The sequence below is a fragment of the Xenopus tropicalis genome, chromosome 8 (genome assembly GCF_000004195.4).
Source record: "Xenopus tropicalis strain Nigerian chromosome 8, UCB_Xtro_10.0, whole genome shotgun sequence".
Taxonomy (NCBI): Eukaryota; Metazoa; Chordata; class Amphibia; order Anura; family Pipidae; genus Xenopus; species Xenopus tropicalis.
Genome location: NC_030684.2, coordinates 37,635,140 through 38,211,855, shown reverse-complemented (window position 1 = coordinate 38,211,855; position 576,716 = coordinate 37,635,140). Strand labels below are relative to the sequence as shown.

The window sequence follows — 576,716 nt, the reverse complement described above, 5'->3', positions numbered from 1 at the left end:
AATTATTAAACTGCTATTGGCTAAATAAGTGATAAAAAATTGATTAAAACTCCCAATATGTTTCTGGACACCCATTATAAACGCATTTAAAAATCCCAGCTGTCAATCATATATTGCATGCCCCGCCCCTATGCCTGCTTGCTGTGATTGTGTAATTCCAAGACTGAAGGAAACAAAGTTATATTATTTATATAGTGTAAGTGAAGTTTATTTTGCTTGACAAACACAATAGAAAATAAATATTAGTTTTTCTAATGACAGGTCCCAATATGCCAGCCTAGTCCCACATTTATACATACAAATATACAGAGAACTGTACACACACAACATAAGCTATCCCATCCAATAATTTCATCTTAATTCACCATAATTTGAATCTTCCTCTCATATGCAGGGCTGCCATCAGTAATCATGGTGCCCCATACTACTAAGTTATCAGGGCCCTATCACCATATTAGCCCACTGGCCAAGTAGGTGGCAGGCCCAGCCAAAAAAATACATTGTTCCTCCTTTGCATAACCACATCCCACAAGCCCAGCCAGTCTTGTGACCCATGTAAACAAACATATACACATGTAAGAACTCTCCGAGCTCTGAGTACCATTTACAAAAGCCTCACTCCAGTTTGGTGGATATGGGCTCGAACTGATGAGCGGTTCGATCTGTGCCCCCTTACGATGTTGTTCTCCTGTGTTCCACAGCACTGAGTACCAGCCATTAGCCCCTATACCAGGGGTGGGCAAACTTTTTTCAAGAAAAACTCTTGCCCCAGTATGCCCCCTTGATCTTCCCAAGTATGTCCCCTTGATCTTGCCCCAGTATCGCCCCTTGATCTTGCCCTCGTATGTCCCCTTGATCTTGCCAAGAGTATGTTCCCATGATCTTGCCCCAGTGTGCCCCCTTGATCTTGCCCCAGTGTACCCCCTTGATCTTGCCCCAGTGTGCCCCCCTTGATCTTGCCCCAGTATGCCCCCCTTGATCTTGCCAGGGTACATCCCCTTGATCTTGCCAGAGTACGTCCTCTTGATCTTGCCCCAGTATGCTCCCTTGATCTTGCCCCAGTATGTCTCCTTGATCTTGCCCCAGTAAAGCCCCTTGATCTTGCCCTAGTATGCCCCCCTTGATCTTGCCCCAGTATGTCCCCTTGATCTTGGCACCAGTTTGTCCCCTTGATCTTGCCCCAGTATGCCCCCTTGATCTTGCCCCAGTATGTCCCCTTGATTTTGCCCCAGTATCGCCCCTTGATCTTGCCCTCGTATGTCCCCTTGATCTTGCCAGAGTATGTTCCCATGATCTTGCCCCAGTATGCCCCCTTGATCTTGCCCCAGTATGTCGCCCTTGATTTTGCCCTGTATGCCCCCTTGATCTGCCCAGTATGTCCCTTTCATCTTGCCCAGTATGCCCCCCTTGATTTTGGCACCAGTTGTCCCCTTGATCTTGCCCCAGTATGTCCCCTTGATCTTCCCAAGTATGTCCCCTTGATCTTGCCCCAGTATCGGCCCCTTGATCTTGCCCTCGTATGTCCCCTTGATCTTGCCAGAGTATGCTTCCCATGATCTTGCCCCAGTATGCCCCCTTGATCTTGCCCCAGTATGTCCCCTTGATTTTGCCCTGTATGCCCCCCTTGATCTTGCCCCAGTATGTCCCTTTCATCTTGCCCCAGTATGCCCCCCTTGAATTTTTGCACCAGTTTGTCCCCTTGATCTTGCCCCAGTATGTCCCCTTGATCTTGCCCCAGTATGTCCCCTTGATCTTGCCCCAGAATGCACCCCTTGATCTTGCCCCAGTATGTCCCCTTGATCTTGCCCCAGTATGCCCCCTTGATCTTGCCCAGTATGCACCCTTGATCTTGCCCCAGTACGTCCCCTTGATCTTGCCCCAGAATGCCGCCTTGATCTTGCCCCAGTATGCCCCCTTGATTTTGCCCCAGTATGCCCCCTTGATCTTGCCCCAGTATCGCCCCTTGATCTTGCCCCCATATGCCCCCTTGATCTTGCCAGAGTATGTCCCCTTGATCTTGCCCCAGTGTGGCCCCTTGATCTTGCCCCAGTGTGCCCCCTTGATCTTGCCCCAGTATCGCCCTTGATCTCGCCAGAGAACGTCCTCTTGATCTTGCCCCAGTATCCTCCCTTGATCTTGCCCCAGTATGCCCCCTTGATCTTGCCCCAGTAAAGCCGCTTGATCTTGCCCCAGTATGCCCCCTTAATCTTGCCACGGTATGTCCCCTTGATCTTGCCCCAGTATGCCCCCCTTGATCTTGCCCCAGTATGCCACCCTTGATCTTGCCCCAGTATGTCCCCTTGATCTTGCACCATTTTGTCCCCTTGATCTTGCCCCAGTATGCCCCCTTGATCTTGCCCCAGTACGTCCCCTTGATCTTGCCCCAGTATGTCCCCTTGATCTTGCCAGAGTATGTCCCCTTGATCTTGCCCCAGTATGCCCCCATTGATCTTGCCCCAGTATGCCCCCTTGATCTTGCCCCAGTAAAGCCCCTTGATCTTGCCCCAGTAAAGCCCCTTGATCTTGCCCCAGTATGTCCCCTTGATCTTGCCCCAGTATTCCCCCCTTGATCTTGCCATGGTATGTCCCCTTGATCTTGCCCCAGTATGCCCCCCTTGATCTTGCCCAAGTATGCCACCCTTGATCTTGCCCCAGTATGTCCCCTTGATCTTGCACCATTTTGTCCCCTTGATCTTGCCCCAGTATGCCCCCTTGATCTTGCCCCAGTACGTCCCCTTGATCTTGCCTCAGAATGCCGCCTTGATCTTGCCCCAGTATGTCCCCTTGATCTTGCCAGAGTAGGTCCCCTTGATCTTGCCCCAGTATGCCCCCTTGATTTTGCCCCAGTATGCCCCCTTGATCTTGCCCCAGTATCGCCCCTTGATCTTGCCCCTGTATGTCCCCTTGATCTTGCCCCCATATGCCCCCTTGATCTTGCCAGAGTATGTCCCCTTGATCTTGCCCCAGTGTGGCCCCTTGATTTTGCTCCAGTGTGCCCCCTTGATCTTGCCCCAGTATGCCCCCTTAATTTTGCCAGAGTACGTCCCCTTGATCTTGCCAGAGTACGTCCTCTTGATCTTGCCCCAGTATGCCCCCTTGATCTTGCCCCAGTAAAGCCCCTTTGATCTTGCCCCAGTATGCCCCCTTGATCTTGCCCCAGTATGCCCCCTTGATCTTGCCCCAGTACGTCCCTTGATCTTGCCCCAGAATGCCGCCTTGATCTTGCCCCAGTATGCCACCCTTGATCTTGCCCCCATAATCTTGCCAGAGTATGTCCCCTTGATCTTGCCAGAGTACGTCCTCTTGATCTTGCCCCAGTATGCCCCCCTTGATCTTGCCCCAGTATGCCCCCTTGATCTTGCCCCAGTATGCCCCCTTTGATCTTGCCCCAGTTTGTCTCCTTGATCTTGCCCCAGTAAAGCCCCTTGATCTTGCCCTAGTATGCCCCCCTTGATCTTGCCCCAGTATGTCCCCATGATCTTGCACCAGTTTGTCCCCTTGATCTGGCCCCAGTATGCCCCCTTGATCTTGCCCCAGTATGTCCCCTTGATTTTGCCCTGTATGCCCCCCTTGATCTTGCCAGGGTACATCCCCTTGATCTTGCCAGAGTACGTCCTCTTGATCTTGCCCCAGTATGCTCCCTTGATCTTGCCCCAGTATGTCTCCTTGATCTTGCCCCAGTAAAGCCCCTTGATCTTGCCCTAGTATGCCCCCCTTGATCTTGCCCCAGTATGTCCCCTTGATCTTGCACCAGTTTGTCCCCTTGATCTTGCCCCAGTATGCCCCCTTGATCTTGCCCCAGTATGTCCCCTTGATTTTGCCCTGTATGCCCCCCTTGATCTTGCCCCAGTATGTCCCTTTGATCTTGCCCCAGTATGCCCCCCTTGATTTTGCACCAGTTTGTCCCCTTGATCTTGCCCCAGTATGTCCCCTTGATCTTGCCCCAGTATGTCCCCTTGATCTTGCCCCAGAATGCACCCCTTGATCTTGCCCCAGTATGTCCCCTTGATCTTGCCCCAGTATGCCCCCTTGATCTTGCCCCAGTATGTCCCCTTGATTTTGCACTGTATGCCCCCCTTGATCTTGCCAGGGTACATCCCCTTGATCTTGCCAGAGTACGTCCTCTTGATCTTGCCCCAGTATGCTCCCTTGATCTTGCCCCAGTATGTCTCCTTGATCTTGCCCCAGTAAAGCCCCTTGATCTTGCCCTAGTATGCCCCCCTTGATCTTGCCCCAGTATGTCCCCTTGATCTTGCACCAGTTTGTCCCCTTGATCTTGCCCCAGTATGCCCCCTTGATCTTGCCCCAGTATGTCCCCTTGATTTTGCCCTGTATGCCCCCCTTGATCTTGCCCCAGTATGTCCCTTTCATCTTGCCCCAGTATGCCCCCCTTGATTTTGCACCAGTTTGTCCCCTTGATCTTGCCCCAGTATGTCCCCTTGATCTTGCCCCAGTATGTCCCCTTGATCTTGCCCCAGAATGCACCCCTTGATCTTGCCCCAGTATGTCCCCTTGATCTTGCCCCAGTATGCCCCCTTGATCTTGCCCCAGTATGCACCCTTGATCTTGCCCCAGTACGTCCCCTTGATCTTGCCCCAGAATGCCGCCTTGATCTTGCCCCAGTATGCCCCCTTGATTTTGCCCCAGTATGCCCCCTTGATCTTGCCCCAGTATCGCCCCTTGATCTTGCCCCCATATGCCCCCTTGATCTTGCCAGAGTATGTCCCCTTGATCTTGCCCCAGTGTGCCCCCTTGATCTTGCCCCAGTATCGCCCCTTGATCTCGCCAGAGAACGTCCTCTTGATCTTGCCCCAGTATCCTCCCTTGATCTTGCCCCAGTATGCCCCCTTGATCTTGCCCCAGTAAAGCCGCTTGATCTTGCCCCAGTATGCCCCTTAATCTTGCCACGTATGTCCCTTGATCTTGCCCCAGTATGCCCCCTTGATCTTGCCCCAGTATGCCACCCTTGATCTTGCCCCAGTATGTCCCCTTGATCTTGCACCATTTTGTCCCCTTGATCTTGCCCCAGTATGCCCCCTTGATCTTGCCCCAGTACGTCCCCTTGATCTTGCCCCAGTATGTCCCCTTGATCTTGCCAGAGTATGTCCCCTTGATCTTGCCCCAGTATGCCCCCATTGATCTTGCCCCAGTATGCCCCCTTGATCTTGCCCCAGTAAAGCCCCTTGATCTTGCCCAAGTAAAGCCCCTTGATCTTGCCCCAGTATGTCCCCTTGATCTTGCCCCAGTATTCCCCCCTTGATCTTGCCATGGTATGTCCCCTTGATCTTGCCCCAGTATGCCCCCCTTGATCTTGCCCAAGTATGCCACCCTTGATCTTGCCCCAGTATGTCCCCTTGATCTTGCACCATTTTGTCCCCTTGATCTTGCCCCAGTATGCCCCCTTGATCTTGCCCCAGTACGTCCCCTTGATCTTGCCTCAGAATGCCGCCTTGATCTTGCCCCAGTATGTCCCCTTGATCTTGCCAGAGTAGGTCCCCTTGATCTTGCCCCAGTATGCCCCCTTGATTTTGCCCCAGTATGCTCCCATTGATCTTGCCCCAGTATGCCCCCTTGATCTTGCCCCAGTATCGCCCCTTGATCTTGCCCCTGTATGTCCCCTTGATCTTGCCCCCATATGCCCCCTTGATCTTGCCAGAGTATGTCCCCTTGATCTTGCCCCAGTGTGGCCCCTTGATTTTGCTCCAGTGTGCCCCCTTGATCTTGCCCCAGTATGCCCCCTTAATTTTTTCCAGAGTACGTCCCCTTGATTTTGCCAGAGTACGTCCTCTTGATCTTGCCCCAGTATGCCCCCTTGATCTTTCCCCAGTAAAGCCCCTTTGATCTTGCCCCAGTATGCCCCATTGATCTTGCCCCAGTATGCCCCCTTGATCTTGCCCCAGTACGTCCCTTGATCTTGCCCCAGAATGCCGCCTTGATCTTGCCCCAGTATGCCACCCTTGATCTTGCCCCCATATGCCCCCTTGATCTTGCCAGAGTATGTCCCCTTGATCTTGCCAGAGTACGTCCTCTTGTTCTTGCCCCAGTATGCCCCCCTTGATCTTGCCCCAGTATGCCCCCTTTGATCTTGCCCCAGTTTGTCCCCTTGATCTTGCCCCAGTATGCCCCTTTGATCTTGCCCCAGTATGTCCCCTTGATCTTGCCCCAGTTTGTCCCCTTGATCTTGCCCCAGTATGCCCCCTTTGATCTTGCCCCAGTATGCCCCCCTTGATCTTGCCCCAGTATGCCCCTCTTGATCTTGCCCCAGTATGTCCCCTTGATCTTGCACCAGTTAGTCCCCTTGATCTTGCACCAGTTAGTCCCCTTTATCTCGCCCCAGTACGCCCCCTTGATCTCGCCCCAGTACGTCCCCTTGATCTCGCCCCAGTACGTCCCCTTGATCTTGCCCCAGTACGTCCCCTTGATCTTGCCCCAGTACGTCCCCTTGATCTTGCCCCAGTACGTCCCCTTGATCTTGCCCCAGAATGCCGCCTTCATCTTGCCCCAGTATTTCCCCTTGATCTTGCCCCAGTATGCCCCCTTGATCTTGCCCCAGTATGCCCCCTTGATCTTGCCCCAGTATTTCCCCTTGATCTTGCGCAGAGTATGCCCCCTTGATCTTGCCCCAGTATGCCCCCTTGATCTTGCCCCAGTATGCCCCCCTTGATCTTGCCACAGTATGCCCCCCCTTGATCTTGCCCCAGTTTATCCCCTTGATCTTGCCCCAGTATGCCACCCTTGATCTTGCCCCAGTATGCCGCCCTTGATCTTGCCCCAGTATGCCGCCCTTGATCTTGCCCCAGTATGCCGCCCTTGATCTTGCCCCAGTATGCCGCCCTTGATCTTGCCCCAGTATGCCACCCTTGATCTTGCCCCAGTATGCCACCCTTGATCTTGCCCCAGTATGCCACCCTTGATCTTGCCCCAGTATGCCGCCCTTGATCACGGAAGAGGATCGCTCACCTACAGGTATCCTGGGCCAGTGCGTTTTTCTGCTAACAAGAGCACCGGCTTGGGGTATCAGGTAAATAAACACAATTACTGGGGGGGGGGGGGGGCTAAAATGTTGGCACCCCCCCAGTGATTATACCTTTCCTTCTCCTTTAAAGGCATAGTTCACCTTTAAATTAAAGTATAATATAGAGAGTTCTTCTCTGAGACAATTTGCAATTGGTCCTCATTTTTTATTTGTGGCTTTTGAATTATTTAGTTGCTTGTTTAGAAGCTCTCCAGTTTGGAATTTTGGCAGCTATCTGGTTGTTAGGGTCCAATTTAGCCGAGCAACCAGACAGTGGTTTGAAAGAGAGACAGGAAAGTGAATAGAGGAGAGCCTTAATGAAGAGATAAATAATAAAGGCAATGAAATTGTAAACCCAGAGCAATATTTTCTTGGCTGCTGGGGTCTAACCCACATTCTGGAGTTGACCAGCTGCTATAAACAATAAAAAGCCATTATTTGTATACAAACAGAAGGATTTGTATACAGCGCTCAGTTTGCCTTTAACTTAGCTAATTAATAGTAACAGTAAAAGGTAAAAAAAATCTTTACTTTAAAATAACAAAAACCTGGAAAAGGCATTGAGGGAACTTCCATAATATCACCTGGCACAGTGTTTCACAAGCCTGAGTGCACACAGAGTTAAAAACTATTTGATGATAAAACATTTCTAAATAATATTTGCAATTTGTTGTCATTAACAGAAAATAATGTTTTATTAAATATTTAGATAGAACTGACTTTTAGATTCCCTCTCCCTGCAAGGCAGCCAGGGACGTCCCCCACCAACCTGACCACATGATCACCACTGCACATGCTTCTTCCTTGCTTGTCTTCCTCCTTTATTTGCATATCATTGGCTGAATCGTGACAGCCAATCAAGTCAGATCAAGGGTATGCAAAAGGGAAGAATGCACAGTAGACTGATGCGTGTGCTGCTGGGTTGAACTTGCAACATCACAAATCTACAGGCAGGATCTTTTACAGCCAGGGCGTTGCCAATCCCTCTGGTTTGGGCAGAAAGTTTATTGATAATGTTCTTGTCCATGCCACCTTTCCAGCAAATATATTGTTAACTAAATGCAAAAATTACATACATTGGAAAATATATAGTTTTTGTAAGTATTTTGAAGGTAAAGATCTATCTAGCAAATTAATATTAATGGTGGATTGAGAAAAGAGAATCTATAAGTTATATCCCAGTGATAGGTCCTGAAACAATATACAGGTATTGGACCCCTTATCCGGAAACCCATTATCCAGAAAACTCCAAATTACGGAAAGCCTGTCTCCCATAGACTCCATTTTAATCAAGTAATTCAGATTTTTTAAATTGATTTCTTTTTTCTCTGTAAAAATAGAACTGTACCTTGTATTTGATCCCAACTAAGATATAATTAATCCTTATTGGATGCAAAACAATCCTATTGGGTTTAATTAATGTTTTATTGGTTTTTCAGTAGACTTAATAAGGTATGAAGATCCAAATTACGGAAAGACCCCTTATCCGGAATACCCTTGGTCCCGAGCATTCTGGATAACGGGTCCTATACCTGTACAATCAAATAACAAAGTACTTCAGTGAAATAAACAGACCATTTATTGGCTCAACATCAAACAAACAATTAAAAATAAGCAGTAAACATACTATACCAAACAATGGATAGGTGCATCCCAGTGCCTCATGGTACCCACTCTCCTAAATTATTTCACTGAAATACTTTGCTAAAAGATCTATCTAGATATGATATAAGCTACCTGTTGGCAAAAAGCTCAAAATTTGACTCTTATAGTGAAGAAAACACAGTTGCACTTTCTGAAAAGGTAAGCCCAGTGTGGGGTAAGAGCAGGCCAAGACTGGCAATCTCTAGATCAATGGCTGCTGTAAGATTCCATAGACACTATTTAGTGGGTTGGTTGAGCCCCTGTGTACTTGAAATGCTAGGCCTCAGTCCAGATAGGGGGATTGGCATTGGGAAAGCAGCTTTGAGGCAGCATGGTGAACAGAATATCCTCTAGTGCAGATAACACAATTGTGCTTTCTGCACTAGTGATGTGGTCCACCTTCAATTTACTCAGAAACTGAAACGGTAAGCCTGGAGTGGGGTGAGAGAAACTGGAATTAGAAAAACAGCCTCATAGAGGCCCAGAGAGCAGAACCTAGTCAGGTTTCAGATGTTTCACATTCGAGTACACCGTGAGTCGGAACAAGAATGGAATGGCAATGGATGCTATATGAATTTAGGTCGATCGTGGAAGTAACTTTAATGACAGAGGTGCATGTTTTTTTTACTATACTTACTCTATATGTAAGCACAACCAAACGCCATCCGCCAAAATAAGTAAAATACCATGGTTTGGTTATGAATCCACTTCTAAATGTTATATCTATTAACTAATCAGGGTTTAAAAAACTGCAACAAGGTATTGCAGACATACTTTTTTGGCTTACTGAACTAAATGTTGTGCTTTTTAGAATTCAGAATGGCCAATAAATTTATAAAAAGTACAAACAGTTTTCAAACTACTAAACAAAAAGGAAAAAAGAATGAACTACCATTCTATACAAATCTTCATTGCTGCTGTCACACTTCTGCTGCACTTGTTCCTCCAAGAAATATATACGTAGTTTTAAGCTGAAGTTCTCTTTTTTCAGGTCAGCTATTTGCTGTAAAAGGAAACATTATATTCATAATAAAAATATAAACCAAGAACACGGCAAAACAAAGATAGCAAAAGTTTTTTTTTTAATATTATACTATGAAATAGTAACTTATCCTTACCCTTAAGCCAGAGGTCAACAGTTTTAAATATTTAGGGGTTTCAAGGAGTAAATAAGGGTACGCTCCTCAGCTGTGCCTTTTTAATATATAGGCACTTGTGGGTACATCCACTGGCAAAGCTAAGGCGGGGAGAGGGGTACCTGTTCCTTTCCTGATCAGTGCATGTACAGTACACAAACTACACTGCACATATTAAGGTCACCAATAGGGGGAGGGAGTTCAGAGGTCTGGTTGTGTAGGGAGGCACTAGACAGAAATACAGACCTACGCTTTAGTAACTTACTCCAGACCAAGTCAAACCTTGTATGGTGCACTCATGAGGTCATGCCCAATTATTTTTGCCTGTCTAGTGCAGGTCTCCAAGCATTAAACTTGGAAAAGCCAAGACTGCGGCAGTCACCACCACCCCAGTTTCTACTAAACTGGTTAAGCTTCATAGCAGTAGATGATAAAATACTTGGCATGTGGCTTAGCCTGCTTCCTCTGACCTAGCTTAGCAACAACCTACATGCAATCAAGCATGTTGCATGGTTTTGAATACTTGCGTGGAAAGTTGTATGAGACATCACAAAAAGGGAGAATATGGAAAACAAAAAAGTATTTCATTGTATAACCCAGGACAAAGAGGCATACACCAACACAGAATTAATGCTTTATTCACAATCACAAAGTGGCAAGCCTAAACTGATTATTTAACAACTGAGTATATATCTATATAAATACCAGGAAATAAAAATCTGCTTTTTGTTTGGAGTACTACATTTTATATATCATTCACGGCATTCCTTGCCCTAGAGGAGAATACAGACTAAGGTCTCCATCACATTTCCACACAGTAGGGTTAATTTTATAAGGAACCAACTAATATGCCAGTATGTTTTTGCACTGTGGAACTGCAAAGCAGCAGTGCTACCCACAAAGTTAGGCTGGGGAAGATTATAGCATCAACAATACCAGTTATAACCCTTGAAGAGATTAAATGGTAATGGATGAATTTACTTCTTTAGTTATCTCAAGTTAGGAATGTTAAAAGCTCAGTATACCCTTGGAGAAGGCTGCACTGTCTATGAAAAATAACAAGCAAGATTTGCTGCAATTGTTTCCTCCCCTGGAATCTTTCTCCCCAATGACATTTACAGTGTTGTTGTACAAAAACAACCTGAGGGAGTTGAGTGGGATAATTCTGCAAACTTTTTTTTTTATGGGGGGGCACAATGTACGTCTCATTATATTTTGACCCACACAACTACATGCAACTTTATATTGTATTTTAATATGCATCAAAAGCCTAAAAATGGTCATTTGTTTTACAACTCGGAACAACAGTTACTTAGAAAATGAAAGTAATATAGTGTTTAATACAATAAATAATACATGTTTCTTTATTAAAATATCAAAAACATGTGTTTAGCTTAAGCTCTGTTCACTGAGCTAAACCATTAGTGTGCAATAAGATGGTAGATTAGGAAGCATACTTAAGTTGTTTTTATGGAAAATTTTCAAAATTCTGGAAAGGAAAACATGTATATGTTAAATAATTCTTAGCTGCATGCCTACAAAATGAACTTACCTTTTCAAAAGGTCAAGAGGTCTCTGAGGAAGTGCGCTGTCACGAAACGCGTAAGACCTCAAGCTGTGTTTTTTAGATGTGCAAATAAAGGTTGATCGATTTTAATTATAAAATAGTAATTTCATTAAAGGACTAAACTATTTTAAACTTATTTTACTATAAATCCCTTTCCTGACTCCTAAAGGCAGCATTTAGAGAGACGTCTCTACCTGTAGGTAGCAAAAATACCAATCCCAAAATTGAAATTACCTCCCCATCAGCTGATCTAGGATACAATTTAAATTAGTGATTAGCACCTAGAGAAGTAGCAAAATTTAGAACGCTACTTCCTCGAGGGCTCCAAACTCTTGCAAAGGTTTAATAATTTGACCACAAGGCTGTATAAATTTGGTCCACTGCTTCATCTGCCCAAAAGACTAAAGGTGGCCATACACGTAGCAATTCAGATCTTTCGTGTGACCATTGGCCGCATGAATGATCGCTCCCACCCTCCACTGGTGTTCAAGGGCTAAATCATCAGATATGGAGGTAGAAACAATAGAAATGCTACCTCCACCTGCCAATTCAGCCCTGAATGTAGATTTTGCTCAGGGGCCTTCAATGGCCACCTTTAATCTCATTTGCCTTGTAAATTTAAAACTCACATCTGTCCCATAGTGTTTCCCTTACTTGGAAATGGAACCGACGCTATTCCTGTCATTTATAGTAATGTGTCAGTATCTCGTTGAACCCTGCCTAGTCAAGGAGCAAATAATTACACAGAGGAAAAAGCCACTGTCTCTCATTAATTTACATTAGACCCATTTACACAATATGACAATGAACAAGTCAATACTCTAGAAGTAAATCTTCAGCTGCTTCCAGGGTTGGACTTGTCTGCCGGGACACCAGGAAAAAACGAGGTGGGCCCCTAGGCCCTCTAGTTAATTTGGCGCAGCACATCCTGTCAGCATACTAAAAACATCTGTACCAGCTGGTCTGTTTGGGTGAAATATATGCTGCCGGCAGGTGCCCAGCTTCACAAATCAGAAAGTGATGCGAGCAGGAGCACAAGCAAGTGATTTGGGATGTGGATTCAACATAGCCAGCGTCACTCACTTCTAGCTGTGGAGAGAAACTGTTCGGGTCGGATTGACTAAATTAACTGTGCACCTCGGTCCAAGATGGTCCAAGCTGTGGGCCCTGCTCACGTGATCAGTGGACTTAGCCCTCTGTGAGTGAAGCTGGCGGCTGGCCTGCACCTAATCGTAAGTGCTACGTTTCTGACAGCAGGCAGCAGTCTTAGCCCATCACCCAGCATGTAGTGCGGCTCTGCAGTAGCAAAACCGATCAGTAGCTCCCCCCCTAACATTTTGGCCCCCTCCCAAGTGACTTAGCCAGGGCCGCCATCAGGGGGGCACAGGGGGTACAACTGTCCCGGGCCCGGGCGTTTTTAGCTTTAAAGGGGGCCCGGCCGCGCTAGAGTTTCCCGGGCCCCCTTTCATCAAGCCCGGCACGGGCCCAATCCTTGCTTCCATCTTCCTCTATGTGCCGCGGCTCTCTGCCGCATCCTCGCTTTTATAAGGTTGCGCCCGTGCGTACTGACGTCACACGCACGGAGCGCAACCTTATGAAAGCAGAGAAGCTGCTGAGAGCCGCGGCACATAGAGGAGAACAGCTGGAGCTGGAGGCCGCTGGGAGGAAATGGAAGGTGCTTGGGGGCCCTGGGGGAAGCTGAAGGATGCCCTGGGGGAAACTGAAGGATACTTGGGGGGCCCTGGGGGAAACTGAAGAATGCCCTGGGGGAACTGAAGGATGCCCTGGGGGAAGCTGAAGGATGCTTGGGGGGGGCCCTGGGGGAAGCTGAAGGATGCTGGCGGTGCCCTGGGGGAAGCAGGAGGATGCTGTGGGGGAGCTGGAGGATGCTTGGAGGCCCTGGGGGAAGCTGAAGGATACTTGGGGGGGCCCTGGGGGAAGCTGAAGGATGCTTGGGGGGGGCCATGGGGGAAGCTGAAGGATGCTGGCAGTGCCCTGGGGAAGCAGGAGGATGCTGTGGGGGAGCTGGAGGATGCTTGGAGGCCCTGGGGGAAGCTGAAGGATACTTGGGGGGGCCCTGGGGGAAGCTGAAGGATGCTTGGGGGGGCCCTGGGGGAAGCTGAAGGATGCTTGGGGGGGCCCTGGGGGAAGCAGGAGGATGCTTGGGGGGGCCCTGGGGGAAGCAGGAGGATGCTTGGGGGGGCCTGGGGGGAGCCGAAGGATGCTGGGGGTGCCCTGGGGTATGAGTATGAATAATTTGGGGGAGGACCACTGATGTTTTAGGGGGCCCTGAGCTGGCTAGCAATGATTTAGGGGGTACCTGCCCTGGCACCAATGCAAAATGTAACCCCTGGCTACCAATGTCTGTATGTCTTTTGTATTGATGGGGGGGTCACTGGGGGAGGGGCCATTGGGGGTGTGGGAGGAGGGGGGGGCCCAGAAATTTTTTTTGTTAGGGGCCCCGTAATTTCTGATGGCGGCCCTGGACTTAGCCTTTCCTTCTCCTTTAAAAAAAAACAAAAACTAAGATCATACTAGACACAACGAATATGCTTAGTACAGGGAAAATGAGAGATATGTGGCATACTAAGGATAAAAGGAGATAGAAGAAAGGGATTTAGGGAAAATAATTATATATAAAAGATATATTTGTTTTTGCAGTGTGTAAACTTGCTGTTAAAATCTTCTTGGTGGGGGCACCAGCTGCGGGGCTTGCCTGGGGTGCTAGAAAACCTGCTCCCAACACTGGGGGTGGGGGGCCCTGAGGGGAGAGCCCCGGTGGCCCCCAGTCCGACACTGGCTCAGTCGTTTAGGTTTGGGGTATTCAATACGGGCTGCCCTCACCTGGATTTCCGCCCACTGCTGTCACAAAGCTGCAGATTCCGGAAGAGAATTACTAGAGCGCTTGTCTCTTCTCTCCCCTTCACAGCTTTCTCTACTCAACGTTTTCGTCCCAGCAGAGCCGTACGGGGATTAGAATTGAGTCCATACTGAGCAACAGTCCCATTCTTCCTACAACAGCCTACAGCTCCCGCAAAGCTAGTGGAACGCAGGCTTCCTTCTGCCTGACTCAAACTCCCGCCGCAAGTCTCATCTCGCGAGATTTCCCCCAAGGCGCCATGACGCGTTACAGAGCTGCCTGTGGGAGTGACAGACGGGGGAGCTTACACTAGCTGAAGGGGCTAGTACGGTACCGTGTTTCTCTTTACACCTCCAACTTTTGTTAAGCGGGAAAAAATAGATAAATAAAACACTTTTATTTTGTATTAGTAGACAGCAGTGGCCATCTCCGCTTCCAATGTATAGCGAACTGAAAAAAACCCATTTGCTGGTTCCATATAGAACCTGCTGACTAACCTGCTGGATCAGAGGTTATTGTGCTGCTGAAAACAGTAGTAGCGCAGGCTGCTGGCATAAGGTTCAGATAAATAATGTGAAAAACATTCCCACCTGTTGTACTATATTTCCTCCATATACAGTCAGCATAGTGATTTAATTACCAGCCACCTTGTAGGCACAAGCTGCTGGCCGCACACAGCCTATTTTCAGCCGACAGACTTTCATGACACTCATTAAGACATAACTTTAATGTTGGAAATCCACCCATAGGATGACCAGACTGGTATGTGGAAGTCGGTACCCCCGACCATTCTTGACTGTTTCTTAATACCCATAAGCAGCAAAGTCATTGGTTGTCCTGGTTTTTTATTTTAGCTGATTGACTTTAGAGCAACTCTTGTTCTCCCAAACAATTTTTGGGGGTAAATAAACACAGATTATCATGAACATTTATAAAAAGGCATTAAAATCTGTGTGTGTGTGGCCAGTTTCCTTGAGTCTATTGCTATTTTCTGCTACTTTGCACTGAAAATAAGTAAAGGAAGCATTTGGAACCTTTCCCATGTGATCCTCTGCTCATACCAGAAACTAACCATAGACTGTAGGCACACACAAGTATATATATATATATCTTATTCCATATGAAATATGAGAAAGGGTTTGTACTTGCAGTGCCATTTTCTCCACTTTTTCCCATGTGTTGCAATTAAACAGTTTATAAAGATAATGTTTGAATTGGATCACTTTTTGTTAACACAAACCCATCTGTTTTCAATCAACTTTAGAAGCACAGAAACCCTAGGAACAAAATTTGCCAAGATAAATGCAAATTACAGCAATAAGAAATATTTCACAAACTACTTATAGTATTTTTTGCAGCTGTAGAAAGAATGACTTAGACTCTCAATCCTTTAGCACACCCATTTTACGATGATAATTTTTTATAATTGTGGGTGTGGGGATGCAGGGTGAATAGTCGTAGAGCGATGTATATGTTTTCCCACTGGTGATTTACATTACTGCCAGTGAGAAAGCATTTTCAAGAGATTTGTCGCTTGCTGTAGCCCAGATATAAAGGAATATTGTCACAGAAAAATAGTTGTAGCTCAGAGAATTTAGTTCCTATGGTTTCAGGCAAGCCACACTAACCATTTGTCTTCTTCAGTAATTGAAATAAACTGCTGATTTGTAGTGTGCCAGAATGTAATAGGAAGTGAAATGATCTGTGTATATAATACTGTAATCATAACTGGCTGGGGTAGATATGTGCAGTACAAGCATGAATTACACAACTGCTTTTTGTTTCACTGCTGATAAGAATCTTTGGCCCATGGGCCCCTGTGCAAGGTTTAGTTCTGTGACCCAAAGGAAAAGAAAAAGGTTTTTATATGCAGATTAGTTTTGATTGGTTTTGGTATTCAGCAAAATCTTTTGTAGAATATTCTGCATTTTTATGAACCCCAAAATATTGGATTTGTTGCACCCCAAGCTCCATGACAGTGCCCTGTTTGAGGGGTGTGTTCCATTTGTGAAGAGAGGGTGATACCCAGATTCTCCTTTGGACCCCACTTTGTGGAGTTGGGGTGGGTGCTGCTGGACTGCTCGAAGAGAGAGGCCTCAGGGAGAGACGGGGGGCAGGAGTCCTGATTAATGAGAAGCCTTAAGCTAGACCAAACACCTTAGTGGGAATTGGGTAGGGGACTGCGAGAATCACCATGCTTTAGATATTGTAAGCCTAGCTCAGGGGTGGGCAAACTTTTTGGCTCAGGGGCCACATTGACTTACAGACAGGTCGGCGTTATGCCAAGGGCTGCTATCAGAAATCACGTGGCCTCTCAGCTCCTCTCCAGCTTCCCACCCAGCATGCTCCAGCTCCACTCCACAGCATCCTTTAGCTCCCCCCAGCATCCTTCAGCTCCCCCCCTCCAGCATTCTACAGCTCCACACCCCATCATCCTCCAACCTCTCCTCAAAATCCTCCCTCCAGCCCCTCCCATCTTCTCCCCCCCAGCGACCTACGGCTCCCTGCTGCTCCATCCTCCAGTGGCCTGCTTCCTCCGTCCTTGACTGCTTCTGTCCCCCGGCTCCCTGCTACATCCTTTTATACGGTTGCGCCCTGTGCGTGCTGACGTCGCACACACGGGGCGCAACCAATCAGGGCCCGTCATTCTTTTAAGGGGGCCGGAGTCGGCGGGCCAGATTAAAAAGGCCAATGGGCTGGATGTGGCCCGTGGGCCGTAGTTTGCCTACCCCTGGCCTAGCTCCTGTCTTAGCACACTAAAGATATGGGAGACCATCATGGTATTTAGTTATTTAGTATGAGCAAGCCTGTGCTCCATTTTCACTCAGAGAAAAGGGATCCAAGTTAGTTTATATTCCATGGGAGGCAATCGCTGAATTTTCTAGAACAGTATGGCTAAATGCCCATTGTAAGATTACCCTGTGAAGGAGCTGACACTCCATTGTATATTTGATGAGATTGAATGATCTATCAGTGATAGATGCTGCATAATGTGATATCAGTGTTCAGTCTAATAAGTGACATACCTTCTTTTTCTTTTCTTTTTCAATAATTGTTTTGTTTAAGAACCCCTGGCACCCAAGATTTCCTCTGAAATTGTAAGTGATTGAATTTAACCTAAAGACCCTCTACCTTCACTATGCCTATAAGGGCCCAGCTGCAAGAGAGAAAGAGAATGAGGCATTGAGAGCAAGAGGAGTTCTACATCTACATCATACTGGAAGTTACCATAACGTTGAATATGACATGTAAGTTGTTATCTATGTCTTTCTACAGGGTAACATCTTAGTGAGGATCAATTGCCTTGCGTAGATGTCTATATATGGAACATCTTGTTTTAGCAGGTAGAATATAAAAGCAAACTGCTCCGTATTTGTTAAATCCCTAAAGTTATTTACAGCATTTCTGCTATTCAGAAAATGTTTTGGGGAATTTAATGCTTATGAAGACATTGTATTCCCACATATTACCTTCAGAACATTCAGCAGTCAAGTTGTACAATAAGTGTAATTTATTGTAGAAAAGGCTGCTACATTGCAGTCTATAGACAACTTCCGTAGTGCTGGTTGGAGCAACCACATTGGCATAGGTACTGTGACTCAACATCCGGTACTGTGAAGAACCGCTCCTTCACTTTTGGACTGGTCGAGGTAGCAGGTTAGGAAAATATATAAATTAGTATTAGTTGTAGCTAAAGGTCCATGGGTCCCATTAAAGGGGCGGTTCATCATAAAGTTAACTTTAAATATGTTATAGAATTGCCTATTCCAAGTTTCTTTTCAATTGGCCTTCATTTTTTATTTCTTACAGTTATTGATCTATTTGCCTTTTTCTTCTAACTCTTTCCAGCTTTCAAATGGGGGTGTTGACCAGCTGCTAGAAACACACTATTGTGCCAGTGCTCGGTCTAACCCACAATCTGGAGTTGACCAGCTGCTATAAACGATAAAAAGCCATTAATTATACACAAACAGAAAGAAAGTTTGCCAGCGCTTAGTTTGCCTTTAAAAATAATTTTTACAAAAAATGAGCTAAAGGGAGGTGCAATAGGTCTTAATACTCAGTCACATTGTTTTCTGGGGGACTTTATTTTAATTGCATCACAAACTCAAAATCATTAGACAGTGTAGGACTCACGTACAATGAGGGGCCTTGACGTGGCACGTGAGCTTACATATTTTGGCCAAAGTGTGGTACTAACACCTCATTTTTTGTAAAAATTATTTTTAAAGGCAAACTAAGCGCTGGCAAACTTTCTTTCTCTTTGTGTATAATTAATGGCTTTTTATCGTTTATAGCAGCTGGTCAACTCCAGATTGTGGGTTAGACCGAGCGCTGGCACAATAGTGTGTTTCTAGCAGCTGGTCAACACTACAGTGTGGGTTAGACCGAGCGCTGGCGATTTCTTTCTGTGTTTTGTGTACAAATTGTAGCCAAATTTAGCTTCTATCTGCTATGTAGCCTTTAAACCAATGAATCACTTTCATGTGTGTGCTAATGAGCTGGGGCTTAAAAGTTCCCTGCTTTCCCACTAGAGCCTTTTTGAGCTAAAGGTAGGTGCAATAGGTCTTAATACTCAGTCACATTGTTTTCTGGGGGACTTTATTTTAATTGCATCACAAACTCAAAGTCATTAGACAGTGTAGGACTCACGTACAATGAGGGGCCTTGACGTGGCATGTGAGCTTACATATTTTGGCCAAAGTGTGGTACTAACACCTCATTTTTTGTAAAAATTATTTTTAAAGGCAAACTAAGCACTGGCAAACTTTCTTTCTCTTTCAAATGGGGGTCCCTGACCCCGGCAGTCAAAAAACGATTGCTCTGTGAGGCTAAAGTTTTATTTTTATTGTTATTTTTTATAACTTGTTTTTCTATTCAGGTCCTCTCCTATTCATTTACCATCCTCTCATTCCAACTGCTCCCTAGTTGCTAAGGTAATTTGGACCCTAGCAACCAGATAGCTGCTGAAACTCCAATCTGCAGAGCTGCTAAACAGAATAATACTTTGTACATCATACTAAGAGTTAGAGGTTAATGGTGAAAAACCCCTTTTAAAGGACCTCCAGTTTACTAGTTTTATTTATACCTGTTTTATTCAGCCACAACCTTCAACCTCTGCATGTAATATAATTAGAAGGCAAATGTATTACAACAGATTTTGGTACTATAGGTACAATATTTATATATATATATATATATCTTGCTAATTAAATGCTTTATAAGTGTATTTATACTGACCATGTGGCACTGGCAGCCAATGGGAATTCACTATTGGCCACCAAAGGTTGCTTGTGGCCAAGGTATTTAATAGTGACAGAATGTGTTTTTGGTATAACAGAGACCTGCTGAGATATATGGGTGTATTTAGCCATAGATTTTCAATAGGGGGCCATGCATGCTTTTAAGACCCCAGGTCCACTGTTATTTGACTGTAAATGGAATTATTTTGTTGATTGCTTGATTGACAGGGATCGAAATCTGTATTATTTATGTATGCAGTGCTGCTGGTATTTTCTGGTTCAGTGACTTAGACCCATAGAGCTAAGCGTAGAGATATCAGATGAGTATAGATGGAGCCTTTCTTTCCAACATATAGTGCCAGGCCATGGTCTACTGATGCCGGAGGCCCAGTGCGCAGCATTCCCATGCCCCCCTTACCGTGCAGAATTGGGATTGCAAAACCTGTCCTACACCCTGCTTCTATACCCTCCGATAGTTATGTCACTATAATTAGGTTTCTGATTATATTGATGTGACATCCCACTCTGTGAGAGAACAGTCCTGGACTGACCTAGGCAGGCTTGGACTGGAAAACTGCCAGGATAGGGGAGAAGTTACAGGCAATACAATGGGTACCTGCTGAAGACATGAGCATTCTCTACCAAACATGGAAGCATTTGACAAATCCTAAGAAGATTTCCTATTCTATTTCATTGCTTGGTTAATGCAAAATCCGCATCTTCTCATCTACCCAATGAATATCATCTGCATTACATTTCCTTTGAGGGGGCACCTGATAACCCAGGCATACAGCCTTCATGCCATGAATGGGAATGGTGGAGGATGCCAAGAGTGACCATTATAAACACTGTCTTCAGCCTGTTAGGCCAGTGTGAGAATGCTTGGTAGAGCAACCAATACGCACAGGAGGAGGGCACCTGTGACTCGCAGGCACTGAACCTTTCAGTGTTTCTTCATTGCTAATTTGATCCATTCTCTCACTCTCTAACCTACTATATATTACCCCTGCAAAATGACACAATACCCAGAATAAAGACACATACACACAGTGGCTTGATGGTAAATCTGCGAATGTGCAGTTTTATTAATAATAATTAGAAACTTATAGATTGTATAGAAAATATGATTAATAATTATTAAAATTAATAGATTGGGCTGTCTATGAAGATTCTCATTCATCCAGGTCATGATATACAGTATCGAGTAGAATTAAGTCTAAAACAACTGGACTTTTCTGAGTTTTTCTTGAAAACGTTTCACCACTCATCCGAGTGGCTTCTTCAGTTCAAATGACTGGTAGGGAATTCCCCGGTATTTAAACTCTTGATGGTAGTAGAGTCACAGACATCCAATCACAATGGTTCCATTGAACTTGTTCAGTTAGGTGTTAGCTGAAACTGACAGGTGTAAGAAGGTATGATCCAATCACAATGGTACCAAGATTCTCATTGATGAAGGTGTTAATCCTTCAAAGTACATGACTGGAAGTGTGAACTGTTGTGAAACTGCCGGGGTAAGGATGTCAACGCGCCATTGTATGTTGGTGACAAGCGGTGTCTCAGGCCCCCTCCTCTGTTCAGGGATGGTTTTTCCAGGTTGGCATAAATGGCCTCTTTCACACCTCTTTCAAACCATCTGTCCTCTCGGTCCAAAATATGCACGTTACTGTCCTCAAAAGAGTGACCTTTTTCCTTGAGGTGTAGATAGACCGCTGAGTCTTGTCCTGAGGAGTTTGCCCGCCTATGTTGGGCCATTCTCTTACAGAGAGGTTGTTTTGTCTCCCCAATGTATAAGTCTGAGCACTCTTCACTACACTGGACAGCATAGACCACATTACTTTTCATGTGCTTGGGTGTTGGGTCTTTCGGGTGCACCAGCTTCTGTCTCAGGGTGTTGCTGGGTTTGAAAAACACAGGAATGCGATGTTTGTTGAAAATTCTCCTAAGTTTTTCTGATGTTCCAGCAACATATGGAATGACTATGTTGTTTCGCCTGCTGTGTTCCTCCCTTCTGTTTGTAGGTCTGGTCTTTCTGTTGGTCTTTGATTTGGTTTTGATGAAGGCCCAGTCTGGGTACCCACAAGTTTTCAGAGCTCCTTTTAGATGTTTATATTCTTTCTCCTTGGCCTCTGCCAAGGGAACAACACCAAGTCATTGGTTCAGATATGTGGATGACACCTGGGTCAAAATTAAAGAACGCGAGGTTCCAGCCTTCACCAAACACATAAACTCGGTGGACAAAAACATCACGTTCACAAGGGAAGATGTGAAAGACAGCAAACTGGCTTTTTTGGACTGTGCTATAGTTATCAAAGAGGGGAGGGACCTGGATATTGAAGTATACAGGAAACCCACCCACACAGACCAGTACTTGCTGTTTGATTCCCACCACCCTTTGGAACATAAACTGGGTGTAATTAGGACTCTACATCATCGGGCTGAAACTGTGGCATCCAATGCAGAGGCCAAGGAGAAAGAATATAAACATCTAAAAGGAGCTCTGAAAACTTGTGGGTACCCAGACTGGGCCTTCATCAAAACCAAATCAAAGACCAACAGAAAGACCAGACCTACAAACAGAAGGGAGGAACACAGCAGGCGAAACAACATAGTCATTCCATATGTTGCTGGAACATCAGAAAAACTTAGGAGAATTTTCAACAAACATCGCATTCCTGTGTTTTTCAAACCCAGCAACACCCTGAGACAGAAGCTGGTGCACCCGAAAGACCCAACACCCAAGCACATGAAAAGTAATGTGGTCTATGCTGTCCAGTGTAGTGAAGAGTGCTCAGACTTATACATTGGGGAGACAAAACAACCTCTCTGTAAGAGAATGGCCCAACATAGGCGGGCAAACTCCTCAGGACAAGACTCAGCGGTCTATCTACACCTCAAGGAAAAAGGTCACTCTTTTGAGGACAGTAACGTGCATATTTTGGACCGAGAGGACAGATGGTTTGAAAGAGGTGTGAAAGAGGCCATTTATGCCAACCTGGAAAAACCATCCCTGAACAGAGGAGGGGGCCTGAGACACCGCTTGTCACCAACATACAATGGCGCGTTGACATCCTTACCCCGGCAGTTTCACAACAGTTCACACTTCCAGTCATGTACTTTGAAGGATTAACACCTTCATCAATGAGAATCTTGGTACCATTGTGATTGGATCATACCTTCTTACACCTGTCAGTTTCAGCTAACACCTAACTGAACAAGTTCAATGGAACCATTGTGATTGGATGTCTGTGACTCTACTACCATCAAGAGTTTAAATACCGGGGAATTCCCTACCAGTCATTTGAACTGAAGAAGCCACTCGGATGAGTGGTGAAACGTTTTCAAGAAAAACTCAGAAAAGTCCAGTTGTTTTAGACTTAATTCTACTCGATACTGTATATCATGACCTGGATGAATGAGAATAGATTGGGCTATTTTGATTCTGAGGAAGGCAAAAACCTCTGGAAGCTTGGGCCAATCTGCTTCATTAGAGGGAAAAATTCCTTCCTGACTCCTTAACGGCAATCGGATTTCTCCCAGGATCAAATGCGCCCTATTAAACCAAGGGTAGGGGAAACAGTAAGCAATATGGAAGCATACACACGAGCACCATTTAGCTGCAAGGTGAATCCTGCATTTCCTTCCAAGCAGCCTGCAGACCCCGGCTTCTGCAGTTTGATGGATGGAATGAAAAGAAATTCAGGACTGACCGAGTTTGCTTAAGGGTGCTTTTGTTTATGGTGCCATATTGGGTTGAAAGAGAAGGTAACGTGGGTGTAACAGGGGTGAGTGTAAGGGGGGGCGCTACTGGTGCTATTGTAGTGAAAGGAAAGGGAGGCAGTGGTGGTGAGGGAAAGGGATATGGCAGCATACACATGATTGCCATTAAGCTGCTGGGTTAAGGCTACATTCCCTCGCTGCAGACCCCGGCTTCTGCAGTTTGATGGATGGAGTGAATAGGAGAGTCTACCGTGTAGCTTAAGGGTGATCCTGTTTATGGTGCCATATTGGGATGAAAGAGGTGATAACTCATATATAATTAATCTATTATTAACTAATAACGGTGGAACTGGGGTAAATGTAACATATGTAATAACATAAAAATTGCAAAGCTGGTGAAACTATAAAGGGAGAGACTGCTGGTTGTATTACAGTGAAAAGAGAGGGAGGCAAAAAGAGTGATGTGACCGCATAACAAAAATGCTTTTAAGCTGCTAGGTGAATGCTGCATTCCCTTCCATTCCATTGAACCCAGGCAGCCTGCAGACCCCGGCTTCTGCAGTCTGATGGATGGAGTGAGAAGGAATGCAGGGTCTACCCTGCATGTGGCTTAAGAAGTGTTCCTGTTTATGGTGGCAGATTTTGGTTGAAACAGGAGGTACTGGTGGTGGAACTGCGGAAGGTGGCAGGTGAGACATCACTGGTGGAACTGCAGTGAGTGTAAGAGGAGACACTGCTGCAGAGGAAGGAAAAAGAGGCAGTTTTTAAAGAAACCAAGATATGGCAGCATGCACATGAGTGCCATTAAGCTGCTGCATTCCCTTCCATTCCATTGGACCCCAGGAAGCCTGCAGACCCCGGCTTCTGCAGTCTGATGGATGGAGTGAAAAGGAATGCAGGGTCTAACGAATGCTTGAGGGCGCTTCTGTGTATGATTCCATATCTGTTTGAAAGAAGAGGTCCTGCTGGTGGTGGCAGGGGGGGCATCGTTGGTAGGAATGCGGTGGTTGTCAGAGGAGGCACCGCTGGTGAAAGTGCATGGGAGCACTACTGGTGGTATTGCTGTGTAATTAGGGGAGCACGGATGGTGGAATTACAGCAGATGTAAGTTGAGGCACTGCTGGTTGAACAGAGTTGGATGAAAGGACTGGTGGAAATATGGTGGATAGAAGGAGATGCACTGATGGTTTTACCTGAACACCTGAAGCTTGAGGAAGGGTCATTGCTGATAGAACTGCATTTACTTAAACAGGTGATACCTGAATGGTGGTACTGCAGTATTTGGTACTTTGGAAACTGCTGATGGAGCTGTTGGTAGGTGCCATTTCTAAACGCTTCTGAGACCAGCCTACAAAAGCCAAACAATAAACTTAGAATTAAATCCACACATTTTTAAGTGATATTCCTGTAGATATTCTATAGCACTTAGGGGATGCACTCCTTATTGGTTACCTTGTTATGTTAACAAGTTTTTTTATTGTGCAGGATTTTTTTGTGATTATTTTTCATGCATCAGAGCAATCATCTCAGAGGTCACCTTAGTATTCCCATAGAATCCCCAATGTGCCTGATTCCCATAACCAGCTCTGATCAGTTCCCTTGCACCTTTAACGTGCTAGGCATTTTTTCTTCTGATTTGTGCTACTTGTCTTTTAACTCAGGCCCTTTCTTACCTATTATCCCATTAGGACCTAAAATGCTGAATAGTCGAAGTCCTGAAAGGCTTCTTCGATGTTATCTGCCATTTCAGCACAAGGTCCTTTGGGCAGCGTTAGATTGGCTGGCAGCTTGGTGTACTTCTCATCAAAGTAGCTGACATCCTCCGGTCCGTTGAGGCTGGGTACGAACGGGGCTGTTGCCTTCCCATCAATGATGTCATCCCAGGCTGTGTTCTGCAAACAGGCACCATAAAAATGCTTGTTATTTAAAGTTCTTCAGAAAATGGCACCTTACGGCCATTTTTAGAAGCTGAGGATATGAAAGACTGTACCTCTCAGATAGTACCCAGGGGTATTTCCCAGAAGATATTAAGAATTATTATGACAATAGAGACAGAGAACTTACATTAAAGAATGGATGATGAGCTACATCCTCTGCATCATCCTGGGTAGAACCCAGTCGCTCCTCTGGATTCTTCATCAAGAGCTACAAGAACAGAAAATGGCAGTTACATGTACAGAAGCATCGGGGAGACTCAAGAGTTAAATTATAAAGTGGTCGCTGAGCTAAAGAGCTGGTTGTAATAAACAGATAGCTCAGTGCTACTTACCTGTGATATAAAGCTCAGTGCTTGTGGTTCCAGGGAGTCGGGATAGTGTGGCTCATCCTCCTCAATCCACTCATACATGTAGTCGATGTCCTTTCCGGTGAAGGGTCTCTGCATTGTATAATAAGAATGTATTAGGGGACCAGGATTATTATAAAGAGAGAGTGCTTTATGAGGTTAGATAAATAACAGTAGATCTATTTATTTCTGTATTACCTCCCTCTATAACTGACCAGTAGCAATTTCTACTTACTGTTCCAAGGAGCATTTCATACACGATGACTCCAAGAGCCCACCAGTCGACAGCTCTTGTGTATTGCTCCTCCTTCACGAGCTCTGGTGCCATGTAAGCTGGAGTGCCAAGTATGGTGCCTGTTCTGTCTCCATATCCAATGCCTTAAAAAAAAGCCAAATTGTAAGTGATATTTATTGAGGCATTAATGCCAGTGTAAACCGTAAATTAGTCCACTTTGTGCTGGATAATTATACAAGGCCCTCTTACCTGTTTTGCCCATGCCAAAATCTGCGATTTTTAAATAGCCGGCTTGATCTATGAGTATATTTCCTGGCTTTAAATCTCTGCATTCAAACAAAATGGAGATATTATAACGACACATTAAACCTGCTGCCAAAACACAAAGAATTCTGCCTCTTGTTCTATTTCCTTCCCATAACCTTCTAAATAGTGACTTTGAATCTGTAGCTGTCCTGCTGCTAAACTGCAACAGCTACAAAACTCCAGGTTGTACTTGCCACTAAGGGTGAAGATACACGGAGCTAATAGTAGCAGCTACTTTTTCATGGCTATTAAATGCTAAAAAAAAATTCTCTGCCATGGACAATAATGAGAATTGGTAAATGATCAGCATTGTCTATTTTAGTAGCTGCTACAAGTAGCTCCATGTGTCTTCACCCTAAAGGTACCTAGCTCTTTATAAACTCTTACCTGTGTATAACATCTTTGGTATGGATCGCAGACAGGCCTAGGGTAATACAGGCAGCGTAGAACCTGCAAGCATAAGGAAAGTACATTTGATCATTATATGCTGCCTTCATATAGGAAACTCACTATTTATTGTAGCATAACTGCCAGTTCTCTCATCCTCCCCTACTCTTCAGTCTCCTGTAACTCTGGGACTGTATGTATAAAAGCCCAAATATTCACCTAATTTATACTTACGTAGCTTTCTCCAGATCAAAGTGCCCACAGCTCTCCAGGTGCGTTCTTAAAGTCCCTCCTGCAACAAACTCCATAATAAAAAACAGATGATATTTGCTGGTAAATGTGGCATATAAATCCACTAAAAACCTGTCCGGATTCACCAACTGCCCAATCTGCTTTTCGGCTAAGATGCTGAAAGATGAAAGAGAGAATAAGTCCAATATAAGTAAAATATAATGGTAACAAAAGCAACTGAATGGAAGGAAGGCAAGTGAAGAGATAAGTGTATAAAATGAAAAAGACTGACAGACAGAATGTGACTGCCAATTAAAAGCTTAGGCAATCATTCCCCATGTGCTTACCGTTGAATTTCCTCTTCGTTGTTGATGTTGTCCTTTTTGAGCACCTTCAGGGCACAGATTATGTTTGCCGGAAGGTACTCAACAAGTAGGACCTGGCACAAGAGAGTGAGTTTAGTGACACTGAATGTTCCCTTGTATATATTGCCAAATTCTAATTAGAGACTTAATGACTTACTTTGCCAAAGCTTCCTCTGCCTAGAACTTGAATGCGACGAAAATCTGTTGCATTAAAACTGCAGAACTGCAGCTCTCTGGAAAGGAAGAAATAGAAATTGTTTCTTATGCAACATAGTATATATATATATATATATATATAGTATATATATTTCCAGTATTGAGGTTTTGTCTTACTGAGTGCTTTGGGTCTCCTCTAATGGCTCCTCTGCCTGGCAATCCCTCTGAGTTGGACTATAATCACCAGGGTGAGGGCCCTGTGATGTTCCCGAGGAGTCTCCTTCATGCACTTGCACGTCGCTATTGGGATAAAGTAATTGTGGTAAAAGATCATTATAATGCAAATGTACAGTTAATAATAGAAAGCAAGCTAACCTGCGCCCTTGCCTATAAAGAGTGATCTTACCTGTCTTCCTCTTTCTCAGGCTGTTGTTGTTCCACATTGGCCTCTTCCTCATCCTCATCTTCTGCAGGTAAGTCACTATAAGTATAATACAGGTTAATGTCCATTCTTAATCCCTTGCTTAGTTATTGATTACCTGTAAGCTATCCTATTTCCTTCAGCTGATTCATTCTCCATAATCCCCAATACTGTAGCACCCCCGCCATATCTCATAGAGGGCACAGTATTATAGGGGCCCTCTATAATATTGTGTATAATGGAATCTCCCAGCTAAATGCATGTTCATATTACCATTTTTCCTCTTCTGCATCTTCATTTTCCTCTGCAGGTACTTCACTTTAATTGAAGGAATAACACAGTTATTGTTAAGATTGTATTGCTCTTATTTGAAAGAATGGGGCAGGGATTTAATCTGGCCTCTGAGAAACTCCAATAAATCCTTACCTGTCAGGTGGAACTTGGGGCTGCTCTATCTCTGGCCCCGGTTCTTCAGCAGAATCATCAGGATGGTGCTGCAAACAAAAAAGGCTCACAAGGATAAGATAAGGGGAAATGTTTGTGCTCTGCCCAAGACATAAATGTAATGTCAATGTAATGTACTCACTTGGGAAGAGTCACTGGCGGTGTCTGAAATGACCGGAACCTCAGGCCCAGTGACCTTCTCTGCTGAGAAAACTACATCGATGTCATTTGTAGTCTCAGTCGTCTCCAGTACAGCATCTGAAACTATGAAAAACAAGTTTGATAGACATAAGGAATTTCAAATACATGATATTCTTAAATCTGAGGATGCGAAGGAGGACAATTTGAAATGCCCATGGTTCTCTTCACATTGTAGAATTGTACCTGGTTAAGGCTTAAGAGCTGTTTCTTGATTTTTTTTCTTTTGATTTCAAATATACATGCAAATGCTTCTAAGTCAATGCAAAGTAATCTATAGTCATGCAGAGCTAAGTGTGATGCCCATGAAGTGGTAGTGGGTGTGCTGTTATGGTGCCACGCAGTTTCCACATATAATGAAAATAGGAAAGAGGCCAGAGATAGTTATAGCTCACCTCGAGTGATCTCTGCTTCCTTCCTCGCTATCTCCTGAGTGAGCTTGAGGAGAGAGGAGTAAAGGGCTTTCACCTTTTCCTCACTGCTCTTCCTCAGCTCCTTCACCTGGGCTTTGGTCTTTCTGTTCTTGGTGGCCCGGTACAGGTTTTCCGCCCCTGCTGCTACACGCATCTCCTTCTGAATGGTGCTTACCAGCTGATGTTTCATGGCTAAAAGCTCAGAATAATCAAAACACTGATTGGTGTCCTCAGCCTATAGAGAATGGAAAAAATGAAGTGCTTGAAATCATCTCAAACTTAAGTTAATGTTAAACTAATAAACATGAGAAGAACAGCAAAAAAAATACAACAGCTATTTGACTAAATATTTATTATAAGCGGAGGAATTTCTCTTTGCAGTGACAGTTCCCCTTTATATCTGGCGGCAAGGCCTCACCCTCAGGCAGGAAACAATGGCTTTATATTTCCATCAGCCTTACCTCAGTGTTTTGCTGCTGGTGCAAGATGTTACACAGCTTGGCACCCATCTTGAATCTCCTGTATCAGGAAAGAAAGGTCGGTATTAGTCACTGCTTTATTGGAGATAAAAAAAAAACTACAAACTCAAGTGGTAACTAGAAAGGGAAGTTTGAGAACAAACTTCATGTTGGGTTGAAAAACGTGAAATCACTGAATGAAATCTGATCTGTTGTTTGCTCGGCCCACTTTTTCTAACCTTGGACCACAGTTATGTAGTAAAAATCACTGTGCAAGGTTTGGGTACCCTGGTTTTAATAGTGTCTGAATGGCAGACATTTAAATTTCCCCAATGAAAGTCAACGAAAGACATCTGATTGGTGGTTGGTGGCTCCGTCCACTTTTTCTAACCTGGAACTGCAATTACCCAGTGATTAACTCTGCAAAGTTTAGGGACCCTAGGATTAATAATTAAAGAATGGCAGCACTTTAAATTTAAACCAATAAAAGTCAATAGGTTAATTGTGGTTGGTGGGTGTGCCCACTTTTTCTAACCTTGAGTCAAAGTCACCCAATGACAAACAGTGGGCACCCTGGCATAAATAGTGTGAGAATGGCAGCATTTTAAATTTAAACCAAAAAAAATTCAATATGTGAAATCTGAGTGGCTGTTATTGTCTCCGCCCTCTTTAAAAAAAATTGGGGGGAACTAAGAAAAAGCAGAAGAATTAGCTGAAGTCGAAGACCAGTCTGTGGGGTTTTTCAACCCACCACAATGACATTATCAGACTTTAAACCAGGACTATTCATATCAGCCAATCATTTCTTACAACTTTCAATGCCAATGGTGGAAATGCATGTTTAAACATTATAGAGTTACAGCAATTGCCCTTCAGTAAATTACCTTGGGGCAGTGCCGCTATTTCTAATGCTCAGTGATACTGCAGGGAACAGAAGCACTGCCAGCCATTGGGGTCATTTAGTTATGTCCAACTCAGTGCTCAATTAGGCACAGTTTCATTCTTTAGCTGCAGTAAAACTACAACTTGCACCATCGTCTGCCCCCATTCGTTCGTGCTAAGGATGCCAAAGTGGCAACAAGATGTTTCCCCAAAAATTGCTGGTTAAGAATATATTAACAAAAGTTAAAAAGCTGCTAATCATAGGACATTCTAGGTGAACTACACCTTTATGAATCACTGACAGAATATCTCTTTTTCCAGCATGTTTATTCTATAAATGTTTGTTTAATTTTAAAGTTGAAGTTCGTGCTTAAATTACATTTTATTCTCTGTGGTGGTTGTTGGAACACTTCTGTCTGTATGATATGAAAAGTAAAGTTTAAGCTTGATGAGAATTGTTTTGTTCTTTCTGCTTCCAGATTAGATCTGGTTAAACTGTCTATGGAAGATAAAGGCAAAGGATCACAGGGGCATGATGGGAAAGAGACAGCTTCCCACATTTGAATCCTCAGTGAGAAGGAGCCATGTGAGCGAGGGTTTGATGCTCGGGCCGTGCAGCACTGGATCTGCAGCAGAGGAGGAGTTCAGTGCAACACAGAGGAACACCCCTTGCGCCTTGGTACCTCACTCATCAGAACCAGTGAAGTGATTTACTTTAATATTTTGCTCACATAGTGTTACCTTCCTTAATGTCCCTTTCCATGGGATGTTGGGAATTGTAACTCAACAGATGAGCCCATTTTAAAAAAATGTCTAATTTCAATTTACGTTTCCATATTGTAATTCTTCCCCCCTACATGGCCAGTTAGTGTTAGTTGGTAAACCCCTGGAACTATAGCAGTGTTGCACTGTGGGAACCAGGCCCAAACCTTACTCTGGGGTCTCTAAGCCCCTAACTTACAAATCTACAGGTAGGAATTATGAATAATAGCTGGCGCTAAAGAAATAATGAACAGCTTGGCACATTCAAGAGGGAAAGATAACCGTACTCAGATTATAGAGGGGAAAATGCAGGACCAGTACCTTTGTCCAGAGGACCCCAAATGGGAAGATGAAAATATCCTCTGGGCAGGGAATCACTCGAGTCTTCTCTTTCCTTTGCTGTTTTTCTCCCTTTGGTATCGCTGATATTGTTTTTATTCACCAAAGTCGCTTGCAATACTTACCGCTATGGGAAGAAAAGAAAATAAAGGATTGTGAGCATGAGAATATTAGGGGCAGTGGACCCTGCCGCCTCTGGAACCCCAGGAGAGTAGGGAGCCCATTGGAACCAGACTGATAAGCAATATCAATACAGCATTGCAAAACTGCTCCTGTTTTAAATTTGGGGGCCTTAAAATGAAGAATAGTACAGATCCCATAATGCACTGTGAGGTTTTCAATCTTTTTCAGACTATAATTAGAAGAAAATGAGCCTGACAGCTCGTGTGTGTGTGCTATTTAGCTAACAAACATGATGGTCATCCAGGATGCAGACTTTCCTCACTGGCTCTTGTAAAGGGCCTTTATCTCCCATGATGCACTCCGATGTCAGGCATAAGAGGTAGTTAGCATTGGTTTGCCTCTAATGTCAGAGCTGGCTTATGACAAGACTGCAGATCCCATTGTGCACTGAGAGCAGGGATCATCTCAATATCCTCAAAGAACCTGCTTCTCCCTGCACATAACCAACATGTCTGTTCCCCATAACCTGCTCTACTCTGATTAGTGCCCCTGCACCCATAACACAAGGGATCCTAACACTTTCGCATTTATTCTACTAACTGTACTAACTCTTCCTTATCCATCATCCACTCTAGTGCTAAGGCTACTGACCGTTGCTACGGTAACTGGGACCCTAGCGTCCAAATGGCAGTTACAGCTAAAGAGAGGTAGATTAAATGGCCTCAGAGTTAAAAAGCAGCAGTAAGCAAACACAAAATACACAATGTTTTAGAACTTCAACTGAGCCACAGGGGATGCTGGGAAAAGTAGTACAGCTATAGCTAGAGAAGCAGAGGTTTAGGGTCAATGAGACAGTGATTATGATTTTCTACTGCATTTTTGTTCTGCAGCTCTGCACATTAAATTGAAATGGGCTTTTTTTTGAGGTGTCACTCCTGCTACCAATGGCATACCCCATAATTAATATATAAACACACTGACAATTTCCACAAGAGCAAGCAATGGGTTCAATTTTGGGGGCTTTGGTGCCAGGGAGCAGTTTTGGGATCTTTGACTCCACTGCCCAAGCTACTATAAAAGCTACTATAAAAAAGTTGCCTAAAATGTAGCCCCCTTCCATTTTGTCAGGCAAATATTATTGGTTAAGATGACAGAAATTTCCGACAGACAACATTAAGACAAGCATCTCCCCAGGCAATACCAATAGGAGGCAATGGGGTGGCAATTTGGGGGAGTGTGACCCCAATAATAAAGCTACTATAAATCATGGGTGCCAAAACCCCCAAATTGCCCCTTGTATCATTGTCTTAAATATGGCCCCCCTCCCCAGTTTCTTAATCTGCTCCACTTACCTCTGAATCCAGAAATGGTATAACTGCCGTTTGTGAGAGCCGTTGGTGATGTCACTGAAGCACAATAACTGCCAAACTGACACATACTCAGATACATACAGGACTGTGTTTGGCTGTATAGTGAGACTTGGGAACAATTGAGCTTGCCATATAAACCAATAGGGGTGATAATAAGGGGCAGATTTACTAATGCACGAACGTAATGATCGGTATTTTTGAGCCTTTTTCGTTGCTGACGTGACTTTTTAGTTTGTCCCGCAATTTTTTTTCGCCGTTATGACTTTATCGTATATTTTCTCGGATTGGTTTTTCCGCCGTCTACAATTGCTCAATACGAAAAAAATTGCGACAGCGGCGAAAAAGTCGCACAAAATACAATAAAGTCGTGATGGTGGCGAAAAAATCTCGCAAAATACGAAAAAACGCGACAGCGCCGAAAAAGCCGCAAAATTTTCCTTTCCAATCCGATTTTTTCCCATTCGGGATTCGGATTCGTGGATTAGTAAATGTGCCCCTAAGGGTTTTACCATTACTCTGTACAGCCTTCCTTGTGCCTTTGGCTGTCCTCATTAGTTTATGTATTAATAATAGTGTCATTATTTGTATTAAACTTTTTGTGTTCAGCCCATCAACTATTCATATCCCATTCTTATTTCCAAACTGCTGAGTGGTTGTTAGGGTATTTAAGCTCTAGCAACCAGGCGGCTGCAGTTCCAGAGAAGAGAAAATCCAAATTGTGTTAGAATGTTGCCATCTGTATGATAATATGGGTAAAGTTTAAGCTGAACTGTCTGTTTAACTTCCAGGTGGGATCTCTCTATGGAAGATAAAGGCACAGAATCGCAGGTGCATGATGGGAAAGAGACAGATTCCCACATTTGAATCCTGAGCGAGAAGGAGCCATGTGAGCAAGTCGTATTGTTTGATGCTTTTGAACAACCCTAGCAGACTGTACCAACATGCCCCCTGCAGGTAAGTACAAGTACAAACACCCTGGCACCTCACTCTTCTGGGTGCTTTCAAAAGCTCATTAAAATATTTGATTAAATATTTCGCTTACATAGTAGGATCTTCCTTTGTGTACTTTTGGATTTTTACCATATGTGAGTGACATAAATGTTGCTGTGGCAATTCCACATTGGTGGGTGTGTGTGGGGGGGTCGCTGGGAATTGTAATTTATCAAGAGATGAGACAAATAAACACTTCCCAATCCACATTTCCGTAATATAATTCTACCCCCGCATAATGGCCAGTTAGTTTACCAAATAATTATAAGAATTAATGCTTAGAATCTCAAGCACATATCTAATACATGCGGGCAGGCAAGGGCTGTAATTGCCAAGAATGTATATAATATGTTCTTTGCATTAGGGTGCATGGGGTGGTTCACTTTTAAGTTAACTTTTAGTATGTTATAGAATGGTCAATTCTAAGCAACTTTTCAATTGGTCTTCATAATTTGTTATAGTATTTTTTTATTTGTTATAGTTTTTAATTACATAGTTACATAGGGTTGAAAAAAGACCAGTGTCCATCAACTTCAACCCATCCAAGTAAACCCAGCACACCTAACCCACACCTACCAATCTATACACTCACATACATAAACTATAAATACAACCACTAGTACTAACTGTAGATATTAGTATCACAATAGCCTTGGATATTCCGATTGTTCAAGAACTCATCCAGGCCCCTCTTAAAGGCATTAACAGAATCTGCCATTACCACATCTCTAGGAAGGGCATTCCCCAACCTCACTGCCCTCACCGTGAAAAACCCCCTACGCTGCTTCAAATGGAAGCTCCATTCCTTTAATCTAAAGGGGTGGCCTCTGGTGCGTTGATTGTTTTTATGGGAAAAAAAAAACATCCCCATCTGCCTATAATCCCCTCTAATGTACTTGTACAGAGTAATCATGTCCCCTCGCAAGCGCCTCTTTTCCAGAGAAAACAACTCCAACCTCGACAGTCTCACCTCATAGTTTAAATCTTCCATCCCCTTTACCAGTTTAGTTGCACGTCTCTGCACTCTCTCCAGCTCATTAATATCCCTCTTAAGGACTGGAGCCAAAACTGCACTGCATACTCAAGGTGAGGCCTTACCAGGGACCTATAAAGGGGCAAAATTATGTTCTCATCCCTTGAGTCAATGCCCTTTTTTATACAAGACAGCACTTTATTTGCTTTAGTAGCCACAGAATGACACTGCCTGGAATTAGACAACTTGTTATCAACAAAAACCCCTAGATCCTTCTCCATTAAGAAAACCCCCAACAAACTACCATTCAGTAGATAGTTCGCGTTTATATTATTTCTACCAAAGTGCATAACTTTGCACTTATCAACACTGAACCTCATTTTCCAGTTTGCTGCCCAGTTTTCTAATTTTGTCAAATCGCTCTGCAAAGCGGCAGCATCCTGCATGGAACTTATAGTTTTGCACAATTTTGTGTCATCAGCAAAAATAGAAACAGTACTGTCTATGCCCCCTCCAGGTATTTAATTGCTTTCTTCACTGACCCGGCAGCCAAAAAACTATTGCTCTGTGAGGCTAGCAACCAAATACCTGCTAAAACTCCAAACTGGAGAGCTGCTAAACTGGAAATGAAATAACTAAAAACTTACAAATAATAAAAAGGGAAGACCAATTGCAAATTCTCTCAGAATATCACTCTCTGCCATACTAAAAGTTAACAGCCCCTTTAATAGCTTTAACCTCTGCACCGGAGCAATGGCAGTTAATATCTAGGCTGTTGTAGCTTGTTTCCTAATGATATGTGGGACATAAGGTGCTGCAAATTGGAAGCTTTGGGGTAATTTTCAAAAATTTGTACTAAACGTGCCAAAATTATTCATATGTCTTTAAAGCAAAGCTTAGCAGTGCAGTGTGATTGAATAACCTTCAGCTTCATCTGCAAACTCTTAAATCACCCAGTTTCTGGCTGAAATTGGCTGTGTGTGCCTGCACCCAAGACAAAGCAGTGCTTCCGGGTACAGGCGCTCAAGTGTAGGGGCGGATTCTCAGCCGCCATTTATCTGCAGGCCAAGGATCCGCCCCTTGTGACACTTGCCTTAAACTTTTTGCATGTACCTGTCGGGGAATCACAGCATAACAAGTACCTTGTGTGAGTGTGGTGTTGGGGGGCCAGGTGGAAAATTAAGAGGAGGACTGTTTATGCCGGGGAAGCATACACAGTGTGGGTGGGGGCAGGCGGAAGTAAAAATGGTAGAAACGAAAAGGTGGGGGAAAATGAGTAGTGGAAAGAAAAACAGAATGCAGTTGCACAGAATTGAGAAGACACTGTATCATTGGACAGAGGACTAAAAGAACTGGGTCAACTGTACCATAGGGTAAAAATAAGGGGAGATGCCATGTACAAATAAATACATTGATATGGCAGATAGGGAGGAGAGCAGGATGAGTTAATGTGACACTAGGAGAAAGGGAAAGATGAAGAGAATGGAAAGAAGGTAGAGCAAGAAGAGAAGTTTTAGGGAAGGGGCACCTGAAGCAGTGTTTGCCTGTGTATTTTACCCAGGCAGAGGAAAGTGGATCTGCTTCTTCCCATAGCTCCATTCACAGGCAAAAATGCATGCTTTTCAGGTTTCCACGCTTATATCCACTTCATGTGACCCCAAATGTGACCCCAAATAGGCCAATGCCATCATCGGCCTGTTTGGGGTCACATGAAGTGGATATTAGCGTGGAAACACAAAAAGAATGCATTTTTGCAGTGATATCCACCGAAGCTGTGCCTTTGAATTGAGCTATGGGAAGGAGCACACAGCTTTCCACCGCCTGGGTGAAAACCATAGGTAGAGGAAAGCTGACAATCTGCTTCATGTGTCCCGGCCTTAAGGGTAAGGGCAGACAAAGTGAAGAGAAGTGGATCTGCTCCTGTACGCTTCCAAGTTTGGCTGCAAAGACAGGCACAGCTGTGTACAGCTGCACTGAGTGCAGCAGAGCAGAGATTGGCCCGAAAAACACACAGCATGTGACTGATCTCTGCTCCGCTCTGCCTGGTGTAGCTGCACTTGGGCCGAAGTTGTGCCTGTCAGTGCAGTTAAACCCGGAAGCGTATAGGAGCAGGACCACTTCTCTCCACCTGGCTACAAAACTCATGTGAGAAAAGTGGGGCCTACGCTTGGTGTGCCTTTGCCCTAAAGGGGTTTTGAGGAGATGAACATCAGAGAGATACTAAATAAGGCAAGGGATGAGGTAAAGGTAAACACAAGTCAAGAAAAATGGGCAGGAATAAAAAGCAAAGTGGGAAAATAGAACCGAGAGGGATCTGAGAAGATAACATGTAATTGGTAATACCCTGAGCCCCCACTTCTGGCAACTGGCATTGCTGCTTTATACCTGAGACCCTAGCAGTTGTTAAACCACATCTGACTGCACTGTTTCTGAGCAACTGAAGGATTACTTGTAAAAAAAAGGCATGATTGGTAGCCACACAGTGTGCTTGAAATCCCCTAAAGTGGTCCTCTGGCCAATAGCTGTGCTGAAAAGTATAGCTTCAGCGTAAGTGCAGGTACACAGAGCAGAGAGTGGCCAAAAAATACACGAAAGTAGGAAGCTGTACTTAGAGGTGCAGATACACGGGGATGCGGAAAGCAGCAGACCCCCTTCTCTCAGTCTGCAAAATGATGCCCATGTACCCATGGCCTAACAAGCAAAGGTAGTGCCTGTTGGGCAATCATGGATGCACATGGGGAGATTATTTATATAATTAAACTGACAAACAAACTAAATCCATGATTGACCAATGGGCATTAACTTTTCTAGTAATTTGTACAGTATTTGTTTAGTAGTATAATGATATTTACTGTAACCCTGAACTATTTCCGCTGTTTCAGTGTTACTATTGCTACAGGGCATTTATATCTGTATTTATTGGGGCAAATTCTAACTTAAGGTCAGGACTTTGACAATGATATAACACGCGCAGTCTGCTGTAATTCTGCCCTCCTTTTTGATGTGCCTTCATAACACCAGTCTGTGTTTTAGGAAGACATATTTGCTGACCCCTATTTGTTTTCATGGGTGCCGTTTGCTCCAGGGCATTCACGTGGTGCCAGGTGCTCTAGCTCACAGTGGCGTAACGTAGAGCACTGTTGGAAGAATGATTGTTAATATCTGATTGATTGATGTGGTTTACTTGTCTGGCACCAACTTGGAGTAGCAAATGCACGTGGGGCAGTCTTCAAAGCAAAGTAGATGTTTGGGGGGCTTATTAAATCATTGGATGTTTGTACTGGCATAGATACTGCCATCATTAAGGGCAGTGACACACGGGAAGATTAGTTGCTGCAATGCCATCCCAACGGCTAGAATGTAAATCGCTGGTGGGATGGCATACGTGGCGTCGCGATTTGCCGAAGTCGCCTTGAGAGGATAGCGAATCGCCTGCAACAACGAAGATTTGTCGCACAGTGACTAATCTTCCCATGTGTCACTGCCCTAAGAACCCATAATTCTGCACAAGGTGGGACACAATAGCCTTCCCCCTTCTGTAACTCCAAGTGACAGCTGGCTGAGGGAGTGGTGACCGGTTGGATTTTTCCTGTTTCACCTTGTATGTGTCTGTGGGGGAGTGATCGGCAGTGGGCTCTTCCTCTCTCTTGTGCTGCCCCTGACTACTTTAGGAATGCCATACTGACTATAATTAATAATAATTGGTGGGGCTATTACACAATGTAGTGGAATGAAAGGGATAGCTAGAGAATTTCACAACATTCCCTACATGATCTGAATGTATTGCTGCACTGTATATGACTGCGGTGTAAGTTTCCTCTATAGACACGATGGAGGAAATTAGTGCACCCGCTGCCTGCTCAAGCAGGTGTGCACGTGCAAGTGGGCACGGAGGGCATGCACATAGTTTGCAGTGCGCAATGGGCCCTTCAAAAGACTTTTTTGCGGGAGGGCCCGGTGCCACTTTATTACGCTGCTGACACTGAGCCATGCTATAGACAAAGGGGATATTTGACAAGATGATTTCTTTCAGTATAACAGATTGTCTGTATCAGAACTATTATATGTAAAAACGTGTAATGCAGTTTCTTTATCTGTCCCCCTATATCCACCTATATCCCTCACCCAGAACATGTGGGATGATGTTGGCCCCTTCACACTGTAGTTCTTAGAAAGATTTTATTCATTGTGGCCATAGGGCACCCTGGGTCTCCCTGCCCCTTTGATCAGCCTTTGGATGCTTCCAGCCAGCTAGTACCCAACCTCTAGAGTTAATCCCAGTGCTAAGCATCTCTAGCTTATGTATTTGATGGCACAGAGGCACACATTTGGCTCAGTATAATCGGCCCTGGACTGTTTACCAGGAATTGGTCCTGTAGCTATTAGGAGTTATGCAAAATGAACAGACTATAATCCTCTACAGCCATATTTCCATACCATACCAATCAGTGGTTCAGGCTCAAGATTGGGGCACTTAGCCAGTCAGGGCCTGTTCTGATCCATCTTCCAGTTTTTCAAAGCTAATTACTGACTGATTGCTGTTGGTAACTGGACTTGTATCATTCAGGAGCTATGATATTAAATGAGCCCTATAACTGACAGACTTTGCACTGAAATTGTGCAATATGTTTAGCGTTTTTTTTATCTATTTGTAAATGTGCTACATTAATAAAAAGCCTTTTGTAACTAAATAGCCCATCTCCCTACAGAAATATATTCTGTTAGGATGGAGAGGTTTAAAAATGTATAGGGGGACGGTCTCCTTTTCTATTCAGTTATTGTTTTAGGGCAGTGTAAAAGATGTGCCATTGACCTAAGGCGCCATTACTTTTCTGTCTAAATGACCCTATAGTTAGGGGTTGGATAGGGTGCAGAGTGCAGGAGGTCTCAATTTAAATGAAGTTATCTCTCTGACAGACATACATGAAGTGCCCCATCACTTCTGGCCCAGTGCATGAGTTGCCAGGTTGACATGGTCGCAGTTCAGGGCATACTTTGTTCCTGAGTTAAGTTGGTCCAATTTGCAGTGGATGTAAGTTTCTGGATAGTTTGGAAGACATTGCCGTATATTGTATTTCCAGTAGAAGAAACCAATAGTGGATTCAACATAAGATCAAAATCTCCTCCCAATATTACCAGGCCTTCAGAAATTGTTGGAAGGTCCTTATTTAGCCTTGGTTTGGTGAGTAAACAGGAGCAATTGTTATCATCATTTCTGCAAAACCTTTAATAAGCAGGTATCTCCCTTCGATATCATTCTTCATATCACTGAACCTTCATATCATTCAAACCGTTTAAGTAAAAACACAACATCTCAGAGAGACATTTCTAATATGTGTTACAGCAGGGGTGGCCAATACGTCGATCACGGTCCACCACTCGATCCCCCTGTGGATTTCTGGTGGACCATGATGAAGCCGGGGGTGCGGAAGTGCTGTGTGAATGCGTACATATGCTGTGTCACGTACGTGCACATTCATGCCATTCCGGGGTCTTCAGTCGAGCGCGAATGTAAAAAGTTTGCCCCCTCCCCGTGTTATACGTAGCCATTAAAGGGGTGGTTCACCTTTAAGTTGAGTTTTAGGATGTTATATTGCTAGCATCTTTGCAATTGGTTTTCATTATTTATTTTTTTATAGTTTTTGAATGATTTGCCTTTCTTTTCTGCCTCTCTCCCACTGTTAAATGGGGGTCACTGACAAAAACTAATGCTCTGTGAGGCTACAGTTTATTATTTTTCCTTTATATTACTTATCTTTCCATTCAGGTCTTCTCTTCATATTTCAGTCTTTCATTCAAACCACACCCTGGTTGCTAAGGTAAATTTGAATCCTAGCAACCAAACAACTGCCAAACAAAAACTGAACTGAAAAAATGAAGAAGACCAATTGCAAATTGTCTCAGAATATTACTCTCTACATCAGTGATCCACAACCAGTGGTTCGTGAGCAGCACGTTGCTCACCAACCCCTTGGATGTTGCTCCCAGGGGCCTCAAAGCCGGTGTTTATTTTTGAATTCCTGGCTTGGAGGCAAGTTTTGGTTGCATAAAACCCAGTGTAATTGATAAAGAAAGCCTTCTATAGGCTGCCAGTCCACATAGGGCCTACCAAATAGCCTATTATAGCTCTTATTTGCACCCCCAGAACCTTTTTTCATGCTAGTGTTGCTCTCCAAATCCTTTTCCATTTGAATGTGGCTCACGGGTATAAAAGGTTGGGGACCCCTGCTCTACATCATACTAAAAGTTAACTCAACCAGCAACCAGGCAGTGGTTTGAAAGAGAGACTGGAAAATGAATAGGAGAGAGACTCATACACTAATGAGGACCAATTGCAAAGTTGCTAGGAATAACTAAAAGTTAACTTAAAGGTGAACCATTCCTTTAATAACATTCCTTTTGTCAGTTGGACTTGTCAGCTTACAGATTTTCGGGTAGAGGTAAGGGTGGGATAAAGGGGTAAGCTAATATGTTATACAGGGGTTCAGTAACGTGCTGCTGCAGACTTTATGGGGTTCATCCCCTTGGCTGGCAGGTAATGGCTGCAGTTACAGTTGGGGGGTAAATGATTGCTTCTCAGGATGACGTGGCACTTAAGTGTATGGGCGTCAGGAGCCAATGCCAGGCTGCAATCAGCTTTCCCTACAGGAATATTATTTAAGTCAGTGAGAGAAGGAGGAATAAACAACACATGGCAGGTATACCCAATAACCAAACCAATAACAAAGTTGTGTAAAACCTTACAGACAAAAGATTTTGGTATCTTATGTATTCCTTCTTCCTTATGGCTGTAACCTGCTGAGATCCTTTGCAGTCAGTCCTCATGAAAAAGTGGTTCTGACACTAAAAACTATGCTTCAGAATATTAATGTACAATAAAAGTTCCCTATAGGTCATGTTGATCTTTTTCACTGAAAGGGCTCCTTTTGTAAGTAATTCTAACTTGAAGTTCCTAAACCTGACTGTTTTGCCAACCTGACTGTCTCAGCCTGACAGTTATAGCTTCTAATGCTAATGGTCTCCTGCTGCACAAATATGGCAGCCCCCTCATAGAGGAACATGGGGAATCAGATCGATAATATAAAAGTAGGGATTTATTGAATCAAGGATTCTGTTTGGGAATCGGCCAAGATTCAGCCATTTTCAGCAGGTTTCGGATTTGGCTGAATCCATGCCTCTGGCCAAACCAAATCATTAAAATCATGTGACTTTTTGTCACATAAACACACGGAAGTTAAAAATGTTTTACCATGCACAAAGCACATGGTTGTCTTTAAAGCAAATTAGGATTCGGTTCAGTATTCGGTCAGATCTTTTGTAAAGGATTCGGGGTTCAGCAGGGTCATAAAATAGTGAATTGGGTGCATCCCTATATAAAAGCATTGGGCAAATACTTTTATGACAAAAGTATAAATAATATGCATAGACAATGTTATGATAGGTATAAAAAAGGGTTTAATTTGTGGTGTTAGTATCTCTTTAAGTGCCCATTTCTAAGTTGCATTGAATTAGAGGGACTTTAGGCGCTCACTGGATCCCTCAGTTTTGGTTTGGATTAGTCACTTGGAGCCATTCTTCTTGGAGAGTAAAGTCCATTGCTTGTGTGCTGCAAGGTTTAGCAGACCATTCCGCTAGGCTGACTTGGGGTAGTTGTCATTCGGTGACAGAACAGATATACAAGTGTACATCTCAAACTTACCTTCTAAAGCCAACATCAGAAATATGTTGCAGGAGGTGACGGCCACTATAAAGGGGGAAATACAAGACATATAAAGGGGGAAATACAAGACATAACAAAAACATATGCTTACTCTGACAGCGCGCACCGACGACCTAGAACATAACATAAGTAAGTGCACAACTAATCAGAAAACCATATATATGCATTTATAACAAAACAGTATTATTCTTGACCTCCAAAGACAGTTGGAAGATCAGGAGAACAGAAGTAGGAGAAACAAGAGGTCAGTAACCTCACATATAAGGCCTGTGTCATTAAACTCTCCCAGGATCTCTCTAGAACCATGTTATCCAAGCCACTCACTGACCTGAGGGAGAAGAATATTCCTTACAGATGGGACTGTAGCAGTGATTCACACGCCCACTGACACTGCATCTACCAACCAATTATGTTTCCCCAAATTAAAGGTGCATTGCCCTTGTTAAACTATTTCAGCCAAGCGGAACTCCCCCAGTAAATCTACTGCGGCACATTGTTTACACTTTACTTTTGCTATTCAGCTACTTAGTTAGCTGGACTGTTCCCCCTTCCTAACCTCTCCTTTCCCGTATTTCAAGCTACCAGCAAGTGTCAGCATAGTAATCTAGTAGGGCATGTAGAGTCAACCCACCAGAATGGCTGATCTAACAAATACAGACTGTACTGTCCTTTTCTTTAATGAACCTGTCAAGCAAGGAAAGATTCTATGAGCGTAAAAAAGCAAAGCCATGATAGTGATCATCCAAGAGTCTCATTTTAGAAAACCATTCTTCAACTATGACCCATAAGTCGTGTCCCCATATATCCATGAGCAACAATCCCACAAAGAAAGCCGCTGGGGTTCTTACTTTTATTCATAAGGACCTACCATTTAAACATATAGACACACTTTTTGACACTGAGGGACAGTTCTTAATGATTAAAGGTAAATTAGCTGACCAGATATGTACAATTGCAAATGTCTATGTTCCCAATTCAGGGCAGATTTCCTATATTAGACATTTTTGAAAACTTTTTAGAAAACTTAAGTGAAGGTTTAATAATACTAGGTGGAGACTTTAATGCTACAGTGAACCCATTAGTAGACTTTTCCTCTAAAAGGAGTAATATCTCATATAAAGGACTCAAAGAGGCCAAAAACCTTTTAGCAGAAATGCAGCTGGTTGATGTAAGGCGGGCATTAAACCCAAAAAAAGGGAGACTTTACTCATTTTTCTAAAACATTCACAGTTTATTCAAGAGTTGATTATATATTGGCTTCACAACAATATTTTCATATTCCCACCTATCCGACCATTCCCCAGTTAGACAAAATGTACAATTCCACGGACACCCAAATTTTAACGACTATTATATAGAGCAGATACAATCATGGATGGCCCAAATAATTCATAACAATTCTTCAGCAGAGATCTCGTCGGCAACGTTCTGGGAAACACCAAAGTGTGTGTTGAGAGGCCTCCTGATTGCGCTTGGCTGTAAAAGAGTAGATGATAAAGAAGTATGTAAGTTACTAGGCGGCATAACTGTTTTAGAGCAAACACACAAAGTGATTCTAGCACAAAACACCTTAACTACACTGGAGAGCAAAAGGCTACAACTGAAAACATTACTTAAAGGACATGTAAATCCCACACACAAAAATTTAATCAGCCTCTTTTAAATCCTTCAGTACCTGCCACTCTGGTTGTCCAGTGGTTAAAAGTAAAAGCCGCCATACATGCAACTCGTTTTGTACGATATTCGGTGCCTTTATGGCAGCTCGACGAGACGACCAATATCGCTAAGGCTATGGATATCGGTCGTCTCGTCAATTGGACAGGTTAAAAGATTTTGATCGGCGTCCGAGAATGTGGTTCCCATAGAAACTCAGCTCTAGACCGATTTCCTATTGTTCCTTTTTGATGATGACACTGTGTGCATGATAATAATTAAGCTAGAATGAACCAATATGGATACCTACGGTTTTATTTTATGTTCCAATGTTTTAGAAGCTTTAAGACAGAACATAGAAAAGATAGAAAGCATAAAACCCTGGTGGGCATTTTATTAGGCACCTCTTCTTTATAAAAACACCAGCAAAGGGTACTTTCCATGTGCCATTGTATCCCCCACTGCTGATTCAAGGTGGGCACAAGCACAGTACAGTAAGATCTGATAAATCTGCGGTAATGCCCCCCCAGGGCAGCCCAAAGGATACCAGGGAGAAACTGGCCCACAGGTTTAAGCTTTTATCCATTTTTAAGGTACATTAGAAAAATACCCCTTCTCTGGAAAACTCATGCTCCCACGTGTTATATAGAAGCCATACCTGTACTAACACAAGAGTCTTGTATTCTGTTCCACTATCTAATACTAATTCCCAAGGAAAGAAAACTAATGTATTAGTTACAGTTATTCCAGGAGGGTGAAACAATGAATAATAATTGTGCTTCTGAAAAACAAGATAACGAGCTACTCAATTAAAGTCGGGTTCCCTTTCAGATTGTCTTTCTTGTCACTCTGGCATCCATGTTTCATTCTGTTCCAGAAGCAGTGTATGCTCCCCCCTTTATCAGACAGGGGGTATTTGCATACCAAGTTTAGAACCCCCTGTAAATTCGACAGGGGGTATTTGCATACCGAGTTTAGAACCTGCACTGTGGCATAAGAACCCAGATCATTCAGGATCTGAACCTGCACTGAGACACGACAATGACATGCAAATGCTATCTGCTTTGTGCCACCGGACGTGGTAACGTAATACCAGCTGAAAAGCCGTAGAACTGCACTGAATTTTATCCAAATACCCTCAAAGAGTTACAAATTGGTTTTTATTCTTGCCAGAGCTATTTGGCTCCCATAATCTCTCCAGAGGACTCCCAAGTACAAAAGCCTGCCATTTTTGCTATGGAGAGCTCTTATAAAATACCGTTAACACTTTGACACTAAATACAGTTTGATCAGGTCCTGTTACATAATGAGAAGGCGGCCAGTGCTCAGTTTGCCTTTAAAAATTATTTTTACAAAAAGAGTTGTTAATACCACACTTTGGCCCTTCATTGTATGTGAGTCCTACACTGCCTTTTAGGGCTCTGGCACACGGGGAGATTAGTCGCCCACGACAAATCTTCTTGTTGGCGAGCGACTAATCTCCCTGAAATGCCATCCCACCGGCGAAAATGTAAATCGCCAGTGGGATGGCATACGCGGCGGCGCGATTTCCCTGAAGTTGCCTTGAGAGGAAACTTCTGCGATTTCAGGGAAATCGCGCCACCGCGTATGCCATCCCACTGGCGATTTACATTTTCGCCGGTGGGATGGCATTTCGGGGAGATTAGTCGCCCGCCAACAGGGAGATTTGTTGCGAGCGACTAATCTCCCCGTGTGCCAGAGCCCTTAGCATTCTAAGTCTATAGTGCAATTAAAATCAATTGTGACTGAGTAGTAAGACCATTTTTCCCTTGAAGGATCTGAATTGCACTACAGACTTAGAATGTTAAAAAGCAGTGTAGGACTCACGTACAATGAGGGGCCTCGACGTGGCACGTGAGCTTACATATTTTAGCCAAAGTGTGGTACCAACGCCTCATTTTTTGCAAAAATTATTTTTAAAGGCAAACTAAGTGCTGGCAAACTTTCTCCTTCTGTTTGTATACAAGTAATGGCTTTTTATTGTTTATAGCAGCTGGTCAACTCCAGAACATGTGTTAGACCCTCAGCAGAGAGTCAGAACAAATACAATTGAATTTCCCTGCAGCCACAAACAATATTGCTCCATATAATGTTCCACACAGTGGTGCATTCAATATTGATGTCTGTATGACTAAATAGCTGATCATACACGCGCCGATATAATCGTATGAAATGCAGTTTTGTATGATTTTCAGACTGTGTGTAGGCTCTGAATTATCGCCCCAATAATTTTAATACCTTGGCAGTCGGTTGTTCAGACAATTTTGGCCAGATAACAATAAAATCTGTGCTCGTATTGTGTATCTGGCGATATCATTGGGGGACCTACAGTGCATTTCCAGGAAGTCACTTTCGTACGATTGGTGTCAGGGAACCTTCTAATAAATGCATATTGTTGGGGTTGCATACATTTCACACTAATTTGAAGAGGCCATATGCCCTGCTTATAACAGCGTAGTGCACTTCTGAGCAGTTTTGCAACTTACATTCATTATTTTTTAGCAGGTTTTACACTTCTATCATGAATGTGTTACCTGGGCACCTCTCCGCCGGTCAGCCTGGGCAGAACAGCAAAAGCTTTATTTTACTGAAGCAGAAAATGTTATATGTCGTTTCCCTGTGCAGTTCTGTCACTCTCATCACAAACTGCTAATGAATGTAAATTGCATAAGTGCTCAAAAACAGATGTTTCATGGCAGGGCATACAGTGTGTCCCATTTACCTGCAGTGCAGCCCTTATCACTGTATTCTCTACTAGTTCCACTGAATTTTTTATATTCATTTATTATATTAATTGTTCCTACTGAAACCCAGGATTCCTACATGTATTGAGAGACAGGACATCTAACAGATTATTTGGAAAGTCAGTGACCCTTCTAATAAATGCAAGCGGCTGGCACAGATAGCAATTCAATTAGAATAGTGATGAGCAAATTTTTTCGGCAGGCATGGATTTGCAGCGAATTTCCGCATTTCCGCATTGGCAAATTGTTTTGCGTAACTTCCGTTAAAATTCGGCGCACGGAATTTTTTTGTCGCGGTGTGAAATTGGGCACAGTCACATCAAATCGGGTGCTGTCGCGTCAAAAAGGGGCATGGTCGCTTCAAAAAAGGGCGCGGTCGTGTAAAAAACCCGCGGCCGACAAAAAATAGACTTGGGCGACAAAAAAAAAAAAATTGCGCGACAAATGCGTTTCACAAATTTTTCGCCGTTTCGCAAATTTTATGGCGAAGTGAAACAGGACAGATTTGCTCATCACTAAATTAGAACAGAATTGTGTACATGGCAGTCAGATTGTAAGGTGAGCTCATTAATTACACAAGTGTTCCCTGTGCCCTTGGGTGTGGGCTTACATACCCCTATGGGCTTTGATCTGGATGAGCAATTTTTAAGATGCTCTACACAAGCAATATTAAGTGACTGTACCCTTTAGTATTTACTATGATGTAGACACATATTGCCATTTGAAAAAGAGGCAGAATGGAATGGCGATTAATTGAAAAAACTATAAAAAAGAGATTTGAAAACTTGCTGAGAATAAGAAATGATATAACCCACTAAAAGTTAACTTAAAGGACAAATACCCCTTTACGAATTCAGAAGAGCAATCTCAAGTCACCTATGTTGAGCTTTGTGTATCACACAGCAATATGGCTGGGTTAAGCTCAGCAACTAGAGATCCTCTGCACTCGCCCATTATCAATATATATAGGATATTATGATATTCTGTGCATTGAGCTACCAAGAAATGCCCTCCCCTTTAAGCAAAACGGGGATTGTTTGTCCATATATTGCAATATACTTCAAGCTGGCCAACTGCGTCAAAGTCATCCCTGGTCTGGCCAGTCCTACACTCACTTTTATGTGGCTCATTTAGAATTCTACCGATACTTTAACTGATTCATTAAGAATTCTACTGATACTTTTATCTGATTCATTAAGAATTCTACTGATATTTTAATTTTATTCATTAAGAATTCTACTGATACTTTAACTGATTCATTAAAGGTGGCCATACACGCACCGATAATATCGTACGAAACCTAGTTTCGTACGATATTCGGTGCGTGTATGGTATGTCGGCGAGTCGACCGATATCGCAGGAAGCTGCTGATATCGGCCGACTCGCCGATCGGACCAGTTGGAAAATTTTGATCGGGCGCCATAGAAGGCGCCTGATCAAAATCTCCCTTCAGCGCTTAATCGGCAGAAGGAGGTAGAAATCCTATTGTTTCTACCTCCTTACCTGCCGATTCAGCCCTGAAGGGTGTGTGGCGGATCTGACGATGTTTCGTGCGACCGATGGTCGCACGAAACATCGTCACATCGCCACGTGTATGGCCAGCTTAAGAATTCTTCTCATCGTTTAATCTGATTTATTAAGCATTCTACTGATACAATACACATATTTTTGCATGGCTTCCTTAAATGGAAATACAAACCCACAATATATAAATGGTACATATGCCAAAGTCATTTGCACTGGACTATAGTTATACTGTGCATAAAGTCCCAGCAGCTGCCACATACAGAGAAGGAGGCACGCCAGATAATATAGCGACAGATCTCATGACATTGCATTGAGAGAAATTGACCTATAAGTGTATAACCCTTATTAATATGCCCAGGCTCGGAGCCAATGTGATGCCCCAGGCAGCACTAACCTGTGTCAAGCATTTACCCTTCTGTGATGTGGCTAGAAAAAGAGCCCCCCGTGCCCTGTCATCTGTCTATATCCTGCCTAGTTACACCCAGTTATCATGGATTACCTGTCACTTTCCCAGCAGCTGCCCATCTTCTATGGAGAGCGGGTGCAAGGCACAGTCAGTTGCAGAGAAGCAGCGATGGGTGCAATAAAAGAGGTGCTGGCTTGGCTGCCCAGGGGGTATCAGAGCTGCTATACAGGGTATTGACCAAGTCCAGAGCTACTGAGTCGGAGCCAGCACGGAGCTGTCACTCCCATGCCCAGTGCTAGCGCGGTACGATCAGTTGTTTATCAGCTTGGCTACTTCGTGTCCGAAGATGTTGACCACAACACCAAGCGTGCTTAGCTGGTTTGCTTATATGTAGCTGGAACTAGATGTGGCTTATGTGGCTAAGGGGCAGCAGCATTAGGGGCGCTTGTGTGTTGGTGACATAGAAAGAAACTATATATCAGTGTGGAACTGCTGTTCTGGTTGCACCATGTGAGAATTCCTACCCAAAAAAGTCCCCACTGAAATGACTCTGTACAGTTGGGACAGCTTTAACCAGACTGTGCCTATAAACTGGGCCTGTCCAGCTGAGCTCTGCCTGCCCTTACCATTTAGCAGGGGCCGGGTTGGCAAGGGGGCAGCATTACGAATGGGTGCAGGGGCTAATGGCTGGTACTCAGTGCTGCGGAACACAGGAGAGCAACACTGTAAGGAGATTAGTAAAATTAATATGTGTCCAATAGTCATGAGCAAATCCTTGACATTTTGTTCTGGCGAACAATTTGTGAAACTGCTGAAGAAATTCGCCAAATGTGGTTACCTATTTTTTTTTAGGTGACTGCAAAATTTTCTTCTCTTGGCGAACTTTTTTCATGGCAAAATCAGCAAATCTGTAAACAACAATTTTGCTACTTCAAAAATGTACAGACAGAACATCTTGCTTACCATGATAACAAAATGGAATCTTTGCATTATTCACTTATTCCTTAACAATATTACAAATGCTTTTGTTTGTATGACTTAGACTGATCATTTCTTATAGCTGAAAGGGCCATAGATTATTGCAGCTTTACCATGTGGGCTGTGATGTTCCGTATGAATGGAAACTTATGCTTTTTCATAAACTGATTGATGTTACTGATTGATGTTCTGGGTAGCGCCAGGTATGGATTTGCAGCATAATTCTGCATTTCACCATCACTGGATTTTTTTTTGCAAAACGGGCGCAAAATTTTGCTGTGGAAATTTGTCGGTTTCATCAAAATAGGCGCAGTCTCGTTACATTGGGCACGGTCGTGTTAAGAAAAGTTGAGGTTTGCTAATTTTTCGTTGAAGCAAAACAGGATAGAGTCGCTCATCACTAGTTCTGGGTTTTAAAGCCTGTCTATAGAAATCTTATTAAAGGAAAACTATGCCCTACAGACAATGTAGGCCTCTATAAAAATATATTGCATAAACAAGCTCAAATCTGTTGGTTAAGTATTCATTCTTGGGGTATAGTTTTCCTTTAAATTATGCTTAATCTATGGCACTTGTCTAATGCATTCTAAGGATCAAATTGTACCAAGTAATACATTGTAATTATACTGGAACGTATACAGGTCAAAAGTACTTTATCATCTGAGAAATCCTGCCCTGCTGTACCTACTCTACAAATGTGTTTTAGCCTTTGTGCATCAAGATTTATGTCTTTTTTTTAGACTGTACATCATTGCAATCATTCAAGCATAGATGAGAGTATTATGCACATGTTGTAAAGCATTTTGGCTCCCTGAAGTGCATTGTCTACTATGAAAGGTTTGTATTTAGCCCTATTTTACACCTGATTCTACAGGGGCACCTTCTTTTTTCCCAGCACAGTCTCTCTCATAGGATGGAGGGTTTTTTAAGGGTGAAGTGACTTCTACTTTTAAAATGTCTCTTGGTTCTCAGTCTCTTCCAGCACCTGTCAGAAAGTTGGCTGGCTTCTAAAAAAAGCAAAGACATGACAAGCACATAGGAACAGGTTGGCCGGCTAAGGGATTGTACACAGGCCGCAGAGAAGGGATGAAAGAAGCCACTGCTTCCCCTAAAACCTATATAATTATCTATTGATTTAACTATTTACTGATGATTGACAAGAGGTTCTAAATTATACCTTTGGCTTGGAGTTTTCAAACCCAACTGTGTGCAATGTAGGGGTCAAATATTTCCAGCTACAGTTACTGTTTATTCAGCCAGGCAGCCATTACAGACATTCCTGTAAACCCTATAAATCCTTATCATATCCATAATCCCACTCATACGTGTAATCCCGGCTCCCGTCACACATATAATCCTACTCATACATGTAATCCCGGCTCAGTCACACATATAATCCCACTCATACGTGTAATCCCAGCTCCCGTCACACATATAATCCCACTCATACGTGTAATCCCGGCTCCCGTCACACATATAATCCCACTCATACGTGTAATCCCGGCTCAGTCACACATATAATCCCACTCATACGTGTAATCCCAGCTCCCGTCACACATATAATCCCACTCATACATGTAATCCCGGCTCAGTCACACATATAATCCCACTCATACGTGTAATCCCAGCTCCCGTCACACATATAATCCCACTCATACGTGTAATCCCGGCTCCCGTCACACATATAATCCCACTCATACGTGTAATCCCAGCTCCTGTCACACATATAATCCCACTCATACGTGTAATCCCGGCTCCCGTCACACATATAATCCCACTCATACGTGTAATCCCGGCTCCCGTCACACATATAATCCCACTCATACGTGTAATCCCGGCTCCTGTCACACATATAATCCCACTCATACATGTAATCCCGGTCTCAGTCACATATATTATCCTATTCATACGTTTAATCCCGGCCCCAGTCACAAATATATAATCCCCCTAATACCGTATATACTCGAGTATCAACCGAGTTTTTCAGCACGAAAAATGTGCTTAAAAACTCATGCTCATCTTATACCCGAGTTTATATTGCATTCGGCTGTGCTATTTCCACTAGAATGCTGTATGCAGAAATATAAAACAGCAACAATCAGTGCAGATGGGTTACAATCTGTTGGGAGAAGTGTTTAGCACTAGTTGCCACTGAAACACATAACACATTAACACTAACTAGAACAGCCAGCCATTATGAGAATCCTAGTAAGGTTTTGGATGTACTATTGTCAAGACAAATATGTTGAGATATGTTGAGATATAAGGCTGACCTAATGCCTTTCATTCTATAAATGGGGAAAAGACCTGCTACTTGAATAAGTTATGTTCATTTCAGCTGCTTTGTCTTTTATATTTATATGTATTACATCTAGCATAGGTCATGGTTTATTGTTCAGGGTCCCATACCTGGTAAAAACAGTTATTGGAAACATCTTATGGCGGCTATACACAGCCAGATCTGCTTCTTTGGCTGAAATATTATAATATTATTTAAAACTGAAATCTGAAATGATCTATCATCTATCTAGCTCAAAGAGATCCAGCACAAATGTATTTTATAAAATCTGCAGCTGCCAACATGATATATTTATGAAGAGTTCACAGGGGGTCACGCTGAGTGTTCTTTTATTATTTATTTGATTATTGAAACTTATCAGTAGCTGCTGCATTTCCCACCCTAGGCTTATACTCGAGTCAATAAATTTTTTCCAGTTTTCTTAGATAAAAATAGGTACCTCGGCTTATATTCGGATCGACTTATACTCGAGTATATACGGTACATGTAATCCCAGTCACATGCACAGCCAGTCACACGTATAATACCACTCATACGTGTAATCCCAGCCTCAGTCACACATATATCATCCCCCTAATAAATGTAATCCCGGACCCAGTCACACACATAATCCCACTCATACATGTAATCTCAGTCACCTGCACACATATAATCCCCCTAATACATGTAATACTGGCCCCAGTCACACATATATAATCCCACTCATACGTGTAATCTCAGTCACCTGCACACATATAATCCCCCTAATACATGTAATACTGGCTCCAGTCACACATATATAATCCCACTCATACGTTTAATCTCAGTCACCTGCACACGTATAATCCCCCTAATACATGTAATACTGGCCCCAGTCACACATATATAATCCCACTCATACGTGTAATCTCAGTCACCTGCACACACATATAATCCGCTAATACATATAATCCCGGACCCAGTCACACATATAATATAATATAATGCCATTTGAGTGGTTTGACATTCCAAAAAATGAAGCATGATGGAATGTGGAAGCCATAAAAATGTTTGCATTTATGGCCAGTATACCCAGAGCCCAGTTAAAAAGCTTTGTGCTTACTGCACTAGAGGACTAATCCAGTGCTCCATTTATTGGCCCCTTTAGTGCCACACTGTTGCATATGCATTGTGCTTTGTTTGTTGACAAGTTTGCATAGGATTAAGCATTAATATCTCTGCTGTGTAGATAGCACTGCTGCTGCTGCACTTGAATTGGTGACCCAACCCCCCCCCCCCCTTCCCATTTAAAATGAAGGACCAATTGAAATGGTACAGGTTTAAACTGTACTGCTAAATATATTTGTCTGAAAATTTTGTTGTAAGGGGCCCCGTGATTTCTGATGGCGGCCCTGGAGCCATCAACACCTACCCTTGAGAATTATAATTAGATGCTTATGGCCAATTCTAGACTTCCCTGTACTGGTGGTTGAGTTGTAGATGGCAGTTTCCTATATTCTGTATAAAGTTATTTTATGTTAGATGTAGGTGTTCATGTGACTGCATTTACTGCCTGGAAGGGAGGGGTAAGTAGACGTCTATGAAGGGTTAATAAAATGCATTGCAGTAAATGTTATGCTTCCCAGTAGCTGAAAGAACATATGATCTCACCAGACAAGGTTTATGATATGAACCTCAATTAATAACTTTCCTTCTCCCAGAACCCATTGCTGTTCTCACCCTACTGCCCTGCTATTTCTAACACCCCCCACCTCTTTTTAATAAGATCTTTAATGGCAGATCAAATCCTTAACCGAGTGCTTGTGTTTGTGGCCATAGTAAAACATGACCCTCTATGACCTGCCTGTGTTGTCTACAAGCTTTACTTGTATTAATATTATAGACAATAGTTTTTGTTAACTATCCTTGGCTTTGATTATGTCAAAGTTTAATTGAGGAAAGTAGAGTGGGCCCAGCATTAGGGCGTTTGAGTGCAAGGTTTTGGGTTCAGGGGCAAATGAGAGCATCAGTAACAGCTGCACAGCTATTCTAAACATTGGGCTGGGTTTCCAGCATCTGCTCCCTTTGCATAATAAATAAATAAATAAAGTTCATTTTCAATGGCAAAACAACATCAACCCACACTTTTTTATTATCATTTCAAGTGTAGCTGGTGATTACTGACATTCTTCTTATACAATGTATTATACAATATTTCCGTTCTGTTTTTCCCTTGTTAGCCCAAGACCGGACCAATGGGGGTGGCCCAGGGAGCCGCCTGAGGGAAAATTTCTGCCCTGGCTGTTGATGATGTGACATTTCTGGAGCTTTAAAATTTGGCAGTGAGATTGGGAACTATTTTTGTGCGGCAGAAGGGGTACAGTCCAGCTCCAAAAAGTAAGAAGACGTTATTCTTGATTATAGACTAATACTCATGAAAGCCAAGTGGTAGTGTGGGTATCCCCATGTAATACTTCATAGTCACTTTGCATAAGAAGACAAAGCAGGTTGTATGAGTTATGGTATAAACTTATCAGCTAAATCACAGACTAAAAGGTGTTTATGCAGATTATTTTTGAATTCCAGCATTAATAGACTGGATTGTACATCTAAAATATTAAGATTGAAGCACATACCAGCTAAGCAGAGTTCTTATAGGTGTAAAATAGTCATCAATAGTGTCTTTGGGATGGGTTAAACAGCCCCCTTTCAGTTCTTGGTATGTAAAGCTTGCCATACATTGAAAGACCTTGCCAAATGAGCAGATCTTTATCCAATATACCCAACCTGAGTTGGCCAATATTGAGCCAATCCAGCTGTTTGGCCCTAGGGCCAAACAATCAGATCATCATTAGTGGTGTTACACGCAGCTCATTGTGGGGAAAAATGCAAGTTGCCCACTGTGCTTGTGGACTTAAATGATTCCTCGTATCTTTAGTATTATCTCTCTGACACTGCTATACAGTGTATTTTAGCAGGGAAGATATGAGTACTGCGTATCTAGTGTAACTGATATGGCTCCTGGGCAGTAAAATACACAGTAAAAATGACACTAGGTGTGAGATATATACTGAGTCTTGTGCAAAGCAGATGGCTGCCGATGAACTGTAAAAGTGAGATACAGGCACGGAGATATAAACTGTATCTACTGTTAAACAGATGGCTGGACAAGTACAGCAACCGCGAGACACGGGCAGCCACTATATCCTAGCAGGGGGGACATAATTTTTGCAATACTAACGCTTGCTTTTGCAGGTAACTTGGTTTTGTAGCCTTTATTATTGAGTATTAGCTTAATCTGGCTAACCCAAATATATTTTTTATCTAGTATAGAACCTGTAACATGCATTTTAATGCAACAGTGTGACATAGGCAGTGCCATATTTACCATGGCTAGTGTGGGACACATATCATGGCCTTTAATATAACAGCAAGATGCAGGCAGTGCCATATATACTGCATCTAGTATAACCTTGGAGTTAACTTTTATTATAATGTAGAGAGTAATTGGTCTTCATTTTTTATTATTTGTATTTTTTTAATCATTTTACTTTTTGTTCAGCATCTCTTCAGTTTGGAGTTTCAGCAGCTTTCTGGTTGCTAGGGTCCAAATTACCTTAGCAACCAAGGAGTGGTTTGAATTAGAGGTTGGTATGTGAATAGGAGAGGACCTGAATAGAAAAAGTTCTGAAAAGTAACGATAAGAATAAAACTGTAGCCTCACTAAGCAATAGTTTTTTTGGCTGCTGGGGTCAGTGACCCCATTTGAACGCTGCATAGAGTTAGAAAAAGAAGGCAAACCGTTCAAGATCTATAAAAAAATAAATCATGAAGACCATTTGAAGAGTTTTTTAGAACTGACCTTTCTATAACATAATTAAATTTTACTTAAAGGTGAACCACCCCTTTAAATGGTGCCATATATACTTTATCTAGTATGGAACAGATAGCATGGCCTTTAATACTGCCATATATACTGTATCTAGTATGGAACAGACAGCATGGCCTTTAATAGTGCCATATATACTGTATCTAGTATGGAACAGATAGCATGGCCTTTAATAGTGCCATATATACTGTATCTAGTATGGAACATACAGCATTGCCTTTAATAGTGCCATATATACTGTATCTAGTACGGAACAGACAGCATTGTCTTTAATAGTGCCATACAGGCCCGGAACTAGGGGTAGGCAGAAAAGGCAGCTGCCTAGGGCGCAACGATTGGGGGGCGCCAGGCAGGAGCCTCTCCTGCCTACCCCTAGTGTTACTTTGTCATTGCCTCCGCCGCTTGTCATTAGCGGTGGAGGCAATGACCGATCGAATCGCGCCGCCCCCCCTGCACTTCCTCCTGTGCTTTGGCACGCATGCACTGTTCGGGGGGGCAGGGAGGTGGGCAGGGTTTGCCGACCGGGTTGCCTAGGGCGCCTGGTCGGTTTTGCCCGCCCCTGGTGCCATATATACTGTATCTAGTATGGATCATACAGCATTACCCCTAATGTAAGAGTGTGATTTGGGCAGTGTTCTATATTTACACTGTATCTAGTATAAAACAAATAGCAAGCTTTGTATTGTAACAGTGTGGCACAGTAAGTGTTACACACTTGCCATATACTGTGCATGCCAGATGGAACCCATATGCTGTATTTATGCTCCCTCTATAGGTTGCCATGGAAAGCATACCTTTTGTAAATCCAACCCATGTAAAAACGGAGGCACCTGCTCTGTGACATGAGGCTCCTTCAACTGCGACTGGGATTTGGGGGCAAAAGACTGCTGGATAGGTTAGTAGACACCTACCCCCCAAATTGATGCTTCTTGGTAAAGCTATATTTTGTATCACTTGTATTCCTGTTCATTTAACTGTTATCTTTTAAGTACAGTTACTTAAGTACAGGTACTTCATTCCATAGCATACAGATGGGCCTGGAACGGAGATGTGTGTATACATGAGTGCAATCAGCCTGTGTTATCAACCCAATATCAATTCACATCATGTATTAATCCTTAATTCTCAGGCAAGCAGATGGCATGCAGTTATTTGGTTCCTAGCCAGGCTCTTTGCAGGAAGAAGAAGAATTTTATATAAATATAAGTCATGTCTTACAGCACTTTTTGTAGTACGGGTATTTCCGTAATGAAATTTCATTTTGCCTTACCCAGCATTTCTTTTCTTCACTCCCAGCACTGCAATATACAAACCATTTCAATGGGAGCAGCCTCCTGTCCTGTGATTTTAAGAACGATTTGAAAATCTCCGTTCCTTTTTTTTCTGGGTTTTGTGGGCGTTTAGATCACGCAGGGCAGACGGGGTGTTGCTGCAGGCGCACGCAGGGCAATACACCACTATACTGTGCCAGGTAACTATAATTGTTGGATATCTCCCTTGGCCCAATTACTTTGCTTTTCTGGCTTTTGTCCCTCCTGATTTGCTGCGTGTGTCCTGTCAACTTGACTCAGTCAAGCAGCCCATAGCGGAGAAATCATGGTTTTTACTGTTACATTCTAATATTATAGCAATTTTATATTAGAATAAGGAGGACTGAACCATTTGTGGATAATTAAGGGCACAGATTCAAAAGTGCTTGGCTTTGTCATGGTGTGCATTGTAGTGCTTTCCCAGGGACACATAAAGAATTGCTACCATTTAGCAATATGGCTCTGTTCTCACTGGGATGAAGACCAACACTGCATGTATGTATGTATGTATGTATTACTTTATTTATAAAGCACTGCAAGGATACACAGTGCTATACAATATTACATAGTATACACACAGTGTATTATACTCAATACAATTAATGTGTATAAATACACAGGGATTAAGTGCCATGTAGTAAGAGAGACAGTAGGAAGGAGGTCCCTGCCCCGTAGAGCCTACAGTCTAAATTACCATTATTCCTGCATGCAGGAATAGTTGCATTAAGAACTTTATTTTTCTGTGTATAGATACAGAGTGACGGCTAAATAAGATGCAACCAATTTCTGGGTGGTTGACCCTCTGGAATACACCACAAGCAATTATAGCTTCCATAGGTACTTACCCAGAGATTTTAACAAATTACTATATACATATATAGTATACTAGCTCTACAGTTTGGTATTTCAGCAGCTATATAGGAGCTATGGTCTTGTTTACCTTTGCAACCAGGCAGTGGTTTGAACAAGAGACGGGAATATGAAAAGAGAATGGCCTAAATAGATAGATAGTAATAAAAAGTAACATTGCCAATCAAATTGTAGCCATGTCGACCAATATTTTTTTGGCTAGTGGGGTCAGTGACCCCCATTTCAAAGCTGAAAGAGTCAGAAGAGGAAGGCAAATAATTCAAAAACTATAGAAAATAAAAAAATGAAGACTGACTGAAACATTGCTAAGAACAGGCCATTCTATAACATACTAAAAGTTAACCTGAAGGTGAACCACTCCTTCATTAGCCACATACGTAATGCCTGTGATGGATCAACCTTGGCAGAAAAAGGCAGAAAATGTCATTATTTATTTCAGGGCCCAAAATAAATAATGAAATCCAATTGAAAAGCTACTAGGAATAAGGCATGAAGGAATAAGGAATAAACCACTTCTTTAAAGCTTATGAAGCTGGGTTGTGCTCTTTATTCATCACCATTTTGACTTTCCTAATGGGTGCTTTGTCCTAAATCTCCCTGCTTGTCTCTGGCCTGATTTTGTTCTCTAGCCACAAAAAAGCACTGGCACTCAAAGCTGCAAAAATGGGACAAGCCCTATAAAAATCTTTAATGCGGAGGTGCAACGTTTCGGGGCACAACAACCCCTTGTGCCCCGAAACGTTGCACCTCCGCATTAAAGATTTTTATAGGGCTTGTCCCATTTTTGCAGCTTTGAGTGCCAGTGCTTTTTTGTGGCTATTGGAATTTGGGAGGGTGCCGATCCCTCCAAGCAGTGTGCACCGAGCGGTAATTTTTTGGAGAGCTAAGGGTGTGCGGGTAGGATCTCCTGTTCTTCTGATTTTGTTCTCTGTCAGCCGGGGCTCCAGCCATACCTCCACCCTTCTCTTGGATCAAATGTGAGCGAATGATGGGAAGTAGCACGACCTTCAAATGGAGCTACGCGATGTGCACAGTGGGTGTGAAAAGCGTTATGTTAAAAGCATCAACCAGGACTATGGGATCTATCAGGTACCCTCTTTGCAACTACTTTATATAGTCATATAGTAACATGAAGTGTAGTTTTTCACCAAGAAAAATATTCCCTTATGATAATGTTTTTGTTTTGCATGGGTACGCATAGGTATTTCCCAACTCTTGGCTACAGATAGAATCTGTTCCTTATAATAAACCAATCAACTCCTATCCATCTGTTCAGCCCTTGGGCAGATCATTCAAATACTGTAGAACTGGGATCCACAAAATGTTTTACTTGTGAGCCACACACAGATGTAAAAAGTGTTGGTGAGCCACACAAGCATGATATTTGGGGATGTCAAATAAGGGCTGTGATTGGCTATTTGGTAACCCCATGAGGACTGCTGGCCTGCAGGAGGCTGTGCTTTGAGTAAAACTGTGTCTCTTTTCTTGTAAAAATGTGCTCCCACTATGAGGCCACTGGGAGCAACATCAAACGGGTGGTGAACCACATGTTGTTCCCGAGCCAATGTTTGGGGATCACTGCTGGAGAAGGTCACCATTGTACAAAGCCGGCAATTTCTAATATCCTTCTATATGAAAGTAGAGGTTATATTATCCTTCCCAGGGTCTTGAGATAGGCTTACTGGCTGATACATTAGATAGCTTCAAGAAGAGGTTGGATGGCTTTTTAGCAAGTGAGGGAATACAGGGTTATGGCAGGTAGCTCTTAGTACAAAGTGATCCAAGGACTGGTCCAATTGCCATATTGTAGTCAAGAAGGAATTCCTCCCCTCCCTTAGGCAAATTCAAGAGATATTAGAGGCTTTGGATCAACTAACAGTTAGGCAGGTTTCATATAGAAATAAAACTTTAAACTTGATGGACAGTTTTCATTTTTCAACCTTACTTATTATGTTACATGTTAAAACTCTTTCTAGCAGTGTGGAAAATATGTCCTTTTCTTCTTTCTCCAGCATTTAGGCCTAGTGGGGCCCCTACAGATGCTGGGTCCTGTTGCCATTGCACCTTGTATTTTTCCACCTCTGCTTTGTATAGTGCTGTGTAATATATAATAACTTGAAATTAGATCTGCATAAAATGTATAACCTACGAAAATTAAAATGGCTATCATACATCCGACTTTCATCCTACAATCTCTTTCATTTTAAGATTTCCCTTTGATTGGTTTTCCTGTAGAATTCCGCGGCATGGTCGCAATTATACAAATAAAACTGTATGCGTATGCGGTTACCATGCTGCTTTTAGGATAGTTAGCGATGATTGATCTGTTTCATGACTTGTACTTAGTAGTTTGATGTTCTTCATGAAATGACGAGATGAGTGCAGTAACTCGATCAACTTAAACAGCGCTTTTGTACTGAGTGATAAAGCGTCTCTGCCTGCCTGCAGGATACTATGGAGAGAACTGCGTCAATGTTTGCCAGCTAAACCCTTGTGAGAACAGAGGCGTTTGTCGGCACCAGGCCAGTGCCCCTATGGGCTACACTTGTGAGTGCAGCAAGAATCACATTGGCCGGTACTGCGAGCACAGGTGGGATAAACTGAGGTACTGGTATGGGAAATTGAGTTTTGTGGGCACAGTAATGCTGGGATTCTGGGAAACACTGCATTGTGGAAAAAACATGGCAGATTGCCTCATCTTTTTGCACTTAGTACATATATAGCAAGGTGCCTTGGGTGCAAAGTACTTCATGTACATATGCACTAGTACCCAAAGGCACGTGCACATATACTTCTGCCCAGGAGAGAAATGGCAGGGCTCGAATCTTTGACTGAATAGGCAAATGCTTGTTGGCTATGAAAAGTGACATAGCAACCCTGTATGATGAATGTAACTTATAGAAGCATTGTTATTGCAGGTTATTAGTTCTGCACACTTTTTTTTAGATCTTTAATAAATGCCCCCATTGCCCAGAGCCCATATGTGCAGTGAAATCTCTCCAGGTTTGTAGTGTAAATTGGATCCAAGTGTTCTGCTATGTACAGTGACTATGTGTAGGTGACTTAATAAACTATGCTTGAAGATATGTAGCTTTGTTATACAAGTTGATATATATATCTTTCATAGGCTGGACCAGCAATGTCCCTCCTAGTGTCTCTTATTGAAGCTACTGCTTTTGCCCAAGGCATAACATCTCTAATTCTGGCCTTTTGTGTTGACTCCTTTTATTTGACACCTGCAGGAGTTTCATTACCGCCCCAAAGGCAGTGAGACGTGTTTGCCTTGTGATTGTTATCCTATTGGCTCCTCATCAAGGGCATGTGATCAGGAAACTGGCCAATGCTATTGCAGACCTGGCCTGATTGGACGTGAGTGTAACAACTGTGATAGCCCCTTTGCTCTCACAGCAAGGCATGAGCATGGGTTCCGTATTGTGCTGTACAAAAACTGGGTTGTGGAATAAGCCCCACATAGGAAGAGTAAAAGTCATGATCAAAGAAAAGCAGAGAATAAAAATAATAATAATAATAATAAGGGGAGAGCAGGAAGCATAAGAACTGTGGGTAGCAAACAGCAAAGGAAAGTATGAAATAGCATATTAGGAGAATAGGGGCAGGGGTTGTAGATGACCATAACAGAAAGTGATATAAGTAGGGAATCTGGCACCTGCCAATGTCCCTGCATGTAGGAACTGGGAATGGGAATGCATCACCGTCAGACAGAGCTTGTAAAAAAGATGGGGAGAGCAAAAGGCAAAGATAGGGAAGCGCTATAAACAAGAAGGGCTATGGGGGCAGCAGAATAGCAGATATTTGAAATGAACTTTATGCATATTTTCTTAATTCTGTATTTATAGTTTTTTTTTTTTAAAAAAAGGAACACTCTGCAGGTATAGTGGTAGCAGTGCTGCATACAGGATCAGAATGGTGTAGCTGTACTGTGTACTGATCCATATGGTCCGTGATGTAATGGTGCCTTCTCTGTATTCTTCCCTCTCACAGTGATTTATGATGGTTGCCCCAAAACATCAACAGCAGGAGTCTGGTGGCCCAGGACCAAGTTTGGCGTTCCTGCTGCAGTGCCGTGCCCACTCCCTTGCTGGCTCAAAGAGAAGGTTAAGCATGTGTGGGTGCTCATGTGTATGAGCTAAGGCAGGTTGGTATCATGTTTAAGTTCTAGAGTAGCAAGAATTAAAGAAGACCTGCTTGCTGCACCATGCACTGGCAAACATTGGGCATCTCCTGATAGCATTTTCAGACCTCCCGAAAACATGGCAGAAAGATGACAGTTGGGTTTTACTGCCTAACGTGTGTAGCCAACTTGAGTTGTTTCCTTTGTTCAAAACACCTATTCAAAGGCAACTGCTCTGGCCTGGACCTGTGTAACTTCATGTCCATAATCCCCCAGAAAAGGAGACCATGGAGCTGCCACATTATATACATATAATATATAATATATATATTTTGCAAAATAGAAGGAGCCACCTCTTGATTATGTTAGTGAAAATATTTTCCCATGGCTGAATGGCTGCCTCTTGTTATAAGCCCACCTGTTTATCATAAGGGGGGACACAGTGCAGTGGCTCCTATAAGGTGTAATACTAGAATAAGCCATACATATTAAGTACCCCACTAGATCTGACAGGGGAATGCAAATGAGAAATGAAATACATTTTCCACATCCACATAAACTCTCCTGCCTGGACTATTGTTATTGTTACTTTTTATTCCTTTTCTTTCAACTGAGGCCCTATTCTATTCATATTCCTGCCTCTCTTTCAAACCACTTCTTAGTTGCTAGGTTAAATTGGATTCTAGCAAATTGAAATTCCAAACTGGAGAGCTACTGAACAAAAACCCAAATCAATCAGAAATGGCAAATAATAAAAAATTGAGACCCATTGCAAATTGTCTCAACCTAGCACTCACTACACTATACTAAAAGTAATTTAAAGGTGAACAGCCCCTTGAAATATGGCTGCCCTCCGGCTGGGCACACTCTACAACCAGTACTAGACCCAGGTCTGTATTTGTAGAATGGCCACCCTATAAATGCACAGCCCCACTCATATACAAGGTTCTGATCAGTAAATCTGCTGCTTGCTTAGAGCGCTTTCTATGCTTTGTTCTTTATTGTACTATGTCCTAATTCTTTTGCTCTTTTTCCTCCCACCAAACACTGACCAGGTCTGAGGGGTAAAGGTGAGGATTCTGTGCCCAACTTCCTTGCCCCAAACCTCTCTGCACTTTATGGCTTGAATTCTTTCCTGGATTGAACCATTGCCCTTGTAAACCTTTGCTATCAGTACCTGTCCAACCCCTCCTGCAAGCAGGCTTATTATAATACCTTACTGGCAAGTGCACTATAACAAGGATATCCTGCTTGGCACCCTTAAACTATAACTCCCAGCTTTATCAGACAGTCTCCAGGGACTGTAGAGTCACAGTCTTGATGTGCCTGTGTTCTGAGAGGCTGCTTGGGCTGTGCCAGAAGTGATACAACTGTGTGCTTAACTTTTGCTTCCTGTAACTGTGCCCCCTGTTTGGCAGCCATGATGATTACATAGGGATATGGTTTCCGCTAATCATGTTCTGCGATTTTAGGGACTGCCATCTGACACTGCTATGATTTCAAGGGTTGGCTGGAGCCAGATCTGTTCAACTGCACTTATTCGGCCTTTGTGGAGCTCTCTTCTATGGTAAGGCATGATAGACGTAGCATATTATTTTCATTATCTTGGATGGGGAGAAAGTAGAATTCACAAAACTGGGGTAGTTAATGGTCTGGAGTAGTGACGCTTTGTAACCAGCAATCAGCTCTCATAGGACAATTGCATTAATGGAGGAAAAAGAAAAGTTGTAGCTTGTTAGAATACTTGACTAATAGGGGCTGCACCCAGTTTTTAACATGTGACAATAACTTGGTTGTTTTCCCAGCTGGACGGCCTGGAGAGAAATGAGACTGAACACAATAGAAGCCAAGAAGCTCGCCTTGCGTCTGCGTTCAGTGACAGACCAGATGTATCAGTACATCCACGAAGGGTTCAGGTTAACCGCCACACAGGATGCACAATTTACTGAGGTACAAATGGCCACAATGTTATTATCCAGCTCATAGCTTATGGCTCCTTTGTACAGAACCCCATACAGAAACTTTGTATAAAAAGAAACTACATTTTCTTTTGTGAAAACAGTATATGTATGTATGTATGTATATCTTTATTTATAAAGCGCTACTTATGTATGCAGCGCTGTACAGTAGAATACATTAATACAAATAGGGTGCTAATAAGATAATAATAGATAAATACAAAGTATAACAATAAATACAGATAAATACAAGGTACAGCTGCAATAAGTTAAGAGTCAAAGACACAAGAGGAAGTAGGTCCCTGCCCCGTAGAGCTTACAATCTATATGGGAGGGTAACTAACAGACACAAATAGGCAAATATAAGTGCTGTAGGTCACAGTGGGTGACGCTACAATATAAGTGCCAGTTCCCAGATCAGGTGCTGGGCGAGTGCTCCAAAAGGTAGTCTTTAACCTTAGTTCTAAACAGACTGGGGGAGGATTCTCTCCGGAGGAAATCAGGGAGGGCATTCCAAATGTAAGGGGCAGCAAGGCAGAAAGGTTTAAGGCGGGAAACCGCAGTAGTAGTGGGGGGCGCAACCAAGCGATTGCTCTGCGAGGAACGAAGGAGTCGACCAGGAACGTACAGAGACACAAGGAAAGAGATGTAGTGAGGAGCAGAGGAATGGAGGGCTTTGAAGGTTAGGAGAAGAAGTTTGTAAGATATTCTTTGTTTAATAGGAAGCCACGATAAGGCATTTAGCAGGGGAAGGGCCTGAACTCTCCTGGATGAGAGGAGGAGAATTCTGGCAGCAGTATTTAATAAAGACTGTAGGGGGGAAAGATGGGAGTTAGGGAGGCCGGTTAGTAGCAGGTTACAGTAGTCCAGTCGTGACAGGATGAGAGCATGCATGAGCAGCTCAGCTGTTGCAGTACAAAGAAAGGGACAACTTTTGGCAATATTGCGTAACAAAAAGTGACAGGTTTTGACAGTGGTGTTAATGTGGTTAGAAAAGGAGAGACTGGAGTCAAAGATCACCCCCAAACAACGCGCCGAATCGACGGGGTTGATGAGGGTGCCATCGATAGAGATAGAAAAGGGGGGGGGGGTAGGACCAGGCTTAGGCGGAAAGATCATAAGTTCAGTTTTTGTTAGGTTGAGTTTGAGTATATATGAGAAAGCAGAGTCAGTGACTTTGATCCAAGGTTTTTAAAGGGGTGATTTACCTTTAATTTAACTTTTAGTATGTTATAGAATAAACAGTTCTAAGCAACTTTTCAGCTGGTCTTCATTATTTATATCTGATCTGTTTTTCAATTATTTGCCTTCTTCTTCAAACTCTTTGCAGCTTTCAAATGGGGGTCTCTGACCCCGGCAGCCAAAAAAACTATTACTCTGTGAGGCTACAGTTTTATTGTTATTGTTACTTTGTTAGTTTAAAGGTGAAAAAGTCCTTTAAGCTAGAACTGTGATAGATAAACCAAAAGAAACTACTTTTTAAATGTAATGTTCTTGGTAATGAGCCAAGACAATCCACCGTAGTCAGACGTATTGCAGTGTATTGCCCAAAATAGTCTTAATTCTCTATATTCCTCTATTAATAAATAGTAACTGTACCATGTCCATTGAGAAAGACTTGTGCCCTCAGTAAGTTCAGTATGTGAGTCCCTAGAGGCCTGTATGTGTGCTGCTAATACAAACAAGGTCCCTTCCTCAGAAGCCGCTGAAGACTGGAAGTTTCATTTTGACTCTGGGCAGCCGGGAGCACCGGGAGGCTCTGCTGCACAATGAACATGGCAGTGCTGGGCTTATGAACCTGCTGTGGGAATACAGCAGCACTCTGGCCAAGAACATGAAGCTCACCTACCTTAATCCGGTGGGCCTGGTGACCCCAAACATCAGTAAATAGTTGCCACATACATTTCTCTTTATCTAGAAATATACTTATTCATTAAATACATTAAAAGCTTCCTATTGCCATCATATCATGAGCTGTTATTATACTTATTAAAAAGCTAAAATTATTCTTTTCTTCTGACAGTGCTTAATATTGAGAGAGTGGAAAATCAAAACTCTGCCAGGAGACAGTTCCCCAGATACCACAGTCACCTTGTTCGGGGCCAAACTTTCTGGGATCACCTTACTCATGTGGTGCTGTCAGAGTCAGTCCTTGTGCCACCCAAGCCAAAAGGTAACATTTGTAAAGCTGTAATAAATTCGTTTTATCTTAATTTTATCTAATTCTGTTGTTGCTTGCATGGTTAGGCTCAGTTCCTGGTCATCATGTGACTCCCTGTTAGAAATGAACCTTGGTAATTATAGGGGAAAGCTGCATTGCCCAGTGATAGGGCTTATTTACAAATTGGAATGCAAAATTGTGCCCTTCGGGGTGATAAATTGAGCTTGTACCTTTTTTATTTTATATAGGAAACTCTGTCATACCATTTTATCAAATAATTTTATTTGCCTTAAAAGCACAACCTACCACAGTGCCAACACCAACCGCCGCTGACATGAAGGTACTTATTTAATAGTGACAGTATGTGTTTTTGGTATAACAGACCTGCTGAGATATATGGGTTTATTTAGCCATAGATTTTCAATAGGGGGCCACACATGCTTTTAAGACCCCAGGTTCATTGTTATTTGACTGTTAATGGAATTATTTTGTTGATTGCTTAATTGACAGATCAAAATCTGTATTATTTATGTATGCAGTGCTGCTGGGATTTTCTGACTCAGTGACTTACACCCGTAGAGCTAAGCATAGAGATACCAGATGACTATAGATGGAGCCTTTCTTTCCAACATATAGTGCCAGGCCATGGTCTACTGATGCCGGAGGCCCAGTGCGCAGCATTCCCATGCCCCCCTTACCGTGCAGAATTGGGATTGCAAAACCTGTCCTACACCCTGCTTCTATACCCTCCGATAGTTATGTCACTATAATTAGGTTTCTGATTATATTGATGTGACATCCCACTCTGTGAGAGGACAGTCCTGGACTGACCTAGGCAGGCTTGGACTGGAAAACTGCCAGGATAGGATAGGGGAGAAGTTACAGGCAATACAATGGGTACCTGCTGAAGACATGAGCATTCTCTACCAAACATGGAAGCATTTGACAAATCCTAAGAAGATTTCCTATTCTATTTCATTGCTTGGTTAATGCAAAATCCGCATCTTCTCATCTACCCAATGAATATCATCTGCATTACATTTCCTTTGAGGGGGCACCTGATAACCCAGGCATACAGCCTTCATGCCATGAATGGGAATGGTGGAGGATGCCAAGAGTGACCATTATAAACACTGTCTTCAGCCTGTTAGGCCAGTGTGAGAATGCTTGGTAGAGCAACCAATACGCACAGGAGGAGGGCACCTGTGACTCGCAGGCACTGAACCTTTCAGTGTTTCTTCATTGCTAATTTGATCCATTCTCTCACTCTCTAACCTACTATATATTACCCCTGCAAAATGACACAATACCCAGAATAAAGACACATACACACAGTGGCTTGATGGTAAATCTGCGAAAGTGCAGTTTTATTAATAATAATTAGAAACTTATAGATTGTATAGAAAATATGATTAATAATTATTAAAATTAATAGATTGGGCTGTCTATGAAGATTCTCATTCATCCAGGTCATGATATACAGTATCGAGTAGAATTAAGTCTAAAACAACTGGACTTTTCTGAGTTTTTCTTGAAAACGTTTCACCACTCATCCGAGTGGCTTCTTCAGTTCAAATGACAGGTAGGGAATTCCCCGGTATTTAAACTCTTGATGGTAGTAGAGTCACAGACATCCAATCACAATGGTTCCATTGAACTTGTTCAGTTAGGTGTTAGCTGAAACTGACAGGTGTAAGAAGGTATGATCCAATCACAATGGTACCAAGATTCTCATTGATGAAGGTGTTAATCCTTCAAAGTACATGACTGGAAGTGTGAACTGTTGTGAAACTGCCGGGGTAAGGATGTCAACGCGCCATTGTATGTTGGTGACAAGCGGTGTCTCAGGCCCCCTCCTCTGTTCAGGGATGGTTTTTCCAGGTTGGCATAAATGGCCTCTTTCACACCTCTTTCAAACCATCTGTCCTCTCGGTCCAAAATATGCACGTTACTGTCCTCAAAAGAGTGACCTTTTTCCTTGAGGTGTAGATAGACCGCTGAGTCTTGTCCTGAGGAGTTTGCCCGCCTATGTTGGGCCATTCTCTTACAGAGAGGTTGTTTTGTCTCCCCAATGTATAAGTCTGAGCACTCTTCACTACACTGGACAGCATAGACCACATTACTTTTCATGTGCTTGGGTGTTGGGTCTTTCGGGTGCACCAGCTTCTGTCTCAGGGTGTTGCTGGGTTTGAAAAACACAGGAATGCGATGTTTGTTGAAAATTCTCCTAAGTTTTTCTGATGTTCCAGCAACATATGGAATGACTATGTTGTTTCGCCTGCTGTGTTCCTCCCTTCTGTTTGTAGGTCTGGTCTTTCTGTTGGTCTTTGATTTGGTTTTGATGAAGGCCCAGTCTGGGTACCCACAAGTTTTCAGAGCTCCTTTTAGATGTTTATATTCTTTCTCCTTGGCCTCTGCATTGGATGCCACAGTTTCAGCCCGATGATGTAGAGTCCTAATTACACCCAGTTTATGTTCCAAAGGGTGGTGGGAATCAAACAGCAAGTACTGGTCTGTGTGGGTGGGTTTCCTGTATACTTCAATATCCAGGTCCCTCCCCTCTTTGATAACTATAGCACAGTCCAAAAAAGCCAGTTTGCTGTCTTTCACATCTTCCCTTGTGAACGTGATGTTTTTGTCCACCGAGTTTATGTGTTTGGTGAAGGCTGGAACCTCGCGTTCTTTAATTTTGACCCAGGTGTCATCCACATATCTGAACCAATGACTTGGTGTTGTTCCCTTGGCAGAGGCCAAGGAGAAAGAATATAAACATCTAAAAGGAGCTCTGAAAACTTGTGGGTACCCAGACTGGGCCTTCATCAAAACCAAATCAAAGACCAACAGAAAGACCAGACCTACAAACAGAAGGGAGGAACACAGCAGGCGAAACAACATAGTCATTCCATATGTTGCTGGAACATCAGAAAAACGTAGGAGAATTTTCAACAAACATCGCATTCCTGTGTTTTTCAAACCCAGCAACACCCTGAGACAGAAGCTGGTGCACCCGAAAGACCCAACACCCAAGCACATGAAAAGTAATGTGGTCTATGCTGTCCAGTGTAGTGAAGAGTGCTCAGACTTATACATTGGGGAGACAAAACAACTTCTCTGTAAGAGAATGGCCCAACATAGGCGGGCAAACTCCTCAGGACAAGACTCAGCGGTCTATCTACACCTCAAGGAAAAAGGTCACTCTTTTGAGGACAGTAACGTGCATATTTTGGACCGAGAGGACAGATGGTTTGAAAGAGGTGTGAAAGAGGCCATTTATGCCAACCTGGAAAAACCATCCCTGAACAGAGGAGGGGGCCTGAGACACCGCTTGTCACCAACATACAATGGCGCGTTGACATCCTTACCCCGGCAGTTTCACAACAGTTCACACTTCCAGTCATGTACTTTGAAGGATTAACACCTTCATCAATGAGAATCTTGGTACCATTGTGATTGGATCATACCTTCTTACACCTGTCAGTTTCAGCTAACACCTAACTGAACAAGTTCAATGGAACCATTGTGATTGGATGTCTGTGACTCTACTACCATCAAGAGTTTAAATACCGGGGAATTCCCTACCAGTCATTTGAACTGAAGAAGCCACTCGGATGAGTGGTGAAACGTTTTCAAGAAAAACTCAGAAAAGTCCAGTTGTTTTAGACTTAATTCTACTCGATACTGTATATCATGACCTGGATGAATGAGAATAGATTGGGCTATTTTGATTCTGAGGAAGGCAAAAACCTCTGGAAGCTTGGGCCAATCTGCTTCATTAGAGGGAAAAATTCCTTCCTGACTCCTTAACGGCAATCGGATTTCTCCCAGGATCAAATGCGCCCTATTAAACCAAGGGTAGGGGAAACAGTAAGCAATATGGAAGCATACACACGAGCACCATTTAGCTGCAAGGTGAATCCTGCATTTCCTTCCAAGCAGCCTGCAGACCCCGGCTTCTGCAGTTTGATGGATGGAATGAAAAGAAATTCAGGACTGACCGAGTTTGCTTAAGGGTGCTTTTGTTTATGGTGCCATATTGGGTTGAAAGAGAAGGTAACGTGGGTGTAACAGGGGTGAGTGTAAGGGGGGGCGCTACTGGTGCTATTGTAGTGAAAGGAAAGGGAGGCAGTGGTGGTGAGGGAAAGGGATATGGCAGCATACACATGATTGCCATTAAGCTGCTGGGTTAAGGCTACATTCCCTCGCTGCAGACCCCGGCTTCTGCAGTTTGATGGATGGAGTGAATAGGAGAGTCTACCGTGTAGCTTAAGGGTGATCCTGTTTATGGTGCCATATTGGGATGAAAGAGGTGATAACTCATATATAATTAATCTATTATTAACTAATAACGGTGGAACTGGGGTAAATGTAACATATGTAATAACATAAAAATTGCAAAGCTGGTGAAACTATAAAGGGAGAGACTGCTGGTTGTATTACAGTGAAAAGAGAGGGAGGCAAAAAGAGTGATGTGACCGCATAACAAAAATGCTTTTAAGCTGCTAGGTGAATGCTGCATTCCCTTCCATTCCATTGAACCCAGGCAGCCTGCAGACCCCGGCTTCTGCAGTCTGATGGATGGAGTGAGAAGGAATGCAGGGTCTACCCTGCATGTGGCTTAAGAAGTGTTCCTGTTTATGGTGGCAGATTTTGGTTGAAACAGGAGGTACTGGTGGTGGAACTGCGGAAGGTGGCAGGTGAGACATCACTGGTGGAACTGCAGTGAGTGTAAGAGGAGACACTGCTGCAGAGGAAGGAAAAAGAGGCAGTTTTTAAAGAAACCAAGATATGGCAGCATGCACATGAGTGCCATTAAGCTGCTGCATTCCCTTCCATTCCATTGGACCCCAGGAAGCCTGCAGACCCCGGCTTCTGCAGTCTGATGGATGGAGTGAAAAGGAATGCAGGGTCTAACGAATGCTTGAGGGCGCTTCTGTGTATGATTCCATATCTGTTTGAAAGAAGAGGTCCTGCTGGTGGTGGCAGGGGGGGCATCGTTGGTAGGAATGCGGTGGTTGTCAGAGGAGGCACCGCTGGTGAAAGTGCATGGGAGCACTACTGGTGGTATTGCTGTGTAATTAGGGGAGCACGGATGGTGGAATTACAGCAGATGTAAGTTGAGGCACTGCTGGTTGAACAGAGTTGGATGAAAGGACTGGTGGAAATATGGTGGATAGAAGGAGATGCACTGATGGTTTTACCTGAACACCTGAAGCTTGAGGAAGGGTCATTGCTGATAGAACTGCATTTACTTAAACAGGTGATACCTGAATGGTGGTACTGCAGTATTTGGTACTTTGGAAACTGCTGATGGAGCTGTTGGTAGGTGCCATTTCTAAACGCTTCTGAGACCAGCCTACAAAAGCCAAACAATAAACTTAGAATTAAATCCACACATTTTTAAGTGATATTCCTGTAGATATTCTATAGCACTTAGGGGATGCACTCCTTATTGGTTACCTTGTTATGTTAACAAGTTTTTTTATTGTGCAGGATTTTTTTGTGATTATTTTTCATGCATCAGAGCAATCATCTCAGAGGTCACCTTAGTATTCCCATAGAATCCCCAATGTGCCTGATTCCCATAACCAGCTCTGATCAGTTCCCTTGCACCTTTAACGTGCTAGGCATTTTTTCTTCTGATTTGTGCTACTTGTCTTTTAACTCAGGCCCTTTCTTACCTATTATCCCATTAGGACCTAAAATGCTGAATAGTCGAAGTCCTGAAAGGCTTCTTCGATGTTATCTGCCATTTCAGCACAAGGTCCTTTGGGCAGCGTTAGATTGGCTGGCAGCTTGGTGTACTTCTCATCAAAGTAGCTGACATCCTCCGGTCCGTTGAGGCTGGGTACGAACGGGGCTGTTGCCTTCCCATCAATGATGTCATCCCAGGCTGTGTTCTGCAAACAGGTACCATAAAAATGCTTGTTATTTAAAGTTCTTCAGAAAATGGCACCTTACGGCCATTTTTAGAAGCTGAGGATATGAAAGACTGTACCTCTCAGATAGTACCCAGGGGTATTTCCCAGAAGATATTAAGAATTATTATGACAATAGAGACAGAGAACTTACATTAAAGAATGGATGATGAGCTACATCCTCTGCATCATCCTGGGTAGAACCCAGTCGCTCCTCTGGATTCTTCATCAAGAGCTACAAGAACAGAAAATGGCAGTTACATGTACAGAAGCATCGGGGAGACTCAAGAGTTAAATTATAAAGTGGTCGCTGAGCTAAAGAGCTGGTTGTAATAAACAGATAGCTCAGTGCTACTTACCTGTGATATAAAGCTCAGTGCTTGTGGTTCCAGGGACTCGGGATAGTGTGGCTCATCCTCCTCAATCCACTCATACATGTAGTCGATGTCCTTTCCGGTGAAGGGTCTCTGCATTGTATAATAAGAATGTATTAGGGGACCAGGATTATTAAAAAGAGAGAGTGCTTTATGAGGTTAGATAAATAACAGTAGATCTATTTATTTCTGTATTACCTCCCTCTATAACTGACCAGTAGCAATTTCTACTTACTGTTCCAAGGAGCATTTCATACACGATGACTCCAAGAGCCCACCAGTCGACAGCTCTTGTGTATTGCTCCTCCTTCACGAGCTCTGGTGCCATGTAAGCTGGAGTGCCAAGTATGGTGCCTGTTCTGTCTCCATATCCAATGCCTTAAAAAAAAGCCAAATTGTAAGTGATATTTATTGAGGCATTATTGCCAGTGTAAACCGTAAATTAGTCCACTTTGTGCTGGATAATTATACAAGGCCCTCTTACCTGTTTTGCCCATGCCAAAATCTGCGATTTTTAAATAGCCGGCTTGATCTATGAGTATATTTCCTGGCTTTAAATCTCTGCATTTAAACAAAATGGAAATATTATAATTACACATTAAAACTGCTGCCAGACAATTCTGCCTCTTGTTCTATTTCCTTCCCTTAACCTTCTAAATAGTGACTTTGAATCTGTAGCTGTCCTGCTGCTAAACTGCAACAGCTACAAAACTCCAGGTTGTACTTGCCACTAAGGGTAAAGACACACGGAGCTACTAGTAGCAGCTACTTTTTCATGGCTATTAAACGCTAAAAAAAAATTCTCTGCCATGGACAATAATAAGAATCGGTAAATGATCAGTATTGTCTATTTTAGTAGCTGCTTCAAGTAGCTGCTCCATGTGTCTTCACCCTAAAGGTACCTAGCTCTTTATAAACTCTTACCTGTGTATGACATCTTTGGTATGGATCGCAGACAGGCCTAGGGTAATACAGGCAGAGTAGAACCTGCAAGCATAAGGAAAGTACATTTGATCATTATATGCTGCCTTCATATAGGAAACTCACTATTTAGTGTAGCGTAACTGCCAGTTCTCTCATCCTCCCCTACTCTTCAGTCTCCTGTAACTCTGGGACTGTATGTATAAAAGCCCAAATAGTCACCTAATTTATACTTACGTAGCTTTCTCCAGATTGAAGTGCCCACAGCTCTCCAGGTGCGTTCTTAAAGTCCCTCCTGCAACAAACTCCATAATAAAAAACAGATGATATTTGCTTTTAAATGTGGCATATAAATCCACTAAAAACCTGTCCGGATTCACCAACTGCCCAATCTGCTTTTCGGCTAAGATGCTGAAAGATGAAAGAGAAAATATGTCCAATATAAGTAAAATATAATGGTAACAAAAGCAACTGAATGGAAGGAAGGCAAGTGAAGAGATAAGTGTATAAAATGAAAAAGACTGACAGACAGAAAGTGACTGCCAATTAACAGCTTAGGCCTATCAGATTATGCAATTATTCCCCATGCATTTACCGTTGTATGTCCTCTTCGTTGTCGATGTTGTCCTTCTTGAGCACCTTCAGGGCACAGATTATATTTGCCGGAAGGTACTCAACAAGTAGGACCTGGCACAAGAGAGTGAGTTTAGTGACACTGAATGTTCCCTTGTATATATTGCCAAATTCTAATTAGAGACTTAATGACTTACTTTGCCAAAGCTTCCTCTGCCTAGAACTTGAATGCGACGAAAATCTGTTGCATTAAAACTGCAGAACTGCAGCTCTCTGGAAAGGAAGAAACAGAAATTGTTTCTTATGCAACATAGTATATATATGTACACACTATTCATTTCCAGTATTGAGGTTTTGTCTTACTGAGTGCTTTGGGTCTCCTCTAATGGCTCCTCTGCCTGGCAATCCCTCTGAGTTGGACTATAATCACCAGGGTGAGGGCCCTGTGATGTTCCCGAGGAGTCTCCTTCATGCACTTGCACGTCGCTATTGGGATAAAGTAATTGTGGTAAAAGATCATTATAATGCAAATGTACAGTTAATAATAGAAAGCAAGCTAACCTGCGCCCTTGCCTATAAAGAGTGATCTTACCTGTCTTCCTCTTTCTCAGGCTGCTGTTGTTCCACATTGGCCTCTTCGTCATCCTCCTCATCTTCTGCAGGTAAGTCACTATAAGTATAATACAGGTTAATATCCATTCTTAATCCCTTGCTTAGTTATTGATTACCTGTAAACTATCCTATTTCCCTCAGCTGATTCATTCTCCATAATCCCCAATACTGTAGCACCCCCGCCATATCTCATAGAGGGCACAGTATTATAGGGGCCCTCTATAATATTGTGTATAATGGAATCTCCCAGCTAAATGCATGTTCATATTACCATTTTTCCTCTTCTGCATCTTCATTTTCCTCTGCAGGTACTTCACTTTAATTGGAAGAATAACACAGTTATTGTTAAGATTGTATTGCTCTTATTTGAAAGAATAGGGCAGGGATTTAATCTGGCCTCTGAGAAACTCCAATAAATCCTTACCTGTCAGGTGGAACTTGGGGCTGCTCTATCTCTGGCCCCGGTTCTTCAGCAGAATCATCAGGATGGTGCTGCAAACAAAAAAGGATCACAAGGATAAGATAAGGGGAAATGTTTGTGCTCTGCCCAAGACATAAATGTAATGTCAATGTCATGTACTCACTTGGGAAGAGTCACTGGCGGTGTCTGAAATGACTGGAACCTCAGGCCCAGTGACCTTCTCTGCTGGGAAAACTACATCGATGTCATTTGTAGTCTCAGTCGTCTCCAGTACAGCATCTGAAACTATGGAAAACAAGTATGATAGACATAAGGAGTTTCAAATACATGATATTCTTAAATCTGAGGATGTGAAGGAGGACAATTTGAAATGCCCATGGTTCTCTTCACATTGTACAATTGTACCTGGTTAAGGCTTAAGGGCTGTTTCTTGATTTTTATGACTTTTGATTTCAAATATACATGCAAATGCTTCTAAGTCAATGCAAAGTAATCTATAGTCATGCAGAGCTAAGTGTGATGCCCATGAAGTTGTAGTGGGTGTGCTGTTATGGTTCCACGCAGTTTCCACATATAATGAAAATAGGAAAGGAAAGAGGCCAGAGATAGTTGTAGCTCACCTCGAGTGTTCTCTGCTTCCTTCCGAGCTATCTCCTGAGTGAGCTTGAGGAGAGAGGAGTAAAGGGCTTTCACCTTTTCCTCACTGCTCTTCCTCAGCTCCTTCACCTGGGCTTTGGTCTTTCTGTTCTTGGTGGCCCGGTACAGCTTTTCCGCCCCTGCTGCTACGCGTGTCTCCTTTTGAATGGTGCTTACCAGCTGATGTTTCATAGCTAAAAGCTCAGAATAATCAAAACACTGATTGGTGTCCTCAGCCTATAGAGAATGGAAAAAATTAAGCGCTTGAAATCAGCTCAAACTTAAGTGAATGTTAAACTAATAAACATGTGAAGAACAGCAAAAAAATACAACAGCTATTTGACTAAATATTTATTATAAGCGGAGGAATTTCTCTTTGCAGTGACAGTTCCCCTTTATATCTGGCGGCAAGGCCTCACCCTCAGGCAGGAAACAATGGCTTTATATTTCCATCAGCCTTACCTCAGTGTTTTGCTGCTGGTGCAAGATGTTACACAGCTTGGCACCCATCTTGAATCTCCTGTATCAGGAAAGAAAGGTTGGTATTAGTCACTGCTTTATTGGAGATAAAAAAAAACTACAAGCTCAAGTGGTAACTAGAAAGGGAAGTTTGAGAACAAACTTCATGTTGGGTTGAAAAACATGAAATCACTGAATGAAATCTGATCTGTTGTTTGCTCGGCCCACTTTTTCTAACCTTGGACCACAGTTAAATAGTAAAAATCACTGTGCAAGATTTGGGTACCCTGTAGTGTATGAATGGCAGCAATTTAAATTTCCCCACTGAAAGTCAACGAAAGACATCTGATTGGCGGTTGGTGGCTCCGCCCATTTTTTTTCTAACCTGGAACTGCAGTTACCCAGTGATTAACTCTGCAAAGTTTAGGGACCCTAGGATTAATAATTAAAGAACGGCAGCACTTTAAATTTAAACCAATAAAAGTCAATAGGTAAATTGTGGTTGGTGGGTGTGCCCACTTTTTCTAACCTTGAGTCGAAGTCACCCAGTGACAAACAGTGGGCACCCTGGCATAAATAGTGTGAGAATGGCACCATTTTAAATTTAAACAAAAAAAAATTCAATATGTGAAGTCTGAGTGGCTGTTATTGTCTCCGCCCACTTTAAAAAAAAATTGGGGGGCACTAAGAAGATGAAAAAAAAGCAGAAGAATTAGCTGAAGTCGAAGACCAGTCTGTGGGGTTTTTCAACCCACCACAATGACATTATCAGACTTTAAACCAGGACTATTCATATCAGCCAATCATTTCTTACAACTTTCAATGCCAATGGTGGAAATGCATGTTTAAACATTATACAGTTACAGCAATTGCCAATACATGTTAGTGTATGAGCCCTTCAGTAAATTACCTTGGGGCAGTGCCGCTATTTCTAATGCTCAGTGATACTGCAGGGAACAGAAGCACTGCCAGCCATTGGGGTCATTTAGTTATGTCCAACTCAGTGCTCAATTAGGCACAGTTTCATTCTTTAGCTGCAGTGAAACTACAACTTGCACCATCGTCTGCCCCCAAATGCTCACACTTTTGGCACTATGGCTTGTATCGTTGCTAAGGATGCCAAAGTGGCAACAAGATGTTTTCTCAAAAATTGCTGGTTAAGAATATATTAACAAAAGTTAAAAAGCTGCTAATCATAGAACATTCTAGGTGAACTACACCTTTATGAATCACTGCCCTAATATAACTTTTTTCCAGCATATTTATTCTATAAATGTTTCTTTAATTTTAAAGGTGAAGTTCGTGCTTAAATTACATTTTATTCTCTGTGGTGGTTGTTGGAACACTTCTGTCTGTATGATATGAAAAGTAAAGTTTAAGCTTGATGAGAATTGTTTTGTTCTTTCTGCTTCCAGATTAGATCTGGTTAAACTGTCTATGGAAGATAAAGGCAAAGGATCACAGGTGCATGATGGGAAAGAGACAGCTTCCCACATTTGAATCCTGAGTGAGAAGGAGCCATGTGAGCGAGGGTTTGATGCTCGGGCCGTGCAGCACTGGATCTGCAGCAGAGGAGGAGTTCAGTGCAACACAGAGGAACACCCCTTGCACCTTGGTACCTCACTCATCAGAATGATGTCCCTTTCCATGGGATGTTGGGAATTGTAACTCAACAGATGAGCCCATTTTAATTTTTTTCTAATTTCAATTTACCTTTCCATATTGTAATTCTTCCCCCCTACATGGCCAATTGGTGTTAGTTGGTAAACCCCTGGAACTATAGCAGTGTTGCACTGTGCGCCCAAATCTTACTCCGGGGTCTCTAAGCCCCTAGCTTACAAATCTACAGGTAGGAATTATGAATAATAGCTGGCGCTAAAGAAATAATGAACAGCTTGGTACATCCAAGAGGGAAAGATAACCGTACTCAGATTATAGAGGGGAAAATGCAGGACCAGTACCTTTGTCCAGAGGACCCCAAATGGGAAGATGAAAATATCCTTGCTTGCAATACTTACCGCTATGGGAAGAAAATAAAGGATTGTGAGCATGAGAATATTAGGGGCAGTGGACCCTGCCGCCTCTGGAACCCCAGGAGAGTAGGGAGCCCATTGGAACCAGACTGATAAGCAATATCAATACAAAGTTGCAAAACTGCTCCTGTTTTAAATTCGGGGGCCTTAAAATGAAGAATAGTACAGATCCCATAATGCACTGTGAGGTTTTCAATCTTTTTCAGACTATAATTAGAAGAAAATGAGCCTGACAGCTCGTGTGTGTATGTGCTATTTAGCTAACAAACATGATGGTCATCCAGGATGCAGACTTTCCTCACTGGCTCTTGTAAAGGGCCTTTATCTCCCATGATGCACTCCGATGTCAGGCATAAGAGGTAGTTAGCATTGGTTTGCCTCTAATGTCAGAGCTGGCTTATGACAAGACTGCAGATCCCATTGTGCACTGAGAGCAGGGATCATCTCAATATCCTCAAAGAACCTGCTTCTCCCTGCACATACCCAACATGTCTGCTCCCCATAACCTGCTCTACTCTGATTAGTGCCCCTGCACCCATAACACAAGGGATCCTAACACTTTAGCATTTATTCTACTAACTGTACTAACTCTTCCTTATCCATCATCCACTCTAGTGCTAAGGCTACTGACCGTTGCTAGGATGAGTGGGACCCTAGCGTCCAAATGACAGTTGGCAGTTACAGCTAAAGAGAGGTAGATTAAATGGCCTCAGAGTTTAAAAGCAGCAGTAAGCAAACACAAAATACGCAATGTTTTAGAACTTCAACTGAGCCACAGGGGATGCTGGGAAAAGTAGTACAGCTATAGCTAGAGAAGCAGAGGTTTAGGGTCAATGAGACAGTGATTATGATTTTCTACTGCATTTTTGTTCTGCAGCTCTGCACATTAAATTGAAATGGGCTTTTTTTTGAGGTGTCACTCCTGCTAACAGTGGTATACCCCATAATTAATATATAAACACACTGACAATTTCCAACAGTTTCATGATTAACATCTCCCCAAACAAGAGCAAGCAATGGGTTCGATTTTGGGGGCTTTGGTGCCAGGGAGCAGTTTTGGGATCTTTGACTCCACTGCCCAAGCTACTATAAAAGCTACTATAAAAAAGTTGCCTAAAATGTACCCCCTTCCTTTTTGTCAGGCAAATATTATTGGTTAAGATGACAGACATTTCCAACGGACAACATTAAGACAAGCATCTCCCCAGGCAATACCAATAGGAGGCAAAGGGGTGGCAATTTGGGGGAGTGTGACCCCACTAATAAAGCTACTATAAATCATGGGTGCCAAAACCCCCAAATTGCCCCTTCTATCATTGTCTTAAATATGTCCCCCCTCCCCAGTTTCTTAATCTGCTCCACTTACCTCTGAATCCAGAAATGGTATAACTGCCGTTTGTGAGAGCCGTTGGTGATGTCACTGAAGCACAATAACTGCCAAACTGACACATACTCAGATACATACAGGACTGTGTTTGGCTGTATAGTGAGACTTGGGAACAATTGAGCTTGCACTGACTGGGCTCCCCTATCCCTACTGATGATGGCCCTGGCACCCTGGCACCTCACTCATCTGGGTGATTTTAAAAGCTCATTAAAATATTTGATTAAATATTTCGCTTACATAGTAGGATCTTCCTTTGTGTACTTTTGGTTTGTTACCGTATGTGAGTGACATAAATGTTGCTGTGGCAATTCCACATTGGTGGGTGTGTGTGGGGGGGTCGCTGGGAATTGTAATTTATCAAGAGATGAGACAATTAAACACTTCCCAATCCCCATTTCCGTAATATAATTCTACCCCCGCATAATGGCCAGTTAGTTTACCAAATAAATATAAGAATTAATGCTTAGAATCTCAAGCACATATCTAATACATGCGGGCAGGCAAGGGCTGTAATTGCCAAGAATGTATATAATATGTTCTTTGCATTAGGGTGCATGTTATAGAATGGTCAATTCTAAGCATCCTTTTCAATTGATCTTCATAATTTATGTGTTATAGTTTTTAATTATTTGCCTTCTTCTTCCTCCAACTATTTGCAGTTTTTAAATGGGGGTCACTGACCCCGGCAGTCAAAAAACTATTGATCTGTGAGGCGCTTTTCTATTCAGTCCCTCTCGTATTCATATTTCAGTCTCTCAAGGTAACTCCAAGGTAACTTGGACCCTAGCAACCAAATACCCACTGAAGCTCCAAACTGGTGAGCTGCTGAACTGAAAATGAAATAACTAAAAAACTACAAATAATAAAAATTGAAGACCAATTGCAAATTCTCTCAGAATATCACTCTCTACCATACTAAAAGTTAACTCAAAGGTGCACAACCCCTTTAATAGCTTTAACCTCTGCACCGGAGCAATGGCAGTTAATATCTAGGCTGTTGTAGCTTGGTTCCTAATGATATGTGGGACATAAGGTGCTGCAAACTGGAAGCTTTGGGGTAATTCCCAGAAATTTGATCAAAACTGCTAAATTCTTCTTCAGCCTCTTACTGGGCCAAGGGGGCACCGCATTGTTAATGAAGAAAACGCAATGGCATTCGCTGTACTTAAAGTGCCAGTGTAGGCACAGTGTAGCCCACAGAAAGCGTTTTAAAGTATGTAATGCCCATAGAGTTATACGGTGTGTAATGCCCATAGAGTTATACGGTGTGTAATGCCCATAGAGTTATACAGTATGTAATGCCCATAGAGTTATACGGTATGTAATGCCCATAGAGTTATACAGTATGTAATGCCCATAGAGTTATACGGTATGTAATGCCCATAGAGTTATACAGTATGTAATGCCCATAGAGTTATACAGTATGTAATGCCCATAGAGTTATACGGTATGTAATGCCCATAGAGTTATACGGTATGTAATGCCCATAGAGTTATACGGTATGTAATGCCCATAGTGTTATACGGTATGTAATGCCCATAGAGTTATACGGTATGTAATGCCCATAGAGTTATACAGTATGTAATGCCCATAGAGTTATACGGTATGTAATGCCCATAGAGTTATACGGTATGTAATGCCCATAGAGTTATACAGTATGTAATGCCCATAGAGTTATACAGTATGTAATGCCCATAGAGTTATACAGTATGTAATGCCCATAGAGTTATACAGTATGTAATGCCCATAGAGTTATACGGTGTGTAATGCCCATAGAGTTATACGGTATGTAATGCCCATAGAGTTATACAGTATGTAATGCCCATAGAGTTATACGGTATGTAATGCCCGTAGAGTTATACGGTATGTAATGCCCATAGAGTTATACTGTATGTATGCCATAGTTAACAGTGTGTAATGCCATAGTTAACGGTATGTAATGCCATAGAGTTATACAGTATGTAATGCCCATAGAGTTATACAGTATGTATGCCATAGAGTTATACGGTGTGTAATGCCATAGAGTTATACGGTATGTAATGCCATAGAGTTATACAGTATGTATGCCATAGAGTTATACGGTATGTAATGCCCATAGAGTTATACAGTATGTAATGCCATAGTGTTATACGGTATGTAATGCCCATAGTGTTATACGGTATGTAATGCCCATGAGTTATACAGTATGTAATGCCATAGAGTTATACGGTATGTAATGCCATAGAGTTATACGGTATGTAATGCCATAGAGTTATACAGTTGTAATGCCATAGTGTTATACGGTATGTAATGCCCATAGAGTTTATACAGTATGTAATGCCATAGAGTTATACAGTATGTAATGCCATAGAGTTATACAGTATGTAATGCCCATATTATACGTAGTATGCCATAGAGTTATACAGTATGTAATGCCCATAGAGTTATACGGTATGTAATGCCCATAGAGTTATACGGTATGTAATGCCCATAGAGTTATACAGTATGTAATGCCCATAGAGTTATACGGTATGTAATGCCCATAGAGTTATACAGTATGTAATGCCCATAGAGTTATACGGTATGTAATGCCCATAGAGTTATACGGTATGTAATGCCCGTAGCATTATTACAGACCATTTGCCTATTTTCTGACATTTGGGTGGGGAAAATTAATTTCTTTCTAACCCTATGCAGCTCTCTTGCACCTTTATGGAATGTTTCAAAATGTATGTGCTTGTATCATAGAGATGATTATAATGGATTCTGCTTCCTTTTTAGGCGCCATAAAAATCCTACGTGAAGGCTGCGTGCCAACCACTAAGATCATGCAAGTGACCCCCCCATCCTTTATAATGATCAGTATTTTCCCTCTGCTGTTAAGACTGATGGAAAGGGAGGCTAGATTACCTACAGCAGTGTGTGCCATGTAGCAACAAAACGTTAGTGCTCATTGAGTGGGAAATCCGAGGGATTGTATGGAAGACTTCTACCAAAGATGTAAGTGGTCATTTACTTTGACCCTGGTGCAAGTGCCAGAGAGCTAAGTGCTCCCCTTAGTGGATTCTCTGCTAGCAAAAAAGTTACGGATTTATCAAAATGTGAGTTTGGAGCTTTATACATAAAAACTCACCCATGTTCTATTCATTCCTATGGGATTTTTAAAGGTGTATTTATCATTGGGTATAAGTTAGAACTCACCATTTGATAAATACACTTCTAAAAATCCCATAGGAATGAATAGAACGTGGGTGAGTTTTTATGTATTAAACTCCAAACTCACATTTTGATAAATCTGCCCCTAAGTGTGGCATTAGCCTAAGGTCTTAGAGTAAGTGACATCAGTAGGTTCTAGGTGATGGCGCTACAGGAGGCCGATGCCTTCACTTCTCAGCTGCTGCTGCCGCCATTGCCAGGAACAACGCCTAGGGGGAGATTTATCAATCCACGAATGCGTTTTTTTCATAATGATCGTTATTTTTGCGTTGTTGCGACTTTTTTTCGTATCTTGTGCAAATTTTTTGTCGCCACAAATTCGTATTGTCACGCTGAGTTTCGGATTCATTCAAGCTTCGGTATCGTGACTTTCCTTGGGCCAGGTTGGAGCTGCAGAGTGCCATTGAGCCCTATGGGAGACTTTCCTTGGGCCAGGTTGGAGCTGCAGAGTGCCATTGAGCCCTATGGGAGACTTTCCTTGGGCCGGGTTGGAGCTGCAGAGTGCCATTGAGCCCTATGGGAGACTTTCCTTGGGCCGGGTTGGAGCTGCAGGGTGCCATTGAGCCCTATGGGAGACTTTCCTTGGGCCGGGTTGGAGCTGCAGAGTGCCATTGAGCCCTATGGGAGACTTTCCTTGGGCCGGGTTGGAGCTGCAGAGTGCCATTGAGCCCTATGGGAGACTTTCCTTGGGCCGGGTTGGAGCTGCAGAGTGCCATTGAGCCCTATGGGAGACTTTCCTTGGGCCGGGTTGGAGCTGCAGAGTGCCATTGAGCCCTATGGGAGACTTTCCTTGGCCGGGTTGGAGCTGCAGAGTGCCATTGAGCCCTATGGGAGACTTTCCTTGGGCCGGGTTGGAGCTGCAGAGTGCCATTGAGCCCTATGGGAGACTTTCCTTGGGCCGGGTTGGAGCTGCAGAGTGCCATTGAGCCCTATGGGAGAGGTTCCTTGGGCCGGGTTGGAGCTGCAGGTGCCATTGAGCCCTATTCTTGGGCGGGTTGGAGCAGTCGTATTCACAATGTAATAAAAATGTGACAAATAAAGGTTTTGCTTAAAATAAAACTGTTCCAGATCCTGTTATCAGGGAAGTTTATTTTTTATGTGGAATCCCTTTCCTTCAGTGTCGGATGGGGGCCAGGGGCCCCCAGAAACCTTACACCTTAGGCCCCACTCTCCCCTTCTCTGTTCACTTCACTTTCTAAGTTCTCTTAATTACTTCCTTTTAATACCTTATCTATCCTTTCCTCTTCATATAGAATTGAGTAATGGGCACGTATAGGCATTACAAGGCACAATGGCTAAGGGGCGGCTGACACTCAGGGCAGTTATTCTTACTGACAGATAAAAAATTTATTAGTACAGTTGCTTGAAATGAGAATCTGCAGTTAATTCAAACATATAGTTATCCTGTAAAGTCCCCCCCTTGCCCCCTCCACGTGAGAATCCTGTTACAACCTTATGGGAGACTAGGAAAGCCTCAGCACTTTGTGCTCATTGAATCAGCAGGTAGCGCCCGCAAACTGAGCCAGAATTACAAGTGCATCCAAAGGATCCGACCTGTCACACCCCCCTACAGGCATATCAGGAGTTGGAACTTAAATCACATATTCTGAGCTGCTAATGATCCCAAAAACAGTGTTATCTTCAGAAGGGATAAGTAAGTACTTGCGCCAGAGAGGAATGGGCATTTAGGAGTGACATTTTAAGTATGCAAGTATTTATACTCTGTATAATATTTTTTCATCTCATTTTTTTTGAGCATATAAAGCCAAGAGGATGGTTCATTCTGCAAGATTAAAAATGTTGGGAGGTCCCATATTCTTACATTCCTGCCTGGGAAAGTTTGGTTGCTACGTCTCTGCTCAAGTCATTATTGCCTCTGTAGTGGCTGTTCCAAACTCTGGGCGGTAATATTCACCCTGCTCATTGTTGCACTGTACTGGGGGATTTCCCTTGGTTAATATACATACAAGGGCTCATTTACAAACAAATAGTGAAAAAAGCATAAACACCATTCATAAAAAGATACTCCCCCATACATGTTCCTTGCACTAGCGTGTACTTGCTACTCGCGGGGAGCGCTAATGTGCAAACGAGTGAGTACTTGTGGGGAGCGCTAATGTGCAAACGAGTGAGTACTTGTGGGGAGCGCTAATGTGCAAACGAGTGAGTACTTGTTGGGAGCGCTAATGTGCAAACGAGTGAGTACTTGTGGGGAGCGCTAATGTGCAAACGAGTGAGTACTTGCGGGGAGCGCTAATGTGCAAACGAGTGAGTACTTGTTTGGGAGCGCTAATGTGCAAACGAGTGAGTACTTGTTGGGAGCGCTAATGTGCAAACGAGTGAGTACTTGCGGGAGCGCTAATGTGCAAACGAGTGAGTACTTGTTGGGAGCGCTAATGTGCAAACGAGTGAGTACTTGTGGGGAGCGCTAATGTGCAAACGAGTGAGTACTTGTGGGGAGCGCTAATGTGCAAACGAGTGAGTACTTGTTGGGAGCGCTAATGTGCAAACGAGTGAGTACTTGTGGGGAGCGCTAATGTGCAAACGAGTGAGTACTTGTGGGGAGCGCTAATGTGCAAACGAGTGAGTACTTGTGGGGAGCGCTAATGTGCCCAACCAGCCTGCTCTAATGAATTATATGCACAAGTGTAGGAATTGATGCAAGAGAACCCGGGAATCATTTCAGGGTTCCACTAGCAGGTTGGCCAATCAGCACTACTGACTTGTTCATAATCCCACGCTATTGCCGTTAATAATATCATTCGCAACTTGGCACACAGGCGCAATGATGCTGTAATTGTGGATAAAAAACCTCTGCATTGGGGGGAAAATAGCAATTTGCATCCTAAACAAGCACTTGGCGCTATGTGCGCCATTTACTCATGAGCCTTCTAGCCTATTATTAGGGGTGCACAAATTGTACACCCTACATACAAGTGACCCTTCATGCCCCACCCCATGCCTACTAACACTTCTTGTTGTCACTATTGGCTGCTCATTTCCTGGCTCAGGGGATCCTCTTCTCTGACTACAACCAATTATTTATAGGTTATCTCTAAAGGTAACCATACACGGGCCGATTGTACCTGCCAATATCTACCTTGGCAAGCGAGCAGATCTTAAAGTGTATGGCCACCTTAAGCTGTGCACTAAGCAACCACTCAAAAACAATTGTGAACAAAAGATACATTATTGCTCACAGAGCATGTGAGACAGAAAATGTAGCTGAAATACTGAGATTTTAATTAAAATCGGATGATAAGCATTCCAAATAAAGGTCAGGAATTTGAAAGAAACAAGGCTGGATTTTATTGGAAGATACAGATTGGAAGTTGTCCGTCAAGGCAGGCAGAAGACAAGGCAGAGTCTAGTATACAAACCATTGCTCACAGTAAGCAGAAGGCAAGGCATAGTGCAGTATAATTAACAAAAATCAGGATAGGCAGCAGTCAAGGTCCAGAATCAGGCCAGGGCCAAAGCCAAATAAGTTTAACAACTCAAAAATACATCATCCAGGAACTCGGGAGTCACAGACTAGATGCAGACAGCTATGTAGCCCTAAAAACATGGTGACAAGCTGGTTTATATAGGTCCTGGCTCTAATCATTGGATTAGCTTTCTATAATGAAATGAAAGGAGGAGTGGAGACAGAGGCCAAAGTCTATTAAACAAGCCAAAGACAAAAGGCTTCCCATGGCTCAGCAGTAAAATGCACTAGAAAACCCCTACACAGCAGGGAAGGGTCCCAGAATGGGCTGGTCACAAGTCCTATTGGGCTCTGAAGTCTCTCAGTTAATGGTATAGTGATGGAACTCCTCCTGCGCTGCACGGCCCGAGCATCAAACCCTCACTCACATGGCTCCTTCTCACTCAGGATTCAAATGTGGGAAGCTGTCTCTTTCCCATCATGCACCTGTGATCCTTTGCCTTTATCTTCCATAGACAGTTTAGCCAGATCCAACCTGGAAGGAGAAAGAACAAAACCATTCTAATCAGACAGACAGTTCAGCTTAAACTTAACTTTTTATGTCACAGAGACAGCAGCATTCCAACACAATATGCAGTTTGTCCATTATTTAAAAAATGTATTTGATCAGAAACTCTCAGACTTGGAATTGTAGCTGCTGCCTGGTTGCTAGGGCTTAACTACCCCTTAACCACACAGTAGTTTGGAAATAAAATGAAAGGTTGAGGGCAAGCACCCACAGATCAACTCACTCGCCCGCAATAGATCAACCGCTAGAGGTGGAGTAACTGCTCCATAAAGGGTTTCCACCAGTAACAATAGATGTCGCCGGGGGAAAGACCTTCGCATCACTGCAGTTTCTGAAGTCGTGTAAAATTTCCTCCTACAGACAACTTCACGCAACTTTGGAAATCGAAGCGATGCAAAGGGCGCTTGCCGTAATAGTAGATGGGCTGAAAAGAAAACTAATACAAGTATTAACATAATGAATGGCATACAAGACCGCAGTTTTGTGGGATCAGGTGATTGTCACAGACAATAGTAGGAGTGATTTTGAGCAATTTGTTGTCCTCGTACTGAGCGCCAATTGCTTAGGCAACAAAACAAAAGCTGGGAGCTACCTCCAGTGTGGGGGCAGCCCTATTGGGGAACACACGGTGCATATCTAGCAAGTGCTCGAGTTTGCTCATTATGTGCACTCATGTCACATTGGATTGGGGGGTGAACATGGCGATTTAGCTCACATAAGTGCGCATCAGGAGCACGCTGGGTCACTTGCTCATTATCTGCATGTGTGTGCCACAACATGGCCATCTGCACTGGGGGCCCCTTCCTAGTGCAGAGGATAGCGTGCTCAATAAGGTGCTTTTCCTTATATTCTATCCCCCCATTCACAACACTGACTCTGTTTTTAGGTGCTCTTTAAGATTGCTACTTGTCTAATAATCCATAGCAACCAATCAGCAAGCGGCATGCACTGACCAGTTGTTTAAAACCAAACATCTGATTGGTTGATATGGGTTACTCGACTGTGTACTTTGACTTTTTAGGGCCGTGGCACACGGGGAGGTTAGTCGCGCCGCAACGAATCTCCGTTGTTGCAGGCAACTAATCTCCCCGCAATGCCATCCCACCGGCTAGAATGTAAATCGCCAGTGGGATGGCATACGCAGCTCCGCGATTTGCCGAAGTTTCCTCTCAAGGCAACTTTGTTGACTTCGGCAAATCGCAGTGTTGCGTATGCCATCCCACTGGCGATTTACATTCTAGCCGGTGGGATGGCATTGCGGGGAGATTAGTTGCCTGCGACAACGGAGTTGTGTCGCGGCACGACTAATCTCCCCGTGTGTTATGTCCCTTAGGTTTAAGCCCCCTTGAAGGCAGGGCACCCCCTTAGCTCATAACAAGATTACAGATCTAGGAAACCCGTGATGTATGAACCATTCAGCCCTTAGATTAGCTAGAACAGCAAGTAAGCACTTATAGTATTTCCAAATCTCAACCTATTCACATTGTAGCGGGATCTCGGGGCTATCTAGCAAATAGCCATTGTACTCAAATCTCACCTTAACTCTCCGCCTTCTGGCTAAGTCTTACTGGAGCTGGTCGTTCAAGAAGGGCAGTTTGGTAGTCCCTACCCCATGCAGTGAGACTGGGCATCAGGCAAATGGTTTTCAGAGGCCTTCCGCCTAACATATTTCATTTACAGTAAGGATGTCTAGAATACCCTTTCCAAGTCTATTTTAAAGAGAAGGAAAGGCTAGTAAAGAGTTAATCCCAAGCTGCAGGCATACCTTCAGTTCTCTCAATAGTGCCCTTAAGTCTCCCCATATTTCACCTGTTGATGATCAGAAGCCAAACAGGAAGAAAAACCGCTGATCTGGGTAAAGAAAGCTCCCATAATGCCTCGTTCCTGCACAGACACCGAGATCAAGTGAACATGCTCAGTTAGTAAGACTGTGAGTCAACTTCCTGCTGATTGGCTCAGATCCACATTCCTAAGGGGGGGGGAGTGAGTTCTTAGCATTCTTGAGGGAAAGGGGAGCAGGAGAGGGGATAGGGGAGAGCGGCATGTCTCTAGCAGAGGAAAACAGACACAAGAAATCTTTTGACAGCATGATGAAGATCAAGATCATTACTGACCCAACCCAAACCATTTTTTTACTTCTTTGGCCCCATCACACTCAAATGAATTGCTCATCACTCAAACTAAGCCATTAAATACAATACTAAATACTAAACATCCCTGTTTAAACAGTGGTGCCTCGCTGAGGCGGCTGCTCCCGTGACATTACAGAACCCCATCTAACCTACCCTGAACCTGGCGTTTATCAAAGTGGGTGTCTGGTAGTAGAAAAGCCATAGTCATTACAAGGGACATTGTCTATTGGAGAAAAATCAAATGAAAGCGACTGTATGGATTTTAAGACGTGCGCTTCCAATGAACTGACAAATGACATAAATGGCAATATAACAGAGAGCCATGAATTGTGCTGCACTGATACGCAGAGAGAGAACCAACAGAGCCGGCACCAGCTCCCCTCCATTCTATCCATTTGCCCGCACATAGCTAGTTCCTGCGGCACACGTGTTTGCTGTGTGAATAGGGGGCACAGCCTTCATGCAGCTGAAAATGGAAGCGAGTTCACTATGTTCTACATAGACAAAGTGAAATTAATTCGCCATATAATAATTGAAGTAATAGAAAGAGATATAATATTTGCTGCATTGTGAAAGGCAGTGAAAAGTAAGAGACAGAAGGCTCATTTTACAAGCCCCTGGGTTTCCTGCTCTTTGCACAAAAGCCCAAGGGTGAGCTTCTCTTTGCAAGGAGCGCCGGTACCAGTACCTTGTGGGTAGGAGGCGGGACACATATGTGCCTCCACTGCCCGCCCCTTTTTAATCTAACATGGCCTAACATTGAATTCATAAAGCGATCAGTAGGTCTCTGCACTCCGAAATGGAGAGAAGAGTTTGTGTCTATTTGCTCAACGTGCAGACAATGCAGCCTTTGTTGCCCTTGGCACACTGCGTGGGGCACTGTAAATGTGCCCTAAAGAACAGCGATAAGGTTGCAGGTTTTATTCCAGAATAAAAACGTAGGGATGTACCATATAACGTCTGGATTTGGCTGGAAAAAAAAAAACAATCTCCAAAAAAGAAAATATATTATTTGTGAAAAAATGTTTCTGTTGTGTTGACAAGAATTGGCACGTGACATTTAGGGTTCAGAGCCAGTTTGGTAGAACATTTAGGGTTTGGCCAACTCCTAAACCTTAAAGGGATGGCATCCCCCCTTTTTAACTTGAGTAGGGCTTGTGATGTGCAGAAAAGCAAGTTTTTTGTTACTTACCTGGACAGGTAAGGTATGCAGGGAGATTATCTATTCACTACTAAACTAACATATTGCATACAGCTAAGTGCCATTAGTAGTGTGCCGGACTGGCAATCTGTAGATGGGCTGCTGGAAGCTGCTACAGTCACCTGACTATATGTAACCAATGCACCGAGCCAGCACCCACCAGGCTCAAGAAACATATTAATGTCCATGGGGACCCACTCAGCTCAGCCGCAAACCCTCGACTCCCTAAACTGCTGAAACACTGGGCAAAATCATCAGGGTTATGTTGGCAAATCTTTATTGTACACTGATAAATCCCTGCTGCCAAGAGCCTCAAGTTTCTATACATTTCATTAATTACAGTACTGAACAATTTCATATGTTTCATCAATGCCCATGTTGGAAGCGACTATTGGAAAAACAATCTAAATAAGAGCAAAACATCCCAATAACTGTCTGCACTGCCAGAGAAACACCAGTCTGGTTTAGAGCTCATCTTGTCCTGTTTCTCAAATTAAAAATGCTATTAATAAGTAACTATATACAGTATTTATAGAAATGCCTGCAAACACCTGTTTCACTTTGCTTTAAACCTCTGATTTTTTAAGCAGCTTTTTTATTGCTTATTTGTAAGAAATTTCTTATTTGATATAATTCCAATGATCAGCCATGAATCCCATGAATCTGACTTCTTTACTGCTCACGGATTACTATTCCCAAGCTCAGCAGTTCCCCAGTGAGCCCATGGTTTGGGGCTGGGATTGGGAGTAGAACTCAGGGTCTCCTGTGTGGGTTAGGGGTTAAAGCAACCTCACTTTTGGGTCAGGAAGATTGATTTTTTTATGTGAATTAAAAGAAGATCTCTGTGTCCAGTTGGTCAGAATAACTAACAGGCGGCGCCGTTGTTTCACATGAATTATATTAGCAGGGCAAAAACTGCTTAAGATCTTGAAAACTAGAAAACAAGAAGAGCACTCTGAGCCATTTGACATTAGTTTGTTTGGAGAATTTATACTTCCTTTAATATAAAGGTGAACATTGCCTTTAACTAAAAGCTATTCTTTGCTTGCTGGGGCTGGAGTGCTTCTGGGAACCAGCTGTATAATTGCTGGGGAGGGGAGACTAAACCATTTTGTGTTTCCTTATTTTACTCTTTTTCCTTTATTTTATTTGGAATACCTTCACAGAAAATGCCTTAATAGCAGGGAATATCCTACACCCATATATATAGGTATTTTTTTGCATAACAACTAAACATATGAGCACTTTTTGATCCTGCTGCAAATACTCTATAGCCTATGGATCAGAAGAAGCCGGATGAAAAAAGCAGCTCTATACGGAAGAGCAATAGGGCCACCAAAAAAAAATTCTCTTGAATTATGACTTTTAAAAGTCGTAATTCAACAGATTCTTTTTTGTTTTTGCTGCCCCAGTGCTCTTCCGTAGCTCTCGGCAGGTGCTATGGAAAGTGCATATCTAGCACATAACCATATAAGCACAGGTTTGTATGTTTCAGTTCAGGATCAGCCAGAGACAAGTGCAAGCAGGGCCTCTTTTCCTCTGGTCTGTTCCACCTTCCCTTACACAAATGAGTGCAGATTGTAACTTAGGACCTGGCACCTGTGCGTGCATAGCCGTAATACAGCATACATACACGTACATGTGCGTGCATAGCCATAATACAGCATACATACATGTACATGTGCGTACATAGCCGTAATACAGCATACATACATGTACATGTGCGTACATAGCCGTAATACAGCATACATACATGTACATGTGCGTACATAGCCGTAATACAGCATACATACATGTACATGTGCGTACATAGCCGTAATACAGCATACATACATGTACATGTGCGTACATAGCCGTAATACAGCATACATACATGTACATGTGCGTACATAGCCGTAATACAGCATACATACATGTACATGTGCGGGCAGATCTGCGCGGTTGATTGGTCAGTCGTGTGCACCCTTGGAAATAGTAGATGTGTAATGGCAAGGGCTGTCTCAGCAGAACATATGGCGTGGCGCTGTATTGACGTGTTTGACGTGTGGCCCATCTATGGGTCAGTACTCAAGGGAACAACCCTGATCAAGTCCATTTCTTTTCTCTGTTCATGGTTGGTAAAGCAAAGGTGCAGCCCCACAGCGCAGAATGAAACCAACTGAGACTTGTGCTGCCATATGGTGTAACGCCTGTGGGTAAAAAAGTGCCGGGTGGTTAAGGAGTAAAATACTTTCAGCCCATCTTCATTTACATTGCCGTTTGCATTAAGCCTCCTTCTGCTTTTGTTGCCTTTTTAACTGAGGCTCTGTAATAAGTATGGCCCAGTAGCCCAGTGGCTAGCATTGCTGCCTTGCAGCGCTTGGGTTCAATGCACTGGGTCAGTATGTTTTAATTGCCTCTTAGTAGGTTACTCTGGGTAGCCCAGCCTCCTCCCATACTTCAAAAACTTGCAAGTAGTTTAATTGGCATCTGATGAAATCGACCCTACAGTGAAGGGGATATGACACAAAGCGTGCTCATGGTCTAGTAACCCATAGCAACCAAGCAAAAGATCTCATCTAGCCACACTTTCCACCTTTTACTATAATAAAATAATAAATAGTAAAACACTGTATAAATAAAGGATCATTATCGTTTCTGCTGTGCTTAAAACTATCCATCTTCTGGCACGTAAGTTATTAAAAGCCGCTATGCCCGAGGGATAAAGAATAGTTCCAAAATAAGATGCTTTAAGTAAACGGTTTAACGAAACGCCATTATGGCGAGCTTTCACGTCTGCGCCTGTTTGTCATTGGCCAGTGATTTCACCATGCCTACCTCAGGGCCATGCACACCAGCCAAATGGAGCCACATTCACACTAAAAAGGCCAACTAATGACAGTGCCTTCTTGTTATGCCACCGCCTATGGTAAGTACTCCGGTTAATATCTCCACCCGCACCTCTAACAAGTGAAATATGAAGGAAGAGTTTTTGTTGGTCTGTCTCTTACTTGTCCTTTACAGGAGAACTAAAACTCAACAAAGAACAAGACCTTTTCCCCTTATGAGCACAGGCCTGCCTTCCCCTCTGCCCATTTCCCACCCCGTGGCATCGCCAGCCCAGTATTATAGGGAAAACAAGGTGGAAAACCTACCCACATCCCTTTAACAGTTTAGATGGGTTTTTCTGGGAACAACCTAAGCTTTCAAATACATACCTCCCCACCGTCCCGCTTTCAGTGGGACAGTCCCGATATTTATGGCACTGCCCGCTGTCCCGGATTCACTGTTAGATGTCCCGCTTCTCAGCATTGCCATTAATTGATTGCTGTGCCTGCTCTGCTCTGGGGAATAAAGCCCGCCCCCTTAACTCTTGAATCTCCCGATACCCCATGCTCCCAGGTTTACCTTGATGTTTAATTGTCCTGGGAGGAGCATTTGTGACTGGCAAGGGTCAACTATCGGCATTGGCGGCATCCCTTTCCCTGCTCCTGCTCACTGGGTCAGGGGCTAGGAGTGCGCTCTGGCTTTTATCAGGCAGAAGAGGCTGCTGTCTTTATTTGTGTGCTGGACAGTTTCACCTTTCCACCCCTAACATATATCTCTCACTCCTGGGAATCTCTGGCAGAGCACAGCATGCACAATAGAAAACAGAGGTATCGCTGATCCGTTCATAAAATATAGCAGACATTTAAAAAGGGCCCTTATAAGTTTGGGAACCTTAGGCTGGCCTTGATAATATGGGTAGAAATTCTAGTGGTACATTAATATTGTTTTGCTGTTAACTGATTAAGAATAGAAGGAAATAACATAGATTTATGTACCACTGGAATTGGCCCGGTTTGGAAAATGCACAGAAGTGTTGGCATGTCTGAAGTTGATATGCCCTTTATCAGATTCATTTAGTAATTTTACTGGCATGTCTGGGGTTAATATGCCCTTTATCAGTTTAATGTAGTCATACTGGCACATTTGAAGTTAATATGTCCTTTATTCTTTTTAATTAGTGATTATACTGGCACATCTGGGGCATGTAAAGTGGGTGTGGCATGTGGGGGCGTGGTCAAAAAATTTTGCCACAACACCCGCGTCACATATTTTTGTCCCTCTTTCTCTTAATGAAATGTTGGGAGGTATGAAAATATGGTAGAATTTTTACTTAATTCCACTTCTGTAACAAGATATAGGTTTCTAAATGCCTCCTGAAGGTGCCAATACCAAATATATATAGTTTTATGGAGATTTCTCACTTGTATAGGTCAAAAACTCCCAGCAATACACTACCAAATTTCCAAAGCACTGCTCCAGAAAGCTGCATACTTTAGATTTCAAGGCCAAATATTCCACTTAGATTAGGTTTACCCTAGAAAACTATACTTTATTTCTGATGAATCCAGAATAGGCACAACTGCCTTTCTACTCCAAATTACCAAGTTGCAATGCTTTCCTAAATGTACCAGTCTATAAAATTTGTGACATTTTTGAAAAATCATTTTTAAAGCTTCTACTCTACAGATTCTTATCTCCCACAGAGCAATAGGTACCAAGATAAAACACCCTAAGTATGAACGCCAGGGGTCCACTGAACAGTTTGATGCCCAATATGTATAGGTTTAGCTAAGTATGTGGCATGTAGGGGCCCCAATGGGAACATACCCCCATATGTACTGTCATTTCTGTCATTTCAGCTCCTGCAAAATCAACACATTTACTGCGTTTTATTTGGTATAAAGCTATAAAAAGTACTAAAATGGGTACCCACGTCTTTCTACTCCAAAGTACAAAGCTTTTGTAAAATTGGTGATTTTGACGAAACAAAAATCCTCAAAAACTTCCACTTTGCAATATCGTTTCTCTCACAGGGCTTTATGTAACCATATAAAACACCTTAATTATGAACCCCCGAGGTCTACTGAACAGTTTGAAGGCCAACATACATAGGTTTATCAATGTAGATGGCACTTACAGGGCCCAAAATATACACTGTGCGCACTAATTTCATGGCTTACCTTTACTGAATTCATAAACGCACGGGCAGTTTTGTGTGGGGTAAAAGAGGAAAAAATATAGGGTGACCCCTGAAAACCATATTATTTTTGGAAAGTACACGTTCATACAAATCCAACATGGGTAAAGAGTCCTTTCTACACCAAAGTACCAAACTGCAAAGCTTTCTGAATATCACCTAAAAACATTGCAATTTGCCGCATTTATCTCACACAATTATTTCATACAATGGGCCTGATTCACTAAAGGGCGATAAAAATTATCGCACGCTTTTTCGCGTTAAAAAACGCAAAATAACTTGCGCGCGATTCACCATAGTATTATCGCGTGCGAAAAATCGCCATTTTCGCATGGGGTATTTCTCGCACTAGTTTTACCGTTTTGCGTTAATTTCCGCGCTGAAAAGAATACGATCGCATGATTCACTATAACTTTTGCGGGCTAAATATCGCATTCGGCTATACGAAAATTAACACCTACTACAGGCAGGCGAAAAATTATACAAAAGTACAGTAAATGATTTTTTGCAATAAAATATGGACTTACAGTGTTATTTATTCAAGTCTGTGTTTCCCCCAGAGTGACGCAGCCGCCAGTTTGCAGCGAAATGTTCATTTTTAATACAGTAATTTTCTGCAAGTATTGGCGTGTATGGCTAACATGGCGTGCGTTCATTTGCGCAACTATTTCTATTTGGCTACAAGTAATGAAATGTTTCGCCAGGCATGGATTCGCAGCAAATTTTTGGACGTGCGTTGAATTTTTTTCGCGGCGGATTTTTTCATGCATTTCTCAAAACAATCTGCCAATGGCAAAACGCATGAAAAAATTCGCCACGCAAAAATTCACCGCACATCCAAAAATTGATACAAGTGTCAAAAAATAATAGTAACGGGCAACAATTTTTTTACCCGCACAACATTTTTGCCGTTTCGGGGATCTTTCGAAAGATTTGCTAATTTTTCACTAAAGAAACCAGAACACATTTGCTCATCACTAGTGGCTACCATTTATATGCTACCATTTATATGTGGCTAATATTTATATGCACCATTTATATGCTTCGACAATTTTTATACACTAATTCTATGCTACCATTCATATTCGGCGATTATTCGTGTGATTTAGCGCATGTACCGGCAAATACCGCATTGAAATAGTCTTTCGCGAGTTAAATAACGCTTGCAATATCGCGCGTAAAAAAGCGCGAGTATGCTTATAGTGAATCGTGCGAAAAATCGCCAAAATTAAGCGGCGGTAAAAATTTTAGCGCACAATAAGAATAGCGCACGTTTTATCGCCCTTTAGTGAATCAGGCCCAATGACTCTATGGAGGAGATTCACTAAGACACGAACGCTCCGAGCTATCTTGCCGATTTTTTTGCGCCCGCGCGAAAAATTCGGAAAGGCTCTGCCGCTGTTTACAATGGTCAGTACAAAAATTTTGTGACTTTCGGATCGCCAATACGATATTATCGTGAGTAATACAATTTTTTCGGAAGCATTTTCGGGATATTTGTGATCTTCAGAAATTTTCGTTTCCAATCCGAATTTTTCCCATTCGTGATTTGTATTTGTGGATTAGTAAATCTGCCCCTATGTCTGAACGCGAGAGGTCTACTGGAGAGTTTGATGGGCAATATACATAGATATACCAAAGTCTGTGGTGTGTACAGACCCCAAGTAAAAGTAGCGCCTATGAATTTTTTCACCGGCCAACTCAGCTTCTGCAAACAGAGCCCCTGACTGCATATTATGTGCTGTAACACCCCCTTACTATATAGAGACCCCCCCCAAAAAACCATATTTTTGGAAAGTACACATTGTGAAAAATCCAAAACAGGTGAAGACGTCTTTCTACAGCAAACGGCAAAGCTGTGCTTGATGCGGGACTGTGATGTAAGGGTGGGTTATTATATCGCTCAGATGCACCAGGTTTGCGTTCTGTCATTTAGGAGTTTTATTTAATAAAAAGAATGGTTGCATCAAATTATTATAGGATTTTAACCCTTAGAATCCATGACACCAGCATATTGTCAGCTCTGTAGATCCAAAGCTTTGATTGACTTCCCTGATTTAAGTCATGCATTTGTTTCCACACCATTGCCTGGCACAGATCAAAGGCAGGTGCCCACTGTACTGCCTGTAACTTCTCCCCTATCCTACCCTGGCAGTTGCCAGAATTTACAGATTGCCAGTCCAAGCCTGCCTAGGTCACTGCAAGACCGTTGTGTCACATCAATATAATTAGAAACCTAATTATAACGGCATAACTATCGGAGGGGATAGAAAGCACTTGGGGCCCACCAGCAGGCATGGGCCAGAGCCGCTTTAAGGTACCAGTGGGCCAAGGCCAAAATGTAATGGGTGGGCCCCCACTACCCCAACAAATTAGTGATAGAATAACTGTCAAACACAACCAACCTTTGGTGGCCCATAGGGAACATCCAATATCTGTGCTGCACAGTCAGTACAAAGACACTGTACATTAGTTTAAGCATTTAATGAGCAATATATACAGGTATCAGACCTTGTATCCAAAATACTTGGGACCTGGGGTTTTCCGAAAAAGGGATCTTTCTGTAATTTGGATCTCCATACCTTACGTCTTCTAAAAATCATTTGAACGTTAAACACAATAGGAATGGTTTGCCTCCAAATAGGATTCATTATATCTTAGTTAGTTTCAAGTATACAGCATGATTACAGCATGTATGCCATTTGTCCCTCTTCAGCTACAGCAATACATCCAGATCATGCACCAAATGTTGCCCAAACACGTGGGTAAAATGCCCAAACTGCCCTGTCATTCCCTTTGTCTCTAAATAACAGATGGCACCCAGGCTCTAGTCCATTCTCCCATTAATAGAAGGCAAGGTTAGCAGATAACACCCAGCTTCTGGCATTATGGGAACTCTTGTGAGAACACCAGCAATTGTTAAGTCATTTACTCCCTAAAGAGTTTGATAACTATGGGAAGGGAGCCACGAACGAGTAGCACAATATATTAATATTGCCCAGCGGGATGCAAATGCACACCACCTATTACCGTCTATTACCATCTTTCCTTTCTTTCCTATTCTCTTTCACTTTCTACTTTATTACTTTGTAAAAAAAAAAATCAATAAAGAAAATCTTTAAAAAAAAAAAACTAGGGGAAGGGTGACAATTGATTTCTACACTGAAAACAGGGAGCGCAGAAGAGCGGGAGGGGGGGACAGACACGTCACTGTGGGTGCGCAAGGGGCTGGCAGGGGCAAGGGAGCATGGACCAGGGGGGGCAGGAGAGGTAGCTGCATGGAGCCCCCCAGCCTTACGCCCCAGGCAGGTACCCCTTCTAGCCCTAGTTCCAGCCCTGATGTAACAACAATAAGGAACATTACCATAAAAAAGGAATGTGTTGCTACGGTTTTATAAGAACAAGGTTAGACATTTTCCAATTACTAAGTCTTTGACCACTAAGCAGCATAAAGGCGCCCATTCCTGTAAGTCCTCTGTCCCAACAGCCAGTTTATATGTATAGGCCGGGTCAGCAGCGTTTAGCAGCTCCCGTAGGGCCACCTTAACGCACTGTTTTCCAACTAAAGAAAAACTCTGTGTAGTTTAATGCTTTCCTATAAAACAATACGGTATTGCACATTCCCATGATAATGTATGCCATACATACGCCTGATTGTGGCCTCTTTGCACTTTGCATGCTGCGCTCAGGCTCACAAATGAACCCCATGGAATCCCTCCGATTAGTTTATTCCAACCTTCATAAACAGCATTCTGTTCTTTTGTGTACCAACAATATGCTTACAGTTACATGCCAACCCATTCCTTAATTCTCTGTTCCACCTCTTACATTCTAAATTCTACAGCCTTCACATGGGAATGGAATTACAAAAAGTGCTTGATAAGTCCCATCTTCATTTATCCACATGATGTTATGTCTACACATTCATTATAATTTTGCCCCCCCCACCCCCACTCTCCCCCTCCAAGTAAAGGAGGCAACACTCTGCCATTCAGGTTTGCCTTCTGGCTGATCAAGCCACAGTCTGAACAGATAGAGCACGTATGAAACACTATATTAACACCACACATACCAGTAAGATGGCTGTGAAAAGGCCAATAAGTACTCCATTAACATCAACTATGCCGGTACTTTCCATGGAAAATGGGCAATAACTCTACGTGTGCCGGTAAGATTACAGAAAAATGGGCAATAGGCACTGTAGAAACTGCACACATGCCGGTAAAATCGCTGGAAAATAACCCGAGTACTCCCAAGGCCACCATCGGGGGGGGGGGGCAAAAGGGGGACAGTCGTCTCGAACCATTCTCGCTATTAAGGGTGGCTTGGCCTTGATACTGTTTTTTTAGCTCAGGCCCCCTTTAAACAATTACGGGCCCTGTCATTGGTGGTCAGCGGGTAATCCGATTGGTCGCATCCCATACATAGTGTGACGTCAGTACGCACAGGGTGCAAACTTATAGTAGTGGGGATGTAGCGGGGAGCCAGAGGATGCAGCGAGATCGATATTGTCCCCATTGGTAAAGAAGAAGTGCTAGTGAGAGAAGTCGATTCCCAGGGATATGAGTGTGCAAGTTGCGTCTGCAGCTGCCCCCTGCTGGACAGATATTATTAGATCCTCATTCCATCACCTAAAATTTAGTGGTCTGGCTCCTTATGAAAAACCGGCTATTTTTATTCACAGGGGAGAATTAAAGCTTTATCCTTTAAGCGGTGAACTTCCTTACTACACACTATACATTACAGTCTATGGAACACTTGATTGCAGATTCTGGGTAGAGCGTGCACACTTTATGTAACACATCATAATCAGGGTGCTTACTACGTTCTATTTAAACAATGTCTGGCTGAGGATTCTGGGTAAAGTTCTCCAGCCTATAGAGCACAGCATTCCCGGGTGAACATTCTGGGTGGGTAGAGTGTTGTTCCCTGCAGAGCCCACCATGTCTAGCTGAGGGTTCTGGGTAAGGAGTGTGTTGATGCCCAATACATCCCTCACAGCACAATCTTACAGTCTGGGAATAGGGAATTAGGGGTTCTCCAGGCAGTCTCTTCAACACACACTGTCCTAGTGGGGGGCATTTCATCCCCCCTAGACTTTACTAAAGCCACATTGCTTAGCTGTGTACACAGTGGGGAGCCGGAGGAAGCAGGGGGAGCCGGAGGAAGCAGAAGGACGCTGGGGGGGGGGAGAAACGGAGGAAGCTGGGAAATCTTGTTGTGAGGGGCCCCGTGATTTCTGATGGCGGCCCTGAGTATTCCAATATGGGGATATGCTGATAAGATCACAGAAAATGGAAAATGAGAAACAGTGAGAACATGCTGCGCCCACCCGTGTTTAGCACTTACACATGCCTGTGTGTGTACACCACAATAGGGTAGAATGGAATGTGTTTTTATCTGAGCTCTCCTGCAGTGGAATGCAGGACAATGCTGGCGCAGTTGAGTACAGATAACAACTCTCATCAGTATGAGCCCATAGGACAAAGTTTCTCTTGCGGGGCTTCCTGTTGGTTGAATACAGGCATTACAGATAACTTTTATTCAGATAAAAGGCTCTTGTCTTCTCTGTACTTACCATAATCCTGTTTGCATCCTCCCAAAGCTGTGCTGTCTGTCTGGTCATTTCCTCATGGAAAGCGGAAGGGGCCAAGCAAACAAAGGGGGGGGTCCCACCTACAGAAAATGATATCCCATAGCTAAACATAACTAAGAGTGATTAAAAACCAACTAAGACAACTGCCACTTAGTGTTGCACATAATCTGAAACCAGAAATACACCAGGAATTCTGTGCGGCATAGATATACCCCTGTAACCAGCACTATTCCTCTAGAACAGTGCTGTCCAACTGGCGACCCCCCTCTGTGTGGCCCCCCACCTGTCTGGCTGCTTTGATGGCTTACCTTGAGTAAGCATTAAATGGTATCAGTACTGAGATTAACTGGCCCCCTGCATGGTTCTCACCTCAGATTCAGGCTGTAATCCCCCTGTATTGTTTAAATATGTAATCCCCTGTGTTTTTCACACCTTCTAATACCTGCATTGTTCACCCCCTGCAGTGTTCACACCTCAGGCTCAGACTGTAATCACTCCCATTGTTCACTTCTTCACACCTCAGACATAGGTACTGTAGGAAGAGTATGGCACATACAGCCAGCATAGGTCAGGGAGGGTATGGCACACACAGGAAGGGTAGGGCAGCAGAGTATGGCACACACAGGAAGGGTAGGGCAGGCAGAGTATGGCACACAGAGGCAGCATAGGGAAGGCAGAGTATGGCACACACAGGCAGGGTAGGACAGGCAGAGTATGGCACACACAGGCAGGGTAGGACAGGCAGAGTATGGCACACACAGACAGCGTAGGACAGGCAGAGTGCTGCCTGTGTGTGCCATACTCTGCTTGCCCTATGCTGCTTGTGGGAGGTGAACCTGGCAGGGGGTTTGTCGTGGGAGTTTGTTAGCAGTTGGAAATAGCCATTAAATGGTCCCTAAGGTGTGTAATTATGTACTGGGGGTTGTTGTGCTATCCACAGGGGAGGAGGAGGCATATGGAATTTAAGGGTATATCTTAATATGACATAATTCTTTCACATATGAATGATGGTTGATATCCCCACAGTAAGGACCAAGCATTTGGGATTTTGCTGTGCTACCACCATTGTGATAAAATAGGTGTGGTTTGAAGTGGGTGTGGTTTCAAAAAGGGGAGTGGTCAAAACTGGCTTCCATTAGCGGCCCTCCACCATGTATGCTAGAGAAATTCCGGCCCTCGGCACCGTAGAAGTTGGACAGCACTGCTCTAGAACAAGACAGTGACTAAACATTAACTAAATATAAAATGGCCGCCATGGGCAGATTTTAGTGTCAGGCACAAGCATCTCAAGAAACGCCATTAATCAGAGTGCAAAAAACAATTAAAAGCTACAAATCATGTTCCAATTCTCTACTTTATATGCTGCTTTTTTTGTTTCACCAAATAAGAACTCCCTCTAGTGGCCACCAGGGCAAACAACAGCCTATACGTTGCAGGACAATTTCATGTACCTACCTCATTATACTTTAATAAACAGTCTCCAGTTAAGTGCGCATTTAATTCCTTCTTCCCACCAAGAGCTTAAAAATCAAAAATGTTGTATCTGTAAAAAAAAAATACAGAATTAGAATTTTTAAACTGTTCCTCTGTGTGAAAATGTATTGGGGGGATCTCGCTGAGTAACTGAACCAGAGTTTACTGTAAGAAAGTAGACAAAACCCAGCGCAACTTTATAAAAGAGAAAAAAAAAGCATTTGCTACGGCCTTATTATTATCATTCTGTTTGTGCTATCCTAATTCCATAGTAGGAATCTATTTTAGCCAAGATCTTCATTATGAGAAATGCATAGAACCCTGGTGCTTAGGGGCATAATTAATGCAAACAGAATTCCGCACATTTTGGCACCCCCAGTGATTGTACCTTTCCTTCTCCTTAAAAGGCATAGTTCACCTTTAAATTAACTAGAAGTATAATGTAGAGAGTTCTATTCTGAGACAATTTGTAATTGGTCTTCATTTTTTTATTTGTGGCTTTTGAATTGTTTAGTTATTTGTTTAGAAGCTCTCCAGTTTGGAATTTTGGCAGCTACCTGGTTGTTAGGGTCCAATTTAGCCTAGCAACCAGACAGTTGTTTGAAAGAGAGACAGGAATGTGAATAGAGGAGAGCCTAGATAAGTAATAAAAAGTAACAATGACATTTTAAAGCATGCAATATATTTATGCGTTATTTCATAACACCGTTACTTTCTGAAAACTACTGTTCTGAAAATGACCATTTCCTGCAAATTGCATCACTCTAGGGCCAACACAAACTTGTCCATGTTGTCACCACAGACAATCACCAGCTGCCATGTTGTTTAGTAACGCCCACTCCTGGGAGGCGTTAAGTTTCACAGTAATTATCGCCACATTTTATGCTTTAACGTTTCATATGTGTTTGTGAATTATGCGTTAGTATTATTTCTATTCGATAATTACCTCAAAGCGATGGAAATAACGCTTTGCGATAATCAGGATTTTTGCGCATGCGATATGAGTAGTAACACATGTGAAATGACTTTTTAACGCATAAAACTATGCGATAATCGCTAACGACCTTTAGTGAATCAGCCCCTAAGTCTGTAGTGCAATTCAGATCCCCCAAGGGCAATGTGGTCTTACTACTCAGTCACAATTGATTTTAATTGCACTACAGACTTAGAATGCTAAAAGGCAGGGTAGGACCCAAAGTGTGGTATTAACAACTGTTTTTGAAAAAATAATTGTAAAATAACTGAGCGCTGGCCGTCTTTCTCCTTCTTTTTACGTAACAGGACCTGATAAAACTGTATTTAGTAGTCATAGTGTTAACAGTATTTTATAAGAGCTCTCCATAGCCAAAATTATTATCATGCACACAGTGTTGTCATCATAAAGGAACAATAGCAAATCGGTCTAGAGCTGAGTTTCTATGGGAACCAGATTTAGCCCTAAACGTAGATTTTTCTCCGGCGATCAAAATCTTTTAACCCGGCCAATCGAGGAGACGACCGATATTCACAGCCTTAGCGATATCGGTCGTCGCATCGAGCTGCCAAACACGCACCGAATATCGTACAGAAGGAGTTGCGTGTATGGCGGCTTTTACTTTTAAAGTGGGATTTACATATCCTTTAAGTAATGTTTTCAGTTGTAGCCTTTTGCTCTCCAGTGTAGTTAAGGTGTTTTGTGCTAGAATCACTTTGTGTGTTTGCTCTAAAAGATTTATGCCGCCTAGTAACTTACGTACTTCTTTATCTTCTACTCTTTTACAGCCAAGCGCAATCAGGAGGCCACTCAGCACACACTTTAGTGTTTCCCAGAACGTTGCCGAGGAGATCTCTGCTGAAGAATTGTTATGAATTATTTGGGCCATCCATGATTGTATCTGCTTTTTAATGGTCTCTATATAATAGTCCTTTGGGTGTCCATGGAATTGTACATTTTGTCTAACTGGGGAATGGTCGGATAGGTGGGAATATGAAAATATTGTTGTGAAGCCAATATATAATCAACTCTTGAATAAACTGTGAATGTTTTAGAAAAATGAGTATAGTCTCCCTTTTTTGGGTTAATGCCCGCCTTACATCAACCAGCTGCATTGCTGCTAAAAGGTTTTTGGCCTCTTCGACTCCTTTATTTGAGATATTACTCCTTTGAGAGGAGGAGTCTACTAATGGGTTAAGTGTAGCATTAAAGTCTCCACCCAGTATTATTAACCCTACACTTAAGTTTTCTAAAACTTTCAAAAATGTCTAATATAGGAAATCTGACCTGAATTGGGAACACAGACATTTGCAATTGTACATATCTGGTCAGCCAATTTACCTTTAATCATTAGGAACTGCCCCTCGGTGTCGAAAAGTGTGTCTATATGTTTAAATGGTAGGTCCTTATAAATCAAAGTAAGAACTCCAGTGGCTTTCTTTGTGGGATTGTTGCTCATGGATATATGGGGGTACAATTTATGGGTCGTAGTTAGAGAATGTTGTTGTTTTTTTTTTAAATGAGACTCTTGGATGATCACTATCTTGGCTTCGCTTTTTTACACTCATAGAATCTTTCCTTGCTTGACAGGTTCATTAAAGAAAAGGACAGTACAGTCCGTATTTGTTAGATCAGCCATTCTGGTGGGTTGAATCTACATGCCCTACTAGATTACTTTGCTGACACTTGCTGGTAGCTTGCAATACGGGGAAAGGAGAGGTTAGGAAGGGGGAACAGTCCAGCTAACTAAGTAGCTGAATAGCAAAAGTAAAGTGTAAGCGATGTGCCGCAGTAGTTTTACAAGGGGAGTTCCGCTTGACTGAAATAGTGTAAAGAGGGCAAAGGTGTAATGTACCTTTAATTTGGGGAAACGTAATTGGTTGAGGTGGATAGGATCATATATTTGAACCTGTATCGATCTGAAGCATCCATCCCTAATCCAGTCTTAGGGAAAGAGAACCATTACCAGCAGAATGTTGGAGATAGTAGGGAAAATGTAAGGAAATAATGGTTACCTTAATATATTATAATATACCCATTGCTTTGTAAGGCAAAACATAGGGGGAAAGTTACTCTTTTAAAGGATCTTAGTTTACTCGAGTCCACTCTTATAAAAGCTGAGAAGTGGTAAAGAGTGACTTGGACTTATGTACTTAAGGATGTCCCATAAAACTCGGAGAGTAAAAGGAAAATAAGGGAAACAGTTGTTCATCAGGTAAGAAGTCAAAACAAGCAGTCAGGTCAATGTCTGCGTTCCTCACATGGGGGTACAATGTCAAAATCATTTTTTATTCTGAAAACCAGCTTTATTGTTATGCTGAGGTTTAACATTTGATGTGGCTCTATTCTAGTCACTGTAGAAGTGGCAGGTACCAGTCAGGTCCAGGATCAGAGCATAAAGCTACTTCCTAAGTCCAAACATCTCAAGGGAAAGTTCAATGTCCATAGCAAGTTTTCCAGCATCCTGTTTTAGTTGAAAGAAAGTCGCATCTTGTCTTTAGTGGTTCTGGGAGTACAAGTTATTCTCAGTTCAGTATCCCTGAAGTTCAAACGTTAGCTCTGATATTTTCACGGGATCAGGTAACCATCCCAGGTAAGTCTAATGATGGTAGATGTAGTGTCAGTGGGCGTGTGTATCACTGCTACAGTTCCATCCTTGTTTGTTGTAAGAGCAAAGGGATAGTCACATCTGTAAGGGAAACTCTTCTCCCTCAGAAGGTCAGTGAGTGGCTTCAACATTTTCCATTTGGATAATGTGGTTCTAAAGAGATCCTTGGAGAGTTTAATGACACAGTCCTTATATGTGAAGTTACTGACCTCCTTAGAGTTTAGTAGAATTTCCTCCTTCAACGAAAAACTGATAACAGCACAGTATGTCACACAGAGCATTTAAGGGAGAGGCTTTCAGTTTTTGGACTCTTTGAAATATTTCTATTTCTGTGGATGGATCTCTGTTCAATATACTGTTACATATCTGTAACAATACTGTGCCTATTCCTCGTTTTGTGTAGCTTCTGGCAATCCCCACACCCTAAAATTGTTTCTCCTACTTCTGTTCTCCTGATCTTCCAACTGTCTTTGGAGGTGAAGAATAATATTGTCCTCTTGTTGTAAATGCATATGTATTGTTTTCTGATTAGTTGTGCACTTACTTATGTTATGATCTAGGTCATCGGTGCGCGCTGCCAGAGTAAGCATATGTTTTTGTTATGTCTTGTATTCCCTCCTTTATAGTGGCCGTCACCTCCTGCAACATTTCTCTGATGTTGGCTTTGAAGGTAAGTTTGAGATGTACACTAGTATATCTGTTCTGTCATCAGTATCGCTATCAGGTTCGGATAGCTCTCCATTGGATTTGGCCTTCTCCTCCCTTTCCTCCCGTGCATGCGGTCCAATTTTTTCTTCAAGAATAGAAGCGATGCATCAGGTTGAACCACTTGTTGTTTTCTGCAGAGAGTTCTCTCCCTCTCCGGTTTGTTTTTGCGAGTTTTCCCCATTTCTTCTTTCTCCTATTAGGGCTGTAAGGGGCTCTCAGGAAAGCCACGGCCCAAGATTAATTGTTAACGATATCTCTCAGTTTAAATTACCAAAACGTAAATTGCTTAAAACCCAAATGGATTTGTTGAGAGAAAAAATATACAATACAGGTTGGGTTACCTTTTCTTCCTAACAGCAAGTAAAGATGGTATTCAAGCTGTAATTCACACACCGAATGACAACTACCCCAAGTCAGCCTAGCGGAATGGTCTGCTGAACCTAGCAGCACACAAGCAATGGACTTTACTCTCCAAGAAGAATGGGTCCAAGTGACTAATCCAAACCAAAACTGAGGGATCCAGTGAGCGCCTAAAGTCCCTCTAATTCAATGCAACTTAGAAATGGGCACTTAAAGAGATACTAACACCTCAAATAAAACCCTTTTTACACCTATCATAATATTGTCTTTGCATACTATTTATACTTTTGTCATTTATACTATTTGCCCAATGCTTTTATATAGCAATACACCCAATTCACTATTTTATGACCCTGCTGAACCCTGAATCCTTTACAAAAGATTTGACCGAATACTGAACCGAATCCTAATTTGTTATAAAGAAAACCATGTGCTTTGTGCATGGTAAAAATGTTTTAACTTCCGTGTGTTTATGTGACAAAAAGTCACATGATTTTCAGGATTTGGTTTGGCCAGAGGCATGGATTCAGCCAAATCCGAAACCTGCTGAAAATGGCTGAATCTTGGCCGAATCCCAAACCGAATCCTGGATTCCGTACATCCCTACTTTTATATTATCGATCTGATTCCCCATGTTCCTCTATGAGGGGGCTGCCATATTTGTGCAGCAGGAGACCATTACAATTAGAAGCTATAACTGTCAGATCGAAAAGGGACAGTCAGGTTGGAAAAACTGTCAGGTTTAGGAACTTCAAGGAACAATTACTTACAAAAGGAGCCCTATCAGTGAAAAAGATCAACATGACCTATAGGGAACTTTTATTGTACATTAATATTTTAAAGCATAGTTTTTAGTGTCAGTACCACCTTTTCCATGAGGACTGACTGCAAAGGATCTCAACAGGTTACGGCCATAAGGAAGAAGGAATACATAAGATAACAAAATCTTTTGTCTGTAAAGGTTTTACGCAACTTTGTTATTGTTTTGGTTATTGGGTATACCTGCCATATGTTGTTTATTCCTCCTTCTCTCACTGACTTAAATAATATTCCTGTAGGGAAAGCTGATTGCAGCCTGGCATTGGCTCCTGACGCCCATACACTTAAGTGCCACCTCATCCTGAGAAGCAATCATTTACCCCCCAACTGTAACTGCAGCCATTACCTGCCAGCCAAGGGGATGAACCCCATAAAGTCTACAGCAGCACGTTACTGAACCCCTGTATAACATATTAGCTTACCCCTTTATCCCACCCTTACCTCTACCCGAAAATCTAAAAGGTGAGAACAAGTCCTACTGACAAAGGGAATGTTATACCTTTAAGTTAACTTTTAGTTTGTAATTGGTCTTCATTATTTTAGGAGTCTCTCTCCTATTCATTTTCCAGTCTCTGTTTCAAACCACTGCCTGGTTGCTGGCTGAGTAAACTTTTAGTATGATGTAGAGCAGGGGTCCCCAACCTGCTGGTGTAAAAATTTCCTCCATCGAAAAGTGTCTATACAGGAAACTTACCCCCTTTATCCTGCCCCCCCCCACACACGTCCAAATATTTCATTGGTCCCTCTTCAGCTACAGCAATACATTCAGATCATGTAGGGAATGTTGTGAAATTCTCTAGCTATCCCTTTCATTCCACTACATTGTGTATTAGCCCCACCAATTATTATTAATTCTAGTCAGTATGGCATTCCTAAAGTAGTCAGGGGCAGCACAAGAGAAAGGAAGAGCCCACTGCCGATCACTCCCCCACAGACACATACAAGGTGAAACAGGAAAAATCCAAGCGGTCACCCCTCCCTCAGCCAGCTGTCACTTGGAGTTACAGAAGGGGGGAGGCAGACAGAAGAGGTACAACCTTAGCGCCCCTCCACATTTGCATCCTAGACACGTGCCTCTTTTGTCTACCCCTAGTTCCAGCCCTGCTCATAGGTCCCACGAGCAACATACATTATTCTGTCTCTCCTAACAATTAGGGTCCCTTCTTATGTACTTACATCTGGCCACTGCTAATAACAGATGTTAGTACTTTAGCCTCATCCTCTACTGACTAGGGTTCTAGTGTCTTCCACCTTGTGCAGAAAGATGGGCCCTTAATGATGCCGGTATCTACGCCAGTACAAACATCCAATGAATTAATAAGCCCCCCAAACATCCACTTTGCTTTGAAGACTGCCCCACGTGCATTTATTACTCCAAGTTAACCATATCAACAAATCAGATATTAACAGTCATTCTTCCTTTCTATGTACTGTGAGCTAAAGCACCTGGTTTGTATAGGTGAATGCCCTGGAGTAAACGGCACCCGTTAAAACAAATAGGGGTCAGCTAATAAGTCTTCCTAAGACACAGTCTGGAAAGGGTCCCTTTTTGCTCACACAAGTGGGTGCTATGAAGGCACATCAAAAAGGAGGGCAGAATTACAGCAGACTGTGCGTGTTATATCATTGTCAAAGTCATGACCTTAAGTTAGACTTTGCCCCACTAAATACAGATACAAATGCCCTGTACCAATAGTAACATTGACACAGCTGAAATAGTTCAGGGCTACAGTAAAAACCATTATACTATTATACAAGTACTGTACAAAAAGGAAATTACTAGAAAAGGTAATGCCCGTTGGTCAGTCATGGATTTAGTTTGTCAGTTTAATTATATAAATAATCTCCCCATGTGCATCCATGATTGCCCAACAGGCACTACCTTTGCTTGTTAGGCCATGGGTACATGGGAATCATTTTGCAGACTGAGAGAAGGGGATCCTGCTTCCTGCTTTCGTGGTTTTTTTTTTTGGCCACTCTCTGCTCCGTGTACCTGTGCTTAAGCTGAAGCTATACTTTTCAGCGCAGGGATACAGATTTTAGGGCCACTTTAGGAGATTTTAAGCACACTGTGTGGCCAGTGCAGTGGCCATAAACAGTGCAGTCAGATGTGGTATAACAACTGCTAGGGTCTCGGGCATAAAGCAGCAATGCCAGTTGCCCGAAGTGGGGGCTCAGGGTATTTTACAATTACATGTTATCTTCTCAGATCCCTCTCGTTTCTATTTTCCCACTTTGCATTTTATTCTTGTCCATTTTTCTTGATTTGTGTTTATCTTTACCCCATCCCTTGCCTTGTTTAGTATCTCTCTGATATTCATCTCCTCCAAATCAGTTTAGGGCAAAGGCACACAAAGTGTAGGCCCCACTTTTCTCACATGAGTTTTGTAGCCAGGTGGAGAGAAGTGGATCTGCTCCTATACGCTTCCAGGTTTAGCTGCTCTGACAGGCACAACTTCGGCCCAAGTGCAGCTACACCAGGCAGAGCGGAGCAGAGATCAGTCAAAAAACACATGCTGTGTGTTTTTCGGGCCAATCTCTGCTCTGCTGCACTCAGTGTAGCTGTACACAGCTGTGCCTGTCTTTGCAGCTAAACGTGGAAGCGTACAGGAGCAGATCCACTTCTTTTCACTTTGTCTGCCCTTACCCTTAAGGCAGGGACACATGAAGCAGATTGTCTGCTTTCTTCTTTTTCACCTAGGCAGAGGAAAGCTGTGCTGTGCGCTCCTTCCCATAGCTCAATTCATCAGCGCAAAAATGCACACTTTTGCATTTCCATGTTAATATCCACTTCATGGGTCCCCAAACAGGTCGATGCCATGCCTGTGAATGGAGCTATGGGAAGAAGCAGATCCACTTTTCTCTGCCTGGGTAAAATACACAGGCAAACACTGCTTCAGGTGCCCCTTCCCTAAAACTTCTCTTCTTGCTCTACCTTCTTTCCATTCTCTTCATCTTTCCCTTTCTCCTAGTGTCACATTAACTCATCCTGCTCTCCTCCCTATCTGCCATATCAATGTATTTATTTGTACATGGCAATCTCCCCTTATTTTTACCCTATGGTACAGTTGATCCAATTCTTTTAGTCCTCTGTCCAATGATACAGTGTCTTCTCAATTCTGTGCAATTGCATTCTGTTTTTCTTTCCACTACTCATTTTCCCCCACCTTTTAGTTTCTACCATTTTTACTTCCGCCTGCCCCCACCCACACTGTGTATGCTTCCCCGGCATAAACAGTCCTCCTCTTAATTTTCCACCTGGCCCCCCAACACCCCACTCACACAAGGTCCTTGTTATGTTGTGATTCCCTGACAGGTACATGCAAAAAGTTTAAGGCAAGTGTCACAAGGGGCGGATCCTTGGCCTGCAGATAAATAGCGGCTGAGAATCCGCCCCTACACTTGAGCGCCTGTGCCCGGAAGCACTGCTTTGTCTTGGGTGCAGGCACACACAGCCAATTTCAGCCAGAAACTGGGTGATTTAAGAGTTTGCAGATGAAGCTGAATGTTATTCAATCACACTGCAATGCTAAGCTTTGCTTTACAGACATATGAATCATTTTGGCACGTTTAGTACAAATTTCTGAAAATTACCCCAAAGCTTCCAATTTACAGCACCTTATGTCCCACATATCATTAGGAACAAAGCTACAACAGCCTAGATATTAACTGCCATTGCTCCGGTGCAGAGGTTAAAGCTATTAAAGGGGTTGTTCACCTTTGAGTTAACTTTTAGTATGGTAGAGAGGGATATTCTGAGAGAATTTGCAATTGGTCTTCATTTTTAATGAATTGTTTTTTAGTTATTTCATGTTCAGTTCAGCAGCTCTCCAGTTTGGAGCTTCAGCAGCTATTTGGTTGATAGGGTCCAAATTACCTTAGCAACAAGGCAGGGGTTTGGATAAGAGACTAAAATATGAATGGGAGAGAGAAAGGAGCCTCACAGAGCAATAGTTTTTTGGCTGCCTGGGTCAGTGACCCCTATTTAAACTGCAAAGAGTTGGAAGAAGAAGGCAAATAATTAAAAATTATAACAAATAAAAAATTACTATAACAAATTATGAAGACCAATTGAAAAGTTGCTTAGAATTGACCATTCCATAACATACTAAAAGTTAACTTAAAGGTGAACCACCTCTATAAAGCAAAGAACATATTATATACATTCTTGGCAATTACAGCCCTTGCCTGCCCGCATGTATTAGATATGTGCTTGAGATTCTAAGCATTAATTCTTATATTTATGTGGTAAACTAACTGGCCATTAGGCGGGGGTAGAATTATATTACGGAAATGGGGATTGGGAAGTGTTTATTTGTCTCATCTCTTGATAAATTACAATTCCCAGCGACCCCCCCACACACACACCCACCAATGTGGAATTGCCACGGAAACATTTATGTCACTCACATATGGTAAAAATCCAAAAGTACACAAAGGAAGATCCTACTATGTAAGCAAAATATTTAATCAAATATTTTAATGAGCTTTTGAAAGCACCCAGATGAGTGAGGTGCCAGGGTGTTTGTACTTGTACTTACCTGCAGGGGGCATGTTGGTACAGTCTGCTAGGGTTGTTCCTCTGTGTCGCACCGAACTCCTCCTGAGCTGCACGGCCCAAGCATCAATACGACTTGCTCACATGGTTCCTTCTCGCTTAGGTTTCAAATGTGAGAATCTGTCTCTTTCCCATCATGCACCTTTGATTCTGTGCCTTTTTCTTTCATAGACAGATCCCACCTGGAAGTTAAACAGACAGTTCAGCTTAAACTTTACCCATATTATCATACAGATGGCAACATTCTAACACAATTTGGATTTACTCTTCTCTGGAACTGCAGCCGCCTGGTTGCTAGAGCTTAATTACCCTAACAACCACACAGCAGTCTGGAAATAAGAATGGGATATGAATAGTTGATGGGCTGAAAACAAAAAGATGGATACAAATAATAACACTATTATTAATATACAGACTAATCAAGCCAGCCGAAGGCACAAGGGAGGCTGTACAGAGTAATGGTAAAACCCTTAGTATCACCCCTATTGGTTTATATGGCAACTGCCCAGACCTGAGGGCCAAGTGACAGTGGCACGAAAACCAGGGGCACAGCAATTCTGTGGATCCCGGTGATTGCTATAGAGATGAATGGGGTTGATATAGAGCATAAAATCACTTGGAAAAAAAATATCCTAAATCCCCCTCTGTGCAATTACTCTAAAGCTGTACGTTACTGGCAGGGGGTAATGGGGCAATAGAGGGTCCCGCGGGAGCGCATCTCTAACAAAATGGGCTTCAGTATAGTCTGAATAAAATCCATCCTTCCTATACACATTGCCTTTCTTCCCTATTAATAACACTGGCATCAAATACCAACTTTACTGGCCAGGTGGCACCCCCAGATACAGACATGGGGGCACATTGAGGGAAATCATAATAGAGATGGAAGAATGACAGAGAGACTTTATCTCCAGCCTTGTTTCTTTGGTACAAAAATGTTTTTCCTACCTCAACCTTTACAATACTGTGTAGCTTCTGGGGGTCAGTGACCCCAACAACAAGAAGGGAAATGCATTGACTGCACATATATTCTCAGCCTCCTGCCATATGATCACAGCCGCATATGAACTGGCATTTGGCTGCAAGCTGCCAGGGATACTATGCCTTGCAATGCCTATGTAAGCCAACTCCCTGGTAGCACGGGAGTAGAGCCTTCAAAAAAATATATTCCTAATATAATACTTCTATCTGCCTCAACAAACTATGTCTCCAGCCATTGCTAAACTACAATTTGCAGCATTCCCTATGATAACCAGTAGCTGAGTTGTAGTTCACTTAATAGCTAGTGGGCCCCCAGTCAGAGAAGATCTAAGCAGGGTCATCATCAGTAGGGATAGGGGAGCCCAGTCAGTGCAAGCTCAATTGTTCCCAAGTCTCACTATACAGCCAATCACAGTCCTGTATGTATCTGAGTATGTGTCAGTTTGGCAGTTATTGTGCTTCAGTGACATCACCAACGGCTCTCACAAACGGCAGTTATACCATTTCTGGATTCAGAGGTAAGTGGAGCAGATTAAGAAACTGGGGATTAAGCAATTTGGGGTTTTTGGCACCCATGATTTATAGAAGCTTTATTAGTGGGGTCACACTCCCCCAAATTGCCCCCTGGAACCAAAGCTCCAAAAATTACCACCCCATTATCTCCTATTGGTATTGCCTGGGGAGATGCTTGTCATAATTTTGTCCGTTGGAAATGTCTGTCATCTTAACCAATAACATTTGCTGACAAAAAGGGGGGGGGGATACATTTTAGGCAACTTTTTTATAGTAGCTTTTATAGTAGTTTGGGCAGTGGAGTCAAAGACCCAAAATTGTACCCATTGCTTGCTCTTGTTTTGGGAGATGTTAATCATGAAACTGCTGGAAATTGTCAGTGTGTTTGCCAAAAATGCAGAAAGTGTGTGTGGGGGGGGGTAAATTTTAGGTGCAGCCATCAGGAGATACAAATGCAGAGGAGCCAATTAATTATGGGGTATGCCATTGTTAGCAGGAGTAAAACCTCAAAAAAAGTCGATTTTAATGTGCAGAGCTGCAGAACAAAAATGCAGTAGAAAATCATAATCACTGTATCATTAGCCCTAAACCTCTGCTTCTCTAGCTATAGCTGTACTACTTTTCCCAGCATCCCCTGTGGCTCAGTTGAAGTTCTAAAACATTGTGTATTTTGTGTTTGCTTACTGCTGCTTTTAAACTATTAGACCATTTAATCTACCTCTCTTTAGCTGTAACTGCCAACTGTCATTTGGACGTTAGGGTCCCACTCACCCTAGCAACGGTCAGTAGCCTTAGCACTAGAGTGGATGATGGATAAGGAAGAGTTAGTACAGTTAGTAGAATAAATGCTAAAGTGTTAGGATCCCTTGTGTTATGGGTGCAGGGGCACTAATCAGAGTAGAGCAGGTTATGGGGAGCAGACATGTTGGGTATGTGCAGGGAGAAGCAGGTTCTTTGAGGATATTGAGATGATCCCTGCTCTCAGTGCACAATGGGATCTGCAGTCTTGTCATAAGCCAGCTCTGACATTAGAGGCAAACCAATGCTAACTACCTCTTATGCCTGACATCAGAGTGCATTATGGGAGATAAAGGCTCTTTACAAGAGCCAGTGAGGAAAGTCTACATCCTGGATGACCATCATGTTTGTTAGCTAAATAGCACATACACACAAGCTATCAGGCTCATTTTCTTCTATAGTCTGAAAATGATTGAAAATTATGGGATCTGTACTTCATGCATTCCCATTTCTTTTGGAGTCAGAGTAGCTCATATTCTTTTATATAATAGAGGGGGTTATGTGCTGTATCCCTGGTTAATATTAGTTCATTTTAAGGCCCCCAAATTTAAAACAGGAGCAGTTTTGCAACTTTGTATTGATATTGCTTATCAGTCTGGATCCAATGGGCTCCCTACTCTCCTGGGGTTCCAGAGGCGGCAGGGTTCACTGCCCCTTATATTCTCATCAATCCTTTATTTTATTTTCTTCCCATAGCGGTAAGTATTGCAAGCGACTTTGGTGATTAACAACGATATCAGCGATACCAAAGGGAGAAGAACAGCAAAGGAAAGAGGAGACTCGAGTGATTCCCTGCCCAGAGGATATTTTCATCTTCCCATTTGGGGTCCTCTGGACAAAGGTACTGGTCCTGCATTTCCCCCTCTATAATTTGAGTAAGGTTATCTTTCCCTCTTGGATGTACCAAGCTGTTCATTATTTCTTTAGCGCCAGCTATTATTCATAATTCCTACCTGTAGATTTGTAAGATAGGGGCTTAAAATATGGAAGATAAATTGAAATTAGAAATTTTTTTAAAATGGGCTCATCTGTGGAGTTACAATTCCCAACATTCCACGGAAAGGGACATTAAGAAAGGTCACACTAGGAGAGCGAAATATTAAAGTAAATCACTTCACTGGTTCTGATGAGTGAGGAACCAAGGCGCAAGGGGTGTTCTTCTGTGTTGCACTGAACTCCTCCGCTGCTGCAGATACAGTGCTGCATGGCCCGAGCATCAAACCCTCACTCACATGGCTCCTTCTCACTCAGGATTCAACTGTGGGAAGCTGTCTCTTTCCCATCATGCACCTGTGATCCTTTGCCTTTTTCTTCCATAGACAGTTTAACCAGATCTAATCTGGAAGCAGAAAGACCAAAACAATTCTCATCAAATTGACAAAATTCAGCTTAAACTTTACTTTTCATATCATACAGACAGCAGTGTTCCAACAACCCCCATAGAGAATAAAATGTAATTTAAGCATGAACTTCACCTTTAAAATTAAAGAAACATTTATAGAATAAATAAGCTGGAGAAAGAGTTATATTTGTTCAGTGATTCATAAAGGTGTAGTTCACCTAGAATGTCCTATGATTAGCAGCTTTTTAACTTTTGTGAAAGTTGTAGTTTTACTGCAGCTAAAGAATAAAACTGTGCCTAATTGACCACTGACTTGGACATAACTAAATGACCCCATTGGCTGGCAGTGCTTCTGTTCCCTGCAGTATCACTGAGCATTAGAAATAGCGGCACTGCCCCCAAGGTAATTTACTGAAGGGCTCATACACTAACATGTATTGACAAATGCTGTAACTGTATAATGTTTAAACATGCATTTCCACCATTTGCATTGAAAGTTGTAAGAAATAATTGGCTGATATAAGTAGTCCTGGTTTAACGTCTGATAATGTCATTAGGTTGGGTTGCAAAACCCAACAGACTGTTCCTCATCCTCAGCTTATTATTCAGCTTCTTCTTCTTCTTCTTCTTCTTATTAGCGGAGCCACCAATCGCAAATCAGATGTCACTTGTTGGCTTTCATTGGGGAAATTAAAATGTCTGCCATTCAGACACTATTAAAACCAGGGTACCCAAACCTTGCACAGTGGTTTTTACTACATAACTGTGGTCCAAGGTTAGAAAAAGTGGGCCGAGCAAACAACAGATCAGATTCCATTCAGTGACTTCATGTTTTTTAACCCAACATGAAGTTTGTTCTCAAACTTCCCTTTCTTTTTTTTTTTAAAGTATTTATTTATTTTGTTTCAAAACAAACAAGACATTTAACATTCCTAACAATCGTTTCTTGTACAGCGTATTGAATCGTCAGTATATAGAGGATATCTATACAGAGTATAAATTGTACCAGGTTACCTAGAGATTGCACATTAAACAGGTTTCATCAAACTTCCCTTTCTAGTTACCACTTGAGCTTGTAGTTTTTTTTTTTATCTCCAATAAAGCAGTGACTAATACCAACCTTTCTTTCCTGATACAGGAGATTCAAGATGGGTGCCAAGCTGTGTAACATCTTGCACCAGCAGCAAAACACTGAGGTAAGGCTGATGGAAATATAAAGCCATTGTTTCCTGCCTGAGGGTGAGGCCTTGCCACCAGATATAAAGGGGAACTGTCACTGCAAAGAAAATTCCTCCGCTTATAATAAATATTTAGTCAAATAGCTGTTTTTTGCAGTTCTTCACATGTTTATTAGTTTAACATTCACTAAAGTTTGAGCTGATTTCATTTTTTTCCATTCTCTATAGGCTGAGGACACCAATCAGTGTTTTGATTATTCTGAGCTTTTAGCTATGAAACATCAGCTGGTAAGCACCATTCAAAAGGAGATGCGTGTAGCAGCAGGGGCGGAAAACCTGTACCGGGCCACCAAGAACAGAAAGACCAAAGCCCAGGTGAAGGAGCTGAGGAAGAGCAGTGAGGAAAAGGTGAAAGCCCTTTACTCCTCTCTCCTCAAGCTCACTCAGGAGATAGCTCGGAAGGAAGCAGAGAACACTCGAGGTGAGCTACAACTATCTCTGGCCTCTTTCCTTTCCTATTTTCATTATATGTGGAAACTGTGTGGCACCATAACAGCACACCCACTACCACTTCATGGACATCACACTTAGTTCTGCATGAATATAAATTACTTTGCATTGACTTGGAAGCATTTGCATGTATATTTGAAAACAAAAGTCATAAAAATCAAGAAACAGCCCTTAAGCCTTAACCAGGTACAATTCTACAATGTGAAAAGAAACATGGGCATTTCAAATTGTCCTCCTTCGCATCCTCGGATTTAAGAATATCATGTATTTGAAACTCCTTATGTCTATCAAACTTGTTTTCCATAGTTTCAGATGCTGTACTGGAGACGACTGAGACTACAAATGACATCGATGTAGTTTTCCCAGCAGAGAAGGTCACTGGGCCTGAGGTTCCGGTCATTTCAGACACCGCCAGTGACTCTTCCCAAGTGAGTACATTACATTGACATTACATTTATGTCTTGGGCAGAGCACAAACATTTCCCCTTATCTTATCCTTGTGATCCTTTTTTGTTTGCAGCACCATCCTGATGATTCTGCTGAAGAACCGGGGCCAGAGATAGAGCAGCCCCAAGTTCCACCTGACAGGTAAGGATTTATTGGAGTTTCTCAGAGGCCAGATTAAATCCCTGCCCTATTCTTTCAAATAAGAGCAATACAATCTTAACAATAACTGTGTTATTCTTCCAATTAAAGTGAAGTACCTGCAGAGGAAAATGAAGATGCAGAAGAGGACAAATGGTAATATGAACATGCATTTAGCTGGGAGATTCCATTATACACAATATTATAGAGGGCCCCTATAATACTGTGCCCTCTATGAGATATGGCGGGGGTGCTACAGTATTGGGGATTATGGAGAATGAATCAGCTGAGGGAAGCAATAGGATAGCTTACAGGTAATCAATAACTAAGCAAGGGATTAAGAATGGACATTAACCTGTATTATACTTATAGTGACTTACCTGCAGAAGATGAGGAGGATGACGAAGAGGCCAATGTGGAACAACAGCAGCCTGAGAAAGAGGAAGACAGGTAAGATCACTCTTTATAGGCAAGGCTGCAGGTTAGCTTGCTTTCTATTATTAACTGTACATTTGCATTATAGTGATCTTTTACCACAATTACTTTATCCCAATAGCGACGTGCAAGTGCATGAAGGAGACTCCTCGGGAACATCACAGGGCCCTCACCCTGGTGATTATAGTCCAACTCAGAGGGATTGCCAGGCAGAGGAGCCATTAGAGGAGACCCAAAGCACTCAGTAAGACAAAACCTCAATACTGGAAATGAATAGTGTGTGTATATATATATATATATATATATATATATATATATATACTACGTTGCATAAGACACAATTTCTGTTTCTTCCCTTCCAGAGAGCTGCAGTTCTGCAGTTTTAATGCAACAGACTTTCGTCGCATTCAAGTTCTAGGCAGAGGAAGCTTTGGCAAGGTAAGTCATTAAGTCTCTAATTAGAATTTGGCAATATATACAAGGGAACATTCAGTGTCACTAAACTCACTCTCTTATGCCAGGTCCTACTTGTTGAGTACCTTCCGGCAAATATAATCTGTGCCCTGAAGGTGCTCAAGAAGGACAACATCAACAACGAAGAGGAAATTCAACGGTAAGCACATGGGGAATGATTGCATAATCTGATAGGCCTAAGCTTTTAATTGGCAGTCACTTTCTGTCTGTCAGTCTTTTTCATTTTATACACTTATCTCTTCACTTGCCTTCCTTCCATCCAGTTGCTTTTGTTACCATTATATTTTACTTATATTGGACTTATTTTCTCTTTCATCTTTCAGCATCTTAGCCGAAAAGCAGATTGGGCAGTTGGTGAATCCGGACAGGTTTTTAGTGGATTTATATGCCACATTTACCAGCAAATATCATCTATTTTTTATCATGGAGTTTGTTGCAGGAGGGACTTTAAGAACGCACCTGGAGAGCTGTGGGCACTTCGATCTGGAGAAAGCTACGTAAGTATAAATTAAGTTACACTAAATATTACATTTCCTATATGAAAGCAGCATATAATGATCAAATGTATTTTCCTTATGCTTGCAGGTTCTACGCTGCCTGTATTACCCTAGGTCTGTCGGCGATCCATACCAAAGATGTCATACACAGGTAAGAGTTTATAAAGAGCTCGGTACCTTTAGGGTGAAGACACATGGAGCTACTAGTAGCAGCTACTTGTAGTGGCTACTAAAATAGACAATCCTGATCATTTACTGATAACAGTCTCAATATGTGTTTTAGCAGACGCAATTCTCATTATTGTCTATGGCAGGGTATTTTCTGTAGCGTTTCGTAGCCATGAAAAAGTAGCTGCTACTAGTAGCTCTGTGTGTCTTCACCCTTAGTGGCGAGTACAACCTGGAGTTTTGAAGCTGTTGCAGTTTTGCAGCAGAACAGCTACAGGTTGAAAGTCACTATTTAGAAGGTTATGGGAAGGAAATAGAACAAGAGGCAGAATTCTCTGGCAGCAGTTTTAATGTGTCATTATAATATCTCCATTTTGTTTGAATGCAGAGATTTAAAGCCAGGAAATCTACTCATAGATAAAGCCGGCTACTTAAAAATCGCCGATTTTGGCATGGGCAAAACAGGTAAGAGGGCCTTGTATAATTATCCAGCACAAAGTGGACTAATTTACGGTTTACACTGGCATTAATGCCTCAATAAATATCACTTACAATTTGGCTTTTTTTTTTTAAGGCATTGGATATGGAGACAGAACAAGCACCATACTTGGCACTCCAGCTTACATGGCACCAGAGCTCGTGAAGGAGGAGCAATACACAAGAGCTGTCGACTGGTGGGCTCTTGGAGTCATCGTGTATGAAATGCTCCTTGGAACAGTAAGTAGAAATTGCCACTGGTCAGTTATAGAGGGAGGTAATACAGAAATAAGTAGATCTACTGTTATTTATCTAACCTCATAAAGCACTCTCTCTTTATAATAATCCTGGTCCCCTAATACATTCTTATTATACAATGCAGAGACCCTTCACCGGAATGGACATCGATTTCATGTATGAGTGGATTGAGGAGGATGAGCCACACTATCCCGACTCCCTGGAACCACAAGCACTGAGCTTTATATCACAGGTAAGTAGCACTGAGCTATATGTTTATTACAACCAGCTCTTTAGCTCAGCGACCACTTTAGAATTTAACTCTTGAGTCTCCCCGATGCTTCTGTACATGTAACTGCCATTTTCTGTTCTTGTAGCTCTTGATGAAGAATCCAGAGGAGCGACTGGGTTCTACCCAGGATGATGCAGAGGATGTAGCTCATCATCCATTCTTTAATGTAAGTTCTCTGTCTCTAGTGTCATAATAATTCTTATATCTTCTGGGAAATACCCCTGGATACTATCTCAGGGGTACAGTCCTTTCATATCTTTAGCTTCTAAAAATGGCCGTAAGGTACCATTTTCTGAAGATCTTTAAATAACTTTAAATAATTGTAAGCCCTACCGGGCATGGACCACCTTCCTACTTTGTCTCATACCACATGAAACGTATTCCCTGTGCATTTATATATATTTATTGTATTTATTTATTATAACACTTGTCCTCCCTGTGTGTAATTTTGTATTTTGTAAGATTGTACAGTGCTGCGTACCCTTGTGGCTCTTTATAAATAAAGTTATACATACATACATACATACAAATAACAAGCATTTTTATGGTACCTGTTTGCAGAACACAGCCTGGGATGACATCATTGATGGGAAGGCAACAGCCCCGTTCGTACCCAGCCTCAACGGACCGGAGGATGTCAGCTATTTTGCTGAGAAGTACACCAAGCTGCCAGCCAATCTAACGCTGCCCAAAGGACCTTGTGCTGAAATGGCAGATGACATTGAAGAAGCCTTTCAGGACTTCAACTTTTCGGCATTTTAGGTCCTAATGGGATAATAGGTAAGAAAGGGCCTGAGTAAAAAGACAAATAGCACAAATCAGAAGAATAAATGCCCAGCATTAGGATTCTTTACGTTAAAAGTGCAGGGGAACTGATCAGAGCAGGGCTAGTTATGGGAATCAGGCACATTAGGGATTCTATGGGAATACTAAGATGACCTCTGAGATGATTGCTCTTCTGCAATTATACATGAAAAATAATCACAAAAACCAAAATCACCAAAAAACTTGTTGATATAACAAGGTAACCAAAAGGGAGTGCATCCCCTAAGTGTTATAGAATATCTACAGGAATATCAATTGTAAAACTGTGTGGATTTAATTCTAAGTTTATTGTTTGGCTTTTATAGGCGTTTAGAAATGGCACCTACCAACAGCTCCATCAGCAGTTCCCAAAGTACCAAATACTGCAGTACCACCATTCAGGTATCACCTCTTTAAGTAAATGCAGTTCTATCAGCAGTGACCCTTCCACAAGCTACCTCAGGCCAGCCACCACCAATAGTGTGTTCAGGTAAAACCATCAGTGCATCTCCATCTATCCTCCATATTTCCACCAGTGCTTTCATCCAACTCTGTTCAACCAGCAGTGCCTCAACTTACATCTGCTGTAATTCCACCAGCCGTGCTCCCCTACTTACACAGCAATAACACCAGTAGTGCTCCCATGCACTTTCACCAGCGGTGCCTCCTCTGACAACCACCGCATTTCTACCAACGATGCCACCCCTGCCACCACCAGCAGGACCTCTTCTTTCAAACAGATATGGAATCATACACAGAAGCGCCCTAAAGCATTCGTTACACCCTGCATTCCTTTTCACTCCATCCATCAGACTGCAGAAGCCGGGGTCTGCAGACTGCCTGGGGTCCAATGGAATGGAAGGGAATGCAGCAGCTTAATGGCACTCATGTGTATGCTGCCATATCTTGGTTTCTTTAACAACAGTGCCTCTTTTTCCTTCCTCTGCAGCAGTGTCTCCTCTTACACTCACTGCAGTTCCACCAGTGATGCCTCACCTGCCACCTTCCGCAGTTCCACCACCAGTACCTCCTGTTTCAACCAAAATCTGCCACCATAAACAGGAACACTACTTAAGCTAAATGCAGGGTAGACCCTGCATTCCTTCTTACTCCATCCATCAGACTGCAGAAGCCGGGGTCTGCAGGCTGCCTGGGTTCAATGGAATGGAAGGGAATGCAGCTTTAACCCAGCATTTTTGTTATGCGGTCACATCACTCTTTTTGCCTCCCTCTCTTTACACTGTAATACAACAAGCAGTCTCTCCCTTTATGGTTTCACCAGCTATGCAATTTTTATGTTATTACATTTACCCCAGTTCAACCATTATTAGTTAATAAAATATATAATAGATAATAATTATGTAAAAAATGCTGATGCACACCAGGAAAATTTTATCAAAAAAAAGATACTTAGTTTATTTAGATCGACGTTTCGGTCCTCACCCGGGACCTTTATCAAGATATAAAATGTGCAAACAAACAGTGTTTATAAAGACTCACCCACCAGTTAACCACCACCAAACCACACCCCTCTCTGGAGTGGCTGTGTTAACCCTTAAAAAAGATCTCAGTTCCAGCAGATATCAAACCAATCACATTTCCAGGTAATCTGTAAAATAAAGTGCATAATGCATAATATTCTATAAGGTGCAACATAAGAAAAAGTGCAATACATCATGGTGTATAAAAATGTATAAAACTTAAATTCCAAATGAATGGTGCAATGTCAGTTAAAATGCAGTCCATTGAGGTGCATGCAAATAAAAGGACCCAAATGCCAAATACAAATACACACTATTACCACATAATAATAAAAGCATTGCAGAAATATTACTTAAAAATACCTAGAATAAAATGGGACTTGCAATGGTAGAAACAGAGTTTGAAGTGTACTGGGTGAAACCCAAACATTACCTGGTATTTAAATAAGAGGCAAAGGAACAATACTCATTAAGACCCCGGGGGGAGACAGTATCCAGAGTTCTAATCCAAAACATCTCCTTCTGAAGCAGCATGCGATCCCAATCACCCCCCCCTGCTGGGCTCTGGGATCAAATCTATTCCCATGAACTTAAAAGCTGGTAACCTGTGCCCCATTATTAAAAAATGCTTAGGTAGGGGTAAATCGGATTTGCCGGTTTCAAAGGCTTTCTTAATGGTAGACCTGTGATTTCCCATTCGCTCACGTAAAGTATTTTGTGTTTTGCCCACATACGTTAAACCACAGGGACAAGTAATTATATAGATCACGTGGGTTGATGTACAGGAAATACGGTGTCTTATGTTAATTTCTTTGCCAGAGTGGGGATGTCTAAAGGATTTACCTGGTGCCATGTATCTACACGTTGTGCACCCTGCACACTTATAGCATCCCTTTTTCAATTTATTTAACAGACTAAAACTAGAGTCATAACACTTAATGGGGTCTGTTTTCATTAAAAGATCTTTTAGATTAGGCCCCCGCTTGTATCCCCACATGGGCTTTTGAGCTGCAACTTTAGACAGCTTCTTTAGACAGTGACAAGAAGCTGTCTAAAGTTGCAGCTCAAAAGCCCATGTGGGGATACAAGCGGGGGCCTAATCTAAAAGATCTTTTAATGAAAACAGACCCCATTAAGTGTTATGACTCTAGTTTTAGTCTGTTAAATAAATTGAAAAAGGGATGCTATAAGTGTGCAGGGTGCACAACGTGTAGATACATGGCACCAGGTAAATCCTTTAGACATCCCCACTCTGGCAAAGAAATTAACATAAGACACCGTATTTCCTGTACATCAACCCACGTGATCTATATAATTACTTGTCCCTGTGGTTTAACGTATGTGGGCAAAACACAAAATACTTTACGTGAGCGAATGGGAAATCACAGGTCTACCATTAAGAAAGCCTTTGAAACCGGCAAATCCGATTTACCCCTACCTAAGCATTTTTTAATGATGGGGCACAGGTTACCAGCTTTTAAGTTCATGGGAATAGATTTGATCCCAGAGCCCAGCAGGGGGGGGTGATTGGGATCGCATGCTGCTTCAGAAGGAGATGTTTTGGATTAGAACTCTGGATACTGTCTCCCCCCGGGGTCTTAATGAGTATTGTTCCTTTGCCTCTTATTTAAATACCAGGTAATGTTTGGGTTTCACCCAGTACACTTCAAACTCTGTTTCTACCATTGCAAGTCCCATTTTATTCTAGGTATTTTTAAGTAATATTTCTGCAATGCTTTTATTATTATGTGGTAATAGTGTGTATTTGTATTTGGCATTTGGGTCCTTTTATTTGCATGCACCTCAATGGACTGCATTTTAACTGACATTGCACCATTCATTTGGAATTTAAGTTTTATACATTTTTATACACCATGATGTATTGCACTTTTTCTTATGTTGCACCTTATAGAATATTATGCATTATGCACTTTATTTTACAGATTACCTGGAAATGTGATTGGTTTGATATCTGCTGGAACTGAGATCTTTTTTAAGGGTTAACACAGCCACTCCAGAGAGGGGTGTGGTTTGGTGGTGGTTAACTGGTGGGTGAGTCTTTATAAACACTGTTTGTTTGCACATTTTATATCTTGATAAAGGTCCCGGGTGAGGACCGAAACGTCGATCTAAATAAACTAAGTATCTTTTTTTTGATAAAATTTTCCTGGTGTGCATCAGCATTTTTTACATATTTACATTGTTTATCTGATTTGCACCTAGGTTGTTATCCCTATAAGTGTGTGCCTCAGCCTTTTTCTATATAGATAATAATTAGATAAGCGTTATCACCTCTTTTAAACCCAATATGGCACCATAAACAGGATCACTCTTAAGCTCCATGGTAGACTCTCCTTTTTGCTCCATCCATCAGACTGCAGAAGCCGGGGTCTGCAGCAAGGGAATGTAGCCTTAACCCTGCAGCTTAATGGCACTCATGTATATGCTGCCATATCCCTTTTCCCTCACCACCACTGCCTCCCTTTCCTTTCACTGCAATAGCACCAGTAGCGCCTCCCCTTACACTCACCCCTGTTACACCCACGTTACCTCCTCTTTCAACCGAATATGGCACCATAAACAAAAGAACCCTTAGGCAAACTCGGTCAATCCTGAATTTCTTTTCATTCCATCCAGCACACTGCAGAAGCCGGGGTCTGCAGGCTGCTTAGAAGGAAATGCAGGATTCACCTTGCAGCTAAATGGTGCTCGTGTGTATGCTTCCATATTGTTTACTGTTTCCCCCTACCCTTGGTTTAATTGGGCGCATTTGATCCTGGGAGAAATCCGATTGCCGTTAAGGAGTCAGGAAGGAATTTTTCCCTCTAGTGAAGCAGATTGGCCCAAGCTTCAAGAGGTTTTTGCCTTCCTTAGGACCAAAATAGCCCAATCTATTAATTTTAATAATTATTAATCATATTTTCTATAAAATCTATAAGTTTCAAATTATTATTAATAAAACTGTGCTGTCACAGGTTTACCATCAAGCCACTGTGTGTATGTGTCTTTATTCTGGGTATTGGTGTCATTTTGAAGGAATAACATATAGTAGGTTAGAGAGAATGGATCAAATGAAGAAACACTGAATGGTTCAGTACCTGTGAGTGACAGGTGCCCTCCTCCTGTGGGTATTGGCTGCTCTACCAAGAATTCTCACACTGGCCTAACAGGCTGAAGATTCTGTTTATAATGGTCATTCTTGGAATCCTCCACCATTCCCCATCATGGGATGAAGGCTGTATGCTTAGTGCAGCAACTTGGACATGTATCCACATTCAAAAAGCTGGGGGGAAAGAAAAAATAATTAATCAAAAAACTCAAACCAGGATTTAATGTGATACGGACACACTTGAATTTATCACAGTTATGGCATATCCTTATAAAAGGGAAAAAAAATAACACAATGTTTTGACTGCATTTTAGTTTAATTAGGAATGGATTCTTTTCTCCGTTTCATAGTCTGGGTTATCAGGTGCCCCCTCATAGGGAATGTAATGTAGTTGCAGATGATATTCATTGGGTAGATGAGAAGATGCGGGAATTGCATTAACCAGGCAAGGAAATAGAATAGGAAATCTTCTTAGGATTTGTCAAATGCTTCCATGTTTGGTAGGGAATGCTCATGTCTTCAGCAGGTGCCCATTGTATTGCCTGTAATTTCTCCCCTATCCTATCCTGGCAGTTTTCCAGTCCAAGCCTGCCTAGGTCAGTCCAGGACTGTCCTCTCACAGAGTGGGATGTCACATCAATATAATCAGAAACCTAATTATAGTGGCATAACTATCGGAGGGTATAGAAGCAGGGTGTAGCACAGGTTTTGTAAATATCGTACCTATAGTACCCAAATCTGATGTAATACATTTGCCTCCTCATTATGTCACATGAAGAGGTCGAAGGTTGTGGCTGAATAAAACAGGTAGAAATAAAACTAGTAAATTGGAGGTCCTTTAAAAGGGGTTGTTCACCATTAACCTGTAACTCTTAGATGTACAAAATATTATTCTGTGACAATTTGCAATCAGTCTTCATTATTTATTATTTGTAGTTTTTTTTACTTATTTTACTTTTTGTTTAGAAGCTCTATAGATTGGAGTTTCAGAAGCTATCTGGTTGCTAGGGTCCAAATTACCTTTGCAACTATATATATATATATACAGTGGAGGAAATAATTATTTGACCCCTCACTGATTTTGTAAGTTTGTCCAATGACAAAGAAATGAAAAGTCTCAGAACAGTATCATTTCAATGGTAGGTTTATTTTAACAGTGGCAGATAGCACATCAAAAGGAAAATCGAAAAAATAACTTTAAATAAAAGATAGCAACTGATTTGCATTTCATTGAGTGAAATAAGTTTTTGAACCCCTACCAACCATTAAGAGTTCAGGCTCCCACAGAGTGGTTAAACACTTCTACTCAATTAGTCAACCTCATTAAGGACACCTGTCTTAACTAGTCACCTGTATAAAAGACACCTGTCCACAGAATCAATCAATCAAGCAGACTCCAAACTCTCCAACATGGGAAAGACCAAAGAGCTGTCCAAGGATGTCAGAGACAAAATTGTAGACCTGCACAAGGCTGGAATGGGCTACAAAACCATTAGCAAGAAGCTGGGAGAGAAGGTGACAACTGTTGGTGCGATTGTTCAAAAATGGAAGGAGCACAAAATGACCATCAATCGACCTCGCTCTGGGGCTCCACGCAAGATCTCACCTCGTGGGGTGTCAATGATTCTGAGAAAGGTGAAAAAGCATCCTAGAACTACACAGGAGGAGTTAGTTAATGACCTCAAATTAGCAGGGACCACAGTCACCAAGAAAACCATTGGAAACACATTACACCGCAATGGATTAAAATCCTGCAGGGCTCGCAAGGTCCCCCTGCTCAAGAAGGCACATGTGCAGGCCCGTCTGTAGTTTGCCAGTGAACACCTGAATGATTCTGTGAGTGACTGGGAGAAGGTGCTGTTGTCTGATGAGACCAAAATAGAGCTCTTTGGCATTAACTCAACTCGCTGTGTTTGGAGGAAGAAAAATGCTGCCTATGACCCCCAAAACACCGTCCCCACCGTCAAGCATGGGGGTGGAAACATTTTGCTTTGGGAGTGTTTTTCTGCTAAGGGCACAGGACAACTTATTCGCATTAACGGGAAAATGGACGGAGCCATGTATCGTGAAATCCTGAACGACAACCTCCTTCCCTCTGCCAGGAAACTGAAAATGGGTCGTGAATGGGTGTTCCAGCACGACAATGACCCAAAACATACAGCAAAGGCAACAAAGGAGTGGCTCAAGAAGAAGCACATTAAGGTCATGGAGTGGCCTAGTCAGTCTCCGGACCTTAATCCAATAGAAAACCTATGGAGGGAGCTCAAGCTCAGAGTTGCACAGAGACAGCCTCGAAACCTTAGGGATTTAGAGATGATCTGCAAAGAGGAGTGGGACCAACATTCCTCCTAAAATGTGCGCAAACTTGGTCATCAATTACAAGAAACGTTTGACCTCTGTGCTTGCAAACAAGGGTTTTTCCACTAAGTATTAAGTCTTTTTTTGTTAGAGGGTTCAAAAACTTATTTCACTCAATGAAATGCAAATCAGTTGCTATCTTTTATTTAAAGTTATTTTTTCGATTTTCCTTTTGATGTGCTATCTGCCACTGTTAAAATAAACCTACCATTGAAATGATACTGTTCTGAGACTTTTCATTTCTTTGTCATTGGACAAACTTACAAAATCAGTGAGGGGTCAAATAATTATTTCCTCCACTGTATATATATATATATATATATATATATATATATATTCCTAACCTGCTTCTGATTGACAGCAGATATACTGACATAGGTATGCTGTTACTGTACCTTTAACAGGTGGTACCTGGGGTACACAGGGTAGAGATTGCTACCTAGACAAGTCCAAAAGTGAAGGAGTGGTTCTACCGGATGTTGAGTCACGGTACCTATGCCAATGTGGTTGCTCCAACCAGCACTACGGAAGTTGTCTATAGACTGCAATGTAGCAGCCTTTTCTCAAATATAGTACACATCTAGAAATTAAAGGTGCAAAAGTGAAAACGTCTCCCCCTTGCATAACATGCCTCTAGCATTTAAAGTCTCTTGATGAGATAACAGATTTGTGGAGGGAGCCGGGCTAGTTAGTGACCATAAAAATACTAAGTGGCCTCTAATTCCCCTTACATGTTTGGGTCTTGGAATCATGTTCTTACAATTTGCTCTCTTTGCTGCTGCCTAAATCACCAGCACAGAAAGATGTATACTTTATGTATAATTAACAAACAGCATACTTCAATATAGAAAATAAACCACATTGTGATTAAAAATCATTTTTTCTCTTTAAGATGCAGGGGCTTCCCAGTCAGTAGCCTGGCTGCCTGCAAATTGAACTATACACAGACCTGGGGCATAACTTTGAGGGGCAAGCATCCAAACCCCTGCCATAGCAACAAAATCATGGGCAACCCACCATCTGCCAATTTAAGGTGATTCCTAAAGTGTCTGTTAACTATGGAAAGGGTGACAATACATTTCTATATTAAGAAGAAGGAATATCTCCAGGAATGTCTCCAGTGTTTCCAGTACCAGTAATTACTGTGTTCGGTAATTTTGTGAAGGCATAGCAGACGATGGGGGCAGAAAAAAACCTGCTGTTGTAACCCATAGCAACCATTGAGAAATTAGCAAAGATAAGTCATCCTCTTATCTACAAGAGCTTTTTGGATGATTTCTAGCTATGCCCATACACATCCTGGCCATGGTCTATTATGAGGTATCAGCTGAGGGGGTTATCCACAGAGGATTCAACAATTCCCCATAGGGAGATTAGTCACCAGTCGTTAAATCTCCACTACTGCCAGAGACCAAAATGCCTTCCCATGTTCAATAAAGTGAATGCCAGTGGGAAGGCATATGCAGCATTTTGTTTTCCAGCGACGGCCAAAGTTTCCTCCTGCAGGATAAAAAAGCAAAAGGGATGCCGTAATGCACATGAGACTATGGTAAATATATGAGAACAAAATTCACAAGAACATAAGAAGACATTTTACAGAAAATTAAGAAATATTTTTGTGGCTACACATTAATTCCCACATACTTAATTAAAGGAGAAGGGAAGCTACTGAGGCAGTATATTGCCAATAGATTGACCACAATAGTGCAAGATAGAATGCTATATTTATTCCGTAGAATGCTTTACCATACCTGAGTAAACAGCCCTAGAAGCTCTTTCTGTTTCTTTAGGATAGCAGTACCACATTAGGTTGGTGTAGGGTTACCACCAGGCCGGTTTTCACTGGCCCAGTCGGTTAAACACTAGCTACAGCCGGGCCAGAGTTACAAATTTCTTTAAAAACCTGACTCTGATTATTGCCCCCTTACTGTCTACAACATGCCCATAATGGTCCCTTACCCCTTTGGGTGATAGCAGACAGGAGCCCTACTGTGGGTGGCTCACCTCCCGAAAATGCTTTTCCAGTGTCAATAATGTAGATCGACCAGTGGAAAACCATGCAAGTTGCTTTGGCTTTCCCAATTTGCTGAAATTTGCCTGTGGTGACTACGGAAAACGAATCGATGTGTATGTTTTCCCACCCACAATTTACATTATTGCCAAAGAATTTGAGAGATATGTCACCTGCGGTAGCGCAGATTCAACCAAAGGCTACAAATCTCTCCATCGGCCATCACCCTTAGGAGTAATCTTCCTGCAACTTTGCAACTGTGGTCAGCAGAGCTAGGATTCTGTGTGTCACAGTCTTTCACTTGATTGCTGAAGGCCAAGGGTCTAACTCTGGATACCCAGGCCCCCTGCCACCCACACCTGAAGGCCCCGCAATAGTGGGACAGAAAATAGGGTGGCAGAAACCTCCAATCACCACTGGTGTGCTCTGTGGTAGGGGGTCTCGGTTTCTCCTTAGCCCCCTCACTCTGTGCTGCTTCCACTGTATTCACTTCTTACACAGCTCTTAAGCAGAGATTTTCTCTGCAAAGGTGTTTTTTTTTTTTTTTAAAAAAAAAAAGTTAAAAAACAATTCTAAAGTAACAGCATGACAATATTTACATTGCAGCACTGGCAATAATCTGCAACCTGATCTGTTTCCCACGGTATGCTTTTAATTTTATTTACAGTCACATCTTCACTTATGTAATGTCTTCTCATAACCACTAGGTGGCAGTTTTAACTATCCAGATACTAAGTGACTGGGCAACCAAGGTAAAATTACTTTTGGTGTAAAATTCTTGCAAAATTTCCAGCAGGACATTGTATTCCCACATATTACCTTCAGAACATTAAGCAACTTGACTGCTTAATGTTCTGAAGGTAATATGTGGGAATATAATGTCTTCATAAACATTAAATTCCCCCCAAAACATTTTCTGGACAGCAGAATGCTGTAAATAACTTTAGCGATTTAACAAATACGGAGCAGTTTGCTTTTATATTCTACCTGCTAAAACAAGATGTTCCATATATAGGCATCTATGTAAAGGCAATTGATCCTCACTAAGATGTTACCCTGTAGAAAGACATAGATAACAGCTTACATGTCATTTTCAACATTTTGGTAACTTCCAGTATGATGTAGATGTAGAACTCCTCTTGCTCTCAATGCCTCATTCTCTTTCTCTCTTGCAGCTGGGCCCTTATAGGCATAGTGAAGGTAGAGGGTCTTAATGTTAAATTCAATCCCTAACAATTTCATAGGAAATCTTGGGTGCCAGGGGTTCTTAAACAAAAAACAACACAGCTATTGAAAAAGAAAAGAAAAAGAAGGGATGTCACTTATTAGACTGAACATTGATATCACATTATGCAGCATCTATCACTGATAGATCATTCCATCTCATCAAATATACAATGGAGTGTCAGCTCCTTCACAGGGTAATCTTACAATGGGCATTTAGACACACTGTCAGCGATTGCCTCCCATGGAATATAAACTAACTTGGATCCCTTTTCTCTGAGGTCTCTACTCGGTGTCACAAAAGGAACAAATCCCACACTGTTTAGCCCTTCTCAGTGGAGCACAGGCTTGCTCATACTTAATAACTAAATACCCTGCCGGTCGCCCATACCTTTAGTGTGCTAAGACAGGAGCTAGACTAACAATAACTAAAGCATGGTGATTCTCACAGTCCCCTACCCAATTCCCACTAAGGTGTTTGGTCTAGCTTAAGGCTTCTCATTAATCAGGGCTCCTGCCCCCCGTCTCTCCCTGAGGCCTCTCTCTTCGAGCAGTCCAGCAGCACCCACCCCAGCTACACAAAGTGGGGTCCAAAGGGGAATCTGGGTATCACCCTCTCTTCACAGATGAAACACACCCCTCAAACAGGGCACTGTCATGGAGCTTGGGGTGCAACAAATCCAATATTTTAGGGTTCAGAAAAATGCAGAATATTCTACAAAAGTTTTTGTTGAATGCTAAAACCAATCAAAACTAATCTGCATATTAAAATTTGAGAGAAATCGAAATGTATTTCATCTGTGAACATTGTTATTATTATAATGTAGCTCTTTGTTTATTCCATCTTTAATTTGTCTTTCATTATGTCATTAAAATCATTGCCTGGTTGCTCAATAGTTCATAACGCAATGCTGGAGAATAGAGGTCCGAAAGAGCAAAACGTGAAATAAAAACAGATAAATGCAAATTGTCTGTGTCACTGGATACTAAACTGTGATTTAACTAAAATAAACTATTCCTTCACCCTTTAAATGGCTGGGTATTTTCTATTTACAAAGCACCTGGAAACATATAATCATTGGTTATGGCAACTCTTTTATGCTGGCAAGGTAGATTCTGCATCAATGGCAGTTAAGGGATGAATTTTTTGTTACGGGCACAAGCAGCTGTCAGTCATTCTAAACATACGGGATTAAAAAAGTTTGTTACTTGATATACAGTAGGTGAGTACATGGTGGCTCAGTAGGTAGCACTGCTGACCTTGCTACACGTGTGGATCTGGCCATTTATGGCCCCCTTTACAGATTTAATGCAATGACTATAACATTTCAGTATCCAATTTTCCTGTTTATTAAACCTTATCTAATGAGCCTGCCTTTTCTAAAATATAATCATTAGAGGTCTGGCAATGCAGCTATAAAAACAAATGGTACCCTTAGGATTGGCTTGTGGCCCATAATATACACTAGCATGGGCAGCTTTTAATTGTTCTGTATATTTGCACTCTCTGCAGCCAACAACCCCCCCCAAATTCCTTCATATACACTTACAATTACACTACAGTAACCAGTGGCAGAAACCACAGAAGAGAGCTTTTTTTGCGTGAGTCAACCTGCTGTACAGGTATGGGGACCCATTATCAAGAATGCTCGGGACCTGGGGGTTTTCGGATAAGGGGTCTTTCCGTATTTTGGATCTCCTACCTAAAGTCTGCAAAAAACATTATTTAAACAGTAATTAAACCCAACAGGATTGTTTTGCCTCCAATAAGGATTCATTCTATCTTAGTTGGCATCAAGTACAAGATACTGTATTATTATTACAGAGAAAAAGGAAATAAGTTTTAAAAAATGTAAATTAGAGATTTGAGATAAATCAATAAATCATTGCTACCACCGAAAAGTAATCTCCTGCAAATGCTTTCCCACTAGCAATAATGTAAATCCCCAGTGGGAAACATATGCGGTGGGAAAGTGACCACAGAGTAAAGGGGAAAAGCCAGGTTTTTGAAAAATGTAGTTTTGGCTGTACTGTGCATGCACACCTGGCACCAAGAAGGAAGAAGCAGGAAGAAGACCACTCTGAGGTGCTCCCTGAGAAGTACCCCAGGCAGGGGCAGTTTTCTGCCAACAGGAGTACCGGCCCAGGTTATCTGGTTTATTCCCTCACCCCTTTATCTTTAATCTCTCTGACAACTGTGTGCTTCTTCAAAACATTACTAGGTGATTTAATAAATGTGCAGAGGGTTTCCCTGTTTGCTTGCTCCATTGTGCCATTAATTCTCCTTTAATCTTTAGAATGAGTCAGCTCACTAGTTTGGACAGTTATATTGCATTATCTTTGCAAGGACTCAGTTTAATGAATTTGTACCCCTAGGCTGCATGGGTGCTTGCCCTACCTTCCCCCCCCCCAACCTCCTTTGCACGCTTTCCCATCTCCCCCGTGGCATGGTAGTCCCAGAATTTTGCTGTCCTAGGCCCAGGCCTGACGCAAATCTGGGCCTAATCTTTGGAACATATTTTTATCATTAAGTCCAAGATTTATGGTATGGGTTAAACTTAGCAAACTGAAACAGCCTACAGAGATATTTCGGCTATGGGTTGAACTTAGCAAAATGAAAGCAGCCTACAGAGATATTTCGGCTATGGGTTGAACTTAGCAAAATGAAAGCAGCCTACAGAGATATTTTTGCTATGGGTTGAACTTAGCAAAATGAAAGCAGCCTACAGAGATATTTCGGCTATGGGTTGAACTTAGCAAAATGAAAGCAGCCTACAGAGATATTTCGGCTATGGGTTGAACTTAGCAAAATGAAAGCAGCCTACAGAGATATTTTTGCTATGGGTTGAACTTAGCAAAATGAAAGCAGCCTACAGAGATACAGAAGAAGGAGGTTATTTTATACAGCAGGTAACCTTTCTTATTCGTGAGCCACAGTCAAATGTAAAAAGGCTTGGGGAGCAACACAAGCACCATAAAAGTTCATGGAGGTGCCAAATAAGGGCTAAGATTGGCTATTAGGGAGCCTGTATGCACACTATCAGCTTACAGGGGGCTTTATTTTGTAGTAAATCTTGTTTTTATTCAGCCAAAACTTGCCACCAAGTATGGAATTCAAAAATAACTACCTGGTTTGGGGGCACTGACAGCAACATCCAAAGGGGTTGGTGAGCAACATGTTGCCCCCGAGCCACTGGTTGGGGACCACTGCAACATGTTGCTCATGAGCCACTGGTTGGGGACCACTGTTATACAGGTATGGGAACTAATATCCTGATTGTTTGGGACCTGATCTCTCAAAATGAGAGATTTTATCCATCATTTGGATCACCATAATTTGCACTAAGCTGTCACTGCTTACCATGTATCAGGACATAACAAACCGTATAGTTTATAACTTTATTGGTAAAGTACCTTAAAGATAGCAGGTCCCATCGCTATGAGCTCCTTGTTGAAAAGGCTGATTGCAAAGGAAGCCAGAAAACCGTAAAGGCAGAGGATACTGAAGACTGAAAGCACAGCAACTAAAGGACACAATAAGAGAGTCAAAATATTATTGTTTACTTACAGTCACAAGCAGTAACACCAAACAGAAACACAAAACGAAAAGTGTTTTATAGCAATTAGAATGTAATGAATACCAAACCAAATCCAAATCTGCATATGCAAACAAAGGCACAGAAGCCATTAAAGCAACCGCACGAGCAGCGCATGGTGAAAAATGTTCAACTTCTACATTTCTGTGGCAAAACTTCACATGATTATAAGGATTTGGATTCCATTTGGCCATGACCGTGGATTCAGAAATTATATGATTAAATAGAACATTAAGGGGAATCCAATAGTGAATGCCCCCCCAACAGATCATGTTCCGACAAACTGCACAACCCCCCAGAATATATAAGAATAGCGTGCCATGTCTATAAAGGTTTTACAAACATAATTACATTAATACTTTCTCTATATAAGCCACTCACAAAAATTATTAGAACAGAAATGGATCAGCTTGGAATTATCTCTGCAGTTACAAAATACCGGCTATAGTTTAGAACATGGAATAAAAAAATACTGTGTTTCACTGCTGTGCATGTCTGTATGCCATCAGCAAGCAGAATGGAAATGTTTGTAGGTTTATGATAACTTGTGGAATGCCCTTCCTGGAGATGTGGTAATGGCAGATTCTGTTAATGCCTATAAGAGGGGCCTGGATGAGTTCTTGAACAACCAGAATATCCAAGGCTATTGTGATACTAATATCTACAGTTAGTACTAGTGGTTGTATTTATAGTTTATGTATGTGAGTGTATAGATTGGTAGGTGTGGGTTAGGTGTGCTGGGTTTACTTGGATGGGTTGAACTTGATGGACACTGGTCTTTTTTCAACCCTATGTAACGATGCATAATAATAAAGGTTTGGGATAAAAAAGTATTTAAGAACTAAGTAGCTTTACTACAGGTACAGGACCTGTTATCCAGAATTCTTGGGACCTGTGGTTTTCCGTTTAAGGAATCTTTCCATAATTTGGAAATCCATATGTTAAGTCTACTAAGAAATCAATTAAATATTAAATAAACCCAAAAGGATTGTTTTGCCTCCAATAAGCATTATTTGTATCTTAGTTAGGATCACATACAAGGTACTGTTTTATTATTACAGAGAAAAAGGGAATATTTTCTTAAAAAACTGAATCATCTGAGTATAATGGAGTGAATGGGAAATGGCCTTCCCAAAATTTGGAGCTTTCTGGATAACAGGTTTCCGTATCTGGATAACGGATGCCATACCTGTACATGCATGGGGTTATTAAGAAATTCCCAATACTGGTTAAAATGCTACTAATGCAGAATGATAGGTATGTTTGATCTGTTATATGTAATGAACGTTAGTGTATCATTCTATCAGTCTTTTTGTAATAAAATATTAAACTACTTTAACCACTAAAAATGCCAAGTTATAAACGTAATAAAAGTACCGGGATTCATTCCCTCGCCCTGCTATTTCTGACTTACCAGCAATGATGGGTGTATGGGTGCTGCTAGTTCCCACGTATCCCCAGAGCAGTTTAGGTGCGCTACACTGTATTTTGTAAAGGGGGGGTTAACCTTCAGGGTAACTTTTAATTTATCTATTAATGGACAATTCTTTGCAACTTTTTAACTGGTCTTACATTTTTATTTTTCAGTTTTTTAATTATTTGCCTCCCTATTTGTATTTATTATATTATTACAAGTACAGCTTGTAGATATTGGTGTTTTAGGTTTATGCTATAAACACGTTAATATTAAGTATTATCAAAGAACAAAGATTTAAAACAGGACACAGGCACAGAACAACTGATATCACAGGATGATTTTAGACATCAAGACCAGAGGTCTTGACCCTATTTGCTTGGGTCTTAGAATGTTTATACGGAACATGGAATGTATCAGATGTCTCCGGGCACAGGTATTCCTAGTGACTTCATGGGTATAGGCCATTCTATTTGCTTGGGTCTTAGAATGTTTATACAGAATAAGGAATGTATCAGATGTCTCCAGGCACAGGTATTCCTAGTGACTTCAAGGGTATAGGCCATTCTATTTGCTTGGGTCTTAGAATGTTTATACGGAACATGGAATGTATCAGATGTCTCCAGGCACAGGTATTCCCAGTGACTTCATGAGTATAGGCCATTCTATTTGCTTGGGTCTTAGAATGTTTATACAGAATAAGGAATGTATCAGATTTCTCCCGGCACAGGTATTTCTAGTGCAAGGTTAAGAAAGTGACAAATAGTCTTAGAATAACCAACTACACAAATACCATACAGGTCAATGTGCTAAGACAGTGAGACACTTAAGCCTTTCCTAAAGATGGACAGAGAGAGACAGTTTTGCTAAAACAACCATGATGACTGGATGCCATTGGATCAGCCCCACGTAGAAAGAAATGGTTAAATAGCAACATTTTTGTACTTCAATTTGTTCCCCTCCTCACCAAATGTCCTCACCAACTTTCAGCTCATATGAGTTATTATTATACTATGTATTGTAATACTCTGTATTAATGTATACCTCAATAAAAGCTGTCTGGTTAATATCCTGAGTGAATGGGAATGGTTCTAGTCAGGCCCAGGGGGAACTTTGGGGCCAGGCTCGATTCGAGAAAGTATTTATTTAAATCCAAAGGTGAGTTACACACTGTGGCCAAGAATCATATATCCCTAGTGGAGAATCAAATGGGAAGACGAGTACATATGAACCCAGTATTCCGAGCAATGAATACCGACATTTCGGAAGAGAAAAACACATTGTCAAATGCGACACAGGTAGGGGATTCATTATCTGCAATCCTGTTATTCAGAAATCTCCGAATTACGGGAAGGCCATCTCCCATGGACTCCATTTTAATTAATTCAAAACATTTTAAACATATTTCCTTTTTCTCTGTACTAATAAAACAGTACTTTGTACTTGATCAAAGCTAAGACATAATTAACCTTTATTGGAGGCAAAACAATCCTATGTTAAAAGATTTTTTTGTAGACAAAGTATGGCGATCCATATAACAGAAAGACCCCTTAACCTGGAAAACCCCAGGTATCGACCATTCTGGAGAGGTTTCAAACCTGTACAAATACTGTATATGAGCAGATGCAAGGACACACACACTTTCAATAGAGATCTGAACTCTGTGTATGTGGCATAGCTGCTAAATTGTCAGTCGCGATGGCAACACTACCCAAATTTCCACAGGGCAGTGATGGGGGCTTTATGTACAACTCCTAGAGAATGAAGGATTTTCCTGGTGTTTTATTAACGGTTGTGCCTCTATATATGAGCTGCTGCACTGAGGCAAAATGGCCCATTGTTAATAACTGAGCCGCCAAGGTGTAATGTTTTTTTTTTTTTATCAGGGCCATAACAATAGGGGTCCCGGAGTGTAAGGGCTTGTAAACACAGAGCATTTTTTAATGCGTTTACAAACGTAGCAAGGCATGTTTCTGTCAGTTCCAAACGCAACCTTCTATTCTACTGATTTATAAATTGGGTCAAGTGCAAGAGAATGCAGTATGTTGTGTCTAAATAAAAACGATGAAATGTAAATAAAGTTAAACACAACTGAACGCTCATACAGCCAGGCAGAATATAATGGGATCAATTAGCGAATGTGTTTAGGTGCATCAAACATGCGCGTCAAACACATAACAAAAACCGCCCATGTGTACGAGCCTAAAGGGGCCCAGTTAAACACTAAATTAATTTCTGTTTCGGATAAGGGAATCTTCCTGGGGTTACGAGGCCTCTGGAAAGATTTTGCTGTAGGGCCCTTGTACTTTTAGTTACACCGCTGGTTTTCTGTAAGATCTAGACATCTGTGTATGTACTGCCATCTGCTGGAAACAGAGAATGCAGCATTTAGTTATTAGTTACAAGAAACATTCACTCATTTTTGGGGGGGAATGTAACATAGCTTGTTAACGGAAAAAATGGTCGCAGTGGGCCTAAAAATTCCCTTGCCTTTGTGCGAATTTAAAATACCTTTTGCGAAGCCTTTGCCCCTCATATGAAAGTAGGATAGAGATTGTGAATTTTTTAACTTGAATTTTTTCAGTTCAGAATTTTATTATATTCCACTGTATATATTTTATACGTATGATTAATGAATAATATTTTAATGGTATATGAATACGTTCTGTTGCTCTTAATGCTGGTATCATTATTGCCATTTATTTCTTTAACTGGAACCCAGTCTATAGCTGGCCATACACGTTCAGATTTTAGTTGTTGTACAACGGATATTGATTGTACGGTTTAATGCAACTAACTAAAATAACGCAAAGATTTAACATTTAATGTTCTGGCCATTAATTTACAGACAACAATCGTAGGACTTACAATAGAAAAGGTATGGGATCCCATACCCGGAAACCCGTTATGCAGAAAGCTCTGAATTACGGAAAGCCCGTCTCCCATAGACTCCATTTTGTTCAAATAATTCAGAATTCTACAGTAAAACTGATTTCCTTTTCCTCTGTAGTAATAAAAAAAGTACCTTGTAATTGATCCCCACTAAGATATAATTAATAATTAATTAAAACAACCCTATTGGCTTTCATTAATGTCTTATTGATTTTTTAGTAGACTTTAGGTATGGGGATCCAAATTACGGAAAGACCGCTTATCCGTAATACCCTTGGTCCCGAGCATTCTGGATAACGGCTCCTATATCTGTTTTGGCAACAGCATATCTGGAAAAGAAGAAGCTGACCCTTGAGAGGGGAGGGGGATCATCCTTTAAAGGAAAAGGAAAGGCTAATAAAGAGTTAATCTCAAGCTGCAGGCATACTTTCAGTTCTCTCAACAGTGCCCTTAAGTCTCCCCATATTTCACCTGTTCAGAAGATCAGAAGCCAAACAGGAAGAAAAAATGCTGAGCTGTGTAAAGAAAGTTCCCATAATGCCTCACTTCTGCACAGACACAGAGACCAAACTGAACATGCTCAGTTAGTAAGACTATGAGTCAGCTTCCTCCTGATTGGCTCAGATCCGCATTCCTAAGGGGGGGAGTGAGTTCTTAGCATTCTTGAGGGAGGGGGTTGCAGGAGAGAGGAGAGAACAGAAAGCTGCATGTCTGTGGCACAGGAATTCCAGACATAGAGAAATCTTTTGACAGAGAAGTCAGTCCGTTACAACATATATAGTAAGAAGCGATGCTCGGAATGTGGTAACATACTGAATGCACTCACGAGCAGCAGAAAAACAATGCAAGGGCACATTAAGGCAATTGCCTTTAAATAGTGGTGCCGCTTTACGGCTCATCTACAACCACAAGTTCAGCCGCACTAAAATGAAAATAAATATTACTTTTACTGACTCAGTCTGTTTAAGATACTGCTAAAGACACTCCTTGCACTTCCTTATACAGGTATAAGATCCGCTATCTGGAAACCTGTTATACAGAAAGCTCTTAATTACAAGAATGCTATTTCATATAGACTCCATTTTAAGTAATTCCCATTTTTAAAAAATGATTTGCTTTAACTCTGTAATAATGAAACAGTACCTTGTACTTCATCCCAACAATCCTATTGGGTTTATTTAATGTTTTAATGGTTTTATACTAAATCTAAAGTTTGGTGATCCGAGCATTCTGAATAACAGGTCCAATACCTGTAGTTGTATTCAGCACCAATGAGCCCTCCCAGCCAGCTCTGGCCAATCATACACCTATTGGGGAAGCCTTGAGCGACCACCATCATGAACGTGGCGGTAATTACTATATATATGTATATAGCTTGGTATATAGCTGCCACAGACTTGGCAAAAGAATCTAAAAATAATTCTATTTACTGGCAATCCCTAACGTGATATTGTGAGCTATTATCCCCAATATCAGTATCATTAGCATGGCATGGGGATTAGCATGTCACTGCAAGAGCCCCAGTTTTGCTCCAGCCCCCACTAGATATAAAAAGCCTCATTAGCATTCTTTAAGCAAATAAACATGAATGAATAAATGAATTATTAAACTGCTATTGGCTAAATAAGTGATAAAAAAATTGATTAAAACTCCCAATATGTTTCTGGACACCCATTATAAACGCATTTAAAAATCCCAGCTGTCAATCATATATTGCATGCCCCGCCCCTATGCCTGCTTGCTGTGATTGTGTAATTCCAAGACTGAAGGAAACAAAGTTTATATTATTTATATAGTGTAAGTGAAGTTTATTTTGCTTGACAAACACAATAGAAAATAAATATTAGTTTTTCTAATGACAGGTCCCAATATGCCAGCCTAGTCCCACATTTATACATACAAATATACAGAGAACTGTACACACACAACATAAGCTATCCCATCCAATAATTTCATCTTAATTCACCATAATTTGAATCTTCCTCTCATATGCAGGGCTGCCATCAGTAATCATGGTGCCCCATACTACTAAGTTATCAGGGCCCTATCACCATATTAGCCCACTGGCCAAGTAGGTGGCAGGCCCAGCCAAAAAAATACATTGTTCCTCCTTTGCATAACCACATCCCACAAGCCCAGCCAGTCTTGTGACCCATGTAAACAAACATATACACATGTAAGAACTCTCCGAGCTCTGAGTACCATTTACAAAAGCCTCACTCCAGTTTGGTGGATATGGGCTCGAACTGATGAGCGGTTCGATCTGTGCCCCCTTACGATGTTGTTCTCCTGTGTTCCACAGCACTGAGTACCAGCCATTAGCCCCTATACCAGGGGTGGGCAAACTTTTTTCAAGAAAAACTCTTGCCCCAGTATGCCCCCTTGATCTTCCCCAAGTATGTCCCCTTGATCTTGCCCCAGTATCGCCCCTTGATCTTGCCCTCGTATGTCCCCTTGATCTTGCCAGAGTATGTTCCCATGATCTTGCCCCAGTGTGCCCCCTTGATCTTGCCCCAGTGTACCCCCTTGATCTTGCCCCAGTGTGCCCCCTTGATCTTGCCCCAGTATGCCCCCCTTGATCTTGCCAGGGTACATCCCCTTGATCTTGCCAGAGTACGTCCTCTTGATCTTGCCCCAGTATGCTCCCTTGATCTTGCCCCAGTATGTCTCCTTGATCTTGCCCCAGTAAAGCCCCTTGATCTTGCCCTAGTATGCCCCCCTTGATCTTGCCCCAGTATGTCCCCTTGATCTTGCACCAGTTTGTCCCCTTGATCTTGCCCCAGTATGCCCCCTTGATCTTGCCCCAGTATGTCCCCTTGATTTTGCCCCAGTATCGCCCCTTGATCTTGCCCTCGTATGTCCCCTTGATCTTGCCAGAGTATGTTCCCATGATCTTGCCCCAGTATGCCCCCTTGATCTTGCCCCAGTATGTCCCCTTGATTTTGCCCTGTATGCCCCCCTTGATCTTGCCCCAGTATGTCCCTTTCATCTTGCCCCAGTATGCCCCCCTTGATTTTGCACCAGTTTGTCCCCTTGATCTTGCCCCAGTATGTCCCCTTGATCTTCCCCAAGTATGTCCCCTTGATCTTGCCCCAGTATCGCCCCTTGATCTTGCCCTCGTATGTCCCCTTGATCTTGCCAGAGTATGTTCCCATGATCTTGCCCCAGTATGCCCCCTTGATCTTGCCCCAGTATGTCCCCTTGATTTTGCCCTGTATGCCCCCCTTGATCTTGCCCCAGTATGTCCCTTTCATCTTGCCCCAGTATGCCCCCCTTGATTTTGCACCAGTTTGTCCCCTTGATCTTGCCCCAGTATGTCCCCTTGATCTTGCCCCAGTATGTCCCCTTGATCTTGCCCCAGAATGCACCCCTTGATCTTGCCCCAGTATGTCCCCTTGATCTTGCCCCAGTATGCCCCCTTGATCTTGCCCCAGTATGCACCCTTGATCTTGCCCCAGTACGTCCCCTTGATCTTGCCCCAGAATGCCGCCTTGATCTTGCCCCAGTATGCCCCCTTGATTTTGCCCCAGTATGCCCCCTTGATCTTGCCCCAGTATCGCCCCTTGATCTTGCCCCCATATGCCCCCTTGATCTTGCCAGAGTATGTCCCCTTGATCTTGCCCCAGTGTGGCCCCTTGATCTTGCCCCAGTGTGCCCCCTTGATCTTGCCCCAGTATCGCCCCTTGATCTCGCCAGAGAACGTCCTCTTGATCTTGCCCCAGTATCCTCCCTTGATCTTGCCCCAGTATGCCCCCTTGATCTTGCCCCAGTAAAGCCGCTTGATCTTGCCCCAGTATGCCCCCTTAATCTTGCCACGGTATGTCCCCTTGATCTTGCCCCAGTATGCCCCCCTTGATCTTGCCCCAGTATGCCACCCTTGATCTTGCCCCAGTATGTCCCCTTGATCTTGCACCATTTTGTCCCCTTGATCTTGCCCCAGTATGCCCCCTTGATCTTGCCCCAGTACGTCCCCTTGATCTTGCCCCAGTATGTCCCCTTGATCTTGCCAGAGTATGTCCCCTTGATCTTGCCCCAGTATGCCCCCATTGATCTTGCCCCAGTATGCCCCCTTGATCTTGCCCCAGTAAAGCCCCTTGATCTTGCCCCAGTAAAGCCCCTTGATCTTGCCCCAGTATGTCCCCTTGATCTTGCCCCAGTATTCCCCCCTTGATCTTGCCATGGTATGTCCCCTTGATCTTGCCCCAGTATGCCCCCCTTGATCTTGCCCAAGTATGCCACCCTTGATCTTGCCCCAGTATGTCCCCTTGATCTTGCACCATTTTGTCCCCTTGATCTTGCCCCAGTATGCCCCCTTGATCTTGCCCCAGTACGTCCCCTTGATCTTGCCTCAGAATGCCGCCTTGATCTTGCCCCAGTATGTCCCCTTGATCTTGCCAGAGTAGGTCCCCTTGATCTTGCCCCAGTATGCCCCCTTGATTTTGCCCCAGTATGCCCCCTTGATCTTGCCCCAGTATCGCCCCTTGATCTTGCCCCTGTATGTCCCCTTGATCTTGCCCCCATATGCCCCCTTGATCTTGCCAGAGTATGTCCCCTTGATCTTGCCCCAGTGTGGCCCCTTGATTTTGCTCCAGTGTGCCCCCTTGATCTTGCCCCAGTATGCCCCCTTAATTTTGCCAGAGTACGTCCCCTTGATCTTGCCAGAGTACGTCCTCTTGATCTTGCCCCAGTATGCCCCCTTGATCTTGCCCCAGTAAAGCCCCTTTGATCTTGCCCCAGTATGCCCCCTTGATCTTGCCCCAGTATGCCCCCTTGATCTTGCCCCAGTACGTCCCTTGATCTTGCCCCAGAATGCCGCCTTGATCTTGCCCCAGTATGCCACCCTTGATCTTGCCCCCATAATCTTGCCAGAGTATGTCCCCTTGATCTTGCCAGAGTACGTCCTCTTGATCTTGCCCCAGTATGCCCCCCTTGATCTTGCCCCAGTATGCCCCCTTGATCTTGCCCCAGTATGCCCCCTTTGATCTTGCCCCAGTTTGTCTCCTTGATCTTGCCCCAGTAAAGCCCCTTGATCTTGCCCTAGTATGCCCCCCTTGATCTTGCCCCAGTATGTCCCCATGATCTTGCACCAGTTTGTCCCCTTGATCTGGCCCCAGTATGCCCCCTTGATCTTGCCCCAGTATGTCCCCTTGATTTTGCCCTGTATGCCCCCCTTGATCTTGCCAGGGTACATCCCCTTGATCTTGCCAGAGTACGTCCTCTTGATCTTGCCCCAGTATGCTCCCTTGATCTTGCCCCAGTATGTCTCCTTGATCTTGCCCCAGTAAAGCCCCTTGATCTTGCCCTAGTATGCCCCCCTTGATCTTGCCCCAGTATGTCCCCTTGATCTTGCACCAGTTTGTCCCCTTGATCTTGCCCCAGTATGCCCCCTTGATCTTGCCCCAGTATGTCCCCTTGATTTTGCCCTGTATGCCCCCCTTGATCTTGCCCCAGTATGTCCCTTTGATCTTGCCCCAGTATGCCCCCCTTGATTTTGCACCAGTTTGTCCCCTTGATCTTGCCCCAGTATGTCCCCTTGATCTTGCCCCAGTATGTCCCCTTGATCTTGCCCCAGAATGCACCCCTTGATCTTGCCCCAGTATGTCCCCTTGATCTTGCCCCAGTATGCCCCCTTGATCTTGCCCCAGTATGTCCCCTTGATTTTGCACTGTATGCCCCCCTTGATCTTGCCAGGGTACATCCCCTTGATCTTGCCAGAGTACGTCCTCTTGATCTTGCCCCAGTATGCTCCCTTGATCTTGCCCCAGTATGTCTCCTTGATCTTGCCCCAGTAAAGCCCCTTGATCTTGCCCTAGTATGCCCCCCTTGATCTTGCCCCAGTATGTCCCCTTGATCTTGCACCAGTTTGTCCCCTTGATCTTGCCCCAGTATGCCCCCTTGATCTTGCCCCAGTATGTCCCCTTGATTTTGCCCTGTATGCCCCCCTTGATCTTGCCCCAGTATGTCCCTTTCATCTTGCCCCAGTATGCCCCCCTTGATTTTGCACCAGTTTGTCCCCTTGATCTTGCCCCAGTATGTCCCCTTGATCTTGCCCCAGTATGTCCCCTTGATCTTGCCCCAGAATGCACCCCTTGATCTTGCCCCAGTATGTCCCCTTGATCTTGCCCCAGTATGCCCCCTTGATCTTGCCCCAGTATGCACCCTTGATCTTGCCCCAGTACGTCCCCTTGATCTTGCCCCAGAATGCCGCCTTGATCTTGCCCCAGTATGCCCCCTTGATTTTGCCCCAGTATGCCCCCTTGATCTTGCCCCAGTATCGCCCCTTGATCTTGCCCCCATATGCCCCCTTGATCTTGCCAGAGTATGTCCCCTTGATCTTGCCCCAGTGTGCCCCCTTGATCTTGCCCCAGTATCGCCCCTTGATCTCGCCAGAGAACGTCCTCTTGATCTTGCCCCAGTATCCTCCCTTGATCTTGCCCCAGTATGCCCCCTTGATCTTGCCCCAGTAAAGCCGCTTGATCTTGCCCCAGTATGCCCCCCTTGATCTTGCCCCAGTATGCCACCCTTGATCTTGCCCCAGTATGTCCCCTTGATCTTGCACCATTTTGTCCCCTTGATCTTGCCCCAGTATGCCCCCTTGATCTTGCCCCAGTACGTCCCCTTGATCTTGCCCCAGTATGTCCCCTTGATCTTGCCAGAGTATGTCCCCTTGATCTTGCCCCAGTATGCCCCCATTGATCTTGCCCCAGTATGCCCCCTTGATCTTGCCCCAGTAAAGCCCCTTGATCTTGCCCAAGTAAAGCCCCTTGATCTTGCCCCAGTATGTCCCCTTGATCTTGCCCCAGTATTCCCCCCTTGATCTTGCCATGGTATGTCCCCTTGATCTTGCCCCAGTATGCCCCCCTTGATCTTGCCCAAGTATGCCACCCTTGATCTTGCCCCAGTATGTCCCCTTGATCTTGCACCATTTTGTCCCCTTGATCTTGCCCCAGTATGCCCCCTTGATCTTGCCCCAGTACGTCCCCTTGATCTTGCCTCAGAATGCCGCCTTGATCTTGCCCCAGTATGTCCCCTTGATCTTGCCAGAGTAGGTCCCCTTGATCTTGCCCCAGTATGCCCCCTTGATTTTGCCCCAGTATGCTCCCATTGATCTTGCCCCAGTATGCCCCCTTGATCTTGCCCCAGTATCGCCCCTTGATCTTGCCCCTGTATGTCCCCTTGATCTTGCCCCCATATGCCCCCTTGATCTTGCCAGAGTATGTCCCCTTGATCTTGCCCCAGTGTGGCCCCTTGATTTTGCTCCAGTGTGCCCCCTTGATCTTGCCCCAGTATGCCCCCTTAATTTTGCCAGAGTACGTCCCCTTGATTTTGCCAGAGTACGTCCTCTTGATCTTGCCCCAGTATGCCCCCTTGATCTTTCCCCAGTAAAGCCCCTTTGATCTTGCCCCAGTATGCCCCATTGATCTTGCCCCAGTATGCCCCCTTGATCTTGCCCCAGTACGTCCCTTGATCTTGCCCCAGAATGCCGCCTTGATCTTGCCCCAGTATGCCACCCTTGATCTTGCCCCCATATGCCCCCTTGATCTTGCCAGAGTATGTCCCCTTGATCTTGCCAGAGTACGTCCTCTTGATCTTGCCCCAGTATGCCCCCCTTGATCTTGCCCCAGTATGCCCCCCTTGATCTTGCCCCAGTATGCCCCCTTTGATCTTGCCCCAGTTTGTCCCCTTGATCTTGCCCCAGTATGCCCCTTTGATCTTGCCCCAGTATGTCCCCTTGATCTTGCCCCAGTTTGTCCCCTTGATCTTGCCCCAGTATGTCCCCTTGATCTTGCCCCAGTATGCCCCCTTTGATCTTGCCCCAGTATGCCCCCCTTGATCTTGCCCCAGTATGCCCCTCTTGATCTTGCCCCAGTATGTCCCCTTGATCTTGCACCAGTTAGTCCCCTTTATCTCGCCCCAGTACGTCCCCTTGATCTCGCCCCAGTACGTCCCCTTGATCTCGCCCCAGTACGTCCCCTTGATCTCGCCCCAGTACGTCCCCTTGATCTCGCCCCAGTACGTCCCCTTGATCTCGCCCCAGTACGTCCCCTTGATCTTGCCACAGTATGCCCCCTTGATCTTGCCCCAGTATGCCCCCTTGATCTTGCGCAGAGTATGCCCCCTTGATCTTGCCCCAGTATGCCCCCTTGATCTTGCCCCAGTATGCCCCCCTTGATCTTGCCACAGTATGCCCCCCCTTGATCCTGCCCCAGTTTATCCCCTTGATCTTGCCCCAGTATGCCACCCTTGACCTTGCCCCAGTATGCCGCCCTTGATCTTGCCCCAGTATGCCGCCCTTGATCTTGCCCCAGTATGCCGCCCTTGATCTTGCCCCAGTATGCCGCCCTTGATCTTGCCCCAGTATGCCGCCCTTGATCTTGCCCCAGTATGCCACCCTTGATCTTGCCCCAGTATGCCACCCTTGATCTTGCCCCAGTATGCCACCCTTGATCTTGCCCCAGTATGCCGCCCTTGATCACGGAAGAGGATCGCTCACCTACAGGTATCCTGGGCCAGTGCGTTTTTCTGCTAACAAGAGCACCGGCTTGGGGTATCAGGTAAATAAACACAATTACTGGGGGGGGGGGGGCTAAAATGTTGGCACCCCCCCAGTGATTATACCTTTCCTTCTCCTTTAAAGGCATAGTTCACCTTTAAATTAAAGTATAATATAGAGAGTTCTTCTCTGAGACAATTTGCAATTGGTCCTCATTTTTTATTTGTGGCTTTTGAATTATTTAGTTGCTTGTTTAGAAGCTCTCCAGTTTGGAATTTTGGCAGCTATCTGGTTGTTAGGGTCCAATTTAGCCGAGCAACCAGACAGTGGTTTGAAAGAGAGACAGGAAAGTGAATAGAGGAGAGCCTTAATGAAGAGATAAATAATAAAGGCAATGAAATTGTAAACCCAGAGCAATATTTTCTTGGCTGCTGGGGTCTAACCCACATTCTGGAGTTGACCAGCTGCTATAAACAATAAAAAGCCATTATTTGTATACAAACAGAAGGATTTGTATACAGCGCTCAGTTTGCCTTTAACTTAGCTAATTAATAGTAACAGTAAAAGGTAAAAAAAATCTTTACTTTAAAATAACAAAAACCTGGAAAAGGCATTGAGGGAACTTCCATAATATCACCTGGCACAGTGTTTCACAAGCCTGAGTGCACACAGAGTTAAAAACTATTTGATGATAAAACATTTCTAAATAATATTTGCAATTTGTTGTCATTAACAGAAAATAATGTTTTATTAAATATTTAGATAGAACTGACTTTTAGATTCCCTCTCCCTGCAAGGCAGCCAGGGACGTCCCCCACCAACCTGACCACATGATCACCACTGCACATGCTTCTTCCTTGCTTGTCTTCCTCCTTTATTTGCATATCATTGGCTGAATCGTGACAGCCAATCAAGTCAGATCAAGGGTATGCAAAAGGGAAGAATGCACAGTAGACTGATGCGTGTGCTGCTGGGTTGAACTTGCAACATCACAAATCTACAGGCAGGATCTTTTACAGCCAGGGGCGTTGCCAATCCCTCTGGTTTGGGCAGAAAGTTTATTGATAATGTTCTTGTCCATGCCACCTTTCCAGCAAATATATTGTTAACTAAATGCAAAAATTACATACATTGGAAAATATATAGTTTTTGTAAGTATTTTGAAGGTAAAGATCTATCTAGCAAATTAATATTAATGGTGGATTGAGAAAAGAGAATCTATAAGTTATATCCCAGTGATAGGTCCTGAAACAATATACAGGTATTGGACCCCTTATCCGGAAACCCATTATCCAGAAAACTCCAAATTACGGAAAGCCTGTCTCCCATAGACTCCATTTTAATCAAGTAATTCAGATTTTTTAAATTGATTTCTTTTTTCTCTGTAAAAATAGAACTGTACCTTGTATTTGATCCCAACTAAGATATAATTAATCCTTATTGGATGCAAAACAATCCTATTGGGTTTAATTAATGTTTTATTGGTTTTTCAGTAGACTTAATAAGGTATGAAGATCCAAATTACGGAAAGACCCCTTATCCGGAATACCCTTGGTCCCGAGCATTCTGGATAACGGGTCCTATACCTGTACAATCAAATAACAAAGTACTTCAGTGAAATAAACAGACCATTTATTGGCTCAACATCAAACAAACAATTAAAAAATAAGCAGTAAACATACTATACCAAACAATGGATAGGTGCATCCCAGTGCCTCATGGTACCCACTCTCCTAAATTATTTCACTGAAATACTTTGCTAAAAGATCTATCTAGATATGATATAAGCTACCTGTTGGCAAAAAGCTCAAAATTTGACTCTTATAGTGAAGAAAACACAGTTGCACTTTCTGAAAAGGTAAGCCCAGTGTGGGGTAAGAGCAGGCCAAGACTGGCAATCTCTAGATCAATGGCTGCTGTAAGATTCCATAGACACTATTTAGTGGGTTGGTTGAGCCCCTGTGTACTTGAAATGCTAGGCCTCAGTCCAGATAGGGGGATTGGCATTGGGAAAGCAGCTTTGAGGCAGCATGGTGAACAGAATATCCTCTAGTGCAGATAACACAATTGTGCTTTCTGCACTAGTGATGTGGTCCACCTTCAATTTACTCAGAAACTGAAACGGTAAGCCTGGAGTGGGGTGAGAGAAACTGGAATTAGAAAAACAGCCTCATAGAGGCCCAGAGAGCAGAACCTAGTCAGGTTTCAGATGTTTCACATTCGAGTACACCGTGAGTCGGAACAAGAATGGAATGGCAATGGATGCTATATGAATTTAGGTCGATCGTGGAAGTAACTTTAATGACAGAGGTGCATGTTTTTTTTACTATACTTACTCTATATGTAAGCACAACCAAACGCCATCCGCCAAAATAAGTAAAATACCATGGTTTGGTTATGAATCCACTTCTAAATGTTATATCTATTAACTAATCAGGGTTTAAAAAACTGCAACAAGGTATTGCAGACATACTTTTTTGGCTTACTGAACTAAATGTTGTGCTTTTTAGAATTCAGAATGGCCAATAAATTTATAAAAAGTACAAACAGTTTTCAAACTACTAAACAAAAAGGAAAAAAGAATGAACTACCATTCTATACAAATCTTCATTGCTGCTGTCACACTTCTGCTGCACTTGTTCCTCCAAGAAATATATACGTAGTTTTAAGCTGAAGTTCTCTTTTTTCAGGTCAGCTATTTGCTGTAAAAGGAAACATTATATTCATAATAAAAATATAAACCAAGAACACGGCAAAACAAAGATAGCAAAAGTTTTTTTTTTAATATTATACTATGAAATAGTAACTTATCCTTACCCTTAAGCCAGAGGTCAACAGTTTTAAATATTTAGGGGTTTCAAGGAGTAAATAAGGGTACGCTCCTCAGCTGTGCCTTTTTAATATATAGGCACTTGTGGGTACATCCACTGGCAAAGCTAAGGCGGGGAGAGGGGTACCTGTTCCTTTCCTGATCAGTGCATGTACAGTACACAAACTACACTGCACATATTAAGGTCACCAATAGGGGGAGGGAGTTCAGAGGTCTGGTTGTGTAGGGAGGCACTAGACAGAAATACAGACCTACGCTTTAGTAACTTACTCCAGACCAAGTCAAACCTTGTATGGTGCACTCATGAGGTCATGCCCAATTATTTTTGCCTGTCTAGTGCAGGTCTCCAAGCATTAAACTTGGAAAAGCCAAGACTGCGGCAGTCACCACCACCCCAGTTTCTACTAAACTGGTTAAGCTTCATAGCAGTAGATGATAAAATACTTGGCATGTGGCTTAGCCTGCTTCCTCTGACCTAGCTTAGCAACAACCTACATGCAATCAAGCATGTTGCATGGTTTTGAATACTTGCGTGGAAAGTTGTATGAGACATCACAAAAAGGGAGAATATGGAAAACAAAAAAGTATTTCATTGTATAACCCAGGACAAAGAGGCATACACCAACACAGAATTAATGCTTTATTCACAATCACAAAGTGGCAAGCCTAAACTGATTATTTAACAACTGAGTATATATCTATATAAATACCAGGAAATAAAATCTGCTTTTTGTTTGGAGTACTACATTTTATATATCATTCACGGCATTCCTTGCCCTAGAGGAGAATACAGACTAAGGTCTCCATCACATTTCCACACAGTAGGGTTAATTTTATAAGGAACCAACTAATATGCCAGTATGTTTTTGCACTGTGGAACTGCAAAGCAGCAGTGCTACCCACAAAGTTAGGCTGGGGAAGATTATAGCATCAACAATACCAGTTATAACCCTTGAAGAGATTAAATGGTAATGGATGAATTTACTTCTTTAGTTATCTCAAGTTAGGAATGTTAAAAGCTCAGTATACCCTTGGAGAAGGCTGCACTGTCTATGAAAAATAACAAGCAAGATTTGCTGCAATTGTTTCCTCCCCTGGAATCTTTCTCCCCAATGACATTTACAGTGTTGTTGTACAAAAACAACCTGAGGGAGTTGAGTGGGATAATTCTGCAAACTTTTTTTTTATGGGGGGGCACAATGTACGTCTCATTATATTTTGACCCACACAACTACATGCAACTTTATATTGTATTTTAATATGCATCAAAAGCCTAAAAATGGTCATTTGTTTTACAACTCGGAACAACAGTTACTTAGAAAATGAAAGTAATATAGTGTTTAATACAATAAATAATACATGTTTCTTTATTAAAATATCAAAAACATGTGTTTAGCTTAAGCTCTGTTCACTGAGCTAAACCATTAGTGTGCAATAAGATGGTAGATTAGGAAGCATACTTAAGTTGTTTTTATGGAAAATTTTCAAAATTCTGGAAAGGAAAACATGTATATGTTAAATAATTCTTAGCTGCATGCCTACAAAATGAACTTACCTTTTCAAAAGGTCAAGAGGTCTCTGAGGAAGTGCGCTGTCACGAAACGCGTAAGACCTCAAGCTGTGTTTTTTAGATGTGCAAATAAAGGTTGATCGATTTTAATTATAAAATAGTAATTTCATTAAAGGACTAAACTATTTTAAACTTATTTTACTATAAATCCCTTTCCTGACTCCTAAAGGCAGCATTTAGAGAGACGTCTCTACCTGTAGGTAGCAAAAATACCAATCCCAAAATTGAAATTACCTCCCCATCAGCTGATCTAGGATACAATTTAAATTAGTGATTAGCACCTAGAGAAGTAGCAAAATTTAGAACGCTACTTCCTCGAGGGCTCCAAACTCTTGCAAAGGTTTAATAATTTGACCACAAGGCTGTATAAATTTGGTCCACTGCTTCATCTGCCCAAAAGACTAAAGGTGGCCATACACGTAGCAATTCAGATCTTTCGTGTGACCATTGGCCGCATGAATGATCGCTCCCACCCTCCACTGGTGTTCAAGGGCTAAATCATCAGATATGGAGGTAGAAACAATAGAAATGCTACCTCCACCTGCCAATTCAGCCCTGAATGTAGATTTTGCTCAGGGGCCTTCAATGGCCACCTTTAATCTCATTTGCCTTGTAAATTTAAAACTCACATCTGTCCCATAGTGTTTCCCTTACTTGGAAATGGAACCGACGCTATTCCTGTCATTTATAGTAATGTGTCAGTATCTCGTTGAACCCTGCCTAGTCAAGGAGCAAATAATTACACAGAGGAAAAAGCCACTGTCTCTCATTAATTTACATTAGACCCATTTACACAATATGACAATGAACAAGTCAATACTCTAGAAGTAAATCTTCAGCTGCTTCCAGGGTTGGACTTGTCTGCCGGGACACCAGGAAAAAACGAGGTGGGCCCCTAGGCCCTCTAGTTAATTTGGCGCAGCACATCCTGTCAGCATACTAAAAACATCTGTACCAGCTGGTCTGTTTGGGTGAAATATATGCTGCCGGCAGGTGCCCAGCTTCACAAATCAGAAAGTGATGCGAGCAGGAGCACAAGCAAGTGATTTGGGATGTGGATTCAACATAGCCAGCGTCACTCACTTCTAGCTGTGGAGAGAAACTGTTCGGGTCGGATTGACTAAATTAACTGTGCACCTCGGTCCAAGATGGTCCAAGCTGTGGGCCCTGCTCACGTGATCAGTGGACTTAGCCCTCTGTGAGTGAAGCTGGCGGCTGGCCTGCACCTAATCGTAAGTGCTACGTTTCTGACAGCAGGCAGCAGTCTTAGCCCATCACCCAGCATGTAGTGCGGCTCTGCAGTAGCAAAACCGATCAGTAGCTCCCCCCCTAACATTTTGGCCCCCTCCCAAGTGACTTAGCCAGGGCCGCCATCAGGGGGGCACAGGGGGTACAACTGTCCCGGGCCCGGGCGTTTTTAGCTTTAAAGGGGGCCCGGCCGCGCTAGAGTTTCCCGGGCCCCCTTTCATCAAGCCCGGCACGGGCCCAATCCTTGCTTCCATCTTCCTCTATGTGCCGCGGCTCTCTGCCGCATCCTCGCTTTTATAAGGTTGCGCCCGTGCGTACTGACGTCACACGCACGGAGCGCAACCTTATGAAAGCAGAGAAGCTGCTGAGAGCCGCGGCACATAGAGGAGAACAGCTGGAGCTGGAGGCCGCTGGGAGGAAATGGAAGGTGCTTGGGGGCCCTGGGGGAAGCTGAAGGATGCCCTGGGGGAAACTGAAGGATACTTGGGGGGCCCTGGGGGAAACTGAAGAATGCCCTGGGGGAAGCTGAAGGATGCTTGGGGGGGGCCCTGGGGGAAGCTGAAGGATGCTGGCGGTGCCCTGGGGGAAGCAGGAGGATGCTGTGGGGGAGCTGGAGGATGCTTGGAGGCCCTGGGGGAAGCTGAAGGATACTTGGGGGGCCCTGGGGAAGCTGAAGGATGCTTGGGGGGGGCCATGGGGGAAGCTGAAGGATGCTGGCAGTGCCCTGGGGAAGCAGGAGGATGCTGTGGGGGAGCTGGAGGATGCTTGGAGGCCCTGGGGGAAGCTGAAGGATACTTGGGGGGGCCCTGGGGGAAGCTGAAGGATGCTTGGGGGGGCCCTGGGGGAAGCTGAAGGATGCTTGGGGGGGCCCTGGGGAAGCTGAAGGATGCTTGGGGGGGCCCTGGGGGAAGCAGGAGGATGCTTGGGGGGGCCTGGGGGGAGCCGAAGGATGCTGGGGGTGCCCTGGGGTATGAGTATGAATAATTTGGGGGAGGACCACTGATGTTTTAGGGGGCCCTGAGCTGGCTAGCAATGATTTAGGGGGTACCTGCCCTGGCACCAATGCAAAATGTAACCCCTGGCTACCAATGTCTGTATGTCTTTTGTATGTCTTCTCCTTTAAAAAAAACAAAACAAAAACTAAGATCATACTAGACACAACGAATATGCTTAGTACAGGGAAAATGAGAGATATGTGGCATACTAAGGATAAAAGGAGATAGAAGAAAGGGATTTAGGGAAAATAATTATATATAAAAGATATATTTGTTTTTGCAGTGTGTAAACTTGCTGTTAAAATCTTCTTGGTGGGGGCACCAGCTGCGGGGCTTGCCTGGGGTGCTAGAAAACCTGCTCCCAACACTGGGGGTGGGGGCCCTGAGGGGAGAGCCCCGGTGGCCCCCAGTCCGACACTGGCTCAGTCGTTTAGGTTTGGGGTATTCAATACGGGCTGCCCTCACCTGGATTTCCGCCCACTGCTGTCACAAAGCTGCAGATTCCGGAAGAGAATTACTAGAGCGCTTGTCTCTTCTCTCCCCTTCACAGCTTTCTCTACTCAACGTTTTCGTCCCAGCAGAGCCGTACGGGGATTAGAATTGAGTCCATACTGAGCAACAGTCCCATTCTTCCTACAACAGCCTACAGCTCCCGCAAAGCTAGTGGAACGCAGGCTTCCTTCTGCCTGACTCAAACTCCCGCCGCAAGTCTCATCTCGCGAGATTTCCCCCAAGGCGCCATGACGCGTTACAGAGCTGCCTGTGGGAGTGACAGACGGGGGAGCTTACACTAGCTGAAGGGGCTAGTACGGTACCGTGTTTCTCTTTACACCTCCAACTTTTGTTAAGCGGGAAAAAATAGATAAATAAAACACTTTTATTTTGTATTAGTAGACAGCAGTGGCCATCTCCGCTTCCAATGTATAGCGAACTGAAAAAAACCCATTTGCTGGTTCCATATAGAACCTGCTGACTAACCTGCTGGATCAGAGGTTATTGTGCTGCTGAAAACAGTAGTAGCGCAGGCTGCTGGCATAAGGTTCAGATAAATAATGTGAAAAACATTCCCACCTGTTGTACTATATTTCCTCCATATACAGTCAGCATAGTGATTTAATTACCAGCCACCTTGTAGGCACAAGCTGCTGGCCGCACACAGCCTATTTTCAGCCGACAGACTTTCATGACACTCATTAAGACATAACTTTAATGTTGGAAATCCACCCATAGGATGACCAGACTGGTATGTGGAAGTCGGTACCCCCGACCATTCTTGACTGTTTCTTAATACCCATAAGCAGCAAAGTCATTGGTTGTCCTGGTTTTTTATTTTAGCTGATTGACTTTAGAGCAACTCTTGTTCTCCCAAACAATTTTTGGGGGTAAATAAACACAGATTATCATGAACATTTATAAAAAGGCATTAAAATCTGTGTGTGTGTGGCCAGTTTCCTTGAGTCTATTGCTATTTTCTGCTACTTTGCACTGAAAATAAGTAAAGGAAGCATTTGGAACCTTTCCCATGTGATCCTCTGCTCATACCAGAAACTAACCATAGACTGTAGGCACACACAAGTATATATATATATATCTTATTCCATATGAAATATGAGAAAGGGTTTGTACTTGCAGTGCCATTTTCTCCACTTTTTCCCATGTGTTGCAATTAAACAGTTTATAAAGATAATGTTTGAATTGGATCACTTTTTGTTAACACAAACCCATCTGTTTTCAATCAACTTTAGAAGCACAGAAACCCTAGGAACAAAATTTGCCAAGATAAATGCAAATTACAGCAATAAGAAATATTTCACAAACTACTTATAGTATTTTTTGCAGCTGTAGAAAGAATGACTTAGACTCTCAATCCTTTAGCACACCCATTTTACGATGATAATTTTTTATAATTGTGGGTGTGGGGATGCAGGGTGAATAGTCGTAGAGCGATGTATATGTTTTCCCACTGGTGATTTACATTACTGCCAGTGAGAAAGCATTTTCAAGAGATTTGTCGCTTGCTGTAGCCCAGATATAAAGGAATATTGTCACAGAAAAATAGTTGTAGCTCAGAGAATTTAGTTCCTATGGTTTCAGGCAAGCCACACTAACCATTTGTCTTCTTCAGTAATTGAAATAAACTGCTGATTTGTAGTGTGCCAGAATGTAATAGGAAGTGAAATGATCTGTGTATATAATACTGTAATCATAACTGGCTGGGGTAGATATGTGCAGTACAAGCATGAATTACACAACTGCTTTTTGTTTCACTGCTGATAAGAATCTTTGGCCCATGGGCCCCTGTGCAAGGTTTAGTTCTGTGACCCAAAGGAAAAGAAAAAGGTTTTTATATGCAGATTAGTTTTGATTGGTTTTGGTATTCAGCAAAATCTTTTGTAGAATATTCTGCATTTTTATGAACCCCAAAATATTGGATTTGTTGCACCCCAAGCTCCATGACAGTGCCCTGTTTGAGGGGTGTGTTCCATTTGTGAAGAGAGGGTGATACCCAGATTCTCCTTTGGACCCCACTTTGTGGAGTTGGGGTGGGTGCTGCTGGACTGCTCGAAGAGAGAGGCCTCAGGGAGAGACGGGGGGCAGGAGTCCTGATTAATGAGAAGCCTTAAGCTAGACCAAACACCTTAGTGGGAATTGGGTAGGGGACTGCGAGAATCACCATGCTTTAGATATTGTAAGCCTAGCTCAGGGGTGGGCAAACTTTTTGGCTCAGGGGCCACATTGACTTACAGACAGGTCGGCGTTATGCCAAGGGCTGCTATCAGAAATCACGTGGCCTCTCAGCTCCTCTCCAGCTTCCCACCCAGCATGCTCCAGCTCCACTCCACAGCATCCTTTAGCTCCCCCCAGCATCCTTCAGCTCCCCCCCTCCAGCATTCTACAGCTCCACACCCCATCATCCTCCAACCTCTCCTCAAAATCCTCCCTCCAGCCCCTCCCATCTTCTCCCCCCCAGCGACCTACGGCTCCCTGCTGCTCCATCCTCCAGTGGCCTGCTTCCTCCGTCCTTGACTGCTTCTGTCCCCCGGCTCCCTGCTACATCCTTTTATACGGTTGCGCCCTGTGCGTGCTGACGTCGCACACACGGGGCGCAACCAATCAGGGCCCGTCATTCTTTTAAGGGGGCCGGAGTCGGCGGGCCAGATTAAAAAGGCCAATGGGCTGGATGTGGCCCGTGGGCTGTAGTTTGCCTACCCCTGGCCTAGCTCCTGTCTTAGCACACTAAAGATATGGGAGACCATCATGGTATTTAGTTATTTAGTATGAGCAAGCCTGTGCTCCATTTTCACTCAGAGAAAAGGGATCCAAGTTAGTTTATATTCCATGGGAGGCAATCGCTGAATTTTCTAGAACAGTATGGCTAAATGCCCATTGTAAGATTACCCTGTGAAGGAGCTGACACTCCATTGTATATTTGATGAGATTGAATGATCTATCAGTGATAGATGCTGCATAATGTGATATCAGTGTTCAGTCTAATAAGTGACATACCTTCTTTTTCTTTTCTTTTTCAATAATTGTTTTGTTTAAGAACCCCTGGCACCCAAGATTTCCTCTGAAATTGTAAGTGATTGAATTTAACCTAAAGACCGTCTACCTTCACTATGCCTATAAGGGCCCAGCTGCAAGAGAGAAAGAGAATGAGGCATTGAGAGCAAGAGGAGTTCTACATCTACATCATACTGGAAGTTACCATAACGTTGAATATGACATGTAAGTTGTTATCTATGTCTTTCTACAGGGTAACATCTTAGTGAGGATCAATTGCCTTGCGTAGATGTCTATATATGGAACATCTTGTTTTAGCAGGTAGAATATAAAAGCAAACTGCTCCGTATTTGTTAAATCCCTAAAGTTATTTACAGCATTTCTGCTATTCAGAAAATGTTTTGGGGAATTTAATGCTTATGAAGACATTGTATTCCCACATATTACCTTCAGAACATTCAGCAGTCAAGTTGTACAATAAGTGTAATTTATTGTAGAAAAGGCTGCTACATTGCAGTCTATAGACAACTTCCGTAGTGCTGGTTGGAGCAACCACATTGGCATAGGTACTGTGACTCAACATCCGGTACTGTGAAGAACCGCTCCTTCACTTTTGGACTGGTCGAGGTAGCAGGTTAGGAAAATATATAAATTAGTATTAGTTGTAGCTAAAGGTCCATGGGTCCCATTAAAGGGGCGGTTCATCATAAAGTTAACTTTAAATATGTTATAGAATTGCCTATTCCAAGTTTCTTTTCAATTGGCCTTCATTTTTTATTTCTTACAGTTATTGATCTATTTGCCTTTTTCTTCTAACTCTTTCCAGCTTTCAAATGGGGGTGTTGACCAGCTGCTAGAAACACACTATTGTGCCAGTGCTCGGTCTAACCCACAATCTGGAGTTGACCAGCTGCTATAAACGATAAAAAGCCATTAATTATACACAAACAGAAAGAAAGTTTGCCAGCGCTTAGTTTGCCTTTAAAAATAATTTTTACAAAAAATGAGCTAAAGGGAGGTGCAATAGGTCTTAATACTCAGTCACATTGTTTTCTGGGGGACTTTATTTTAATTGCATCACAAACTCAAAATCATTAGACAGTGTAGGACTCACGTACAATGAGGGGCCTTGACGTGGCACGTGAGCTTACATATTTTGGCCAAAGTGTGGTTACTAACACCTAATTTTTTGTAAAAATTATTTTTAAAGCAAACTAAGCGCTGGCAAACTTTCTTTCTCTTTGTGTATAATTAATGGCTTTTTATCGTTTTATAGCAGCTGGTCAACTCCAGATTGTGGGTTAGACCGAGCGCTGGCACAATAGTGTGTTTTCTAGCAGCTGGTCAACACTACAGTGTGGGTTAGACCGAGCGCTGGCGATTTCTTTCTGTGTTTTGTGTACAAATTGTAGCAAATTTAGCTTCTATCTGCTATGTAGCCTTTAAACCAATGAATCACTTTCATGTGTGTGCTAATGAGCTGGGGCTTAAAAGTTCCCTGCTTTCCACTAGAGCCTTTTGAGCTAAAGGTAGGTGCAATAGGTCTTAATACTCAGTCACATTGTTTTCTGGGGGACTTTATTTAATTGCATCACAAACTCAAATCATTAGACAGTGTAGGACTCACGTTACCAATGAGGGGCCTTGACGTGGCATGTGAGCTTACATATTTTGGCCAAAGTGTGGTCTAACACCTCATTTTTTGTAAAAATTATTTTTAAAGGCCAAACTAAGCACTGGCAAACTTTCTTTCTCTTTCAAATGGGGGTCCCTGACCCCGGCAGTCAAAAAACGATTGCTCTGTGAGGCTAAAGTTTTATTTTTATTGTTATTTTTATAAACTTGTTTTTCTATTCAGGTCCTCTCCTATTCATTTACCATCCTCTCATTCCAACTGCTCCCTAGTTGCTAAGGTAATTTGGACCCTAGCAACCAGATAGCTGCTGAAACTCCAATCTGCAGAGCTGCTAAACAGAATAATACTTTGTTACATCATACTAAGAGTTAGAGGTTAATGGTGAAAAACCCCTTTTAAAGGACCTCCAGTTACTAGTTTTATTTATACCTGTTTTATTTCAGCCACAACCTTCAACCTCTGCATGTAATATAATTAGAAGGCAAATGTATTACAACAGATTTTGGTACTATAGGTACAATATTTATATATATATTATATATCTTGCTAATTAAATGCTTTATAAGTGTATTTATACTGACCATGTGGCACTGGCAGCCAATGGGAATTCACTATTGGCCACCAAAGGTTGCTTGTGGCCAAGGTATTTAATAGTGACAGAATGTGTTTTTGGTATAACAGAGACCTGCTGAGATATATGGGTGTATTTAGCCATAGATTTTCAATAGGGGGCCATGCATGCTTTTAAGACCCCAGGTCCACTGTTATTTGACTGTAAATGGAATTATTTTGTTGATTGCTTGATTGACAGGGATCGAAATCTGTATTATTTATGTATGCAGTGCTGCTGGTATTTTCTGGTTCAGTGACTTAGACCCATAGAGCTAAGCGTAGAGATATCAGATGAGTATAGATGGAGCCTTTCTTTCCAACATATAGTGCCAGGCCATGGTCTACTGATGCCGGAGGCCCAGTGCGCAGCATTCCCATGCCCCCTTACCGTGCAGAATTGGGATTGCAAAACCTGTCCTACACCCTGCTTCTATACCCTCCGATAGTTATGTCACTATAATTAGGTTTCTGATTATATTGATGTGACATCCCACTCTGTGAGAGAACAGTCCTGGACTGACCTAGGCAGGCTTGGACTGGAAAACTGCCAGGATAGGGGAGAAGTTACAGGCAATACAATGGGTACCTGCTGAAGACATGAGCATTCTCTACCAAACATGGAAGCATTTGACAAATCCTAAGAAGATTTCCTATTCTATTTCATTGCTTGGTTAATGCAAAATCCGCATCTTCTCATCTACCCAATGAATATCATCTGCATTACATTTCCTTTGAGGGGGCACCTGATAACCCAGGCATACAGCCTTCATGCCATGAATGGGAATGGTGGAGGATGCCAAGAGTGACCATTATAAACACTGTCTTCAGCCTGTTAGGCCAGTGTGAGAATGCTTGGTAGAGCAACCAATACGCACAGGAGGAGGGCACCTGTGACTCGCAGGCACTGAACCTTTCAGTGTTTCTTCATTGCTAATTTGATCCATTCTCTCACTCTCTAACCTACTATATATTACCCCTGCAAAATGACACAATACCCAGAATAAAGACACATACACACAGTGGCTTGATGGTAAATCTGCGAATGTGCAGTTTTATTAATAATAATTAGAAACTTATAGATTGTATAGAAAATATGATTAATAATTATTAAAATTAATAGATTGGGCTGTCTATGAAGATTCTCATTCATCCAGGTCATGATATACAGTATCGAGTAGAATTAAGTCTAAAACAACTGGACTTTTCTGAGTTTTCTTGAAAACGTTTCACCACTCATCCGAGTGGCTTCTTCAGTTCAAATGACTGGTAGGGGAATTCCCCGGTATTTAAACTCTTGATGGTAGTAGAGTCACAGACATCCAATCACAATGGTTCCATTGAACTTGTTCAGTTAGGTGTTAGCTGAAACTGACAGGTATAAGAAGGTATGATCCAATCACAATGGTACCAAGATTCTCATTGATGAAGGTGTTAATCCTTCAAAGTACATGACTGGAAGTGTGAACTGTTGTGAAACTGCCGGGGTAAGGATGTCAACGCGCCATTGTATGTTGGTGACAAGCGGTGTCTCAGGCCCCCTCCTCTGTTCAGGGATGGTTTTTCCAGGTGGCATAAATGGCCTCTTTCCACACCTCTTTCAAACCATCTGTCCTCTCGGTCCAAAATATGCACGTTACTGTCCTCAAAAGAGTGACCTTTTTCCTTGAGGTGTAGATAGACCGCTGAGTGGACCCCACTTTGTGGGTTGGGGTGGGTGCTGCTGGACTGCTCGAAGAGAGAGGCCTCAGGGAGAGACGGGGGGCAGGAGTCCTGATTAATGAGAAGCCTTAAGCTAGACCAAACACCTTAGTGGGAATTGGGTAGGGGACTGCGAGAATCACCATGCTTTAGATATTGTAAGCCTAGCTCAGGGGTGGGCAAACTTTTTGGCTCAGGGGCCACATTGACTTACAGACAGGTCGGCGTTATGCCAAGGGCTGCTATCAGAAATCACATGGCCTCTCAGCTCCTCTCCAGCTTCCCACCCAGCATGCTCCAGCTCCACTCCACAGCATCCTTTAGCTCCCCCAGCATCCTTCAGCTCCCCCCCTCCAGCATTCTACAGCTCCACACCCCATCATCCTCCAACCTCTCCTCAAAATCCTCCCTCCAGCCCCTCCCATCTTCTCCCCCCAGCGACCTACGGCTCCCTGCTGCTCCATCCTCCAGTGGCCTGCTTCCTCCGTCCTTGACTGCTTCTGTCCCCGGCTCCCTGCTACATCCTTTTATACGGTTGCGCCCTGTGCGTGCTGACGTCGCACACACGGGCGCAACCAATCAGGGCCCGTCATTCTTTTAAGGGGGCCGGAGTCGGCGGGCCAGATTAAAAAGGCCAATGGGCTGGATGTGGCCCGTGGGCCGTAGTTTGCCTACCCCTGGCCTAGCTCCTGTCTTAGCACACTAAAGATATGGGAGACCATCATGGTATTTAGTTATTTAGTATGAGCAAGCCTGTGCTCCATTTTCACTCAGAGAAAAGGGATCCAAGTTAGTTTATATTCCATGGGAGGCAATCGCTGAATTTTCTAGAACAGTATGGCTAAATGCCCATTGTAAGATTACCCTGTGAAGGAGCTGACACTCCATTGTATATTTGATGAGATTGAATGATCTATCAGTGATAGATGCTGCATAATGTGATATCAGTGTTCAGTCTAATAAGTGACATACCTTCTTTTTCTTTTCTTTTTCAATAATTGTTTTGTTTAAGAACCCCTGGCACCCAAGATTTCCTCTGAAATTGTAAGTGATTGAATTTAACCTAAAGACCCTCTACCTTCACTATGCCTATAAGGGCCCAGCTGCAAGAGAGAAAGAGAATGAGGCATTGAGAGCAAGAGGAGTTCTACATCTACATCATACTGGAAGTTACCATAACGTTGAATATGACATGTAAGTTGTTATCTATGTCTTTCTACAGGGTAACATCTTAGTGAGGATCAATTGCCTTGCGTAGATGTCTATATATGGAACATCTTGTTTTAGCAGGTAGAATATAAAAGCAAACTGCTCCCGTATTTGTTAAATCCCTAAAGTTATTTACAGCATTTCTGCTATTCAGAAAATGTTTTGGGGAATTTAATGCTTATGAAGACATTGTATTCCCACATATTACCTTCAGAACATTCAGCAGTCAAGTTGTACAATAAGTGTAATTTATTGTAGAAAAGGCTGCTACATTGCAGTCTATAGACAACTTCCGTAGTGCTGGTTGGAGCAACCACATTGGCATAGGTACTGTGACTCAACATCCGGTACTGTGAAGAACCGCTCCTTCACTTTTGGACTGGTCGAGGTAGCAGGTTAGGAAAATATATAAATTAGTATTAGTTGTAGCTAAAGGTCCATGGGTCCCATTAAAGGGGCGGTTCATCATAAAGTTAACTTTAAATATGTTATAGAATTGCCTATTCCAAGTTTCTTTTCAATTGGCCTTCATTTTTTATTTCTTACAGTTATTGATCTATTTGCCTTTTTCTTCTAACTCTTTCCAGCTTTCAAATGGGGTGTTGACCAGCTGCTAGAAACACACTATTGTGCCAGTGCTCGGTCTAACCCACAATCTGGAGTTGACCAGCTGCTATAAACGATAAAAAGCCATTAATTATACACAAACAGAAAGAAAGTTTGCCAGCGCTTAGTTTGCCTTTAAAAATAATTTTTACAAAAAATGAGCTAAAGGGAGGTGCAATAGGTCTTAATACTCAGTCACATTGTTTTCTGGGGGACTTTATTTTAATTGCATCACAAACTCAAAATCATTAGACAGTGTAGGACTCACGTACAATGAGGGGCCTTGACGTGGCACGTGAGCTTACATATTTTGGCCAAAGTGTGGTACTAACACCTCATTTTTTGTAAAAATTATTTTAAAGGCAAACTAAGCGCTGGCAAACTTTCTTTCTCTTTGTGTATAATTAATGGCTTTTTATCGTTTATAGCAGCTGGTCAACTCCAGATTGTGGGTTAGACCGAGCGCTGGCACAATAGTGTGTTTCTAGCAGCTGGTCAACACTACAGTGTGGGTTAGACCGAGCGCTGGCGATTTCTTTCTGTGTTTTGTGTACAAATTGTAGCCAAATTTAGCTTCTATCTGCTATGTAGCCTTTAAACCAATGAATCACTTTCATGTGTGTGCTAATGAGCTGGGGCTTAAAAGTTCCCTGCTTTCCCACTAGAGCCTTTTTGAGCTAAAAGGTAGGTGCAATAGGTCTTAATACTCAGTCACATTGTTTTCTGGGGGACTTTATTTTAATTGCATCACAAACTCAAAGTCATTAGACAGTGTAGGACTCACGTACAATGAGGGGCCTTGACGTGGCATGTGAGCTTACATATTTTGGCCAAAGTGTGGTACTAACACCTCATTTTTTTGTAAAAATTATTTTTAAAGGCAAACTAAGCCACTGGCAAACTTTCTTTCTCTTTCAAATGGGGGTCCCTGACCCCGGCAGTCAAAAAAACGATTGCTCTGTGAGGCTAAAGTTTTATTTTTATTGTTATTTTTTATAACTTGTTTTTCTATTCAGGTCCTCTCCTATTCATTTACCATCCTCTCATTCCAACTGCTCCCTAGTTGCTAAGGTAATTTGGACCCTAGCAACCAGATAGCTGCTGAAACTCCAATCTGCAGAGCTGCTAAACAGAATAATACTTTGTACATCATACTAAGAGTTAGAGGTTAATGGTGAAAAACCCCTTTTAAAGGACCTCCAGTTTACTAGTTTTATTTATACCTGTTTTATTCAGCCACAACCTTCAACCTCTGCATGTAATATAATTAGAAGGCAAATGTATTACAACAGATTTTGGTACTATAGGTACAATATTTATATATATATATATATATATATATATATATATCTTGCTAATTAAATGCTTTATAAGTGTATTTATACTGACCATGTGGCACTGGCAGCCAATGGGAATTCACTATTGGCCACCAAAGGTTGCTTGTGGCCAAGGTATTTAATAGTGACAGAATGTGTTTTTGGTATAACAGAGACCTGCTGAGATATATGGGTGTATTTAGCCATAGATTTTCAATAGGGGGCCATACATCCACTGTAAATGGAATTATTTTGTTGATTGCTTGATTGACAGGGATCGAAATCTGTATTATTTATGTATGCAGTGCTGCTGGGATTTTCTGGTTCAGTGACTTAGACCCATAGAGCTAAGCGTAGAGATATCAGATGAGTATAGATGGAGCCTTTCTTTCCAACATATAGTGCCAGGCCATGGTCTACTGATGCCGGAGGCCCAGTGCGCAGCATTCCCATGCCCCCCTTACCGTGCAGAATTGGGATTGCAAAACCTGTCCTACACCCTGCTTCTATACCCTCCGATAGTTATGTCACTATAATTAGGTTTCTGATTATATTGATGTGACATCCCACTCTGTGAGAGAACAGTCCTGGACTGACCTAGGCAGGCTTGGACTGGAAAACTGCCAGGATAGGGGAGAAGTTACAGGCAATACAATGGGTACCTGCTGAAGACATGAGCATTCTCTACCAAACATGGAAGCATTTGACAAATCCTAAGAAGATTTCCTATTCTATTTCATTGCTTGGTTAATGCAAAATCCGCATCTTCTCATCTACCCAATGAATATCATCTGCATTACATTTCCTTTGAGGGGGCACCTGATAACCCAGGCATACAGCCTTCATGCCATGAATGGGAATGGTGGAGGATGCCAAGAGTGACCATTATAAACACTGTCTTCAGCCTGTTAGGCCAGTGTGAGAATGCTTGGTAGAGCAACCAATACGCACAGGAGGAGGGCACCTGTGACTCGCAGGCACTGAACCTTTCAGTGTTTCTTCATTGCTAATTTGATCCATTCTCTCACTCTCTAACCTACTATATATTACCCCTGCAAAATGACACAATACCCAGAATAAAGACACATACACACAGTGGCTTGATGGTAAATCTGCGAATGTGCAGTTTTATTAATAATAATTAGAAACTTATAGATTGTATAGAAAATATGATTAATAATTATTAAAATTAATAGATTGGGCTGTCTATGAAGATTCTCATTCATCCAGGTCATGATATACAGTATCGAGTAGAATTAAGTCTAAAACAACTGGACTTTTCTGAGTTTTTCTTGAAAACGTTTCACCACTCATCCGAGTGGCTTCTTCAACGCGCCATTGTATGTTGGTGACAAGCGGTGTCTCAGGCCCCCTCCTCTGTTCAGGGATGGTTTTTCCAGGTTGGCATAAATGGCCTCTTTCACACCTCTTTCAAACCATCTGTCCTCTCGGTCCAAAATATGCACGTTACTGTCCTCAAAAGAGTGACCTTTTTCCTTGAGGTGTAGATAGACCGCTGAGTCTTGTCCTGAGGAGTTTGCCCGCCTATGTTGGGCCATTCTCTTACAGAGAGGTTGTTTTGTCTCCCCAATGTATAAGTCTGAGCACTCTTCACTACACTGGACAGCATAGACCACATTACTTTTCATGTGCTTGGGTGTTGGGTCTTTCGGGTGCACCAGCTTCTGTCTCAGGGTGTTGCTGGGTTTGAAAAACACAGGAATGCGATGTTTGTTGAAATTTCTGATGTTCCAGCAACATATGGAATGACTATGTTGTTTCGCCTGCTGTGTTCCTCCCTTCTGTTTGTAGGTCTGTTCTTTCTGTTGGTCTTTGATTTGGTTTTGATGAAGGCCCAGTCTGGGTACCCACAAGTTTTCAGAGCTCCTTTTAGATGTTTATATTCTTTCTCCTTGGCCTCTGCCAAGGGAACAACACCAAGTCATTGGTTCAGATATGTGGATGACACCTGGGTCAAAATTAAAGAACGCGAGGTTCCAGCCTTCACCAAACACATAAACTCGGTGGACAAAAACATCACGTTCACAAGGGAAGATGTGAAAGACAGCAAACTGGCTTTTTTGGACTGTGCTATAGTTATCAAAGAGGGGAGGGACCTGGATATTGAAGTATACAGGAAACCCACCCACACAGACCAGTACTTGCTGTTTGATTCCCACCACCCTTTGGAACATAAACTGGGTGTAATTAGGACTCTACATCATCGGGCTGAAACTGTGGCATCCAATGCAGAGGCCAAGGAGAAAGAATATAAACATCTAAAAGGAGCTCTGAAAACTTGTGGGTACCCAGACTGGGCCTTCATCAAAACCAAATCAAAGACCAACAGAAAGACCAGACCTACAAACAGAAGGGAGGAACACAGCAGGCGAAACAACATAGTCATTCCATATGTTGCTGGAACATCAGAAAAACTTAGGAGAATTTTCAACAAACATCGCATTCCTGTGTTTTTCAAACCCAGCAACACCCTGAGACAGAAGCTGGTGCACCCGAAAGACCCAACACCCAAGCACATGAAAAGTAATGTGGTCTATGCTGTCCAGTGTAGTGAAGAGTGCTCAGACTTATACATTGGGGAGACAAAACAACCTCTCTGTAAGAGAATGGCCCAACATAGGCGGGCAAACTCCTCAGGACAAGACTCAGCGGTCTATCTACACCTCAAGGAAAAAGGTCACTCTTTTGAGGACAGTAACGTGCATATTTTGGACCGAGAGGACAGATGGTTTGAAAGAGGTGTGAAAGAGGCCGTTTATGCCAACCTGGAAAAACCATCCCTGAACAGAGGAGGGGGCCTGAGACACCGCTTGTCACCAACATACAATGGCGCGTTGACATCCTTACCCCGGCAGTTTCACAACAGTTCACACTTCCAGTCATGTACTTTGAAGGATTAACACCTTCATCAATGAGAATCTTGGTACCATTGTGATTGGATCATACCTTCTTACACCTGTCAGTTTCAGCTAACACCTAACTGAACAAGTTCAATGGAACCATTGTGATTGGATGTCTGTGACTCTACTACCATCAAGAGTTTAAATACCGGGGAATTCCCTACCAGTCATTTGAACTGAAGAAGCCACTCGGATGAGTGGTGAAACGTTTTCAAGAAAAACTCAGAAAAGTCCAGTTGTTTTAGACTTAATTCTACTCGATACTGTATATCATGACCTGGATGAATGAGAATAGATTGGGCTATTTTGATTCTGAGGAAGGCAAAAACCTCTGGAAGCTTGGGCCAATCTGCTTCATTAGAGGGAAAAATTCCTTCCTGACTCCTTAACGGCAATCGGATTTCTCCCAGGATCAAATGCGCCCTATTAAACCAAGGGTAGGGGAAACAGTAAGCAATATGGAAGCATACACACGAGCACCATTTAGCTGCAAGGTGAATCCTGCATTTCCTTCCAAGCAGCCTGCAGACCCCGGCTTCTGCAGTTTGATGGATGGAATGAAAAGAAATTCAGGACTGACCGAGTTTGCTTAAGGGTGCTTTTGTTTATGGTGCCATATTGGGTTGAAAGAGAAGGTAACGTGGGTGTAACAGGGGTGAGTGTAAGGGGGGGCGCTACTGGTGCTATTGTAGTGAAAGGAAAGGGAGGCAGTGGTGGTGAGGGAAAGGGATATGGCAGCATACACATGATTGCCATTAAGCTGCTGGGTTAAGGCTACATTCCCTCGCTGCAGACCCCGGCTTCTGCAGTCTGATGGATGGAGCAAAAAGGAATGTCTACCGTGTAGCTTAAGGGTGATCCTGTTTATGGTGCCATATTGGGTTGAAAGAGAAGGTAACGTGGGTGTAACAGGGGTGAGTGTAAGGGGGGCGCTACTGGTGCTATTGTAGTGAAAGGAAAGGGAGGCAGTGGTGGTGAGGGAAAGGGATATGGCAGCATACACATGATTGCCATTAAGCTGCTGGGTTAAGGCTACATTCCCTCGCTGCAGACCCCGGCTTCTGCAGTTTGATGGATGGAGTGAATAGGAGAGTCTACCGTGTAGCTTAAGGGTGATCCTGTTTATGGTGCCATATTGGAATGAAAGAGGTGATAACTCATATATAATTAATCTATTATTAACTAATAACGGTGGAACTGGGGTAAATGTAACATATGTAATAACATAAAAATTGCAAAGCTGGTGAAACTATAAAGGGAGAGACTGCTGGTTGTATTACAGTGAAAAGAGAGGGAGGCAAAAAGAGTGACGTGACCGCATAACAAAAATGCTTTTAAGCTGCTAGGTGAATGCTGCATTCCCTTCCATTCCATTGAACCCAGGCAGCCTGCAGACCCCGGCTTCTGCAGTCTGATGGATGGAGTGAGAAGGAATGCAGGGTCTACCCTGCATGTGGCTTAAGAAGTGTTCCTGTTTATGGTGGCAGATTTTGGTTGAAACAGGAGGTACTGGTGGTGGAACTGCGGAAGGTGGCAGGTGAGACATCACTGGTGGAACTGCAGTGAGTGTAAGAGGAGACACTGCTGCAGAGGAAGGAAAAAGAGGCAGTTTTTTAAAGAAACCAAGATATGGCAGCATGCACATGAGTGCCATTAAGCTGCTGCATTCCCTTCCATTCCATTGGACCCCAGGAAGCCTGCAGACCCCGGCTTCTGCAGTCTGATGGATGGAGTGAAAAGGAATGCAGGGTCTAACGAATGCTTGAGGGCGCTTCTGTGTATGATTCCATATCTGTTTGAAAGAAGAGGTCCTGCTGGTGGTGGCAGGGGGGCATCGTTGGTAGGAATGCGGTGGTTGTCAGAGGAGGCACCGCTGGTGAAAGTGCATGGGAGCACTACTGGTGGTATTGCTGTGTAATTAGGGGAGCACGGATGGTGGAATTACAGCAGATGTAAGTTGAGGCACTGTGCTGGTTGAACAGAGTTGGATGAAAGGACTGGTGGAAATATGGTGGATAGAAGGAGATGCACTTGATGGTTTTACCTGAACACCTGAAGCTTGAGGAAGGGTCATTGCTGATAGAACTGCATTTACTTAAACAGGTGATACCTGAATGGTGGTACTGCAGTATTTGGTACTTTGGAAACTGCTGATGGAGCTGTTGGTAGGTGCCATTTCTAAACGCTTCTGAGACCAGCCTACAAAAGCCAAACAATAAACTTAGAATTAAATCCACACATTTTTAAGTGATATTCCTGTAGATATTCTATAGCACTTAGGGGATGCACTCCTTATTGGTTACCTTGTTATGTTAACAAGTTTTTTTATTGTGCAGGATTTTTTTGTGATTATTTTTCATGCATCAGAGCAATCATCTCAGAGGTCACCTTAGTATTCCCATAGAATCCCCAATGTGCCTGATTCCCATAACCAGCTCTGATCAGTTCCCTTGCACCTTTAACGTGCTAGGCATTTTTTCTTCTGATTTGTGCTACTTGTCTTTTAACTCAGGCCCTTTCTTACCTATTATCCCATTAGGACCTAAAATGCTGAATAGTCGAAGTCCTGAAAGGCTTCTTCGATGTTATCTGCCATTTCAGCACAAGGTCCTTTGGGCAGCGTTAGATTGGCTGGCAGCTTGGTGTACTTCTCATCAAAGTAGCTGACATCCTCCGGTCCGTTGAGGCTGGGTACGAACGGGGCTGTTGCCTTCCCATCAATGATGTCATCCCAGGCTGTGTTCTGCAAACAGGTACCATAAAAATGCTTGTTATTTAAAGTTCTTCAGAAAATGGCACCTTACGGCCATTTTTAGAAGCTGAGATAGGTATCCAGGGGTATTCCCAGAAGATATTAGAATTATTATGACAATAGAGACAGAGAAACTTACATTAAAGAATGGATGATGAGCTACATCCTCTGCATCATCCTGGGTAGAACCCAGTCGCTCCTCTGGATTCTTCATCAAGAGCTACAAGAACAGAAAATGGCAGTTACATGTACAGAAGCATCGGGGAGACTCAAGAGTTTAAATTATAAAGTGGTCGCTGAGCTAAAGAGCTGGTTGTAATAAACAGATAGCTCAGTGCTACTTACCTGTGATATAAAGCTCAGTGCTTGTGGTTCCAGGGAGTCGGGATAGTGTGGTTCATCCTCCTCAATCCACTCATACATGAAATCTATGTCCTTTCCGGTGAAGGGTCTCTGCATTGTATAATAAGAATGTATTAGGGGACCAGGATTATTAAAAAGAGAGAGTGCTTTATGAGGTTAGATAAATAACAGTAGATCTATTTATTTCTGTATTACCTCCCTCTATAACTGACCAGTGGCAATTTCTACTTACTGTTCCAAGGAGCATTTCATACACGATGACTCCAAGAGCCCACCAGTCGACAGCTCTTGTGTATTGCTCCTCCTTCACGAGCTCTGGTGCCATGTAAGCTGGAGTGCCAAGTATGGTGCCTGTTCTGTCTCCATATCCAATGCCTTAAAAAAAAGCCAAATTGTAAGTGATATTTATTGAGGCATTATTGCCAGTGTAAACCGTAAATTAGTCCACTTTGTGCTGGATAATTATACAAGGCCCTCTTACCTGTTTTGCCCATGCCAAAATCTGCGATTTTTAAATAGCCAGCTTGATCTATGAGTATATTTCCTGGCTTTAAATCTCTGCATTTAAACAAAATGGAAATATTATAATTACACATTAAAACTGCTGCCAGACAATTCTGCCTCTTGTTCTATTTCCTTCCCATATCCTTCTAAATAGTGACTTTGAATCTGTAGCTGTCCTGCTGCTAAACTGCAACAGCTACAAAACTCCAGGTTGTACTTGCCACTTAGGGTAAAGACACACGGAGCTACTAGTAGCAGCTACTTTTTCATGGCTATTAAACGCTAAAAAAAAATTCTCTGCCATGGACAATAATAAGAATCGGTAAATGATCAGTATTGTCTATTTTAGTAGCTGCTTCAAGTAGCTGCTCCATGTGTCTTCACCCTAAAGGTACCTAGCTCTTTATAAACTCTTACCTGTGTATGACATCTTTGGTATGGATCGCAGACAGGCCTAGGGTAATACAGGCAGAGTAGAACCTGCAAGCATAAGGAAAGTACATTTGATCATTATATGCTGCCTTCATATAGGAAACTCACTATTTAGTGTAGCGTAACTGCCAGTTCTCTCATCCTCCCCTATTCTTCAGTCTCCTGTAACTCTGGGACTGTATGGATAAAAGCCCAAATATTCACCTAATTTATACTTACGTAGCTTTCTCCAGATCGAAGTGCCCACAGCTCTCCAGGTGCGTTCTTAAAGTCCCTCCTGCAACAAACTCCATTATAAAAAACAGATGATATTTGCTTTTAAATGTGGCATATAAATCCACTAAAAACCTGTCCGGATTCACCAACTGCCCAATCTGCTTTTCGGCTAAGATGCTGAAAGATGAAAGAGAAAATATGTCCAATATAAGTAAAATATAATGATAACAAAAGCAACTGAATGGAAGGAAGGCAAGTGAAGAGATAAGTGTATAAAATGAAAAAGACTGACAGACAGAATGTGACTGCCAATTAACAGCTTAGGCCTATCAGATTATGCAATTATTCCCCATGCATTTACCGTTGTATGTCCTCTTCGTTGTCGATGTTGTCCTTCTTGAGCACCTTCAGGGCACAGATTATATTTGCCGGAAGGTACTCAACAAGTAGAACCTGGCACAAGAGAGTGAGTTTAGTGACACTGAATGTTCCCTTGTATATATTGCCAAATTCTAATTAGAGACTTAATGACTTACTTTGCCAAAGCTTCCTCTGCCTAGAACTTGAATGCGACGAAAATCTGTTGCATTAAAACTGCAGAACTGCAGCTCTCTGGAAAGGAAGAAACAGAAATTGTTTCTTATGCAACATAGTATATATATATATATATATATATATATAGTATATATATTTCCAGTATTGAGGTTTTGTCTTACTGAGTGCTTTGGGTCTCCTCTAATGGCTCCTCTGCCTGGCAATCCCTCTGAGTTGGACTATAATCACCAGGGTGAGGGCCCTGTGATGTTCCCGAGGAGTCTCCTTCATGCACTTGCACGTCGCTATTGGGATAAAGTAATTGTGGTAAAAGATCATTATAATGCAAATGTACAGTTAATAATAGAAAGCAAGCTAACCTGCGGCCTTGCCTATAAAGAGTGATCTTACCTGTCTTCCTCTTTCTCAGGCTGCTGTTGTTCCACATTGGCCTCTTCGTCATCCTCCTCATCTTCTGCAGGTAAGTCACTATAAGTATAATACAGGTTAATATCCATTCTTAATCCCTTGCTTAGTTATTGATTACCTGTAAACTATCCTATTTCCCTCAGCTGATTCATTCTCCATAATCCCCAATACTGTAGCACCCCCGCCATATCTCATAGAGGGCACAGTATTATAGGGGCCCTCTATAATATTGTGTATAATGGAATCTCCCAGCTAAATGCATGTTCATATTACCATTTGTCCTCTTCTGCATCTTCATTTTCCTCTGCAGGTACTTCACTTTAATTGGAAGAATAACACAGTTATTGTTAAGATTGTATTGCTCTTATTTGAAAGAATAGGGCAGGGATTTAATCTGGCCTCTGAGAAACTCCAATAAATCCTTACCTGTCAGGTGGAACTTGGGGCTGCTCTGTCTCTGGCCCCGGTTCTTCAGCAGAATCATCAGGATGGTGCTGCAAACAAAAAGGATCACAAGGATAAGATAAGGGGAAATGTTTGTGCTCTGCCCAAGACATAAATGTAATGTCAATGTAATGTACTCACTTGGGAAGAGTCACTGGCGGTGTCTGAAATGACTGGAACCTCAGGCCCAGTGACCTTCTCTGCTGGGAAAACTACATCGATGTCATTTGTAGTCTCAGTCGTCTCCAGTACAGCATCTGAAACTATGGAAAACAAGTATGATAGACATAAGGAGTTTCAAATACATACATATTATTAAATCTGAGGATGTGAAGGAGGACAATTTGAAATGCCCATGGTTCTCTTCACATTGTACAATTGTACCTGGTTAAGGCTTAAGGGCTGTTTCTTGATTTTTATGACTTTTGATTTCAAATATACATGCAAATGCTTCTAAGTCAATGCAAAGTAATCTATAATCTAAGTGTGATGCCCATGAAGTTGTAGTGGGTGTGCTGTTATGGTTCCACGCAGTTTCCACATATAATGAAAATAGGAAAGGAAAGAGGCCAGAGATAGTTGTAGCTCACCTCGAGTGTTCTCTGCTTCCTTCCGAGCTATCTCCTGAGTGAGCTTGAGGAGAGAGGAGTAAAGGGCTTTCACCTTTTCCTCACTGCTCTTCCTCAGCTCCTTCACCTGGGCTTTGGTCTTTCTGTTCTTGGTGGCCCGGTACAGCTTTTCCGCCCCTGCTGCTACACGCATCTCCTTCTGAATGGTGCTTACCAGCTGATGTTTCATAGCTAAAAGCTCAGAATAATCAAAACACTGATTGGTGTCCTCAGCCTATAGAGAATGGAAAAAATTAAGCGCTTGAAATCAGCTCAAACTTAAGTGAATGTTAAACTAATAAACATGTGAAGAACAGCAAAAAAATACAACAGCTATTTGACTAAATATTTATTATAAGCGGAGGAATTTCTTTTTGCAGTGACAGTTCCCCTTTGTATCTGGCGGCAAGGCCTCACCCTCAGGCAGGAAACAATGGCTTTATATTTCCATCAGCCTTACCTCAGTGTTTTGCTGCTGGTGCAAGATGTTACACAGCTTGGCACCCATCTTGAATCTCCTGTATCAGGAAAGAAAGGTTGGTATTAGTCACTGCTTTATTGGAGATAAAAAAAAAACTACAAGCTCAAGTGGTAACTAGAAAGGGAAGTTTGAGAACAAACTTCATGTTGGGTTGAAAAACATGAAATCACTGAATGAAATCTGATCTGTTGTTTGCTCGGCCCACTTTTTCTAACCTTGGACCACAGTTAAATAGTAAAAATCACTGTGCAAGATTTGGGTACCCTGTAGTGTATGAATGGCAGCAATTTAAATTTCCCCACTGAAAGTCAACGAAAGACATCTGATTGGCGGTTGGTGGCTCCGCCCATTTTTTTCTAACCTGGAACTGGAGTTACCCAGTGATTAACTCTGCAAAGTTTAGGGACCCTAGGATTAATAATTAAAGAACGGCAGCACTTTAAATTTAAACCAATAAAAGTCAATAGGTAAATTGTGGTTGGTGGGTGTGCCCACTTTTTCTAACCTTGAGTCGAAGTCACCCAGTGACAAACAGTGGGCACCCTGGCATAAATAGTGTGAGAATGGCACCATTTTAAATTTAAACAAAAAAAAATTCAATATGTGAAGTCTGAGTGGCTGTTATTGTCTCCGCCCACTTTAAAAAAAAAATTGGGGGGCACTAAGAAGATGAAAAAAAAGCAGAAGAATTAGCTGAAGTCGAAGACCAGTCTGTGGGGTTTTTCAACCCACCACAATGACATTATCAGACTTTAAACCAGGACTATTCATATCAGCCAATCATTTCTTACAACTTTCAATGCCAATGGTGGAAATGCATGTTTAAACATTATACAGTTACAGCAATTGCCAATACATGTTATTGTATGAGCCCTTCAGTAAATTACCTTGGGGCAGTGCCGCTATTTCTAATGCTCAGTGATACTGCAGGCAACAGAAGCACTGCCAGCCATTGGGGTCATTTAGTTATATCCAACTCAGTGCTCAATTAGGCACAGTTTCATTCTTTAGCTGCAGTGAAACTACAACTTGCACCATCGTCTGCCCCCAAATGCTCACACTTTTGGCACTATGGCTTGTATCGTTGCTAAGGATGCCAAAGTGGCAACAAGATGTTTTCTCAAAAATTGCTGGTTAAGAATATATTAACAAAAGTTAAAAAGCTGCTTATCATAGGACATTCTAGGTGAACTACACCTTTATGAATCACTGCCCTAATATAACTTTTTTCCAGCATATTTATTCTATAAATGTTTCTTTAATTTTAAAGGTGAAGTTCGTGCTTAAATTACATTTTATTCTCTGTGGTGGTTGTTGGAACACTTCTGTCTGTATGATATGAAAAGTACAGTTTAAGCTTGATGAGAATTGTTTTGTTCTTTCTGCTTCCAGATTAGATCTGGTTAAACTGTCTATGGAAGATAAAGGCAAAGGATCACAGGTGCATGATGGGAAAGAGACAGCTTCCCACATTTGAATCCTGAGTGAGAAGGAGCCATGTGAGCGAGGGTTTGATGCTCGGGCCGTGCAGCACTGTATCTGCAGCAGAGGGAGGAGTTCAGTGCAACACAGAGGAACACCCCTTGCGCCTTGGTACCTCACTCATCAGAACCAGTGAAGTTATTTACTTAAACATTTTACTCACATAGTGTGACCTTCCTTAATGTCCCTTTCCATGGGATGTTGGGAATTGTAACTCAACAGATGAGCCCATTTTAATTTTTTTCTAATTTCAATTTACCTTTCCATATTGTAATTCTTCCCCCCTACATGGCCAATTGGTGTTAGTTGGTAAACCCCTGGAACTGTAGCAGTGTTGCACTGTGCGCCCAAATCTTACTCCGGGGTCTCTAAGCCCCTAGCTTACAAATCTACAGGTAGGAATTATGAATAATAGCTGGCGCTAAAGAAATAATGAACAGCTTGGTACATCCAAGAGGGAAAGATAACCTTACTCAGATTATAGAGGGGAAAATGCAGGACCAGTACCTTTGTCCAGAGGACCCCAAATGGGAAGATGAAAATATCCTCTGGGCAGGGAATCACTCGAGTCTTCTCTTTCCTTTGCTGTTCTTCTCCCTTTGGTATCGCCGATATCGTTGTTATTCACCAAAGTCGCTTGCAATACTTACCGCTATGGGAAGAAAATAAAGGATTGTGAGCATGAGAATATTAGGGGCAGTGGACCCTGCCGCCTCTGGAACCCCAGGAGAGTAGGGAGCCCATTGGAACCAGACTGATAAGCAATATCAATACAAAGTTGCAAAACTGCTCCTGTTTTAAATTTGGGGGCCTTAAAATGAAGAATAGTACAGATCCCATAATGCACTGTGAGGTTTTCAATCTTTTTCAGACTATAATTAGAAGAAAATGAGCCTGACAGCTCGTGTGTGTGTGCTATTTAGCTAACAAACATGATGGTCATCCAGGATGCAGACTTTCCTCACTGGCTCTTGTAAAGGGCCTTTATCTCCCATGATGCACTCCGATGTCAGGCATAAGAGGTAGTTAGCATTGGTTTGCCTCTAATGTCAGAGCTGGCTTATGACAAGACTGCAGATCCCATTGTGCACTGAGAGCAGGGATCATCTCAATATCCTCAAAGAACCTGCTTCTCCCTGCACATACCCAACATGTCTGCTCCCCATAACCTGCTCTACTCTGATTAGTGCCCCTGCACCCATAACACAAGGGATCCTAACACTTTAGCATTTATTCTACTAACTGTACTAACTCTTCCTTATCCATCATCCACTCTAGTGCTAAGGCTACTGACCGTTGCTAGGATGAGTGGGACCCTAGCGTCCAAATGACAGTTGGCAGTTACAGCTAAAGAGAGGTAGATTAAATGGCCTAAGAGTTTAAAAGCAGCAGTAAGCAAACACAAAATACGCAATGTTTTAGAACTTCAACTGAGCCACAGGGGACGCTGGGAAAAGTAGTACAGCTATAGCTAGAGAAGCAGAGGTTTAGGGTCAATGAGACCGTGATTATGATTTTCTACTGCATTTTTGTTCTGCAGCTCTGCACATTAAATTGAAATGGGCTTTTTTTGAGGTGTCACTCCTGCTACCATTGGTATACCCCATAATTAATATATAAACACACTGATAATTTCCAGCAGTTTCATGATTAACATCTCCCCAAACAAGAGCAAGCAATGGGTTCGATTTTGGGGGCTTTGGTGCCAGGGAGCAGTTTTGGGATCTTTGACTCCACTGCCCAAGCTACAATAAAAGCTACTATAAAAAAGTTGCCTAAAATGTACCCCCTTCCTTTTTGTCAGGCAAATATTATTGGTTAAGATGACAGACATTTCCAACGGACAACATTAAGACAAGCATCTCCCTAGGCAATACCAATAGGAGGCAAAGGGGTGGCAATTTGGGGGAGTGTGACCCCACTAATAAAGCTACTATAAATCATGGGTGCCAAAACCCCCAAATTGCCCCTTCTATCATTGTCTTAAATATGTCCCCCCTCCCCAGTTTCTTAATCTGCTCCACTTACCTCTGAATCCAGAAATGGTATAACTGCCGTTTGTGAGAGCCGTTGGTGATGTCACTGAAGCACAATAACTGCCAAACTGACACATACTCAGATACATACAGGACTGTGTTTGGCTGTATAGTGAGACTTGGGAACAATTGAGCTTGCACTGACTGGGCTCCCCTATCCCTACTGATGATGGACCTGGCACCCTGGCACCTCACTCATCTGGGTGCTTTTAAAAGCTCATTAAAATATTTGATTAAATATTTCGCTTACATAGTAGGATCTTCCTTTGTGTACTTTTGGTTTGTTACCGTATGTGAGTGACATAAATGTTGCTGTGGCAATTCCACATTGGTGGGGTGTGTGTGTGGGGGGGGTCGCTGGGAATTGTAATTTATCAAGAGATGAGACAATTAAACACTTCCCAATCCCCATTTCCGTAATATAATTCTACCCCCGCCTAATGGCCAGTTAGTTTACCAAATAAATATAAGAATTAACGCTTAGAATCTCAAGCACATATCTAATACATGCGGGCAGGCAAGGGCTGTAATTGCCAAGAATGTATATAATATGTTCTTTGCATTAGGGTGCATGTTATAGAATGGTCAATTCTAAGCATCCTTTTCAATTGATCTTCATAATTTATGTGTTATAGTTTTTAATTATTTGCCTTCTTCTTCCTCCAACTATTTGCAGTTTTTAAATGGGGGTCACTGACCCCGGCAGTCAAAAAACTATTGATCTGTGAGGCGCTTTTCTATTCAGTCCCTCTCGTATTCATATTTCAGTCTCTCAAGGTAACTCCAAGGTAACTTGGACCCTAGCAACCAAATACCCACTGAAGCTCCAAACTGGTGAGCTGCTGAACTGAAAATGAAATAACTAAAAAACTACAAATAATAGAAATTGAAGACCAATTGCAAATTCTCTCAGAATATCACTCTCTACCATACTAAAAGTTAACTCAAAGGTGCACAACCCCTTTAATAGCTTTAACCTCTGCACCGGAGCAATGGCAGTTAATATCTAGGCTGTTGTAGCTTGGTTCCTAATGATATGTGGGACATAAGGTGCTGCAAACTGGAAGCTTTGGGGTAATTCCCAGAAATTTGATCAAAACTGCTAAATTCTTCTTCAGCCTCTTACTGGGCCAAGGGGGCACCGCATTGTTAATGAAGAAAACGCAATGGCATTCGCTGTACTTAAAGTGCCAGTGTAGGCACAGTGTAGCCCACAGAAAGCGTTTTAAAGTATGTAATGCCCATAGAGTTATACGGTGTGTAATGCCCATAGAGTTATACAGTATGTAATGCCCATAGAGTTATACAGTGTGTAATGCCCATAGTGTTATACAGTGTGTAATGCCCATAGAGTTATACAGTATGTAATGCCCATAGAGTTATACAGTGTGTAATGCCCATAGTGTTATACAGTGTGTAATGCCCATAGAGTTATATGGTATGTAATGCCCATAGTGTTATACAGTGTGTAATGCCCATAGAGTTATACGGTATGTAATGCCCATAGTGTTATACAGTGTGTAATGCCCATAGAGTTATATGGTATGTAATGCCCATAGTGTTATACAGTGTGTAATGCCCATAGAGTTATACAGTGTGTAATGCCCATAGAGTTATACAGTATGTAATGCCCATAGAGTTATATGGTATGTAATGCCCATAGTGTTATACAGTATGTAATGCCCATAGAGTTATACAGTATGTAATGCCCATAGAGTTATACGGTGTGTAATGCCCATAGAGTTATACGGTGTGTAATGCCCATAGTGTTATACAGTGTGTAATGCCCATAGAGTTATATGGTATGTAATGCCCATAGAGTTATACGGTGTGTAATGCCCATAGAGTTATACGGTGTGTAATGCCCATAGTGTTATACAGTGTGTAATGCCCATAGAGTTATACGGTATGTAATGCCCATAGAGTTATATGGTATGTAATGCCCATAGTGTTATACAGTGTGTAATGCCCATAGAGTTATACGGTATGTAATGCCCATAGAGTTATACGGTGTGTAATGCCCATAGAGTTATATGGTATGTAATGCCCATAGTGTTATACAGTGTGTAATGCCCATAGAGTTATACGGTATGTAATGCCCATAGAGTTATACGGTATGTAATGCCCATAGTGTTATACAGTGTGTAATGCCCATAGAGTTATATGGTATGTAATGCCCATAGAGTTATACGGTGTGTAATGCCCATAGAGTTATACAGTATGTAATGCCCATAGTGTTATACAGTGTGTAATGCCCATAGAGTTATACGGTATGTAATGCCCATAGTGTTATACGGTGTGTAATGCCCATAGAGTTATACGGTATGTAATGCCCATAGAGTTATACGGTATGTAATGCCCATAGAGTTATACAGTATGTAATGCCCATAGAGTTATACGGTGTGTAATGCCCATAGAGTTATACGGTATGTAATGCCCATAGAGTTATACAGTATGTAATGCCCATAGAGTTATACGGTGTGTAATGCCCATAGAGTTATACGGTATGTAATGCCCATAGAGTTATACGGTATGTAATGCCCATAGAGTTATACGGTATGTAATGCCCATAGAGTTATACGGTATGTAATGCCCATAGAGTTATACGGTATGTAATGCCCATAGTGTTATACGGTGTGTAATAATATGTAATGCCCGTAGCATTATTACAGACCATTTGCCTATTTTCTGACATTTGGGTGGGGAAAATTAATTTCTTTCTAACCCTATGCAGCTCTCTTGCACCTTTATGGAATGTTTCAAAATGTATGTGCTTGTATCATAGAGATGATTATAATGGATTCTGCTTCCTTTTTAGGCGCCATAAAAATCCTACGTGAAGGCTGCGTGCCAACCACTAAGATCATGCAAGTGACCCCCCCCATCCTTTATAATGATCAGTATTTTCCCTCTGCTGTTAAGACTGATGGAAAGGGAGGCTAGATTACCTACAGCAGTGTGTGCCATGTAGCAACAAAACGTTAGTGCTCATTGAGTGGGAAATCCGAGGGATTGTATGGAAGACTTCTACCAAAGATGTAAGTGGTCATTTACTTTGACCCTGGTGCAAGTGCCAGAGAGCTAAGTGCTCCCCTTAGTGGATTCTCTGCTAGCAAAAAAGTTACGGATTTATCAAAATGTGAGTTTGGAGTTTAATACATAAAAACTCACCCACGTTCTATTCATTCCTATGGGATTTTTAAAGGTGTATTTATCATTGGGTATAAGTTAGAACTCACCATTTGATAAATACACTTCTAAAAATCCCATAGGAATGAATAGAACGTGGGTGAGTTTTTATGTATTAAACTCCAAACTCACATTTTGATAAATCTGCCCCTAAGTGTGGCATTAGCCTAAGGTCTTAGAGTAAGTGACATCAGTAGGTTCTAGGTGATGGCGCTACAGGAGGCCGATGCCTTCACTTCTCAGCTGCTGCTGCCGCCATTGCCAGGAACAACGCCTAGGGGGAGATTTATCAATCCACGAATGCGTTTTTTTCATAATGATCGTTATTTTTGCGTTGTTGCGACTTTTTTTCGTATCTTGTGCAAATTTTTTGTCGCCACAAATTCGTATTGTCACGCTGAGTTTCGGATTCATTCAAGCTTCGGTATCGTGACTTTCCTTGGGCCAGGTTGGAGCTGCAGAGTGCCATTGAGCCCTATGGGAGACTTTCCTTGGGCCGGGTCGGAGTGCAGAGTGCCATTGAGCCCTATGGGAGACTTTCCTTGGGCTGGGTTGGAGTGCAGAGTGCCATTGAGCCCTATGGGAGACTTTCCTTGGGCTGGGTTGGAGTGCAGAGTGCCATTGAGCCCTATGGGAGACTTTCCTTGGGCTGGGTTGGAGTGCAGAGTGCCATTGAGCCCTATGGGAGACTTTCCTTGGGCCAGGTTGGAGCTGCAGAGTGCCATTGAGCCCTATGGGAGACTTTCCTTGGGCTGGGTTGGAGTGCAGAGTGCCATTGAGCCCTATGGGAGACTTTCCTTGGGCCAGGTTGGAGCTGCAGAGTGCCATTGAGCCCTATGGGAGACTTTCCTTGGGCCGGGTTGGAGCTGCAGAGTGCCATTGAGCCCTATGGGAGACTTTCCTTGGGCCAGGTTGGAGCTGCAGAGTGCCATTGAGCCCTATGGGAGACTTTCCTTGGGCCGGGTCGGAGTGCAGAGTGCCATTGAGCCCTATGGGAGACTTTCCTTGGGCTGGGTTGGAGTGCAGAGTGCCATTGAGCCCTATGGGAGACTTTCCTTGGGCTGGGTTGGAGTGCAGAGTGCCATTGAGCCCTATGGGAGACTTTCCTTGGGCTGGGTTGGAGTGCAGAGTGCCATTGAGCCCTATGGGAGACTTTCCTTGGGCCAGGTTGGAGCTGCAGAGTGCCATTGAGCCCTATGGGAGACTTTCCTTGGGCTGGGTTGGAGTGCAGAGTGCCATTGAGCCCTATGGGAGACTTTCCTTGGGCCAGGTTGGAGCTGCAGAGTGCCATTGAGCCCTATGGGAGACTTTCCTTGGGCTGGGTTGGAGCTGCAGAGTGCCATTGAGCCCTATGGGAGACTTTCCTTGGGCTGGGTTGGAGTGCAGAGTGCCATTGAGCCCTATGGGAGACTTTCCTTGGGCCAGGTTGGAGCTGCAGAGTGCCATTGAGCCCTATGGGAGACTTTCCTTGGGCTGGGTTGGAGCTGCAGAGTGCCATTGAGCCCTATGGGAGACTTTCCTTGGGCCAGGTTGGAGTGCAGAGTGCCATTGAGCCCTATGGGAGACTTTCCTTGGGCCAGGTTGGAGCTGCAGAGTGCCATTGAGCCCTATGGGAGACTTTCCTTGGGCCGGGTTGGAGCTGCAGAGTGCCATTGAGTCCTATGGGAGACTTTCCTTGGGCCGGGTTGGAGCTGCAGAGTGCCATTGGGTCCTATGGGAGACTTTCCTTGGGCCGGGTTGGAGCTGCAGAGTGCCATTGGGTCCTATGGGAGACTTTCCTTGGGCCGGGTTGGAGCTGCAGAGTGCCATTGGGTCCTATGGGAGACTTTCCTTGGGCCGGGTTGGAGCTGCAGAGTGCCATTGAGCCCTATGGGAGACTTTCCTTGGGCCGGGTTGGAGCTGCAGAGTGCCATTGAGCCCTATGGGAGACTTTCTTTGGGCCGGGTTGGAGCTGCAGGGTGCCATTGAGCCCTATGGGAGACTTTCTTTGGGCCGGGTTGGAGCTGCAGAGTGCCATTGAGCCCTATGGGAGGCTTTCCTTGGGCCGGGTTGGAGCTGCAGAGTGCCATTGAGCCCTATGGGAGACTTTCTTTGGGCCGGGTTGGAGCTGCAGAGTGCCATTGAGCCCTATGGGAGACTTTCCTTGGGCTGGGTTGGAGCTGCAGGGTGCCATTGAGCCCTATGGGAGACTTTCCTTGGGCTGGGTTGGAGCTGCAGGGTGCCATTGAGCCCTATGGGAGAGGTTCCTTGGGCCAGGTTGGAGCTGCAGGGTGCCATTGAGCCCTATGGGAGACTTTCCTTGGGCCGGGTTGGAGCTGCAGAGTGCCATTGAGCCCTATGGGAGACTTTCCTTGGGCCGGGTTGGAGCTGCAGAGTGCCATTGAGCCCTATGGGAGACTTTCCTTGGGCCGGGTTGGAGTGCAGAGTGCCATTGAGCCCTATGGGAGACTTTCCTTGGGCCAGGTTGGAGCTGCAGGGTGCCATTGAGCCCTATGGGAGACTTTCCTTGGGCCGGGTTGGAGCTGCAGGGTGCCATTGAGCCCTATGGGAGACTTTCCTTGGGCTGGGTTGGAGCTGCAGGGTGCCATTGAGCCCTATGGGAGACTTTCCTTGGGCTGGGTTGGAGCTGCAGGGTGCCATTGAGCCCTATGGGAGACTTTCCTTGGGCCGGGTTGGAGCTGCAGAGTGCCATTGAGCCCTATGGGAGACTTTCCTTGGGCCGGGTTGGAGCTGCAGAGTGCCATTGAGCCCTATGGGAGACTTTCCTTGGGCTGGGTTGGAGCTGCAGGGTGCCATTGAGCCCTATGGGAGACTTTCCTTGGGCTGGGTTGGAGCTGCAGGGTGCCATTGAGCCCTATGGGAGAGGTTCCTTGGGCCAGGTTGGAGCTGCAGGGTGCCATTGAGCCCTATGGGAGACTTTCCTTGGGCCAGGTTGGAGCTGCAGAGTGCCATTGAGCCCTATGGGAGACTTTCCTTGGGCCGGGTTGGAGCTGCAGGGTGCCATTGAGCCCTATGGGAGACTTTCCTTGGGCCAGGTTGGAGCTGCAGGGTGCCATTGAGCCCTATGGGAGACTTTCCTTTGGCCCGGGTTGGAGCTGCAGGGTGCCATTGAGCCCTATGGGAGACTTTCCTTGGGCTGGGTTGGAGCTGCAGAGTGCCATTGAGTCCTATGGGAGAGGTTCCTTGGGCCGGGTTGGAGCTGCAGAGTGCCATTGAGTCCTATGGGAGAGGTTCCTTGGGCCAGGTTGGAGCTGCAGAGTGCCATTGAGCCCTATGGGAGACTTTCCTTGGGCCGGGTTGGAGCTGCAGAGTGCCATTGAGTCCTATGGGAGAGGTTCCTTGGGCCAGGTTGGAGCTGCAGAGTGCCATTGAGCCCTATGGGAGACTTTCCTTGGGCCGGGTTGGAGCTGCAGAGTGCCATTGAGTCCTATGGGAGAGGTTCCTTGGGCTGGGTTGGAGCTGCAGAGTGCCATTGAGCCCTATGGGAGACTTTCCTTGGGCCGGGTTGGAGCTGCATAGTGCCATTGAGTCCTATGGGAGAGGTTCCTTGGGCCAGGTTGGAGCTGCAGAGTGCCATTGAGCCCTATGGGAGACTTTCCTTGGGCCAGGTTGGAGCTGCAGAGTGCCATTGAGCCCTATGGGAGACTTTCCTTGGGCCAGGTTGGAGCTGCAGGGTGCCATTGAGTCCTATGGGAGACTTACCTTGGGCCAGGTTGGAGCTGCAGGGTGCCATTGAGCCCTATGGGAGACTTTCCTTGGGCCGGGTTGGAGCTGCAGAGTGCCATTGAGCCCTATGGGAGACTTTCCTTGGGCCGGGTTGGAGCTGCAGAGTGCCATTGAGCCCTATGGGAGACTTTCCTTGGGCCAGGTTGGAGCTGCAGAGTGCCATTGAGCCCTATGGGAGACTTTCCTTGGGCCGGGTTGGAGCTGCAGAGTGCCATTGAGCCCTATGGGAGACTTTCCTTGGGCCGGGTTGGAGCTGCAGAGTGCCATTGAGCCCTATGGGAGACTTTCCTTGGGCCGGGTTGGAGCTGCAGAGTGCCATTGAGCCCTATGGGAGACTCTCCTTGGGCCGGGTTGGAGCTGCAGAGTGCCATTGAGCCCTATGGGAGACTTTCCTTGGGCCGGGTTGGAGCTGCAGAGTGCCATTGAGCCCTATGGGAGACTTTCCTTGGGCCGGGTTGGAGCTGCAGAGTGCCATTGAGCCCTATGGGAGACTTTCCTTGGGCCGGGTTGGAGCTGCAGAGTGCCATTGAGCCCTATGGGAGACTTTCCTTGGGCCGGGTTGGAGCTGCAGAGTGCCATTGAGCCCTATGGGAGACTCTCCTTGGGCCGGGTTGGAGCTGCAGAGTGCCATTGAGCCCTATGGGAGACTTTCCTTGGGCCGGGTTGGAGCTGCAGAGTGCCATTGAGCCCTATGGGAGACTTTCCTTGGGCCAGGTTGGAGCTGCAGGGTGCCATTGAGCCCTATGGGAGACTTTCCTTGGGCCAGGTTGGAGTGCAGAGTGCCATTGAGCCCTATGGGAGGCTTCCAAAATCATGCACAGAAGGATCAAAGTCAGAAAGGTTTTCCCGCCGTTTACGATCGTTCAGTACAAAAAATTTGCGCAAGATACGGAAAAGTGTTGAGTTAATTTATCTCAAAGCAAACGGTGAAGGGTAATTCTAATTTGTCTCTGCTTGTTAATTGTATATTTTTACTGGTAATTAAAAAATGTTATTCATTTCTAAAATCCTTATTCATCAGTCGTATTCACAATGTAATAAAAATGTGACAAATAAAGTTTTGCTTAAAATAAACTGTCCAGATTTCCTGTATCAGGGAAGTTTATTTTTATGTGGAATCCCCTTTCCTTCAGTGTCGGATTGGGGTGCCAGGGGCCCCCCAGAAACCCTTACACCTTAGCCCCACTCTCCCCTTCTCTGTCACTCACTTTCTATAGTCTCTTAATTACTTCCTTTTACATACCATTATCTATCCTTTCCTCTCATATAGAATTGAGTAATGGGCACGGTATAGGCATACAAGGCAAATGGCAAGAGGGCCGGCTGACACTCAGGCAGTTATCTTACTGACAGAAAAAAATTATTAGTAACAGTTGTGAAATATGAGAAATCTGCAGTTATTCAAAACATATAGTTATCCTGTAAGTCCCCCCCTTGCCACCCCTCCCCAGTGAGAATCCTGTTACAACCTTATGGGGACTAGAAAGCCCTCAGCCACTTTGTGCTCATATGAATCAGTAGCGCAAACTGAGCCAGAATTACAAGTGCAATACCAAAGGCCGACCTGTCACACCCCCCCTACAGGATATTCCCAGAGTTGCAATTAATCCACATATTCTGGCTGCTAATGATCCCAACAGTGTTATCTCAGAAGGGATAAGTAAGTACTTGCGCAGGAGAATGGGCATAGAAATGTGACATTTTAAGTATGCAAGTATTTTTATTGTATAATATTTTTCATCTCATTTTTTTTGAGCATAAAGCAAGAGGATGGTTCATTCTGAAGATTAAAAATGTTGGAGGTCCCAATTCTTAATTCTGCCTTGTAAGTTTGGTTGTAGTTTTGTCAGTTCATTATTGCTTTGTAGTGGTGTTCCACTTGGGGTAATATTCACCCTGCTCATTGTTGCACTGTACTGGGGATTTCCCTTGGTTAATATACATACAAGGGCTCATTTACAAACAAATAGTTGAAAAAGCATAAACACCATTCATAAAAGATACTCGCCCCATACATGTTCCTTGCACTAGCGTGTACTTGCTACTCGCGGGGAGCGCTAATGTGCAAACGAGTGAGTACTTGTGGGGAGCGCTAATGTGCAAACGAGTGAGTACTTGTTGGGAGCGCTAATGTGCAAACGAGTGAGTACTTGTTGGGAGCACTAATGTGCAAACGAGTGAGTACTTGTGGGGAGCGCTAATGTGCAAACGAGTGAGTACTTGTGGGGAGCGCTAATGTGCAAACGAGTGAGTACTTGTGGGGAGCGCTAATGTGCAAACGAGTGAGTACTTGCGGGGAGCGCTAATGTGCAAACGAGTGAGTACTTGTTGGGAGCGCTAATTTGCAAACGAGTGAGTACTTGTTGGGAGCACTAATGTGCAAACGAGTGAGTACTTCTGGGGAGCGCTAATGTGCCCAACCAGCCTGCTCTAATGAATTATATGCACAAGTGTAGGAATTGATGCAAGAGAACCCGGGAATCATTTCAGGGTTCCACTAGCAGGTTGGCCAATCAGCACTACTGACTTGTTCATAATCCCACGCTATTGCCGTTAATAATATCATTCACAACTTGGCACACAGGCGCAATGATGCTGTAATTGTGGATAAAAAACCTCTGCATTGGGGGGAAAATAGCAATTTGCATCCTAAACAAGCACTTGGCGCTATGTGCGCCATTTACTCATGAGCCTTCTAGCCTATTATTAGGGGTGCACAAATTGTACACCCTACATACAAGTGACCCTTCATGCCCCACCCCATGCCTACTAACACTTCTTGTTGTCACTATTGGCTGCTCATTTCCTGGCTCAGGGGATCCTCTTCTCTGACTACAACCAATTATTTATAGGTTATCTCTAAAGGTAACCATACACGGGCCGATTGTACCTGCCAATATCTACCTTGGCAAGCGAGCAGATCTTAAAGTGTATGGCCACCTTAAGCTGTGCACTAAGCAACCACTCAAAAACAATTGTGAACAAAAGATACATTATTGCTCACAGAGCATGTGAGACAGAAAATGTAGCTGAAATACTGAGATTTTAATTAAAATCGGATGATAAGCATTCCAAATAAAGGTCAGGAATTTGAAAGAAACAAGGCTGGATTTTATTGGAAGATACAGATTGGAAGTTGCCCGTCAGGGCAGGCAGAAGACAAGGCAGAGTCTAGTATACAAACCATTGCTCACAGTAAGCAGAAGGCAAGGCATAGCGCAGTATAATTAACAAAAATCAGGATAGGCAGCAGTCAAGGTCCAGAATCAGGCCAGGGCCAAAGCCAAATAAGTTTAACAACTCAAAAATACATCATCCAGGAACTCGGGAGTCACAGACTAGATGCAGACAGCTATGTAGCCCTAAAAACATGGTGACAAGCTGGTTTATATAGGTCCTGGCTCTAATCATTGGATTAGCTTTCTATAATGAAATGAAAGGAGGAGTGGAGACAGAGGCCAAAGTCTATTAAACAAGCCAAAGACAAAAGGCTTCCCATGGCTCAGCAGTAAAATGCACTAGAAAACTCCTACACAGCAGGGAAGGGGTCCCAGAATGGGCTGGTCACAAGTCCTATTGGGCTCTGAAGTCTCTCAGTTAATGGTATAGTGATGGAACTCCTCCTGCGCTGCACGGCCCGAGCATCAAACCCTCACTCACATGGCTCCTTCTCACTCAGGATTCAAATGTGGGAAGCTGTCTCTTTCCCATCATGCACCTGTGATCCTTTGCCTTTATCTTCCATAGACAGTTTAGCCAGATCCAACCTGGAAGGAGAAAGAACAAAACCATTCTAATCAGACAGACAGTTCAGCTTAAACTTAACTTTTTATGTCACAGAGACAGCAGCATTCCAACACAATATGCAGTTTGTCCATTATTTAAAAAATGTATTTGATCAGAAACTCTCAGACTTGGAATTGTAGCTGCTGCCTGGTTGCTAGGGCTTAACTACCCCTTAACCACACAGTAGTTTGGAAATAAAATGAAAGGTTGAGGGCAAGCACCCACAGATCAACTCACTCGCCCGCAATAGATCAACCGCTAGAGGTGGAGTAACTGCTCCATAAAGGGTTTCCACCAGTAACAATAGATGTCGCCGGGGGAAAGACCTTCGCATCACTGCAGTTTCTGAAGTCGTGTAAAATTTCCTCCTACAGACAACTTCACGCAACTTTGGAAATCGAAGCGATGCAAAGGGCGCTTGCCGTAATAGTAGATGGGCTGAAAAGAAAACTAATACAAGTATTAACATAATGAATGGCATACAAGACCGCAGTTTTGTGGGATCAGGTGATTGTCACAGACAATAATGGGAGTGATTTTGAGCAATTTGTTGTCCTCGTACTGAGCGCCAATTGCTTAGGCAACAAAACAAAAGCTGGGAGCTACCTCCAGTGTGGGGGCAGCCCTATTGGGGAACACACGGTGCATATCTAGCAAGTGCTCGAGTTTGCTCATTATGTGCACTCATGTCACATTGGATTGGGGGGTGAACATGGCGATTTAGCTCACATAAGTGCGCATCAGGAGCACGCTGGGTCACTTGCTCATTATATGCATGTGTGTGCCACAACATGGCCATCTGCACTGGGGGCCCCTTCCTAGTGCAGAGGATAGCGTGCTCAATAAGGTGCTTTTCCTTATATTCTATCCCCCCATTCACAACACTGACTCTGTTTTTAGGTGCTCTTTAAGATTGCTACTTGTCTAATAATCCATAGCAACCAATCAGCAAGCGGCATGCACTGACCAGTTGTTTAAAACCAAACATCTGATTGGTTGATATGGGTTACTCGACTGTGTACTTTGACTTTTTAGGGCCGTGGCACACGGGGAGGTTAGTCGCGCCGCAACGAATCTCCGTTGTTGCAGGCAACTAATCTCCCCGCAATGCCATCCCACCGGCTAGAATGTAAATCGCCAGTGGGATGGCATACGCAGCTCCGCGATTTGCCGAAGTTTCCTCTCAAGGCAACTTTGTTGACTTTGGCAAATCGCAGTGTTGCGTATGCCATCCCACTGGTGATTTACATTCTAGCCGGTGGGATGGCATTGCGGGGAGATTAGTTGCCTGCGACAACGGAGTTGTGTCGCGGCACGACTAATCTCCCCTTGTGTTATGTCCCTTAGGTTTAAGCCTCCTTGAAGGCAGGGCACCCCATTAGCTCATAACAAGATTACAGATCTAGGAAACCCGTGATATATGAACCATTCAGCCCTTAGATTAGCTAGAACAGCAAGTAAGCACTTATAGTATTTCCAAATCTCAACCTATTCACATTGTAGCGGGATCTCGGGGCTATCTAGCAAATAGCCATTGTACTCAAATCTCACCTTAACTCTCCGCCTTCTGGCTAAGTCTTACTGGAGCTGGTCGTTCAAGAAGGGCAGTTTGGTAGTCCCTACCCCATGCAGTGAGACTGGGCATCAGGCAAATGGTTTTCAGAGGCCTTCCGCCTAACATATTTCATTTACAGTAAGGATGTCTAGAATACCCTTTCCAAGTCTATTTTAAAGAGAAGGAAAGGCTAGTAAAGAGTTAATCCCAAGCTGCAGGCATACCTTCAGTTCTCTCAATAGTGCCCTTAAGTCTCCCCATATTTCACCTGTTGATGATCAGAAGCCAAACAGGAAGAAAAACCGCTGATCTGGGTAAAGAAAGCTCCCATAATGCCTCGTTCCTGCACAGACACCGAGATCAAGTGAACATGCTCAGTTAGTAAGACTGTGAGTCAACTTCCTGCTGATTGGCTCAGATCCACATTCCTAAGGGGGGGGGAGTGAGTTCTTAGCATTCTTGAGGGAAAGGGGAGCAGGAGAGGGGATAGGGGAGAGCGGCATGTCTCTAGCAGAGGAAAACAGACACAAGAAATCTTTTGACAGCATGATGAAGATCAAGATCATTACTGACCCAACCCAAACCATTTTTTTACTTCTTTGGCCCCATCACACTCAAATGAATTGCTCATCACTCAAACTAAGCCATTAAATACAATACTAAATACTAAACATCCCTGTTTAAACAGTGGTGCCTCGCTGAGGCGGCTGCTCCCGTGACATTACAGAACCCCATCTAACCTACCCTGAACCTGGCGTTTATCAAAGTGGGTGTCTGGTAGTAGAAAAGCCATAGTCATTACAAGGGACATTGTCTATTGGAGAAAAATCAAATGAAAGCGACTGTATGGATTTTAAGACGTGCGCTTCCAATGAACTGACAAATGACATAAATGGCAATATAACAGAGAGCCATGAATTGTGCTGCACTGATACGCAGAGAGAGAACCAACAGAGCCGGCACCAGCTCCCCTCCATTCTATCCATTTGCCCGCACATAGCTAGTTCCTGCGGCACACGTGTTTGCTGTGTGAATAGGGGGCACAGCCTTCATGCAGCTGAAAATGGAAGCGAGTTCACTATGTTCTACATAGACAAAGTGAAATTAATTCGCCATATAATAATTGAAGTAATAGAAAGAGATATAATATTTGCTGCATTGTGAAAGGCAGTGAAAAGTAAGAGACAGAAGGCTCATTTTACAAGCCCCTGGGTTTCCTGCTCTTTGCACAAAAGCCCAAGGGTGAGCTTCTCTTTGCAAGGAGCGCCGGTACCAGTACCTTGTGGGTAGGAGGCGGGACACATATGTGCCTCCACTGCCCGCCCCTTTTTAATCTAACATGGCCTAACATTGTATTCATAAAGCGATCAGTAGGTCTCTGCACTCCGAAATGGAGAGAAGAGTCTGTGTCTATTTGCTCAACGTGCAGACAATGCAGCCTTTGTTGCCCTTGGCACACTGCGTGGGGCACTGTAAATGTGCCCTAAAGAACAGCGATAAGGTTGCAGGTTTTATTCCAGAATAAAAACGTAGGGATGTACCATATAACGTCTGGATTTGGCTTGAAAAAAAAAAACAATCTCCAAAAAAGAAAATATATTATTTGTGAAAAAATGTTTCTGTTGTGTTGACAAGAATTGGCACGTGACATTTAGGGTTCAGAGCCAGTTTGGTAGAACATTTAGGGTTTGGCCAACTCCTAAACCTTAAAGGGATGGCATCCCCTTTTTTAACTTGAGTAGGGCTTGTGATGTGCAGAAAAGCAAGTTTTTTGTTACTTACCTGGACAGGTAAGGTATGCAGGGAGATTATCTATTCACTACTAAACTAACATATTGCATACAGCTAAGTGCCATTAGTAGTGTGCCGGACTGGCAATCTGTAGATTCTGGCAAATGCCAGAGGGCCTGCTGTAAGCTGCTACAGTCACCTGACTATATGTAACCAATGCACCGAGCCAGCACCCACCAGGCTCAAGAAACATATTAATGTCCATGGGGACCCACTCAGCTCAGCCGCAAACCCTCGACTCCCTAAACTGCTGAAACACTGGGCAAAATCATCAGGGTTATGTTGGCAAATCTTTATTGTACACTGATAAATCCCTGCTGCCAAGAGCCTCAAGTTTCTATACATTTCATTAATTACAGTACTGAACAATTTCATATGTTTCATCAATGCCCATGTTGGAAGCGACTATTGGAAAAACAATCTAAATAAGAGCAAAACATCCCAATAACTGTCTGCACTGCCAGAGAAACACCAGTCTGGTTTAGAGCTCATCTTGTCCTGTTTCTCAAATTAAAAATGCTATTAATAAGTAACTATATACAGTATATATAGAAATGCCTGCAAACACCTGTTTCACTTTGCTTTAAACCTCTGATTTTTTAAGCAGCTTTTTTATTGCTTATTTGTAAGAAATTTCTTATTTGATATAATTCCAATGATCAGCCATGAATCCCATGAATCTGACTTCTTTACTGCTCACGGATTACTATTCCCAAGCTCAGCAGTTCCCCAGTGAGCCCATGGTTTGGGGCTGGGATTGGGAGTAGAACTCAGGGTCTCCTGTGTGGGTTAGGGGTTAAAGCAACCTCACTTTTGGGTCAGGAAGATAAATCTTACTCTTTAATTCACATAAAAGAAGATCTCTGTGTCCAGTTGGTCAGAATAACTAACAGGCGGCGCCGTTGTTTCACATGAATTATATTAGCAGGGCAAAAACTGCTTAAGATCTTGAAAACTAGAAAACAAGAGCACTCTGAGCCATTTGACATTAGTTTGTTTGGAGAATTTATACTTCCTTTAATATAAAGGTGAACATTGCCTTTAACTAAAAGCTATTCTTTGCTTGCTGGGGCTGGAGTGCTTCTGGGAACCAGCTGTATAATTGCTGGGGAGGGGAGACTAAACCATTTTGTGTTTCCTTATTTTACTCTTTTTCCTTTATTTTATTTGGAATACCTTCACAGAAAATGCCTTAATAGCAGGGAATATCCTACACCCATATATATAGGTATTTTTTTGTATAACAACTAAACATATGAGCACTTTTTGATCCTGCTGCAAATACTCTATAGCCTATGGATCAGAAGAAGCCGGATGAAAAAAAGCAGCTCTATACGGAAGAGCAATAGGGCCACCAAAAAAAAATTCTCTTGAATTATGACTTTTAAAAGTCGTAATTCAACAGATTCTTTTTTGTTTTTGCTGCCCCAGTGCTCTTCCGTAGCTCTCGGCAGGTGCTATGGAAAGTGCATATCTAGCACATAACCATATAAGCACAGGTTTGTATGTTTCAGTTCAGGATCAGCCAGAGACAAGTGCAAGCAGGGCCTCTTTTCCTCTGGTCTGTTCCACCTTCCCTTACACAAATGAGTGCAGATTGTAACTTAGGACCTGGCACCTGTGCGTGCATAGCCGTAATACAGCATACATACACGTACATGTGCGTGCATAGCCGTAATACAGCATACATACACGTACATGTGCGTACATAGCCGTAATACAGCATACATACACGTACATGTGCGTACATAGCCGTAATACAGCATACATACATGTACATGTGCGTACATAGCCGTAATACAGCATACATACATGTACATGTGCGTACATAGCCGTAATACAGCATACATACATGTACATGTGCGTGCATAGCCGTAATACAGCATACATACATGTACATGTGCGTGCATAGCCGTAATACAGCATACATACATGTACATGTGCGTACATAGCCGTAATACAGCATACATACATGTACATGTGCGTGCATAGCCGTAATACAGCATACATACATGTACATGTGCGTGCATAGCCGTAATACAGCATACATACATGTACATGTGCGTACATAGCCGTAATACAGCATACATACATGTACATGCGCGTACATAGCCGTAATACAGCATACATACTGTACATGCGCATACATAGCCGTAATACAGCATACATACATGTACATGTGCGTGCATAGCCGTAATACAGCATACATACATGTACATGTGCGCACATAGCCGTAATACAGCATACATACATGTACATGCGCGTACATAGCCGTAATACAGCATACATACATGTACATGTGCGTACATAGCCGTAATACAGCATACATACATGTACATGTGCGTACATAGCCGTAATACAGCATACATACATGTACATGTGCGTGCATAGCTGTAATACAGCATACATACACGTACATGCGCGTACATAGCCGTAATACAGCATACATACATGTACATGTGCGTACATAGCCGTAATACAGCATACATACATGTACATGCGCGTACATAGCCGTAATACAGCATACATACATGTACATGTGCGTACATAGCCGTAATACAGCATACATACACGTACATGCGCGTACATAGCCGTAATACAGCATACATACATGTACATGCGCGTACATAGCCGTAATACAGCATACATACATGTACATGCGCGTACATAGCCGTAATACAGCATACATACATGTACATGCGCGTGCATAGCTGTAATACAGCATACATACATGTACATGTGCGTACATAGCCGTAATACAGCATACATACATGTACATGTGCGTACATAGCCGTAATACAGCATACATACATGTACATGTGCGTACATAGCCGTAATACAGCATACATACACGTACATGTGCGTACATAGCTGTAATACAGCATACATACACGTACATGCGCGTACATAGCCGTAATACAGCATACATACATGTACATGTGCGTACATAGCCGTAATACAGCATACATACATGTACATGTGCGTACATAGCCGTAATACAGCATACATACATGTACATGTGCGTACATAGCCGTAATACAGCATACATACATGTACATGTGCGTACATAGCCGTAATACAGCATACATACACGTACATGTGCGTACATAGCCGTAATACAGCATACATACATGTACATGTGCGTACATAGCCGTAATACAGCATACATACATGTACATGTGCGTACATAGCCGTAATACAGCATACATACATGTACATGCGCGTACATAGCTGTAATACAGCATACATACATGTACATGTGCGTACATAGCCGTAATACAGCATACATACATATACATGTGTGTACATAGCCGTAATACAGCATACATACATGTACATGTGCGTACATAGCCGTAATACAGCACACATACATGTACATGTGCGTACATAGCCGTAATACAGCATACATACATATACATGTGTGTACATAGCCGTAATACAGCATACATACATGTACATGTGCGTACATAGCCGTAATACAGCATACATACATGTACATGTGCGTACATAGCCGTAATACAGCATACATACATGTACATGTGCGTACATAGCCGTAATACAGCATACATACATGTACATGTGCGTGCATAGCCGTAATACAGCATACATACATGTACATGTGCGTGCATAGCCGTAATACAGCATACATACATGTACATGTGCGTACATAGCCGTAATACAGCATACATACATGTACATGTGCGTGCATAGCCGTAATACAGCATACATACATGTACATGTGCGTGCATAGCCGTAATACAGCATACATACATGTACATGTGCGTACATAGCCGTAATACAGCATACATACATGTACATGCGCGTACATAGCCGTAATACAGCATACATACTGTACATGCGCATACATAGCCGTAATACAGCATACATACATGTACATGTGCGTGCATAGCCGTAATACAGCATACATACATGTACATGTGCGCACATAGCCGTAATACAGCATACATACATGTACATGCGCGTACATAGCCGTAATACAGCATACATACATGTACATGTGCGTACATAGCCGTAATACAGCATACATACATGTACATGTGCGTACATAGCCGTAATACAGCATACATACATGTACATGTGCGTGCATAGCTGTAATACAGCATACATACACGTACATGCGCGTACATAGCCGTAATACAGCATACATACATGTACATGTGCGTACATAGCCGTAATACAGCATACATACATGTACATGCGCGTACATAGCCGTAATACAGCATACATACATGTACATGTGCGTACATAGCCGTAATACAGCATACATACACGTACATGCGCGTACATAGCCGTAATACAGCATACATACATGTACATGCGCGTACATAGCCGTAATACAGCATACATACATGTACATGCGCGTACATAGCCGTAATACAGCATACATACATGTACATGCGCGTGCATAGCTGTAATACAGCATACATACATGTACATGTGCGTACATAGCCGTAATACAGCATACATACATGTACATGTGCGTACATAGCCGTAATACAGCATACATACATGTACATGTGCGTACATAGCCGTAATACAGCATACATACACGTACATGTGCGTACATAGCTGTAATACAGCATACATACACGTACATGCGCGTACATAGCCGTAATACAGCATACATACATGTACATGTGCGTACATAGCCGTAATACAGCATACATACATGTACATGTGCGTACATAGCCGTAATACAGCATACATACATGTACATGTGCGTACATAGCCGTAATACAGCATACATACATGTACATGTGCGTACATAGCCGTAATACAGCATACATACACGTACATGTGCGTACATAGCCGTAATACAGCATACATACATGTACATGTGCGTACATAGCCGTAATACAGCATACATACATGTACATGTGCGTACATAGCCGTAATACAGCATACATACATGTACATGCGCGTACATAGCTGTAATACAGCATACATACATGTACATGTGCGTACATAGCCGTAATACAGCATACATACATATACATGTGTGTACATAGCCGTAATACAGCATACATACATGTACATGTGCGTACATAGCCGTAATACAGCACACATACATGTACATGTGCGTACATAGCCGTAATACAGCATACATACATATACATGTGTGTACATAGCCGTAATACAGCATACATACATGTACATGTGCGTACATAGCCGTAATACAGCACACATACATGTACATGTGCGTACATAGCCGTAATACAGCACACATACATGTACATGTGCGTACATAGCCGTAATACAGCACACATACATGTACGGGCAGATCTGCGCGGTCGATTGGTCAGTCGTGCACCCTTGGAAATAGTAGATGTGTAATGGCAAGGGCTGTCTCAGCAGAACATATGGCGTGGCGCTGTATGGACGTGTTTGACGTGTGTTTGACATGTGGCCCATCTATGGGTCAGTACTCAAGGGAACAACCCTGATCAAGTCCATTTCTTTTCTCTGTTCATGGTTGGTAAAGCAAAGGTGCAGCCCCACAGCGCAGAATGAAACCAACTGAGACTTGTGCTGCCATATGGTGTAACGCCTGTGGGTAAAAAAGTGCCGGGTGGTTAAGGAGTAAAATACTTTCAGCCCATCTTCATTTACATTGCCGTTTGCATTAAGCCTCCTTCTGCTTTTGTTGCCTTTTTAACTGAGGCTCTGTAATAAGTATGGCCCAGTAGCCCAGTGGCTAGCATTGCTGCCTTGCAGCGCTTGGGTTCAATGCACTGGGTCAGTATGTTTTAATTGCCTCTTAGTAGGTTCCTCTGGGTAGCCCAGCCTCCTCCCATACTTCAAAAACTTGCAAGTAGTTTAATTGGCATCTGATGAAATCGACCCTACTGTGAAGGGGATATGACACAAAGCGTGCTCATGGTCTAGTAACCCATAGCAACCAAGCAAAAGATCTCATCTAGCCACACTTTCCACCTTTTACTATAATAAAATAATAAATAGTAAAACATTGTATAAATAAAGGATCATTATCGTTTCTGCTGTGCTTAAAACTATCCATCTTCTGGCACGTAAGTTATTAAAAGCCGCTATGCCCGAGGGATAAAGAATAGTTCCAAAATAAGATGTATTAAGTAAATGGTTTAACGAAACGCCATTATGGCGAGCTTTCACGTCTGCGCCTGTTTGTCATTGGCCAGTGATTTCACCATGCCTACCTCAGGGCCATGCACACCAGCCAAATGGAACCACATTCACACTAAAAAGGCCAACTAATGACAGTGCCTTCTTGTTATGCCACCGCCTATGGTAAGTACTCCGGTTAATATCTCCACCCGCACCTCTAACAAGTGAAATATGAAGGAAGAGTTTTTGTTGGTCTGTCTCTTACTTGTCCTTTACAGGAGAACTAAAACTCAACAAAGAACAAGACCTTTTCCCCTTATGAGCACAGGCCTGCCTTCCCCTCTGCCCATTTCCCACCCCGTGGCATCGCCAGCACACGGCTAGAAGCCCAGTATTATAGGGAAAACAAGGTGGAAAACCTACCCACATCCCTTTAACAGTTTAGATTTTTTTTGGGAACAACCTAAGCTTTCAAATACATACCTCCCCACCGTCCCGCTTTCAGTGGGACAGTCCCGATATTTATGGCACTGCCCGCTGTCCCAGATTCACTGTTAGATGTCCCGCTTCTCAGCATTGCCATTAATTGATTGCTGTGCCTGCTCTGCTCTGGGGAATAAAGCCCGCCCCCTTAACTCTTGAATCTCCCCTGCTACCCCATGCTCCCAGGTTTACCTTGATGTTTAATTGTCCTGGGAGGAGCATTTGTGACTGGCAAGGGTCAACTATCGGCATTGGCGGCATCCCTTTCCCTGCTCCTGCTCACTGGGTCAGGGGCTAGGAGTGCGCTCTGGCTTTTATCAGGCAGAAGAGGCTGCTGTCTTTATTTGTGTGCTGGGCATTTTCACCTTTCCACCCCTCACATATATCTCTCACTCCTGGGAATCTCTGGCAGAGCACAGCATGCACAATAGAAAACAGAGGTATCGCTGATCCGTTCATCAAATATAGCAGACATTTAAAAGGGGCCCTTATAAGTTTGGGAACCTTAGGCCTTGATAATATGGGTAGAAATTCTAGTGGTACATTAATATTGTTTTGCTTTCAACTGATTAAGAATGGAAGGAAATAACATAGATTTATGTACCACTGGAATTGGCCCTGTTTGGAAAATGCACAGAAGTGTTGGCATGTCTGAAGTTGATATGCCCTTTATCAGATTCATTTAGTAATTTTACTGGCATGTCTGGGGTTAATATGCCCTTTATCAATTAAATGTAATCATACTGGCACATTTGAAGTTAATATGTCCTTTATTCTTTTTATTTAGTGATTATACTGGCACATCTGGGTCATGTAAAGTGGGTGTGGCATGTGGGGGCATGGTCACAAAGCATTTTTGCGTAATTCCACTTCTGTAACAAGATATAGGTTTCTAAATGTCTAAAAAATTAATAAAAATGATATTTTCCATAATATAAACACATGTATCAGAAACATGAATTATTTTATGCACAAAAATACAACTGATTTGGAAAGTCCCATGCCTCCTGAAGGTGTCAATACCAAATATATATAGTTTTATGGAGATTTCTCACTTGTATGGGTCAAAAACTCCCAGCAATACACCATAGGCGGAGGGTGACTTTTTTGTTTGGGGAGGCTAAAGATGGCCCATACACAGACTGACCTACAGCTAATGTGACACTTAGTGGATTCGCTGCTGGTGTAAAAAATTAACCTCCCAACTACCTCTTGCCGTTCCCACTGACTCCCAGGGATACTGTACAAAAGTGCGGGTGGGGGTGCTTTTTTTTTTTTTTACCCTAAAATGCTTAGGATTTAAGAGTATTCATACGTGCACTTCTGTGAGGGGATGTGCAAACATTTGTGTTTGGGATCAGTTAGCTTAAAGGGGTAGTTCGCATTCGAATTCACTTTTATTTTTAATGGTTTTTCAGTTATTTAGCTTTTTGTTCAGCAGCTCTCCATTTGGTATTTCAGCAGCTATCTGGTTGCTAGGGTCTTATTTACCCTAGCAACCAGGTAGTGGTTTAAACAAGAGATGGGAATATGAATAGTTAAGGGGCCTACTTGGAAAAATAAGTAATACAAAATTATAATAATAATAAAATTGTAGCCTCACAGAGCAATATTTTTGGCCCCCATTTGAAATCTGGAAAGAGGCAGAACAGAGGCAAATTATTCAAAAAAATTAATTAGGAAGACCAATTGCAAAGTTGCTAGGAATAGGCCATTTTATAACATACTAAAGGTTAACTTAAAAGTGAACCACCCCTTTAGATGTGTTTATGTTAGTTTTATAGCAAGAAAGGCAGTGGGTACTGACTCCCCATTATATACAGTGAGACGCAGTCCGTATTTACAAACCCAGCACATTATATACAGTGAGAAGCAGTGGGTACAGATGGCAGATATTCAGGCCCTGGCACTATAACACTGGCACTGATACACAGCATTGGCCCCACTGTAACTTACTATAAATGAACAAAACAATGACAAAAATAAAAAAAAAAATAGTAAGTGCAAAAAACTACAACAAATATATAAACACACAATGAGCTTTTTCAGAGGGAAAGAGTTAACTTACCCTCCATGTGTTAGGGTAGGGGATAGATTATAAATTATTATAGATGTCAGGTCAGGCAAAAAACAATTTAATGTCAGCTAGTGATTCTTTAGAACTGTATAGTGCCTGTGTATAGTACCTGTGTATAGTGCCTGTGTATAGTACCTGTGTATAGTACCTGTGTATAGTGCCTGGGTATAGTGCCTGTGTATAGCGCCTGGGTATAGCGCCTGTGTATAGTGCCTGTGTATAGCGCCTGGGTATAGCGCCTGTGTATAGCGCCTGTGTATAGCTCCTGTGTATAGCGCCTGGGTATAGTGCCTGTGTATAGTGCCTGTGTATAGCGCCTGTGTATAGTGCCTGTGTATAGCGCCTGGGTATAGCGCCTGTGTATAGCGCCTGTGTATAGTGCCTGTGTATAGTGCCTGTGTATAGTGCCTGGGTATAGCGCCTGTGTATAGTGCCTGGGTATAGTGCCTGTGTATAGTGCCTGTGTATAGTACCCGTGTATAGTACCTGTGTATAGTACCCGTGTATAGTGCCTGGGTATAGTACCTGTGTATAGTACCTGTGTATAGTACCCATGTATAGTGCCTGTGTATAGTACCCGTGTATAGTGCCTGGGTATAGTACCTGTGTATAGTACCCGTGTATAGTACCCGTGTATAGTGCCTGTGTATAGTGCCTGCGTATAGTGCCTGGGTATAGTGCCTGTGTATAGTGCCTGGGTATAGTCCCTGTGTATAGTGCCTGGGTATAGTCCCTGTGTATAGCGCCTGGGTATAGTGCCTGTGTATAGTGCCTGGGTATAGTACCTGTGTATAGTGCCTGGGTATAGTGCCTGGGTATAGTACCTGTGTATAGTACCTGTGGGATGAAATCTGCAGCAAAAGCTGAGAGTTGGTTCTTAGGTAAAGTTACAGCTGCAGATTCTTCTTTTCAGTCTTCATTTCTGCACTGTTTCCCGATCCCTGTGTGCATCTGTGCTCTGATTGGTCAATTTTACTGTCTGTCAAGGAAGCTGTGCTCTGATTGGAGAATCCAGAAAAAGAAAGATCCAATCGGAGCACAGCAAAACGGGCTTGAGGAACTAATTTCCAGGACAGTGCAGAAACGGAGTAAGGTGGTTTTTTTTTGTTTTTTTTAATGTGCCAAGCAGGTTTGGGGAGGCTTAGCCTACCCTAGCCTTATGGAAAATCCGCCTACGCAATACACTACCAAATTTCCAAAGCACTGCTCCAGAAAGCTGCATACTTTAGATTTCAAGGCCAAATATTCCACTTAGATTAGGTTTACCCTAGAAAACTATACTTTATTTCTGATGAATCCAGAATAGGCACAACTGCCTTTCTACTCCAAATTACCAAGTTGCAATGCTTTCCTAAATGTACCAGTCTTTATAAAATTTGTGACATATTTGAAAATTATTTTTTTTTTAAACTTTTTTATTGAGAATGATAGTTATATAACAGTATCATCAGTAGTATGTGGACTTACATTTGGTACATGAATAAACTGTACATTTGTTAACCATATATATTTGTTGTGTTTCATTCTTTAAAGGGGGGGGGTAGGAAGGGGGGGTAGGGAAGGGGTAGGGAATGAGGGAGGTGATAAGGGAAGGGGGTAGGTAGGGGGTGGGCAAGTCAGGATCTTGCTTTTTTCAGATTCCCGGCTTGCTAGGGAATGGGAGGTAAGAAATAAAAGATTGGAACAGTGGGGAAAAACTGGTGTTATAACAAATCATTGAGTCAAATTGATCCTGTTGGAATACTTCTTTATTCTTCTCACCGAGATCCGGGTTCCACCTGTATATTTCTCTCGTCCGTGTGTCCCTTGGGACTTTTCAGTAATCGTTTCCCATTATTCAGATTTTCTTTTATCATATATGGAGAGTGAAGGCATGATTCCACTAGGGGAGGCAGAGTATTGTATCCATGGGCCCCATGTTTTTTGAAGCCGTTCTTGTCGGTCTGTGAGGATACTAGTTAATTTTTCATTAACTAGTATCCAATTTATCTTATTTTTTAATAGTGGTATGGGCAGAAGTGGGGATTTCCACGCTTTAGCTATTGTTAACTTAGCTGCTGTAAAGATTTGGTTTATTAGCGTCCTTATGTTTTTGTTTATGTTAGGAATTTTCTTTCCCAGTAGTGCATGTTCTGGGGATTTAGGCAGGTTTATACCCGTAACTGAATATATCATTTGGTAAACTCTAGTCCAGAATCTCTGCACCCTGGGACATTGCCACCATATATGGTGAACCGTACCTTCACTTCCACATTTTCTAAAGCATTGAGGGTCACATTGGTTGTTAATTTTATGGAGTCTAGATGGGACCAGGTACCACCGTAGCAGGACCTTGTATCCTGCTTCAAGCAGGGAGGTATTTATTGAGTTATGTGCTGTCTGATCCCATATTTGAGACCATACGTTTTCCTCTATTGTTTGACCCAAGTCTTTTTCCCAAGCTTTTATGTATGGTAAGGTTGGTGGGAGGCTGAACTCAGATAGTAAATTATATAACCTTGAAAGCACTCCTTTTGAGTATGGGTATTTTGTACATATGGTTTCTAGGTACGTGGAAGGTGGTACCCTTGTATCTTTAAATTTGGATTTCAGGTAATGTTGTACCTGCATGAACCTGAAAAGTTCTCCCGGGGGGGAGAATATAGTTGTTGGAATCTGTCCCAACTCAGGGGACCAGAGATTCCATACATGTGTCTTAATACTGTTAAGCCTTTGGCCTCCCACCATTGAAAAGACTCTTTGTTTAGTCCTGGTAGAAATTCAGGGTTACCAAATATTGGGACTGCTGGGTGGTGAGGAGAGAATAGTTTCGTTTTGTATTTTACCTTGTCCCAGACACTTAGTATATGATCTAGCATGGGGGTTATACCATCCAGTCTATGGACATAGGGTAGCCATAGGGTTGCTGTCAATTTTACTGGACAAAGAAAAATCATTTTTAAAGCTTCTACTCTACAGATTCTTATCTCCCACATAGCATTAGGTACCAAGATAAAACACCCTGAATATAAACACCAGGGGTCCACTGAACAGTTTGATGCCCAATATGTATAGGTTTAGCTAAGTATGTGGCATGTAGGGGCCCCAAGGGGAATATACCCCCATATGTACTGTCATTTCTGTCATTTCAGCTCCTGCAAAATCAACACATTTACTGCGTTTTATTTGGTATAAAGCTATAAAAAGTACTAAAATGGGTACCCACGTCTTTCTACTCCAAAGTACAAAGTTTTTGTAAAATTGGTGATTTTGACGAAACAAAAATCCTCAAAAACTTCCACTTTGCAATATCGTTTCTCTCACAGGGCTTTATGTAACCATATAAAACACCTTAATTATGAACCCCCGAGGTCTACTGAACAGTTTGAAGGCCAACATACATAGGTTTATCAATGTAGATGGCACTTACAGTGCCCAAAATATACCCTGTGCGCACTAATTTCATGGCTTACCTTTACTGAATTCATAAACACACGGGCAGTTTTGTGTGGGGTAAAAGAGGAAAAAATATAGGGTGACCCCTGAAAACCATATAGTTTTGGAAAGTACACGTTCATACAAATCCAACATGGGTAAAGATGCCTTTCTACACCAAAGTACCAAACTGCAAAGCTTTCTGAATATCACCTAAAAACATTGCAATTTGCCGCATTTATCTCACACAATTATTTCATACAATGACTCTATGGAGGAGATTCACTAAGACACGAACGCTCCGAGCGTATTCTTGCCGATTTTTTTGCGCCCGCGCGAAAAATTCGGAAAGGCTCTGCCGCTGTTTACAATGGTCAGTACAAAAATTTTGTGACTTTCGGATCGCCAATACGATATTATCGTGAGTAATACAATTTTTTCGGAAGCATTTTCGGGATATTTGTGATCTTCAGAAATTTTCGTTTCCAATCCGAATTTTTCCCATTCGTGATTTGTATTTGTGGATTAGTAAATCTGCCCCTATGTCTGAACGCCAGAGGTCTACTGGAGAGTTTGATGGGCAATATACATAGATATACCAAAGCATGTGGTGTGTACAGACCCCAAGTAAAAGTAGCGCCTATGAATTTTTTCACTGACCAACTCAGCTTCTGCAAACAGAGCCCCTGACTGCATATTATGTGCTGTAACACCCCCTTACTGTATAGAGACCCCCCCCAAAAAAACATATTTTTGGAAAGTACACATTGTGAAAAATCCAAAACAGGTGAAGACGTCTTTCTACAGCAAACGGCAAAGCTGTGCTTGATGCGGGACTGTGATGTAAGGGTGGGTTATTATATCGCTCAGATGCACCAGGTTTGCGTTCTGTCATTTAGGAGTTTTATTTAATAAAAAGAATGGTTGCATCAAATTATTATAGGATATTAACCCTTAGAATCCATGACACCAGCATATTGTCAGCTCTGTAGATCCAAGGTTTTGATTGACTTCCCTGATTTAAGTCATGCATTTGTTTCCACACCATTGCCTGGCACAGATCAAAGGCAGGTGCCCACTGTACTGCCTGTAACTTCTCCCCTATCCTACCCTGGCAGTTGCCAGAATTTACAGATTGCCAGTCCAAGCCTGCCTAGGTCACTGCAAGACTGTTGTGTCACATCAATATAATCAGAAACCTAATTATAACGGCATAACTATCGGAGGGGATAGAAAGCACTTGGGGCCCACCAGCAGGCATGGGCCAGAGCCGCTTTAAGGTACCAGTGGGCCAAGGCCAAAATGTAATGGGTGGGCCCCCACTGCCCCAACAAATTAGTGATAGAATAACTGTCAAACACAACCAACCTTTGGTGGCCCATAGGGAACATCCAATATCTGTGCTGCACAGTCAGTACAAAGACACTGTACATTAGTTTAAGCATTTAATGAGCAATATATACAGGTATCAGACCTTGTATCCAAAATACTTGGGACCTGGGGTTTTCCGAAAAAGGGATCTTTCTGTAATTTGGATCTCTATACCTTACGTCTTCTAAAAATCATTTGAACGTTAAACACAATAGGAATGGTTTGCCTCCAAATAGGATTCATTATATCTTAGTTAGTTTCAAGTATACAGCATGATTACAGCATGTATGCCATTTGTCCCTCTTCAGCCACAGCAATACATCCAGATCATGCACCAAATGTTGCCCAAACACATGGGTAAAATGCCCAAACTGCCCTGTCATTCCCTTAGTCTCTAAATAACAGATGGCACCCAGGCTCTAGTCCATTCTCCCATTAATAGAAGGCAAGGTTAGCAGATAACACCCAGCTTCTGGCATTATGGGAACTCTTGTGAGAACACCAGCAATTGTTAAGTCATTTACTCCCTAAAGAGTTTGGTAACTATGGGAAGGGAGCCACGAACGAGTAGCACAATATATTAATATTGCCCAGCGGGATGCAAATGCACACCACCTATTACCGTCTATTACCATCTTTCCTTTCTTTCCTATTCTCTTTCACTTTCTACTTTATTACTTTGTAAAAAAAAAAATCAATAAAGAAAATCTTTAAAAAAAAAAACTAGGGGAAGGGTGACAATTGATTTCTACACTGAAAACAGGGAGCGCAGAAGAGCGGGAGGGGGGGACAGACACGTCACTGTGGCTGCGCAAGGGGCTGGCAGGGGCAAGGGAGCATGGACCAGGGGGGCAGGAGAGGTAGCTGCATGGAGCCCCCCAGCCTTACGCCCCAGGCAGGTACCCCTTCTAGCCCTAGTTCCAGCCCTGATGTAACAACAATAAGGAACATTACCATAAAAAAGGAATGTGTTGCTACGGTTTTATAAGAACAAGGTTAGACATTTTCCAATTACTAAGTCTTTGACCACTAAGCAGCATAAAGGCGCCCATTCCTGTAAGTCCTCTGTCCCAACAGCCAGTTTATATGTATAGGCCGGGTCAGCAGCGTTTAGCAGCTCCCGTAGGGCCACCTTAACGCACTGTTTTCCAACTAAAGAAAAACTCTGTGTAGTTTAATGCTTTCCTATAAAACAATATGGTATTGCACATTCCCATGATAATGTATGCCATACATACGCCTGATTGTGGCCTCTTTGCACTTTGCATGCTGCGCTCAGGCTCACAAATGAACCCCATGGAATCCCTCCGATTAGTTTATTCCAACCTTCATAAACAGCATTCTGTTCTTTTGTGTACCAACAATATGCTTACAGTTACATGCCAACCCATTCCTTAATTCTCTGTTCCACCTCTTACATTCTAAATTCTACAGCCTTCACATGGGAATGGAATTACAAAAAGTGCTTGATAAGTCCCATCTTCATTTATCCACATGATGTTATGTCTACACATTCATTATAATTTTGCCCCCCCCCACCCCCACTCTCCCCCTCCAAGTAAAGGAGGCAACACTCTGCCATTCAGGTTTGCCTTCTGGCTGATCAAGCCACAGTCTGAACAGATAGAGCACGTAAAGATGGCTGTGAAAAGGCCAATAAGTACTCCATTAACATCAACTATGCCGGTACTTTCCATGGAAAATGGGCAATAACTCTACGTGTGCCGGGTAAGATTACAGAAAAATAGGCAATAGGCACTGTAGAAACTGCACACATGCCGGTAAGATCGCTGGAAAATAGCCCGAGTACTCCCAAGGCCACCATCGGGGGGGGGGCAAAAGGGGGACAGTCGTCTCGAACGATTTCTCGCTATTAAGGGTGGCTTGGCCTTGATACTTGTTTTTTTAGCTCAGGCCCCTTTAAACAATTACGGGCCCTGTCATTGGTGGTCAGCGGGTAAATCCAATTGGTCGCATCCCATGCGTAGTGTGACGTCAGTACGCACAGGTGCAACCTTATAGTAGTGGGGATGTAGTGAGGAGCCAGAGGATGCAGCGAGATCGATATTGTCCCCATTGGTAAAAAAGAAGTGCTAGTGAGAGAAGTCGATTCCCAGGGATATGAGTGTGCAAGTTGCGTCTGGCAGGTACATTACAGTCTATGGAACACTTGATTGCAGATTCTGGGTAGAGCGTGCACACTTTATGTAACACATCATCATCAGGGTGCTTACTACGTTCTATTTAAACAATGTCTGGCTGAGGATTCTGGGTAAAGTTCTCCAGCCTACAGAGCACAGCATTCCCGGGTGAACATTCTGGGTGGGTAGAGTGTTGTTCCCTGCAGAGCCCACCATGTCTAGCTGAGGGTTCTGGGTAAGGAGTGTGTTGATGCCCAATACATCCCTCACAGCACAATCTTACAGTCTGGGAATAGGGAATTAGGGGTTCTCCAGGCAGTCTCTTCAACACACACTGTCCTAGTGGGGGGCATTTCATCCCCCTAGACTTTACTAAAGCCACATTGCTTAGCTGTGTACACAGTGGGGAGCCGGAGGAAGCAGGGGGAGCCGGAGGAAGCAGAAGGACGCTGGGGGGGGGAGAGCCGGAGGAAGCTGGGAAATCTTGTTGTGAGGGGCCCCGTGATATGCTGATAAGATCACAGAAAATGGAAAATGAGAAACAGTGAGAACATGCTGCGCCCCACCCGTGTTCAGCACTTACACGTGCCTGTGTGTGTACACCACAATAGGGTAGAATGGAATGTGTTTTTATCTGAGCTCTCCTGCGGTGGAATGCAGGAGAATGCTGGCGCAGTTGAGTACAGATAACAACTCTCATCAGTATGAGCCCATAGCGGGGCTTCCTGTTGGTTGAATACAGGCATTACAGATAACTTTTATTCAGATAAAAGGCTCTTGTCTTCTCTGTACTTACCATAATCCTGTTTGCATCCTCCCAAAGCTGTGCTGTCTGTCTGGTCATTTCCTCATGGAAAGCGGAAGGGCCAAGCAAACAAGCGGGGGTCCCACCTACAGAAAATGATATCCCATAGATAAACATAACTAAGAGTGATTAAAAACCAACTAAGACAACTGCCACTTAGTGTTGCACATAATCTGAAACCAGAAATACATCAGGAATTCTGTGTGGCATAGATATACCCCTGTAACCAGCACTATTCCTCTAGAACAAGACAGTGACTAAACATTAACTAAATATAAAATGGCCGCCATGGGCAGATTTTAGTGTCAGGCACAAGCATCTCAAGAAACGCCATTAATCAGAGTGCAAAAAACAATTAAAAGCTACAAATCATGTTCCAATTCTCTACTTTATATGCTGCTTTTTTTGTTTCACCAAATAAGAACTCCCTCTAGTGGCCACCAGGGCAAACAACAGCCTATACGTTGCAGGACAATTTCATGTACCTACCTCATTATACTTTAATAAACAGTCTCCAGTTAAGTGCGCATTTAATTCCTTCTTCCCACCAAGAGCTTAAAAATCAAAAATGTTGTATCTGTAAAAAAAAAATACAGAATTAGAATTTTTAAACTGTTCCTCTGTGTGAAAATGTATTGGGGGGATCTCGCTGAGTAACTGAACCAGAGTTTACTGTAAGAAAGTAGACAAAACCCAGCGCAACTTTATAAGAGAGAAAAAAAAACATTTGCTACGGCCTTATTATTATCATTCTGTTTGTGCTATCCTAATTCCATAGTAGGAATCTATTTTAGCCAAGATCTCCATTATGAGAAATGCATAGAACCCTGGTGCTTAGGGGCAAAATTAATGCAAACAGAATTCCGCACATTTTGGCACCCCCAGTGATTGTACCTTTCCTTCTCCTTAAAAGGCATAGTTCACCTTTAAATTAACTAGAAGTATAATGTAGAGAGTTCTATTCTGAGACAATTTGTAATTGGTCTTCATTTTTTTATTTGTGGCTTTTGAATTGTTTAGTTATTTGTTTAGAAGCTCTCCAGTTTGGAATTTTGGCAGCTACCTGGTTGTTAGGGTCCAATTTAGCCTAGCAACCAGACAGTGATTTGAAAGAGAGACAGGAATGTGAATAGAGGAGAGCCTAGATAAGTAATAAAAAGTAACAATGACATTTTAAAGCATGCAATATATTTATGCGTTATTTCATAACACCGTTACTTTCTGAAAACTACTGTTCTGAAAATGACCATTTCCTGCAAATTGCATCACTCTAGGGCCAACACAAACTTGTCCATGTTGTCACCACAGACAATCACCAGCTGCCATGTTGTTTAGTAACGCCCACTCCTGGGAGGCGTTAAGTTTCACAGTAATTATCGCCACATTTTATGCTTTAACGCTTCATATGTGTTTGTGAATTATGCGTTAGTATTATTTCTATTCGATAATTACCTCAAAGCGATGGAAATAACGCTTTGCGATAATCAGGATTTTTGCGCATGCGATATGAGTAGTAACACATGTGAAATGACTTTTTAACGCATAAAACTATGCGATAATCGCTAACGACCTTTAGTGAATCAGCCCCTAAGTCTGTAGTGCAATTCAGATCCCCCAAGGGCAATGTGGTCTTACTACTCAGTCACAATTGATTTTAATTGCACTACAGACTTAGAATGCTAAAAGGCAGGGTAGGACCCAAAGTGTGGTATTAACAACTGTTTTTGAAAAAATAATTGTAAAATAACTGAGCGCTGGCCGTCTTTCTCCTTCTTTTTACGTAACAGGACCTGATAAAACTGTATTTAGTTGTCATAGTGTTAACAGTATTTTATAAGAGCTCTCCATAGCCAAAATTATTATCATGCACACAGTGTTGTCATCATAAAGGAACAATAGCAAATCGGTCTAGAGCTGAGTTTCTATGGGAACCAGATTTAGCCCTAAACGTAGATTTTTTCTCCGGCGATCAAAATCTTTTAACCCGGCCAATCGAGGAGATGACCGATATTCGCAGCCTTAGCGATATCGGTCGTCGCATCGAGCTGCCAAACACGCACCGAATATCGTACAGAAGGAGTTGCGTGTATGGCGGCTTTTACTTTTAAAGTGGGATTTACATATCCTTTAAGTAATGTTTTCAGTTGTAGCCTTTTGCTCTCCAGTGTAGTTAAGGTGTTTTGTGCTAGAATCACTTTGTGTGTTTGCTCTAAAAGATTTATGCCGCCTAGTAACTTACGTACTTCTTTATCTTCTACTCTTTTACAGCCAAGCGCAATCAGGAGGCCTCTCAGCACACACTTTGGTGTTTCCCAGAACGTTGCCGAGGAGATCTCTGCTGAAGAATTGTTATGAATTATTTGGGCCATCCATGATTGTATCTGCTTTTTAATGGTCTCTATATAATAGTCGTTTGGGTGTCCGTGGAATTGTACATTTTGTCTAACTGGGGAATGGTCGGATAGGTGGGAATATGAAAATATTGTTGTGAAGCCAATATATAATCAACTCTTGAATAAACTGTGAATGTTTTAGAAAAATGAGTATAGTCTCCCTTTTTTGGGTTTAATGCCCGCCTTACATCAACCAGCTGCATTGCTGCTAAAAGGTTTTTGGCCTCTTCGACTCCTTTATTTGAGATATTACTCCTTTGAGAGGAGGAGTCTACTAATGGGTTAAGTGTAGCATTAAAGTCTCCACCCAGTATTATTAACCCTACACTTAAGTTTTCTAAAACTTTCAAAAATGTCTAATATAGGAAATCTGACCTGAATTGGGAACACAGACATTTGCAATTGTACATATCTGGTCAGCCAATTTACCTTTAATCATTAGGAACTGTCCCTCGGTGTCGAAAAGTGTGTCTATATGTTTAAATGGTAGGTCCTTATAAATCAAAGTAAGAACTCCAGTGGCTTTCTTTGTGGGATTGTTGCTCATGGATATATGGGGGTACAATTTATGGGTCGTAGTTAGAGAATGTTGTTGTTTTTTTTTTAAATGAGACTCTTGGATGATCACTATCTTGGCTTCGCTTTTTTACACTCATAGAATCTTTCCTTGCTTGACAGGTTCATTAAAGAAAAGGACAGTACAGTCCGTATTTGTTAGATCAGCCATTCTGGTGGGTTGAATCTACATGCCCTACTAGATTACTTTGCTGACACTTGCTGGTAGCTTGCAATACGGGGAAAGGAGAGGTTAGGAAGGGGGAACAGTCCAGCTAACTAAGTAGCTGAATAGCAAAAGTAAAGTGTAAGCGATGTGCCGCAGTAGTTTTACAAGGGGAGTTCCGCTTGACTGAAATAGTGTAACAAGGGCAAAGGTGTAATGTACCTTTAATTTGGGGAAACGTAATTGGTTGAGGTGGATAGGATCATATATTTGAACCTGTATCGATCTGAAGCATCCATCCCTAATCCAGTCTTAGGGAAAGAGAACCATTACCAGCAGAATGTTGGAGATAGTAGGGAAAATGTAAGGAAATAATGGTTACCTTAATATATTATAATATACCCATTGCTTTGTAAGGCAAAACATAGGGGGAAAGTTACTCTTTTAAAGGATCTTAGTTTACTCGAGTCCACTCTTATAAAAGCTGAGAAGTGGTAAAGAGTGACTTGGACTTATGTACTTAAGGATGTCCCATAAAACTCGGAGAGTAAAAGGAAAATAAGGGAAACAGTTGTTCATCAGGTAAGAAGTCAAAACAAGCAGTCAGGTCAATGTCTGCGTTCCTCACATGGGGGTACAATGTCAAAATCGGTTTTTTATTCTGAAAACCAGCTTTATTGTTATGCTGAGGTTTAACATTTGATGTGGCTCTATTCTAGTCACTGTAGAAGTGGCAGGTACCAGTCAGGTCCAGGATCAGAGCATAAAGCTACTTCCTAAGTCCAAACATCTCAAGGGAAAGTTCAATGTCCATAGCAAGTTTTCCAGCATCCTGTTTTAGTTGAAAGAAAGTCGCATCTTGTCTTTAGTGGTTCTGGGAGTACAAGTTATTCTCAGTTCAGTATCCCTGAAGTTCAAACGTTAGCTCTGATATTTTCACGGGATCAGGTAACCATCCCAGGTAAGTCTAATGATGGTAGATGTAGTGTCAGTGGGCGTGTGTATCACTGCTACAGTTCCATCCTTGTTTGTTGTAAGAGCAAAGGGATAGTCACATCTGTAAGGGAAACTCTTCTCCCTCAGAAGGTCAGTGAGTGGCTTCAACATTTTCCATTTGGATAATGTGGTTCTAAAGAGATCCTTGGAGAGTTTAATGACACAGTCCTTATATGTGAAGTTACTGACCTCCTTAGAGTTTAGTAGAATTTCCTCCTTCAACGAAAAACTGATAACAGCACAGTATGTCACACAGAGCATTTAAGGGAGAGGCTTTCAGTTTTTGGACTCTTTGAAATATTTCTATTTCTGTGGATGGATCTCTGTTCAATATACTGTTACATATCTGTAACAATACTGTGCCTATTCCTCGTTTTGTGTAGCTTCTGGCAATCCCCACACCCTAAAATTGTTTCTCCTACTTCTGTTCTCCTGATCTTCCAACTGTCTTTGGAGGTGAAGAATAATATTGTCCTCTTGTTGTAAATGCATATGTATTGTTTTCTGATTAGTTGTGCACTTACTTATGTTATGTTATGATCTAGGTCATCGGTGCGCGCTGCCAGAGTAAGCATATGTTTTTGTTATGTCTTGTATTCCCTCCTTTATAGTGGCCGTCACCTCCTGCAACATTTCTCTGATGTTGGCTTTGAAGGTAAGTTTGAGATGTACACTAGTATATCTGTTCTGTCATCAGTATCGCTATCAGGTTCGGATAGCTCTCCATTGGATTTGGCCTTCTCCTCCCTTTCCTCCCGTGCATGCGGTCCAATTTTTTCTTCAAGAATAGAAGCGCTGCATCAGGTTGAACCACTTGTTGTTTTCTGCAGAGAGTTCTCTCCCTCTCCGGTTTGTTTTTGCGAGTTTTCCCCATTTCTTCTTTCTCCTATTAGGGCTGTAAGGGGCTCTCAGGAAAGCCACGGCCCAAGATTAATTGTTAACGATATCTCTCAGTTTAAATTACCAAAACGTAAATTGCTTAAAACCCAAATGGATTTGTTGAGAGAAAAAATATACAATACAGGTTGGGTTACCTTTTCTTCCTAACAGCAAGTAAAGATGGTATTCAAGCTGTAATTCACACACCGAATGACAACTACCCCAAGTCAGCCTAGCGGAATGGTCTGCTGAACCTAGCAGCACACAAGCAATGGACTTTACTCTCCAAGAAGAATGGGTCCAAGTGACTAATCCAAACCAAAACTGAGGGATCCAGTGAGCGCCTAAAGTCCCTCTAATTCAATGCAACTTAGAAATGGGCACTTAAAGAGATACTAACACCTCAAATAAAACCCTTTTTACACCTATCATAATATTGTCTTTGCATACTATTTATACTTTTGTCATTTATACTATTTGCCCAATGCTTTTATATAGCAATACACCCAATTCACTATTTTATGACCCTGCTGAACCCTGAATCCTTTACAAAAGATTTGACCGAATACTGAACCGAATCCTAATTTGTTATAAAGAAAACCATGTGCTTTGTGCATGGTAAAAATGTTTTAACTTCCGTGTGTTTATGTGACAAAAAGTCACATGATTTTCAGGATTTGGTTTGGCCAGAGGCATGGATTCAGCCAAATCCGAAACCTGCTGAAAATGGCTGAATCTTGGCCGAATCCCAAACCGAATCCTGGATTCCGTACATCCCTACTTTTATATTATCGATCTGATTCCCCATGTTCCTCTATGAGGGGGCTGCCATATTTGTGCAGCAGGAGACCATTACAATTAGAAGCTATAACTGTCAGATCGAAAAGGGACAGTCAGGTTGGAAAAACTGTCAGGTTTAGGAACTTCAAGGAACAATTACTTACAAAAGGAGCCCTATCAGTGAAAAAGATCAACATGACCTATAGGGAACTTTTATTGTACATTAATATTTTAAAGCATAGTTTTTAGTGTCAGTACCACCTTTTCCATGAGGACTGACTGCAAAGGATCTCAACAGGTTACGGCCATAAGGAAGAAGGAATACATAAGATAACAAAATCTTTTGTCTGTAAAGGTTTTACGCAACTTTGTTATTGTTTTGGTTATTGGGTATACCTGCCATATGTTGTTTATTCCTCCTTCTCTCACTGACTTAAATAATATTCCTGTAGGGAAAGCTGATTGCAGCCTGGCATTGGCTCCTGACGCCCATACACTTAAGTGCCACCTCATCCTGAGAAGCAATCATTTACCCCCCAACTGTAACTGCAGCCATTACCTGCCAGCCAAGGGGATGAACCCCATAAAGTCTACAGCAGCACGTTACTGAACCCCTGTATAACATATTAGCTTACCCCTTTATCCCACCCTTACCTCTACCCGAAAATCTAAAAGGTGAGAACAAGTCCTACTGACAAAGGGAATGTTATACCTTTAAGTTAACTTTTAGTTTGTAATTGGTCTTCATTATTTTAGGAGTCTCTCTCCTATTCATTTTCCAGTCTCTGTTTCAAACCACTGCCTGGTTGCTGGCTGAGTAAACTTTTAGTATGATGTAGAGCAGGGGTCCCCAACCTGCGGGTGTAAAAATTTCCTCCATCGAAAAGTGTCTATACAGGAAACTTACCCCCTTTATCCTGCCCCCCCCCACACACGTCCAAATATTTCATTGGTCCCTCTTCAGCTACAGCAATACATTCAGATCATGTAGGGAATGTTGTGAAATTCTCTAGCTATCCCTTTCATTCCACTACACTGTGTATTAGCCCCACCAATTATTATTAATTCTAGTCAGTATGGCATTCCTAAAGTAGTCAGGGGCAGCACAAGAGAAAGGAAGAGCCCACTGCCGATCACTCCCCCACAGACACATACAAGGTGAAACAGGAAAAATCCAAGCGGTCACCCCTCCCTCAGCCAGCTGTCACTTGGAGTTACAGAAGGGGGGAGGCAGACAGAAGAGGTACAACCTTAGCGCCCCTCCACATTTGCATCCTAGACACGTGCCTCTTTTGTCTACCCCTAGTTCCAGCCCTGCTCATAGGTCCCACGAGCAACATACATTATTCTGTCTCTCCTAACAATTAGGGTCCCTTCTTATGTACTTACATCTGGCCACTGCTAATAACAGATGTTAGTACTTTAGCCTCATCCTCTACTGACTAGGGTTCTATTGTCTTCCACCTTGTGCAGAAAGATGGGCCCTTAATGATGCCGGTATCTACGCCAGTACAAACATCCAATGAATTAATAAGCCCCCCAAACATCCACTTTGCTTTGAAGACTGCCCCACGTGCATTTATTACTCCAAGTTAACCATATCAACAAATCAGATATTAACAGTCATTCTTCCTTTCTATGTACTGTGAGCTAAAGCACCTGGTTTGTATAGGTGAATGCCCTGGAGTAAACGGCACCCGTTAAAACAAATAGGGGTCAGCTAATAAGTCTTCCTAAGACACAGTCTGGAAAGGGTCCCTTTTTGCTCACACAAGTGGGTGCTATGAAGGCACATCAAAAAGGAGGGCAGAATTACAGCAGACTGTGCGTGTTATATCATTGTCAAAGTCATGACCTTAAGTTAGACTTTGCCCCACTAAATACAGATACAAATGCCCTGTACCAATAGTAACATTGACACAGCTGAAATAGTTCAGGGCTACAGTAAAAACCATTATACTATTATACAAGTACTGTACAAAAAGGAAATTACTAGAAAAGGTAATGCCCGTTGGTCAGTCATGGATTTAGTTTGTCAGTTTAATTATATAAATAATCTCCCCATGTGCATCCATGATTGCCCAACAGGCACTACCTTTGCTTGTTAGGCCATGGGTACATGGGAATCATTTTGCAGACTGAGAGAAGGGGATCCTGCTTCCTGCTTTCGTGGTTTTTTTTTTTGGCCACTCTCTGCTCCGTGTACCTGCGCTTAAGCTGAAGCTATACTTTTCAGCGCAGGGATACAGATTTTAGGGCCACTTTAGGAGATTTTAAGCACACTGTGTGGCCAGTGCAGTGGCCATAAACAGTGCAGTCAGATGTGGTATAACAACTGCTAGGGTCTCGGGCATAAAGCAGCAATGCCAGTTGCCCGAAGTGGGGGCTCAGGGTATTTTACAATTACATGTTATCTTCTCAGATCCCTCTCGTTTCTATTTTCCCACTTTGCATTTTATTCTTGTCCATTTTTCTTGATTTGTGTTTATCTTTACCCCATCCCTTGCCTTGTTTAGTATCTCTCTGATATTCATCTCCTCCAAATCAGTTTAGGGCAAAGGCACACAAAGTGTAGGCCCCACTTTTCTCACATGAGTTTTGTAGCCAGGTGGAGAGAAGTGGATCTGCTCCTATACGCTTCCAGGTTTAGCTGCTCTGACAGGCACAACTTCGGCCCAAGTGCAGCTACACCAGGCAGAGCGGAGCAGAGATCAGTCAAAAAACACATGCTGTGTGTTTTTCGGGCCAATCTCTGCTCTGCTGCACTCAGTGTAGCTGTACACAGCTGTGCCTGTCTTTGCAGCTAAACGTGGAAGCGTACAGGAGCAGATCCACTTCTTTTCACTTTGTCTGCCCTTACCCTTAAGGCAGGGACACATGAAGCAGATTGTCTGCTTTCTTCTTTTTCACCTAGGCAGAGGAAAGCTGTGCTGTGCGCTCCTTCCCATAGCTCAATTCATCAGCGCAAAAATGCACACTTTTGCATTTCCATGTTAATATCCACTTCATGGGTCCCCAAACAGGTCGATGCCATGCCTGTGAATGGAGCTATGGGAAGAAGCAGATCCACTTTTCTCTGCCTGGGTAAAATACACAGGCAAACACTGCTTCAGGTGCCCCTTCCCTAAAACTTCTCTTCTTGCTCTACCTTCTTTCCATTCTCTTCATCTTTCCCTTTCTCCTACTGTCACATTAACTCATCCTGCTCTCCTCCCTATCTGCCATATCAATGTATTTATTTGTACATGGCAATCTCCCCTTATTTTTACCCTATGGTACAGTTGACCCAATTCTTTTAGTCCTCTGTCAAATGATACAATGTCTTCTCAATTCTGTGCAATTGCATTCTGTTTTTCTTTCCACTACTCATTTTCCCCCACCTTTTAGTTTCTACCATTTTTACTTCCGCCTGCCCCCACCCACACTGTGTATGCTTCCCCGGCATAAACAGTCCTCCTCTTAATTTTCCACCTGGCCCCCCAACACCCCACTCACACAAGGTCCTTGTTATGTTGTGATTCCCTGACAGGTACATGCAAAAAGTTTAAGGCAAGTGTCACAAGGGGCGGATCCTTGGCCTGCAGATAAATAGCGGCTGAGAATCCGCCCCTACACTTGAGCGCCTGTGCCCGGAAGCACTGCTTTGTCTTGGGTGCAGGCACACACAGCCAATTTCAGCCAGAAACTGGGTGATTTAAGAGTTTGCAGATGAAGCTGAATGTTATTCAATCACACTGCAATGCTAAGCTTTGCTTTACAGACATATGAATCATTTTGGCACGTTTAGTACAAATTTCTGAAAATTACCCCAAAGCTTCCAATTTACAGCACCTTATGTCCCACATATCATTAGGAACCAAGCTACAACAGCCTAGATATTAACTGCCATTGCTCCGGTGCAGAGGTTAAAGCTATTAAAGGGGTTGTTCACCTTTGAGTTAACTTTTAGTATGGTAGAGAGGGATATTCTGAGAGAATTTGCAATTGGTCTTCATTTTTAATGAATTGTTTTTTAGTTATTTCATGTTCAGTTCAGCAGCTCTCCAGTTTGGAGCTTCAGCAGCTATTTGGTTGATAGGGTCCAAATTACCTTAGCAACAAGGCAGGGGTTTGGATAAGAGACTAAAATATGAATGGGAGAGAGAAAGGAGCCTCACAGAGCAATAGTTTTTTGGCTGCCTGGGTCAGTGACCCCTATTTAAACTGCAAAGAGTTGGAAGAAGAAGGCAAATAATTAAAAATTATAACAAATAAAAAATTACTATAACAAATTATGAAGACCAATTGAAAAGTTGCTTAGAATTGACCATTCCATAACATACTAAAAGTTAACTTAAAGGTGAACCACCTCTATAAAGCAAAGAACATATTATATACATTCTTGGCAATTACAGCCCTTGCCTGCCCGCATGTATTAGATATGTGCTTGAGATTCTAAGCATTAATTCTTATATTTATGTGGTAAACTAACTGGCCATTAGGCGGGGGTAGAATTATATTACGGAAATGGGGATTGGGAAGTGTTTATTTGTCTCATCTCTTGATAAATTACAATTCCCAGCGACCCCCCCACACACACACCCACCAATGTGGAATTGCCACGGAAACATTTATGTCACTCACATATGGTAAAAATCCAAAAGTACACAAAGGAAGATCCTACTATGTAAGCAAAATATTTAATCAAATATTTTAATGAGCTTTTGAAAGCACCCAGATGAGTGAGGTGCCAGGGTGTTTGTACTTGTACTTACCTGCAGGGGGCATGTTGGTACAGTCTGCTAGGGTTGTTCCTCTGTGTTGCACCGAACTCCTCCTGAGCTGCACGGCCCAAGCATCAATACGACTTGCTCACATGGTTCCTTCTCGCTTAGGTTTCAAATGTGAGAATCTGTCTCTTTCCCATCATGCACCTTTGATTCTGTGCCTTTTTCTTTCATAGACAGATCCCACCTGGAAGTTAAACAGACAGTTCAGCTTAAACTTTACCCATATTATCATACAGATGGCAACATTCTAACACAATTTGGATTTACTCTTCTCTGGAACTGCAGCCGCCTGGTTGCTAGAGCTTAATTACCCTAACAACCACACAGCAGTCTGGAAATAAGAATGGGATATGAATAGTTGATGGGCTGAAAACAAAAAGATGGATACAAATAATAACACTATTATTAATATACAGACTAATCAAGCCAGCCGAAGGCACAAGGGAGGCTGTACAGAGTAATGGTAAAACCCTTAGTATCACCCCTATTGGTTTATATGGCAACTGCCCAGACCTGAGGGCCAAGTGACAGTGGCACGAAAACCAGGGGCACAGCAATTCTGTGGATCCCGGTGATTGCTATAGAGATGAATGGGGTTGATATAGAGCATAAAATCACTTGGAAAAAAAATATCCTAAATCCCCCTCTGTGCAATTACTCTAAAGCTGTACGTTACTGGCAGGGGGTAATGGGGCAATAGAGGGTCCCGCGGGAGCGCATCTCTAACAAAATGGGCTTCAGTATAGTCTGAATAAAATCCATCCTTCCTATACACATTGCCTTTCTTCCCTATTAATAACACTGGCATCAAATACCAACTTTACTGGCCAGGTGGCACCCCCAGATACAGACATGGGGGCACATTGAGGGAAATCATAATAGAGATGGAAGAATGACAGAGAGACTTTATCTCCAGCCTTGTTTCTTTGGTACAAAAATGTTTTTCCTACCTCAACCTTTACAATACTGTGTAGCTTCTGGGGGTCAGTGACCCCAACAACAAGAAGGGAAATGCATTGACTGCACATATATTCTCAGCCTCCTGCCATATGATCACAGCCGCATATGAACTGGCATTTGGCTGCAAGCTGCCAGGGATACTATGCCTTGCAATGCCTATGTAAGCCAACTCCCTGGTAGCACGGGAGTAGAGCCTTCAAAAAAATATATTCCTAATATAATACTTCTATCTGCCTCAACAAACTATGTCTCCAGCCATTGCTAAACTACAATTTGCAGCATTCCCTATGATAACCAGTAGCTGAGTTGTAGTTCACTTAATAGCTAGTGGGCCCCCAGTCAGAGAAGATCTAAGCAGGGTCATCATCAGTAGGGATAGGGGAGCCCAGTCAGTGCAAGCTCAATTGTTCCCAAGTCTCACTATACAGCCAATCACAGTCCTGTATGTATCTGAGTATGTGTCAGTTTGGCAGTTATTGTGCTTCAGTGACATCACCAACGGCTCTCACAAACGGCAGTTATACCATTTCTGGATTCAGAGGTAAGTGGAGCAGATTAAGAAACTGGGGATTAAGCAATTTGGGGTTTTTGGCACCCATGATTTATAGAAGCTTTATTAGTGGGGTCACACTCCCCCAAATTGCCCCCTGGAACCAAAGCTCCAAAAATTACCACCCCATTATCTCCTATTGGTATTGCCTGGGGAGATGCTTGTCATAATTTTGTCCGTTGGAAATGTCTGTCATCTTAACCAATAACATTTGCTGACAAAAAGGGGGGGGGGGATACATTTTAGGCAACTTTTTTATAGTAGCTTTTATAGTAGTTTGGGCAGTGGAGTCAAATATCCCAAAATTGTTCCCTGGCACCAAAGACCCAAAATTGTACCCATTGCTTGCTCTTGTTTTGGGAGATGTTAATCATGAAACTGCTGGAAATTGTCAGTGTGTTTGCCAAAAATGCAGAAAGTGTGTGTGGGGGGGGTAAATTTTAGGTGCAGCCATCAGGAGATACAAATGCAGAGGAGCCAATTAATTATGGGGTATGCCATTGTTAGCAGGAGTAAAACCTCAAAAAAAGTCGATTTTAATGTGCAGAGCTGCAGAACAAAAATGCAGTAGAAAATCATAATCACTGTATCATTAGCCCTAAACCTCTGCTTCTCTAGCTATAGCTGTACTACTTTTCCCAGCATCCCCTGTGGCTCAGTTGAAGTTCTAAAACATTGTGTATTTTGTGTTTGCTTACTGCTGCTTTTAAACTATTAGACCATTTAATCTACCTCTCTTTAGCTGTAACTGCCAACTGTCATTTGGACGTTAGGGTCCCACTCACCCTAGCAACGGTCAGTAGCCTTAGCACTAGAGTGGATGATGGATAAGGAAGAGTTAGTACAGTTAGTAGAATAAATGCTAAAGTGTTAGGATCCCTTGTGTTATGGGTGCAGGGGCACTAATCAGAGTAGAGCAGGTTATGGGGAGCAGACATGTTGGGTATGTGCAGGGAGAAGCAGGTTCTTTGAGGATATTGAGATGATCCCTGCTCTCAGTGCACAATGGGATCTGCAGTCTTGTCATAAGCCAGCTCTGACATTAGAGGCAAACCAATGCTAACTACCTCTTATGCCTGACATCAGAGTGCATTATGGGAGATAAAGGCTCTTTACAAGAGCCAGTGAGGAAAGTCTACATCCTGGATGACCATCATGTTTGTTAGCTAAATAGCACATACACACAAGCTATCAGGCTCATTTTCTTCTATAGTCTGAAAATGATTGAAAATTATGGGATCTGTACTTCATGCATTCCCATTTCTTTTGGAGTCAGAGTAGCTCATATTCTTTTATATAATAGAGGGGGTTATGTGCTGTATCCCTGGTTAATATTAGTTCATTTTAAGGCCCCCAAATTTAAAACAGGAGCAGTTTTGCAACTTTGTATTGATATTGCTTATCAGTCTGGATCCAATGGGCTCCCTACTCTCCTGGGGTTCCAGAGGCGGCAGGGTTCACTGCCCCTTATATTCTCATCAATCCTTTATTTTATTTTCTTCCCATAGCGGTAAGTATTGCAAGCGACTTTGGTGATTAACAACGATATCAGCGATACCAAAGGGAGAAGAACAGCAAAGGAAAGAGGAGACTCGAGTGATTCCCTGCCCAGAGGATATTTTCATCTTCCCATTTGGGGTCCTCTGGACAAAGGTACTGGTCCTGCATTTCCCCCTCTATAATTTGAGTAAGGTTATCTTTCCCTCTTGGATGTACCAAGCTGTTCATTATTTCTTTAGCGCCAGCTATTATTCATAATTCCTACCTGTAGATTTGTAAGATAGGGGCTTAGAGACCCCGGAGTAAGATTTGGGCCTGGTTCCCACCGTGCAACACTGCTATAGTTCCAGGGGTTTACCAACTAACACCAACTGGCCATGAAGGGGGGAAGAATTAAAATATGGAAGATAAATTGAAATTAGAATTTTTTTTAAAATGGGCTCATCTGTGGAGTTACAATTCCCAACATTCCACGGAAAGGGACATTAAGAAAGGTCACACTAGGAGAGCGAAATATTAAAGTAAATCACTTCACTGGTTCTGATGAGTGAGGAACCAAGGCGCAAGGGGTGTTCTTCTGTGTTGCACTGAACTCCTCCGCTGCTGCAGATACAGTGCTGCACGGCCCGAGCATCAAACCCTCACTCACATGGCTCCTTCTCACTCAGGATTCAACTGTGGGAAGCTGTCTCTTTCCCATCATGCACCTGTGATCCTTTGCCTTTTTCTTCCATAGACAGTTTAACCAGATCTAATCTGGAAGCAGAAAGACCAAAACAATTCTCATCAAATTGACAAAATTCAGCTTAAACTTTACTTTTCATATCATACAGACAGCAGTGTTCCAACAACCCCCATAGAGAATAAAATGTAATTTAAGCATGAACTTCACCTTTAAAATTAAAGAAACATTTATAGAATAAATAAGCTGGAGAAAGAGTTATATTTGTTCAGTGATTCATAAAGGTGTAGTTCACCTAGAATGTCCTATGATTAGCAGCTTTTTAACTTTTGTGAAAGTTGTAGTTTTACTGCAGCTAAAGAATAAAACTGTGCCTAATTGACCACTGACTTGGACATAACTAAATGACCCCATTGGCTGGCAGTGCTTCTGTTCCCTGCAGTATCACTGAGCATTAGAAATAGCGGCACTGCCCCCAAGGTAATTTACTGAAGGGCTCATACACTAACATGTATTGACAAATGCTGTAACTGTATAATGTTTAAACATGCATTTCCACCATTTGCATTGAAAGTTGTAAGAAATAATTGGCTGATATAAGTAGTCCTGGTTTAACGTCTGATAATGTCATTAGGTTGGGTTGCAAAACCCAACAGACTGTTCCTCATCCTCAGCTTATTATTCAGCTTCTTCTTCTTCTTCTTCTTCTTATTAGCGGAGCCACCAATCGCAAATCAGATGTCACTTGTTGGCTTTCATTGGGGAAATTAAAATGTCTGCCATTCAGACACTATTAAAACCAGGGTACCCAAACCTTGCACAGTGGTTTTTACTACATAACTGTGGTCCAAGGTTAGAAAAAGTGGGCCGAGCAAACAACAGATCAGATTCCATTCAGTGACTTCATGTTTTTTAACCCAACATGAAGTTTGTTCTCAAACTTCCCTTTCTTTTTTTTTTTAAAGTATTTATTTATTTTGTTTCAAAACAAACAAGACATTTAACATTCCTAACAATCGTTTCTTGTACAGCGTATTGAATCGTCAGTATATAGAGGATATCTATACAGAGTATAAATTGTACCAGGTTACCTAGAGATTGCACATTAAACAGGTTTCATCAAACTTCCCTTTCTAGTTACCACTTGAGCTTGTAGTTTTTTTTTTTATCTCCAATAAAGCAGTGACTAATACCAACCTTTCTTTCCTGATACAGGAGATTCAAGATGGGTGCCAAGCTGTGTAACATCTTGCACCAGCAGCAAAACACTGAGGTAAGGCTGATGGAAATATAAAGCCATTGTTTCCTGCCTGAGGGTGAGGCCTTGCCACCAGATATAAAGGGGAACTGTCACTGCAAAGAAAATTCCTCCGCTTATAATAAATATTTAGTCAAATAGCTGTTTTTTGCAGTTCTTCACATGTTTATTAGTTTAACATTCACTAAAGTTTGAGCTGATTTCATTTTTTTCCATTCTCTATAGGCTGAGGACACCAATCAGTGTTTTGATTATTCTGAGCTTTTAGCTATGAAACATCAGCTGGTAAGCACCATTCAAAAGGAGATGCGTGTAGCAGCAGGGGCGGAAAACCTGTACCGGGCCACCAAGAACAGAAAGACCAAAGCCCAGGTGAAGGAGCTGAGGAAGAGCAGTGAGGAAAAGGTGAAAGCCCTTTACTCCTCTCTCCTCAAGCTCACTCAGGAGATAGCTCGGAAGGAAGCAGAGAACACTCGAGGTGAGCTACAACTATCTCTGGCCTCTTTCCTTTCCTATTTTCATTATATGTGGAAACTGTGTGGCACCATAACAGCACACCCACTACCACTTCATGGACATCACACTTAGTTCTGCATGAATATAAATTACTTTGCATTGACTTGGAAGCATTTGCATGTATATTTGAAAACAAAAGTCATAAAAATCAAGAAACAGCCCTTAAGCCTTAACCAGGTACAATTCTACAATGTGAAAAGAAACATGGGCATTTCAAATTGTCCTCCTTCGCATCCTCGGATTTAAGAATATCATGTATTTGAAACTCCTTATGTCTATCATACTTGTTTTCCATAGTTTCAGATGCTGTACTGGAGACGACTGAGACTACAAATGACATCGATGTAGTTTTCCCAGCAGAGAAGGTCACTGGGCCTGAGGTTCCGGTCATTTCAGACACCGCCAGTGACTCTTCCCAAGTGAGTACATTACATTGACATTACATTTATGTCTTGGGCAGAGCACAAACATTTCCCCTTATCTTATCCTTGTGATCCTTTTTTGTTTGCAGCACCATCCTGATGATTCTGCTGAAGAACCGGGGCCAGAGATAGAGCAGCCCCAAGTTCCACCTGACAGGTAAGGATTTATTGGAGTTTCTCAGAGGCCAGATTAAATCCCTGCCCTATTCTTTCAAATAAGAGCAATACAATCTTAACAATAACTGTGTTATTCTTCCAATTAAAGTGAAGTACCTGCAGAGGAAAATGAAGATGCAGAAGAGGACAAATGGTAATATGAACATGCATTTAGCTGGGAGATTCCATTATACACAATATTATAGAGGGCCCCTATAATACTGTGCCCTCTATGAGATATGGCGGGGGTGCTACAGTATTGGGGATTATGGAGAATGAATCAGCTGAGGGAAGCAATAGGATAGCTTACAGGTAATCAATAACTAAGCAAGGGATTAAGAATGGACATTAACCTGTATTATACTTATAGTGACTTACCTGCAGAAGATGAGGAGGATGACGAAGAGGCCAATGTGGAACAACAGCAGCCTGAGAAAGAGGAAGACAGGTAAGATCACTCTTTATAGGCAAGGCTGCAGGTTAGCTTGCTTTCTATTATTAACTGTACATTTGCATTATAGTGATCTTTTACCACAATTACTTTATCCCAATAGCGACGTGCAAGTGCATGAAGGAGACTCCTCGGGAACATCACAGGGCCCTCACCCTGGTGATTATAGTCCAACTCAGAGGGATTGCCAGGCAGAGGAGCCATTAGAGGAGACCCAAAGCACTCAGTAAGACAAAACCTCAATACTGGAAATGAATAGTGTGTGTATATATATATATATATATATATATATATATATATATATATACTACGTTGCATAAGACACAATTTCTGTTTCTTCCCTTCCAGAGAGCTGCAGTTCTGCAGTTTTAATGCAACAGACTTTCGTCGCATTCAAGTTCTAGGCAGAGGAAGCTTTGGCAAGGTAAGTCATTAAGTCTCTAATTAGAATTTGGCAATATATACAAGGGAACATTCAGTGTCACTAAACTCACTCTCTTATGCCAGGTCCTACTTGTTGAGTACCTTCCGGCAAATATAATCTGTGCCCTGAAGGTGCTCAAGAAGGACAACATCAACAACGAAGAGGAAATTCAACGGTAAGCACATGGGGAATGATTGCATAATCTGATAGGCCTAAGCTTTTAATTGGCAGTCACTTTCTGTCTGTCAGTCTTTTTCATTTTATACACTTATCTCTTCACTTGCCTTCCTTCCATCCAGTTGCTTTTGTTACCATTATATTTTACTTATATTGCACTTATTTTCTCTTTCATCTTTCAGCATCTTAGCCGAAAAGCAGATTGGGCAGTTGGTGAATCCGGACAGGTTTTTAGTGGATTTATATGCCACATTTACCAGCAAATATCATCTATTTTTTATCATGGAGTTTGTTGCAGGAGGGACTTTAAGAACGCACCTGGAGAGCTGTGGGCACTTCGATCTGGAGAAAGCTACGTAAGTATAAATTAAGTTACACTAAATATTACATTTCCTATATGAAAGCAGCATATAATGATCAAATGTATTTTCCTTATGCTTGCAGGTTCTACGCTGCCTGTATTACCCTAGGTCTGTCGGCGATCCATACCAAAGATGTCATACACAGGTAAGAGTTTATAAAGAGCTCGGTACCTTTAGGGTGAAGACACATGGAGCTACTAGTAGCAGCTACTTGTAGTGGCTACTAAAATAGACAATCCTGATCATTTACTGATAACAGTCTCAATATGTGTTTTAGCAGACGCAATTCTCATTATTGTCTATGGCAGGGTATTTTCTGTAGCGTTTCGTAGCCATGAAAAATTAGCTGCTACTAGTAGCTCTGTGTGTCTTCACCCTTAGTGGCGAGTACAACCTGGAGTTTTGAAGCTGTTGCAGTTTTGCAGCAGAACAGCTACAGGTTGAAAGTCACTATTTAGAAGGTTATGGGAAGGAAATAGAACAAGCAGCAGTTTTAATGTGTCATTATAATATCTCCATTTTGTTTGAATGCAGAGATTTAAAGCCAGGAAATCTACTCATAGATAAAGCCGGCTACTTAAAAATCGCCGATTTTGGCATGGGCAAAACAGGTAAGAGGGCCTTGTATAATTATCCAGCACAAAGTGGACTAATTTACGGTTTACACTGGCATTAATGCCTCAATAAATATCACTTACAATTTGGCTTTTTTTTTTTTAAGGCATTGGATATGGAGACAGAACAAGCACCATACTTGGCACTCCAGCTTACATGGCACCAGAGCTCGTGAAGGAGGAGCAATACACAAGAGCTGTCGACTGGTGGGCTCTTGGAGTCATCGTGTATGAAATGCTCCTTGGAACAGTAAGTAGAAATTGCCACTGGTCAGTTATAGAGGGAGGTAATACAGAAATAAGTAGATCTACTGTTATTTATCTAACCTCATAAAGCACTCTCTCTTTATAATAATCCTGGTCCCCTAATACATTCTTATTATACAATGCAGAGACCCTTCACCGGAATGGACATCGATTTCATGTATGAGTGGATTGAGGAGGATGAGCCACACTATCCCGACTCCCTGGAACCACAAGCACTGAGCTTTATATCACAGGTAAGTAGCACTGAGCTATATGTTTATTACAACCAGCTCTTTAGCTCAGCGACCACTTTAGAATTTAACTCTTGAGTCTCCCCGATGCTTCTGTACATGTAACTGCCATTTTCTGTTCTTGTAGCTCTTGATGAAGAATCCAGAGGAGCGACTGGGTTCTACCCAGGATGATGCAGAGGATGTAGCTCATCATCCATTCTTTAATGTAAGTTCTCTGTCTCTAGTGTCATAATAATTCTTATATCTTCTGGGAAATACCCCTGGATACTATCTCAGGGGTACAGTCCTTTCATATCTTTAGCTTCTAAAAATGGCCGTAAGGTACCATTTTCTGAAGATCTTTAAATAACTTTAAATAATTGTAAGCCCTACCGGGCATGGACCACCTTCCTACTTTGTCTCATACCACATGAAACGTATTCCCTGTGCATTTATATATATTTATTGTATTTATTTATTATAACACTTGTCCTCCCTGTGTGTAATTTTGTATTTTGTAAGATTGTACAGTGCTGCGTACCCTTGTGGCTCTTTATAAATAAAGTTATACATACATACATACAAATAACAAGCATTTTTATGGTACCTGTTTGCAGAACACAGCCTGGGATGACATCATTGATGGGAAGGCAACAGCCCCGTTCGTACCCAGCCTCAACGGACCGGAGGATGTCAGCTATTTTGCTGAGAAGTACACCAAGCTGCCAGCCAATCTAACGCTGCCCAAAGGACCTTGTGCTGAAATGGCAGATGACATTGAAGAAGCCTTTCAGGACTTCAACTTTTCGGCATTTTAGGTCCTAATGGGATAATAGGTAAGAAAGGGCCTGAGTAAAAAGACAAATAGCACAAATCAGAAGAATAAATGCCCAGCATTAGGATTCTTTACGTTAAAGGTGCAGGGGAACTGATCAGAGCAGGGCTAGTTATGGGAATCAGGCACATTAGGGATTCTATGGGAATACTAAGATGACCTCTGAGATGATTGCTCTTCTGCAATTATACATGAAAAATAATCACAAAAACCAAAATCACCAAAAAACTTGTTGATATAACAAGGTAACCAAAAGGGAGTGCATCCCCTAAGTGTTATAGAATATCTACAGGAATATCAATTGTAAAACTGTGTGGATTTAATTCTAAGTTTATTGTTTGGCTTTTATAGGCGTTTAGAAATGGCACCTACCAACAGCTCCATCAGCAGTTCCCAAAGTACCAAATACTGCAGTACCACCATTCAGGTATCACCTCTTTAAGTAAATGCAGTTCTATCAGCAGTGACCCTTCCACAAGCTACCTCAGGCCAGCCACCACCAATAGTGTGTTCAGGTAAAACCATCAGTGCATCTCCATCTATCCTCCATATTTCCACCAGTGCTTTCATCCAACTCTGTTCAACCAGCAGTGCCTCAACTTACATCTGCTGTAATTCCACCAGCCGTGCTCCCCTACTTACACAGCAATAACACCAGTAGTGCTCCCATGCACTTTCACCAGCGGTGCCTCCTCTGACAACCACCGCATTTCTACCAACGATGCCACCCCTGCCACCACCAGCAGGACCTCTTCTTTCAAACAGATATGGAATCATACACAGAAGCGCCCTAAAGCATTCGTTACACCCTGCATTCCTTTTCACTCCATCCATCAGACTGCAGAAGCCGGGGTCTGCAGACTGCCTGGGGTCCAATGGAATGGAAGGGAATGCAGCAGCTTAATGGCACTCATGTGTATGCTGCCATATCTTGGTTTCTTTAACAACAGTGCCTCTTTTTCCTTCCTCTGCAGCAGTGTCTCCTCTTACACTCACTGCAGTTCCACCAGTGATGCCTCACCTGCCACCTTCCGCAGTTCCACCACCAGTACCTCCTGTTTCAACCAAAATATGCCACCATAAACAGGAACACTACTTAAGCTAAATGCAGGGTAGACCCTGCATTCCTTCTTACTCCATCCATCAGACTGCAGAAGCCGGGGTCTGCAGGCTGCCTGGGTTCAATGGAATGGAAGGGAATGCAGCTTTAACCCAGCATTTTTGTTATGCGGTCACATCACTCTTTTTGCCTCCCTCTCTTTACACTGTAATACAACAAGCAGTCTCTCCCTTTATGGTTTCACCAGCTATGCAATTTTTATGTTATTACATTTACCCCAGTTCAACCATTATTAGTTAATAAAATATATAATAGATAATAATTATGTAAAAAATGCTGATGCACACCAGGAAAATTTTATCAAAAAAAGATACTTAGTTTATTTAGATCGACGTTTCGGTCCTCACCCGGGACCTTTATCAAGATATAAAATGTGCAAACAAACAGTGTTTATAAAGACTCACCCACCAGTTAACCACCACCAAACCACACCCCTCTCTGGAGTGGCTGTGTTAACCCTTAAAAAAGATCTCAGTTCCAGCAGATATCAAACCAATCACATTTCCAGGTAATCTGTAAAATAAAGTGCATAATGCATAATATTCTATAAGGTGCAACATAAGAAAAAGTGCAATACATCATGGTGTATAAAAATGTATAAAACTTAAATTCCAAATGAATGGTGCAATGTCAGTTAAAATGCAGTCCATTGAGGTGCATGCAAATAAAAGGACCCAAATGCCAAATACAAATACACACTATTACCACATAATAATAAAAGCATTGCAGAAATATTACTTAAAAATACCTAGAATAAAATGGGACTTGCAATGGTAGAAACAGAGTTTGAAGTGTACTGGGTGAAACCCAAACATTACCTGGTATTTAAATAAGAGGCAAAGGAACAATACTCATTAAGACCCCGGGGGGAGACAGTATCCAGAGTTCTAATCCAAAACATCTCCTTCTGAAGCAGCATGCGATCCCAATCACCCCCCCTGCTGGGCTCTGGGATCAAATCTATTCCCATGAACTTAAAAGCTGGTAACCTGTGCCCCATCATTAAAAAATGCTTAGGTAGGGGTAAATCGGATTTGCCGGTTTCAAAGGCTTTCTTAATGGTAGACCTGTGATTTCCCATTCGCTCACGTAAAGTATTTTGTGTTTTGCCCACATACGTTAAACCACAGGGACAAGTAATTATATAGATCACGTGGGTTGATGTACAGGAAATACGGTGTCTTATGTTAATTTCTTTGCCAGAGTGGGGATGTCTAAAGGATTTACCTGGTGCCATGTCTCTACACGTTGTGCACCCTGCACACTTATAGCATCCCTTTTTCAATTTATTTAACAGACTAAAACTAGAGTCATAACACTTAATGGGGTCTGTTTTCATTAAAAGATCTTTTAGATTAGGCCCCCGCTTGTATCCCCACATGGGCTTTTGAGCTGCAACTTTAGACAGCTTCTTGTCACTGTCTAAAGAAGCTGTCTAAAGTTGCAGCTCAAAAGCCCATGTGGGGATACAAGCGGGGGCCTAATCTAAAAGATCTTTTAATGAAAACAGACCCCATTAAGTGTTATGACTCTAGTTTTAGTCTGTTAAATAAATTGAAAAAGGGATGCTATAAGTGTGCAGGGTGCACAACGTGTAGATACATGGCACCAGGTAAATCCTTTAGACATCCCCACTCTGGCAAAGAAATTAACATAAGACACCGTATTTCCTGTACATCAACCCACGTGATCTATATAATTACTTGTCCCTGTGGTTTAACGTATGTGGGCAAAACACAAAATACTTTACGTGAGCGAATGGGAAATCACAGGTCTACCATTAAGAAAGCCTTTGAAACCGGCAAATCCGATTTACCCCTACCTAAGCATTTTTTAATGATGGGGCACAGGTTACCAGCTTTTAAGTTCATGGGAATAGATTTGATCCCAGAGCCCAGCAGGGGGGGTGATTGGGATCGCATGCTGCTTCAGAAGGAGATGTTTTGGATTAGAACTCTGGATACTGTCTCCCCCCGGGGTCTTAATGAGTATTGTTCCTTTGCCTCTTATTTAAATACCAGGTAATGTTTGGGTTTCACCCAGTACACTTCAAACTCTGTTTCTACCATTGCAAGTCCCATTTTATTCTAGGTATTTTTAAGTAATATTTCTGCAATGCTTTTATTATTATGTGGTAATAGTGTGTATTTGTATTTGGCATTTGGGTCCTTTTATTTGCATGCACCTCAATGGACTGCATTTTAACTGACATTGCACCATTCATTTGGAATTTAAGTTTTATACATTTTTATACACCATGATGTATTGCACTTTTTCTTATGTTGCACCTTATAGAATATTATGCATTATGCACTTTATTTTACAGATTACCTGGAAATGTGATTGGTTTGATATCTGCTGGAACTGAGATCTTTTTTAAGGGTTAACACAGCCACTCCAGAGAGGGGTGTGGTTTGGTGGTGGTTAACTGGTGGGTGAGTCTTTATAAACACTGTTTGTTTGCACATTTTATATCTTGATAAAGGTCCCGGGTGAGGACCGAAACGTCGATCTAAATAAACTAAGTATCTTTTTTTTGATAAAATTTTCCTGGTGTGCATCAGCATTTTTTACATATTTACATTGTTTATCTGATTTGCACCTAGGTTGTTATCCCTATAAGTGTGTGCCTCAGCCTTTTTCTATATAGATAATAATTAGATAAGCGTTATCACCTCTTTTAAACCCAATATGGCACCATAAACAGGATCACTCTTAAGCTCCATGGTAGACTCTCCTTTTTGCTCCATCCATCAGACTGCAGAAGCCGGGGTCTGCAGCAAGGGAATGTAGCCTTAACCCTGCAGCTTAATGGCACTCATGTATATGCTGCCATATCCCTTTTCCCTCACCACCACTGCCTCCCTTTCCTTTCACTGCAATAGCACCAGTAGCGCCTCCCCTTACACTCACCCCTGTTACACCCACGTTACCTCCTCTTTCAACCCAATATGGCACCATAAACAAAAGCACCCTTAGGCAAACTCGGTCAATCCTGAATTTCTTTTCATTCCATCCAGCACACTGCAGAAGCCGGGGTCTGCAGGCTGCTTAGAAGGAAATGCAGGATTCACCTTGCAGCTAAATGGTGCTCGTGTGTATGCTTCCATATTGTTTACTGTTTCCCCCTACCCTTGGTTTAATTGGGCGCATTTGATCCTGGGAGAAATCCGATTGCCGTTAAGGAGTCAGGAAGGAATTTTTCCCTCTAGTGAAGCAGATTGGCCCAAGCTTCAAGAGGTTTTTGCCTTCCTTAGGACCAAAATAGCCCAATCTATTAATTTTAATAATTATTAATCATATTTTCTATAAAATCTATAAGTTTCAAATTATTATTAATAAAACTGTGCTGTCACAGGTTTACCATCAAGCCACTGTGTGTATGTGTCTTTATTCTGGGTATTGGTGTCATTTTGAAGGAATAACATATAGTAGGTTAGAGAGAATGGATCAAATGAAGAAACACTGAATGGTTCAGTACCTGTGAGTGACAGGTGCCCTCCTCCTGTGGGTATTGGCTGCTCTACCAAGCCTTCTCACACTGGCCTAACAGGCTGAAGATTCTGTTTATAATGGTCATTCTTGGAATCCTCCACCATTCCCCATCATGGGATGAAGGCTGTATGCTTAGTGCAGCAACTTGGACATGTATCCACATTCAAAAAGCTGGGGGGAAAGAAAAAATAATTAATCAAAAAACTCAAACCAGGATTTAATGTGATACGGACACACTTGAATTTATCACAGTTATGGCATATCCTTATAAAAGGGAAAAAAAATAACACAATGTTTTGACTGCATTTTAGTTTAATTAGGAATGGATTCTTTTCTCCGTTTCATAGTCTGGGTTATCAGGTGCCCCCTCATAGGGAATGTAATGTAGTTGCAGATGATATTCATTGGGTAGATGAGAAGATGCGGGAATTGCATTAACCAGGCAAGGAAATAGAATAGGAAATCTTCTTAGGATTTGTCAAATGCTTCCATGTTTGGTAGGGAATGCTCATGTCTTCAGCAGGTGCCCATTGTATTGCCTGTAATTTCTCCCCTATCCTATCCTGGCAGTTTTCCAGTCCAAGCCTGCCTAGGTCAGTCCAGGACTGTCCTCTCACAGAGTGGGATGTCACATCAATATAATCAGAAACCTAATTATAGTGGCATAACTATCGGAGGGTATAGAAGCAGGGTGTAGCACAGGTTTTGTAAATATCGTACCTATAGTACCCAAATCTGATGTAATACATTTGCCTCCTCATTATGTCACATGAAGAGGTCGAAGGTTGTGGCTGAATAAAACAGGTAGAAATAAAACTAGTAAATTGGAGGTCCTTTAAAAGGGGTTGTTCACCATTAACCTGTAACTCTTAGATGTACAAAGTATTATTCTGTGACAATTTGCAATCAGTCTTCATTATTTATTATTTGTAGTTTTTTTTACTTATTTTACTTTTTGTTTAGAAGCTCTATAGATTGGAGTTTCAGAAGCTATCTGGTTGCTAGGGTCCAAATTACCTTTGCAACTATATATATATATATACTGTATATATATATATATATTCCTAACCTGCTTCTGATTGACAGCAGATATACTGACATAGGTATGCTGTTACTGTACCTTTAACAGGTGGTACCTGGGGTACACAGGGTAGAGATTGCTACCTAGACAAGTCCAAAAGTGAAGGAGTGGTTCTACCGGATGTTGAGTCACGGTACCTATGCCAATGTGGTTGCTCCAACCAGCACTACGGAAGTTGTCTATAGACTGCAATGTAGCAGCCTTTTCTCAAATATAGTACACATCTAGAAATTAAAGGTGCAAAAGTGAAAACGTCTCCCCCTTGCATAACATGCCTCTAGCATTTAAAGTCTCTTGATGAGATAACAGATTTGTGGAGGGAGCCGGGCTAGTTAGTGACCATAAAAATACTAAGTGGCCTCTAATTCCCCTTACATGTTTGGGTCTTGGAATCATTTTCTTACAATTTGCTCTCTTTGCTGCTGCCTAAATCACCAGCACAGAAAGATGTATACTTTATGTATAATTAACAAACAGCATACTTCAATATAGAAAATAAACCACATTGTGATTAAAAATCATTTTTTCTCTTTAAGATGCAGGGGCTTCCCAGTCAGTAGCCTGGCTGCCTGCAAATTGAACTATACACAGACCTGGGGCATAACTTTGAGGGGCAAGCATCCAAACCCCTGCCATAGCAACAAAATCATGGGCAACCCACTACCTGCCAATTTAAGGTGATTCCTAAAGTGTCTGTTAACTATGGAAAGGGTGACAATACATTTCTATATTAAGAAGAAGGAATATCTCCAGGAATGTCTCCAGTGTTTCCAGTACCAGTAATTACTGTGTTCGGTAATTTTGTGAAGGCATAGCAGACGATGGGGGCAGAAAAAAACCTGCTGTTGTAACCCATAGCAACCATTGAGAAATTAGCAAAGATAAGTCATCCTCTTATCTACAAGAGCTTTTTGGATGATTTCTAGCTATGCCCATACACATCCTGGCCATGGTCTATTATGAGGTATCAGCTGAGGGGGTTATCCACAGAGGATTCAACAATTCCCCATAGGGAGATTAGTCACCAGTCGTTAAATCTCCACTACTGCCAGAGACCAAAATGCCTTCCCATGTTCAATAAAGTGAATGCCAGTGGGAAGGCATATGCAGCATTTTGTTTTCCAGCGACGGCCAAAGTTTCCTCCTGCAGGATAAAAAAAAAAGCAAAAGGGATGCCGTAATGCACATGAGACTATGGTAAATATATGAGAACAAAATTCACAAGAACATAAGAAGACATTTTACAGAAAATTAAGAAATATTTTTGTGGCTACACATTAATTCCCACATACTTAATTAAAGGAGAAGGGAAGCTACTGAGGCAGTATATTGCCAATAGATTGACCACAATAGTGCAAGATAGAATGCTATATTTATTCCGTGCTTTACCATACCTGAGTAAACAGCCCTAGAAGCTCTTTCTGTTTCTTTAGGATAGCAGTACCACATTAGGTTGGTGTAGGGTTACCACCAGGCCGGTTTTCACTGGCCCAGTCGGTTAAACACTAGCTACGGCCGGGCCAGAGTTACAAATTTCTTTAAAAACCTGACTCTGATTATTGCCCCCTTACTGTCTACAACATGCCCATAATGGTCCCTTACCCCTTTGGGTGATAGCAGACAGGAGCCCTACTGTGGGTGGCTCACCTCCCGAAAATGCTTTTCCAGTGTCAATAATGTAGATCGACCAGTGGAAAACCATGCAAGTTGCTTTGGCTTTCCCAATTCGCTGAAATTTGCCTGTGGTGACTACGGAAAACGAATCGATGTGTATGTTTTCCCACCCACAATTTACATTATTGCCAAAGAATTTGAGAGATATGTCACCTGCGGTAGCGCAGATTCAACCAAAGGCTACAAATCTCTCCATCGGCCATCACCCTTAGGAGTAATCTTCCTGCAACTTTGCAACTGTGGTCAGCAGAGCTAGGATTCTGTGTGTCACAGTCTTTCACTTGATTGCTGAAGGCCAAGGGTCTAACTCTGGATACCCAGGCCCCCTGCCACCCACACCTGAAGGCCCCGCAATAGTGGGACAGAAAATAGGGTGGCAGAAACCTCCAATCACCACTGGTGTGCTCTGTGGTAGGGGGTCTCGGTTTCTCCTTAGCCCCCTCACTCTGTGCTGCTTCCACTGTATTCACTTCTTACACAGCTCTTAAGCAGAGATTTTCTCTGCAAAGGTGTTTTTTTTTTTTAAAAAAAAAAAAGTTAAAAAACAATTCTAAAGTAACAGCATGACAATATTTACATTGCAGCACTGGCAATAATCTGCAACCTGATCTGTTTCCCACGGTATGCTTTTAATTTTATTTACAGTCACATCTTCACTTATGTAATGTCTTCTCATAACCACTAGGTGGCAGTTTTAACTATCCAGATACTAAGTGACTGGGCAACCAAGGTAAAATTACTTTTGGTGTAAAATTCTTGCAAAATTTCCAGCAGGACATTGTATTCCCACATATTACCTTCAGAACATTAAGCAACTTGACTGCTTAATGTTCTGAAGGTAATATGTGGGAATATAATGTCTTCATAAACATTAAATTCCCCCCAAAACATTTTCTGGACAGCAGAATGCTGTAAATAACTTTAGCGATTTAACAAATACGGAGCAGTTTGCTTTTATATTCTACCTGCTAAAACAAGATGTTCCATATATAGGCATCTATGTAAAGGCAATTGATCCTCACTAAGATGTTACCCTGTAGAAAGACATAGATAACAGCTTACATGTCATTTTCAACATTTTGGTAACTTCCAGTATGATGTAGATGTAGAACTCCTCTTGCTCTCAATGCCTCATTCTCTTTCTCTCTTGCAGCTGGGCCCTTATAGGCATAGTGAAGGTAGAGGGTCTTAATGTTAAATTCAATCCCTAACAATTTCATAGGAAATCTTGGGTGCCAGGGGTTCTTAAACAAAAAACAACACAGCTATTGAAAAAGAAAAGAAAAAGAAGGGATGTCACTTATTAGACTGAACATTGATATCACATTATGCAGCATCTATCACTGATAGATCATTCCATCTCATCAAATATACAATGGAGTGTCAGCTCCTTCACAGGGTAATCTTACAATGGGCATTTAGACACACTGTCAGCGATTGCCTCCCATGGAATATAAACTAACTTGGATCCCTTTTCTCTGAGGTCTCTACTCGGTGTCACAAAAGGAACAAATCCCACACTGTTTAGCCCTTCTCAGTGGAGCACAGGCTTGCTCATACTTAATAACTAAATACCCTGCCGGTCGCCCATACCTTTAGTGTGCTAAGACAGGAGCTAGACTAACAATAACTAAAGCATGGTGATTCTCACAGTCCCCTACCCAATTCCCACTAAGGTGTTTGGTCTAGCTTAAGGCTTCTCATTAATCAGGGCTCCTGCCCCCCGTCTCTCCCTGAGGCCTCTCTCTTCGAGCAGTCCAGCAGCACCCACCCCAGCTACACAAAGTGGGGTCCAAAGGGGAATCTGGGTATCACCCTCTCTTCACAGATGAAACACACCCCTCAAACAGGGCACTGTCATGGAGCTTGGGGTGCAACAAATCCAATATTTTAGGGTTCAGAAAAATGCAGAATATTCTACAAAAGTTTTTGTTGAATGCTAAAACCAATCAAAACTAATCTGCATATTAAAATTTGAGAGAAATCGAAATGTATTTCATCTGTGAACATTGTTATTATTATAATGTAGCTCTTTGTTTATTCCATCTTTAATTTGTCTTTCATTATGTCATTAAAATCATTGCCTGGTTGCTCAATAGTTCATAACGCAATGCTGGAGAATAGAGGTCCGAAAGAGCAAAACGTGAAATAAAAACAGATAAATGCAAATTGTCTGTGTCACTGGATACTAAACTGTGATTTAACTAAAATAAACTATTCCTTCACCCTTTAAATGGCTGGGTATTTTCTATTTACAAAGCACCTGGAAACATATAATCATTGGTTATGGCAACTCTTTTATGCTGGCAAGGTAGATTCTGCATCAATGGCAGTTAAGGGATGAATTTTTTGTTACGGGCACAAGCAGCTGTCAGTCATTCTAAACATACGGGATTAAAAAAGTTTGTTACTTGATATACAGTAGGTGAGTACATGGTGGCTCAGTAGGTAGCACTGCTGACCTTGCTACACGTGTGGATCTGGCCATTTATGGCCCCCTTTACAGATTTAATGCAATGACTATAACATTTCAGTATCCAATTTTCCTGTTTATTAAACCTTATCTAATGAGCCTGCCTTTTCTAAAATATAATCATTAGAGGTCTGGCAATGCAGCTATAAAAACAAATGGTACCCTTAGGATTGGCTTGTGGCCCATAATATACACTAGCATGGGCAGCTTTTAATTGTTCTGTATATTTGCACTCTCTGCAGCCAACAACCCCCCCCAAATTCCTTCATATACACTTACAATTACACTACAGTAACCAGTGGCAGAAACCACAGAAGAGAGCTTTTTTTGCGTGAGTCAACCTGCTGTACAGGTATGGGGACCCATTATCAAGAATGCTCGGGACCTGGGGGTTTTCGGATAAGGGGTCTTTCCGTATTTTGGATCTCCTACCTAAAGTCTGCAAAAAACATTATTTAAACAGTAATTAAACCCAACAGGATTGTTTTGCCTCCAATAAGGATTCATTCTATCTTAGTTGGCATCAAGTACAAGATACTGTATTATTATTACAGAGAAAAAGGAAATAAGTTTTAAAAAATGTAAATTAGAGATTTGAGATAAATCAATAAATCATTGCTACCACCGAAAAGTAATCTCCTGCAAATGCTTTCCCACTAGCAATAATGTAAATCCCCAGTGGGAAACATATGCGGTGGGAAAGTGACCACAGAGTAAAGGGGAAAAGCCAGGTTTTTGAAAAATGTAGTTTTGGCTGTACTGTGCATGCACACCTGGCACCAAGAAGGAAGAAGCAGGAAGAAGACCACTCTGAGGTGCTCCCTGAGAAGTACCCCAGGCAGGGGCAGTTTTCTGCCAACAGGAGTACCGGCCCAGGTTATCTGGTTTATTCCCTCACCCCTTTATCTTTAATCTCTCTGACAACTGTGTGCTTCTTCAAAACATTACTAGGTGATTTAATAAATGTGCAGAGGGTTTCCCTGTTTGCTTGCTCCATTGTGCCATTAATTCTCCTTTAATCTTTAGAATGAGTCAGCTCACTAGTTTGGACAGTTATATTGCATTATCTTTGCAAGGACTCAGTTTAATGAATTTGTACCCCTAGGCTGCATGGGTGCTTGCCCTACCTTCCCCCCCCCCAACCTCCTTTGCACGCTTTCCCATCTCCCCCGTGGCATGGTAGTCCCAGAATTTTGCTGTCCTAGGCCCAGGCCTGACGCAAATCTGGGCCTAATCTTTGGAACATATTTTTATCATTAAGTCCAAGATTTATGGTATGGGTTAAACTTAGCAAACTGAAACAGCCTACAGAGATATTTCGGCTATGGGTTGAACTTAGCAAAATGAAAGCAGCCTACAGAGATATTTCGGCTATGGGTTGAACTTAGCAAAATGAAAGCAGCCTACAGAGATATTTCGGCTATGGGTTGAACTTAGCAAAATGAAAGCAGCCTACAGAGATATTTCGGCTATGGGTTGAACTTAGCAAAATGAAAGCAGCCTACAGAGATATTTCGGCTATGGGTTGAACTTAGCAAAATGAAAGCAGCCTACAGAGATATTTCGGCTATGGGTTGAACTTAGCAAAATGAAAGCAGCCTACAGAGATACAGAAGAAGGAGGTTATTTTATACAGCAGGTATCCATAACCTTTCTTATTCGTGAGCCACAGTCAAATGTAAAAAGGCTTGGGGAGCAACACAAGCACCATAAAAGTTCATGGAGGTGCCAAATAAGGGCTAAGATTGGCTATTAGGGAGCCTGTATGCACACTATCAGCTTACAGGGGGCTTTATTTTGTAGTAAATCTTGTTTTTATTCAGCCAAAACTTGCCACCAAGTATGGAATTCAAAAATAACTACCTGGTTTGGGGGCACTGACAGCAACATCCAAAGGGGTTGGTGAGCAACATGTTGCCCCCGAGCCACTGGTTGGGGACCACTGCAACACGTTGCTCATGAGCCACTGGTTGGGGACCACTGTTATACAGGTATGGGAACTAATATCCTGATTGTTTGGGACCTGATCTCTCAAAATGAGAGATTTTATCCATCATTTGGATCACCATAATTTGCACTAAGCTGTCACTGCTTACCATGTATCAGGACATAACAAACCGTATAGTTTATAACTTTATTGGTAAAGTACCTTAAAGATAGCAGGTCCCATCGCTATGAGCTCCTTGTTGAAAAGGCTGATTGCAAAGGAAGCCAGAAAACCGTAAAGGCAGAGGATACTGAAGACTGAAAGCACAGCAACTAAAAGACACAATAAGAGAGTCAAAATATTATTGTTTACTTACAGTCACAAGCAGTAACACCAAACAGAAACACAAAACGAAAAGTGTTTTATAGCAATTAGAATGTAATGAATACAAAACCAAATCCAAATCTGCATATGCAAACAAAGGCACAGAAGCCATTAAAGCAACCGCACGAGCAGCGCATGGTGAAAAATGTTCAACTTCTACATTTCTGTGGCAAAACTTCACATGATTATAAGGATTTGGATTCCATTTGGCCATGACCGTGGATTCAGAAATTATATGATTAAATAGAACATTAAGGGGAATCCAATAGTGAATGCCCCCCCAACAGATCATGTTCCGACAAACTGCACAACCCCCCAGAATATATAAGAATAGCGTGCCATGTCTATAAAGGTTTTACAAACATAATTACATTAATACTTTCTCTATATAAGCCACTCACAAAAATTATTAGAACAGAAATGGATCAGCTTGGAATTATCTCTGCAGTTACAAAATACCGGCTATAGTTTAGAACATGGAATAAAAAAATACTGTGTTTCACTGCTGTGCATGTCTGTATGCCATCAGCAAGCAGAATGGAAATGTTTGTAGGTTTATGATAACTTGTGGAATGCCCTTCCTGGAGATGTGGTAATGGCAGATTCTGTTAATGCCTATAAGAGGGGCCTGGATGAGTTCTTGAACAACCAGAATATCCAAGGCTATTGTGATACTAATATCTACAGTTAGTACTAGTGGTTGTATTTATAGTTTATGTATGTGAGTGTATAGATTGGTAGGTGTGGGTTAGGTGTGCTGGGTTTACTTGGATGGGTTGAACTTGATGGACACTGGTCTTTTTTCAACCCTATGTAACTATGCATAATAATAAAGGTTTGGGATAAAAAAGTATTTAAGAACTAAGTAGCTTTACTACAGGTACAGGACCTGTTATCCAGAATTCTTGGGACCTGTGGTTTTCCGTTTAAGGAATCTTTCCATAATTTGGAAATCCATATGTTAAGTCTACTAAGAAATCAATTAAATATTAAATAAACCCAAAAGGATTGTTTTGCCTCCAATAAGCATTATTTGTATCTTAGTTAGGATCACATACAAGGTACTGTTTTATTATTACAGAGAAAAAGGGAATATTTTCTTAAAAAACTGAATCATCTGAGTATAATGGAGTGAATGGGAAATGGCCTTCCCAAAATTTGGAGCTTTCTGGATAACAGGTTTCCGTATCTGGATAACGGATGCCATACCTGTACATGCATGGGGTTATTAAGAAATTCCCAATACTGGTTAAAATGCTACTAATGCAGAATGATAGGTATGTTTGATCTGTTATATGTAATGAACGTTAGTGTATCATTCTATCAGTCTTTTTGTAATAAAATATTAAACTACTTTAACCACTAAAAATGCCAAGTTATAAACGTAATAAAAGTACCGGGATTCATTCCCTCGCCCTGCTATTTCTGACTTACCAGCAATGATGGGTGTATGGGTGCTGCTAGTTCCCACGTATCCCCAGAGCAGTTTAGGTGCGCTACACTGTATTTTGTAAAGGGGGGGTTAACCTTCAGGGTAACTTTTAATTTATCTATTAATGGACAATTCTTTGCAACTTTTTAACTGGTCTTACATTTTTATTTTTCAGTTTTTTAATTATTTGCCTCCCTATTTTGTATTTATTATATTATTACAAGTACAGGTTGTAGATATTGGTGTTTTAGGTTTATGCTATAAACACGTTAATATTAAGTATTATCAAAGAACAAAGATTTAAAACAGGACACAGGCACAGAACAACTGATATCACAGGATGATTTTAGACATCAAGACCAGAGGTCTTGACACTATTTGCTTGGGTCTTAGAATGTTTATACGGAACATGGAATGTATCAGATGTCTCCGGGCACAGGTATTCCTAGTGACTTCATGGGTATAGGCCATTCTATTTGCTTGGGTCTTAGAATGTTTATACAGAATAAGGAATGTATCAGATGTCTCCAGGCACAGGTATTCCTAGTGACTTCAAGGGTATAGGCCATTCTATTTGCTTGGGTCTTAGAATGTTTATACAGAATAAGGAATGTATCAGATTTCTCCCGGCACAGGTATTTCTAGTGCAAGGTTAAGAAAGTGACAAATAGTCTTAGAATAACCAACTACACAAATACCATACAGGTCAATGTGCTAAGACAGTGAGACACTTAAGCCTTTCCTAAAGATGGACAGAGAGAGACAGTTTTGCTAAAACAACCATGATGACTGGATGCCATTGGATCAGCCCCACGTAGAAAGAAATGGTTAAATAGCAACATTTTTGTACTTCAATTTGTTCCCCTCCTCACCAAATGTCCTCACCAACTTTCAGCTCATATGAGTTATTATTATACTATGTATTGTAATACTCTGTATTAATGTATACCTCAATAAAAGCTGTCTGGTTAATATCCTGAGTGAATGGGAATGGTTCTAGTCAGGCCCAGGGGGAACTTTGGGGCCAGGCTCGATTCGAGAAAGTATTTATTTAAATCCAAAGGTGAGTTACACACTGTGGCCAAGAATCATATATCCCTAGTGGAGAATCAAATGGGAAGACGAGTACATATGAACCCAGTATTCCGAGCAATGAATACCGACATTTCGGAAGAGAAAAACACATTGTCAAATGCGACACAGGTAGGGGATTCATTATCTGCAATCCTGTTATTCAGAAATCTCCGAATTACGGGAAGGCCATCTCCCATGGACTCCATTTTAATTAATTCAAAACATTTTAAACATATTTCCTTTTTCTCTGTACTAATAAAACAGTACTTTGTACTTGATCAAAGCTAAGACATAATTAACCTTTATTGGAGGCAAAACAATCCTATGTTAAAAGATTTTTTTGTAGACAAAGTATGGCGATCCATATAACAGAAAGACCCCTTAACCTGGAAAACCCCAGGTATCGACCATTCTGGAGAGGTTTCAAACCTGTACAAATACTGTATATGAGCAGATGCAAGGACACACACACTTTCAATAGAGATCTGAACTCTGTGTATGTGGCATAGCTGCTAAATTGTCAGTCGCGATGGCAACACTACCCAAATTTCCACAGGGCAGTGATGGGGGCTTTATGTACAACTCCTAGAGAATGAAGGATTTTCCTGGTGTTTTATTAACGGTTGTGCCTCTATATATGAGCTGCTGCACTGAGGCAAAATGGCCCATTGTTAATAACTGAGCCGCCAAGGTGTAATGTTTTTTTTTTTTATCAGGGCCATAACAATAGGGGTCCCGGAGTGTAAGGGCTTGTAAACACAGAGCATTTTTTAATGCGTTTACAAACGTAGCAAGGCATGTTTCTGTCAGTTCCAAACGCAACCTTCTATTCTACTGATTTATAAATTGGGTCAAGTGCAAGAGAATGCAGTATGTTGTGTCTAAATAAAAACGATGAAATGTAAATAAAGTTAAACACAACTGAACGCTCATACAGCCAGGCAGAATATAATGGGATCAATTAGCGAATGTGTTTAGGTGCATCAAACATGCGCGTCAAACACATAACAAAAACCGCCCATGTGTACGAGCCTAAAGGGGCCCAGTTAAACACTAAATTAATTTCTGTTTCGGATAAGGGAATCTTCCTGGGGTTACGAGGCCTCTGGAAAGATTTTGCTGTAGGGCCCTTGTACTTTTAGTTACACCGCTGGTTTTCTGTAAGATCTAGATGTGTATGTACTGCCATCTGCTGGAAACAGAGAATGCAGCATTTAGTTATTAGTTACAAGAAACATTCACTCATTTTTGGGGGGGAATGTAACATAGCTTGTTAACGGAAAAAATGGTCGCAGTGGGCCTAAAAATTCCCGTTGCAACAATTTGCCTTTGTGCGAATTTAAAATACCTTTTGCGAAGCCTTTGCCCCTCATATGAAAGTAGGATAGAGATTGTGAATTTTTTAACTTGAATTTTTTCAGTTCAGAATTTTATTATATTCCACTGTATATATTTTATACGTATGATTAATGAATAATATTTTAATGGTATATGAATACGTTCTGTTGCTCTTAATGCTGGTATCATTATTGCCATTTATTTCTTTAACTGGAACCCAGTCTATAGCTGGCCATACACGTTCAGATTTTAGTTGTTGTACAACGGATATTGATTGTACGGTTTAATGCAACTAACTAAAATAACGCAAAGATTTAACATTTAATGTTCTGGCCATTAATTTACAGACAACAATCGTAGGACTTACAATAGAAAAGGTATGGGATCCCATACCCGGAAACCCGTTATGCAGAAAGCTCTGAATTACGGAAAGCCCGTCTCCCATAGACTCCATTTTGTTCAAATAATTCAGAATTCTACAGTAAAACTGATTTCCTTTTCCTCTGTAGTAATAAAAAAAGTACCTTGTAATTGATCCCCACTAAGATATAATTAATAATTAATTAAAACAACCCTATTGGCTTTCATTAATGTCTTATTGATTTTTTAGTAGACTTTAGGTATGGGGATCCAAATTACGGAAAGACCGCTTATCCGGAATACCCTTGGTCCCGAGCATTCTGGATAACGGCTCCTATATCTGTTTTGGCAACAGCATATCTGGAAAAGAAGAAGCTGACCCTTGAGAGGGGAGGGGGATCATCCTTTAAAGGAAAAGGAAAGGCTAATAAAGAGTTAATCTCAAGCTGCAGGCATACTTTCAGTTCTCTCAACAGTGCCCTTAAGTCTCCCCATATTTCACCTGTTCAGAAGATCAGAAGCCAAACAGGAAGAAAAAATGCTGAGCTGTGTAAAGAAAGTTCCCATAATGCCTCACTTCTGCACAGACACAGAGACCAAACTGAACATGCTCAGTTAGTAAGACTATGAGTCAGCTTCCTCCTGATTGGCTCAGATCCGCATTCCTAAGGGGGGGAGTGAGTTCTTAGCATTCTTGAGGGAGGGGGTTGCAGGAGAGAGGAGAGAACAGAAAGCTGCATGTCTGTGGCACAGGAATTCCAGACATAGAGAAATCTTTTGACAGAGAAGTCAGTCCGTTACAACATATATAGTAAGAAGCGATGCTCGGAATGTGGTAACATACTGAATGCACTCACGAGCAGCAGAAAAACAATGCAAGGGCACATTAAAGGGGAAGGAAAGGCAAAGTCACTTGGGGGTGCCAAAATGTTAAGCACCCCCAAGTGACTTTAACCGCTTACCTTGTACCCCGGGCTGGTGCCCCTGTTAGGAGAAAATAGCACCAGCCCGGGGCACCTGGAGCGCAGCACTTCCTCCTTCCGCCTTCCACTTCCTAAACTGCCGGTGGCCGGGCATGCACAGTAGAGCGAAAAAGCCGACTTAAATGTTTAAGTTCGGCTTTTCACTCTACTGCGCATGCGCGCGCAGCGAAGCCGGAAGGAGGAAGCGCCGGCAGCTACCCCGGGCTGGTGCTGTTTTCTCCTGACAGCGGCACCAGCCCGGGGTAAAAGGTAGGCGGTTAAAGTCACTTGGGGGTGCCTAACATTTTGGCACCCCCAAGTAACTTTACCTTTCTTTTTCCTTTAAGGCAATTGCCTTTAAATAGTGGTGCCGCTTTACGGCTCATCTACAACCACAAGTTCAGCCGCACTAAAATGAAAATAAATATTACTTTTACTGACTCAGTCTGTTTAAGATACTGCTAAAGACACTCCTTGCACTTCCTTATACAGGTATAAGATCCGCTATCTGGAAACCTGTTATACAGAAAGCTCTGAATTACAAGAATGCTATTTCATATAGACTCCATTTTAAATAATTCCCATTTTTAAAAAATGATTTGCTTTAACTCTGTAATAATGAAACAGTACCTTGTACTTCATCCCAACAATCCTATTGGGTTTATTTAATGTTTTAATGGTTTTATACTAAATCTAAAGTTTGGTGATCTGAGCATTCTGAATAACAGGTCCAATACCTGTAGTTGTATTCAGCACCAATGAGCCCTCCCAGCCAGCTCTGGCCAATCATACACCTATTGGGGAAGCCTTGAGCGACCACCATCATGAACGTGGCGGTAATTACTATATATATGTATATAGCTTGGTATATAGCTGCCACAGACTTGGCAAAAGAATCTAAAAATAATTCTATTTACTGGCAATCCCTAACGTGATATTGTGAGCTATTATCCCCAATATCAGTATCATTAGCATGGCATGGGGATTAGCATGTCACTGCAAGAGCCCCAGTTTTGCTCCAGCCCCCACTAGATATAAAAAGCCTCATTAGCATTCTTTAAGCAAATAAACATGAATGAATAAATGAATTATTAAACTGCTATTGGCTAAATAAGTGATAAAAAAATTGATTAAAACTCCCAATATGTTTCTGGACACCCATTATAAACGCATTTAAAAATCCCAGCTGTCAATCATATATTGCATGCCCCGCCCCTATGCCTGCTTGCTGTGATTGTGTAATTCCAAGACTGAAGGAAACAAAGTTTATATTATTTATATAGTGTAAGTGAAGTTTATTTTGCTTGACAAACACAATAGAAAATAAATATTAGTTTTTCTAATGACAGGTCCCAATATGCCAGCCTAGTCCCACATTTATACATACAAATATACAGAGAACTGTACACACACAACATAAGCTATCCCATCCAATAATTTCATCTTAATTCACCATAATTTGAATCTTCCTCTCATATGCAGGGCTGCCATCAGTAATCATGGTGCCCCATACTACTAAGTTATCAGGGCCCTATCACCATATTAGCCCACTGGCCAAGTAGGTGGCAGGCCCAGCCAAAAAAATACATTGTTCCTCCTTTGCATAACCACATCCCACAAGCCCAGCCAGTCTTGTGACCCATGTAAACAAACATATACACATGTAAGAACTCTCCGAGCTCTGAGTACCATTTACAAAAGCCTCACTCCAGTTTGGTGGATATGGGCTCGAACTGATGAGCGGTTCGATCTGTGCCCCCTTACGATGTTGTTCTCCTGTGTTCCACAGCACTGAGTACCAGCCATTAGCCCCTATACCAGGGGTGGGCAAACTTTTTTCAAGAAAAACTCTTGCCCCAGTATGCCCCCTTGATCTTCCCCAAGTATGTCCCCTTGATCTTGCCCCAGTATCGCCCCTTGATCTTGCCCTCGTATGTCCCCTTGATCTTGCCAGAGTATGTTCCCATGATCTTGCCCCAGTGTGCCCCCTTGATCTTGCCCCAGTGTACCCCCTTGATCTTGCCCCAGTGTGCCCCCTTGATCTTGCCCCAGTATGCCCCCCTTGATCTTGCCAGGGTACATCCCCTTGATCTTGCCAGAGTACGTCCTCTTGATCTTGCCCCAGTATGCTCCCTTGATCTTGCCCCAGTATGTCTCCTTGATCTTGCCCCAGTAAAGCCCCTTGATCTTGCCCTAGTATGCCCCCCTTGATCTTGCCCCAGTATGTCCCCTTGATCTTGCACCAGTTTGTCCCCTTGATCTTGCCCCAGTATGCCCCCTTGATCTTGCCCCAGTATGTCCCCTTGATTTTGCCCTGTATGCCCCCCTTGATCTTGCCCCAGTATGTCCCTTTGATCTTGCCCCAGTATGCCCCCCTTGATTTTGCACCAGTTTGTCCCCTTGATCTTGCCCCAGTATGTCCCCTTGATCTTGCCCCAGTATGTCCCCTTGATCTTGCCCCAGAATGCACCCCTTGATCTTGCCCCAGTATGTCCCCTTGATCTTGCCCCAGTATGCCCCCTTGATCTTGCCCCAGTATGCACCCTTGATCTTGCCCCAGTACGTCCCCTTGATCTTGCCCCAGAATGCCGCCTTGATCTTGCCCCAGTATGCCCCCTTGATTTTGCCCCAGTATGCCCCCTTGATCTTGCCCCAGTATCGCCCCTTGATCTTGCCCCCATATGCCCCCTTGATCTTGCCAGAGTATGTCCCCTTGATCTTGCCCCAGTGTGGCCCCTTGATCTTGCCCCAGTGTGCCCCCTTGATCTTGCCCCAGTATCGCCCCTTGATCTCGCCAGAGAACGTCCTCTTGATCTTGCCCCAGTATCCTCCCTTGATCTTGCCCCAGTATGCCCCCTTGATCTTGCCCCAGTAAAGCCGCTTGATCTTGCCCCAGTATGCCCCCTTAATCTTGCCACGGTATGTCCCCTTGATCTTGCCCCAGTATGCCCCCCTTGATCTTGCCCCAGTATGCCACCCTTGATCTTGCCCCAGTATGTCCCCTTGATCTTGCACCATTTTGTCCCCTTGATCTTGCCCCAGTATGCCCCCTTGATCTTGCCCCAGTACGTCCCCTTGATCTTGCCCCAGTATGTCCCCTTGATCTTGCCAGAGTATGTCCCCTTGATCTTGCCCCAGTATGCCCCCATTGATCTTGCCCCAGTATGCCCCCTTGATCTTGCCCCAGTAAAGCCCCTTGATCTTGCCCCAGTAAAGCCCCTTGATCTTGCCCCAGTATGTCCCCTTGATCTTGCCCCAGTATTCCCCCCTTGATCTTGCCATGGTATGTCCCCTTGATCTTGCCCCAGTATGCCCCCCTTGATCTTGCCCAAGTATGCCACCCTTGATCTTGCCCCAGTATGTCCCCTTGATCTTGCACCATTTTGTCCCCTTGATCTTGCCCCAGTATGCCCCCTTGATCTTGCCCCAGTACGTCCCCTTGATCTTGCCTCAGAATGCCGCCTTGATCTTGCCCCAGTATGTCCCCTTGATCTTGCCAGAGTAGGTCCCCTTGATCTTGCCCCAGTATGCCCCCTTGATTTTGCCCCAGTATGCTCCCATTGATCTTGCCCCAGTATGCCCCCTTGATCTTGCCCCAGTATCGCCCCTTGATCTTGCCCCTGTATGTCCCCTTGATCTTGCCCCCATATGCCCCCTTGATCTTGCCAGAGTATGTCCCCTTGATCTTGCCCCAGTGTGGCCCCTTGATTTTGCTCCAGTGTGCCCCCTTGATCTTGCCCCAGTATGCCCCCTTAATTTTGCCAGAGTACGTCCCCTTGATCTTGCCAGAGTACGTCCTCTTGATCTTGCCCCAGTATGCCCCCTTGATCTTGCCCCAGTAAAGCCCCTTTGATCTTGCCCCAGTATGCCCCCTTGATCTTGCCCCAGTATGCCCCCTTGATCTTGCCCCAGTACGTCCCTTGATCTTGCCCCAGAATGCCGCCTTGATCTTGCCCCAGTATGCCACCCTTGATCTTGCCCCCATATGCCCCCTTGATCTTGCCAGAGTATGTCCCCTTGATCTTGCCAGAGTACGTCCTCTTGATCTTGCCCCAGTATGCCCCCCTTGATCTTGCCCCAGTATGCCCCCTTGATCTTGCCCCAGTATGCCCCCTTTGATCTTGCCCCAGTTTGTCTCCTTGATCTTGCCCCAGTAAAGCCCCTTGATCTTGCCCTAGTATGCCCCCCTTGATCTTGCCCCAGTATGTCCCCTTGATCTTGCACCAGTTTGTCCCCTTGATCTGGCCCCAGTATGCCCCCTTGATCTTGCCCCAGTATGTCCCCTTGATTTTGCCCTGTATGCCCCCCTTGATCTTGCCAGGGTACATCCCCTTGATCTTGCCAGAGTACGTCCTCTTGATCTTGCCCCAGTATGCTCCCTTGATCTTGCCCCAGTATGTCTCCTTGATCTTGCCCCAGTAAAGCCCCTTGATCTTGCCCTAGTATGCCCCCCTTGATCTTGCCCCAGTATGTCCCCTTGATCTTGCACCAGTTTGTCCCCTTGATCTTGCCCCAGTATGCCCCCTTGATCTTGCCCCAGTATGTCCCCTTGATTTTGCCCTGTATGCCCCCCTTGATCTTGCCCCAGTATGTCCCTTTGATCTTGCCCCAGTATGCCCCCCTTGATTTTGCACCAGTTTGTCCCCTTGATCTTGCCCCAGTATGTCCCCTTGATCTTGCCCCAGTATGTCCCCTTGATCTTGCCCCAGAATGCACCCCTTGATCTTGCCCCAGTATGTCCCCTTGATCTTGCCCCAGTATGCCCCCTTGATCTTGCCCCAGTATGTCCCCTTGATTTTGCCCTGTATGCCCCCCTTGATCTTGCCAGGGTACATCCCCTTGATCTTGCCAGAGTACGTCCTCTTGATCTTGCCCCAGTATGCTCCCTTGATCTTGCCCCAGTATGTCTCCTTGATCTTGCCCCAGTAAAGCCCCTTGATCTTGCCCTAGTATGCCCCTTTGATCTTGCCCCAGTATGTCCCCTTGATCTTGCACCAGTTTGTCCCCTTGATCTTGCCCCAGTATGCCCCCTTGATCTTGCCCCAGTATGTCCCCTTGATTTTGCCCTGTATGCCCCCCTTGATCTTGCCCCAGTATGTCCCTTTGATCTTGCCCCAGTATGCCCCCCTTGATTTTGCACCAGTTTGTCCCCTTGATCTTGCCCCAGTATGTCCCCTTGATCTTGCCCCAGTATGTCCCCTTGATCTTGCCCCAGAATGCACCCCTTGATCTTGCCCCAGTATGTCCCCTTGATCTTGCCCCAGTATGCACCCTTGATCTTGCCCCAGTACGTCCCCTTGATCTTGCCCCAGAATGCCGCCTTGATCTTGCCCCAGTATGCCCCCTTGATTTTGCCCCAGTATGCCCCCTTGATCTTGCCCCAGTATCGCCCCTTGATCTTGCCCCCATATGCCCCCTTGATCTTGCCAGAGTATGTCCCCTTGATCTTGCCCCAGTGTGGCCCCTTGATCTTGCCCCAGTGTGCCCCCTTGATCTTGCCCCAGTATCGCCCCTTGATCTCGCCAGAGAACGTCCTCTTGATCTTGCCCCAGTATCCTCCCTTGATCTTGCCCCAGTATGCCCCCTTGATCTTGCCCCAGTAAAGCCGCTTGATCTTGCCCCAGTATGCCCCCTTAATCTTGCCACGGTATGTCCCCTTGATCTTGCCCCAGTATGCCCCCCTTGATCTTGCCCCAGTATGCCACCCTTGATCTTGCCCCAGTATGTCCCCTTGATCTTGCACCATTTTGTCCCCTTGATCTTGCCCCAGTACGTCCCCTTGATCTTGCCCCAGTATGTCCCCTTGATCTTGCCAGAGTATGTCCCCTTGATCTTGCCCCAGTATGCCCCCATTGATCTTGCCCCAGTATGCCCCCTTGATCTTGCCCCAGTAAAGCCCCTTGATCTTGCCCAGTAAGCCCCTTGATCTTGCCCCAGTATGTCCCCTTGATCTTGCCCCAGTATTCCCCCCTTGATCTTGCCATGGTATGTCCCCTTGATCTTGCCCCAGTATGCCCCCCTTGATCTTGCCCAAGTATGCCACCCTTGATCTTGCCCCAGTATGTCCCCTTGATCTTGCACCATTTTGTCCCCTTGATCTTGCCCCAGTATGCCCCCTTGATCTTGCCCCAGTACGTCCCCTTGATCTTGCCTCAGAATGCCGCCTTGATCTTGCCCCAGTATGTCCCCTTGATCTTGCCAGAGTAGGTCCCCTTGATCTTGCCCCAGTATGCCCCCTTGATTTTGCCCCAGTATGCTCCCATTGATCTTGCCCCAGTATGCCCCCTTGATCTTGCCCCAGTATCGCCCCTTGATCTTGCCCCTGTAGGTCCCCTTGATCTTGCCCCCATATGCCCCCTTGATCTTGCCAGAGTATGTCCCCTTGATCTTGCCCCAGTGTGGCCCCTTGATTTTGCTCCAGTGTGCCCCCTTGATCTTGCCCCAGTATGCCCCCTTAATTTTGCCAGAGTACGTCCCCTTGATTTTGCCAGAGTACGTCCTCTTGATCTTGCCCCAGTAAAGCCCCTTTGATCTTGCCCCAGTATGCCCCCTTGATCTTGCCCCAGTACGTCCCTTGATCTTGCCCCAGAATGCCGCCTTGATCTTGCCCCAGTATGCCACCCTTGATCTTGCCCCCATATGCCCCCTTGATCTTGCCAGAGTATGTCCCCTTGATCTTGCCAGAGTACGTCCTCTTGATCTTGCCCCAGTATGCCCCCCTTGATCTTGCCCCAGTATGCCCCCCTTGATCTTGCCCCAGTATGCCCCCTTTGATCTTGCCCCAGTTTGTCCCCTTGATCTTGCCCCAGTATGCCCCTTTGATCTTGCCCCAGTTTGTCCCCTTGATCTTGCCCCAGTATGCCCCCTTGATCTTGCCCCAGTATGTCCCCTTGATCTTGCCCCAGTATGCCCCCTTTGATCTTGCCCCAGTATGCCCCCCTTGATCTTGCCCCAGTATGCCCCTCTTGATCTTGCCCCAGTATGTCCCCTTGATCTTGCACCAGTTAGTCCCCTTGATCTTGCACCAGTTAGTCCCCTTTATCTCGCCCCAGTACGTCCCCTTGATCTCGCCCCAGTACGTCCCCTTGATCTCGCCCCAGTACGTCCCCTTGATCTCGCCCCAGTACGTCCCCTTGATCTCGCCCCAGTACGTCCCCTTGATCTCGCCCCAGTACGTCCCCTTGATCTTGCCCCAGAATGCCGCCTTCATCTTGCCCCAGAATTTCCCCTTGATCTTGCCCCAGTATGCCCCCTTGATCTTGCCCCAGTATTTCCCCTTGATCTTGCGCAGAGTATGTCCCCTTGATCTTGCCCCAGTATGCCCCCTTGATCTTGCCCCAGTATGCCCCCTTGATCTTGCCACAGTATGCCCCCCCTTGATCTTGCCCCAGTTTATCCCCTTGATCTTGCCCCAGTATGCCACCCTTGATCTTGCCCCAGTATGCCGCCCTTGATCACGGAAGAGGATCGCTCACCTACAGGTATCCTGGGCCAGTGCGTTTTTCTGCTAACAAGAGCACCGGCTTGGGGTATCAGGTAAATAAACACAATTACTGGGGGGGGGGGGGCTAAAATGTTGGCACCCCCCCAGTGATTATACCTTTCCTTCTCCTTTAAAGGCATAGTTCACCTTTAAATTAAAGTATAATATAGAGAGTTCTTCTCTGAGACAATTTGCAATTGGTCCTCATTTTTTATTTGTGGCTTTTGAATTATTTAGTTGCTTGTTTAGAAGCTCTCCAGTTTGGAATTTTGGCAGCTATCTGGTTGTTAGGGTCCAATTTAGCCGAGCAACCAGACAGTGGTTTGAAAGAGAGACAGGAAAGTGAATAGAGGAGAGCCTTAATGAAGAGATAAATAATAAAGGCAATGAAATTGTAAACCCAGAGCAATATTTTCTTGGCTGCTGGGGTCTAACCCACATTCTGGAGTTGACCAGCTGCTATAAACAATAAAAAGCCATTATTTGTATACAAACAGAAGGATTTGTATACAGCGCTCAGTTTGCCTTTAACTTAGCTAATTAATAGTAACAGTAAAAGGTAAAAAAAATCTTTACTTTAAAATAACAAAAACCTGGAAAAGGCATTGAGGGAACTTCCATAATATCACCTGGCACAGTGTTTCACAAGCCTGAGTGCACACAGAGTTAAAAACTATTTGATGATAAAACATTTCTAAATAATATTTGCAATTTGTTGTCATTAACAGAAAATAATGTTTTATTAAATATTTAGATAGAACTGACTTTTAGATTCCCTCTCCCTGCAAGGCAGCCAGGGACGTCCCCCACCAACCTGACCACATGATCACCACTGCACATGCTTCTTCCTTGCTTGTCTTCCTCCTTTATTTGCATATCATTGGCTGAATCGTGACAGCCAATCAAGTCAGATCAAGGGTATGCAAAAGGGAAGAATGCACAGTAGACTGATGCGTGTGCTGCTGGGTTGAACTTGCAACATCACAAATCTACAGGCAGGATCTTTTACAGCCAGGGCGTTGCCAATCCCTCTGGTTTGGGCAGAAAGTTTATTGATAATGTTCTTGTCCATGCCACCTTTCCAGCAAATATATTGTTAACTAAATGCAAAAATTACATACATTGGAAAATATATAGTTTTTGTAAGTATTTTGAAGGTAAAGATCTATCTAGCAAATTAATATTAATGGTGGATTGAGAAAAGAGAATCTATAAGTTATATCCCAGTGATAGGTCCTGAAACAATATACAGGTATTGGACCCCTTATCCGGAAACCCATTATCCAGAAAACTCCAAATTACGGAAAGCCTGTCTCCCATAGACTCCATTTTAATCAAGAAATTCAGATTTTTTAAATTGATTTCTTTTTTCTCTGTAAAAATAGAACTGTACCTTGTATTTGATCCCAACTAAGATATAATTAATCCTTATTGGATGCAAAACAATCCTATTGGGTTTAATTAATGTTTTATTGGTTTTTCAGTAGACTTAATAAGGTATGAAGATCCAAATTACGGAAAGACCCCTTATCCGGAATACCCTTGGTCCCGAGCATTCTGGATAACGGGTCCTATACCTGTACAATCAAATAACAAAGTACTTCAGTGAAATAAACAGACCATTTATTGGCTCAACATCAAACAAACAATTCAAAAATAAGCAGTAAACATACTATACCAAACAATGGATAGGTGCATCCCAGTGCCTCATGGTACCCACTCTCCTAAATTATTTCACTGAAATACTTTGCTAAAAGATCTATCTAGATATGATATAAGCTACCTGTTGGCAAAAAGCTCAAAATTTGACTCTTATAGTGAAGAAAACACAGTTGCACTTTCTGAAAAGGTAAGCCCAGTGTGGGGTAAGAGCAGGCCAAGACTGGCAATCTCTAGATCAATGGCTGCTGTAAGATTCCATAGACACTATTTAGTGGGTTGGTTGAGCCCCGGTGTACTTAAAATGCTAGGCCTCAGTCCAGATAGGGGGATTGGCATTGGGAAAGCAGCTTTGAGGCAGCATGGTGAACAGAATATCCTCTAGTGCAGATAACACAATTGTGCTTTCTGCACTAGTGATGTGGTCCACCTTCAATTTACTCAGAAACTGAAACGGTAAGCCTGGAGTGGGGTGAGAGAAACTGGAATTAGAAAAACAGCCTCATAGAGGCCCAGAGAGCAGAACCTAGTCAGGTTTCAGATGTTTCACATTCGAGTACACCGTGAGTCGGAACAAGAATGGAATGGCAATGGATGCTATATGAATTTAGGTCGATCGTGGAAGTAACTTTAATGACAGAGGTGCATGTTTTTTTTACTATACTTACTCTATATGTAAGCACAACCAAACGCCATCCGCCAAAATAAGTAAAATACCATGGTTTGGTTATGAATCCACTTCTAAATGTTATATCTATTAACTAATCAGGGTTTAAAAAACTGCAACAAGGTATTGCAGACATACTTTTTTGGCTTACTGAACTAAATGTTGTGCTTTTTAGAATTCAGAATGGCCAATAAATTTATAAAAAGTACAAACAGTTTTCAAACTACTAAACAAAAAGGAAAAAAGAATGAACTACCATTCTATACAAATCTTCATTGCTGCTGTCACACTTCTGCTGCACTTGTTCCTCCAAGAAATATATACGTAGTTTTAAGCTGAAGTTCTCTTTTTTCAGGTCAGCTATTTGCTGTAAAAGGAAACATTATATTCATAATAAAAATATAAACCAAGAACACGGCAAAACAAAGATAGCAAAAGTTTTTTTTTTAATATTATACTATGAAATAGTAACTTATCCTTACCCTTAAGCCAGAGGTCAACAGTTTTAAATATTTAGGGGTTTCAAGGAGTAAATAAGGGTACGCTCCTCAGCTGTGCCTTTTTAATATATAGGCACTTGTGGGTACATCCACTGGCAAAGCTAAGGCGGGGAGAGGGGTACCTGTTCCTTTCCTGATCAGTGCATGTACAGTACACAAACTACACTGCACATATTAAGGTCACCAATAGGGGGAGGGAGTTCAGAGGTCTGGTTGTGTAGGGAGGCACTAGACAGAAATACAGACCTACGCTTTAGTAACTTACTCCAGACCAAGTCAAACCTTGTATGGTGCACTCATGAGGTCATGCCCAATTATTTTTGCCTGTCTAGTGCAGGTCTCCAAGCATTAAACTTGGAAAAGCCAAGACTGCGGCAGTCACCACCACCCCAGTTTCTACTAAACTGGTTAAGCTTCATAGCAGTAGATGATAAAATACTTGGCATGTGGCTTAGCCTGCTTCCTCTGACCTAGCTTAGCAACAACCTACATGCAATCAAGCATGTTGCATGGTTTTGAATACTTGCGTGGAAAGTTGTATGAGACATCACAAAAAGGGAGAATATGGAAAACAAAAAAGTATTTCATTGTATAACCCAGGACAAAGAGGCATACACCAACACAGAATTAATGCTTTATTCACAATCACAAAGTGGCAAGCCTAAACTGATTATTTAACAACTGAGTATATATCTATATAAATACCAGGAAATAAAATAAAATATGCTTTTTGTTTGGAGTACTACATTTTATATATCATTCACGGCATTCCTTGCCCTAGAGGAGAATACAGACTAAGGTCTCCATCACATTTCCACACAGTAGGGTTAATTTTATAAGGAACCAACTAATATGCCAGTATGTTTTTGCACTGTGGAACTGCAAAGCAGCAGTGCTACCCACAAAGTTGGGCTGGGGAAGATTATAGCATCAACAATACCAGTTATAACCCTTGAAGAGATTAAATGGTAATGGATGAATTTACTTCTTTAGTTATCTCAAGTTAGGAATGTTAAAAGCTCAGTATACCCTTGGAGAAGGCTGCACTGTCTATGAAAAATAACAAGCAAGATTTGCTGCAATTGTTTCCTCCCCTGGAATCTTTCTCCCCAATGACATTTACAGTGTTGTTGTACAAAAACAACCTGAGGGAGTTGAGTGGGATAATTCTGCAAACTTTTTTTTTTATGGGGGGGCACAATGTACGTCTCATTATATTTTGACCCACACAACTACATGCAACTTTATATTGTATTTTAATATGCATCAAAAGCCTAAAAATGGTCATTTGTTTTACAACTCGGAACAACAGTTACTTAGAAAATGAAAGTAATATAGTGTTTAATACAATAAATAATACATGTTTCTTTATTAAAATATCAAAAACATGTGTTTAGCTTAAGCTCTGTTCACTGAGCTAAACCATTAGTGTGCAATAAGATGGTAGATTAGGAAGCATACTTAAGTTGTTTTTATGGAAAATTTTCAAAATTCTGGAAAGGAAAACATGTATATGTTAAATAATTTTTAGCTGCATGCCTACAAAATGAACTTACCTTTTCAAAAGGTCAAGAGGTCTCTGAGGAAGTGCGCTGTCACGAAACGCGTAAGACCTCAAGCTGTGTTTTTTAGATGTGCAAATAAAGGTTGATCGATTTTAATTATAAAATAGTAATTTCATTAAAGGACTAAACTATTTTAAACTTATTTTACTATAAATCCCTTTCCTGACTCCTAAAGGCAGCATTTAGAGAGACGTCTCTACCTGTAGGTAGCAAAAATACCAATCCCAAAATTGAAATTACCTCCCCATCAGCTGATCTAGGATACAATTTAAATTAGTGATTAGCACCTAGAGAAGTAGCAAAATTTAGAACGCTACTTCCTCGAGGGCTCAAAACTCTTGCAAAGGTTTAATAATTTGACCACAAGGCTGTATAAATTTGGTCCACTGCTTCATCTGCCCAAAAGACTAAAGGTGGCCATACACGTAGCAATTCAGATCTTTCGTGTGACCATTGGCCGCATGAATGATCGCTCCCACCCTCCACTGGTGTTCAAGGGCTAAATCATCAGATATGGAGGTAGAAACAATAGAAATGCTACCTCCACCTGCCAATTCAGCCCTGAATGTAGATTTTGCTCAGGGGCCTTCAATGGCCACCTTTAATCTCATTTGCCTTGTAAATTTAAAACTCACATCTGTCCCATAGTGTTTCCCTTACTTGGAAATGGAACCGACGCTATTCCTGTCATTTATAGTAATGTGTCAGTATCTCGTTGAACCCTGCCTAGTCAAGGAGCAAATAATTACACAGAGGAAAAAGCCACTGTCTCTCATTAATTTACATTAGACCCATTTACACAATATGACAATGAACAAGTCAATACTCTAGAAGTAAATCTTCAGCTGCTTCCAGGGTTGGACTTGTCTGCCGGGACACCAGGAAAAAACGAGGTGGGCCCCTAGGCCCTCTAGTTAATTTGGCGCAGCACATCCTGTCAGCATACTAAAAACATCTGTACCAGCTGGTCTGTTTGGGTGAAATATATGCTGCCGGCAGGTGCCCAGCTTCACAAATCAGAAAGTGATGCGAGCAGGAGCACAAGCAAGTGATTTGGGATGTGGATTCAACATAGCCAGCGTCACTCACTTCTAGCTGTGGAGAGAAACTGTTCGGGTCGGATTGACTAAATTAACTGTGCACCTCGGTCCAAGATGGTCCAAGCTGTGGGCCCTGCTCACGTGATCAGTGGACTTAGCCCTCTGTGAGTGAAGCTGGCGGCTGGCCTGCACCTAATCGTAAGTGCTACGTTTCTGACAGCAGGCAGCAGTCTTAGCCCATCACCCAGCATGTAGTGCGGCTCTGCAGTAGCAAAACCGATCAGTAGCTCCCCCCCCCCCACACTTCAGTCGCATCTCAGAGTTATTGCTGCTGCGCAGTAAATGACCAGAGTTCAGCTTAAAGCTACAGATCTGCTCAGCTCCGTGACTCACAGCAAATCAAACAGCTTGATTTGAAGGAGAAGGAAAGGTAAAGAGTAAAGAGTTCATCTCAAAATGCAGGCATACCTTCAGTTGTCTCAATAGTGCCCTTAAGTCTCCCCATATTTCTCCCGTTCAGATGATCAGAAGCCAAACAGGAAGGAAAAACGCTGAGCTGGGTATAGAAGATTCCCATAATGCAACGCTCCTGCACAGACTTAGGGACTTGGACCGTAGACAGCGCATGCACACAAACAGGAGGCTCCACCTAGCGTCTGGTTGCCATGGCAACCACCGCCCTTACAAACACTGTAGGCGGCGGCAGCATGGGACACAGGTGCTGGTGGGGGGGGGAGGCAAGCGGGGACGGGAGCGGAGCGGGTGGCGGCGGTGGACGCAGCCGCCAGGCAGGTGCTGAGGAGAGAGAGGCACCTTTCACTGAAACAAAGCGATGGTGGCGCCGTTCACTGAAAGGGAAGCATGACACGAGCCGACAAGAGGATGCGAGCGTGGGGGGGGGGGGGGGGCGTGATGTAGTGGTGGTGCTGACAAGAGGCTGGATACACAACACGAGGACACAAGCCGACAAGAGGATGCGAGCGGCGGGGGTAGCTGACAAGAGGCAAGTGGATACACATAAAGATGCAGCTGCTGGGGGGGGGGAGACACAGAAGGATGCGGGGGGGGGCGTATAGAGGATGTTGGGGACGCATGCGCAGTAGAGACAGTGAGGAAAGCGGAGTGGGCATGCTTTGTTAAAGATGGCGGTGCCGTTCACTGAAACAAGTATGTAGAATGTAGCAGGTGTATCTTTAATTAGGAAAGCTAGAAATATAGCGTTTTTACATAGCAATTGTAGTACTATTTAATAGTGTGCTTAAAGGAGAATGCAAGTCAAAATTTAAAAAGCATAATGCCCAATAGTCCTCCTATTGTTTAGTAAAAACGCCACACTTTTGGCTCACCTAATCAAATATTTACTCAGTCACAGTTACTTCACATTTTCTAGAACAGGCAGCCATCTCTAAAAAGGTATTCTCCCTTCCTTTCCCTCCTTGCTTCATACTGCACGTGTTTCATTCCCTCCCCCCCTCCCCTCTGCCAGATCCACTTCTGATTGGCTGGTGGGCATGTGTAGCTCAGGACAGGAGACAGGATCAAGTTACACACATGCTCAGAGAATAGGAAGGCTGCCGCTGGCACCTACAGGAAGGGGAGAGAGATTTCAGTGATGTCACTGTAGGCTTCACACTGCTGTAGGCTGCCAGCACTATATCTCAGAGAAGCAAGCAGGGATCTGGGAATTTAGATATGCAGTAAGTACTTAAAAAGAATGCCTTTTAATTAATATTAACCTTTCCTTGTCCTTTAAAGGTTTGTACAGGGTCATACAAAAGCAGCGTTTTTGATTTGCTACATAGGTCACACTATGTTGAAAGGATGTCAAGTCTGAAAAAGAATGCACGATTATAGGAGAAGGAAAGGCTAAGTCACCTGGGGGTGCCAAAATGTTAGGCACCCCCCAGTGACTTACATGACCTACCTTGTACCCCGGGCTGGTGCCCGTTAGGAGAAAACAGCACCAGCCCGGGGCACCTGTAGACACGGCTTCCTCCTTCCTTTGCGCGCTGCTGGCGAAATCCGTGGGCCGGCACATGCGCAGTACAGTGAAAAGCCCACTTTAATGTTTAAGTTCGGCTTTTCACTCTACTGCGCATGCGCGCGCAAGCGAGGAGGAAGGAGGAAGTGCTGCAGCTACCCCGGGCTGGTGCTGTTCTCTCCGTACAGGGGCACCAGCCCGGGGTAAAAGGTAAGTGATCTAAGTTACTTGGGGGTGCCTAACATTTTGGCACCCCCAAGTAACTTAGCCTTTCCTTCTCCTTTAAGGATAAAAGGAGATAGAAGAAAGGGATTTAGGGAAAATAATTATATATAAAAGATATATTTGTTTTTGCAGTGTGTAAACTTGCTGTTAAAATCTTCTTGGTGGGGGCACCAGCTGCGGGGCTTGCCTGGGGTGCTAGAAAACCTGCTCCCAACACTGGGGGTGGGGGGCCCTGAGGGGAGAGCCCCGGTGGCCCCCAGTCCGACACTGGCTCAGTCGTTTAGGTTTGGGGTATTCAATACGGGCTGCCCTCACCTGGATTTCCGCCCACTGCTGTCACAAAGCTGCAGATTCCGGAAGAGAATTACTAGAGCGCTTGTCTCTTCTCTCCCCTTCACAGCTTTCTCTACTCAACGTTTTCGTCCCAGCAGAGCCGTACGGGGATTAGAATTGAGTCCATACTGAGCAACAGTCCCATTCTTCCTACAACAGCCTACAGCTCCCGCAAAGCTAGTGGAACGCAGGCTTCCTTCTGCCTGACTCAAACTCCCGCCGCAAGTCTCATCTCGCGAGATTTCCCCCAAGGCGCCATGACGCGTTACAGAGCTGCCTGTGGGAGTGACAGACGGGGGAGCTTACACTAGCTGAAGGGGCTAGTACGGTACCGTGTTTCTCTTTACATAGATAAATAAAACACTTTTATTTTGTATTAGTAGACAGCAGTGGCCATCTCCGCTTCCAATGTATAGCGAACTGAAAAAAACCCATTTGCTGGTTCCATATAGAACCTGCTGACTAACCTGCTGGATCAGAGGTTATTGTGCTGCTGAAAACAGTAGTAGCGCAGGCTGCTGGCATAAGGTTCAGATAAATAATGTGAAAAACATTCCCACCTGTTGTACTATATTTCCTCCATATACAGTCAGCATAGTGATTTAATTACCAGCCACCTTGTAGGCACAAGCTGCTGGCCACACACAGCCTATTTTCAGCCGACAGACTTTCATGACACTCATCAAGACATAAGTTTAACCATGTTGGAAATCCACCCATAGGATGACCAGACTGCTATGTGGAAGTCGGTACCCCGACCATTCTTGACTCTTTCTTAATACCCATAAGCAGCAAAGTCATTGGTTGTCCTGGTTTTTTATTTTAGCTGATTGACTTTAGAGCAACTCTTGTTCTCCCAAACAATTTTTGGGGGTAAATAAACACAGATAATCATGAACATTTATAAAAAGGCATTAAAATCTGTGTGTGTGTGGCCAGTTTCCTTGAGTCTATTGCTATTTTCTGCTACTTTGCACTGAAAATAAGTAAAGGAAGCATTTGGAACCTTTCCCATGTGATCCTCTGCTCATACCAGAAACTAACCATAGACTGTAGGCACACACAAGTATATATATATATATCTTATTCCATATGAAATATGAGAAAGGGTTTGTACTTGCAGTGCCATTTTCTCCACTTTTTCCCATGTGTTGCAATTAAACAGTTTATAAAGATAATGTTTGAATTGGATCACTTTTTGTTAACACAAACCCATCTGTTTTCAATCAACTTTAGAAGCACAGAAACCCTAGGAACAAAATTTGCCAAGATAAATGCAAATTACAGCAATAAGAAATATTTCACAAACTACTTATAGTATTTTTTGCAGCTGTAGAAAGAATGACTTAGACTCTCAATCCTTTAGCACACCCATTTTACGATGATAATTTTTTATAATTGTGGGTGTGGGGATGCAGGGTGAATAGTCGTAGAGCGATGTATATGTTTTCCCACTGGTGATTTACATTACTGCCAGTGAGAAAGCATTTTCAAGAGATTTGTCGCTTGCTGTAGCCCAGATATAAAGGAATATTGTCACAGAAAAATAGTTGTAGCTCAGAGAATTTAGTTCCTATGGTTTCAGGCAAGCCACACTAACCATTTGTCTTCTTCAGTAATTGAAATAAACTGCTGATTTGTAGTGTGCCAGAATGTAATAGGAAGTGAAATGATCTGTGTATATAATACTGTAATCATAACTGGCTGGGGTAGATATGTGCAGTACAAGCATGAATTACACAACTGCTTTTTGTTTCACTGCTGATAAGAATCTTTGGCCCATGGGCCCCTGTGCAAGGTTTAGTTCTGTGACCCAAAGGAAAAGAAAAAGGTTTTTATATGCAGATTAGTTTTGATTGGTTTTGGTATTCAGCAAAATCTTTTGTAGAATATTCTGCATTTTTATGAACCCCAAAATATTGGATTTGTTGCACCCCAAGCTCCATGACAGTGCCCTGTTTGAGGGGTGTGTTCCATTTGTGAAGAGAGGGTGATACCCAGATTCTCCTTTGGACCCCACTTTGTGGAGTTGGGGTGGGTGCTGCTGGACTGCTCGAAGAGAGAGGCCTCAGGGAGAGACGGGGGGCAGGAGTCCTGATTAATGAGAAGCCTTAAGCTAGACCAAACACCTTAGTGGGAATTGGGTAGGGGACTGCGAGAATCACCATGCTTTAGATATTTTAAGCCTAGCTCAGGGGTGGGCAAACTTTTTGGCTCAGGGGCCACATTGACTTACAGACAGGTCGGCGTTATGCCAAGGGCTGCTATCAGAAATCACATGGCCTCTCAGCTCCTCTCCAGCTTCTCACCCAGCATGCTCCAGCTCCACTCCACAGCATCCTTTAGCTCCCCCCAGCATCCTTCAGCTCCCCCCCTCCAGCATTCTACAGCTCCACACCCCATCATCCTCCAACCTCTCCTCAAAATCCTCCCTCCAGCCCCTCCCATCTTCTCCCCCCCAGCGACCTACGGCTCCCTGCTGCTCCATCCTCCAGTGGCCTGCTTCCTCCGTCCTTGACTGCTTCTGTCCCCCGGCTCCCTGCTACATCCTTTTATACGGTTGCGCCCTGTGCGTGCTGACGTCGCACACACGGGGCGCAACCAATCAGGGCCCGTCATTCTTTTAAGGGGGCCGGAGTCGGCGGGCCAGATTAAAAAGGCCAATGGGCTGGATGTGGCCCGTGGGCCGTAGTTTGCCTACCCCTGGCCTAGCTCCTGTCTTAGCACACTAAAGATATGGGAGACCATCATGGTATTTAGTTATTTAGTATGAGCAAGCCTGTGCTCCATTTTCACTCAGAGAAAAGGGATCCAAGTTAGTTTATATTCCATGGGAGGCAATCGCTGAATTTTCTAGAACAGTATGGCTAAATGCCCATTGTAAGATTACCCTGTGAAGGAGCTGACACTCCATTGTATATTTGATGAGATTGAATGATCTATCAGTGATAGATGCTGCATAATGTGATATCAGTGTTCAGTCTAATAAGTGACATACCTTCTTTTTCTTTTCTTTTTCAATAATTGTTTTGTTTAAGAACCCCTGGCACCCAAGATTTCCTCTGAAATTGTAAGTGATTGAATTTAACCTAAAGACCCTCTACCTTCACTATGCCTATAAGGGCCCAGCTGCAAGAGAGAAAGAGAATGAGGCATTGAGAGCAAGAGGAGTTCTACATCTACATCATACTGGAAGTTACCATAACTTTGAATATGACATGTAAGTTGTTATCTATGTCTTTCTACAGGGTAACATCTTAGTGAGGATCAATTGCCTTGCGTAGATGTCTATATATGGAACATCTTGTTTTAGCAGGTAGAATATAAAAGCAAACTGCTCCGTATTTGTTAAATCCCTAAAGTTATTTACAGCATTTCTGCTATTCAGAAAATGTTTTGGGGAATTTAATGCTTATGAAGACATTGTATTCCCACATATTACCTTCAGAACATTCAGCAGTCAAGTTGTACAATAAGTGTAATTTATTGGAGAAAAGGCTGCTACATTGCAGTCTATAGACAACTTCCGTAGTGCTGGTTGGAGCAACCACATTGGCATAGGTACTGTGACTCAACATCCGGTACTGTGAAGAACCGCTCCTTCACTTTTGGACTGGTCGAGGTAGCAGGTTAGGAAAATATATAAATTAGTATTAGTTGTAGCTAAAGGTCCATGGGTCCCATTAAAGGGGCGGTTCATCATAAAGTTAACTTTAAATATGTTATAGAATTGCCTATTCCAAGTTTCTTTTCAATTGGCCTTCATTTTTTATTTCTTACAGTTATTGATCTATTTGCCTTTTTCTTCTAACTCTTTCCAGCTTTCAAATGGGGGTGTTGACCAGCTGCTAGAAACACACTATTGTGCCAGTGCTCGGTCTAACCCACAATCTGGAGTTGACCAGCTGCTATAAACGATAAAAAGCCATTAATTATACACAAACAGAAAGAAAGTTTGCCAGCGCTTAGTTTGCCTTTAAAAATAATTTTTACAAAAAATGAGCTAAAGGGAGGTGCAATAGGTCTTAATACTCAGTCACATTGTTTTCTGGGGGACTTTATTTTAATTGCATCACAAACTCAAAATCATTAGACAGTGTAGGACTCACGTACAATGAGGGGCCTTGACGTGGCACGTGAGCTTACATATTTTGGCCAAAGTGTGGTACTAACACCTCATTTTTTGTAAAAATTATTTTTAAAGGCAAACTAAGCGCTGGCAAACTTTCTTTCTCTTTGTGTATAATTAATGGCTTTTTATCGTTTATAGCAGCTGGTCAACTCCAGATTGTGGGTTAGACCGAGCGCTGGCACAATAGTGTGTTTCTAGCAGCTGGTCAACACTACAGTGTGGGTTAGACCGAGCGCTGGCGATTTCTTTCTGTGTTTTGTGTACAAATTGTAGCCAAATTTAGCTTCTATCTGCTATGTAGCCTTTAAACCAATGAATCACTTTCATGTGTGTGCTAATGAGCTGGGGCTTAAAAGTTCCCTGCTTTCCCACTAGAGCCTTTTTGAGCTAAAGGTAGGTGCAATAGGTCTTAATACTCAGTCACATTGTTTTCTGGGGGACTTTATTTTAATTGCATCACAAACTCAAAGTCATTAGACAGTGTAGGACTCACGTACAATGAGGGGCCTTGACGTGGCACGTGAGCTTACATATTTTGGCCAAAGTGTGGTACTAACACCTCATTTTTTGTAAAAATTATTTTTAAAGGCAAACTAAGCACTGGCAAACTTTCTTTCTCTTTCAAATGGGGGTCCCTGACCCCGGCAGTCAAAAAACGATTGCTCTGTGAGGCTAAAGTTTTATTTTTATTGTTATTTTTTATAACTTGTTTTTCTATTCAGGTCCTCTCCTATTCATTTACCATCCTCTCATTCCAACTGCTCCCTAGTTGCTAAGGTAATTTGGACCCTAGCAACCAGATAGCTGCTGAAACTCCAATCTGCAGAGCTGCTAAACAGAATAATACTTTGTACATCATACTAAGAGTTAGAGGTTAATGGTGAAAAACCCCTTTTAAAGGACCTCCAGTTTACTAGTTTTATTTATACCTGTTTTATTCAGCCACAACCTTCAACCTCTGCATGTAATATAATTAGAAGGCAAATGTATTACAACAGATTTTGGTACTATAGGTACAATATTTATATATATATATATATCTTGCTAATTAAATGCTTTATAAGTGTATTTATACTGACCATGTGGCACTGGCAGCCAATGGGAATTCACTATTGGCCACCAAAGGTTGCTTGTGGCCAAGGTATTTAATAGTGACAGAATGTGTTTTTGGTATAACAGAGACCTGCTGAGATATATGGGTGTATTTAGCCATAGATTTTCAATAGGGGGCCATGCATGCTTTTAAGACCCCAGGTCCACTGTTATTTGACTGTAAATGGAATTATTTTGTTGATTGCTTGATTGACAGGGATCGAAATCTGTATTATTTATGTATGCAGTGCTGCTGGTATTTTCTGGTTCAGTGACTTAGACCCATAGAGCTAAGCGTAGAGATATCAGATGAGTATAGATGGAGCCTTTCTTTCCAACATATAGTGCCAGGCCATGGTCTACTGATGCCGGAGGCCCAGTGCGCAGCATTCCCATGCCCCCCTTACCGTGCAGAATTGGGATTGCAAAACCTGTCCTACACCCTGCTTCTATACCCTCCGATAGTTATGTCACTATAATTAGGTTTCTGATTATATTGATGTGACATCCCACTCTGTGAGAGAACAGTCCTGGACTGACCTAGGCAGGCTTGGACTGGAAAACTGCCAGGATAGGGGAGAAGTTACAGGCAATACAATGGGTACCTGCTGAAGACATGAGCATTCTCTACCAAACATGGAAGCATTTGACAAATCCTAAGAAGATTTCCTATTCTATTTCATTGCTTGGTTAATGCAAAATCCGCATCTTCTCGTCTACCCAATGAATATCATCTGCATTACATTTCCTTTGAGGGGGCACCTGATAACCCAGGCATACAGCCTTCATGCCATGAATGGGAATGGTGGAGGATGCCAAGAGTGACCATTATAAACACTGTCTTCAGCCTGTTAGGCCAGTGTGAGAATGCTTGGTAGAGCAACCAATACGCACAGGAGGAGGGCACCTGTGACTCGCAGGCACTGAACCTTTCAGTGTTTCTTCATTGCTAATTTGATCCATTCTCTCACTCTCTAACCTACTATATATTACCCCTGCAAAATGACACAATACCCAGAATAAAGACACATACACACAGTGGCTTGATGGTAAATCTGCGAAAGTGCAGTTTTATTAATAATAATTAGAAACTTATAGATTGTATAGAAAATATGATTAATAATTATTAAAATTAATAGATTGGGCTGTCTATGAAGATTCTCATTCATCCAGGTCATGATATACAGTATCGAGTAGAATTAAGTCTAAAACAACTGGACTTTTCTGAGTTTTTCTTGAAAACGTTTCACCACTCATCCGAGTGGCTTCTTCAGTTCAAATGACTGGTAGGGAATTCCCCGGTATTTAAACTCTTGATGGTAGTAGAGTCACAGACATCCAATCACAATGGTTCCATTGAACTTGTTCAGTTAGGTGTTAGCTGAAACTGACAGGTATAAGAAGGTATGATCCAATCACAATGGTACCAAGATTCTCATTGATGAAGGTGTTAATCCTTCAAAGTACATGACTGGAAGTGTGAACTGTTGTGAAACTGCCGGGGTAAGGATGTCAACGCGCCATTGTATGTTGGTGACAAGCGGTGTCTCAGGCCCCCTCCTCTGTTCAGGGATGGTTTTTCCAGGTTGGCATAAATGGCCTCTTTCACACCTCTTTCAAACCATCTGTCCTCTCGGTCCAAAATATGCACGTTACTGTCCTCAAAAGAGTGACCTTTTTCCTTGAGGTGTAGATAGACCGCTGAGTCTTGTCCTGAGGAGTTTGCCCGCCTATGTTGGGCCATTCTCTTACAGAGAGGTTGTTTTGTCTCCCCAATGTATAAGTCTGAGCACTCTTCACTACACTGGACAGCATAGACCACATTACTTTTCATGTGCTTGGGTGTTGGGTCTTTCGGGTGCACCAGCTTCTGTCTCAGGGTGTTGCTGGGTTTGAAAAACACAGGAATGCGATGTTTGTTGAAAATTCTCCTAAGTTTTTCTGATGTTCCAGCAACATATGGAATGACTATGTTGTTTCGCCTGCTGTGTTCCTCCCTTCTGTTTGTAGGTCTGGTCTTTCTGTTGGTCTTTGATTTGGTTTTGATGAAGGCCCAGTCTGGGTACCCACAAGTTTTCAGAGCTCCTTTTAGATGTTTATATTCTTTCTCCTTGGCCTCTGCCAAGGGAACAACACCAAGTCATTGGTTCAGATATGTGGATGACACCTGGGTCAAAATTAAAGAACGCGAGGTTCCAGCCTTCACCAAACACATAAACTCGGTGGACAAAAACATCACGTTCACAAGGGAAGATGTGAAAGACAGCAAACTGGCTTTTTTGGACTGTGCTATAGTTATCAAAGAGGGGAGGGACCTGGATATTGAAGTATACAGGAAACCCACCCACACAGACCAGTACTTGCTGTTTGATTCCCACCACCCTTTGGAACATAAACTGGGTGTAATTAGGACTCTACATCATCGGGCTGAAACTGTGGCATCCAATGCAGAGGCCAAGGAGAAAGAATATAAACATCTAAAAGGAGCTCTGAAAACTTGTGGGTACCCAGACTGGGCCTTCATCAAAACCAAATCAAAGACCAACAGAAAGACCAGACCTACAAACAGAAGGGAGGAACACAGCAGGCGAAACAACATAGTCATTCCATATGTTGCTGGAACATCAGAAAAACTTAGGAGAATTTTCAACAAACATCGCATTCCTGTGTTTTTCAAACCCAGCAACACCCTGAGACAGAAGCTGGTGCACCCGAAAGACCCAACACCCAAGCACATGAAAAGTAATGTGGTCTATGCTGTCCAGTGTAGTGAAGAGTGCTCAGACTTATACATTGGGGAGACAAAACAACCTCTCTGTAAGAGAATGGCCCAACATAGGCGGGCAAACTCCTCAGGACAAGACTCAGCGGTCTATCTACACCTCAAGGAAAAAGGTCACTCTTTTGAGGACAGTAACGTGCATATTTTGGACCGAGAGGACAGATGGTTTGAAAGAGGTGTGAAAGAGGCCATTTATGCCAACCTGGAAAAACCATCCCTGAACAGAGGAGGGGGCCTGAGACACCGCTTGTCACCAACATACAATGGCGCGTTGACATCCTTACCCCGGCAGTTTCACAACAGTTCACACTTCCAGTCATGTACTTTGAAGGATTAACACCTTCATCAATGAGAATCTTGGTACCATTGTGATTGGATCATACCTTCTTACACCTGTCAGTTTCAGCTAACACCTAACTGAACAAGTTCAATGGAACCATTGTGATTGGATGTCTGTGACTCTACTACCATCAAGAGTTTAAATACCGGGGAATTCCCTACCAGTCATTTGAACTGAAGAAGCCACTCGGATGAGTGGTGAAACGTTTTCAAGAAAAACTCAGAAAAGTCCAGTTGTTTTAGACTTAATTCTACTCGATACTGTATATCATGACCTGGATGAATGAGAATAGATTGGGCTATTTTGATTCTGAGGAAGGCAAAAACCTCTGGAAGCTTGGGCCAATCTGCTTCATTAGAGGGAAAAATTCCTTCCTGACTCCTTAACGGCAATCGGATTTCTCCCAGGATCAAATGCGCCCTATTAAACCAAGGGTAGGGGAAACAGTAAGCAATATGGAAGCATACACACGAGCACCATTTAGCTGCAAGGTGAATCCTGCATTTCCTTCCAAGCAGCCTGCAGACCCCGGCTTCTGCAGTTTGATGGATGGAATGAAAAGAAATTCAGGACTGACCGAGTTTGCTTAAGGGTGCTTTTGTTTATGGTGCCATATTGGGTTGAAAGAGAAGGTAACGTGGGTGTAACAGGGGTGAGTGTAAGGGGGGGCGCTACTGGTGCTATTGTAGTGAAAGGAAAGGGAGGCAGTGGTGGTGAGGGAAAGGGATATGGCAGCATACACATGATTGCCATTAAGCTGCTGGGTTAAGGCTACATTCCCTCGCTGCAGACCCCGGCTTCTGCAGTCTGATGGATGGAGCAAAAAGGAGAGTCTACCGTGTAGCTTAAGGGTGATCCTGTTTATGGTGCCATATTGGGTTGAAAGAGAAGGTAACGTGGGTGTAACAGGGGTGAGTGTAAGGGGGGCGCTACTGGTGCTATTGTAGTGAAAGGAAAGGGAGGCAGTGGTGGTGAGGGAAAGGGATATGGCAGCATACACATGATTGCCATTAAGCTGCTGGGTTAAGGCTACATTCCCTCGCTGCAGACCCCGGCTTCTGCAGTTTGATGGATGGAGTGAATAGGAGAGTCTACCGTGTAGCTTAAGGGTGATCCTGTTTATGGTGCCATATTGGGATGAAAGAGGTGATAACTCATATATAATTAATCTATTATTAACTAATAACGGTGGAACTGGGGTAAATGTAACATATGTAATAACATAAAAATTGCAAAGCTGGTGAAACTATAAAGGGAGAGACTGCTGGTTGTATTACAGTGAAAAGAGAGGGAGGCAAAAAGAGTGATGTGACCGCATAACAAAAATGCTTTTAAGCTGCTAGGTGAATGCTGCATTCCCTTCCATTCCATTGAACCCAGGCAGCCTGCAGACCCCGGCTTCTGCAGTCTGATGGATGGAGCGAGAAGGAATGCAGGGTCTACCCTGCATGTGGCTTAAGAAGTGTTCCTGTTTATGGTGGCAGATTTTGGTTGAAACAGGAGGTACTGGTGGTGGAACTGCGGAAGGTGGCAGGTGAGACATCACTGGTGGAACTGCAGTGAGTGTAAGAGGAGACACTGCTGCAGAGGAAGGAAAAAGAGGCAGTTTTTAAAGAAACCAAGATATGGCAGCATGCACATGAGTGCCATTAAGCTGCTGCATTCCCTTCCATTCCATTGGACCCCAGGAAGCCTGCAGACCCCGGCTTCTGCAGTCTGATGGATGGAGTGAAAAGGAATGCAGGGTCTAACGAATGCTTGAGGGCGCTTCTGTGTATGATTCCATATCTGTTTGAAAGAAGAGGTCCTGCTGGTGGTGGCAGGGGGGGCATCGTTGGTAGGAATGCGGTGGTTGTCAGAGGAGGCACCGCTGGTGAAAGTGCATGGGAGCACTACTGGTGGTATTGCTGTGTAATTAGGGGAGCACGGATGGTGGAATTACAGCAGATGTAAGTTGAGGCACTGCTGGTTGAACAGAGTTGGATGAAAGGACTGGTGGAAATATGGTGGATAGAAGGAGATGCACTGATGGTTTTACCTGAACACCTGAAGCTTGAGGAAGGGTCATTGCTGATAGAACTGCATTTACTTAAACAGGTGATACCTGAATGGTGGTACTGCAGTATTTGGTACTTTGGAAACTGCTGATGGAGCTGTTGGTAGGTGCCATTTCTAAACGCTTCTGAGACCAGCCTACAAAAGCCAAACAATAAACTTAGAATTAAATCCACACATTTTTAAGTGATATTCCTGTAGATATTCTATAGCACTTAGGGGATGCACTCCTTATTGGTTACCTTGTTATGTTAACAAGTTTTTTTATTGTGCAGGATTTTTTTGTGATTATTTTTCATGCATCAGAGCAATCATCTCAGAGGTCACCTTAGTATTCCCATAGAATCCCCAATGTGCCTGATTCCCATAACCAGCTCTGATCAGTTCCCTTGCACCTTTAACGTGCTAGGCATTTTTTCTTCTGATTTGTGCTACTTGTCTTTTAACTCAGGCCCTTTCTTACCTATTATCCCATTAGGACCTAAAATGCTGAATAGTCGAAGTCCTGAAAGGCTTCTTCGATGTTATCTGCCATTTCAGCACAAGGTCCTTTGGGCAGCGTTAGATTGGCTGGCAGCTTGGTGTACTTCTCATCAAAGTAGCTGACATCCTCCGGTCCGTTGAGGCTGGGTACGAACGGGGCTGTTGCCTTCCCATCAATGATGTCATCCCAGGCTGTGTTCTGCAAACAGGTACCATAAAAATGCTTGTTATTTAAAGTTCTTCAGAAAATGGCACCTTACGGCCATTTTTAGAAGCTGAGATAGTATCCAGGGGTATTTCCCAGAAGATATTAGAATTATTATGACAATAGAGACAGAGAACTTACATTAAAGAATGGATGATGAGCTACATCCTCTGCATCATCCTGGGTAGAACCCAGTCGCTCCTCTGGATTCTTCATCAAGAGCTACAAGAACAGAAAATGGCAGTTACATGTACAGAAGCATCGGGGAGACTCAAGAGTTAAATTATAAAGTGGTCGCTGAGCTAAAGAGCTGGTTGTAATAAACAGATAGCTCAGTGCTACTTACCTGTGATATAAAGCTCAGTGCTTGTGGTTCCAGGGAGTCGGGATAGTGTGGCTCATCCTCCTCAATCCACTCATACATGAAATCTATGTCCTTTCCGGTGAAGGGTCTCTGCATTGTATAATAAGAATGTATTAGGGGACCAGGATTATTAAAAAGAGAGAGTGCTTTATGAGGTTAGATAAATAACAGTAGATCTATTTATTTCTGTATTACCTCCCTCTATAACTGACCAGTGGCAATTTCTACTTACTGTTCCAAGGAGCATTTCATACACGATGACTCCAAGAGCCCACCAGTCGACAGCTCTTGTGTATTGCTCCTCCTTCACGAGCTCTGGTGCCATGTAAGCTGGAGTGCCAAGTATGGTGCCTGTTCTGTCTCCATATCCAATGCCTTAAAAAAAAGCCAAATTGTAAGTGATATTTATTGAGGCATTATTGCCAGTGTAAACCGTAAATTAGTCCACTTTGTGCTGGATAATTATACAAGGCCCTCTTACCTGTTTTGCCCATGCCAAAATCTGCGATTTTTAAATAGCCAGCTTGATCTATGAGTATATTTCCTGGCTTTAAATCTCTGCATTTAAACAAAATGGAAATATTATAATTACACATTAAAACTGCTGCCAGACAATTCTGCCTCTTGTTCTATTTCCTTCCCATATCCTTCTAAATAGTGACTTTGAATCTGTAGCTGTCCTGCTGCTAAACTGCAACAGCTACAAAACTCCAGGTTGTACTTGCCACTAAGGGTAAAGACACACGGAGCTACTAGTAGCAGCTACTTTTTCATGGCTATTAAACGCTAAAAAAAAATTCTCTGCCATGGACAATAATAAGAATCGGTAAATGATCAGTATTGTCTATTTTAGTAGCTGCTTCAAGTAGCTGCTCCATGTGTCTTCACCCTAAAGGTACCTAGCTCTTTATAAACTCTTACCTGTGTATGACATCTTTGGTATGGATCGCAGACAGGCCTAGGGTAATACAGGCAGAGTAGAACCTGCAAGCATAAGGAAAGTACATTTGATCATTATATGCTGCCTTCATATAGGAAACTCACTATTTAGTGTAGCGTAACTGCCAGTTCTCTCATCCTCCCCTACTCTTCAGTCTCCTGTAACTCTGGGACTGTATGTATAAAAGCCCAAATATTCACCTAATTTATACTTACGTAGCTTTCTCCAGATCGAAGTGCCCACAGCTCTCCAGGTGCGTTCTTAAAGTCCCTCCTGCAACAAACTCCATGATAAAAAACAGATGATATTTGCTTTTAAATGTGGCATATAAATCCACTAAAAACCTGTCCGGATTCACCAACTGCCCAATCTGCTTTTCGGCTAAGATGCTGAAAGATGAAAGAGAAAATATGTCCAATATAAGTAAAATATAATGGTAACAAAAGCAACTGAATGGAAGGAAGGCAAGTGAAGAGATAAGTGTATAAAATGAAAAAGACTGACAGACAGAATGTGACTGCCAATTAACATCTTAGGCCTATCAGATTATGCAATTATTCCCCATGCATTTACCGTTGTATGTCCTCTTCGTTGTCGATGTTGTCCTTCTTGAGCACCTTCAGGGCACAGATTATATTTGCCGGAAGGTACTCAACAAGTAGAACCTGGCACAAGAGAGTGAGTTTAGTGACACTGAATGTTCCCTTGTATATATTGCCAAATTCTAATTAGAGACTTAATGACTTACTTTGCCAAAGCTTCCTCTGCCTAGAACTTGAATGCGACGAAAATCTGTTGCATTAAAACTGCAGAACTGCAGCTCTCTGGAAAGGAAGAAACAGAAATTGTTTCTTATGCAACATAGTATATATATGTACACACTATTCATTTCCAGTATTGAGGTTTTGTCTTACTGAGTGCTTTGGGTCTCCTCTAATGGCTCCTCTGCCTGGCAATCCCTCTGAGTTGGACTATAATCACCAGGGTGAGGGCCCTGTGATGTTCCCGAGGAGTCTCCTTCATGCACTTGCACGTCGCTATTGGGATAAAGTAATTGTGGTAAAAGATCATTATAATGCAAATGTACAGTTAATAATAGAAAGCAAGCTAACCTGCGGCCTTGCCTATAAAGAGTGATCTTACCTGTCTTCCTCTTTCTCAGGCTGCTGTTGTTCCACATTGGCCTCTTCGTCATCCTCCTCATCTTCTGCAGGTAAGTCACTATAAGTATAATACAGGTTAATATCCATTCTTAATCCCTTGCTTAGTTATTGATTACCTGTAAACTATCCTATTTCCCTCAGCTGATTCATTCTCCATAATCCCCAATACTGTAGCACCCCCGCCATATCTCATAGAGGGCACAGTATTATAGGGGCCATCTATAATATTGTGTATAATGGAATCTCCCAGCTAAATGCATGTTCATATTACCATTTGTCCTCTTCTGCATCTTCATTTTCCTCTGCAGGTACTTCACTTTAATTGGAAGAATAACACAGTTATTGTTAAGATTGTATTGCTCTTATTTGAAAGAATAGGGCAGGGATTTAATCTGGCCTCTGAGAAACTCCAATAAATCCTTACCTGTCAGGTGGAACTTGGGGCTGCTCTGTCTCTGGCCCCGGTTCTTCAGCAGAATCATCAGGATGGTGCTGCAAACAAAAAAGGATCACAAGGATAAGATAAGGGGAAATGTTTGTGCTCTGCCCAAGACATAAATGTAATGTCAATGTAATGTACTCACTTGGGAAGAGTCACTGGCGGTGTCTGAAATGACTGGAACCTCAGGCCCAGTGACCTTCTCTGCTGGGAAAACTACATCGATGTCATTTGTAGTCTCAGTCGTCTCCAGTACAGCATCTGAAACTATGGAAAACAAGTATGATAGACATAAGGAGTTTCAAATACATACATATTATTAAATCTGAGGATGTGAAGGAGGACAATTTGAAATGCCCATGGTTCTCTTCACATTGTACAATTGTACCTGGTTAAGGCTTAAGGGCTGTTTCTTGATTTTTATGACTTTTGATTTCAAATATACATGCAAATGCTTCTAAGTCAATGCAAAGTAATCTATAATCTAAGTGTGATGCCCATGAAGTTGTAGTGGGTGTGCTGTTATGGTTCCACGCAGTTTCCACATATAATGAAAATAGGAAAGGAAAGAGGCCAGAGATAGTTGTAGCTCACCTCGAGTGTTCTCTGCTTCCTTCCGAGCTATCTCCTGAGTGAGCTTGAGGAGAGAGGAGTAAAGGGCTTTCACCTTTTCCTCACTGCTCTTCCTCAGCTCCTTCACCTGGGCTTTGGTCTTTCTGTTCTTGGTGGCCCGGTACAGCTTTTCCGCCCCTGCTGCTACGCGTGTCTCCTTTTGAATGGTGCTTACCAGCTGATGTTTCATAGCTAAAAGCTCAGAATAATCAAAACACTGTTTGGTGTCCTCAGCCTATAGAGAATGGAAAAAATTAAGCTCTTGAAATCAGCTCAAACTTAAGTGAATGTTAAACTAATAAACATGTGAAGAACAGCAAAAAAATACAACAGCTATTTGACTAAATATTTATTATAAGCGGAGGAATTTCTTTTTGCAGTGACAGTTCCCCTTTATATCTGGCGGCAAGGCCTCACCCTCAGGCAGGAAACAATGGCTTTATATTTCCATCAGCCTTACCTCAGTGTTTTGCTGCTGGTGCAAGATGTTACACAGCTTGGCACCCATCTTGAATCTCCTGTATCAGGAAAGAAAGGTTGGTATTAGTCACTGCTTTATTGGAGATAAAAAAAAAACTACAAGCTCAAGTGGTAACTAGAAAGGGAAGTTTGAGAACAAACTTCATGTTGGGTTGAAAAACATGAAATCACTGAATGAAATCTGATCTGTTGTTTGCTCGGCCCACTTTTTCTAACCTTGGACCACAGTTATGTAGTAAAAATCACTGTGCAAGATTTGGGTACCCTGTAGTGTATGAATGGCAGCAATTTAAATTTCCCCACTGAAAGTCAACGAAAGACATCTGATTGGCGGTTGGTGGCTCCGCCCATTTTTTTTATAACCTGGAACTGCAGTTACCCAGTGATTAACTCTGCAAAGTTTAGGGACCCTAGGATTAATAATTAAAGAACGGCAGCACTTTAAATTTAAACCAATAAAAGTCAATAGGTAAATTGTGGTTGGTGGGTGTGCCCACTTTTTCTAACCTTGAGTCGAAGTCACCCAGTGACAAACAGTGGGCACCCTGGTATAAATAGTGTGAGAATGGCACCATTTTAAATTTAAACAAAAAAAAATTCAATATGTGAAGTCTGAGTGGCTGTTATTGTCTCCGCCCACTTTAAAAAAAAAATTGGGGGGCACTAAGAAGATGAAAAAAAAGCAGAAGAATTAGCTGAAGTCGAAGACCAGTCTGTGGGGTTTTTCAACCCACCACAATGACATTATCAGACTTTAAACCAGGACTATTCATATCAGCCAATCATTTCTTACAACTTTCAATGCCAATGGTGGAAATGCATGTTTAAACATTATACAGTTACAGCAATTGCCAATACATGTTATTGTATGAGCCCTTCAGTAAATTACCTTGGGGCAGTGCCGCTATTTCTAATGCTCAGTGATACTGCAGGCAACAGAAGCACTGCCAGCCATTGGGGTCATTTAGTTATGTCCAACTCAGTGCTCAATTAGGCACAGTTTCATTCTTTAGCTGCAGTGAAACTACAACTTGCACCATCGTCTGCCCCCAAATGCTCACACTTTTGGCACTATGGCTTGTATCGTTGCTAAGGATGCCAAAGTGGCAACAAGATGTTTTCTCAAAAATTGCTGGTTAAGAATATATTAACAAAAGTTAAAAAGCTGCTTATCATAGGACATTCTAGGTGAACTACACCTTTATGAATCACTGACCTAATATAACTTTTTTCCAGCATATTTATTCTATAAATGTTTCTTTAATTTTAAAGGTGAAGTTCGTGCTTAAATTACATTTTATTCTCTGTGGTGGTTGTTGGAACACTTCTGTCTGTATGATATGAAAAGTACAGTTTAAGCTTGATGAGAATTGTTTTGTTCTTTCTGCTTCCAGATTAGATCTGGTTAAACTGTCTATGGAAGATAAAGGCAAATGATCACAGGTGCATGATGGGAAAGAGACAGCTTCCCACATTTGAATCCTGAGTGAGAAGGAGCCATGTGAGCGAGGGTTTGATGCTCGGGCCGTGCAGCACTGTATCTGCAGCAGAGGAGGAGTTCAGTGCAACACAGAGGAACACCCCTTGCACCTTGGTACCTCACTCATCAGAACCAGTGAAGTTATTTACTTAAACATTTTACTCACATAGTGTGACCTTCCTTAATGTCCCTTTCCATGGGATGTTGGGAATTGTAACTCAACAGATGAACCCATTTTAATTTTTTTCTAATTTCAATTTACCTTTCCATATTGTAATTCTTCCCCCCTACATGGCCAGTTAGTGTTAGTTGGTAAACCCCTGGAACTGTAGCAGTGTTGCACTGTGCGCCCAAATCTTACTCCGGGGTCTCTAAGCCCCTAGCTTACAAATCTACAGGTAGGAATTATGAATAATAGCTGGCGCTAAAGAAATAATGAACAGCTTGGTACATTCAAGAGGGAAAGATAACCGTACTCAGATTATAGAGGGGGAAATGCAGGACCAGTACCTTTGTCCAGAGGACCCCAAATGGGAAGATGAAAATATCCTCTGGGCAGGGAATCACTCGAGTCTTCTCTTTCCTTTGCTGTTCTTCTCCCTTTGGTATCGCTGATATTGTTTTTATTCACCAAAGTCGCTTGCAATACTTACCGCTATGGGAAGAAAATAAAGGATTGTGAGCATGAGAATATTAGGGGCAGTGGACCCTGCCGCCTCTGGAACCCCAGGAGAGTAGGGAGCCCATTGGATCCAGACTGATAAGCAATATCAATACAAAGTTGCAAAACTGCTCCTGTTTTATATTCGGGGGCCTTAAAATGAAGAATAGTACAGATCCCATAATGCACTGTGAGGTTTTCAATCTTTTTCAGACTATAATTAGAAGAAAATGAGCCTGACAGCTCGTGTGTGTGTGCTATTTAGCTAACAAACATGATGGTCATCCAGGATGCAGACTTTCCTCACTGGCTCTTGTAAAGAGCCTTTATCTCCCATAATGCACTCCGATGTCAGGCATAAGAGGTAGTTAGCATTGGTTTGCCTCTAATGTCAGAGCTGGCTTATGACAAGACTGCAGATCCCATTGTGCACTGAGAGCAGGGATCATCTCAATATCCTCAAAGAACCTGCTTCTCCCTGCACATACCCAACATGTCTGCTCCCCATAACCTGCTCTACTCTGATTAGTGCCCCTGCACCCATAACACAAGAGATCCTAACACTTAAGCATTTATTCTACTAACTGTACTAACTCTTCCTTATCCATCATCCACTCTAGTGCTAAGGCTACTGACCGTTGCTAGGATGAGTGGGACCCTAGCGTCCAAATGACAGTTGGCAGTTACAGCTAAAGAGAGGTAGATTAAATGGCCTCAGAGTTTAAAAGCAGCAGTAAGCAAACACAAAATACGCAATGTTTTAGAACTTCAACTGAGCCACAGGGGATGCTGGGAAAAGTAGTACAGCTATAGCTAGAGAAGCAGAGGTTTAGGGTCAATGAGACAGTGATTATGATTTTCTACTGCATTTTTGTTCTGCAGCTCTGCACATTAAATTGAAATGGGCTTTTTTTTGAGGTGTCACTCCTGCTAACAGTGGTATACCCCATAATTAATATATAAACACACTGATAATTTCCAACAGTTTCATGATTAACATCTCCCCAAACAAGAGCAAGCAATGGGTTCGATTTTGGGGGCTTTGGTGCCAGGGAGCAGTTTTGGGATCTTTGACTCCACTGCCCAAACTACTATAAAAGCTACTATAAAAAAGTTGCCTAAAATGTACCCCCTTCCTTTTTGTCAGGCAAATATTATTGGTTAAGATGACAGACATTTCCAACGGACAACATTAAGACAAGCATCTCCCCAGGCAATACCAATAGGAGGCAAAGGGGTGGCAATTTGGGGGAGTGTGACCCCACTAATAAAGCTACTATAAATCATGGGTGCCAAAACCCCCAAATTGCCCCTTCTATCATTGTCTTAAATATGTCCCCCCTCCCCAGTTTCTTAATCTGCTCCACTTACCTCTGAATCCAGAAATGGTATAACTGCCGTTTGTGAGAGCCGTTGGTGATGTCACTGAAGCACAATAACTGCCAAACTGACACATACTCAGATACATACAGGACTGTGTTTGGCTGTATAGTGAGACTTGGGAACAATTGAGCTTGCACTGACTGGGCTCCCCTATCCCTACTGTTGATGGCCCTGGCACCCTGGCACCTCACTCATCTGGGTGATTTTAAAAGCTCATTAAAATATTTGATTAAATATTTCGCTTACATAGTAGGATCTTCCTTTGTGTACTTTTGGTTTGTTACCGTATGTGAGTGACATAAATGTTGCTGTGGCAATTCCACATTGGTGGGTGTGTGTGTGGGGCGGTCGCTGGGAATTGTAATTTATCAAGAGATGAGACAATTAAACACTTCCCAATCCCCATTTCCGTAATATAATTCTACCCGCGCCTAATGGCCAGTTAGTTTACCAAATAATTATAAGAATTAATGCTTAGAATCTCAAGCACATATCTAATACATGCGGGCAGGCAAGGGCTGTAATTGCCAAGAATGTATATAATATGTTCTTTGCATTAGGGTGCATGGGGTGGTTCACTTTTAAGTTAACTTTTAGTATGTTATAGAATGGTCAATTCTAAGCATCCTTTTCAATTGATCTTCATAATTTATGTGTTATAGTTTTTAATTATTTGCCTTCTTCTTCCTCCAACTATTTGCAGTTTTTAAATGGGGGTCACTGACCCCGGCAGTCAAAAAACTATTGATCTGTGAGGCGCTTTTCTATTCAGTCCCTCTCGTATTCATATTTCAGTCTCTCAAGGTAACTCCAAGGTAACTTGGACCCTAGCAACCAAATACCCACTGAAGCTCCAAACTGGTGAGCTGCTGAACTGAAAATGAAATAACTAAAAAACTACAAATAATAAAAATTGAAGACCAATTGCAAATTCTCTCAGAATATCACTCTCTACCATACTAAAAGTTAACTCAAAGGTGCACAACCCCTTTAATAGCTTTAACCTCTGCACCGGAGCAATGGCAGTTAATATCTAGGCTGTTGTAGCTTGGTTCCTAATGATATGTGGGACATAAGGTGCTGCAAACTGGAAGCTTTGGGGTAATTCCCAGAAATTTGATCAAAACTGCTAAATTCTTCTTCAGCCTCTTACTGGGCCAAGGGGGCACCGCATTGTTAATGAAGAAAACGCAATGGCATTCGCTGTACTTAAAGTGCCAGTGTAGGCACAGTGTAGCCCACAGAAAGCGTTTTAAAGTATGTAATGCCCATAGAGTTATACGGTGTGTAATGCCCATAGAGTTATACGGTATGTAATGCCCATAGAGTTATACAGTATGTAATGCCCATAGAGTTATACAGTATGTAATGCCCATAGAGTTATACAGTATGTAATGCCCATAGAGTTATACGGTATGTAATGCCCATAGAGTTATACGGTATGTAATGCCCATAGAGTTATACAGTATGTAATGCCCATAGAGTTATACAGTGTGTAATGCCCATAGAGTTATACAGTATGTAATGCCCATAGAGTTATACAGTATGTAATGCCCATAGAGTTATACAGTATGTAATGCCCATAGAGTTATACAGTGTGTAATGCCCATAGAGTTATACGGTGTGTAATGCCCATAGAGTTATACAGTATGTAATGCCCATAGAGTTATACTGTATGTAATGCCCATAGAGTTATACGGTATGTAATGCCCATAGAGTTATACAGTATGTAATGCCCATAGTGTTATACTGTATGTAATGCCCATAGAGTTATACAGTGTGTAATGCCCATAGAGTTATACGGTGTGTAATGCCCATAGAGTTATACTGTATGTAATGCCCATAGAGTTATACGGTGTGTAATGCCCATAGAGTTATACGGTGTGTAATGCCCATAGAGTTATACAGTATGTAATGCCCATAGAGTTATACAGTGTGTAATGCCCATAGAGTTATACGGTGTGTAATGCCCATAGAGTTATACTGTATGTAATGCCCATAGAGTTATACAGTATGTAATGCCCATAGAGTTATACGGTATGTAATGCCCATAGAATTATTACAGACAATTTGCCTATTTTCTGACATTTGGGCGGGGCAAATTAATTTCTTTCTAACCCTATGCAGCTCTCTTGCACCTTTATGGAATGTTTCAAAATGTATGTGCTTGTATCATAGAGATGATTATAATGGATTCTGCTTCCTTTTTAGGCGCCATAAAAATCCTACGTGAAGGCTGCGTGCCAACCACTAAGATCATGCAAGTGACCCCCCCATCCTTTATAATGATCAGTATTTTCCCTCTGCTGTTAAGACTGATGGAAAGGGAGGCTAGATTACCTACAGCAGTGTGTGCCATGTAGCAACAAAACGTTAGTGCTCATTGAGTGGGAAATCCGAGGGATTGTATGGAAGACTTCTACCAAAGATGTAAGTGGTCATTTACTTTGACCCTGGTGCAAGTGCCAGAGAGCTAAGTGCTCCCCTTAGTGGATTCTCTGCTAGCAAAAAAGTTACGGATTTATCAAAATGTGAGTTTGGAGCTTTATACATAAAAACTCACCCATGTTCTATTCATTCCTATGGGATTTTTAAAGGTGTATTTATCATTGGGTATAAGTTAGAACTCACCATTTGATAAATACACTTCTAAAAATCCCATAGGAATGAATAGAACGTGGGTGAGTTTTTATGTATTAAACTCCAAACTCACATTTTGATAAATCTGCCCCTAAGTGTGGCATTAGCCTAAGGTCTTAGAGTAAGTGACATCAGTAGGTTCTAGGTGATGGCGCTACAGGAGGCCGATGCCTTCACTTCTCAGCTGCTGCTGCCGCCATTGCCAGGAAAAACGCCTAGGGGGAGATTTATCAATCCACGAATGCGTTTTTTTCATAATGATCGTTATTTTTGCGTTGTTGCGACTTTTTTTCGTATCTTGTGCAAATTTTTTGTCGCCACAAATTCGTATTGTCACGCTGAGTTTCGGATTCATTCAAGCTTCAGTATGGAGACTTTCCTTGGGCCCGGGTTGGAGCTGCAGAGTGCCATTGAGCCCTAGGGGAGACTTTCCTTGGGCCAGGTTGGAGCTGCAGAGTGCCATTGAGCCCTATGGGAGGCTTTCCTTGGGCCAGGTTGGAGCTGCAGAGTGCCATTGAGCCCTATGGGAGACTTTCCTTGGGCCGGGTTGGAGCTGCAGAGTGCCATTGAGCCCTATGGGAGACTTTCCTTGGGCCAGGTTGGAGCTGCAGAGTGCCATTGAGCCCTATGGGAGACTTTCCTTGGGCCGGGTTGGAGCTGCAGAGTGCCATTGAGCCCTATGGGAGACTTTCCTTGGGCCGGGTTGGAGTGCAGAGTGCCATTGAGCCCTATGGGAGACTTTCCTTGGGCCGGGTTGGAGTGCAGAGTGCCATTGAGCCCTATGGGAGACTTTCCTTGGGCTGGGTTGGAGCTGCAGAGTGCCATTGAGCCCTATGGGAGACTTTCCTTGGGCCAGGTTGGAGCTGCAGAGTGCCATTGAGCCCTATGGGAGACTTTCCTTGGGCCAGGTTGGAGTGCAGAGTGCCATTGAGCCCTATGGGAGACTTTCCTTGGGCTGGGTTGGAGCTGCAGAGTGCCATTGAGCCCTATGGGAGACTTTCCTTGGGCTGGGTTGGAGCTGCAGAGTGCCATTGAGCCCTATGGGAGACTTTCCTTGGGCCAGGTTGGAGTGCAGAGTGCCATTGAGCCCTATGGGAGGCTTGCAAAATCATGCACTGAAGGATCAAAGTCAGAAAGGTTTTCCGGCCGTTTACGATCATTCAGTACAAAAAATTTGTGCAAGATACGGAAAAGTGTTGAGTTAATTTATCTCAAAGCAAACGGTGAAGGGTAATTCTAATTTGTCTCTGCTTGTTAATTGTATATTTTTACTGGTAATTAAAAAATGTTATTCATTTCTAAAATCCTTATTCATCAGTCGTATTCACAATGTAATAAAAATGTGACAAATAAAGTTTTGCTTAAAATAAACTGTCCAGATTTCCTGTATCAGGGAAGTTTATTTTTATGTGGAATCCCCTTTCCTTCAGTGTCGGACTGGGGTGCCAGGGGCCCCCCAGAAACCCTTACACCTTAGCCCCACTCTCCCACTCTCACTTTCTATAGTCTCTTAATTACTTCCTTTTACATACCATTATCTATCCTTTCCTCCATTTCTTCTGTTTCTTCTCATATAGAATTGAGTAATGGGCATGGTATAGGCATACAAGGCAAATGGCAAGAGGGCCCGCTGACACTCAGGCACTTAGCTTACTGACAGAAAAAAATTATTAGTAACAGTTGTCAAATATGAGAAATCTGCAGTTATTCAAAACATATAGTTATCCTGTAAGTCCCCCCCTTGCCACCCCTCCCCAGTGAGAATCCTGTTACAACCTTATGGGGACTAGAAAGCTCTCAGCCACTTTGTGCTCATATGAATCAGTAGCGCAAACTGAGCCAGAATTACAAGTGCAATACCAAAGGCCGACCTGTCACACCCCCCCTACAGGATATTCCCAGAGTTGCAATTAATCCACATATTCTGGCTGCTAATGATCCCAACAGTGTTATCTCAGAAGGGATAAGTAAGTACTTGCGCAGGAGAATGGGCATAGAAATGTGACATTTTAAGTATGCAAGTATTTTTATTGTATAATATTTTTCATCTCATTTTTTTTGAGCATAAAGCAAGAGGATGGTTCATTCTGAAGATTAAAAATGTTGGAGGTCCCAATTCTTAATTCTGCCTTGTAAGTTTGGTTGTAGTTTTGTCAGTTCATTATTGCTTTGTAGTGGTGTTCCACTTGGGGTAATATTCACCCTGCTCATTGTTGCACTGTACTGGGGATTTCCCTTGGTTAATATACATACAAGGGCTCATTTACAAACAAAACCGTAAGTGCGGGATGCTAAAATAGTTGAAAAAGCATAAACACCATTCATAAAAGATACTCGCCCCATACATGTTCCTTGCACTTGCGTGTACTTGCTACTCGCGGGGAGCGCTAATGTGCAAACGAGTGAGTACTTGGTGAGTACTAATGTGCAAACGAGTGAGTACTTGCGGGGAGCGCTAATGTGCAAACGAGTGAGTACTTGTGGGGAGCGCTAATGTGCAAACGAGTGAGTACTTGTGGGGAGCACTAATGTGCAAACGAGTGAGTAATGTGCAAACGAGTGAGTACTTGTGGGGAGCACTAATGTGCAAACGAGTGAGTACTTGTGGGGAGCACTAATGTGCAAACGAGTGAGTAATGTGGGGAGCACTAATGTGCAAACGAGTGAGTACTTGTGGGGAGCACTAATGTGCAAACGAGTGAGTACTTGTGGGGAGCACTAATGTGCAAACGAGTGAGTACTTGTGGGGAGCGCTAATGTGCCCAACCAGCCTGCTCTAATGAATTATATGCACTAGTGTAGGAATTGATGCAAGAGAACCCGGGAATCATTTCTAGCTTGGGCATAGAAGTCATTTCAGGGTTCCACTAGCAGGTTGGCCAATCAGCACTACTGACTTGTTCATAATCCCACGCTATTGCCATTAATAACATCATTCACAACTTGGCACACAGGCACAATGATGCTGTAATTGTGGATAAAAAACCTCTACATTGGGGGGGAAAATAGCAATTTGCATCCTAAACAAGCACTTGGCGCTATGTGCGCCATTTACTCATGAGCCTTCTAGCCTATTATTAGCGGTGCACAAAACCCATTGCCTCCCCTCTCTTTCTTGCTTAGCTACAAATACAAAGTGACTGCAGGTGGAGGCAGGTAGGATTACTTACTTTGCATTCAGCCCAACTATACCCTACAGTTCTGTTGAGTACACCCTACATACAAGTGACCCTTCATGCCCCACCCCATGCCTACTAACACTTCTTGTTGTCACTATTGGCTGCTCATTTCCTTGCTCAGGGGATCCTCTTCTCTGACTACAACCAATTATTTATAGGTTATCTCTAAAGGTAACCATACACGGGCCGATTGTACCTGCCAATATCTACCTTGGCAAGCGAGCAGATCTTAAAGTGTATGGCCACCTTAAGCTGTGCACTAAGCAACCACTCAAAAACAATTGTGAACAAAAGATACATTATTGCTCACAGAGCATGTGAGACAGAAAATGTAGCTGAAATACTGAGATTTTAATTAAAATCGGATGATAAGCATTCCAAATAAAGGTCAGGAATTTGAAAGAAACAAGGCTGGATTTTATTGGAAGATACAGATTGGAAGTTGTCCGTCAAGGCAGGCAGAAGACAAGGCAGAGTCTAGTATACAAACCATTGCTCACAGTAAGCAGAAGGCAAGGCATAGCGCAGTATAATTAACAAAAATCAGGATAGGCAGCAGTCAAGGTCCAGAATCAGGCCAGGGCCAAAGCCAAATAAGTTTAACAACTCAAAAATACATCATCCAGGAACTCGGGAGTCACAGACTAGATGCAGACAGCTATGTAGCCCTAAAAACATGGTGACAAGCTGGTTTATATAGGTCCTGGCTCTAATCATTGGATTAGCTTTCTATAATGAAATGAAAGGAGGAGTGGAGACAGAGGCCAAAGTCTATTAAACAAGCCAAAGACAAAAGGCTTCCCATGGCTCAGCAGTAAAATGCACTAGAAAACTCCTACACAGCAGGGAAGGGTCCCAGAATGGGCTGGTCACAAGTCCTATTGGGCTCTGAAGTCTCTCAGTTAATGGTATAGTGATGGAACTCCTCCTGCGCTGCACGGCCCGAGCATCAAACCCTCACTCACATGGCTCCTTCTCACTCAGGATTCAAATGTAGGAAGCTGTCTCTTTCCCATCATGCACCTGTGATCCTTTGCCTTTATCTTCCATAGACAGTTTAGCCAGATCCAACCTGGAAGGAGAAAGAACAAAACCATTCTAATCAGACAGACAGTTCAGCTTAAACTTAACTTTTTATGTCACAGAGACAGCAGCATTCCAACACAATATGCAGTTTGTCCATTATTTAAAAAATGTATTTGATCAGAAACTCTCAGACTTGGAATTGTAGCTGCTGCCTGGTTGCTAGGGCTTAACTACCCCTTAACCACACAGTAGTTTGGAAATAAAATGAAAGGTTGAGGGCAAGCACCCACAGATCAACTCACTCGCCCGCAATAGATCAACCGCTAGAGGTGGAGTAACTGCTCCATAAAGGGTTTCCACCAGTAACAATAGATGTCGCCGGGGGAAAGACCTTCGCATCACTGCAGTTTCTGAAGTCGTGTAAAATTTCCTCCTACAGACAACTTCACGCAACTTTGGAAATCGAAGCGATGCAAAGGGCGCTTGCCGTAATAGTAGATGGGCTGAAAAGAAAACTAATACAAGTATTAACATAATGAATGGCATACAAGACCGCAGTTTTGTGGGATCAGGTGATTGTCACAGACAATAGTAGGAGTGATTTTGAGCAATTTGTTGTCCTCGTACTGAGCGCCAATTGCTTAGGCAACAAAACAAAAGCTGGGAGCTACCTCCAGTGTGGGGGCAGCCCTATTGGGGAACACACGGTGCATATCTAGCAAGTGCTCGAGTTTGCTCATTATGTGCACTCATGTCACATTGGATTGGGGGGTGAACATGGCGATTTAGCTCACATAAGTGCGCATCAGGAGCACGCTGGGTCACTTGCTCATTATCTGCATGTGTGTGCCACAACATGGCCATCTGCACTGGGGGCCCCTTCCTAGTGCAGAGGATAGCGTGCTCAATAAGGTGCTTTTCCTTATATTCTATCCCCCCATTCAGAACACTGACTCTGTTTTTAGGTGCTCTTTAAGATTGCTACTTGTCTAATAATCCATAGCAACCAATCAGCAAGCGGCATGCACTGACCAGTTGTTTAAAACCAAACATCTGATTGGTTGATATGGGTTACTCGACTGTGTACTTTGACTTTTTAGGGCCGTGGCACACGGGGAGGTTAGTCGCACCGCAACGAATCTCCGTTGTTGCAGGCAACTAATCTCCCCGCAATGCCATCCCACCGGCTAGAATGTAAATCACCAGTGGGATGGCATACGCAACACTGCGATTTGCCAAAGTCAACAAAGTTGCCTTGAGAGGAAACTTCGGCAAATCGCGGAGCTGCGTATGCCATCCCACTGGCGATTTACATTCTAGCCGGTGGGATGGCATTGCGGGGAGATTAGTTGCCTGCGACAACGGAGTTGTGTCGCGGCACGACTAATCTCCCCTTGTGTCATGTCCCTTAGGTTTAAGCCCCCTTGAAGGCAGGGCACCCCCATTAGCTCATAACAAGATTACAGATCTAGGAAACCCGTGATGTATGAACCATTCAGCCCTTCAGTTCTCTCAATAGTGCCCTTAAGTCTCCCCATATTTCACCTGTTGATGATCAGAAGCCAAACAGGAAGAAAAAACGCTGATCTGGGTAAAGAAAGCTCCCATAATGCCTCGTTCCTGCACAGACACCGAGACCAAGTGAACATGCTCAGTTAGTAAGACTGTGAGTCAACTTCCTGCTGATTGGCTCAGATCCACATTCCTAAGGGGGGGGGAGTGAGTTCTTAGCATTCTTGAGGGAAAGGGGAGCAGGAGAGGGGATAGGGGAGAGCGGCATGTCTCTAGCAGAGGAAAACAGACACAAGAAATCTTTTGACAGCATGATGATGATCAAGATCATTACTGACCCAACCCAAACCATTTTTTTACTTCTTTGGCCCCATCACACTCAAATGAATTGCTCATCACTCAAACTAAGCCATTAAATACAATACTAAACATCCCTGTTTAAACAGTGGTGCCTCGCTGAGGCGGCTGCTCCCGTGACATTACAGAACCCCATCTAACCTACCCTGAACCTGGCGTTTATCAAAGTGGGTGTCTGGTAGTAGAAAAGCCATAGTCATTACAAGGGACATTGTCTATTGGAGAAAAATCAAATGAAAGCGACTGTATGGATTTTAAGACGTGCGCTTCCAATGAACTGACAAATGACATAAATGGCAATATAACAGAGAGCCATGAATTGTGCTGCACTGAGATGGTTGGGAGGTATGTATTTAAAAGCTTAGGTTGTTCCCAAAAAAAATCTAAACTGTTAAAGGGATGTGGGTAGGTTTTCCACCTTGTTTTCCCTATAATACTGGGCTTCTAGCCGTGTGCTGGCGATGCCACGGGGTGGGAAATGGGCAGAGGGGAAGGCAGGCCTGTGCTCATAAGGGGAAAAGGTCTTGTTCTTTGTTGAGTTTTAGTTCTCCTGTAAAGGACAAGTAAGAGACAGACCAACAAAAACTCTTCCTTCATATTTCACTTGTTAGAGGTGCGGGTGGAGATATTAACCGGAGTACTTACCATAGGCGGTGGCATAACAAGAAGGCACTGTCATTAGTTGGCCTTTTTAGTGTGAATGTGGCTCCATTTGGCTGGTGTGCATGGCCCTGAGGTAGGCATGGTGAAATACAGCATACATACATGTACATGTGCGTACATAGCCGTAATACAGCATACATACATGTACATGTGCGTACATAGCCGTAATACAGCATACATACATGTACATGTGCGTACATAGCCGTAATACAGCATACATACACGTACATGTGCGTACATAGCCGTAATACAGCATACATACATGTACATGTGCGTACATAGCCGTAATACAGCATACATACATGTACATGTGCGTACATAGCCGTAATACAGCATACATACATGTACATGCGCGTACATAGCCGTAATACAGCATACATACATGTACATGCGTGTACATAGCCGTAATACAGCATACATACATGTACATGCGCGGGCATAGCCGTAATACAGCACACATACATGTACATGTGCGTACATAGCCGTAATACAGCATACATACATGTACATGTGCGTACATAGCCATAATACAGCATACATACATGTACATGCGCGTACATAGCTGTAATACAGCATACATACATGTACATGTGCGTACATAGCCGTAATACAGCATACATACATATACATGTGTGTACATAGCCGTAATACAGCATACATACATGTACATGCGCGTACATAGCCGTAATACAGCATACATACATGTACATGCGTGTACATAGCCGTAATACAGCATACATACATGTACATGCGCGGGCATAGCCGTAATACAGCACACATACATGTACATGTGCGTACATAGCCGTAATACAGCATACATACATGTACATGTGCGTACATAGCCATAATACAGCATACATACATGTACATGCGCGTACATAGCTGTAATACAGCATATATACACGTACATGTGCGTACATAGCCGTAATACAGCATACATACATGTACATGTGCGTGCATAGCCGTAATACAGCATACATACATGTACATGTGCGTACATAGCCGTAATACAGCATACATACATATACATGTGTGTACATAGCCGTAATACAGCATACATACATGTACATGTGCGTACATAGCCGTAATACAGCATACATACATGTACATGTGCGTGCATAGCCGTAATACAGCATACATACATGTACATGTGCGTACATAGCCGTAATACAGCATACATACATGTACATGTGCGTACATAGCCGTAATACAGCACACATACATGTACGGGCAGATCTGCGCGGTTGATTGGTCAGTCGTGTGCACCCTTGGAAATAGTAGATGTGTAATGGCAAGGGCTGTCTCAGCAGAACATATGGCGTGGAGCTGTATTGACGTGTGTTTGACATGTGGCCCATCTATGGGTCAGTACTCAAGGGAACAACCCTGATCAAGTCCATTTCTTTTCTCTGTTCATGGTTGGTAAAGCAAAGGTGCAGCCCCACAGCGCAGAATGAAACCAACTGAGACTTGTGCTGCCATATGGTGTAACGCCTGTGGGTAAAAAAGTGCCGGGTGGTTAAGGAGTAAAATACTTTCAGCCCATCTTCATTTACATTGCTGTTTGCATTAAGCCTCCTTCTGCTTTTGTTGCCTTTTTAACTGAGGCTCTGTAATAAGTATGGCCCAGTAGCCCAGTGGCTAGCATTGCTGCCTTGCAGCGCTTGGGTTCAATGCACTGGGTCAGTATGTTTTAATTGCCTCTTAGTAGGTTCCTCTGGGAAGCCCAGCCTCCTCCCATACTTCAAAAACTTGCAAGTAGTCTAATTGGCATCTGATGAAATCGACCCTACAGTGAAGGGGATATGACACAAAGCGTGCTCATGGTCTAGTAACCCATAGCAACCAAGCAAAAGATCTCATCTAGCCACACTTTCCACCTTTTACAATAATAAAATAATAAATAGTAAAACATTGTATAAATAAAGGATCATTATCGTTTCTGCTGTGCTTAAAACTATCCATCTTCTGGCACGTAAGTTATTAAAAGCCGCTATGCCCGAGGGATAAAGAATAGTTCCAAAATAAGATGCTTTAAGTAAACGGTTTAACGAAACGCCATTATGGCGAGCTTTCACGTCTGCGCCTGTTTGTCATTGGCCAGTGATTTCACCATGCCTACCTCAGGGCCATGCACACCAGCCAAATGGAGCCACATTCACACTAAAAAGGCCAACTAATGACAGTGCCTTCTTGTTATGCCACCGCCTATGGTAAGTACTCCGGTTAATATCTCCACCCGCACCTCTAACAAGTGAAATATGAAGGAAGAGTTTTTGTTGGTCTGTCTCTTACTTGTCCTTTACAGGAGAACTAAAACTCAACAAAGAACAAGACCTTTTCCCCTTATGAGCACAGGCCTGCCTTCCCCGCTGCCCATTTCCCACCCCGTGGCATCGCCAGCCCAGTATTATAGGGAAAACAAGGTGGAAAACCTACCCACATCCCTTTAACAGTTTAGATTTTTTTTGGGAACAACCTAAGCTTTTAAATACATACCTCCCAACCGTCCCGCTTTCAGTGGGACAGTCCCGATATTTATGGCACTACCCGCTGTCCCGGATTCACTGTTAGATGTCCCGCTTCTCAGCATTGCCATTAATTGATTGCTGTGCCTGCTCTGCTCTGGGGAATAAAGCCCGCCCCCTTAACTCTTGAATCTCCCCTGCTACCCCAAGCTCACAGGTTTACCTTGATGTTTAATTGTCCTGGGAGGAGCATTTGTGACTGGCAAGGGTCAACTATCGGCATTGGCGGCATCCCTTTCCCTGCTCCTGCTCACTGGGTCAGGGGCTAGGAGTGCGCTCTGGCTTTTATCAGGCAGAAGAGGCTGCTGTCTTTATTTGTGTGCTGGGCAGTTTCACCTTTCCACCCCTAACATATATCTCTCACTCCTGGGAATCTCTGGCAGAGCACAGCATGCACAATAGAAAACAGAGGTATCGCTGATCCGTTCATTAAATATAGCAGATAATATGGGTAGAAATTCTAGTGGTACATTAATATTGTTTTGCTGTTAACTGATTAAGAATGGAAGGAAATAACATAGATTTATGTACCACTGGAATTGGCCCTGTTTGGAAAATGCACAGAAGTGTTGGCATGTCTGAAGTTGATATGCCCTTTATCAGATTCATTTAGTAATTTTACTGGCATGTCTGGGGTTAATATGCCCTTTATCAATTAAATGTAATCATACTGGCACATTTGAAGTTAATATGTCCTTTATTCTTTTTATTTAGTGATTATACTGGCACATCTGGGGCATGTAAAGTGGGTGTGGCATGTGGGGGCATGGTCACAAAGCATTTTTGCGTAATTCCACTTCTGTAACAAGATATAGGTTTCTAAATGTCTAAAAAATTAATAAAAATGATATTTTCCATAATATAAACACATGTATCAGAAACATGAATTATTTTATGCACAAAAATACAACTGATTTGGAAAGTCCCATGCCTCCTGAAGGTGCCCATACCAAATATATATAGTTTTATGGAGATTTCTCACTTGTATGGGTCAAAAACTCCCAGCAATACACTACCAAATTTCCAAAGCACTGCTCCAGAAAGCTGCATACTTTAGATTTCAAGGCCAAATATTCCACTTAGATTAGGTTTACCCTAGAAAACTATACTTTATTTCTGATGAATCCAGAATAGGCACAACTGCCTTTCTACTCTAAATTACCAAGTTGCAATGCTTTCCTAAATGTACCAGTCTTTATAAAATTTGTGACATATTTGAAAATTATTTTTTTTTTAAACTTTTTTATTGAGAATGATAGTTATATAACAGTATCATCAGTAGTATGTGGACTTACATTTGGTACATGAATAAACTGTACATTTGTTAACCATATATATTTGTTGTGTTTCATTCTTTAAAGGGGGGGGGGTAGGAAGGGGGGGTAGGGAAGGGGTAGGGAATGAGGGAGGTGATAAGGGAAGGGGGTAGGTAGGGGGTGGGCAAGTCAGGATCTTGCTTTTTTCAGATTCCCGGCTTGCTAGGGAATGGGAGGTAAGAAATAAAAGATTGGAACAGTGGGGAAAAACTGGTGTTATAACAAATCATTGAGTCAAATTGATCCTGTTGGAATACTTCTTTATTCTTCTCACCGAGATCCGGGTTCCACCTGTATATTTCTCTCGTCCGTGTGTCCCTTGGGACTTTTCAGTAATCGTTTCCCATTATTCAGATTTTCTTTTATCATATATGGAGAGTGAAGGCATGATTCCACTAGGGGAGGCAGAGTATTGTATCCATGGGCCCCATGTTTTTTGAAGCCGTTCTTGTCGGTCTGTGAGGATACTAGTTAATTTTTCATTAACTAGTATCCAATTTATCTTATTTTTTAATAGTGGTATGGGCAGAAGTGGGGATTTCCACGCTTTAGCTATTGTTAACTTAGCTGCTGTAAAGATTTGGTTTATTAGCGTCCTTATGTTTTTGTTTATGTTAGGAATTTTCTTTCCCAGTAGTGCATGTTCTGGGGATTTAGGCAGGTTTATACCCGTAACTGAATATATCATTTGGTAAACTCTAGTCCAGAATCTCTGCACCCTGGGACATTGCCACCATATATGGTGAACCGTACCTTCACTTCCACATTTTCTAAAGCATTGAGGGTCACATTGGTTGTTAATTTTATGGAGTCTAGATGGGACCAGGTACCACCGTAGCAGGACCTTGTATCCTGCTTCAAGCAGGGAGGTATTTATTGAGTTATGTGCTGTCTGATCCCATATTTGAGACCATACGTTTTCCTCTATTGTTTGACCCAAGTCTTTTTCCCAAGCTTTTATGTATGGTAAGGTTGGTGGGAGGCTGAACTCAGATAGTAAATTATATAACCTTGAAAGCACTCCTTTTGAGTATGGGTATTTTGTACATATGGTTTCTAGGTACGTGGAAGGTGGTACCCTTGTATCTTTAAATTTGGATTTCAGGTAATGTTGTACCTGCATGAACCTGAAAAGTTCTCCCGGGGGGGAGAATATAGTTGTTGGAATCTGTCCCAACTCAGGGGACCAGAGATTCCATACATGTGTCTTAATACTGTTAAGCCTTTGGCCTCCCACCATTGAAAAGACTCTTTGTTTAGTCCTGGTAGAAATTCAGGGTTACCAAATATTGGGACTGCTGGGTGGTGAGGAGAGAATAGTTTCGTTTTGTATTTTACCTTGTCCCAGACACTTAGTATATGATCTAGCATGGGGGTTATACCATCCAGTCTATGGACATAGGGTAGCCATAGGGTTGCTGTCAATTTTACTGGACAAAGAAAAATCATTTTTAAAGCTTCTACTCTACAGATTCTTATCTCCCACATAGCATTAGGTACCAAGATAAAACACCCTGAATATAAACACCAGGGGTCCACTGAACAGTTTGATGCCCAATATGTATAGGTTTAGCTAAGTATGTGGCATGTAGGGGCCCCAAGGGGAACATACCCCCATATGTACTGTCATTTCTGTCATTTCAGCTCCTGCAAAATCAACACATTTACTGCGTTTTATTTGGTATAAAGCTATAAAAAGTACTAAAATGGGTACCCACGTCTTTCTACTCCAAAGTACAAAGCTTTTGTAAAATTGGTGATTTTGACGAAACAAAAATCCTCAAAACTTCCACTTTGCAATATCGTTTCTCTCACAGGGCTTTATGTAACCATATAAAACACCTTAATTATGAACCCCCGAGGTCTACTGAACAGTTTGAAGGCCAACATACATAGGTTTATCAATGTAGATGGCACTTACAGTGCCCAAAATATACACTGTGCGCACTAATTTCATGGCTTACCTTTACTGAATTCATAAACACACGGGCAGTTTTGTGTGGGGTAAAAGAGGAAAAAATATAGGGTTACCCCTGAAAACCATATAGTTTTGGAAAGTACACGTTCATACAAATCCAACATGGGTAAAGAGTCCTTTCTACACCAAAGTACCAAACTGCAAAGCTTTCTGAATATCACCTAAAAACATTGCAATTTGCCGCATTTATCTCACACAATTATTTCATACAATGACTCTATGGAGGAGATTCACTAAGACACGAACGCTCCGAGCGTATTCTTGCCGATTTTTTTGCGCCCGCGCGAAAAATTCGGAAAGGCTCTGCCGCTGTTTACAATGGTCAGTACAAAAATTTTGTGACTTTCGGATCGCCAATACGATATTATCGTGAGTAATACAATTTTTTCGGAAGCATTTTCGGGATATTTGTGATCTTCAGAAATTTTCGTTTCCAATCCGAATTTTTCCCATTCGTGATTTGTATTTGTGGATTAGTAAATCTGCCCCTATGTCTGAACGCCAGAGGTCTACTGGAGAGTTTGATGGGCAATATACATAGATATACCAAAGCATGTGGTGTGTACAGACCCCAAGTAAAAGTAGTGCCTATGAATTTTTTCACTGACCAACTCAGCTTCTGCAAACAGAGCCCCTGACTGCATATTATGTGCTGTAACACCCCCTTACTGTATAGAGACCCCCCCCAAAAAAACATATTTTTGGAAAGTACACATTGTGAAAAATCCAAAACAGGTGAAGACGTCTTTCTACAGCAAACGGCAAAGCTGTGCTTGATGCGGGACTGTGATGTAAGGGTGGGTTATTATATCGCTCAGATGCACCAGGTTTGCGTTCTGTCATTTAGGAGTTTTATTTAATAAAAAGAATGGTTGCATCAAATTATTATAGGATATTAACCCTTAGAATCCATGACACCAGCATATTGTCAGCTCTGTAGATCCAAGGTTTTGATTGACTTCCCTGATTTAAGTCATGCATTTGTTTCCACACCATTGCCTGGCACAGATCAAAGGCAGGTGCCCACTGTACTGCCTGTAACTTCTCCCCTATCCTACCCTGGCAGTTGCCAGAATTTACAGATTGCCAGTCCAAGCCTGCCTAGGTCACTGCAAGACTGTTGTGTCACATCAATATAATCAGAAACCTAATTATAACGGCATAACTATCGGAGGGGATAGGAAGCACTTGGGGCCCACCAGCAGGCATGGGCCAGAGCCGCTTTAAGGTACCAGTGGGCCAAGGCCAAAATGTAATGGGTGGGCCCCCACTGCCCCAACAAATTAGTGATAGAATAACCGTCAAACACAACCAACCTTTGGTGGCCCATAGGGAACATCCAATATCTGTGCTGCACAGTCAGTACAAAGACACTGTACATTAGTTTAAGCATTTAATGAGCAATATATACAGGTATCAGACCTTGTATCCAAAATACTTGGGACCTGGGGTTTTCCGAAAAGGGATCTTTCTGTAATTTGGATCTCTATACCTTACGTCTTCTAAAAATCATTTGAACGTTAAACACAATAGGAATGGTTTGCCTCCAAATAGGATTCATTATATCTTAGTTAGTTTCAAGTATACAGCATGATTACAGCATGTATGCCATTTGTCCCTCTTCAGCCACAGCAATACATCCAGATCATGCACCAAATGTTGCCCAAACACATGGGTAAAATGCCCAAACTGCCCTGTCATTCCCTTAGTCTCTAAATAACAGATGGCACCTAGGCTCTAGTCCATTCTCCCATTAATAGAAGGCAAGGTTAGCAGATAACACCCAGCTTCTGGCATTATGGGAACTCTTGTGAGAACACCAGCAATTGTTAAGTCATTTACTCCCTAAAGAGTTTGGTAACTATGGGAAGGGAGCCACGAACGAGTAGCACAATATATTAATATTGCCCAGCGGGATGCAAATGCACACCACCTATTACCGTCTATTACCATCTTTCCTTTCTTTCCTATTCTCTTTCACTTTCTACTTTATTACTTTGTAAAAAAAAAATCAACAAAGAAAATCTTTAAAAAAAAAAAACTAGGGGAAGGGTGACAATTGATTTCTACACTGAAAACAGGGAGCGCAGAAGAGCGGGAGGGGGGACAGACACGTCACTGTGGCTGCGCAAGGGGCTGGCAGGGGCAAGGGAGCATGGACCAGGGGGGGCAGGAGAGGTAGCTGCATGGAGCCCCCCAGCCTTACGCCCCAGGCAGGTACCCCTTCTAGCCCTAGTTCCAGCCCTGATGTAACAACAATAAGGAACATTACCATAAAAAAGGAATGTGTTGCTACGGTTTTATAAGAACAAGGTTAGACATTTTCCAATTACTAAGTCTTTGACCACTAAGCAGCATAAAGGCGCCCATTCCTGTAAGTCCTCTGTCCCAACAGCCAGTTTATATGTATAGGCCGGGTCAGCAGCGTTTAGCAGCTCCCGTAGGGCCACCTTAACGCACTGTTTTCCAACTAAAGAAAAACTCTGTGTAGTTTAATGCTTTCCTATAAAACAATATGGTATTGCACATTCCCATGATAATGTATGCCATACATACGCCTGATTGTGGCCTCTTTGCACTTTGCATGCTGCGCTCAGGCTCACAAATGAACCCCATGGAATCCCTCCGATTAGTTTATTCCAACCTTCATAAACAGCATTCTGTTCTTTTGGGTACCAACAATATGCTTACAGTTACATGCCAACCCATTCCTTAATTCTCTGTTCCACCTCTTACATTCTAAATTCTACAGCCTTCCCATGGGAACGGAATTACAAAAAGTGCTTGATAAGTCCCATCTTCATTTATCCACATGATGTTATGTCTACACATTCATTATAATTTTGCCCCCCCCCCCCCCACCCCCCACTCTCCCCCTCCAAGTAAAGGAGGCAACACTCTGCCATTCAGGTTTGCCTTCTGGCTGATCAAGCCACAGTCTGAACAGATAGAGCACGTAAGATGGCTGTGAAAAGGCAAATAAGTACTCCATTAACATCAACTATGCCGGTACTTTCCATGGAAAATGGGCAATAACTCTACGTGTGCCGGTAAGATTACAGAAAAATGGGCAATAGGCACTGTAGAAACTGCACACATGCCGGTAAGATCGCTGGAAAATAGCCCGAGTACTCCCAAGACCACCATCAGGGGGGGGGCAAAAGGGGGACAGTCGTCTCGAACGATTCTCGCTATTAAGGGTGGCTTGGCCTTGATACTGTTTTTTTTTAGCTCAGGCCCCCTTTAAACAATTACGGGCCCTATCATTGGTGGTCAGCGGGTAATCCAATTGGTCGCATCCCATGCGTAGTGTGACGTCAGTACGCACAGGGTGCAAACTTATAGTAGTGGGGATGTAGCGGGGAGCCAGAGGATGCAGCGAGATCGATATTGTCCCCATTGGTAAAGGAGAAGTGCTAGTGAGAGAAGTCGATTCCCAGGGATATGAGTGTGCAAGTTGCGTCTGCAGCTGCCCCCTACTGGACAGATATTATTAGATCCTCATTCCATCACCTAAAATGTAATGGTCTGGCTCCTTATGAAAAAACGGCTATTTTTATTCACAGGGGAGAATTAAAGCTTTATCCTTTAAGCGGTGAACTTCCTTACTACACACTATACATTACAGTCTATGGAACACTTGATTGCAGATTCTGGGTAGAGCGTGCACACTTTATGTAACACATCATCATCAGGGTGCTTACTACGTTCTATTTAAACAATGTCTGGCTGAGGATTCTGGGTAAAGTTCTCCAGCCTACAGAGCACAGCATTCCCGGGTGAACATTCTGGGTGGGTAGAGTGTTGTTCCCTGCAGAGCCCACCATGTCTAGCTGAGGGTTCTGGGTAAGGAGTGTGTTGATGCCCAATACATCCCTCACAGCACAATCTTACAGTCTGGGAATAGGGAATTAGGGGTTCCCCAGGCAGTCTCTTCAACACACACTGTCCTAGTGGGGGGCATTTCATCCCCCCTAGACTTTACTAAAGCCACATTGCTTAGCTGTGTACACAGTGGGGAGCCGGAGGAAGCAGGGGGAGCCGGAGGAAGCAGAAGGACGCTGGGGGGGGGGAGAGCCGGAGGAAGCTGGGAAATCTTGTTGTGAGGGGCCCCGTGATTTCTGATGGTGGCCCTGAGTATTCCAATATGGGGATATGCTGATAAGATCACAGAAAATGGAAAATGAGAAACAGTGAGAACATGCTGTGCCCACCCGTGTTCCGCACTTACACGTGCCTGTGTGTGTACACCACAATAGGGTAGAATGGAATGTGTTTTTATCTGAGCTCTCCTGCAGTGGAATGCAGGAGAATGCTGGCGCAGTTGAGTACAACTCTCATCAGTATGAGCCCATAGGACAAAGTTTCTCTTGTGGGGCTTCCTGTTGGTTGAATACAGGCATTACAGATAACTTTTATTCAGATAAAAGGCTCTTGTCTTCTCTGTACTTACCATAATCCTGTTTGCATCCTCCCAAAGCTGTGCTGTCTGTCTGGTCATTTCCTCATGGAAAGCGGAAGGGGCCAAGCAAACAAAGGGGGGGTCCCACCTACAGAAAATGATATCCCATAGATAAACATAACTAAGAGTGATTAAAAACCAACTAAGACAACTGCCCCTTAGTGTTGCACATAATCTGAAACCAGAAATACATCAGGAATTCTGTGTGGCATAGATATACCCCTGTAACCAGCACTATTCCTCTAGAACAAGACAGTGACTAAACATTAACTAAATATAAAATGGCCGCCATGGGCAGATTTTAGTGTCAGGCAAAAGCATTTCAAGAAACGCAATTAATCAGAGTGCAAAAAACAATTAAAAGCTACAAATCATGTTCCAATTCTCTACTTTATATGCTGCTTTTTTTGTTTCACCAAATAAGAACTCCCTCTAGTGGCCACCAGGGCAAACAACAGCCTATACGTTGCAGGACAATTTCATGTACCTACCTCATTATACTTTAATAAACAGTCTCCAGTTAAGTGCGCATTTAATTCCTTCTTCCCACCAAGAGCTTAAAAATCAAAAATGTTGTATCTGTAAAAAAAAAATAAAAAAAATACAGAATTAGAATTTTTAAACTGTTCCTCTGTGTGAAAATGTATTGGGGGGATCTCGCTGAGTAACTGAACCAGAGTTTACTGTAAGAAAGTAGACAAAACCCAGCACAACTTTATAAGAGAGAAAAAAAAGCATTTGCTACGGCCTTATTATTATCATTCTGTTTGTGCTATCCTAATTCCATAGTAGGAATCTATTTTAGCCAAGATCTTCATTATGAGAAATGCATAGAACCCTGGTGCTCAGGAGCAAAATTAATGCAAACAGAATTCCGCACTTTTTGGCACCCCCAGTGATTGTACCTTTCCTTCTCCTTAAAAGGCATAGTTCACCTTTAAATTAACTAGAAGTATAATGTAGAGAGTTCTATTCTGAGACAATTTACAATTGGTCTTCATTTTTTTATTTGTGGCTTTTGAATTGTTTAGTTATTTGTTTAGAAGCTCTCCAGTTTGGAATTTTGGCAGCTACCTGGTTGTTAGGGTCCAATTTAGCCTAGCAACCAGACAGTTGTTTGAAAGAGAGACAGGAATGTGAATAGAGGAGAGCCTAGATAAGTAATAAAAAGTAACAATGACATTTTAAAGCATGCAATATATTTATGCGTTATTTCATAACACCGTTACTTTCTGAAAACTACTGTTCTGAAAATGACCATTTCCTGCAAATTGCATCACTCTAGGGCCAACACAAACTTGTCCATGTTGTCACCACAGACAATCACCAGCTGCCATGTTGTTTAGTAACGCCCACTCCTGGGAGGCGTTAAGTTTCACAGTAATTATCGCCACATTTTATGCTTTAACGTTTCATATGTGTTTGTGAATTATGCGTTAGTATTATTTCTATTCGATAATTACCTCAAAGCGATGGAAATAACGCTTTGCGATAATCAGGATTTTTGCGCATGCGATATGAGTAGTAACACATGTGAAATGACTTTTTAACGCATAAAACTATGCGATAATCGCTAACGACCTTTAGTGAATCAGCCCCTAAGTCTGTAGTGCAATTCAGATCCCCCAAGGGCAATGTGGTCTTACTACTCAGTCACAATTGATTTTAATTGCACTACAGACTTAGAATGCTAAAAGGCAGGGTAGGACCCAAAGTGTGGTATTAACAACTGTTTAAAAAAATAATTGTAAAATAACTGAGCGCTGGCCGTCTTTCTCCTTCTTTTTACGTAACAGGACCTGATAAAACTGTATTTAGTAGTCATAGTGTTAACAGTATTTTATAAGAGCTCTCCATAGCCAAAATTATTATCATGCACACAGTGTTGTCATCATAAAGGAACAATAGCAAATCGGTCTAGAGCTGAGTTTCTATGGGAACCAGATTTAGCCCTAAACGTAGATTTTTCTCCGGCGATCAAAATCTTTTAACCCGGCCAATCGAGGAGATGACCGATATTCGCAGCCTTAGCGATATCGGTCGTCGCATCGAGCTGCCAAACACGCACCGAATATCGTACAGAAGGAGTTGCGTGTATGGCGGCTTTTACTTTTAAAGTGGGATTTACATATCCTTTAATGTTTTCAGTTGTAGCCTTTTGCTCTCCAGTGTAGTTAAGGTGTTTTGTGCTAGAATCACTTTGTGTGTTTGCTCTAAAAGATTTATGCCGCCTAGTAACTTACGTACTTCTTTATCTTCTACTCTTTTACAGCCAAGCGCAATCAGGAGGCCTCTCAGCACACACTTTAGTGTTTCCCAGAACGTTGCCGAGGAGATCTCTGCTGAAGAATTGTTATGAATTATTTGGGCCATCCATCATTGTATCTGCTTTTTAATGGTCTCTATATAATAGTCGTTTGGGTGTCCGTGGAATTGTACATTTTGTCTAACTGGGGAATGGTCGGATAGGTGGGAATATGAAAATATTGTTGTGAAGCCAATATATAATCAACTCTTGAATAAACTGTGAATGTTTTAGAAAAATGAGTAAAGTCTCCCTTTTTTGGGTTTAATGCCCGCCTTACATCAACCAGCTGCATTGCTGCTAAAAGGTTTTTGGCCTCTTCGACTCCTTTATTTGAGATATTACTCCTTTGAGAGGAGGAGTCTACTAATGGGTTAAGTGTAGCATTAAAGTCTCCACCCAGTATTATTAACCCTACACTTAAGTTTTCTAAAACTTTCAAAAATGTCTAATATAGGAAATCTGACCTGAATTGGGAACACAGACATTTGCAATTGTACATATCTGGTCAGCCAATTTACCTTTAATCATTAGGAACTGCCCCTCGGTGTCGAAAAGTGTGTCTATATGTTTAAATGGTAGGTCCTTATAAATCAAAGTAAGAACTCCAGTGGCTTTCTTTGTGGGATTGTTGCTCATGGATATATGGGGGTACAATTTATGGGTCGTAGTTAGAGAATGTTGTTGTTTTTTTTTTAGATGAGACTCTTGGATGATCACTATCTTGGCTTCGCTTTTTTACACTCATAGAATCTTTCCTTGCTTGACAGGTTCATTAAAGAAAAGGACAGTACAGTCCGTATTTGTTAGATCAGCCATTCTGGTGGGTTGAATCTACATGCCCTACTAGATTACTTTGCTGACACTTGCTGGTAGCTTGCAATACGGGGAAAGGAGAGGTTAGGAAGGGGGAACAGTCCAGCTAACTAAGTAGCTGAATAGCAAAAGTAAAGTGTAAGCGATGTGCCGCAGTAGTTTTACAAGGGGAGTTCCGCTTGACTGAAATAGTGTAACAAGGGCAAAGGTGTAATGTACCTTTAATTTGGGGAAACGTAATTGGTTGAGGTGGATAGGATCATATATTTGAACCTGTATCGATCTGAAGCATCCATCCCTAATCCAGTCTTAGGGAAAGAGAACCATTACCAGCAGAATGTTGGAGATAGTAGGGAAAATGTAAGGAAATAACTGTTACCTTAATATATTATAATATACCCATTGCTTTGTAAGGCAAAACATAGGGGGAAAGTTACTCTTTTAAAGGATCTTAGTTTACTCGAGTCCACTCTTATAAAAGCTGAGAAGTGGTAAAGAGTGACTTGGACTTATGTACTTAAGGATGTCCCATAAAACTCGGAGAGTAAAAGGAAAATAAGGGAAACAGTTGTTCATCAGGTAAGAAGTCAAAACAAGCAGTCAGGTCAATGTCTGCGTTCCTCACATGGGGGTACAATGTCAAAATCGGTTTTTATTCTGAAAACCAGCTTTATTGTTATGCTGAGGTTTAACATTTGATGTGGCTCTATTCTAGTCACTGTAGAAGTGGCAGGTACCAGTCAGGTCCAGGATCAGAGCATAAAGCTACTTCCTAAGTCCAAACATCTCAAGGGAAAGTTCAATGTCCATAGCAAGTTTTCCAGCATCCTGTTTTAGTTGAAAGAAAGTCGCATCTTGTCTTTAGTGGTTCTGGGAGTACAAGTTATTCTCAGTTCAGTATCCCTGAAGTTCAAACGTTAGCTCTGATATTTTCACGGGATCAGGTAACCATCCCAGGTAAGTCTAATGATGGTAGATGTAGTGTCAGTGGGCGTGTGTATCACTGCTACAGTTCCATCCTTGTTTGTTGTAAGAGCAAAGGGATAGTCACATCTGTAAGGGAAACTCTTCTCCCTCAGAAGGTCAGTGAGTGGCTTCAACATTTTCCATTTGGATAATGTGGTTCTAAAGAGATCCTGGGAGAGTTTAATGACACAGTCCTTATATGTGAAGTTACTGACCTCCTTAGAGTTTAGTAGAATTTCCTCCTTCAACGAAAAACTGATAACAGCACAGTATGTCACACAGAGCATTTAAGGGAGAGGCTTTCAGTTTTTGGACTCTTTGAAATATTTCTATTTCTGTGGATGGATCTCTGTTCAATATACTGTTACATATCTGTAACAATACTGTGCCTATTCCTCGTTTTGTGTAGCTTCTGGCAATCCCCGCACCCTGAAATTGTTTCTCCTACTTCTGTTCTCCTGATCTTCCAACTGTCTTTGGAGGTGAAGAATAATATTGTCCTCTTGTTGTAAATGCATATGTATTGTTTTCTGATTAGTTGTGCACTTACTTATGTTATGTTATGATCTAGGTCATCGGTGCGCGCTGCCAGAGTAAGCATATGTTTTTGTTATGTCTTGTATTCCCTCCTTTATAGTGGCCGTCACCTCCTGCAACATTTCTCTGATGTTGGCTTTGAAGGTAAGTTTGAGATGTACACTAGTATATCTGTTCTGCCATCAGCATCGCTATCAGGTTCGGATAGCTCTCCATTGGATTTGGCCTTCTCCTCCCTTTCCTCCCGTGCATGCGGTCCAATTTTTTCTTCAAGAATAGAAGCGCTGCATCAGGTTGAACCACTTGTTGTTTTCTGCAGAGAGTTCTCTCCCTCTCCGGTTTGTTTTTGCGAGTTTTCCCCATTTCTTCTTTCTCCTATTAGGGCTGTAAGGGGCTCTCAGGAAAGCCACGGCCCAAGATTAATTGTTAACGATATCTCTCAGTTTAAATTACCAAAACGTAAATTGCTTAAAACCCAAATGGATTTGTTGAGAGAAAAAATATACAATACAGGTTGGGTTACCTTTTCTTCCTAACAGCAAGTAAAGATGGTATTCAAGCTGTAATTCACACACCGAATGACAACTACCCCAAGTCAGCCTAGCGGAATGGTCTGCTGAACCTAGCAGCACACAAGCAATGGACTTTACTCTCCAAGAAGAATGGGTCCAAGTGACTAATCCAAACCAAAACTGAGGGATCCAGTGAGCGCCTAAAGTCCCTCTAATTCAATGCAACTTAGAAATGGGCACTTAAAGAGATACTAACACCACAAATAAAACCCTTTTTACACCTATCATAATATTGTCTTTGCATACTATTTATACTTTTGTCATTTATACTATTTGCCCAATGCTTTTATATAGCAATGCACCCAATTCACTATTTTATGACCCTGCTGAACCCTGAATCCTTTACAAAAGATTTGACCGAATACTGAACCGAATCCTAATTTGTTATAAAGAAAACCATGTGCTTTGTGCATGGTAAAAATGTTTTAACTTCCGTGTGTTTATGTGACAAAAAGTCACATGATTTTCAGGATTTGGTTTGGCCAGAGGCATGGATTCAGCCAAATCCGAAACCTGCTGAAAATGGCTGAATCTTGGCCGAATCCCAAACCGAATCCTGGATTCCGTACATCCCTACTTTTATATTATCGATCTGATTCCCCATGTTCCTCTATGAGGGGGCTGCCATATTTGTGCAGCAGGAGACCATTACAATTAGAAGCTATAACTGTCAGATCGAAAAGGGACAGTCAGGTTGGAAAAACTGTCAGGTTTAGGAACTTCAAGGAACAATTACTTACAAAAGGAGCCCTATCAGTGAAAAAGATCAACATGACCTATAGAGAACTTTTATTGTACATTAATATTTTAAAGCATAGTTTTTAGTGTCAGTACCACCTTTTCCATGAGGACTGACTGCAAAGGATCTCAACAGGTTACGGCCATAAGGAAGAAGGAATACATAAGATAACAAAATCTTTTGTCTGTAAAGGTTTTACGCAACTTTGTTATTGTTTTGGTTATTGGGTATACCTGCCATATGTTGTTTATTCCTCCTTCTCTCACTGACTTAAATAATATTCCTGTAGGGAAAGCTGATTGCAGCCTGGCATTGGCTCCTGACGCCCATACACTTAAGTGCCACCTCATCCTGAGAAGCAATCATTTACCCCCCAACTGTAACTGCAGCCATTACCTGCCAGCCAAGGGGATGAACCCCATAAAGTCTACAGCAGCACGTTACTGAACCCCTGTATAACATATTAGCTTACCCCTTTATCCCACCCTTACCTCTACCCGAAAATCTAAAAGGTGAGAACAAGTCCTACTGACAAAGGGAATGTTATACCTTTAAGTTAACTTTTAGTTTGTAATTGGTCTTCATTATTTTAGGAGTCTCTCTCCTATTCATTTTCCAGTCTCTGTTTCAAACCACTGCCTGGTTGCTGGCTGAGTAAACTTTTAGTATGATGTAGAGCAGGGGTCCCCAACCTGCGGGTGTAAAAATTTCCTCCATCGAAAAGTGTCTATACAGGAAACTTACCCCCTTTATCCTGCCCCCCCCACACACGTCCAAATATTTCATTGGTCCCTCTTCAGCTACAGCAATACATTCAGATCATGTAGGGAATGTTGTGAAATTCTCTAGCTATCCCTTTCATTCCACTACACTGTGTATTAGCCCCACCAATTATTATTAATTCTAGTCAGTATGGCATTCCTAAAGTAGTCAGGGGCAGCACAAGAGAAAGGAAGAGCCCACTGCCGATCACTCCCCCACAGACACATACAAGGTGAAACAGGAAAAATCCAAGCGGTCACCCCTCCCTCAGCCAGCTGTCACTTGGAGTTACAGAAGGGGGGAGGCAGACAGAAGAGGTACAACCTTAGCGCCCCTCCACATTTGCATCCTAGACACGTGCCTCTTTCCCACGAGCAACATACATTATTCTGTCTCTCCTAACAATTAGGGTCCCTTCTTATGTACTTACATCTGGCCACTGCTAATAACAGATGTTAGTACTTTAGCCTCATCCTCTACTGACTAGGGTTCTATTGTCTTCCACCTTGTGCAGAAAGATGGGCCCTTAATGATGCCGGTATCTACGCCAGTACAAACATCCAATGAATTAATAAGCCCCCCAAACATCCACTTTGCTTTGAAGACTGCCCCACGTGCATTTATTACTCCAAGTTAACCATATCAACAAATCAGATATTAACAGTCATTCTTCCTTTCTATGTACTGTGAGCTAAAGCACCTGGTTTGTATAGGTGAATGCCCTGGAGTAAACGGCACCCGTTAAAACAAATAGGGGTCAGCTAATAAGTCTTCCTAAGACACAGTCTGGAAAGGGTCCCTTTTTGCTCACCCAAGTGGGTGCTATGAAGGCACATCAAAAAGGAGGGCAGAATTACAGCAGACTGTGCGTGTTATATCATTGTCAAAGTCATGACCTTAAGTTAGACTTTGCCCCACTAAATACAGATACAAATGCCCTGTACCAATAGTAACATTGACACAGCTGAAATAGTTCAGGGCTACAGTAAAAACCATTATACTATTATACAAGTACTGTACAAAAAGGAAATTACTAGAAAAGGTAATGCCCGTTGGTCAGTCATGGATTTAGTTTGTCAGTTTAATTATATAAATAATCTCCCCATGTGCATCCATGATTGCCCAACAGGCACTACCTTTGCTTGTTAGGCCATGGGTACATGGGAATCATTTTGCAGACTGAGAGAAGGGGATCCTGCTTCCTGCTTTCGTGGTTTTTTTTTTTTGGCCACTCTCTGCTCCGTGTACCTGCGCTTAAGCTGAAGCTATACTTTTCAGCGCAGGGATACAGATTTTAGGGCCACTTTAGGAGATTTTAAGCACACTGTGTGGCCAGTGCAGTGGCCATAAACAGTGCAGTCAGATGTGGTATAACAACTGCTAGGGTCTCGGGCATAAAGCAGCAATGCCAGTTGCCCGAAGTGGGGGCTCAGGGTATTTTACAATTACATGTTATCTTCTCAGATCCCTCTCGTTTCTATTTTCCCACTTTGCATTTTATTCTTGTCCATTTTTCTTGATTTGTGTTTATCTTACCCCATCCCTTGCCTTGTTTAGTATCTCTCTGATATTCATCTCCTCCAAATCAGTTTAGGGCAAAGGCACACAAAGTGTAGGCCCCACTTTTTCTCACATGAGTTTTGTAGCCAGGTGGAGAGAAGTGGATCTGCTCCTTACGCTTCCAGGTTTAGCTGCTCTGACAGGCACAACTTCGGCCCAAGTGCAGCTACACCAGGCAGAGCGGAGCAGAGATCAGTCAAAAACACATGCTGTGTGTTTTTCCGGGCCAATCTCTGCTCTGCTGCACTCAGTGTAGCTGTACACAGCTGTGCCTGTCTTTGCAGCTAAACTTGGAAGCGTACAGGAGCAGATCCACTTCTTTTCACTTTGTCTGCCCTTACCCTTAAGGCAGGGACACATGAAGCAGATTGTCTGCTTTCTTCTTTTTCACCTAGGCAGAGGAAAGCTGTGCTGTGCGCTCCTTCCCATAGCTCAATTCATCAGCGCAAAAATGCACACTTTTGCATTTCCATGCTAATATCCACTTCATGGGTCCCCAAACAGGTCGATGCCATGCCTGTGAATGGAGCTATGGGAAGAAGCAGATCCACTTTCTCTGCCTGGGTAAAATACAACAGGCAAACCTGCTTCAGGTGCCCCTTCCCTAAAACTTCTCTTCTTGCTCTACCCTTCTTTCCATTCTCTTCATCTTCCCTTTCTCCTACTGTCACATTAACTCATCCTGCTCTCCTCCCTATCTGCCATATCAATGTATTTATTTGTACATGGCAATCTCCCCTTATTTTTACCCTATGGTACAGTTTGACCCCAATTCCTTTTAGTCCTCTGTCAAATGATACAATGTCTTCTCAATTCTGTGCAATTGCATTCTGTTTTTCTTTCCACTACTCATTTTCCCCCACCTTTTAGTTTCTAACCATTTTACTTCCGCCTGCCCCACCCACACTGTGTAAAAACTGAGGGATCCAGTGAGCGCCTAAAGTCCCTCTAATTCAATGCAACTTAGAAATGGGCACTTAAAGAGATACTACACACCACAAATAAAACCCTTTTATACACCTATCATAATATTGTCTTTGCATACTATTTATACTTTTGTCATTTATACTATTTGCCCAATGCTTTTATATAGCAATGCACCCAATTCACTATTTTATGACCCTGCTGAACCCTGAATCCTTTACAAAAGATTTGACCGAATACTGAACCGAATCCTAATTTGTTATAAAGAAAACCATGTGCTTTGTGCATGGTAAAAATGTTTTAACTTCCGTGTGTTTATGTGACAAAAAGTCACATGATTTCAGGATTTGTTTTGGCCAGAGGCATGGATTCAGCCAAATCCGAAACCTGCTGAAAATGGCTGAATCTTGGCCGAATCCCAAACCGAATCCTGGATTCCGTACATCCCTACTTTTATATTATCGATCTGATTCCCATGTTCCTCTATGAGGGGGCTGCCATATTTGTGCAGCAGGAGACCATTACAATTAGAAGCTATAACTGTCAGATCGAAAAGGGACAGTCAGGTTGGAAAACACTGTCAGGTTTAGGAACTTCAAGGAACAATTACTTACAAAAGGAGCCCTATCAGTGAAAAAGATCAACATGACCTATAGAGAACTTTTATTGTACATTAATATTTTAAAGCATAGTTTTAGTGTCAGTACCACCTTTTCCATGAGGACTGACTGCAAAGGATCTCAACAGGTTACGGCCATAAGGAAGAAGGAATACATAGATATACAAAATCTTTTGTCTGTAAAGGTTTTTACGCAACTTTGTTATTGTTTTGGTTATTGGGTATACCTGCCATATGTTGTTTATTCCTCCTTCTCTCACTGACTTAAATATATTCCTGTAGGAAAGCTGATTGCAGCCTGGCATTGGCTCCTGACGCCCATACACTTAAGTGCCACTCATCCTGAGAAGCAATCATTTACCCCCCCAACTGTAACTGCAGCCATTACTGCCAGCCAAGGGGATGAACCCCATAAAGTCTACAGCAGCACGTTACTGAACCCCTGTATAACATATTAGCTTACCCCTTTATCCCACCCTTACCTCTACCCGAAATCTAAAAGGTGAGAACAAGTCCTACTGACAAAGGGAATGTTATACCTTTAAGTTAACTTTTAGTTTGTAATTGGTCTTCATTATTTTAGGAGTCTCTCTCCTATTCATTTTCCAGTCTCTGTTTCAAAACCACTGCCTGTTGCTGGCTGAGTAAACTTTAGTATGATGTAGAGCAGGGGTCCCCAACCTGCGGGTGTAAAAATTTCCTCCATCGAAAAGTGTCTATACAGGAAATTTCTGGTCAGCCAATTTACCTTTAATCATTAGGAACTGCCCTCGGTGTCGAAAAGTGTGTCTATATGTTTAAATGGTAGGTCCTTATAAATCAAAGTAAGAACTCCAGTGGCTTTCTTTGTGGGATTGTTGCTCATGGATATATGGGGGTACAATTTATGGGTCGTAGTTAGAGAATGTTGTTGTTTTTTTTTTTAAATGAGACTCTTGGATGATCACTATCTTGGCTTCGCTTTTTTACACTCATAGAATCTTTCCTTGCTTGACAGGTTCATTAAAGAAAAGGACAGTACAGTCCGTATTTGTTAGATCAGCCATTCTGGTGGGTTGAATCTACATGCCCTACTAGATTACTTTGCTGACACTTGCTGGTAGCTTGCAATACGGGGAAAGGAGAGGTTAGGAAAGGGGAACAGTCCAGCTAACTAAGTAGCTGAATAGCAAAAGTAAAGTGTAAGCGATGTGCCGCAGTAGTTTTACAAGGGGAGTTCCGCTTGACTGAAATAGTGTAAAGAGGGCAAAGGTGTAATGTACCTTTAATTTGGGGAAACGTAATTGGTTGAGGTGGATAGGATCATATATTTGAACCTGTATCGATCTGAAGCATCCATCCCTAATCCAGTCTTAGGGAAAGAGAACCATTACCAGCAGAATGTTGGAGATAGTAGGGAAAATGTAAGGAAATAATGGTTACCTTAATATATTATAATATACCCATTGCTTTGTAAGGCAAAACATAGGGGGAAAGTTACTCTTTTAAAGGATCTTAGTTTACTCGAGTCCACTCTTATAAAAGCTGAGAAGTGGTAAAGAGTGACTTGGACTTATGTACTTAAGGATGTCCCATAAAACTCGGAGAGTAAAAGGAAAATAAGGGAAACAGTTGTTCATCAGGTAAGAAGTCAAAACAAGCAGTCAGGTCAATGTCTGCGTTCCTCACATGGGGGTACAATGTCAAAATCGGTTTTTATTCTGAAAACCAGCTTTATTGTTATGCTGAGGTTTAACATTTGATGTGGCTCTATTCTAGTCACTGTAGAAGTGGCAGGTACCAGTCAGGTCCAGGATCAGAGCATAAAGCTACTTCCTAAGTCCAAACATCTCAAGGGAAAGTTCAATGTCCATAGCAAGTTTTCCAGCATCCTGTTTTAGTTGAAAGAAAGTCGCATCTTGTCTTTAGTGGTTCTGGGAGTACAAGTTATTCTCAGTTCAGTATCCCTGAAGTTCAAATGTTAGCTCTGATATTTTCACGGGATCAGGTAACCATCCCAGGTAAGTCTAATGATGGTAGATGTAGTGTCAGTGGGTGTGTGTATCACTGCTACAGTCCCATCCTTGTTTGTTGTAAGAGCAAAGGGATAGTCACATCTGTAAGGGATACTCTTCTCCCGCAGAAGGTCAGTGAGTGGCTTCAACATTTTCCATTTGGATAATGTGGTTCTAAAGAGATCCTGGGAGAGTTTAATGACACAGTCCTTATATGTGAAGTTACTGACCTCCTTAGAGTTTAGTAGAATTTCCTCCTTCAACGAAAAACTGATAACAGCACAGTATGTCACACAGAGCATTTAAGGGAGAGGCTTTCAGTTTTTGGACTCTTTGCAATATTTCTATTTCTGTGGATGGATCTCTGTTCAATATACTGTTACATATCTGTAACAACACTGTGCCTATTCCTCATTTTGTGTAGCTTCTGGCAATCCCCACACCCTAAAATTGTTTCTCCTACTTCTGTTCTCCTGATCTTCCAACTGTCTTTGGAGGTGAAGAATAATATTGTCCTCTTGTTGTAAATGCATATTTATTGTTTTCTGATTAGTTGTGCACTTACTTATGTTATGTTCTAGGTCGTCGGTGCGCGCTGCCAGAGTAAGCATATGTTTTTGTTATGTCTTGTATTTCCCCCTTTATAGTGGCCGTCACCTCCTGCAACATTTCTCTGAAGGCTTTGAAGGTAAGTTTGAAATGTACACTTGTATATCTGTTCTGTCATCAGCATCGCTATCAGGTTCGGATAGCTCTCCATTGGATTTGGCCTTCTCCTCCCTTTCCTCCCGTGCATGTGGTCCAATTTTTTCTTCAAGAATAGAAGCGCTGCATCAGGTTGAACCACTTGTTGTTTTCTGCAGAGAGTTCTCTCCCTCTCCGGTTTGTTTTTGCGAGTTTTCCCCATTTCTTCTTTCTCCTATTAGGGCTGTAAAGGGCTCTCGGGAAAGCCACGGCCCAAGATTAATTGTTTAAGGATATCTCTCAGTTTAAATTACCAAAACATAAATTGCTTAAAACCCAAATGGATTTGTTGAGAGAAAAAATTTACAATACAGGTTGGGTTACCTTTTCTTCCTAACAGCAAGTAAAGATGGTATTCAAGCTGTAATTCACACACCGAATGACAACTACCCCAAGTCAGCCTAGCGGAATGGTCTGTTGAACCTAGCAGCACACAAGCAATGGACTTTACTCTCCAAGAAGAATGGGTCCAAGTGACTAATCCAAACCAAAACTGAGGGATCCCAGTGAGCGCCTAAAGTCCTCTAATTCAAATGCAACTTAGGAAATGGGGCCACTTAAAGAGATACTAACACCACAATAAAACCCTTTTTACACCTATCATAATATTGTCTTTGCATACTATTTATACTTTGTCATTTATACTATTTGCCCAATGCTTTTATATAGCAATACACCCAATTCACTATTTTATGACCCTGCTGAACCCCGAATCCTTTACAAAAGATTTGACCGAATACTGAACCGAATCCTAATTTGTTATAAGAAAACCATGTGCTTTGTGCATGGTAAAAATGTTTTAACTTCCGTGTGTTTTATGATGACAAAAAAGTCACATGATTTTCAGGATTTGGTTTGGCCAGAGGCATGGATTCAGCCAAATCCGAAACCTGCTGAAAATGGCTGAATCTTGGCGAACCCCGAACCAAATCCTGGATTCCGTACATCCCTACTTTTATATTATCGATCTGATTCCCCATGGTTCCTCTATGAGGGGGCTGCCATATTTGTGCAGGCAGGAGACCATTACAATTAGAAGCTATAACTGTCAGGTCGAAAAGGGACAGTCAGGGTTGGAAAAACTGTCAGGTTTAGGAACTTCAAGAACAATTACTTACAAAAGGAGCCCTATCAGTGAAAAAGATCAACATGACCTATAGGGAACTTTTATTGTACATTAATATTTTAAAGCATCAGTTTTAGTGTCAGTGCCACCTTTTCCATGAGGACCTGACTGCAAAGGATCTCAACAGGTTACAGCCATAAGGAAGAAGGAATACATAAGATAACAAATCTTTTGTCTGTAAAGGTTTTACGCAACTTTGTTATTGTTTTGGTTATTGGGTATACCTGCCATGTGTTGTTTATTCCTCCTTCTCTCACTGACTTAAATAATATTCCTGTAGGGAAAGCTGATTGCAGTCTGGCATTGGCTCCTGACGCCCATAAACTAAGTGCCACCTCATCCTGAGAAGCAATCATTTACCCCCCAACTGTAACTGGCAGCCATTACCTGCCAGCCAAGGGGATGAACCCCATAAAGTCTACAGCAACACGTTACTGAACCCCTGTATAACATATTCAGCTTACCCCTTTATCCCACCCTTACCTCTACCCGGAAAATCTAAAAGGTCGAGAACAAGTCCCTACTGACAAAGGGAATGTTATACCTTTAAGTTAACTTTTAGTTTGATATAGAATGTTCCAGCAACTTGCAAGGCTTCATTATTTAGGAGTCTCTCTCCTATTCATTTTTCCAGTCTCTGTTTCAACCACTGCCTGGTTGCTGGCCGAGGTAAAACTTTTAGTATGATGTAGAGCAGGGGTCCCCAACCTGCGGGTGTAAAAATTTCCTCCATCGATAAGTGTCTATACAAGAAACTTACCCCCTTTATCCTGCCCGCCCACACACGTCAAATATTTCATTGGTCCCTCTTTCAGCTACAGCAATACATTCAGATCATGTAGGGAATGTTGTGAAATCTCTAGCTATCCCTTTCATTCCACTACACTGTGTATTAGCCCACCAATTATTATTAATTCTAGTCAGTAATGGCATTCCTAAAGTAGTCAGGGGCAGCACAAGAGAAAGGAAAAGCCCACTGCCGATCACTCCCCCACAGACACATACAAGGTGAAACAGGAAAAATCCAAGCGGTCACCCCTCCCCAGCCAGCTGTCACTTGGAGTTACAGAAGGGGGGAGGCAGACAGAAGAGGTACAACCTTAGCGCCCCTCCACATTTGCATCCTAGACACGTGCCTCTTTTGTCTACCCCTAGTTCCAGCCCTGCTCATAGGTCCCACGAGCAACATACATTATTCTGTGTCTCATAACAATTAGGGTCCCTTCTTATGTACATACATCTTGGCCACTGCTAATAACAGATGTTAGTACTTTAGCCTCATCCTCTACTGACTAGGGTTCTATTGTCTTCCACCTTGTGCAGAAAGATGGGCCCTTAATGATGCCGGTATCTACGCCAGTACAAACATCCAATGAATTAATAAGCCCCCCAAACATCCACTTTGCTTTGAAGACTGCCCCACGTGCATTTATTACTCCAAGTTAACCATATCAACAAATCAGATATTAACAGTCATTCTTCCTTTCTATGTACTGTGAGCTAAAGCACCTGGTTTGTATAGGTGAATGCCCCTGGAGTAAACGGCACCCGTTAAAACAAATAGGGGTCAGCTAATAAGTCTTCCTAAGACACAGTCTGGAAAGGGTCCCTTTTTGCTCACACAAGTGGGTGCTATGAAGGCACATCAAAAGGAGGGCAGAATTACAGCAGACTGTGCGTGTTATATCATTGTCAAAGTCATGACCTTAAGTTAGACTTTGCCCCACTAAATACAGATACAAATGCCCTGTACCAATAGTAACATTGACACAGCTGAAATAGTTCAGGGCTACAGTAAAAACCATTATACTATTATACAAGTACTGTACAAAAAGGAAATTACTAGAAAAGGTAATGCCCGTTGGTCAGTCATGGATTTAGTTTGTCAGTTTAATTATATAAATAATCTCCCCATGTGCATCCATGATTGCCCCAACAGGCACTACCTTTGCTTGTTAGGGCCATGGGTACATGGGAATCATTTTGCAGACTGAGAGAAGGGGATCCTGCTTCCTGCTTTCGTGGTTTTTTTTTTTGGCCACTCTCTGCTCCGTGTACCTGTGCTTAAGCTGAAGCTATACTTTTCAGCGCAGGGATACAGATTTTAGGGCCACTTTAGGAGATTTTAAGCACACTGTGTGGCCAGTGCAGTGGCCATAAACAGTGCAGTCAGATGTGGTATAACAACTGCTAGGGTCTCGGGCATAAAGCAGCAATGCCAGTTGCCGAAGTGGGGGCTCAGGGTATTTTACAATTACATGTTATCTTCTCAGATCCCTCTCGTTTCTATTTTCCCACTTTGGCATTTTATTCTTGTCCATTTTTCTTGATTTGTGTTTATCTTTACCCCATCCCTTGCCTTGTTTAGTATCTCTCTGATATTCATCTCCTCCAAATCAGTTTAGGGCAAAGGCACACAAAGTGTAGGCCCCACTTTTCTCACATGAGTTTTGTAGCCAGGTGGAGAGAAGTGGATCTGCTCCTATACGCTTCCAGGTTTAGCTGCTCTGACAGGCACAACTTCGGCCCAAGTGCAGCTACACCAGGCAGAGCGGAGCAGAGATCAGTCAAAAAACACATGCTGTGTGTTTTTCGGGCCAATCTCTGCTCTGCTGCACTCAGTGTAGCTGTACACAGCTGTGCCTGTCTTTGCAGCTAAACGTGGAAGCGTACAGGAGCAGATCCACTTCTTTTCACTTTGTCTGCCCTTACCCTTAAGGCAGGGACACATGAAGCAGATTGTCTGCTTTCTTCTTTTTCACCTAGGCAGAGGAAAGCTGTGCTGTGCGCTCCTTCCCATAGCTCAATTCATCAGCGCAAAAATGCACACTTTTGCATTTCCATGCTAATATCCACTTCATGGGTCCCCAAACAGGTCGATGCCATGCCTGTGAATGGAGCTATGGGAAGAAGCAGATCCACTTTTCTCTGCCTGGGTAAAATACACAGGCAAACACTGCTTCAGGTGCCCCTTCCCTAAAACTTCTCTTCTTGCTCTACCTTCTTTCCATTCTCTTCATCTTTCCCTTTCTCCTACTGTCACATTAACTCATCCTGCTCTCCTCCCTATCTGCCATATCAATGTATTTATTTGTACATGGCAATCTCCCCTTATTTTTACCCTATGGTACAGTTGACCCAATTCTTTTAGTCCTCTGTCAAATGATACAATGTCTTCTCAATTCTGTGCAATTGCATTCTGTTTTTCTTTCCACTACTCATTTTCCCCCACCTTTTAGTTTCTACCATTTTTACTTCCGCCTGCCCCCACCCACACTGTGTATGCTTCCCCGGCATAAACAGTCCTCCTCTTAATTTTCCACCTGGCCCCCCAACACCCCACTCACACAAGGTCCTTGTTATGTTGTGATTCCCTGACAGGTACATGCAAAAAGTTTAAGGCAAGTGTCACAAGGGGCGGATCCTTGGTCTGCAGATAAATAGCGGCTGAGAATCCGCCCCTACACTTGAGCGCCTGTGCCCGGAAGCACTGCTTTGTCTTGGGTGCAGGCACACACAGCCAATTTCAGCCAGAAACTGGGTGATTTAAGAGTTTGCAGATGAAGCTGAATGTTATTCAATCACACTGCAATGCTAAGCTTTGCTTTACAGACATATGAATCATTTTGACACGTTTAGTACAAATTTCTGAAAATTACCCCAAAGCTTCCAATTTACAGCACCTTATGTCCCACATATCATTAGGAACCAAGCTACAACAGCCTAGATATTAACTGCCATTGCTCCGGTGCAGAGGTTAAAGCTATTAAAGGGGTTGTTCACCTTTGAGTTAACTTTTAGTATGGTAGAGAGGGATATTCTGAGAGAATTTGCAATTGGTCTTCATTTTTAATGAATTGTTTTTTAGTTATTTCATGTTCAGTTCAGCAGCTCTCCAGTTTGGAGCTTCAGCAGCTATTTGGTTGATAGGGTCCAAATTACCTTAGCAACAAGGCAGGGGTTTGGATAAGAGACTAAAATATGAATGGGAGAGAGAAAGGAGCCTCACAGAGCAATAGTTTTTTGGCTGCCTGGGTCAGTGACCCCTATTTAAACTGCAAAGAGTTGGAAGAAGAAGGCAAATAATTAAAAATTATAACAAATAAAAAATTACTATAACAAATTATGAAGACCAATTGAAAAGTTGCTTAGAATTGACCATTCCATAACATACTAAAAGTTAACTTAAAGGTGAACCACCTCTATAAAGCAAAGAACATATTATATACATTCTTGGCAATTACAGCCCTTGCCTGCCCGCATGTATTAGATATGTGCTTGAGATTCTAAGCATTAATTCTTATATTTATGTGGTAAACTAACTGGCCATTAGGCGGGGGTAGAATTATATTACGGAAATGGGGATTGGGAAGTGTTTATTTGTCTCATCTCTTGATAAATTACAATTCCCAGCGACCCCCCCACACACACACCCACCAATGTGGAATTGCCACGGAAACATTTATGTCACTCACATATGGTAAAAATCCAAAAGTACACAAAGGAAGATCCTACTATGTAAGCAAAATATTTAATCAAATATTTTAATGAGCTTTTGAAAGCACCCAGATGAGTGAGGTGCCAGGGTGTTTGTACTTGTACTTACCTGCAGGGGGCATGTTGGTACAGTCTGCTAGGGTTGTTCCTCTGTGTTGCACCGAACTCCTCCTGAGCTGCACGGCCCAAGCATCAATACGACTTGCTCACATGGTTCCTTCTCGCTTAGGTTTCAAATGTGAGAATCTGTCTCTTTCCCATCATGCACCTTTGATTCTGTGCCTTTTTCTTTCATAGACAGATCCCACCTGGAAGTTAAACAGACAGTTCAGCTTAAACTTTACCCATATTATCATACAGATGGCAACATTCTAACACAATTTGGATTTACTCTTCTCTGGAACTGCAGCCGCCTGGTTGCTAGAGCTTAATTACCCTAACAACCACACAGCAGTCTGGAAATAAGAATGGGATATGAATAGTTGATGGGCTGAAAACAAAAAGATGGATACAAATAATAACACTATTATTAATATACAGACTAATCAAGCCAGCCGAAGGCACAAGGGAGACTGTACAGAGTAATGGTAAAACCCTTAGTATCACCCCTATTGGTTTATATGGCAACTGCCCAGACCTGAGGGCCAAGTGACAGTGGCACGAAAACCAGGGGCACAGCAATTCTGTGGATCCCGGTGATTGCTATAGAGATGAATGGGGTTGATATAGAGCATAAAATCACTTGGAAAAAAAATATCCTAAATCCCCCTCTGTGCAATTACTCTAAAGCTGTACGTTACTGGCAGGGGTAATGGGGCAATAGAGGGTCCCGCGGGAGCGCATCTCTAACAAAATGGGCTTCAGCATAGTCTGAATAAAATCCATCCTTCCTATACACATTGCCTTTCTTCCCTATTAATAACACTGGCATCAAATACCAACTTTACTGGCCAGGTGGCACCCCCAGATACAGACATGGGGGCACATTGAGGGAAATCATAATAGAGATGGAAGAATGACAGAGAGACTTTATCTCCAGCCTTGTTTCTTTGGTACAAAAATGTTTTTCCTACCTCAACCTTTATAATACTGTGTAGCTTCTGGGGGTCAGTGACCCCAACAACAAGAAGGGAAATGCATTGACTGCACATATATTCTCAGCCTCCTGCCATATGATCACAGCCGCATATGAACTGGCATTTGGCTGCAAGCTGCCAGGGATACTATGCCTTGCAATGCCTATGTAAGCCAACTCCCTGGTAGCACGGGAGTAGAGCCTTCAAAAAAATATATTCCTAATATAATACTTCTATCTGCCTCAACAAACTATGTCTCCAGCCATTGCTAAACTACAATTTGCAGCATTCCCTATGATAACCAGTAGCTGAGTTGTAGTTCACTTAATAGCTAGTGGGCCCCCAGTCAGAGAAGATCTAAGCAGGGTCATCATCAGTAGGGATAGGGGAGCCCAGTCAGTGCAAGCTCAATTGTTCCCAAGTCTCACTATACAGCCAATCACAGTCCTGTATGTATCTGAGTATGTGTCAGTTTGGCAGTTATTGTGCTTCAGTGACATCACCAACGGCTCTCACAAACGGCAGTTATACCATTTCTGGATTCAGAGGTAAGTGGAGCAGATTAAGAAACTGGGGATTAAGCAATTTGGGGTTTTTGGCACCCATGATTTATAGAAGCTTATTAGTGGGGTCACACTCCCCCAAATTGCCCCCTGGAACCAAAGCTCCAAAAATTACCACCCCATTATCTCCTATTGGTATTGCCTGGGGAGATGCTTGTCATAATTTTGTCCGTTGGAAATGTCTGTCATCTTAACCAATAACATTTGCTGACAAAAAGGGGGGGGGGGATACATTTTAGGCAACTTTTTTATAGTAGCTTTTATAGTAGTTTGGGCAGTGGAGTCAAATATCCCAAAATTGTTCCCTGGCACCAAAGACCCAAAATTGTACCCATTGCTTGCTCTTGTTTTGGGAGATGTTAATCATGAAACTGCTGGAAATTGTCAGTGTGTTTGCCAAAAATGCAGAAAGTGTGTGTGGGGGGGGGGTAAATTTTAGGTGCAGCCATCAGGAGATACAAATGCAGAGGAGCCAATTAATTATGGGGTATGCCATTGTTAGCAGGAGTAAAACCTCAAAAAAAGTCGATTTTAATGTGCAGAGCTGCAGAACAAAAATGCAGTAGAAAATCATAATCACTGTATCATTAGCCCTAAACCTCTGCTTCTCTAGCTATAGCTGTACTACTTTTCCCAGCATCCCCTGTGGCTCAGTTGAAGTTCTAAAACATTGTGTATTTTGTGTTTGCTTACTGCTGCTTTTAAACTATTAGACCATTTAATCTACCTCTCTTTAGCTGTAACTGCCAACTGTCATTTGGACGTTAGGGTCCCACTCACCCTAGCAACGGTCAGTAGCCTTAGCACTAGAGTGGATGATGGATAAGGAAGAGTTAGTACAGTTAGTAGAATAAATGCTAAAGTGTTAGGATCCCTTGTGTTATGGGTGCAGGGGCACTAATCAGAGTAGAGCAGGTTATGGGGAGCAGACATGTTGGGTATGTGCAGGGAGAAGCAGGTTCTTTGAGGATATTGAGATGATCCCTGCTCTCAGTGCACAATGGGATCTGCAGTCTTGTCATAAGCCAGCTCTGACATTAGAGGCAAACCAATGCTAACTACCTCTTATGCCTGACATCAGAGTGCATTATGGGAGATAAAGGCTCTTTACAAGAGCCAGTGAGGAAAGTCTACATCCTGGATGACCATCATGTTTGTTAGCTAAATAGCACATACACACAAGCTATCAGGCTCATTTTCTTCTATAGTCTGAAAATGATTGAAAATTATGGGATCTGTACTTCATGCATTCCCATTTCTTTTGGAGTCAGAGTAGCTCATATTCTTTTATATAACAGAGGGGGTTATGTGCTGTATCCCTGGTTAATATTAGTTCATTTTAAGGCCCCCAAATTTAAAACAGGAGCAGTTTTGCAACTTTGTATTGATATTGCTTATCAGTCTGGATCCAATGGGCTACCTACTCTCCTGGGGTTCCAGAGGCGGCAGGGTCCACTGCCCCTTATATTCTCATCAATCCTTTATTTTATTTTCTTCCCATAGCGGTAAGTATTGCAAGCGACTTTGGTGATTAACAACGATATCGGCAATACCAAAGGGAGAAGAACAGCAAAGGAAAGAGGAGACTCGAGTGATTCCCTGCCCAGAGGATATTTTCATCTTCCCATTTGGGGTCCTCTGGACAAAGGTACTGGTCCTGCATTTCCCCCTCTATAATCTGAGTACGGTTATCTTTCCCTCTTGGATGTACCAAGCTGTTCATTATTTCTTTAGCGCCAGCTATTATTCATAATTCCTACCTGTAGATTTGTAAGATAGGGGCTTAGAGACCCCGGAGTAAGATTTGGGCCTGGTTCCCACCGTGCAACACTGCTATAGTTCCAGGGGTTTACCAACTAACACCAACTGGCCATGAAGGGGGGAAGAATTAAAATATGGAAGATAAATTGAAATTAGAATTTTTTTTAAAATGGGCTCATCTGTGGAGTTACAATTCCCAACATTCCACGGAAAGGGACATTAAGAAAGGTCACACTAGGAGAGCGAAATATTAAAGTAAATCACTTCACTGGTTCTGATGAGTGAGGTACCAAGGCGCAAGGGGTGTTCTTCTGTGTTGCACTGAACTCCTCCGCTGCTGCAGATACAGTGCTGCATGGCCCGAGCATCAAACCCTCACTCACATGGCTCCTTCTCACTCAGGATTCAACTGTGGGAAGCTGTCTCTTTCCCATCATGCACCTGTGATCCTTTGCCTTTTTCTTCCATAGACAGTTTAACCAGATCTAATCTGGAAGCAGAAAGACCAAAACAATTCTCATCAAGCTTAAACTGTACTTTTCATATCATACAGACAGAAGTGTTCCAACAACCACCACAGAGAATAAAATGTAATTTAAGCACGAACTTCACCTTTAAAATTAAAGAAACATTTATAGAATAAATAAGCTGGAGAAAGAGTTATATTTGTTCAGTGATTCATAAAGGTGTAGTTCACCTAGAATGTCCTATGATTAGCAGCTTTTTAACTTTTGTGAAAGTTGTAGTTTTACTGCAGCTAAAGAATAAAACTGTGCCTAATTGACCACTGACTTGGACATAACTAAATGACCCCATTGGCTGGCAGTGCTTCTGTTCCCTGCAGTATCACTGAGCATTAGAAATAGCGGCACTGCCCCCAAGGTAATTTACTGAAGGGCTCATACACTAACATGTATTGACAAATGCTGTAACTGTATAATGTTTAAACATGCATTTCCACCATTTGCATTGAAAGTTGTAAGAAATAATTGGCTGATATAAGTAGTCCTGGTTTAACGTCTGATAATGTCATTAGGTTGGGTTGCAAAACCCAACAGACTGTTCCTCATCCTCAGCTTATTATTCAGCTTCTTCTTCTTCTTCTTATTAGCGGAGCCACCAATCGCAAATCAGATGTCACTTGTTGGCTTTCATTGGGGAAATTAAAATGTCTGCCATTCAGACACTATTAAAACCAGGGTACCCAAACCTTGCACAGTGGTTTTTACTACATAACTGTGGTCCAAGGTTAGAAAAAGTGGGCCGAGCAAACAACAGATCAGATTCCATTCAGTGACTTCATGTTTTTTAACCCAACATGAAGTTTGTTCTCAAACTTCCCTTTCTTTTTTTTTTTAAAGTATTTATTTATTTTGTTTCAAAACAAACAAGACATTTAACATTCCTAACAATCGTTTCTTGTACAGCGTATTGAATCGTCAGTATATAGAGGATATCTATACAGAGTATAAATTGTACCAGGTTACCTAGAGATTGCACATTAAACAGGTTTCATCAAACTTCCCTTTCTAGTTACCACTTGAGCTTGTAGTTTTTTTTTTTTTTATCTCCAATAAAGCAGTGACTAATACCAACCTTTCTTTCCTGATACAGGAGATTCAAGATGGGTGCCAAGCTGTGTAACATCTTGCACCAGCAGCAAAACACTGAGGTAAGGCTGATGGAAATATAAAGCCATTGTTTCCTGCCTGAGGGTGAGGCCTTGCCACCAGATATAAAGGGGAACTGTCACTGCAAAGAAAATTCCTCCGCTTATAATAAATATTTAGTCAAATAGCTGTTTTTTGCAGTTCTTCACATGTTTATTAGTTTAACATTCACTAAAGTTTGAGCTGATTTCATTTTTTTCCGTTCTCTATAGGCTGAGGACACCAATCAGTGTTTTGATTATTCTGAGCTTTTAGCTATGAAACATCAGCTGGTAAGCACCATTCGAAAGGAGACACGCGTAGCAGCAGGGGCGGAAAACCTGTACCGGGCCACCAAGAACAGAAAGACCAAAGCCCAGGTGAAGGAGCTGAGGAAGAGCAGTGAGGAAAAGGTGAAAGCCCTTTACTCCTCTCTCCTCAAGCTCACTCAGGAGATAGCTCGGAAGGAAGCAGAGAACACTCGAGGTGAGCTACAACTATCTCTGGCCTCTTTCCTTTCCTATTTTCATTATATGTGGAAACTGTGTGGCACCATAACAGCACACCCACTACCACTTCATGGACATCACACTTAGTTCTGCATGAATATAAATTACTTTGCATTGACTTGGAAGCATTTGCATGTATATTTGAAAACAAAAGTCATAAAAATCAAGAAACAGCCCTTAAGCCTTAACCAGGTACAATTCTACAATGTGAAAAGAAACATGGGCATTTCAAATTGTCCTCCTTCGCATCCTCGGATTTAAGAATATCATGTATTTGAAACTCCTTATGTCTATCAAACTTGTTTTCCATAGTTTCAGATGCTGTACTGGAGACGACTGAGACTACAAATGACATCGATGTAGTTTTCCCAGCAGAGAAGGTCACTGGGCCTGAGGTTCCGGTCATTTCAGACACCGCCAGTGACTCTTCCCAAGTGAGTACATTACATTGACATTACATTTATGTCTTGGGCAGAGCACAAACATTTCCCCTTATCTTATCCTTGTGATCCTTTTTTGTTTGCAGCACCATCCTGATGATTCTGCTGAAGAACCGGGGCCAGAGATAGAGCAGCCCCAAGTTCCACCTGACAGGTAAGGATTTATTGGAGTTTCTCAGAGGCCAGATTAAATCCCTGCCCTATTCTTTCAAATAAGAGCAATACAATCTTAACAATAACTGTGTTATTCTTCCAATTAAAGTGAAGTACCTGTAGAGGAAAATGAAGATGCAGAAGAGGACAAATGGTAATATGAACATGCATTTAGCTGGGAGATTCCATTATACACAATATTATAGAGGGCCCCTATAATACTGTGCCCTCTATGAGATATGGCGGGGGTGCTACAGTATTGGGGATTATGGAGAATGAATCAGCTGAGGGAAGCAATAGGATAGCTTACAGGTAATCAATAACTAAGCAAGGGATTAAGAATGGACATTAACCTGTATTATACTTATAGTGACTTACCTGCAGAAGATGAGGAGGATGACGAAGAGGCCAATGTGGAACAACAGCAGCCTGAGAAAGAGGAAGACAGGTAAGATCACTCTTTATAGGCAAGGCTGCAGGTTAGCTTGCTTTCTATTATTAACTGTACATTTGCATTATAGTGATCTTTTACCACAATTACTTTATCCCAATAGCGACGTGCAAGTGCATGAAGGAGACTCCTCGGGAACATCACAGGGCCCTCACCCTGGTGATTATAGTCCAACTCAGAGGGATTGCCAGGCAGAGAAGCCATTAGAGGAGACCCAAAGCACTCAGTAAGACAAAACCTCAATACTGGAAATGAATAGTGTGTGTATATATATATATATATATATATATACTACGTTGCATAAGACACAATTTCTGTTTCTTCCCTTCCAGAGAGCTGCAGTTCTGCAGTTTTAATGCAACAGACTTTCGTCGCATTAAAGTTCTAGGCAGAGGAAGCTTTGGCAAGGTAAGTCATTAAGTCTCTAATTAGAATTTGGCAATATATACAAGGGAACATTCAGTGTCACTAAACTCACTCTCTTATGCCAGGTCCTACTTGTTGAGTACCTTCCGGCAAATATAATCTGTGCCCTGAAGGTGCTCAAGAAGGACAACATCAACAACGAAGAGGAAATTCAACGGTAAGCACATGGGGAATGATTGCATAATCTGATAGGCCTAAGCTTTTAATTGGCAGTCACTTTCTGTCTGTCAGTCTTTTTCATTTTATACACTTATCTCTTCACTTGCCTTCCTTCCATCCAGTTGCTTTTGTTACCATTATATTTTACTTATATTGCACTTATTTTCTCTTTCATCTTTCAGCATCTTAGCCGAAAAGCAGATTGGGCAGTTGGTGAATCCGGACAGGTTTTTAGTGGATTTATATGCCACATTTACCAGCAAATATCATCTATTTTTTATCATGGAGTTTGTTGCAGGAGGGACTTTAAGAACGCACCTGGAGAGCTGTGGGCACTTCGATCTGGAGAAAGCTACGTAAGTATAAATTAAGTTACACTAAATATTACATTTCCTATATGAAAGCAGCATATAATGATCAAATGTATTTTCCTTATGCTTGCAGGTTCTACGCTGCCTGTATTACCCTAGGTCTGTCGGCGATCCATACCAAACATGTCATACACAGGTAAGAGTTTATAAAGAGCTCGGTACCTTTAGGGTGAAGACACATGGAGCTACTAGTAGCAGCTACTTGTAGTGGCTACTAAAATAGACAATCCTGATCATTTACTGATAACAGTCTCAATATGTGTTTTAGCAGACGCAATTCTCATTATTGTCTATGGCAGGGTATTTTCTGTAGCGTTTCGTAGCCATGAAAAAGTAGCTGCTACTAGTAGCTCTGTGTGTCTTCACCCTTAGTGGCGAGTACAACCTGGAGTTTTGAAGCTGTTGCAGTTTTGCAGCAGAACAGCTACAGGTTGAAAGTCACTATTTAGAAGGTTATGGGAAGGAAATAGAACAAGAGGCAGAATTGTCTGGCAGCAGTTTTAATGTGTCATTATAATATCTCCATTTTGTTTGAATGCAGAGATTTAAAGCCAGGAAATCTACTCATAGATAAAGCCGGCTACTTAAAAATCGCCGATTTTGGCATGGGCAAAACAGGTAAGAGGGCCTTGTATAATTATCCAGCACAAAGTGGACTAATTTACGGTTTACACTGGCATTAATGCCTCAATAAATATCACTTACAATTTGGCTTTTTTTTTTTAAGGCATTGGATATGGAGACAGAACAAGCACCATACTTGGCACTCCAGCTTACATGGCACCAGAGCTCGTGAAGGAGGAGCAATACACAAGAGCTGTCGACTGGTGGGCTCTTGGAGTCATCGTGTATGAAATGCTCCTTGGAACAGTAAGTAGAAATTGCCACTGGTCAGTTATAGAGGGAGGTAATACAGAAATAAGTAGATCTACTGTTATTTATCTAACCTCATAAAGCACTCTCTCTTTATAATAATCCTGGTCCCCTAATACATTCTTATTATACAATGCAGAGACCCTTCACCGGAATGGACATAGATTTCATGTATGAGTGGATTGAGGAGGATGAGCCACACTATCCTGACTCCCTGGAACCACAAGCACTGAGCTTTATATCACAGGTAAGTAGCACAGAGCTATATGTTTATTACAACCAGCTCTTTAGCTCAGCGACCACTTTAAAATTTAACTCTTGAGTCTCCCCGATGCTTCTGTACATGTAACTGCCATTTTCTGTTCTTGTAGCTCTTGATGAAGAATCCAGAGGAGCGACTGGGTTCTACCCAGGATGATGCAGAGGATGTAGCTCATCATCCATTCTTTAATGTAAGTTCTCTGTCTCTAGTGTCATAATAATTCTTATATCTTCTGGGAAATACCCCTGGATACTATCTCAGGGGTACAGTCCTTTCATATCTTTAGCTTCTAAAAATGGCCGTAAGGTGCCATTTTCTGAAGATCTTTAAATAACTTTAAATAATTGTAAGCCCTACCAGGCATGGACCACCTTCCTACTTTGTCTCATACCACATGAAACGTATTCCCTGTGCATTTATATATATTTATTGTATTTATTTATTATAACACTTGTCCTCCCTGTGTGTAATTTTGTATTTTGTAAGATTGTACAGTGCTGCGTACCCTTGTGGCGCTTTATAAATAAAGTTATACATACATACATACAAATAACAAGCATTTTTATGGTACCTGTTTGCAGAACACAGCCTGGGATGACATCATTGATGGGAAGGCAACAGCCCCGTACGTACCCAGCCTCAACGGACCGGAGGATGTCAGCTATTTTGCTGAGAAGTACACCAAGCTGCCAGCCAATCTAACGCTGCCCAAAGGACCTTGTGCTGAAATTGCAGATGACATTGAAGAAGCCTTTCAGGACTTCAACTTTTCGGCATTTTAGGTCCTAATGGGATAATAGGTAAGAAAGGGCCTGAGTAAAAAGACAAATAGCACAAATCAGAAGAATAAATGCCCAGCATTAGGATTCTTTACGTTAAAGGTGCAGGGGAACTGATCAGAGCAGGGCTAGTTATGGGAATCAGGCACATTAGGGATTCTATGGGAATACTAAGGTGACCTCTGAGATGATTGCTCTTCTGCAATTATACATGAAAATTAATCACAAAAACCAAAATCACCAAAAAACTTGTTGATATAACAAGGTAACCAAAAGGGAGTGCATCCCCTAAGTGTTATAGAATATCTACAGGAATATCAATTGTAAAACTGTGTGGATTTAATTCTAAGTTTATTGTTTGGCTTTTATAGGCGTTTAGAAATGGCACCTACCAACAGCTCCATCAGCAGTTCCCAAAGTACCAAATACTGCAGTACCACCATTCAGGTACCACCTCTTCAAGTAAATGCAGTTCTATCAGCAGTGACCCTTCCACAAGCTACCTCAGGCCACCACCAATAGTGTGTTCAGGTAAAACCATCAGTGCATCTCCATCTATCCTCCATATTTCCACCAGTGCTTTCATCCAACTCTGTTCAACCAGCAGTGCCTCAACTTACATCTGCTGTAATTCCACCAGCCGTGCTCCCCTACTTACACAGCAATAACACCAGTAGTGCTCCCATGCACTTTCACCAGCGGTGCCTCCTCTGACAACCACCGCATTTCTACCAACGATGCCACCCCTGCCACCACCAGCAGGACCTCTTCTTTCAAACAGATATGGAATCATACACAGAAGCGCCCTAAAGCATTCGTTACACCCTGCATTCCTTTTCACTCCATCCATCAGACTGCAGAAGCCGGGGTCTGCAGACTGCCTGGGGTCCAATGGAATGGAAGGGAATGCAGCAGCTTAATGGCACTCATGTGTATGCTGCCATATCTTGGTTTCTTTAACAACAGTGCCTCTTTTTCCTTCCTCTGCAGCAGTGTCTCCTCTTACACTCACTGCAGTTCCACCAGTGATGCCTCACCTGCCACCTTCCGCAGTTCCACCACCAGTACCTCCTGTTTCAACCAAAATATGCCACCATAAACAGGAACACTACTTAATCATACAACAGAGTTGGCGCTCACAAGAAACAACCACCAATTTAAGTGATTTATAAAACAATTTATTAGTTATTTACAAAACAGAATCCTCATATAAAAAGTGCATCAATACATGACTTAACAATTCTTGTTTGGATGGGAAATACAATGTACATAATGAGAATAATTAATTTAAGAACAGACCCATATAATAAATCAGAAAGCTAATGAGTATAATAATTAAATAAATATATATAAATATATGGATTAAAAATGAGTGAACCACATTAGGGATAATTGCACTAGTATCTAATCCTCAATTTAAAATATTGTACATGATGCGACTTTACCATTAATCCGTCGCTAAATATAGCCAATAGTGAAGTACACACCAGTCCCTATAGAAACCTCACTCCAAAGTAAGCGTTTAACTTATATGTCTCTAAGGGTACTAGTTGAGACTTATAGCCTACAAACTCATATATGGCGTTAGCAGCAGGTATTATAAGGCACAATCCCCCACACTCTAGAGAATATTGAAAGGAACTACCCTCTGTCCCGGCCGGGAACTTACTATAGGGCACAGCCGATGGCGAATCCCGCTCCTACCTGTGGCGCAGCAGCGTTTCTCTCCTAGCGGTGACGTCACCTTCGTGAGTCACAGGTCAGGCTACGGGTCCTCACTGGCTTGTGAGGACCCGTAGCCTGACCTGTGACTCACGAAGGTGACGTCACCGCTAGGAGAAAAACGCTGCTGCGCCACAGGTAGGAGCAGGATTCGCCATCGGCTGTGCCCTATAGTAAGTTCCCGGCCGGGACAGAGGGTAGTTCCTTTCAATATTCTCTAGAGTGTGGGGGATTGTGCCTTATAATACCTGCTGCTAACGCCATATATGAGTTTGTAGGCTATAAGTCTCAACTAGTACCCTTAGAGACATATAAGTTAAACGCTTACTTTGGAGTGAGGTTTCTATAGGGACTGGTGTGTATTTCACTATTGGCTATATTTAGCGACGGATTAATGGTAAAGTCGCATCATGTACAATATTTTAAATTGAGGATTAGATACTAGTGCAATTATCCCTAATGTGGTTCACTCATTTTTAATCCATATATTTATATATATTTATTTAATTATTATACTCATTAGCTTTCTGATTTATTATATGGGTCTGTTCTTAAACTAATTATTCTCATTATGTACATTGTATTTCCCATCCAAACAAGAATTGTTAAGTCATGTATTGATGCACTTTTTATATGAGGATTCTGTTTTGTAAATAACTAATAAATTGTTTTATAAATCACTTAAATTGGTGGTTGTTTCTTGTGAGCGCCAACTCTGTTGTATGATTAGTTTGTTTTGATTGGGGATTAGTTCTGGAGGAAGGCAGCTGGTCACTTAACATATATAATTTAGTTTGGGCACTTTAGGGTCTAGTAAAGTAGATTCACATGTGATTAATTAACTATATTTGTTCACTCAGTGTTGTCCGAATTTAATAAAAAATTTTTTTTAGCCAAGCGCGGACAAGGTTTAGCACAAAAGGAACACTACTTAAGCTAAATGCAGGGTAGACCCTGCATTCCTTCTTACTCCATCCATCAGACTGCAGAAGCCGGGGTCTGCAGGCTGCCTGGGTTCAATGGAATGGAAGGGAATGCAGCTTTAACCCAGCATTTTTGTTATGCGGTCACATCACTCTTTTTGCCTCCCTCTCTTTACACTGTAATACAACCAGCAGTCTCTCCCTTTATAGTTTCACCAGCTATGCAATTTTTATGTTATTACATTTACCCCAGTTCAACCATTATTAGTTAATAAAATATATAATATATAATAGATAATAATTAGATAAGCGTTATCACCTCTTTTAAACCCAATATGGCACCATAAACAGAATCACTCTTAAGCTACACGGTAGACTCTCCTTTTTGCTCCATCCATCAGACTGCAGAAGCCGGGGTCTGCAGCGAGGGAATGTAGCCTTAACCCTGCAGCTTAATGGCACTCATGTATATGCTTCCATATCCCTTTCCCTCACCACCACTGCCTCCCTTTCCTTTCACTGCAATAGCACCAGTAGCGCCTCCCCTTACACTAACCCCTGTTACTCCCACGTTACCTCCTCTTTCAACCCAATATGGCACCATAAACAAAAGCACCCTTAGGCAAACTCGGTCAATCCTGAATTTCTTTTCATTCCATCCAGCACACTGCAGAAGCCGGGGTCTGCAGGCTGCTTAGAAGGAAATGCAGGATTCACCTTGCAGCTAAATGGTGCTCGTGTGTATGCTTCCATATTGTTTACTGTTTCCCCCTACCCTTGGTTTAATTGGGCGCATTTGATCCTGGGAGAAATCCGATTGCCGTTAAGGAGTCAGGAAGGAATTTTTCCCTCTAGTGAAGCAGATTGGCCCAAGCTTCAAGAGGTTTTTGCCTTCCTTAGGACCAAAATAGCCCAATCTATTAATTTTAATAATTATTAATCATATTTTCTATAAAATCTATAAGTTTCAAATTATTATTAATAAAACTGTGCTGTCACAGGTTTACCATCAAGCCACTGTGTGTATGTGTCTTTATTCTGGGTATTGGTGTCATTTTGAAGGAATAACATATAGTAGGTTAGAGAGTGAGAGAATGGATCAAATGAAGAAACAGTGAAAGGTTCAGTACCTGCGAGTGACAGGTGCCCTCCTCCTGTGGGTATTGGCTGCTCTACCAAGCATTCTCACACTGGCCTAACAGGCTGAAGATTCTGTTTATAATGGTCATTCTTGGAATCCTCCACCATTCCCCATCATGGGATGAAGGCTGTATGCTTAGTGCAGCAACTTGGACATATATCCACATTCAAAAAGCTGGGGGGGGAAGAAAAAATAATTAATCAAAAAACTCAAACCAGGATTTAATGTGATACGGACACACTTGAATTTATCACAGTTATGGCATATCCTTATAAAAGGGAAAAAAATAACACAATGTTTTGACTGCATTTTAGTTTAATTAGGAATGGATTCTTTTCTCCGTTTCATAGTCTGGGTTATCAGGTGCCCCCTCATAGGGAATGTAATGTAGTTGCAGATTATATTCATTGGGTAGATGAGAAGATGCGGGAATTGCATTAACCAGGCAAGGAAATAGAATAGGAAATCTTCTTAGGATTTGTCAAATGCTTCCATGTTTGGTAGGGAATGCTCATGTCTTTAGCAGGTGCCCATTGTATTGCCTGTAACTTCTCCCCTATCCTATCCTGGCAGTTTTCCAGTCCAAGCCTGCCTAGGTCAGTCCAGGACTGTCCTCTCACAGAGTGGGATGTCACATCAATATAATCAGAAACCTAATTATAGTGGCATAACTATCGGAGGGTATAGAAGCAGGGTGTAGCACAGGTTTTGTAAATATCGTACCTATAGTACCCAAATCTGATGTAATACATTTGCTTCCTCATTATGTCACATGAAGAGGTCGAAGGTTGTGGCTGAATAAAACAGGTAGAAATAAAACTAGTAAATTGGAGGTCCTTTAAAAGGGGTTGTTAACCATTAACCTGTAACTCTTAGTATGATGTACAAAGTATTATTCTGTGACAATTTGCAATCAGTCTTCATTATTTATTATTTGTAGTTTTTTTTACTTATTTTACTTTTTGTTTAGAAGCTCTATAGATTGGAGTTTCAGAAGCTATCTGGTTGCTAGGGTCCAAATTACCTTTGCAACTATATATATATATATATATATATATATATATTCCTAACCTGCTTCTGATTGAGAGCAGATATACTGACATAGGTATGCTGTTACTGTACCTTTAACAGGTGGTACCTGGGGTACACAGGGTAGTCCAAAAGTGAAGGAGTGGTTCTACCGGATGTTGAGTCAAGGTACCTATGCCAATGTGGTTGCTCCAACCAGCACTACGGAAGTTGTCTATAGACTGCAATGTAGCAGCCTTTTCTCAAATATAGTACACATCTAGAAATTAAAGGTGCAAAAGTGAAAACGTCTCCCCCTTGCATAACATGCCTCTAGCATTTAAAGTCTCTTGATGAGATAACAGATTTGTGGAGGGAGCTGGGCTAGTTAGTGACCATAAAAATACTAAGTGGCCTCTAATTCCCCTTACATGTTTGGGTCTTGGAATCATGTTCTTACAATTTGCTCTCTTTGCTGCTGCCTAAATCACCAGCACAGAAAGATGTATCCTTTATGTATAATTAACAAACAGCATACTTCAATATAGAAAATAAACCACATTGTGATTAAAAATCATTTTTTCTCTTTGTTAAGATGCAGGGGCTTCCCAGTCAGTAGCTTGGCTGCCTGCAAATTGAACTATACACAGACCTGGGGCATAACTTTGAGGGGCAAGCATCCCAACCCCTGCCATAGCAACAAAATCATGGGCAACCCACTACCTGCCAATTTAAGGTGATTCCTAAAGTGTCTGTTAACTATGGAAAGGGTGACAATACATTTCTATATTAAGAAGAAGGAATATTTTCCCTTAATTTTTTTAAAAAAGAACAAAGGGCACAGTAGAAAAAGCGTAAGACTATGATTGCGGTGGCAGAAAAAGTCTGTCTCCAGTGTTTCCAGTACCAGTAATTACTGTGTTCGGTAATTTTGTGAAGGCATAGCAGACGATGGGGGCAGAAAAAAAACTGCTGTTGTAACCCATAGCTACCATTGAGAAATTAGCAAAGATAAGTCATCCTCTTATCTACAAGAGCTTTTTGGATGATTTCTAGCTATGCCCATACACATCCTAGCCATGGTCTATTATGAGGTATCAGCTGAGGGGGTTATCCACAGAGGATTCAACAATTCCCCATAGGGAGATTAGTCACCAGTCGTTAAATCTCCACTACTGCCAGAGACCAAAATGCCTTCCCATGTTCAATAAAGTGAATGCCAGTGGGAAAGCATATGCAGCATTTTATTTTCCAGCGACGGCCAAAGTTTCCTCCTGCAGGATAAAAAAAAAAGCAAAAGGGATGCCGTAATGCACATGAGACTATGGTAAATATATGAGAACAAAATTCACAAGAACATAAGAAGACATTTTACAGAAAATTAAGAAATACTTTTGTGGCTACACATTAATTCCCACATACTTAATTAAAGGAGAAGGGAAGCTACTGAGGCAGTATATTGCCAATAGATTGACCACAATAGTGCAAGATAGAATTCTATATTTATTCCGTAGAATGCTTTACCATACCTGAGTAAACAGCCCTAGAAGCTCTTTCTGTTTCTTTAGGATAGCAGCTACCACATTAGGTTGGTGTAGGGTTACCACCAGGCCGGTTTTCACTGGCCCAGACGGTTAAACACTAGCTACGGCCGGGCCAGAGTTACAAATTTCTTTAAAAACCTGACTCTGATTATTGCCCCCTTACTGTCTACAACATGCCCATAATGGTCCCTTACCCCTTTGGGTGATAGCAGACAGGAGCCCTACTGCGGGTGACTCACCTCCCGAAAATGCTTTTCCAGTGTCAATAATGTAGATCGACCAGTGGAAAACCATGAAAGTTGCTTTGGCTTTCCCAATTTGCTGAAATTTGCCTGTGGTGACTACGGAAAACGAATCGATGTGTATGTTTTCCCACCCACAATTTACATTATTGCCAAAGAATTTGAGAGATATGTCACCTGCGGTAGCGCAGATTCAACAAAAAGGCTACAAATCTCTCCATCGGCCATCACCCTTAGGAGTAATCTTCCTGCAACTTTGCAACTGTGGTCAGCAGAGCTAGGATTCTGTGTGTCACAGTCTTTCACTTGATTGCTGAAGGCCAAGGGTCTAACTCTGGATACCCAGGCCCTTCTGCCACCCACACCTGAAGGCCCCGCAATAGTGGGACAGAAAATAGGGTGGCAGAAACCTCCAATCACCCCTGGTGTGCTCTGTGGTAGGGGGTCTCGGTTTCTCCTTAGCCCCCTCACTCTGTGCTGCTTCCACTGTATTCACTTCTTACACAGCTCTTAAGCAGAGATTTTCTCTGCAAAGGTGTTTTTTTTTTTTTAAAAAAAAAAGTTAAAAAACAATTCTAAAGTAACAGCATGACAATATTTACATTGCAGCACTGGCAATAATCTGCAACCTGATCTGTTTCCCACGGTATGCTTTTTATTCAATTTACAGTCACATCTTCACTTATGTAATGTCTTCTCATAGCCACTAGGTGGCAGTTTTAACTATCCAGGTACTAAGTGACTGGGCAACCAAGGTAAAATTACTTTTGGTGCAAAATTCTTGCAAAATTTCCAGCAGAACAGACATTGTATTCCCACATATTACCTTCAGAACATTAAGCAACTTGACTGCTTAATGTTCTGAAGGTAATATGTGGGAATATAATGTCTTCATAAACATTAAATTCCCCCCAATACATTTTCTAAATAGCAGAATGCTGTAAATAACTTTAGCAATTTAACAAATATGGAGCAGTTTGCTTTTATATTCTACCTGCTAAAACAAGATGTTCCATATATAGGCATCTATGTAAAGGCAATTGATCCTCACTAAGATGTTAACCTGTAGAAAGACATGGATAACAACTTACATTTCATATTCAACGTTATGGTAACTTCCAGTATGATGTAGATGTAGAACTCCTCTTGCTCTCAATGCCTCATTCTCTTTCTCTCTTGCAGCTGGGCCCTTATAGGCATAGTGAAGGTAGAGGGTCTTTAGGTTAAATTCAGTCCCTTACAATTTCAGAGGAAATCTTGGGTGCCAGGGGTTCTTAAACAAAAAACAACACAGTTATTGAAAAAGAAAAGAAAAAGAAGGTATGTCACTTATTAGACTGAACATTGATATCACATTATGCAGCATCTATCACTGATAGATCATTCCATCTCATCAAATATACAATGGAGTGTCAGCTCCTTCACAGGGTAATCTTACAATGGGCATTTAGCCATACTGTTCTAGAAAATTCAGCGATTGCCTCCCATGGAATATAAACTAACTTGGATCCCTTTTCTCTGAGGTCTCTACTCGGTGTCACAAAAGGAACAAATCCCACACTGTTTAGCCCTTCTCAGTGGAGCACAGGCTTGCTCATACTTAATAACTAAATACCCTGCCGGTCTCCCATACCTTTAGTGTGCTAAGACAGGAGCTAGACTTAGACAATAACTAAACAATGGTGATTCTCACAGTCCCCTACCCAATTCCCACTAAGGTGTTTGGTCTAGCTTAAGGCTTCTCATTAATCAGGGCTCCTGCCCCCCGTCTCTCCCTGAGGCCTCTCTCTTCGAGCAGTCCAGCAGCACCCACCCCAGCTACACAAAGTGGGGTCCAAAGGGGAATCTGGGTATCACCCTCTCTTCACAGATGGAACACACCCCTCAAACAGGGCACTGTCATGGAGCTTGGGGTGCAACAAATCCCATACCACAACCAATCAAAACTAATTTGCATATTAAAAATTGCAATATTAAAATCTAAATGTATTTCCTCTGTGAACATTTGTGGCATTCAGTTGTTCAGGCTTTAAAGCCCCATGACTGGGTACTGGATAACTCTGGCCAACCCTGAACCTGCAAAATGGCTTTGGGTGCTCTCTCAATTTAGGGGCTTTTACTGGGGGCAGGGTTAAGTTTAGGTAGGCAAACTATATATTGTTTTTTTCAGGAGAACCTGAGCTTTCCAAATCTGCCTGAGTTTTTGTGTATTTCCACTTCTGGAACAAGATTTAGAGCTTGAAATACAAAAAAAAAAAATATTTTATTTTATGGACAAAAATTCAACTGATTTGGAAAGCCTCATATCTCTCGAACGTGCCAATACCTGATATGTACAGTTTTATGGAGATTTCTGACTTCTATACTCTCAGCAACTCGCAAAAACTCCCAGCAGTAAATTACTACATTTTCAAAGCATTACAGCAGAATACGTCATATTTTAGATTCCAAAGCCAAAAATCCCGGAACATTAGGTTTACCCCAGGAAACCATATATTTTTGAAAAGTACACATTCTGACAAATCCGAAATGGGTAACCATGTCTTACAACTCCAAAGTACCAAACGTCAATGCTTTACTGAATTTAGCAGTTTCAATAAAAGAAATCTCCCACATAACATAAGGTACCAAGAAAACACACCCTAAATTTGAAAGCCAAGGGTCCACTGAACAGTTTGATGCCTATTGTGCATAGGATCACCAATGTATCTGGCATTTAGAGACCCCATAAGTAAGTTAGTGCATAGAAATTGCCCCAGAGATCTCTTTAGCTACTGAAAATGCAACATGTTTACTGCATTATCTGTGGGGTAAAAACACAAAAAATACATTGACCCCCCCAGAAAACCATATATTTTCGGAAAGTACACATTCGGGCGAATTCAAAATGGGCACACATGTCTTTCTATTACAAACTACAGAGTCGCAATGCTTTCCCAAAATTGCCAGTTTTAATGAAATACCTGAAAATCGCATCAAACCTTCCAATTTCAAGCACCTTATCTCCCACATAACATAAGGTACCAAGAAAACACATCCTAAATATGAAAGCCATGGGTCCACTGAACAGTTTGATGCCCATTGTGCATAGGATCACCAATGTATCTGGCATTTAGAGACCCCAAAAGGAAGTTAGTGCATACAAAGTGTATACGCTGCAATATAAGGGCTCTGGCGGCTCATGGCAACTCGGGGAGATTAGTCGCCCGTGACAAGGGAGTTTTGTCGCGGGCGACTAATCTCTCCGTGTGCCAGAGCCCTAAGCTACCGGCATGTGCATTATGTGCCCCCTAACAGCACAGAGACCCTAGAAAACTATACATTTTCCGAAAGTATACATTCTGACAAAACAAAAATGGGTAAATACCGTATTTTTCACCATATAAGACGCTCCGGAATATAAGACGCACCCAATTTTAAAGGAGGAAAATCTAGAAAAAAAAGATTCTGAACCAAATACTGTAGTAAATCTTTTCAAACACCACTGTTTAGAAAAAAAACGCTGACTTGGACAAAAAAATAATCCCATAATGCAGCTCTCCTTCAGCAAAAGCAAGATCTGAGCATGCGTACAATATACCGTATATACTCGAGTATAAGCCGATCCGAATATAAGCGGAGGTACCTAATTTTACCTAAGAAAACTGGAGTATAAGCCTAGGGTGGGAAATGCAGCTGCTACTGCTAACTTTTTTTTTTTTTTTTACTGTCAGGCAAGTTTGGGAAGGCTAAGGAAACTGCCATCCTGCTGTGTGACATGTCATGTGACATTGTTCTGGGTTTACTTTTCAGTTAAGTTTGTTCATTTTCATAAAAATAAAAAAAAATGAATAAAGCTAAAAATAAAACTTACAAATTTATTTTTGGGGTTTACATCACCTTTAAGAAATGACAAGAAAAGTTCTGTGCAATAGAGTACCCTGAGCTATGAAGCAATGTGTCGCTGGGAAACTCTAATACAGGGCTACAACAAGGCAGTGCCTGGGTGTCAGCCGGTGTTTATGGAGACTCCCACAATGAATGACAGGGAGACATGGCTGCCACAGAGCCGCCAGGTGAGTGGCCATATAGAGAAGATAGAAGCAGCTACAAAGCTTCTTCCTACCGAAGCTGTTCTTCCTGCTGACAGTCAGCCGGTGCAGCTCGTCCCCGACCATCCTGAGCCGGGCGGCAGTTACATGTACCCGGGAACAGATATCTCCCGGCCGCCCATTGCTGCACACACACGCCTCTGGCAGGCTGGCACGGAAAGGCAGCGGCGACTCCCTTCTTCTCCCACTGAGATGAAAGCAGCAGCTGCGCAACTAAAGCCGGACACGGGGGGGGGGGGGTGCGAGCGAAAAGGCGCGCCGGAAGAGCCTTCCAAAAATGTGTATTTGCCGTATAAGACGCACCAACTTTTCCCCCCCAGTTTTGGGGAAGAAAAAGTGCGTCTTATACGGCGAAAAATACGGTACATCTTTTTACTGCAAACTACCAAACTACAAAGCTATGCTAAACAGAACGGTTTTTATGACATTTCTGAAAATCATCACAAAGCTTACATTTTACCACATTATGCACCCCCACATTTTGTAACGTATCAACATAAAACATTCTAAATATGAACGCCAGGGGTCTACTGAACAGTTTGATGCCCTATGTGCATAGATTTACCAAACTATGTGGTGTACAGGGGCACCCAAGTAAAAATAATGCATATGAATTTTCACATAAGACGCTCCTACTCATGCAGTTTTTGCACCCGGTATGTGTATTATGTGCCATAAGACCCCCTAACAGTACGGAGACCCTAGAAACCCATATATTTTCTGAAAGTACACATTCTGACAAAACAAAAATGGGTAAATACAACTTAAACAGAAAGGTTTTTGTGACATTTCTAAAAATCGTCACAAAGCTTGCATGTTGCCTCATTATGTACCCCCACATTTAGTAACGTACCAACATAAAACACTCTAAGTATGAACGCCAGGGGTCTACTGAACAGTTTGATGCCCAATATGCATAGATTTACCACATTATGTGGGGTACAGAGAATGCCAAATTGAAATACAGCAGACAAAATGTCCATGTGCACATGGAACATGTAACAAAGAACAATGTGAAATACAATAAAATTGGTAAGAATAAAAATAAAATCACTAAAATCATTTTTTTTGCCTAATAATATCTGCGGTCAGAATAACAGTTTGAGTATTTTGGCTTGGGTAAATAAGTTTTACAGACAAAATCAAGCAAACAACAACTGTGCATAACTGAAAATGCAATACAATGGCTAAAAATGCAATAAAATACACAAAAATGCACCAAAATCACAGAAAATGTACAAACCAGATTCCAAAAAAGTTGGGACACTAAACAAATTGTGAATAAAAACTGAACGCAATGATGTGGTGGTGCCAACTTCTAATATTTTATTCAGAATAGAACATAAATCACGGAACAAAAGTTTAAACTGAGAAAATGTACCATTTTAAGGGAAAAATATGTTGATTCAGAATTTCATGGTGTCAACAAATCCCAAAAAAGTTGGGACAAGTAGCAATAAGAGGCTGGAAAAAGTAAATTTGAGCATAACGAAGAGCTGGAAGACCAAATAACACTAATTAGGTCAATTGGCAACATGATTGGGTATAAAAAGAGCTTCTCAGAGTGGCAGTGTCTCTCAGAAGCCAAGATGGGTAGAGGGATCATTTAAAATGGAGTGTGGCAAAATGGAAGACGATTCGAAGTTCTTTTTGGAAATCTGGGACGCCATGTCATCCGGACCAAAGAGGACAAGGACAACCCAAGTTGTTATCAACGCTCAGTTCAGAAGCCTGCATCTCTGATGGTATGGGATTGCGTGAGTGCGTGTGGCATGGGCAGCTTGCATGTCTGGAAAGGCACAATCAATGCAGAGAAATATATTCAGGTTCTAGAACAACATATGCTCCCATCCAGACGTCATCTCTTTCAGGGAAGACCCTGCATTTTTCAACAAGATAATGCCAGACCACATTCTGCATCAATCACAACATCATGGCTGCGTAGGAGAAGGATCCGGGTACTGAAATGGCCAGTCTGCAGTCCAGATCTTTCACCTATAGAGAACATTTGGCGCATCATAAAGAGGAAGGTGCGACAAAGAAGGCCCAAGACGATTGAACAGTTAGAGGCCTGTATTAGACAAGAATGGGAGAGCATTCCTATTCCTAAACTTGAGAAACTGGTCTCCTCGGTCCCCAGACGTCTGTTGAGTGTTGTAAGAAGGGCAGATGCCACACAGTGGTGAAAATGGCCTTGTCCCAACTTTTTTGGGATTTGTTGACACCATGAAATTCTGAATCAACATATTTTTCCCTTAAAATGGTACATTTTCTCAGTTTAAACTTTTGTTCCGTGATTTATGTTCTATTCTGAATAAAATATTAGAAGTTTGCACCTCCACATCATTGCATTCAGTTTTTATTCACAATTTGTTTAGTGTCCCAACTTTTTTGGAATCCGGGTTGTAGTAGAAACACCAAAATAATACACAAAAGGTATTTTTACGAATTTTAGCGAATACGCTATCCGCAATGGCAATAAAAAAAATTTTCAGGCAAGAATAAAAACGATGCGATTAAAAAAAAGTGTGTGTGTACACTAGGTAAAATGTGTTTGTATGTGGCACTTACCTGGGCAGAAGAAGCTGAAAATCACAGGAGAGACATCAGGCACAGCAGCCGATTCAGTGAGTGGGCGGTGCAGGAAGGGGGGGGGGAGCGGAGGAAGGGAGAGGGGAGAAGAAAAAACCAAACACTTGTTTGGCTTTTCCTATGGGGCCCCTGGGCGATCGCGCCCCAGGGGCCACTCGTTCCCTGCCTCTGCTTGTTGCCTAGGGGCTGGAGAACGAGCAGGGAGCTTAGAAGCGGCTTGAAGTGCAGCGGGACGTAGAGTCCTGTGGCGCTTAGGTACTTTTATACACAGGACGTAGATTCTACATCCTGTGGCACTAAAAGGGTTAAATGGCCATAGCCATAGAACTCCATGGCTGGATATTTTCTATTTACAAAGCACCTGGAAACATATAATCAGTGGTTTTGGCAACTCTTTTGTGCCGGCAATGTAGATTCTACATCAATGGCAGTTAAGGGTTGAATTGTTTGTTACGGGCACAAGCAGCTGTCGGTCTTTCTAGACATATGGGATTACGAAAGTTTGTTACTTAATATAGGTGAGTACATGGTGAGGTATAGGTGAGTACATGGTGGCTCAGTAGGTAGCACTGCTGACCTTGCTACTCCGTGTGGATCTGGCCATTTATGACCCCTTTTACAGTTTTAATGCAATGACTATAACATTTCAGTATACAATTTTCCTGTTTATTAAACCTTATCTAATGATCATCATGATAATCATCAGAGGTCTGGCAATGCAGCTATAAAAACAAACGGTACCCTTATGATTGGCTCGTGGCCCATACTATACACTAGCATGGGCAGCTTTTAATTGTTCTATCTATTTGCACTCTCTGCAGGCAACAACCACCCCCCCAAATTCCTTCATATACACTTACAATTACACTACAGTAACCAGTGGCAGAAACCACAAGCTTTTTTGTGTGAGTTAACTAGTTAAAATGCTGTACAGGTATGGGACCCATTATCCATAATGCTCGGGACCTGGGGTTTTCTGGATAAGGGGTCTTTCCGTAATTCGGATCTCCTACCTAAAAACATTATTTAAACAGTAATTAACAATAGGATTGTTTTGCCTCCAATAAGGATTAATGATATCTTAGTTGGGATCAAGTACAAGGTACTGTTTTATTATTACTGAAAAAAAATGAAATCATTTTTAAAATTGTGAATTGCTTGATTAAAATGGAGTCTATGGGAGTTCCGTAATTCAGAACTTTCTGGATAATGGGTTTCAGAATAAGGGGTCCGATACCTGTATATGTTTAGTCTATACACAAGTAATTTTGGATGTCATTGGATTGCCCATGGGGAGACAAAACGCCCATGTGCCATTGCCCTTATCTTCTCTCGACCAGTGTGGGTCATTAATGGCCATGCCACATTACTCGCTGTTCTTGCAAATCTTTGCAGCCCATAAAATGTACCTTAACGGCACTGGCAAATGAGATAAATCAATAAATCATTGCTACCACCGAAAAATAATCTCCCGCAAATGCTTTCCCACTAGCAATAATGAAAATCTCCAATGGAAAACATATGCACTGAATGTGTCTCCCCACTGCCTATTGAAATTATTGTCGGTGGGAAGAGTAATGGGAAAAAGCCAGGTTTTTTAAAAATGTGGTTTTTGGCTGTACTGAGCATGCACACCTGGCACCAAGAAGGAAGAAGCAGGAATAAGACCACTCTGAGGTGCTCCCTGAGAAGTACCCCAGGCAGGGGCAGTTTTCTGCCAACAGGAGCACCGGCCCCGGGTATTAGGTGATTGGGGTGCCTTACATTTGGCACCACCCAGCCATTTAACCTTTTTCTTTTCCTTTGGGTCACAGAACTAAACCTTGCACAGGGGCCCATGGGCCAAAGATTCTTATCAGCAGTGAAACAAAAAGCAGTTGTGTAATTCATGCTTGTACTGCACATATCTACCCCAGCCAGTTATGATTACAGTATTATATACACAGATCATTTCACTTCCTATTACATTCTGGCACACTACAAATCAGCAGTTTATTTCAATTACTGAAGAAGACAAATGGTTAGTGTGGCTTGCCTGAAACCATAGGAACTAAATTCTATGGGCCCCAGTATAATGAGCAAGTGCTGCTTTTTAGGCTTTTGCTCTAGGGCCTATCCATATAATGGGATAAGGAAGGTACCCTACCCCTACCATTCGCAGGTCCTGTTTCTTCTCAAATGCAGAAATGATTCTCATGTGTCCTGGCAGCATGTGTCCTGCCTCCTCTTCCAAGTCCCTTTCCTCCTCCCCCATTTCTTCTCTCTCTATTTCTCTCCCCCACCCCTCCTTTTGTGAGATCTAGGAAACTTCCTTTCACAAATACCTGCAGTCCCGCCGCTACTCACCGCACACAGCGAGTCTGAGGAGTAAAAGGAAGATACCATAGAAAGCGTGGGAAGGGGGGTCGCAGATAGTAGAAGCGAACAGAAAGGGAATTAGGATAGAAGTGGGGAGGTCGGGGTGAGCAGGCAAAGAGGGGTGGGCGAGACCAACTGGTGCAGGGGAGAGAAAGGACGGAAGTTTTGGGCAACCAACAGGTATGTGCAGTACGGGAAAGTCTCTGGGCTCATTGTGTGGGTATATCTGTCTGTCATTTGCCCATCATTTTATTGTGGGAAACTGTATATTCTTTTCTGTTCTGCTTTCTGCAGATAACGCAGTGTGTTTGTACTGTCTGCCTACCCATGTGTTTGTTTGTACTGTCTGCCTACCCATGTGTGTGTTTGTCTGTCTGCCTACCCATGTGTGTGTTTGTCTGTCTGTCTAGTCCTTTTCAATGTAACAGCAATAGAAAAAATAGCTTCTGATTTGGACCCTCTCCCTTAATGTGCTTGATGTTTGCAAAGATGTAGTGACTAGTTCATTTTATGTATCGCTTGCCACCTCTGCAAAGCATATATCATTATCAAAAGCATATATCAGTGTCTGTGCAACTTTGTTGTAGGAGGACTACAGCCCCCTGTGTCTCAGCAACAGCTAAAAGTTATGAGTAGGATGCTGGGTGTTGTAGTTCTGTAACTTGTGTAGAGCCACAGGTAGCCCACTGGCAAACTAGCAAATCCCATTTGTGTACACATGCCCATGCCGGCATATTATATAGCAGCTGCTGCATTTCCTTGTCCTGTGTATATCTCACAGCAATGTAGGGAACTCACACAATTATGTGAGGCGAGGGGAAGGCAGAATCTGCCTGTGTATCTGCACTCCTGCATACATGTGCAAGGACTGTGTGTGCAAAAATATATATATACACACTGTGAGCTGGTTTTCCTAGTAAATAATGTAATGCCCAGACTGACTCATCACACTTTGTATACCCTTCGCCTGTTTTCCTCATCTTTTTCCCCTCTCTCCCTCCCCGTTCCACTCTACTCTCTCACGATTTATTTGCACTTTCCTTGTGCCTCTGACGCAGCTTGCCCCTTTCTGCTAGGATGCTTGGCCCTATTTTGCAGCTCCCTGCTGTTCATCTTCAGAGCCTGTCAGAGCTGGAGAGATTCAGATTGCGGGAGATTAGTCTGTATCAGCTGCATGAACGCGGCCTCTGCTCTGACATCACTCCAGGTAAGAGGATGGCTATGTGAAGTGACGACTGTAAAGCTACTGTATATCATACTGTGTTGCTTATGGCTACTGTATAGCCTGCTGTATATGACGTCACATCAAGTGAATGTAGAAAATGTGTATTGGCAGTGTGGCGCAGAAAGGATGTGAGAGCTTGGAACTGAAGAAGAGTTCTCCACTTACAGAGAGAAAATTAGCTGTTTATTTTGGGATTTCCTCTGGAGTGAAATGACAGCACGTCACACACAAGTTCTGTGATGCCCCATATTAATACTTCTTATTTGGCATTACTGTTGGTTGGATCGAGATGGATGTTTTAGCTAAGGCGGGCCAATAATCCCATACATATAATATTGTGCGCTATTGCCCAATAAAATATCACATTTTGTTCTATTAACTCATTTCCCTTCCTTGTAGACTGTCAACTTGTGCAGCCAGGGCCCATCCTTCTGTCTCAGTTGATGTGCAGGTCTCATTGTTAGTGTACATCTATTTGATTTTTACAGTATACCATGGCATACAGTTATCATACTCATAAACTACAAATTTTATATATAGTTATATTTGGACATGTGCAAATATGATCAAATTGAATAATCTGATGATTTAGTGGTTTGCCAGCCTTAGTGTGGTGATGACTGTCCTTTCCTATATCAATAGTGGCTCATTTCAGATTCCAGAAACTGCCTACAATAAACATTATCAGTCCCTGTTATGTCACTGAATTCTACATTATGTGTTCTGCAGGTCTTAGCTGGATTTTCATACATTAATGTGAATACTGTTTGAGTTAATGAAATTCACTAAGGGAGCATAGTATGTCATATATAAACATCTTTTATTGCTGTGATTGGAGAGAGCAGAGGGGCACAGACTATTCCCCACTAAACATTTAATGGGATTTTGGCCATGACAAAACAAACACTTATTTTCCAATGGGAGCCCAACAATTTTTAACCACCCTACTGAGATACTGAGCAATAATGACAAAAGTCAGTCATTGATAGAAATGTTACATAATGTATATTAAAAAGCAAGTAAAACCCCTTTTAAATTATCCAGCTACCTCTATCTATGTTTATGCCTCACCCAGATGTCAATCCACCACCCCACTAAAACCTCAACTGCCTGCAGAGTACATCTGAAACTCCCAAACTAACATTTGGCATAAGCAGTGAGCATGTGCTTAGCCATTGGCAAGGGGGGGCTAGCCACTTATTCCTCCAGAGGATGAAGAGATCACACTTTAGTGTCAGAAGAATGCCTGAATCAAATTTTGTGTGTGTGGCTATATTGTACTAATGTTCACAAGCCATTTGGCTGGATATCCCTAAAACTAGGCATACATGCCAACATTTTGCTGGCCTTTTTCACTGATATTGGCCTTACTGCCTGACTGTATGGGCACACATGTATACCATGCGCCTGAAAATGTTGTCTGCCAATGCAGTGTGCCACATTGGCAGATGAGGAAGGCCATTTGTGTACTATCCATTTGTTTAGCCCATGGCCCAGTTTGTCAGATGCCGCAAAGGTTGGGCAGAGTATGGCTACCTTTAGTCAACCAGATTATGGTCAGCATAACTGAATTTTTCTGGGGAAATTAACTTGCCAGAAAAAAGATCCACTTTTAATCTTCCCTGTAAATGAATGAAGATTATAACAGTCTTTGGTAATTACATACATTTCCTCTTTTGCATTTCTTAATATGTATGAGAAAATCTTTAGACTGTGTCTCAGCTGAAGAACAGTAAGTAAATATATTATAACCCCCTTCACAAAATGACAAAATGTCACAAAATGACAATGTTTGTCGGTTCATTGGTTGTCTTATCTCTGCAGACCAGAACAAAGCAAGGAAATCTGTAAGGCGCAGACTGGAGCGAAGAGGTATATAAATATATATACTATATTTATACTCTATGTATATATATATATATAGTGCTTTCTCAGTAACTCTCCCATATTCATTACATACAACATACTGCATAAACCCTGTAGTATAAACTCTAAAACTTCATGCTCCATTCAGGCTTTACATTCTGTATATTCTTCACATTCCTTTGTTTATACCCTGTAGGCTTAAGTGTATATACTGAGCACATACTCTCACATTCTCATTTTACATTTTTCTTTAACTGCACTTTATTATGCTTTTAGATGCCCCTCCAGGAGTGTTTGGGGTTCCCCTTTCAGATGTCATCGCTCAGGATCGTATAGAGCGGCAGCGGGTGTTCGCAGTTCGAGATCGCAGGGCCTGCACAGAAGTAGAGAGCAGCGTTCTGAGTTTTCTAGTTCACACACAAAGAGCTCCGCCACGAGGGTCATCACTGGAGCTGCCACTTTCTCCCACCTTCAGAGATGGTGTGACCAGGATTAGGAGAAGGGTGAGAGCTGTTTCCTGATGTTATAGCTTTAAGTTAGTATTTTATTACAGAGGATTTAACAGCTAACTTTCACAGTGATAGAGTGATGGCACACATGTAGATTGGTAGCCTGAAAATGCTTTTCCGCTGGCAACAATGTAAATTGCTGGTGGGAAAATATATTTGTCACATTGGTTTTCCAAAGTAGCCCAAAGTTTTTTAGCGAGAGAGCTTTGGAAAACCGTTTCGATGCATACTTTTTCCCACCGGCAATTTAAATAATCTCTAGTGGGAAAGAATTTTAACCTGTACCTTAACTACCTTTTAGGGCTCTGGTACACGGGGAGATTAGTCGCCCGCGGCAAAACTCCCTGCTCGCGGGCGACTAATCTCCCCGAGTTGCCTTCCCTCTGCCATCCCACCGGCGAACATGTAAGTCGCCGGCGGGATGGCAGACGCGGCAGCGCGATTTCGCGCAAATCGCCGAAAAAGACTCGCGAGTCTTTTTCGGCGATTTCCCGAAATCGCGCCGCCGCGTCTGCCATCCCGCCGGCGACTTACATGTTCGCCGGTGGGATGGCAGAGGGAAGGCAACTCGGGGAGATTAGTCGCCCGCGAGCAGGGAGTTTTGCCGCGGGCGACTAATCTCCCCGTGTACCAGAGCCCTTAAGTATTCAGTGTGTTCTTTGTTAACACTTGAAACCTTCACTATACTGCATAATCTTTTAGCAGAGGATTAATTTATGTTTTTGTTATTTACAAACCCTTACATTAAAGGAACAGTAACACCAAAAAATAAAAATGTTTTTAAGTAATCATAATACAATGCACTGTTGCCCTACACTGGTAAAATTTGCACATTTGCTTCAGAAACACTTCTATAGTTTATATAATAAGCTGCTGTGTAGCCACGGGGGCAGCCATTCAAGCTGGAAAAAGGAGAAAAGGCACAGGTTACATAGCAGATAACAGATAAAACACCATTGTATTGTACAGAACTTATCTGTTATCTGCTATGTGCCTGTGCCTTTTCTCTTTTAAATGGCTGCCCCCATGGCTACACAGCAGCTTCATTTACTAAACTATAGTAATGTTTCTAAAGCAAACACACCAGTTGTAGCAATGCAGGGCAACAGTACATTATACTGTAGTTTCTTTTATACACTTTGATTTTTTGGTGTTACTGTTCCTTTAATCTGTAGTTTAACATAACTGTTATAGAATGATCATCTAAACATCCTAGGGTGAAGACAGAGAGGGCGATTAGTCACCGAGATTTTTTAAAATCCCAATCGCAATGACAGAAAACAGAGTCATGACTTTTGTGGTGGGCAACTAGTTGCCACATCTGGATTTAAGAAATTGTTGCTAATCATCCTGTCTGTCTTCACCCTTATACAGTGTTATATCTTGTATCTATAGATAAATCATTTACCCATATGTACCAATAGTTTATAGGCAGTGTGCCCCTCTGCTGGAGTACCAACATTGTGCAAAATTCAATTGCACATTTAAAACCAATCTACCTACTTACTCATTTGGTGGAAGGAGTTCCTCCCCCCATTACCGTTAGAGTAAAGTGTAAAAAATGCCATGCTTTTTGCATTTTTGCACCCTTTCCCACACTTCGCACACAAGCTGCAGGGGCTATGTTAACTGCATTCAGCAGCATTGTTTAGGCTTGGGTCATTTGTTAGAGGGGGGGGGATACATGGGGGTATTGCACCTTTTGTTTTGTGTTCCTAACCATCGCTTTGTAAAGAAGGCCTGTAAAGTACAAGGTTATTTTGTGCCAAAACGCTGGAACTTAAATGGACCCAGCATCAAACCTAAGATTTTTTTAAATGATGTCTGAGGTAGGGTTGCCACCTCACCCCTTTAAAAGTTTAGATGCATTCTGCAGACTGAACTGATTTATGTGCAGCCATGCAGCATTCATCTAAATTAATAACTAGTTAGTCATGCAGAATGCAATTAAAGGGGTGAGGTTGCAGCCCTAGCCTCAGGTCTGATAAGATAAAATAACTGATGCATTTAAAAAAAAAAAAAACTATTTTTCTGTGACAGTATTTCTTAATATCTGGGTTACAGCAAGCGACAAATCTCTTGAAAATGCTTTCTCACTGGCAGTAATGTAAATCACCAGTGGGAAAACATATACATCACTCTATGAACACTCAGTGACTATTCACCCTGCATCACCACACCCACTATTATAAAAATTATCATAAAATGGGTGTGCTAAATTTTAGTATTTTCAAGGATTGAGAGTCTAAGGAGTTTGTGAAATATTTCTTATTGCTATAATTTGTATTTATCTTTGCAATTTTTGGCACAGCTCCTAGGGGTTTCTGTGCTTCTGAAGTTGATTGAAAAAAGATGGGGTTGTGTTAATAGAGGGTGATTCAATTCAAACATTATCTTTATAAACTGTTTCATTGCAACACATGGGAAAAAGTGGAGAAAATGGCACTGCAAGTATAAACATATATATATATATATACTTGGAAAAAGGTACCGCTCACACAGGTCTTAGGTTCAGTGTTGAAGTTTTATTGTAGAGGCAAGAGAACTGACGTTTCGGCTGCAACACCAGCAACACCAGCCAAACACTGTATATAAGGTTTCTGCTCACTTGTATTTGTAACTTTGACAAAGGCTGGTGTTGCAGCCGAATCGTCAGTTCTCTTGCCTCTACAATAAAACTTCAACACTGAACCTAAGACCTGTGTGAGCGGTACCTTTTTCCAAGCACCTGTAAACATTTCGTTGGGACTGCACCCAGGCACATTTACCAGCTTTACACGTGAGTGCCGGCTTCTGCTGCATATATATATATATATATATATATATATATAACTTGTGTGTGCCTACAGTCTATGGTTAGTTTCTGGTATGAGCGGAAGATCACAAGGGAATGGTCCCGAATGCTTCCTTTACTTATTTTCAGTGCAAAGTAGCAGAAAATAGCAATAGAAGACTCAAGGAAACTGGCCACACAGATTCTAATGCCTTTTTTATATATGTTCACGATCATCTGTGCTTATTGCCCCCGAAAAATTATTTGGGAGAACAAGAGTTGCTTTAAAGTCAATCAGCTAAAATAAAAAAACAGGACAACCAATGACTTTGCTGCTTATGTGGTATTATGAAGCAGTCAAGAATGGTCCACATAGCAGTATGGTCATCCTATGGGTGGATTTCCAACATTGTTAAACTTATGTCTTCATGAGTGTCATGAAAGTCTGTCGGCTAAAAATAGGCTGTGTGCGGCCAGCAGTTTGTGCTGAGTCTACAAGGTGGCTGGTAATTAAATCACTATGTTGACTGTATATAGAGGAAATATAGTACAACAGGTGGGAATGTTTTTCACATTATTTATCTGAACCTTATGTCAGCAGCCTGCGCTACTACTGTTTTCAGCAGCACAACTAACCTCTGATCCTGCTCCTTGACACCTTTTAATATCTCTCCCCTCTCTGTTCAGTTGCAGGGAGAACAAAACAATAAAAAATCCTCTCAGATTACTTGTCTGGCACAGCACCTTTTTTCCATATCCCTCTGCCGATTTCTGCTCTAACCCATTTCAGTCCCTTAAGCCTGTTCCCACAGCTTTCCTTGGAATGTTATTTATTTATGACTTTTTGAGAAGGATGGGGGAGAATAACAGGAAATCGGTTCCAGATGCTGCAGTTTGAGTTGCAGAAGAGCCAATTCTGTTCCCAAATAGTGGCAAATATGTCCCTCACAGATTATATATTACCATTACCCACTCCTCTCACTTTCTTCCTCTGCCTTTTATATTATTTTCACTGTAATGGTTTTTAAAATACTGATCTTAGGCTTCTACTAAATTCCACATTTATCATATGGAACATAGCTGTAGCAAGCAATGCCCATCAGCAGCAGGAAGGGCTAGCAAGTTATTGTTCAGTATTAAAGGGGGTATAGATTTATAAGAGGGAAGGGTCATTCTTCTTTTTTACAAATCAGAAACAATGCCCCAAATAGAAAATTCAGTCCAGGTTTGCTCTTCAGTGCTTTAAAATATATTAAAAAGAAAGTCCAAAGAAAAGCAACTAAGATCATACAGTGTTTGGAATGTTATGAGGAAAGGCTTTTCTAAATTGGGATTGTTATTTGCTGGAGAAATAGTGCTTGGGTGGATATATCAACTATGTATAAATAGACATGCATATATACAGTGGGGCCGTAAATAAACTCTCTGATTTGTTACTCAACAGCAGATCCTTCCAACAGACGAGAGGGCATCCATTCAGATTAGAAGAAAGTAGGTTCCATGCTACAATGGAAAAAGGGTTTTTTTACAGTGAGAGCTGTGAAGTTGTGGAATTCTCTTCCCAAAGCAGTTGTACTGGCAAAGGGAAAAATACAGTTACTGAATTCATTTCATCCAGGGACTGCTTGCAATATGTTATAAACAATTTCATTTTACATAGCATAACAAAGAGGCCCCTTCAAGCTTGTTTTAAGGTGAACTACCCTTTGATTCCATTGTTCTCATACTTAAGCATTATAAGGACTTAAACTGCATTTTTATTATCCTTTCATTCAGTCAGCTTAAATATTATTTCTGCCATATTTCCTCTAGATCCTTTGTGTTTCTGAGCCCTCCACTGCTGTGCATATAAACCAGGGCAGTTTCCTCTCTGATCCATTAAAGGTCATCCTTTAAGCCAAGCCATAGGATTATTGTTAAGGACTGTTAAGTTTTACTGCAGTCTAAAATTAACTGGCATTATGACCGTCTAATCCTACCTCCTTCTTCTGCTCCAAAAAACTGTTTAGTATAAAACGTCTTCCTGTCTTCAAGGTTTTATTATCCATTAAATTCCTTGTTACTTGTTAAGCACAACAACACCTCTCTCTGCCAGTGCTCTTATTTGTGTACTAACCAGTTGAATGTGAAGTGGATTTCTTTAATTCAGGTGTCCTTTTATATGTTATTAAAATGGTAAAAATGTTGGGGAACAACACAAGCATATAAAAGTTCCAGGGGTGCCAAATAAGAGCTATTAGTGGCTATTTGGTAGCCCCTATATGGACTGGCAGCCTACAGGAGGCTCTGTTTGGCATTGCACCTGGTTTTTATGCAACCAAAATGTGCCTCAGAGCCAGGAATTCAGAAATAAGCACCTGCTTTGTGGTCCCCGGGAGCAACAGTCAAGAGTTTGGTGAGCAACATGTTGCTCTTGAGCCAAGGGTTAAGGACCACTGCCAAAATTCTATCCCTTGTTTTATAGCTTGGCATTCTTTTGGCTTTACTTGGGTAGTGAATATATGTATGTAATACTATACTTAGGACTTTCTTTACAGTTAGGGGAGGAACTGCTGGGGGTGTGGGAGGTGCGACTGCAACCGAGCATGCACCCCCCTTGGGGGCCCCTCGGACACTCGCTCCGATGTCAACCAACTGTGTCCGGAGGGGGACCCAGTTTCACAGCCTGCACCCAGGCCATGTTGCTTATAGTTCCTTTATTGTTTACAGTAGCATTCTTACTGTTCCTCTAGTTCTGTATGAACTAAGAAATATGTTTTCAGATATTATATGTGGTAACCAATTCATTTTTTTGTTAGAGGAGACTCGTAAATGTGAAGTTGTCATCCATGGCATCAGACAAAGAGACAGCAAACCTTGTTTTTCAACATGAGTCTAAGGAATAGGAATAGTGGTGGACATACTTTTGCCTATTGTTTTATTAAAATAAAATATGATTTTTTTTTATTTTGTAGGGTAAACTGAAGCTACTCCATGTTTGGCCCTTGCTTGGTAGATAATAAGATTACCAGTGCACAGATAACACCCATGCATAATGCACTGTTGCTAATACTGTAATTAGAATTTCATTTCATTGGTACTGCCCTTTAGCTAATGGCACAGATATGTCAATATCTAGGCCATGTTTTAATGGTATTAGGCACAAAACACCTTTCAGCCCTATTATTCACATACTTACACACCAGCACTCTGACTACTTACATAACTGCACTCAATAATTTGTACATTTTCTGATCCTACTTCACCTCCTAGATTCCTGGAACATATTTACACCATCAGCTAGATCTCATTCACTTCTAATTCCACCTGTACCCCTGATTCTTAATAATACTTGCAGATTAGTTGTTATTGGCAGTGCAGTTTAGCACCTATGTTCTTAAGGGCTCTGGCACACGGGGAGATTAGTCGCCCGCGACAAATCTCCCATGTCTCAGGCGACTAATCTCCCCAAGTTGCCATCACCTGCCATCCCACCGGCGAAACTGTAAGTCGCCGGTGGGATGGCACACACGGCGGCGTGATTTCAGTGAGATCGCGCAAGTTGCCTCGAGAGGAAACTTGTGCGATCTCAATGAAATTGCGCTGCCGCGTATGCCATCCCACCGGCGATTTACATTTTCGCTGGTGGGATGGCAATGTGGGGAGATTAGTCGCCCGACCCCTAAATCAGCTTCGCTGAGTGCACAACAGGTGGGCCAGCTTCTTTACATGAGAAGATCTCCGATATAACTGTCCCTTAACACAATGGCTTTGTCCAGGTTAGTAAATGAAAGCTTTAAAGAAAGAAATCTAAAGTTTGCCTAGGCTGTTACTATGAATGAAAAGGTCACCAAGGAACCAGCCAAACATATAATTTAGGAATAGTTATTCGGCACATCCTCAGTGGGTGGAACTCATTAAATAAGAGACAGAAACAGCAGGGGTGATGGGGGGGGGGGATAAAAGGCAGTGACCGCAGGGGAGCAGTTGATAACATTGAAGGATAGTCAGGGAAATACTAACAAAACACACAAGACAAAGCTGATAACCATGAAATACTAATGAAGTATTAAAGGATCAGTAAAAAATCAAAATGTCTGTTTGTATTTGAGTGATTTGAGTCATTTCTAAAAAACATGATATATTTATTTGAAAAAAATTTTGGTTTTGCTTTGCAGGACTTTCTGACCCAGATTATAAATATATCTTCTTATATTCTCTGGGACAAAATAGTCAGTTACCAGAGCACTTTGCAATAAAACAGTAGACTCCACTTAATATAAATGTACTGGCACAGGAGACAAATGACGGCTCACTCAAATGTAAATTGGCTTTTTTTTCTTAACTACCCAGGGGGCCCTTTCAGTAGATTCCATTACAGAACTGGATAATGGAGATGCTCGTCTTCTGGAGGCTTTGCAGTTGTCACATTCTAATGAACTCCAGGACAGAAGAAAGGAACACAACCAAAAGTTAAGCCTGAACCCTGTTTATAAGCAGGTTCCAAGAATTGTGGAGAGGTGCTGCTCTCACTTAGAGAATTATGGTAAGTGTGTAACTGAGAGAACAATACTATGCCTCCCTTAGTAATTTTACATAGGGATGGACAATTTAGAGACATGCCAAAAAAAATCCTGCTAGCAGGGCTGGCCTTATTGCAGTTTATTTTAAATGTATGTATGTATGTATAACTTTATTTATAAAGCGCCACAAGGGTACGCATCGCTGTACAGTCTTACAGAATACAAAATCACACACAGGGAGGACAAGTGATATAATAAATAAATACAATAAATAAATATATGTATATATATATATAAGTGCCATGTGGTATGAGACACAGTAGGAAGGAGGTCCCTGCCCCGTAGAGCTTAAATGGAATCAGTGCTGCTATGCAACATGTAATTATTAGTAGTAATCTAATCTCATGGGGTGAAAGAATCTGTGAATTTTTCATGTCAGATAAGATGTAATATTTCATGACATGAAAATCAAACAATATATTTTCTATTTCAGGTTTGCATACTGTTGGAATTTTTAGAATCGGGAGCTCAAAAAAAAGAGTTGAACAAGTGAGTGTTGTATGCGCCTATATGATATGGTGTGTCGTTTTACTATTTCGCATACCTATTAGTATAGTATATAGTATTGTTCTGCTTCCAAACATGCTTGTGCTTAAGATGGCCATACCTGTGCTGAGATAACATTGGCCTAGAACTGTTTAGGACGAGTGGATCTTTGCATGCATGGCCAGCTCTACATTTTTTCTTATCTGACATCTACATCTGAGAAATGTGCTGTTAGGTTTATTTTTATAAAAACATTTAAAATGAAAACATGTAAAAATAAAGCCAAGTTTAAAAAATCTCAGGAATCTTAATGTTAAAAGGGACTTATTGTGGTTTTGAAAATTACCCTCATCATTTAAGAAATTATATGTAACATGATGGCTGATTTCATTGTTGGCTTAATGTTAAAAATGACACAGCCTGGGAAAACAGCCAGCATTAAGTGGAGCAGCTGGCTACTACTAATATGGTGTTTGGGGGAAATGTTTATGAACACTGTAAAAGAACATTCCTTCAATTTTTAGAGGTGTATAATGAACCTCTAATTCATAAATTATTAGGTGAGTACCAGGAAAAAGTGCCAATAAGATATAAAGCAGTAAAGTAAATTATGTGTTCCAAATGTATACTTCTTTACCCAATATCCACCATTTCTATGATGATGTTAACACCTTCTTTTCTTTAACAAATGTTTATACTAACCCTTAATATGTTTGTGCATATCAGTAGTTTTACTGCAAAGATGGCTGTTTTCTGCAGAAACAGCTGCAGTATATCAAGCCATTTTCTAAACTTTTAAACCTTTCTATTTTTATTCTTGTTAAGTCTGCAAAGAGGAGTGTGACAGCAGATATACCCCATATTGAAGATGCAATCTAACATATTAATAGAAAGGGAACATTATGTTTGCATTCTGTTAGCCTTTACAGCCAGTGTCTGGCATTAAGTGCTGCTGCAACCTGTTAATAGTATTCTGATATACTATTTGGATACCTATTCAATATGTATATATATGTATATATATTAGTATACAGAGAGGACCACATCCTATACAAGTCCTTGGTGCAGGTCAAAAACAAAAATATAATAGAAAGAGTGCCGCACACACAGGGGGTTGATGCAAAAGAAAAAAAATTTTATCGAAAAAATTCCAACGTTTCGAGCTCGACCAGTGCTCTTCCTCAGGGACAAACCAACAGACCATATCTCAACTCTCACAGTAAATACCCCCACCACGCTGTTGTCAATGTGTGTGTGTATATATATATTTGTATGTATATATATATATATATATATATATATATATATACAACAAAATAATATTAGAGATCTTAATTTATGTTATTTAAAACAACTTGCAGCCATATTCAAATTCCTTTGCCACCTATTTAGATTAAGACTATTGATGTAAAACTGTAAGAGGCAGATTTATTAAAATGTGAGATTAGAGCTCACCACAGAAAAATTCACCCACTTTCTATTTATTCCTAAGGCATTTTAAGAAGTCTGTTTATCAAATGGTGAACTCTAACTTTCCCTCGTTGATAAATACGCTTCTAAATCTCAGAATGAATTGAAAGTAGGTGAATTGTTCTGTAGTGAGCTCTAATCTTACATTTTGATAAATCTGCCCCTACATGTTGTATTCTAGATAATAAAGCTGATTTAACTGTAGATATATTAATAAATTTAATATATATTTATTAAATTGTGAGGTACAATCCCAGTAACATATCCGCTACTATGCCCAGAAAAAGGTGTATTAGACAGCCCTTGGCAAGTGTTAACAGTGCGCCCATAAGGAACGCACAAGATCATGGTTTATTTGAAAGGCCTGACAGCTACTAAATGTTAACAGTGAAACATTAAAAAAATAAGCCATCCTCTCTGATTTTTGGTGGTCCATTATTCTAGGAATTTATAGAATTACAGAATGCAAAAAGACTCCTTGCAGATGCTTAACCCATTGCCAGCACTTTGCTTCAAACAGATGTGTGCTATATACCACCTTGATAATCCCCCTATCTCTGATTAAAAAGCTCTAATAAAATTCATATAAAGTATATGGCCAATAGCATTTGGGCACTTGCTCGTTCAACATCACATCCCCAAACCAAGGGTATTCATTTGAAGTTAGTTCTCTCTTTCCAATTCATCTCACAGATGTTCATTTGGGTTAAGGTCAGGAGTCTATGCAAGTTATCAAGTTTTTCCACTTCCATCTCAGCCGACCTGGCTTTGTGCACGGGGCATTATTTTGCTGGAACTGGAAAGAGTTTCTCCAAACTACTGCTGCAAATAAGGAAGCCCAGAATTGCATGGCTGTTTGCCTATTTATATACCGGGCTCAATAATGTGTGTGGCTTAATTAGCCAGTTCCAATAAGTATATATATATATATATATGTGACTGTATCTGTGTCATTCTTAATGCATAGCTAACACAGGTGCCTAGAAGTAGTGATTTTCACATCTCTACTCTACAGGGGCCTTTTAAGTTTTTTGAGGACACTTAACCATAAGTTAACTGGTTTCTCTGTGTAGCATTATTTAGTGGCAAAGAAGCTACAGTCCCTTCAAGAGCTTTAAAGAGAACAAACTGTGCAAGACCATAGCACACAAAGCTTTTCTAAAAGCAGAAAGGCTCCATTTTATAAACAGATTTATCCTAGAGATGACAGTTTCCTGCTCTGCAGCAGAATTAAGAGCTCTAGGAGTGCTTTTGTGATGTTATCATGCAGGCATAAGGGCTTTATTCCATTACCTCAGATACAGTTATTATTACAGGATTTTATCTTCATAACGTCTAGTTAATGGTGACCTTTGCAGATAAAATAATGGGGAAGTCTGGGCATGTATTGCCAGTGCTCAAAACGTTTTTACATCTGTTTTTGGTAAATTTTGCTTCTTGTGGTAACACTACTTGTTTGTGTTCGCTGTGTAATGCAGAACTACCCAATCTGATGCTTATTAGCAAATGTATTATCATGGTAGACTTCAAAAATACAATTTTACTTGTGCCCTATAACAACCAGTCATCTCTTAACTCAACTCAATAGGACAAATAAAAGTATGAATATTGCTAAATGTAAGCCAGTTTGCTATAACAAAGTCTCTGTAACCAGCTGCGGGAAGAATTTGCTGTATCTGGTGATGTACTTCTAGGGGAGGACACGTGTGTGCATGATGTGTCTGCACTACTCAAAGCATTCCTGAGGGACCTTCCAGACCCTGTCCTGCCAAGAGAACTCTACTCAGCATTTATACATACTGCAGGTAAATGGTAAAGTTAATATACACATCCCCGATATGGTCAGTCTAAATCAGTGGCTCGGGGGCAACATGTTGCTCACCAACCCCTTAGATGTTGCTCTCAGTGCCCCCAAAGCAGGTAACAATTTTTGAATTACTGACTTGGTGGAAAGTTTTGGTTGAATAAAAACAAGATTAACTACCAAATAAAGCCCCCTGTAAGCTGATAATGTGCATAGAGGCTGCCTAATAGCCAATCAAAGCCCTTATTTTGCACCTCCATAAACTTATGATGCTTGTTTTGCTCTCTGAGTCTTTTTACATTTCACTGCGGCTCACGGGTAAGAAAGGTTATGGATCCCTGGTCTAAACCTATGAGATGCAAACTATCCCAACATTCCCTTGCTCATTTATAAACTAGTTTTATTCTGATTCTTAGCCAAATAATGTTGCAATTTCTAAATGTCTGGATCTTAGCATGGTTTTGTGTGCCAAGATCCAGGTTATTTTGATTAAAATTGGTTAAATCAATCCAGCAGTGTCTGTAGTTTCTTTTGCGCCAGTTGTTTCACCAGGAATGGGGAATTTATTGTGTTGGTACTATCTTTTAATGAGGGCACCACTGATTCTACGCTTTATGCACTAAAATAATAAAATTGCCAGAGTTATCCTTCTGTGTGTAAACTTGCTGGGTTATTTTGCACAGAAGCAAAAAAGTTCTACTGGATGATGTGGTATGCAGCTCTTTTGCCTGGCTTACTTTATTTATGGCAATAAAATCACCCGCTTAAACCCAACTAAATGGCACAGCTACTTTAATGACCTAATAAGTACAGAAGAAGCAGGCTTAATAAATCATGTAGAGCACACCCTTTAAAGTGAATGGTTTGCACCCTTATATATATATATATATATATATATATATATATATATATATATATAAAGGGAATGTTAGTTATCAGTACAGAAAAGGATTAATTTGCCAAAAATCCTTTCCAAGTGAAAAGATAGCTGTGGAGTTCACCTCTGACAAAATGTGCTGAATTCTGTTTGCATTAATTTTGCCCCTGAGCACCAGGGTTCTATGCAGGCACTTTCTCATAAAGAAGATTTTGGATAAAATAGATGAAAATAATATTCTTAATTTTGGAAAACAGTATACAACATAAAAAGTGACTGAACCTAAGTGAACTTAAAGATGAGCCGCTAAACAAACTAGGGAAGGCAGCTAGAGTGGAAAATCCTAAAGAATCATTTTAGCACTCAAATAGGCAAAATAACTGACTAGACACTATACTCTCTGGTCTCCCAGCAAGGTCAAGAGGGACAAATTCTGATGGCTTAGTGAATGAGCTTCATGCATTTGAAAAAAATAAAAATATTTACAGTTTGGTATTATATATACTTAGTTCATGTGACTATTTTTGCATTTTATTTACAGGCCGGGGTGAGCGGGAGCGGCTCAACGCCCTGCAACTACTGGTTTTTGCTCTCCCGATGTGCAACGCAGACACATTGCTTCGCATTCTGCAGCTTTTACATAATGTGGCTTTACATGAGCATGACACAACCAGTTCCACAGGAGAGCAGGTAAGAAACTGGCGAAGCAGGGCTGCTGTATTTGTATCATCTACTTCAGCTAGGGATCTCTGGGCCCCACTGCAATAGCGAGGAGACTGGTGGCTGCTGCTTTGTTTCATATGCATAGCATTTACAGAGCAGTTTTTTGTTTTTTTTTGTTTTATTCAACCACCAGTATTAGCAAAGCTGTCAACCTTAATGGGTTAAGCTGGGTCTGAGGTAATATAAACCATTAATTAGATGGTCATTAGGGCAAAGAAACATCGCAATTAGCTGTACCCAGGTCATGATACATGCGGATTAATTAATGTTGAGCTGCAATGCAATTCTTTTCACAATGTTTTATTTGTTTGCAAATCAGTTATGGGGAAAATAAGTAATAAAAGTGGTATTTATAGGAAGATATTTGATGCTCACCCACCTGTCACTGCGCTGGCTTTGGGCAATAAAATGCTCATATGCTAAAATATACAGATCTAGTAGCCAACTGCAACCACTCAGCAGATAGCATTTACTAGTCAACTGTGTGAAATCTTTTTTGCCCTCTTTATTAAGTCAAGCTGTGTGTCCGCACTCTAAACCAGTTTAACAGATGGGTGCTGAAGTCAAAATATGTAAATACCTATAAACAGGACCAGCACACCATTTTACATTAATTCTTCTATTTATTCATTCACCGCGCATTCACGGTGAACATAATATAGTTTTATTATAGTATGATATATATATAGGAATGTACTGTATAGATTGTATGGAAAAAGTACTGTGATAAAATAGACATGGAGGTAGGGAGATATATACATTTAATTAAATGTATTTTAAATACAGTATGAAAATATAAATAGCTAGTATATCTGGCTGGTTTTGTATGATGCTTCTGCCCCTTTTTGTGTTAATTGCGGTGCTTTAGTGCCATGTGAAAATATATGAGCTCAGGCAACTCCTGTATTGGAATCATTGGACTTATACTGTGGCCTGTGTATAACAGAGTGCAATAGGCTGATAGTAGAGAAGGGGCACTGCCATACCTTGTGTAACAACAAAATATCTTCTTCAAACCACCTACTTATTTGTGTATTTAAAAATGATGCCAGACAACACAGTTTGGGTTCCTTTAGTTATAAACTGTCTTTCCGTATAACTAGCAAAGAAGGGAGCATGGCTTTCATTCTCACAGGGTGTGAAAGCACTGGCTGTGTGTATTTATTTTGCAAAGAGAGAGTGTCTTTAAAGACTGAATACAGTGTCCTCTTCCCACAGGTACCAGGTAATAAAATGTCTGTCACCAACCTTGCCACTGTATTTGGACCAAACCTGCTACAGGGGGTGAAATCGCCTGAGTCTGAAATTCAGAGTTTCCAGGACAGCTCAGCCCAGATCAGAGTGACGGAAACCCTCATACAGCATTATCAAGAGTTATACATGGTGAGCACAGTGTTCCATTTTCTTTCTGTGCACATAAGGAACTTTTTTTTTTTTTTATAAAATTGTGTAAAATATTCTATGCAAAAAAACATGTAAGTTATTGCTTTCCCTCCCTTGTAAATTAACAGCAGGTAGTGTGATCTGGGAATTTTTTCATTACAAACATTTAGGGCTATTGTTTTACACAATTTTAGACCTTATTTAACCCATTAAAGTCAGGAAGACAATTCAAGCAGGTATTCAGTATTCATGTATGGCGTGAATATTTGTGTCAAATCCTGTGTAAAATTTGTGGAAAGTAATACTGGTTTTATGCATATTTCTTTATGGGAACTTTACATTCAGATACAGAATACAACAAATATTCAACAATTCAGTTTGCAAAGCATATGTTTGGGTAGCTAATAAGGGGATAAATGGCTCCTGTAGTCCAGTGAGCTACGGTGTTATACATGGCTTATGCCAGTGCTATCCTCTTACAAGCAGAATGTATAGTGATTAAGGTTCTATCGATTGTTGCATTGTGTGATTTTTTACAGGTTCCTTCACATATACATGGAGATATACTGATGAGTTTGCTGCACTCGGATCCAGAAGTCATTGACTTTTTGTTACGTAGGAAATTCTCAGTTGCGCAGTAAGTGTTTTGTTATTCCTTCTTCATAAAGATAAATGCACACGTCTTTACCTGTCACAAAAATGTAAGGTTACTTCCACTGCCAAGGAGATATTGTAGTCTGGAAGTATATTATTGCTTATAATAACACACAAACATAGGTCTAATATGTTGCTTATTTAAAGCTAGTACAGGTATGGGATCCCTTATCCGGAAACCCATTACCCAGAAAGCTCTGAATTACAGTCTATCTCCCATAGACTCCATTTTAATCAAATAACTCCTTTTTCTCTGTAATAATAAAACAGTACCTTGTATTTGATCCCAACTAAGATAGAATGAATATTTATTGAATGCAAAACAATGCTATTGGGTTTAATTATGCTTAAATCATTTTTTAGTAGAGAGATCCAAATTACGTTAAGACCCCTTATCCGGAAGACCCCAGGTCCCAAACATTCTGCATAACAAGTCCCATACCTGTACTTTAGCTTTACTTTCTCATTTTGTAGCTCTCCAGCACCCATTCTACACATTTTGTGGCCTCTCTGGTTGAAGCCCTGCCAGCAAGATGTGTAATCACGATAATCTTTGGGATCTTCTCTCCCCTTTGAAACTGAAAGCAATTGATTTAAATAAAAATTGGGCATATCAGTTATCACACAGAAGCAGAAATTTGCAATTCACATTAATTCTAAGTTCTGCACATGTATCCCCACCGCCAACAGTTCATTCTGACATATTCATCTGTACGTTGCTGAGGATGTCCTGGACTTTGCTGTGGATGGGATGAGGACAAGGGCTAAGAACCAGGGACGTAGTTGCTTTAATATAATTGTATGTATAAACTACAGAATGGAATGGTTGGGGTTGAAGTTGTAAAATACTCTACATACCACATTGCATTTATAATTTAAAGTGAAATATTTATTTCTCAATCCAAACATACTTACATGGGACAATGCCTGCATACTTACATGGGACGATGCCTGCATACTTAGACAAGGAGGAAAAATATGTTTAGTTTCCAGTGTCAGCTTAATAGACTAATTACCCCATAAAAATAAGCAGCTACTAACATGTTTATTATAAGTAGTTAAAGGAGAACTAAACACTATTCCTTTCACCCCCTCCAAGCTTCTTCCCTGCAAAAGTTATTGTTCAGAAGTCTCCTTGTGTGCTAACCTGCTATAAACCTACAGAGTTATGTGCTGAGTTTTAACAGAGCCATCTTCTGTCTGTCTTCTGATCCTCTTTCAGTCATCAGTACAGACCATGCAGGAGTATGTGCAGTTAAAGCTGATTCAGGATATATATTCAACTGCTCATGCTCCTTCAAGATCCATGTGAGTGCTCTAACAAAAGAGGATCAGAAGTCAGGGAAAGATGGCCCCTTTGAACGCCCCCTGCACAGCTCTGCTAAATTATGGCAGTTCATGACACAGGGAGAAAATAATAGATGCTGCGGGGAGGGAGCTTGGAGGCGGGGTGAAGGGGGGACTGCGAATAGTGTAGGGTTTAGTTCTGCTTTAAAGGGCCACAATGTCCTCTTGTTTGTTTATGTTTTTATATGTAAAATAAACTATATTTCCAGTGGACATGCACTGTCTGCAGCCATTAGTATTGTGGGCAGATAAATTAACATTCCTTGCATTATATTAACAGGGTCAGACCATTATTATGTTCATAGCCATTAATTTGAGCTGCTATGTCAGCAAAAGTATTCCTATGTATAAAGTGCATTTGAACAAGAACATTATTTGTGTGCAGTATTACTTTATGGTCAGAAATGAAGAAAAATGTTGGAAATCCAGAATGGAGACCCAACAAATAAAAGGAACTGCAAATGCTAAGAAAACACATAAATATCAACCAACCCTGAATAGAAAAAGGTAATTTATTGGGCAACATATAATTACAATATTCAGTCAATAAATATCACATTGATACAGTGGTGTGAAAAACTATTTGCCCCCTTCCTGATTTCTTATTCTTTTGCATGTTTGTCACACTTAAATGTTTCTGCTCATCAAAAACCGTTAACTATTAGTCAAAGATAACATAATTGAACACAAAATGCAGTTTTTAAATGAAGGTTTACGTTATTAAGGGAGAAAAAAAACTCCAAATCTACATGGCCCTGTGTGAAAAAGTGATTGCCCCCCTTGTTAAAAAATAACTTAACTGTGGTTTATCAATTTCAATTTTCAATTTCAATATCAATTTCTATAGTCACCCCCAGGCCTGATTACTGCCACACCTGTTTCAATCAAGAAATCACTTAAATAGGAGCTACCTGACACAGAGAAGTAGACCAAAAGCACCTCAAAAGCTAGACATCATGCCAAGATCCAAAGAAATTCAGGAACAAATGAGAACAAAAGTAATTGAGATCTATCAGTCTGGTAAAGGTTATAAAGCCATTTCTAAAGCTTTGGGACTCCAGTGAACCACAGTGAGAGCCATTATCCACAAATGGCAAAAACATGGAACAGTGGTGAACCTTCCCAGGAGTGGCCGGCCGACCAAAATTACCCCAAGAGCGCAGAGACAACTCATCCGAGAGGCCACAAAAGACCCCAGGACAACATCTAAAGAACTGCAGGCCTCACTTGCCTCAATTAAGGTCAGTGTTCACGACTCCACCATAAGAAAGAGACTGGGCAAAAACAGCCTGCATGGCAGATTTCCAAGGCGCAAACCACTTTTAAGCAAAAAGAACATTATGGCTCGTCTCAATTTTGCTAAAAAACATCTCAATGATTGCCAAGATCAATATCTTGTAGACAGACGAGACAAAAGTTGAACTTTTTGGAAGGTGCGTGTCCCGTTACATCTGGCGTAAAAGTAACACAGCATTTCAGAAAAAGAACATCATACCATCAACAGTAAAATATGGTGGTGGTAGTGTGATGGTCTGGAGTTGTTTTGCTGCTTCAGGACCTGGAAGGCTTGCTGTGATAGATGGAACCATGAATTCTACTGTCTACCAAAAAATCCTGAAGGAGAATGTCCGGCCATCTGTTCGTCAACTCAAGCTGAAGCGATCTTGGGTGCTGCAGCAGGACAATGACCCAAAACAAACCAGCAAATCCACCTCTGAATGGCTGAAGAAAAACAAAATGAAGACTTTGGAGTGGCCTAGTCAAAGTCCTGACCTGAATCCTATTGAGATGTTGTGGCATGACCTTAAAAAGGCGGTTCATGCTAGAAAACCCTCAAATAAAGCTGAATTACAACAATTCTGCAAAGACGAGTGGGCCAAAATTCCTCCAGAGCGCTGTAAAAGACTCGTTGCAAGTTATCGCAAACGCTTGATTGCAGTTATTGCTGCTAAGGGTGGCCCAACCAGTTATTAGGTTCAGGGGGCAATTACTTTTTCACACAGGGCCATGTAGGTTTTGATTTTTTTTCTCCCTAAATAATAAAAACCCTCATTTAAAAACTGCATTTTGTGTTTACTTGTGTTATCTTTGACTAATAGTTAAATGTGTTTGATGATCAGAAACATTTTGTGTGACAAACATGCAAAAGAATAAGAAATCAGGAAGGGGGCAAATAGTTTTTCACACCACTGTATATAATCCACCAATAAATTAAATGGAAAGCATTCATAGTGTAAGTATTGACAGATGAACTTATAGGCTTCCAAGTAAACAGACATACAGTATAGGAGTGTGTTACAGTACCTTCCAACAGATTCATTAGAGTAAAGCCAGAAGGTATGGTCCAGGCTGTACAAGGACAAAGGAGGATGGTGTAGCTTCTGTCTTTCCTATATTTTTCTTTTTCCCTGATATTGATGTTATTACTTGGGATACTCCCACTTATGGATTACCTCTAATAATTCCCTCTTCTTCCCGTCTTTGTTGGATGGTTGGACTTATCTACACGTGTGAGATATAAACTACAGCTCCTTTCAGCTACTTCCTGGTCTAGTGTGAAGCTCCACCTCTTTTTATATTCTTTACTTCTACTTTTGACTGTGAAGATGGTCAAAGAGGAATCTACTGCGCATGCCTGTTGCCTCCTGCTCCAATGGAAATCAATCATGCACGCCCAACATGCACCTCTTTGATTTTCACACTAAAAACTGCACCAGCGTGGGGAACTTCTGTAAGAGCATCAAGTTGCTCTCTTTTTATGCTTCTCCTGTCCTTCTTTTCGGCCACAGGCATAATAAAAAGCCAGCTTTTTGCTTCTAAGTTCAGCTTTTCACGCAACTCCAAATATGCACCTGACTGGGACCAAAGAGGAAAAAAAAGATGAAAAATATGAAAAGAGGAAAAAGATGGTGATGTGGAGCTCTCACAGAAGTACCCCAGGCTGGGGCAGTTTTTAACAAACAGAAGGTTAATTATTTTAATGCCTAGGGGAGGCCTAACATTTTGTGATTATAACTTTCCTTCTTCTTTAAAGTCAGACCGAATTCTCATGGGCTCAACAAAATATTAGTAATAAATGTCCACCAACATCATTCAGTGTCCAAACCTCTCTGTATATACCACTCGAATTAGAAATTACGACAACTTCTTGGTTTGTTGTAAATAAAATATACTAATATGTTTGATCCTAGGATATTGGATGGAGCTGCTCAGTCTTCTCTTGATGTACAACAACTGAAAAAAGATTTGAGGTGCTCCCTGTTGCCTCATAGGCCTCTGCAGACACTTATGGAAATGCTGAGTATAGGAGTCAAGTCTGGTAAGTCACTGAATTTGAGGCAGTAGAAATTAAAATCCTTAATTTTTTTTTCTTTACCTTTTTTGATCCTATCTCTGTTTCTTATTTCCTGGCAGATTTCCTGGATTCTCGTTTATCAAGACGGCGTCCGTCTCGTTCTCAGGAGGATCTGACAGTTTGCCCTTCAGAACCGCCTACAAAGACCATCTTTCCTTCTCGTCCCCGTTTTTTGCCACTATTCTCCAAAGCAACAGCATCTCCCCAATCACATAGTTTGGACACACCTTCACCTGTGTTGTCGCCATCCAAATTGCAGATGGTTACAGAGGAGATCACAAAGACTTTTGGTTTTGGCAAAACAGCTGTATAACATGAATACCTATTCACTCCACATTACCTGACTTGCGTTATCTATCACTGCTGCACTGTGTATCCAAAGCAACCAGTCTGGATTATTGGTTGGCTGTGACATTGTTTAACTACTTTCTCAGTAATAATTTACATAACCCTAACAATTTATGTTGCCAACTGACCTCATCCCATTAGGTACATCTTAATATGTTACATAACTTTGGTTAAAAAAGACTCACATCCATCAAGTTCAATCTTTTATATAAAACGAGTCTAACTGCTAGTTCATACAGAGGGAGGCAAAAAATAACCCTTCTAAAGCCTCTCCCATTTGGGGGGAAAAAAATCCTTCCAGACTCCAAGATGTCAGTTGACCATTCCCTGAATCAACTTGTACTAAGAGCTATTTCCCATAACCCTGTAATTCCCTCACTTGCTAAAAAGCCATCCAACCCCTTCTTGAAGCTATATAATGTATCAGCCAGTACAACTGATTCAGGGAGATAATTCCACAGCTTCACAGCTCTCACTGTAAAAAACGATTTCCGAATATTTAGACAGAACCTTTTTTCTTCTAGTAGGAATGGGTGCCCATGTGTCTGCTGGAAGGACCTACTGGTAAAGCAGTAGAGAGGTTATTATATGATACAGTTCTGAATCGGGTTGTGTTTCAGGCGGAAAGTCCCCAATTCCTTGACTGTGCCAGCAGTCCGAGGGTACCATGCCTGGGTATCCAGCTCTAATGTAGGCTCTAATCCCCCTGCCTACCCCAATTAAAATTTTCTCTCCCTGACCTGGATGATTTGCCTCTGGGGTCCTGAGGCAGGTTAGAAGCTAACGACTTGCAGGTAGAGGCAGGCAGCAGGAACAGGGAAGTAGCATAGCAGGTCCAGGTCCCGGACCAGTGCAGGACTCATATGGTCCCCTTTATATTTATATTGTTATCATATGCGCCCTAAATGCATAAACAACCCCAACTTGGCCAGTCTTTCTTCATTGCTGAGGCTTTTCATACCCTTTACCAACTTGTTGGTTGCCCTTCTTTGGACCAGTAATATCCAGTATCCAGTAATATCCTGTGAGCACTGGATGCCAAAACGGCACAGCATATTCTTGATGGAGCCTTACCAGCGCTCTGTAATGGCTCCTAGAATTAATTGGGCTGCAGAGTTTTGTGTCATCTGCACACATTGTTTATAATACCATTGCTGCAGAAGCAAAAAGTGCATGAGCCTTGGGGAAATAATCACCAGAAGTCACCATAGGTAACAAGGCAAGGTTCTCTATTGGATCCACTTTTATTTAACTTGTTTAGTAATGACTTAGGGGAAGGTATGGTAAGTAATGTTTCAAACAAGTTAAATAAAGGTGGATCCAATAGAGTACCTTGCCTTGTTACCTATGGTGACTATTTCCCCAAGGCTCATGCACTTTTTGCTTCTGCAGCAATGGTATTATAAACAATGTGTGCTACAAACCCCTGATAATAAAATCATAACTGATACAGAGATGCCATGCCCAGAACCTGATTTATAGCAGTGGCGCTGTAGAGTTAGAGCAGCCTTAAAAATCAGACAGAGAATAATGACTTCCAGTGCTCTGAATTGTTGAGTGTATATTTGTGTTCCAGAAATGCTGGCAAAACACTTTCTGCATCAGTAAGAATTGTCAAGGGGGTATCAATATTGCTTTAAGTCTTTTTTAGCATTACAGGGCAGTAAGCAATCGCTTTTAATAAAAATATTTAATGTTTTTGGATAAAATCCTGCTCTTATTTGTTTGTGTATATATAATATTAAACAGCTTTTAGCCATGGTAAAATGACTATTTACAAATTAAAACGGTAGTTCCTTGTACTTTGCTTTCCTAACCACTAACTGAGAAGCATCTTAGTGCTGGGCTTATAGTGCTTCAGTGTTAGGCTGGGAGAGGCAGAGCCCACCAGAAACCTGATCAAAGGGTCCCCCCCCAGCTAAGGGCCCACCGCTCCCCATAAATATCGGCACCAGCACAGTTAAGAATTTCACAATGCATTCTTGGGTTGGTGCCCATATAAATTGGACTGGAAGGTTATATGGTTTACTGGCACCATGTAAACATACTGAAAAATCAGGAGCATAGGGTTATTCAACTGTAACATCCAATGCAAGGCAACAGCTAGTGAGATATTGTCCTCTACTAAGTTACATACATGCTCTGCCTTTCTATGCAGTGTAGGTTTGGTTTCCACATCAAAACAAGGAAACAGAGTCCAGAAGCATAATCTATATTAATAAAGTTTACATCTGTGAATAAATTGGACACGTTTGGAGATTTGCACTGAACGTGGCACAAATAAGTAATAAAATGACACTGTAAATATATTTCCCCTCCCTTCTCCCTTTCTCCCCTCTCCCTTCTTCCCCCTATTTTTGTGTTAAAAAACAATAAAAAAAATGAAACTGTAAATATATTTACAAAAAGGCCATACTTATAGTGGGAAGCCCACCAGTAGTTCTTACTAGAGGATACAAGTGCAGGGCCCTTGAATTTTCTTTGTTGGCAAAAGTGATCATTTACAAACACACCTGGGAAACTCTTCATTATGGGCAATTTGGTTTTTTGTTTTGTTTTTTAAATGTCGCTTTGCACACTGCATTTGCATTCATAAACATTCCCTCAAGTTTTCTTAAATAGTGCTTGAATTGGTATTGGTATAGGAATGACCCTTTTTTTCTTCTTAGTATGGAACGGTCAATGACATTAGTTGTGTGTACATAGGAGGTGGAAGCTCAAGCCCATGTGAAGCCCAATGTGAAATAATTGAAATGCCTCACATTTAAATTAACATCATTCTAGCTCTATTTCACATAGAAGCGGCAGTTCATGTTAGAACCTTTGTCAGTATCAGACGAGAGTTCTATCAAGTAAAAGGCAGTTGCATAGCCTGGCACCATGACAATATGGTGTTTGTTTAACTGAGATTCCTCATGTTCTCATGAGTAATGATACTGCCTTTCCCATTGCTATGGGAGTGGAGATTTCTAAAAGCCTAATTAAATTTGTTTTTCTGGATAAGAGATGTACTCCAGAGGCCTTTATTAGCAGATAACGTCTAGGAAGAGAAAGGTACAACCATTAGGTTGGGTAATTATCAAGCATTAAATGCATATTTGAGCTGCAAAGTATAAACAGAAGATTAGTTGTGATTGAGAATAACCCTTAAAAAATATGGTTGTGTTCTAAACCCATGATGAAGACAGTCTTCTGGACCCTGATCTGAAGGAGGAATATTAAAGGAGAAGGAAAAAGTTGGCCTTCACTTTCCTGGCACTGTCAATTATGCCTACTCATGGTTATGCAGACCAGCTCCAGTATGGGTTACTGGCCATTCAACACAGGTGACTAGGACATCCCGATTCTCATAGCACAAGACCTCTTTGCTGTAGAAGAAGGGATGTTGGACAATTTTGGTGGGGGTAAAATCTGAACTGAATTTTGTAGCCTGAAGAAATGATGGAATGGGCCCAAATATCTGATATTGTGGTGCTCCAAATTTACCTGAAGTGCAAAGGATGTCCCCCTACTGCATTTGCTGCCTCAGGAGAGGCTGGAACTTCATGCTTTGTGGCCTTTTATTGGAATAATAGCTGTTATGTTGATAAGGGCAAACAATAATTAGATCGCGATGGCTGAGACCTCATTGGTTTTGGGAAATACCTTGCAAGTAATTTTTAGGCAAGGAATAAGCTCATGCTGAAACACAAGAAACCTGCAGCCATATGGGGGCCTTCATTGTCTGAGGAGCATTCCCCTTCCTCCTCATAAGCCTGCCCTGGTACCATGTGTAGAATGCACAAGAGTAGGTAATTTTTGCTGTGTTACTTGGATAACAGCTTATTTTTCTGTGGATGCTGACATATTGAGTAGAGTAGGTTGGAGGGCTAAAACCATTTAGGGATGGTGTTGAATGTGACAGTATCACTCCCTTGCTGTGTTAATTTGCTTTTTTTAGGATTTGTGTGGGTTCTTTGCCTTTTGCAATTTTGGTGGGTGGTTTTGTGTTTAATGGGAACCCAGTAGTTCAATCTATAATTGACCGAGAAATGTTACAGTAGGTCTGGGCTGACATCAGAATCTGTGCACCAAGTGAAAAAAAATGGCCTCCAAAGTCTAGACCTGTCTGCTCCCTTGCACTTCTAAAGATTTGCTGTATAATTTGAATTATTCACTCTGTACCGGCTATCTCACCTTCCTTGCTTGCACCTCTAAGGACAGCGCTAACGCATTTCTTTCTAGCACCATTGTCTGTATGCAGTGCAGAAGCCTGCTGCGTTAGGTAGCATATAGGGCGACCATATCTTTGCCACTTATCATCAAAAAAAATCTTTCTCACACCAGAGGTACAGACTAATAGCTAAAGGAAACAATATCTGAGAAAAGAAATTATCCCCTCCCCCCATACGCTATACCAACCACACTGGGAGGGAGCTCCAGCTGGGGGCGCCCTTCCTGGTGCCGGTGGCTTGGTCCAGTTATACAGTACATTGGCCTTATTACATCTAAAATACATGCTACACTTAAGGACAATTCTGACTATTTTGCCCCTGAGATCCTGCCCCCCCCCCCCTTCCATCTCTTACGATGGGCATACACGGTTAGATTAGCTCGTTTGAAAAACAAGCGCATCTTCTTCCCATATGCCCAGTTAAAGGTGCCCGATATAGGGCTAATTTGATACAATCCCTGTTTTGTTTATAGAGGAGGGCATTTCATAGTAGCTTAATGCACAAAATGTCTTATAGTCCTATATATATTGCTAATGGGTGACTGCAGAGGGGCTCTTGTCTATATGAATTTTGTGGTCAAAGTCTCATTGCACCCTTAACTTATGGTTTAAAATTTAGTGGTAAGAACAATGTTTCTTTTTTGCTATACTCTTGACTGTTCCAGCTGGTATTTAACTCTTTTACTGCCAAGCACGTATGGCATACGTGCTGGCAGTAAAAGGGCTTAAACGCCAACGACGTGTCTCATACTTCGTTGGCGTTTAAGCGCTGCCCTCTGCAGCGGCAGCATGTGCCGCCGCTGCAGAGGGCTTCTAACAATGACAGCCCCCCTGGGCAATGTGCCAGGGGGGCTGTCATCAGGGTCCTGCGAGCCGATCGCTCGCAGGACCCTCCAGGAAGCAGCAGACGCGATCGCATTGCGTCTGCTGCTTCCTGCTTCCTCCCTCTCCCCCAGCGCCGGCCCAACTGAGCAAGGAGCGATCGGGTCTTCAGGAACAGGTAAGGAGTTTTTTTTTTCTTGCATTTACACACTTTTACACACTTATACACACATTTACATACATTTATACACACTTACATACATTTACACACACTTACAGCACACATTTTAGCATTTTTTTTTTTTTTTTCATTTTTCACACTTTTATACACTTATTTACACTCATATACACACTTACACACTATCACACAACTTTTACACATGTACACACATGTATACACAAACACTTTGGTTTTTTTTTGTTTTGCTTTTTTTTTTTTTTTTTTTTCATTTTACCACTTTGTTTTTATTTTCTTTTACCTAAAAACTGTTTATTTTGACAGCGTAACTATTGGATCAGATATTCTGGCCACTAATTACACTGTCATGTAACTTATTTTGTTGTTTCACTGATTTGCACAATTTTTGTGGTTTTATCACATTTTATCCCTATATAAGTGTTCCTGATCTGTTTTTAGCGTAGCTTTGCCAGGTGTAACTTTGGTGTACAAAAATAACTTTACCTATTTTGAATTCATCAGAATGTGTACTTTCCAAAAATATATGGTTTTCTGGGGGTCACTGTATAGTTAGGGGGGGTTACTGCACATAATACACTGACAGGGGGCTCTGTGTGCAAAAGCTGAGCTGGCAGGCGAGAAATCCTTATGCGCTATTTTCATTTTGGGTTCAGTACATACCGCAGACTTTGGTATATCTATGCATATTGGGCATCAAACTGTTCAGTAGGCCTCTGGTGTTCCTATTTGGGGTGACTTGCCTTTGTACGCAAGAAATTGTGTGAGATAAATGCGGCAAATTGCAACATTTTTAGGCGATTTTCTGAAATGTCATAAAAACCGATAACTTTAGGAAAGCTTTGCGGCTTGGTACTTTGGTGTAGAAAGGACTCTTTACCCTTGTTGGATTTGTCAGAATGTGTACTTTCCAAAAATATATGGTTTTGTGGGGGTCTCTGTATAGTTAGGGGAAGTTTTGGCACATAATACACTGACAGGGGGCTCTGTGTGCAAAAGCTGAGCTGGCAGGCGAGAAATCCTTATGCGCTATTTTCATTTAGGGTTCAGTACATACTGCAGACTTTGGTATATCTATGCATATTGGGCATCAAACTGTTCAGTAGGCCTCTGGTGTTCCTATTTGGGGTGATTTGCCTTTGTACGCAAGAAATTGTGTGAGATAAATGCGACAAATTGCAACATTTTTAGGCAATTTTCTGAAATGTCATAAAAACCAATAACTTTAGGAAAGCTCTGCAGATTGGTACTTTGGTGTAGAAAGGACTCTTTACCCTTGTTGGATTTGTCAGAATGTGTACTTTCCAAAAATATATGGTTTTGTGGGGGATCTGTATAGTTAGGGGAAGTTTTGGCACATAATACACTGACAGGGGGCTCTGTGTGCAAAAGCTGAGCTGGCAGGCGAGAAATCCTTATGCGCTATTTTCATTTAGGGTTCAGTACATACCGCAGACTTTGGTATATCTATGCATATTGGGCATCAAACTGTTCAGTAGGCCTCTGGTGTTCCTATTTGGGGTGACTTGCCTTTGTACGCAAGAAATTGTGTGAGATAAATGCGGCAAATTGCAACATTTTTAGGCGATTTTCTGAAATGTCATAAAAACCGATAACTTTAGGAAAGCTTTGCGGCTTGGTACTTTGGTGTAGAAAGGACTCTTTACCTTTGTTGGATTTGTCAGAATGTGTACTTTCCAAAAATATATGGTTTTGTGGGGGTCTCTGTATAGTTAGGGGAAGTTTTGGCACATAATACACTGACAGGGGGCTCTGTGTGCAAAAGCTGAGCTGGCAGGCGAGAAATCCTTATGCGCTATTTTCATTTAGGGTTCAGTACATACTGCAGACTTTGGTATATCTATGCATATTGGGCATCAAACTGTTCAGTAGGCCTCTGGTGTTCCTATTTGGGGTGACTTGCCTTTGTACGCAAGAAATTGTGTGAGATAAATGCGGCAAATTGCAACATTTTTAGGCGATTTTCTGAAATGTCATAAAAACCGATAACTTTAGGAAAGCTTTGCGGCTTGGTACTTTGGTGTAGAAAGGACTCTTTACCTTTGTTGGATTTGTCAGAATGTGTACTTTCCAAAAATATATGGTTTTGTGGGGGTCACTGTATGGTTAGGGGAAGTTTTGGCACATAATACACTGACAGGGGGCTCTGTGTGCAAAAGCTGAGCTGGCAGGCGAGAAATCCTTATGCGCTATTTTCATTTTGGGTTCAGTACATACCGCAGACTTTGGTATATCTATGCATATTGGGCATCAAACTGTTCAGTAGACCTCTGGTGTTCCTTTTTGGGGTGATTTGTCTTTATCTGATCTTTATCAAGAAATTGTGAGAGATAAATGCGGCAAATTGCAACATTTTTATGCGATTTTCGAAATGTCATATAAATCTGCAAACTTAGGAAAGCTTTACAGCTTGGTACTTTGTAGCAATAAGAAATATTTACCCATTATAGATTCGGGGGGATGTGTATTTTCCAAAAATATATGGCTTTCTGGGGTGAATGTACTTTTTTTGTAGCATTATCCCACATAAAGGATGTAAATGTGTTGATTTTGCAGGAGCTGAAATGATAGATCATATGGGGGTATGTTCCCATTGGGGCCCCTACATGCCACATACTTAGGTAAACCTATACATATTGGGCATCAAACTGTTCAGTGGACCCCTGGCGTTCAAATTCAGGGTGTTTTATCTTGGTACCTAATGCTATGTGGGAGATAAGATGCTTCAAAATGGAAGCTTTGAGGGGATTTTTGGAAATGTCATCAAAATTGCTAACTTTAGAAAAGCTGTGCGGCTTGGTACTTTGGAGTAGAAAGACATAGGTACCCATTTTAGATTCAGGGGAATGTGTACTTTCCAAAAATATATGACTTTCTGGGGTGAGCATACTTTTTACTAGCTTTATCCCACATATAATGATGTAAATGTGTTGATTTTGCAGAAGCTGAAATGACAGAAATGACAGTATATATGGGGGTATGTTCACATTCGGGCCCCTACATGCCACATACTTGGGTAAACCTATACATATTGGGCATCAAACTGTTCAGTGGACCCCTGGTGTTCAAATTCAGGGTGTTTTATCTTGGTACCTAATGCTATGTGGGAGATAAGATGCTTCAAAATGGAAGCTTTGAGGGGATTTTTGGAAATGTCATCAAAATTGCTAACTTTAGAAAAGCTGTGCGGCTTGGTACTTTGGAGTAGAAAGACATGGGTACCCATTTTAGATTCGGGGGAATGTGTACTTTCCAAAAATATATGACTTTCTGGGGTGAGCGTACTTTTTTGTAGCTTTATCCCACATATAATAATGTAAATGTGTTGATTTTGCAGGAGCTGAAATTACAGAAATGACAGTTCATATGGGGGTATGTTCACATTGGGGCCCCTACATGCCACATACTTAGGTAAACCTATACATATTGGGCATCAAACTGTTCAGTGGACCCCTGGCGTTCAAATTCAGGGTGTTTTATCTTGGTACCTAATGCTATGTGGGAGATAAGATGCTTCAAAGTGGAAGCTTTGAGGGGATTTTTGGAAATGTCATCAAAATTGCTAACTTTAGAAAAGCTGTGCGGCTTGGTACTTTGGAGTAGAAAGACATGGGTACCCATTTTAGATTCGGGGGAATGTGTACTTTCCAAAAATATATGACTTTCTGGGGTGAGCGTACTTTTTACTAGCTTCATCCCACATATAATGATGTAAATGTGTTGATTTTGCAGAAGCTGAAATGACAGAAATGACAGTTCATATGGGGTATGTTCACATTGGGGCCCCTACATGCCACATACTTAGGTAAACCTATACATATTGGGCATCAAACTGTTCAGTGGACCCCAGGCATTCATATTTAGGGTGTTTTATTTGGTTACTTTATGACCTGTAGGAGATAAGATTCTATAGACTAGAAGCTTTGAAGCGATTTTTAAAAAAAATCACAAATTTTGATAAAAACCAATAACTTTAGGAAAGCATTGCGACTTGATAGTTTGGAGTAGACAGACAGTTGTGCCTATTCTGTATTCCCCAGAATCTGTTCTTTCCAAAAATGTACAATTTTCTGGGATAAACCTTCTGTTAGTGGAATTTTGGCCTTGAAATCCAAAGTATGCAGTTTTTTTGGAGCAGTGCTTTGGGAATTTGGTAGTGTACTGCTGGGAGTTTTTGACCTATACAAGTGAGAAATCTCCATAAAACTATATATATTTGGTATTGGCACGTTCAGGAGACATGGGACTTTCCAAATCAGTTGTATATTCGTGCATAAAATAATTTTTGTTTCTAGTATGTGTGATTATATTATGGAAAATTTGATTTTTTTGGCATTTTTAGACATTTAGAAGCCTATATCTTGTTACAGAATTGGAATTACACAAAAATTCTACCATATTTTGAAAGCTTAGGTTGTTCTGAAAAAAACGATATATTGTTTTCCTTGGTAAACTAAAAGTCCCCCCGAGGAAAGGCCCCTAAAGTGAAACAGTGCAAAATGTTCAAAAACTGTCTGGCAATACAAGTTCCGCTTTGACCAAAATGGCTGGCAGTAAAAGGGTTAAATTAACTTCCCAGGAAGAAGAGGCAAAACTCTCAGTTCCTAGTAAATGGTTCCGCCTAGTACAAATGGAGCACAAAGGACTGCAAAGAAAAAGACACTGCTAATAAGTGGGTTTTGGTTTAGGAACTGCTTAAAGTTGCAGTACTTCCAGTGCTCCTATGTAACCTCACTGGGAGTAACAGCTTTGCATACATTCTACAATTTCACATATCTCTGTTAAGCAGAATGCATTAAATTTCAATGTGACCAGTGAAGTTAATTAATTACTATTTTATGACAGGAATAAATAGTTGGTAAGTGGTGAAGGCTGGTCAAAGGAAAGGCTGAGACATTTAATTCTCATATTTTCCCACAATTTACTATTAATTTCAAATTTATTTCACCGTGTCAAAATGCACAAATAAATATTCCTCAAACAAGCCTTTCCTGTAGTTGGGCATTATATATAAAGTTTCTCTTTTCCAACACTTTTTTTTCCAAGCCTACCCTGAGGACAAACTGACCCACGCTGTAACCAAATATCACAGGGAAAAAAATGTGTAAATAATTATTTCGGCCAAATTCAACTTTTCATAAAAAAGGGACTTTATGACTTAGTGATTTGATTTTTTATAAACATGCCCCTTACTTATATTAGATTAAAAGGACAACAGTGACATCTTGTGGTTAAAATTATATTGAACAGTTTACACACAGGCATTTCTGTAATGGAGATACAAATGTGGTCATGCTAAAATGGACCCAGTGGGTGCATGTTTTCACACACATTCCTCACATTTCTGTATAGTTGAATTATTGTACAAGCACTCCAGCTGACACTGGGGAACCCTAAAGGTACCATCACCCTGGATGTGGCAGTAATTTCAGGGTTCCCACAGCAGGCTAAAGCTGGCCATACACGGGCAGATCCGCTCGCTTGGCGATGTCGCCAAGCGAGTGGATCTTCACCCGATATCCCCACCTAGGGGTGGTGATATCGGGAAGGCATGTAGGCGAATTCGATCGTTTGGCCCCATTCTGCACGCGGCAATGGGGCAGTCGGTTCGGGGACCGCATCAATGAGCCGATGCGGTCCCCGATCCAACTGGATTTTCTAACCTGCCCGATCGATATCTGGCCAATTTCAGGCCAGATATCGGTTGGCCAGGACCCTCGGTTCTGCCCCTACACGGGCTGATAAGCTGCCGAATTGGTCCGAGGGACCGATATCGGCAGCTATAATCGGCCCGTGTATGGGGACCTTAAGTCAATAGGTGCAACAGACTTGCATCTATTGGGGCTGGAGCTGGAGGGCTGGAGTTAGAGGATGCAGCAGAGGTATGTGCCTAGGGTCCTAGTACCCCCACCACCATTGAATAAATGTCCCTTATAAGCTGCTTTCACACTTTCACTTCCTTCATTCACCCATGATCTATACCTGAGCTGTACAACTGGAGGCCCATATGCTACATGGACACCTCCATGGGCTTTGTATGGCCTCATCTGCTCAAGGGTTCCACAACCATCCTTATTTTAATAAAAGCCGTTCCTACAGCAAGCTGTATGAGTAGTACTTTATTCGGGCACAAAATTAGTTTTTGGTTCCTCATAATAGATATGTAGCCATCTATATAATGTCATGATGGAGGCCAGTCTCTGGATTAATAATAGCAAACATAGTTCAGTTGGGCAATGATGTAGATGGTTGCAGCTGCTTCACCTTGTCTCAGTGCATTACACTTTTGAATTAAAATTGTTGCAAATCCATGCTATATATTGCATGGGCTATTCCGCTAAACAGTGAGTCCCTTTATCTAACCTGGTGTGGAGATTTCAACTCTTTTCATATTGGTGGAAAAGAGAAGGGAAGTAGCATGCACAGTTCACTTTCATAAAATAAAAATAGACATGACGAGGGGTTGTACAAGATAGTAATTACATTAACAGTAGTCAAGCAAAGTTAGAATAGGAGCTTTTACTTATAATCCTACATATTAGATAAACATTTGTGTATCTAGTTGCGCATGGTAGTGTCACCTGGGGCAATCCATTTCAACCAAACGGTGTCAAATTTATCCTGACAATTTCTAGAACTGTAGATGGTTGTTATCAGTCTTTGATTAAGGAGGTCTGGATAGCCTTAAATAGAAAAAAAAAATCCCACTAAATGATTTTTATGGCCCACAGTCTGCTCTAGGGCGCCATAGACTTCCTTGTATGACATTATTTAATATAATATGGTGCTCAAACATGCTGTATGGACAACTACATGATGTCCATACTACTGATGTAGACCACAAGATACAGAGAAGTTTGGTAATGAAAGTAGAATTTACTCCCATTCTGGAAAGACTTCTGGATGTTACCCTGTGCTTTCCTTCATGGAATACAGCATTCAGAGGGAGCTCACGAAGAATACCAGTGATGCCAAATTTCTGACATAGAAAGTTCTAGTCAATGGAAATGTTTGTTTACTACCATGCTGAAGTTGAGATTTCTATATAGTGATGATCTAATAATATATACTAGAGTGTTGATTATCAGGTATCCTGAAGGTCTTTCTGATCCCTCACTGGATAAATAACTATATCTTACAAATGTCAATGATGCTACATTTCCAGAGCCACTGCTAGTCCAAAAGAAAGGATAACAATCCCTGGCCACCATCCACTCCCCCTCTAGAAGAGGCTGGGTGCAGTGAATACAAAAGAAGCTCCATAAGGGCTGTGTGGGTAATCTGGAGGCAGGTTTAGTATATTGTCTTTCATATACCTGGTAAAGTTTTGTGCCATACCCCTTTTGGGTATTGTTCACTCATGGTTGGTGGGGGTGCCAAAAGAATTCTGATGGAGGCCCTGCTCTTCTGGATCCAATGCAAACAAAAATGAAAGTAATTCAATACCAGAGAGAGAATCTGGATTATCTAAAGATTTTTAAGTAGTGGTTTGTCAACTGAATAAACACTGATATATCCTTATGCACTACAACTGGAGAGAGCAAGTGCAAGGAGTGTGTGTTCATCCAGTGCTTACATGGGTTTTGTCCCACACTCCTAAAACATACAAGATGGTTAACTGGCTCCTGATAAAACTGACCACTGGAAACTCCTCTGAAGCATGTACTGGTGTTAACTATTAGATGCTTAAGAATGGCCCTATAACGGAAGATAATATGTATCTGCCCATGCAACTGCTTCTAGGAGAGAATGCTTAACTCATGACTGCAAAAACATTTTTCCCTTTATAATGAAAGCTCCTTCTTGCATTCTCATGGGATGCCCTTGAATCCTCTGGCAGGATGCATTGATGATTCAGACATTAGAAAGTTTATTTTATTTTCTCTTTATAAATGTATAAACTATAAAGCCAAAGCACCGCATCCTCTACTGTCATTTAGTATTTCCTTTAGGAAAAATTTAGTATATTTTAGTTCCTTTCTCAAGCCAATAATAAATGAACAACTTCGAGATATTTGTCACATTACAACCCTGTAGTTATATACATATAAACAAAGGTTTAATCCAAACCATAATATTAAATAGGTGTATTTGTGCATGTAAAATACACCCCTATTTTTTCCACATAACTCTACTTATACAAATATCACAAATTAAGCATCTAAAGATACACATGCAAGTCATAAATTCATAAAATCCTAGACTCATACCTATAGAAATTCTCTACAGGGGATATCTATTTGGCCTATGTATATGGTCAAAAAGGGCCAAGGTTAATAGGATACAGCCCTGCATCGCCGTCTGCAGTTTCTTCTTCATCAGCAGTATTTCTCTCTACCTTCCCCTTTAAAATACACTCACTCTTACAGTGATGTCTCTCTTCCAGCTCCCCTTACCTGCACAGAATTTTCCAAAGAGCCACAAGCTCTCTATGCTCTCTTATCCAGCAGTCTCTTGCAAGCCCTGTGTCTATCAATGCTGTCTTTGTGTCATCTCCCATTACCTGGGTAATCTCCTCCCCACCTTTGGACACTCTCTAGTCTCTTTCTACCACATTTATAGATCCTGTGCAGTCTCTGTACATCAGCAGTCTCCATGTGAAGTGTCCCTGTATTCCAGCATCTCTGCTATATATCACCAATCCCTCTCTGTACGTCCATCATTAGCTGCAATCACTCTGTCATTCATAAGCTGCAGTTTCTCCCTGTCACAGCTGTCTATTTGTATATTAGATTCTGCAAGTGCTGCTGTACCAGTCTCTCATCTGTTCTGAAAGAAGGCAGTAAGCTTGGGCAGGCTGGACTCACAAATATTGTAAATTATATGATTTTCTGTGGGGATTCTGTCAAGGCCAGCTCCAGGGAAAGGCAAGTGAGGCACTTGCCTTGGGATTCTTGTCATAGAGAAATATTGGGAACAGGAATGAAGGAGTGAATAGAACTATTCCCTGACTTCTGCCTGAGCCTATAGCATTTTCACATCACTCTGCCATACATTAAGCAACTCAGTAATAAAAAAGCAGGGTTAAAGCCAGAGGTGATAGAGAGAACACCAGTGTGTCGGCAATGCCTTTAAATCATTTATTTGTAGAAATGAACAAACAGCACAAGCTTTCGGGGGTGACCCCTTCTTCAGGTGCAAAGACACATGGATAAAAAGGCTTGGGAGTGGCTGTGGAAGTCAAGCACCCTTTGAGAACATGTATGTAAGTGGTGTGCTGAAGATTTTTCTTTATGGTGATAGAGAGAACACCATCATAGGGACTTATAATGCAAAAATATTTTTCACCTTAAAACGGTATTTAAAATGAATAAAAGTTAACTATTTTGTGACTAAAAGAAAAAAAGAATGTTACGGTGGAGAGCTGGAGAAATTAAGGGTCAATTAGGCAGTTCAAGAACCTACTAGGATTGATTCTTTTTGGACCTGGTAACATAATAATATAATAAATTATAATACTGAACTCATCTCTAACATTTGTGTGGGTGAGCATTTAGGGAATAGTGATCATTACATGGCCTCCTTTGAGTTAATGCTGCAGAGACAGCTCTATAAAGGGAGTAACTAAAACACTCTATTTTAGACGTGCAGACTTAAGGGCATCTCTGCAATAAATTAACTGGGAATGAGGGATTTTCAGTAAGATTCTGGGACTGTGGGCTGAGCTATTAAAAGAGGGACTGCCCCACGGAAATCGGGACATTTGGGAGGTATGGTTAAACATCTTTAAAATTTTGCTTAACAAATACACAGGTCAGTATATTTCCCTTGTAAGCAAGGAGAGGCATCACAAAGCAAAATCTTTATGGTTGTATAAAAGTGTTAGTGTCGAGGTTGTAAAGAAAAAACATGCTTTTAAAGCATTCAAGTTAGCTGGGACAGCAGAAACTTTCATCGGGTACAAGGAAGCCAATAAAGCATCAGGCAAGCTAAAATAGAGATGGAAAGGGATATTGCAGCTAGGAGTAAAAATAATCCAAAATGATTTTTAAATACGTAAATAGTAAAAAAAAATGAAGCAAGAAAGGGTGGGACCATTATTATCACAGGGGGGTCAGTTGGTTGATGAGAACAGGGAAAAAGCAGAAATTCTGAACTCTTATTTTCCATCTGTGTACACAACTGAAGAGCCAGCTAATAAAGGCTTCCCTTTATATCTACTGACCAGGACCAGGACCAGACAGTATTCATTCCAGGGTATTAAATGAGCTGAGTGCTGTGATTGCCAAACCTCTCTACTTAATTTTTCAGGATTCATTGAGGTCTAGCATGATGCTGAGAGACTTGCTAATGTGGTGCCATTATTCAAAAAGGGATCCCATACTCAGCCTGAAAACTATAGGCCTGTTAGTCTGACATCAGGTAGGATGCTTTTAAAAGGGGTAATAAGATATAGGATACTTGATCAATTACAAATCACAATATTATGAGGCCCCCCTATTAGATTAGAGGAACTGAACTTTAATTTGAAGCAGCGTAGGGTTTTATTACGGTAAGTGCAGTGAGGGTGGGGAATGTCCTTCCTAGTGATGTTGTGACAGATTCTGTTAATGCCTTTTAGAGGGGCCTGGATGAGTTCTTGAACAAACATAGTATCCAAGGCTATTGTGTAAAATCTACAGTTAGTATTAATGTTAGTATATAGGGTTAATGTATGTGAGTGTATAGATAGGTCAGTATGGGTCTGTATGTGAGTGTATAGATAGGTCAGTATGGGTCTGTATGTGAGTGAATAGATAGGTCAGTATGGGTCTGTATGTGAGTGTATAGATAGGTCAGTATGGGTCTGTATGTGAGTGAATAGATAGGTCATTATGGGTCTGTATGTGAGTGTATAGATAGGTCAGTATGGGTCTGTATGTGAGTGTATAGATAGGTCAGTATGGGTCTGTATGTGAGTGTATAGATAGGTCGGTATGGGTCTGTATGTGAGTGGATAGATAGGTCAGTGTGGGTCTGTATGTGAGTGGATAGATAGGTCAGTATGGGTCTGTATGTGAGTGGATAGGTAGGTCAGTATGGGTCTGTATGTGAGTGTATAGATAGGTCAGTATGGGTCTGTATGTGAGTGTATAGATAGGTCAGTATGGGTCTGTATGTGAGTGGATAGATAGGTCAGTGTGGGTCTGTATGTGAGTGAATAGATAGGTCAGTATGGGTCTGTATGTGAGTGGATAGATAGGTCAGTATGGGTCTGTATGTGAGTGGATAGGTAGGTCAGTATGGGTCTGTATGTGAGTGTATAGATAGGTCAGTATGGGTCTGTATGTGAGTGTATAGATAGGTCAGTATGGTCTGTATGTGAGTGGATAGATAGGTCAGTATGGGTCTGTATGGGAGTGGATAGATAGGTCAGTATGGGTCTGTATGCGAGTGTATAGATAGGTCAGTATGGGTCTGTATGCGAGTGGATAGATAGGTCAGTATGGGTCTGTATGTGAGCGGATAGATAGGTCAGTATGGGTCTGTATGTGAGTGTATAGATAGGTCAGTGTGGGTCTGTATGTGAGTGTATAGATAGGTCAGTATGGGTCTGTATGTGAGTGTATAGATAGGTCAGTATGGGTCTGTATGTGAGCGGATAGATAGGTCAGTATGGGTCTGTATGTGAGCGGATAGATAGGTCAGTGTGGGTCTGTATGTGAGTGTATAGATAGGTCAGTGTGGGTCTGTATGTGAGTGGATAGATAGGTCAGTATGGGTCTGTATGTGAGTGGATAGATAGGTCAGTATGGGTCTGTATGTGAGTGAATAGATAGGTCAGTATGGGTCTGTATGTGAGTGTATAGATAGGTCAGTATGGGTCTGTATGTGAGTGAATAGATAGGTCAGTATGGGTCTGTATGTGAGTGTATAGATAGGTCAGTATGGGTCTGTATGTGAGTGTATAGATAGGTCAGTATGGGTCTGTATGTGAGTGTATAGATAGGTCAGTATGGGTCTGTATGTGAGTGTATAGATAGGTCAGTATGGGTCTGTATGTGAGTGAATAGATAGGTCAGTATGGGTCTGTATGTGAGTGTATAGATAGGTCAGTATGGGTCTGTATGTGAGTGAATAGATAGGTCAGTATGGGTCTGTATGTGAGTGGATAGATAGGTCAGTATGGGTCTGTATGTGAGTGGATAGATAGGTCAGTGTGGGTCTGTATGTGAGTGGATAGATAGGTCAGTGTGGGTCTGTATGTGAGTGGATAGATAGGTCAGTGTGGGTCTGTATGCGAGTGGATAGATAGGTCAGTATGGGTCTGTATGTGAGTGGATAGATAGGTCAGTGTGGGTCTGTATGTGAGTGAATAGATAGGTCAGTATGGGTCTGTATGTGAGTGGATAGATAGGTCAGTATGGGTCTGTATGTGAGTGGATAGATAGGTCAGTATGGGTCTGTATGTGAGTGGATAGATAGGTCAGTATGGGTCTGTATGTGAGTGTATAGATAGGTCAGTATGGGTCTGTATGTGAGTGTATAGATAGGTCAGTGTGGGTCTGTATGTGAATGGATAGATAGGTCAGTATGGGTCTGTATGTGAGTGTATAGATAGGTCAGTATGGGTCTGTATGTGAGTGTATAGATAGGTCAGTATGGGTCTGTATGTGTGTTTGCTTGGAAGGGTTTTGTTTTTTAAACCCAACATAACTATGTAACTATGTGATTAAGTGCAGGGCAGGGTACAAAAAACAAGAACAATCTGCTATGCTTTCTGCACTTTGTGCCCTCCCCTTAAAAGACTGCAGCAGGCCCCCGTGCAGTTAGTAAAAACAGGACTACATTGTGGCCATTGGTGCTGAGCTCTGCATCTCACACTGGGTTACTTATCTGGTGTAAGGTGTTGAGTCCAGCCAGCTTTTGTGCCCCTGCACTTGTGTCCGGGGTCTCAGTAACTGACCCTTACGGTGTGTACTAAAAGTTAAAAAAAAAAACGTTTTTGTCATTGAAGGAAAGAGTTGGTACATAGATTTATTCCTAATAGAAAGTGGCATTATATGAATCTGCACAAAATCATTTTAATTTAATTTAGTTTTTGTAAGTAATTGTTACTTGAAATTCCTAAACCTGACAGTTTTGCCAACCTGACTGTCCCTTCTCAAGCTGACAGTTATAGCTTCTAATTCTAATGGTCTCCTGCTGCACAAATATGGCAGCCCCCTCATAAAGGCAAATACTTTTATAGCAAAATTATAAATAGAATGCAAAGACAATGTTATGACAGATGCAAAAAAAGGTTTCATTTCAGGTATCAGTATCTCTTTAAAGGGGACCTGTCACCCTAAGAAATAATCCCAAATACCTTTGTAATCATGTTAGTAGAGCAAAATAAACTTTACTTACACTATATAAATGATTGAATTCCTTTTTCCTTCAGTTTTGGAATTTACAGTCACAGTCAGCAGACAGGCCCCATTTTGTGTACACTGTTATTAAGGCAAGCTTTGTATCACCCCAGAATCTGATGCATTTGCCATCTAGGTGATATCTAGTAAGTGCTAAATGGAAAATTAAAGAAATTTGTAATTCAAAATCTGAGCCGTCAGTCATATATTGCTTGCCCCGCTTCAGGCAGGGCAAGCAATGTATGATTGACAGCACAGATTTTAAATACATTTTTAACAGGTATGCCCTCAAGAATTGCACCAGCCTCATATAGTGTTTACACACCACTGTGCAACCCCCATCTTCCTTCTCCCAGCAATTTCAGGAGGGAGCTTGCAATTACCCAAACCCTCCCCCTGGCCAAAGATCAGATGAGCCTAATTTTGGCCCAGCGTGTGGGTCACCAAATTGGAACCAGATCTGCTTGGTTCGCAACCTTGCCAGAAGAGCTGATCTTGCAGTGTATGGCCAGCTTCCAAGCTGGGAATGGCTGATGCGGCTTCCCTGTCTTGTAGGTGGAGATCTGGGAAAGTTGCCCCAAACTGTAAGCAGCTCCACCTGCAGTACACAGTAACTTCCATTCTTCTTTTAGAAAATATCTAGAGAACTTCAATCTTATACCCAGAAGCTACAACACCATCTGATTAGGGCTGCCCCATGTGGTGGCTTTTTAAATGTTTTTCACCTCAAAGGAACCCATGAGTAAAATTTCAATTGTCCCTGTGCTCCTGAATAAAAAGCCTCCATACTGGAAAGCGTATTATTACGCACATGTAAGAGCATTGATGGGGCTTTTCAAACATATTATAATAAAGATCCATTCAGCATATATAATGAACAGCTCTCATCTATACATAGTGATTCCACTTCCTAAAAGCAGAGCAAATGGCAATGGCAGACATGTGGTGGATGAAAGAAGGCTAACATTTTTCACTTTTGGGCCATGAAGGTGGTGAATGAGCTTCTGAGTAAATCACTAAATAAAAGAGAGGGCTGAGGGGTGGGTTGCATGTGGTCAGCTTATTCCTAGTATGCAGGCTGATGAGACAGGGCTGTCACTTTCAGAGGGTTGGTGCAGGTTGGTGTGCTGTATGAAGAGGGAGCTGTAACTTGTCACTTTTGGTTCACGGGGGGGGGGGGGTTGGGGGGTTAAGGGGGCGTAGGTTTGTGGGTTCATGCCAGATTCTGGTATGGCGATGGGTGACGATGACGCTGATGCTGTCACTTTTAGGACGTGGAAGGCTGTGCATGCATGGGAGATTTGAATATTTTTGTATTCCTCTTCACCTAGAGGAGGGTCGCTGAGAAGAGGGGAGTCGTACACAGCATATTAAAGAGGTGCTTCACCCTTAAAGTAGCTTTTAGTATGTTATAGAATCAAATTTCTAGAAAAACTGCAATTGGTCTTCATTAATTTTTTTTTTTATATCTTTTGAATTATTTGCTTTCCTCTTCTGCCTCTTTCCCATTTTCATATGGGGGGCAGCCTCTGTGAGGCTACAATTTTATTGTTACAGTTACCTTTCCTTAAGGTGGCCATACACGCACTGATATTATAGTACAAAACCTTGTTTCGTATGATATTCGGTGCGTGTATGACGGATCGTTGAGACGACTGATATTGCAAGAGCGTCGGATATCGGCCATCTCGTTGATCGGGCGGGACAAAAGATTTTAAACACTACCAGAGCAAATTCTGCATTTAGGGCTGAATCGTCGGGTGGAGGTAGAACCCTATTATTTCTACCTCCATATATGACAATTCAGCCCTGAATGTCAATGAGGGAATGACCAATGGTCGCAGGAAAGATCGTTATTGGTACGTGTATGGCCACCTTTACTTATCTATTTATTCAGACCCCCTCCTACTAATAACCCAGTCCCTCATTCAAACCAATGCCTGGTTACTAGGGAAAATAAGGTCCTAGCAACAGATAGCTGTTGAAATGGCAAAATGGGGAGCTGCTAAGAAAAAGCTAAATAACTGAAAATTAAAAATGAAGATCAATTGCTGTTTGTCACAGAATATCACTGTCTACATCATTAGTTCAAAAGTAAACTGCCCCTTTAATGTTGAGGAAGGATATAGTGCTTGGACTTTCTATAAACTTCTCCTACGGTGTCCATTTTAGGACATATATATACACCAAATTTTAAGCAGTTTCTGCCTGCCCCATTCATCCCCAGGTCCCAGCTTCCCAATTCAATCTCTGCTATGTTTGCAAACAAATTGATTAAGGTGTGCTACACAGTGGACAAACCGGCTAGTTGTAGCCCCAGGTGCACACTGAACCCTCAGCCCGGGTAACAGTATCCAAGATAAAAATGAAAAACAGCAGCACTCCATTTATGTTGAAGAAAAAGTGACTTTTACTCAAGTGCACAAGGCAACGTTTCGGGCTTCAAAAAGGGCTGGGTTGAAGTCCGAAACGTTGCCTTGTGCACTTGAGTAAAAGTCACTTTTTCTTCAACATAACCAGAGTGCTGCTGTTTTTCATTTTTATCTTGCTATGTTTGCAAAGAGAGAAGGCCTTGGGGATGCCATGGCTAGAAGGGGGTCTATGGGATCAGACAGGGCGAATAAAGATCTCTTAGCAGCAGGGAGATTTTGAATGGCGGAGAGGGCAGGACGTACTTCAGATTTTCGGTCCTATAATGGACACTGTGGCAGGGGATGACAATGACATTGATGCTGTCACTTTTAGTACACGGTGGGGATGACAGGGAGTTGGGGGGAGCACGGAAGATATTTCTGTATCCCTGTTTGCTGAAAGGGTTTGGCGCTACACAGCATATTAATGTTGGGGGAGGATCTAGCGCTTGGAATTTCTATAAACTTCTCCATCTTTTAATCCTGATAATCAAATCACATGCACAGTGAACTTCTTTAAACCAAGCAAAAGCTGTAGCTGTAGTTGCTCCTATTCGCCAATCACAAGCCGCGCCGTGCTCCTGCTCTACATCTCTTAGCCAATCAGGCTGCTCAGCTCGGCAGGGCTTCCCATTCTGGCCGAGCCTCCGTTACTTGCGCTTCCGTGTTGTGAGGCGATTGTCGCTCAGTTATTGCCCTGTGTCCTTGTACTTTTTACTCTCCCCTCGTAGCTTTGCTCTGTCGCCTAGTTCTCCGTGAGCTCTTCACCTTTGCCTTCATGTTATCTAGTCACCTAATTATCTGAACTCCCTACAGAGAAAGGCTTTCTGTACAGGTTTATCTAAGCATCTGCTATTCAGTCTTTGGCTCCCTTCCGTGCAGCCTTTAGGGTCGTGCAATTTACAACCACACAAATGCCCCTCAGAATAACAAAAAGGCGTTAGTCGGGGTATTGCAGGTAGCCGATAAAAGCGAACTCCCTATTTAAGGGGTGTTTCTCTATTGCGCCATTGGTGAGCGCTATACCTGTACAAGTCAGTGTTACCTTGTCGGCATCACCTGTCGCTCCCAGCAATGCGTCTTCTCCATCGCCTCCTGGTTTGCACTCTGCGGGGACTAAGTTGGGCCTTGTTAGGCTTCATCCGACTGCTGTCTGTGTTCTCCCGGGACCCCCCATGCCCAGATCCCCCACTAGACCCTCTGCTTTTCATCCCGGCTACAAAACTGGCAGATAAGATCCGCCGCAGGGAGGTAAGAGGGGCACTGGGGCAGTTCAGCTGATTGGGTGGGGGTACAGTTGGTGTCAAATCATATAATAATTTTCTGTCTTATGTTTGCATCACTATTGGGCGCTGATAAACAGCCTTATTAATCAACTCACTTTGCTTCACCTGGAAGCTCACCCTGTGCAGATGTGTCATGCCATCACATGGGGCACACAGCAATGCCTATAAACAGGAATGCCTATAAACAGCAATGCCTATAAACAGGGATGCCTATAAACAGGAATGCCTATAAACAGGAATGCCTATAAACAGGAATGCCTATAAACAGGAATGCCTATAAACAGGAATGCCTATAAACAGGACCCCCTACCTCCCACCCCTATATAAAGTAAATGTGCCACACATCTTCATTTTCTACAAGCAGTGTCAGACTGAGATGCCACCAGAAAACCATAGGCCCACTCTCTAAACTATTATTCCTCTCCTCACTCAACCTCTTTATCATCCAAGTCTCTTTTCTCTATCCTTCCATCTTTTTTCCCCATACAGAAATAGGGAATGACCATGCAGTTGGCCAAATATTTAGAAGCAAGAGGGCCCACTGGCACCTGGCCCACCGGGAGTTTTCCTGGTGGGCCAGTCCGACATTGTCTACAAGTATTGGCTGGGGCTAGCACCATCTGCCTTATTCAGAATACCCTTGGTCACAAGCATTCTGGATAATGGGTCCTGTACCTGTATAATGGTATTCTCTCTATTCATTCCTGTGATGGCTAAGCTTCCCCCCCCCCAGTGGCGTAGCGAGGGGGGTGCCGAGGGGGCCATGGCCCCGGGCGGCGTATCAGAAGGGGCGGCGGCGGCTCCTTCTCTCTTACAGGCAACAGGCGCTTTTATAAGGTTGCGCCCGTGCGTATGACGTCACACGTCAGCGACGAGGCGCAACCTTATAGAAGCGCCTGTTGCCTGTAAGAGAGAAGGAGCCGCCGCCGATGGTCTGTTGGGGGTATGTACTATGGGGGAAATTGGGGGCACTGTGTGGGGGCTACTGTCTATGGGGAAATTGGGGCACTTTCCATGGGGGGGGGCAGGTCTTTGTGGGGTATTGTGTATGGGGGCACTTCCTATTGGGGGCACTGTGTATGGGGCTTTTGGGGCTCTGTGTATGAGGGCACTTTCTATTGGGGGGCAAGGTCTTTGGGGGGGTATTGTCTATGGGGACACTGTGTATGGGGCAATTGGGGCACTGTGTATGGGGGCACTTCCTATTGGGGGCACTTTGTATGGGGCAATTGGGGGCACTGTGTATGGGGGCACTTTCTATTGGGGGAACTGTGTATGGGGAAATTGGGGCACTGTGTATGGGGGCACTTTCTGTGGGGGGGCAAGGTCTTTGGGGGGTACTGTGTATGGGGGAACTGTGTATGGGGAAATTGGGGCACTGTGTATGGGGGCACTTCCTATTGGGGGCACTGTCTAAGGGCAATTGGGGGCACTGTGTGGAGGGGGCTGTCTATGGGGACACTGTGTATGGGGCAATTGGAGGCACTGTCTATGGGGAAATTGGGGCACTTTCTATGGGCAATTGGATGCAATGTGTGTGGGGGGCACTGTGTATGGGGCAATTGGGGGCACTGTGTATGGGGGTACTGTCTATGGGACAGTTGTATGGGGGGACCGTGGCCAGAATAGCGTTAGGGGGGCCTGGCCAGCATAGTGTTAGGGGGCACTGTGGTAGGGTGACCCTAATACTTTTTATGTCTGTGTGTCCTGTACTGATGTGATTTCTGATGGCGGCCCTGCCACCATGGGCAGCCACGGACGCACAGCTGAATCCACTTTTGACAATTATGACATGCGCACCGCATTTCAAATTCAATCAAAAAAAAAAAAAAATTTAATGCTGCTTTTTTTATTTTGTCTATTTTTTTTAAGAATAACTAAATAGAGGGGCGGCAAATTTCCGGTCGGCCCCAGGCGACGAAAGCCCACGCTACGCCACTGCCCCCCCCCATATAACATTTTCATCAGTGTTGTGAGTGGTATAATGTTTTGCTTCATGTTATGTAGCATGTCAAATTGTAGCGCCAGTTTTCTAAATTATTACCCTTTCAAGACAGTCCTTGGGGTACAGGCTGCCCAGTTCATGAAAAAAACAAGCTTGGATCAGAGCACTGGGCATGACATTCGTGGCATCAGATATGGAAAACAAAAACCCATATGCAATATAAGGCATTAAATGTTCCCGTAGCATCCAATAAGATCAGGGCTGGAGCTAAGGGTAGGCAGAAGAGGCACCTGCCTAGGGCGCAACGGTGGGTGGACGCCAAGCAGGTACCTCTTCTTTCACCTACCACTAGTTCCAGGCCCATTCCCCCCCACAGTACCCTCCACATAACTTTGCACTTGTCAAACTTGTCCAAACTATTGGAAATAAATGTGTATATTTGCAAGGGAACTTTAACAAAATGGCAGCACTGATTTTTTTATATGACATCTCAGCTGCAGAGCAGTGCTGTGGTACAAGCCTTTATTTCAAGAATACGACAGGTCAATCCAGCGCTCAATGCAGTGGTGTGTGAGCGATTTGATCAAGCTCTACAAGAGGCAAGGAATGTTGATGAATTGGTTTCATCTGGAACTGAGAATGAAGAAACCCTTAGGGAAAAATATCCCCTACTTGGGGTCCCTTTTACTGTTAAGGAAGCATTTGCTCTACAGGGTGAGTAAACATAATTATTGTAAGCCTCTGCTTTATCATATTATTTTGAATATTAAATAAAGTTTTTTGTGTTTAGGCATGCCACAGAGTTCCGGGCTTCTGTCTCGACGGTTTGTGTGCTCTCAGTCTGACGCAGTGGTGGTATCACGGATAAAAAGTGCAGGAGGAATCCCACTGGGAGTGACTAACTGCAGTGAATTGTGCATGTGGTATGAATCCAGTAACAAAGTATATGGCAAGACCAGGAACCCCTATAACCCCCAGCATATAGTTGGTGGCAGCTCTGGTGAGATATTATCATTTTCTCTCTCTCTCTCTCTGTTTATTTATCACATGGTATTTATATAGCATTAACACATTTCCGCAGTGCTTTACAGAGATGATACATCGTTTACATCAGTCCCTGCCCTAGAAGAGCTTACAGTCTAAGGTCCCTATCACATCCACATATACACTAGGGTCAAATTTGTCCATATTATGTTTTTTTTGTTGTTTTTTTTTGGAATGTTGTAGGAAACTGGACACAGGCACGGGGAGAAAGTATAAACTAACGGAAGCACTCAAGGGGGCACATTTACTAACCCACGAACGGGCCGAATGCGTCCGATTGCGTTTTTTTCGTAATGATCGGTAATTTTGCGATTTTTTTTCGGCGTCTTTACGATTTTTGCGTAAAAACGCGAGTTTTTCGGCGTCTTTACGATTTTTGCGTAAAAACGCGAGTTTTTCGGCGTCTTTACGAAAGTTGCGCAAAGTCGCGATTTTTTCGTAGCGTTAAAACTTGCTCGAAACGTCGCGCCTTTTAAGTTTTAACGCTACGAAAAAGGCGCGACTTTGCGCGCAAGTGTTAACGCTACGAAAAAATCGCGACTTTCGTAAAGACGCCGAAAAACTCGCGTTTTTACGCAAAAATCGTAAAGACGCCGAAAAACTCGCGTTTTTACGCAAAAATCGTAAAGACGCCGAAAAAATCGCAAAAAATACGAAAAAGTCGCAAAATGTTCGTTTCCAATCGGAATTTTTCCAATTCGGATTCGAAATCGTGTCTTAGTAAATCAGCCCCAAGGTGTTATAAAGAAAAAAGTCTTTACTCCATCAAGGCAAAAAACAATTGTGTGTCTTTCTCTCTCCTTTATTTAATATTTATATAAAGGGGCAAGAAGTCAGGATGTGGCCTTACAGTAATAATATTCTTTTCATTAACAGAATGAGGGCACTGTCATTTCTGTAATGTACTGGATTCTTTATAAATCTTTTTCATTTAGATGTTTTGTGTTTTTTCCTATAGGTTTTGAAATCTCAAGTGTTGTGTTAGTGAGTTACCTTAACCTAACACTCACAATTCATCACACATATGCTGCTTTTGTGGCATGAAGAAAAATATTGGGTTGAATGCACTTACAAATCATCACACAACTCAAAACTATATGCAAAAAATGAAAGCTTTATGTGGAACAGTATTAAGGCATGTGCCAAAATGCTGTATTGATTAGGCTACAAGTTCCTGGACTTCTAGTGGATCCAATAACAGCTGACAATTTTTAAATAATGTATATTGGAATTTAGAATTACCTTTCCTTTCACTATTTAAAAAAAACAAGTTTGGGTGGAGGACCCTTTTAAATGCCCACTACAGTTCTGAGTTGAAACTAGCATTGTGTGAGGTGGAGTGCAGGCAGTTCATTGTAGAAACTTTTGCTTGCACTCCATTAGTCTACAACGTAAGAACCAGCATTTCTACTTAAAACCCTCAATTTCAATATATAGCTTGCGACTCTTGCTTATGCATAGGGTGTGATGTGTAATGACATAAATGAGAACAATTACTCTTTCTCTTGCTGTTAAATATTTAGTAATGCCAAAAGTGACTTATTTATGGACTGACATTTCATTATGACTTGTCTTGCAGGGGGTGAAGGCTGTATTCTCGCAACTGCTGGTTCAGTGATTGGAGTGGGCTCAGATATTGGTGGCAGTATACGAATGCCAGCATTCTTTAATGGTATATATGGACACAAGGCCACTGCAGGTAGGAACTAAAGAAACAACACTTTACTATTTTCCTCTTTTTTCCTGTACCTACAAATACTCAAGCTTGTGGACGATGAGCCAATAAGGGGCCAGACAGAGTGGGTGGCATTGAAAGGGGTTTAAAGGAGAAGGAATATTAAAATCACTGGGGGGGGGTGGGGTTTAGGATAATTTACAGGACACCCCAGGTTGGTGCTCCTATTAGCAGAAAATCGCACCAGCCGGGGGTAGTCCTTCTCCTTTCCCTGTGATCCTAGGGCCAGCACATGCACAGTAGAGTCAAAAAAGACAATATTTTTTTGTTTAAGTGCTGCTTTTCCCTGTACTGTGCATGCCCAGCCGGCGCCAAGAAAGGAGCCGCAAGAGGATCACTCACCTGCATGTATCCTTGGCTGGTGTGTTTTTGTGCCAACAAGAGCACCGGCCCTGGGTTTCTGATAAGTGAATACAATCACTGGGGGGTGCCTAAAATTTTGGCATCCTCCAGTGATTCAAACTTTCCTTCTCCTTTAAGCCCACCACTAATTTGCATGAGCACAGGGATAACTTTGTATATTACTTATTGCTTTACCCATCTGATTTCTTAACCCTTCCCTATGAAATAAATAAGAAATTATACTTAATGGACATGTACATTTTATTTCACTGGGGCTGGGGTGCCAAAATATTAGGCACCACCCAGTGAAAGCATGTGAAATAAGCTCACTAAGCCTGTCATTTTACATGTCAGCATTTTACATACCTGTCCTACCGGCGTCCCAGGTGTCCTTTGCAAAAATCTGTGGCACAGAAATGCTAGAGCAGCGCTTAGGTGTTTCACCATGGGTCAGTGCAATTTTCTCCTAACAGGAGGACCAGCCCAAGGAAAGGCTTAGCGATCTATTTCACTGGGGGATGCCTAACATTTTGGCATGCCTTGTGAAATAGACTTAACATGTCTTTAAAGGTGATATAGAAGCTGCCATTTTAACCAATTCCTTGGAACTGTCAACCATTCTCTTCTGTTCCTCACCTCGGTTGGGACAAAGGGCCAGGTTTTTGAATAGTTGCATAGAACTCTTAAATTTTGTTGTTTTTTTTATAGTTTTTATTTTTGCAGTTTTTTTAACAAACAAAAAAACCATTAAAAAAACAAAACAAATAAAATTAAGAACAAAAGGTATCATAAAACAAGCAAGACAGGAAAAGTAGAATGCCTGGGGTGGGGGATGGGGGCATGTTTGGCCCTGAGATTTACTTGAACTAGAACTCTTAATTTTTAAGTGCTAAAGTAATTCACTGCACCATGGCTACCATATTTTGCAGGTCATATATTTGTGAAGCATATATACAAAGACCAGTTTCACAATTACAGTATTGGAACATGTTATCCAGAATGTTTGGGACCTGGTGTTTTCCACATATGGGATCTTTCTGTAATTTGAATCTCCATACTTAGGTCTGGCAAAACATAATTTAAACATTAATTAAACCCAATAGTTTTGCCTCCAATAGGGACCAAATTATATGTTGGGATCAAGTACAAGGTCCTGTTTTATTATTACAGAGAGAAGGGAAATCATTAAAAGAAATGTAATTATTTAATTAAAATGCATTCTATGGTAGGAGGTCTTCTTGTTATTCTGAGCTTTCTGGATAATGGGTTTCAATCATTTATAGTGGTAATCTCTCATTATAATTAAACAGTGATTTGATTTAAACTCTGACAAATATATGCTTTTAGTTTTTCCATTGTCCTCTTTTTCTAATATTGGAGGGCAACATGACATAGTAGTAGTATTATATGTAGCTGTAACATGTTACCTGTTAAAGGACATGAAAAGCCTACATTTTCCTACCATGTAGATAAGTTGGGCACATCTCCCCATCTCAAACCACATCATTTGCATTGCATATATCTTCTCTGTTCGCCAGCACCACCACATTTTCCTAAGGCATATAGCTGTTTTCACCCAGCAGACATTTTCCCTCTCGCATATCTTCAGTGACATTTACATCTGCAAACAGCACACGTGGACTGTAAAGTTAATCCAATGAAGTATGCAGGTTTACAGAGGCAGAACTTACTTTGATAAAAGTCCTGCTCAGATTGTGCCCTGTAATGGTTAAACTGAGCTCAGAACAGGAAGTTAGAAGAAAAAACATGTTTCTTCAGCAGAGTGCACAGCTAGAGCAGAGTTTCAGTGAAACCAGTATTGCCATCTCTTTATTGGCTGCTAGCCCGTAGGGCATGTTTACTAACCTAATTTGAGAGGAACTGAGCATGCTCAGTTAGCCAAGAGTCAGATTCCTGAGGGAGGGGAGTGAGTGGATTAACCTTTTTAGTGCCATAGGACGTAGATTCTACGTCCTAGGTACCAAGGGACCAAAGTGCCATAGAACGTAGAATCTACGTCCAATGGCACTATCGGGTTTACAAGCGCTGCGCTCGCTTTTAAAGCAGCGCAGCGCTTGTAAACCCCTCAGATCCCCCTAGGCAACGAGCAGAGCAGCACATACTCACTGATCCGGGTCCCCCAGCCGCACCGATCGTCGCTCCAGCCAATGACAGCAGTGGACACGCATTGATGACGTGTCCACTGCTGTCCCTTTAAAAGTCGCCGCCTACTGTCGTCTCCCTCACTCCTGCTGCGCACATTGGACATGGTGGAGCTCCCCTGCTGCCTTCCTGCTGGATTGATTGCCCCTGATCGCCTGCCTGCCTTGGGTAAGCTGAACTACAACTCTCTACCACTGTTTATTTTGCTTATTTCTATCTCAACTGTCTAAAAAAAAATTTTTTTTTTCCCATTTTTTCTTCTATTTTTGTCATTATTACACTTTTGCACACATACACACTTATTTACAACTTTCCCAAGCACACACAGACACTTACACACACACTTACACTTACACTTTTTTTTTTTTTTTTTTTTCTTTCTTTCTTTTTTTTTCTTTTCTTTCTTTCTTTGCTTTCTTTGGCAGTCTTTTTTTTTTACTAAAGCTTTATTTCTGATCTTGCTCTATAATTATCTGATTTATTTGGTTGCATTTTAGTGTTTTTTTTGGCATTTTCATAATTGATTTCTGTTTTTTTATTATTTTATTGCACTGTAACTTTTGTATTGCTATTGGGTGCTGAATTTGCAGTGACGTTGGTGGATCCAGGGCTCTGACCACCGATTTCATTGCAATTATTGTTCTTCTGTTGGTTTAGGTGGTTTTATTGGATTTTACTGATTTTATGGTGTTTTATCTTTGCATTGTTCTTTATTGTGTGTTTAGTGCCCCAAAAAGGTTGCTTTTGCAGTGACATTGGTGGATCCAGGACTCTTACCACCGATTTCATTGCAATTATTGTTCTTTGATTGCTTTTAGTGGTTTTATTCCATTTTAACTTCATTTGATTTCAGTTGTTCTAGAAAGGTCCAGAGGTGCTAAGATTGTTCTGGTAGTTTCTATTGCCAAGGGTTAGGCTGATGCCACACATGGCGTAGGGCTGATTTTTTCAGCAAGTGGAAAAACGCTTGCCGAAAATTCAGCCCTACGTCTGCTACTTGTGCCTGCACCCGAATGAATGGAATACGCTCGGGTGCAGGCACATGTAGCCGATATACACATGAAAACGCGAGACTTTGCATTCTCACGCGTTTTCATGCGTATATCCGCTACATGTGCCTGCACCCGAGCGTATTCCATTCATTTGGGTGCAGGCAAAAAAAAAAAGGGTGCATAGAGTGCAGCCCCAATATTTTGCATTTTCAGGTTTGGCGGCCATGTACTTATGTGCAACCAGACATAGGTATCGTTTTATTCAGGGGAACTTGCAGATTGATGGTTAGTAAGTTTTTGGTAGTTGCCATGGAGATTTTGGGGAGAAATCTAGGTTTGTATCTGGTTTTTCCTTGATTTCTGACCAATGCGCTGACTTCTGCAAGGGACTGCGGCCACAATTTTCCATGTAGAAAGAGAAGAGTGGTGTCTCTGAATAGCTGAAGGTGTGCACTTTTTGGAAATATATAGTTTGCGGGGGTTATTTCACAGGTATGGGGGTGTTTAGACTAAATAACTGCAGGTAGAGCAAAGCCCCCCCTTATGCATTGCCCCTGTTAGGGGGCATTTGGTGGCCACGTCTTTATGTGCACCCATACATATGGGGTATCGTTTTATTCAGGGGAACTTGCAAATTGAGGTTTAGTAAGTTTTTGGTAGTTGCCATGGAGATTTTGGGGAGAAATCTAGGTTTTTTATCTGGTTTTTCCTTGATTTCTGACCAAAATCTAGGTTTGTATCTGGTTTTTCCTTGATTTCTGACCAAAGCGCTGACTTCTGCAAGGGACTGCGGCCACAATTTTCCATGTAGAAAGAGAAGAATGGTGTCTCTGAATAGCTGAAGGTGTGCACTTTTCGTAAATATATAGATTGTGGGGGTTATTTCACAGGTAGGGGGGGTTAACACTGAAAAACTGCAGGTAGTGCACATAGAGCGCAGCCCCCAAAATTTCAACTGAAATTGCCCTTATGCATTGCCCCTGTTTTGGGGCATTTGGTGGCCACGTCTTTATGTGCACCCATACATATGGGGTATCGTTTTATTCAGGGGAACTTGCAGATTAATGGTTAGTAAGTTTTTGGTAGTTGCCATGGAGATTTTGGGGAGAAATCTAGGTTTGTATCTGGTTTTTCCTTGATTTCTGACCAAAGCGCTGACTTCTGCAAGGGACTGCGGCCACAATTTTCTATGTAGAAAGGGAAGAGTGGTGTCTCTGAATAGCTGAAGGTGTGCACTTTTTGGAAATATATAGTTTGTGGGGGTTATTTCACAAGTAGGGGGGGTTAACACTGAAAAACTGCAGGTAGTGCACATAGAGCACAGCACCCACATTTTTAGCTGTAATTGCCCTTGTGCATTGCCCCTGCTTTGGAGTGTTTGGTGCCCATGTCTTTATGTGCACCCATACATATGGGGCATCATTTTATTCAGTAGAAGTTTGTCTTTCAAATTTGCCTTTGTTAGAAAATTTTTATGAGATTTTTTTTGTCAAATCCACATTTGATCATGCGTCCAAGTTTACGTTTTAGAAAAAAAAAAAATGTCAAAAAAAGTTCCAAATTTCACAATGCACTGACAAAAGGTATTTGGCTTTTGAGTGAAAACTACATTGCACCTAGAAACCTGAAGGTCTGTAGTTTCTAAAGATACCAAACATGAGGGGATATTTTAGATTTACATATAAGTTATGCTGCATCAACTGTTACAAGCGCTTTTCCGCTTTGTTCTGGTGTGATATTGTACTAAGTATTGCTTTAGTTTGGGGGTTACTTCTGGACAGGAACTGTGGGGTACCACCACATATTTGGTATCGTTGGACTTGGGAGTATCAGGGCTTTTACAAACAACAAAAAAAAGTGTGTAAAATTAACTTTTCTATGGAAAAAAAACTCAAAATATACAGAAATTTTTCATAATTTTTTTTTTTTTACATATTTCACCCAAAATACACATCATATCTCCAGAAAAGTTATAAAATTTGGTATGTATGTCGAAGCCCAATTAGTGACGAAAAAAACGATATATAATTTCCCTAGTTTCATGGAGGTTTTCCTATCAAAAAACATTGTTAAAGTGAATGAGTACAAAATGCTTAAAAAACGTCTGGCACTGGGGGGAACCGAAATGACGAATTCGGCTGGCACTTAAAGGGTTAAAGGAAGACAAGGAATTCCAAGTGTTTAAGTGGATGCTGCACTTACTATTAAACTATGAACGACAGGAGTGGCAGGTATTTCAAGATTTCAAAAAGGCTGTTCACATTTTTTGTGGGGTGTTTACATGAGTTTGTAAGCTTAGGTTTGCAAAGATTTAAATTGGTCAGCGATATATTAAGAGCAATGCATCTTTAGACAAACTGCAACTGAAAAATAAATTCTGTTCTGTATCAGTGTACTGTTTCCATTGGCAAGGTATTCTCCACCTAGACATCTTTGGGCCATTTGGTAGAGAAGCCATTTTTTTATCACATACATGGCCTGTAAGACTCATTATTTCTGTTTTTGCCATTATTTTAGCCCTTCTCTCACCTTCTTTGTGTTCATTTAGTTTTGTGCTGCAGAAAATTCTGATCATAAAACCATGATCTAATACTAAAAAAAAAAAATAAACAGACCTGTTAATAAGGTTAATAAGGTTGATACTATATATCTCAATACTTTATTGGTGTTGTTGATGGGCTGGCCTGTGCTTTACTTGAAAATGTGCTTTTCAAAGGTTCTCATCAAAAAACACTGTCATATTCATTCTTTTCCATTATTATCCTATGTATACGTCTGTCTACCCATAGATATTGTCCCTAATGATGGCCAATTCCCTATTGATGATGGTTGCCGCCGTGAATTCCTTTGCACTGGTCCTATGTGCAGATATGCAGGAGATTTGATTCCTCTTTTAAAAGTGATGGCAGGAGAGTCAGCTGGCAGGTGAGAGATATAATCCCTAGGTGGGATTACTGAAGGTGGGCCAAATTTGTGTTTTAAAGGTAGGGACCTGTAAAAATAGAATATTGTTACATTTCTAAGTCTCTTCTTTATCTTTTTCACAGACTGCATCTTGACAGAGAGGTCAAACTGAGCAGTCTAAGGTTCTTCTCTATGGAGCATGATGGGGGCAGTCCAATTGTGTCTGCAGTGGATAAAGAGCTAGTCCAAGCTCAGAGACGGGTGAGCAGGATTCTGTAGTGCACCAAATAATTTGTGGTTTTTAAGAATTACCAATATAGTGGCAGCAGAATTAGGAGGAGGTGCATATGTGGGCACTAGCAAATTAACGGTACACATGCACAAGCTGCATTATTGGGACGAGACAGGTGTAGCAATAGAAAAGAAAAGGTATTTTTGCAAAAGCAGCAATATTAGGAGCAGAAGGATGTGTAGGCAGTAGCACAGGGGAGGGAATATATATACAAGTATGCATATTGGGAGGAATTGCATATGTGGGCACTAGCAAAGGAATGGTACATATGCACAGGCTGCGGTATTAGGATGAGACAGGTGTAGCAATAGTAGAGGAAAGGTATATATGCAAAGGCAGCAATATTAAAAGTAGGTGTATGTGTAGGCAGTAGCACAGGGAGGGTACATATGTACAGGTATCCATATTTGGAGTAGGTGCATGTGTGGGCATCGGCAGAGGAAGGGTGCATATTCACAGGCAGCAGTATTAGGAAGAGCTGCATGTGTGGGCAGTACATGAACAGGCAACAATATTAGGAGGAGGCACATGTGTGGCACTTGCAGAGAGAAGGTACATATGCACAGGCAACAATATTAGAAGGAGGATTATGTGTGGCAGTAGCAAAGGAAAGCTACATATGCACAGGCAACAATATTAGGAGGAGGATTATGTATGGCAGTAGCAATAGGAGGGTACATATCCACAGGCAACAATATTAGGAGGAGGATTATGTGTGGCAGTAGCAAAGGGAGGGTACATATCCACAGGCAACAATATTAGGAGGAGGATTATGTGTGGCAGTAGCAAAGGGAGGGTACATATCCACAGGCAACAATATTAGGAGGAGGATTATGTGTGGCAGTAGCAAAGGGAGGGTACATATCCACAGGCAACAATATTAGGAGGAGGATTATGTGTGGCAGTAGCAAAAGGAAGGGTACATATCCACAGGCAACAATATTAGGAGTAGGAGTATGTGTAAGCATAGCAGAGGAAAGGTACATATGCACAGGCAACAATATTAGGAGGAGGATTATGTGTGGCAGTAGCAAAAGGAAGGGTACATATCCACAGGCAACAATATTAGGAGTAGGAGTATGTGTAAGCATAGCAGAGGAAAGGTACATATGCACAGGCAACAATATTAGGAGGAGGATTATGTGTGGCAGTAGCAAAAGGAAGGGTACATATCCACAGGCAACAATATTAGGAGTAGGAGTATGTGTAAGCATAGCAGAGGAAAGGTACATATGCACAGGCAACAATATTAGGAGGAGGATTATGTGTGGCCAGTAATAGGATAGTGGGCAGTAACAAAGGCTAGTTACATATGCACAGGGAGCAATGTAAGGAGTGGGCACATGCTGCCAATTTGAGAGGGTCATATGCAAAAAGTAATTGGAGCAGGAGACAAAATGCACCAGTTGCAGGCAAGGGCCTGGATGAATTAAATGAACATGATTGTTTTGAAGGAAAGGAGTAGTAATATAAGAGGACACTTTCAGTCAAACATAATGAAAATGCTTTCATTGACTTGCTTAGTGTAGTGATAACATTCTTTTGATTTAAATGATCAAACTTGTGTGACTGACTTTGACTTCTCTCTACAGGTTGTTGAACACTTAGAGCGGGAGCTTGGGGTAACTGTCCAACAGGTGTCGATATACAACCTACGTTACTCTTTTCCGATCTGGTCTGCAATGATGTCACAAGATGGTGGAGAGGAACAGGTGAAATAACAGTTAGCACCAGTCCCAAGCTATTAAAGAGAGAGTTCACTTTATGCACATTAGGAGCGTGTCATTTTTTTATATTAGATCTAATTTATGCTGGGTATTGAATACATACTTGTTTTTTTTTAACCAGAGTTTTGCGGATTTGATGGGTGATGGTAAAGGCTTTTGGCCTTTTTGGGAGCTTTTAAAATGGATGTTCGGTATTTCCAAGCACACCCTGCCAGGAATAGGTAAGTTAAGAAATGAAAAATGGCATTACACTTGAGGATATATTTATCATGCTGTGTAAAAAGTGGAGTAAAGCATTACTGGTGATCTTACCCAGAACAACCAATCAGCAATTAGATTTTTACAGTTAGAAAATCAAATCAAAGCATCTGATTGGCTGTTATATACAACATCACCGGTGATGTTTTACTCCACTTTTTACACAGCATGATAAATATACCCCTTGTTGTATTGTTCAGTATTGATCAAGTAAGTAAAACCTATTAAATACTAAAGCCCAATAATAATGCCTAAAATTATTTTTTTCTACTGACAATAAAGACTTAGCCACCTTGGAGTCCTTGTAGATAATAAACTTGGCTGTAGCAAGCAAGCCAGGCAGCAGCTGCAAGGGCAAACAAGGTTTTGAGCTGTATTAAATGGGGCATAGATTCACGGGAGGAGGGTGTTATTCTTCCCCTTTATAGAGCGCTGGTAAGGCCCCATCTAGAATATGCTAAGCACTTTTGGTCTCCAGTGCTCAAATTGGACATTATTGAATTAGAGAGGGTATAGAGAAGGGCAACTAAGCTGGTAAAGTGTATGGAAAGTCTCAGTTATGAAGAAAGACTGGCCGAGTTGGGTTTGTTTAAACTGGAGAAGAGGCGCTTAAGAGGTGACATGATAACTATGTATAAATATATAAGAGGATCATATAACAACCTCTCTAATGCTTTATTTAACAGTAGGTCCTTCCAACTGACACAAGGGCACCCACTTCATTTAGAAGAAGGGAGGTTTTGTTTAAATATTCGGAAGGGATTTTTTGCTGTGAAATTGTGGAATTCCCTCCCCGAATCAGTCGTACTGGCTAATGCATTAAATCGCTTTAAAGGAGAAGGAAAGTCAAAGTCACTTGGGGGTGCCAAAAGGCCTTATGCGTTTCAGGTGTTACCACCCCACAACTCTTTTATACATGCGGTGCACCACAACCATCTGACATAATATTAAAAGACCACAACAAATGAATTAAGTAATACAAAACACATTTAGCATGTCAAAGTGAAAACGAATATTCAAAATAATTATATATGTCAAAAATATAGGTCTAGCCACTTTGAACTTGGGAGTTGATTACATCTAATCCTAAACCTATGGGAACAATATTGCTCTTAATCTCGTAATAATATTCTCCTAATCTCTACTACATGGACCAAGTCTGTGTAATAGAGAACAGGCCCGCATTCTGAATTTCAGGGAAACTCATAAGGAAGTTAATATGTGGTATTCCCCTAGAAAACCAATATGCACATATAATTGTTAAAATTGAAAATCCTAGATCAGCGCTGTCCAACTTCTTTGGTACCGAGGGCCGGGATTTTTCTGGCCAACGCGGTAGAGAGCCGATAATGGAAGCCAGTTTGACCACAGCCCTACCCTGCCTGTGTGTGCCATACTCTGCCTGCCCTACCCTGCCTGTGTGTGCCATACTCTCTCTGCCCTATGCTGCCTGTGTGTGCAACACTCTACTTGCCCTATGCTGCTTGTGTGTGCCATACTATCTCTGCCCTATGCTGCCTGTATGTATGGCACACACAGACAGCATACACTGACAAAATGCTGGCACTGCTCCTACACTCTGAGGTGTGAACAGGGGAACAATGTGGGTGATTAAAGCCTGAGCCTGAGGTGTGAACAATGCAGGGGGTGAACAATGCAAGAATTAAAAGGTGTGAACAACACAGGGGATTACATATTTAAACAATACAGGGGGATTACAGCCTGAATATGAGGTGTGAACCATGGATTTAATCTCAGTACTGATACAATTTAAAGATTACACAAAGGTAAATCATCAAAGCAGCCAGACAGGTGGGGGGCCACACAGAGGGGGGCCACACAGCCCTGTCCTAGATGATAGTTACAATGCAATAAATATTCTAAACAGTGAGTCTTTCTTTAGAAGCATATGCATTACAGACAGTTTATATGACTCCCAAATCTGTATTCAGCTTTAATCACAAGCAAAATATAAATAAATAAATAAAGGAACAGGTGAGTGAATGGAAATATCTAAATATTAAACAAGCCAGGTAAAATTATAGCATTTTTGTTAAACTTTTGGGAATGCAGGTGCCCAACAAGATCAGTGCATCAGTGCACCTCCTCAAATTGAGGAGGATCTGAATATGTCAGCAGCTTTTATCAGCCCATAGCCACCTTTAGGCTACGGCCAGACCAGGCTGGTTCTTGGCTGCTGGTAAACACGAGAAACTGCCTGACATCTCACCTCTGCTCCGCTATGGCTCTGCACCAGCTGGGACGGCATCGGCCTGGGGCCAAACATTTGTGTATGGCCAGCTTTATGCTTAGTGGTAAATTTTAGAGAGTTCTATGAGATAATAATAATGTTCACGTTTTCTAACTTTGCAGCTCTCGCTCTTACTGAGAAGATGGCCCATTGGAATACACAAGGAAATGAGAATATGATAAAAAAAGCCAGGAGTTTGAGGCAGGAGATTAGCACCATGCTGGGGGATGATGGAATCTTGATTTATCCTTCACATCCCAAGATTGCTCCAAGGCATCATGAGCCTATTGCAATGCCATTCAATTTTGCTTATACTGGTCAGTATACCCTTTAATTGCCTAAAGACAGGGAAGCAATGGGTGGCACAAGCTCCCTCTTTTACATTGTGTAGTGGTTCATGCATGGTATTGATGGGGAAACTGACTGGTGCTGATGGGTTACCGCAGCCGGGCAGTAAAAGAGCCCCATTATCTAGAAAGTTTTGCAATACAGAAATGCCATCTTATGACCTATGTGAACAAACATTTTAATATTATTTGCTTTTTTCTGAGATAAAAAGGCAACATTAAGTACTGTTAAGCTAGCTGCCTGCTGGCTGGAAAGGAGCTTTGGGGCAAAGTGGCAATAAATCAAAATATCTGGTTATCTGAAGCCCCATCACCAATTGTGTGTACTTTGTCAATACTGCAATACTGCATATTAAGGGCAAGTAAAGCAGCTCTGTGTAGAACACTTTATAGGAGCTTTTTTTCACCTAGGTGTGAGTGAAGCTCTAACAGACATACAGTCTCGAGTGCAGCAAGTTTCCTATTAACTTTTAGCATGACATAGAGCTTGATATTCTGAGACAATTTACATTTTTTTGTTTTCTGTGGTTTTTGAATTATTTAGCTTTTTGTTTAGCAGCCCTCCAGTTTGGAATTTAAGCATATATCTGCCTGCTATGGTTTAAATTACCCTAGCAACCAGGCAGTTGTTTAAATAAGAAACTGGAAAATGATAGGAGAGGGACTTAATAGAAAGATAAGTAGAAATTAGCAATAATAAAATTGTAAGTTTGCAGAGCAATAGTTTTTGGGGTCAGTGACCCCCTTTTAAAAGCTGGAAAGGGTTAGCAGAGAAAGGTAAATAATTAAAAAAAAACTATAGGAAATAAAAAATAAAAACCAATTGGAAAGTTGCTAAGAATTGTCCATTCTATAACATGCTAAAATTTAACTTAAAGCTGAAATACCCCTTTAAAGGAAATGTTAACCCTCAAAAAAAATTAATATAAAATGCTCTTTTATAGACTGTTACAAGATGCAGAAATGTATTTTTTTTTCTAGAGAAACATCACAAAACTTTCTTTATTTCAAGAATGTAATTTTTCTACCTACGTGTTCCTGTCAGCCAAAATGAACAGCACGTGGTGCCGTTTTGTTAAGTTCATTATATTGGCAGTATAAACAAAGTTAATATCTTCAAAACTAGAAGAAAATTATTGTAAATTGTGCTCAGAAGAGCACTTTATGTCATTTTATATTAATTTGTTTTGAGGCTTTACATCTTCTTTGATTGAAACTATTCTTATAACCCCAGAGGTGCAAATTATTCCGTTCTTTGAATAAATGAAGCTTATTTTACAACTGACCATTTAGATTTGGCTCTCATGTGTTCATCTAAGGGTGAAGACACACTGAGCTACTAGTAGCAGCTACTTGTCATGGCTTCCAAAACAGACAATGCCAATCATTTACTGATTTTCTCTGTGTGTTTTAGCAGAGGCAATTCTCAGTATTGTCTATGGCAGGGTATTTTCTGGAGTTTAGAGCCGTGACAAGTAGCTGCTACTAAGTAGCTCTGTGTGTCTTCATTCTTACACTGCGCTCCAATTTACCAATTTAAGGCTGATATTCCAGAAAACCAAATAAGCCTTTAGCATAGATATCACTCTAACTGCCCCCCTTCCATTGTTTGTTCCCCACCATGGGAAGTTTCCCCATAATTTTAGGAACCTTTCAATGAGAGGTCTTAGATCATAACAAATTGCAAAATATATGTACATATGGTTTAACAGTCACTCTCCTATAGTTAAAGGCTTGTCCAAGACAGTAAATAAGCTTGCACCCTAGTTTTTAAGCTAGGCTGGGGGAGATCCCAGAGTTTGGGAGGCACCACTCTAGAAACTGTTCAGTAGTTTATTCAGTTATTGCTAATTATAACAGCCCTTTCTTTCTGTCTTACCCAGGAATTTTCAACGTTCTAGCTCTTCCTGTCACTCAGTGCCCGGTAGGTCTTAGTCGGGACGGATTGCCCCTAGGAATACAGCTTGTTGCATCTCACTATAATGACCGTTTAACTCTTGCACTTGCTCAGTATCTGGAAAAGACTATGGTTGGCTGGATACCACCTGGAAGCAACACGGGACCAAACTAAAAGAATCTGCTGTAAGAAGCTTTATCTCCCAAGATTTTCAATGTGAGAGCTATCGGCAGTTAAATGTGGACATGGCTTTGAGGACAAACGTGGACACAAAATAATCTTGAATGAATGCTAAGTTCGAATAAATAATACTGTTTGTGTATTTTAATTAATACCCCACAATCCCAATTGTTTTTCTTTTTACAATGGGAAAAATAATGTGGTCCAAACAGGTAGTGAACACTGCTCTAATTTGCCCTTAAAATGATGTGGCAGTGCTGCTTAATTAAGCTAAATACTAAAGAGACTTTGAACTATCTGCTTAGTTATTTTCTTTCAGAAGAACCGTTTTGACCAGTGAATGTACTAATGCTAAAGTACCTTGTACTTGATATAATTAATCTTTATTAGATGCTGAACAATCACCTTGGGTTTATTTACTGTTTAAATTAATTTTTAGTAGACTTAAGGTTTACAGGAACACCCCTTATATGGAAAGCCCCAGTCACAAGCATTATAACAGGTCCCTTACCTGTTCTAGACTGCACTGCTCTGGTGCTGTATAAAATAGACATATAATATCTGCCTTGAATGAAGGCTCACACTTACTATTGTGCACACGTTTATTTAGACTGTATTTGGCCTTTTGCTTTCTACATGTATCTACTGTGGTAAGGGTGCCACTGGGATACTTACTGCAGGGCCTCCATCAGAAACTTTTGGCCCCGCACAGGTTATTTATGTGGGGTCCCTCTCATAAACACAAGTGCACAGTACCAAAATTTTGGCCCGCCCCTGTGTGCAGTATAAACAACTAATATTACTCTGCCTTTTCATATAAAGCATTCCATTGATTAATGTGCTAATAAGTTTATTGGGGGTCAGTGGAGTTTGCCTTAAGTTTAACCCCTTCCCACCTACCTGTCCTATGTGTGCTGTCATTGCTTGATATGGAAGTTACTTAGGATTTTGGACAAGTTACATAAACTACGTAAGTTTAGAGACCCAGTGATATTGCTCTGGGGCCCAATAACTAGTCAGTAGTAGTTTATAAAAATAGTAAGAATAATTAATGTTCTAATAAGTGGGGTTTCTTTACGTAAGTGTAGAGGCCCAATGATGTTGCTGTGGAGCCCAATAACCAGTCATTCCTCTGCTGGAAAGTTCCAATATAAACAGGTGGTGTTACTCTATAATAAGCAGTTCATATAAATAGTTAAAATTAATAATTAATGTGCTAATAAGTCAGGCAGTTCATTGGGGGCAGCGTAATTTACCTCAAGTGGAGTTTGTCCCTGCAAAGCTTCTCTGCATTGTCTTTTGCTTGATAAACAAGTTACTTATGTTTCTAAACAACTTACATAGTTTTCTAGGCAGTTTTAGCGAAAGTTACATTAATTTATACAAAGGTTTTGGCATAACTTTACACAATTTTTGTGACGGAACCGGACCCCCTTGCGAAAGAAGATTTCAGGGGGCCTGTCGCAACACTACCCACCCCTTTAGTTTCTGTATACCAAATATTGCATAAGTGTACAGGATTAATGTCATTCCTTATAAGGACATTCCTGGCATCACTAAAAATTAATTGTGGGCAGATTACAGGACCAACACAAAGTGAGAGCCCTTTATAGAACTTAGCCATTACATTCTGTTTAATATGATAGAAACTATTACTGCCCCTTTTGGCACAAAAAGGAGAGAACAGTCCGTGTGCAAGCACGACTTCTGCCATCTGTATCCGTCTGTCATTTTCTTAGGGCTCTGGTACACGGGGAGATTAGTCGCCCGCGGCAAAACTCCCTGCTCGCGGGCGACTAATCTCCCCGAGTTGCCTTCCCCCTGCCATCCCACCGGCGAACATGTAAGTCGCCGGCGGGATGGCAGACGCGGCGGCGCGATTTTGCGCAAATCGCCGAAAAAGACTCGCAAGGCTTTTTCGGCGATTTCCCGAAATCGCCCCGCCGCGTCTGCCATCCCGCCGGTGACTTACATGTTCGCCGGTTTGATGGCAGGGGGAAGGCAACTCGGGGAGATTAGTCGCCCGCGAGCAGGGAGTTTTGCCGCGGGCGACTAATCTCCCCGTGTACCAGAGCCCTTAAGGTGGCCATACACGCACCGATATTATCGTACGAAACCTCGTTTCGTACGATAATCGGTGCGTGTATGGCATGTCAGCGAGCCGACCGATATCGCAGGAAGCTGCTGATATCGGTCGACTCGCCGATCGGCCAGGTTAGAAAATTTTGATCGGGCGCCATAGAAGGCGTCTGACCAAAATTCTCCCTTCAGAGCTGAATCGGCAGAAGGAGGTAGAAATCCTATTGTTTCTACCTCCTTACCTGCCGATTCAGCCCTGAATGGTGTGTGGCGGATCTGACGATGTTTCGTGCGACCGACGGTCGTACGAAACATTGTGAGATCGCCACATGTATGGCCAGCTTTAGTGTGCCTCAAATGTGTTTATACCCTGATTCATTCTCATTTTTCTGAATAACAAATCCAACCCTGAAGTTTTAGTCTCTTATCTCAATGCACTGATAATTGTTTGTTTTTTTTGGTTACATTCTTTTAGTTAGAGAAATAAAAACAGAATGACAAAGTCAGAAAAAGTCTTCCCAACTTTTCATTTCATTTAATTATTTCCATTTTTTTGACACCATCCAGCTTTCAAAGGAGGTCACTGACCAGACAAAAACATTATTGTTCTGTAAGGCTGCAAAATGTATTTATTTATTATCGTTCTATTCAGGCCCTCTTCTATTCATATTCCAGTCTTTTATTTAAACCAATACCTGCTTGTTCTTGTTAGGATAATTTAGACCCTAATAACCAAATCATTGCTGAACAAAAAAACAAAATAATTTAAAACCCACATACAAAATGAAGTCCAATGGCAAATTTTTTCAAAATATCACTCTCTACAGGCTACTAGGAGTTAATGTTAATGTGAACACAACTTTATCATAACATAGAAAGCAACTTTTGTAGTGATAACCTCATATTTGTAATGCTGGACTTTCTCCCAAGCTTCAGTTTTATGACTCAAGGGCTGTGACACACGGGGAGATTAGTCGGGGCGTGACAAATCTCCCTTGTCGCGGCGCAACGGTTTGCCGAAGTCACGAAAGTTTCCTCTCAAGGCAAGTTCCGCGACTTTGGTAAATCACGGCGCCACGTATTCCATCCCATCGGCGATTTACTTTCTAGCCGGTGGGATGGCATTTCGGGGAGATTAGTCGCGACAATGGAGATGGCAACTAATCTCCCCGTGTGTCACAGCCCTAAAGAAACAGTAACATCTAAAAATGTAATTGTTTTAAAGGAATGGCAATATAAGATACTGTTGCCCTGCACTGTAATAATTGGTGCCTTTGCTTCAGAAACACTACTATACTTTATATAAGAAAGCTGCTGTGTAGCCATGGGGGCAGCCATTCAAGCACAGGATACACAGCAGATAGCAGCTGTGCAGAATCTCATTGTATTCTATAGACTTTATATGTTATCTGCTGTGTAACCTGTGCCTTTTTTCTTTTAAGGGCTGCCTCCCGGGTTCGGGCCGACCTCGGCACATCACCTGCGGGTTGTGGGCAGGTTCGGGCTGAGCTCTCCGCTTTACCTACCTGCCCGCAACATTACACTGCTGGCAGCTCTCTTCCGGCTTCTCTATTTATAGGTGTGCACCTGGAAGCCCTGCCCCTTTTGTGGGGCGGGTCTATACATAGAGGAAGGAAGCTGGGTCGGGTAGGGTTCTAGTTGGGAGCGGACGGGTTAGGGTCAGGTGCGGGTCGAGAAAATCTTGACCCGCACATCACTACTACACAGCTGCTCGTTTATATAAACTATAGTAAAGTTTCTGAAGCAAAAGCACCTGTTTTCCCAGTGTAGAGAACAGTACACTATATTTCAACACTTTTATTTTTTGTTGTTACTATTTTGGGGTTTTTTGTTTTTTTTGCAATATATCCCTGTTTTTTGTATCATCCATTCTGCCTTCTATTTCATCAAGTCTCAGTCTCTACTGTAGAAATCGGTCCCATAGCATGATGCAAAAATCTTCACTATATGTATGGTGTTCCTTGAGGTATGGACAGTGTTATATGTGCAAACCAAATGTTGCTTTGAACTTTTGCTAGAAAGCTTTACCTCAGTCTCATCTGACCACAAAAACCTTTCCCACACTGAAATGGGGTCAGGCTTTCACTCTCCATAGGTGCTTCTTGTGGCGGTTTTTGAGTAAAGGCTCTAGGGTTTTTTGCCAAATAGAACCAGTTCCAGTGATGTTTAGTGTTTTCCATTAAAGACTGGGAGGCACATTTATATTAAAACAGAAGTAAAGACATATTCACTGGGTTGCTATAGTAGCTTCCCTGAGACCCTGGGTCAGTGATCCTATTTGCTAAATAGTAAACTAGAATAAGTGAAAAGTAAGGGGTTAGGGCAGGGGTTGGGAACCTTTTTGGCTGAGAGAGCCATAAACACCACATATTTTAAAATGTAATTCAGTGAGAGCCATACAATATGTTTGACTGCGGATGCTGCGGGGCAAGGTAGGGTGGGTCCCAAGGAAGCTGGATGCGATGCAGAGGAGGGCGTGGCCTGCGCTCGGCGGATAGAAAACGTGTTCTAAGGCTTAGAACACGTCTTCTATCTGCCGAGCGCAGGGGCAAGGTAGGGTGGGTCCCAAGGATGCCGGATGCGGAGGAGGGCGTGGCCTGCGCTCAGCGGATAGAAAATGTGTTCTAAGGCTTAGAACACGTCTTCTATCTGCTGAGCGCAGGCCATGCCCCCCGTTATTTTTTTTTATTAAAGATTTTGCGGCGAGCCAGATGCAGCCATCAAAAGAGCCACATCTGGCTCGCGAGCCATAGGTTCCCTACCCCTGGGTTAGGGGTAAATAATGGGGGGTGGCAAGGCATTGTTTCCAAATTACCCCTGCCTATGTTTCCCAAATAATTGTGACCACATTCACTATCATTTACTTGTTCTCTCCCTATATATCATTAGTCAGCTACTGGTTGTGACATTAAAGGGGTGGTTCACCTTTAGGTTATCTTTAAGTATGTTATAGAATGGCCAGTTCTAAGCAACTTCTGACTCTCCAACTTTTAAATAGGGATCACTGACCCCAGCAGCCAAAAACTACTGCTCTAGGAGGCTATAGTTTTATTGTTATTGTTCCTTTTTTTTAATTTATTTTCCTATTCAGGTCCTCTCCTATTAATATACCACAGTCTCATTCAAACCATCACCTGCATAAGGAGATGGGGTCCAAATCATTCCCTTGACTCTATTCATCTCCAGTTATTCTAAAAAAAATCCCCAGTGATTCAAGCAGAAGTACCAAAATGCTACTTCTATCTGCCCCACTAGAGACTGGGTTCCAAGTTGTGTTCCCCACCACTTGACATCTCCAGTAGCCCTCAGCCTAGGACTTCCACTCTCACTAGGAAATGGGTAAAGAGTGGCTTTGTGAGTGTGAGAGCAGCCACATCATAGTTACATAGTAGTTACATAGTTACATAGGGTTGAAAAAAGACCATTGTCCATCAAGTTCAACCCATCCGAGTAAACCCAGCACACAACCTATACTAACCAATCTATAGACTCACATACATAAACTATAAATACAACTACTAGTACTAACTGTAGATATTAGTATCACAATAGCCTTGGATATTCTGATTGTTCAAGAACTCATCCAGGCCCCTCTTATAGGCATTAACAGAATCTGCCATTACCACATCACTAGGAAGGGCATTCCCCAACCTCACTGCCCTCACCGTGAAAAACCACCTACGCTGCTTCAAATGGAAGCTCCTTTCCTCTAATCTAAAGGGGGGGGGGGCTCTGGTGCGTTGATTGTTTTTATGGGAAGAAAGAACATCCCCCATCTGCCTATAATCCCCTCTAATGTACTTGTACAGAGTAATCATGTCCCCTCGCAAGCGCCTCGCAATATCCCTTTCCATCTCTATTTTAGCTTGCCTGATAGCTTTTTTGCATGCTTTATTTGCTTCCTTGTACCTGATGAAAGTTTCCGCTGTCCCAGCTAACTTGAATGCTTTAAAAGCACGTTTTTTCTTACCAACCTCGACAATAACACTTTTATTCAGCCATAAAGGTTTTGCTTTGCGATGCCTCTCCTTGCTTACAAGGGGAATATACTGTTGTGTATACCTGCAAAGCAATGTTTTAAAGATGTTCCATTTTTCTTCTGTGTCTAACCCCATGAAAAGCCTTTCCCAGTTGACACATTGCGAGATGCCCTTAAACTGGCAGTCTGCATGTCTAAAATTGAGAGTTTTAGTTACTCCCTTATAGAGCTGTCTCTAGCATTATCTCAAAGGAGACCATGTTGTGATCACTGTTCCCCAAATGCTCACCCACACAAATGTTAGAGATAAGTTCAGTATTATTAGATATTACCAGGTCCAAAATAGACTCATTCCGAGTAGGTTCTTGAACCACCTGAAATAAAAAGTTGTCATTTAGCATATTTACAAACCTACTAGCTTTTTCTGACTTAGCCACCCCATTACTCCAGTCAATGTCCGGATAATTAAAGTCCCCCATAATAACAACTTGACCCAGTTTTGAAGCCTCCTCCATTTGCAAAAGTAGCTGGGACTCATCCCCCTCATCTATACGGGGTGGTTTATAGCATACACCAATGATCATTTTCTTTGTGACCTTCAGCCCTACTGAAATTTCTACCCAAAGAGATTCGACGTTTTCATTTGTAATGTCTTTATTACATGGCTTTAAATCTGACTTTACATAAAGACAAACCCCTCCACCCTTTTTAATCACTCTGTCCCTCCTAAAAAGCATATACCCATTTAAATTCACAGCCCAGTCGCATTTTTCATCCCACCAGGTCTCAGTGATACCAATTAAGTCATAATTTTCAATACATGCAATAGCCTGCAGCTCCCCTATTTTTCCCGACAAGCTACGCACATTAGCCAGCATGCAGCGGAGATTACTACTTCTTCCTCTGATGCTTACATTAGCTAAAGGACAGTTAGAGCTAAGGTGAAAATTAGTCTGTTTCCCTTGTAACAATGGAAGCTCCTTATCTGATAAACTATATGCCCCCCTCACTCCTCCCCCACAACCCTTTACTGGTCCCACTGCCCCATCTACACTAGCTCTCCCATAAGAATCTAGCTCACCCCCCCCCCCTTGTCTAGTTTAAACACTCCTCCAGCCTCTTAACCATTCTCTCCCCTAGCACAGTAGACCCCCTTCCATTGAGGTGCAATCCGTCAGGGCTGTATAGATTGTACCCCAAAGAAAAGTCAGCCCAGTGCTCTAGGAACCCAAACCCTTCCTTCCTACACCAAGACTTTAGCCACGCATTTAGCTCCCTAAGCTCCCGCTGTCTCCCTAAACTAGCACGCGGCACCGGCAAAATTTCCGAAAAAATGACATTGGAGGACCTTTGCTTAATTTTAGAGCCTAGATCCCTGAACTCACTCTTTAAGGTCCCCCACCTACCTTTCATTTTGTCGTTAGTACCGATATGTACCAAGACAGCCGGGTCATGCCCAGCCCCTCCCAATAATGTGTCGACCCGATCAACCACATGCCGAACCCTGGCACCAGGAAGACAGCAAACTGTCCGGTTGAAGCGATCCGCTCGACAGATTACCCTGTCCACTTTCCTAATGATCGAATCCCCTATAACCACCACCTGTTTAGGCCTAGCTCTGCTCTCCTCCCCACCACTACTAGAGAAACTGGTCATGTCATATTCCTGGGGGGCACTAGGTTTTCCAGTGGACATTTTTATTTGTGAATAGTTTTGCACTGAGAAACTGCATTGCTGCAGCAGGAAATACCAGGCACAGTCCTGTATGTTCCTCTGATCCCAGAGCCATTTTTATAAAACAAATTCTGAATAACATGTAAGGAGGTGAAGTGTAATTTGGTTGTTTTAATAGATTAACCAGTGAAGTACTCCTTATAAAAGTGTAAAGTAAAGTTGGTTAAAACAAGAAGGTGGATAAAGGAAAAGGGAAATGGAAGTGAGGCGGACATTTTGGCAGTGTGAGAATGAGGGACAGAAGTCTGTGTGAGGGAGTGAATAGGCTGAAGTGATTATTACAAACTGTGATTGATAAAAAGGTCTGAACTTTTCACAGACCCGTGTAAATGATTTATTGCATTCATTCATTTAAATGGCACACATAATTTTGGACAGGGAATACGCTGGAACTGGGTAAAATGATATCTGTTGATGTGCCATTCTTCTCCGATTGCTTCTGTCTCTCCACTGATAGGCACTGCATTTGTCTGCTTGCAGAAACGGAGTGGATTTTGGCACAAAAGTTCATACTTATGTGGGATAGCTGTTACTCGGCCTCTGTTTATACGCCAGCTAAGAAGCAGCCAGGTGTGACCGTACCCTTATATAATATACAAGAGCCCTTAATATCCTGTATATTATATCCCTATAATACACAAGAGCCATGAATACCCTGCAAATTATCCTAAAAATGGTGCTTAGTGATGTCATTTCTGTAACATGATTCACTGAACCACCATGGCATTATTACTCACACTGATTGCTAATTGATTTTAAATGCACTACAGACTTAGAATGCTAATAGTCAGTATAGGACTCACGTACAATGAGGGGCCTTGACGTGGCAAGTGAGCTTACATATTTTGGCAGATGGTCAACCCCAGAATGTGGGTAAGACTGAGAGCTGACACAAGGGGGATATCCTTCTGTGTTTTCTGGCTACCTACACCAATATTGGAACTAAAAAAACTACATAAAGTATATTGGTTCAAGAATAACATTTTAAATGGTAGGATGAATTATTTGCAATGTACACAGTGCAATTTAGTAATAAAAACGATGCCATCATTACAGAAACCCTTTAATGTCATGTCTTGCATACATGACCAGATAGGGCTTGTTCCGACTGCCAATTTTGTAGCTTTTATACATAAAAGCTGCATCAACCTTTCCCCTAAAGCTAGTATAAATTACAGATAAATGGGTAGCAATGCGGCAGTAATTGAGTAACATGGTGGTTCAGTGCTCATTAGTTTGACTTGTAGCACTGGGGTGCTGTGTTCAGTTTTGATCTGTGAACTCTGGAAAAGAGTTTAAATGTTATACCTGTGTCTGTGTGGGTTTCCTCTGGGTACTCCGTTTTCCTTCAGTGAGTAATGGGTTGGCACTATAGTTAATTTTTATAAGGTGGAGAAATGTTACAAAGATCTGTGTATGGCACATGCAGCATCTGACAGGTATCTGGAGCTTATACCTATATAACTTATAATAATATATACTTAGCTGAATCACCTATCTATAGCTAGCCAGAAATGCATAGTAACTGAGACTGAAAATCACTATTTAGCCTTTCACTTACCTACTTTTAGCTTCTGTTTGATTCAGTGAAAACCAAAATATCTGACTTTGCTACATAAATAATATCCAACCCTATTAATCACATGAAATACAACAAAACTAGTAGCAGCTACAAATGCCCCAGAGACACAACCCTCCATTTTGCATACACACGGCTTATTTGCCTTTTATTATGTAAATAGAGCTGTATTACTTTCTCTTCTGCTCTCCTTATTTCCTGCTGCATTTGCTCCTCCTCAGCCATAGGGCTTCATTCTACGTCAGGGGAATGTTGTAACGTGACTTCTGGGAATCACTCTTTCTCCCTTATTCTCGTCTATTGCACAGGAGTAAGGAATCGATGGCAGCAAGTATTTGAGACTGGATTGTTCTACAAACAGATCTGCAGATGGTAAGAATACGCAAACCCCCCTTTCCCACAGTGCTTTCTTCCTCTTTAACTCTAACCTCTCCCCACCTCCTGTCTGTAGCTGTCTGTGAGATACTCACATTATTCTAAAGCCTTTATTTTCCAGTACTGCTTATTACCTCTCACTAGAATTACAAGCTTATGAGAAATCCCAGATTTTCTAAGTGAAAACTAAAGGGAATTTAAACTAAATGTCTGACTGACTGTGTTATAGGTATAGTAGGGAGAGATGGTGCCTATAGTAGCAGTGGGATAATAGCCTCTGGGAAGGGACTGGGGCTGTGGGATAGCAGGTATAGTAGGGAGAGAGGGTGCCAATAGTAGCAGTGGGATAATAGCCTCTGGGAAGGGACTGGGGCTGTGGGATAGCAGGTATAGTAGGGAGAGATGGTGCCTATAGTAACAGTGGAGGGATAATAGCCTCTGGGAAGGGACTGTGGCTGTGGGATAGCAGGTATAGTAGGGAGAGAGGGTGCCAATAGTAGCAGTGGGATAATAGCCTCTGGGAAGGGACTGGGGCTGTGGGATAGCAGGTATAGTAGGGAGAGATGGTGCCTATAGTAGCAGTGGGGGGATAATAGCCTCTGGGAAGGGACTGGGGCTGTGGGATAGCAGGTATAGTAGGGAGAGAGGGTGCCAATAGTAGCATTGGTGGGATAATAGCCTCTGGGAAGGGACTGTGGCTGTGGGATAGCAGGTATAGTAGGGATAGATGGTGCCTATAGTAGCAGTGGGGGGATAATAGCCTCTGGGAAGGGACTGTGGCTGTGGGATAGCAGGTATAGTAAGGAGAGATTGTGCCTATAGTAGCAGTGGGGATAATAGCTTCTGGGAAGGGACTATGGCTGTGGGATAGCAGGTATAGTAAGGAGAGATTGTGCCTATAGTAGCAGTGGGGATAATAGCTTCTGGGAAGGGACTGTGGCTGTGGGATAGCAGGTATAGTAGGGAGAGATGGTGCCTATAGTAGCAGTGGGGGGATAATAGCCTCTGGGAAGGGACTGGGGCTGTGGGATAGCAGGTATAGTAGGGAGAGATGGTGCCTATAGTAGCATTGGGGGGAATATAGCCTCTGGGAAGGGACTGGGGCTGTGGGATAGCAGGTATAGTAGGGAGAGATGGTGCCTATAATAGCATTGGGGGGATAATAACCTCTGGGAAGGGACTGGGGCTGTGGGATGGCAGGTATAGTAGGGAGAGATGGTGCCTATAGTAGCATTGGGGGGAATATAGCCTCTGGGAAGGGACTGGGGCTGTGGGATGGCAGGTGTAGTAGAGAGAAACTGAAGCTGCATATTAGTCAAATTATGCCCTTGATCATTTTATTGTGCAGCTAGCTCATTACTATAGCTCATACCTACTGCTCACATGGTTTAGGTATAACTGCTTTCACTTCCGCTTTAACTGGTGTTGTACAGAGAATGAAGAAATGACTAAAAAACACCCTGATGGGGTATGGGTGGGGCTCAGTAGCACTTCCTCTATTAGCAAGTTTTCTCAGTCAGGCTGATTTGTAGATTTTTGGGTTTACATGCTCTTTTACCCAGGATTTCAATGTTTCTTATATGCTGTGCCTTTTTGCCATCTTATGAACCTTTAAGTGCCCCAGGGCCCTATAGAAAACCTGATATCTAGGCCCCACTGCCAAATGGTATAAAGGTAGTAGAGGCATGTGGTGGATATAAGAAATGACTAATGGGAAGTTTCTCTGACAAGGCCTGGGCCCACCAGGAGAACCTCTGGTACTATGGCAGTCCATTCAAACCCTGTACCTATCTCTCTTATCACTTGTACCTAATAATAACTGATCACTTATCATTTACACTGTTCAGACCATGTTCCCTTTAACCTCCTCTAGAAACCAAAATGAGCGTTTGTTCACACTTAAGTTACAGCAAGGGATGAACTATGTGTATGTTCTGTAAATTGATATGTGTGCGTGCTGGAATTATACCAGTCAGGTAGCATTCCTATTCTTTTATAGTTCTTCTATTGTTTGCCTTGTTGAGAAGCTGATGGAAAGGTACCATCCCATCACCCTTTTACTTATGCTACTAATGCGACATGCAGCAGGGTTACATCTAATAGTGAATGAATTATTGGATCCCCACCCTATGCAGAATATTGGCAGTACTTTGCCCTTTTAGAGGAGTATTAGGAGAAAGAAACTTAGCTGTCGGTATTTCCTGCTAAAAGAGGGCGCTACAGCCATCCAAACATTATTACATACAGGAAAGCAGGACAGAACTGTAGCCCTTATGTCTGAAACAGTGTAAGAATGTAATAATATGTCTATTGGGCATACGTCTATTTTTGTGCAGAGAGCCTAGAAATCAATTTTTATATTTTGACTGTAAAACACCTTTAATAATAACCTTTTATATTTAGCTCTGTCATTCTCTTCATGTTTTTTCCTTTCTTTATGATTTGTAACAGGTCAGAAGGGAAGGTGAAATGTGAAAAATGGCACAATGAGCAAAGACGGCTTTGTAGCTTTCCTGTATGTCTGTATATACATTCTGCTGCAACAGGAGCGAGCATGGGGTAAGACACAGTTTCAATTAACTTTTAGTGTGATGTAGAGAGTGATATTCTGAGACAATTTGCAATTGGTCTTCATTTTTTATTTTTGTAGTTTTTGAATTATTTAGCTTTTTGTTCAGTGCAGCTCCCCAGTTTGGAATTTCAGCAGCTATCTGGTTGCTAGGGTCTGCTAGCACTGACGAACCAAAATTAAATAGTACATTCAGTGTCGGACTCAGATGGCAGGAGCCCACCAGAAAACCCTGGACCATAGGCCCACTCTTAAAACTTTAATTCCTCCTTTAAACTCTTTATTATCCTAGTCTCTTTTCTGTACATACTATACTCTATTCTTCCATCTATCAAGCTTCCTTGTTCCCACACAGAAATAGGGAATGACCATAAATAGGCCAAATAGTTAGAAGCAAAAGGGCCCACTGACACCTGGGCCCACGGGGAGTTTTCCTGGTATCCTGGTAGGCCACCATCAAATGGTACTGACCCCCCTGAATTAAATGACACTATAATGTTCATCATCAAATGGCATTGGCCAGACATTAAAAGCAAAGTAAATGAACAGCAGATGAAATGGGGGGGTCAGTGTGGATCCGTTCTTACAGTCTATATCTGGGGTGTGACTGCAGTTGCTATTAAGGAGCCAGTAGGAGTCAGACTTTAAGGGCATGGTCAGACGAAGCATATATCCACTTCTCTCAGCCCTGCGCTTTTCTGCCTGGCTGAGAGAAGCGGATCCGCTTTGGTACGCCGCTCTGTGTGGGTGCACTAGAAGCAATGGCAGCAGCCTGAGTATGCGCACACAGAGCGGTGCGGATCACCGGTCAGCCTGGAAAATGTTCACTTTCGTGTTTTCCAGGCTGGCCTCCAAGCCTTTTATTACATTTGGGGGTATGATACATAGTACTACATACTATACACATATAAATCTGCTGTAATATACTGTAGTTATTTAGCAGTATTTAACAGTATTGCTTGCCTATTTTTACTAATACAAAATCATTAGTAAATGAGTATCTATATTTAACACAACCCACTGTCAAGCAAAATACTTGTACATAATCTGCTGTTATATTTCTGTGCAGGCTGTACCCTAACATCTGATAATTTCCGAACTGTTTTGGAATGGCAGACTAAGGAGTCGAACTGTGATATTCAACTGTTTAATGGGTAAGATGCTTTTGAATAAACTTACTTTCATTAGGGGAGAGAGTATTAGGGGTATGTATTGATTATCGGGATGCACCAAATCCACTTTTTTGGATTCTGCCGAACCGCGAACCTTTCACAAAGGATTCGGCCGCATACTGAACCGAATCCTACTTAGCATATGCTTATTAGGTTTTGGAAGGAGTAAACCTGGGAAAATTTTCAACTTCCATGTTATGAGCCAGCGCCATGCATTCAGCCAAATCCGAAACCTGACAAAAAAGGCCGAATCAGGCCAAATCTTGGCCGAATTCTGGATTTGGTGCATCCCTAATTGATTATGAACATTGTGAATGCATGCAACTAGGGCTTAGCATAGGCAGGCAGAGTAGTGTAAAGGTGGGGTTGATAGCAGTAGTTTCTTTGACTTTTTTAGAGTGGGCAAAATAGGGAAAATTGTGTAAATCTGGCAGAGCACACATCAAATGTATATGTAAATGTATATTACTATCAAAACTGTTATGACTAGAACAGTCTAGCACTTCTATCCAGTTCATTTCAGACATTATGTTCTACCCAGTGTGATTATGTTCTACCCAGTTCTTATCAAATCAGAAACAGAATCAGAAACCCAGAATCTAATCAATTTATCCCACTAGAATATTCAATACATTCTCACTGTCCTAGCTAACTATGCCTACTATTTAGAATTTTACCCAATATATTCTCTCCTTCCACTGATAATTCTAAATCAGTGTAACCATTGTGATCATTTATTACACTAGGGCTGGTGTAAGCCAGTTGTTGGAGGGACAATGTTTGAGATCTTAATAGCTGTAGTGCTGCTGTACTTCAAAGTAGCAACAGAAACAATTCATAGTATGCTAAAATCATGATGATACAGAAAGTTTTCTTATAGGAATATTTTTGTTACTGTCTCGTTCACCAGTTCCGAGTGGAATTCCCTATCTACCGATGTGGTACCTGTTTGTAAAGATGGATCCTGCAAAGTTGACCTCTCCTGGCAAATGCTTAATATTTATGCTGATTATCAGGCAAAGATACTATGCCCCCATGGTTCCAAGGAACTCAACTGCACTACACCAGTGCTTCAACTTTACAATGACGGTAAGAAAGTTACATTCTAAGGTGGGTGTTACTGTATATAATGGAGATACAGTGAACTATTTGCCCCCTTCCTGATTTCTTATTCTTTTGCATGTTTGTCACACAAAATGTTTCTGATCATCAAACACATTTAACTATTAGTCAAAGATAACATAATTGAACACAAAATGCAGTTTTTAAATGAAGGTTTACGTTATTAAGGGAGAAAAAAAATCTACATGGCCCTGTGTGAAAAAGTGATTGCCCCCCTTGTTAAAAAATAACTTAACTGTGGTTTATCACACCTGAGTTCAATTTCTGTAGTCACCCCCAGGCCTGATTACTGCCACACCTGTTTCAATCAAGAAATCACTTAAATAGGAGCTACCTGACACAGAGAAGTAGACCAAAAGCACCTCAAAAGCTAGACATCATGCCAAGATCCAAAGAAATTCAGGAACAAATGAGAACAAAAGTAATTGAGATCTATCAGTCTGGTAAAGGTTATAAAGCCATTTCTAAAGCTTTGGGACTCCAGCGAACCACAGTGAGAGCCATTATCCACAAATGGCAAAAACATGGAACAGTGGTGAACCTTCCCAGGAGTGGCCGCCGACCAAAATTACCCCAAGAGCGCAGAGACAACTCATCCGAGAGGCCTCAAAAGACCCCAGGACAACATCTAAAGAACTGCAGGCCTCACTTGCCTCAATTAAGGTCAGTGTTCACGACTCCACCATAAGAAAGAGATTGGGCAAAAACGGCCTGCATGGCAGATTTCCAAGGCGCAAACCACTTTTAAGCAAAAAGAACATTATGGCTCGTCTCAATTTTGCTAAAAAACATCTCAATGATTGCCAAGACTTTTGGGAAAGTACCTTGTGGACAGACGAGACAAAAGTTGAACTTTTTGGAAGGTGTGTGTCCTGTTACATCTGGCGTAAAAGTAACACAGCATTTCAGAAAAAGAACATCATACCAACAGTAAAATATGGTGGTGGTAGTGTGATGGTCTGGGGTTGTTTTGCTGCTTCAGGACCTGGAAGGCTTGCTGTGATAGATGGAACCATGAATTCTACTGTCTACCAAAAAATCCTGAAGGAGAATGTCCGGCCATCTGTTCGTCAACTCAAGCTGAAGCGATCTTGGGTGCTGCAGCAGGACAATGACCCAAAACACACCAGCAAATCCATCTCTGAATGGCTGAAGAAAAACAAAATGAAGACTTTGGAGTGGCCTAGTCAAAGTCCTGACCTGAATCCTATTGAGATGTTGTGGCATGACCTTAAAAAGGCGGTTCATGCTAGAAAACCCTCAAATAAAGCTGAATTACAACAATTCTGCAAAGATGAGTGGGCCAAAATTCCTCCAGAGGTAAAAGACTCGTTGCAAGTTATCGCAAACGCTTGATTGCAGTTATTGCTGCTAAGGGTGGCCCAACCAGTTATTAGGTTCAGGGGGCAATTACTTTTTCACACAAGGCCATGTAGGTTTGGATTTTTTTTCTCCCTAAATAATAAAAACCCTCATTTAAAAACTGCATTTTGTGTTTACTTGTGTTATCTTTGACTAATAGTTAAATGTGTTTGATGATCAGAAACATTTTGTGTGACAAACATGCAAAAGAATAAGAAATCAGGAAGGGGGCAAATAGTTTTTCACACCACTGTACATAGGGACTCATATAGTAGGTACAGAAAGCAGGATCTTGTAGTTCTACCCAATTAATTTGGAACCAGTGCCAATTGCTAATAGTTTTAATACAAAAAGATTTTGCAATGAACTTTTACCCTCGATTGGCTTGGTGCCCATGACAAGACAAGGCTACATAACAACCACAAAAATAATGACCACTAAGCAAAGTTAGGTTACATCTCTGTAAATCATGCGAGTGTTGGCAATATGTGCAAAGCTAAGTATAGAAAGCTTTGTTTTGGTAGCAGAAAGCCTTGGGTTGCAATGCTTTTCTTATTAGTGAGGCTGAATGTGACACCATATTGTGGCACTAACAATTCTTGCTTGGTGCTTTTGCTACCCCAGCTTATACTGTTAACTTACTGCATTTTTCTCTTCCCTGCAGTGATCCCTGGTCCACCGCTATTGAATGTGTCTCTTGAAGATGGGAAATTGCATATGTGTGTGTCCCTTCCTCTTGCCCCAGGAATCACATCGAATAGCGCCCCACGTCCCATACAAAGTATTTTGAAGAAACTGCAAAACCTCATCCTTACTGTTACTACGGGGAATCTTACCTATTGCAGTGTAAGAGGGGGACATTGTTTGTGACATTTCCCTACCTTCTGTACCCTTGATGTAGTAACATCATATTCTTTTGTAACTGGCAAATCTTGTATTTTAACACTTTAAGGTGGCCATACATGGACTGATTTCAGCTGCCGATATTGGGCCTTTAGACTGCCTCGGCAGCTTATCTGCATGTGTATGGGCACCATCAACTGGCCTCTCCAACCGATGGGGGTGTTTGGGCAGGTTTGATTTTTCTGTCAGATTGCCTGTCTGTCTGAGCGCCGCACCACCATTTTACTTACCGTTCTAGCAGCATTCCAGGCATCCTCCACATGAATTCCTTTTAACACATGTGCAGTAGCATATATCCAAAGTTTTACTCTTTACACCACATGCCAAGGGATCTAAGCGCTAATGTAAGAAGATGACAGGAGGTGTGGTTCTCTCCTAATAAACTTAGCAAAACTTAGCAATCTATTTCACTAGGGTGGAGCCCAAAATTTCGGAACCCCCCTGTCATATAGACTTCAGGCTAGCTGATGGGCACTGAAAGAATAGAAAGAGTCAATACTTTATGTAGCCTCATAATATTATGCCATTTACATTGTGTCAAACTGAAAAGAACTAATCATTACCATTTAGGAGTTAAGTGAAAGTTAAGCCCGAGGTTGCAGATAGCAATCACTGGTGGAAGCCTACCACTTCCAACAGCAAAATTAAGAAATAAAGCAGAACCTAAACTGTCTTTACTATGTAGCAAAGCACACAGTTAAGAACCTGGAATAAATTGGCACCTCCTACCTTATGATATCAAATTAAAAATCTCTACAAGGCAGAGAGATCTAATACTATACTAATGACTAGCAATAAACCAGCCCACATATTTCCTGATGTTTGCTGAATATGTGAAGCTGACAAAGGCACACTAAATATATTGGAGGACTGTGCAGATATGTCCTTTTTTTACTGTATTTCTGGAACTTACCAAGTTGTGTGCAGGGGGGACATATGTTGTTACGGCATCAAAGAGTGATTTTTGAACAGATCGTTCCTTTAATACACTATGTAATCCATTAATAAATGATAATAATATTGGGGTTGCGGCATTTCTAAACAGCGTCATTGTCTCTTTTCAGGAGCATATAATTCTGAATAAATTGCACTGTATGGACTGCAAAGACTTACTACCAGACAGCGAGTACTGTGCCACCGCAACCTTTAGAGATCACCATGGAAAGAGTGCAAGGAAGTGCGTGATCAATAGGGACTTTCGCAGACTAACCTATGCAGTTAAAGGTAATGCTGAGAGGAGTTTGTACCAGTTGCTAGTGACATGAGGGTCGATAAATAGTTGACCCGTGCCTGACCCTATGCCACTCCGCGCCCATTTATATACCCATGCCTGCCTTGCCACATCTGTTCTCATGGAGGGGGCAGGTTAGGGCAAAGGGGAAAGTCATTGCTCCCTGTTATTTAAGATAACTCTTTGCAAAGATCACTATGAAAGAATTCTTTTCATCATCAAAGCAACCTTTTAACACCACATTCATTTCAATTGCATTTTTTTCCCTACGTGTTACCCTCAGCCAATGCCAGGCCAAATGGCAAGGGTGTCACCCACCCTGAGGTAATGAGCATGGGGATGGCAAGCTAGATTAAGCTCCACATATCCTGCCGCTCCCTCAGCAATCTGCCTCAGCCAGAAGGGCCCAGACTAGAGGTCGGCACTACGCAGATAGAAGAGGTACGTTGCCTAGATGGATTTGTTGGGAGAGAGGTATGGCTACCTTTATACCATAGGCAAAAAGTATGATCATCACAAGCCCTACTCATTGAACTCATGTAAAACAAGGGGGTATACTGCTCCTTTAACAAGCTTGGTTGGATCTTTCCTGAGGCCCTAAGACCTATGGCATACCAGGTGCTTAAATCTATAGGGGCACCATGGGACATACCATCCAATGGGAGGGCAATGTTATCACTGAGGATACACTATAACCTCTGCTTCATTTCCCTACCTTTAGTTGGTGATCACGGGGAAGGCTTTAGCTTTTTCTCAGTCAGCCCTTCAAACAGTAGGGGTTACAGTATGTCCGCTTCTGAAGGCAGTACAGAAGAATGAAAACACTAATTTCCTCCTTCCCTATATACAGTAGAACCTGGCTCCATGAAGTGCCCTCAGTTTTCGTAGAGGAGGTATAGCCCAAAAGGGGTTGTTGAGTTTTCTCTTAAGTTTCAGAGGTCATCTTATTTATATCTGAAACATTAGGAATGAGGGAGGGCCAAGGCCAGTATAGAACACTGTGCTTAGCATAACATTGGAAGTTATTTGCATATGTACTGTAACACCATTTTGCTTGTTGTGTAATGTGACTTTTGCTACATTGGGATATCTATTTTTCCTCCTCAGCTGCCTCGCCGTTAGTGATCTTTGTTTTCGTCATTTTGGTCTGGGGCTACAAGGCCCACACTTCTCTTCCAAAACCTAAAGTCTTGGTAAGTAATTATTATTAACATTTATTTATAAAGCGCCAACATATTCCGCAGCGCTGTACAATAAGATGCTGATTTACTTGTTAGTAACGTGGGGATTTTTATGGATATTTACACACACGTCCAATAGGGAGAGCACAATGACTGAGAGTAACAATCACTTATCTCTTTATAGGAATTTCCTTATCATTTTCCTCGCACTCTGTTGCTAAAAGAAAATAAGGTTATAATTGACTCTTTGTCCCTGATGCCACCGAAGTGGGAATATGAATCTACCAAAACACAGTTTGTCAAATATGAACGAAATGGTTTCCTTGAGCAGCTTGATCCAGGTTCAGTGGAAGAAGTGGAAGAGACATGGGGATCAGGGGAGACTTCTGAGTGCAGTGTAGCAATTTTATCTGCCAGTCAAGAGGAGACACCACAACCATTCACTCATATCCCAGAGGAGTGGAACAATCTTTCTAATATCAACCTCAATTCCATCCTGGTGATGGAGAAAGAAAGCAATCTAGAAGGACTGGTGGTAGATGGAAAGCCAAGTGCGGCAGACCAGGACGTTGTTTCTGTAGCAGATAGCTCAGAATTATGGAACAGTGACAAAGAGGAGGATAACTGCGAGGAGCAGCTGCAGCATTTCTCTGGTTATGAGCGGCAAGGTGGAACATTATTTCTTAGTCCTGTGCATTAAATTGGGGGATTTTATTAACTTAATGCAGCAAAATGAATAAAGGTAATGTATCCGATATAGAGAATCCTGCTTTGTGTGACACTAGCTCTAAAACCAGAATACAATAATTAACATTGGTGCAATATTACAAGACTACTTGTTACTCCAGTTCCTTTTCATATATACTTATATATGACTATATATACTAACTAGTGTGTAACTATGACTGGGTAGAAATTAGTTTAAACAGAAGCTGATTCATAATAATCCCTTTACTGTGAAGGCAATAGGTGTTCTGTTTTATATGGATGGGATGGAATCAGAGTAATGCACATGGTTTGGAGTAACTGGTAAGGTTTCTCAACAATATGTCTGATAATTCTAGGCACAGAGAACAGACAAGATTGGCGTGGTAGGGTGATCTACATTGCCATTTTTATTATAGGGACAGTCAAGTCCAGTAGGCAATACAGAAATATGGAGAAGAAATCTGTATTCCAAATGTACCCCTTCTCTGTAGCACACTGTAGCTTTGCTATCTTCAGACCAACAGGCGCAAGTACTGCTTGGTCCTTTTTCTTTCAAGGTACTTAAAGGAACAGTAACACCAAAAAATGAAAGTGTATAAAAGTAACTAAAATATAATGTGCTGCTGCCCTGCACTGGTAAAAGTCTACTATAATTTATATAAATAAGATGCTGTGTAGCCATGGGGGCAGCCATTCAAAGGAGAAAAGGCACATAGCAGATAACAGATAAAACACTATTGTATTCTACAGAACTTATCTGTTATCTGCTATGTAACCTGTGCCTTTTCTCCATTTTTCCAGCTTGAATGGCTGCCCCCGTGGCTACACAGCAGCTTATTATATAAATTATAGTAGTGTTACTGTAGCAAACACACCAGTTTTACCAGTGCAGGGCAACAGTGCATTATATTTTTATTACTTTAAAGCTCTTTTATTTTTTGGTGTTACTGTTCCTTTAACATCCAAATATCCATCTATTTGGCTATGTAGTTTTCAGTTACATAATATCATGTTGTCATAAAATTATAACCTTTAAAGCAAATTTAGTTTGATTTGTATTCATTTGCTAGACCCGGGGAACGTGAGGGCCAAGCTCACCTGAAGAAACTCCAGCACTGTCACAGGCCACTCTCACCCTGATTTTTATGGTGTAGTTTTTATTACTAAATTACACTATTAACATAGCAAATAATTCATTCCACCATTTAAAATTGTATTCTTGAACCAATAAATGTATTTTTTGTAGCTGTAATGTTGGTTTGTAGGCGCCATCGCAGTGCATTGTGCCTGAGTCTGAGCTTTCACAAAAAGCTAGCAATTTACAGTGGAACTGCTTTCAGATAACCTATTGTTTTTCCTACTCAATGGAACTGGAGGAGTCATGTCTAGACTAATGTGTTTTACTATTTAGTGTTATTGTCATATCTCCTACTATGTGGGCATGCAGGCGTCAAGGTTCTGCTGATTGGCTGCTGGGGTGGGGGGGAAATGGGGGGTGACATCACTCCAACTTGCAGCGCAGCAGTAAAGCGAGACTTACATTTTTTTAGAGCACAAGTCACATGGCTGATAGCACCTGTGAAACTAATACTAAGCATAAGTCAAATTTCATAATTTTGTTTTTTGAAAAACGGATTTCAATGCACGATTTCGCTGAAGGAGCGCTATTAACTCATGGGTTTTTGTTAAAAAAACAAGTTTTCCCATTACAGAATTTATTTAATTATATAGGAAACTATTTTCAAAACTCAAATGTAACAATGTCTTTTCGGTGTAATGTATACCAAATCCGTACCACATCATCTAGCTGAAGTCCCACTCAGTTGTGTAACGGATTTGTGGTGAGGCCACAAAGGCCCGGGCACCGGAATTTTACCCGCATACGGAGCAATGGGAAGAGGACACGCAGAAACTTTAGCGCATCCTCTCCCCACTACTCCATTTGAGTTAAGCGCACACGGGGAGATGGCGGAAAAAGGGGGCTGCCTCTGGGCACTGTATTCAGAAATCCAGCCCTGGTAACTAAAGGCCACTGATAACTAATCCAAATAATTTAAATGCCTTTTCTTGTTATAGAGGCTCATAGCCCTTCATATCTTTTCTATCCATACACCAAAGAAACTCATATTTTACCAGTATAACAATGCCAAATTTGTCAAATACATACATTCTACTAAGAAAAGTGAGATACCTCAATATGTTTTGCGTCATTCTTAGTCATTAATAAAAAATAGTTCATATACAACACCCATACTAGAGATTTGCATTTTAATTTAGACATTAAAATGTACATAGTTAGGCCACAATATACACAACTCTTCACTGTGTGTATTTACCCGTGCATATGTATGTATTCTTGGTCTGCTGGGGAATCAATAGTAAATCAGTAAGTGCTTAGGTCAGAAAGATCAGTTGTTCTCGCTGAATTATAAAACGTAACTTCAGTTTACTTGTTTCGGAGACAGGATTTTCTTTGAATAATTCCAGTGCACACCCCCATGAGGTGGCAGCAGCAAAGCAGTTGTGAAATTTACACTGCAGAGATTTCTGGTGCATTCTTCATCAATACTGATGCCAGCTTGAGAGGGCGGGGTGCAGTTTGTAATTATATTTGAGTTCTATTTATTTATTTTTGGTTGAACAATTTAAAAAGAGACCAAAAACTTGCAGGTCTTGGCGGCAGGAGAGTAGTGAGGTGCAGTATCCGGGTGAAAACGTACTGCTGTTAACTTCCATGACTAATCCTTATTGGTGTTTTCATTCCTCATGAATATTGAACAGCTTAGCCACCTCGTTCAAGTCAGAGTGTTGTTCTCCATCTTTTATTATCTGGTAGAAAAGAAAAAGATTTGGAATGTCAAAGAAGATATTTTTTTTTGTGGCTCTGCAACATCTGTTTGACCTATGCCAAGAGTTTGTGGCTGCAATTGCATTATGGGGTAAGACACAGCAGAAAACAGCAGTTCCAACAGCTTTTAAAGACAATGAAAGGTTAATATAAATTATAAGTAAGTCTAAAGGCATTCTTTTTAAGTACTTACTGCATATCTAAATTCCCAGATCCCTGCTTGCTTCTCTGAGATATGGTGCTGGCAGCCTACAGCAGTGTGAAGCCTACAGTGACATCACTGAAATCTCTCTCCCCTTCCTGTAGGTGCCAGCGGCAGCCTTCCTATTCTCTGAGCATGTGCGTAACTTGATCCTGTCTCCTGTTCTGAGCTACACATGCCCACCAGCCAATCAGAAGCGGATCTGGCAGAGGGGAGGGGGGGAGGGAATGAAACACATGTGCAGTATGAAGCAAGGAGGGAAAGGAAGGGAGAATACCTTTTTAGAGATGGCTGCCTGTTCTAGAAAATGTGAAGTAACTGTGACTGAGTAAATATTTCATTAGGTGAGCCAAAAGTGTGGCGTTTTTACTAAACAATAGGAGGACTATTGGGCAGTATGCTTTTTACATTTTGACTTTAAGCTCAGCACATTGGGCTCTACTGATGCTTAAATGTATTTGCAGAAATCATATAAAACCCTGACTGCACATGATTGGGCTCAAGAGCAAAGTTACATATACAGAACTAGAAAAATTACCTGATGTGCATTAAAAAAAGGAGTATCCTTTAGTTTAGCTAAAAAAATCTACAAAATCTTAGAAAGGTAATGTTGCTAGACATGTTTCCCAACTAGGAACATATGATAGCACAACACAGTAAAACACATTCTCCTTGACATATTTTTTTTTTTTTTTTTTTAGAATGACATCTATTCCCTATAATACAATGATGTGATAAACTGGAAGCTATGGTTATTTGTTATTTATCACGAATGATAATTACCTTTGTGACTACTTTGTGATGTGTGATTACTGCATGGAGGAATCCATTATGTGGTACTTTTTTTTGCCTGAGACCTAGTTGTGGAACTCATTTCACAAACCCACCCCAGTGAATATTCAATTCTGACATCAGAATGGGCACTTCATAATTTAATGTGACGTACACATTTACATCCACACTATTACAACAGACCTACCCAACTCAAATGCCTAAAAACAAAACAATATAACGCAATATAAACACAATTATTGCCTGCTTGTCTGTGTATGGAAATCTAAATCTAAACTTTTTGAGGACCAAACATAGAGTAGTTTAAATTTCTTTGCCATGTTTAGCTCAAAAAATAATAAAAAAAACACTGATTTCACATGCCCTATCCATTCAACTCAGGTTTAACAATGGAGCAGACTGCCCATTATATAAAGGGAGGTAAAAAAGTGTAAAAGTCTCCCCACAGAATTACAAAATCAAACCCTCTCTCTTATAATAGGATATTTGTTGCCAAGAAATGTTTTTTTAGTAGTTGATTGATGAACAGATAAAAACTACAATGTATGGCTTATTGGCCCTTTAAAGGAACAGTAACACCAAAAAATGAAAGAGCTTTAAAGTAATAAAAATATAATGTACTGTTGCCCTGCACTGGTAAAACTGGTGTGTTTGCTACAGTAACACTACTATAATTTATATAATAAGCTGCTGTGTAGCCATGGGGGCAGCCATTCAAGCTGGAAAAAAGGAGAAAAGGCACAGGTTACATTGCAGATAACAGATAAGCTCTGTAGAATACAATAGTGTTTTATCTGTTATCTGCTATGTGCCTGTGCCTTTTCTCCTTTGAATGGCTGCCCCCATGGCTACATAGCAGCTTATTTATATAAATTATAGTAGACTTTCTGAAGTAAACACACAACTTTTACCAGTGCAGGGCAGCAGCACATTATATTTTAGTTACTTTTATACACTTTCATTTTTTGGTGTTACTGTTCCTTTAAAACTGACTACACTTAAAGGAACAGTAACACTAAAAAATGAAAGAGCTTTAAAGTAATAAATATATAATGCACTGTTGCCCTGCACTGGTAAAACTGGTGTGTTTGCTACAGTAACACTACTATAATTTATATAATAAGCTGCTGTGTAGCCATGGGGGCAGCCATTCAAGCTGGAAAAAAGGAGAAAAGGCACAGGTTACATAGCAGATAACAGATAAGCTCTGTAGAATACAATAGTGTTTTATCTGTTATCTGCTATGTGCCTAGAGCTGGGCAATATGACCAAAAATTTATATCACGGTATTTTTCAAAATTATATCGGTGTCACGGTATTTGACGGTATTTTTTTTTTCCATGCATGATTAGGTGTTACCCCATTTCCTAATAAATTAGAGAATAATTACTGCAGTATTGAAAATCAGAGTCAGGCAAGCGAAGGATCGGCAACAGAAAGTCGTAAGGTAAATCAGGCAGGCTTAGTTTCCCAGGCAAGGCCGCAGACAACATAGCGCAGGAGGAGGCGTATGATAGCTTTAAATACCCCCAACGCATGCGCAGAACCAGCGCTGTCAGCGCGTCACGGACGTGCACGCTTGACATGTACATGCGCTCTGACGCACGCGCACCTGGACGCGTGTGCAAAACGTCCCGCGGACAACGGGACACGCGCGCAAGGAGGCGTGCGAGACCGGGCCACATGGGTGAGTACCCTGACACCCCGGTATTGCGGTATCTGAAAAATGAATATAGTTTTAAAAAAAAACACCGGTATTCGGTATTAAACGGTATATCGCCCAGCCCTATATGTGCCTGTGCCTTTTCTCCTTTGAATGGCTGCCCCCATGGCTACACAGCAGCTTATTTATATAAATTATAGTAGGCTTTCTGAAGTAAACACACAACTTTTACCAGTGCAGGGCAGCAGCACATTATATTTTAGTTACTTTTATACACTTTCATTTTTTGGTGTTACTGTTCCTTTAACAGTTAATAAATAAGGATGCTTAGCTGAGGCAGAAGGCTGGAAGGACATGTAAACCCCACACACAAAAATTTAATCAGTGAACAGCCTCTTTGAAATCTTTCAATACCTGCCACACTGGTTGTCCAGAGGTTAATATTAAGGCCGCAGCGCCCCCTTAATTACTTAGATTTCCTTCTCCTCCTGTAACCCACTCGGCCCCTCCCTCAGGAATTTGCTTTGGCTGTTGGCTTGTGGGCATGCTCAGTTGTTCTAAGCTCAGATTACTAAACATGCCCCCCAGTCTAGCAGCCAGTAAAGAGATGGCATTGCTGGTTCCCATAGAACAGTGATCCCCAACCAGTAGCTCGTGAGCAACATGTTGCTCTCAGTGGCCTCAAAGTAGGTGCTTACTTTTGAATTTCTGGTTAGGAGGCAGGCTTTGATTGCATAAAAACCCAGTGTAATTGCCAAACAGATTCTTCTGAAGGCTCCCAGTCAACATAGCGGCTACCAAATAGCCAATTATAGTTCTTATTGGTACCCAGAAACTTTTTTCATGCTTGTGTTGCTCTCCAAAACTGTTTCCATTTGAATGTGGCTCACGGGTATAAAAGGTTGGGGATCCCTGTCATAGAAACTCTAGCTTCAATGTTTTTCTCCCAACCAACTCTCATGTGCTCAGCTCAAACTAAGAAGAACTTTTATCAAAGACAGTTGTGTCTGTGTGAGCCTGTATTGTTAATGAAATGTATGCTGAATAAGGGTCTGTGTGTGTGTATGCTGTTTGCTGATTTAAATGTATCCGATTATGTATCAGAGGAGAAATGGCCACCAGGTGAAAGCTGCTATTTGCTTTAGGAAAATGTGATGGTGCTGGCAAGCAGAGGGGATACATGCTGTACAAATGATCCCATTTGGGTGGGGGAGAATTGCCCAACTGATATACATTGTAGGCAAATGTAGGCTTTACATGTCCTTTGAAAGCTGTGAAAAACTTCTGCTTCTGCTATAAAAATGTGATAACAATATGCCTTAATATCTTGCCTCTGGCTATTTATTCTGGCTTACCTTTCTTGCAATGGGCATACGGTTGAAGATGTTCCATAAGACCATGCCAACCACCACATTGTCACGCAGATAAAACACCACTCCCTTTCCATAGTTGTCACCCTGTTGTGAGGGAGCGAATTCAGATGAAGAAGCTGGAGGCTTCACCTCCTCCACTGGCCCAGTTTCCGCGACTTCACTCTCAGAGCGAATTCCTGTTCCTATTTCAAATAAGTATCCAAATATATTTATAATGAATCACCACTTAATGCTGTTAGTACAGTAAATGATGCACCTAGGTATAGTTTTCCCACAGTTCAGTCATGATTATCTTTTATTTCAGCATGTAATTCTTGTATTTACATAGTTACATAGGGTTGAAAAAAGACCAGTGTCCATCAAGTTCAACCCATCCAAGTAAACCCAGCACACCTAACCCACACTAACCAATCTATACACTCACATACATAAACTATAAATACAACCACTAGTACTAACTGTTTTTTGTATTGAAAAAAAAAAAAAAAAAAACATAGGCAAAAATCACTGGAAGGGTGGCAGTTTCATGGTATCTGTGCCACCCTGGGTGGGCTGTGCAGCAGAGAATTCTCTGGTGACTTCTACACTGTGCATGTACCCAGCTTGAATCGTGCAAGTGATGCCTGGGAGAAAGTAAGAAGGTGGCAGTGCCTAACACACTGGGGTTTCATTCTCCATTAAGAATCTGCGCCTATATAGCCCAGTTATCTGGCAGATCAGTGTTATGTTGCAGCCAGCTAGAACGGTCAGGTTTACTGTATTTTAACCCTTATCAAAAACTATATGATCTGCCTCCAGTTGCTGCTAAATTGGTAAAGTCAGGATGTACCACAGCAAAGTTATCCCAGACCTCTATATTGTTCATCTCCCATTCATGATGAATAGAAGCTTTGTTTTAAGTTACTCATTATATGGTGTTTGGGAAGTATATATAGTCTACTCAGATATCTCTTTAAGCTTGGTGGCAGCAAATTCTTCAATATCTGATTGTTACTCCCCATAGACCTGTAGGTAAGCTCACTCTCAATAGCATACTTTAGATGAGCTCTAAAGCACAAGTTCATATAGTTTATATTTAACTGAATCAGTGTTTGAATATTTTGTATATAAATGGGCAATATTTGTCACATATTTATTCTCACAGCTCTTTCTAATTCCTACATCTCACCGCTTTCCTCAGCTGCTCTTTTGGGTGTGTCTTTCTCTGTAGCTTTGGCAAACACTCCCACTGTTGGAAGGGCACTGTCCACGATACCTATGGCTTCATAACCAACTTCTGGACCAAGGTCACTCCTTGTACGGGGACAGGGAAACAAAACAGAAGTTAAAATTAAAACTTGTCAATATCTCGTCTCTGTCCCCATGGGTCTTTACAACCTGTGTGTTCTAGATCTTTATGGGTAGCAGTGATTTAGAAATCGGACTGGTTTCTCTCCATTTCTGGCTAGCAGGAGGTATTTAAATCACAGGAGAAAAGCTGGCCATACACGCACCGATACTATCATACGAAACCTCGTTTCGTACGATATTCGGTGCGTTTATGGCATGTTGGCGAGTCGATCGATATCGCAGGAAGCTGCTATCGGTCGACTCACCGATCGGACCGGTTAAAAGATTTTGATCGGGCACCATAGAAGGCGCCTGACCAAAATCTGCCTTCAGCGCTGAATCGGCAGAAGGAGGTAGAAATCCTATTGTTTCTACCTCCTTATCTGCTGTTTCAGCCCTGACGGTGTGTGGCGGATCGCCACGTGTGGCCACCTTAAGGGTATAACAGATCTAGCCAATCAGCCATGTGAAATTCATCAGATGTATTGCTCTGAGCAAGTTTTTGTTGTAAGTCCCAATGGGGTTGAAGGGGGAAAAAACATATGTGCTAAACCTCTCCCCTCCTTTTGTACATGCATAAACTCTGATTGCTATTTTTGGTAACTAACTACAGCACACTGGGATTTGTAGACTTCCAGACTGACTTGCATGTACACATTAGGTAAGGTTAATGAGGTTTCTGAATCTTTAATTTATGCCATAGTGCATTGTAGTGCCTACAACGTTAAACTGGGCATAGTTACCAGAACATAGATTGGTGCCAGTATGGTTTGGCAGCTCCTGTCATGTTCTCTCCAGCAAGTCTTCCGCTGACAACTGCATGATCATGGTGTTCAACCCGCCGACGGCCCAGTTTAATATCATAAAAGCAGGCTGCATCTCCAGCCTGCCATAAAGAGAGATTGCTTTTTATGGTTACATACTACACGCAAGGTGCAACCTTATTTTAAAGTCAAAACTCAGGTCCATGCTATAGAGGCGCAACATCTTACTCACCACCCACACATTATTGCGAGCTTGCAGCTCTGCATTGACTCTGTACCCGCCAAAGTCTCCATCTAGTTCTAGACCAGCTGATTTTGCCAGTTCCGTGTTTGGTTCCAGACCGACTGCAGCAACAATGTGATCTGTCTGCACCTAAATGAATCAGCATAAAATAATAGCAACGTTACTAGCACAGTGATTACAGTAAGCATAGATATATTTAAAATAAGTCATGGCTAAAATATCTTGGTAGGTAGTTTAATTGCATATATATAAGAAATATGACCTAAATGAGCATGGCAAAGGGTTGTTACTAGTAGAACATTTTGATATTTGGTAAATGTGCTAACCTTATAAGAAAGCGCACCAATAAAGCAATAAATACTAGTGAGGTTTTATGTATAGAGGAATTAAGATGCATTCAGTCACTTCTGGAAAAGTATATAGTATATAGGTAAGGAAAAGAGGAGCAATTAAATATGATGAAGGCTTGGTTAAATAATGATTAGCTCTGGGCTTACAGCTAACCCTGACATGCTAGGAGTTTATGCCAAATTGTAAATTATATCCAAATTCTTTATTTTAATTTCCTCATCCCAAATGAAACATATTCCATTTATATTTCATTACAATCCATGGACCTTGGAACTAGAGGTCAAAACACAAATTTGAGGCAGTTCCCCCACACACATTGAGGGGGGGAATCAATTAATTTGTATAAATGACAAAATAGGGTTTGTTTGTTGTTAACTATTAATAACTTACACCTCCTACTGCAACTACCACATCAGAAAACAATCCTATCACCTTTTTCTTTCTACTCTACCTTCTGTTGTACCTTTACCTTACCCAATATACTATGTGGCAAGTATGATTGGAATTTTCTGTCTACAAAATATTAAAATCAATAAAAATAAAGTTGAAAAAAATCACACAAAAGCACAAACCTATCATGAAATACACTGGAAATACTGTGCACGTCTCTTTTTCGCATATTATTTAGACCACCTAAACAACTGAGCAGGAAGAGCTGTCATGTGACAAGGTAGGACAAAGGCTAAAAGGCTAAACTGCTGGTCATAAAAACAAACAAATAAACCTGCAATCGCACATTCTACAGTACCTGTCGTCCATCCTTTAACTGAATGTGAAGTTTTCCATTCTGATAGCTGACTGATTTTACTACTGCATCCGACAGGACATTAACACCCTCTGATAAGAAATAGAAAGGTTGGTTGGAAAGAAAATAGAACATAAAGAAAGGCATATTAGTAATATTTCCCTACACTAATATTTATATGCATTTGAGGACAATGATGCTTGTTTTGGCTGCAGTTAGCTGGTTTGCATTAATGATGGATGTGGATAATTACCTCTTTGTACTTTCTCAGTTGTCCAGTGGCTGAGATATTCTGGGAGGACTTTCCCCATGTTCCCACTCTCCGGAAACATCTGGATTACTTCTAGGCTTGTTTGTGTTCCTGTAAAATATGGATTTTTTTATATCAGCATACATTTCATTTTCCAACCATTTGTCTCCCTTTTAGAACTGGGTGTGAGAGTGCAGGGGTGGGCAGATAGCTTTTCCATGAAAATCTAATAAAATAAAGATCACATAAAGAATGAGCAGGAAAGGTAAGTAAAGCTGCCATGGCTTATTTGCCCATAAGCAATTACCTTTTCTTCCCAGTGCACATGCCAACTCACTGCCTAAGAATCCACCCCCAATGATCGTGATAGAACCAACAGAAGAAGAGATCGCTTCCAGAGTACGGAAATCAGAAATCTAAACAAGAAAAGGGGGATAAAACGGTTATAAAACAATACACTCACAAAAGACCTCCCGTCATACAGCATCTTTATGAATGTTACCCGTCTGAATAAAGTTGTTCTCTTAGTCACTTCTTCCCCAGCTCTTTCTATTGCTGGAAGGCTTCTTGGAACACCCCCTTAAAATGAAGATAATTAGTACCATTAACTGTAGCAATATTAATCAAGTTGAATCTAGTCATACATTGCTTTGGCTAGTTTTAAAGCCACCATCCTATGACATAAATGATTTGAACATAGCACTATAACTATTCTCAGCAACCCTGTCCTTTCTGCAGTGTGGGTCATACCTGTTGCAATCAAACACTTTTCATATGATATTTGAGTTCCATCATCCAGTTTCACTTTATTCTCTCGCACATCCATATGGACGACCTGTAGATTACAGCAAACCACAGATTAATTTCCTTCTATATACGTTAAGAATGGACAGCCACCATGTCTTGTTGGAACTTTAGTTTATAGGCAAGTTGCCCATCCAGATGTATTTTACAGCAGCTTGCAAAAATATATTCCTGCTGGAAGCAGAGACTCTCACCTTCTTTCCGGTCAGCACAGACACTCCGCCATTCTCCACAGACATTAACTGTTCCGGAGGCACATAGAAAGAGGGTGGTTGAAAGAAGATACTGTGGGAGAAAGTAGGGTAGTTCAGAATAAAGATATGTTTAAAAATGTCTGCCTAAAGACAACCTATTCTGATTTTCATTAGCCTCTGTATTCTAAGTGGTTTTTGATGCACTTCCCCTACCTCCTTTCCTTGCCATTCCATTGTTTAAAACGTAGTGTTTCAGTTACATGGGGGTCTTCAGAGAACCAGAGCTCTTTGGAAAGGGGTGGCCTCATGTAAGGGAGTTCAGACTCATCCGACACAATCAGAACCTACAAGAAACAGGTTTATATGTGATAAGCATCAAGGTTCTGATGTCACGACTCCCAGATTCTGCCCCTTTCATTGCCCATTCAAAGTAATAATGCCACCCAATTACTTTACCGCCTTTCATCTGGTTTCGAACCCTGACATTTTCTTACCCTAGCCCCAGGATCTCTGGCACGGATGGATCGAGCAGCAGCAAATGAGGCAGTTCCTCCACCAATCAAAAGGAAAGGAACATGAGAGGGGAGCTGTGCAGGATGTGCAGACTCTACTGTTTGGGGAGCTAAAATAAAATGAGAAAAGAAAGTTTACACATAATACTGAATATACTCAGTATAATCAGTAAAAGCATTTTATGTTCTTAAGACCCAGTATCTTACTTGCCTGTTTGATTGTCTACCATTCCAGTTGCTTCTACTTCTTTTACTGCTGAACAAGGAAAAAAGACATAATTGTTGGTTCTTGGAACCAGATGGGTGCTTTTTCTGTAGCATTAAAAAGTAGTCACAAAGTAGCTTAGAAATTGGCAGGGAGGCCTAGCAGCCAGGCAAGTCAGTGTCTCCAGGGCTATTAAGTAGTGAAGTTAGAGAGAGCATCTCCTAAGCAATTATGTTGTTTCTTCCCGGATATGCCTCTGCTTCACCCCTTTTACACCCCAGAGCAACACATAAATGCTAAGCTCTGCTCCTCACACAACCAGATGTGTGTTTATTTTTAATTCAGAGCAGAGAACATAAGATATCTGTATTTATGTGCATTTTATCTCACATTAATATTTCCTAAGGCTGAGGTCAGACAGGTAACTTCGACAGTGTCACAAATACTGAGAATAGTACAGTAGACCTATTTGCCCCCCATAAGCCACATGAGAGAACTTACTCAGCACTAGTTGATCTCTAGGGTTTCAATGCCCGTTGCTGGCCAAAATTAGGAAGCCACAGCCTATTGCAAATTCCTCTTAGGATGTCATAAGGACTCACAAACTAAACCCACTAAATTCCCCTTATAAAATTACACACACAATAGTGAATCATTGAGCATAAATATGAAAGGATCTGGAAAGGATTTCACAAACAAGCAAAACATTTGTATTTACCTTTTTGCTCATCTATAGTCTCAGTTGCCTTGACTTCCTCTTTTACTGTTAAACAATAAAAAAATAAACATTCTGATTAGTATATTTTTTGTTTAAAAAGAATATACAGGTATGGAATCCCTTATCCGGAAACCCGTTATCCAGAAAGCTCTGAATTACGGAAAGCCCATCTCCCATAGACACCATTTTAATCAAATAATTCAGAATTTTAAAACTGATTTCCTTTTTCTCTGTAATAATAAAGAAGTCCCTTGTAATTGATCCCAACTAGATATAAATTATCCTTATTGGATGCAAAACAATACCATAGGGTTTAATTAATGTTTTATCAATTCTTTAGTAGACTTAAGGTATGGAGATACAAATTACGGAAAGACCCCTTATCCGGAATACCCTTGGTCCCGAGCATTCTGGATAAAGGGTCCTATACCTGTATATATCATATACATGGGTTTATATTTCATTCACATGTGTGGCCCCATACAGGCTGATTCAGTAGTTAATGGTGATTTGGCCTCACAAAAGCAGATGGTAAAACTAATTTGATTCTGTCCATTAGCCCATTACTAACAGAACACTCATTCTCTAAACTGTACTATAAGTAGCCCCAAATTACTCACTTATATAAGGACCCAGAGAAAAAACCTGTATCAGATGTCAGCCTAACAAACTTATGACTTGACTTTGTAAAAAGATAAAATTAACAACAGCACTGTCAATATTGACCATTATGGTTTCTAGGATGTTTCAAAATTTACTTCAATCCAGAGGTATTTTGCCTTCCAGGTGTTGCTCCCTTTCCTTCACTCTTACCTATTCTCCATTTCCAGTTAGAATAACACTGCTTAAAGTCACCACTGGTGGTTTTTGCCATCCCCGGTAAACCACCATACACTGCCATTAGTGGCAAGGTCTCACTTTGCAACATGTCGGGAGCAGTCCTGACACAAGGTTAAGAATCCCTGTTCTAAAATCATAACTCCCTTCTACACTTACAATCTGTTTGTCTTCTGGAAAGGTAGGAGTTCCGTTCACGAAAACGTGCTTTATCTCCTTGAAGTGTCCTGTACACCTAAGATATAAATAGAAAATTCAATAAAACATTGCTTCACAAGAAAAAATTAGGATAATTAAACACTATACAATACTTTGACTTTATTAGTATTCTCAAAATGCATTTTAACCACTGATATATTTAAGAAATTAGCATGCTGCTGGCAGCAGTTTAGCTATGAAATATGCATGAGCAACCTGCTTTGCACCATGTAAGTGGGTTGAGTGAGGCTGTGGAAAATGAAAAGGATAGGTTAGAACTTGGCACTGGCAATCAAGGATATAAGCACTGTGGGAATATAAAATGGACATATAGGGGCTGATATGAAGTCAGGTAAGAGTGTAAAAAGAAATGCATACTTGAGGGACTAAAAAGGCAGCAGTTGTGAAATAAAAAAGGGGGTACATGAATGGAACCTGTTAACATGTCCCTAAAGATGACTATTCCCTGCCTGATCTTGTATGCTAATCAAACAATCATTTATGGCTCCTCCTCATTTTTTTCATTTGCCAATGCACCCGCAGAAATATCTGATCATCCTCTAAAGGATCGTGGGATGGACTGTCAAAGTAGTCCCCTCCCTGTCCAGTCATACGTGTCCAGATGGTCAACAGTGTGGTCATTAAATGGGATACCAGGAAATAAATAAAATGTACAACTAAATCTTGGCATGCATTTAAGTTGTTTCAGGTGTTTGAAATTAATAAGGGAATGTAATAAGAATATGAAGGGTAAGGTTAATGTTCCATGGAGTGAGTTAGTTGCCCACAATAGCTACCACAGGCGACTAGCCTCTCCAAAATGCCTTTCCATCTGTAACAATAGGAGTCGCTGGTGGAAAGGCCTACACATTGCTTCCTAAAGTCGCTCAAAGTTTCCTCCTGCAGACGACTTCGGAAAGCCGAAATGATGTGTAGGCCTTTCCACCAGTGACTTCTATTGTTGCCGGTGGAAAGGCACTTTGGAGTATATAGTCACCTGCGGTAGCAGAGATTTATTGTGGGCAACTAACTTGCTCCATGAGAAATTAGCCTAAGGGAGGCAAGATGTAAACATGATAAAAAATGGGTAAAGGTGGCCATACACGTGGCGATCTGACAATGTTTCGTACGACCATCGGTCGCACGAAACATCGTAAGATCCGCCACACACCATTCAGGGCTGAATCGGCAGGTAAGGAGGTAGAAACAATAGGATTTCTACCTCCTTCTGCCGATTCAGCTCTGAAGGGAGAATTTTGGTCAGGCGCCTTCTATGGCGCCTGATCAAAATTTTCAAACTGGTCCAATCGGCGAGTCGTCCGATATCAGCAGCTTCCTGCGATATCGGTCGACTCGCCGACATGCCATACACGCACCGATTATCGTACGAAACGAGGTTTCGTACGATAATATCGGTGCGTGTATGGCCACCTTAAGAGAACTGAGTAAGGGTAAATATATGATAGGATGTGAGAGATACTGAGCAGATACAGAGCGGGGGACTAGAAGTTTGACAAATATAATGATAAAAGGAGGACTCAGAAGAAAATAAAATACAGGAAAGAAGTTAAAAAAAAGTTAAAAGAGGGTTGAAGCTCTATGATTTGAGAGAGTGACCTAAAAGCCAAAGCCTTGTAGCTTAACTACAGGTGGTGTAGAGGCCGTGACCACTAAGGGCTCCTGGAAATTTGTGTCCACTTTCATGAAAAAAAATAAAATTACAAATACATAAAAATTCCAAAAATAATGTTTTTTACCTCTCTTTTTACCAACTAATTACATGCACTTTAATAACTGTTTTAAAAGTGTGCAGGACAAGTGCTACAAAAACTCAAGATAACATCCCTCATTTCCTTTGTTCGTAAGTATACTCACATAGATTCCGGCCCCCAGGGCGCTCACTCCCACGATCAGAGCATACAGTGAGCTGTCACCTCCTGGTCCTGGGACCCCTGCAGGACCCCCTGCATTTCTGAATGTTTGATGGGGAAGTAAGGACTGCTGGTGAAGGAAATCTGTTAAAGAGACAAAGACCAATCTGAGTGAGGAAGGACAGCAGTTATGGAAAAAACAACAACATACTGTATATAATCGAGTATAAGCCTAGTTTTTCAGCACGCAAAATGTGCTGAAAGAGTCACCCTCGGCTTATACTCGAGTCGGGTGCCATGGATCCCTCTAGACTAGCACCCTTTCTCCTTTGTGTGCAAATTAGGCCACCTGCAACCAGACCCTCCAGTGCCCTGGCCTAGGCTCCCACTAGAAATACTTATTTCCCCTTACATCTCCTCCGGGACTGGGTCTGCTGCCAGTTTGCCAATGTGCAATGAGCGTGGGGTAGTACTCATATTGTTTTTGTTGACCCTCTTCTCCGCTTACAGAGCTAGTTTACTGTTTTTCTTTGAAATAAATATTGAAAAACATATACCCCATTGATGCCTCAATTAATGTAATTTTATTGGTATTTATTTTTATTGTTAAAACTTAGCAGTAGCTGCTGCATTTCCCACCCTAGGCTTATACTCGAGTCAATAAGTTTATATATGCTTATACTCGGATCGGCTTATACTCGAGTATATACGGTATTAAAGTCCTTTATATTACACTGCTCAGAATAGCTTTTGCCTGTGACTTTTCAGCTGTTGCTGAAATACAACACCTAAAGTCAGTGGCAGATAAGCTGTTTATTCCCTCACCATGACAACACACTGGAAACTGACTCAAAGACAAATGTATATCGGCAACCATGACACTTTAGTATTAAATTCACAGCTATTTTTTTTTATTAACCTTACTGCAGATGTCAGATAAGAGCCAATAGTTAACTGGTTGCAATGGGCTACTATTTGTAAGCAAAGTCATTTCAGTTCTATAACTCAGTTCTTCGTATACAAGAAAACAATTGTAAATGTGGCGCTTATCTGTAGCGATAAACCCAAACCAGGACTGGATTTTATTAGGCTGCATTTTTTATTATTTCTTGCAGGACCAGTAACATAAAAAAATTAAAGTGTATCAAATAATTAATATATTATGTACTCTTGCCCACCACTGGCAATAGTTGTGTACTTGCTTCAGAAACTCTACTATAATTTATAAAACAAATCTGTGTAGCCATGGGGGCAGCCATGCAAATTGAATAAAGGAGAAAGGGCACAGGTCACATAGCAGATAACAGATAAGCTGCATAGATATCCCTTTGTAATTTACAGAGCGTATCTGTTATCTGCTTATGTAACCTGTGCCTTTCTTTATAAAGGAATCAATGGTACTCTGCAGCTCCAACCTGGCCCAGGAAAAGTCACGATAACAAAGCTTGAATGAATCTGAAACTTTCATACTTAGCACGACAAATACGATTTTGTCACACAAATTGTCGCAAGGTACCAAAAAATCATGCAAATTAATGAAAATGTCGCAAAAAATACACACTGTATGAAAACTTAGAAAAAATAAGATTTTTTTTGTATTCGGATTCAATTGTACTTTAATGAATGTGCCCCATAGAGACAGTTATCAGTAAATGATCAGCATTGTCTGTTTTAGTAGCCATGACAAGTAGCAGCTACTAGTAGCTCCTGTGTTGCCTAGTAGCCAACATCAAAAACTGATCTGAAACTAATGGGTGGGGGTCTATCCAGCAAGCCAAACATACTATCTAGAGCTTCAACCTCATCCATTAATGTAGTACAGGTATTGGGACCCCTTACCCGGAAACCCATTTTCCAGAAAGCTCCGAATTACGGAAAGGCCATCTCCCATAGACTCCATATTAATAATATAATTCTCATTTTTAAAAGTGGTTTCTTTTTTTCTCTGTAATAATAAAACAGTACCTTGTACTTGATCCCAACTAAGATTTAATGAATCCTTATTGGAGCCAAAACAATTCTATTGGGTTTAATTACTGTTTAAATAATATTTTTAGCAGACTTAAGGTAGGAGATCTGAATTACGTTAAGATCCCTTTTCTGGAAAACCCCAGGTCCCAAGCATTCTGGATAACAGGTCCCATACCTGTAATAGAAGTGCAGCATGCACCAAACTGAGGAGCTTATAGAGCAAGTCAATGTTGCGCTGTAGTTAGATTTTCTGAAACAGGTCACTAGTGAAATTTTGGATAAATCTGTCAAACATCAGCAAGCTTGCAAAGAAACAAGTGCAGGCTGCAGGGTTATCATTGCAAGAAACTGATTTACTGTGAATTAGTAAAAATATATTTACAATAAACTGTAAATAAGCAACCCATCATTATTATTAATGCATTACAAATGGAATGGTACAGCCGCAGAGAGAGTAAACCAATAGGAAGTTCGGATGGTGGGCACAGCAGAAGTATGAAGGACTTCTGTAAGAAGGCACAGAGGGCATAGCATGGCATTAAGGGGCAAACCCGTTATTGCACAGAGGTTAAGGAGTCTATAAGCACACACCTCCGGCTACTCTCTTCTCGGTGCTTCTGAGCCGCAATCTTTGACTTATTTGATTCCCCCCGCGGGCAGCCCGCAAGCCCAGGACGGACACTCTGCACAGCGCCATGACACCCAACCAGCTGGAGCGCACACCTACTCCTCCGCTTCCGGGGGAAGGAACTAACCTACGGAGCCATCTTTGCTAAGGGCGCGATATTTTATTCCAATGTTGCTTCAGCTATTTAATTCAAACTGTCAGTACAGGGAAACAATGACTTTTAATTAATAATGCTATATCCTTTTCACCCTTGTTATAATAGCAAGTTCTATGTTTTTCAGTCAGGGCGGCGCCATTTTAGAAATGGGCAAATGGCGGAAGTTTAAGGAATTACGTCACACGGGTTATTGAGCCTGACATTACCGTAGTGTCATTTCAAATGCATGTGGTTATGGGACAGTACTAGTAACATGTTGCGCTTTCTGCCTTCGCGTATATTCACTAACATAGTGAGGCTCAGTAGCCGCTGTGGAAGTACAGAGGCAGCGAATAGAGATGCAGTCGGAACCCGACCCCATTTATACACAACTCCAATATTCTACGTGAATGCATCTCCCCACCTTGGGCATGTGTACTCGGCCCTGCTGGCTGATGTGCAACATCGCTACTCCGCCATGTGCGGCATAGAGAGCAGGCTTAGCACAGGTAGGGTGCGACTCCCAGGCACACACCTCCATCTCTCCTATACAACTCTTTTTCTCTTCAGAACCACTAAAGAATAGATATTCTATTGCAGGTAGCCGCTATAATACTTTTCATTGTTTGCCATTGGTATTACTTGTACTACAAATGTGTAGTCCTTGTGGCTTTTCCCATAGTAAACAATGATACCATTTTATAGCACTAGCAGCTCTTTCTTATTTGTCACATCTTTTGCCCTTCAGTTTTTTACTGCTGGGGTCATTTAGACCTGTGTTTAGTTTGTGGATGGGGCTAAAAGTGGCAATGCACGGACAGATTTAAGCAGCCGATTCGAGCCCTTCTGCCGCTTATCTGCCTGTGTATGAGGCCCCCCGACGAGCCTACCCAACTTATATTTCTCCTAAAATTGTCCAGATATTGATCAGGCAAGTTTGATTTTCCCCTCGGATCAGAGACTGCACCGGCTCATTGATGTGGTCCTCACTCCGACAGGTCCTGTTCCCATCATTGTAATTCAATTGTTTGGTCGAAGGGCCAAACTATTGGATTACTCTGATATCGCCCACCTTAGGTGGGCACATTGGTGGAAAGATCCGCTTGTTTGCTGACCTCGTCAAACAAGAGGATCTTATAGTGTATGGCCACCTTTGGGTCCTGTTAATTCAGGACATAGTCTAGAATCAGAACCATTGTTATACATGACTCCTGGGACAATTACCCTTTACAATCTACCTCAACATTTTCCTCTCTGTTTTCTACAGCATTAAAGGAACTACAATTGTAAGAAACTATTTGAGCAACTCTAGTTTTACTTGTATGCTCCCTTCACTCCCTTTATCACTAATTCCATCATCATGTATTATCTTCCTAAAATCATTGGTTAAAAAGTGAGGAGTCTGCCATCTCTAGGCAATGCTTATTTCAAACATGGTATCTTTTGAAACAACAGTTTGTATAAATCATTGTAACATTTGTTTAACTCTCTTGCAGGTACAGATGAACATGGCATGAAGGTACAACAAGCGGCCTCTGCTCTCAGTTTAGACCCGCACACATTTTGTTCTTCTGTGTCTCTCCAGTTCCGCAATATATTCGATGACCTTGATATCTCTTACACAGATTTTGTGCGCACAACTGAACCCAGACATAAAGAAGCAGTGAGCAGGTTCTGGATGACCTTAGAAGAGCGAGGATATATATACAAAGGGACATATGAAGGATGGTATTGCACATCTGATGAGGCCTTCCTAAGTGAGGGACAGACAGCAGAGCGCATTGACTCTGAGGGCAACAAAATCCGAGTGTCTCTGGAGAGCGGCCATCAGGTATAAAGAGAATATCCAGTGCCGGAAAATCTTAAAGGGGAAGGAAAGGCTAAGTCACTTGGGGGTGCCAAAATGTTAGGCACCCCCAAGTGACTAGGATTGCTTACCTTGTACCTTGGGCTGGTGCCTCTGTTAGGAGAAAAAAGCACCAGCCCAGGGTACCTGTAGGAAGCGCTTCCTCCTTCCCTTTTCTTCTGCCGGCGAAATCCGTTGGCCGGCGCATGCGCAGTAGAGTGAAAAGCCGACTTTCTTGTTTAAGTTCGGCTTTTCACTCTACTGCACATGCGCGCACAAGTGAAAAAGGAAGGAGGAAGTGCTACAGGTACCCCGGGCTGGTGCTGTTCTCTCCGTACAGGGGCACCAGCCCGGGGTAAAAGGTAAACGATCTAAGTCACTTGGGGGTGCCTAACATTTTGGCACCCCCAAGTGACTTAGCCTTTCCTTCTCCTTTAAAGGATATGTAAACCCTGAAACCAACTTACTGAAAGGCTCTTCTAAGCATTTTTACAAATTACATTCATTATTTTATTTATAACATCAAATGACTCTTCTTAGCAAAGCAAGCATCATAGCTCCTTTCTTTTCTCAGTGAATTATTTCCTGTCGGTAAGCAGTTGGTCAAAGTGACCAGCAGGTGGTGCTGTTACACAGTTCATTATACAGGTGTAGGCTCTAGAATGCTTGGAACCTGGAGTTTTCTGGATAAGAGGTCTTTCTGCAATTTTATTGTTTTTCTTTCATTTCCAAGATTATTATCCTTACTATGCCATTTCAAGAGCACAGTACCCAAAAATGTTTTATATAAAACATTTGCTTTGCTCAATATACTGTTCTAGAAGGCATTTTACTTGTCTGACACACCAACAGATGTTGCATTAAACTCTCCTGTATCCGCTCCTGTATGATAAAACACCCATAAATTCAGCTCAGCTTATATATATATATATATATATATATATATATATATATTTATATTTATTTGTCTTTACAGTATGAATCTACTCTAGTAAACTGGGCAAAAATTTTAAACTGTACTCTATAGGGAGCCTGCTTATGTACTGAAGATCGTTTTAAAAAGCAAGAGCCATGTGATCATGAAGACCCAATCCTTTAAAGTTGTCTTCTAAGCTTAGTATCCTCATGGAATTTGTCTGCTTCACTGCATTGGCTGGCAGGCACTGATGCCTGGTAAATACCTGCCAATAGCTAGAGTACATGCAGTGTGCCACAGAGCCCAGGGAAAGGGTGACCAGGATCTGTAGGGAATCATTCTACACCTCTGTATAGCATGTACAAACTATTGATACTTGAGGATAGGGCTGCTGTACCATGAGTCAGGTATAGTAACATCCTATAGCCTGATCCTTTTTCATTCTTTAGTTGGTTTAAATATTGCTGAAGCTGTAAACACATTCCTTCTAACTTTGTAGGTACACTGGGTGAGTGAGGAGAACTACATGTTTCGACTGTCATCTCTTCGCCCTGCTCTGTTAAACTGGTTACAGACAGAACCTGTGCATCCAGCTCCATTTCTTAGATTAGTACATCATTGGCTTGAGGAAGAACTGCCAGACCTTTCTGTGTCTAGACAGCGCAGTCGTTTATCCTGGGGAATACCTGTGCCTTCTGACTCCTCTCACGTCATATATGTCTGGTTGGATGCTCTAGTAAATTACCTAACTGCTGCTGGATATCCTAATCTACAGTTGGCACCATGGGGCCCTTCCACCCACCTCCTTGGTAAGGACATTTTGCGCTTCCATGCTATTTACTGGCCTGCTTTCCTGATTGCAGCTGGTCTGTCTCCTCCCCATAAACTGCTTGTTCATTCTCACTGGACTTCAGAAGGTACAAAAATGTCTAAAAGCCTAAAAAATGTGGTGGATCCGGCAGACTGCATCAGGCGTTACACAAAAGATGGGCTGCGTTACTATTTGTTGCGCCATGGTGCACCAGAGAGAGACTGTGATTTCACACACCGAACTGCCCGCACACTGCTTAACTCAGAGTTGGCTGATGCCCTTGGGGGTCTACTAAACCGTTGCACTGCACCTGCTATTAACCCAATGCAGCACTTTCCAAAATTCCACTATGACAGTTTCCCTTCAGCTGCTCATGATCAGCTACAAGGTGTGCTTGCCAATTTGCAGAATCTCCCTGCAGAGGTGGACCAATGGGTGAAGAAATTTCAAGTGCACAAGGCTTTGGAGTGTATTGATGCCTGTGTACGTCGCTCCAATGCCTTCTTCCAAAGTCAGGCTCCATGGAAACTCCAAAGGGGAGTAGAGAAAGAGGCTGCTTTGAGGGACTCTGTTATATATGTGACATTGGAATCTCTTCGACTGTATGCCACACTTCTTCAACCTGCAGTGCCTGGACTGGCTACCGCGGCACTGGAGAGGCTTGGTGTCCCTCTTGAGATGAGAACGCTCAAGGGGAATACATTCTTAGCTGCTACAAGGGGAGAAAGCTGTTACTTTCAGGGCCAAACTCTAGGTCCAGAAAAAGGCCTGCTCTTTCCTAGGCTGGAGAGGTGCGAAGCTTTATAGTAGGAAGGCTGCTAGTGTTGGCAGTAGGGTCACATGTTATATTAAAATATTAGTGTCTCTACCGATGGTAAACTTTTATTTTCAGTTTTATCTTAAGTCACCCAAATCCAATTTTTTGTTTCTGTCTCCTATAATTACTTTTACCAAAGAAAACCAAAATAACATTTTAAACTAAAAACATTAAGACTATAAGGTACTATTTTAGCACGAGCCACTGTATGTTCTTAAATATTTTCTTTGCTCTTGTGCTTCTTAGTGCCCTTGCACTTGCACCCAGGGGCTTTCAGAATGAGCCCTTATGTGTTTACTAAATTGTTATGACTAAATGCAATACCGATTTAAAGACACAGCAGAGGAAAGTGTGTGTGTATGTAATCGGTAATTCATTTACTCACACGTTTAAACCAACAATTGCAAACACAGGGGAGTCAGAGGGGGGAACTAAGTTCAGTAAAAATAGGCAATGTGTCTGTGTTTTGTCTGAATGAGGTCTGTAATTGGTATTCAGTTTATCCATAACTTTTGGACCAATAATTTAGCCTTTTTATTTATTTGGGTCCCATTCTACTAGTTGTCAGGGCTCCCCTTTTCCAGGTGTCCTATGGGTTAACAGTTAGGGTCTCACAGAGGGGAATGCCCTGCTAACTTAGTAGTGTGGAGTCCCTTGATTCCTAAAGGCAGCTCTGAGTATATTATTTTCATCTCAGCATGACTGATGGCGACTCTTTGCTGAGACATTATTCAGTGTCACAGTGTTGGCTGTGGCAAGGTTGTGGCACTTTTGTAAAAATTAAATATTATGCCCATTCTTTTTAGTAATACTGACATACAGCTATGTCACTATCACTTAAAAAAACAACAGTTCCTTTATAGTTTATTCAGGTTACACCACAAAGTGTATTCTGTTCATAAATCAGAGGTTATTAGACTATGCACTGCATACCAGTGGGGTGGTATAAAAATGTATTTATCAAATGTTCATATGTTTTTTTATTAAGCCATTCTGAATCCTATAAAACCAAGTGCAGTATTACACAGATAGGATACTGCATGCATGCTCCTAGTCTGAGGGCTACTTTTGCAATTCCTATTGACGTCATTAGGAGGCAACAAGGCTATGACAGGGGTTCAAAAGAGGCCCTGGCATTCCATTTACACAGAGGCCCAAACACCTGCCCACCGGCATTTGCCAGAATCCACATATTGCTAGTCCAGGTATGCCATAGACTGTCTGCTGAGTATTTCAGTAGTAGTGGATGCTAAACCATAATGTATTGTGAGATTTGCTGACTTCTTACCACATGCCACTGTTCTATAGTAGTTACATAAATAACTTAGTGCTCTTACTATTCTATAATATTTGTATAAATTGTTTTCAACGGTATGGGAAAATTATGAACAACTCATTCCAAGATGTCACTTCATTCCTCACATTCCCCCTCTCTATTCACTGCCTATAATTGTGTTGCCAGTGCATGGGCATAGGCTACAGGTTCCCCATTTTGGTGTAAAAACAAGATCTTGGGATGTTGCAAAGCTTTCCTTAACAACAGTGTCCAAAAAATGGTGCCCCGCCTACTTGCATTATTGTGAATTCAAAGATAACAAGATTTTAAGGAAACAAGATTCAAATGAATTATATAGTTAATAATGTATCCCCTATTGTAAAATATAAGGTCATTATAAGTCACTGAGAAGATTCTATGACCACAGGTGCTTATGACCCATAAAAAGAGACTATGTCTCAGTGGCAGATGTCAGCCACTTACTAAGGGGTTATACATAATGACAACACATATAATAAATTGTCAATTTTCCCAGACAATGCAAGAATATCAAGGGATATTGAATAAAAGATGAACATTTTCTTACCCAAGAGAGGCAGTAATGCTACAGAAAACCTCCTTGTTTCATGTTTCTTGTCCATTGCTATGTTCTGTACTGCTCCTTAGCCAGCCCATGCCCTCCTTCATCCATTACTGTTGATCCTCAGGAGGGCAGTTGTGCCATTAGCTTCAGAGCTAAACGTCTCCCTATTTTATTTTAAAATAAATCAAGCACAGTAGGGACAAAAGTCTTAACTGCAGGGGCACATAATTACACATCTTAGGGACCATATAATAACTATTTTCAAATGCTATCAAACTCCCAGAACAAACCCCTGCCAGGTTCACCTCCCACAGGCAGCATAGGGCAGGCAGAGTATGGAACACACAGGCAGCATAGGACAGGTAGAGTATGGCACACAGGCAGGGTAGGGCAGGCAGAGTATGGCACACACAGGCAGCATAGGGCAGGTAGAGTATGGCACACACAGGCAGGGTAGGGCAGGCAGAGTATGGCACACACAGGCAGCATAGGGCAGGTAGAGTATGGCACACACAGGCAGGGTAGGGCAGGCAGAGTATGGCACACACAGGCAACATAGGGCAGACAGAGTATGGGACACACAGACAGCATAGAGCAGGCAGAGTATGGCACATACTCTGCCTGCCCTACCCTGCCTATGTGTGCCATACTCTCTCTGCCCTACCCTGCCTGTGTGTGCCATACTCTGCCTGCCCTATGCTGCCTGTGTGTGCCATACTCTCTCAGCCCTATGCTGCCTGTGTGTATGGCACACACAGACAGCATACACTGACATATGCTGGCACTGCTCCTACAGGAGTGAACGGGAACAATGTGGGTAATTAGAGCCTTAGCCTGAGGTGTGAACACTGCAGGGGGTGAACAATGCAGGGATTAAAAAGTGTGAACAGTACAGGAGATTACATATTTAAACAATACAGGGGGATTACAGCTTGAATCTGAGGTGAGAACCATGCAGGGGGCCATTTAATCTCAGTACTGATACCATTTAAAGCTTCCACAAAGGTAAATCATCAAAGCAGCCAGACAGGTGGGGGGCCACACAGAGGGGGGTCGCGGGCCGCCAGTTGGACAGCCCTGCTATAGAGCATAAGGTCCAACCAGTTGATAAATGAGGGGCTACACTCATGGGTAAAACTTAAGTAAGTAAAAAGTATTAGAATTCAACACATATACACCACTTTTCCAAATAAACAAGAGATTGTCTATAAAGTGGACATACATGACTCGATAGCGCAAACCCCAAACAAATTAATTTTCCCACTTGGCTATGTACAAATTGGTGAAGGATGGGGCAAACTTACTTCCTATCACCAATACAGAGCCCTATGAAACGCATTGGAAGCCAGGACCTGTCTACATCTTCTCCTTTGATACTTTTACCGCTTGCACTTTTATCCATTTTGGGAGCAGACATCTGTTTTAACTATTTATACATCATTAAAAGCTTTAATGCACAATGGTATCTTTTATTGGTTATCCACACATCGATTGAATGGATTGCCACTGCTGAAATGCTGAGGGATCAAGCTGGTTTTTGGAAAGCACTCCTTAACATTGTGCTTGTTAGTATATAGGCGGGAGGGGGAGCACTGTGCTGGACCCTTGCCTGATACATATGCACATATCCTGCTAATTAGTAACAGGATTCTGGAATCTTGTAATTATACCAGTGGTAATACGCTGTGGAAGTTTTCCCTTGCTCTCTCTCATTTTAACCATCATTTAATAAGTCAAATTGTTAACTAGAGGGCTCATTTACATCCACACATGCAGTTGCGGTTCCTGCAATTTACCCACAGTCTTGTGTGTGTCAAACCACTTAGAACAGTATTCTAAATCGAGCACTGTTGTGCCTATTGACACAGGGGAACCCTAGAACTATTGCCATCTCCTGGCCAGGCTGCAGGCTGTGGCTTCAGTGTTCCCTTAGTGCCCAGCATCAATAGTTGGACGCAAGTCTAAAGAATGCAATACACCAGAAGTGACACCAATTGTATTCATGCAATCCAATTTGAATCAAAATGTGCTTAAAGTTGTGGTCATTATGACAAATCAGGAGCTAATTGTGGTGAACACACCGCTTCCTTGTGACCACAATGACACTAGAATTATGGGAATAAATGCTGCATTTTGTTAAAAAGAAACAAGCAATTGCACTAGCAAGTACACTTTGCTTACTGCACTCATAAATAATGTCTTTATTGAAGGAAAAGGTACAATCACTGGAGGGGGGGGGCACGCCCAGACCAGGTTTCTAAATGGGCCTTGGCATTTTGAATACACAGAGAGCCAAACGGCACCCCCACCAACCCAATAAATAGTTACTGTCTATGGCATCTTACAGCAGCCCCTCTGGCATTTGCCAGAACCCATAGATTGCCAGTGTGGGCCTGCTGGGGGATGCCACATTGCTAGATAACCCAGTTTAGGCCTGTTGTTAAAAACCATTGAGAGGTATGGATAGGTGTACAGTAATAAACTTCCCTAAGTTTTTCAGAACCTTGTGAATTACAGGCCCAAAAGTGGCCAGGCTTTGGGAACATTTTGCCTCCCACTTTTTTATATTATAAGGTTGGGAGGTATGCTATGAATAAGGAGAACTGATATCACAGAAGGCAAAATAGGAGGAGTAAAGGAGAGAAGATTCAGATCACTATCTGAAAATATAATTATAATCTAGAGCAAATAGACGGCTAAACAGACCAAACCTTTCTATCCCTGTGCTGGTTCCCAGCCCAAATTATATGGTTGTTTTGGATTAATGTATCTCCAAGTCCTGCATAATGCATTAGCTCTGGGCTCTCCCACTGACACTGTGCTAATTCTTAATGAGGCACTGCCAGCTATATAGCAGACTCTTTGTGGCAATACATTTGGTGTCTGTCATAGTCTGGAGTCCTAAATTAACCCTTTTCTATATTTCAGGCTTGTTTTTTACATGATTTTCATACCCCTATGTATAAAATCTTATACTAATGAATGTGTATTTCTCACATTTTCTAATTAAAAAAAATAATGGAATACTGCTGGGAATAAATGAAAACACAAGCCAAAGCCTGGGATAGGCAGTGAAGAGGTTAATTCTACAGAAAGGGGGAAGGGCCATTCCAGATCAGGATCCACTGGGATTCTCCTTTTATGCCTGTTGGCCAGTCCCCTGTAAGTGCCTTAGATTGTAGATGTGCCGGTTCCATAGATTCAACATTTGTACAGGGTCATTTTTCTCCTTTGGAAAAACAGATTTCCCAGGAACATGTGATGCCACTTACAGCAGATTTGACCAGCACCGAATGGGTTACAGAGCAGGTATAAAATAATAAACTAGTGTAAATAATAATAAAAAAAATTTAACTTCATATGTTCCATATGACATGGTCCGACAAATGCAGTACAGTTTTATTGTCAGCTAATACTGTACCTAAACTGCTATGTGACGTGATCGTTAGCTACAAGGTAGGATAACGGCCATTTGTGATGCTGAGGAGATAATGTATGGTGCCTGGGGTGGCACACGTATGTGTTTAAGATAAGAATCATGTCTGCGTTCTCCCTAGAAGCCTGAGCTAGAGAAACCCACCATAGACAGGGGAGGGTTCAGGTCTGTAGGAGGAGAGATGGGGATCTGGGAGGGTCAGTGGAGACTGGGTGTGTGTCAGAATCTGGGAGCAGCTTGAGCATCACAGCAGGTTGTATATTATAATAATAAGAATTCCATGTGTGTTTTTATGTGTGGCTCTGGCAGTGATCATTTCCCATCTCATGTATGAATGTCTGTGCAAGGCTCTGCTCTTATATGTAATCTCTTGTTTGTATGGTTAAAATAACAGTATTTCCAGCTTGGGAGGGCTCCGGTGGCTGCTGCAGGGATGCTCTGTTTCCCAGACTCAGAATATGATTGTGTCACCATAGGGGAAGGGCATCCTATTGTTTTGTGACAAACGCACAAGAGCCTCTGATACTTGTGTCAGCAACTCTGCAGCTGTGAGATTCCTGTGTGTGTGTGACCATGCTCTTTATTATGTCGGGGTCACTGTAGGAGGAGAGGAGTGGCGTCACTGTATATAGGGGTAGTGCATGGGGCCACTGTATTAACTTGCCTTATCTCTGGTTGTGCTTTCATGGCTGCAATGTGTTTGATAGGTTTGATTTATGCCTGGGCCAGTGCCATAGATGATATCTGTAAACAGGGACTGTTTTTAGGCTAGGGAAAAGAGGGCCCCAAATACCCTAAAGGTGTAGGAGGGCATCAGTGCATGGGAGTAGTAGCTGCTGCAGGGATGCTCTGTTTCCCAGATTCATGGGTCACTGTAGGAGGAGATGTTGATGGTGTCACTGCCTATGGGGGTAGTGCATGGGGCACTGAATGAACTTGCCTTATCTCTGGTTGTGCCTTCATGGCAATGTGTTTGATAGGTTTCATTTGTTCCTGTTCCAGTGCCATAGATGATATCTGTAAACAGGGCCAGTTTTAAGCTATGGAAAGAGGGCATTTGCAGAGAGCCCTGTGTACCCTGAGGGCCTTGATGTAAAAAATGTTTAATTGTGTAACAATAGTTAGCTTTTTCCTATGCAAATCAGGGATGCCCAGACAGGTGTTGTTGAACTGCACTGAGGTGGGATGCTGAGAGTTATTGTACAACAGCTAGAGAGCCATAGATCTGACATCCCTTAGTCACATTGCTTTCTTCCTCTGATTGGGGCCCTAGCCATGTAGTACTAAGGGCTCCTTGATCCCTAGCTTTGGCCCTCCTTGAAAGTGTATGTCATCACATTTTGTGTGTGTCTGTATACCGAAGGTCTTATATTGTTTTATGATTATATAAGAGAATAAAAATTACCTTTAAAAAAACTGGGGATCCAGCCAAGGTGAACTGTGAAATAAACCATTTAAAGTATCTATAAGTGGGACTATGCTATATTTTGGTGAGATAATGTAATAGTGGTAATATATCTGTCAAGATAATAAATATATTTGTTGCCTGCAATAATGTCCATGATGCACAATTCTCTTCTTACTGTCTGCAAAGCCTCCACATGTCTGTCATTGCTTGTAAATGTGTTTGGCCCCTGAGTCATTGTACTGTGTACTTTTCTCTGTATTACTGTAAGAATGAATGTGTCATCAATACAGTAGCATATTCCTGTGTTGTTACATGAACAATAGATGGTTTTGCCATTAAAAGTAATTTTAATGTTGCTAGTTGACCCCCCCTTGGATGGAGAATATACATTGGGAATGTACAACCAATATGAATAAAGAGAAACAGAAAATTAAGCATCTAAGCCAGTGTAGCCTGACATTTTATGACACTGACACTTTATGAAGCATGTGTAAGCATAGCTGCATGTGTTTTGCAGGATTATATGATATTCAAAAGAAATGAGAGCTCTGTAGAAAGTTTACGTCCCCTTTAAATAATAATATATACACTCTGCTCTATGTCAAACTAATTTTTATAACATTTACCACTGTGTTTTATTTTTAATCATTGGCTCTTCCCATTTGTTTTTCTTCTTATGGGTTATGCACTACTTTCTAATGCTATTGTATGTTTGAATCTTTTTCTTTTGCTTAGTCATCTTAATTAATCCTGTGGATGTTGGACACGCTACGTGTGCATGGCGCTGGCCACATCTTCCGTATCAGAGGACTCGGTCCAGCTGCGAATATTTAAGATCATCGTAATTGGTGACTCAAATGTGGGCAAAACATGCTTAACTTTCCGGTTCTGCGGGGGCGGCTTCCCAGGAAGCAGTGAAGCCACCATTGGGGTGGATTTCCGTGAAAAGACAGTGGAAATTGATGGTGAGAAGATAAAGGTGAGTAGTAGAAAAGGAGCATGTTTCAGAATAAATCTGGCTCCCTTATAGATGCAGATAACCATTGAACACCTTGGCTAACCCTGGGAACCATAGGAAAGTGACTATTATATTGGGGGCCTGAAAGCAAAATGTCTGAAGACTTCTGCATTAGAGGGTCAGATATAATGTATTTATGCATTTTAAACGCATGGATAAACGCAGGCTAAGAATCCACTCATACACTCTAAAAATCTGCCTGTACCCAGAGACATTGTGGCATAGATAGACAGAAAAATCCGCTCCATGTCCCTGTACCTGGTCCGACGCAATGACTTACATCAGTAAGATATTTAGAGTATAGGGGTGGATTCTTGGCCTGTGTTTATCTGGGTTCCGCCGAGAATCCACCCAGTGTGGCAGTGCCCTTAAAAACTGTTAAAAACTAAGACCTCTTTAGGCAATAGTGTAGTAAATATAAATGAACCCTTCTAGTAAAGCATAATTGATGTTGATTATTGTCTTATGGGTACTAGTATGCTGGGCTGCTTTTGGCACCTTTGAGCTCATGTCATTGGTTGTTAGTTAATAGTATCCTTAGTGACACGAGTGCTTGTTAGTCAGTTTATATAAGTCTGTGGTGGAGGGGCGTTGGTTTTGGCACTTTGTACACCAAGCTAATAAAAACAGATTGCTGTGTGCCATTATCCTAAGAATTCCTTGATCCTAATGGATATTTTATCTAGACCCCTGCCATAAAGCAAAAGCACATGAGTACCAGACAGTATACTCCATATGCAGGTATAATAGTATAGTATTGTAAAATATCTCTTGGTGCACTGACATTGTGGTTTGCATGTGGTACTTGCAATGAGAACCAAAACACAACACAGTAGAACTATTTATGTTTTTATCCCCAGGTCCAGGTTTGGGACACAGCTGGTCAAGAAAGATTTCGCCACAGTTTGGTGGAACATTATTATCGGAATGTCCACGGAGTTGTCTTTGTCTATGATGTAACCAAGCTTAGTTCCTTTCACAACCTTCGCACATGGCTACAGGAGTGTGAGGGCCATGCCGTGCCTGCCTTAGTGCCACGAGTTCTTGTTGGCAATAAGTGTGATCTGCTGGAACAAGTGGAGGTCCCTTCAGGTCTGGCCTTAAATTTTGCCAAAGCCCATAAAATGGTTCTTTTTGAGACTTCAGCAAAAGACCCTTCACAGGCCAAGAATGTGGAAAAAATCTTCATGTCCCTTGCTTGCCAGCTGAAAGCCCAAAAATCCTTGCCATACAGAGGAAGTAACAGGCCACACAGTTCCAATGAAAGAGAGGTAGCAGGGGTTGCAAAAAACATATGTCCATGCTGAGACGATATTGGGAAGATGGACTCAGTTGAAGCCTCCTTGCACTCAGTAGTGTCTGGGAAATAACTCCCAGATTACAGTATATTGCTTTAGAAAATAGTCAGCAGTCCTAACAGAAACTAAAATTCAGTGTGCTGCAGATAGGAAGTGGCTTTCATTTTTCCCAGTTTCCACAGTACAGATGTGCCAGTTTGGAAGAAATCACTAGACCATTTAGCCATGATGAACAAGCAGAATAATGGAATTAACAGTGAGACTGAAATCTTTCAGCTACATAATGAGCTTGGCTGGTTTTCTATAATAAGAGGCTAAAGGTCAATTAAAATACTAATTCTCCTAAAACAATTACTCTTAATTAACTACCAGTTTTATTATAATCCTTATTTTACCTCCTATAATACACGACTTGTATTTTTATCCCTTTCTTAGTGCTCCTCCTCCATTCTATTTGCAGTATTTATTGTAGGAAATGCAGGTGGAGGAAACAAGGAGATCTAATTGTTGGACTGCAGTATGTATAGTGATAGAAAGAGTTTTATATTATGAGGAACACCCTTCAACTAAAACAGAATGATTAGTCAATATAATTCAAGATGGAAACAGCTAGCTAAACAGGAAGCTGTTGCTGTGTTCCAGTTGGTTACATAGATCCCAGTTTATAGCCACAGACTGGCTACCCACAGCAGGGGTCTGGGTGCAATGTAAGTGCAGAAGTGGAATCTGTAAATGCAGTGGGAACCAAGACCTTTACAGTGAGTAGATTTTATTAAAAATATAACCAAGCATTCTAGCCTGAATGAGTTTCTGGGAAAAATTACATAATTTCTTAGACCATCAGAATCACTGAAAAATAGTTGATTTGGGGCCCTATCAGGCCACTTCAAGTGTAGTGTTTTTTACAGATAAACATACAGAGCTGTTTGTATTGGATTAAATAGGGCAGGCCATGGACTTTGCACATGGTGATTCACAGGAAAATAACTGTAGGTAGAAAGAGTAAGGCATGGAAAGTATAGTAGGGCAGGATGACAACAGTAATACTTAAAATCATTGTAATTCAGTCATTGAATTTCAAATCCTAGCATACTCAGCATTTCCTTTATTTAAGGTCAGACATTCTTACATGCTTGGTTTCATACAAGACAATGCTGATTTCTGATGCAAGTACATGCTATATGATAAGCATTGTGGTGTTATGAGTTAAGCTTATGGAGAAGGACCCTGGATTTTCAAAGTAAATAAGACAGAATAAAATGTACTATTTTCAGTTAGACAAAACCACTGTATATAAGTAATAATAACCATAGTAGCCTGGCTATTACTGTATCAAAAGGGAAGAACCCCATTCTGTTCCTCCATATTGTCTTTTCACCAGATTTTTATTAACTTACCTAGGTCATTATCCCGGTTATTAGTTCTATCAGTGATGGCTTTTGCTTCTCACAGGAATGACTCTCGGTTCAGTCCTCAATAGCAGCAAGAACTAAAGAATAAATACAGAGGTTGCATATTCTAGACTGTTGTAGCCAAACACCACTACCAAACAAGAATTTATAATGTGCTTATCAAAAAAAATATAATCATTCATATTATTATAATAATAAACCAAGAGTGCTGGAATACAAGTCATGGGACTTTGAGGTGTAATATTCTTATAGTGCACAAGATCTATAAATATCCTGTATAATATATCATTATAGATGGTAACCATTGATGTCACAAATTACAAACAATGCTTAGTAATGTTACTTTTCTCATAACTTAAAACTTGTATATTATAAGAAATATTGCACCCCCTGTTTTAAATTCTAAGGATATTAGAAGTTAACTTGAAGCTCCATACCTGGATAAAAACAAATGGCCTGGGTCATCATGCCATATGGCCGTATGGCATGCATGTGTTATGACAAAAGCAACATTACTAAGCACTGTTTGTAATTTGACATAAATGGGTACCACTTATAATGATATATTATACAAGATATTTATATATATATATATATATAGGTATGCTATTTCTTGGAATACACATTTCAATGGCTTAGGTTACACAAGTGACATCACCGCACCCATTATATAATTGTATCTTACTGGGTATTTCATTCTTTGTCTATTTTTAAATCCAAACATTTTATTTGTACAGATTTAGAAATGTATTTGATATTACTAAATTGTCAATGTAATACACATTCCTGACCGAAATCTGACATATTTCAAGTATATGTAATTCTTATTAGTTCTACAGAAAATATTTTCTTACTTATGGGAATTTTCTTATTGTTTAATGGCTCATTTGTATTCCTAAAGTGTAAATGTCATGTAGCACCGCTCTGCAATTATCCAATGCCTATGCAAATATGTTCCCAGTATCAATGGCTATAGAAATTCCAGCTCAAGATAAATGTTTCACTTTGAGGGATATAACTGACTGTATCATATTATTAGCACAAATGTAACATTCCAAAATAAAATCTATCATTAGTGCCATTTTCCCAAGAATTGGAATAACGTATTTAATTATTAATGGAAGAATCTTAAATGTTGTTTAATGACACGTCGCTATGCAGTGCAATAAATAATGCAAGACTAAGATAGATTGTAAGCAATGGTACACGCTATAAGTGCTACATTCTACATACTGTAGTAGTACAGTGATCCATAGAAAGGACATGATACAGTGCGGGTGAAGGCACACCTACATGGTTAAGATCTTTACTTTAGCATAGTTGTATTTCATAAGGGATTTTTAAGGAACGCATTTTTCTACTAAATGCACTTCATCTTATAACATATATATATATATGACAGTATAGAAATTTGTGTTTAAAATCACCAAAATGCACTTGCATTACAACATGCATATAAATGCAATAGATGTGTGTTTTGTGATGTATTCAGCTTTCATTTCAATAGACGCATATTAATACGCCTAATTGTAAGGCGTATTAGAGGCAGGCCTAAAAAAGTAGATTCTCAGGTGCTGTGCTATGAAAAATAGTTGTGTATGCTGCGATATGAGGTGACAAAAAAGTAATGCACTCTAAAGCTGTACCCTAATACGCAGAGGTGACACACTCAGTGCATCTGTTACCTGAATTACTAGAATGAGACATTATTGGTACAGTGAAGAGAAAAGATTTTGCAAGCAACCCTCAGACACAAGAGTACCTGTAGCACATAACTAGGAAACCGATTATGCCTACTATCCATAGGGAAGGTATGTTGGTACCCAAACCAGGTAGTTATTTCTGAATTCCTGACTTGGGGGCAAGTTTTGGCTGAATAAAAATAAGATTTACTACCAAATAAAGCCCCCTGTAAGCTGATAGTGTGCATAAAGGCTGCTTATAGCCAATATTAGCCCTTATTTGGCACCTCCATGAACTTTTATGGTGCTTGTGTTGCTCTCTGAGTCTTTTTACATTTGACTGTGGCTCACAAGTAAGAAAGGCTGGGGATCCCTGCAGTATGGCATCATTTCTGGTTGGTCCTCCCTGTGACATGCAAATATAAATAATTTTACTGGTACAAATGTTACCACAACATATGGATCTTCAGCAGCCCCTCTTAATATTCTGTCCACCCACTCTACAATATTCCAGAACCCTCCTACTAGATAAACAGCACTGTGGTCCTGGCAACCTTATCCATCTTTGTAATAATTACATTGCCAACTTGCCTCAATACATGCCAGCTGAGACCTTTTCTTAACGAGAACTTCACTTAGATTAGCTAATCTGTTCAGATGAACTAGCTGTCCAACTGTCCTACTATGACACTATGGGACATAGTCTATGTGGGGTCGTTAGGAGAACATTAGAGCTTATTTACAAAATAAAAGTAACATTCTGTGTTCTTGGACTCCACAAAATCATTCTAATGACTAATTAATATAATGGAACAAAACTTTTAGCAGAGTCTAGGTATGACATAGTGTGCTTATCCTCAGTACATAATGGCACATTGACCAACTGTGTACAGTGTCATAGTGGTCCCATACACATGTATGTATGTATGTATGTATAACTTTATTTATAAAGCGCCACAAGGGTACGCAGTGCTGTACAATCTTACAGAATACAAAATTACACACAGGGAGGACAAGTGATATAATAAGTAAATACAATAAATATATATATATATATATAAGTGCCATGTGGTATGAGACACAGTAGGGGGGTCCCTGCCCCGTAGAGCTTACAATCTAAGTATGGTATGGTACAACACATGCTTAGATATAAAGCCACTGGGACTCACTGCATATAGTAATATTGAAACCCCTCCAAGTGCCCAGTGACCCCCAAAATATTATGGTACAGAGACCCACAGCATGTTATGGCTCAGTTACCATCTCATGTAATAGCACAGTGGCTCTTGTCACCAGTTGTTAATGGCATGGTGATCCTAATCTTATAGTACATCATGGTTACAATAGCTCTGATGTCAAATGATGCTGGGAGTTGCAATTTAGCAGCACCTGTATGACTGTAGCTTTCTGTGGATGCTGGGAATTTGTAGGATTGCAGTATAGACTGTATATCCCTTTAAATTTAGGGTAGATGGTTTCTTGTCAAACATAATCATATTAAAACCATAACTAGTATTTTGGTAACAGTATCAATGGGACCTGGCATTTTTTTGTTATATGTATATGTTTGCAAGCTACAATAACATTTAAAACTGAAAGTAATGGACAGCTTGTTCTGAACTGACCCACCAAATATCAAAGTGAGTGACTATTATTATTTTGTTTTCTCATGAACATTTAACGCAGAGCTATAAAATATAAACTTCCTAGCGCAGCATGGGAACAAGTAGCTATGTTGTGCCACTGAGCTGTGCTAAAGCACCGGTTGCCTTATAAGAGACGAGAAATCTGCATGACAGCCAGCATGGACTGTCACTATGGAGCTGTGTTGTATAACAAGGATCTAAAATGAATGGCAGGCAGTGAGATACTGCGGGGAGAGCATCATATATGTGAGACATAACTAGATTCCTCCTATTTGCATAGAGAATATCCTTGTGGTGAGAATATCCGTGTGGTGGGTACCAGTGCAGGGGGATGCTTCTTTTCTGAGCCCTGATGCTAGCATATGGGAGGAGGAGGGGGAGGGATGAGTAGTGTGCAAGGAGGGGGATTCAGGCAGGCGCAGTGGAAACAGAAGGTCCAGCATCTCTCATCTCTCTCAGCTCAGCACAAGGTAGGCCCTTCGCACAGTTTCTCCTCATCTCTCTTCACTGGGTACCACTCTTGTCTTAAACAGCATCCTTGCATCTTTCTCTCAACAGACACCATTCTTTCTTCTCATAACCCTGAGCTCCTCTTCCTCCTCACCTATCACCTGTCACCCATACTCCCTTCTGTCAGTCTTCTGTGGGTGTCAGTCACTTCTAGTTCTAGGCAATTCCCTATCATTCTAATATGAGAGACAGTGCAAGATATATATATAGCTGTGTGCATACACATATATTAGTGGCTGGTGTGTTTCTTATATAACATTACAGTATTTGTCAGTATGTTCAAATATTTGTTGCTATTTATTGTTTTAAAGTGCCAAGATATTCTGCAGCTCTGAATATAAAGGAGCTGGTTTATGTGTATCTTAGCAGCTGTGTATATTTTCACAGCCTAAAGGGGATATAAACCAAAAATTTCATTTGTACTTAATGAAAGAAAATATCCTTTTAATCAACTTTCCAATATTTTCCAGGGTTTTAAAGTTATTTGCATGTGTAAATGCTGTTGACAGATGTATTTACTGGTCCTTTTCTATTCTTTCTATTTTTCTCTGCTGGTTCTGACCATATATAAATATATATTGAAATAATATATCAGTAGGCAACAGGTGAACGGACCTGTAAAGAATACCATGCATTGTGTGAATTGGAGTATTGGCTGGGGCACAGCTGGCTTCTGCTACATTGTTTCAAAAGTTAGAACGAGCAGTGCAGAAAACGAGCAGCTACAGTTCCAATAATAGTTACAAATCTTTAACACCATCGAATACTTTTTATTTATATGTACTGGTTCTCTAGAATTACTTCTACACTTCATCTTAGAAAGCAAATTTCTGATTTTGGTTACTGCACTGTGTAAAATAAAAGTACCCCAATATGTAATACAGGGCATAAATTCTGCCCAGATGCAGTAACCATAGCAACCAATAAGATGTTGGCATTCACACAGGTGACCAGTTAATGCTACTGCTAATTGCTTGTTGTAAGTGAATAGACCTGTAGCAAACTTTGCATCATAACATGGTATTCCTACACAAAATGTTGTCCATCACAGGAAATGCTGAGAGAAAATGAATCCAATTTTGTTAAAAGATTGGTTGGTTTCTTGCACAAACACCAGCACTTTAATGCCATGTAAAATATGTGTGGTTAAAAGTAATGATTTTATGTGAAAGTGCGGAAAAAATAGGTGTTAAACTGAAAAGGCTTTTCACACATTTAGACCACTATTCAAGCAGCAAATTCTTTGCCCCCTGAATGTAACCAATTTATTTCAATGACATACCCAGGTTTAGACCAGTGTAAAATAATAGCAATATTTTATTTTGCATCTATGAATATAACTCCATTTATTTTACACCAACTTTATGCTTTATACTGATCCCTGGGGTAAAATATTTGACAAACTTCACTAGAGTGTATATAAAATCTTCTTATATAGAAAGATGTGCAGGCTTAATTAAGGTTAATTAAATTAAATTAAGGTTAATTAAGGCCTGCCCTAGGCCAGGAGCCCTTAGCAACCAATCAGAACTTTGCTTTTATTGGTTACTGTGAGTACCAGAGATGTGATGTTAGGAGGGCAGGGCTATGGCTTGGCGATTGGCAATCGCCCGATCACCTCATTGATTTTGGAAAGCTGGGTAGGCAAACACTTTTACAGAATGTGATTCGAAAAATATGTTACAGGTGCTTTTTATCTGGTTGCAAGTTTAACTGAATTACAGTCTAGAACTGGTGGTGTTTACCCTTTGGTAGTCACCTCATCATATATAAACCCTGCATACTGCATGGCTAGAGTCACTGACATACCTGTGGAATCTTGTAAAAAGCAAGAGTTAAAATCTGTTGAACCAGAAAAGGATCAGTAATGGATCTTTGTACTTAATTCTTCATTCATTATACATTGAAAAATTGCTGCAATTTCATCGCAAACTGAAGACATATAATCTTTATCAATACCTGCAAGGTCACTACAAGGAATGCTCAAGGGAGCCCTTTACTCTCAGTATGCAAGTGACACAAAGTATCAGCGAAAAGCCTTGCCCAGGGAATAGGCGATGGCTGATTCAGAAGATAAATCATTGTTAATGACATCTCCATAAACTGACCTTGTGATAAAATGGTGACCTTTTTCCAGCTCTGCTAGTATTTTGCTGTACACAATACATTTGTTCATCCCAAGCACAGGGTAGTGGTAGGTGGCTATGAGGAAAGGTAACAGAGAGAGTATACACTTCACCCTGATATTTGGGTCAAGTAACTTAAGGCCCCCCTCAAATAGCTTGAGAAGATTCAACAGCTTCTTTTATGGGCTGGGAGTGAGATTTCAGTGTGTAGGGAGAGAGAGGCACCCAAGCAATGTTACATATAATAAATCAGGCACTAACCCAATAATTATGTGTATAAAAAATATATCAAGAGTGTCCATGTAGTGCAAATGGGATTCACCCTCTTTCCTCTAATTTCCTTTTGGCCATATGTGCAAGAATAAGCTTTTGTGCACCACGTTCATTGATAGGTGGGTCAGAATGTGTACTATGTGTTTTCAAAACTAAATTCATTGTGCACAGTACTATTTATTCTGTGTTCTGACCTCAAAATGTGTGTGCTCACAAAATGGAAAGGTATGAAAAGATATGGTCCCCATGGACCACATGGACCGAAAGCCAACACATTCAACAACCAACCCAACACATAGAATGAACTGTACACCAAATAATCAGAAGACGACTTGATCTAAAAATGGACAATCCCAGAAAACAAACCCAGACATCAGGTTCAGAACAAAAAGGAAAAATACATTTATAACAATGACTAGGCAAGCGTCCAACCCCCCCTCCCCCTCCTCTCACCCTCTATCTGGTCTCAACTTCACTCTCTTTCTTTATCTTCCTTCCTTCCATGTTTCATATGTAACTGACTATGTTATAAAACAAACAATAAAAACAAAAATGTGTGTGCTCACAGCACATTGCAACTGAAGGCTCCTTCCTAAGATGTCAACTGCAGGGGGCACCCAATGGGTGTCAATTTAGGAAAAGAATTCAGCGAAATCCAGCAGTGGGGCTGAGAAGGAGCAGGTACCACTGTCTGTTTTGGTTTGTACACTATCATAGGCCCTATGCAGTTATGTCAAAACTAACAGAATTTATGTAGCTTATTCAAATACTGCCTAAAACGGTGATCCCCAACAAGTGGTTTGTGAGCAACACGTTCACCACCCCCTTTGATGTTGCTCCCAATGGTCTTAAAGATGGCGCCCGTTTTTACATTTCTGGCTTGGAAGTTTGGAAGCACAGAGACACAGTTTTACTCCAAGCAGAACCTCCTGCAGCCCAGCAGTCCTCATGGGGCTACCAAATAGCCAATCACAGCCCTTATTTGGCCTCCCAAAAGAACTTTTTCATGCTTGTGTGGCTCACCACTAATTTTTACACCTGCATGTGGCTCACAATTACAAACGGTTGGGGATCTCTGGGCTAGAAACGTATGTAACCTGCGTATCATGCAAAAGACAATGCAGAGAAGCTTGACAGGGGCAAGCAGAGGCAAAAATCAAGGTAAATTCCACTGTCCCTCAGTGAACTGGCTGAATTATTTAACATTATTAACTATTTATTTTAATTATTTCTTATTATTTATATATTTATTGATCTGTTTACTGAATGATAAGAGCATCTCCTGCATGAACCTTTCATCAGGGTAATGGCTGTTGTTTTGGCCCTACAGCAACATCATTGGGCCCCAACACTTATGTAATTTACATTACTCATGCAGAAACATACACTGCATTTAAAGAAACTTATGTAACTTACATATGAACTCCATTGACCCCCCCCCATTAAAAGACTTATTTATTAGCACATTCACTATTTTTACTGTTTTTATGAACTATAGTTATTGGGCTTCACAGCAAGATTATTGGGATTATTGGGTATCTATTGTAGCAAAATTGTTTCCCCATCCTTGGTGCAGTATAATAGAGCCCATATTCTAGTCTGGGATAATAATACTATTTTAGAGAGAAAACATTCTCCTTGCTCAGTTATTATAAGTATGCATGTGATGTCAGATGGGAAGAGGAGTTGATCAATCCTGTGTCACATGTATGTGCATGATGAGTGAGCTGGGACACTCCCTATTACGTGTATGCTTAACGTCCCATCATGGCCACCTGAATAAGGAGCTCCCTCCCATTGCAGAGGGAATAGTGCTCACTAGGAGTATTTTCTGTCCAATAGTATTGTTTCCCCCAACCAGAGTGCAGGCTATATTAGCTCACACCTCCAGTGGGGGCAACAATTTTGCAACAATAGATATTTGTGACACAAATAACAATAATAGATACCTCTAAAAAGAAGTAGATTTTCGTATATTGCAATGCTTTATTTTTGTTTGTCATGATTCAAGGGGATATAAACCCAAACATAAAATTACGTAAAATTCTAAGCTGCTTTCCAATATACATGGATTGAAAATTATTAGTGGTTTTAATTTTAATTGTAAATGTAACTGCAGTTGAAAGCTGTTTTGTTTGTCCCGTTCTGCTCTCTCCTTCACTTCCTTCATTCTTATCAGAACCAACAGTGCAGAGAATAGCATGGGACAGGCTGAAACAGGCATGCTGCTTCCAACAAGTTACAGTGATAAATATTGTAAACAGCTTAGAAATACTTTTCTTTCAATATGTAAACTTTTATTAGCTTTTTATAGCTTTGACACCCCATGTGTATATATATATATTTACCATTTCCTTTATTGACATTGTGTTATTAATCTAAATAGTAAATCTGGTTTGTCTCAAGGTTTGGCCGAAACCTTCTAAAAAAGGCAAGATTTGAGCAAAAGTCATGCAATCCTCAGGTTTGGATTTGGTAGATCCCTTAAAATGACTTGCATCAGTCTGTCAGGACACACATGAAGTGGATTTGCCTTGGAAATGTGAACGTATGTATTACCTTTCAGAGCACCCACAACATGGAGCGCATTGGCAGAGTGTGCTTTTGGCCATAAGCTGGAAAATAGCACCTGACCCAGGCCCAAAATGGTGCTTAAGATCACAGTTACTTCTGACTTTGTGCCTCTCTCCTTATAGCATTGCAGGCCTCTCTGGCAGCTGCTGCCTGACACATGTTATATTCTATCTTGTCTTCTGCAACTCACAGCCTGGTTACATGTTGCTGTGTTTGTGAGAGAAGAAAGGGAGAATATGGTTCTGCTTGAGTGCTGGGAGAAAAGCTCTGTGTGTGAGTGTGCCTTATTGTGCATTATGGGAGTAGCTTGGCTATATATGGTTGCCACCAAGGAAAACCATCAAATCTGAGCTATTTTGTATTTATCCTGTTAGGAAGGTAGAGGAAGGAAGGTAGAGTAAATTAGTGGCTGGCCATCCATCTACATACATTTTTTCATGTAGACCAAGTATTTTGTGTGCTGCAGGTACCACACTGAAAACCTTTCCTGCCCACCCACATAAACATTCAGAAATGAGAAACCTCTAGGGAGGCTACGGTCCCCTGGTTCTGAACCCTACAATATACAACAAGTAGACTATTTGCACTTTTCAGTGGGGAGAGACACATAAGTGACTCCTTGCTTTTAATATATATCAGGTGTTACAATTTTATTTTTATTTTATATGGGGGTGGGAATTTTTTTAAGAGGCACAATGAGACATTCTGGCTATAAATGGAACTTAGGTGAAACTGTTGGGTACCTGCTTCCACCTGGAATATACGTCCTTCTGGCAAGAGGCAAATGGGAGGCACTATCACTTTATATGATAGCAGAGACATACTGAGATATATTTGTGTATTTAGACATAGATTTTCCTTTGAGGACCATACCTGCATTTGAGATTTCAGATTATCTGTTTTACGCTATACATGGTAACTATTTTGCTTTTTCCCCACCAAGTGGCAAGCTCTGCTGCTTTTTTCTTTCATCTGTACTGCAGAGCTAACACTGGTGCCAGTAGTAAAGGGAAATTAGATGACCTGCTACGAGTATTGAACCTGTGCCCCTATGAATAACTGATATGTTATTATTGTGTTATGTATAGTGCACTACATTTGTATTATTTACACACTCTCAGAGTTATGTAAGCTGTGAGTGCCTTGCTGGGTTTTGCCAATGAATTCATTTCCTACAGACTTAATATTGGCATTGGCACCTAGTTATTGATGCAGGCTTAGTCTAGGAAAACAGGTTGCTTTTGGCTGATAACTTTAAATCTCCTTGGAACTTTTAACTCCCTTGAAAAAATTTGCCCATGTTGCCTAGGTGGTACTTTTTACTTCACAATCACATTTAAATCAATAAAAAACATATTTATAGTCTGACGCACAGAATAAGCACAAAAAATAAGTGTTTTCCTAAATGAATGGCTGAATTGTGTTTTGATCTATACGCCCCTAAGTAGATGGCTCGTCATACCAGTGTTCCTAGAGGAATTCCCCTTTTGTGATGGTGGGGGATGTTGTACCCTGGCAGCTTCAGTAAGTGATGTAGGATGAAGATATAGGAGAATTGTATTCCTTCTATGCTGCATCCTTTAATAGCGTTTGCAACAATAATGACTCGGTGACATTCAGGATACGAGGACTGTAGTCAACAGAGGATGGCAACAGTGAGGGACGCAAGGACTGCATTCTTTCCTTCTCGTAACACATTCCAAGACAAAATACAAAGCCCCCTACACAATCTACCCACACTGTAGCATACACAGACCCAACAAGCCTTTCCTAGGACTTCATAGTGCCTATTGAAGATAGGGTTACTATTATTCTGAGCTGCATTAAAAACCTTCTGTTTAGTAGGGTGGGGGGGCAGGTTGATTAAAGATAAAGGGCCTGATTCACTAAAGGGCGATAAAAATGATTGCACGCTTTTTTGCGTTAAAAAACGCAAAATAATTTGCGCGCGTGCGAAAAATCGCCATTTTCGCATGGGTTATTTCTCGCACTAGTTTTACCGCATGCGTTAATTTCTGCGCTGAAAAGAATACGATCGCATGATTCACTATAACTTTTGCGCGCTAAATATCGCATTCAGCTATGCGAAAATTAACACCTACTACAGGCAGGCGAAAAATTATACAAAAGTACAGTAAATGATTTTTTGCAATAAAATATGGACTTACAGTGTTATTTATTCAAGTCTGTGTTTCCCCTAGAGTGACGCAGCCACCAGTTTGCAGCGAAATGTTCATTTTTAATACAGTAATTTTCTGCAAGTATTGGCGTGTATGGCTAACATGGCGTGCGTTCATTTGCGCGACTATTTATATTTGGCTACAAGTGATGAAATGTTTCGCCAGGCATGGATTCACAGCAAATTTTTGGACGTGCGTTGAATTTTTTCGCGGCGGATTTTTTCATGCGTTTCGCAAAACAATCCGCCAATGGCAAAACGCATGAAAAAATTTGCCACGCAAAAATTCACCGCACATCCAAAAATTGATACAAGTGTCAAAAAATAATAGTCACGGCAACAATTTTTTTGCCCGCACAACATTTTTGCCGTTTCGTGGATCTTTCGAAAGATTTGCTAATTTTTCACTAAAGAAACCAGAACACATTTGCTCATCACTAGCGGCTACTATTTATAAGCATCTACTATTTATATGCTACCATTTATATGTGGCTAATATTTATATACACCATTTATATGCGGCGACAATTTTTATACACTATTTCTATGCTACCATTCATATGCGGTGACTATTCGCGTAATTTAGCACATGTACCAGCAAATACCGCATTGAAATAGTCTTCGCGAGTTAAATAACGCATGCAATATCGCGCGTAAAAAAGCGCGAGTATGCTTATAGGGAATCGTGCGAAAAATCGACAAAATTAAGACGCGGTAAAAATTTTAGCGCACAATAAAAATAGCGCACGTTTTATCGCCCTTTAGTGAATCAGGCCCATAGTGTGTAGCAAGTCTTAGAAATTCTATATATAGTAAAACAGATAGGTAATAGACAATGATGATTTCCCTATTCAGAAAAATTTGCTCCTGTCCAGGTATCTTTCTACTTCTCCAACACTGCCTTTTTAGCTATCCAGGCTTGCACATGAGAAATGTAGTAAAATTAGAAAATGTTACTACTTTGCATATGCAAGGCTAGAGGTCTGAAACAGCTGCAAGGGAACCTTGAAAAATATAGGTGCGCATCTTTTACGCATATACATCTCCCAAGGTGTTAATATTTTCCTGTATTAATTGTAGTAAATTATACCAAGAGAATACTTTGCATAAAGGAAAGTGCCCCATGTGCCAATAAATCATACCACTTCACGTAAATTCATTATAGGACATAAGGATCACCATAAAAAAGAGTATAAGGTGGCGCCAGCCAGCCTGAAACAATGCAAGCCATTCACAGACCCTTAGCTCTGTAAAGGGCCACCTTTAAACTACAAATCTGAGAAACTAAGGAATTTTAACAAAATGGAAATAATTATTCTTATATTTCCATAATACACAGGAGGGAAATAATGACACTTTAAAGGAGAAGGAAAGCTTTATCAGTAAAAAGAAACACCTCGGTAAAAAGAAACACCACATTTCTTTCCTTTTATTCTGTATACATGACCTTCTGTGTCATTTCTTTCCTTTTATTCTGTATACATGACCTTCTGTGTCAGCCTTCCTTGTCTCAGAAAAATCCTTCAGGGCATGGCATGAGTCTGCTCAGTTTGCTCATCTTTCCTTTCTTCCCCTCCTTTTTGCTCTCTCCCCCTCCTTTCTCTGCTCTCCCTCCCTCCCTTCTGCTCTTTCCCCTCCCTTCTGCTCTTTCCCCTCCCATCTCTGCTGTGTAATCTGAGCTTTACAAGTATAAAATCACTCAGGTTTGGTAAGCATTCTGCAGAATAAATATAGCATTCTAGCTTGTTCTATTGTGGCTAATCTATTGGCAATAAAATTCCTTTACATAGTTACATAGTTACATAGGGTTGAAAAAAGTTCAACCCATCCAAGTAAACCCAGCAAACACAACCCACACCTACCAATCTATACACTGACATACATAAACTATATGTACAACCACTATGTAAACTGCAAATATTGACCATGTTTAATAAAAAGAAGTTACAAAAAAAACCAAAACTATATATACAACCACTAGTACTAACTGTAGATATTAGTATCACAATAGCCTTGGATATTCTGCTTGTTCAAAAACTCATCCAGGCCCCTCTTAAAGGCATTAACAGAATCTGCCATTACCACATCTCTAGGAAGGGCATTCCACAACCTCACTGCCCTCACTGTGAAAAACCCCCTACGCTGCTTCAAATGGAAGCTCCATTCCTCTAATCTAAAGGGGTGACCTCTGGTGCGTTGATTGTTTTTATGGGAAAAAAGAACACCCCCCATCTGCCTATAATCCCCTCTAATGTACTTGTACAGAGTAATCATGTCCCCTCGCAAGCGCCTCTTTTCCAGAGAAAACAACTCCAACCTTGACAGTCTCACCTCATAGTTTAAATCTTCCATCCCCTTTACCAGTTTAGTTGCACGTCTCTGCACTCTCTCCAGCTCATTAATATCCTTCTTAAGGACTGGAGCCAAAACTGCACTGCATACTCAAGGTGAGGCCTTACCAGGGACCTATAAAGAGGCAAAATTTTCATCCCTTGAGTCAATGCCCTTTTTTATACAAGACAGCACTTTATTTGCTTTAGTAGCCACAGAATGACACTGCCTGGAATTAGACAACTTGTTATCTAAAAAAAACCCTAATTACCTACAAAAACTTCTCCTTTAACCTGTTCATATTTCTATTATTTTGCATGTGACTGTTGGCCCAGGGCCCCCTAAATTCCATACCGGGCAAAAATCATTCTAAGACCTTGCAGTTTTTATACTGCTTATTTAATGTAATTTCCTGAAGACTTATCCTGTGTGTAAAGCTGTATAGGGCTCATTAAATGTCTTCCAGGGACATAACAGGATTAGAATGGTCCCCAGCAAAAACAAAGCAGTATCTGTAATTTTAGTTGGTCTTAGTTGGACTGGTCCTTGGTGAGCCCACTTCCCCCTGATCCCCTAACAGTCACAGGGTCTGCACCACTGGGCTCATGTACTATTATGGTTGCCACCTGGCTGGCCGGCAGTGATATAATTAATAGGAAATTAACATAAAATGATAGAAAGGTTGGTACTATGAGAGCTATAGGGTGCAAGATTGGGCCCTGTACAGCCCACACACAATATGCTTGAAACTCTGTCCACGGCAAGTCTAGACTGCACTTTACTCCTTGTGCTATAAGCAACAGGTATAAGGTGGCAAGGTGCATTGTGGGGAGAAAAATGCATGGTGCTTTGCTCCTTGGGGCCCTGTTGCAAATAAGCCATTATTTCCTCTGATTTAGTGTTTTAATGATTTTTTCCCTGTAAAGTAGAGAACCTCAAACCTACAGCACTACCACAATTGTTGGTTCCAGGACTTTAGCTATACACCCTGTCAGGGGCTACAGAAGACAAAGCTTATACTAGGTCCTGCCAGCCTACAAGAAAGATCAGAATGGAAGGGTATTTTAGGGGGGCACCCTCAGGTTGCAAGGTGTACACCTGGTACTTTGCACTTTATTCAAACTATGTAATTACTGAGTGGAAAAGGAGTACAATTTTAAGATTGGTCTGCCATATAGTTTATCTTCCTAGGATTATTGGGAAATACCACATTCTACAGCTCTTGGCAGAGAAAAAAAGAGAAATAAGGAGAAAGGGAATATATACCATTTACAATATATATAATAAGGTATGACAATGCGTAATTTATTCGATTTGCTTGGCAATATATGTTTGTTTCTTCCAGATGACCCAGGGTCTTCCCACGTGACCTTCTGTTCAGATGCATCCAATGGTAATGCAGGATGGGGCTCACTGCCTACTGACTGACCAATGGCACCATAGTAGTACTGCCACTTCTGACTCCACCAATCAGCTGTCACAGGTACATTGGTGCTATGCAGGATCACACTGTCAGACAACAGCAATGGGACAAAGAGACTAAGACAAACAGGGATATGGTATGCCGTTTATCATGATTATTTAATTATTTCCACTCAAGCTATTTTGTCAAGGCCATTAGAATTGAACATCTTCTGTGAGGTCATGTGTGAATCCCAGCAGGGCCAATGTCAAGAGAAAATACCAGGAGGGTGAGCTACAAGTGGCACTGTCTACCGTGATACCTTGCACTGTTTTTACTACTAATATTGGAGGTAGTGTGGGTAATATTGATAAGATAGTGAAACTTAAATAAAAGTGTTCCTGAGTTTAGCTGCAAGAACCATGTGGAGCTTCAATTTATTAAGCTCTAAACTGTACATCACTGCTGTGGTGTTGGCAAGGAAAAATCATCCTCATCTCACTATATGTGCCAATATGCTGCAAGAGATCAGTATCATATTCAGCCCCCCACCTCATTCCTTACTCAGCTTAGCAAGCAGTTTGCTTGGGGCTGCTTTTCGTAGCCCTTGAATACTTTTCAATATCTCCAATCTACTGATATTGTGCTCACCGGCTGGGTTTTAAAGCATACCTAGACCAGTTGCTGATCAGATCCCAGCTATAGACCGGCTTCACCGATATTGGTGCAGAACTGGTTAGTTGTTGGGATCTGATCAATAACAGCCCTCCTGATCAGAACACCTTGCATTACACTGATGAGTCCCAATAAGGGCAAAACTGGTCTGAAGTTAGAATCAGATTAGCAACTACCAGTGAATAAGCTTTAGCCTATAGGGTATTCCGTAAAAATGGATTTCAGGATTAAAACTGTGTTTCCTTACTATACTGAGAGCTTGGGGAGGAGGTAATGCACAGAGGGATGACAGAGGAATGTGCCCAGACAAAGCTTGGTTTCTTTAGGAAAGGGCACATGAGTTATATTCCGCCCGGTGACATTCCTTTGGGGGCTGAGGGAGGAGGGGGTAAGCTGAGTGACCGTACTCCCTGCAAACAGCCCTACCCATGTCACACTGTCCCAGAGTCGTTGTTTCGCCTTTTCTCCATCACCTGCCAACTGGATTCTTTGCTTTCTCTGATGCACCTGTCCCTCCTCTTCATGTCCAATATTTTCCATTCTGTCCTTCCCCATCTCTAGCCTCCACATCTTTTTCTCCATTGCTGTCTTCCTATCCTGCTGTTGAGTCTCCTCTCTTTCCTTGGGGGCTTGGTCTCCAATGCCCCTATGTCTCCTTCCATGGCCTCTCCACTATAGCAGGCAGCAGTCTGGTTATACAGGTGAGATCTTGTGTCTCTCTACTAACAACCATTGACTTGAAATGATATTGTGCCATTAGACTATATGGAACTATGGGTAACTGCTTTTTCATAATTGGATATTTTTTTTAATTTGACCCCTATTCACTTGCTGCCTCCCTCATAGTCTGATACCTCTGCTCATTGCCTCCCTCCCTAATAGTATGATACATCTGCTCAGTGCCTCCCTCCCTAATAGTATGATACCTCTGCTCATTGCCTCCCTCCCTAATACTCTGATACCTCTGCTCATTGCCTCCCTCCCTCATAGTCTGATACCTCTGCTCAGTGCCTCCCTCCCTCATAGTCTGATACCTCTGCTCAGTGCCTCCCTCCCTCATAGTCTGATACCTCTGCTCAGTGCCTCCCTCCCTCATAGTCTGATACCTCTGCTCATTGCCTCCCTCCCTAATAGTATGATACATCTGCTCAGTGCCTCCCTCCCTAATAGTATGATACCTCTGCTCATTGCCTCCCTCCCTAATAGTCTGATACCTCTGCTCATTGCCTCCCTCCGTAATACTCTGATACCTCTGCTCAGTGCCTCCCTCCCTCATAGTCTGATACCTCTGCTCAGTGCCTCCCTCCCTCATAGTCTGATACCTCTGCTCAGTGCCTCCCTCCCTCATAGTCTGATACCTCTGCTCAGTGCCTCCCTCCCTCATAGTCTGATACCTCTGCTCAGTGCCTCCCTCCCTCATAGTCTGATACCTCTGCTCAGTGCCTCCCTCCCTCATAGTCTGATACCTCTGCTCAGTGCCTCCCTTCCTCATAGTCTGATACCTCTGCTCAGTGCCTCCCTCCCTCATAGTCTGATACCTCTGCTCAGTGCCTCCCTCCCTCATAGTCTGATACCTCTGCTCAGTGCCTCCCTCCCTCATAGTCTGATACCTCTGCTCAGTGCCTCCCTTCCTCATAGTCTGATACCTCTGCTCAGTGCCTCCCTCCCTCATAGTCTGATACCTCTGCTCAGTGCCTCCCTCCCTCATAGTCTGATACCTCTGCTCAGTGCCTCCCTCCCTAATAGTCTGATACCTCTGCTCAGTGCCTCCCTCCCTAATAGTCTGATACCTCTGCTCAGTGCCTCCCTCCCTAATAGTCTGATACCTCTGCTCAGTGCCTCCCTCCATAATAGTCTGATACCTCTGCTCAGTGCCTCCCTCCCTAATAGTCTGATACCTCTGCTTTCCTCATATGCCTTTACTTGGCACCTCTGCATTCCACATGTTTTTACTTACACTGTGCTTCCCTGTATTGAAATATGCCTTCATCAAGTGCACCTCCCTAGCACTGATATCTTAAACCTTCTGTTACCCTGATATTATGACATCCTGGGCTTCTTCTGCTGTCCTGCAACCCCCCTGCACTGACTGACACTGACTGGCACTGACTGCCATTCTGTACCTCACACTTACAGTAATACTGTACCTCAGTATTCAGAATCACCTGTTACCTGGGCTGGGTTTGCTTTTATTGTTTAGGGGGGCCTGCAGGGGAAGTTTTGGCCAAATTTTTGTGGGGGGCTTGTACCCCAAACATTATGCCAACGGTTATTTTGATGTCACAAAGTATTTCCTACTCTCTCTGTATTTGATAATTTGCTGTCTGTTTCCCACATAGGCTAACACTGTGCCTGCAAGCATCCTACCACTGCCTACTTGGTCTATGCCTATTATAACACCACTTGTAGTATCATTGTAACCTTCCTACCCTTTACACTGCCAACACTGCACCTGTCCCTAATATTTTAATAACAGTATCCATTGTACCTCTGCATTCCACTGGTGATTCTGTGCTGCATTATATTCTTATAACTCACGTTCTGCTTCTGCCTTAATTCTAATATCATTGACTTGTGCATCTCCCACTTATTCTCTTAATAGTGCACCTTAATACTGCGCCTCAGCACTTCCTAGATTGCACTTTGCTAGTCAAGATGATCATTGCTGGCCACAGAGGAGCCTGTTTTTTGGGTTATTTACACGTATACAGTAGATATATTTCCTTAATATGCATGATAGTAACGCAGTTCTATTTCCAGTCAGCTGACAAATGCAAAAATTAAAAAATGGCCCGACAAGATTACTGGTTTGATTTAAGGCAATCATTCTGGAGCAATATTGTAACCTGCTTTTCCAAAGCCTCCATAAAAAATCACTTATCCAGTTAAGCTAGAACTGCATGAACTTGTTGTTGGGAGGTGAAATGTATTTTTTGTATATTGTTATTTTAGTATGTAACTTACCATTTGGTCAGTAGATGTCAGAAACACCTAGGGGGAGATTTACTAATCCACGAACGGTCCGAAGGCGTTTTTTCGTAATGATCGGTATTTTTGTGACTTTTTCATCTCCGTCGCGACTTTTTTGTATGTCCCACGATTTTTCCGTCGGCGTTGCGACTTTTTCGTATATTTTCCACAACTTTTTTGTCGCCGTCGTGAAAAAAATTGGATTTGTTTTTCCACCATTTACTATCGCTCAATAAGAAAAAAATGAGACAGCGACGAAATAGTCGCGCAAAATCCGATAAAGTCGTGACGGTGACGAAAAAGTCGCGACAAATACGAAAAATCGCGACGGCGACGAAAAAGTCACAGGACACAGGAACTGCAGGTTTAGTTTCTTTTCTGCAGCCCTCAATTCAAATTAGCAGACAAGCTAATTGCTAATCACATCTCCTCCCCGTGAGGCTGTGGATTCTCTTATTTCTTCTGTCCTGGACACCTGTACTCTTTCTGATCCAAAATATCTACAGTGAAGTCCAAGCCCCTTTTTTATGGGACAGAAGAAGAGACATGTACAACTGGATAATATCTTCCAAACACATGTGGACTCTCCAGAACAGTGTTTTCAGCCTTACAGATGCTTCCTCCAGAAGACTACTGACAAGTAGTCAGCAGATGCCTCAGTTTCTCGCCTCTCCAAAAATACAGCCCTTTCAGCGTCAGATGCATCCTCCTTCAAGCGAAAGACAAGAAGCCGGAGGGATTTGTGTCGGGCCACCCAGATCCCACTTCACCATTTCTTCATGTCTCAATTACCCCAGGGCCCCATAAGCACAAGATTCTTTCTGATTGTAGTACAGAATATGTTGGAGCCTTTCATCATCACTCTAGTTCCCAACTTGGACAGATTCGGAGGTCTCTTTTCTTGTTTATGGTTCCAAAAAACAAGTGTCCCTTCGGCCCATCTTAGACCTCTAGTACTTGAAAAAATTCATCCGGCCAGCAAAGTTCAAGATGGAGTCTCTCCACTCGGTCATTGCAGCCATGGCCCTAAAGGAGTCCCTGATTGCGCTGGATGTCAAAGAAGCCAGTCTCCACATTTTCCATCCACACCACAGGACGGAAGGTTTGCCTTCTAAAACCAATATTTCCAAGTCACTTTTCTGCCCCTCAGCTATCATCCCTCAAGGTCTCCATAAAGCTAATGTCCATTCCCCCTGCAGTGATCAGGTCCAGGTGGATCTCCATCACCCCTTGCTTGGACGACCTACTGATCAAGGCCCCATCTTACGATCTACAACTGGCAATGACAATTCTACAGGAGTTTGACTGGAACCTAAAATTCATGAAGGCATCCCTAATACAGAACCAAGTCGTGTCATTTATGGGAATGACCTTTAACACCCAGTTGAAGGGACTGTTACTTCACCATGGACAGCTCCAGTCCCCTGCCTGCCGACTCAGCAGGCAAGATTACATTATACCCAATATCTCCATCTCTATGATTCTGATAATAATGTACTCAGTACATGCCCTTTATTCTCTCAGTAAAGTATGTTTGCCTGTCCCTGTATTTTATTATACTATATACTGTACAAGAGCTGTGCCCTGTGCTACCCTTGGAGTGTTGCAAGGTTTTAACAGGTGTGCAGTCATGTGTACTGTTACTGATATTGAATAGAAATACTGCAATACCTTTTGATCTCTATAATGTGAATGTCCATGTTTTGACTGCACAAAACAGCGAGGACATGCTTGAGGCAATGTGTTTCCCACAGGTTACTTTGGGACTTGGGAAGGGGGATACTGACTGCTGCTTCCATCAGGCACAAAACCCTAACATTATTCAGTAAATTTAAAATGCTTTATTACTATCATAGGTTCCTCCTCTGTGGGGCTTACACACTAAGGGGTGAAAAATAGAATTTGCTGTCCTAAATGTTACAAGTATGATTTTATTTGCATGTAACTTTTTTGGCGCTTAGGGTGGATTTATAACATTTCCACTGCATAAGGGAGGCTTTAACCCTTAAAACATTTATTCTAATCTATTTTCTGGGTTCCTTATTTTAATGACATTGCATTTTTTTTAGGTTCCAGATTCAGAGGAGTCTTCAGCTTCCCAGATACAGCCCGAGATGAATTTATGTTGGAATGAAATTAAGAAGAAATCCCAAAGCCTGCGGTAAAGAGTCCTGTTATTATTATGCCCATGTGCATTTCATAAATAGGGAATAGGTTGTGGTATATTTTTCAAAAAATAAGGCTTGTTTAATTGCCAGAAGCTGTGTGCAAAGTGATTTTCAAAACCAATTTACAATTTTTGTTTTCTACAGTGCAGCATTTGTTTTTAGAATTTCCAAGTTGCGTTTACCATAAATATACCCTATGTGCAGTATCCAGTCCCTCAGTACTGCTCTTCCTTCTTCTGGGCCACTTGACCCTCATTCCTTGTAGGGGCAGTTTTGGCCATATTCATGTACTGGAAGCAAAATCTACTCCATGGGCCTGCTGGTCTGATTAACTGGTGGAATCTGGAACTCTGTGGATACTGACGTTTAGCCTTGGCACCCAGTAGTTTTTTCCCTTTCTTGCTCAAATAGTCAGTTTGCTCACATAAGTTTGGTGCTCCCCAACAATCCTGTGATCAAGGGAAACAAGACAAAGGAAAACTTTGGCCTCCTCTCTAACCTCTGAGTAGCTGGGGGGGGGGGAGGGGAGTGTAACCCTTACAGTTGCACTTAATTAATTAAATTTGTCAGCTATTAGACACCTTGCCAATAGGTGTCACAGTATCATTAGTTCATGTATCAAAAAGCCCTGTGAATATCTAAAAGTGAATAGTTTAAAAGACCCACATTCTCTGTCCCTTGGGAAAGAATGGTGTCTTCCAAAGTATAAGAGGAGAGGAAGATGACTTGTACTTCCTTTCTGGATACAGGGAACTGGTACTGAAAGATAAAAAATATCATTAACCTGCATATGGGGTAAAACCCCTAGGGGAATCTTTTATTAGTTCCTAGGTGGGATTAGCAAGCTTGTGTTGTAGGAATGGATCAGCACCCCCTTAGTGACAGTCAGTGTAGCCAAGCAGCCCAAAGCTCTAACAGGAGGTTAGTGGGTTAGATCCCTGGTTGTACACATGTAGACACCTGGCATCACAGCATAGAGGCCTTGGTGATAAGGAGGATATAGAAAACACCCCCATACTACAAGCAGTGTCCATCATCAGACCTGGTTGTGTGACACCATAGAGCTTTGCTCATTGTTAAAGGTTATATTGATTTATTTCCTGCTGTTTTGGTGTGTGCCTACTAGGTCAGAAGCTATGTGTGTCTCTGCCCATTGTAATCATAACAGAGGGACCAGTGGGTATTTTCTGCTTGTACTTATCATGTTTTAGGGGGCAATATTATAGAAGTAGCAAGGTTTGGACCATTTCTAGTAGCAACTAGTTCATAACAAACAATCAGTGATTACCATTTACTGGTTACCAGTTTGAAAGTAAATATTTCGTTGGTTGCTGTGGGTTACAAGAACTTGTGTTGTCCTTTCTCTAATTATTTATTCTTTATTACTTATCTACTGTCCTTTCCCCGTCTGCTCTTCTCATATACTACCTATACAACTAGGGCTCGTCTTGAAGCATTTTCTGACCCCACTCTCAAGCTTCACCCACCCCTCCAGGAAATCATTGATTGGCTTGGACAGAAGGACGAGGAGCTGTCAGCGCAATTACCTCTAAGGGGGGATTTGTCTAGTGTTCAACAAGCCAAAGACAAACATGTGGTAAGTGAAATAGTTCCAGAGATTAATGAACCTATACAGATGTAAACTTTTGGTTCCTTTAGAAATTCCCACTTTTCTCTTTTATTTCCTGTACAGCCAATGCTAAACATGTCTTTGTACCAAACCTGTTTCACTTCTGTGTTTCCCTCTTTCTCCAATGTATCCAGTCAATTTTTTCTTTCATTATTTTTTTCTCTGCTAACAGACTTTCATGGAAGAGGTGAAGTCACGGGGTCCATACATATACTCAGTTTTGGAGTCTGCTCAGACCTTCCTCACTCAGCACCCTTTTAGTGATGAAGAAGAGGATGCCACACAGGGCAAGGGTAAGCAAGCCAGTATGTTTTCCTTATATACAGAAGCTCCAACTACAATGACAATATTCATATATTTGTTAATATATCTGAAAGAATGTTCAATGCAGTTAGCATTCCTTCCCAATCAGTATCTATCAAATTAGTAACACTCCAGTATTGTGGCCAGCGCCGGATTTCTAAATGACGCGCCCCGAGGCCGCCCCCATTCGGCGCCCCCTACCGCCCCCACCCGCAGTACGAGCGCGCATGCGCAAACCACCTCCTCCTCCCCTGCCGCCGCGCTGACGCGCATGCGCATGCGCCAAAGTTAAAACTCCCATACGGAGCAGTGGGGAGAGGTCCCCATTGCTCCGTATGGGAGCAAAATTTTAAAAATTTGCGTGCGGCGGGGCGGCATGCCGCCCCTATGTTTATGCCGCCCTAGGCCCGGGCCTTTGTGGCCTCGCCACAAATCCGGGCCTGATTGTGGCTAAACTATACCTCAGTTCAACATTATATTAGTAAAGGCACAATTACTACACCTTCTATTGTGACTACTAACAAACTGAGTACTATTTACAACACAAACATTAATTGTATATTACATAGCTGTTTGCTGTGGGCCAATGTTCATTTCTATCCGGGAGAGATGGGCATCTGCAGGAAGTCAACAACCAAAAGCAACCTGTTTGCCTAGACTAAGCCTGTATACAATAACTAGATACAAAAGCAATATCAGGTCTGATTTGTAGGAAATGAATTTATTGGCAAAATGCTTCAAGCTGCTCACAGCTTACATAAGTTTTTAACTAGGGGGCGCTGTGTAAATAGTAAAAAAAGTATGTAAATAGTAAAATAGTGTAAATAATAAAAATGTGTTGCATAATGCATAACACAATAATTATAATAATAACATATTATTAGGCCTCTATCCTTATGTCCCAGTCATGTTATTCATGGAGGCCCTGGTTCAGTTCCAGTTGCTTTCAGGAAAAACGTTTCTGTGGCCACAACCAACCTATATATAAGCATTTGATTAAGAATAATTGAGAATACATATATTGTACAGATCCACAGAATGCATAACTGTGTACCCGGCATAGCTAGAGACCCCTAATATGTATATAATAAGCAGATAGGACATTACATAATTTTGTCAGAATAAAGGATATTACATTGCATTCAGATGGACTGTACCTATCATTACGGCCAGAAAGCCCAAAATCAGCTACATTTAAGAACTCTTCTTAGCAGGGAGCTTTTTAAAATGATACATAATAAGGAGGTCTGTGACTCTCCCCACAACAAATAATATAAAGTCCAAAAAATTCCCTACATGGTCTATATATCATATGTATATATATTATATGTGGGCGTATACATTGGTATTGAATTGTATGCACTAATGGTATGCACTGGGGGTCATTGGGAGGGGATGAATTTGACTGACTTTCTTTATTCAACCCAAATTAATTATGTACATAAATATTCCACTAGAGTTTAAGAGGTGGTCGCTGCTGACTATTTCACTGTTCATGTTCTACAAGGAATAGTGTAGTCTCCCACTTATATAACAATCTCAAGCATCTAAAATTTTAAACCATTAAAGAGTGAAAAAAATTATGTTATGGCAGTTTTCTTCCTAACCAATGCCTGGAGCTCAGTAGAGCAGCACTCTTTCTGGTTTGTTAGCACTTGTGTCTGTTCCACTTTAGATAGTTCCCCCAGGAGCAAAGCAGAGACTCTCAGCCGATTACTCTGGAAACAGGCCAGCGTAGCTAGTGAGCTGTGGGACAGACTGACTGCTCGTAGCCTCGACCAACACCGGCACTTGGAGAGAACACTGGAGCAAATTCAGGAGCTCGGAATCTCCATGAAGGAGGCAGGAGACTCTATAGGACAAGGAGAAAGTGTCCAGGCCTCATGGGAACCTATAGGGGATCTGTTCATAGACTCCCTGCCAGATCATATTCAGACTACCAAGGTAAGAGCAAATTATAGAGGAGACTAATTTGGCACTAAATTGTAATTACAAAGGTGACACATTCCCTCTTGTTTAGCTATTTAAGGAGGAGCTATCCCCTATTAAAGACATGGTCAAGTTGGCAAATGACCTTGCACACCAGCTAGCACTCTGTGATGTCCATTTGTCCATGGAGAATGCAAGAGAGCTTGAAAATATTAACAGCCGTTGGAAACAGCTGCAGGTATATCTGTTATGTAAATACTATATTGGGCTTACATGTCATGCACATTCAGGATGACAGACAAAGGATAGATAACCTGTGGTTATAATGAAAGGTATTAAAGTGCCTGGCAGGTTTGTTTATGTTATAATGTAATGGCCACTGAGCTTGGGTCGAACTGGCCTGCTGGGGTACACAACTTTTCCTAGTGGGCCCTGAACTTAGTGGGCCCTTTCAGGCTCTGATTACGTTTCCTTTATTCCTGGCAGTAAGAAACATAGGAAAGAGTTAGTTTATGAGTCAGAGAAGTAACTGAAACCAAATTTATAGCCACAGATAAGCAGGAGATTCCAAAAAGGCTGTTAATTACATGGAACTGGTTGTGGGAGGCAGGCCTGGAACTGGGGGGAGGCAGGAGAGGCACCTGCCTAGGGTGCAACAATGAGGGGGAGCCAGACAGAGACCTCTCCTACCTACCCCTACTCTGCGATCCCTTATTATTGCCTCCCCCCCTTGCACGGCACAATTGCGCATGGACAAACACGCGGGGGGGAGGGAGGTTGCAAGGGCGAGGTAGTCAATAGCTTGCCTAGGGAACCCAGTCAGCTTGGCCCTGGTGGGAGTTTCTCATAAAGAATTTGAGTATATATTACATATATCCAAATGTGTAATATTTTTGCGTTGGAAACCTCTCCAGACTTCTGTTGGAGAACGACTCCGGCAACTGCAAGATGCACACCGTGATTTTGGACCCGAGTCCCAGCACTTCCTGTCATGTGAGTAACACCTGTTTGGTCAGGAACCAGACTAGTTACATAGTTACATAGGGTTGAAAAAAGACCAGTGTCCATCAAGTTCAACCCATCCGAGTAAACCCATCACACCTAACCCACACCTACCAATCTATACACTCACATACATAAACTATAAATACAACCACTAGTACTAACTGTAGATATTAGTATCACAATAGCCTTGGATATTCTGATTGTTCAAGAACTCATCCAGGCCCCTCTTAAAGGCATTAACAGAATCTGCCATTACCACATCTCTAGGAAGGGCATTCCCCAACCTCACTGCCCTCACCGTGAAAAACCCCCTACGCTGCTTCAAATGGAAGCTCCTTTCCTCTAATCTATAGGGGTGACCTCTGGTGCGTTGATTGTTTTTATGGGAAAAAAGAACATCCCCCATCTGCCTATAATCCCCTCTAATGTACTTGTACAGAGTAATCATGTCCCCTCGCAAGCGCCTCTTTTCCAGAGAAAACAACTCCAACCTCGACAGTCTCACCTCATAGTTTAAATCTTCCATCCCCTTTACCAGTTTAGTTGCACGTCTCTGCACTCTCTCCAGCTCATTAATATCCCTCTTAAGGACTGGAGCCAAAACTGCACTGCATACTCAAGGTGAGGCCTTACCAGGGACCTATAAAGGGGCAAAATTATGTTCTCATCCCTTGAGTCAATGCCCTTTTTTATACAAGACAGCACTTTATTTGCTTTAGTAGCCACAGAATGACACTGCCTGGAATTAGACAACTTGTTATCAACAAAAACCCCTAGATCCTTCTCCATTAAGGATACCCCCCAACACACTACCATTCAGTAGATAGTTCGCGTTTATATTATTTCTACCAAAGTGCATAACTTTGGCATAACTAGTGGCAACCTAAGTCTATATGTAACTTTAGTACAAGCATCTGATTCCAAGTGTACTTCCCCTGTAAACCCGTGGGTCGATCGTTTTCAGGTCAATATGTACATCACTACTTTAAAACTTGGATGTCCTTGCCACTCTCATTTTCCCTAATCCTGTCTTTTGGCATGTGAGATAGTTAAAAAATATAGATCCGGAAATGTATATAATATTATGATCCTAAAGGGATTCTGTCATGATTTTTATGGTGTAGTTTTTATTTCTATATTCTATATATCTGTTATTCTTGAAGCAGCAAATGTAATTTTTTTAGCTGTAATATTGGTGTGTAGGCGCCATCTCAGTGCATTGTGCCTGACTCTGAGCTTTCAGAAGGAGCCAGCGCTACACATTAGAACTGCTTTCAGGTAACCTATTGTTTCTCCTACTCCCATGTAACTGGAGGAGTCCCAAGCCAGACTTGGATTTCTTACTATTGAGTGCTATTCTGATACCTACTGGGAGCTGCTATCTTGCTCCCTTCCCATTGTTCTTCCCAGTGGGAGGGGGGTGATATACTGTAACTCCAACTTGCAGCTCAGCAGTAAAGTGTGACTGGAGTTTATCAGAGCACATGTCACATGGCTGTGGCACCCTGGGAAATGAAGAATATGTCAAGCCCCATGTGAAATTTCAAAATTAAATTTAAAAAAAATCTGTTTGTTTTTGAAAACTGGAAAAGCTCTATTAACTGATGTGTTTTGAAGAAAACATGTTTTCCCGTGACAGTATTCCTTTTGCATTCGCGCACCCTGTAGTTTGAGGCTCGCACGCAGTTGCACACAATTCATTAAAGCAGGCTGAACAGGCTCACTGGCACACACTACAAGGTTCTAAGAAGCATTTACAGACACAAGTCTGTACAATAACACTTAAAAGTGCACACGTTTGCACCCATTTTATCACTTTGTGTTTGTAAATAAGTCTGTTAATGATTAACCTATGGAATTGTGTTTCAGCATCAGTGCAGGTTCCCTGGGAGAGAGCCATCTCACCCAACAAAGTTCCATATTATATCAAGTAAGTAACACACGAGAGTCTGTAGCTGTATCATTCTTTATATATTGCTTAGTTTTCCACTTTCCCTCTCCCACTTACTCCATTCTGTTTCTTTTCCTCTCATTCTTTTTTTTACTGTTCTTATTCTAATTCTTATACTGTGTTTTTTTCTGCACTTAGTCACCAGGCTCAGACCACATGCTGGGATCATCCCAAGATGACAGAGCTGTATCAGGCGTTGGGTGAGAAGCTGTCACCCCGCCATTGTCCTTGCGCCTTTTCTGTGTCTGTCCTCTTCTCTGTCCCTACAATCTGTATATGTATGTATAGATTTGTGTGCTTTAAATACTTACAAATTCATACATATATGACACAGTCAGATTCTCTGTACACATGTGACCAGAGCAAATGTTTTGTACATAAATGTCCATTTCATATGTTCTGTGCATGCTAAGGACACCTTCCATGCTTTATATGCTTGTATAATCAACTCCCATGTTGTGTATGTATGGCAGCTCACAGGTTTTGTGACAGTTTTGTGCTTGTGACTGGCTGGAATATCTGTTAATATATATATATACGCTAATTTCTTCTCTCATACTTTATTTTTCAGGAGATTTAAACAACATAAAATTTTCGGCTTATCGTACAGCAATGAAACTTCGCAGGGTGCAGAAAGCTCTTAGACGTAAGCATGCAGAATGGCAGCATGTATATTCTTAGGTTTAGATTCTATGATGGAGGGGTACGGCGGTAATTAAGGGTAATAGGACTCACTGTTTTGCTTGCCTACAGCCCGCAGCAGTAGATTGTAAAATAAATGAATGCTGATGTGGTGTTGTTAGGCTATTTTCATAAACCTATTGCATAAGAAAATCTGTTGATAGCCAGGGTATCCTTTTGCAAGTTGCTAATAAGGGTGTCCAAATAAAGTCTAAATGTAACCATAGAGGCCTGGGATTTTCTCCTGTATTGACTTCTGCACTATTTTCCCTAGGTTCTGGTAAGCTGGGAAGAACAATTCGAATTGCAAAGCTGCATAGAAATTTTTGCATACAAAATTAAAAAAAAGCATAATCTGCTAAAAATAATGTGATTATTAATAATAATCAAATATAGAACCCTACATATAGCCTCACCTCAACTTGGTTACATTTGTATCAAGCCTGCCTACCTCCATTTTGTACTGTGCAAAATGTAATTAGCAGAAGCGCCAACAGGAAAGAAATCTTAACTAAATCTAGGAAATGGAATCTGTCTTAATTCAAAATATACAATATAAAATGTTCTACTTCCCACATGTTTGAATTTAGGGTTAAAAACTGATCTCTCTCTCTATTAGTGTTCTTACACACAGACATTTCAACCTGCGTTCCCAAGCTGTGGAACTCTCCTGCCTTCCACCCCAGGGTGAAACACCCAAGTGTAAAATCCCTTATTTCTTTCTCAGTTTTTCCATTCTTTAGGGGTAGGGTTGCCAAGTCATAACCCCACCCTGAGTGTCATCTCTGCCCGGCCCCCCATCTGGGTTTCGCTCCCCTACATAGGGGTCATTTAGGAAACCCCTGAGATAAAAAATCCAGCGCTCCATGCAATGAGCAGTGCCAGGAGGTGCACCCCAGCCCTGTGCTTATTTCCTACCTTAGAGCAGGCACTGCGCAAAGTGCAGAAAAGGGGTACAATTGGCTAACGTGCTGATATCCTTCAATAATACAGCGCCAACTAACGCAGTCAGCAGTGTATAAGCAAATGGAGCCACAGTTCTCTGAGCTCTGAAATAAGCTTATAGATGGCAGATGGCACACACCCAAATGCAAAGTCCAAAAAAATGAAGGCCTTTTGTTTGCAGTTTGCATGCTGTACTTCGGGTTCGCAAATGAGGCCTCTTGTTCCCACAATTGTTTCTGATTTCTTCTAATTCGCTATTATGTTTATTACTATATCGTCTCCATGCCTCTTATTCTGTGCCTCTTTCTGACTTTTCTCCTAGTGGATCTGGTTACTCTCCCACTCCTGACTCAGATATTTACCTGTGATACTCTGCAATCACCAGAGCGTAACCTCGATGTGCTGGATGTAATTCGCTGCCTTAGCTCTTTGTATGAACGTTTGGAAGAAGAGAGAGGACTTCTGGTCAATGTTCCCTTGTGTGTGGACCTGACACTTAACTGGCTGCTAAATGTCTTTGATGGGTGAGACCTGTAGCACAATTTCTCAGTATCCAAGTATGTCCCCAATTTGCATCATCAGCCTAAAGGTGGCCATACACGTAGCAATTCCGATCTTTCGTGCGAAAGGAAGTTCCCACCCTCCACTGATATTCAGGGCTGAATCGTCAGATATGGAGGTAGAAACAATAGAAATTCTATCTCCACCTGGTGATACAGCCTCAATGGCGCCCAATCATAATCTTTTAACCTGGCCAATTGATGAGTCGACCGATATCCGGAGCCTTGTTCGATATCGGTCACCTCTTCGAGCTGCCATACACGCACAAAACAAGATTTTGGACAATAATATCAGTGCATGTATGGCAAGCTTAACAGAGTGGCTGATATTCTAAATATTTGCAAGTAGTAGTCAGCACGATACCTTGAATCAGCTTAACAGTAGGGCAAGTTCTCCAATGGCACCATTAGTATTTCTTATATTAAATCAAGTTAATTGATATTCTAATTATAAAATACTAATCAGCTTGTGCAGTGGCAGCACCAGCTTTTGTTTTCTTTCTACTATCCCATAGTATGCAAGTATGTAAATGTAATATTTCAACTATTCATATGTCTATTTCACCTTCCACACCTTCTATTTTTCCAATTCTTTATCCTGTTTTTCATTTCTTCCAGAGCAAGAAATGGGCGGATCAGGGTTCTTTCGTTTAAGGCTGGCATTGTGTCCTTGTGTGACTGTGATGTGAAGGGAAAGTTGCAATGTGAGTATTACATACAAGGGAGCACTAACGTGTTTGAATAGTAGGAATAGAGCAAGAGAGTGAGAGAGAGAAAGAGATAATAGTGATGGAGGCAGCAGACACAAGGTAGATGGAGGAAATGTTGAATGGGCAGAGAAGGACTCTCTTTCAATAGCTATTCATAGCACCTTGTTTCTGATTTCTTCTAATTGGCTATTATGTTTATTACTATACTATACTAATTCAAAAACTACACAGATCAATTGCAAATTGCCTCAGAATAACACAAAGGTGAAACCCCCCTTTTATGGCACAGGTGGGAAAACACAATAGGACTCATTTATAAACACTTGGCAAATTTGCACCTGGGCAGCAACCCATAGCAACCAATCAATTATTAGACATTTCCAGCCAGCTGCAGGTTAAACACTAAAAGCAGTCATATAATTGGTTGCCATGAGTTACAGCCCAGGTGCAAATTTGCCCAGTGTTTATAAATGACCCTCCGTGTGTAATAACTTTTGCCTCTACAGACCTTTTTTCTCAGGTTGCCAGCCCTGGGAACACTTGTGACCAAAGGCAACTTGGTCTCCTCCTTCACGAAGCCATTCAGATCCCTCGCCAGCTGGGAGAGGTTGCAGCCTTTGGAGGAAGTAATGTGGAGCCAAGCGTTCGGAGCTGCTTCCGATTTGTAAGTGCTTTTCTGTAGTTAATGTGGCTGTGATCCGCCATACTGTGATCTGCCATACTGTGATGTGCCATACTGTGATCCGCCATACTGTGATCTGCCATACTGTGATCTGCCATACTGTGATCCGCCATACTGTGAGCCGCCATACTGTGATCCGCCATACTGTGATCCGCCATACTGTGATCCGCCATACTGTGAGCCGCCATACTGGGATCCGCCATACAGGGATCCGCCATACTGGGATCCGCCATACTGGGATCCGCCATACTGGCCTTTAGGGTTGTATGTAAGGCAAGACAACTGGCTATTTATATTTGATGCAAGTCATATGCTTTTGTTTCAGTGACTTACGTTTTTTCCTATAATTCTGTGTGATTTATGGCCACTGCCCCATTTGGCAGAGAAAGGTTTTTCCTGTTTAATATAGGTTGCAATGCAGATAAGGGGAAACAAAATTAGAAAATCTATGTTAAAAATCAGATGTTAAAAACAGATTCCTTGATTGGGTGTGGATCAGTGTGTTTCTGTGCTGCCTTAATGTAACATTTTCTTTTAACAGGGTAATGGGACAGCACACTTAGAGCTCGCTCAGTTTTTGGAATGGGGTTGCTTGGAGCCTCAGTCTATGGTGTGGCTCCCAGTTCTACATCGTGTGACTTTGGCTGAGACCGTCAAACACCAGGCAAAGTGCTCTGTCTGTAAACAGTGTCCGATGAAAGGTTTCAGGTGTGTACACAATATGTCTGTAATATACAAAAGCCACAGATGTCCTGTAAAATATATCCTGTCATATTGATACAGTTATAACCAATGCTAACCAATGTCAGATCTCAGATGACCCATTAAAACTTGGGTTTTACAGGAAATTATGTCCCCGTAAAAAGTTTCATGATCTTTTTAAAAGCACTCTTTTAAAAAACTCCTCTGTGACTTTTAATACTTTTATATTTTACAGCTGAGGGGATCATTACCCCCTGTATAATTTAGTGTCAGTAATTTAAATGCACAAGTTGCAGATGTTTGTAAAAAACAAGAATCGGTGTATTAGTTCAACGCACCAGAGCCCCCCCCCCTTTAGATTAGAGGAATGGAGCTTCCATTTGAAGCAGCGTAGGGGGTTTTTCACGGTGAGGGCAGTGAGGTTGGGGAATGCCCTTCCTAGAGATGTGGTAATGGCAGATTCTGTTAATGCCTTTAAGAGGGGCCTGGTTGAGTTCTTGAACAAGCATAGTATCCAAGGCTATTGTGATACTAGTAACTACACTTAGGGGCACATTTACTAATCCACGAATCCGAATGGGAAAAATTCGGATTGGAAACGAACATTTTGCGACTTTTTAGTATATTTTGCAATTTTTTCGTCGCCGTTACGACTTTTTCATAAATTGTCACGACTTTTTCGTAGCCGTTACGACTTGCACAAATTGTCGCGACTTTTTCGTAGCCGTTACGATTTGCTCGTATATTGTCGCGACTTTTTCATATTGAGCGCTCATAAACGGCGGGCAAACCATTCAGACTTTGCATGATTTTGGAAGCCTCCCATAGGACTCAATGGCACTCTGCAGCTCCAACCTGGCCCAAGGAAAGTCTCCCATAGGGCTCAATGGCACTCTGCAACTCCAACCTGGCCCAAGGAAAGTCTCCCATAGGGCTCAATGGCACTCTGCAACTCCAACCCAGCCCAAGGAAAGTCTCCCATAGGGCTCAATGGCACTCTGCAGCTCCAACCTGGCCCAAGGAAAGTCTCCCATAGGGCTCAATGGCACTCTGCAACTCCAACCCAGCCCAAGGAAAGTCTCCCATAGGGCTCAATGGCACTCTGCAGCTCCAACCTGGCCCAAGGAAAGTCTCCCATAGGGCTCAATGGCACTCTGCAGCTCCAACCTGGCCCAAGGAAAGTCTCCCATAGGGCTCAATGGCACTCTGTAGCTCCAACCTGGCCCAAGGAAAGTCTCCCATAGGGCTCAATGGCACTCTGCAGCTCCAACCTGGCCCAAGGAAAGTCTCCCATAGGGCTCAATGGCACTCTGCAGCTCCAACCTGGCCCAAGGAAAGTCTCCCATAGGGCTCAATGGCACTCTGCAGCTCCAACCTGGCCCAAGGAAAGTCTCCCATAGGGCTCAATGGCACTCTGTAGCTCCAACCTGGCCCAAGGAAAGTCTCCCATAGGGCTCAATGGCACTCTGCAGCTCCAACCTGGCCCAAGGAAAGTCTCCCATAGGGCTCAATGGCACTCTGCAGCTCCAACCTGGCCCAAGGAAAGTCTCCCATAGGGCTCAATGGCACTCTGCAGCTCCAACCTGGCCCAAGAAAAGTCTCCCATAGGGCTCAATGGCACTCTGCAGCTCCAACCTGGCCCAAGGAAAGTCTCCCATAGGGCTCAATGGCACTCTGCAGCTCCAACCCGGCCCAAGGAAAGTCTCCCATAGGACTCAATGGCACTCTGCAGCTCCAACCTGGCCCAAGGAAAGTCTCCCATAGGGCTCAATGGCACTCTGCAGCTCCAACCCGGCCCAAGGAAAGTCTCCCATAGGGCTCAATGGCACTCTGCAGCTCCAACCCGGCCCAAGGAAAGTCTCCCATAGGGCTCAATGGCACTCTGCAGCTCCAACCCGGCCCAAGGAAAGTCTCCCATAGGGCTCAATGGCACTCTGCAGCTTCAACCCGGCCCAAGGAAAGTCTCCCATAGGGCTCAATGGCACTCTGCAGCTCCAACCTGGCCCAAGGAAAGTCTCCCATAGGGCTCAATGGCACTCTGCAGCTCCAACCCGGCCCAAGGAAAGCCTCCCATAGGGCTCAATGGCACTCTGCAGCTCCAACCCGGCCCAAGGAAAGTCTCCCATAGGGCTCAATGGCACTCTGCAGCTCCAACCTGGCCCAAGGAAAGTCTCCCATAGGGCTCAATGGCACTCTGCAGCTCCAACCTGGCCCAAGGAAAGTCTCCCATAGGGCTCAATGGCACTCTGCAGCTCCAACCCGGCCCAAGGAAAGTCTCCCATAGGGCTCAATGGCACTCTGCAGCTCCAACCCGGCCCAAGGAAAGTCTCCCATAGGGCTCAATGGCACTCTGCAGCTCCAACCCGGCCCAAGGAAAGTCTCCCATAGGGCTCAATGGCACTCTGCAGCTCCAACCCGGCCCAAGGAAAGTCTCCCATAGGGCTCAATGGCACCCTGCAGCTCCAACCTGGCCCAAGGAAAGTCTCCCATAGGGCTCAATGGCACTCTGCAGCTCCAACCCGGCCCAAGGAAAGTCTCCCATAGGGCTCAATGGCACTCTGCAGCTCCAACCTGGCCCAAGGAAAGTCACCCATAGGGCTCAATGGCACCCTGCAGCTCCAACCTGGCCCAAGGAAAGTCTCCCATAGGGCTCAATGGCACTCTGCAGCTCCAACCTGGCCCAAGGAAAGTCTCCCATAGGGCTCAATGGCACTCTGCAGCTCCAACCCTGCCCAAGGAAAGTCTCCCATAGGGCTCAATGGCACTCTGCAGCTCCAACCTGGCCCAAGGAAAGCCTCCCATAGGGCTCAATGGCACTCTGCAGCTCCAACCCGGCCCAAGGAAAGTCTCCCATAGGGCTCAATGGCACTCTGCACTCCAACCCGGCCCAAGGAAAGTCTCCCATAGGGCTCAATGGCACTCTGCAGCTCCAACCCGGCCCAAGGAAAGTCTCCCATAGGGCTCAATGGCACTCTGCACTCCAACCCGGCCCAAGGAAAGTCTCCCATAGGGCTCAATGGCACTCTGCAGCTCCAACCCGGCCCAAGGAAAGTCACGATACTGAAGCTTGAATGAATCCGAAACTTTCGTACTCAGCGCGACGGCTACGAAAAAGTTGCAACAATTCGCACAAGTCGTTAACGCTACGAAAAAGTCGCGACAATTTGCGAAAAAGTCGCGACAATTTGCGAAAAAGTCGTAACGGCTACGAAAAAGTTGTGACAATTTACGAAAAATCGCAAAATACCGATCATTACGAAAAAAACGCATTCGGGCGCTTTTCGGACGTTCGTGGATTAGTAAATGTGCCCCTTAGTATTAGTGGTTGTATATACAGTTTATGTATGTGAGTGTATAGATTGGTAGGTGTGGGTTAGGTGTGCTGGGTTTACTTGGATGGGTTGAACTTCATGGACTCTAGTCTTTTTTCAACCCTATGTAACTACGTATTTATTGACTGTTCAACATGTCCAATCCCTAATCTCAGGGGGCACGTGCTTTGTAGATCTATATAGAAGTGGCTGAGCTTACACAAAAAGTTTTAGTGGTGAGTAATTGAGCCACCATAGTTTTCATCTCTACACAGCGAGGCCTCAGCCATGATGACAGCTTTAGGCAGAAAAAGCTTCTTACATTTGATATTATTGGGCAATTAAAGGACAAAAAGCTGTGGAACAATAATATTTCTGGCACTTTTTATTCTCCATATTTATGGTTACCACCAGTCATTTGTCGTAAGGTAATTTTTACCTTTAATAAAAATCTTTACACTTTTTGCCCTAGGGCCAAACGATCAAATTAGCCCGATATCACCCACTCATAGGTGGGCATATCGGGAGAAGAAAGCATTATACTGTATGCACTATAGAACTGTGTATACAAGTATTTCTATTTGCTGTATATTAAGGGCAATAATAAGAATTGCAAAAATAAATCATAAAGGAAACATGAAGGAAAATACTGCTCTTAGTCTCTGTTTCTGCCACCCTGCCTGTGCCACTAATCACTGGTGTGTCTATTTGCCTCTCACCCCTGAATATAGTTTTAGCCCTGTTCTTCTATTCCAGGTACCGCAGCCTGAAACAGTTTGGGGTGGATATCTGCCAGTCCTGCTTTCTTACAGGCCAAGCGGGGAAAGTGAACAAACTTCACTATCCAATAATGGAATACTACACACCCGTGAGTACTGAACAAGTCATCATCACAGGGAAACCAGACAGTAAAGACATTTAAACAAAAAAAGGGGGAAAATGGCGTAGGACAGAATGCCAGTCAGCCTACATCAATTAATGAATGCACAGACAAAAACTAAACTGCATACATGCATTAATAGCATCAACATCCGAATCACTAACACCCTGCCATTTGCCCAACCCTGGGGCTTATTTATAGACACTGGGCAAATTTTGGACCTAAGCAGTAACACATAGCAACCAGTTAGAGAATGGCTGTTTTTCAGGTAGCTGCAGGTTAAACAAATAAAGAAAACATTTCATTAGTTGCCTCAGGTTATTGCCCACGTGCAAATTTGCCCAGTGTTTATAAATGAGCCTCAACCTGTCTCTTTCACTGGCTCAGAACACCAATGGATCTAGTCAACATCCTCCTCAGCTACCCTTGGGTTGCTGACTCTCAGTTGAGCCAAAATGCGATATTCAGCGTGTCTAAGTGTTTGCGAATCATGCGTTAGTATTATTTCTGCGTGCTAATTAACGCAATGCGGTTGCGTGTAAATTAACGCATGCGATACGTGACTTAACGCATGCGGTATTACTGTAGTGAATCGTGCGTTCATTTCAGCGTGCGATAAAAATAAACGGCTGGCAGAGAAACCACTAGTTTTGCCCAATGCCACAATGCAGCTACTGACAGGAACAATATACACCTCTCACTGCCCACACAGGCTAGAAAATGCACACATGAGGGTTATTTGTGTGTGTAGCAACAGTAGGCTACTCCTTCATGTCACATCTTTAGAACTAGCTCTCTGCTGTGACTATTTTGGGGTGCTCTTCCTGACCTACTTACAAGCCCCTTACATTTTCTTTCCTTCTTTTTTTGTTTTTTTTCCCTCCTTTCTGTGCTTAGACCACCTCTGGGGAGAAGATGAGGGATTTTGCTACCACTCTTAAAAATAAGTTCAGGACCCGACAGTATTTCAGCCGACACCCTCAGCGTGGCTATCTCCCCGTGCAGTCTGTGTTAGAAGCTGAAGTGGCCGACACGTGAGTCTGGTTCTTACATACCCTCCAACAATGAAGAATTCCAACCGCCTGTTCTACTTGAATTTATAAGGCACTATCCAAATCTATCCAGTGATTTTCAAATATCATTAATGTGAAAATGTGTTTAAGATGGACTTTATACTATTTGCAGCTTGCAAATGCTTTTGCTAAATATAATGTAACATGTCTTGCAGGCCAGCCTCCTCTCCAATGCTCCCCCACGCTGATACTCATTCAAGGATAGAGCACTTTGCAAGCAGGTTTGTAGATGGAAGAATGGACACAAGAGGGAATGTAGTTTTCTTATCCAATAGGCATTACATTCTTGTAAGCTTCTAATTGCCAATCAAATGTAACAAAAAAAACCCATGTGAGGCAGTATCTTGTGTTACTTAAAGTAAACAATGGTAGTATACACTACTTACTGTAAACTACCCATTCTCCACCTAAAGATAAAAAGATTTCTATTTATCATAAGACAAATACAGGACAGATGGACAGACAGAGATAAAACACAGTAATATAGAAGATACAGGCTTATAGGCAGAGCCAAATGCAGCATAGTAAATCCCTATTCCATCCATGGAATGGCCACCTTCTGACTTGACTGCACTCGGTACATAAAAGGTAATGTGCTGTCTGTTGGTTAAGATAAGTACAACTTTTTTAAAAAAATTGTCTATAGTAAAAACTGCCTTAACTGCATTACAGCTAATGAGAGGTGCCACAAGCAGAATCAGGTGCTATGAGTTATGGCTCATTTTGCATCTTCCCATCAAAAATAGGCAGAATACTGACTGAGGAACATGACATGTATCGTTTATCTAGGGGACAGAGCCCTTTGCATACCTTTTTTAATCAGAACATACAATAAACATAGTTACTGTTATTCCATTGCTGTTCGATACTTCCTATGGGAGCAACCCTAGCTCCAATGCTTGGTGATGAGCTGGTTCTGTATTTATGGGCTGCTTTGACAATATAGCGGATTAGATTAAACAAAGTGCATTCCCCAATATAATGGCAATTCTGCATCAGGTAGAATGAAGATACTGTGGTGTCATTATCACTTTAATCAGCTCCAGCCAGGATTTGATGTCTCATCACCTTGTGCTAATGGCAGGAGCTGATGGAGGCATCAATGTTAAGGTTTTTATCGCTTATTGTAAATATTTGTACTTGTAAGCTATGGCCCTGGCAAAGACCCATATTGTTGGCTTGAAACGTATCAGATTTTTCCAGATGCTTGTTTATTGGAAACATCATTCTCCTCTTTTCTAGGCTCGCAGAGATGGAAAGTCAGAATTGTTCCTTCTTCACAGACAGCCTCTCTCCTGATGACAGCCTGTGAGTGTTATGATCTATAGTACACCCAGAGCACATTACAAAGGCAACAAGACATCTGTTCTTGTTCTGAACTCAAGTTCTCTGAATAAATCTGCTTCTGACCCTTGTATTTTATTCTTCCATAGTGATGAAGATCAGTATCTGCTCCGGCATTCCAGCCCAATAACAGACCGGGATCCCAGTAACACACCTCAGATTCCTGGGAACCTAAACCCAGAGGAGGAACAGGGAGAGCTTGAGAAAATTCTCGCCCACCTTGAGCATGAAAACAGGTATTACCGAACAATGAGGCTTAAAACATTGGGATAGTGTTATTGGGGCAGGTGAGGGTAGACTTTTTGTCAATCTACCTATTTATTTGCCACCCAGAGAATCAAAATCACCTTGTCTTTGTGAGCTTATACTAGAACATTGTCTAGCTTCTCTACATGCTGGCCTTCCTATAAGCTTTAAGGTGTCTCTGCCATGTGATTTTGGCCAGGCCATAGAGAGATACTGTGTGTCAGGACATGTGCATCTTAGGAGTTAAGGTGGCTATACTCTTTTTTTGATGATCCAATTTGGGCCAATGCGCCAATGCCTACTCATCCACCAGGATTTTAACCCTGTCTGACTGATATCTGGGTGACTGTACGAGATGGCCAATGGACTAACAACTGGGGCCCCTGCTAAATGCATTACATCACTCCCTTACCCGTCTTGATCTGGATCATGGATCATTTAGTCGTACGGGTGAAGACACATGGAGCTACTAGTAGCAGCTACTTGTCATGGCTACAGAAACAGACAATGCTGATCATTTAGCGAGGTGACAGATGGGGGGATCAATTACCCTACAACAAATCTTCTTTGCAGCGGGCAACTAATCTCCCTGCAATGCCATCCCACCGGCAAGAATGTAAATCGCTGGTGGGATGGCATACGCGTCAATGTGATTTCTGGAAGTAGCCCGAAGTTTCCTTGAGAGGAAACTTTGGGCGACTTCCGGAAATTGTAGTGACGCATATGCCATCCCGCCATCGATTTACATTCTTGCCCGCGGCAACTAAGGGCTCTGGCACACGGGGAGATTAGTCGCCCGCGACAAATCTCCCTTGTCACAGGCGACTAATCTCCCCGAGTTGCCATGACCCGCCATCCCACCGGCGAACATGTAAGTCGCGGGCGGGATGGCGGGAAATCGCGCCGCCGTGTGTGCCATCCCGCCCGCGACTTACATGTTCGCCGGTGGGATGACGGGTCATGGCAACTCGGGGAGATTAGTCGCCCGTGACAAGGGAGATTTGTCGTGGGCGACTAATCTCCCCGTGTGCCAGAGCCCTAAGATTTATTGCGGGGTGACAAATCTCCCCGTCTGTCACCCCCCGTAGGGATGTGGAAGTTAGTCGCCCACAATAGTGAAGATTTATCAAGAGCGACTAATCTCTCTGTGTTCCAGCACCCTTCCTGCTAGTTGTCTCGTGTTTTAGCAGAGGCCATTCTCAGTATTGTCTATGGCAGGGTATTTTCTGGCGTCTAGTAGCTGTGAGAAGTAGCTGCTACTAGTAGCTCCATGTGTCTTCACCCTAAGGGCTCTGGCACACGGGGAGATTAGTCGCCTGCGACAAAACTCCCTGTTCGCGGGCGACTAATCTCCCCGAGTTGCCGCCAGTTGCCATCCCACCGGCAACAATGTAAGTCGCCAGTGGGATGGCACACGCGGCAGTGCGATTTCGGGAAATCGACGAAGTTGCCTCGCAAGGCTTTTTCGCCCATTTCCCGAAATCGCGCCGCCGCATGTGCCAGAGCCCTAAAGAAGGCACCAAAAAAAAAAATCCTGTATAAGAACTAACCCATTGTATTTTACACAGTTAGGGCTCTGGCACACGAGGAGATTTGTCACCTGCGTTTCTTCCCCAAGGCGCTTTAGCGACAAGTCGCCACGACAATACACACAAAGAGATTTCATGCGAGTTGAGCTCCAGGCAATCTGCTACCCATGGTACCACTCAACAGTTACCCCTCCCACATGTTTACTCAAGTCGCTCAGAAAAGGGTCAGTGTGCGATTTGAAACAGCAGGCGACTTGAAGTAGCCTCGTATGTTTTGACGCTGGTGATTTCCATTGGTTTAGCATTGGCGTCTTGTCGCCAAATCGCTGGCGACAAATCTCCTCATGTGCCAGAGCCCTTAAGGTGTTATCTGCTGTGTAGACATGCAAAACATGCACATACAACTATTTTTGCCCGCACACAGTACCAGTCCGTTATATATCAATGCATAAAATATTCAGCATTCAGTATTCTTTGGAATATGTTAGAAAAGGACCTTTGACAACTCTGTTTAATGCTTCAGTGGCCCTGTAACTTTGCTGAACAATAGCTCATTCTCACTGCTCATGTTAGTGGAGAAGAAACAGAGAGCTTATTTATTCTCAGTCAGGAGAGGACACATTGTGCTATTGTCTATATTTAAAGTCATGGCACTTCTGTGATATATATGTATTTATTATGTGGCCTTAAAGGGGGTGAATGCAGTTTTTGGCATTGTCTTCTGGGTATTGTGCTAAAAGGGGCACCTCTGTTGTCTGCCTGCAACCAAATGCTCTATGTATTGCGGCACACAGGGCAAAACCTGTTTATATCCAGTTCAACATAAAACTTGGCTCCTTGTTTTATCAACCAAAAAGAATGGCGGTAGGACTTGGGGCCAGCACTTGTAGCAGATTTCAACAGTGGATAAGAAATAATTTCCTGACATGTAGATACTTGTTGCATCAACAAGGTATGAAATTGGTAAATTAGTCTCGGGGCAATGCTACTTTCTACTGACTGCAGAGACGAATAGCCAGAATGACCGGCACAGTTTTGGTTACAAGTATTTATGTACACATACATATGGCTAAAATCCCACAGTATCTCAAATTAAGAAGTTGCATGTCATGCTGGGTAGCCACAACAACACTGTATAAATAAAGCCAATGCTTTTGTGACTTTCCCTTATGTGCGTAATCTCTTCCCATGCAATTTGCCGTTAGCTTCTACTTGTTTAAAGCAGTTAAAATAATGAATGCAAACATCCGATTGGGTGTTACAGATGTTGGGGCTTGGGTCACTAATGAATGTGCTTAACCTAATGTTATGATGTTTCTCTATCCAGAATCCTTCAGGGTGAACTCAAAAGACTGAAATGGCAGCACGCAGAAGCTGGAGAGGTTTCAGCGTTGGGGGAGGTATCTCCAGATGTAGGGGGCAATGGTGTGGGAGAAGCACAGAGTGAGGAGCTACTAAGTGAGGCAAGAATCTTACGGCATCACAAGAACCGCCTGGAGACTCGCATGCAGATACTGGAGGACCATAACAAGCAGCTTGAGTCTCAGCTACGCAGACTAAGGGAGCTGCTTCTTCAGGTAAGTACCTGCTGGTGGTTCAGTTATTATTCCCGGAAAAAAGGCCACAACTGAACATCACTTAGTTAAAAAGACACTGCTTGACTAAGGTGCAAGCCTTTGTGGCACGGAGACATTGTACTCACCAGGATGTTTCAGATATGGAAGCGGTGATCTGTGCTTTAATTACTAGCATACACTGATGTCATACTAAACCACAATAATAATAATGGGATAGGCCAAAATGATGAAATAAACCAATATACTGCCCAATCCTATATAATGCCACACCTTTTTAGGAAGCTTTGACTCTTTTCTTAATTAAAGTATTGCAAGTCAGCTGCTCTGTATGAATCACAATGTACTTAAAGAGATACTGACACGTGACAAAAATGTACCTATAATAGTCCCTGGTTGTGATTAACTGGGGTTGGCACTTTTGCTCATAAGTGCAAATTCTTTTTGCATCCAGACCTGTATCACTTAGGACAGGGGTCGGGAACCTTTTTGGCTGAGGGAGCCATAAACACCACATATTTTAAAATGTAATTCCGTGAGAGCCATACAATATGTTTGGCCGCGGATGCTGCGGGGCAAGGTAGGGTGGGTCCCAAAGATGCCTGATGCGGATGCGATGCAGAGGAGGGCGTGGCCTGCGCTCGGCGGATAGAAGACGTGTTCCGGCGAGCACAGGCCACGCACACCGTTATTTTTCCATGGAGTAGCTATATCACTGAAGACAACATGGTGTTTAGATATTATATATCACTAGAGTCTTTTGGTTTCAGCCAAACACAGATGAGGGGAAGCCCTCCTCTTCCTCGTCTTCCCCAGACTCACAAAGCAAGTGTCCAGCAGAAGGGAACGCTGGGACCCCAGACACGGAAGCAGCAGGTACGTATGTGAGCATTTCTGAAATATATGCATGAATCCTGGAAACAAACCAAGTAACTGAACTCTGTTGTATTATTTTATACATCCTTTTTGCTGGCATGCAGATATAGGGAGCTCCCTCTCAACTAGGACTTATTAAGATAGACACATTTATATAACCAAAGCAAAATATATCATCCTTTCTCCTACAGGTGTCTGTGGGACACAGGAAGCATAGGGGAATAGTATTCACCAGCAGGAGGCAGGACACTGGTAGAAAATAAGGAAGATCCTTTCTCCCTGCTGCTATAGCCCTCCCCACTACCTGATAGTGCTACTTTTATTAAGTGTCATCAGTAGGCAGGATAATGTCTCTCAATATCGGAGTTCTTTTCTGCAGCCCAGGGCCAGAACTAGGGGTAGGCAGAAGAGGCAACTGCCTAGGGCGCAATGATTGGGGAGAGCTACGCAATACGCAGGTACCTCTCCTGCCTGCCCCTACTTCTCACTTGATGCAAAGTGCTCCCTGCACGACCTCAGTGTGTACGTTCATGATCTTTTGCATGCATGCAGGAGCGAGGAGGTGGGAGTATGCAAGGCGACCAGTTGGGTTGCCTAGGGCAACCCCGGCTGTGGCCATATTCATTCTGGCACCAGGGACTGACTTAGAGAGTTCCATGCAGGAGTCTTTCTGATAAGGCTTGCCCCTACCTAGTGCTATCCCCATGTGAAATTTCTAAATTAAATATAAAATATATAAATATGAAATTAAATCTGATTGCACTTTTGAAAAACAGATTTCCATGCAGGATTCTGCTGGAGAACTTCTATTAACTGATGCATTTTGAATAAATGCATCAGAGTCCAGCTTTTAGCTTGGCGCTTCTCCACTGGCAAGACCAGTTAGGGGCACAAGCCATCAAGATCCAGTCAGACAGCTCCACCCTGGGGGACCTTATGACCTGTCACAGTAAATTACAAGGTGATGCAATTTAAAGCCCCGGTACTGCGAACCATTAGCGCTAGTGCCTGACGCTCTAGCAGTGACCTGGGACTTTGATCTGATGGCATATGTCTTTCCTCCACTGCCCTTGTTACCCAGGGTCATCAGAAAAATCAAACAGGAAAGGTCCACAGTGATTCTTGTAGCTCATCACTGGCCCAGAGAAGCATGGTTCTTTTGATTGTTGGAAGGGATGCTCCCTGGCTTCTGCCACAGATCCTTGGATCTTCTCACCAACAGCCATGACAACATGGCTGCTGAGTCGCTAGTTCTTACCCATTAGGGCCAGCAGCTGCAGTATCTGAAATTAATTTTGGTAAAAAGGTGCTGCAGGTCGCAGTCATTCAAACTGTGAGGCTGTGTTTCCACCTTCCCTATAAATTGTGGAACAGCTTTGATATGACCCCATGGTCCCTGTGTCCCACAGACACCTGTAAAAGAAAAGGGGATTTTGTGCTGTGTTACTCACTGTTAAATCCTTTTCTTTTCAAATGCTTGTGGGACACAGGGCTTCTTCCCAGGAAGCATTTTCTTCTCTGGATAGTTCTTCTCTCTTGGTAAATGATTTACATAGTTATTATTAATTGTTGTTGGTTGCCTCTCCGCTATACAAAACTAGCACTATCAGGAAGTGTGAAAGGTTATAGCAGCAGGGAGGAGGAGTCTTCTTCATCTAGTGTCCTACCTCCTGCCTGCTGCTGGATACTATATCCCATGTTCCCTGTGTCTCACAGATGTCTGAAGAGAAAAGGATTTAACAGTCAGTAACACAAAATCACCTTAGTATGCCATTGTGCCAAACAGCTTATGTAATAACATATCTTCCCTCCTTTTGCAGATGATGTGGAAAGTCGGACTAGAGAAGTGGGCTTGTGCTTAGAGGACATCATGGAGAAGCTCAGAAATGCCTTTCCCAATACCACAGGTATATATCCTTCAGTTTCACTACAAGATTTAACAGCAGAATACAACACTATGGTTTCCTTTTAGCCTACAGCTAGTTACTGTCTAGCAAGTCAATAATTCTGTCTGTCTAACTAGCATCTCAGTTCTAGTCCCATGGGTGCACAAGACTGCAGCATCAGGAGCACTATATGTATTTCTACAAGTTACAAGAATTCCATTTCAGATGTGATTTAAATACAAACTAACACACACTTCCCAAGCCTTTGTCCTGTCTTAATGCAGGGCACCCAAGCAATGCCCTTCTGCTAAAAACCAAAATGAAATGTATAAAATAGCAGGGAGGTGCTTTAATGTCTCCTGATGTTTGGCTGTCATTGCCATTTTGCAGCTCTGGTATTATTATGTCACACAGGATTCTACTTTGTGCTGGCACTTTAACCTCTATTGACTATAAGTTTCAATACTCAGGGGTTTTCAAAACAGAGTGGATATTGTGGCTCACCCTGAGGTTAAAATTCAATAGTGTGTTGCTATTGTGAATACTTTTGGAGCAGGGTATTCATTAGGACCATATTTCAGACTGCATACTGCTTCTTTAACAAAGGAAGTACAAGAGCTCTGTAGTGTATGCATACTGTATATTTTCAAAGGGGAACTAAACGCATAAAATGTATGGATGTAAATTTATGCAGAGTGCTCCTGAGCAACTTTGGAGTATACATGGATTTTCTACTTTTAGTGGGTTCTGAGACAAATATTACATTATCCAATCCCTTTCTTGAGGCAGGCACTGGCCGCCACCAATTCATGTTGCACGCATGGCCTCTCATATTTTTGCTCTGCCAAGTCAAATACTGTACATATGATTTTTTTCCTGCTGGGCTTATAAAAAATAAATCCCTCTTTTCCTAGCCCTTCAGGTCAGGTTCTCCAGTGAGCCCCAGTCTAACCCTGTTGACAGATGAAAGCCTTATGTTCTTCCCTACAGACATATTAACTTGATGTTCTCTTGTCTGCTTGCTATACAGATAGTGACATTGCTCATGTGAAATCCCATACACTGCCATTGTGACAGCGGTCTCCTGTAAAGAGTGATCATTGGAAAATAACGGTCACCTTTGAATAAGAAGGTTCAAAGCATCTCACTTTTGCAGCCACCAAAAAGGAGAGCCACCAACACGAATCCACTGCACAAGGGATAATCCAACTTGAACTGATGCAAACACCTGCTTTTCAGTGATCTCTCCCATTATCACCATAAAAGTATTTGCTCATCTAAACAAGAATGTCTGTGGGCAACAGCCTGGCCTCAGATTACTAATATTAAGCTTATTAAAATTGGTACTTAAGCAGCTCAGATACATTTACGTAGAACCTGATAGGCTACCGGTGACATCAGCTGTGGGCAGGAGATTGCTAGAAGGGTAAACGCCTCTATATAATAAATGCAGGGGGTTTAACAGAATTCCAGTTCCAAGCTATATGTTCCTTGTAGACAGTCAGCCCTTCTCTTGACTGGTTTGTGATAACACAAGGAATCGAGGGTTATCCCTTAGCATACTGCCACCAGTAACACTAGAAACGACTTACGGATTACGCTGGCCATATATGTATTGATGTATGGTGAATCTATTTACCATGGATGTCGGTTAGTTCATCTGGCTGCCCTAATTATAAATCTTATTTGCTGCCAAATGTTGCTATTGACAAAGAAGATGGCAAATAGCATCAGATCTTACCTAACATTTTAACAACTCTAAATTGCCTTTTTTCTTTCACTTGTAAAACTTATGACTAATTTTGTTTCTTTTCTGGAGGAAAATGAGAAAATGAGTATGTCTAACTGCATGTGTGCTTTGTTTCTTTCTGGCTAGGAGTATAATGAAGCAGTTTTCTGGATATATAAGTTTTAAATTGAGTGCACTCCCCACGAGGAAGCAGGACTACTGGGCATGCAATAGGAACCTTAGTTCTCCCGTTCAGGAAATGAAATATATAATGACATGCCAGAATCTTGTAACTAGGATAAGAAAAACGTTACCCTACTGAAAAACAGCATTCCCCATTGGGCAGTAACCCAACTCCTACTGCACAGATTGTGAGGTATCAAAATGGACTGGCTTTACATTTTGAAGCCCCCTACATATAAGCCTTTGGCAATGTCTCCTAAGTGGATGTTAATCAAAAGTGGTGACAGGTGGATAGGGCTATTTGACAACCTTTGCAAGCTTTAATATAGCATTGGCTGAAATGTGGCATTGCCCGTAGACTAGTGACTGGGCCTTTTGTCCACTAATGGGAAGACAGTGGGCAATAAAACATCCCTGTACATCTGTCACTACTCCAAATACTATTAAAAGTTAAGTGCCCTGCCTGCCAAGTACTGTGAAGCAATAGACAGACCTCATAGCCAAACTGCTTAAGTTCCCCATCACCATTCATTTAATAGTATTAGGAGCAGTAGCAGACTCACAGGGGGGTTTTGATGTCTGCTGTCCTCTGGAGGGCAGTGATGGTCAGAACCCCCCTTGTGCCTTTACCCGGAAAGTCAATTAAAGACATACAGATGTACATACAATAGAATAACATCTCTGGTTACTTCACAGATATCTTACACAATAATAAGTTATCCTGCCCCTATCATAGAGTTCATTGCGTGTAAATATGAGGCTACCCCGAAGGTGTTTCAAATGTAATTTTGAACTAAATATATTTAAACATGTAATTAGGCACTGTAACATACATTCTGCAGTGATAGCAGAGCAGAATAGAGTTCCAATAACATGTTTAATATGCTAATAATGGGCTAAGAGTGATAGTTGTATAATTTTCAGTATAGGAGGTGGAGTGCAGTGAGATGAGCTGAGGTTTAGTAAGGATTCATAGAATAGGTTTCCTGCAAGTGAATTTATAGGTATGGCTACAGTATGTCAGCAGGGGATATAAAACATAGGCTATTTAGGTGGGATGGGGAGGTGTGTACCGCTGGCTGGGGACCATAGACGCTTGTGTTTAGGTGAGACTGGGGGTTATGTTGTGGTATTCTGACTAGCTGCGGAAGAACTCATTATAAGCCTAACCAATAACAAACTCTCTTTGAAAGCCAATACAGTATTTTTAAAGATTAATAAAGCGGATTATCAAATGCCACAGCAGGTCTAATGTTTAAGCATTAAGTACCATTTTCTCTTACCGCTTGACAAGACATTTTCTAACTCAATATCAGTGTATCAAGCAACCCCAGATATTTATTCTGGCTGCCACAAGTGCCAGGCAATTCAGAGGTTCAGCATTTGCTCAGAGTCTGCAGAATGAGAGTGGCCTTTTAGGGAAAAATGTAGACAAATCTGAGATGCCATAGATAAATGTAGCTTTCAGGTCATTTCAGCTCATCATTTAGCATGCAGAAATTACATGTCATTTTTGTCAACAGTTGTTAAAGCAATATATGACAGTATAGAGAGTCATCCAAGTACTCAAAATAGACCCTGGCATTTCAGGTACACAGAGGCCAAGACAGCCCCCACCAGCCCAATATATAGTGACTGTCTATAGCATCTTACAGAAGCCCCTCTGAATCCACAGACCGGCCCTGAATACAGTCCTACCGGGAGCAGGCTCAGAAACTCCAGATGCCCCAGCATGCACCCACTGCTTTGGGTGAGAAAACTGCAGTATTTAGCTCTATTTCATGCACTCAGTGCATAGCCATTAATGGAAGGATCTTATCTAAGCAAACATCTGGATAGCAAAACTGTGCTCTTGTTGCTCACCACACATACAATGCTCAAACCTGGTGTTAAAGCTTCATATACGATATCAGGAGCATAGCTGAACTTTACAGGGGCTCTTTATGTACCCTAAAAGACACTTGCTTCACATAGGGGAGGTTCCTAAAGAACATAGGGGAGGTTCCTAAAGAAACTATAATAAAAAAAAATGGAAGAAAACAGTGCTAATCCAGTCACATTATTGTACATGAATTCCATTGGCACTGGAGTTAGAATTTTTTGGTTTGAACAAATAATCATGAAAATGAAGGTGTGGGGGTTGTGATTAATCGTTATTTAAGGAATTAGGAAGTATTACAAGTATGTTTCTTCGCACATTGTATCCTTGAAAATTGTCCGTCTTCCCAGTAGCAAGCTGCCTGATGTAAAAATGGGTTTCACCACAAAGAAGCTAATCACAAAATTATGGGTAACAAAGACTTTTATTTGGATGGAATAATAGGTGGAGAAAAACAGACATGACAAAGTGTAAAATAATCATTTACAGTTCATCTGTAGCTGCCAATATTCTTTTTTTTTTTTTTTAAAAAAAAAAAGCAAAGTGACACTGCCTTAACACTAATGTTACGAACAAGCCATTCGTAAATGTGCTTAGTTCACAATGGGCTCTAACTCAAACATTTGGGTTCACAATCTGACCATAGTTGTTTGTAGGCATCAAAATCTTCCATATTAAAGAAAACAGCTGTTAGATAACAAAGGCAAAATTCTAATGTTTTCTCCAGAAAAATCCCAGCAAAACGGATACTTGTATACTTGTATACTCATAGGGGCGCATTTACTAATCCACGAATCCGAATCCTGAATGGGAAAAAATCGGATTGTAAATGAAAATTTTGCACCTTTTTCGTCGCCGTCGCGTTTTTTTCGTATTTTGCACGATTTTTTCGTCGCCGTCACGACTTTATCGTATTTTGTGCTACTTTTTCGTCGCCGTTGCAATTTTTCTTATTGAGCAATTGTAAACAGCGGAAAAACCAATCCGATTTTTTCACGACGGTGACGAAAAAGTCGCGACAATTCGCGAAAAAGTCGCGACGGCGACGAAACGCATTCGGACGTTCGTGGATTAGTAAATGTGCCCCATAGTGTAACGCACTGTTGGACTGGAAACAAACAGCAGGCAAATAGGTTAAATTATGAATACTGGGGTTATAATCCTTGCACCTTGAACATTCCAGTAAAAACGAAAAAAAATCATACATGTAAGGTTCTTTTGCTTATTTGGACTTTCTGTATTGTACAGCAGGCATTTAGTCACAGCACAAACCATTACAGGATCTAAACATCCTCAAGCAGTCACGTTCGAATGGCCTAAAGTAAAATATCTGTTTGGATGTATAATTTTCAGCACAAACAAAATTAAGGGAGACCCAGTCCTCATTGTTTCCTAAATGGAAGGATTTCCTCTGAAAGTGAACATTCTGGAGGATGTGGTAAAAAGCAGTACATCTACAGCAGGGAGGCCAAGTCATAAATATCAAGGAAACCACATCGGAACCTCTTTATTTCTCTATTAGAGTCTCGAGCTGCTCCTGCAGGGATGTCAGCTAGGAAAGAGAAGAGATTATCACAAGGACTGGTGTAAAATAGGTACTGCTACATTTGGTACACTTTATCACCTCCCATTACCATATTAACATTATAATATATTTACAAAAATAAACCATATAAATGGTACATTTATAATGCCTCTGGCTACAGAAAAACGGGCATGCACAAAAGAATAGCTATATCAAACTATGGGATTTAGCAAGGCAATGACAGAATAATAATGCTTGTGTGAAAGGAGAGACTGTTCTACACTATCCTTTTCTTCTATCTACTCCAGTAAAGTTTTAAAAGCATGGGCCAGCTTTTGATTCTTCTGACATCAGCTGGATACTGGACAACTGTGTAGAGATGCTGGCCCATACAAATTCACTGGGGGCCCTAAGTCAACTAGGAAAAAACAAACAGCCTCAAACAGTCTCAAGATGCACAGTCTGTCATCTTCTATTTTCTGTCAGTAGCGTGACTGTATGCATTTTTGTCTGCTTTTGGGGATACACACTGAGAATTACTGCACTTGATAAGCAATAATTCTCAGTCTCCCTGCACACAGTTAGCAAATAACAATGTCGCCAATATACAGCCATACTGCAAAACACAAAACAATGGAAAAAACTTGGAACTATGTCACAGCATTCATTTTGTCCCTTAAATAAGATAAATCTAAGCAATGGGTCACAGACTATAAAGCCATAATACATACCTGTTGCTTTTCTCTTTCCTCCTGCTGCCTAAACTCATCCAACACAGCTTGTAAGCGAGTCTAAAATAAAGAAAGAAAGTTTGTGTGAAATAGCTGCATGGCCAGATACAATCATCAAACTTGTATCAACCCATCTATAATAATCAACCAAAAACAGAAAGAGTAACTACATTCACCATCTTTCACACAGAGGGAGTGTGCCCAGACCCCTAGACCCCCATGGCCATTGTTTACATCCATACTGTATACCCTACAATCTTTGTTTGCCTGTAACTTCCAGTTTCTGGTATGCATTAGTAGTCTTGCACAAGGAGTGTGCCCGGCCCTTCTACTTCATGTGTATTTGAACATTGTGCTCAACCATTTCTCTTGCAAGGAGTGAATGCCCAGGTTCTCATATGCCTGGAAAAAATTGCTCTTAGACACTTCTTACATAAACAGGAGCCCTATCCTGTCCATCCTACCCTATCTTGCATGCCTACATAAATGTCACACACACATATTGCTAAACATAAAATGACCATAGTTAAGCATTTACTGAATCCACTTATATACATTTTCTCTCTCACACAAGGCAACAGTGCTGCAATCATGTGTTACCTTCAGTGCTACATTTTCAACCTTCATTATAAGCTCTTCTTGTCTTTTTCTTCTTTCCTGTGTCTCTCGCAGTTTCTTTTGTAAATTTTCCAGCTGTTTCTGCATCTCCAGAACTGATACATAGGGAAATGGGATATCATTAAGATCAACTTCCCCATAAGTTCTGCATTCTTCTCTGGCTAAAATATTACTTTCACTATAAAAAAAACAAAAAAAAAAAAAACTTGTGCTCCGCTATACTCTCACCAATCTGGTTAGTGCCTCCCTTTTGACCATCCTGTCCTGCCCTCTGCTCCTCCTCAGTCTCCATGATATTAAGATCTTCTTCTTCCTGGCGTTCTCCCTCCTCTTCTTCTCCATCACTGCTACTACTGATGTCATTAAAGATCTGACGCAATTCTTCCCTCTCCACTGCTGGAAAGAGAGAGACATGTTGGGAAAGACAAGTTAGAGCTTAAGATGGAGGGAATAAGAATAATTTAAAAAAGCTAATTAAGAACATAAGAATATAAGCTCATATTTAATGGATGTTTGCAGAGGAATGTGGAGCAAAATAAAAAAGTGTGAAGAGGACCATAAAAGGGCTGGGTTTAGTTAGAAGAAAATCTAGCAGCAGGCAGCAGGTCAGATTGTTCCAGCACTGAATATCAGTGTGAATTAAAGATGGAGTAAGGCAGAAGGGCTGTGAGACACTGCAAAAAGTAAAGAGCATTGGAGTTATTACAAGGAGACAAGGAAGATGGAATAAGTGAAACAAAGCATTAATGGAGGAAAACGGATTTAAAGGTAAGAGGGGAGGAAGAAGTGATTTCTGTCATTTCTCTTTACTGAATTATTATTAGAAAAAAATCAATACTGGCGTTTGTAATAGTTTCATGACAGAACATGATCAATTCCCTGTGAATCCTTTCTTGGAATCAGAGATCTTTGGGGGGAGATGGATGCATGAAGAAAAGACACAAGATAAAAAACTCTGCAAACACTAAAGAAGCTTGGAATATCCTTTCCGATGAAATGTTCACTTCCATAGGCAGTCAGCTGCCTATGTATCATAGCAAGGGCAGCATGATACCACATATATTAAGAATCAAAGTATCCTCAGCTTCCCATGATAGGGTACATTGGTTTGCACAAGACCTAAAAGAGATTTACATTTATAAGCTGAAAAAAAATGTTATTTTTGGTAAGGACAAACTACCTGAAGAACCACGACCCTGTTTGATCCCAGACATCCCTGGGGAAACATCCAACCCAGTCAGATTCTCAGCTTCTTTTGATTCATCCTCAGCTATCACTTCCCATCCTAATGGTGGCAAGTCAAGGAAAGGATAAGATTCTCAAATATAAAGATATAAGTTTAAATCCAGAACAAAAAATGTTTCTCTCATCACAAAGCGATCACCATATGTTTTCTCCTGGGTAGCTGTTTATAAAAGGATACGCACACTAACTGCCTCAGCATCTGTGCTCAGAAGCCGTTTCACCTCCTTCTCCACATCTGGGGACTCAATATACTAAAAAGAAAAAACAAAGCTTAGGGGTTATCAAGAAGTATCAAGAAAAATGGAAGATGATGAATATGTAGGGAAGGAAGAAGAAACAGCACATCACACATTACGATATGCAACCCAAAGAGAAAGTGGTTCCCTCAATGCACCATGATATAACTACAGAATTACCTTCTTCTTTGCAGTTTTCCTGAACCGTCTCTTTCGCACATTCTTTAGAGGTGGTGTAACTGAAATAACATAAGGGGGGAAAAAATTGTGTGTGTCTTGTGTGCAGAGGAAGAGTGGTAGGAACAATTTCCCCCAAACTATGAAAGACAAACAGACTCACTTCCATGGTTCCAAATAAATTTCTTTTCTCTGTCCCTGTCCTTCTTCTTGCTGGCTTTTGGGTCACTAGTCCCAGTTGGCTCTTCAAGAGGTGGATAGAGGTCTCCATCAAGGGTACATACCAACATCTAGGAGAAAAAAAAAAAAGCAGACATTCATGCAACTACTGGAGTAATAAAAGAAATGGCCTGATTCACAGAATGTATTAATACGGAGGGTTACTTACTTGGAGCTACACAAAGACTACACATGTTGCCTCTTTTTGTTTCTCTGCAGTTACCCTATTCTAAATGCAGTAATGAGCATGTGACCTGTTTTCATTACTCATCTGGAGAAAGGGTACTTACTAGGCACTTTAAGGTAAAGGCAAAACAAAGCAGCAAATACCTGACAGATGTCGGCAGTCTTGTAGCAAGTCTTTTTGTCAATAGTTTTTAAACACTCCACTACACAGGGAATATCAACGAGTTTTGCAGCCAGTGGTACACGGTCAACACGTACAATTCCATGACGTCCATCAGCTGGGAACAGATCATAACTACATAGTAAGTTAAGATAAATAGAGGATTAAAGGAAAAAGAAAGGTAAAGTCACTTGGGGGTGCCAAAATGTTAGGCACCCCCAAGTGACTTTAACCGCCTACCTTTTACCCCAGGCTGGTGCCGCTGTCAGGAGAAAACAGCACCAGTCCGGGGTAGCTGTCGGCACTTCCTCCTTCCGGCTTCGCTGCGCGCGCATGCGCAGTAGAGTGAAAAGCCGAACTTAAACATTTAAGTCGGCTTTTTCGCTCTACTGTGCATGCCCGGCCACCGGCAGTTTAGGAAGCTGAAGGCGGAAGGAGGAAGTGCTGCGCTCCAGGTACCCCGGGCTGGTGCTATTTTCTCCGAACAGGGGCACCAGCCCGGGGTACAAGGTAAGCGGTTAAAGTCACTTGGGGGTGCCTAACATTTTGGCACCCCCAAGTGACTTTGCCTTTCCTTCTCCTTTAAGGGGCATGTTTACCAGGACTGTAGCAACCAATCAGATCTTTGCTTCTGATTTCTAACTTGTAGGCAAGTGTTTAAATCGAATTGCTAATTGATTGCAATCTACAGTCTTAGTAAACCATCATAAATTAGCAATCACTTCAAAGTTTAAAAACATGCAACAGGGTAAAGGCTCCTCCTGAGCCACTCTTTACATTTGTAATTATCAAGTGCAAATATGCTGCAGGGATTCCATTCCAGACCGATACTAACAATCTGTATTTCTTCTTTATTTTAATTATTTTCTATAATATACATAGGTATGTTGTAATCCAGTAATTGGACTGATTATAGTTAGACAGGATATATGTTTTTTTTATTTTCTCTAGACTGGCTAGAGCTCAAAAGATAACTAAAGCAATAGAGAATGTCCTCCATAAGTTAAATGCTTGTGCAATAGGGGTTGTGCTTGCCTCTTTTATTGGCTAGTGATAAGCAAGTTACTTGCTTTTCTCTTGCAGCTACAGTACACAGCTTAGAGACAGAGTTGTGTGACATTTGGATTAAAAAATCAAGGTAAAAACAAATCAGCAGTCCACTGAGAACCTCCCCCTTGCACCAGCTGCAGCCTGTTAGGCTGTGAGAAAAGAAGCAGCTACTCAGCGGACTGCTGATTTGCTTTTCAACTTGCTTTTAGGGACAGGAATTAGAATGAGACGTTACGTTCATTTTTAAATTTTGCCCTATTTAGTTAAAACAATCCCCCCCCACCCTCAATTTATATGGGAAAAATCTTGAATCTTTCACAGCCTCAGAAACTAGGCTGCTAAAATACTTACGATGCAACTCAACAGAAAGTCTGTCTTTTGTATTTACACTCCCAGACTGGACCATCCTCCTAACTGTTGAGGCATATTCCTAAATGAATAAAAAAAAAAAAAAAAAAAAAAAATAGAAGATGAGGAAAGAACCTGATCCAGTGACAGCTGTTAGTTAGTATTTAAAAATTCCCCTAATTCTTTTTGTGTTCCACCACTTGGGAAAGTGGCGACAGTCTGTCTGATGACTTGGTGGCTTCTGATAAGGGGGTTCCCAGGTTTATTGCTGACTCAACACGAGAGATTTTTTCATCCTACAGACCTTTGTCAAGTGCACACATACACCACTCAAGAGAGCACAGATTTACTGTGTGCCATCCCTAAACTTTCCAATGCATTTAATGTGGCACTAATGAAGCCTATTGTCAAATTAAGAGTTTAAGAAAAGTAATTTTAATCACAATCATCATTAAAAGTACCATGCAATCATTTAGGAGGAGCAATGGAAGCAGCTCTACATAGGATTCCTTGCTCGGATAGGTGTCATACTCACCTGTGGGAGTCGCAGGATAAACTGGCTCTCTAGTTCGTGTGGGGCATCATCTTTGCTCCTTGATGTCTTTTGTTCTATGGAAGGAATATGTAAAACTCAGAAGTCAGTTGGCCTTGTAGGCAGTAGGACTCATATAGAGGAAGTGTTGAAAAGTAAAGAAATTAATATTTACCAGCTCTTTCACTTTTCTAGATAGCGCACATATATACAAGAAAATTATGTTTATTTTCCTGTTAATATGGTATGAAAGTATACAAGTGCATGTATTTCTGCACATTACATTGTCTCTATATGTTAAAGGATATATTACTAGTAATAAATTAAAAGACTAAGAAATAGAAATTTTTAAGAGATGGTGTGTTAGGCAACCCCAGTGAATACATTAGCTTAACCCGAGTGTAGAAATGTGCCAATCACCAGACTTAAGTTATAATAAACAAAAAAGTCTAAATATTGGTGAAAATCAAAGCTTTTATTGTAAAAATAAAAAAAAATAAAGTTTCATGGAACCTGCCCCTTTATCAAACAAAAAAGTAAATGACAACACATTTGTTAGTGTCTACCTAAAGCTCCCCTCTTAAAGGTACATGTTATGCAATGTGCTGCAATCCCATACAGTAGGTATACATTAAATAAGAATCATTGGTATTCCTAGTGTAATACAAAAATCAGCCAAAAATCAGTAGTGTAGTCTACTTTCACATATTATTAAATAAATGCATATAGATTATACTCTTATTTTAATCCCCTAGAGTGAAGAGTCTGTAACGTGTGTATCCAAAATTTCTTCCTTTTCTGGAGATACAAGAATCTGTTGTTCTCCTACAATGGGGAAGAAACTTTCTAAATATAATAAAAATTCTGTACCATTTTTGAAATAACTAAGTTACTCTTCATTGTCTCCCACTCAGCATCTACCTGTCTTTATTCTCTGGACGTAGAGAGGCAGGATTTTTGAGTGAGCTCTAATACATATTTTAGGCAAAAGGATCACCTACCCCCCCCCCCCCCCCCCAAATGCTGTACAAGACTTAACTGTCAATCAAAATCAGAATCCTAATAAGTGTATAAAGAGAGAGAATAAAGAGAGAGAGAATAAAGAGAGAATGAAGAGAGACAGATGCTGGGAGAGTAAATTGATTATTTCAGACACAGTACAGAAGTTTTTAATTGATTACATCTAGAGATCTTCTTATTTCAATATGATGCAGCCTGTATTAAAATGTAATTTTTGCAATAGGTGCCCTTTAAGCACTTCAAGGTTGTTTAATATAATACAGGATTTAATGTATACAGAAGGTATTCATTTGTATTTTTACTATAGTGTAAAGAAAAAAGTTAGCAGTCGCTTAAACAACATTTATATTACTTGTGGAAGTCATGGCCAATCTGTCAGGAGAAGTCAGTAGTAGGGGGCAAAGAAATCTGTGGGTGGAAAAAAAACCATGAGATTAAATCTTGCACTTGGCCAATCGTCCATAAATTCTAACGACAGACCATTGTTATGACTACAGTAGGTCCCCAGAACGTTTAAGCCTTTTTTTTTTCTTTTTAAAAGACTGGCTGCACACAGATATTTTAGTGAGCTTGTGAGTGGGAATCAGTTTTGACAATCTGCTCCACAAATTTTAGTTGTTAAAAGAGGAATTCTTACACGCAATTTCTCTATTACAACCAAAGCCATTAAAGGAGTGGCATACAGACCAGCTTTAAAGTACTACTACTGTACGACTGTAAGCTCTACGGGGCAGGGACCTCCATCCTCTTGTGTCTTTGACTCTTAAAGGAGAAGGAAATCCTAAGTCACTTGGGGTGCCAAAATGTTAGGCACCCCCAAGTGACTTAAATCGCTTACCTTGTACCCCAGGCTGGTGCCCGTTAGGGAGAACAGCACCAGCACGGGGTAGCAGCGAGTGCATCCTTCTCCCGCGTTGGCGCGCTTGCGCATGCGCAGTAGAGTGAAAAGCTGAACTGTAACAACAAAGTTGGCTTTTCACTCTAATGCGCATGCGCCGGCCAAGGGATTTCACCGCAGAAAAAACACGGAAGAAGGAAGCGCTCGCTACAGGTACCCCGGGCTGGTGCAGTGTTCTCCTAACAGGGGCACAAGGTAAGCTATTTAAGTCACTTGGGGGTGCCTAACATTTTGGCACCCCCAAGTGACTTAGCCTTTCCTTCTCCTTTAATTTATTGCAACTGTATCTTGTATTAATTTATATTTATTGTTAGACTTTGTATTTATCTTAATAAGCCCGTTTGTATTAATGTATTCTCCTGTACAGCGCTGCGTACATAAGTAGCGCTTTATAAATAAAGATATACATACATACATACTAGAATATGCAGAGCTGCACAATTATACAATACAGAAAAGTGTAAACAGGGAGAACAAACACTGCAATAAATAAGTATAAAAATACATAACTGTGTCACTGGTAAGAGAGACAGAAGGAAGGCGGTCTCTGCCCTGCAGAGCTTACAGTCTGAGTGCGGTGGGGACTAGTGTTGCAGTCCCTGGAAATGACTGCCACCTATAAAGCTAAAGCTTGCTTCTTGTAGCTATGCAGCGTTATAAGGAGCACTACAGTCTCTATAGCCCACACCGGCACTGAGTATAATAAACTAATTTGTTCTTCGAATTCCCATCTGTGGGTTAAGAACAACTCCCAGTAACCCCCGGCGAAGACTCGGCCCATCACCTCGACGAACTACAGGTATTCTACTTACCGGAGGAGACCCGCTGCTCTCTAATTCATTGTGAAGTTACACCTATGGGAAATTCCTAGCCCACAGAGCACCAGATACCGGAAGTATGTGGAATAGAGCCGGACTCCTTTGCCTTCTGATTGGTTCACACTGCCCAGGACTACGGTGTCCATTATAGGTCAATTATCTAAAAATCCAAGTGCGTCCTGCTTTCTCCCACCTCCAAAATCTCTGAATTGCGCCTCCCCCTTCTAGTATTAATTTTGCACTTGAATTTGGACAATGTATGTCCTGAAATGGACACCGTACTTGGAGTTCGCTAACCAATTGGGTACCCAGCCAAAGTCTCTCACAAATGATTGCAGAGAATACGGAAGCTCGAAATAGAAATGAGAGTAGCAAGTGATGCTATGTATGTGTTACCGATAGGGGTGGTAGGGTCAGTCCCCGGAGAGTGTGTACTGTGGAACGGGCGGCTCTGCTAAGCGGTGGGTTTCTCCCTGCACCCTGTAAGTGAGAGGAGTAAGTGCCGCTGTGCATGCTGGGAGCTAAGTGGCAGACATTAGGGTCTCATACGTGTTAATGTATGTATGTACAACTATATTTATAAAGCGCCACAAGGGTACTCAGCGCTGTACAGTCTTACAGAATACAAAATTACACACAGGGAGGACGAGTGATATATATATATATATATATATACATATATGTATTTATTTATTATAAGTGCCATGTGGTATGAGACACAGTAGGAAGGAGGTCCCTGCCCCATAGAGCTTACAATCTGAGTATTAATAAAATTGCCATTGGTAGCTTCTGCTTTATTATGGTTCATCAGCACTGTAAGTCTTATGGGCAGGAGCATTAGAATCCTGTAGTGTTAGAAATACTAACTATTGGGAGTGAGAGCAAGTACACTAGTCAGTTATCGCTCATTTATACCAGGAAGTGATACGTCTCCTTACTTATTAAAGTTACAATGGCATGCTGTCATGGTAGGAAGGGTGGCACCGTAAGCTTCTCCAGAGGGGACTTACAGAAACTTACTGTATTTATATATAAAGTTTGAATTTAAATGTTATATATAAAATGGAACTGTTCCTTCTGCAAAATGCTTTACTTATTTGTGGCACTGTATGGATATACTTACAGGCATACATGAATGTCAGCTCTTGGGATAAAATAAAAGCAGATATTCATATTTACCTAAAATCTAAAATAAGCCGTGCTATAAAATTCTTTTCCAATGCAGGGTAGACACATTGACAATAGTGTGTATTCACACTGACTTGCTGAAGCTTGATCGAAACATTATACTTGATTTATTTGGGCAGTGCCCATAATTGGAAGGAGAATTTGCTGCTGGAAACCCAGTGGTACTCGCTAGGAAAAAGTAACGATTTATGTTTGACAGGTTCATATGGAGACTACTGGAAACCGCTATGACTTCTACATTGGACTGGCTCTAGCTCTTTCCTCCAGCATTTTCATTGGGAGCAGCTTTATTCTGAAAAAGAAGGGTCTCCTCAAACTCTGCAGTCGAGGACAACTCAGGGCAGGTGAGAATTGCCAGGTACTCCACCATTGCCTTTATCACTGATTTTATATCTTATTTCCCCCTGCCTACAAGTTCAGCCTGCAGTGTTTTTTAGTACATAACCAGAAGCTTTCCTTTGCTAACAGTTTTGTAGGAAACTGAAAAGTGATGGCGATATAACCTTTTATATCAGGATACTCTAAGTAAATAATTCTGTCTCTGCCTGGCAGGACATGGAGGGCATGCTTACCTCAAGGAGTGGCTGTGGTGGGCTGGTCTCTTGTCAAGTGAGTATATTTTCAGAATTCATTTAGCACACCTCTGATATTGCACTCACCTGACCTATCCTTTATTATCTGTTGTTTTGTAGTGGGACTGGGTGAAGCTGCTAACTTTGCTGCATATATATTTGCTCCTGCCACACTGGTGACTCCCCTGGGAGGATTGAGCGTGTTGGTGAGGTGAGAGAAATGGGAGACAACTGGATTATTGTGTGCTGGAACTCTTTTTTTCCATTCCCCTCTACCTCTTTCTCCCACCTCCCAATCTGGAAATTCTTACTTGCTTATACTACTATTAATACTCCCCCACCTCTATTCTCATCCATACCGCATAAGCATAAGATACCACCGACAATATTTATTGTAAAATACAGACAGATTTTCCTCCTTAAAAATCAGTAAATTATGACTGTGTATATTTTTTGATGTGTATTTGCATTAAACATGAGTAGGAATCTGCCATATTTCTCCACAGCGCGGTCCTTTCTTCTTATTTTCTTAATGAGTATTTAACCTCTCCTGCTAAGACTGGGTGTGCTCTGAGTATTTTGGGCTCCACTATTATGGTTCTCCATGCACCTCAGGAAGAGGAGGTATCAACACTGAGTGACATGGAAGTAAAACTGAAACAGCCAGGTAAGAGGATCACGCTGGTAGCACAGGTATCTTGCTATGCCATAAGGCTGTTTATTAATCTACGCTTATCATCATGTCAAGGCACTCGCAGATCCCATGGGCAGACGTATATAAAGGAAACCTTTACTGCATTACAAAAAACATTAGGTACAAACTACCCTACCATTATGTTTATTGTAATAAATTAAACTTTTTCTTTATATATGCCTACCTTGTGGGAGAGGGTGTGTGATTTTGTACCAATTCTTTATAGTAGTAAAGACACCTAGTTTTTGTCCATGAAAATGTCTTTGTCAAAGATACACCTAATAATAGAGGCTTCTTTGTTAGAGCTACCCTGATGAATCACACAGCCCACTCCTGAGAACACAAGGGCATCCTTGGTTTTTGGGTGACAGGAGTTACATCCCAGGCCAAGGAAACAGTAAGAGAGTATAATCAGAGCACTGAAGCCGTAGGAAGTACTTGCTGGAGATACTGAACCCTTGATAGAATTGCAAGTAACAGCTTAGCAAGTGCCATTTTAGCAAATTGCAAAATTAATGATTAACAGTTTTAAAATATATGTACTTTAATACTGGGAAGAGCTGGATTGTGAGATAGAAAGAGACTGCTCCTTCATTACCATTATTTTTTATATCACACCAGCAATTTCTGCAGCACTCTACAACAATTTAAAAACACAAGTTACAGAATAAAAATAGGCTTTAAATGTGGGGTTTGATTATACTTATTTTGAATGATTTAGACCTAACAGCGTAATAGCCTAATAGAGTGTTCATTTTTAGCTTCTCTGACTATATTTCTATGTAATTGCTGCTAAACTGCTTCTTTTTTTTCATTGAGAATAATGCAGCAGTTATTAATGTGGAATTGCCATTAAGCAGCTGTCCTTGCATGGCAGCCAATCTGCAGACAGTATATTCTTTTTTTTCTATTCCCTGTACCCTAGAGAATCCCCTATGTGCTTATAACAGGCTTCTTATAAATGTATTTCCATACTTTGTGTGGGACAGGTATATATACTAACTGTTTTTCTTTTTTTTCACATTCTATTCATTTTGGGTTTTTTTATATACGATATACATTTTTTGTTCTTTAGTTGTCAGGTTTGGAATTTGCAGATTGGCTTAAAAACCACAGAAATGGCAGTAGGGAAATATAGCAGTAAGGAAAAAGATTCCCTCCTGACTAAGCCAATTTGATATTGACACAATTTTTGTTCTGCAGCTCCCCAGGTTAGAATTTCATCTGCTATATGGTTGTTAGGGTCCGATTACACTACCAACCAGGGAGTGGCTTCGAATAAAATGATAAATGATAAAAGTAAATAAATAATAAATATACAGATATATACACAAAATGAAGACCAAGTAAAAAGTTGTTTAAAATAGTACATTCTATAACATACTAAAGGTTAACTTAAAGATGAACAACCCATGTGATCAACAGCAGAATAAGTGACATATCTCTCTAATGAGGAATGCAGAATCCTAGCATGAAAAGGGGGGTTGTGTCCCTGATACAAATAAAGTGCAAGATGCATAGAGGCAGACAGGTTGCATCCATGCTGTGGCACATCATTCACCATTGCGGGTATAGCCCCCATTCAGTTAGCAGATGGTGACAGACAGTTATAATGTACCAGAATACTCTGCTCATCTGTACATACCAGTTCAGTTTCTTAGTGGATCCAGATAAAGGCAAAAAAAAAAAACCCAGAAAAATTTTATAGTTTGCCTCTGGCATCAATAACTATGTATCATTGCACCTCTTTGTATTTCTTTGTAGGTTTCCTGGCCTTTGTTTCCTGTGTGCTCCTGTTTTCATTCCTCCTTGCCCTGCTGGCTGCCCCCCGCTGGGGTCACAGTTATGTGCTAGTGTATGTACTTATCTGTTCCCTTGTGGGATCCCTTTCGGTGGCATGTGTGAAGGGGCTAGGTATAGCCATCCGTGGTCTCTTCTCTGGACTGCCAGTGTTTAAGGATCCACTTGGATGGGTGTTACTGCTGTGCCTGTGCATCTGCATCAGTGTCCAAATCCACTATCTCAACAGGTGAGCAATCCTTGTGGCATTCAACTTACACACACACACACTCCTCTCTGTGTATATACAGCCATATGTTTCGTTACACAGTATTCAGTTATCTGACAAGCAGAGTGACAGAACATGGGCAACAAGAGTCCAAGGGGCATCCTGCAAGTTTTCTCACTCTGCTTTCATAGCACCAGGGACAGTAAGTGTGTATTTGTTGTTGCCGTTTGTATTGGCATTGTACATTTGTAATTTGTATTGTGTCTCTTTCTTCCAGAGCCCTGGATGTGTTTACAGCCTCTCTGGTGACACCTATCTATTATGTGCTCTTCACATCCTCTGTTCTTGCTTGTTCTGCCATCCTGTTCCAAGAGTGGCAACACCTGAGTGCTGGCAGTGTGGTGGGGACAGTCAGTGGCTTTGTTACCATTGTATTGGGTGTATTCTTGCTCCATGCTTACCGGGATCTACCCCTGCCCCTCGCACTGCTCCCTCTCTACCTCAGAGACGGGGTGAGGAGAGGCACATTGGATTGGCAGGAGGTCTCCTCCCTCCGTGACGAGAGTGAATAAAGCCCTAAAGCTATTCAAGCCATCTTTACTAGCTAATACTAAAGCTATGTGGTTTTCCTGCTTTGACTGATGTAACCTTCAGTGCCATTTCTGAGGAAGGAATACAAACCCTTGCTGTTGGTTCCTTTATGGAATGTTTTTGTTACATTGCCACAATTGTGACAGATATATAATTCCCTCCATGTTCTTGTATGGCACTTTCAAAGATATTTTTTTAAGGTTTATTTCTATTAAAATGTCTAATTCTTGTTTCCTTTTTTAGGCTCCTTTCTGAAGCTATAATTATATTGTTAGTGCCAATTAAAATGGTATATTCTTCTGTAGTTGTTCATGCCTTTAAATACCTTATACAAAAAAATTCTAAACAGTGGTCCGTCCTGGAACATCAAATTGTTATATGATTCAAACTGATTAGAATGTGGAAATGTAGATGCCGAGTGTCTCACATTCTGTGACTGGCCAGCACTTCTTTTCAGCAACAGCTGCAGTGGCCCAGGCTACGTCCTGCTGGTTCCTGGGGGGTACCTAACTACTGACTACACCCCAAGTGATTTTATCTTAAATTATCATGCAGTCTAAAAGATATTTTCCTTTAGAAAAGGAATGGAACCAACCATACAATATGAAGTTAATGTAAATAAAAAAGGAATGTAAAAGTGTTTAGAAGACTCTTTTAAGCACTTTTGCAATATATATATATATATATATTTTTTTTTTTTTTTTATTTATTTATTTATTTATTTAAAAGCTACTAAACTGTTCTGAAACTAATATAATGAATTTTGTAACAATACAGACACCAGCTTGTCACTTTTCCAACTGCACAGTCAGGCAGAACATGTTAATGAGGAAAATAGACAACTGTTTTGATGTTGCTCTGGGCAGAATTGACATTTTGGTTTCTGATCACTTTCCTGAGCAGAGCAACATCAGTGCTGAGAAGATCACTGAGCAATTTTACATTCATTTTGAGGTTTAGATTTCATTTAAGTTGAACTATGGATAAACCTGGTGCAGTTGGCTTTACCTGTGTTAACAATCCACTAAACGTGTGTACAAAAACAGGACTTGCTTTCTAGCCTAGTTATGTGCCATTGGTTTTAACGTTGTAAGATCTATATTTGGGGTAATAAAAAGAGGATTCTGGGATCTATTTTTTATGCCAAATTTACTGAATAAATTGAAAAACAAAACGTATCTCTAGGATCATATTTAAGGAGCAGTTATATGGGCAGATCTCTGTTTACACTGTACAATTCTTTAATATATATTTTCCCAAACTGCATTTTCTTTCCAGAAAGACCTGGTGCATAAAACCATATTCACAGGGAAATACATGCTTGGCGATATACACAGACATACTGCTACTCATTTCTAGTAACAACACAGATACAACCATCCAGGAAAGGCAGCTTTTGTTCCATGAAACCTGCACTCCTTCATTTATTCTGTACTAACTGTATCATTTACATGAAAAATAAAATCTCTGTGCACATTCTGTACCCTGCACCAGAGTACTTGTGAATGGAATTTTACCATCCTCTTTCTCATCCAAATGGCACGGTTAGAAAAGGCATTCACTCCAGCCCACCCCAGTCTGTTATTTGGAACATGCCTCCATTGGTCTAGTAAGTGGACAAGTGTAGAGAGAGCTGCAGATAATCAGTTTGGTAATGCCTGAAGAAGTTCAATTCAGCCAAACTGGCTCTTGGATTAATGAAACTAGGACAGCCGATGGAAATATGTTCCCCTTAGTTGGACAGCCTTCTGGAAGGGTCACACCCCATGTTGGTTCTATGATAGAGGTCCGCTATTTATTCTGCCATGTTCTCAGAAAAGGAAACTCTAGATTTCTGTGTCTGCTCTAGCCTATTGAGGATGAACTGGCTGGTGTCTATGAACCTCTCCACACAATTCACAAAGCAGCCCTCGCTTCGTGCATCCATCTTGGGCCCCGGCTTTTCCATACACTTCTCCTGTATGCAAAGGAAAAGTTAGATGTCATTCAAATACCGGCATGGCAGGAGCAATGTGGGTGAAGATCATTATGAGTTCTACCAATGCAGGAACATGCCAGATTTTAAATATGGCTATGCCTTATCATTTACTACTTATTACTTGAATTATGATCAGTCATTGTGCTGATTGTATATAGGTACCTTAGGGGCTGTCACATACACACACACCCCCCCACTGGTGGAAATAAATCAAATACTGTGCTTGTCTGTAAGCAGGGACATAAATAACATCTGCCTGTCACTGAACACATGGCGTGGATTTTGAAATGGAATATGAAGCAGCCTCATGTGCACATATTGGATGTAATGCAATTTATGCCACTGCTTACATTGGCAGACTAATTACCACTTGCCTGTAAGTGGCACCAAGCTTACAGAGGAGATGGGCTGGAAATCAGCTCTCACAGGGTTAATTGTTCGACAGAAGGCACTGTGTCACTGTTACAGCCTTTGTACCGTTCAGGTACCTTCTAATGTCAGAGGGACCTGTATGTAATAAACAGGATTAAAATCAGTCTGAGTGTACTGGTGATATGGCTCAGATCAGATTGCCTGGGGGGGGGGGGTTAATGTAAACAATTTCACAAGTGTGTTGGACTTTTGGACCTGACACTGTCACACAGAGGCCCAGTATGAGACTCCTGCAGCTGCTGGAGGAAAAGAAAACAGCCTTTAATGCCAGGCAATTCTGTGTGTTTTATCCAAACAAACCTACTTTGCCAATATACACATATGAAAGGAAATGTATGTATGCATCTACTCAATATAATATATATTGCATAATATCTAGAACTGCTTAGAGCAAGGGAATCCTTATTCTAGCATCAATTTAGCTTATATCACACAGAAACATCAACCACTGGGGAAGTGGTATTTGGGCTTGCCTACAGTTGGCCACACTCCAACAACACCATGCACTGACCCCTTGGACACTAGGACAACCCCACTTTTGGCATCTTGTAATGTGATTTTAATACCTATAGGAGCAGACATATATTTATAGCTAGCCTGCTAGTGATACAATGGCTGCTTAGCCAATGTTAAAAGTTTAGCACAACATGAAAAGCCAGAAATAATTTCCACTGAGGAATGATGCAAGTTCTCACCTGAAATCTCTCCTGGGGATATTCAGGTTATGAACTGGCAGAAAATGCACCTGTTGGAACATTTATATATTTGTCTTATTCATTAGCTGCATTTTCAGGTGTGGAAATGAATGAAGGCCAAAATGTCTGCTTTCGTCCAATTTTCAATCCAGCTGCAAAATGAGCCAGTAAAACCTTCATGGTAACTTGGGAAAATATAGCTTTTGTTGTTAAGTTTTCATTTGGTGAAATCCATACAAATATTTAATGAATACAACCCTTTATGGCAATGTTTAAAACAGACACACCAAGAGCAGAACAGGCAGATCACTGGCAACTTTGGCTGCACCCAAATAAACAAATAGGAAATGCAGATGAGACATACAGATGCTCCATGGTCTGACACTGATCATATATATGTGTATATTCACTAGACCAGCTGGGTTTGCTAACACCTCTGCACCATTTGGCCCATTTTACTGGAAATCATTCATTTCTGCCAATTCTGTCATGTGACCAGCTTTAAAGATCACCTCTGCGCCTGCTCCCATCTTAGTAAATGCTGCATGCCTAGGGAACAGCAATAATCCCACGTTGCATAAATGTAAAGGTTTGTGTGCATAACAGGTACATGGGGGGAGAATAGTTACAGAAGTCCAATCAGTATATTTCTGTCAGGTTCTAGAAGGAAAGAGAGAAAGTGCGCTACATTTGTATAAAGTACTAAGCGGAGTATCAGTATCGGTATTTACCCAGCAGAGCTCAGTGAGCTGATGTACCAGTGTCTGGAATCGCTGTTTCTGGGTCTCAGCCTCGATGAACCTTTGCAGTTCTGGATCTGCCGCAGCCTCCATCGTGTACTATGCACACCGGCTTCCCGACCTTCACCTGACCCGGAACTAGAAAGCTGACAGTAGGGCGAGTTTCGTTTTCCTATTGGCCAAAGGGACCGCCATCTTGGTACTCCCATATTCAGCTGGTTCGCAGCCTGGAGTGGTGTATTTTATATACATGTATGTCAGACTAAGGCTAAAGTAGTTCAGACATTAAAATCAACTCTGTTAATTACAAATGATTCCATTGTTGGTACAAGAAGTGGTGATATATACTTATAGATAGGAGAACCTTGATTTTATATATATATACATCCATATTTATTTTTGGCTAAATATATATATATAAATATATATTTAGCCAAAAATAAATATATATATATATATATATATATATATATATAAACTTTTTTAGCCAGGCTGCAAATATTATGCCCATTTTCCAAAAAAAAACTTTTCTACAACATACTTTGGCCCTAAGTATGCCATGACACATAAGAATGGAAACTGGTTCAATCGTGTATTGGTTTCCTGTCAGTATCTGGAATTAGTTATGTCTGTGTAACAATAATACATTTATATTTATATCTAGCAGGCCTGACAGTTTTTGTGCACCTACATACCCAACCATGAGTAAGCTAATGTCAGATGGGATATTTTCCCTTTAATTTCACCTGGCCTTAGTCAGATTTACTTTTTTGGCCAAATTAGGAGATCAGAGTACAGACCACTTTCATATTATACTTATCCTTGCTAGTCTTTAGTCTTGAGAATGTAATAATATATGTGTTAATAAATGTGTAATGTGTAATAAATGTGGTAATCTGATTATTTTGCCAACAAAACATCTTGGCTGTTGCAAATAAAGGTTTGGATAATTTGTGTACCTTTATGTAGAATAGCTCTTCAGTATATCATTAAATAGTCCTGCACATGAAACTGAGCAGAGTAATGCCTTGTGCTAGCAGCACCATTTATTCTATATGCCCCCCCAAGCACAAAATGAGACACACACACATATATACATAGATTAGAAAACTGTAATGCATAAATCTTTCCTCAAGTACACTTTTCGGTCCCAGTGGGCATATAAACAGCATACACATTTTTTTTTTGTAGAATTCCAGTGTTTAGAAGAAACATTTTTGTTCTACAAGAAAGACAAAATGGTGGGGCAGTTTCCTAGTTGTTAGTTTAAATGGTGGATGATGGATGCCAAACATATTCTGGAGGCAAGAGAGAATCCATGCTCAGACAAAGAGATCTTTCCAAGAATGACAGAGAGAATATATTAGGCTTACAATAATGACAGAGGTTACACCCCTGTGCCAGTCTCATGTGGTATCAGCCAGTGCCAGTGTTTTTGGCACCTGATGAGTAGATGTGCCCACAAACTGTTGTTTGTTGCATGAAATAGCAAAATCAGTTATTTAAGGCAAATTCCCTGCATATTTTACTGTGTCTGTAAGCATTACCAGCAGCTCCCAGGTACAATCATATCTGTGATTTTCTAGTTTAGTGGTGTTGCACAGCTTCCATGGCTCTGACTGGCCCCAATAGAGGTCCTTAGCTCAAGAAATCCTTCATTGGTTTAACTAAAAGCTGTCTACGCACAGAAGCATCTGATTGTTTGGCTACCATTTGACCAAGCAAATCTTTGTAATGGTGGGTCAGATTAGAATGAGTCTAATTATTTTTTATCATTATTTTGCTCTCTGGCCAACAATTGGACTGCACAGGGGCCAGTGCAAAGCCATCAACTGCAGCCTTCATATCGAACTGCCCCCGATCAGATATTGTCTGGAGAGGCTTAGTCAGTTATTCTAAATCCTATGTTATGTGTAGGGTAATGCATCGATTATTCCCTTTATCGTATCATCCCTTCCCAGCCCCTCTCCTGTATTAAACTTGGCTGCGTGTGTCATACTAGCGGCGTCACACAGGAGCAAGCGGGCCATGGGCAGGATACCCTCAGGAAGCACCATGCATGCTGACTCCTCCAAGATTTTTTTGTGAGGGACCAAATGTTTTCTCCACCACTAATTTGCTATGGTCAAATGAGATAACATTAACAATAAAACACTGCAATAAACTAAAACAAATATCCAGTTTCTAAAAGTGGAAGCTTGCATGTTTGCTATCATTAAGTGCTTCAGTCTTTTGCCATCGAGGCAACAGGAGGGGCAGCACAGACAAACTACCATTGTATTCTTCTAGGTTCATATTGTGTGTGTGTGTAGGTATTTGTGTGCGAATGATAGGTATGTCTACCTGTGTGAGTGTGGATATGTATGTAGGTGTAGATAGGTAGCTATGTATTTGTGTGTAGGTAATGTTTGTGCGAATGTATGTAGTTGTGTGTGAATGTGTAGATAGGTGGGGTGTTTGTGTACGTAGATGGGTCATTATGTTTATGTGTGTGTATACACAATATGTGCGATTGTACTACTTTACAGTACAGGTATAGGACCCATTATCCAGAATGCTCGGGACCAAGGGTATTCCGGATAAGGGGTCTTTCTGTAATTTGGATCTCAATACCTTAAGTCTACTAAAAAATCAATAAAGCATTAATTAAACCCAATAGGATTGTTTTGCATCCAATAAGGATTAATTGTATCTTAGTTGGGATCAATTACAAGGAATGGTTTTATTTCTACATAGAAAAAGGAAATCACTTTTAACATTCTGAATTATTTGCTTATAATGGAGTCTATGGGAGACAGGCTTTCCGTAATTCGGAGCTTTCTGGATAACGGGTTTCCGGATAAGGGGTCCGATACCTGTACAATCAATTTTGAGGCAAGATTATCTAACATCTCTTTCTTAAGCTGGCCATACACAAGCAGATTTTGTCTCCGCCCTGCCAATTATCTTATCTTCTAACTGATCATTTTAATGAAGGATTCATCTTTCATTGTTTAATGATATGTGAGGAGACTTTTGTCGCTTCTTTGTCGTGTTGGTTGCAAAATCATACATTTAATAACTGATGAATATCGGTTTACTTTCACATTTAAACCAAGCCTTCAAATTAAAGGCATGCGTAGTGAATGTTCGTTTAACAATGATTATCTGATCATCCCATCCAGTGCGGCAAATTTCATTGTTTGACAAAAATTTTAAACCTGTGTGATCGGAAAAATGTGGTCGGAATCATAAATATTACAATTTGCACCCTATTAGTGTAAACATAAGTAGGCGATTTTATCGGATGGTCCTAAAATCATTTGATGTTTCACACAATAAGTGTATAAGTATTTTTTATTAACTTTATTCAGAATCACTGTGTTTTCTAACTGTTGGGTTTAAATTTTTTCAAAAGTATTTGCTCTTTTTGGTGCCAATTTACAAAGTTTGGTTAACTATAAGGCTTACAGCAGGTTTGCCAGAGTTACATTCCTTTGTAATTACCCTCAGTTTGAGGGGGTGGGGTTTGATTAGTTGACCTTAACAGACTGTTGAAATAGAACCACTGGCACTCCAGTGGAGCTTGCTCTGGTGGTAGGTGCTCTGTAAGTGATTGCTCTTTAAGTGGGGGCTCTATAAGTGGAGTTATAATCACAGGAGTAGGTGGGGGCTCTGTAAGTGGAGTTATAAACACAGGAGTTAGTGGGGGCTCTGTAAGTGGAGTTATAAACACAGGAGTTACAAACTAAGGGAGTTAAAACAAGGTAAAAAAAAAAAAAAAAAAATTTTTTTGTTTATTTAATAGCCTTTTTTCACCAATTTTTGTTTAACTGTTTCTGTAACTGGGAGAATGAGTGGCAGCAACATTGAAGGTATGACACAGTGCACAGCCTGCCGCATGTATGCAGTTGTGGAACAACAGTTCCAAAGTGCATACCTCTGTTGTGGATGTGAGCGAGTTGCCACTTTAGAGGCTCGCGTTAGAGCACTAGAGGAACAAGTTGCAACACTGCGTTCTATTGACAATCTTGAAAGAAGTCTCTTGCTAACTGAACAAGAACTAGCGGGGTCAGATAGTATGGGGGGAGGGGAGCAAGGAAAGGATGATAGGGCAGTAAGCTGGGTGACAGTTAGAAAATCGAGTGTGGGGAAAAGAAAAAGGGAGGCTGCTCCAGGGTTTGCGCATCCCAACAGATTTGCCAGATTGTGTGAAGAAGATGGGAGTGTGAACTCTGGACTGGCGGTTCTAGATGAGGCTGATCTCTCTAACAGCCGGGAGACCAGTTTCTCTAGTAGTGGTGGGGAGGAGAGCAGAGCTAGGCCTAAACAGATGGTGGTTATAGGGGATTCAATCATTAGGAAAGTGGACAGGGTAATCTGTCGAGCGGATCGCTTCAACCGGACAGTTTGCTGTCTTCCTGGTGCCAGGGTTCGGCATGTGGTTGATCGGGTCGACACATTATCGGGAGGGGCTGGGCATGACCCGGCTGTCTTGGTACATATCGGTACTAACGACAAAATGAACGGTAGGTGGGGGACCTTAAAGAGTGAGTTCAGGGATCTAGGCTCTAAAATTAAGCAAAGGTCCTCCAATGTCATTTTTTCGGAAATTTTGCCGGTGCCGCGTGCTAGTTTAGGGAGACAGCGGGAGCTTAGGGAGCTAAATGCGTGGCTAAAGTCTTGGTGTAGGAAGGAAGGGTTTGGGTTCCTAGAGCACTGGGCTGACTTTTCTTTGGGGTACAATCTATACAGCCCTGACGGATTGCACCTCAATGGAAGGGGGTCTACTGTGCTAGGGGAGAGAATGGTTAAGAGGCTGGAGGAGTGTTTAAACTAGACAAGGGGGGGTGGGTGAGCTAGATTCTTATGGGAGAGCTAGTGTAGATGGGGCAGTGGGACCAGTAAAGGGTTGTGGGGGAGGAGTGAGGGGGGCATATAGTTTATCAGATAAGGAGCTTCCATTGTTACAAGGGAAACAGACTAATTTTCACCTTAGCTCTAACTGTCCTTTAGCTAATGTAAGCTGTAGAGGAAGAAGTAGTAATCTCCGCTGCATGCTGGCTAATGCGCGTAGCTTGTCGGGAAAAATAGGGGAGCTGCAGGCTATTGCATGTATTGAAAATTATGACTTAATTGGTATCACTGAGACCTGGTGGGATGAAAAATGCGACTGGGCAGTGAATTTAAATGGGTATACGCTTTTTAGGAGGGACAGAGGGATTAAAAAGGGTGGAGGGGTTTGTCTTTATGTAAAGTCAGATTTAAAGCCATGTAATAAAGACATTACCAATGAAAACGTTGAATCTCTTTGGGTAGAAATTTCAGTAGGGCTGAAGGTCACAAAGAAAATGATCATTGGTGTATGCTATAAACCACCCCGTATAGATGAGGGGGATGAGTCCCAGCTACTTTTGCAAATGGAGGAGGCTTCAAAATTGGGTCAAGTTGTTATTATGGGGGACTTTAATTATCCGGACATTGACTGGAGTAATGGGGTGGCTAAGTCAGAAAAAGCTAGTAGGTTTGTAAATATGCTAAATGACAACTTTTTATTTCAGGTGGTTCAAGAACCTACTCGGAATGAGTCTATTTTGGACCTGGTAATATCTAATAATACTGAACTTATCTCTAACATTTGTGTGGGTGAGCATTTGGGGAACAGTGATCACAACATGGTCTCCTTTGAGATAATGCTACAGAGACAGCTCTATAAGGGAGTAACTAAAACGCTCAATTTTAGACGTGCAGACTTTGCCAGTTTAAGGGCATCTCTGCAATGTGTCAACTGGGAAAGGCTTTTCATGGGGTAAGACACAGAAGGAAAATGGAACATCTTTAAAACATTGCTTTGCAGGTATACACAACAGTATATTCCCCTTGTAAGCAAGGAGAGGCATCGCAAAGCAAAACCCTTATGGCTGAATAAAAGAGTTAAGGTCGAGGTTGGTAATAAAAAACGTGCTTTTAAAGCATTCAAGTTAGCTGGGACAGCGGAAACTTTCATCAGGTACAAGGAAGCAAATAAAGCATGCAAAAAAGCTATCAGGCAAGCTAAAATAGAGATGGAAAGGGATATTGCAGCTAGGAGTAAAAAGAATCCAAAATTATTTTTTAATTATGTGAATAGTAAAAAAATGAAGCAAGAAGGGGTGGGAACTTTATTATCACGGGGGGGTACGTTGGTTGATGAGAACGGGGAAAAAGCTGAAATTTTGAACTCTTATTTTTCATCTGTCTATACATCTGAGGAGCCAGATAATGAAGGCTTCCCTTTTAATATACCCAGTGCTAGTAATTTAGCTACTGGCGCATGGGTCACTCAGGAGGAAATTCAAAAGAGACTTGAACATGTAAAGGTAAACAAAGGTCCAGGACCGGATGGGATTCATCCCAGGGTATTAAATGAGCTGAGCGCTGTGATTGCCAAGCCTCTTCACATAATTTTTCAGGATTCGTTGAGGTTTGGCATGGTGCCGAGAGACTGGCGGATTGCTAATGTGGTGCCGTTATTTAAAAAGGGATCTCGTTCTCAGCCTGAAAACTATAGGCCTGTTAGTCTGACATCAGTAGTAGGAAAGCTTCTGGAAGGGGTAATAAGGGATAGGATAGTTGAATACATTGCAGTTCACAATACTATTAGTTTGTGCCAGCATGGTTTTATGCGTAACAGATCTTGCCAGACTAATTTAGTTGCCTTTTATGAGGAGGTGAGCAGGAACCTTGATGCTGGAATGGCAGTTGATGTCATCTACTTAGATTTTGCTAAAGCGTTTGATACAGTACCTCACAGAAGGTTAATGATCAAATTGAGGAATATTGGCCTAGAACATAATATTTGTAATTGGATAGAAAACTGGCTGAAGGATAGAGTACAAAGAGTGGTGGTAAATGGAACATTTTCTAATTGGGCCAGTGTGGTTAGTGGAGTACCGCAGGGGTCAGTCCTTGGTCCTTTGCTTTTTAACTTGTTTATTAATGACCTGGAGGTGGGCATAGACAGTACTGTTTCTATTTTTGCTGATGACACTAAATTGTGCAAAACTATAAGTTCCATGCAGGATGCTGCCGCTTTGCAGAGCGATTTGACAAAATTGGAAAACTGGGCAGCAAACTGGAAAATGAGGTTCAATGTTGACAAGTGCAAAGTTATGCACTTTGGTAGGAATAATATAAACGCAAACTATCTACTGAATGGTAGTGTGTTGGGGGCATCCTTAATGGAGAAGGATCTAGGGGTTTTTGTAGATCACAAGTTGTCTAATTCCAGGCAGTGTCATTCTGTGGCTACTACAGCAAATAAAGTGCTGTCTTGTATAAAAAAGGGCATTGACTCAAGGGATGAGAACATATTTTTGCCGCTTTATAGGTCCCTGGTAAGGCCTCACCTTGAGTATGCAGTGCAGTTTTGGGCTCCAGTCCTTAAGAAGGATATTAATGAGCTGGAGAGAGTGCAGAGACGTGCAACTAAACTGGTAAAGGGGATGGAAGATTTAAGCTATGAGGTTAGACTGTCGAGGTTGGGGTTGTTTTCTCTGGAAAAGAGGCGCTTGCGAGGGGACATGATTACTCTGTACAAGTACATTAGAGGGGATTATAGGCAGTTGGGGGATGTTCTTTTTTCCCATAAAAACAATCAGCGCACCAGAGGTCACCCCTATAGATTAGAGGAACAGAGCTTCCATTTGAAGCAGCGTAGGTGGTTTTTCACGGTGAGGGCAGTGAGGCTGTGGAATGCCCTTCCTAGTGATGTGGTAATGGCAGACTCTGTTAATGCCTTTAAGAGGGGCCTGGATGAGTTTTTGAACAAGCAGAATATCCAAGGCTATTGTGATACTAATATCTACAGTTAGTATTACTGGTTGTATATATATAGTTTATGTATGTGAGTGTATAGATTGGTTAGTATAGGTTGTGTGCTGGGTTTACTCGGATGGGTTGAACTTGATGGACAATGGTCTTTTTTCAACCCTATGTAACTATGTAACTATGTAACTATGTAACAACGAAATCTGCCCGTGCATGGCCACCTTTACACCTAATTGCAGTATCTTCTTCACATATGAAGTACATTTCATTTTATTACTGCACTTAAGGAGCATGGAATTTACAAGATAGTCATATACAAGTTATCAATGCTGTGTTAGGCCAGTGTTCCTCAGCCTTGGCTTGGTAGAGGGTTCATTTTCAGGAGTCCTCCAGAACTTCCAAGATGGTATTATGTAGAATTCGGAAGGTTGGTCTGTCATCAGCTTTCTGCACAAATATAAAAAAGTCATAGGAAATGTAGTTCATAGAACATCTAAAATATCAGAAATAAGGCTGTAATGGCACCATTTTATGAATGTACATATAGCCTATTTGATATAAGATTACTAGAGAGTACTGATGATTCTCGCGTCACTCCAACACTGATGTGTTAATTTTCATGTCAGTGTTGGATTGGAGTGTTTGGGACACACATTTGTCTGTCATCCATGCCTCCCTCCAGCCACAAAGGCCCCCATCTTGTGAACCCTACCCCCCACCCCCCATGATCCTCTGCATCACTCCTCTGCATACCTCTTCTTGCAGGATTTCTTGGGTGTCCCGCCTGCCCAGTCTGACCCTGGCTACTGCAACTTCCAAATGCAAAGGCAGTTTCTATTTCTACAATTAGATTTTTAGTTAATGTTTAATTTAAAATTTGTCTCACCTCTGCCCAGCAACTGACCATGATGCTGTACACTCTATCTGTGGCATTTTGGGGTCTGTACAGACGGACACCCCTTGTTATCTGTTCCACAATTTCATTATTAGTGAATCTGTCATATGGCATCCTTCCAAGAGTAAACACTTCCCACATTAAGACCCCTGGGGCGAGAAATGTAAGATAGAAACTTAACTGTTATTTCCATAAGATAAAACACAACACAAATGAATATTTTAACGCTAAAGGATGTTTATGTGGAATGGAAATAAACACCATAATTAGATCTTAATTAGATGAAGAGGGAATGATTATTGCAGGGATATAACTATAAAAAGTGTAAAAATAATATGTCCACACAGAGCTTCTAATAGCAGCTACTTTTTCACGACTACTAAACTACAGAAAATACCCTGCCATAGAAAATACTGAGAATTGCGTCTTGAAAAACACACATAGTGACAGTTATCAGTAAATTAACATTGTCTATTTTTGTAGCCACAACTAGTAGCTGCTACTAGTAGCTTTTTCATCAAGACTGAAACTGTAAGCTGAGGCACCTTAACATAGGCTAAAAGAAATATTAAGGGTAAAAAAAAATTGGACGTAACCTTTTCCATGCCAGTGCTCTTTGATATAACCAGTAAATGCATATGGCAAAATAGATCAAAGAGAAACCAAGAGCGTCTAGTGGCACAACAGATTTTATAGTAGGACTGGCTGTAAAAGGCCAAAAGATACACAAACTATTTTGAACATGTGTATTTGGTTGGGGAGGAATTATTAAAAAATAATTATAGGGCTTCTGCACTTTTAGTTATGACAATGGATGATGGTTTATATTAGCAGCTATACAGGTAATGAAACCTATTATCCTGAATGCTCGTAGATAAGGGATATCCATACCTTAAGTCTGCTAAAAAAAAATAACATATTAAATAAAACCAATAGGATTGTCATCAATATAGATTCATGCATCTTAGCTAGGATCAAGTTTAAAGCACTGTTTTATTATGACAGAGAAATGGGGAATGATGGGGTGGCATAAGCGGCGCCGCGATTTGTCGAAGTCGCCGAAGTTGCTTGAGAGGAATATGCCATCCCACTGGTGATTTAGATTCCAGCCAGTGGGATGGCATTGCGGGGAGATTAGTCGCCTGCGACAATAGAGATTTGTCACGGCGCGACTAATCTCCCCATGTGTCACGGCCCTAAAGTGTTTCTGGATAAGGGAACCAATACCATTAAGAGTTTGAGCTGTAATTAGCCTGATATGCTATGATGGCAAGAAATAAAAACAGAATACATTAAAGGAGAAGGAAAGGCTAGTAAAGAGTTAATCTCAAACTGCAGGCATACCTTCAGTTGTCTCAATAGTGCCCTTAAAGGAGAAGGAAAGTCAAAGTTACTTGGGGGTGCCAAAATGTTAGGCACTGCCAAGTGACTTCAATAGCCTACCTTGTACCCCAGGCTGGTGCCCCTGTTGGGAGAGAACAGCACCAGCCCGGGGTAGCTGCCATCGTTTCCTGCTTCCTGGTTCGCTGTGCGCGCATGCGCAGTAGAGCGAAAAGCTGAGCTTTAACAGAGAAGTCGGCGTTTCACTCTACTGCGCATGCGCCTGTCCCAGACAAACAGCAGCAGCGCGAGTAGGAAGGAGGAAGCGCATCGCTACAGGTACCCCGGGCTGGTGCTGTTTTCTCCTAACAGGGGCACCAGCCCAGGGTACAAGGTAGGCGATTAAAGTCACTTGGGGGTGCCTAACATTTTGGCCTTTCCTTCTCCTTTAAGTCTCCCCATATTTCACCTGTTCAGAAGATCTTAAAGAAACAAGAATAAAAAACACCGAGCTGGATAAAGAGGATTCCCATAATGCATCGCTTCTGCATTGACTATTTGACCGGGACACTCTAGGTGGTGCATGCGCATTGCTGGATTTTAGTGAGAGAAGCCGGCGTGCTCCCCTCTGTGACACACAGCGAAGCGCAGAAGCAGGCAAGCGGGGAGCGAGCGGCGGGGTGCGAGCGGGGGTGTTGCGGGGGGGGGGTTGATCGCCACAGGGGGGGTAGGGGGCTGGCGGGGGCGAGCGGGGGTGTTTGATCACGGGGGAGGGGGGTGCGAGGGGGGAATCCAGGAATCCAAGATGGCGGCCGTGACAGGCTGCAAATACACTTAAGTTACAAGCAAATTTTTGGGAGATGTGACCATTATTTTAAAAAACAAATTTGGCGGTTTACTTTGGGCAAGGGAGCTCTACACTATATTAAGGGGTACAGTAGTAGCCTTTCCTTGCTCTTTAATAGAGAAGATATGAGTGTGACTCACCAAATGACCACACATCAGACTTGCTACTGAACCTGCAGTACAGAAGAACCTCTGGAGATGACCAGCGGACAGGAAACTTAGAACCCAAAGAACTTGTATATTCATCATCTAGAACATATCTGCAACAAAATCAGAGATCATCTCATGTCTGGGATTGAAGAAGTCTCAGTATTGGCAGAAAGGGGGGAAAATGACAGAAATGTTACCTTGAAAGACCGAAATCAGAAACCTTTACTATTCCATCTGCAGCAACTAAGCAATTTCTTGCAGCCTAAGGAGAAAAAACAAGATTATGGGGAGATTTGTCAATATTCAAGTTTGCACTGATTTTAGCACTAAAAGTAGAAAAAACCTGAAAACTTGAATGTAAAACTTCACATCTAAAAGCTTGCGAGTTTATATAGAAGTCAATGGCAGTTGTCCTGGGCAAAGTCAACCATATTTTCAATTTGAGATATTCCAGTTTTTAGAGTTTTATTTGAGTTTGCAAACTCACAAATTCAAGATATACAAAACAAATTTTCCTTATTAATAAATAAGCGAGCATTCGATATGCGAGTTTATTTGAATTAGAAAAACAATCTTGAATTAACAAACTTGAAAATTGATAAATATAAGTCTGGGCTGCCCAACAGGCGACTCATATGTGGTTCTCACCAAGTCACGGTGCAGATATTGCTTCGATTCAAGATATGTCATTGCTGCGCAGACATCACTGCACATGGATAGCAGATCTCCCTGAGAGACCCTCCCACGCAGATCCTTCAGGTAATTGAGCAGGCAGCCGTTCGACAGGAACTCGGTAATTATAAAAATAGGACGCTGCTTAGTACAGACACCGTACAACTGCACCAGATTTTGATGGGACAACTTCCTTAAGAGACAGATAAGAACATAAGAACATGTAAATTAGAAAAGTGCTCAGAGACTTAGACAAAGTGTAAATGTATTTAAATCATTAAGAATTATGAAAAAACAAGGAAGAGCAACGCATACAATTATTCAGCTAAAACTTACATCATACATTTGGCCTCTTCTATGAATTCATCTTCAGACATGGAACCCTCTTTAATCATCTTAATAGCCACATCATGCTGACCTCTCCACTTTCCGTACTTTACCACCCCAAACTGCCCATTGCCTAACTCCTTCAGGAATGTCAGGTCCTTTGGGTCAATCTCCCATGAGCCTTTAAAAAACGTGTAAGAGAGAGAAACACAAGATCTAAATGCACGTGCCCCATTAAGTCCTTTGGTCTATTTAAAATCTCTAATATTTTTACTTTATGCAATTTATGATGGGTTGGTTCCATTATCTGTACCATACTGCATTCATTGAGCAGCTTTCCTCCCACAACATTCGCTCCATCACTATAACTATTGAGTGTGCATAGACCCCAGTTTCTTACCATAGCCAAGGCCTGCTGTGGAAGGAGCAGTTTTTCTCAAAGAGCAGACAGGATATTTCAACCTTGATATTAGGCCTAGATGTAATGTAATAAGAACAAACATGTATAGCCTTAATATGTTTACTTTTACTATTATATGAAAACAGTTTTACCCACTATCTCCTTAAAGGGGAAAGTCACATTGGAATTACATTTTAGTATGTTACAAACAAACCCATTCTAAATAGGGGCCCTTTCCTGTTTATATTCAACACTAACTTGCTAACTGCTACCTTGTTGCCTGCCTTTGTTGCATAATTGCACTAAAAAGCTATATATAAATGTGAAGTGAAATTGTATGTGACTTACCCCTTTTTATTATCTTACAAATTCATCTAATGATCACTCACATAGCTATCTGCCTTCTGTCCTTGTGTAACCATTTAAACTTGCCAAGTGGACCTAACAATGGAAGAATGGGCACATTATCCCTGGGTGTGTCACCTGCAGCATTGTGTTGATGATATGTGATCAGTTCTGGTATTGAGGAATACAGATGTTTCTCTGCCAAATAATATTGATTTCCAGGCGCCTCACACACCACATAATGGCGTATAATACCTTCCCTGCAATTGTAAGGGGGAGACATTATATAGCACAATAGCATACACTGTGTGAAAGAGCTATATTCATATAAATGTCTGTGTGTGAAACCTTAAACATCTCTCACCCAGATGATTTTGCATATACGGATACAGTGTACTTTCCGGCCTTGCTGGAATCTCTCACGATAAAGCCACCTTCTTTATCCTGAAACACAGGAGTCCATGAGGAAGCCCTTTAACAGGAAACCTTATACCACATAGGAGGCGTAGAGCCTACTGCAGCTAAAACTATACATTTTATTAATATTTTGAAAAATGCATAGGCTTAAAAAATTGTGTTGTTGGGCTATAAATAAATTTCACACTCACTGCTGAAGGCTGAGTCTGCTGCTGCTGAGTCAAAATAATGTACAACTGTAAAAGACTTAAGGTGGCCATATACAAGCCGATTCTAGCTGCCGATTTCAGTCCCTTGGACCGATTCGGCAGCTTACCGGCCCGTGTAGGGGCAGCAACGGCGGGCCTGCCCATCCACATCTGGCCTGAAATCGTCCAGATATCGATTGGCAGGTTAAAAAATTCAGTCGGATTGAGGACCGCATCGGCTCGTTGATGTGGTCCCTGAACTGACTGCACCCATTACTGTCGTTATAATTCGATCTTTTGGCCCCAGGGCCAAACGACCGAATTAGCCTAAATAAAGGTGGCCATACACGTCAAGATCCGCTCGCTTGGCGGGGTCGCCAAGCAAGCGGATCTTCTCCCGATATCCCCACCTACGGGTGGGCGATATCGGGAGAAGATACGCTCACTTGGCGACCCCGCCAAGCGAGCGGATCTTGACGTGTATGGCCACCTTTAGTCATTGTTGGGGTCCTGAAAACCAATATTTACCATAGTTCAGCATGCCCAGGAGGGAGGAAAATGTAATAAGTGTACCGGGCTCCAGCTAGCGCAAAGGTATTTAGGCACTTACACAGGGCTGCAATGCAGCAATTGTAGTAAAGGGGAATGCAAAACATCCTTTTTAAAATTAAACAGAAAAAAATGAAGCAAATATGTCTGCAGAGTCCCCTTTACGTTGTACAGAATTTGGCTATGCTAGGGATTATACTGTACATTGCCACTTTTAACTGCAAATGTGGTGAAAGACAGACCTGACATACAGTGGTATTTGATCACGTCAACTTTCTTCTAATTCCACCTCTTTCTCTAAAAATCCTGATCATATATCCCTCACACCCCCACCAAATGCTTCTCCTATTACTAATCTTTCCCTTTAGTTACTATAACTTAGCTACACCAATATTGCCTTCTTTGTAACCTCTTATTGTTCTGTACTTTTCCCCACAGATCCCCTTACTGCCCACTTTATTCACCTCTGCTCGTAGCAGTTTTTCAGCCTGACTTCTTGTCATGTTTTTGGAGTACCACCTAGAGGGAGAAAAGAGAAGTATGGCACAAGTTTGTTTTTAAAGTCTTTTTTATTGCAAAAACATAGAAAGTACATTATCAGGAAAAACACAGAAGAAATACAGAAGTATACAGATGTATATTCACTTTAAAAAAAAACTCTTCTATTGTTCCTGGGTTAGTAAATAGCATAATGCTACAGATCATTGACCTCTGACAACAATGAGAAGTGATATGACAGGATATTTGAGCCATTATCCTTTAGAGCAGCGCTGTCCAACTACTGTGGTACTGAGGGACGTAATTTTTCTGACCTACATTGCGGAGGGCAGATAATGGAAGCCAATTTTGACCACTCCCCTTTTAAACCACACCCACTTCAAACCACACCCATGTTACCAAAAGAGCTTTTAAAACCATACCCACATTAATGGTGGTAGTGCAGCAAAACCCAAATGCTTGGTGCTCACTGCAGGGATATCACCCTTCATTAATAAGTGAAAGAATTATATCATGTCATATTTAGAGACACCCATAAATCCATAAATCTCCTTCTCCCCTGTGGATAGCACAGCAACCCCCAGCACATAATTACACACCTTAGGGACCATATAATAACTATTTCCAAATGCTAACATACAAACCCCTGCCAGGTTCACCTCCAACAGGCAGCATAAGACAAGCAGAGTATGGCATACACAGGCAGCATAGGGAAGACAGAGTATGGCACATACAGGCAGCATAGGGCAGGCAGAGTATGGCACATACAGGCAGGGTAAGGCAGGCAGAGTACTGCCTGTGTGTGCCATACTCTGCCTGCCCTACCCTGCATGTGTGCCATACTCTTCCTGCCCTACCCTGCCTATGTGTGCCATACTCTGCCTGCCCAATGCTGCCTGTGTGTGCCATATTCTGCCTTCCCTATGCTGCCTGTGTGTGCCATACTCTGCCTATCTTATGCTGCCTGTGTGTGTGCCATACTCTGCCTGGACTATGCTGCCTGTGTGTGATATACTATGCCTGCCCTATGTGCCTGTGTGTTTCATACTCTGCCTGCCCTATGCTGCCTGTGTGTGCCATACTCTGCCTGCCCTATGCTGCCTGTGTGTGCCATACTCTGCCTGCCCTATGCTGCCTGTGTGTGCCATACTCTGCCTGCCCTATGCTCCCTATGTGTGCCATACTCTGCCTACCCTATACTGCCTGTGTGTGCCATACTGCCTGCCATATGCTGCCTGTGTATGCCATACTCTGACTGCCCTATGCTGCCTGTGTGTGCCATACTGCCTGGCATATGCTGCCTGTGTATGGCATACACACAGGCAGCATAGGGCAAGGCAGTACATACAGTGACACAATGCTGGCACTGCTTCTACAGTCTGAGGTGTGAACAGGTGAACAATGTGGGTGATAACAGTCTGGGCCTGAGGTGTGAACAATGCAGGGGGTGAATAATGTAGGGATTAAAAGGTGTTAAGAGTACAGGGGATTACATGTTTAAACAATACAGCGAGTTTACATCCTGAACCTGAGGTGTGACCATGCAGGGGGCCAGTAAATCTCACTACTGACACCATTTAAAGCTTACACAAAGGTAAGCAGTCAGAGCAGCCAGACAGGTGGGGGACCACACAGAGGGGGGCTGTGGCATGCGGGACGCCAGTTGGACAGCACAGCTTTAGAGGAACTCTGTATATGCATAAAACACCATACCATACCCCATACTGTACTCACTCATATATTTCCAGTGGATCTTGAGCTTCTGTAACATAATTACCAGGTATGTATCCTTCCAGCCTAAGAGAGATGTACACACATTTCTTATCACAATACAACAAAGGTTCATTGCTGTTACATATAGAAATGGTTAATCAGACAATTAAGAAAAAAATTGTACATTTCTCAGGGCAATGACTACACAATACAATGACTAAATATAACACAAGCGACGCAACTTTTTTTATGTGAATTGCAAAACAGGACAGATTCGCACATCACTATTAGTAAATGGTCCCCCAAATATTGCCCATCCTTACACCATAGGGTTGATTCACTTTTTTGCGTCATTAAAATTGACGCAAAAAAAGCATGATTCGTTAAAGTATTATCGCATGCGTTACATTTCGCGCTACCGCATGCCTTCATTTTACCGCATTGCGTTAATTCTCACACAGAAATAATACTAACGCATGATTCACAAACACTTAGATACGCTAAATATCGCATTAGTCCATACGAAAAATAACACCTACTTGGGGCAGGCGGTAATTATAGAAAAGTACAGTTAATGAGCTTTTGGCAATACAATATGGACTTTGCAGTGGGATTTATTCAAGTATGTGTTGGCCCTAGAGTGATGTAGCCTCCAGTTTTCAGGGAAACGGTAATTTTCAGAACAGTAGTTTTTCAAAAGTAATGGTGTGTATGGCTAATATGGCGTGCGTTTTTTCGCAAGCAGCGACTATTTGTGCGCGCTGCGTTCATTAGCGCGCGTTCCGTCAAATACCGCACGAAAATAGTCTTCGCGACTTAAATAACGCAAGCAACATCGCGTCTAAATTAATGCAAGTATCCTTTTAGTGAATTGTGCGTTAAGTCGTGAAAAAGTAGACGCAATAAAATCTTTACCGCATGCTATAAATAGCGCTCGAAATATCGACCTTTAGTGAATCAACCCTCTTATGTCTTATACCCCCTTCCCCTTTACATTATCAACTCTTTTGAGCATAGCTATCTTTACATCTTATATTTTGATAGTATTTGTATTTGATGTATAAACCCATCTAACCATACCCTATTTACATGCTGTGGAATATGTTGGGGCCATTTTGCTTTCTCTAACTGAGGTTGCAGATTAAGCATTGTCTAAGGGCCGTGATAGATGGGAGATTAGTCTCCCCGAAATGCCATCCCACTGGCTAGAATGTAAATCGCCGGTGGGATGGCATATGTGGCGTAGCGATTTGCCGAAATCGCCGAAGTTGCCTTGAGAGGAAACTTCAGCCATTTCGTCGCCGCATATACCATCCCACCCGCGATTTACGGTACATTCTAGCCGGAGGGATGGCATTTCGCGGCGATTAATCTCCCCGTCTGCCACGGCCCTAAGCAGCCACTGTCTTCCTAGCAGACTCGTCACAAGCCTCCTTATCACCTCTGATAGCCTCTTATTGTATTCTAATCTCATTACAAGACACCAGAAGAGAACATGGCACACTGCATGTGTTTAATTGCTCTGTTTTTACTCAGGGTATAAGACAGGGGTGGGCAAACTTTTTGGCTCACGGGCCACATTTACTTACCCCCGGGGCCAGACCGGGCCAGGGCGGGCAGGGCCAGGCCAGCGATACGCCCCCTTCGTCTCTTTAATTCCGGCCCGCCAATGACACCAAGTCTCACGTGATGAGACTTGGCGTCGGCGGCGGGCCGGATTAAAAATGCCAAGGGGCCGGATATGGCCCGCGGGCCGTAGTTTGCCCACCCCTGGTATAAGAGTATTTCCCACATGATCCAAGCCTTTGCCCAGTTGATTCTAAAATGCTGTCTTTTTGCCTTACTGCTCAGTAAGAATCTGTCCTGGGACTGATAAGTAATAAATGTAGTAAACATAATGGGTAATGTAGTTAGTGCCAAATAGTGCCTATGCCATTATAGGAAATATAAAGGCACATAGTGTCAGAGAGAACATCTGATTACATCATATGGTATAAAAACATTTTTATTCATTTATTCTGAATACTGCACACATCAATCCTGGTAACAATATAAACATTAGGGAAAAAGCTTGCAACAACAGTTGTACAAATCTTCTTCTAGTGCCAGCAGTTGCCCCTCACTCATTCATGATTTTAGCAGATTGAAGTTACTTACCCATTTTTATCCCGTGCTCTCAGCCAGGGATTCCCAGTGCCTTCCTCCAGCAATACATACTCCTCACCCTTATGCAGCGGCAAATCTTGGGCATTTAATGGAGTAAAATCATACATGGCTACAACCTTGTGTAGTGATAAACATGGTGTAGGTGGCAATGGCTTCTAAGGACAAATCCAACAAAGGACAATTAAATTCCACTGCACAATGGATATTCTGTTAAACTAAATAATTTGTCTTTCTTCTCTTGTTTCCCTCCTAGCCTTTGCACAGTAATGTAATCCAGAAGTACAAAGTATTAGCATCAAATAAAGGATTTGAATAATCAGTGCTAATATTTGTTGTATGTTGGCTTACCCCAATGGGTCTGATAGGAGTACCATGCAAAGTAAATTACTAAATGAGAGTTGTAAAGCTATATAACTAAGTAAGAAATATCAACAGTCACAAAAACTTAAGCTATGGATATACAAGCTTATTACTAATGCATGTTACCTGGCTCTCTTGGGGTGGTGGAGGAGGGAGTGGCTTTCTGGACCTTCGCTGGGAGCGTTCTGTTCTTATAACTGAAATATATTGAAGTAAGAAGTCCAGTAAAAGGTAAGAGTCTGGATAATAGGAGCTTTTAAAGGGGAACTGTTACCCTAAGAAAGAATTCCAAATTCTTTTTTATTGTGTCGCTTGAGCGTTGCAAAGGGTTTTCCATCAGCGATTTCTATAAACCCTTTCTCGAAACGGTTACTCACCCACGATAGCAGAGATCAATCGCAGGCAAGTAACCCACTCAGGGGGTTCTTACCTCAGGCTGGTGCAGTAAATTCAGTATATAGAATATGGCATTTTTAGCCTTATTCATTTATATGGTTTAGTTCTTTTTTAAATAATTTGAAAAACATACTTTGGTAATGGGAATTAATTGTTTATACATAATATTTTTATTTTTAGACTAAATTGCTTTATTTAGGGCTCATTTACACCAAGTGCAAAAAAAAGGACACAATTAGCCATTTCAGAGCACAGAGAGCTGTGGAATGCACCTTGAAGCAAGTAGTGTCTGCCTTAAAGTGGCCACACCCGTGGCGATTTTCAATCTTTCGTGTGACCATCGGTCGCACGAAAGATCGTTCAATCTGCCACTAACGTTCAGGGCTGAAACGGCAGATAAGGAGGTAGAAACAACAGGCTTTCTACCTCCTTCTGCCAGCTTTAAGGTCCCCATACACTATAAGATCCGCTCTCTTGGCGACCGATATCCCCACCTACGGGTGGGCGATATCGGGTAGCAAGTAGCTACCTTGGGCCAAACGATCGAATTACATTTGCGGCCATGGGGCAGTCGGTTTGGCCAGGTTAGAAAATCCAGTTGGATCGGGGACCGCATCGGCTCGTTGATGCGGTCCCCGATCCGACTGGATTTTCTAACCTGGCCGATCAATATCTGGCCAATTTCAGGCCAGATATCGGTTGGCCTGGCCGCTCGGTTCTGCCCATACATGGGCTGATTAGCTGCCAATCGGTCCAAGGGACCAATATCGTCAGCTACTATCGGCCCGTGTATGGGGACCTTAAGGCAGCACTCCGTTTAATAGGGGCAGGAGGGGGGAGGCACCTAGGCATCCCCCTTCCCACCCTCGAGCAAAACCTCATAATGGTAAGGAGACTGGTTTCTAAAGAATCTTGTGGAATCTTGGACTATATAAAAAGGGAGTAAATCCTCTTAGTGGTTGGGTTCCCAGTATAAAGACTGTAGTTCCCTGATTGCAGATATATATTTTTAATACTAAATGTATAAAAGCAATACAGTTATTCAAAATTGATATAATAATGCCCATATATAACCACTCATTTATGCCATACATTTCATTATAAAACATTACCCACAATTTGTCCTCTCGGTCCCCAGTGCAATTGTCTCCCAGTTCATCTAACCCCTCAGCCACAAAAGGCTTTGCCATAATAAGCAGTGTGTGAAAACTCAAGCTTTTATATTATTTGGTGCTGGTGTCAAGCGGATGAATGTGAGCCTCTGGGCTGGTACAGTAAGTTAGGGATACAAAACACTTTTTTTTTTTTTGCCTTTAGTTCTACTTTCAGAGTTTGTTCCATGGCTAACTACAGCCTTCTGACCTCTTCCAATAATGCTTCCAATAACTGCAATATTAAAGCTGTAGCACACTGTCAAACATCATCAATTCCTTCCTTTAAAGAAGATTCCGTTATATTACTGATGACATGGCCAGCTCACAATTACTATTATTATTCTTTATTTATGTAAAAATAGTGAGTGATGGAAAGCTCTAGGGAAACCAGCAGCAGGAACAACCCCACATTAGTTGATATATAGTACAGGGAGCTATGCTAAAAATAAAATCACAGAAGATTATGCCATGTGCTAAACACAAACCAATAGGACATCTTTAGAATATAGCAGCTCTTGTAAATGCCACTATAATTTCATTGTTACCTTTGAATTTGTTTGTTGGAACTATTAAGAGCTACAGTAAATGTATAGCTATTTCTGTCCTGTCCTTTTTCCCTAGCTTCTAAGAAGTCATCAGATTAAAGCTTTAGTATTGTCTAAACCGCCATTATCTTACAGTGACAGGCCCCAATCTTCCTTATTACCTCTCATAGCTTTCTTTCTCTGTTACATTCCCCTATAAGGTAACACAGGGGGTATGGCCTACTACGTAGGTGTATGGGCAGTGAAACTAGAAAGTCTAAAATGTCTTATAAACCTGTACAGAGAAATGTGTCAAACAATGCCAGCAAAAGCATTCACCTGTAGTAAGCACACTTTTGCAGGATCAGTTAAACTACACTGAAAACCTTGCATGTGTTTCTAAAACATGTGCACATATTTATATTTACTGACATCCATTGGCATTCCCCAGTGGCTGGCATCCCATTGCATTTTTGGCTGTTTGGGCACAGCAAAGATATTGCCCATCTTGGTAAAACCGAGGGTGATATTTCTGAGCCACATCGCTGTTAAAACGAATAACTAGGAGAAAAACAGATTACAATATGTCAATTGGTGGAGACAAATATGAGAGTGAGAGTAAGTATGATTATTAGTTCAATTTATAGTTGTTAAACCAGTACAGGTATGGGATCCCTTATCCAGAAACCCGTTATCCAGAAAGCTCCGAATTATGGAAAGACCATCTCCCATAGACTCCATTATAAGCAAATAATTCTAATTTTTAAAAATGATTTCCTTTTTCTCTGTAATAATAAAACAGTACCTTGTACTTGATCCCAACTAAGATATAATTACCCCTTATTGGGGGCAGAACAGCCCTATTGGGTTTATTTAATGGTTAAATGATTCCCGTTTCTCTGTAATAATAAAACAGTACCTTGTACTTGATCCCAACTAAAATACTGTATAATTAATCCTTATTGGAGGTAAAACTAGCCTGTTGGGTTTATTCAATAGTTAAATGATTTTTAGCAGACTTAAGTTATGGAGATCCAAACCTGGAAAACCCCAGGTCCCGAGCATTCTGGATAACTGGTCCTATACCTGTACTATTTTCAATTTATTCCCTTCACAATTTAGGAGTAACCTAGGTTACTAAACTTAGATGTAAGGAGGTTAATAAATAGACAGAAGAAAGCTCAAGGGGGACAGATGCATATTTTGGAACATATAAACAGTACACCAAGTGCAGTAAAGCAGCAACAAAAAAGCAAAAATAGTAAACAAGGAATTCATATGATTTTTATGATGAGGTAAGAACTTGGACAGTGGGGTTGCAATAGATGTGGCAAAAAACTGTCCCTGGTAACTTTATCATAATTGCGGCACTTCTAATTCAGAAAGTGCTATTGCGGCCCCCCTTGACCCCCTCTGATGCAAAGAACAAAGTGCAGAGGGGCGAGGGAGGCCAGCATCCCCAGGGACACAAGGGGACAAAACACCCCTGGTTCTGCATAAACCTTTGCTTTTCAAACTGCTATATGTACGTTAATAGAGAACTGGCTAAAAGATTGTGTACAGAGAGTAGCTATTAATGGTACATTGAATAGGACAATAAATGGGTAATGTACACACATAAGCAGTAGTCCAACTTGATTGTGAGCTGTACGGATGTTTTTAACACTTTTATTTATGTTGAAGTAACTCATAAAAGAAAACCTATAGTTATTTTGTCTGTAAAGGCATTGGAAAGATGTAGAGATGGCCACTGCTGTGCTGGTTAAACATTAGTGAGTGGTACATTTAATCTTAATTTTCTCTCTCTATCCACTTTACCTAATTTTTACTTCTTTTCCCCAATCTCTCACTTTCCCCATCTCAGTTTCACTGCTGATCCCTGTCATGGTTTCTACCCTACCCACCACCTATGTATGCCCATTTTTTAACTTTACCATATATTTCCTTATTTCTTATAAGGTTCCCCTTTATTTGTTTGTTTGTTACCATCTAATCCCACCCCGCCAATTGGCATCCGCCTTGCTACAACAACATTCCAACCATCTCTGTTTCCTCTGTCTTCCCTACACTCCTCTGACTTTCTTTTAAAGGGAAGATATTGTTGTTTTATTTTTGTCTAAATTACTATAACTGGGCAACAGTGAGAATGAAAGGAGAAATAAAAAATTAAAGGAACATGCAGATGGTGATGAGAATAAATAGGCCTAAAGAACTAAATAATGAACTAGGAGGAAGTCGAATCCTGTTAGCTACCCCAGATCTTTAGAACATACAGATGTGAAGCTGCAGATGTTTATTCAGTAATGGTTAGAGAATGGAATATAAAGGATTGCTGGGAAAAGTTATTTAAACCATGAATGGGATATTTACTTCAGCAAAGCCTAGTATAAAGAGGGATAAGAGTGTAGCTCACCATGCTTCAACTGGTGAATCCAGCGTTTTCGCAGTTCTTCTGTAGGAGCAAAGACGTAGAGCGGCCCATCATCATACACTATCTAGGATAGAAGAACTGATATTAAAATGAAAAAAATATTGTAAGGTTTCCCCCACTAAGTGACCTTGCTGTTGAGAAATAAAAAGTTGAGTAAAGAAATACATTTTTAGTTTTTGTGCATGCTACCATGTTCATTTCCTATAATTATGACTCAGTATTTATACCAGTAATACAGTAATATTATATATATATATATATAATATTATAATATAAATGGGTGCAATTCAGCGAGCAGAAAGTGTTGCATCAATGAGCACTGGACATAGGGGCAAGGTGCAAAGAGGGTGAGGTAATTATGGCGTTGTTTACCCAGCAAAAGCAAAAATCTTATTGGTTGCTATGGGTTACTGCACCTGGGCAAACTTGGTGCCTTTTATTACATATGGGTACATAGTTGGTAAAAATAGTATACTTAGCTAATCACTGCAACCATAGTGATATGAAAATACATCCCTTCAGAGCTAAAATGCCAGCATTAGAAGAGTTTGTCAAAGCAAAAAGAAAATAAATGATAGTACAGAGCTGATGACTCAACTATTTCCCTTTAATGAACTAAACATGTGCTGAGCTTATTCTCCGGTTGAATACCTCATGTCAGATATAGTCCACAGTAGCAAAATGTAGCGCATGGCTCTATAGCAGCACTGTTCTGCCTCTCTACGCAGGCTATATATCTTGCACTCAATCTTCCCATTTCCAGTCTGCCTGATATAATGGTCCTGGATCAGAAACTGTTTATTCAAAACCAGATTTTCTCATAAAATCCAATGGAGTTTTCATACAATAAACCATAAGAAAACCATGAATCTGGCTAGCACCCATTTTCTTACTATAACATTACCTTTCACCATTAAGTCACATTCATGCAAAGGTCCAATCAAGCACCAACTACTGATACTAGATAAAATAACTAAGCATAGAACTTATTTATGTGGTGTGGGGAAAGCTTCAAAGTGCATCATGCTTAGTGCCCATAAGGAAAGGTTTTCTACTTCAGAATGGAGTGCAAAGAACTGTACCTCTTCTATTAAAAGAAACATTGCCTGCATTCAGAAGTGCTGAATTCATGAGGGGCAAGCTGGGCACTCAGATTTTTAATCTAGGCAAGGATCACAGACTGCAGGAGCAGGCACACTGACCTAAACACAGCTGGTAAGTGAATGGGCCCTAAGGGGTGCATTTGTGAAGCCCTTAGGCTACTGCCACACAGGGGTGATTCAGAATCAGCCCCAATACTTGCCTCAGCCTACCCTTGTGACTGATCATAGAGCCACTGCATCAGCTTGGGTGCAGACAAATGGAGCAAATTTTGGTACAGCCAAAGGGTAGGCTGAGAATCAGCCTAGTGTGGCAGTAGCCTTGGTGCTTTTGCCTGGGGAAATTGTAAATGAGGCGTAACATTTCAGTCTGTGGAGAACAAGGTACAGTATTAGTTTATGCTAACCTTTTCATATCTTGTTTATCATATCTGCCTTCATTTATATGGTAATAGTCCTGCTCTGTGCATTTGTATGAAACAAGTAATTTGATTAAAAAATTATTTGTTTTTTATCAGCTATATTTGCATTTTTATGCAGCAGAATAGGAAGCTAATTGTGGCTGCCTATTGAGAAGCTTCAGACCTTACCTTAGGTTTCAAAGCTCCTTGGCCCAGCTTTGGGCCATAATTCCTATCTCAGCTTACGGGTGTCTTATAGAAGTTGCAAAATGGAAACCCACATTTTAGGGAACAACTAAAAACACCTCAGAAAATCCCCCTGAATGAAACTGGAAATATTTACCAGATACTATGAAACTAGGTACGATCTGAAGAGGTCCTCTAGGCATGCAATGCATGCAACAAAGGTTTTCACTATGGGATAGAACTTTCAGAACACGGTTCATGACATAAGTATGTATAATAAATAGTACCCTATTGGCTCAAAGGGGAAGTTACATTAACTTTAAGTATGTTATGACTGGACAATTAAGATTTTTTTTCAAGTGTCCTTCATTATTTATTTTGTAAGATTGTTGAATTATTAGCCTTGCTCTGCTCTTATTGTTTCTTGCTTGCATTTCGTTTCTGGCTCTCTACTACTCATCTTCCAGTTTAACATGGAAACTGCAGCCTGTTTGTTAATTAACCCCTTGACAGCAAGTCATAAACTTGTGACCAGTTAACCTGGTTTTTGAAAATATATACACTTACAAAGGATACGTTATTATTTAAAGATGATGCCAGGCAATGTGCATGAATTAATCCCCCTTGTAACTTTTGAATTCAGTGAAAACAGGTGACATATTAGAGAGCCGTCTATATTCCATTAGTTGTTCGCAATTAAACAAATCAGGGGCAATATGGGCTTACAAATTAGAAAACAGTGGAAGTAAATGAGTAACAATTTATTTTTTGTATTGTAATTTAGAAGAAAGCAATCCAAATAATATGGCATTGAGAGGCTCTCATCTGCACCTTGTTTAACAGACTGTGAAAGTGATTAAAAATACCCTGCCTGCCCACATTAACTATTTTTCACTTCTGTTTCTCTCTGAACGTTTGCATAAAACCTGAACGATAGCTTTAATATATGTGTGCAGGTGCAGAGGTACTGCCTTAGCGGGTACATATTCCCCCATGTCATTTATTACATTCCAGTCTCTTCCAGCCTGATTTTCCAGCATAATGCATATAACTTTTATTTGAATTAATATAAAATACTAATAATAGCATTTTAATTTTGGAGAAAAGAAACTTTTAATAGCCCTGCTGAAAATTCCCTCTGTCTGCACCTTTTTGCCTGGGCCACGCAGAAGTGAAAGGACAATGCACATCAAAAGGGATGTAATAATGGGTTTGCCACATTGTACTGTACTATCACCATTATTCAGCTTGGTATGGATTTACCGTAAAAAATGTTAGGTACTGGTATTCATTTGAGCTTATGGAGAGAGCCCACTAATGCCCATGCTGGATATTTTATAATGCTTGTTTTTATATGCAAAGTTGTGAAACCATTAGTGGTTTGAGTCATTTACATAGAACATTTCTTTAATAAATAACTCCCATGGGTGCAACACTGGTATATTACCTGGAATGGGTATGGAAATCTCTCTATGATAGTCATCTGCTCTGTGTCAAATTCTTCTCTGTTCTGAAAAAAAAGAAAAGAAGAAAAGATTACAGAGTGATGGCAGCAGGAGGTAGAGGGGGAAGAGACCAACACAAATGATACAGGGTACTGAGAATGAGGTTACTGGGAGTGAAATAATGGTAGAGAAAATAATGGGTTTTGAGGGATAAGGGTGAAGACACACAAAGCTACTAGTAGCAGCTACTTAATAAAGTTTGCTGCATGTACATGAAAATCATGTAAAGTGGACTGTTTTGTATAATATACAAACTACTCCTTGGACTGTATAAGGGCTCTGGTACACGGGGAGATTAGTCGCCCGCGGCAAAACTCCCTGCTCGCGGGCGACTAATCTCCCCGAGTTGCCTTCCCCCTGCCATCCCACCGGCGAACATGTAAGTCGCCGGCGGGATGGCAGATGCGGTGGCGCGATTTCCCTAAATCGCCCTGCCGCGTGATGGCAGGGGGAAGGCAACTCGGGGAGATTAGTCGCCCGCGAGCAGGGAGTTTTGCCGCGGGCGACTAATCTCCCCGTGTACCAGAGCCCTAAGGATCTTCCTACTGAGATTCTTCATGAGATACTAATGGATGGGCACCTGTGAGACTGTCACATATAAATTGAATTATGTTTTAGTGAAATGTTGTACATATGGTTTAAAAGTTGCTGTGACTGTGAATTGTAATGTAATCTGTAACATCTTGTTTGTTAAATTATTGCACTGCTGTGGATATGGGTGGGTCAGACTTATTACACTGTTAACCTGGACCCATCATACAGTGGAGCCTATAGAGACCCATCGGACAAAATGGGTCATTTAAGACTGTGCAGTGGTTTAAGTGCTATTTGTATGCAATCACTATGTTTTCTACTCACAATTGCACTTCTGTATAGGGAAACACTGGATCTACTGCCACCTTCAAACCAGGTGGTAGCTCCAGGGTTCCCACAACGTCCTGCATAATTGAGTCAGTTTTAATGCATCTACCCCTTGTGACTGCAGTTCAAATACATGGCGATAGCATCTGAAATTGCAATTTGCACATTGCAGTATGGTAGGTAAATGTATCTGACAGTAGTATCCTGCCATGTGTGACGCGGGTGAACGCATTATACAGAACCCAATATATGTCTTTAAACCAACATCTTTCAAGAGGAAGGAGTTAAGAGAATAGACAGGGCATGATCTGTTTTCCCCATAATAAAAATAAAATATTTACAGTGTTATATATTTGTCTCAGGTTGGAATAGAAGTATACTGCCCCTTTAACCTTTCACTGTTCTGTGTTTACTTATTATATACAGCAGGAGCTGCTTTTTGTTTAGCTGAACAGCAGTTATTTGTATTTTAGTTATAGTTCTGCTTTGCAAGCATAGTGAGGTCCATGATTCCATGCTTTTTAACTTACTGGTATTTGCCTCTCTGGTGGTGGGTTTTCCTCAGGCTCAACACACTCCACACAAATCACTTTGTCTAGATCCACAGATCCTTTTTTGCTGCCCCGACGCTGACAAGGTAAGAGACATGTGGATATCAACATGAGAAGTATTTACTGCTCACTTTTAATTCAGTTTCTTTCAACATTCTCTGTCATTTGTATAAAGAATACCACTAAACAACCTGATGAAGTGCAAATTATCTATATACAGTAGTACATGAATGGCTCACAGGAATTGTGGCCCCTTGCATCCAGTGGCCAGTGACCTCTGCTCCACACGCTGAATTGAATTTAGTTCAGCTGTTGCATTTGCAGACATTGCTGACCAGGGAGATAGCATGGTTAGAACCAATCAAGTTTTTGCACATAAACAGAAAAGGAAGGCAAATAATTTGAGAAGTTGTTTAACCCTTTTACTGCCAGCCATTTTGGTCAAAGCGGAACTTGTATTGCCAGACAGTTTTTGAACATTTTGCACTGTTTCACTTTAGGGGCCTTTCCTCGGGGGGACTTTTAGTTTACCAAGGAAAACAATATATCGTTTTTTTCAGAACAACCTAAGCTTTCAAAATATGGTAGAATTTTTGTGTAATTCCAATTCTGTAACAAGATATAGGCTTCTAAATGTCTAAAAATGCAAAAAAAATCAAATTTTCCATAATATAATCACACATACTAGAAACAAAAATTATTTTATGCATGAATATACAACTGATTTGGAAAGTCCCATGTCTCCTGAACGTGCCAATACCAAATATATATAGTTTTATGGAGATTTCTCACTTGTATAGGTCAAAAACTCCCAGCAGTACACTACCAAATTCCCAAAGCACTGCTCCAAAAAAACTGCATACTTTGGATTTCAAGGCCAAAATTCCACTAACAGAAGGTTTATCCCAGAAAATTGTACATTTTTGGAAAGAACAGATTCTGGGGAATACAGAATAGGCACAACTGTCTGTCTACTCCAAACTATCAAGTCGCAATGCTTTCCTAAAGTTATTGGTTTTTATCAAAATTTGTGATTTTTTTTAAAAATCGCTTCAAAGCTTCTAGTCTATAGTATCTTATCTCCTACAGGTCATAAAGTAACCAAATAAAACACCCTAAATATGAATGCCTGGGGTCCACTGAACAGTTTGATGCCCAATATGTATAAGTTTACCTAAGTATGTGGCATGTAGGGGCCCGAATGTGAACATACCCCATATGAACTGTCATTTCTGTCATTTCAGCTTCTGTAAAATCAACACATTTACATCATTATATGTGGGATAAAGCTAGTAAAAAGTATGCTCACCCCAGAAAGTCATATATTTTTGGAAAGTACACATTCCCCCGAATCTAAAATGGGTACCCATGTCTTTCTACTCCAAAGTACCAAGCCGCACAGCTTTTCTAAAGTTAGCAATTTTGATGACATTTCCAAAAATCCCCTCAAAGCTTCCATTTTGAAGCATCTTATCTCCCACATAGCATTAGGTACCAAGATAAAACACCCTGAATTTGAACACCAGGGGTCCACTGAACAGTTTGATGCCCAATATGTATAGGTTTACCCAAGTATGTGGCATGTAGGGGCCCGAATGTGAACATACCCCCATATATACTGTCATTTCTGTCATTTCAGCTTCTGCAAAATCAACACATTTACATCATTATATGTGGGATAAAGCTAGTAAAAAGTATGCTCACCCCAGAAAGTCATATATTTTTGGAAAGTACACATTCCCCCGAATCTAAAATGGGTACCTATGTCTTTCTACTCCAAAGTACCAAGCCGCACAGCTTTTCTAAAGTTAGCAATTTTGATGACATTTCCAAAAATCCCCTCAAAGCTTCCACTTTGAAGCATCTTATCTCCCACATAGCATTAGGTACCAAGATAAAACACCCTGAATTTGAACACCAGGGGTCCACTGAACAGTTTGATGCCCAATATGTATAGGTTTACCCAAGTATGTGGCATGTAGGGGCCCGAATGTGAGCATACCCCCATATATACTGTCATTTCTGTCATTTCAGCTCCTGCAAAATCAACACATTTACATCATTATATGTGAGATAAAGCTACAAAAAGTACGCTCACCCCAGAAAGCCATATATTTTTGGAAAGTACACATTCCCCCGAATCTAAAATGGGTACCCATGTCTTTCTACTCCAAAGTACCAAGCCGCACAGCTTTTCTAAAGTTAGCAATTTTGATGACATTTCCAAAAATCCCCTCAAAGCTTCCATTTTGAAGCATCTTATCTCCCACATAGCATTAGGTACCAAGATAAAACACCCTTTATTTGAACGCCAGGGGTCCACTGAACAGTTTGATGCCCAATATGTATAGGTTTACCTAAGTATGTGGCATGTAGGGGCCCCAATGTGAACATACCCCCATATATACTGTCATTTCTGTCATTTCAGCTCCTGCAAAATCAACACATTTACATCATTATATGTGGGATAAAGCTACAAAAAAGTACGCTCACCCCAGAAAGTCATATATTTTTGGAAAGTACACATTCCCCCGAATCTAAAATGGGTACCCATGTCTTTCTACTCCAAAGTACCAAGCCGCACAGCTTTTCTAAAGTTAGCAATTTTGATGACATTTCCAAAAATCCCCTCAAAGCTTCCACTTTGCAGCATCTTATCTCCCACATAGCATTAGGTACCAAGATAAAACACCCTGAATTTGAACACCAGGGGTCCACTGAACAGTTTGATGCCCAATATGTATAGGTTTACCCAAGTATGTGGCATGTAGGGGCCCGAATGTGAACATACCCCCATATATACTGTCATTTCTGTCATTTCAGCTTCTGCAAAATCAACACATTTACATCATTATATGTGGGATAAAGCTAGTAAAAAGTATGCTCACCCCAGAAAGTCATATATTTTTGGAAAGTACACATTCCCCCGAATCTAAAATGGGTACCTATGTCTTTCTACTCCAAAGTACCAAGCCGCACAGCTTTTCTAAAGTTAGCAATTTTGATGACATTTCCAAAAATCCCCTCAAAGCTTCCACTTTGAAGCATCTTATCTCCCACATAGCATTAGGTACCAAGATAAAACACCCTGAATTTGAACACCAGGGGTCCACTGAACAGTTTGATGCCCAATATGTATAGGTTTACCCAAGTATGTGGCATGTAGGGGCCCGAATGTGAACATACCCCCATATATACTGTCATTTCTGTCATTTCAGCTCCTGCAAAATCAACACATTTACATCATTATATGTGAGATAAAGCTACAAAAAAGTACGCTCACCCCAGAAAGCCATATATTTTTGGAAAGTACACATTCCCCCGAATCTAAAATGGGTACCCATGTCTTTCTACTCCAAAGTACCAAGCCGCACAGCTTTTCTAAAGTTAGCAATTTTGATGACATTTCCAAAAATCCCCTCAAAGCTTCCATTTTGAAGCATCTTATCTCCCACATAGCATTAGGTACCAAGATAAAACACCCTTTATTTGAACGCCAGGGGTCCACTGAACAGTTTGATGCCCAATATGTATAGGTTTACCTAAGTATGTGGCATGTAGGGGCCCCAATGTGAACATACCCCCATATATACTGTCATTTCTGTCATTTCAGCTCCTGCAAAATCAACACATTTACATCATTATATGTGGGATAAAGCTACAAAAAAGTACGCTCACCCCAGAAAGTCATATATTTTTGGAAAGTACACATTCCCCCGAATCTAAAATGGGTACCCATGTCTTTCTACTCCAAAGTACCAAGCCGCACAGCTTTTCTAAAGTTAGCAATTTTGATGACATTTCCAAAAATCCCCTCAAAGCTTCCACTTTGCAGCATCTTATCTCCCACATAGCATTAGGTACCAAGATAAAACACCCTGAATTTGAACACCAGGGGTCCACTGAACAGTTTGATGCCCAATATGTATAGGTTTACCCAAGTATGTGGCATGTAGGGGCCCGAATGTGAACATACCCCCATATATACTGTCATTTCTGTCATTTCAGCTCCTGCAAAATCAACACATTTACATCATTATATGTGGGATAAAGCTACAAAAAAGTACGCTCACCCCAGAAAGTCATATATTTTTGGAAAGTACACATTCCCCCGAATCTAAAATGGGTACCCATGTCTTTCTACTCCAAAGTACCAAGCCGCACAGCTTTTCTAAAGTTAGCAATTTTGATGACATTTCCAAAAATCCCCTCAAAGCTTCCATTTTGAAGCATCTTATCTCCCACATAGCATTAGGTACCAAGATAAAACACCCTGAATTTGAACGCCAGGGGTCCACTGAACAGTTTGATGCCCAATATGTATAGGTTTACCTAAGTATGTGGCATGTAGGGGCCCCAATGTGAACATACCCCCATATATACTGTCATTTCTGTCATTTCAGCTCCTGCAAAATCAACACATTTACATCATTATATGTGGGATAAAGCTACAAAAAAGTACGCTCACCCCAGAAAGTCATATATTTTTGGAAAGTACACATTCCCCCGAATCTAAAATGGGTACCCATGTCTTTCTACTCCAAAGTACCAAGCCGCACAGCTTTTCTAAAGTTAGCAATTTTGATGACATTTCCAAAAATCCCCTCAAAGCTTCCACTTTGCAGCATCTTATCTCCCACATAGCATTAGGTACCAAGATAAAACACCCTGAATTTGAACACCAGGGGTCCACTGAACAGTTTGATGCCCAATATGTATAGGTTTACCCAAGTATGTGGCATGTAGGGGCCCGAATGTGAACATACCCCCATATATACTGTCATTTCTGTCATTTCAGCTCCTGCAAAATCAACACATTTACATCATTATATGTGGGATAAAGCTACAAAAAAGTACGCTCACCCCAGAAAGTCATATATTTTTGGAAAGTACACATTCCCCCGAATCTAAAATGGGTACCCATGTCTTTCTACTCCAAAGTACCAAGCCGCACAGCTTTTCTAAAGTTAGCAATTTTGATGACATTTCCAAAAATCCCCTCAAAGCTTCCACTTTGCAGCATCTTATCTCCCACATAGTGTTAGGTACCAAGATAAAACACCCTAAATTTGAACGCCAGGGGTCCACTGAACAGTTTGATGCCCAATATGTATAGGTTTACCTAAGTATGTGGCATGTAGGGGCCCCAATGGGAACATACCCCCATATGATCTATCATTTCAGCTCCTGCAAAATCAACACATTTACATCTTTTATGTGGGATAATGCTACAAAAAAAGTACATTCACCCCAGAAAGCCATATATTTTTGGAAAATACACATCCCCCCGAATCTATAATGGGTAAATATTTCTTATTGCTACAAAGTACCAAGCTGTAAAGCTTTCCTAAGTTTGCAGATTTATATGACATTTCGAAAATCGCATAAAAATGTTGCAATTTGCCGCATTTATCTCTCACAATTTCTTGATAAAGATCAGATAAAGACAAATCACCCCAAAAAGGAACACCAGAGGTCTACTGAACAGTTTGATGCCCAATATGCATAGATATACCAAAGTCTGCGGTATGTACTGAACCCAAAATGAAAATAGCGCATAAGGATTTCTCGCCTGCCAGCTCAGCTTTTGCACACAGAGCCCCCTGTCAGTGTATTATGTGCCAAAACTTCCCCTAACCATACAGTGACCCCCACAAAACCATATATTTTTGGAAAGTACACATTCTGACAAATCCAACAAGGGTAAAGAGTCCTTTCTACACCAAAGTACCAATCTGCAGAGCTTTCCTAAAGTTATTGGTTTTTATGACATTTCAGAAAATCGCCTAAAAATGTTGCAATTTGTCGCATTTATCTCACACAATTTCTTGCGTACAAAGGCAAGTCACCCCAAATAGGAACACCAGAGGCCTACTGAACAGTTTGATGCCCAATATGCATAGATATACCAAAGTCTGCGGTATGTACTGAACCCTAAATGAAAATAGCGCATAAGGATTTCTCGCCTGCCAGCTCAGCTTTTGCACACAGAGCCCCCTGTCAGTGTATTATGTGCCAAAACTTCCCCTAACTATACAGATCCCCCACAAAACCATATATTTTTGGAAAGTACACATTCTGACAAATCCAACAAGGGTAAAGAGTCCTTTCTACACCAAAGTACCAATCTGCAGAGCTTTCCTAAAGTTTTTGGTTTTTATGACATTTCAGAAAATCGCCTAAAAATGTTGCAATTTGTCGCATTTATCTCACACAATTTCTTGCGTACAAAGGCAAGTCACCCCAAATAGGAACACCAGAGGCCTACTGAACAGTTTGATGCCTAATATGCATAGATATACCAAAGTCTGCAGTATGTACTGAACCCTAAATGAAAATAGCGCATAAGGATTTCTCGCCTGCCAGCTCAGCTTTTGCACACAGAGCCCCCTGTCAGTGTATTATGTGCCAAAACTTCCCCTAACTATACAGAGACCCCCACAAAACCATATATTTTTGGAAAGTACACATTCTGACAAATCCAACAAGGGTAAAGAGTCCTTTCTACACCAAAGTACCAAGCCGCAAAGCTTTCCTAAAGTTATCGGTTTTTATGACATTTCAGAAAATCGCCTAAAAATTTTGCAATTTGCCGCATTTATCTCACACAATTTCTTGCGTACAAAGGCAAGTCACCCCAAATAGGAACACCAGAGGCCTACTGAACAGTTTGATGCCCAATATGCATAGATATACCAAAGTCTGCGGTATGTACTGAACCCTAAATGAAAATAGCACATAAGGATTTCTCGCCTGCCAGCTCAGCTTTTGCACACAGAGCCCCCTGTCAGTGTATTATGTGCCAAAACTTCCCCTAACTATACAGATCCCCCACAAAACCATATATTTTTGGAAAGTACACATTCTGACAAATCCAACAAGGGTAAAGAGTCCTTTCTACACCAAAGTACCAATCTGCAGAGCTTTCCTAAAGTTATTGGTTTTTATGACATTTCAGAAAATCGCCTAAAAATGTTGCAATTTGTCGCATTTATCTCACACAATTTCTTGCGTACAAAGGCAAGTCACCCCAAATAGGAACACCAGAGGCCTACTGAACAGTTTGATGCCCAATATGCATAGATATACCAAAGTCTGCAGTATGTACTGAACCCTAAATGAAAATAGCGCATAAGGATTTCTCGCCTGCCAGCTCAGCTTTTGCACACAGAGCCCCCTGTCAGTGTATTATGTGCCAAAACTTCCCCTAACTATACAGAGACCACCACAAAACCATATATTTTTGGAAAGTACACATTCTGACAAATCCAACAAGGGTAAAGAGTCCTTTCTACACCAAAGTACCAAGCCGCAAAGCTTTCCTAAAGTTATCGGTTTTTATGACATTTCAGAAAATCGCCTAAAAATGTTGCAATTTGCCGCATTTATCTCACACAATTTCTTGCGTACAAAGGCAAGTCACCCCAAATAGGAACACCAGAGGCCTACTGAACAGTTTGATGCCCAATATGCATAGATATACCAAAGTCTGCGGTATGTACTGAACCCTAAATGAAAATAGCGCATAAGGATTTCTCGCCTGCCAGCTCAGCTTTTGCACACAGAGCCCCCTGTCAGTGTATTATGTGCCAAAACTTCCCCTAACTATACAGTGACCCCCACAAAACCATATATTTTTGGAAAGTACACATTCTGATGAATTCAAAATAGGTAAAGTTATTTTTGTACACCAAAGTTACACCTGGCAAAGCTACGCTAAAAACAGATCAGGAATACTTATATAGGGATAAAATGTGATAAAACCACAAAAATTGTGCAAATCAGTGAAACAACAAAATAAGTCACATGACAGTGTAATTAGTGGCCAGAATATCTGATCCAATAGTTACGCTGTCAAAATAAACAGTTTTTAGGTAAAAGAAAATAAAAACAAAGTGGTAAAATGAAAAAAAAAAAAAAAAAAAAGCAAAACAAAAAAAACCCAAAGTGTTTGTGTATACATGTGTGTACATGTGTAAAAGTTGTGTGATAGTGTGTAAGTGTGTATATGAGTGTAAATAAGTGTATAAAAGTGTGAAAAATGAAAAAAAAATAAAAATAAAAATAAAAATAAAAAAATGCTAAAATGTGTGCTGTAAGTGTGTGTAAATGTATGTAAGTGTGTATAAATGTATGTAAATGTGTGTATAAGTGTGTAAAAGTGTGTAAAAGCAATAAAAAAAAAACTCCTTACCTGTTCCTGAAGACCCGATCGCTCCTGGCTCAGTTGGGCCGGCGCTGGGGGAGAGGGAGGAAGCAGGAAGCAGCAGATGCGATGCGATCGCGTCTGCTGCTTCCTGGAGGGTCCTGCGAGCGATCGGCTCGCAGGACCCTGATGACAGCCCCCCTGGCACATTGCCCAGGGGGGCTGTCATTGTTAGAAGCCCTCTGCAGCGGCGGCACATGCCGCCGCTGCAGAGGGCAGCGCTTAAACGCCAACGACGTATGAGACACGTCGTTGGCGTTTAAGCCCTTTTACTGCCAGCACGTATGCCATACGTGCTTGGCAGTAAAAGAGTTAAACAGTAGAATGAACAATGACACTTAAGCAAAATCTGAAAAGCAGAACCTGAAAGCCTCAAGTAGCAAGCTTAGCCAATGTTATACAGTATGGGAAAAAGCTGAAAATGTAATCTGTTTTTTAATTAAAAAAACAGGAACTAGAAGGTTTTGGCCTCTTCAGTGTAAATGAATAGTCCTTTGTTGGTTGGCTATAGGGAAAGCTGCAAATGGATTGTGGTGTTTCCAGATTGTTCTTTTTTCCCGTTGTATAAAGTTTGTTGCTGGGAAAAGTCTCAGAAAGGAAAGTGAGGCAAAAGTGATGTCAAAAGAGGAATGTACATAATCTGGTTGAGATGGTAAAACTTGCATTTCTGTGAACAGTTGCAGACAACAACAATATATATAAGACATTCTGTGCATTAAGCTACCAAGAAATTGAATCATGGAATTTGCAATGAATCAGATGAAAGTGAGTGTAGGACTGGCCAGAGGAGATGGTTTTGGCGTAGTTGGCCAGCTTGAAGTATGTTGCAATATATGGACAAACAATCCCTGTTTTGCTTAAAGGGGAGGGCATTTCTTGGCAGCTTAATGCACAAACTGTCTTAATGTCCTAAATATATTGATAACGGGTGAGTGCAGAGGATCTCTTGTTGTTTTCTATATGTATTTTGTGGTCACAACTTAATTGCACCCCCACCTAATGGTTTAATATTTAGTGGTTGAGCACAACCTTCCCTTTTTTGGTATAGTTCAACACAGCTACAGACTGTATTTGGCCATACACAGGTATCTACTACCAATTTGGGTGTTCCTCACATAGTCAGCAGTTTAGTAGCCTTGTCAGGCCTAAGTCAAGGCTTCACAGACCGGTATTTGATTAGGTCAGATATTGTTTGGAAAATCATATCAGTTGAGGTTCACACTGAGCTGAAAATTCAGTAATCTCTCTGCAGGTCTGCACAGGGACCTTATGTGGTTTGGCCATTGATCAGAGGCCAAATGATCGCATCAGCCTGATTTGTATAACCACCTGGGCCTCTCCAAATGAGCAGATTGTGCCATGTGTGGCTAACTTACTAAACAATAGGGGTCATTTACTAACACAATGTACCCATTTTTTGCACTTGTGCATTGCCTTCCTTTAGAATAGAATTGCTGTGGTTCTCTCTGTTCCACCCCTCTGTTATATCCTGTGCAAATAAGATAAGGAGGTGGGTGATACCAATGATATTCAGAAGGTAATTCATGAAAAGAAAAAACTGCCTTTAATGCACGCAAACAAAAAGTTACTCAGTTTGCTTCAATAACACTGACTGCATATATAAAATTTACAAATGTGAGGTGTGGTCATGGGAACAACATTGAATAATTTATACGAGGTCACGACAGAAGGAGGAAAACCAATGTGGGAGTTCCTGAGAAAAGAGCAGTTCTACAGAAATCATAAAACAGAATGGAGGGAGGAAGTGCTGAGTACTAATGAAATATCATAGATGTATATATTAAGGGCAATAATATATCATTAGGGATAAAGCTGTAAACTCTCTACCACCCTACTCAAATAAAAGAAAAATGCACATTTATCATTAAAGATCCATTGTCTGTACTATGTGTTTTTGCTTGCACTGCACACTAGATAGAGGCAAATAAGGAAATCATTCCAAAACCAAGATAAATAAAAATGATCAAATAACATAACTGCAACTCTAGTAAGAGAACTTTTCTCTACGTGGATATTGATATTTGTCAAAACCATCAGGTTCTTGTCTCCATTTCTTCATCTCTATCTTCATTCTGGTGATACAGACACCTAAATTAACCAAAGAGCATTGATAGTTGGCTTACTGCCCTATGAAAAGGCAAAGGACTACCTGACAGCTCCTTAGTGATTCCCGAGAAACTATATCTTGGTCATGACATAAAGATTGTTTTAAAATGATGTAAGTATCCATTTAATAAATGTACTATTTCCATATAACCTTATACATGCAAAGGAATTAAAAGTTTTTTCCATACTGTAAATTTTAAAGCGTTGCATTCTTTTTGTACAGTATTTCTGGCTAAGTTTGGAATGAGTTTAAATATGGATTTCCTCTGATGCTTCATTGGTGCTTTTTTTAACTTGTTAGGAAACGTTCCTTCCCTATTTACAGCAACTAATGCTGGGACCCAAGATACAAGAATATACACTAAAACTCAAATGGTATTGCCCATTTATAAGTACAGTGTTTCAGGTTACCAGTTAACTCACGGTAGGTTTAATTATTGCAGCATTACTTCATTAAATATTATCTCAGATTGCATTTTGTTGGGGGGGGGGGGGCGCATTCAAGGGTGTTGATACCACCAGACAAGGGGAGAAGCTAGCCTCAGGGAGCAGCACCCAGCAATTACCAAGATGATCCTTGTAACTTTAAGAGCCTCCCCTCGACCTGCTCTGATGTTGAATTTCTGAGAGCAGCGAGTTGAGGATCGCCTCAAGGCTGCTTGGATCCCAGAAATGCCCTTGGGCCACGTATCCTAAGATACCTGCCTGTCAACCAGTTCCTGGATTCAGAGGTGAGGTGTTAAGGATGTGGTCTGGCAACATCATTGGCATGACCCTAACCACTCTCTTCTATACAATATGGCACAAACTTTCTAAATATTTATAAATTCACTTTCTCTGTTGACATCAGTGATATTTAGGGATATGGTGCATAGATTGCTTGGGGGGGTTGGGAACTAGACAATGATGTCACCAGTGGGGTGGGGCCCAACACAGGGTGTTTGGCCCACAACTCACCATGACCCTTTACAAGTGTAGGTTTGTCAGCCTGAACCTGCATGCCCCAGGGATAAAACCACAGGTCCTGCAGGTTTTATGCCAACTCATGCATCACTAACAGAACTAACCAAAATGGCAATTGTTCTAAGAAGAAACATAACCCACCTTTTGGGAACTGAACCTGCATCCTCTAGGATAGGGCAGTCCAACTAGTGGCAGATAGGCCCAGCATGGTCAAGATTTCCAGACATCTTTTTATGACATTATTCATTTCTAATTATACCAGGGACAAACATGTGAAGAACAGAGTAGATAGCTGGTCCAATCTTGGAATCTTGGACAGCACTGGTTAAGAATGATCATAAGAACTTATCTCAGTCCACCTATATCCTTATATGATTTGCAACCTTGGTCTGCCAGTGCCTTTAGGACAGTTCAAGTAATTTAGCTGGTCACCATACCATAGACTTTATGTAGCGGACAAGCACAGGGAAGGAATCCCACGGCAGCTTCTAGGGCAGTCTTTCTTAATCCTTTTTCTAGGGATCTGCAATTTTAGGATCTGGCCGAACCCTGAATCCTTTGCAAAAGATTTGCCTAAATACCAATCTGAATTCTAATTTGCATATACAAATTAGGATAAGGAAGGTTTAAAGAGAATTGCATGGGAAGTGTGCAGTGAAAATTTTTCAACTTCCGTGTCTATTTGACAAAAAGTGCATGATTTTAAGGAGTCAGATTTGGTCGGCCAGAGGCATGGATTCCCCCAAATCTGAAATCTTCTGAAAAAAGCCGAATCTTGACTGAATCCCTAACCGAATCCTGGATACAGTGCATCCCTACTTTTTTCCAATGGACTCAAATGAATGTGAAGAATCAGTTTTGTGGGCCAAATATTGATTTAGAGATCTGGTGTTAGGTAATAAAATACAATAAATGTGCCATGGTGCTGTAACCCATAGCAACCAATCAGCAGTCATTTATTTGTCACCTGTTTAAAAGCAAACATCTTAGTTGTTGCTATTGGTTACTGCACTTGGCCAAACTTAGTGACTATTGCTATATACAGGGGCATGATCATTTTCTTTTTTTTATTTTCTATAGTTTTTATTGTTTTATAACAGCAAAATAGACATTTTCACCTTGCATAAATACAAATTGTATGTTCTTGTAACAGTTAGAATGATATTGTCATATTATTACAATTTTTTGTCATTAATATTAAAGATAATGTTGATCTTATCTCATCTGTGATGTTTTTGTCAGTTGCAACCTTAGCAATTGTATATATAACTCAGTAAGAAAAGTAAAAGAGAAAAATGGATAAAGGCAAAACAGATAATAACAGAGGACTGTAATTATTAAACATGACCCAATTGAAAGAATAATTGACTACTACTTCATTAAGCGGAAAAAAGGTGAGTAGAGAGAGTCCAAATCTATAGTCTATCCATGGTTGCCATATTTTGAGAAATAATGGGAATTTATCTATTGCGATACTTGTCAGCTTTTCGTTTACAAATATCCAATCGATTTTGTGCTTGAGTAGGTCGTAATTTATAGAAGGGGATTTCCAAGATCTTGCTAACACTTGTCTTGCAACTAAAAATATCTGGTTAATTAATCTCCAGAGTTATATAACTTGATATTTGCTGTTTTTAAACGTTAATCTACATAGAGATCCATATGTTGCTTTAATGGGAGCCCCAGCAAAAGGGTTGACAAATACACAAAGGAGATTAATTAAGTATCTTTCAGTATTCAGTATCTAGTTTTGTTTGAGCTTTTCCGTACATTTTCCCACAATTTCTTCCATTCAGAATCTGCAAGTGTTTACCTAATTCCTTTTCCCAAGATTTAATGTATTTGAGATCCAGTAGTTTTAGTAGTAGTTTTAGGGAGTTAATGTGTTGGTATAAAATTGTGATAGCTTTCGGAGGGGGTAACTCCATCTGTACACCATTTCTCAAAATAAGTCTAATTTATAGATTGGGGTATATATTGCTTCCAGCATTGTGCTACGAATTGTAGCAATTGGGATGAACGGAAATGTTCCAGATCAGGGAGATTGTATCTTTCACGTAGATAATCAAGAGTAAATGGGCGTCTCTTTGTAAGTAGGTTTTTAACTCTGATTAGGTTTTGGCCTGTCCACCACTGAAATGAGCGAGTTCGGTGTCCTGGAGTAAATTGGGGGTGTTTAAATAATGGTACTACCGGAGTATGAGGAGAGCCTAACTTATGTAGTGCTGCATAAATGTCCCACATTTTCAAGGAGTGTCACAAAGTAGGGCTATGAATAGATGGTCTTTGCTTCCGTTGTGTCTACAGCTGGCCATACATGCACCGATACTATTGTACGAAACCTCGTTTCGTACGATATTCGGTGCGTGTATGGCATGTCGGCGAGTCAACCGATATCGCAGGAAGCTGCTGATATCGGACGACTCGCCGATCGGCCAGGTTAGAAAATTTTGATCGGGCGCCATAGAAGGTGCCTGACCAAAATCTGCCGTCAGGGCTGAATCGGCAGAAGGAGGTAGAAATACTATTGTTTCTACCTCCTTACCTGCTGTTTCAGCCCTGACTGTGTGTGGCGGATCTGACGATGTTTCGTGCGACCGATGGTCGCATGAAACATCATTAGATCGCCACGTGTATGGCCAGCTTAAAGCAAAACTTCTGCAGTGTATGGGGCCACCATTTTGTTTTCTAAATATACCCACAAAAGGGAGGTGTTGTGGGTATGTAGAAAGGGGATATGTGTCAGTTGGGCTGCTATATAGTACTTCCAAAGATTTGGAAGCCCTAAAGCTCCTTCAAGGGTAGATCTTTGTAATATATTAAACCTTATTCTGGGAGGTTCTGGGAGGTTTATTAGCCCAAATAAAAGCAGATAAAGACGATTCCATTCATATAGAATCTTTGGAAGTAGATCCATCTTTATTGCTGTTATTCGCCCTATCCATGATATATGGTATTTCCCCCAGTCTTCTAGAAGTTTACATATTGTACAGTATAGCCTAGGATAATTGGCTTGATATAGCTGATCAAATGATTTAGTCATTTTGATGCCTAAAGCACGAAAGATCGTTCCAACCCTCCACTGACGTTCATTGCCGAATCGTCATATATGGAGTAGAATCAATAGGAATTCTACCTCCTTCTGCAGATTCAGCCCTGAACATAGATTTTGCTCAGGTGCCTTCAATGGCGCCCAACAAATAATCTTTTAACTCACCCGACTGGCGAGTCGTCCGATATCTGCAGCCTTCTGCAATATTGGTCGCCTCGCCAAGTTGCCATACACGGACAGAATATCGTACGAAACAAGGTTTTCTATGATATTATCGGTGTGTGTATGGCCAGCTTAGGCCGTTCCACTGGAATTCAAAATTGGGGCATTATAATTTTCTATTGTGAGAAGCAATTTCACACTAATTAAGGAAAGAGTAAGGACTGGCCCTAAACAGTATGGGAACAATAGGTTATGAGTCCCTGTGGGTTTCTGTTTCTCCATAAGGTTCATAAATATACCTGAGGCATTCTGATAAGGGACATAATATACTGTTTAAATAAAACCCACAAATGTTTAAACTTATAATGTACTATGTTACCAGGTCCGTACTGGGATACAAAATAGGCCCTGGCCCAAACAGCCCCCCACCAGCCCAATTAATAAATTCTAGTGCCTGCCTATGGCCCATTTGCCAGTCCAGGCAGGGACAGGTTTGATAAGTATGCATCCCAAGGCCGCCCCTTTTCCAAATTCAGGCCTGAATGTTACTTTTTGTATCCTGTGAATATAAATTCTCTAGACATGGACTAATGTGTTTTTTTATTGCAACAGCTTTTCCCTAATGACATTACCCTAAGGAAGTAGCACAGACGGACAATTGTTCTTTGTCTGGAATGTTTGCTTGTGAAGGTAACTGTTTTACATGCATTTTGAATATTATTGTATGGATTTTAAAGTATTGCAAATTAGTTTTTCCTGTTTCATCTGATAGTTTAGCAGGAATTATACTGTGACAGTGAAAGAAGCTGGCTTTCAGATGTACATTTAAGGCCACACACGGCAGATCAAATACTTTTCGGAGCCTGTGTTATTTTTGGCCGTTCTTCCCTCCACTATGGCTGAAGCTGCTCTAGCGCTAAGTAGAAAAGAACAGATCTACCTAAAGGGCAGATTCACTAAAAATCTAACAATTCTTATCTTTGTTATTTAAAAAATTTGTGAAAATTGATTTGATTTGTTGCACCGAAACCTCTACTTTTTCAAACTGTCGCACAAAAAAACAAATCAAAGAAGGATCCTCTTGGGATGGGACATCTGCCATTGACTTCTACATGTTCTCAACAAGTTTTAGCTGGCGATTTTAAACCATTTTGTGGCACAGTGAATCTAACCATTAGTAAATGGCCCGCTAAGTGTATCCTCAGCTTGCCACCTGCATGAAAGAATGTGTTTTTCAGGCTTATCTCTGTGTAGCTTTACTCAGGCAAAAACTGTGACTGTTCAACTACTGTGACTGTGCAACTACACACAGAAACATATAAAAGCAGATCTGTTGCTCTTCCCCTGCCTCCAAAACGCAGACGGAGGGAAGCAAAACATACGTTTATTGTGACTATGGCCATACACTGCCAGTATTCCAATCCCCTCTTTCCCAAGACTGTGGGGGCCTATATCTAATGTCAGGTTTGATGTTTACTCAGAATACAAGCACCTACCTTACCAACCATTTAGGCACAAGTAGCACACACATCAAAAATATGGTGCCCCTGTGATGTCTCTGTGCTCATGCAACATTAGCCTGGAGTGTTAGAATGGGGTAAGTGGCTGGGGTTAATTTGGGGCACTTTTGATTAATGTTAACAGTGCAGTCCTACACATTTATCAATACTGACACATTATTGTAACAGGAACATGTCAGTAACACTTTATTTTTTCCTTTTTTACTGTAATAATAAAACCATATCTTGTAATTGATGGTAATTACAAACAGCTGCCCCTTCAAATGGTTGTTATGACCATTGACTTTGGTGTAGTCATATTCAAAGTGATCAGCCAAAACAGTAAACCACACTGATTGAAGATTGGGTTCAATATGGATCATTTGTGACCACAAGTGCAGTATGCAAACGTACAATTTTGATCACAAGTTCCATGTTTTTAGCCACAATGCAGTGTCATTACAGAGCCCAGACAGAGTTGCGCTTTAAGGTGGCCATACACGAGCAGATCCGCTCGCTTGGCGACATCGCCAAGCGAGCGGATCTTCCCCCGATATCCCCACCTACGGGTGGCCGATATCGGGGAGCATTTAGGTAAAAAAAAAAATAATCCGATCGTTTGGCCCTGTGGGCGGCAATGGGGCAGTCGGATCAGGGACCTCATCAACGAGCCGATGCGGTCCCCGATCCGACCGGATTTTCTAACCTGGCCGATCGAGATCTGGCCAATTTCAGGCCAGATATCGGTCGGCCAGGCCGCTCTGCTCTCCCCATACACGGGCCGATTAGCTGCCGAATCGGTCCAAGGGACCGATATCGACAGCTATAGTCGGCCCGTGTATGGGGACCTTTAGTTTTGATGCAGATTGTACACAATTGCGCTACATATTCTCTATAACATATAACATATATTCTCAAAATTACACATCCAGCCAGTTTTTCAGCCATGTCTACTGCATTTATTGATGCAGCCCACACTGGGAACACTGAAACAGGGGTCTAAATCCCATGGGCGGGGGGGAAGGCGGTTTGAATTGCAGGGCCTGCTTCATCTATAGTGATAGAAATCCCCCCACCTCAGATGCACCTATCTACACCAGCTTGAGCTGGCAGGGAATAGGTGGGCACAATTGATTCAGCAGGTGGGTAAAGGAAGGGCTGGGTTGAAACAAGGCCCCTCCGAAGATATTATACAGGGGGCCACTGCCCTGTAGTAATCACCACATTCGAAGGTGGCAGTAGCTTCAGGATTTTGCATTAATAGTGCATTAATAGATGAATTTGCACTTAATTTGGAACAGGAAGTAGGCAGCAGTGCCAATAGCAACTATACAGAAGTGCAAGCAGCCCCTTTTGATGGAAGCACCTTTAACAAATGGGATTTTTTCTGCAATTGACTGTGGCCAATTTATTGGGTACTTGCAGTCGTAACAGACCCGTAATGTGTTATGAGTTGGTCCAGAACTGCAAAGGTCCCTAATTCCAACACCTTTGCTGAGTGGTCTTTTGGCTGGTGTTATAGGCCAAACTGTAAGATCAGTCCAATTTTGCATTCCACGTGTTGCTGCACTATTATCCAGCTGATTGTCCTGTGCAGAAATAGGTCAGATGTTCTGCTCCTTGTCCTGTGTGGACAGCTTTATTGAATTCTACCACAGAATACCAATAACAGATTCAAGGCAATCTATAATCAACTTTTTAAGAATCACTGTTAGATTTTATGCACATTTGAGTGCTGGGAAGTTTTTTGGTAGGTTATGAGTATATTTAGATTTAATAAATAAAATACCATGTCACCCTCTTAATTAATCATAGCTCTTAAAGGCTTCTGAATGACCTTTTATAAAGATATCTAGAATCTTGGCCTTAATATAGCATTGGATTACTGTTCTGTGAGAGAAAGGGAGGGGACTTAAAGGGACAGTAACACCAAAAAATGAAAGTGTATAAAAGTAATTACTATATAATATAATGCTGCCCTGCACTGGTACAACTGGTGTGTTTTCCTTAGAAAGACTACTATAGTTTATATAAGTAAAGCTTCTGTGTAGCCACGGGGGCAGCCATTTACAGGAGAAAAGGCACAGGTTACTTAGCAGATAACAGATAAAACCCCATTATATTCTACAAAGCTTATCTGTTATCTGCGATGTGCCTGTGCCTTTTCTCCTTTTTCCCAGCTTCAATGGCTGCCCCCGTGTTGACATAGCAGCTCATTTATATAAACTATAGTAGCGTTTCTGTTGCAAACTTACCAGTTTTACCAGCGCAGGGCAACAGTACATTATATTTTAATTACTTGAAAACACTTTCATTTTTTGGTGTTACTGTTCCTTTAACTATTTGGTTACACTTTCCATTTAATTAGTATAATGTTACTAATATCAACAATAAATAGGTGTTCTGCAGAGCAAGACTGAGGCCACCCTGTTACATTCCTAATAACAGTGTATAGGCAGTTTAATATGGGAAGGATATACATTATTGATAACTCTTTCATCTCTACCAGTCTTATTGGCATACTCACCCCTCTGTCAAAGTCATACTCATAATAGATGATTTTGGTGTCTGTTAGCACAAATAGTCTCTTCTTAAAGTTAAGAGGTGATGTTTTTCGCTTCTGCTGGGATCTTTTCAAAAAAATACTCTCTAATATACTGGCAGTGGCAGCCATATCTTGTATTCTTCTTATATATGATTAGAGCTATAAGGTCTAGCCGTATCAGCACACCAGAGTGGGGGTTCTGCCTGGCCAGAATCAAATCTAGTTTTCCACACTTGAATAACTTTTATAAGTCTCCTTCCCACATGCTGTAACATTGGAAGCCATGTTCTCACCAGTGAAAGTGATGGAGGTGGTCTGTGAGCAAACTGGAAAAAGAGTAGACAAAGTGGAAATCATTTTTAGATTCTGTTATTGTTCTCTAATTTCTCCCAAATATTTGATAATATTTTCTTTACACACTCACCCCAGGCTTTACACATATATCATCCAGTATGTTTTCCTTCCCACATCATACATTAATTCTGCTCAGTGTATGCCTAGAAATCCTTTCTCATATGTTCTCTACTGAAGCACACCAACTAAGTTTTCTTTCTATGTTCCAAATAAAAATGCACACAAATGTTAAATACTGCCAGTATATTTTCTTTCTAGTTCTATCATTTTCTGCTTCATATGCAAAAAAAGAGAAACAGTAGGGGGCAAAAAAAAGAAATAAACGATATGTAATATCTCCATTAGTCAGCAAAAAATAGCTTATATCCTTGGGCATATTATTTTTAAGCATGGCCTATAGAACACGAGTGCTCTATCATGGCATAGCTCAATCCATAGCTTATCCCCTAATTAGCATCTACTCTGCCTTTTAGTTGCTGTTTCTTGGCATTTTTTATCTGACTCAGCAGCTATTACACTGTACACTTGTACACTGAATGGCTCTTGGATCACGTGGCATATTCGCAGCTGGTGAAGTGCCCAAATGTGGTTGTGTGGTGTGATTCGTCTTAATGGAAACCATTCAATGCTAGTCAAGAATATGCCACATGTGCCATAAGATCAAGACTGAAAAAATTCCACTAACACAGCTCAACTTTGCAGACCTTTCATGTCTTTATCACTCCCATTCAATCTGAGGCAGTGGTTCCCATACTGAGGGGACTGCCTTGCCTAGGAGATATCAAGCAGTGATAACTGCTTTGATATCACTATTTCACTCTCATACATAGAGCAGGTCTCTAAAGGTCTTTTTTTAACATGTTCTCCAAAACTTTTTCTTTTTCCTCATAAATGCTGCCTCAGTTAATTCTGTAGAATTTAACTCAGTATCTGAATGTTTAATAGTAAAACCAAGTACTCACATGAAAAATGCTGGACGTTCTGGTTTGGAAACTCAGTTCAGTAAGACTAAAGCAAACAGTGTGGTAGAGGCAAGGACTGCGCAGAATAACTCTCTGGCTAGGAGGAAGAAGTGCTGGGTGGTGAGATGAGAGTGGGTAGGTCTCTGAATACAGATCATCTGCCAGACAATGTTAAGATGCTTTGCAGAAGGAGGGCAGACCCTGCAGAATGAGAAGCTCTGCATGCTTTTCTTACTTTTTCACAAGACTCCCAGTTCCTCTTTTTAGTTTCCTGTGTCAGGAGCTGGCTTAGTTTGTGCTAATTATGATTACAACATGATGACAAATAAATACTGTGTGGCACAGTACATATGCCCTAATCACAACATTCACTTCTTACTACTCTTAATTACTGTATCGGTCAGTAGAAATTAGCTTCAATTACATTAACAACATAGTCTTTATCTTACTAGAAAAACACCCAACTCCAATTTCCATTTTTAAAACAAAAGAAGGAAATTGTGGTACCTACATGAATAGTCCTGCCCTGGGACCAGTATTTAAGCCTTTTTTTTGCCCGATTAATTGTGCATTGTGCATAACCATAAATCCGGAAAGGTATGTACTAAATCTTTGGCAGGATGACACTTTACTTGCTAAAGACATAGCACTGACCTTGTTGGCAGTCGAATGGTTCAAAGGAATCAAGCTTTTCATTGGAAGCGGGAAGACCAATGAAGAAAAACAATATAAGGAAAACCTCTAATACCCTTAAAACCTATGTTTCTAAAGAGTTCTAGTAAATATTCGTAACTATGTTATCAATTGGAATTTACACAACCTACAGTTCAAACCCCCAGCCCAGCTGGCTTCCATTTGTTTAGTGTTTAGAAATTCTAAACCCATTGCCACATACTGCATCCCTTTGTAGATAATGATAAGATGACCACGTGATCTCCCCTACTACCCTCCCTGGTTGGGCTCCTCTGGCCTTCCTCTAACCTTGCACCCCTGGGTAAGAGCCATTGAGTGGATCACCAAGAGGATATAGACTGCTGCTGCACATAGCAACGACTGATAACTGCTTGTGCATATGTCAATGGTGGGAGTGGCCGATACATAAGCCCAAACCTTTTTATAATAAACTATTTTTTTTTTGCACAAATTGTAAAAAGAAGAAGCAGATAATTGTTAATGTGAGAGTATTAAAAGGGAAAGCCTTTATCAATGATGGAAAGTCAAGGAGTCAATTAACACTTTTGCTAGAATAAGCAGGACTCACTGTAGGATACAAGAAATCTAAAGTTGGGAGGGACTTGACCACCTAAAAAAAGCAGAGTAGGATGATGCAAAAGATTTAAATCAGGTATTTGTAAAGGTTTACAACCAAATTTCAACATTTAAAGGAAAAGTTCACCTTGACAAAATCAAGGGCTCCTGATGAACCACATTTATTAACACAATGCTTTCTTAAGGCTTTCTTAAAAGTGGTATTTAGAATTAAATGTTACTACTTTGATAAGGAAGTATAATGTGTTGCAATGCAACCAAGGGGCAATTAATGAATTATACAAATACAACCTGTAGTGAAATGTACCCCTTTGGAGTGATCAGGAAGGCGTCTAGAAGTAGCTGTGCCATCTTATGTAGTTTCATACCAATGTTGTTATTATACAGGTATGGGATCCCTTATCCAGAAACCCGATATCCAGAAAGCTCCAAATTATGGAAAGGCTGTCTCCCATAGACTCCATTTTAATCAAATAATTCAGATTTTTAAAATTGATTTCCTTTTTCTCTGTAAAAATAAAACAGTGCTGCAATTTATATGTATGTTGAAAAATATTTTTAAAAAATAAAAATGTTAAAAAAAATAAAAAATAAAACAGTGCTTTGTATTTGATCCCAACTAAGATATAATTAATCCTTACTGGATGTAAAATAATCAATTGGGTTTAATTAATGTTTTATTGATTTCTTAGTAAACTTAAGGCATGAAGATCCAAATTAAGGAAAGACCCCTTATCCGGAAAACCCTTGGTCCC

General features: G+C 41.9%; 13 protein-coding genes and 7 long non-coding RNA genes across 78 annotated transcripts; 10 read left to right on the top strand and 10 right to left on the bottom strand.

Annotated features, from left to right (window-relative positions):
- Window positions 1-9,234: 9,234 nt before the first annotated feature.
- Window positions 9,235-14,289, bottom strand: LOC116406547. Its single transcript, XR_004219552.1, has 2 exons — window positions 14,207-14,289; window positions 9,235-11,410 (listed from the first exon to the last, which is right to left on the bottom strand). It is a non-coding gene; the product is annotated as an uncharacterized LOC116406547 (long non-coding RNA).
- A 170-nt stretch (window positions 14,290-14,459) lies between these two features.
- Window positions 14,460-77,685, top strand: LOC101731038. 11 transcript variants are annotated; one of them, XR_004219481.1, is made up of 21 exons: window positions 14,460-14,547; window positions 17,289-17,470; window positions 27,575-27,622; window positions 29,007-29,162; window positions 30,445-30,665; window positions 33,348-33,513; window positions 50,312-50,408; window positions 54,069-54,225; window positions 56,493-56,612; window positions 57,014-57,188; window positions 58,833-58,986; window positions 60,346-60,487; window positions 61,140-61,266; window positions 61,900-62,053; window positions 63,502-63,596; window positions 63,835-63,979; window positions 66,011-66,160; window positions 71,842-72,055; window positions 74,543-74,593; window positions 75,983-76,138; window positions 77,475-77,685. XR_004219481.1 is itself a non-coding variant. In XM_031890651.1 (10 exons), the coding sequence occupies exons 6-10, from the start codon at window positions 63,523-63,525 to the stop codon at window positions 74,957-74,959; spliced, it is 528 nt and encodes a 175-aa protein (XP_031746511.1). In that variant the 5' UTR covers window positions 56,633-57,188; window positions 58,833-58,986; window positions 60,346-60,487; window positions 61,140-61,266; window positions 61,900-62,053; window positions 63,502-63,522; the 3' UTR covers window positions 74,960-75,034. The 11 variants fall into 11 exon arrangements, 3 of the variants coding, with proteins under 3 accessions (XP_031746511.1, XP_031746512.1, XP_031746514.1); XR_004219482.1 differs by having other exon boundaries at window positions 14,465-14,552; window positions 30,445-30,644; XR_004219479.1 differs by having other exon boundaries at window positions 14,465-14,552.
- Window positions 22,922-26,274, bottom strand: LOC116406538 (serine/threonine-protein kinase N2-like). 2 transcript variants are annotated; one of them, XR_004219495.1, is made up of 5 exons: window positions 25,954-26,274; window positions 25,705-25,847; window positions 25,455-25,562; window positions 24,859-25,330; window positions 22,922-24,533 (listed from the first exon to the last, which is right to left on the bottom strand). XR_004219495.1 is itself a non-coding variant. In XM_031890659.1 (4 exons), exons 1-4 carry the CDS (start codon window positions 26,066-26,068, stop codon window positions 25,223-25,225), a joined length of 474 nt encoding a protein of 157 aa, XP_031746519.1. In that variant the 5' UTR covers window positions 26,069-26,274; the 3' UTR covers window positions 22,922-25,222. The 2 variants fall into 2 exon arrangements, 1 of the variants encoding a protein (XP_031746519.1); XM_031890659.1 differs by having other exon boundaries at window positions 22,922-25,330.
- Window positions 77,686-85,959: 8,274 nt separating the features above from the next.
- LOC108645241 lies at window positions 85,960-155,355 on the bottom strand. Of its 9 annotated transcripts, none has more exons than XR_004219505.1 (15): window positions 155,081-155,355; window positions 150,564-150,674; window positions 134,991-135,100; window positions 131,437-131,639; window positions 128,737-129,841; window positions 126,707-126,777; window positions 125,973-126,157; window positions 121,141-121,381; window positions 118,390-118,440; window positions 116,857-117,012; window positions 115,513-115,733; window positions 112,086-112,284; window positions 102,059-102,146; window positions 100,586-100,683; window positions 85,960-86,636 (listed from the first exon to the last, which is right to left on the bottom strand). It is a non-coding gene; the product is annotated as an uncharacterized LOC108645241 (long non-coding RNA). The 9 variants fall into 9 exon arrangements; XR_004219503.1 differs by lacking the exon at window positions 116,857-117,012 and adding an exon at window positions 152,358-152,420 and having other exon boundaries at window positions 155,081-155,353; XR_004219508.1 differs by lacking the exon at window positions 116,857-117,012 and having other exon boundaries at window positions 128,737-128,921; window positions 129,723-129,841; window positions 155,081-155,349.
- Window positions 124,168-176,429, top strand: LOC116406543. Of its 5 annotated transcripts, XR_004219537.1 has the most exons (5): window positions 124,168-124,512; window positions 170,630-170,870; window positions 173,349-173,399; window positions 174,780-174,935; window positions 176,273-176,429. It is a non-coding gene; the product is annotated as an uncharacterized LOC116406543 (long non-coding RNA). The 5 variants fall into 5 exon arrangements; XR_004219535.1 differs by lacking the exon at window positions 174,780-174,935 and having other exon boundaries at window positions 124,181-124,512; XR_004219538.1 differs by lacking the exon at window positions 174,780-174,935 and having other exon boundaries at window positions 124,195-124,512; window positions 170,719-170,870.
- An 11,910-nt stretch (window positions 176,430-188,339) lies between these two features.
- Window positions 188,340-208,914, bottom strand: LOC116406544. Its single transcript, XR_004219546.1, has 2 exons — window positions 208,833-208,914; window positions 188,340-189,080 (listed from the first exon to the last, which is right to left on the bottom strand). It is a non-coding gene; the product is annotated as an uncharacterized LOC116406544 (long non-coding RNA).
- Window positions 208,915-209,304: 390 nt separating this feature from the next.
- Window positions 209,305-261,792, bottom strand: LOC108644438. Of its 10 annotated transcripts, none has more exons than XR_004219519.1 (13): window positions 261,521-261,792; window positions 256,151-256,261; window positions 240,758-240,867; window positions 237,198-237,400; window positions 234,501-235,605; window positions 234,101-234,171; window positions 233,367-233,551; window positions 228,538-228,751; window positions 225,802-225,852; window positions 224,269-224,424; window positions 222,925-223,145; window positions 219,365-219,563; window positions 209,305-209,418 (listed from the first exon to the last, which is right to left on the bottom strand). It is a non-coding gene; the product is annotated as an uncharacterized LOC108644438 (long non-coding RNA). The 10 variants fall into 10 exon arrangements; XR_004219514.1 differs by having other exon boundaries at window positions 228,538-228,778; window positions 261,521-261,791; XR_004219512.1 differs by lacking the exon at window positions 224,269-224,424 and adding an exon at window positions 257,951-258,013 and having other exon boundaries at window positions 228,538-228,778; window positions 261,521-261,790.
- Window positions 231,509-282,743, top strand: LOC108645242. 4 transcript variants are annotated; one of them, XR_004219542.1, is made up of 6 exons: window positions 231,509-231,906; window positions 272,391-272,631; window positions 275,094-275,144; window positions 276,526-276,681; window positions 278,020-278,240; window positions 282,361-282,743. It is a non-coding gene; the product is annotated as an uncharacterized LOC108645242 (long non-coding RNA). The 4 variants fall into 4 exon arrangements; XR_004219540.1 differs by lacking the exon at window positions 282,361-282,743 and having other exon boundaries at window positions 231,567-231,906; window positions 278,020-280,394; XR_004219543.1 differs by lacking the exon at window positions 282,361-282,743 and having other exon boundaries at window positions 231,575-231,906; window positions 272,480-272,631; window positions 278,020-280,394.
- Window positions 282,744-286,363: 3,620 nt separating this feature from the next.
- LOC116406542 lies at window positions 286,364-342,881 on the bottom strand. 9 transcript variants are annotated; one of them, XR_004219533.1, is made up of 13 exons: window positions 340,686-340,737; window positions 335,115-335,296; window positions 332,352-333,511; window positions 331,953-332,023; window positions 331,219-331,403; window positions 327,236-327,476; window positions 324,501-324,551; window positions 322,968-323,123; window positions 321,641-321,861; window positions 318,081-318,279; window positions 300,302-300,389; window positions 299,802-299,898; window positions 286,364-287,040 (listed from the first exon to the last, which is right to left on the bottom strand). It is a non-coding gene; the product is annotated as an uncharacterized LOC116406542 (long non-coding RNA). The 9 variants fall into 9 exon arrangements; XR_004219528.1 differs by lacking the exons at window positions 322,968-323,123; window positions 340,686-340,737 and adding an exon at window positions 342,859-342,881; XR_004219527.1 differs by lacking the exons at window positions 322,968-323,123; window positions 340,686-340,737 and adding an exon at window positions 342,853-342,871.
- Window positions 342,882-342,964: 83 nt separating this feature from the next.
- Window positions 342,965-366,824, top strand: arhgap36 (Rho GTPase activating protein 36). 3 transcript variants are annotated; one of them, XM_031890638.1, is made up of 12 exons: window positions 342,966-343,244; window positions 344,123-344,271; window positions 346,114-346,161; window positions 346,432-346,658; window positions 353,770-353,962; window positions 354,433-354,488; window positions 357,610-357,760; window positions 359,178-359,326; window positions 360,578-360,742; window positions 361,282-361,379; window positions 365,935-366,062; window positions 366,158-366,824. In XM_031890638.1, the coding sequence occupies exons 2-12, from the start codon at window positions 344,142-344,144 to the stop codon at window positions 366,409-366,411; spliced, it is 1,599 nt and encodes a 532-aa protein (XP_031746498.1). In that variant the 5' UTR covers window positions 342,966-343,244; window positions 344,123-344,141; the 3' UTR covers window positions 366,412-366,824. The 3 variants fall into 3 exon arrangements, with proteins under 3 accessions (XP_031746499.1, XP_031746498.1, XP_031746497.1); XM_031890637.1 differs by having other exon boundaries at window positions 342,967-343,244; window positions 344,141-344,271; XM_031890639.1 differs by lacking the exon at window positions 346,114-346,161 and having other exon boundaries at window positions 342,965-343,244; window positions 344,141-344,271.
- A 21,224-nt stretch (window positions 366,825-388,048) lies between these two features.
- faah2 (fatty acid amide hydrolase 2) lies at window positions 388,049-407,096 on the top strand. The gene is made up of 10 exons (XM_002940405.5): window positions 388,049-388,691; window positions 391,166-391,385; window positions 391,462-391,671; window positions 393,295-393,414; window positions 399,737-399,872; window positions 399,995-400,112; window positions 401,736-401,855; window positions 401,992-402,091; window positions 404,502-404,696; window positions 406,610-407,096. Exons 1-10 carry the CDS (start codon window positions 388,515-388,517, stop codon window positions 406,795-406,797), a joined length of 1,584 nt encoding a protein of 527 aa, XP_002940451.1. The 5' UTR covers window positions 388,049-388,514; the 3' UTR covers window positions 406,798-407,096.
- A 9,305-nt stretch (window positions 407,097-416,401) lies between these two features.
- LOC100488687 lies at window positions 416,402-426,865 on the top strand. Its single transcript, XM_002940404.3, has 8 exons — window positions 416,402-416,567; window positions 419,022-419,129; window positions 420,209-420,293; window positions 421,222-421,400; window positions 423,460-423,641; window positions 424,763-424,922; window positions 426,037-426,122; window positions 426,295-426,865. Exons 2-8 carry the CDS (start codon window positions 419,057-419,059, stop codon window positions 426,808-426,810), a joined length of 1,281 nt encoding a protein of 426 aa, XP_002940450.1. The 5' UTR covers window positions 416,402-416,567; window positions 419,022-419,056; the 3' UTR covers window positions 426,811-426,865.
- A 2,204-nt stretch (window positions 426,866-429,069) lies between these two features.
- Window positions 429,070-445,441, bottom strand: aifm1 (apoptosis inducing factor, mitochondria associated 1). 2 transcript variants are annotated; one of them, XM_012968482.3, is made up of 18 exons: window positions 445,281-445,441; window positions 442,723-442,862; window positions 440,809-440,884; window positions 439,813-439,857; window positions 439,101-439,142; window positions 438,872-438,999; window positions 438,591-438,721; window positions 438,378-438,468; window positions 438,130-438,214; window positions 437,882-437,958; window positions 437,687-437,795; window positions 437,383-437,490; window positions 437,133-437,221; window positions 436,022-436,162; window positions 435,769-435,911; window positions 434,865-434,989; window positions 433,679-433,878; window positions 429,070-429,647 (listed from the first exon to the last, which is right to left on the bottom strand). In XM_012968482.3, exons 1-18 carry the CDS (start codon window positions 445,384-445,386, stop codon window positions 429,576-429,578), a joined length of 1,908 nt encoding a protein of 635 aa, XP_012823936.1. In that variant the 5' UTR covers window positions 445,387-445,441; the 3' UTR covers window positions 429,070-429,575.
- A 209-nt stretch (window positions 445,442-445,650) lies between these two features.
- mars2 (methionyl-tRNA synthetase 2, mitochondrial) lies at window positions 445,651-450,812 on the top strand. Its single transcript, XM_002940403.5, has 3 exons — window positions 445,651-445,962; window positions 446,950-447,284; window positions 448,715-450,812. The coding sequence occupies exons 1-3, from the start codon at window positions 445,701-445,703 to the stop codon at window positions 449,831-449,833; spliced, it is 1,716 nt and encodes a 571-aa protein (XP_002940449.2). The 5' UTR covers window positions 445,651-445,700; the 3' UTR covers window positions 449,834-450,812.
- A 1,900-nt stretch (window positions 450,813-452,712) lies between these two features.
- rab33a (RAB33A, member RAS oncogene family) lies at window positions 452,713-461,367 on the top strand. 2 transcript variants are annotated; one of them, XM_012968622.3, is made up of 3 exons: window positions 452,713-455,011; window positions 457,282-457,525; window positions 458,425-461,367. In XM_012968622.3, the coding sequence occupies exons 2-3, from the start codon at window positions 457,325-457,327 to the stop codon at window positions 458,869-458,871; spliced, it is 648 nt and encodes a 215-aa protein (XP_012824076.1). In that variant the 5' UTR covers window positions 452,713-455,011; window positions 457,282-457,324; the 3' UTR covers window positions 458,872-461,367.
- A 2,637-nt stretch (window positions 461,368-464,004) lies between these two features.
- drp2 (dystrophin related protein 2) lies at window positions 464,005-507,779 on the top strand. 4 transcript variants are annotated; one of them, NM_001102718.1, is given in 25 exon segments: window positions 464,060-464,072; window positions 474,941-475,078; window positions 480,712-480,803; window positions 482,251-482,407; window positions 482,613-482,733; window positions 484,419-484,687; window positions 484,764-484,910; window positions 485,587-485,665; window positions 487,547-487,607; window positions 487,767-487,828; window positions 488,200-488,274; window positions 489,577-489,778; window positions 490,433-490,518; window positions 491,031-491,188; window positions 491,748-491,914; window positions 495,976-496,087; window positions 496,997-497,133; window positions 497,328-497,393; window positions 498,415-498,480; window positions 498,606-498,752; window positions 501,619-501,868; window positions 502,636-502,741; window positions 504,562-504,648; window positions 505,658-506,764; window positions 507,153-507,779. In NM_001102718.1, coding segments are annotated over 23 exon segments (2,793 nt in total). In that variant the 5' UTR covers window positions 464,060-464,072; window positions 474,941-474,976; the 3' UTR covers window positions 505,702-506,764; window positions 507,153-507,779.
- A 1,044-nt stretch (window positions 507,780-508,823) lies between these two features.
- On the bottom strand, window positions 508,824-518,602 carry taf7 (TATA-box binding protein associated factor 7). Of its 4 annotated transcripts, NM_001006763.1 has the most exon segments (14): window positions 508,824-509,279; window positions 509,478-509,970; window positions 510,675-510,734; window positions 511,275-511,387; window positions 511,521-511,688; window positions 512,473-512,577; window positions 512,716-512,788; window positions 512,954-513,012; window positions 513,114-513,240; window positions 513,500-513,633; window positions 514,917-514,995; window positions 515,449-515,522; window positions 516,818-516,873; window positions 518,176-518,210. In NM_001006763.1, coding segments are annotated over 12 exon segments (1,050 nt in total). In that variant the 5' UTR covers window positions 516,831-516,873; window positions 518,176-518,210; the 3' UTR covers window positions 508,824-509,279; window positions 509,478-509,925.
- Window positions 518,373-523,538, top strand: MGC108429 (protein). Of its 4 annotated transcripts, none has more exons than XM_012968511.2 (7): window positions 518,373-518,676; window positions 519,569-519,713; window positions 519,922-519,978; window positions 520,062-520,152; window positions 520,448-520,608; window positions 522,400-522,664; window positions 522,921-523,538. In XM_012968511.2, exons 2-7 carry the CDS (start codon window positions 519,575-519,577, stop codon window positions 523,213-523,215), a joined length of 1,008 nt encoding a protein of 335 aa, XP_012823965.1. In that variant the 5' UTR covers window positions 518,373-518,676; window positions 519,569-519,574; the 3' UTR covers window positions 523,216-523,538. The 4 variants fall into 4 exon arrangements, with proteins under 4 accessions (XP_012823965.1, NP_001025621.1, XP_012823966.1 ...); NM_001030450.1 differs by having other exon boundaries at window positions 518,456-518,663; window positions 522,921-523,464; XM_012968512.2 differs by having other exon boundaries at window positions 518,555-518,642.
- Window positions 523,539-524,368: 830 nt separating this feature from the next.
- Window positions 524,369-527,264, bottom strand: timm8a (translocase of inner mitochondrial membrane 8A). 2 transcript variants are annotated; one of them, XM_012969260.3, is made up of 3 exons: window positions 527,071-527,264; window positions 526,340-526,389; window positions 524,454-525,191 (listed from the first exon to the last, which is right to left on the bottom strand). In XM_012969260.3, exons 1-3 carry the CDS (start codon window positions 527,170-527,172, stop codon window positions 525,131-525,133), a joined length of 213 nt encoding a protein of 70 aa, XP_012824714.1. In that variant the 5' UTR covers window positions 527,173-527,264; the 3' UTR covers window positions 524,454-525,130. The 2 variants fall into 2 exon arrangements, with proteins under 2 accessions (XP_002940448.1, XP_012824714.1); XM_002940402.5 differs by lacking the exon at window positions 526,340-526,389 and having other exon boundaries at window positions 524,369-525,191; window positions 527,071-527,235.
- Window positions 527,265-535,121: 7,857 nt separating this feature from the next.
- Window positions 535,122-574,922, bottom strand: btk (Bruton tyrosine kinase). 2 transcript variants are annotated; one of them, XM_031890244.1, is made up of 20 exons: window positions 574,693-574,922; window positions 573,801-573,928; window positions 573,359-573,702; window positions 554,802-554,900; window positions 553,353-553,415; window positions 550,201-550,282; window positions 548,220-548,348; window positions 545,840-545,910; window positions 545,345-545,508; window positions 543,209-543,271; window positions 541,441-541,495; window positions 540,187-540,266; window positions 539,961-540,082; window positions 539,478-539,552; window positions 539,087-539,258; window positions 538,727-538,943; window positions 538,276-538,340; window positions 538,070-538,188; window positions 535,754-535,911; window positions 535,122-535,314 (listed from the first exon to the last, which is right to left on the bottom strand). In XM_031890244.1, the coding sequence occupies exons 3-20, from the start codon at window positions 573,503-573,505 to the stop codon at window positions 535,246-535,248; spliced, it is 1,950 nt and encodes a 649-aa protein (XP_031746104.1). In that variant the 5' UTR covers window positions 573,506-573,702; window positions 573,801-573,928; window positions 574,693-574,922; the 3' UTR covers window positions 535,122-535,245. The 2 variants fall into 2 exon arrangements, with proteins under 2 accessions (XP_031746104.1, NP_001123732.1); NM_001130260.1 differs by lacking the exon at window positions 573,801-573,928 and having other exon boundaries at window positions 535,142-535,314; window positions 574,693-574,817.
- Between the last annotated feature and the right edge of the window lie 1,794 nt (window positions 574,923-576,716).

Coding starts and splice junctions, on each gene's coding strand:
- LOC116406538 (XM_031890659.1), bottom strand. CDS start 26,068: ATGTGTCGTTATAATATCTCCATTTTGTTTGAATGCAGAGATTTAAAG. Junction 25,848..25,953: donor TTTTGGCATGGGCAAAACAG/GTAAGAGGGCCT, acceptor CTTTTTTTTAAG/GCATTGGATATGGAGACAGA. Junction 25,331..25,454: donor CACTGAGCTTTATATCACAG/GTAAGTAGCACT, acceptor CTGTTCTTGTAG/CTCTTGATGAAGAATCCAGA.
- LOC101731038 (XM_031890651.1), top strand. CDS start 63,523: ATGATTTCAAGGGTTGGCTGGAGCCAGATCTGTTCAACTGCACTTATT. Junction 63,980..66,010: donor AGGATGCACAATTTACTGAG/GTACAAATGGCC, acceptor TTCTTCTGACAG/TGCTTAATATTGAGAGAGTG. Junction 66,161..74,542: donor TGTGCCACCCAAGCCAAAAG/GTAACATTTGTA, acceptor CCTCTTTCTCAG/GCTGCTGTTGTTCCACATTG.
- arhgap36 (XM_031890638.1), top strand. CDS start 344,142: ATGCTTGGCCCTATTTTGCAGCTCCCTGCTGTTCATCTTCAGAGCCTG. Junction 359,327..360,577: donor CCAGTTCCACAGGAGAGCAG/GTAAGAAACTGG, acceptor CTCTTCCCACAG/GTACCAGGTAATAAAATGTC. Junction 360,743..361,281: donor ATTATCAAGAGTTATACATG/GTGAGCACAGTG, acceptor GATTTTTTACAG/GTTCCTTCACATATACATGG.
- faah2 (XM_002940405.5), top strand. CDS start 388,515: ATGCGTCTTCTCCATCGCCTCCTGGTTTGCACTCTGCGGGGACTAAGT. Junction 399,873..399,994: donor GCAGGAGAGTCAGCTGGCAG/GTGAGAGATATA, acceptor TCTTTTTCACAG/ACTGCATCTTGACAGAGAGG. Junction 402,092..404,501: donor GCACACCCTGCCAGGAATAG/GTAAGTTAAGAA, acceptor CTAACTTTGCAG/CTCTCGCTCTTACTGAGAAG.
- LOC100488687 (XM_002940404.3), top strand. CDS start 419,057: ATGAGCAAAGACGGCTTTGTAGCTTTCCTGTATGTCTGTATATACATT. Junction 419,130..420,208: donor GCAACAGGAGCGAGCATGGG/GTAAGACACAGT, acceptor ATTTCTGTGCAG/GCTGTACCCTAACATCTGAT. Junction 421,401..423,459: donor GCTTCAACTTTACAATGACG/GTAAGAAAGTTA, acceptor TCTTCCCTGCAG/TGATCCCTGGTCCACCGCTA.
- aifm1 (XM_012968482.3), bottom strand. CDS start 445,386: ATGGCGCTGTGCAGAGTGTCCGTCCTGGGCTTGCGGGCTGCCCGCGGG. Junction 439,000..439,100: donor AATGGTAGACAATCAAACAG/GCAAGTAAGATA, acceptor ATTTTATTTTAG/CTCCCCAAACAGTAGAGTCT. Junction 438,722..438,871: donor CCAGAGATCCTGGGGCTAGG/GTAAGAAAATGT, acceptor TGTTTCTTGTAG/GTTCTGATTGTGTCGGATGA.
- mars2 (XM_002940403.5), top strand. CDS start 445,701: ATGTGGTTATGGGACAGTACTAGTAACATGTTGCGCTTTCTGCCTTCG. Junction 445,963..446,949: donor AGAGAGCAGGCTTAGCACAG/GTAGGGTGCGAC, acceptor ACTCTCTTGCAG/GTACAGATGAACATGGCATG. Junction 447,285..448,714: donor CTCTGGAGAGCGGCCATCAG/GTATAAAGAGAA, acceptor CTAACTTTGTAG/GTACACTGGGTGAGTGAGGA.
- rab33a (XM_012968622.3), top strand. CDS start 457,325: ATGGCGCTGGCCACATCTTCCGTATCAGAGGACTCGGTCCAGCTGCGA. Junction 457,526..458,424: donor TTGATGGTGAGAAGATAAAG/GTGAGTAGTAGA, acceptor TTTTATCCCCAG/GTCCAGGTTTGGGACACAGC.
- drp2 (XM_012967858.2), top strand. CDS start 474,977: ATGCATCCAATGGTAATGCAGGATGGGGCTCACTGCCTACTGACTGAC. Junction 475,079..480,711: donor CCACCAATCAGCTGTCACAG/GTACATTGGTGC, acceptor CATTTTTTTTAG/GTTCCAGATTCAGAGGAGTC. Junction 485,666..487,546: donor GTCCCAGCACTTCCTGTCAT/GTGAGTAACACC, acceptor ATTGTGTTTCAG/CATCAGTGCAGGTTCCCTGG.
- taf7 (XM_012968231.3), bottom strand. Junction 513,634..514,916: donor ACTTTCTGTTGAGTTGCATC/GTAAGTATTTTA, acceptor ATCTGTTCCCAG/CTGATGGACGTCATGGAATT. Junction 512,789..512,953: donor GGAAAACTGCAAAGAAGAAG/GTAATTCTGTAG, acceptor TTTTCTTTTTAG/TATATTGAGTCCCCAGATGT.
- MGC108429 (XM_012968511.2), top strand. CDS start 519,575: ATGGAGACTACTGGAAACCGCTATGACTTCTACATTGGACTGGCTCTA. Junction 519,979..520,061: donor GTGGGCTGGTCTCTTGTCAA/GTGAGTATATTT, acceptor GTTGTTTTGTAG/TGGGACTGGGTGAAGCTGCT. Junction 522,665..522,920: donor CAAATCCACTATCTCAACAG/GTGAGCAATCCT, acceptor TCTTTCTTCCAG/AGCCCTGGATGTGTTTACAG.
- timm8a (XM_002940402.5), bottom strand. CDS start 527,172: ATGGAGGCTGCGGCAGATCCAGAACTGCAAAGGTTCATCGAGGCTGAG. Junction 525,192..527,070: donor AGCTCACTGAGCTCTGCTGG/GTAAATACCGAT, acceptor CTTTGCATACAG/GAGAAGTGTATGGAAAAGCC.
- btk (XM_031890244.1), bottom strand. CDS start 573,505: ATGGCTGCCACTGCCAGTATATTAGAGAGTATTTTTTTGAAAAGATCC. Junction 550,283..553,352: donor GATTTCCATACCCATTCCAG/GTAATATACCAG, acceptor CTTCTATCCTAG/ATAGTGTATGATGATGGGCC. Junction 535,912..538,069: donor GTCTGATGTGTGGTCATTTG/GTGAGTCACACT, acceptor TTCTCGCCCCAG/GGGTCTTAATGTGGGAAGTG.